Source organism: Podarcis melisellensis (genome assembly GCF_964234715.1).
Source record: "Podarcis melisellensis genome assembly, chromosome: 2".
NCBI lineage: Eukaryota > Metazoa > Chordata > Lepidosauria > Squamata > Lacertidae > Podarcis > Podarcis melisellensis.
In genome coordinates, this window is record NC_138529.1 from 7,496,279 (window position 1) to 8,068,104 (window position 571,826).

General features: G+C 44.5%; 18 protein-coding genes and 6 long non-coding RNA genes across 33 annotated transcripts; 17 read left to right on the top strand and 7 right to left on the bottom strand.

The window, feature by feature from the left end:
* Window positions 1-4,833: 4,833 nt before the first annotated feature.
* On the bottom strand, window positions 4,834-231,975 carry LOC309363003. Of its 6 annotated transcripts, none has more exons than XR_014165133.1 (3): window positions 231,729-231,975; window positions 231,058-231,296; window positions 4,834-4,919 (listed from the first exon to the last, which is right to left on the bottom strand). It is a non-coding gene; the product is annotated as an uncharacterized lncRNA (long non-coding RNA). The 6 variants fall into 6 exon arrangements; XR_014165134.1 differs by lacking the exon at window positions 4,834-4,919 and adding an exon at window positions 81,242-81,262; XR_014165135.1 differs by lacking the exon at window positions 4,834-4,919 and adding an exon at window positions 84,372-84,390.
* On the top strand, window positions 17,196-45,916 carry TAC3 (tachykinin precursor 3). Its single transcript, XM_081899059.1, has 7 exons — window positions 17,196-17,406; window positions 26,243-26,380; window positions 37,774-37,882; window positions 39,414-39,443; window positions 41,136-41,189; window positions 42,095-42,169; window positions 45,506-45,916. The coding sequence occupies exons 2-6, from the start codon at window positions 26,267-26,269 to the stop codon at window positions 42,166-42,168; spliced, it is 381 nt and encodes a 126-aa protein (XP_081755185.1). The 5' UTR covers window positions 17,196-17,406; window positions 26,243-26,266; the 3' UTR covers window position 42,169; window positions 45,506-45,916.
* LOC309363020 lies at window positions 41,199-55,181 on the bottom strand. The gene is made up of 4 exons (XR_014165162.1): window positions 55,090-55,181; window positions 44,131-44,178; window positions 41,445-41,554; window positions 41,199-41,350 (listed from the first exon to the last, which is right to left on the bottom strand). It is a non-coding gene; the product is annotated as an uncharacterized lncRNA (long non-coding RNA).
* ZBTB39 (zinc finger and BTB domain containing 39) lies at window positions 54,322-63,159 on the top strand. 3 transcript variants are annotated; one of them, XM_081898645.1, is made up of 3 exons: window positions 54,322-54,439; window positions 56,193-58,438; window positions 61,885-63,159. In XM_081898645.1, the coding sequence occupies exon 2, from the start codon at window positions 56,304-56,306 to the stop codon at window positions 58,401-58,403; it is 2,100 nt and encodes a 699-aa protein (XP_081754771.1). In that variant the 5' UTR covers window positions 54,322-54,439; window positions 56,193-56,303; the 3' UTR covers window positions 58,404-58,438; window positions 61,885-63,159. The 3 variants fall into 3 exon arrangements, with proteins under 3 accessions (XP_081754771.1, XP_081754770.1, XP_081754772.1); XM_081898644.1 differs by lacking the exon at window positions 61,885-63,159 and having other exon boundaries at window positions 56,193-58,912; XM_081898646.1 differs by lacking the exon at window positions 61,885-63,159 and having other exon boundaries at window positions 54,333-54,439; window positions 56,190-58,912.
* ACKR5 (atypical chemokine receptor 5) lies at window positions 65,721-73,610 on the bottom strand. Its single transcript, XM_081898880.1, has 2 exons — window positions 73,362-73,610; window positions 65,721-67,179 (listed from the first exon to the last, which is right to left on the bottom strand). The coding sequence occupies exon 2, from the start codon at window positions 67,159-67,161 to the stop codon at window positions 66,079-66,081; it is 1,083 nt and encodes a 360-aa protein (XP_081755006.1). The 5' UTR covers window positions 67,162-67,179; window positions 73,362-73,610; the 3' UTR covers window positions 65,721-66,078.
* LOC309362723 lies at window positions 138,445-143,187 on the top strand. Its single transcript, XR_014165093.1, has 3 exons — window positions 138,445-138,576; window positions 142,611-142,753; window positions 143,062-143,187. It is a non-coding gene; the product is annotated as an uncharacterized lncRNA (long non-coding RNA).
* LOC309362819 (keratin, type II cytoskeletal 4-like) lies at window positions 151,457-164,511 on the top strand. The gene is made up of 9 exons (XM_081898710.1): window positions 151,457-152,084; window positions 154,266-154,486; window positions 156,066-156,126; window positions 156,272-156,367; window positions 158,033-158,197; window positions 159,160-159,285; window positions 159,611-159,831; window positions 161,400-161,434; window positions 162,924-164,511. The coding sequence occupies exons 1-9, from the start codon at window positions 151,563-151,565 to the stop codon at window positions 163,187-163,189; spliced, it is 1,713 nt and encodes a 570-aa protein (XP_081754836.1). The 5' UTR covers window positions 151,457-151,562; the 3' UTR covers window positions 163,190-164,511.
* LOC309362785 (keratin, type II cytoskeletal 7-like) lies at window positions 173,907-185,310 on the top strand. Of its 2 annotated transcripts, XM_081898621.1 has the most exons (10): window positions 173,907-174,659; window positions 177,173-177,390; window positions 177,731-177,791; window positions 178,989-179,084; window positions 179,746-179,910; window positions 180,811-180,936; window positions 182,968-183,188; window positions 183,924-183,955; window positions 184,047-184,090; window positions 184,142-185,310. In XM_081898621.1, the coding sequence occupies exons 1-10, from the start codon at window positions 174,030-174,032 to the stop codon at window positions 184,469-184,471; spliced, it is 1,923 nt and encodes a 640-aa protein (XP_081754747.1). In that variant the 5' UTR covers window positions 173,907-174,029; the 3' UTR covers window positions 184,472-185,310. The 2 variants fall into 2 exon arrangements, with proteins under 2 accessions (XP_081754747.1, XP_081754746.1); XM_081898620.1 differs by having other exon boundaries at window positions 184,047-185,310.
* Window positions 192,778-211,927, top strand: LOC309362994 (keratin, type II cytoskeletal 75-like). Its single transcript, XM_081899071.1, has 9 exons — window positions 192,778-193,785; window positions 196,458-196,672; window positions 198,437-198,497; window positions 200,344-200,439; window positions 200,578-200,742; window positions 202,357-202,482; window positions 205,050-205,270; window positions 210,440-210,474; window positions 211,488-211,927. The coding sequence occupies exons 1-9, from the start codon at window positions 193,306-193,308 to the stop codon at window positions 211,676-211,678; spliced, it is 1,590 nt and encodes a 529-aa protein (XP_081755197.1). The 5' UTR covers window positions 192,778-193,305; the 3' UTR covers window positions 211,679-211,927.
* Window positions 217,130-227,285, bottom strand: LOC309363062. Its single transcript, XR_014165209.1, has 2 exons — window positions 227,158-227,285; window positions 217,130-217,746 (listed from the first exon to the last, which is right to left on the bottom strand). It is a non-coding gene; the product is annotated as an uncharacterized lncRNA (long non-coding RNA).
* On the top strand, window positions 219,261-241,950 carry LOC309362815 (keratin, type II cytoskeletal 6B-like). The gene is made up of 9 exons (XM_081898700.1): window positions 219,261-219,932; window positions 222,031-222,245; window positions 224,356-224,416; window positions 226,887-226,982; window positions 227,212-227,376; window positions 229,645-229,770; window positions 231,982-232,202; window positions 237,497-237,531; window positions 239,856-241,950. Exons 1-9 carry the CDS (start codon window positions 219,378-219,380, stop codon window positions 240,164-240,166), a joined length of 1,785 nt encoding a protein of 594 aa, XP_081754826.1. The 5' UTR covers window positions 219,261-219,377; the 3' UTR covers window positions 240,167-241,950.
* On the bottom strand, window positions 224,439-226,880 carry LOC309363012. The gene is made up of 2 exons (XR_014165149.1): window positions 225,474-226,880; window positions 224,439-224,559 (listed from the first exon to the last, which is right to left on the bottom strand). It is a non-coding gene; the product is annotated as an uncharacterized lncRNA (long non-coding RNA).
* Window positions 241,951-243,433: 1,483 nt separating the features above from the next.
* On the bottom strand, window positions 243,434-250,645 carry LOC309363077. Its single transcript, XR_014165225.1, has 2 exons — window positions 250,597-250,645; window positions 243,434-243,856 (listed from the first exon to the last, which is right to left on the bottom strand). It is a non-coding gene; the product is annotated as an uncharacterized lncRNA (long non-coding RNA).
* Window positions 250,646-258,814: 8,169 nt separating this feature from the next.
* LOC309362810 (keratin, type II cytoskeletal 75-like) lies at window positions 258,815-276,260 on the top strand. Of its 2 annotated transcripts, XM_081898687.1 has the most exons (10): window positions 258,815-259,488; window positions 264,573-264,787; window positions 266,474-266,534; window positions 267,051-267,146; window positions 268,414-268,578; window positions 270,733-270,858; window positions 272,378-272,598; window positions 274,756-274,790; window positions 274,887-274,997; window positions 275,028-276,260. In XM_081898687.1, exons 1-10 carry the CDS (start codon window positions 258,937-258,939, stop codon window positions 275,234-275,236), a joined length of 1,791 nt encoding a protein of 596 aa, XP_081754813.1. In that variant the 5' UTR covers window positions 258,815-258,936; the 3' UTR covers window positions 275,237-276,260. The 2 variants fall into 2 exon arrangements, with proteins under 2 accessions (XP_081754813.1, XP_081754812.1); XM_081898686.1 differs by having other exon boundaries at window positions 274,887-276,260.
* An 11,819-nt stretch (window positions 276,261-288,079) lies between these two features.
* LOC309359186 (keratin, type II cytoskeletal cochleal-like) lies at window positions 288,080-300,705 on the top strand (the record flags this gene model as incomplete). Its single annotated transcript, XM_081892662.1, has 9 exons — window positions 288,080-288,823; window positions 291,778-291,989; window positions 292,926-292,986; window positions 294,139-294,234; window positions 295,583-295,747; window positions 295,869-295,994; window positions 297,709-297,929; window positions 298,510-298,538; window positions 299,019-300,705. 9 exons carry the CDS (start codon window positions 288,080-288,082, stop codon window positions 299,585-299,587), a joined length of 2,223 nt encoding a protein of 740 aa, XP_081748788.1. The 3' UTR covers window positions 299,588-300,705.
* A 36,968-nt stretch (window positions 300,706-337,673) lies between these two features.
* LOC309362791 (keratin, type II cytoskeletal 4-like) lies at window positions 337,674-352,033 on the top strand. Its single transcript, XM_081898636.1, has 9 exons — window positions 337,674-338,281; window positions 338,792-339,003; window positions 339,186-339,246; window positions 340,155-340,250; window positions 341,597-341,761; window positions 344,183-344,308; window positions 346,767-346,987; window positions 349,707-349,735; window positions 350,780-352,033. Exons 1-9 carry the CDS (start codon window positions 337,808-337,810, stop codon window positions 351,547-351,549), a joined length of 2,154 nt encoding a protein of 717 aa, XP_081754762.1. The 5' UTR covers window positions 337,674-337,807; the 3' UTR covers window positions 351,550-352,033.
* A 15,040-nt stretch (window positions 352,034-367,073) lies between these two features.
* On the top strand, window positions 367,074-382,706 carry LOC309362781 (keratin, type II cytoskeletal 7-like). The gene is made up of 9 exons (XM_081898613.1): window positions 367,074-367,896; window positions 372,566-372,777; window positions 374,675-374,735; window positions 375,477-375,572; window positions 376,634-376,798; window positions 378,624-378,749; window positions 380,262-380,482; window positions 380,984-381,012; window positions 381,137-382,706. The coding sequence occupies exons 1-9, from the start codon at window positions 367,141-367,143 to the stop codon at window positions 381,733-381,735; spliced, it is 2,265 nt and encodes a 754-aa protein (XP_081754739.1). The 5' UTR covers window positions 367,074-367,140; the 3' UTR covers window positions 381,736-382,706.
* Window positions 382,707-397,344: 14,638 nt separating this feature from the next.
* Window positions 397,345-410,377, top strand: LOC309361520 (keratin, type II cytoskeletal cochleal-like; the record flags this gene model as incomplete). The annotated part of the gene is made up of 7 exons (XM_081896630.1): window positions 397,345-397,578; window positions 399,709-399,923; window positions 402,706-402,766; window positions 404,523-404,618; window positions 405,436-405,600; window positions 408,561-408,686; window positions 410,153-410,377. The coding sequence occupies 7 exons, from the start codon at window positions 397,345-397,347 to the stop codon at window positions 410,375-410,377; spliced, it is 1,122 nt and encodes a 373-aa protein (XP_081752756.1).
* Window positions 410,378-422,267: 11,890 nt separating this feature from the next.
* On the top strand, window positions 422,268-433,983 carry LOC309361527 (keratin, type II cytoskeletal 73-like; the record flags this gene model as incomplete). The annotated part of the gene is made up of 8 exons (XM_081896644.1): window positions 422,268-422,612; window positions 423,687-423,898; window positions 425,633-425,693; window positions 428,481-428,576; window positions 430,021-430,185; window positions 431,288-431,413; window positions 432,278-432,498; window positions 433,941-433,983. The coding sequence occupies 8 exons, from the start codon at window positions 422,268-422,270 to the stop codon at window positions 433,981-433,983; spliced, it is 1,269 nt and encodes a 422-aa protein (XP_081752770.1).
* An 8,828-nt stretch (window positions 433,984-442,811) lies between these two features.
* LOC309362996 (keratin, type II cytoskeletal 5-like) lies at window positions 442,812-459,898 on the top strand. The gene is made up of 8 exons (XM_081899073.1): window positions 442,812-443,862; window positions 446,624-446,844; window positions 453,558-453,618; window positions 455,052-455,147; window positions 455,585-455,749; window positions 457,405-457,530; window positions 458,492-458,712; window positions 459,709-459,898. Exons 1-8 carry the CDS (start codon window positions 443,218-443,220, stop codon window positions 459,794-459,796), a joined length of 1,623 nt encoding a protein of 540 aa, XP_081755199.1. The 5' UTR covers window positions 442,812-443,217; the 3' UTR covers window positions 459,797-459,898.
* Window positions 459,899-466,734: 6,836 nt separating this feature from the next.
* On the top strand, window positions 466,735-483,093 carry LOC309362808 (keratin, type II cytoskeletal cochleal-like). The gene is made up of 9 exons (XM_081898683.1): window positions 466,735-467,434; window positions 468,862-469,076; window positions 471,668-471,728; window positions 472,285-472,380; window positions 475,016-475,180; window positions 476,956-477,081; window positions 478,766-478,986; window positions 480,605-480,636; window positions 481,833-483,093. Exons 1-9 carry the CDS (start codon window positions 466,850-466,852, stop codon window positions 482,165-482,167), a joined length of 1,836 nt encoding a protein of 611 aa, XP_081754809.1. The 5' UTR covers window positions 466,735-466,849; the 3' UTR covers window positions 482,168-483,093.
* Window positions 483,094-498,744: 15,651 nt separating this feature from the next.
* LOC309362993 (keratin, type II cytoskeletal 6A-like) lies at window positions 498,745-513,766 on the top strand. Its single transcript, XM_081899070.1, has 9 exons — window positions 498,745-499,869; window positions 503,282-503,496; window positions 504,675-504,735; window positions 505,119-505,214; window positions 506,720-506,884; window positions 507,760-507,885; window positions 508,973-509,193; window positions 512,227-512,261; window positions 513,118-513,766. The coding sequence occupies exons 1-9, from the start codon at window positions 499,348-499,350 to the stop codon at window positions 513,390-513,392; spliced, it is 1,716 nt and encodes a 571-aa protein (XP_081755196.1). The 5' UTR covers window positions 498,745-499,347; the 3' UTR covers window positions 513,393-513,766.
* Window positions 513,767-521,804: 8,038 nt separating this feature from the next.
* On the bottom strand, window positions 521,805-536,661 carry ETAA1 (ETAA1 activator of ATR kinase). The gene is made up of 6 exons (XM_081898546.1): window positions 536,503-536,661; window positions 530,948-531,085; window positions 529,504-529,580; window positions 527,088-527,206; window positions 524,477-526,482; window positions 521,805-522,571 (listed from the first exon to the last, which is right to left on the bottom strand). The coding sequence occupies exons 1-6, from the start codon at window positions 536,651-536,653 to the stop codon at window positions 522,459-522,461; spliced, it is 2,604 nt and encodes an 867-aa protein (XP_081754672.1). The 5' UTR covers window positions 536,654-536,661; the 3' UTR covers window positions 521,805-522,458.
* Window positions 536,662-544,230: 7,569 nt separating this feature from the next.
* On the top strand, window positions 544,231-559,111 carry LOC309362995 (keratin, type II cytoskeletal 75-like). The gene is made up of 9 exons (XM_081899072.1): window positions 544,231-544,743; window positions 548,520-548,728; window positions 553,179-553,239; window positions 553,708-553,803; window positions 554,950-555,114; window positions 555,939-556,064; window positions 556,289-556,509; window positions 557,943-557,977; window positions 558,446-559,111. Exons 1-9 carry the CDS (start codon window positions 544,306-544,308, stop codon window positions 558,670-558,672), a joined length of 1,578 nt encoding a protein of 525 aa, XP_081755198.1. The 5' UTR covers window positions 544,231-544,305; the 3' UTR covers window positions 558,673-559,111.
* Window positions 559,112-571,826: the final 12,715 nt, after the last annotated feature.

Consider the following 571,826-nt stretch of genomic DNA (forward strand, 5'->3'; position numbering starts at 1 on the left):
CCTCCTTAGAGGGTTAAAGGAAAATAGCCAATCATCAGGGATGATGGAAGTTATTCACCAATCTCTGGTGGCATACAGCACCTGTTGAAATGCAAGGCTTTTTCTACTTCCTGTGTTATCCTTGTTTTGTGCTAAGACAACCTCAGCTGGTCAGGTTTTCAGTCACTGAAGCCACTTGGTTCCATTCTGTTTCCCATTTCATTGCAAAATACATGGCCCAATGTCCAGTGTATCTAGTATCTCTGAAGCAGAGGTAGCCAACATGGTGCCCTCCACATGACCTTTGACTTCGGCTGATGGGACTTGCAGCCCAGCAACATCTGGGGCACACCACATCGACTACCCAAGAATTTGTCTCTACCTACACTTGTCTTGGTGTATGGAGTAGTGAACAGACTTTGAACAGGGAAAGCTGGGTTGAAACCCCCACTCAGCCATAAAGTCCACAGTGTAACCTTGGGCTACCCAGTCTCACACTTAGCCTAATCTCTTGTGGGGTAGTTGTGAGATTAAAGTGGGTCAACTTCATGTATGCTCAATGAAGGAAGGGTGGAATTCTGTCAGACTTCCTCAACCTCGGCCCTCCAGTTGTTTTGATTTTTTTTTTATAATATTTTTATTGGTTTTTTACACGTATTAAAGACGATACAAAACAAAACACAAACATCAAAGACATACAACAAAAATATGACTTCCCCATGCCTTCCCTTCGCCACATCCTTATTTTGCCATTTTTTCGAGCAACTCATCAGTCAGTATTTAATCAAGTCCCTTTTAAATTTTCTTAAAGTTTAAGATTTACAGCTGTAATTCTTTGTTTCTTACCCCTAGACATCTTATCAGTCCGCAATTTTACAATAATTTTTTAAATATATTTTGAATTTCCCCCAGTCCTCTTCCACTGTCTCTTTCCTCTGGTCACGGATTCTGCCGGTCATCTCTGCCAGTCCCATATATTCCGTCACCTTCGACTGCCATTCTTCCAGAGTAGGTAGTTCTTGCATCTTCCAATACTTTGCCAACAGGATTCTTGCTGCTGTGGTTGCATACATAAAAAATGTCTTATCCTTCTTTGGTACCAATTGGCCGACCATGCCCAAGAGAAAAGCCTCCGGTTTCTTTACAAATGTCCACTTAAGGACTTTCTTAATTTCATTATAGATCATTTCCCAGTAGGCCTTAATCTTTGGGCAGGTCCACCAAAGATGGTAAAAGGTACCTTCAGCCTCATTGCATTTCCAACATTTGTTATTGGGCAGATGATAGATCTTTGCAAGTTTGACTGGGGTCATGTACCACCTATAGATCATTTTCATTATATTCTCTTTCAGGGCATTACATGCCGTAAATTTAACACCGGTGGTCCATAACTGTTCCCAGTCATCAAACATAATGTCATGACCAATATCCTGTGCCCATTTAATCATGGCTGATTTCACTGTTTCATCCTGTGTATTCCATTTCAGCAGCAAATTATACATTTTAGATAAGTTTTTAGTATTGGATTCTAACAATTCTGTTTCTAACTTTGACCTCTCCTTCTGAAAACCAAGTTTCCTGTCCTGCTTAAACATCTCATTTATCTGACGGTAATGTAACCAGTCTCGAACTTTGTGCTTTAGCTTCTCAAAGCTTTGTAACTTCAGTCTTTCGCCATCATATTCTAAAATTTCACAATACTTAGGCCAGTTAGAGTCCATATTAATTTTTTTCACTGCTTTCGCTTCCATTGGTGACAACCACCTAGGGGTTTTACTTTCCAGTAAATCCTTATATCTATTCCAAACATTGTACAATGCTTTCCTGACAATATGGTTCTTAAAGCTTTTATACACTTTTACCTTGTCATACCACAGATATGCATGCCAACCAAAACTATTGTCATATCCTTCCAAATCAAGAATGTCTGTGTCTTCAAGAAGTAGCCATTGCTTCAACCAGCAGAAAGCTGCTGATTCATAATAAAGTCTTAAGTCTGGCAGGGCAAAGCCCCCTCTATCTTTTGCATCAGTTAAAATCTTAAATTTTATTCTGGGCTTTTTGCCCTGCCAGACAAATTTAGATATATCTTTCTGCCACCTCTTGAAACAATCCATCTTGTCTAGAATCTGCAGCGTCTGAAATAAAAACAACATTCTTGGCAATACATTCATCTTGATAACAGCAATTCGGCCTAACAAGGAAAGTTTCAGCCTGGACCATATGTCTAGATCCTTCTTAACTTCTGTCCAGCATTTTTCATAGTTATCTTTAAATAGATTCACATTTTTTGATGTCAGATTCACCCCCAGGTACTTCACCTTTTTTCTATTTCCAACCCAGTTTCACTTTTAAACCTATCTTTCTCCTCTTTTGTTAGATTTTTTTCCAGCACCTTTGTTTTCTGTTTGTTCAATTTAAATCCTGCGACCTGGCCGAATATCTCCATTAATTCTAAAACTCTTTTGGTACTAGCTTCTGGCTGTTGCAAAGTTAGCACTAAGTCATCTGCAAATGCCCTTAATTTATATTGTTTAGATCCGACCTGTATTCCTTTTACCAGCTGGTCCCTCCTGATCATATTTAACAAAACCTCCAGGACCGATATAAACAGTAAAGGGGATATAGGACATCCCTGTCGTGTACCTTTCTCTATTGGTATTTCATCCATTACCACATTGTTCACAATTAGTTTCGCTCTTTGTTCAAAATATATTGCACCTATACCGTTTTCAAACCCTTGACCTACCCCCATCCCATGGAGATTCTTCTTCATAAATTTCCAAGAAATGTTGTCAAAGGCCTTCTCCGCGTCCACAAAGATCAGCACTGCCTTCCTATTAATGTCCACCTCTAGCATCTCCAAAATGTCTATAATGTTCCTCACATTCTCTGACATATGTCTCCCTGGGAGAAAGCCTGTTTGGTTCTTATGAATCTCCTGCCCTCCAGTTGTTTTGAGACTACAGTTCCCATCATCCCTGACCACTGGCCCTGCTAATTAGGGATCATGGGAATTGTAGGTCAAAAACATCTGGAGGGCAGAGGTTGAGGAAGCCTGGACTATAGTGTTACAAGCACAGAACTTCCTAATTAAAAAATAAATAAGAATATCTGAGGCAGAGGTATTATGCTCATGTTATTACATTGTTTTGGCCTACATCACTGGCTGTTGCGAGATGTCAAATCCCTGACAAATCCCTGAAATTGCCTTATAAATTACAATAATGAATAAAGCGTCCAACTCACAGACAGCAAATCAGATCACACCTGAAGTTTTACTTAGTCAATTCTGAAGCTAGAAGGGATTCTCTGTTCAAGCAAGTCTGGAAAAAGCCCGTCTTTCCTTTTTTGTTTTTGCTGGTGTCTTGACTCCCATCCATCAGAACTAAACTCTTAAGTATTTTGCTCAGCTGGAACTGAGTTCTTGTCTTCTTCAGCCTCCATTAGCACCAGTCTCCCTGAATCCATTTTAAGCTGTTGCATTTACCACCACACGGCTCAAAGAACACATTGCCTCCTACACACACTGTCTCTCCCTTCCTCTAACAAAGGAGAAGACAATGGGGGTCTTGTGATTCAGTAGAAGTGCTGTCAAAGCTTGGAGAATTAGTAATCCATCTTCAGGAGAGTTGGATATCCATGGAAGGAAGTGGATTCACCAGATGAATAGCTTGCAAACTGAGTTACCGGGTGATGTTTTTAAAAATTTAAACATTCTAAATTATTTTGTCCATTTCCTTTCAGAATGCCAGAGCTCCACAGAACATAATGGACTCAATATATTTTGGAACATGATGGTTCCGTGATATCCTATATATTGGATATTTGGATAAGGTGACCTTCTCTCTGTGTCAAGTGGAACCGAACAAATCTTGAGATTAGTAGATAAACTGAGAGCTCTATTTTTAATCCCCACCCCCAAACTTGAAAAAAAAGCATTTTGCTGATGAGCAAGGATCTGAAAATTTCTAGGGGAGAAAGTAAACAGAATAAGTTTGCAACTGTATGGCATTGCTTTATTGGGTATACAAGAATATAGGCCATGTAAGGCCATGCCCTGCCTGAAAGATATTCTTGTTTGTAGTTGCAGTAATAATTTTTGGCCTGGGAGGAAATAAAGAGTAACCTTGAACCTGCAAGGAAGATTATTATTAACCTGAAATTGTCAGCAAGCTAGATTGTATTTGTCTGCTCAGTTTTTCCAACTGTAATAGTAGATGATCCACAGTTTGTAACCATCCTTGACCATGCTTTTGTAATTTGTTTTGTACTGGTTGAAATTGCTTTCCCTTATAAATTAATAAAAATTATTGAAACAGAAAGAAAAGAACAAGGTCCCCAAGTAAGTTGCAGTCCAATCGGGTCCTCAGTGAGGAAATCTTGCAGTTAATCCTATACACTGTCTACTCCCAAACAAGCCCCATTAAGCTCAATGGCACTTCCAAGCAATTGTATTTAGGCCTGCAGATTTACTTGTTTAATTGTATGATAAATTCTACAACCGATAAATCTTCATACATTTGTATGTGGAAAACATGACTGTTTTAAACAAGGATTGGCTGACCTGTTTGGCTGAGGGTTGCATTTGTTGTTGGTCAACCCTCTGGGGTCCCCAATGGGGGCTCTTATGCCAGAAGTAAGGTAAAGGTAAAGGGAGCCCTGACCATTAGGTCCAGTCGTGACCGACTCTGGGGTTGCAGCGCTCATCTTGCTTTACTGGCCGAGGGAGCCGGCATACAGCTTCCAGGTCATGTGGTCAGCATGACTAAGCCACTTCTGGCGAACCAGAGCAGCACACGGAAACGCCGTTTACCTTCCCGCCAGAGCAGTACCTATTTATCTACTTGTACTTTGACGTGCTTTCGAACTGCTAGGTTGGCAGGAGCAGGGACCGAGCAACGGGAGCTCACCCCATCGCGGGGACTCGAACCGCCAACCTTTGATCGGCAAGTCCTAGGCTCTGTGGTTTAACCCACAGCGCCACCCATGTCCCCCTATGCCAGAATTAGCTGTGGCCGAAAGTGGATATGTCCATATCTCTGCTCTCACATATACAAACATAAAAACCCTGCTGGGCCTATCTAGAACAGCATCCTGCTTCCCACAAAGCAAATGTACATTGATGTACAGTGATGCAAGTTGGGTCAAATTCCCTACCTTAATTTCACATATACATTAACGGGTCTGAACTGGTGTTGACTGACCAGAGAAGAGATATTGGGGTCATGCTGAATAGCTTGATGAAAATGTGAAGCAAGGAATCGATGAAAGGCATTTTAAATAAAGCTTCCAGTATCATAATGCCACTATACAAATCTACAGCGCAGCTACACTTGGACCTGTACAATTACCCTGTAGAGTTCTGGTTGCCACACCTCCAAAAGGATATTGTAGAGCTGGAAAAAGTTCAGAAAAGGGCAACCGAATTCATCGTTCAGCTGGAACAACTCCCCTAAGATGAAAGTTTAGAAAATTTAGGGGCATTTTAGTTCAGAAAAAGAATGTGAGTAGTGGGACACCAGCAGATCTAAAATTTATGCATGGCTTGGAGAAAATGGATAGATATATTTTTTCTCTCAACCCCCCCCCCCGTATTTCTTGCTGCTGTTTCTCTTTGTTAAATTTGTTATTAAATTTTGATTAAAAAGAAAGGGGATTCGACAAATTCATGAAAAAAGGATTGTTAAAATCACCTTTGGGTGATTTTACAATCACAAGTTTGGGTTTGTGGCCTTCCCAGCCTTTCTTATAGCAAATACTGCATCAGCATAAAGCATGTACTGGGTTGTTAACTGGAGTAATTTCTCTTACGCCCCGTCCCTTCCCTGTGCATTTTTTATTCAAAACTCCCAAGAGGCATGACCAGCAAATCAATACTGAAAGATTAATCTCTCCTTTTTTTAACTGCTGAAACTACAACAACAGTGCAATTAACTGCTTTTATAACTCCTGCTTCTATTTAGGATCTCCTAGAACTGAAATAACCTTAGCGGTGCTGTTACGTTGTGGGTGAACATATCAGACGACACAGCGATTCTTCAAACAGCTCTTGTTTATTCACAGGCCAGAACAGAACTGAACTGAAGGGTTCAGCCAGCCTGCTTATATAGAGCTCCACTAGAACGCAACAGTAACCATTTTCTGTAACTATCCAATCACTGAACGTCACTTTCTATCCCTTATTTGCATATGTGGACCTGAACTATCTACAGTATCCCCCTGCTGGCCCAGGGTGAGAACTTCAGTACATAACAGGTGCAATCCAGTACATGGCTATGCAGAAGCAAATCCTTCTGAGTTTCAGAGAACTGATCCCCTGGTACATAGGATTATGATCTTACTCAGGGGTAGGCAAACTAAGGCCCAGGGGCCGGATGCAGCCCAATCGCCTTCTCAATTCGGCCCTAATAAGGCTACTTCCAGGTGTCAGTCTTTCTAGGTCAAAAGCGTGGGATGTGAAAAACAGAGCAGTCAAATGCAACATTCCTAGAGTGGACATGTTTGGACCAGCCAGTCGGAACTTCCTGTTTCCTCCTAGGCTGGGACAAACTTCCTCTACATGACCTTACCTGTGCAGGTAACATAAGCACAGGGCTGGCTAACATCTCTCTCTCTCTTCTCTATCTTGCTTTCGTCGTAGAAGCATCAGCTGCTTAGCCTGAGATGCTCGAGAGGACAAAGGAACTATCTCTTAATGGGATAGATTCCAAGTGTATATACTGTATTTTGTAACCTAAGTCTGCCTTCTGGGATCCATCTGTGAACAGAATGTGTGAGTAAACTATTTTATACCTTTTATACAAGACTGTGTCGTGTCTATTCTTTTTAGGAGGGAATAAAGGGGAATTAAGCAAGCCTGGCAACAAGTTATCCGCTGTGTAAGTTTAAAAAGGGAATATTACCCTACAAAATTATAGAACTTGCTAACGCAAGTTGCAAAGCATATTATTAAACAATATATCCTCTCCTGTCACCCTGAACATTCCCACAAAAAGAAGGGTGCAGAGTAGTAGTCAGAGTGGCCGTTGCTCCCTGCTGACAGCTGTTGCATGAAATACATCCCCAATATAGGATGCATCAAACACCAGGATGTGAATATGTTCTTTTGTTACCTGTGACTGCATTTCCTCTGCACCTGTATGCAGGCTGGAGAGTCTGCAGAGAATTCCCTCCCCCCTTCACCCTAAACTTGCACTTGCCTTGATGTCTGTTTTCCTTTAGTCCTATTGCTTATGTCAAAATTGTTAAGAAATTTTCTGTCCTCACATGTCACACACTCACACCGACAGCTTATCATCTTGTCGTCACAAGTGGGCTGTAGGAGTTTGGAGGTGTGATCAGCTTTTGGCGGTGTGTATCTGTGCACATATATGCACATGTGTGTAAATGCACATCTACAGTGCAACTTGTTCACTCCTTCCCTCTGCTTCTAATATGTGCTAGCTTAGACAGTGTGATTTAAATTGGTGGAAGAGAGAGAATAATGAACATGTGAGCGATCCTGTCTTGGGGCAAAGGCAGTAGGACATTAAAAAGGTAAAGTGACCCCTGACCATTAGATCCAGTCGTGACTGACTCTGGGGTTGGGGCGCTCATCTCGCTTTATTGGCAGAGGGAGCCGCCATACAGCTTCCGGGTCATGTGGCCAGCATGACTAAGCCGCTTCTGGCGAACCAGAGCAGCGCACGGAAACACCGTTTACCTTCCCGCCAGAGCGGTACCTATTTATCTACTTGCACTTTGACGTGCCTTTGAACTGCTAGGGTGGCAGGAGCAGGGACTGAGCAACGGGAACTCACCCTGTCACGGGGATTCGAACCGCCAACCTTCTGATCAGCAAGTCCTAGGCTCTGTGGTTTAACCCACAGCACCACCCGCGTCATTAGAACTTTATAAATTCTAGTTCCTTCTGACTTTGTGCTTTTATGTATGAGCACAACCAAGGCAGAGAGAATGTGCTGGGTGACTGCATGCATGTGTTGCACAGATGGATGGATGTGCTGATAATGTTTTGTGATGGGTGCATACCTGTGTCCATGTGAGACCACAGGTATATGCATATGTGCTCCTGACACAATGCATATAAATTTGTTTAACATGTGTGGCATACACAGAAGTGAATACATGCAGTGCTTTTCTACTAGAAAAAAGGTGCCAGTATGTACTATTACTCACGTTATAGTAAGTGCCATGATCCTAATAACATTTACAGATGTTGAGGTGTTCCAAAGGCATTTGTGTTTCTCTCTTAGTAACACTGTGCTGTATCCATAGAGCTGCATATTTTGTGTGATTATGACTAGGGATGCCAGAGAATTCTGGAAGAAACAGAAGTGGGAATGGAACTTGTCAGGTTTGCTTATTTGTCCTGTATCCGGAATGCAAATCAATCCGGTGAATACGATGTGAATATTCAATGTGAATATTCACTGTTGACAATTGTCCCATTTGCACCGAAATGAATGATGTGGAACAACATGATAATATAAATAATTGCATAATTAATTACATAAAACCCCACCACAGCGAACAGCAAGTTGAACGTCAGTGGAAACAACACTGCATCCTACCATGACAGATCAGAATGGAAATCAAAGTTTCTCAAAGCCCTAATCATAACATGCAGTGCCTGTATATATCCATATATGAATATATATCCATATGAAGGGTGTGGCATATATTGCATTTATTTATCTATGAAGTGTGGGGCTTGTGCAAGCATTTACAGGCAGTGAATTTTTATATGCATAGTATTTTGGTTAGGAATAACCTCATAGGTGCTACATGGGGTTCTACAGGTTGACCATGGTAAACATGAATAGCTGCTTTTAGTGTGTCATTTTATTTGTCACATTTATTTGTCTCATCCTTCCAAAGGAGCTTAAAGTGGCATGAAGCTACCTCATTTTCATCCTTGGTTAGCCCGAGAGAGAGTGACTTGCCCAAACCCGTTCACTTTTTATTCCCTGTTCTCTTGTCCCCTCTGTTTCATACACAAACTCTCTCCCTCCCTCCAGTTTCTTTTGGCCCAGTCCCAGGTTGCTCCTGCATAAACCTATCCCTTTAATTCCACTTTGTGGGAGAGTTCTTTCAATTCCCTTATACTCAGCACATCAAGGATTCCCACTGACTTGGCAAATCAGCTTCATCAAGGTCCATAATTCATAACTGTCTCATGTGGTGAGATTTGCAACTGGCTCCCCTTACTGGTACCAGTGAGGGGCTAAGCTGTCAACCGGTGGGAGCAATATTCTTCTGAGTATCCTTGCAGGGAGGTAGAGGAGAGTAATGATTTTGACATCATATGCACTGGAAATAAATATCTGCATCTAAACTGTTATCTCTCCACTGTGCATAAACAAGTCCATACAAGTAACTTGCTCACTTCTGACATGGCTCCATTTATCCATGTCTATCTATCTAGTTGGGGGATGTGGGTGGCACTGTAGGTTAAACCACAGAGCCTAGAGCTTGCCGATCAGAAGGTTGGTGGTTCGAATCCCCGTGACAAGGTGAGCTCCCGTTGTTCGGTCCCAGCTCCTGCCCACCTAGCAGTTTGAAAGCACATCAAAGTGCAAGTAGATAAATAGGTACCGCTCCGGCGGGAAGGTAAACGGCGTTTCCGTACGCTGCTCTGGTTCGCCAGAAGTGACTTAGTCATGCTGGCCACATGACCCGGAAGCTGTACGCTGGCTCCCTCGGCCAATAAAGCGAGATGAGCGCCGCAACCCCAGAGTCGGCCGTGACTGGACTTAATGATCAGGGGTCCCTTTACCTTTTATCTATCTAGTTATCTAGTGGTTTCCTAGAATTTAGGAATCCTCGCGCCAGCTACAAAACCCCACCTATGAAATCTTATTCCTTCCCTAGTCAGGGACAGAAGGTCTGGAATGTAAAGCAAAGAAGCCATTAACACACAAGTCAGCCAACCCATACCTTGACAAAGTCACTTGCCCCATAGGTGTACGGTTTGCATTGTCAGTGGTAGGACCTATAGCAGCAAGAACAGCAAAGAACTCATTTTATCACGTTGTTGTTAGGATGAGACCCTAATCTAATGTTCCAAAACTATTTCAGTATTTTTAGATCAGCCTATCTCCCTCTCTCTTTTAAGTATAGCTCTGTTAGGGACTGTACTATGTTTGAGGTTCATCTACATCATATGACTGGGAGAGGATTAATAGGAAAGTGTCTAAGATGCTCCACTTTAGAAAGATGTTTCCCCTGTGTCCATATTAGACTGATAGCCCCTTTGGGCAGGGGCTTGTTAAACCTCAGGCCTTTTGTGTTATTTCTCATGATTCAATGTGGATCAGTATTTGATATTAACTTCTTAACTTTAGTACCTTATTTCTTATTATATTATTTACTGTGCAGAGTGTATTTGAATGACTCTGTTTATTTAATTATGATACACCTATTCTTGCATGTATCATTTTTTAAAATAAGATTCCAATTATGTATGTTTCTTTAAACTGCAGATCTAAACTCCACAGAGCTGGTCTAATCACTGAACTTTACTATCTTCTGATGCAGTAGGTGGTTAAGTATTCTGGAAGAAAGAGCCAATTGTTCCAGAAAGATTTACAGTGAAGTTGATGTGTTATTGATTAGCTAATCAAAGTTGGAGCTTGTTTCTCAAGTGGTATTCTGGAATTTTCAAAATCACACTTGAATTTCAATACTGTACTAAAGCGTAAGCTAAAAGAAATAAAAGAATGGACTCTTGTCAAATTGGAAACATGAGGAAGTAGAGATGCAAAATGTAGAACTTTCTGGCATGGTTGTCAAGAACTGTGGGTGCGCATGTGTGCAGTACACAGATTGGATCTGGGACTTGTTAATGTTCTGATGCAGTCTTGTGGGGATTAACAAACCTGTGGTGGGGTTACACTATAGCATGAATTTTGGATAACTATGGGTTATTTGCTATCTTTCATAATCAAACAGTTAGTTTTTGTACATTTTAAAGGAATTATGTAACGCTTATTCCTTGAAATGAGTATCCATGAAATGAATTGACCAGCAATCTCTTTTAAGGTTGGGGCAGTTTCAGAAATCAAGGCATATTTCCTTTCATCCTCTGTGGCTTTTAAACTGAAGTGGGTCTGAATCAGCCGGCCCAATTAATGTAATGAGATCAGGTTGTGTCTGGCAGCACCAGCCGACATGGTACGATCCTTTTGCCATGAAAAATGAATGTCACATAATTGCAGCCATTGGGTTGGCAAGAGCAACACCCGAGGTGGCTGTTACCCTCGCAGGAAGTTTTCAGGGGGAGAGCCATTGCAGAGCTATTACGACTTTGCAATTAGGTGGGGCAATGCGTTTATTAATTAGGCCTTCTCTTCCCAAGACTCATTTAATTATCCTCCCAGCCTTCGCAGATGCTCCCCTTTGCTTGGGGCTGAGAGATGGATTCGTACATGACTCACAATGTCCCAGTTGTTGCCACATGTGTGTTCAAGTGACACTTTAGACTGAAGTGGCCATTGTAATGGAGATGATGACAAAGTGGGGGGAGCAGATGTGTGAATCCTGAAGTGGCAAAAAGAAGGGGGAGGCGAAAGAGAGTGGTAAACAGAAGGCTAGGAAGTTGAAAGGTGACTGTGGCCATCTTTGCACCTTGTTGTTTCATATTTATGTGGTATGCATTATCACTATAGCAGTACAACGGCTTTGGGTAAATTATAAACCTTAAAAAAGCAAGTCACTGTCAGCGACAGGGCAGAGGTGGAATAGTGGAGACCATCTCCCCATCCTGACCCTTCCAGGGAGGAGGAAGAGGTAGACTGTATAGATTTACAACAGGAAGTTGAGGGAGGTAGCAGCTCAGAGGCAGATGAGGGGGAAAGATGGGAAAGCATGGGAGAGGTGGAACAACACTCGGCTGACACATTTTCATTAGAAAGCATTCCAGACCCTCCATCTCCCAGAACCCGGTGAGCCTTAAAAGTAGGAGAGCAAAGAGCTCAAAGACAGAGGGAACGTAGCAGCACCTGTAGAAGAGGTGATGAGAATGACGAATGAGGAAGTGGGAGAGATGGGGGGTGCGGGGTGTGTGTGCAGATTCACTCAGGACAACGCCATTATCCAAGAGGCTGGGGTCTATGGCCTCTCTCTGTAAAGATTGAAATAAAAAAGGTCTGTAAGAAACTTTTCCTTGTTTTTATAATTTCCTGGGCAACCAGCCGGGAGCAGCTGACAGCATCCTGACTGTCACATAGTTTTCAAGCCCACTTTTTGATTGGAACTTTCTTGACAGGTGATTTTTTTTAAAAAAAGTGTTTGCTTGGGGTTCCAAGTGCTCCAACATGCTAATAAATATGAAGGGTAATGGACTCGACAGCTCAGTCCTATGCATGTACATTCACAGGTTCTGCTGGGTTCAATGAGACTTACAGTATTACCAGGTAAGAATTATAGGGATGTAGCTTGAAGTTTATTTTTTATCAATGGGAGGGGATCTTCAGTCTGTTCTTTGTCATTTCTCAAATTAATTTTCAAAGCACAAAACCACCATCTAGATGAACATACACTACTGGTTCAGCTGGAGTATTTTAGCAGTGATTTCCACGACAGTGATTTGTTAGCTTCTCTACAATATGGTGGCTGTCGCAGAGACTGGCAGGGTCAATGTTATCCTATGCATGCGTTATCTTACACATGCTTACTCAGAAATAAATCCCACTGTATTCAATGACAGCATAAAGGTAAAGGTAAAGGACCCCTGACCATTAGGTCCAGTCGTGGCCGACTCTGGGGTTGCAGCGCTCATCTCACTTTATTGGCCGAGAGAGCTGGCGTACAGCTTCTGGGTCATGTGGCCATAATGACTAAGCCGCTTTTGGCGAACCAGAGCAGTGCACAGAAACGCTGTTTACCTTCCCGCTGGAGCGGTACCTATTTATCTACTTGCACTTTGATGTGCTTTCGAACTGCTAGATTGGCAGGAGCAGGGACCAGTAACAGGAGCTCACCCCGTCGTGGGGATTTGAACTGCCGACCTTCTGATTGGCAAGCCCTTGGCTCTGTGGTTTAACCCACAGTGCCACCCGCGTCACTAATGACAGCATAGTGTGCAACAAAGCAGTATAATTCCAGTCTCATACCATAGCTGTCTTCTGCTGGTCACTTCTACTATATTCTTCAGTTGCATTAGAACATTGATGCCTCATAGATGCTGAGAATCCTTCAAGTATATTCACAATTGCTGAGCCAATGAGAATGTAGCCTGCATATACAAAACCAGCCTTCGCCAACCTGCTGCCATCCAGACGCTTTGGACTCCAACTCCCATCAGACATCAAAACTTCATCAAAAGTCAGAGATGATGGGAGTTTTAGTCAAAAACATCTGGACAGCATCAGGTTGGGGAAATGCTGGACAAGATAAATAGATGCTTCAAACAGTCATTTTTGTAAAATGGCTTGAGAAATGGTCTCCCTGCAGTAATATAATGTCCCGGGAAGGACATGGTAATATGATGTAACCACATGAGATTGCACTCTGTTTGCATAAACAATTTGATTCCTAGAAAGTGGTCTTGTGAATCAGCTCGGAAAAGAAAATGTGGGTGTGGAGGGGGAAACAGAGAGGCTAGTTCATGCACAAACCACTCCTTAATTAGAGAGACGAGACTGCATGAGATAGCATGTGGTTCCAGGAACAAAGCTGGTGTTCTGGATCAATTCTCTTTGTTATTCTAGACCTCTCAGCAGCTTTCAACATAATTTGAACACTAAACATTACTGGGTCATCAAATATTGACTCAAAATGTTCTACCCATTTGTCATCCTGGCTGCTTTTCCCTCTGCCCTTTCCTTCAGTTGCTTGGGAGATGCCATATATCAGTGGTGGCCAAACTTTTTTTTTTCTGTTGAGGGTTGCACTCAGTTGAGGGTGGTCTCTTGAGGCCTGTATACTGGCAGCACAAGAGGTCAGAATCAAATGTGGGCAGGGGTGGAACCCAAAAAAGCCAGGAGCTCAGTCTTTCTGGCACTTATCTCTCTTTCTCTCTGTTTCTGCCACCCGCTTTTCTTCCTTGCTCTTCTTGGCAAGAGGATGGAAGGAAAGTGTAATGGTTCTAGGGGTTGCTCGTGCGTAAGTTGCCGCCACTCCTGGCTAGGTTGCCTGGTTGAACCCTTTTTATCTGGACAGCCTCTCACCCGTGGCTGTCTCAATCGCTGGCAGAATCTGTCAGTGGGCGTTTCTTGAACTTCTTCCAGCAAAGAAGTTATTTGACGCCAAGTCTCCTCCTACTCTCCCTACGCGTAAGTCTTCTGCGCAGGGAGGGTGTGGGCAGCGGAGGACCCGTGCTCTCCCCGCTGGTCTCCGGCGAGGAGTCCTGGAGCCTCCTCTCCGATTCCCCCATCTGCCCCCCTTCTCCACTGGTGTTACGCTGATTTCCTTCCCCAGCAGATGGGCTGCCTCTCTCCCTACTGGGACCCTCTCCGGCATCCCTCTGGAGCCTTCCCTCCACTTCTGGCTCCGATGGCAGTTCCCTGACAGAAAGCTATAGCCAGATCAACATTTTGTGTCTTGACATGTGTGTTTTAATAAATTAAATAAAAATGACATTCATAGAACTGTAGAGCTGGAAGGGACCACAAGGACAATCTAGTCCAGCCCCCTGCAAAGCAGGAATCTTTTGCCCAATGTGGGGCTCAAACCCACAACCCTGAGATTAAGAGTCTTGTGTTCTATTGGCTGAGCTGTGCACTAGAGTTAAAATGGATCTCCATTCATTCAGATATTCAACTTCTTAAGACTCAGGGAAGGGACCTGAAACAGAAAGCCCTCCAGTGGACATATGTGCATGCTAACGTTCTTTTAAAAGTTAGACAACAAAACAGGGGAAATGTACCTGAACACAGAAACATTTGGAGCATGAATGATGAGTGAAAGAGTCATTAGGAAGGATTCTATTGTTTACAAGTGTGACAGCCTTATCTCTGTGTGACTGAGTGACATGTGCATGAAAGTGAAAGTGTGAGTGGGTAGCACTGAGTTACAGAATTTTTTATTTTACATAAAAGAGAGGAAGGTATATGAGCAATACACAGTGAGAAACAGCGAGGAGCAATATGTTTGGTTTTGAGATCAGGAATGCATGTGTCTGTTGAGGCTGAAATTACAAATGCATTTTCACACACTTTAATCATCATAATACAACAATCTTCCCCTACGTCTGTTAATGTGTGTTACCACCACTATTCACAATGTATGCTTTCCCAGCTTCAAATGTCAGCACACCACCCTCCAGTTAGCAGGTGCAGAAGACTCTCCAGCTTGCCTTCTCCAGATTTGTGGAACATCAGACTCTGATCATGATGTGGCTGGTGACAGTCCTGACAGTGTTGCCATCCCATTTTTTGCCGTACCTGCTTGCTGCTCTAGTCTCTCAAATCCCAGAGCTAATGACATAGTAAGCTGGGAGGATAGTTCTTGTCCATTTCAGTGACGCTGTCTCGGTGTTTCTAACAATTAAAGTATTGCTATGCTTTAATGAAACTGAAAATGCTTTCTACTGACATTTGCAGTGACTGGAAAGCAGAGGGTAGGATGTGCTTCCAGGTGACCCATTTTTTGAGCATTCACCCTGATTTGTTTGCAGGCAGGTCTGATGCTGCTGCATCAAACCAAGTGTTATCACACACTTTCCAGTGCATTTTGCTATCCCTTTCCTTATTGCAAAAAGTCTTATACTTGAGGGAAGTGGGCTGGTACCTAGGGTTACAGATGCTTCAGGTTACAGACTCCTCTAACTCAGAAATAGTACCTTGGGTTAAGAACTTTGCTTCAGGATGAGAACAGAAATCGTGCTCTGGTGGTGGCACGGCGGCAGTGGGAGGCCCAATTAGCTAAAGTGGTGCTTCAGGTTAAGAACAGTTTCAGGTTAAGTACGGACCTCCAGAACGAATTAAGTTCTTAACCCAAGGTACTACTGTATGTGATTGAATCCCAACCAAAACTAGCAACAGTCCAGAAGTGCCCTTTTATAGGGTCATGCCATAGTTTAAGGCCATGGTAGACTTTGGGCTTTCAAATTTCAATGGTGCCCTGTGTGACTCCGGAATTCACCTCCCCTTCCCTCTCACCTCTACATCATTGTTTCAGTGTGCAGTGCAGGTAAACCAGTTTCACCCCCTTAAATCCACCTCTAATGGAAAATTGAGGGAGCTGGTCTGCTCCTGTGAGTGATCACTATCAAAGCAGCACTTTTGTAATGTGTGAAATTGTGAGCAGGTGTGTGTGTGTGGGGGAGTCACTTCCACATGTATATAAGAACATTATAGCCATGCTGGGTCACATGAGCACAATAACCTTCTCCTGCTCATGTTCCCCAGAAACTGGTATTCCGAAGCATGGGAATTAATATACCCACCATGACTAAGAGCCACTGACAGCTTGAAATGGTAGAAACCCCCTTTAAAGCAGTCCAGATGGATGGCTATCACTACGTTGAGTGGCGTAGCATGGGTTGTCAGCACCCGGGGCAAGGCAAATAATTTGTGCCCCCTTACCCGTGGATTTGCGCCCCCTAACCCTAACCCCCAGATGTTGTGCCCAGTGCGGCCGGCCCCCCCGCACCCTACGCCACTGAGCTGGACCATAAAGAAAGCTGATCGCGGAAGAATGGATGCTTTTGAATTCTGGTGCTGGAGGAGACTCTTGAGAGTCCCATGGACTGCAAGAAGATCAAACCTCTCCATTCTGAAGGAAATCAGCCCTGAGTGCTCACTGGAAGGACAGATCGTGAAGCTGAGGCTCCAAGACTTTGGCCACCTCATGAGAAGAGAAGACTCCCTGGAAAAGACCCTGATGGTGGGAAAGATGGAGGGCACAAGGAGAAGGGGACGACAGAGGACGAGATGGTTGGACAGTGTTCTCGAAGTTACTAGCATGAGTTTGACCAAACTGCGGGAGGCAGTGGAAGACAGGAGTGCCTGGCGTGCTCTGGTCCAGGGGGTCACGAAGAGTCGGACACGACTAAACGACTAAACAACAACAACACAAGATCGTTTCAGAGGTGAGTTAACGCGCAAAGTCTCCCTGCGCATTCCCCCCCCCCCGCGCCTGCTTCCTTCCCGCGCCTGCGGTGGGGGTGAGGCGCGCGCGCAGGCGGCGCGTGGGCGGGAAGGGGGCGCCGCTCCCAGCCCCCTCCCCGAGAGGCGCTCTCCAATCCCCGCCAGCCAGCCTCTTCTTAAAGTGGCGCCGCTGTCGGGCGGCGAGGCACTCTTCGCCGCGGCTCCTCCGACTTTCCAGCGCGCTTGCTGCTTCTCCTCCTCCTCAAGCGAGCCGAGGCGGGGGCCGACCAGGCGCTCGGAGAGCAGCAGCGCCGTCCTTCGCTGCCGCTGCCCTCAGCCGTCCGCACGGGAGCGCGCGCCGCGGACTTCCCGCCAAATCGCCCTCCTCCGCCAGGTGGGTGATTCTCACGGCCCCGTGGCTGGGAGAGAGGGGGGGCGGGGAGGGGGCGGCAGACCCCTAAGTGCGGGAAATGGCTTAGGTATATCTATAAAGTGAGGGGCAGGAAGTTTCAGAGCTCACCGAACTTCATGGATGAGGATGCACCATCATTTTGGGGGGGGGGCAGGATCTTCTAAGGGGTGACCAACTCCCAAGAGACTGCGATCTACTCACAGAGTTAAGAACTGGCAGTGATCTACCCCCTTTTGGGGGGGTTCAAAGTTGTTGAGCTTTTCTTTAGGGAGGAGGAAAGCCCGTTTTTAGGGGTGCAGGGCAAAGCTTTTTTTTAGGGGAGCCAAAGTTACTGAGCTTTTTTTGGGGGGGGAGCCAGTGATCTACCACAAATGTCCAGTGATCTACGTGTAGGTCACGAACTACCTGTTGGACATGCCTGTTCTAAGAGAACTGCCACTTTTCTCCTCCTGACAAAGTTTTCGGAGCTTTGCAACCAATACTGTGTAGTAATAGTAATAATAATAATAATAATAATAATAATAATAATATACTGTGTAGAGCACAGGGCAAAAATTCTACAGATGTTTCCCCATCACTGAGTTTCTGTCATGGGGAAAGCTCCACCTGTTGAATTTCCACTTGCAAAGAATTTGCTCAAGTCTGGGGGACGTGTGTGTTTGTGTGTTTGTGGCAGGCTTTGTGCCAATGCGACTCTTTGATCTCCCCGTCAGATTCTCTGGTTCAGCATGCATTTGAGATTGCTGGGTGATGCTTAATAAAGGGAGAAATACAAATTGGTCGCTTCCTAAAATCTGCTAGCCATCCTGTCGTATTCTCCATTAGCTGAGGTTTATGGTTGCTCCAAAGTGTGGGGAAATGTGGGTTCTAATTTGCGTGAGTAGCTCTGACTACACACATTGAGGGCACATTTTCCCTCAAAGAATTCTGGGCACTGTAGTTTGCCCCTCACAGAGTTGCAGTTCCCAGGAACCCTTACCAAACTACAGTGCCCAGAATTCTTTGAGGGAAAGAACATGCTTTGAATGTGCCTTAGAGGTATAGTATGGAACCAGTGGGTGGGAATCGGTTGTTTTGAATCAATTGCCACAGAGCACGAAGATGCCATATGCATATGTAACAGAGGAAATGGCATATCCAGGCAGGGGTGTCCTCCTCATACACCTGGAGAAGAGAAGCTTTTTATTATTATTATTATTATTTCCTTGCTTATTTCCATGCTTATTACATACCAAAAAAACAACAATATCGGAAAAGAGAAGCTTAAGAGGAGACGTGATAACAGTCTTCTTCAAATACCTGAAGAACTGCCACACAGAAGACCAAGCAGAATTTCTCTCTCTCTTGGTTTGGGCTAGAATTCATGGGTGGAAATGGTAGAGAAGCAGATTTCAGCTAAACAGTAGAAAAAATGACTTTTTGGCTGGGGAGTGCATTGCCTTGAGAAGTGGTAGCCTGTCATTCACTGGAGGTATTTACTTAGAGGTAAAAGATACTGTAGCATCCAGGGTATATGAGGACCCCTTTGCTTTGCCCAAGAGACCCTCAGAACAGGCAATAACCCTGAGTCTTCAAGAAGAGCCATGCACAGATATGGAAGAAATACACGGCAAAGGCAAACATAGATTTGCTAATGGGTATATGGTCTAAACCACTGAGCCTTGGGCTTGCCAATCAGAAGATCGGCGGTTCAAATCCCCATGACGGGGTGAGCTCCCATTGCTCGGTCCCAGCTCCTGCCCACCTAGCAGTTCGAAAACACATCAAAGTGCAAGTAGATAAATAGGTATCACTCCGGCAGGAAGGTAAATGTCGTTTCTGTGCGCTGCTCTGGTTTCACCAGAAGCGGCTTAGTCATGGTGGCCGCATGACCCAGAAAAACTGTCTGCGGACAAACGTCAGCTCCCTCATCCAGTAAAGTGAGATGAGTGCCGAAACCCCAGAGTTGTTTGCGACTGGACTTACCGTAACTGTCAGGGGTCCTTTACCTTTTTACCTTTATATACTCAGCAGGGAGGTGCAGCCTGTCCTGGTTCCCTGGCAAGCGAATCTGCATGATACATATGCTTGCAAAACACCTCGTTGTCACATTATTATGTACACATTTCAAACTTTTTAAGTTAGCAGCCAAAACATGTGATGTAATAAAGAAGAGTAGCCAATTCAGTGCGGTGAATTGCTGTATAAAGTACTGAAGAAGATTGATCTCTATTTTGGAGAGATTGCCAAGCTTTTCAGAGCAACCACGAGACAGGGTATAGTTGATAGCATAGGGCCCCTGAAGCAGTTGCCCCTCTTTCTGTGCCAGCCTGGCCATGCTGCCTACGAATGTTCTCTTATCAGGTGAATTGTTTGGTAGGCAGGATCAAGTGTTGCTGAGTGCCCAGTTTACTAACTTGCATCTCTGGCAGGACAGCTGCTGAAACTTTGTGCAAGTTACCGGTAACTGTTTGCTAACAGACTGGCTGCATTTTAGAGGAGTAGTTTGTCTTTTGGTAGGAACTGCTTTTCAGTGTAAATGGGTGGGGTTGCTATTTTCAGGGTTATAGCAATTTTGCTCTAAGTGTGGGGAGGTGAACTGTTAGTTTACCAAATGATTTTCCTTTACTGGAGAAAACACTTGGCATGAGACCAAGCAAGTAAGTTTTGAATACCGCCTTTAATCTGGTATATTTTGGGGTATTTCTCTATAGATTACAGTATCTCATTTCAGACATAACACACTTCTGCTTCAGGTATGTGTCTAAGCAAATGTGCAACTGGCACTGGATGGCTGACCAAGGCTGAGTTAGCATGAGGGTGAGCATCAATATGCTGGAGTATAACTAGGAGCAAGCAGGAATATGGATGCAGGAAGGAGTGTGTCTGAGAGGGAATTTTTTTTTATAGCAGTGTGTTTGTTTAGTGTGACATACACAATGCTTACAATAGGCAAGCATATGTATGCATCCGTGTAATGTGAATATACTGACAAGCATGGATTAAGATGTGTAAGAGCATCTATGTAATTGCACACTGCAGTTATGTAAAGACTGCAGTCCTCAAAGTTAGGCTCCTTATGTTCAGAATAACAGGATGGCAGCCAAAGTCATCAGCCCTTGCATACTCTCTCCTCTCCAAGGATCTCATGACTACCAGCTATTTAGAATTAGGGTTGCATTTTTTAGGGACTGGTAAGAAGCAATTAGGGACGTGGGTGGTGCTGTGGGTTAAACCACAGAGCCTAGGACTTGCCGATCAGAAGGTCGGTGGTTAGAATCCCCGCGATGGGGTGAGCTCCCATTGCTTGGTCCCAGCTCCTGCCAACCTAGCAGTTCCAAAACACGTCCAAGTGCAAGTAGATAAATAGGTACCGCTCCAGCAGGAAGGTAATGGCGTTTCCGTGCGCTGCTCTGGTTCGCCGGAAGCGGCTTAGTCATGCTGGCCACATGACCCGGAAGCTGTACGCCAGCTCCCTTGGCCAATAAAGCGAGAAGAGCGCCGCAACCCCAGAGTCGGTCACGACTGGACCTAATGGTCAGGGGTCCCTTTACCTTTAAGAAGCAATTGCTATGCATCATAACACCTTTCCTATGATCAAAGACATGTGCACAAGCTCAACACCAGCGGGCAGCCCAGTTGGGCACAGGCTAAGGACTCCAGAGGATCAGAAGGCCCAACACCAGCCCGGCCCTACCCCCACCCCCCACCTTACTAGGCCTCTAGAACTGCTTAAGAACCTTGGCTTCTTGCAGTCACCACCCACTAAGTTTAATGACCAAAAATGCACTGCCCTGGCCTATAGAGCTATAAAATTCATTCCAAAACACCCTGGGTGCTTGGGACTGATAGGGAGGATGGGACTGAGGTGGGACTGACAGGGAGGGTGGTGAGTGGGCAGCCCAGAATAAGGGGAAGTGGTGGTGCTGCTGTCCCTATGTGTGGTGGCAAGCAGGACAGGTGTCTTGTCCTGGTTGGGGGCAGGGACAATGTTCGGAGAATGAGGTGACCCAGTGAGAGAGGGGCATTGCTATCACTGCATGCAGAAATGGGAAAAAGTCCTGTCCTGGTCTGGAGCAGTGAGGGACTTGTCAGCAGCACTGGGCTGAGAGCCCCCTGGCCCTGGCCCTGCTTTTGCATAGAAATGTACATATGTGGGGGAGGTAAGTTGTTTGCATGCATACGCTTGATTTAAAATATAGTTGTACAAGCCTTATAATAAAAGAATACATTTTCCCCCAAAATAATTTAATATTTGGACAAAATAATTTAAGAACATTAGTAAAAGCTGTCATTCCATCTCTCCTGTTATACTGCTTAAGAAAATGGCCTGGAATTGTAAATGTTTGAAATTGTCTTGTGTAGAGTCATAACATTCTGGCTCTGCTCAAAGACTAAGGCAGAGGCTTTTTCAGGTTTTGCCAGAGATCCTTTAAATGAAGGTGCTAGAGGCTGAACCCCAGACTACAAACTACAATCCTTGTCTTAGCATCATGTCTGTGGGTTTTTGGCAAAGTTATCCTTATGTACGTTTTGTTCCTTTAATGATGATGACATTTACACATTTCTATGTGCATCTATATCCATTACGTGATGCTTAAATTAAGACACCATAGGTATAAGTAAAGTTGATTGTGTGCATGCATATATGTTGTAGTTATTGCCTGCAATTTGGTGAATGACAGTATCCACATGTGAATATTAATAATCTGGCATCATTGTGCGTTTAATTCATAATTATTTTATAAATAAATAACTTATTTTATGCTGGCAGTTTATGTGGTTGATTATAACATCTCTTGATTTTTCATTCTGTATTGCTTTAATATGATTTTAATTTCCTGCACATCACCCTGATGTTTTGCAAAAGGGCAGTATATAAATACTTCTATAAATAAATGAATAATTTTCCGTGTGTAATGTTGCATATTCACACTGGTCAGACGTACACAAGAGCAGGAGTCAGCCCACCTGGTACCGTCTAAATGGTATTGGACTCCAATGCCCATCAACCCTGAAAATTGGCCATCGTGCTGGGGCTGATGGGAGTTGTTGTCCACCATCATTTGGACATTGACTAACCCTGCATTAGAGAATGCTGATAATCTGATTTGGGTTACTATGAACCATTGCTACTGTACCTCCAAATTTTTGTAATCCACCTAGAGGTTCTTTTTACAATCAAGCAGTATATACTTATGATTAAATAACTAGCTAAATAAAGATATGGTACCTCGCCAGTTTTAACCCTGCATTCTGATTTTCAAAGCATTATTTGTGTGTAAACTCACAGAAAAGTCTGTGATCCTGGTTGAGATGAGTTTAGAAAAGCTTTGAAACTGAAAATGGGACTGAGAAAGTAAGAGTGATAAAAAGGAAACCATGCAGGAGGAAATGTAAAAATGATTAATTCTGTTTACAACTATTTAATTCATATAAAACATTTTTAGCTGTATTCTCTGTCTGCTGCCTCCAAAGTTGCAAACAGTTACAAATAACAAAATACTGAAATAATGTGTAACCATATAAAACCTGGCAGGAAAACAATAATAGTAGCCAGCAGATTTAAAAGATACTATTTGCAGCTGTTTAAAACTATAGCTTCCAGATTAGCTTTCTTTACAAACCATGTTTTTCCTTTTTTCTGGAAGGCTGGCAGTGGTAGAGCTGAGTAGACTTAAAATGGGCAACGTTTCATGTGGGTGCCATGGAGGAGACCAATGCCCTTGCTGGACGTTCTTGTCTAAAAAGATTGGTCCCAGATTGCAAAGGGCTTTAAGGGTTAAATACCAGCACTTTCTAATTAGCCCCAGAAGGAAACAGGCAGCCACAGTGGTTGAACCAAACAGTGTTAGAAACTGAGATATGAAAGCTAGGAGCTAAATGGCACCTTAAACCTAGGTTATGGGCACAACAATGGAATGTCTAGGCATGCTTTTTTATAACAAGAATACAAAGCTGAAAATGAATGAACTGCAGCTGAAATATTATGCTCATTTTTCACATGGTCTAGTCCTTCCCCTGCCCACCCCCCTAATATTCTTAAGAGGGTCTCTTCTCCAGTCTACAGAGAGTAGCTAGAAGTGAGGAGGCAGAAAAGGGTCCTCTTTTCCTTCCACTCTGCAGTTTTAATCTGAAATCTTAGGCGCAGCCAGAGCTCAGAAGCTACTTGCACTAATGAAATTCCCTGTCGCAAAATGTGCCTAGAGCAATGGGAGTTTCGAACACTGGAACCAAAATGAGAATAATGCATGTGCCCTGGGACATGCCTCTCTCTCTTTTTTTATATAATTTTTTTATTAGTTTTCCAACACAAATAAAAGACAGAACAACACACACACAAAAACAAACCCAAAACATATAAACATGTATAATTTCAAAAAACTTATTTTCATAACCTTACTTCTCGGACTTCCCCTTACCTCCCCTTTTCTGCATCTCTATTTTAAAAATTTTTCAGCAACTCTTCACCCCAATTAATTAATTACTTATTTTCTCTTTAAGTTTCTTCTAACTCTTAATCGGTTACAGCTGTAATTCTATATTTTCCTTTCCCTTGACATTTTAGCATTCATCAATTTTACAACAATTTTTCAGATATACTTTAAATTTCATCCAATCTTCTTCCACTGTCTCTTTTTCTTGGTCACGGATTCTGCCAGTCATCTCCGCTAGTCCCATATAATCAATCACCTTTGTCTGCCATTCTTCCAGTGTGGGTAGTTCTTGTGTCTTCCAATACTGGGACATGCCTCTCTCAGGTTGCTGCATTTTGCACCAGCGGCAACTTCAAAAAGACAGAGCACATTGCAGTCACCCAAGTGCATTTTAGGCACCCATCTATGTCTTAGAAAAGGGCAAAATGACCCATTTCCCTTCTTGAATTTTTTAATTTTTTAATTATTTGTTTATTACTTTCTCTTTGCCATGCACAGGGATTCCCCCTCCCCCCAATTGTCGTTTGTTCAGGAGCACAATCCGTAAGGCAAAAAGCTTACCATAGTGCATCCAAACTGAAATCATAAACTTCTCTCCTTGCTGGTGCTACAGTCCAGCTTCGGTGTTGTATAGTGGCCTCCAGCCAGTGATACCCTCTCACCTAGGAACAATGGCATAAATTTCATCAGCTCATCAGCAAACCTGCATTTGCAAGCTACCGCTAGTCCTTATCAAGGACTTTATTTTGAAGCTTAATTAGGAACACAATATTTTAAATCCACCAGAGAAGAAAACCTACTTCATATATTTTACATGAGGAACATGCAAGTCGCCAGATGAGATTCTTGCAATGCCCCCTGTGTTGGCATACTCACGAGGTGCAGAATCTTGTTGCTTGGCTAGTAACAAATATGAGCCTGTGCTTAAACAACTGAGTTGGTTACTAGTTTGCTTCCAGTCCTTCTGTGGGCTGTCCATCTTTAATGCAATTCCCTAAACAAGTGAAATGAATCTTGTTTCGCTGTCCTGTTGGAAGTTACTCCCTTTCCAATTTTCTGCTGTTGATGTTTTTTTATCGAATCTTGTTTCGCTTTAGTTTAGTTTATTATTTATATTCTAATTGCTTTTATATTCTTGCTTGCATGTCACTTCAGAGCATAAACTGAAAAGAAGCATATGCATCTTTTAAATAATTCCCAAACAATTGTGTACCTGCTACTGAGGAGACCTTTTTTATCTTACTGTTACAGCTGAGACTGTACTTCTTCATTAAATATCAGGGCAGACAGTGTTCTTGATCCATGGTGGTTTTATTAGATTGTGCCCACAATTAACCAGTGATGGGTTCCAAATTCTAACACATGGGCTGATTGGCTGGGGAAGTAATGCCCTTGTCTTCAGTAGAGAGGATATGTCTGACTGATAAAGGTTAATGCAAATATTATATTGGGTTGTATCAAAGGTCGTAATCTGTGAGTCCAGATTAGATGCTACTGGGTAGGTTATTTCAGTTTGATTCGTTCTGTTCCTGAGTAGGAGACGGAAAGCAACATTTTGATTGTGTGCAAAGAGAGCAGCAGAGATGGAATTTAAGCCTAAGAATTCAAAGAAGGGAGGTAGCTAAGAAAGCATTGCTTTATTGTCTTCTAAGGCTGTGCAGAGAAATTATTTCTGTGGAGCAACAAGAGTAACTTCACATCACCACTAGCCAGATTCTATTTTGATAGATAGATAGATGATAGATAGATAGATGATAGATAGATAGATAGATGATAGATAGATAGATAGATAGATGATAGATAGATAGATAGATAGATAGATAGATAGATAGATAGATAGATAGATAGACAGACAGATAGATAAATGATAGATAGATAGATGAAAGAGAATGAGAGCCTTTTTGTAGGTTGGGTTGCCTGATGCATGACTTGTTCATTTAAAAGAAATTTAAACACTCACAAACGTCGTCCCCAGTTCATGTGTCTTGCTATAGGAAATAACCAGGTTTGCATATGAAATAAACGTGTTTGACAGGTAATGTATGGTGGTGTTCTGTTTCTAGCTTTAGAGAGGATTCAGTATAATCTTTTTAAAAAACAAAGTGCTAGCTTTCCCAGAAATTAATTGGCCAGTCATTATGTAGTACTTATAAGGGAATAATAGGCAGTGACCTCTTGTTCCTCTTACAAATCTGAAGCGTGAAAATGGCAGTGTGCTAATTAAAGTTCCACATAAAATTGCTTGCTGTTATTTATCTGCTTTCTTTTTCTTCCCATGATGAAGGATATGTATGTTGGTACTCCTGTGCTCCCTCCACACTTTGCAGTTTCCATTTTTCACACTGATATTCTCCCGCTTTCTCTCTCTTTCTGAACCCTCTCCCACTGCTCCCCTTCCCAAGCTGTCGCTCCCTCGGGAAGAGAGAATGAAGAGTCCTCTTGTGCTGACAGTGCTGCTGTCCTTAATAGCAGCAAAAATGTGCCAGGCTTACTGTATTGAGTCCCAGGAGCAGCAGCTGCCCAGCGGAATGCAAACAAAGGTGAGAGTGGCTAGAATTTTGTTGGAAGAGGGGATAGGAGGTTGCTGGTGAGTGGAACGGCTTTCTGTGCTGGGTAAGGATCTGCTCCAAATAAGTTCCTGCCATGGTACCAGTGTGGTTTTTAGAGCCTTGCATTTCAGGAGTTGAGACTGAACCCATCATCCACTTCGGAAAACCTGAGGACTCAAAATACTAAAGTTAATGCATAATTTTGTTTTACCCAGATAAGGTAAAGGTAATGGGGGGGGAGACCCCTGACCATTAGGTCCAGTCATGGCCGACTCTGGGGTTGCGGCGCTCATCTTGCTTTATTGGCCGAGGGAGCCAGCGTAAAGCTTCCAGGTCATGTGGCCAGTATGACTAAGCCGCTTCTGGCAAACCAGAGCAGCGCACAGAAACGCCGTTTACCTTCCTGCCGGAGTGGTACCTATTTATCTACTTGCACTGTGTGCTTTTGAACTGCAAGGTTGGCAGGAGCAGGGACCGAGCAACTGGAGCTCACCCCATCGTGGGGATTCGAACCGCCGACCTTCTGATCAGCAAGCCCAAGGCTCTGTGGTTTAACTCACAGCACCACCTGTGTCCCTTGATATCCAGATAGAAACTAATTAAACAAAGATAATAATCCTCAAACACTCCCCTGTTGTGACTTCTGCAACAGTAAATTGTCCAAGGCTTGGAAAAGTTATTCTGATGTTTCTCTATATTTCATGGGTTTCTTTCCAACATAGTTTTTCTTCTAACGTTTTGCAAACAGGATATATTTCAAGTTTTCACATACAACAAAAAATCGGATTCTGCCCCCTGCCCCCAATTTCATTATTTTTACCTGATTTCCTACAGTGTAAAATGGAAATGAACAAACAAATAATGGAAAATATATAACCAATGTACACTGTTTTAGAGAATCAGGAAATGTGACCATGCCTAGAGGAGGTTAAGGGGTGATATGATAGCCATGTTCAAATATATAAAAGGATGTCACATAGAGGAGGGAGAAAGGTTGTTTTCTGCTGCTCCAGAGAAGCGGACACGGAGCAATGGATCTAAACTACAAGAAAGAAGATTCCACCTAAACATTAGGAGGAACTTCCTGACAGTAAGAGCTGTTTGACAGTGGAATTTGCTGCCAAGGAGTGTGGTGGAGTCTCCTTCTTTGGAGGTCTTTAAGCAGAGGCTTGACAACCATATGTCAGGAGTGCTCTGATGGTGTTTCCTGCTTGGCAGGGGGTTGGACTCGATGGCCCTTGTGGTCTCTTCCAACTCTGTGATTCTATGATTCTAGTCACTTTCTCAAGGCTAGAAACCTGAACCAATTAAAAAGAAAGGTGGTACTGTGTAATTTATCTGTTAACTTTCATCTGCAGTTGCTACAGTTTGAAGGAGTATTGAGGTTTATAATACAGAGGAAGATCCTATTTCTTCCCTATAAAAATGTTAATTCGGTTCCCCCATAAACACACCCCATGGCAAGACATTCACACATCTTTCATCTAAGGCAGTGGTTCTTATCCTTTTTGAGGGTCACAAACGTCTTTGAGAATCTGATAAATGCTGGACCCTGCCCCCAGAAAAGTGCACATAAACACAAATATAAGTTTACATATAATTTGGCTTGGTTCAGAAACCCCTGGAAGCCAGAGCAATGTACTTCAGACGACTTCTCCTTTTATCCACACAAGAACCCTGTGGAGTAGGTTATGCTGTGATACAGCAATTGGTCAATGGGACTCGTGGCTGAGTGTTGATTGAATCCATGTATTCTCAGTCTTGAGTCCAAACTTCTAAAATGATAAACTGCCTTCCCGAACTAGTGAATTTCTCAAGAGAGGAAGTTCCGTAATGTTCAGACCACAGCAGAGAACCCAAGCAGCTGCTGAATTAATCTTGTTTGATGATAACATGTTGAGCAGGACCTCCATTACAAACTTGAAACTGAAAACAAATACTGATTCCTCTACTACTCAGTGTTTTCATTGTGACTCCTTTGGAACAGGGATTAACTCTCCTGAGCCTTCTTAGAGCCCAGAAGCATCTGCCTGGCCATGCCTGGCCATGGCTGGCTACAGAATACTGTGCTAGATGGACGTTCATTCTGCTCCTGCAGGGCTCTTCAAACATTTCTGGCACAACTAGAACTTTGGGATTGCTTTGGCTCACAAATCTTACCAATCTATTTATTACACAGGAACAACAAGACCTAAATGCAGTAGGAGAGGTTTCCAAATTCCTTGTTAATGAGCCCTGCTTTACATGCAGTGATTTTGTACACAGATGTAACTTCTGTGTAGGAAAACCACAAGCATTTTAGGTGCGTGCTGTCATGCGAAGTGCATGTGAATCATACACACACACTTTCTGCATTGGTGGGACTTGAGTGTACAGGGGTCTTCCTGGTGGTTTCCCATCTAGACACTGAGCAGATCCAGACCAGCTTAGCTTCATGTTACTTAAGGCCTTTCCTTGGTGACCTTTTGCTACACATGGACTCTGTATAATAGTGAACACTTGGCAAATGGCAGTTTAATTTGGTACATGCACACAATGATTCAGTGAACTAGCCACATGTGAACCCATCACAGTCAAATGTGTACATCCCAGCATGGATGTGGTATCTGTGTTTGTCACACATCTCCGTCCCCCGCCAAAAAATAAAATAAAATAATACTGGGATCTGCAGTTCATTAAGCTCCGTGAAGGGTAAACTTCAGTTCACATTTCTTTGAGGGGAGCCATGTGCTTTAAATATGCTTTAAATGTATCGTGTGGGTGAGACTGAAGTAGCCATCCACCTGTTCTGTTATCTGTGATGGAACAATGGGACTCAAGTGTAAACTATGCTAGCTGAATCAGAGCAGTTATTGCATGGTTATGGAGGCTGGAAACTGTTCAATGAACAGACGAGAACAGAGAAGAGGTCATGAAGAAGTAAATGCAAAACTGGTTCCCTAGTTCAGACAAAGGCAAACTCGACCCTCCAGATGTTTTGGGACTATAATTCCCATCACCCCTGACCACTGGTCCTGCTAGTTAGGGATCATGGGAGTTGTAGGCCAAAAACATCTGGAGGGGCAAGTTTACCTATGCCTGCCCTAATTTATAACAAAGAAAACGTGGCTTTGCTGGTGATTCTATCAGATGTGGACACCAGCAGTACAAAGAGAGATAACCCCACCTGCTACTCATACCTGACGTGTACCTACAACACAGGGAGCAGGCTTGACATCCTTCTGCCCCCCCCCAAAAAAACCCCATGAGCAATCTTGTCCATCATATGCAGTGGTTCATAGCTTATATTTTAGTAAATAAATAACATCAAATTTCCTCTCCTAGACACTCATTCACTTATTTTTTATCAACAGACTAGGTAAAGGTAAAGGGACCCCTGACCATTAGGTACAGTCGTGACCGATTCTGGGGTTGCGGCGCTCATCTTGCTTTATTGGCCGAGGGACCTGGCGTACAGGTCATGTGGCCAGCGTGACAAAGCTGCTTCTGGCGAAGCAGAGCAGCGCACGGAAACACTGTTTGCCTTCCCGCCAGAGTGGTACCTATTTATCTACTTGCACTTTGACATACTTTTGAACTGCTAGGTGGGCAGGAGCAGGGACTGAGCAACAGGAGCTCACCCCGTGGTGGGGATTCGAACCGCCGACCTTCTGATCGGCAAGTCCTAGGCTCTATGGTATAACCCACAGCGCGACCCGCATCCCTCATCAACAGACTATTCAGGCATTAATATTGATAATAGCGTGCTTTATCTTGAATGGGGCGGGGAGCACTGTACTTTGATGGGAAGGGAAGCTCAAGTAAATGAGAGACAACATGGGCATATGGATGGAAAAGCATGGCTAGAGGCCAAGAGATTTGCAGGGTGGGGCAGACAGATTTGCAGGGCATGAAGCTCCTCATTATTGAATACTGGAGGCTTCTCCAGAAATGGCCCCTATGTTTCTAAAACATATCATGTGCTCCATAAACAGTATACAAGCTTCTTAATTATTTTATTTATTTAACAGTTTGTATACCACTTAATAACAGGGGTGCCAACTTGAATAAAATATTTGGGTTGGGCAGGTAAGCCTTACCCCACATAACTGATCACAAGACGTGGCACATGCACACCATTTGAATGGCAGTGCACATCAACTTGGGGGGCAGCCCTCTCAAATATTTTATTGGGGGGGTGAAGGGACCTCAGCCCCTAGGAATTGGCTCCTATGATCACAGTTATGTAGAAGAAACCTAGCAAATTAGACTAAAATGATTCAAACTATAAAATCAGAGTTCAATTTTAAAAGCCCTGCTGAGATACAAAAAAGAATAAGTCTTCAGTAAGGACTAGGGTGTTGGTGGCGCTGTGGTCCAAACCACAGAGCCTAGGGCTTCCCGATCAGAAGGTCGGTGGTTCAAATCCTCACAACGGGGTGAGCTCCTGTTGTTCAGTCCCAGCTCCTGACACGTAGCAGTTTGAAAGCACATCAAAGTGCAAGTAGATAAACAGATACCACTCCGGCGGGAAGGTAAACAGTGTTTCTGTGCGCTGCTCTGGTTCGCCAGAAGCGGCTTAGTCATGCTGGCCACATGACCTGGAAGCTGTCTGTGGACAAACACCGGCTCCCTCGGCCTATAGAGCGAGATGAGCACCACCACCCAAGAGTTGTCCGCAACTGGACCTAATGGTCAGGGGTACCTTTACCTTAGGACTAGAAGTTCAACTGGAAGGGATTTCCAAAAAATTGGGCCCAGACTACTGAATGTACGGGCTCCTTGTGGGTATGAGCTGTGCATCCAAGTCATGGGGGGCCGTTAACAGCGACCCCCCAAAGACCTCAAGGGTCAAAAGGAGAGATATAAGGGGTCAGGCTCTTGGTCTGTATCCTGCTCTACTTTTGATTCCTTGGAGTTAGTTGGGTATCTCTCAGTGTTAGGCTGTTGGTCCCTCATTGCTTTCTGTGATGGGGCCTTGTACATAATGAAACAACAAGTGGTTCCAAGAAGGCTCTTTGGTGCAGTTACAAAAAGTTGCTCTTTCTTTCTTTTCTTTTCTTTTTTTCTCAAAACTGTTTCAATAACCTAAAAGCCTATACATCCTGTGGAGAATAAAATGTTGGTCTGTGATAATGACTACACAGTAGGGAACATCTCTCCCACCGCAGTTTGAAATGAGAGCTTCTATGAGCCAGTGGTCTCTTGGAAGCCAAGCGATGGCTTGAGAGCCAAGCACTTCAGTGCATCTGCATGTGCGAAGAGGTTGATTTCTACGTATTAGAGAAATTATTTAAAATAGCTTCACCGTGAAATGAAGCAAGTATAAAACCATCTAAGATCCTTGCTTCAAAGGCTCATACTTTTGGCTTTCTTCGCTTTATTTGCAACTAAATTATATTGTTGAAATGTTTACCCCACAACTTTCCCCCATTTATAAAGATATCAAAGGATTAAATCATTTGCCCAAGGTCATGAAGGCAGCCTTTAGTGGAACTCAAATCTCTCAGTCCTTAAAATACCGTAACCAAACAGCTCCAATCTAGTATAAAATTAGATGTCTGGCTAATGAGAGGTTGAGGGAGATCTGTGAACTTGATCATTAGCTGTCTTGTTTTCAAAGCTAAAGCAGAAAGTTTGGAGAGAACAATTTCTATCGCTGTCTTTCACATGCAGAGATAATGGCAGCTTCAGTACTGTATATCATCTAGGACAAGGCTGCGGAACCTGTGGTTTCCAGATGTTATTGGACTACAGCTTCCACAATCCCTATTAGCCATGTTGGTTGGGACTGATGGGAGTGAGGATATTTTACCCCTCCCTCCCACTGCAAGAATCTGCTGATTTTCCAGAGAGGAGGGGGCGGATTGGGCTTGCTACTTATTCCGCTCCAGCCTCACTTCAAAGGGGAAGACTGAGTGTTATCTCTGTGTAGATAAGGTCACTGCAGAAAGAAGCTGTAATACTCAGTGCAGTCCAGCGTCTCCATTTGTATATAGTTTGTATAGTACAGTAGCTGTTAGTGAATAAAAGAAGATATTCTTCAGCACTGTCGTCCGAGTGATTTATGCTCTGCTATACTCAGCTGGGCACAGCTGTCTTCTGGAAGTGAGTTTGGTGCTCACAGCTCTGAGTTGTGAGCCTACAGCACTTAGACCTGTTCCTGCATAAGAAGGTCTCTGGAAGTGCTACCCCAGCTCGCCTGGCCCAGTCGGGGCTGAAATGGTTGAGCCCAGTCGGTGGCACTGGCTCAAGGGCGATGCTGACAGGGAGTTGTGGTCCAAAAACATCTGGACAGGTCAGTGAAGGCTGATCTACTTGTGGCGCTGAATACATGGAGCAGGCCACACAGTCTCTTGGCGTTTGGAAGCAACATGCATGGTGGAACACCTTCTTGGTAGCCAAAACAATAATCATCTTTCCATATTCTAAGTCTGCTGAAGAGGCTTTCGGTGTGTAGGTGGTCTCTAATCTGATGTAAAAAGGGCATTCTTTCATACGTATGAAAAGGGGAAGTTAAAAAGAAGATGAGGTCCCCCCCCCCATCTCTCTTAAAAAGAGCTTTCTGCTCTGCAAATTACTTTTGTAGACAAGACCCAGCTGGAGTCTTAAGTGGCTGTTTTTGTCAAATCCCATCTGAATCAGATCTGCTGAGGATAAAAAAGCTTTGAGAAATCCAATTCAACCCTCTCCCATCACCTTCTCTTCCTGTCACATCCTTACTGTCCAAAAAGAGAAAAGAAAAAGCCTCAAATTACTGTAGCTTTAAGGCTCTCACGAAGCAATTCCGCATTTTTGGATGCAGCTGACCTTTGGACCAATTTCATATTTTTCTCTCCTGGAATTACTTCACTCTTAGCATAGGCAGCAGTTTTAACCAGATTAAATTAGAGGACACCCCCGCCCTGCCCCCACTTTCTTCTTCGAGATAGATTTAAATTCTGTAACTAACAGTAGATGTAATTGACAAAGTTTTTCACTTGAAAATTATGCTTTGATTACGGGAAATAAGGATGGAACTTCATATCCATCAAAATCTGCAGACATTATAGGGCTACCTGTCCAGGACTTCCTGTTGGCTATCAAAGGAGATGTACAAGTGAGAGCCTTGTGACTAAAGGCTATGTTTTCTTTACATCAGAACCTTTAAGTTTGATGGCCAATATTTACTCCAAGAACTTGGTTCTCACATGATTTGGATTTTTGTGTGTGGAGGGGGGAAGTCTGGGATGACAGAAGCCATTGCATAGGAGAAGGGCAAGGAAATCATTTCCCACTGAGAGCAATACAAGGCTGTCTTCTTGGGCAATCACTCATAGCCAAGTAAGATTGTCTTCCATAAACACAGTTTTAAGAGTGAGTCTGTAAGTGACTGTGGAGGTCAATTCTGGATCCACACGTCCTTCCACAGTGGAGACATAGGTTTCCGGACGGGAGTTGATCAGGGTGAGGGTTTGCCAAGCGTGCCTTCCTCTTAGCACATTTCTCCCTTTCGTCCTGAGTTCTAGCATCTTCAATGCTTGGTAAAGGCTGTCATCCAATTGGAGCACTCACAGACCAGTGTTTCCCAGTTTTCAGTATTTATGTCACATTTTTTTTAGATTTGCCTTGAGAGAATCTTTAAACCTCTTTTGTTGACCACCAGCATTACGCTTTCCATTTTTAAGTCTGGAATAGAGTGGTTGCTTTGGAAGACGATAATCAGGCATCCGTACAACATGACCAGTTCAACGAAGTTGATGTTGAAGAATCATTGCTTCAACACTGGTGATCTTTGCTTCTTCCAGTACACTGGCATTAGTTTGCCTGTCTTCCCAAGTGATGTGTAAAAATTTTCGGATACACTGTTGATGGAATCTTTCAGGGAGTTCGTGTTTATAGGTGGTTCATGTTTCACGAGCGTACAGTAAGGTTGGTAGTGCAGTAGTTTTGTAAACAAGCATTTTGGTTTCCCTGCGAATGTCCCGGTCCTCAAACACTCTGCACTTCAATCAGGAGAAAGCTGCACTCACAGAGCTCAGGCATTATACTCCTGAACAGTGGATGCCATGTAGTCCCACTCTACTTTCTGACTCTTCACCTTCAAGTTTCTACATGCTATGAAGGCTGTAGTAAATATGCTGTTGAAATTCTTACACTGCCAAGTTCTGCACTTAGGCTGTCAGTGCCACAGACACATCCTTTTTTCGTACAAATATTAATCACAATGTCAAAAGATGCAATGTCTGTCAGATCACAATGTCAGAAATAATAGCGTCTGTGAACAGAAAATAGAAAACAAATTTTAATTAAAAAATACTACTGGGGATGTGCAATATGTGCAAAAACAATGGAAATCAAGGGCAGTTGTTTTAGACAAAGTCTAGATACTATTGCACACAAAACCTGTCTGCTGATTTTTACATTTCAGAAACAAATGTAAGCCTTGCAACACCGACGTTTGCATCCCAAAATGATTCGTGAAGGACCATTCGGTTCCATATTGATAGAGTATTATTTTTATAAGATTGTATTTGGAAATGATGAATTCAAAGGTTGAAGATTTCGCTATGTTTTGAATCTGCTCAAAACTTTTAAAGACCTGTATCTGACCCCACAATAAGCAAAATGTGGAAGTTTGTAAGATGTTTATTCACAGTGGGGGGGGGGAGGCAGAGCCCACTTTTACCCTCTATGACAAAATGGATAGATCTGGCACTGGAGGAACCTCACTATAAACCACAGAAACACATAGAAAGCACCTCTCCCCCCCCCCCGGAAGGCTTATACCCCATTGTATCATATTTCCTGTGTCACTATGTATGTACTAGGTAGTGTTCATATTAGGTTCTTCTAGGTGTTCATAAGCTTTCCTGCTTGGGAGGGGGGGACACCTGAATGGTAGCTACACACGTGCCCTCCTCCTCAGTTGCTCAGTGATGAGGTCAGCAATATAGAAATCGTTTTGAAGAGATCCATTGCGGAATCATATCTTCCCCACTTCGTAGCCCTTGTTTCCTTGTGAGATGTGTTGTCTTGCCAGTCTTGCTGCTGGGATTTCAACGCTTCTCTTCCTACTGCGACTCACTCTCTGAAGCAGGAAATGTCTCTTCGCAGTGAAAGCAGCTTAGCGCATGGACTTTCTCAGATTGAGGCAGGTCATCAGGGTCCTGCCTACTGTACAAGTAATGTACAAGTAATGGCAGCAGTGTATCAGAAAGGGGATTCTGTAGCAATCTGGCTTTAACAGGAGCACACATTCTTTCCCAGGAGTTGGTTTCACGGATCGACAGGAATCTGACAACAATTATTTCTTTTGTCCATTGCTCCACACTGAATGCTGAAGAATAAAATACTGTTTGTAATTTCTGTTATGCTTCTTCAGATAGAGGTTTTCTTTGAATTGTTGTAGGACAGAAGGGGTATGGGCCTCTTTAAATCACTCAGCCTTTTATATGCCCATACTCAACAGCTCAACTGAGGAAGGAAGGAAGGAAGGAAGGAAGGAAGGAAGGAAGGAAGGAAGGAAGGAAAGAAAGAAAGAAAGAAAGAAAGAAAGAAAGAAAGAAAGAAAGAAAGAAAGAAAGAAAGAAAGAAAGAAAGAAAGAAAGAAAGAAAGACACTGGTATAAAACTCAAAACTTTAGAGTAGGTGTCAGCAACTGGAAGTTCATGGGACAAGTCCAATTTGCCTAGAAACAGAAACAGAGTGGGGAGCTGAATGGAGACAGTCGTATCTGTGCCAGCAAAGCTTTCTGACTATCCATATTAGAGGGTGAAAGTTCTGGTACAATACCTCCCTCCTCACCCCCACCCTATTCTTGAATCTGAAAAAATGAGACTCAAAAGTCTTCATATTGATTTGCATACACTAGTATTCAACAATCTCCAGTGAGAATTTAGAGAATTCCATGCAAAGCAACTGCAAAATCCCACATAGCTACATTAATAATTTGAGAAGTGATTGGGAGGTGTGCATGTCAAACTTTGCAACATATCTATCTAAAATTTATGTTCTGAATTCCTACCCCCTTTCCCAAGGAATGGGGAGGAATTGCTCTTCCAGCACTAAACATCCTGTTGTTTCACACATGTCTTGCTACATACGGGTACAGATTAGCATGCTGTTCCCACTGGTTTGGGGAAGATCGCCCTGTTCCCTTACCCATCTCCAAGACAGCCTTCCACCACTGCCTTATGTATTAGGCATTCTCATATTTTGCACTGGATAGAGTCTGTGAACTCCTCATTTCCCCTTGTGCAAGTAGCTTAGAGGTTGCACATTTACCTGGCATTAAGCTCCAACGAAGATCGTGAAGCTGAGGCTCCAATACTTTGGCCACCTCATGAGAAGAGAAGACTCCCTGAAAAAGACCCTGATGTTGGGGAAGATTGAGGGCACAAGGAGAAGGGGACCACAGAGGACGAGATGGTGGGACAGCGTTATCGAAGCGACCAGCATGAGTCTGACCAAACAGCGCAAGGCAGTGGAAGACAGAAGTGCCTGGCGGGCTCTGGTCCATGGGGTCACGAAGAGTCGGACACGACTAAACGACTAAACAACAACAAAGCTCCAATGAACAAATTGCTAATTTCTTCCAGGTTAATAATGTGCATAGGAACCAGGCTGCAAGAAAGATTGACAGATGAGGTTTTTATAGCAAGCACTGTTAGGCAGATTCACTGCTGCCCAGCAGGCTGGATAAAGTTTGGCCTTGTCTTCTCTTCTGGGCGTCTGGGGACTCTGCAATAAGGGAGCACCCTCTGGACTATGATGGTTGTGACCAGAGGGAACAGCAGGAATGGGCATGTCGAAGCACAGAGGCAGCACTTGATGTGCCAGGGAGGAAAGGAGAAGGAAGCTTGCTCTTCAAACCTGCCATTTTTTCCTCTCCAAGGAAACCTATCTATAGGGAGAAAATGGGATTGGTGGATGCATATCCCAGCACATTATGTGGAATAGCTTTGAATACACAGATTGTGAGGGAAAGTTTTGAAATAACAATGAGCACGCAGTATAGAGGAAGATGGAGAAAAGATTGGGGTTTGAGAGCATTCTGGGGGAACAACTAGAAAAGAAGGCTAACAGAGGACTAAAAACATTTTTATACTGTGTGTGAGCTCAGCTACTAGATTTTGCATTAATGCTTTTCTCCATAAACCATTGTGAGCTGAATTCTACAGTTATTTCTTTTAGCTCTTCCCACAAAAAGGTGGCAGTGGCCATCGCTGAACCAACTCTTTTGCTACATCCCTTGTACAGATTGGGGAAAGTAATATTTTAAAAACTGCCTTCTCTTTGAAATTTGATACGCCCATGTTAGGGTTATTGAAGGTGACAGTGGGAAAGATTTTAGCCGATTCTGCTATACATTGCCACATGAGCTTTGGTACTTCTTGCTCAGTTGTCTTCTTTCTTTCCAACAGAAGAGCTCAGACTTCTATAAGACTCCTCCATCTTTGCTCCGGCGATTGTATGATGGCCAAGGGATTTCCTATGAGGCACTGCTCAGACTGTCAGGCAAAGAGGAAGTCAGTAAGTCCTGTTCCCCTCACCTTCTGAATAGTTACGGCAGTTTCCCATGAAACAGAAGAGTAAATTTGGCATTTAGGCAACTCATGTCACCTTGGTTACTTGAAAAGCCTTTTTTGTAAGCTGCTTTGAGGCTTTTTCGTACAATCAAGAGGTATATAAATTTTATGAAATAAAAATAAAGTTTGAAATAAGAAACTGAAAATGGGACATTTTTATGTTTCTCGTTTGAAGTACGTTCTATGAAGTCTACTTTACAATAGCAGCAAGCATTCCAGCAGAGAAGCAGACAAGCTATGCATGGAATAGAATAGATTTGGGGGTTGCCTTTACATATACGAACCATCCTCAGATTTCTGTTGTAATTATTACATTTATATTCTACCTTTCCTCCAAAAAGCTCAAGATTTTTCACCTTCCGACCACTTCAAAATGCTAATGATTTTTTAAAATCTTCACAACGATTCTGTGTAGTAGGTTAGTCTGAGAGACAGTGACTGCTCCAAAGTCATCTAATGTGCTTAACAACTGAGTGGGGAACTGAGCTCTGTTCTCCCTACCATGTCCTAGTCCAACATTTGGACGAAGGGGATATTTGCAGTGGCAGCCAGAAATGTAAATCTAAATGCAGGACGAGCCACACCTACAACAAAATGGACACTGTGTGTGAGAGTTTAATCACCCTTGGATTTGGGATGGGAAAATTTCTAGAGAGAGTTGGGAATATTTCTATTAACACAAAATGCAAGCTGCACCATATTTTTCGCTCTATAAGACGCACCAGACCATAAGACGCACCTAGTTTATGGAGGAGGAAAACAAGAAAAAAAAAATCTGAATCTCAGAAGCCAGAACAACAAGAGGGATCGCTGCGCAGCGAAAGCAGCGATCCCTCTTGCTGTTCTGGCTTCTGGGATAGCTGCGCAGCCTGCATTTGCTCCATAAGACACACATACATTTCCCCTTACTTTTTAGGAGGGAAAAAGTGAGTCTTATAGAGCAAAAAATACAGTATTTCCTGCCAGGAATAACAATAACACCTTAAGATATCAAAAGTGAAAGTGTCATTCAGTGACAAAAATACTATTTCAGAATATTCTTGATGACATCATTGCATCAGCAGTTAAAAAGGCTATGCACTGGGATCCTAATAAACACATGAACACACAAAGAAAAAAAAATCATGAAATAAAGACTTAAGAGAGGCGTAGAACACCATTGCTTGTGCATTAGCAAAATCTCTAAAGGCACCCAGTACATCAAGGGCCTTCAAAAGTAAGCCCCCTTCTGACTATTAGAAAGCACACTGCTCCCTTTCTTAAACTCCCTGGAGATACATGGGAACAGAAGCAACCTGGAAAGTAAGTTAAGTCCATAGATCTTCACCCAAAGTATTTAAGATCTTCACCTTAAATTAAAAACTCACTATTTAAGTGAGTCCAGCAGGCATCTGTTCCACCTTACGGACCAGTCATGACCCGGAGATGTGTATTGTGCCTTGGTAGCCCAGAACCCCTGTTCTTTCTTTTTTCAGATCCTCAGGCACTTGCCTCTTCCCAGAAACGTAAGTCAGCTCTTCTTTTGCTTGCTTTGCACACCAGGAAGTCCCTGGGGTATGGCTTGATCCCTAATGATTGCTTGAAGCGGCTGTTGAAGGGTGAGGCTAAGGGCTCAACCGGATTTGCACTTGCCCTGCCACTTCCCCCGGGAAAACCCACTCTTTACTGCTGAATCGGAACAAACATCAGGTGTTCTCCAAATTGACGTTTGCTCCAATTTAGCACTAAAGAGTGGATTTTCTGGGGGGAAACAGTGGGGCAAAGGCTTGGACCCATGGCTAGAAAGCACAGGATGAGATGACAAACACTCATACTCCTGCTTTCTAGGCACAGAACAAGTGGAAGTTTGGACAAGCCGTAAGGTTGCTTACAGCCACCTAGTGAATTTATGGTGGAGGAAACATTTTCATGAGAGAGTCACAGTCTAATAAGGTTTTTAAACCATGCGTAAAAAGCAGAAGAAGCTGAAATGGGGCTCTTTGCCTCATCGCCAGCCACCCATATCTTTCGCTCGGGGGGGTTTCTGTCCTCTCTCTTCCCCTATGGTACTTGGCATTTATAGCATGACCAGTCCAGGCCAATGGCTTCACTGAGGCCAGGATTCCCAATGGCACTGCAGTAAGAGTGATGGAAGTAGTTCCTAGAATGACTGGCATAAGAATTAGGTAGAAGTGTGTGCAGGTGAGACTGGGGACAGCATGTAAGAATGATAGAATGAGATAGGAAGAAGAAAGGAGAGCAGTTTTCTGCTCGTGATAAAAAGTGATGAGAGAGTGAAAAGAAGACTTCTGACTGTTGATTAAGACTGCAGTCCTATACACACTTACCCAGGAGTAAGTCCCATTTTACCCGAATAGATAGGTAAAGGATTGTTCTGTAATGCTGCAGTCCTAAACCTGGTTAGTGAGGAGTAACCTCCAATTAACTCTTTGGGCCTACCTCTGAGTAAACATGCAAAGGATTACAATGGAAAGAAATGCCCCACAGGGGGAAAAGAAGCTGTTATCTTTGCTACTGTCAGTTCCAGATGATGATGATGATGATGATGATGATATTATTATAATTATTATTATTCCCTGCCCATCTCAGTGTGCTGCCACAAAATAGGCAATGGCAGGAGATATGACAAAGAAAAGATGGCTGGAATCTCTTAAGATGAATGAATGCAGATGGTTATAGGACACAAGTGAGAGATGAATGTCAGGGAACAGATTACCAAAAACAGATTTTTTTCTAATATAGATACATTTACTTGGCTTTCTTTCTTCACTCACTCACTGTGCCCACTCCTATCATGATGCAGTTGGCATGGCCATTTATTGTCATTTACACAAACTGCTCCATGACACTTTTTTTAAAACAGAAACATTATATAGTAAGAAATGAATGAAGTGTTCAGCATGATACTGATATTCCATAAGTTCCTCAGCTTACAATCACCAATATCTCCCTTTCTGAGAAGCTGGTTTAAAATGGTGGCGGCAGTGTGTTATTTACAGAAACTTATTTGTGACCATTGGAGTCATCCCTGATGATCAGAATGCAAGTATCTAATCAGAGTCTACAAGAAAGACACCCAAACACCACCATAGCAGATTTAGAAGCCATTCATTACAATAGTGCTGTTATTTCTTTTCTAAAATCTGAAATCCAGCTGATACTTTGACCTGTTGTAACCCTCTTGTTTTTCTCTGTAGGAGACATGCATGACTTCTTTGTTGGACTCATGGGGAAAAGGACCACAGAGCCTGGTAGGTGTGTAAGCCAAGAGATTCCACACTCAAACACACTCCTTGAAAATCTTGATAGGCTTCAATAGATTTCTTGGTAGATTTCTTAGTTGGAAAGTACGGTAAGGGTTCCTTCTTTCAACTTTCTAATTCTTAGGCAGGGCTGTGTGTTTGATGCAGTTCTGTGGAAACGAAGGAGGAAAAACCCAAAACACGGCATTAGTTTTAGAATGCAGTTTCATGGGCATCTGAATTTTCATTTTAAAAAGCAATTACCTGGTGGGTTTGGTGGTTAAGGGCCAATATTCAGGGCTTAATCTTTTCAGATTGCATTAAACTAGATCATACAGCAGTGGAGAAGGTGGAACATGGTAAAGCAGCTACAGCTAAAAGGAAAGCAAAGAACAAGGGTAAGGGAGGAAGAAGGAGAAACTGTCATATTTGTAGTGGGTGATTTCTGTTTCTTGTTTGGTCTGCTCTACCCCTGGACAAATGGAACTGCAGAAACAGAATCTGGCTGTAGCTTGTTTCTTCCCTCCCCACCTTCCATAGTTGGTCCTCAGGATAAGCACACTCGTTCCTTCAGCTTTCCTCATAGAACCTTCCATCTTAATGACCACCATTTGAGGTGTAACAACAGGAGTGAGATGTGTCCCATCGCTAATGCATGTCTGAATCAATATACTCTCAGAAGAAACTCCATGTGCCCATAGTGGTTATTTATGACTGTCTGAAATGGAAATATTATTCACTCATAACTCAAGAGTTGAATGAAGAAATGAATTCTGCCATTGTTAACTGATTGTAAAGACAGGAATCCTTTGATGTCGTTACCTTTGAGTTAGAGGGAAGATGTGGTACCCACCAAAGGGACTGAACAGAAATGGCTCTGGGGAAAACTAACTTGCTTCGTTCTCTAATTTCAGATAATCCCACAGATGTCAATAAGGGAACACTCACTGGTTTTGGTGACCTAAAGTATTCATTGAATGCAGAATGAGGTAAGGAAGAAGGGACCCAGAACTTGACTATAAGGGAGAGGGATTATTTGAAATACTGCTATGCACGCACGCACGCACACACACACACACACACATTCACCGACACATGCACAAATGCAAATGCAAGTGCACTCACAACTGCTCATACATTTTTCTTTTGTCGTTAAGTTGAAGTGTAGATTCCTGCCCCTCATCACAGAAGAACAATATGTTGATCTCCAGGCATTCCCAGTGCAAGTCAGATGCCACAAACCTGGCACTAATGCCATCTATTCAGTACAACAGGAGCAGGGGAAAAGGATATTTAAAGAGAAATGCTCACACAAGGAACAAAGCTACTTTGATAGGTTGCTGTATGTAGATATAGAGACCATGACAAGTCCAACTTTGATGGGTTCACAAGATTGCAATTTACAAGTGGGAAAGTTACACCAGAATTGGTTAGCCCAGTCACTTTTCTGGAAGAAAGCACTGGACAAGAAGTGGTCATGAAATTATTTTCAGAAATCTTATGACATGGTATGGCTAGTAAGAGAGAGTAAACTCATAGCTTTTCCCCCCTTGTGTCTTTAAAATGAGTTTACCCTCTTCTCTTAACTGTATCATTTCATTCATAAAATGGGTGGAATTGATCAAGGAGTGGCTTTCAGGAGGCAATCTTTCCAACTTGGTTAAGAAAATAAAAGAGAAAGGTACATGTCTTTAAGTTAAAGGTAAAGGGACCCCTGGCCGTTAAGTCCTTATTGCAGCATAAAACTACCCTCCTTCTTCTGTTACATGAGGACTATGTTATATGCCAAAGCTGCTTTTTCAGCCATCTGGGAAAACATTAACCATCTACATCAGGCTGTTAACAGCCAACTGCAACTCCTTTTGATGCCATTTCTCCAATTAGCATAGTGAATGGGTATGTGACCTCCTTTTTTGTTAACTCTTCAGTTCCAATAATTTGGTGAATGACAGTAGTTATTCCATGATTATGAATTTGTGATGTAATTTCAATGCTGTTGCTGATAAGCCAATGGCACTTAGGCTGTAGAACAATGCTTTCCCTCAGAGCCACTAACTTCCAAATGTAATTGCTATGCATTTTCAGGATACAGAAAAATCAAGCATTTTGGGAACCTCACACAGATGAATCAATACTATGCCCACTACTTTCTGCTAGTTGGCTCCTGTGCTTCTGTGTGTGTCTACAAGAATTCTATATATTTAACTGAACACTGTTAGCATGTGGGTGTATGTTGTTGGTATAATGTTTGTGAATGCAATACCTAAGTGATGCTGCATGTGTGAAATGGCTATATCATTGGCTTCACACTTCAGACCTTGTTCCCACGTCACTACAAACACAATTGAAACAGAGTTAACAATGCAGTGAAGTCAGTTCATGAATTCAAATTCAGTTATGAGTCACTTGGTAATAAGACAGTGACTCAGCGGCACATAATTTGTCAAAACACTTTCTAGTCTGAAATGCAGCTAATTTTTTTTAATTGTATTTTAATAACCTGTGTCTTGCTTTTCTCTGTCTAAGGTTGAACCCAACGTAGGTAAAAGCCAAAATAAGACAATAAGGCACAGTATTCAGCAACTAGTAAAATCCATAAAATATGCAAATTTCATTGCCATTCAGAACTAGAAACAAGCATTGATGTATCTAATGATGCAACAGGTGGTGGCCTTTTTCCATGTTCCATCCTGCCAACATTGCAGATGGCAGTGGAAGTAACAAAGGTCAATTCCAGATTGTTGCTCTTTTGTGGGTGGAATTCAATACCATACACACACAAATGCATGTTCTACAAAGTGGATTTCTTGTGCCAGAAACCTGATTCTGAGGAAATTAGGCCTTTTGAAGTAAGGAAGGGCATGTGAAAATGCACTGGGAAGTGTGAGATAACAATTGCTTGATGTCACATTGTATGCAAGCAAATAATAATAATCAGTAATGAGATTACCTGGAAGCGACTGTGTACTGTGCAATCCATGAAGCAGCAGGAATCTCTCTATAAATATGTAAAAAATGGTTGCTATATTTTAAAGGATTTTTAAAATAATATAGAATAGGCAATAACCAAGTTTTTTAAAATATTTCAGATCCAAGATTAGTAAATAATATAGTTTGCTCCCCCCCTTCCCCCCTCTGTCTCACTGTCTTTAATATTACATAATTAGTACTGAACTCAGATGCAATTGTCTTTTATGCATTTTTTTTACAGAAACCTGTACAAAATAATTAAATGCCCCTCTAGCTCAGATTGAAATCTGAATTTTTAAATTACCCATCTAAAAGTCTTGGCTACTATTTTGGACACAATCGTTGAACCAATGCTTTGTTAGTTCTCATCAATAATAACGTTTCCACACTGGGTGTGCAAATTTGGCTTGCCAAGCTGATCTCACAGTTGCACATACTTAAGGAATAAACAAAAGCTGAACAAGGCAGTAGCATGGGCCTGTAGGATACAGATCAGGTGTGAACATTATGTTCCAAAAGCAGCCATCCCCACTGGAACATTGATACAAAACTGCTTAATCTTGAGCAAGTGCCATTGAAATTCTTGCTCCAGTAGAGAAACTGAAGTAATAGTTTTGGTTTAACAAACAAAACATTGGAAATGTGTTGTTCTGAGTGAAACACAAAAGCTCGCTGTGGGTTAAACCACAAAGTCTAGGACTTGCCAATCAGAAGGTCGGCGGTTCGAATCCCCATGACGGGGTGAACTCCCATTGCTCGGTCCCTGCTCCTGCCAACCTAGCAGTTCGAAAGCACATGGAAGTGCAAGTAGATAAATAGGTACCACTCCAGCAGGAAGGTAAATGGTGTTTCTGTGCACTGCTCTGGTTCGCCAGAAGCGGCTTAGTCATGCTGGCCACATGACCCGGAAGCTGTACGCCAGCTCCCTCGGCCAATAAAGCGAGATGAGTGCTGCAACCCCAGAGTCGGCCACGACTGGACCTAACTGTCAGGGGTTCCTTTATCTTTTACTTCCTTGTACTCTAAACATTTCTTGCCTGGGCCCAAAGAACCACAAAGCCTTTCCATGAAACTGAGAGAGCTTTAACACCAGCCTCTCCCACCCATGTTACATGACAGCTACTTTTGAAACTGATGGACATTTCCCAAGCAGTTGGTAGTATGGGATGGGGATCAGCTGTTGAAATGGGAGAGTAAAAAAAATCACCTGTGCAACCCCTAATTCAAGCAGCTATTTGGATTCCAGCCTGCCATTTTCTTCCATGCCCAGACCTGATTCCAAGACAGGGAACTGTGCTGAATGTTGGAACCAATTTAACTTCAGCCTTCTCTGCCCCCCTTGATCTCTCATACAGGTATCCATGTAGGAGTGTGGACAATCACAATGTCTGCAGGACCTCCAGAAACCAACACAAAGCTGATTTCATCCACCAAAGCCCAGCACACTCTCAACCAAACCAGAACCCTTCGATGTACTATGGAGACCTCATATTGTCCTGTGCTTCCTTGTTGCCATGTTCTTTTCCTTGATTCTGCCCTTTATTCCAGCCTTTTCCTCACTGTAACTCTCTAGTGTTCACTGTTTGGAAATTTTGAAAGTAACCCTTCCCCATGGTGCTTTGTCCCTCTGTGTACATATTTATCTGATCTGCAGAAAACTCCTATGCCACAATTAAAATCACCCTCACTGCCCACCCTTTTGTGGCACAGATTAAGAACACCTCAAAATCTTCTACAATTACAGGGTTTTTACTTATGACCTGCCACTGTGTGTCTCTCGTTCTTTGTTTGATATTTAATAAAATTGTGGAGGGGATTCTGCTGTCACAAAACGAACCAACACAGTTTAAAATGGTGTAACTTACTGGCCTACAGCGCAAGTTGTTGATGAGAGTCTGGGCATAGTTCAATCATAAAAAGCTATGATCTGTGCACATAAAGTCCCAGGCTCAATCCCCGGTATTTCTGATTGAAAACTATCTCGGGTGCGGATGGCTGGGAAATGCTTCTGCCTGAAGCACTGAAACACTCAGAGAATATTATAGAATCCTGGTTAGCAGGATAGAACCTTCCTTGGTCTCACAGTGTCAGCTAGAAATTTGCCTCTTGAGCTGCTTCTTCATGTGTTTACATTCCCCAACTGTAAGTTCCTCAGCTTCCTCAGCGCCACAGTCTACCCCTTTCTGCACCTCTGTTCTCCAATTAATTATTTTTTCAAATGAGATGGACATGGCCTCAGACCTGCTTGGAAGTTGAGCCAGATAGGTGGAATTGCTAAAATGCAGCCTCACTGAAAGTTAATTCACTGGAACTGGGCTCCGAAGTTCGAGTTAACCTCATTCTGTTCCTGGGCCTGGGTAGAGGTTTTTTCTTTTCCAAGGACGGAGAACCTGTGGCTCTTCAGATGTTGTCAGACTCCAGCCCCCACCTGCCCCAGCCAGTTTAGTCAGGGATGATGGGTGTTGTGATCCAGCAGTGGAGTGGTTCAGGTTCCTCATGCCTTCTTCAGCCATGCATAATATCAGAATCCAAAAGCCTTGATGGAACAAACTAATATTCTATTCTAGTCCTGCATTCGGATTCCAGCAGTGGCCAGACACATCAGCCTTCAACATTTATCACGGAATTCATTTTAAATTACTCTACACATTTCTTCTCTGCTGTCTGTGGAGGAAATTGTCCTGTGCTAAACACCCGTGGTCAGAATTGTTACCGTACTGAGCTAGATGAACTCAGCATAAGGTGGCTTCATGCATTTGCATTGTAACAGCACAAAATAATGATTGAAAGCAACCTTTGCAGATTTACCATAATTGCAAAACAGCCCTTATGTTCAACATTCTACCACTGTTCATTTTACATAAAATTAACGCACACGGCAAAATATGCATATTTAGTAGTCTACAGTATCTTATTTTGCTGTGTGATTCTATCACAATTAATAGTGTGTTCTTTTTGTTCCTCCCGTTTATTTTGTTTGGCATTTTATGTAAGGTAATTCAATTAAGTATGATTCACTAATTACAATTGTATTACTGTTATTTCTTTAATGCATATCAGTATATCTCATAATATGCTGTTTTTTATTTGCCTGCCTGGGCTGTGAGGTACATCACGCTATTAGATGTATCTTTTAACTTAATTATTTCTGGAGGAGCCATGTAGGCAGTCTGTATTCAGTCTGCTCCCACCACTGCTTTGGGAAGCAGTGTACGTATGACGTTAGCTACAATCCATATCTATTCTGTATTTATCCTGTCACTTCTTATGAAAGTGATGCATTTTGATGCAATTTCCTCCAACCTAGCATCAATCCAAACTGAGAAAAACCTTGCTATGTGCATTCACTAATCTTGTCTGCTTTGGTGTGTCTTGTTCACTTGGCACAAGAAAACAGATCTGTAGTAAGGATTAAAGAGTAAGCTGAGGTGAGCAAGTTATCAAAACATGGAATCTGTGGAAAGGGTTCCTCATACTATATTTGATTCCACAGTACAGAAACCTCTAAAATGTATCCATCAAATTGGGCAGGCAGCTCGCTGGCACCCGCCTCTCTATACAACAAATTCAGCAAGCACAGGACATTAAAATCTTAATTTTTTCACTTGGCTCTAGAGTCCACCCATTAGAGGTCTACATTCTCAGTGATAAGCTTACAGGTAGTTTGAGAACCTTGTGTTTGTGAAGTAGTAGAACTGAATGTACTATAGTCCCCTCTTGGATATATTTCCATGGAACTGTTTCTTCTCACTTCAATTTTCCATTTCCATCCCCCTTTAAAAAACATTTAAATTAAACACTTGTAAGTGAAAATGGTTCCAAGTTTCTTCCCCCTCACACAACTTTCTGCATTCCCAGTGCAACTCTTCACATCAGTATTTATGCTGAAATCAACTGGCAAGGAAAATATAAAAAGCTTGTGGCTTTGAAATAAGTCCAGACAAATGATAAAATAATCATGGATATCAAAGAACACACTGCTTATTTACAGAGTTGTTTCTTTCGTGCATCAGAAGCATCAGTTCCCATAGAAAATTCTGCTTTTGTCTGCCCTCCTGTAGCACAAAAGCCATTCACTTCAGAAAAATTGACTTCAGAAAGAATAAATAATCCTATTTTGAATTAGCAACAAGGGTAATTTAACAGGGGGGGGGGGAATGCCTATCTGCTGTCTCCGCTATCTGAAAAGGTACATTACATCTTAAAATCCAAGAGACCTCCCTGGGAGTGATGGGGAAAAAGGGGGGGGGACAGTATTTACAGAAAACTTTGCAGGAAAATGAATTTACACAGGCTGCTGCTCCCACACTAGGAAAATAAGGTTCTCTGGATACTGACGGGAGACTGCCATCTTGTGTGCTTAACTTTATATTGCAGAATTGTTTGGTTACATAAGAGGGCCCCAGTCAAATTAAGCGACTAGCTGCTTCAGTACAGTATAATGATCAAAGCACCTTCGGGAAGCGCTTATCATGCTACCTAAAATGAGGACTTTTACTCATCCGAGCATTTCTGAAGGAGACAAGAGTGCTCATTATGCTAAGAATTTTTAAAGTTCCCCGTTGTCAGGATTGGATGGTGGGTTGAGAGGGCTTTTTACTGCATTTACCGTATTTTTCGCTCTATAAGACGCACCAGACCACAAGACGCACCTAGTTTTTGGAGGAGGAAAAGAAGAAAAAAAAATCTGAATCTCAGAAGCTAGAACAGCAAGAGGGATTGCTGCGCAGTGAAAGCAGCAATCCCTCTTGCTGTTCTGGCTTCTGTGATAGCTGCACAGCCTGCATTCGCTCCATAAGACGCACACACATTTCCCCTTACTTTTTAGGAGGGAAAAAGTGAGTCTTGTAGAGCAAAATATGGTATATTCCATCCTTTTCTCCAAAGAACCCAAGGTATCATATATGGTTATCCCCCTCATTTAATCCCTCCAACAACCCTGTGAGGTAGATTAGTCCGAGAGTCAGTGAGTGGCCCAGTAAGCTTCATAGCTGAGTGGAGATTTGAATTCTGGTCTCCCAGGTCTAGTCCGACACTAACCACTACACCACACTGGATTTCCCAAGGCAAGTTCCTCATGCACTGGCTACTTCCCTACCTTATCAGAATCAGGGGAAATGTTTCTTTTGAATCTATAGGACTATCCTACTGAGACTGCAAACTATGCCTATTTATGTAGAAGAAATATCTTTGAACTCAATGGGACTTGTTTCAGGATAGACAGACATGCATTAGGTTGAGGGGGAAAAGAGTGGGGAAAGCAGCATTCTTCAGTTTTAAAAGACTTGTCTTGAGGTCCAGTCCAAGTTTGGAATACACTGTTTCTTTCCAAGTTTGCATAGCTTTGTTTGGATTGCATGCGTGGTACGTTTGAAGTACTCTAAAAATAAATCCGCAGCAGCAGCAACAATAAATGCACATTTCAGCAACATTCTTTGTTGCTGATGCTAACAACAGAAAACATACATTCTAGCCAATGTGAGTTTTGAATCTGAATCATATCTATGGAAGCCAAAACTATCTCACAAAAGAGCATGTGCCACAGCTGCAAACGGAAGCTCTAGTTTCATAATTCACACTGTGTGGTGCAGTCTTTCCTTTCTATGCGGAAACACTTCTGCCCCTCAATTCACACGATTGAGGGTTCACACTGAATTTCTCCTTAACAGTGAAGCATACCTGGCAACTGTGCATATCCAGTTTGCAGAATAGTGCTTGCTGCATATGGAAAATGTATCTTATAGCTCAGGGTTGGCCAACTCCCAAGAGACTGCAATCTACTCACAGAGTTAAAGACTGGCAGTGATCTCCCCCCCTTTTGAGGGGTTCAAAGTTGTTAAGTTGTTGAGTTTTTCTTAGGAAGGAAAACCCTGTTTCTCGGGGGGGGGGGGTTCAAGTTGTTAACGGAAAAATCTGAGGGCTCCCTTGGACAAAAAAACAACACAAAAACACAAAAAAAACAAGGACACCAGCCAGGAATACCAGAGCAAAACAGCAGCCAGTAGGCTTGGTCTTTATTGAAGACTGTTGCGACAGGACTCCCACCTGCCACAAGGTGGAACAAGATGGAAGCCCCAAACAAAAGAGCCCCCAAACTTTTATTAGCTGCTAATCCCCATGTTACACCCCCCAAACTACATCACTCATACATCACGGTTACATCATGAAAGGGGAGGTCTGGTGGCATTAATGGTTCTCCTTGCCCTCCACCAAACACCCATCAAGTGTAACAAAAAAGATATTTACATTTCCCTGTTTCCCAGCCAAGTTAATCGCATCCTTTTGTTTGTTATTTCAGGAATGGCTACCTGTCTGGCACTCAGGTATCAGGATGCCAGGGATTATCACTCAGGCAGAGGGGCTGCTGAGTAGCTGAGCTCACATGTCTATATGAATTTCTGAAGTTTTCCTAGTGAGCCAGTACATAGATACATTTATCAGTGAATTGTTACATTTGGTATCATGCAGCAAAGTCCCTTTGAATAGATAGGAAGAAACTGTGATGAAGTGTTTTGTGGGGACAAATCACAAAAGTCACAAAAGCGATTGTGCTGATTTTGGTAGTGGGCTGCATGTGCATGATATCTGCACATTTTTTAGGGCTGCAAGGCAAAAATGTTGAGCTTTCTTTATGGGAGCCAGTCATCTACCAATCATCTACCACAAATGCACTGATCTACCGGTAAATCACCGTCTACCTGATGGACGAGCCTGTTATAGCTTTACAAGTGTTATTCAATACTGTAGGGCACTTCCACTGGCAAGCACATTTTCCACCGTGCAGACACATGGCAGAGGTGAGTTGCAGTCAGTCCCACTCCTTTGGTGCTGTGTGCATGCTGATCTCAAACACCTTCCTTGTGTCTCTCACTTTCATATAGCAAGCCAAGCCTCTGCACCTCAAACTTAGAACCTTTATACCCCTATTATGTATGCACTTGTGTCATGGCCACTTTTAATTCATTTTCTGCCTGTTTTCAGTAGAACTCAAGGCAGTGCAGCTAGGGTCCTCAGGCCATCTGTTATCCAGGCACTGACAATGCCTGGACCTGGTTAGCTGCATCACACTCCTTTAGATCAAGCAAGGGAAACTGAGGCCCTCCACATATTGGACTCAATCTCCCACCAGCCCCACCAGGGATGATGGGAGTTGGTTACATCTGGTGAGTTACAAGTTCTCCAGTCTTGCTTAGACCAAAGTCCTGGGCATTAGGCAGGGTGCTGGGATCTGCCTTAGGCAGTAGTTACCGGTAGTTAACTACTGTTTTACATTTTTGCCACCATAGAAACTGGCGGCACCACATGGACCACACACACACACACACACAATTTGGACCATCCCTGATTTGTCATGTGCATGCACACACACTCCACACACACAAACATGTTCTGCAAGGCCTAGGTAAAGGTAAAAGGACCCCTGACCATTAGGTCCAGGCGTGACCGACTCTGGGGTTGCGGTGCTCATCTTGCTTTATTGGCTGAGGGAGCCGGTGTATAGCTTCCGGGTCATGTGGCCAGCATGACTAAGCTGCTTCTGGCGAACCAGAGCAGCGCACGGAAATGCCGCTTACCTTCTCGCTGGAGCGGTACCTATTTATCTACTTGGACTTTGACGTGCTTTCGAACTGCTAGGTTGGCAGGAGGAGGGACGGAACAACGGGAGCTCACCCCGTCGCGGGGATTTGAACCACCAACCTTCTGATTGGCAAGTCCTAGGCTTTGTGGTTTAACCCACAGCACCACCCGCATCCCTTTCTGCATGGCCTACACCTACATAAACGTAAGGTGAGAAGCAGCACATAACATCCAGGGAATGAGCTGTTTGCGTGCTTCATCCAAAATGCGCAAGTTTATGAAATACATCACTTTTTTCCAGGTGGGCAGAATGGGACAGAATTTGCAGGTGTGCATTTTAGCAAAGAGGATTTCAAACACCCCTTTCCTGTTGGGTTGGACACCATTTCTTCACCACCAATGGAGAGCATTGTCCTCTACTGCACAGCTAACTGCTCCCTTGTTCCCCAGGCTTAATCTGACAACCAAACAAACACCTTTCAATCTTCAACAACCACATTACGCCACCTTGAGCTCCAGGAAAGTGGCAACTTGCGAGGCAGGATATACATGTAAAAAGAAAAGAGGAAGAAGAAAAGTTTTTAAACATCCAGCAACTGGGGTTCAGTTATCTGTGCTAGGGCTTCGGCAGCACAGCTCCCGTTCCCATGCCAAGGCTTAAGCTGGAACCCAATTTCTAATTTAAAGGTAAAGGTAAAGGTACCCCTGCCCATACGGACCCGTCGTGTCCAACTCTAGGGTTGCGCGCCCATCTCTCTTAAGAGGCTGGGGGCCAGCGCTGTCCGAAGACACGTCTGGGTCACGTGGCCAGCGTGACAAGCTGCATCTGGCGAGTCAGCACAGCACACGGAAACGCCATTTACCTTCCCGCTAGTAAGCGGTCCCTATTTATCTACTTGCACCCGGGGGTGCTTTTGAACTGCTAGGTTGGCAGGTGCTGGGACCAAGCAACGGGAGTGCACCCCGCAGCGGGGATTCGAACCGCCGACCTGACGATCGGCAAGTCCTAGGCGCTGAGGTTTTACCCCAGCGCCACCCGCGTCCCACCATTTTTTTATTTATATTTATTAAATGTCCATACTACCCCTCATCTGAAGATACTAGGGCGATTCACAACAGAAAAACACAAAATGAGAATACATTACACAATGAATACATACACAAAAAGAGAATAATTACTGGTTGGCCTCCATGAGTCTTGGGAGACAATGGGCCTTTGGGTGGGGGTGAAGTCAAACTGTTGGAAGGTTGCAGTGCCTTCTGTGGCTGTAGTGTTCGATACGGGAGAGACATGTGTTGTTGCAGCTGGGGCGGATGAAGGTGTGTGGTTGTGCTGCTGCAGATGCACCATGACATTTCTTCTCTGTCTGTTCCCCCTCCCAGAGGCCGTTCCTCCAATGGTCACTGCTAGGGATGCACACCTGACTGTCTCCAGGCACTGTGGTCATCTGCAAGGGATTCTCACACAGCTGGGCTGATCTTGCCAGCCTCACATTTGCAGACATCTTTGCAACGCAGAGACGGGCCTGTAGAGCACGCCCTTGGGGAGCCTGCCATCTTCCGTCCTGTGGACACGACGGAGCCAGTGTAGACACGAGTGTGAACATGCTTGGTGGGGGGGGGGGACACACCAATATAGCTCCTTGCCAAAAACACAAGGGAGCCTAGCTACTCCTCTGAACAGCCAACTCCTAGGGGCTGAGGTCCCTCCACTCCCAAATATAATATTGTCCCCCCCCCCAGTTGATGGGCATTTCCATTCCAATGGTGTGTGTGTTTGTGACACGTCTTGTGATCGATTGTGCAGGGTGGGGCTTATCTGGGCTCCCCCAAAATTTCATTCATGTTGGAACCCCACCTCTGAATAAAACAAAACCAAAGCAAATCAGTAACCCTCTCCAGGGCTGGATTTAGGTTTGATGAGGCCCTAAGATACTGAAGGTAAAGGGGCCCTTTATATGTCCAGCTGTCCTTTGTCAACAACAAATTGTCACCGTTTTTTGTGTTGAATATATGCTATATGGTAATTTATGGACCTAATAGGTCTCTAAAGCCATAACAAAATATGTATTTTAAACGAACTGTTGAACTGAAATACAATTAAGAAGAAATATATTAATAGTGAATTTTTTGCCTGCCCCCAAGAGAGTGGGGCCCTAAGCTATAGCTTGTTTAGCTTATACGTAAATCCGGCGCTGACCCTCTCCAACAAACACATTAAAAAAAAAACCATGTAATGTTAATCAAGCCAAGAAGCTGGGGTGCAGGCAAAAGTGCTCCTGAGCGGGCGCAGAGTGCGTCCCCCCCCACATCAGGAAGGGGAAGGGCGGCCTTCCAGAGGCTGGGTCACGGGCCTGCTTTTGGTTTTACCTCTCCCCCCCCCCCGCCATTCCCGCCTCCCCTCAGCCCCCCGCGACCCCTCCGCTCGCTCCTCAGCCGGGCGGATCCCCTCTCCCCGCCGCCGCCTCTCCCCGCGCCGCGTCTCCCCTGCAGCCGGGGCTGCTGCAGTGCCCCCTCCGGGGCTGGGGGCGGCGCTGGGCCCGGCCGTCTCGGGGCCGGATGGAGCCTCTTGGCCGGGTCCGGAGCGGCGCCTCCTCGGCGAGGCCGGGCTGGCGGGGTGGGCAGGGAGGCCGGGCCGGGGGAGCCGGAGCCCTTTGTGTAGGTGCGAGAGAGCCGCGGGGATGGTGCCCGCCGCCGCCGCCGCCTCCCGGGTAAGGGGCCGCCTCCCCGGAGCAGAGCAGCTCCTTTCCCTCCGGCGCCGCTCGCCTCGCACTTCCCGCCCCGCTCGCCTCAGGCGGCCGAGCCTCGCTCGCCCCTTTCTCCGCTTCGCCCTCCGGCCCCCATTCCGGGGCGAGAGGAGCCCCTTCTTCTCCTTCGCCTCGCCCGGCTTCCCTCGCCCCCCACGGGGCTTGCTCTGCCTCGCCTCCCTCCTGCGCCTCGCCTTGCCCTCCATCCCACACTCGCCCCCCCTTTCCAGTCCAAACTTCTTTTTCCTCCCACTTTGGGCTGCTCTCCTCTCTCTCCTCTCCTCTGGGTCTCACCTGCCCCCCCAGGCCCGTTTCTCCTCCCCACTTGCCAAATGAGAAATACCCTCCCCTCTCCAAAACATAAAAAAAATCCTTCCAGTAGCACCTTAAAGACCAACTAAGTTAGTTCTTGGTATGAGCTTTCGTGTGCATGCACACTTCTTCAGATACACGTGTATCTGAAGGAGTGTGCATGCACACGAAAGCTCATACCAAGAACTAACTTAGTTGGTGCTACTGGAAGGAATTTTGTTTTGTTTTGACTATGGCAGACCAACACGGCTACCTCCCCGTCATTCCAGTTTTAACATTACTTCCACATCTCCTGGACTTACCAAAAAGAGAAAGAAATCGTGTTCACAACCCTGACAGAAACCTGGCGCCTCAAACCTATTTGCACTTGCATCTCCTTTTTTTCGCAGTGATGATGTCCATCGTCGTCATCATTCACTTTAGTTATGAAGAGATCCCTGTCACCTCATGTTGTTGCATGAAGAAGGGGCATAGAGCCGTCTTCTGACTTAGTGAACAGCTATTAAGTGTTCTTCCATCCTGCTGTGATGCAGAGTTGAATTTCCTTTCGTTTTCATGGTGGGCATAAGGGGCCCAGAGTGCTTGAAATTACACTAAGATAGCATCCCTGCCTGCTTGCTTAATGCACAGAACCTTAGGAAAGAACACAAGAGAGTTTTAACATGAGTTTTGCACTGCACATTTTTTTGTGTTGGTCAGCTGGGTTAAAATTTAAAACCCACCTGGAGGCTCATAAACAAAGAGACAACAGGTTGTGTCTGGAAGGAAATGTGCAGAGGAGAGTTTATATTTCTAATCTTTTGGCCTTCTGCCAACCAAGTTTTAAAACTTTCAGTCCAGTTGTTAAAAGGGGTTAGTAGAACTTATTTTCACAGTAAATGTGTGTCTTTAAAAAGGAGGTTTTCTGAAAGTGTGACAAAGACTAGAAGGGAAAAAATAAACATAGACAGGAATAGCAGTTTTGAACAACCTGAAAGGGAATGGTGTGAACTGGCAATCACACTCCCCCTGCCCCCAATTTGGAGAATTACTGTTATATCTCTGATGGAAAGATAGCTGGTGAACTGGTCCCACAACTGTGAATAAGTAGATGTAGAAAATGGTATGGTGTAATGTTACATTATGCAGAGTGATGCTACATCCTGACTTTCTAATTTGTAGTATATGCACCACGCTCTTTCCCACCCCACACCCTCAGAGCATTTTGTCAAAAGCAGCTATGTTTCCTTGTAATATAAATAATAAATGTATGTCGTTTTCTTTTTTATTAAAATCATCTTTACTCCACCTTTCCCTTTACAGAATGTCCAAGGTGGCATACTAATATTTTAGGTTTATTATATTTTGGGCTTCATTCAAAACCAGTAAGAACAGAAACTAACTTTTGTTTTCTCCTCTCTAGAAGACCTTGCCAGGTGAGCTTCAGAGCCTGGAAGCGGCCTTCTGGTGCAGCTGAGGAACGGACAGGAGTAAACAAGAAGTGAGCAGGAGAAGGAGGTTTTCAGCAGCTGTCAAGATGGGCATGAGGATTAAGCTGCACAGCACTGACCACCCCAACAACCTGTTGAGGGAGCTTAACAAATGCCGGTTGTCAGAGACTATGTGTGACGTTACCATTGTGGTGGGTAGTCGTACCTTCCCTGCACACAAAGCAGTGCTGGCGTGTGCAGCAGGCTACTTCCAGAACCTTTTCCTCAGTTCAGGTCTGGATGTGACCCGCACCTACGTGGTGGATTTCATTACTCCAGCCAACTTTGAAAAGATTCTGAACTTTGTCTATACCTCAGAGCTCTTTACAGACCTGATCAATGTGGGTGTCATTTACGAGGTTGCTGAAAAATTGGGCATGGATGATTTGCTGAAGGCTTGCCATTCCACATTCCCAGACTTGGAAAACTCAGCCAACACGAAACAACCTTCTGTCTCAAGTGAAAGCCGGCCAACTGGCATGTCGACTGAGCCGAACCATGCCCTGGGTGAAATCCGAAACAGTGGGGAGCACCCGGGACCAGAGCGGAGTTGCAGTATGCAGAGTGAAGCACCAGGTGGCTACAAAGAAGATTCTGCAAATGAAGGCAGCCATAACTTAATGCACCAGCAGACTCCCAAAACCGAAGAACAGGAATCACCAGCACAGTTCACTGGTGCCATGAGCATTATGACACAGGCTGGTCTCAGCAATGTCGGCATGGCTGTTCAAACCACTGTCAACTCATGTCATCCATATAAACTCCAGAACAACGGGGATTACAACAAAGGCAATTTTTTTGCTTCGGATGCATCACTGGATATATCAACAGGCAGCAACTCCTGCCCTAGCAATAGTGATCACTCCAAAGACCAGGGCTTTGGGCAGATGGATGAGCTGCAGCTAGAAGATCTGGGGGAAGATGAACTACATTTTGAAGATCCCAGCGAGGAGCTAGGTGCTGCAGAGGAAGTTATTGAGCTGAGCGATGACAGTGAAGAGGAGCTATCCTTTGAGAATGACAACCGTGATAACAAGGCCATGCCCTGCCAAGTGTGCAAAAAGGTTTTAGAGCCCAACATACAGCTGATCCGCCAACATGCCAGAGACCATGTGGACCTCCTGACTGGCAACTGCAAAGTCTGCGAGACCCATTTCCAAGACAGGAACTCCAGAGTCACCCACGTCCTGTCTCACATTGGGATATTCCTCTTCTCCTGTGATATGTGTGAGACTAAGTTTTTCACCCAGTGGCAGCTCAGCCTTCACCGCCGCGAAGGGGTGTTTGACAACAACATTATCATCCACCCTAGTGACCCGCTTATAGGGAAGGTCAACTTGTTCAGTGGGGATTTAGCATGTGCCACCTGTGGGAAACCCCTCGCCAAGGATTTTCATATGGTTCGGGGCCACATCTTGGACCATGTTAACTTGAAAAGCCAAACATGTGGCGTGTGTGACCAGCGGCACCTCAATCTCTGCAGCTTGATGTGGCACACCCTTTCCCACTTGGGCATTTCTGTTTTTTCTTGCTCCGTTTGTGCCAACAGTTTTGTGGACAGGCACCTCCTAGAGAAGCACATGGCAGTCCACCAAAGCATGGAGGAAGCCCTCTTTCGGTGTCACTACTGTGGCCAAGCTTTTAAGCTGGAAGCTGCTTACCGCTACCATGTGAGCCAGCACAAGTGCAGCTCTGGCTTGGACCTTGTCCGGCCCAGTTTTGGCGACCGACTCCACCAGCAAGCTCTGCAGAAGAGGAAGCTGACAGAGGAGTTCCTAAGTGAGGATGTGGCTCTCCAGAGCCAACCTGGAAACAGTAAGTACAGCTGCAAGGTGTGCGGGAAGAGATTTGCCCACACAAGCGAATTCAATTACCACCGGCGGATCCACACAGGGGAGAAGCCATATCAGTGCAAAGTGTGCCACAAGTTCTTCCGTGGGCGTTCCACCATCAAGTGCCACCTGAAGACACACTCGGGGGCTCTCATGTACCGGTGCACAGTTTGTGGGCACTACAGCTCTACCCTTAACCTTATGAGCAAGCATATAGGTGTGCACAAAGGCAGCCTTCCACCCGACTTCACCATTGAACAAACTTTCATGTACATCATCCATTCCAAAGATACGGAGAAAAATACAGACAGCTAATGTAGCAGTATTTGCGGAGTAAGCACTACTTGCAGGTAGCAAAGAAGCTTGTTTCTGTTTTTAAAAAAACAATGTTACATTTTAATGGTCAGGCATCATCAGCATTGTACTTTATTTCCCTTTGCCTTGTTAGAGGGTTTCTTAAATCGTCGTTCTGTGAAAACAAACAGCACGTTACATGTGTTACTGTTCTTGAGAAACCTGTCTGTTTACCTCCTGCTGAGTCCAGGGCTCATTATTTTCAAGTCTTAGAAACAGGCTGTGCCCTCCCTCCTTCAACGGATAGGTTTCACACCTCATATCTCTGCTCCCTCCATCTCTAATTTGAGATCTTGAAAAGATTTATGCTGCTAAGATATATTAATGCTACACATCAGTAGGGATAGCAGGAGAGAAAGGGGGGGGGGGGTAAAAGGAATTGTTTATGTGCTGCTATTGGGAGGGTAGAAGTTCTATAAAAACTTACAATGCAGTCCCCAGCACGCTTACTCAGAGGTAAGTCCACCTTTGTTTAATGGTGACTCGCTCTCTGCCTTGTAAGTGTGCTTTGCATTCTTAGCCTTAGCTTCGTGTCAGTATGTTTGTATTTCCCTCCCACCAGGATTGCCATATACTGTATTTTTCGCTCTATAAGACGCACCAGACCACAAGACACACCTAGTTTTTGGAGGAGGAAAACAAGAAAAAAATATTCTGAATCTCAGAAGCCAGAACAGCAGAGGGATCGCTGCGCAGTGAAAGCAGCAATCCCTCTTGCTGTTCTGGCTTCTGGGATAGCTGCGCAGCCTGCATTCGCTCCATAAGACGCACACACACTTCCCCTTACTTTTTAGGAGGGAAAAAGTGAGTCTTATAGAGCAAAAAATACGGTATATGGCCAGTTCTTCCTCCTGTGCAACCATGTGATCTGCAGACATTCGTGGTTGTTAGGGCTGATTTCCATGTCCCTTGCTGATTTCTGTAGGTAAAAACTGTCAGAAAAAGCCACAGTAGCAGATTAGGCCAGTTGTTTTGGGGTTTTTTTCAGTTCGCACCCAGCCTCTGCCTTTTGCCCTTTTCCATGAAACTGTGAGTTGGTTTTACAAAGTTCCGCTTTAACAAAATCAAACTAAGGCATAAAAATGGTGTGGTGGAATGGAGGAGAGTTTTGCCAAATGTGAACAATCTGGATTATTATTATTATTTTTTTTTAAAGGGGTGCCCTAGAAAGGATTCTTTGAGTATAAGCATATAGAGGTTTTAGCAATAGTGTTTCATCTCCACTTCCACTTTCAAAAAAGAAGTGTTCTTAGGGCATCATAAAACAGCTTTGGGGCTCTTTCCTTTCCTCCAGCAATATTAACTCAGTGCTGGTGTCTTGAACGTTGGGATGAATGTCTCAGGGGTCACATTCTTGAAAGTCTTTGACATAGCTCTGTGGACAGTGCCAGGGTTTTAGGTTGCAGTTCTATACACAGCTGGGAATAAGTCTCATTGATCTCAGCGGGGCTTACTTCAGCCTCGTTATGTGTATTATTGCACTGTTAGTTCTGTTTGAAAATATATTGTTGCCTTAAGGAAATGTCTCTGGAAGGAGGAATGACAGGTTTAGGGCAGATTATTATCTCTCTTTTTTGAAGGGGGGTTGCATATTAAATATTCAGCTCTTAATCATTTTTTTCGGAGGGATTCGTCCATCTTCTCAAAGTAGCACTTTTGTTGCAGGGGTATCCTATTATTTAGCATTTTGTTGAAGGAGAAAAAGCAATCACTCCCTCTCCTCTCCTCGCCCCACCCCACCTTCTAGCACATCAACTCTGACTGTGCCATGTACAATGTGGTTGTGTTGGTGTCACAGGTGCTATTGGAATGAAGAGATGTAATTTTTGTACAGTGCTGCCTCGCAAGACGAAATTAATTCGTTCCACAAGTTTTTTCGTCTTGCGAGCTTTTCGTCTTGCGAAGCACGGTTTCCCATAGGAATGCATTGAAAATCAATCAATGCGTTCCTATGGAAACCGCCTTCAGACCAGGTCCGGGGACAGTCTGTCCCCCGACCTCTTCTGAAGGCTGGGGGGGGGGGGACAAGGGCTTTTCTTCCCATCCCCAGCATTTTAAAAAACCCCGGGACAGCAGAGGACTTCTCCACTGTCCCGGGGTTTTTTAAAATGCTGGCGGGCGGCAGCGAAGGCTTCGCTGCCGCCCGCCAGCATTTTAAGATCGCCCTGGGACAGCGGAGGACTCCGCTGTCCCGGGGCGATTTTAAAGCCCCCGGGAAGGCAGGCGGGGGGGGGAGCAAAGACTTTCGCCCCCCGCCAGCCTTCAGAAGAGGTCCAGGACCTCTTCTGAAGGCCGGCGGGGGGCGAAAGTCTTTGCTCCCCCCCGCCTGCCTTCAAAAGCCGTCCGGGATAGCGGGAAGCGCTTCCCTGCTATCCCGGACCGCTTTTAAAATGCTGGCGGTGGGGAGCAAAGCCTTTTGGCCCCAGCCGGCCTTCCTGGACCTCTTCTGAAGGCCGGAGGGGGGGGGGAAGGCTTTGCTCCCCACCGCCAGCATTTAAAAGAGGTCCCCGGAGATTTCCCTATGGGCTTTCTTGCGAAGCAAGCCCATAGGGAAATTCGTCTTGCGAAGCAACTCGCAAACGGAAAACCCTTTCGTCTTGCGGGTTTTACGTCTTGCGAGGCATTCGTCTTGCGGGGCACCACTGTACAGCAGTGAGGCCAGTTTGAATGTGCCTTTACCACTCAGTACAAATAGACCTTTTCTCCAGGATTATGCTCTGACCAAAAAACAAAACCAAACAAATTTATCCAAAACACCCAGTTCTGCAAGTTTGCAGCAAAAGCCGGCTGTGGATGGCATCAATTTCCTAATACCCATTACCTCGCCAAGAAGTCTAGTGGTCAATCCAGCATTTGACTTGATAGGATGTGTGTTTGTCATACAGATTATTTAAACTGGGAGGATAAAGAATTTGCAATGAAGGGTCATTCTTAAATTATATGTCTCTTCATCCTTGGGCAGCATGACATCACAAACATGGAGCAACATTAATTCCCCCTATCTCCATCGCAGAGCAATTATATAAACCTTTAAAAGGTTTTATTCTCATTAATATTTGTAAAGTCGTCTTTAGAGTTTGAGTGCTCTCATGCTGGAATGCTTATTTAGCCCATGATTAAGAAGTAGTGGAAAACACCATCAATTGTTTTTGTTTTTAAGTTCTTTAAGGGCTGTGCACTTTCCCCCTCCAGCCTGGAACACACTTCTCCCCTTCTTTTTAATTTTTACACTATAGCAAGGTATCCCCCCTCCTTTATTACAGTGGTACTGGATTTGTGCTAGCATATGGGGGTTTTTGTCATCTGAAATGCCTCTGGGTGTTTGTCCCTTGTGGCAATGAAAAACCAGCATGTGTTTGTGTAATTGACAATAACAATTATGCTGTCTTTTGAAGTGAGGTTGTAACCTACCTTCCTTTTCCTTTTCCTGCAACCCAAACAGGTGCTTTCTGGAGGGATGCAACAGAACAGATTGATCACAGGGCACAGATCCTGACTCAGTTTGAACTACACTTGTGGGTTTATCCTATAGGTTGTACGTTATGCTTTCTAAGTGCAGTACTGTGTGAAATCCAGGCAGGGGGGGGTGGATGAGAGAAGCGAATGTTAGCAAATGTAGCAGCTGGCTTGAGATCTGCCCCTAAGTTTAATGCAAACTACCTCATAAGGAGGAAGTCCTGGAGTCTTAAAAACCAGTGGTATGTACAAATAGGCTTCCAGGCTTCTGTATATGAAAACACTGTTGTTAAAGAAAAACAGAAATCCACATAATGCTGCTCTAGCCCTGACCTATTGGGGGGGGGGGAATGAAAAACTGTACAGCCCCAGGAATCTCAGCTCTGACCGTAATTCCAGTAGGGCAGCCTTGGTCAGGTTGCTTTCCTCTCTGCTTACAGTACCTACCTCTAAGGGTGTTGTGAAGATTGACTGCTTTGATTTTTGTCAAGGAGAAAAAGCACTTAGGCATGTCTTCTTGTTTTCTCATAAGAAAGTTGCCGTCTTCAAATAGCCCCCAGCATGCAGCAAGTGTTCTGACATATCTCTCAATTCCTTTCCTCCTTGTGGCCTCTGAATAGCAAACACCAAACAGGACACACTAAGGAATTAACTCAACAATATAGCGGACAAGACTATTCCTAAGTTTAAGGAATGCTGGAAGCATTCAGTGTAAGGATGTAAGAGTTGTCACAGGAATTTACTACTTCTAGTAGTACCACTAGTATTTAGTTAATGTCAGGGCCACATGGCTAGACCCACAGGGCTTGAGAAAGGAACTGAAGCCTAAGAAAGCCCAAGGTCCAGCTGTGGACTAATGGCAGATGGACAGTATTTTATTATTTATACGAGCCCTGGCCAGCCAAAAAGTTCATGCTATCTTTCAACTGGAGGGGCTGATGTTACACACTCTTATTGCTCCTCTATGCCTGAAGAGGGCTGAGCCCATAAAGTAGCACACCAGGCTAAGCTCCAGTCTTGGTCCCTGAAGCTCTTGGTTCAAGTTCTGGAGTCCAAAACAATAATGGATGTACTCCCCAGGTGTTGAACAGAACCATGTTTTCGTAGTTAAGATGCCTTCATTGGAAGCGATGGAGAAGGAGCTATATTCTCACCCAGTAAGGACTGTTCCTTATTCTCGACTTCTAGAGCTGTTTCAGTCTCGTTCTCCAGTGCCAAACTGCATCCAATGCAAACTTGGCCAGCTTTAGAAATTCCATTTTTTTAAAAAAAAGCATTCTGCCATGACAAAGATATGAATCATTGTGCTTGGTAGTGTAGCTTGGCCCAAGTAACTTCACCTGTCTGCCTCAAAAACACCCACACATCAACTCACCCCAAATTGTGAGTGAGGAATATTTAAAAATACCTACCTCACAAATGGAAAAGTTGTGAGGTGTAGTAAATGTCTGTAAAGTGCTTTGGAATCCTTAGGCGTGTAGAAAGACAAAGTATTGTAATTAAATAGCTTTGCTCTGTTTGCTATGCTACCATTTGTGAAGAATCCCTACCATTACCACCACAGTAGGGGAGGGTTCAGGCATGGAACAGGTGTTCCAGTCTAACACAGAAAGCTTTGAAAATAATAAACAACAATGTTTTTGGAGACTAACGCTTTATTATTGCTCTTATTTTTGTGAACTCAAAACCATGCCCTCTCCCTTTTCCTCCAAAGATCCAGATGTCTTGAAATAAAAAACAAAACAAAGCAGAGCATTGTGATTGCTGTCTAACCTTTTGGTTAAGTTAATTGTAGGTACTGACCTGGTTATTTAAGTGTTTAATATCTATTTGCTGTAAAGTTTGTACATTTTGTAAAACTTTTCTTCCTCAAAGAAAAAAAAGTAGATGTCTAATATCGTTGTACATCGGATTCTTTTATACTCCATCATTTGGCACAAAAGTGTGGTTTTTATTTAGAATAATAAAATGAAAAACTCGAGAGTGTGGTGCATTGCTCATAGTTTGTGGTTGACACGCTATGGAAATATTTTCAGATCAAATGATAACAGAGGCTGCTCACCTGAGTCTTCTGCCTATGCCAAAGGATTTTGCTCTGGGTTACTGGTGCTCCTGACTTCTGTAAATACCTTGCACAACGAGAGGCTGTTTTGCATGCAGAAGGTTCCAAGTTCAGTCCTGAGCATCCCCAAGTAGGCCTGCAAGATAACTCTGTCCGCAACCCTGAAGAGCTGCTTCCAGTCAGTGTAGGCAGTACTGCGCTAGGTGGACAAATAGTCTGTCTCTGTATAGGGCAGCTTCCTTTTGTTTCTATATTCATACATACAGACTTGTAACTGTTATATTTTTGCCAGTATTGGGGAAAATGTTTGGGTCTTTCCACCCCCTGCAAAGGAACCAATATGTTGGGTCATTTCTGATCAAATTGGGTTGGAATTAATTTTTCCTGCCTTGGCCTGAAAAACCTTTGTCAGGGCTGTTCATTCCCTTTTAGATAACATTCGAATGCAAAAGTCAACTCAATGTGTTATAAACATCCTGCTTCCTTGTCTTCCTTCCCTAAACTTTATCCAAGTATTTTTTTTTAAATCCAGATGTTCACTTATGTCCTTCAGCCCTTGGATAAGAGTGCCATTTTTAAGTGATTTGTTATCTTCTAGCAGTTGTAGTAACCTCTTTCACCTTCTGTTCATAGTGTTCTGAGATTATACTTGGCCTGGATCTGTGCCCCCATCACAATTCTTGTAATAAAGGCCAAAATGGCATTACGTAGGAAATGCTGAGAACATTTTGCTCAGCGCTTCCTCACATGTCTGACCTTGACCTCTAGGAACATGTTCCTTCCTATAACCACTTAACTCTCACTTTAGAATGAGGGATCTCCAGATCACATACCCATTTACCCCATGTTTATGTGGCAGATTCCATTATAATATTGGCTAAAAATTAGGCAAAGCTAAGTCACCAGCAAACTAAAAAGCTCAATTTGATAGAGTCTATACCAGGGGTAGGGAACCTTTGGGCTTCCAGATGTTGGGCTCCCATCAGCTCCAGCCAACATCATCAATGGCCCGGGCTGATGGGAGCTATAGTTAGGAAATCTGGAGGGCCAAGGCCTGTTCACATTATTATTTGAACATTTTGGCAGCCAGGCACCCAAACCCCACCAATTCCCACCTCCGTATGTTGGCACCCACTTCATGGTTGTGTAATCCCTCATCACATGCAAGGATCCAGTTTTTTTCATGCCTTTGCAAATACGTTTTCTGAGCTAATGATACCATGCTAAAATCTGAGTTCCTGGTTTTGTGAACAGGCCCTCAGATCCTCAACTTCCATTTTTTAAAGATTAGGCACCCCTGGGCTGGAACCCTGTGAATAGGGTTAGCAGAAGCTTCTTGATTCAGTGACCGGAACTGCAATGCTCCTGGTTAACTCAGGAACTGAATCATCACCTTTTCTGACTCTACCAGAAAGGACAACGGAGTTTACCCCAAGCCAAAACTTCAAGGTGGGAGTGCATTCCCTTGGGAGATAAATCCCAGGCACCAGCATTCCCTCAGGAGAGGTCCGTAGCCCCAGCATTTCCTTCCCTTCTCCAACCTCAGGCTGGCATCCCTGGGTGTAAATGTCTCTGTGGTGACATAAATAAAAGGCTGCCTGTGCACAAACTGCTAGAAGGGAGTTGTTGGTATCCTGGTTCCTTAGCCACAAGATGCACATATGTTGGATGCACATGAAAGGACCTTGGCAGTCCCTGTCTCACCCTTGCAGGGGCAGAATTACAGTCTTTGTGCCATCTATTTAATGATCAAGACACCCTCATGTTTTCAGAATGTAATTTTCACTCAAAACTCTCCACAAATAAGAGGAAATTGACAGAAATCTCTATCTTCCAAATAATCATAAAATTACAGGGTAGCAGAAATCAGAACATTTATTTCCATAGTTATTTTTTTGAGGTGGGGGATTGGATGTGGGTTACTAGAAAACACAGGGCACAGCAGCATATAATCACCACATTTCACCCTGTATGGCCCTGCTTTCCCAAGGTTTCAAGAAGCACTGATGTGTATGCAGAGAGGTGCTTACTGAAGACTGCCCTTTGCTAGCGAGAGAATGTCTGAATACACAGGATCGTGTTGAGGAACCACTGCAATAAACGAAATCAAGCGCACTTTTAATTTGGCAAGGTGTTCTCTTTTGCTATGACAATGGAATGTTGGGTGTTAGAAGAGGAACCTTCGGCCCCCTTTCGATCCATTTGGTCTTTGGGGATGTACCTGACCACAGCAGAGATGAGCTTCCCTTTGAAGTTCTTGCTCAGGAAGTTGTACAGGATGGGGTTGACCACGCAATGGAGAAGGGTGAAGCAGTCTATGATATCGTAGAAGAAGTAGAGGAAGTCCAAAAAGTGGCAGTGGAGGAAGATGCTGGTACCTTCGAGCGTCAGCAAAAGCAAAACCAGGTGGAATGGCAGCCAGCTCACTAGGAAGACGGCAATGTAGGCGTAGATGACGCGGCAGTGCTTCCTGCTCTCAGGCTTGTTGCTGCGCTTGATGTGCCTGGCTGTCAGTATGTTGAAGACTGCCATGATGGAGAAGGGAATGAGGAACCCAATGAAGGCAGTGAGCAGGGTGAGAGTAAGGGCCCAGATGTCGTAGGTCTCCAGGGGGGCCATGAAGAAACATACTGGCTCAGTGCTGTCAATTAACTCCATGTGGGACACCTCTGGCAAAGGGACGATGGCAGCCAAGGCCCATATGCAGCAGCAAGCAATGCGTCGCACCAGGTGCTGGTGTCGGTGCCAGAAGTGGGAGGAGGTTGTCAAGGACACATAGCGGTCAACGCTCAGGCAGGTGAGAAAGAAGATGCTGCTGAACATGTTGGCAAAGTAAAAGTAGTGGGTGAAGTGGCAGAGGAAGCTCCCCCAGAGCCAGGTGTAGTCAAGCATGGCTTGCAGCATCCAGACCGGTAAGGAGAGGATCACTCCCAAGTCTGCAATGGCCATGTTGAAGATGTAGAGGTTGACCAGGTTCTTGTGGCTTCGGGTCTGCCAATTTACCCAGATCACCAGAAGGTTCTCCACCAGCCCCACCACAAAGATGATGAGGTAGAGGACAAAGAGGAACACCCGCTTCACGCTCTCATCCAGCCCCAATCTGCAGTAGCTGAAGGTGTAGTTGAGCAGGTGGGCAAGCTCTGTAAAGTTGTGGTACTCTCCGTATTCATTAAAAGGCAAGAGGTGGTCGGGCTCTCCCATTTTGGGTCAAAAAGTTAACTGTAAGAAGAAATGGTGGTGAGACTTCAGTACTAGTAGATCTGGGCTGATTTTTCCACTGAACCAAATTAAGGAGGAGTAATCAATACCGGAAAGTGTGATATGCATTGCTCATTAGCACAGTTGCAACCCTTTGCTATGAATCCACATCAATTCTAAGTGTGTGGGTGTGTGTGGGTGTGTGTGTGTGTGTGGGTGTGGGTGTGTGTGTATGTGTATGTGTATAGGCTCTGAATTATTAAAAGAATAGGTTGCTTTTTTTTCTACCCATGTGAGTCACTAGGACTCCTAACTGATTTGGGATTTTAAAGGTTTACTTATTTAGATAAGAAGAATGTCTAGTCCAATATTCCTTTTCCTATCATGTAAAGGGACGTGGGTGGCGCTGTGGGTTAAACCACAGAGCCTAGGACTTGCCGATCAGAAGGTTGGTGGTTCGAATCCCTGCAACGGGGTGAGCTCCCGTTGCTCGGTCCCTGCTCCTGCCAACCTAGCAGTTCGAAAGCACGTCAAAGTGTAAATAAATAAATAGGTACTACTCCGGCGGGAAGGTAAACGCCGTTTCCGTGTGCTGCTCTGGTTCGCCAGAAGTGGCTTAGTCATACTGGTCACATGACCCGGAAGCTGTACGCCGGCTCCCTTGGCCAATAAAGCGAGATGAGCGCCACAACCCCAGAGTCGGTCACGACTGGACCTAATGGTCAAGGGGTCCCTTTACCTTTACCTATCATGGGAAACCATATACCCATGGGAATCCGGCAAACTTGGCATGAATGCAATAGTTCTATCACACTCATGTACCCCATTCACTGCCTTTGATACCTGAAATGAGAGGCCTTCAGTGAGATGGGTAGATAATGACAGCCTTATCCTCCATGAATTTATCTCAACCACCTTGAGAAACCATCCAAGTTGATGGCCATTACCACAACTGGTGCTGGCCAATTCCATAGTTTTAGTGTGTGTGTGTGTGTGTGTGTGTGTGTGATATTTTAATGTAGTTCTATGTATTTTAATCAAAGGCAACTGTATTTTCATAATTGGTTTTATTCTTGTTATTTTGCCGTTGTTTTTTAGTTTCTTGTGACTCACCTTGGTATTTCTTCTTGAAATGAAAGGTGGTATATAAATTCTTTTATTAACTACGATGACTAAAACTCTGCACGGTGTGACGAAACTCTTTCCCCCTGTCCTGAATCTACAACCCTTCAGCTTCATTAGTTCTAATATGTGAGAGGGAGAAAAACGTCTCTTGATTCACTTTCTCTACACAATGCAGAATTTTATATGCCCCTAGCATGTCTTTCTTTAGCTGCCTTCCCCTGTAAGTTAAAGATGCCCAAACACTGTAAGCTTTGCTCACATGGGACTTGCTCCAGCCCTTTCATTATTTTGGTTGACCCCTTTCTGCAAATTACTGTATTTTTTGCTCTATAAGACTCACTATTTCCCTCCTAAAAAGTAAGGGGGAATGTGTGTGTGTCTTATGGAGCGAATGCAGGCTGCGCAGCTATCCCAGAAGCCAGAACAGCAAGAGGGATTGCTGCTTTCGCTGCGCAGCGATCCCTCTTGCTGTTCTGGCTTCTGAGATTCAGAATATTTTTTTCCTTGTTTTCCTCTTCCAAAAACTAGGTGCGTCTTAGGGTCTGGTGCGTCTTATAGAGCGAAAAATACGGTGTATTATACTACAACAGCAGCTTCCATTTAGGCAAGTGTGGTCGGTCAAAGTGCACCGGGCAGACGGCCCTCAGGCCTTCCATCCCAGAGTTATCCTTTCCCCAGTAGACCTGCGACTCAGTGGCAACTGAGAACACTGTGCAGCGACAGATGAGTGTGTGCCTGAGGAGCATCACTGTCACAAAGCAACACGGGGCTTTGGAGAGGAGTGCTGGCTGCTATTGAGAGAGGCAGAGGGAAAAGTGAGGCAATGGCAAGGAAGCCAGAAGAGGCAGAGGATTGGCAGGCTAATTGAGGAGGTTCAGCAAGAGAGCGTATGCCTTGCGTAAGGTACCAGGCTCAATTTCGGGCATCTCTAAGGAAAGGATCTGGGGAGAGAGTTTACAGCACTTAGCACATTTATATATAAGCAGTGAATTAGCTGTTAATTCATCTCTCTCTCTCCATCTCTCCTGACTACTTACCGCACATTGCTACAGTTAAGCTACAAACCACTCTAGAATTACGATTCATTTGATTTAATGCTCAAAGCTAAATCAAAAGGCTTACAGAGATTATAATGCTGCCTCTTCAACGGGGTATGTAGATAACTCAGTAAAGAGCAGCTGTTAGTGAATAGGTTTAGGTACTTACTCCCAAAGGCCTTGGCTAAGGTGAACTATAGTTCCCAATATAGCCCCCCTATTGCCCTTGCAACCTGACACCTCCTGCCCTAACTGTTCCCCTAAGAAAAATTTCACCGCACACCACTGGCCACTGGGTTGTGTGCACCTGGGTTCTACTCAAAGTAGACCCATTGGAATGAATGGAGGTAAGTTAGTCGTGCCCATTAAGGTCAATGGGTCCACTTGGAGTAGGCCTAACATTCACTACAGCTCATATTTCCCAACCATGGAATTCTGCAAAGTGCAGCTCGGGGATCTCTACCAAAAGATTCTCAGAATCATGGTTCTCAGAATCAATTAATTAGGATTCTCAGAATCAAGATCTCACGGAACAATAGCTGGGATAGCTCAGTCGGTAGATCTGAGTTCAGGTCGTGGGTTCAAGCCGCACATTGGGCAAACGTTTCCTGCATTGCAGGGGGTTGGACTAGAGGACGATGCTCGTGGTCTGTCCCTTCCAACTCTACAATTCTATGCTTCTAGGAACTCCTGAAATTAATAAGGAAAGCCACAACAGTTCAGCCATATGCACACAAAGGAACAGTGCTGTAAATATTCCCTCAGTATAGCTTTTTTAAAATCTCCCCTTGTCTCTTTAAATGCAGATAGACCTGAATACTGGAAAAAATGGTATTAGGAAACTGTGGATAATATAATCAATAATATCACAGAATTGCAGAGTTGGAAGGAACCCTAAAGATCATCTAGTCCAATACCCAACAGTGCAGGAATATGCAGCTGTCCTATACAGGGATTGAACCTGAAATCTTGGCATTATCAGCACAAAGCTCTAGTCTAACCAATATAATCCATAATCAAACAGTTGTCGTCCTACCCATCTCTTAAGAGACTTAAAGGTAAAGGGACCCCTGACCATTAGGTCCAGTCATGGCCGACTCTGGGGTTGCGGTGCTCATCTCGCTTTATTGGCTGAGGGAGCCGGCGTACAGCTTCCGGGTCATGTGGCCAGCATGACTAAGCCGCTTCTGGCGAACCAGAGCAGCGTACGGAAACGCCGTTTACCTTCCTGCCGCAGGGGTCCCTATTTATCTACTTGTACTTTGATGTGCTTTCGAACTGCTAGGTTGGCAGGAGCTGGGACCAAACAACGGGAGCTCACACCGTCGCGGGGATTCGAACCGCCGACCTTCCGATGAGCAAGTCCTAGGCTCTTAGGAATACATCATTGAGCTTGTATGTTAAAATGCCCCAGGTTTAAATAAGGGTGGCTGCTAGACCACATTCATGCACTGTTATGTATGCATCTGTTTCCTCACTAATGACATTTATATTTCACATTTCTGCACATGCACTTGGTGCACCTTCCAATATAAAACTATGACTTACTCCAGTTGGCTGTTGATTCTCCAAGGTTTAAAGGCAGTCCTGCAATCTGCAATCCTTTATCTAGAGATGACAGGGATTGAACCAAGGACCGGAGTGCTGAGCTACAGCTCACATGGGCAGCTCAGAAAACAGTCAACATTATTTTTAGCGCCCATTCTGAAAATATCTTCAGCAATCTTTCCCAGGCTTGCTTCGCATGAGAGCCTTTAATTGAAGATGGTGCCAGAAAATACAAGCCTGGGACCTTATACGTGCAACCTGCACTCTGTGCTGCTGAGCTGTGACCGTCAAGTTTTCCCACACTAATACTGATTTTGGAAGAGGCTGGTTCTCAGACAAGAGAGCACTGATTGGTTTGTTCCTAGCAACAGAAAAACCTTTTATTAAAGCGGTCCAGATGACAGCTTTTTATAAGATCAGATGTGTGGTCGGTGAAGGGTTGGCTTTTGAGTGCCAGACAACTCTTCCTTTATGCAGGAATAGGACCAATTCCACACCATAAACTTAAAGCAAATCCAACACACACTTAAAGCACTTGACTTCCATCAAGAAGACGGATATGATGGCCATCTTCAAATACCTCAAGGGTTGTCACATGGAAGAGGGGACAAGCTTGTTTTCTCCTGCTCTGGAGGGTAGGGCATGAGCCAATGGCTTCAAGTTGCAAGGAAGGAGATTCCAACTAAACATCAGGAAGAACTTTCTGACAGCAAGAGCAGTTCGACAGTGGAATGGTCTCTCTTGAGAGGTGGTGGATTCTCCTTCATGGAGGCTCATAAGCAGAGGTTGAATGGCCATCTGCCATGGATGCTTTAGCCGAGATTCCAGATGGCTCCTTGAGTTCCTTCCAACTCTACAATTCTATAATTCCATGATCAAAGAATCCTGAGAACTATGGTTTCCCCTCACAGGTGGTGCCGGATTTAAACAAGCTATAGCTTAGGGCCCCACTCTCTTGGCCCCCCCAAAAAAAATTTAAAGAAAAAACACACAACTGGATGTACATTTCCAAAATACTGTATAAGATAAAAAACAAATAAAACCTACATACAGCAACAGTGTTTTGTGCTGTGTAGGCTCCTATTTGTTATGTGCAAATGGCTTTAAATACCTATCAGGTCCTCGGTGGAAGAAGATTGGAAGAAATTTAAAGATTACTTACAGAAATATTGTAAAATTAATGAATGTTAGAAAGATGTTGGAATGAAGTTACATGGCTTTAGCAGAAATGCTATAAAGAATTAAGTACAATAGATTGTAAATGGATTAAAAGGAAAAATAAGGTTAGAATGTATTAAGATAAATTATAGGACAGAAAATTGAGGAAGATGGAAAGGATTTGCTGAAACAATTAATTGAAGTGGAATACAAAAAAGGGAGGTGTGAGGAAGTCGTTGAAACAAGTAAATGAAAGATAACAATATTGAAAGTATTGGGTGTGTTTTCTTAAATGTTTTTGTTTTGTTTTCGCTATTGTATTGTATTGTTTTGTTATGTTTAATTCTTTTTCTTTTCTTTTTGTAACTTTTTAAATTTTAATAAATATCATTTTAAAATAAATAAATAAATACCTATCAGGTCCATAAATTACCATATAGCATATATTTAACAACAAAAAACAGGGGCAATTTGTTGTTGACAAAGGACAGCTGGGCATATAAAGGGCCCCATTACCTTCAGGAGCTTAGGGACTCATCAAACCTAAATCTGGCCCTGCAGGTGACCGCAGTGCCTGGAGACAGACAGACAGGTCTGGACTGCTCTCTGCCACTAACTCTTCCTGCTCACTAAGTCCTGTTACCTCTTCAGCTTCTGACACCTCCTCCTCCTCCCAGTCTGTCACAGAGCTATAATTCCCAACATCCCTAACAAATTGCAGTTCCCAGGATTCCTTGGGGGAAGTCATGCACTTTACTTGTGCAATGGATGCGCTTTCAATGTATGGTGTGGAACTGCCACAATTCTGAAGTAGGTTCTGGATAGGTGAAAGGAGAATTCGGTACATCTCAAAGGCTCACTTTTATCAAATAAAAGGTATCATGCTGCAGACGGACAAATGTTATCAAGAGAGTTCGAAAGAGGCTTTACTTCCCTTTTCAAGCACACATTATTTTGACTCAGACACTTCTGGTCAAACAGATTTTGATGCAAAGTCCTGCCACACCTGCTTAACGGTGGGACACGCAGCGATGCCTCTCAAAATTCCTTCTTTCACTCTCCCCAAAGGGACAACAATCACTGCCTGCCTCCAGCCTTAGAAAAAGATTCATAACTTGGCAGCCACTGCTAACAAATAAATAAAATAACTCGCACTTTCTCCAGGCATTTGGAGGAAGGAAGGGAAAGTTGCTGCTTCTTTAAGCAGACGGAAATCTGGCATCTGTAACAGAGGTGTCTCTTGGAGAGTCTCTATACAAGCTTAGATGCTGGTGAAAAGTTTTGTTTCTGGAGAAGAGATGGGAAACCTGAAGTTTATTTCTATGCATTGCTTACCTTATTGGAAGCCAAAGACGATCCTTTGCTGCGCTGAGATGATGGACCTCTGGTCTGAAGTCTCTCAACTTGGTAGCTCAGACTGTCTATTGGTGCCGTCTTTCCAGGAATGTGTGTTTGCTGCTGGCTGCGCTGCCTTGCTGCTGCTTTTCCTCCCTCTACACAGGAAATGAGCATCATAGCCTGCTATCCTGAGAGCACAGGCTTTGGTGTAAAACGAGCTGTCAAACACGGTCCCATCCCTTGGACTTCCCTTTTCTTGAATGCAAGCAGATTTGGCTCAGATGGCCTGGCAGGCACCAAGGATAGATAACAGTCGATTCAGAGAGGCCCGTGACAACTTTCGAAGAACATCCGAGGATGCAGATTTTTCCTGAGGTGGATTTCCTTTCTCTGAACTGCTGTTTCAAAGCTTGCCTCCCTGGTCAAAACCACAGCCTGCAAAGACAGGGTGAGCTGGAGCATCCATAACAATGCAACCAGAGTGCACTGGGTGTTGCTATAGAGTCAACAAGAATGTCCCCTGTGATTCCAGCTGCAAGTCGTTTTCCTTCTCTTTGGCCTCTGTTTCCCTGTCTGCAAAATGGGAGGCCAATAATGATTCCTTGTGCACTTTATGCCAGGGGTGGGGAAGCTTTGGCCCTCCAGATGTTGCTGAACAACATCTCCCACCAACACCAGCCAGTATGCCAATTGTCAGGGCTGATAGGAATTGTAGTCCAACGACATCTGGAGGATCAAGCTGTCACAGACCGGCTGGATGGAAAGGAGTGGTGGGAGGCAGCAGTTGGGGAACCCCCAAGGGAACCTTCAAGGTAAGAAGGATCAGAGCCAGAGGACTGGTGGAGGGATGATGATGAGTGGTCAGAGAGGAGACAGCAGACTGGGAGGAGGAGGAGGTATCAGAAGCTGAAGAGGTAACAGGATTTAGTGAGCAGGAAGAGTCAGTGGCAGATAGCAGTCCAGACCCGTCTGCCTGTCTCCAGGCACTGCTGTCATCTGCAGGGCCAGATTTAGGTTTGATGAGGCCCTTAGCTACTGAAGGTAATGGGGCCTTTTATATGTCCAGCTGTCCTTTGTCAACAACAAATTGTCGCTGTTTTTTGATGTTGTTGAATATATGCTATATGGTAATTTATGGACCTAATAGATATCTAAAGCCATAATGGGATCAAAATAAATAAATTATGTATTACATGAAATCAATCAGAAGGCATAAGACTCATACCCTTCGTCTATGCTGCCTGGTCATCAGTCTACAAGCACTCTTTAATATTAGATAACAGGTACAACAGCTTGACCTACATTCAACTGAGCTGCACTGCAGTCGGCAGCTGCATGCTACATGTTGCCATGCAACCCGTCCATGCAGAATGTAGGTACCCTAGATATAGAAATGAGCAAACCAGTGATATTCTAGGAAGCAGACTAGCAGGCGGGGCCCATTACTTACATCATAGGAGCTTACACAACACAAAACACTGTTGCTGTATGTAGGTTTTATTTTACAGTGGTGCCTTGCAAGACGAAATTAATCCGTTCCGTGAGGCTCTTTGTATAGCGTTTTTTTCGTCTTGCGAAGCAAGCCCATTGACAGCTTGGCGGATTAACGCTATTAGCGGTTTAGCGGCTTTTAGCGGCTTATCAGCTTAGCGGATCAGCTGATAAGCAGCTTAGCTGCTTAGAAAAAGGGGGGGAGGGGAAAAAACCTGCAGGAACTCGCAAGACATTTTCGTCTTGCGAAGCAAGCCCATAGGGAAATTCGTTTTGCAAAGCGCCTCCAAAACGGAAAACCCTTTCGTCTAGCGGGTTTTCCGTCTTGCGAGGCGTTCGTCTTGCGGGGCACCACTGTATTTGTTTTTTGTCTTATATTTTGGAAATGTACATCCAGTTTTTTTCCCTTTAATTTTTTTGGGGCCCCCCAAGAGTGTGGGGCCCTAAGCTATAGATTGTTTAGCTTATTCGTAAAACCAGCACTGGCATCTGCAATGGATCCTCACATGGGCGGATTGACGTTGCCAGCCTTCATGTCACATTTGCAGGTATCTTTGTAACAGGAGTTGGTCAGGAGCGCTGCCTGAAGCCAGCTCCTTATGATACCTGACCTGATGCTCCTAAGTTTAAAATACTACTAGATCTTGTAGAGGGGTCATTGTGGCCCAAGGGTAGGGTACATACTTGGTATATTTAAGGTCCCAGATTCAAATCCTCTTTCATTCCAGATGGTAGATCTGGGAAAGACCTCGGGTGGGGGAGGGGAGAGGAACATCTGTATTTTGATTTATAATTGGAACTGCATTTCACCAGAAAAGCTTAGCTTTTCAAAAGTGTGATGAGGTAAGAAAGACTTGTTGATTGGAAGAGCAGCAACATGCAGAGATGCAATGGTCCATCTCATTTGAGCTTGATTAATTCAGAAGACTCTTTGCTCCGGGTTGTTCCTGTCACACCTGGTCTGGAGGTGTGGCAGAATTAACTGTCCCACAGTGGAAGCTGATTGGAAGGAGCTAAGGCTCATCAGCCTCCACAGTGGGCAGGAACCATTGATTATGTACTTCACAGTTGTCTCTTGGCTTGCAGAGTCTGGTAATCACTCACGTTGGTCTCCTGGAGAAAAGGTGTAGTGGAATAAGAGGGAAACCTTGCTGGATCAGGCCAAGGATCCATCTAGTCCAGCATTCTGGCCAACCAGATGTCTCTGCAAAACCCACAAGCAGCATATAAAGCAGGCATGTCCAAAGTCCACTTTGGGGGCCTAATCCGGCCCTTGTGGGAGTTTATTTCCAGAGGTAAAATCCTAAAAAAAAAACCCTCAACAAGTTCAATCCTAAAAAAAGCTCAACAACTTAGGGCTAAAATCATAAAATAAGCTCAACAATTTCAATCCTTTTTCTTTTTTTTTAGAGACACATACAATAAAAACCATAATAACAATAATAACACAATTTGACAATTCAGATTTGAATACACTGATATACCTACGACTACACCTTTTTAAACAATATTTTCCCACCTCTCTCTCCTCCCCCTACTTCCCACCACTATCCGCCTTATCGCTTAAATATTCATTCCAGATTTCTTCATATTTTACCATTCTTATTTTGCATCGACATGCAATTCGTTCATATGTAGCTAGTCTGTCCATATTAGCAATCCATGTGCTCAATGGAATCTTTTTGCGGCTCTTCCAAATCATCAAAACAAGTTTTTTTTGCTTCTAATATAGCATGGTACATCCATTATTCTTGACCCCCTGAAATCTCCCACGTTTCCGGAATATAATTTAGAATTAAATTGAGTTCCCCTAAATAACATTTTCTTTTTATTACCTTTGCTTCAATCCTAAAAAACGTTTGGCCCTTTGGTCGGCCCTCATGGCCCTTCACGTCATCAAATCTAGCACTCTTTGAAAAAAGTTTGGAGACCACTGGAAAATGGCCTTTTTCTGGCGATTGCTCTCCAGCAACTGGTATTCTGGAGTCTCAGAACACTGGAGAATCCATACAGTCATATAATCCATATAGTCTGTATATCAGGGATGGGGAATCTGAGAACCAGGGGACAACGCCAGCTCCCCCAGTCCTTTCCATTTGGACCTTGAAACTCTCCCCAGGCTACAGACCTCTGCAAATTTTCCTCACTCCCTTGCAAGTGCCATGTTATAGGGGTAAACTGAGGAAACCCGGGAGAGTTGGCGGTATGATGTTGTGTAGTATGTCCTAGAAAGCAAATGTTAAGTTATTAGGTGGGGACAGACTCAGAGCTAAGCCCAGGGCCGCTAGGATTGTGACACAACTAATCAGCAAAAAGTGATGGCTCTGCACTTTCTGGCAGGGAAGGGGAGGTGAGGAGGGGACTTTGGCTTGGCTCCAGCAAGGGGCCAAAAGGCCTTTATGTTAGAAACAATTGCTGGAAATCTCCATTTCAGGCGAGGTCAACAATCAGATCGGAAGGAAGGCTCGGCTGGAACAGGGAAGTGCACTTGCACAGATAAGTCAGGCCTTTTAAACAATAAACCAAGCCTGGAAAACAGGTATCCTGGGTTTGCGACAGAACAACTGCCCCAGGAGCTGGCACCGACTTATTTAACCTATACCTTTGACTGTGTCCCCTCTCCCCAACCCCTCACAGTAATTGTCCACAATTGGGACTGGTTTGGAGAACACTTGAACTGCTATGTTGGGCCTCGTACGGTTCCTGCAGGCTGAGGAATCACTTTATTTCTCATGACTTGGTTCCGTGCAGCTGAGGTTAGATCTACACAGGGAATGGGGCAGAATTCTGCAAGGGCAAAAGTGGACTGCGTCATTTTAGACAGCTTTGTAGCTCCTCGCTTGAGGCTCTTCTGGATCCAGAGATCAGTTTCCTCTCTGTTTGGAGTAGAGATAAAATGAGAAGCCTTTTCCGTTACAAAAAAGCTGCTTGAGAAGGGTCCTTTCTCCAAGGCCCTGACAGACGGCAGGTTATATAAACTGCCTTCAGGAAGAGAGAAAGGAAAGGGCGATAAGAGAGGCTGAGGAAGGCGACTTCATTTCCAAGCCTTATCATTCACCCCACTCCCATCCAAACTGAACCTTGTCAGCACTTTGGTTCCATGTGAAATCTTGCAAAGGAATAAGGTCTCTGGCATCCTCTTCGAAGTGCATTTTCACACGTGCCACCTGGTGGGGCAGCCCCCTCCCCAAATGGCCACTGAGAGGGGCAGATGGTGGTGGCAAAGGCAAACTGGCCGAACCCCTAGGCTGGCATGAGTATTACGCTGCCAATGGGGCAGTCAGCTGGGGACATCCATGGTCACAGATCCTCTTCTGAAAAAAACAATACATTTACACAACAAAATAGTGCCTATTCCTGATGTTTAGCATCAGGGCAGCAGAAGCAAAAATCCATATTACAGTGGTACCTCGGGTTACATACGCTTCAGGTTACATACGCTTCAGGTTACAGACTCTGCTAACCCAGAAATAGTGCTTCAGGTTAAGAACTTTGCTTCAGGATGAGAACAGAAATTGTGCTCCGGCGGTGCAGCGGCAGCAGGAGGCCCCATTAGCTAAAGTGGCGCTTCAGGTTAAGAACAGTTTCAGGTTAAGTACGGACCTCCGGAACAAATTAAGTACTTAACTCGAATGAGCAACTACACATGCTCAGAGTTTTCCTTTTCCTCGAAAGCTGTTTTGTATCTTTCATAACACTATTAGTCCTCCAGCGTATCAGGAATGCTGAAGCTGCTGTAAAGCATGGAATGGCAATATGTATATTATTCTTATTTATTAATTAACTTTGTTAGTCACTCACAACCAAACGAACAACCAAACAAAAAACTCCACATGGATACATGAAAACCAAGGGGGTGGGGAGAAATACATTAAAAACATTCCACCCACTTCTGAAAGTCCACAGATAACCCAAAGGCCTGGTTACAGAATAAAGTTTTTGCCTGGCACCTTAAGATATCTAATGAAGGCACCAGGCGAGCCTTCCTGGGGAGAACATTCCGCATATGGGGGGCCACCACAGAAAGGGCCTGTTCTAGGGGTTCCAACCTCTGGACCTCTCATGGAGGAGGGGCTCAGATGATGACTGTAGGTTCACCATCAGTTAAGATGTGCCCTAGCTTTTCCATTCAGTCAGCCATTATATTATTGGTCTGATCAGGAAAAATGTATTTTTTCAGATAATTACCATCTGGTACGGAAAGCCAGTACAGTGGTACCTCTGGTTACGTACTTAATTCGTTCCGGAGGTCCGTTCTTAACCTGAAACTATTCATAACCTGAAGTACCACTTTAGCTAATGGGGCCTCCCGCTGCTGCTGTGTCAGAGCCGCACAATTTCTGTTCTCATACTGAAGCAAAGTTCTTAACCCGAGGTACTATTTCTGGGTTAGCGGAATCTGTAACCTGAAGCGTATGTAACCCGAAGCACCACTGTAGTTGTTACTAGTTTGTCCATACTCTGATCAGATTCTGTCTGGCTCCATCCATACATTCAGCTGCCATATTCTGCCTTGCTCTGCTACAGTCCATTTGCCTCTTTGTGCCCATCCCCACATCTGCTAGTCTCCTCCAGGCTCCACCCTTCATCTGCCTTGGCTCTGCCCCGTGTCCCAATCTAGAGGACCATCATCATCATCATCATCATCATCATCATTTTAAAAATGGAGGTTGATGGCATTGCCTGGTCCCTTGGAGCTCAGGCAGTAAGGAAGAGCAGAACCTAGAAGCTACAGGATGGCGAATGGTAGATTGGGAGAAGATTCTGGCTAAGACTGATGTCTCAGTGGCAGGGATGGACAAATGTCTCTGTTTTGTTTTCTTTCAGTTTCTCATTTTCCCAGTCTTCAGTTCTCCACATTGCTGCATTAGTTTGCATTTTTTAAGTCCTCGTGAATATTCACTAGCATTTTATTTCAGATTTCTCCTAATGGGCACAGTTTTACATGCAATTTTGTCTAATACACACCTTTTTTGGGCAAACAATTTCCCCTAAGATAAAGTATTTCATAAGCTATCTTCACAAATACGTACCCATTTTTATGTGTAATTCCCCTAATTTACACATACTTGTAAACATTATTTCGTCAGAGAACTGAATCACAAAATTCAGAGAAATGCAAATTTTGGAGAATAGCTGTGTTTGCATGTTGTTTTGGAAAGTGGAAATTATGTAGATTCACACTGAAACCCCAAGCAAAGCCAATTTCTCTCCTCTCTCCTCAGAGCCAGTGTGGTGTAGTGGTTAAGAGCGGTAGTCTCGTAATCTGGGGAACCGGGTTCGCGTCTCCGCTCCTCCACATGCAGTTGCTGGGTAACCTTGGGCTAGTCACACTTTTCTGAAGTCTCTCAGTTTCACTCACCTCACAGAGTGCTTGTTGTGGGGGAGGAAGGGAAAGGAGAATGTTAGCCGCTTTGAGACTCCTTAAAGGGAGTGAAAGGCGGGATATCAAATCCAAACTCTTCTTCTTCTTCCTCTCCTGACTCAGCAGTGAATCTTGATCAGGGTGAGGGACATGCCAACCCCTAGATGTTGGGCTATGACTCCCATCATCCAAGACCATTGGCCATGCCGGTGGAGCTGATGGGAGCTGGAGTCCAATGACAGCTGGTGGGTCACAGATGTTAATAGCCACCCCTGATATTAATTTTCCCAGGGGGACACAAAGAGCAAAAGCTCTTGGAGCAAAGTAGAGGAAGCCCACCATGTTTGCTTCTGCCTCCTCATCCTGAGATTTGAGTCTTTCTCCTGGGAAACCCTAAGAAGAAGGCAGGCTGAAACTGTTTGGCATTTCATTGGGGTGGAGTGAAAATGCCACTAAATCAATCAACCCATTTCTAAGACCTTTTGTAGATTTTCTTTTCTTCTTTTAATTTGGTGGGGAGCCAGTGGCCACCTTATCTTTAAAAACCCCAAAATGTCTTAAAATATTACCCCGTCTCAAGTTTCCGAGTATCCCGCACATGATGGATGCGTGGTCTCAAGAAAACTTTCAGCCCAGTTGTAGCTTAAACCCTAAAACTTCAAGTCAAACTCTCTTTAAACCTGCCAACCCTGTACAATCCCAGTCCCAGTTTTGTGAAGATAGCACAAATTGTTGTTACATCTGTCATAAAGGTAAAGGGACCCCTGACCATTAGGTCCAGTCGTGACTGACTCTGGGGTTGCGGCACTCATCTTGCTTTATTGGCCGAGGGAGCCGGCGTACAGCTTCCGGGTCATGTGGCCAGCATGACTAAGCCACTTCTGGAGAACCAGAGCAGTGCACGGAAACGCCATTTACCTTCCTGCCAGAGTGGTACCTATTTATCTACTTGCACTTTGACGTGCTTTCGAACTGCTAGGTTGGCAGGAGCTGAGACAGAGCACTGGGAGCTCACCCCATCACGGGGATTTGAACCACCGACCTTCTGATTGGCAAGCTCTAGGCTTTGTGGTTTAACCCACAGCGCCACCCACATCCCATACATCTGTCATAAGGGTGTGCAAATATGACAAGTTTCGGGTTTCTATATTTTCAGTCTTTAAGTTTAGTTCCCCTCATTTTCAGATGAGCCTGTGTGGGTTTTTCTTTAAAAAAGTCCACGTGAAAATTCTCCAGCATTTTAGAACTTCTTCCAATGCACATACATTTGCATGCAATTCTGCATAATAGAATGTATGTCGCTAATATATGTACATACTTTACTCCAGCATATGCATTGTTGTACAGAATGCGTGGCTGGGGAACCGCGTTGCAAAATCTGGAGAAATAAAAAATTCAAAGGATATCTGTTGTTTCGCATATTGTTTCAGAAAGAGCGGTTTCCTTAACTTTGCCTTTAAATGTGAATTGAATCAAATTGCACCCCCTGTCCCTAGTCCCTCAGTCACAGTTTCCCCTGCTTGGGCAAAGCAAACTCGTCTAAACTGAAATACTCTGGACCCAAAGAGGCAATTGTGTGTTGCGGCTTCTCAGTCTGCATTTGATCCTGCTCCGCCCCCCTCCAGGCAGCCCTGCTTCGGAAGGGAAAGAGCCAGCTCCCGGTCATCACATCAGGTTTTATGATTCCTGTCGGTAGTCGCTGATGCCCCTAAGGTGCTTTCGTCTCCTGCTGTTCTGTTTCCTCTGCACTTCTGTGGGCTTCCTGCCCCTTCCGCCAGTCCATGCGGCCTCTGCCCGCCGTGCCCCGATGATCTTCCTCCCATTGTCTTTGTGGCATGCCAAGATTCCCGCACTTCAGCCAGGGGTTCCTGGAAGAAGGCCAGATGGGCGAACTTCCCAGCGACAGCAGCAGGATGCGGCATCCCAAAGCCACATTATGTGACACAGGAGGGCAGAACGCGCAGCACAGATAATGAATGGCACCAGTTCCCAACATTTGCTGCACCAGCATTCGGATACGGAGAAGGGTTGTGTATTCGCTCCTACACTGTGGTAATAAGAAAAGGCAGAAAACCTGCTGAAGTATAAGATGCCTGTTGCATGCATGTTTATGAAGATGTAAGTCTTGGTATGTACCTTCCCAGTAAGTGCAATTTGGATTGCAGCTTAAGTATAAGTGTATAAGACGCCTCCTCTTTTTGGGGACTCCAAATTGAGAAAATGGAGGGAGATTGACCAGAGTTGTTGAGCTTTTTTGGGTGGGGATTGCCCACAGGCGCTGAGCTTTTTTTGAGGGGGTGCTAAGTGTGTCCCCCCCAGTTTGCTTTTTGCAAAAAAACGCTTACCTGCAGGATTGCCACAGCCAATCACACACACATCGGCGAAGCCACCAATCATATGCATGCTCCTCACAAGCAAACACCAATCACACGCCCAATCGCCGCAGCAGCCAATAGCCAGCGGACCTTGCCGCACACACCAATCACCTGCAAAAACAACGCTGACAATCTTCTGCTCGTGGCAGCCACCAATCGCCCATCCCACCTCTCCACTATCTGTGTATAAGACAACCCCATTTTTTTTGCATAATTTTTAAATAAAATAATACCGTCTTATATACAGAAAAATATGGTACATGCCAGTTTTGTATTGGCTACATGCACATAATCCTGGAAAGGCTTCTTCTGATGCTCTGCCAAGCTAGGTGTGCTTAAACTTAACTAAGGCTGCTTTGCTCAGCAGAGTATTGGGCAGGCTGTCAGGATCCCTAATGAGCATAGCTGTCAACTTTTCCCTTTTCCTATGAGGAATCCTGGGATGCGGGTGGCGCTGTGGGTTAAACCACAGAGCCTAGGACTTGCCGATCAGAAGGTCGGCGGTTTGAATCCCCGCAACAGGGTGAGCTCCCATTTCTCGGTCCCTGCTCCTGCCAACCTAGCAGTTCGAAAGCACGTCAAAGTGCAAGTAGATAAATAGGTACCACTCCGGCAGGAAGGTAAACGGCGTTTCCGTGCGCTGCTCTGGTTTGCCAGAAGCGGCTTAGTCCTGCGGGCCACATGACCCGGAAGCTGTACGCCGGCTCCCTCGGCCAATAAAGCGAGATGAGCGCTGCAACCCCAGAGTCGGCCACAACTAGACCTAATGGTCAGGGGTCCCTTTACCTTTACCTTTATGAGGAATCCTATTCCCCTTAAAAAAGGGGAAACATTGACAGCTATGCTAATGAGGCTGTGGTCACCCCCAAACTGTCAGTATTTTGTGAGTTGGATCTGAGTGCGCACCAAAAAATTAGGTTTATGCCATTGATTCCATTGCTCTGTTGCCCTTGTGGAACAAATCCACTTAAAAACAAACAAACTGACTTTTGTGGTTAGGAAAGCGATGGGGAAATTCACATGGGATGAGTGAGTGATTAATGGGAAGATGCACAACCACACCACAAGCAAATCAGGATGAATTCCGGATGAATGCTGATTGCCATATGACCTCTCAACAAACAAATCAGAACAAATGCTTGATAAAGACATAATCTAACCTCGCTTTGAAGCAAGTTCTATCATGCACTTCCCTGTGCAATTTTCTATTGCTTTCTTTATCACAACAAAATTGTTTTTTTTTGGGGGGGGGGAGTGGGTTTGTTATGTAAGACCTCCCAATACACTATAGTTGCAAGATCTGAATTTGACCGTATGTGATGAATCCCACCCATGAAACTGTGATAGTCTGGAAACACCATCTAAGTGTAAAAAGCACTTAGCTTTGGCTGGGCTGCGGAAACCCTACACATACTCAGCGCCTTGGAAGTTTGCCTCCCGGAAATCCATGCAGTACTGAATTGCACTGTAAAAAATCAAAACACCTGGTGGATAAAGGTAAAAGGGTAAAGGGGACCCCTGACCATTAGGTCCAGTTGTGACCGACTCTGGGGTTGCGGCACTCATCTCGCTTTATTGGCCGAGGGAGCCAGCGTACAGCTTCCGGGTCATGTGGCCAGCATGACTAAGCCGCTTCTGGCAAACCAGAGCAGCGCATGGAAACGCCGTTTACCTTCCCGCTGAAGCGGTACGTATTTATCTACTTGCACTTGACAGGCTTTTGAACTGCTAGGTTGGCAGGAGCAGGGACCGAGCAATGGGAGCTCACCCCATTGCGGGGATTCGAACCGCCGACCTTCTGATCAGCAAGTCCTAGGCTCTGTGGTTTAACCCACAGCGAATTACAAGCAAATTAAAACAATAACAGCATCCCCTCTTGTAAACAGTCCTCCAAGAGGCAGGAGCTTCAAAGGGCAAATCACTTTTGCCTTCTGCTTGTAAATGAGAACATTTGGACACACCTGACCTGATCACTTTCCAAGCGTTCAAAATAGGAGAAGCAATTATGCAAGGAAAAGGGGCATCATGCAACAGGCGCCAGGACCCTAACCATTGGTGGCTGCTGCTCATTTGGGCTGGTAGGGCAGAAGGCAAGGAAGCCAACAGGAGTGGACCCCAGAACCAACGACAAGCAGAGCAGACTAATTCTACCTTTGTCCCCATGAGTTATACAAGAGACACTTTGATACTATGGAGGAGGAAGTGGACAGATTGTGCCACCTGCTGGATTGGTTGCAGGGAAGAAATGGAGGAAGTGAGAGATTTTACTTTCTTGGGCTCCATGATCACTGCAGATGGTGACAGCAGCCACGAAATTAAAAGACACCTGCTTCTTGGGAGAAAAGCAATGACAGGCCTAGACAGCATCTTGAGAAGTAGAGACATCACCTTGCCAACAAAGGTTCGTATAGTTAAAGCTATGGTTTTCCCAGTAGTAATGTATGGAAGTGAGAGCTGGACCGTAAAGAAGGCTGATCGCAGAAGAATTGATGCTTTTGAATTATGGTGCTGGAGGAGACTCTTGAGAGTCCCATGGACTGCAAGAAGATCAAACCTCTCCATTCTGAAGGAAATCAGCCCTGAGTGCTCACTGGAAGGACAGATTGTGAAGCTGATGTTGGGAAAGATGGAGGGCACAAGGAGAAGGGGGTGACAGAGGACAAGATGGTTGGATAGTGTTTTCGAGGTTACCAGCATGAGTTTGACCAAACTGCGGGAGGCAGTGGAAGACAGGAGTGCCTGGCGTTCTCTGGTCCATGGGGTCACGAAGAGTTGGACACGACTAAACGACTAAACAACAGCAACAAACAAAGTGGCTGGATGGAGATAGCTGGAAGTTGCTATGGCAGTGCCCCATTCACGCTAACGGACAAGCCTCCCTGCACTCCTTAGAACACCTGTAGAAAGCTGCTGCGATTCCCAGCAGTCCATGCAGAGCGGTTTTACAGATGCTCTCTGCAATGAACATGCATAGACTGGGATGCAGCCAACTAATTCACACACAGAGCACATCTCGAATGCCTAATTTTTTTTGAACCTCCAGTTCAGGCATCCCCAAACTCGGCCCTCCAGATGTTTTCCCTAGCTAACAGGACCAGTGGTCATGGATGATGATGATACTACTACTACTACTACTACTACTACTACTAATTATTATTATTATTCATACCCCGCCCTTCTGACTGGGCTTCCCCAGCCACTCTGGGCAGCTTCCAAAAAAATATCAAAATACCGTAATACATCAAACATTAAAAGCTTCCCTAAACAATTCCCTAAATGATGGGAATTATAGTTGCCAAACATCTGGAGGGCCGAGTTTGGGAATGCCCACTCCAGTTGTTGCTGCAAACCTCAAAATGGTCAAGAAGAATCTGCATTGAAATGTGACTATTCACACACACACACACACACACACACACACACACACACACACCAGAACAATAATGACATTAAACAGATAAACTCTTTTCAGTGTTCAGGCTTTGAGTGCCATTGCTTATGTAGCCAAAACAGCACCCCCCCCACACACACACATAAGAGGGAGGTATTGGCAGGCCCAGGGGAACAACAAAGTTTCCAGAAGTACAAACAATATTTGGAGGGGGGGGAGATCAGGGAAGGGACCCCTCTAAATGACCCAGTGAAGACATTCCATGCTCAGGGAGTGTGGAATGCTGACTGCTGAGGTGGGTGAGAACAGAAAACCAGGATGATAGGTGGAACAGGGCACAAAGTACATTTTGCTGCAGGGGGCACTTCTGTTAGATAGAGTAAGTGCACTGCCTTTGCAACTACATTTGCCCCAATGCAGCTAAGGCAGGCTTCCTCAGCATCGGCCCTCCAGATGTTTTTGGCCTTCTTCTTCTTTGGCGGTCACTCTTAGCTGAGTAAGATTGTCTTCCATAGACATGGTTTTAACATTGAGTCCGTAAGTGACTGTGGAGGCCAATTCTGGACCCACACGTCCTTCCACAGTGGGGACATTGGTTTCCGGGCAGAAGTTAATCACGGTGTGGATTTGCCACGCGTGCCTTCCTCCTAGCACGTTTCCCCCTTGCATCCTGAGTTCGAGTGTCTTCAAACCCATGACACCTTGGGTAAAGGCTGTTCTCCAACTGGAGCGCTTGCAGGCCAGTGTTTCCCAGTTGTCAGTGTTTATACCATATTTTTTTAGATTTGCCTTGAGACAGTCTTTAAACCTCTTTTGTTGACCACCAGCATTACGCTTTCCATTTTTAAGTTCGGAATAGAGTGGTTGCTTTGGAAGATGATCATCAGGCATCCGCACAACATGACCAGTCCAACAAAGTTGACGTTGAATAATCATTACTTCAACACTGGTGAGCTTTGCTTCTTCCAGTACACTGATATCAGTTTGCCTGTCTTCCCAAGTGATGTGTAAAATTTTTCGGAGACACCGTTGATGGGATCTTTCGAGGAGTTGGAGATGGCGTTTATAAGTGGTCCATGTTTCACAAGCATATAGTAAGGTTGGTAGTACAATAGCTTTGTAAACAAGCATTTTGGTTTTGGGCCTACAACTCCCACGATCCCTAGCTAGCAGGACCAGTGGCCAGGGATGCTGGGAACTGTAGTCTCAAAACATCTGGAGGGCCGAGATTGAGGAAGCCTCAGCTAAGGGCTACAACAGGCATGAAAGCTGGGCTCTGGGTGAAGAACTGCATGTACATATTAGGTCCTCCACATGCAGATCTGCTTCCCAGTCCAGCAGCTTATGTTGATTGTTGCATTTAGCCATTTTGGGAAAGCTTCCCTGCTACGCAGTTTGAGAAGGGGAGCAAGACGCTTATCCCTCACCGACACAACTCTGCCAAACAGCAGATTGGTGAGATTTCTTTTCCATATTAAAAAAAATCAGCGCCCACGAGCACAGCCTTGGCTTCTCTTTATATACTCTGTTACAGCAGAGCCGTTGTCACTGATGGATAGCTGAAGGATGGATAGATTGCATTGCTAAGAGGAATTAGTGATGCCATTATAATGAGCATGCTTCTTTTAATGCCGCCAGGAACTTTAGGAACGAAACTTTCCGCAGCTCTTTTGGATGTCGTTTCACTTCTTTTGGGCACTAAATGTGCTACTTCTAACCTCCAGCAGGTGGTGCTAGCGCATCACAGACAGCCCTAGTCCAAGGAACAGAGAACGTTGACTTTCCCTTGAGAAATTCATAGCATCTTGCAACTCTGGTTCTTTTAATTAAATGATCTATCAAATGAAGCAAATATTTTTCTCCAGAACCAGAGTAGGCTGGGGTGGCTCTGTGTCCTTCTAACTCCGTATCAGATCCAGTTCCTTGCTTCCTCCAAACAAAGGGTGTTTATTTGCCTAGATTGGGGCTTTTCTGAATCAGGCGACTGTCCTCCCCCCCCCTTTCTGAAGGTGACCCTGACCCTTCTGCTTAGATCCGGGATGGACATCCTGCAGTGCTCCAGATGTTGCTGGACTAGGACTCCCATCACCCCTGACCCACCTCTGGCCTGGCTATTCTAGGAACCCAGATGCTCTCTCTAGAAGCTGTTAACTGAAAGCAAAAGAATCAGCTGAATTGATGTCTTTAAAACAGGGGTCGGCAAGGTTTACCTCGCCTGGGCCAGTTCACTCCCCCAGAGATCCGTCCATGGGCTGGATTGCAGGTGCGCATGAGTGTGTGCGCCTGCAATTTCTGGCATCTGCACAGACACGATTTCTGGCGTCTGCACATGCGCAGATGCAATTTCTGGTACCGTGGAAGCGAGTCCCCACGCCGCGCTGGTTTAGCATAGCGTGCAGGGACTTGTTGAGTGACTGGCTCGGTTTGGGGGCGGCTTGTGGGCTGGTTAAACGACCCCCGTGGGCTGCTTGTGGCCCATGGGCCTTAGGTTGCCTACCCCCTGCTTTAAAACACGGTCCAAACATTTGGTATGGCTTCTTATGCTATTAGTCACCTTCCCAAGAACTTTCTGAAAGTACAGGTTGGCCTGGCTCTTGTTTCTGTGACGCTGATGATGTGGATGACAGCTCTCTGTTGTAAAGTACCCAGTCAAGGGAGAAGCTTCATTTCACTTCACTCCTCATTGCAAGCCAACTTCACATGTTCAGTGAATGTGTGTGTGTGTGTGTTGAAACTGTACCCCACCATGCTTGCTCCCAGACTCCAGAGGTCTGGATGGTGCCTACCTCAAAGGGCAAGCTTTGCAGGTACAATCTCATTTAACACAATTTGGAAACTAGGTCAGAGCAAGAGCAGTAGTAGTAGTAAGGTAAAGGGACCCCTGACCATTAGGTCCAGTCGTGGCCGACTCTGGGGTTGTAGCGCTCGTCTCGCTTTACTGGCTGAGGGAGCCGGCGTACAGCTTCCGGGTCATGTGGCCAGCAGGACTAAGCCACTTCTGGTGAACCAGAACAGCGCACGGAAACGCCGTTTACCTTCCCGCTGAAGCGGTACCTTTTTATCTACTTGCACTTTGACGTGCTTTTGAACTGCTAGGTTGGCAGGAGCAGGGACCGAGAAACGGGAGCTCACCCTGTCACAGGGATTCGAACCGCCAACCTTCCGATTGGCAAGTCCTAGGCTCTGTGGTTTAACCCACAGCGCCACCCGCATCCCTAATAACAATAATAGCATTTGCACAGGAGTGGTTGAATTATCGGAGGAAATGTGTGCATTAAACACACACACACACACACACACAAACACAAACACTTAACTCAGGGTTTATTCACACTATCTCAAATTTTACCTTGTAGCTTTGCCTCTTTCTGCATTTTGGGGGCATGAGGGTGACATCCTGGAAACCCACTTTTCAGCTAACTGATAGTAGCATAGAAAGGTTTTCTAAAACCATTACATGCCGCTGTCCCATATAATGTGTGTTTGCCATATAATAGATTCTGAGTTACCTCCTCTGTGCCCCGCCCATGTCTCACTCACCAATTATCAACCCTCCTTGCCTCATTTCTTTTTCGTTGTTGCTGAAGTTCATTTCCAGCTTTCCCTTTCTCTCATTTCTGGGTGCATTTACCTAGGAGGAAGTCCCTTTGCACTCCATGGGGCTTACTCCCGAGTAGGAGTGCCTTTGACTGGGTTGTGGTAGTAAGGGATGCAGTCTGAATTTCCCTTTATTCACTTGTGGGAGGGGGGCTGTTGGGAGACCCTGGAAACACACACGTATAATGTGTGTCTATGAATGTGTCCCCTGTCTATGAATACATTCAGAGCGGACCACTTGCATGGCTGCTATTGCTGATAGCAGTGCTGACCGCTGAAAACACATTGTGAGGTGGTTGTGGATAATTTTGATATTAAATATAGTTTAAGCGTGGCAGCAATATAACGGGGCCCTGAAAATGCGAGAGAAAGAAAGCGAAGCAGAGTGCGTGTTTTTTTCTTGTTTCTGCCAGAGAAAATGGCAGAAGGGAGTGTCAGTCGGTTTTATGGGCTGCTTACAGAGGGTCCATAAACAGGTGGTTGTTTTTTTTAAAATGAGCAGCAGTATGACTCTAGATTTGAAATACAAACTGGCAGAAAATGTGGTCCCAGTACAACAGAATGAAGGGATTGTGAATTAAGTTTGCAAGACACACACTTAACCCTAGGGGGCAGCAGAGGAAAAGGAATTCAACCAACTGTACTTTTGATTTACAGATGGCATTTCCTGCAGCAGAAAACAGCAGAGGCTTTTATTGCACATGAAATACTAATATCATTTATTAAGCTTTTGTGGACTAGACTTCACATCATCAGGAAACTGCAATTGGGAATATTTCCTTGTGCCAAAGGCAAGAGAGTGCTCGCTCCCAGGACTGATCAGTAGTCAAATCAAAGCAGCCGTCTCCACAAAACCTGGTATGACAAATAAGTTGGCAGGATTAGGACCCTCTGCAGCATCCCAGTACATTTGAAAAATGGGGACCTTAAATCTTAGAGAGAACTTCAACCCGGGAATCCACAAGGTGTTGGTCTGTGGTCCGCTGCTGCCACCTAATGGCAATGTAATGCAATGGCAGATTTTATTTTATTTTATTTTGTACAAAGTGATAAAAGTTAAACAGAACTATTAGCTTATGTGAGTGCTTAGGGCGGGCATGCCCAAACTTGGCCCTCCAGATGTTTTGGGACTACAACTCCCATCATCCCTAGCTAACAGGACCAGTAGTCAGGGATGATGGGAATTGTAGTCCCCAAAACACCTGGATGGTTGAGTTTGGCCACGCCTGGCTTAGGGCTTATCCACACTTACAGGACTGTGCTTAAAAACTCTGTATCAAAGCAGCTTCTATTTTGCTCCAGATCTTTCCTGGTGAAAATCCCCTCTTTATTGCTCAATTGGAGCAAAAATCCATTTGGGTTTTCCATGGACTGCAGTTTGCTTCGATTGACTTTTAAAGAGCATATTTTTACAGAGACAGCTCTTCAGCAAAAGAAGGATGCTCAGACGTGGAGCTTTAAATTGCAGAAAGAGCAGAGGAAAAATAAATGTGGACAAGCGCTTAGTGTTCTTGGTTTAAGGCTCCACCAAACTGACCTTAATGTTCAGGTTAGCCAGCATGCAATAGCTGGTGGGCTGTGCTAGACTTGGTGACTCACTGTCAGTAATGCATGGTAAATGTTAGTCTTACTCACAGTAGACACATTCAAGTTGATGAACATGATGAACTCGGGTTCATTCAGTTCAATGAGTCTACTCTGAGTAGACAACCTTAATTGGAGACAACCCTAACTGTAGTGGGATCTCTACTGACTGGCCTAAAAAAAAGGTAAAGGACCCCTGACAGTTAAGTCCAGTCACAAATGACTCTGGGGTTGCAGCACTCATCTCACTTTACTGGCTGAGGGAGCCGACATTTGTCTGCAGACAGTTTTTCCGGGTCATGTGGCCAGCATGACTAAGCCGCTTCTGGCGAAACCAGAGCAGCACATGGAAACGCCGTTTACCTTCCCGCCAGAGTGGTACCTATTTATCTACTTGCACTTTGACGTGATTTTAAACAGCTAGGTTGGCAGGAGCAGGGATCGAGCAACGAGAGCTCACCCCGTCGCGGGGATTCGAACCGCCGACCTTCTGATCAGCAAGTCCTAGGCTCTGTGGTTTAGACCACAGTGCCACATGCATCCCTTACTCTCTGGCTTACTTCCTGGGAATACAACCTTGTTCTCTTTTCTTATAGGGCTGGGCATCTCTGGCAAGGCCAGGGGTACACAACCCTTTTGCAGGGGGCTTGGAGTCCGCATTCACGTCCGCCAACACTTCGGGGGCTGCATGCTACTAGGGGGCATGGCCTCCCCCCCCCACATATTCTCTCTCTTTCACACACATGCAGAACACAACAACATGGCAATTCCCACCATCACCATAGCCGATCTGTGCAGACAAGGTGAGGAGGAGGAGAGGGATGTTACTGTCTCATTACTAGGCACCAAATGATGCATCTGAGGTCCAGGAAGGATTGCTGGTCCATTGGGGTGCTGGGATGGGCAGAAAGGCTTAAACTGCATTTACTTATTCCTTATTTTTTACTTTTGCCAAAATCAGTGAGGTCATGAAGGAGGCTGATATAATGTTCCGTGTTTAATTTTTCAGTCCCTTCCTCCAAACATGTAATTTGTCTTTTTCACAGCTGGGTTGACATTTTCATTGAGCTGTCCACCCCAAAATCTCTTTTCCACCAGTTCAGACTCTTTAAGTGCACATGTGAAGCTAGGGTTTGTCCCCCCCCCCACCTCAATATCTCCCACTTTATTCTTTCTTACACTGAACCTCGTTTGCCATTTTCATGCCCATTTAGCATTTTGGGTACATTATTTTGGAGCCCTTCACAATCTCCCTTTCCCCCCATCGCCCCAAACAATTTGGTGTCATCTGGTACCACCAAGTCCCCATCTTATCGAATTCAGGATTCCCCAATAATAGACTGAAGGGATATTATCTGTTTGGATCAGTGCTTCTGCCAAACACTTGCCACTGCCTGCCAATGCATGTTAGCTACATTTCTTACACCTTTGCCATGCCGGGGCTGAATCCACCACGGACTTTGACTTCCAGGCATAAGCTGAACACATGTGAAGCCATCAGCCTGGTTCTTCAGACCACAGATGAGAGGAATGCTGTTTCTGAATGTAAAAATAAAAATCCCCGCAAGTAGAAAACAAGCATATCAGGGTGAAAAGCTCTATTCCAACTTTCACTACTGTTCTACTTGCAGGGAGGAGGATGTATGGAGAGGGTCATTCTAAAATGCAATCACCTACCTGCAGCCTGCCATGTGGTACAATCCACCCTATGCTTTCGTTTTGCTACTGGTCCCTGTCTTTGTATTATCTGTACAACTCACTGTGTAGTATTACTGGTATTATTTTGCAGATGGGCAGACTGAGGCAGACAGCCCGAGTAGCTTGTATGTAGCGGGGGGAAACTCTGCAATCTCAAAAAGCTTTCTCATTAAACTAATATCAAGGAGTGAGTATGTGCATGGAAGCCTCCAATTCAAATCCTGCTGCCACCACCATGAATTTACTAGCTGGCTTTGAGGCAAGCCATTATTCCATTAGGCTCAGTCCTTGCCCTTGCCCCTTTCTGCAATAGGGAGATAATAATACTTGCCTACATTGGAAGGCTGTTAAGATGTTAGTTGTGCAAGATTTAAGAATACATGGCATATTTACATACTGTTGTAGGGCCCAAGAGCCAGGCTGCTCAACGTTTTCCTTAAAAACGTGAGCATAAAATTTAGCCGCTTTTGCACATTTCCGTTTTTATCTTTGACTAAAGGGGGCGAGGTGCGTAGTTTTAAAGCACCCCAAACTGGGGCACCCTGACTGTTTTCCTGCTTTCTCTCTCTCTTTCCTATCAGGAAACCGGGCAGCTGCTTTCCTGTTCTCACAGGCCGGAAAATGCGGAGCTGAATGTTCTGTACCTGCCTCTAGGACCTAAAAGACGCACGGCTTTGCCAGAGCTTGTAATTTCGCTTAATTAAAGGAGTGATAAAGGATTCCGGCAGCCTCCAATTAAATGGCACGGCTGGGCGGAGGCAGAGCTTAAGGTATGTGTGTGTCCATGGGATTGTCACTGAGGTCAGGCTGCCATTTCCCTAAGCTGGGCCAGAATGTGCCCTGCCCATTTTCTCACACTGGCATCACAGCTGACACACCCTCAGGGCAAATGGGACATTTATCCTGGCGCCAGATCCAGGCCCTTGCAGCACCTGGGCATCCCCATTCCCCCAATGTCCTGGCCAGTGCTGGATTTACGTATAAGCTGAACAAGCTATAGTTTAGGGCCCCACTCTCTTGCCCCCCCATTTCACTATTAATATACTTCTTCTTAATTGTATTTCAGTTCAACAACTACTTTGATAAAATACGTATTTTGTTATGTGCAAATGGCTGTGGATACCTATAAGGTCCATAAATTAACCATATAGCATATATTCAACACAAAAAAACAGTGACAATTTGTTGTTGACAAAGAACAGCTGGACATATCAAGGGCCCCATTGCCTTCAGTAGCTTAGGGCCTGACTAAACCCAAATCCGGCCCTGGTCCTGACCCACTGGGGGAACAAGCAGGGCTGATGCACCCAATTTTACACACACACACACACACACACACACTCTTAATTGATTGATGGGTCTCATAAATCTACCTGTTATTTCCATTCGAATTAAGAGAAATGTAACCTCCCACTTCTTTATTTTTAAATCACAGATAACTTGCAGCAGCAGATACACACCTGATATTTAAAGCACACCCCCTGCACATTTAAAGCATTTTTAAATTATTTAAAAATAATTATTATTAAAAAGTCCTCCTTCCAATTTGATAGATGGCTAGCTGGGGAATTCTATGGGAAGAGAACTGGGTGGGTGGCGATGTGGAACCTAAGCCAGACTTGGGCGGAAATATGAGTGTCTTCTTAAAGACATTTATATCCCACTTAATTATTCACTTTTCTAAGCAGTGTAGATAAGAAACAATCCACAGAAAACGGGACAATAAAATAATTTTTAAAAGTCATGAAACTGAACACTCCTTTAAAAATACCTGCAGGGACAAAGAAGTCTTAGTCATGTGCCTGATCTTCAGCAAGAAGGGTGCCCATGTAATCTCACAAGTGGAAGGGAGTCCCACAGGCTTCGGCCCACTACACTGAATGAGCAGAACAGAACAGGAATTGGTATCCAGATGGTGCAGTAAGACTTCTAAGAGTTGACCCTACTGCAGAGGCCTGGAGCAAAGAAGCTATGCTAAGTGTGGGACCCCTATGCCAGCTCAGGGGAGCTTTATGCCACCCTCCAAGAGCTGAGTGGCAGCACGGGCAAGTCCTTTGGAGAAGAAGGTCCCTAGGCTGTGCAGACTACCTTCCCGTGGAGCTGAGGGAAACAAAACCAAGCCCTGCTCTGTGTTGCTCTGCGATAGCCTGCCTTTCACACCAGTTTCTGAAGCATGGTGTGAAAGATGCTTTAAGATATGGATTGTCAAGGTCTCCTTTTGTAAAATACTACCAGAATGTTCAGCCTTGGAATGGAGCTGCTTCTCCTGTCGTTAGCTTACCACAGATGCAAGTCCAACACTTCCAGCAGTAAGATGACCTCTTTGGTCCACTGACTTGCAACATAGAATCTGCAACCTGAACCTATCCACATTTGCTCAGGGAGTGAGCGGTGTCCTCACACCCTTGGAGAGCTTGACAATATTTCCCTGGGTTTTCTCGTTTCCTGGGAACTATAGCTCTGTGAGGGATCTTCTAACACTAAGCACCCATAATAAACCACCATTCCCAGGATTCGTTACGGGAAAGCCATGATTGAATAAAAGCCTGGTGTGGATGTGAGCCCTGAGCTTCTAGGATGAAGCTGGTGGATGGCTAGAAAAACAGACAACAAGGGGGTTAAATGTTAGCTATGGACAGGTAGAGAGAGATGAACGAAAGTCACCTGCTATCTCACTGAGAGGTATCACTGGGCATGTTCTGAACGGAAAGGTGTCGGAATGGAAAGGCAGACTTTGGACTCCCTTGTCCTCCACCCAGTTGGGCTGAGGAAAGCCTTGTGAGTCGGGTCTTTATTGCTGAGCTTTCGAAAACACAGGCTGCCTTCACAGCACAATTCAGCATTTTTGGCCGGCTTCCAGGCACCTGAGCCAGGTGGGGTGAGGCACCTTTGCCTGAGCAGGCCTGAACAGAGAGAAGAGGCAATTCAGCAGGCGATTATTAGTTCTCAAAATAAGAATAGGGCTTTGTTGTTAGAGCTGGGCGGCGGCTCTTCGAGCAGCAAGGGAAACTGGGGAGGGCAGGCAGTGGCTGGCTGGCTGGCTTGCAAGCATTTGGGGGGTTCTTGTTGTTGTTTAGTCATTTAGTCGTGTCCGACTCTTCGTGACCCCATGGACCAGAGCATGCCAGGCACGCCTGTCCTCCACTGCCTCCTGCAGTTTGCTCAAACTCATGCTGGTAGCTTCGAGAACACCATCCAACCATCTTGTCCTCTGTCGCCCCCTTCTCCTTGTGCCCTCCATCTTTCCCAACATCAGGGTCTTTTCCAGGGAGTCTTCTCTTCTCATGAGGTGGCCAAAGTATTGGAGCCTCAGCTCCACGATCTGTCCTTCCAGTGAGCACTCAGGGCTGATTCCCTTAAGAATGGAGAGGTTTGATCTTCTTGCATGGGACTTTCAAGAGTCTCCTCCAGCACCAGAATTCCAAAGCATCCATTCTTTGGCGATCAGTCTTCTTTATGGTCCAGCTCTCACTTCCATACATCACTACTGGGAAAACCAGAGCTTTTACTATACGGATTGGGGGGTTCTGCCTAGGCCTAAATACAGTGGTGCCCAGAAAATAAACAAATGGAGCCCCAGAGAGGAAGGAGTAAAGACAAGACAAGGAGTTGTCTTAGCAATAAAGAGGGGGTAGGAACAAAGTGTATAAGCACAGAGGCTGTGAAGGCAGAGCCAGTTCAAGTTATGGACATTGTAAAGTCCTCTTGGAGATGTTTGCCTTAGGGTTGGAGAATCCTTGGTTCCAACAGACACCCTGTGGACCCAGGCCAGAGAAGACTACCAGCTCCCTTGGGTGCTCTTTTCTCCCAACTGTTCCTCATGGTCCAGTGATCTGCTCTGCAGCAAATCCTCTGGCTATGGGGCTTTCAGTATGCTAGAAAGTTCCAGAAATATTGCCACATCGGAAGATTTCTCTTTAGTAGCCGAGTGGTGGGCCAACCGTACAATTATCACCTCAGAGTTCACAAGGAGAGAACTTTCTCTCTAAAATTAGTAAATGCTGTCAGGTGGGACAGAGATTGTGAGCCTTTGGGCAGGGGCTGTCTCACCATACTAATTTGCGAGCTGCTCTGGGGGCCTATTTTGGGCTGGCAGGCGGGATGAAAATGCTTTGAATCAATCGAACAAAGAAGTAAGTGGCCCAGAATGTGAAATCTGAAAGGGTATGGTTATATGTGAAGACTAAACCGTGCCAAGAACATGAATACTCATCTATGGAATTTGAATGCTTATGTAGACATTTTGATAGCTGCAGATGTTCATGTACAGTGGTACCTCGGGTTAAGCACTTAATTCGTTCTGGAGGTCCGTTCTTAACCTGAAACTGTACTTAACCTGAAGCACCACTTTAACTAATGGGGCCTCCTGCTGCTGCCACGCCGCTGGAGCCCAATTTCTGTTCTCATCCTGAAGCAAAGTTCTTAACCCGAGGTAATATTTCTGGGTTAGCGGAGTATGTAACCTGAAGCGTATGTAACATGAAGCGTATGTAACCTGAGGTACCACTGTATTTTAAAATTATTTTCCTGTAGTATGGGAATTAATGGCAGGGCAACAAAAGTGGACTTTGTGAGTCTTTATGGTTGCTTAGAGGCTTATATTCCAACCCTGGATGGATAAATACCTGTCATCTATCACATAATAGTCAGTGAGGACCTCACTGCCCTGGCTATATCTGAAAATATTTCATATATACACCACTTTTATATGGATACTTATTTTGACACCTGGTGGGTTATATTAATATATATGTTTAACATAAGATGAATGCATGGGTGGATATTGTACTCTGATGGGGTGTTTTTTAGTTCATATATTATTTCATTTCATTTTGTTAAATTTGAAAGAAGAGGAAGAAGAAGAGAACCCAGATACTTGAAATGGTCTTTGGATCTTGTACATGTAATTATTTTCAGGCAGCTGTGCATTTGCCTGCGGGTTTGCATCAGACTAGCAAGCTGCTCTGAATTTGGAACTTACAACGACAATGCAAATATGGTTCTTTTGGAGATGCCATTTTGCTGTCTTGAGAAGTATGTTTGGAATGAAAGAGGTTTGCAAAACCAAGTCCCTTTTCTAATCTTGGATTTCAGTCCGGAACAACCCAACCATCCCAAATAGGGCCAAGCTGACATCTGCCCATGTGCAAAAGGCAGGCTTGCAGAAAGACTGCCTTGAGTGGCCAGGAGAGACAAAACAGGTGAAGTTTTACTGGCTGTGATGAAAGGCCCCAGAAAGGAATTTCCTCCAAGGTCAAATAGGCTAGAGACAATTTGTTATCTTCTCTTGCTTTCCACTTCCTTGAATCATCTGGAGCCAAATGCTCTGCAGAAAGTGGATCCATGGCAGACATATGTTGTTGTTGTTTAGTCGTTTAGTTGTGTCCGACCCCCTGGACCAGTGCACGCCAGGCACTCTTGTCTCCCACTGCCTCCCGCAGTTTGGTCAAACTCATGCTGGTAGCTTCGAGAACACTGTCCAACCATCTCGTCCTCTGTCGTCCCCTTCTCCTTATGCCCTCTATCTTTCCCAACATCAGGGCCTTTTCCAGGCAGTCTTCTCTTCTCATGAGGTGGCCAAAGTATTGGAGCCTCAGCTTCACGGTCTGTCCTTCCAGTGAGCACTCAGGGCTGATTTCCTTCAGAATGGAGAGGTTTGATCTTCTTGCAGTCCATGGGACTCTCCAGAGTCTCCTCCAGCACCAGAATTCCAAAGCATCCATTCTTTGGCGATCAGCCTTCTTTATGGTCCAGCTCTCACTTCCATACATCACTACTGGGAAAACCATATAGACAGGCAGACCTATAGGAGTGGACAAACCAATGGGGAAAGGAGTCCCCGATGGAAGGAAATTTGAACCCCCAACTCTGTGCCACCTGCGACAGGGACAGAATTCTGAGCAGCTTCTAAGATGGAGCTCGCAATGGGTAACCCTTTTGGTATGCACACAAGCTCAGAGTTGAGAGCAGCTGAGGGGGAAAAATACCAGTTTCTGTGAGGACAAGGCGAAAATGTTTGGCCCAGGGAGCCTGAAAACAACAACAGCAACAGCCCAAAATGCCCAGAAGCGAATGACTAGATTTGGCCAGCTGTTTAGCCCTCTTTGCTGTGCTTTTGGGGTTCATTTTCTGCTTCCCCCACCTGGCCTACGGCAAGACTTCGTTGCTTGTCTTCTCCTATCTTGCTGACCATGGGCAACAGAGCTGGTTCGTTCTAGCTGTGCAAGCGGGGCGGGGGCCCCCTGAGTCACAGCAAAGCTCCTGACTCAGCTTGTCCTTCTTACAGAGAATGCTTGGGTGGGCAGGGAAAGGGGAGGGCAATGGCCGGCTGCCAGGCTTTCTGAGTCACGGCAAGATTCTCCACGCCGTGCCCTGCGGGGCAGGGCGGGTGGTTACTTCAGAACCCCGTAAACGACCAAGCAAAGCTCTGTGCTAATCCCAGAGGGAGGGGCCTGGATCCTTCATTTGCCAGGCTGTAGCTTGATTGACCAATCAGTGGGTGCCAGGTGTCCCCAGGTTTGGAGAGGCTTCTCAGGCTGCTCTAGTGCCACGTCCCTCCCATGAGCCGCCGATGCATCAGGGTGCACATTTTAGGCCACCGCACAGTCCCACAACCAAGCCTTCCCTTGATATTTTAAGCCCACTCATAAATCACGACCTGCAATGTTTGCTGACACCAAGGATTTTGGCTTCACATGTTGCTTTCCCTGGCAAAGGTCATGCTTGTTCTGCTGCTTTTTATCCTGGGAAAGATGGGGGGGGGGGAGACTTGGTTCTGAGCCATAGATGCTCTTCTCATGTATTGTCTTTTTGCTTCTTCAAAATGGTGCTGGCAGAGGAAAGAGGGCCTTGCGCTCCTGTCACAGTGGGGCTGCAGGCACAACTCAAGTCTTGCCGTCCATGACACTAGGTCTAAAACTCAACTACCTGAGTGGCTTGCAGTTGCATGGAGCGGGGTACCTGCATCTCCCCACCTGCATGGCAGCCTGAGTGCAGATGGAATGCACTCTTCTCGGGGGCTGTGAGTGGGGAGACACACCTGAACCCTCCCAAAACACCTTGGTAAGGGCTGCACATTCAGGGTGGCAAAGCAATGGCATCTGGAATGTCCAGCCCTGCTTATCTATGTTTGCTGCGATGATTTGGAAAGTTGAACTATTTCCCACTGGGCCATGTTGAAAGAGGCTTTTGCACCATGAGTACTGCTTGTTCCCAAGCTTCTAGGGCAGGGAATGCCCTCTTTACAAGCTGTTCTGCTTATGCAGAAATGGCCTGCTGATACTCCAGCCTCAACAGCTGAAGCAGCTTCCCTCTGCATCACACCCAAATAAGGAAGGCGGCTCTGGGAACCCTTGATGATTGGCGGGGACAAGGGCCAAGCTGCTTGGCCTGCTTTGAGAGCGATGGCAGCGTCTGGGTGTGGTGTGAACCCAGCTTTCTCGTTCCCACTCACCTGATGTGAGGAGATGCTCACTTGGCAGCTGTCTGTTCCACACCCAGTAGTAAATCTCTGCAAAAGAAAACACCAGGAATTCACGTCCCACCCCTGAGTTGCCTTGCCTGCAGAAATGCTCGTAGCAGACGAAGCTCATGATCTATTTTTCACCTTGCCCATGCACCAAATAACCATGGTACTGATGTTGTTACTTAGCCCTCCACCAATAGCCAGAGACACAAAAGCCCTCCACCAATAGCCAGAGAGACAAAAGTGCAACTCCCTGGAAATGGGCTGCTGAGAATCTAAGTTGTGAGAAACGCCCCCCACCCCTGACACATACACTCTGCTTCATCTGCTGCTGCTTGGAATCGGGGAGGAAGAACAGTAATCCCCCCCCCTTGATGTCCACCTGTCTCGTTGCAAGTTACCTCTGTTATTAGGAAATATGCACAGAATCATGTTGTGTGGGAAATGAGCCCACTAATAGATGCTTGCCATTTAACTATTTGTTGCTTATCTGAGATCAGTAGACATTGCTGTTAGCAAGCAGCTAGTATCTTACTCATCTGACCAGTACAACCATGATTTGTCCGGTCACCAATACTGGGGTCTGAAAAAGCTAGTGAATTCCAGTTTCTTCACAGCTCTGCCCACTGGACCTCCAGAAATTTGTCAGGTTCACTTTGCTCTGACTGCACCCCATAGCCTTGGCAGGAGAGAAGCAGGATTCTTGCATTAGAAAAAAAGGGTATCGGTTGGGGTGGTGTAGAGCAGGCTTCCTCCAACATGCAACTCCCATCATTCCTGACCACTGGCTATACTGGTTGAGAGAGAGGGATGGGAGTTGGGCACCAGGTCAGGGAGGCCTGTTGTAGAGACTTCCGTCAGTCAGGAAGGTCTAAACTAGTAGTCAACAGTTCTCATGAGGGGAAGCATTTTTCCAGAGAGGTCTGGAACCAAAGAAAAGAGACCATCTCATCCAACAAAGTCTACAATATGAGGCCAGTTCGGCCCTTGGCCTGCCATTTGTGTAGCCATTTTTTCAACCACTGCAACTGTTCTACAGCAACTTGATGTTCAGCTGGGAAATGTTGTGCAGGATGTGAAAATTTCCACTTGCTGATTCCTGCAATTAGGCTGGCGTGAAAGGCACGTGAGCAAGCCAAGTGTGGTCCTTTTCCCCATACGTATTGGCAACTCCATGTGGAGAGGTGTAAGTGACCCTGGAGTTGTGGCCTTTGCCTCTTTCCTAGAGCCTTACATGCCAGGAAATGTTTTCTCCCCTTAGGGGAAAGAGTGTAGCTCCATGGATCGCTTCTGCCTGCCGCCCACCATGCAAAACATTCCAGATTCCTTGCCATTTCCAGCTAGGACTGGGAAATACCTTAGTCTAAAACCCTGGAGAGCTGGGACTGATCCTTATAGACAACACTGAGTTCTGGGCCAATGGTCTGACAATGTATAATGCAGTTTCCTGCCTAAGTCTTTTGCACCACTCTCCAGAAACCTTCCACTGAGCCCCAAATCCCCTGCTTTCCCACGGCCACTCTTCTCGCCTCTATCCCACTTCCCCCTGTCAAATTGCTTTATCTTTCACGCTTAGCCATTTGACTGGGGTATACCCACCACCGCCACTCTTGCATTTAAGCCCCCTCCTGTTGAGTTTGGCTGCTGTTGAGACAGCTAAGGGGTGTGTCTAGGGCATCGTTTCAAAAGCAAGAACTGGCTTGCCCTGATTTGCAATTGAAGATCATTCCTGACACACCTCAAACTTGTCTCTTCATATTTTCACACACACACCCCTTGCAGCCTTCCTGCCTTCTTAAGTCCATTTGCTGGCACTGTAACAAGAGGCCTTTTTTTTTTTGTACTGTGATTCATGCTGCAACCCTATACTTACCTGGGAGTAAGCCCCATTGAATTCTGCGAGTCTTAGTTCTGAGGAAACCTGCATAGGACTTGCACTGTAAAGTTAATTTTTTAATCGCATCTTTATGTCCATCTTTAAATCAAGTAATTTCCCCCCATAACATCTTTATTATCTGCTGTCATCTCTTACGCTTTACAAAATTACTGATTTTTTTATTTATTAAAAAAACACCCTATAATGCATGTTTAAGAACCTTAATTACAATTTAGCTTATTTTGGAGCAGAGACTGCAGGAGAGTGAGAAATCACACCCTACATGGTTCAGGATGCCAACTTTTTGAATTAGCCCTTGCTCAGGTGCTTATAATGGCAGCTTGATCTGCTCACATAAGCAGTTAATAGTGCTTGTCCCCATCTCTGGGGGTGTGGGAAGCTTTCCTGCTGATTTCTGAAGCTGTGGCCAGGGGTCCAAAAGCATTTCAATATTATTATTTTTCTGGTCAGTTGGCAACATGACACATTATAATCCAGGCAGAAAACAGTTCTGAGTTACAACTGAAGAAACAAATCAAAGCACCCTTATATTTAACATCTAAACCAAAATTTGTTAGGGTGTGCCCTGCACTAAAATGTTCTAGAGTGACCTAATAAGTTAAAACATGAGTAAAGCTAAGAAAATGCGTGGAACCCATTGGTGACATGATGGGAGATCTGTGGGGACCCGATGTTAGCTCCTACAAGTGTACAAAGTAAACATCAGGAAGAACTTTCTGACGGGAAGAGCTGTTTGACAGTGGAACAGTCTCCCACAAGAGGTGGTGGGCCAGGGGTAGGCAAGCTAAGGCCCAGGGGCCAGATGCAGCCCAATCACCTTCTCAATCCGGCCCTCAGACGGTCCGGGAATCAGCATGTTTTTAGATGAGTAGAATGTGCCCTTTTATTTAAAATGCATCTCTGGGTTATTTGTGGGGCATAGGAATTCCTTCTTTTTTCTTTCTTTTCAAAACATAGTCTGGCCCCCGACAGGGTCTGAGGGACAGTGGACCGGCCCCCTGCTGAAAAAGTTTGCTGACCCCTGTGGTGGACTCTCCTCCCCTGGAGGTTTTTAAGCAGAGACTGGATGGTCACCTGTCATGGATGCTTTAGCTGAGGTTCCTACATAGCAGGCGGTTGGACTAGATGACTCTCAGAGTCACTTCCAATTCTACGATTCTACAGTCCAAATGAGAGCTATAAAAACTCGGAAGCAGAACTGTATTCAAAATGTGAAATGCACTGTCAGACCTTAATATGCAATTCTGTTTACAGCCTTTAGAGGGAGCTCTAGGCCATGCAACACTCCTTGGAGAGCTCCCTCGGAAGCTTCTCCCATGGCAAGATACCTTTAAAACTGAGAGCAACAATGAACCACCACGAAGCAAACTACATTGTGTGGGAAGACCTATTAGGTTGTATTTGGTTCATAGTAATTAGCCTGTCAGTTTGGTGGGTTTTTTTTTTTTTTAAGCGCAAGATTGCAGAGGACATCCATCCAGATCAAGATTCCTTTCTGCACTAGCTTTAAATAATGTTTTATGAGTGCTCGACAACGCATTGCAGAATGGTCAATTTTTCAAAATGTGGAATTACAGAAGTATAGCTCTCTGTGTGTATGTGTGTGTGTGTGTGTGTGTGTGTGAGAGAGAGAGAGTTTGTGAAATTGCTAAAGATGTTAGTCTCCTTCCACAAACCTCTATACTCCAGCATTCATACAGCTATTGCTAAGAGCAGGGGTGAGCAAGGTTTACCTTGCCTGGGCCTGTTCGCTCCAGCGGAGATCCCTCTGTGGGCCTGATCCTGCACACACTTGCAATTCGGCATCTGCATCTGCGCAGACGCAATTTCTGGTGTCGCGAAAGCGAGTCCCCGTACTGCACTGCGCCGGTTTAGCGCAGTGGGCGCAGACTCGCCGAGCAGGTGGCTCGGTTTGGGGGCGGCTCGTGGTCCAGTTAAACGATCCCCGTGGACCGCTTGTGGCCCATGGGCCTTAGGTTGCCGACCCCTGGTTAAGAGTACAGTGGTACCTCAGGTTAAGTACTTAATTCGTTCCGGAGGTCCGTACTTAACCTGAAACTGTTCTTAACCTGAAGCACCACTTTAGCTAATGGGGCCTCCTGCTGCTGCCGCCGCGCCGCCGGAGCACGATTTCTGTTCTCATCCTGAAGCAAAGTTCTTAACCTGAAGCACTATTTCTGGGTTGGCGGAGTCTGTAACCTGAAGCGTATGTAACCCGAGGTACCTCTGTAATCTATAGCATTTCCCCCAGTGCACAAAGGGCTTTAAAATTCAACCCTGTGAGGTAGGCTAGAATGATAGCTGGTTCTGACAATCCACTTGGTGGAAATAAACCTGCTTGTGTGAGCAGTTAGGGTGAGTACTGGCAAAGTCATTGTATTTCTCTCTTGGATGTGTGGGCAGGCTGCTCATAGTAGTGCTTCCAACAGAATCTCAAGGTCAAGGTCACCTGGTTGCTCAGGATCCCCCGCCCATCTCAATGCGATGTGCTCTGACTGGTAGCAACACTCTGGAGTCCCAGGGAGACGTCTCTCTATCATCCGCTGCCCGATTCTTCATCTTTTTAACACTGGAGCTACTAGGGGCTGAATCTGAGACCGTCTTCAAGCATTACATGTGTTGTGCCCGTGAACTACTCGTCCTCCTGGTACAAACCTTTACTGTTTTGTACCAATGGGGAGGACCCACAGTTTAGTAGCAGAACACACAATCTGCATGCAAGAGTTTCTGGGTCTAATCACTAACATCTCCAGCTGCTAAACAATCAACGAGCGCTGGGAAGAACCAGCTGCCACCAGGGATGGGCTTTGGTAATATGGTGCCCCAAGCGAAGAAAATATCCTCCCCCCCGTGCCCGATACATCTTATTTCCACAGTAATTTCTTTTGGTACAGTTGCTTTTTAAATGGATCTTCTCAACAGGCTCACTGAAACTTCACATTATTTGCAAACCAGAAATTATTATGTTGTTTTGGGCCCCTTTGTTTAGTGTCCTGTGCAGAGTAACCGTTTGACTGCCCTAAATCTGCAAAAAATAAAATAAAATTTTAAACAACTTTTCGTGAAAATTCATCAGTATTTTAGTGTGGTGTTCTGCTAATAAGCAACTTTCTGTATGTTGTTTTGATACATTTTTGCAAGAAACGTTCTCTAATGAAATGCACTTTGTTATTTTCACCAATATGTTCATTTTAATGCATGTTTTAAAAATGTCAGTTGGTTGGAGAACTGCATCGCAAAATTCAGAGAAGTGCAAATTTTGAAGGATGCCCCTCTTTCAGTTCTGTTGTTTTGTTAGGTGCGATTTTGCTACATTTGCCTTTAAATATGAGTTGAATTTAATCTATCCCTCACCCCTATCTAGAAGGGACTGTTTCCACTTACAATACCGTCCAGCTATACCTATTTTCTTATTTTGTGCTGTATCCTGAATTTGTATCCTGAACTGGGGCAGACACATCCTCCTAAGAGTAAAAGGTTTGTTTTTGTTTTATTATGTATTTTGTGTTCTCATTTTGTATTTTTATGTTGTGAACCACCCTGTCATTTTCAGACGAAGAGCAGTATACAAATGTAATAATTGATAATAATAACCATCTGGCTGGAATATATAGCGCCCACCCCCCCTTGAAACCTGATTGATAGAACGGGGCAAACTTCTAAATCTATTTCTTTGACTTTATTTCTACTTTACATCAGGGAAGTTGCTTTTTCTCCATTTCACCACCCATCATAATTTTAACCTGTCTTGTAGGGAGGCTGCACAAATTAATTAATGTTTATAAAGCACTCAACACTTCTCATACAAAAGGAGCACGGTGTAATTAAGAATGGCTTCTGGAGAATGTGAGTAAGCGAAAGTCCCCAGGGAGGAGCAAACCTGCTATGTTCTACATCTTGCCCCCTCCGTGTGCATAAAAGGCCATGCATTCCAGTGGGATTACTCCTGTCTGTTTAACAATCACCCTCCGCATGGTGTCTGCTGGTTTGCCCATTTGGGGATGCTCTTTTTGGGCCAAACTTCATTGCTCCAAGGCCTTCCTGGAGTGCAGTACCGCAGAGTACAGTAGGGATGGATGAATCTTTCTTTCTCTCTTCTCCCATTCTAAATTCAGTTATCCACATTTCTGTGCGCTAGTTCCATGTATGTGTTTTTATGCAAACTTTCCCCTAATGTACGCTTTTTTTGTACACACTGTTTGGCTGGCAAATTGCATAGCCAAATTTGGAGAAGGGCAAAGTTCGGAGGATAATTGTATTTCAGTTCTTGTATTGGTTCAAAAAAATGTGGATTAAACACTTTCTCATTTCAATGCTCACGAAACCAAATTTCTCCCGCATACCAAGGTTTTCAGGGGAGTTAGATCAACTTTCCGAATATGCATTATTTTTTGAATATTAAAAAGAACTTCATATACGTAGAAAATTAGTACCTTATGAAAAAGTTGTAGTGTAGCTCAAGCTTTATAAAGGAAGAGCAATAATAACTCAGTTATTATTATTATATATATTATACCTAGATCTCTGTTTAGCCTTGTTTCATGGACTGATGAAGTCCTGTGTGACAAAACATAGAACTGATCACACACCGTGACTTGTATTGGAACAATTTACTGCAGTACCACCACCCTGTTGGGAAATTCCACATGTTTCGATTTTTGAGGCAGTGAGTCTGGCATAATAATATTAATACAATAATAGCCTGCAAGGTGAGCTATGATTTGAACATGTAGTACTTCATTTTTTCTGAGACAGCTCAGTGATTTACAGCCTGACCTCCCCTTTCTTTGTGACACAAGTGCCCCAAGCCAAGGAGAATTATAGGTCTTGAATGGGCTCCCTCCAGGGGCAATACGAAACCATTAAGTAGGCAATACACACGCACATGCTCTTGGCATAAGTTTCAGCCATTTTGATGGGCCTGGAGAAACATTTCTTATGGCTGCCTAGCAACCATCACTTGCATTGCTGTACTCCAGACAAAATGGCACCACCAAAGAAGGCAACAGCTATTAAATAAATTTCTAGTCTGTCCCGTCATTGACCTCTCCCTGCATGAAGAAACTCACTGAAGTGATGCAACCCTGGACACTCTAGGCTGACGGTTCACTGTAGGTCTTTGAGTACCTGTTCATTCATCATGCTCTTCCATGGCCATCATCTAGTTTTCTTCACAGTGGGCTCCTGCTTTGCAGCTGGTTCTCTTATCTTCCACTGGGCCATGAAACTACAGAACAACATTTATAATATTTGAACTACTGACTGACGGTTCTGATTCTTTCAGGAATAACACCCCTCCATGTTGATAATTTTGAAGAGGACATTGCTTCAAACTGTGAAGATTTTAAAAATGTCATGCATCTCTATGTTCTTTTGTGTGGAAGACATTCTCAATGATAATATTCTTGAACAACCGTTAACAAACACCAACTAAGAGTTTCCAGACACTTCTTCTCTAAGAGTTTTATTTACTGAAGCATAAGGTTGATCCCCCGAGGGGTGGTGAACTTCACTCTGGTTAAAATTTGTTGAAGAACCTCAATATCTACCAAATTTTGAAATTATACTGTCGTAGGCAGATATAGAGAAAAGCGATGGCAAACCTAGACAGCGTCTTAAAAAGCAGAGACATCACCTTACCAACAAAGGTCCGTACAGTTAAAGCCATGGTTTTCCTGGTGGTGATGTATGGAAGTGAGAGCTGGACCATAAAGAAGGCTGATCACCGAAGAATTGATGCTTTTGAATTATGGTGCTGGAGGAGACTCTTGAGAGTCCCATGGACTGCAAGAAGATCAAACCTCTCCATTCTGAAGGAAATCAGCCCTGAGTGCTCACTGGAAGGACAGATCCTGAAGCTGCAGCTCCAATACTTTGGCCACCTCACGAGAAGAGAAGACTCCCTGGAAAAGACCCTAATGTTGGGAAAGTTGGAGGGCACAAGGAGAAGGGGACGCCAGAGGATGAGATGGTTGGACAGTGTTCTCGAAGCTACCAGCATGAGTTTGACCAAACTGCGGGAGGCAGTGGAAGACAGGAGTGCCTGGCGTGCTCTGGTCTATGGGGTCACGGAGAGTTGGACATGACGAAATGACTAAACAACAAAGGCAGATATAAACACACAGCTATTGAAATTATACTGTGATAGGCAGATATAAACACACACATTTAAACACACAGCTATTGGCCCGGAAACCTTAGTTCAAGTTAGTTCAAATACAAGACATCTTTACCAGCGTGACAACTTGCTTTAGCATATGAATGTCCCTAAAGCCAAATATTATAAACAGAAGGTGTGCTTAAACAGTGTTTGAAAGGCTGTAAATCACAGTCAAGTGTCTTTCACTAACTCTCCAACTCAACAATGCAATCTGCCTCTTCTGCTTTATCTCTTCACCCACACTACAAGCAACAGTAGTCAGAAAGAATGCTATTTGCATTAATTTTCATGCGGATTTTATAAAGTCACATCTAGCCTCACCCATTTTGGAACCTTGAAGCAGAAATGAAATAGTCCTCCCGGTAACTGGCGTTCTGATTTCTCTGTCCCAGCTAAAACGTCAAATTTGGTGATAGTAGGGCAAATGTCTGTGTGTTTATCAGCACTGTTGCTGGAGTGCTAGCTGTAGGGCAGGAGAAATGGACCCATATCTACGTAAGTACCATCCTGGGTTCAATCAGTAACTGCCTCCTCTTTCTTTTGCCCCAAGGTCTAGTAACTTAGGTTTAGGGCAGGAGAAAGTAGCAGCAGAGGTGGTTACAGTGGTGTAGCGTGGGTTATCAGCACCCGGGGCAAGGCAAGTAATTTGCGCCCCCTAACCCATGGATTTGACCCCCTAACCCGTGGATTTCCCTAACCCCCAGATGTTGCGCCCGGTTCGGCCGGCCCCCCCTGCACCCCCCACGCTGCGCCACTGGGTGGTTACTTCTAAGCCACCTGCTGGAAATTGTTGCCAACATTCCTGACCAGAAACAGGTTAAAAATGCTTGCTGCCATCAGGGCCAAGAATATGCCAGCATGGATAATGAGCACAGTCAAGGAAGCTGTCATGGGCAAGGAAGGCTTCCTTCAGAAAATGGAAGTCTTGTCGAAACGGGAACAAAGAAGGCCGCAGACTTTACCAAAAGAAATGCTAACAGACAATAAGGGAGGCAAAGAAAAGAAGGGGGAAAGAATTTGAAAAGCACATTGCTAAAAACATTAAGATCACCACCACCAAATCTTTACATACATTAGTAATAGGAGACAAGCTAGGGAGGCAGTTGGACGTTTGGGTGACCAGGGTATCCAAGGTGTGTTATGGGGTTTTGGGGGAGGGGGGAGATTGCAGGGAAGCTAAATGAAGATGAAGGGTAGGGCAGATCCATGTACCTGATGGGTGGGGTATAAATAATAAAATGTTGATGATGATGCACACCCTTGATTAACAGAGCTATGCAGAAGGAATTCTTTTAAGCATGGAGACTTGAAAAGGCCCAGTTGCAATTCTGTCAATTGCTACCAAGCTACAGTCACTGTGTTTGCAGATGGGCCAATTTGCAGCCCCACACAAGTGAGCAATGCTGAAGAAGTGTGTAGGAGATGTTGGCTATGGGAGCTGTTCCAGACTGCGAAAGCATCAAAAAGCAAGAGGAGCTTACCCAATGTAGCAAACAGAGCATGAAAGATTGATGGCAACATGAATAAATAGGCAAGCAAGATTGCCCATTAGTCCTTTAACGAAAGGAGAAAGACGCGTTTAATTGAACAGAGAACTGACACTTCACTTGGGCGTAACCCTTGAGGATCACACCCACTCTCTTATTTTAGGAAGGTGTTGACACCCAAAGATTGCCTTCACAGCATTCCTGCATTGGAAGTGACCCAATGGTGAGATGAATGTGCGTGTTGCAGATCACAAGGAAGCTACAGAAGGTGTCTAGAGAGGGAATTCCCTAGAGAAAGAGAAGTAGCAGTGATAAATCAGTGGCAGTTTCCAGAGAGACCCAAGATCAAGTGATCTCCAGGATAAGTGATAGCTGGATGACACCACACAAACAAAACTTGCCAGAACGACACATCTTCTGGCTTCAGTTTTCAACCCAAACAGCTTAGATTTTAAAACATACCCTCCAACAACTTGAGTCCCAAAACAGAGACATGCATCTTCTTACCTGTGCTCTTGCATGAGTCACATGACTAGGGTGAGATCATGGAACCCAAAAGATGCATTTTGGGGGAGCCATGCTTGCACGTACCCCAAACGACACATTTTAGGGCATGACGTGATATTGCAGCCTTGGAAAAGCACTTTTTTCGGGGGGAGGGAAGAGTGCTTTTTCTGGGTGAGATCTCAGTGCAAAATCACATGAGATCACCGCACCCAAAGTGGTCACCGTGCTCTTTTGTGAGATAGCGGGATTCCCCATTTTCCCCCGGGACGCTTGCAGGGGATGTTAAAATGCTATTTTATACATAGTCCAGTGTACATCTTATTGCTTTATATATTTTTACTCCCTATGACTGACTTTATCATGTTTGTTTTAGCCATGTGCACAGCATATTATGAAACAGAAAACCAACCTTCTTCCAGGAAACGGTTCAAATCCAAATATAGCATGCTGCTTTAGACATTATCGTCATTGTTACCATCACCACCACAATTTTCACAATTTTCCACAATTGTTACCATCACCACCACAATTTTCAGACATGGGGGAAGTGCCCCTTGCACTTCCCCCATTTCTGGCATCAGTTCCCACCAATCCTTGATCAAATAAGAACGAGCTCCGCTTTTACCATCACTGGATCTCTGCATGTGCTCTTGCTGTTAATGTTCAGGTTCTTTGGGGATGCCTTAAATGTTGACTCCCTGCTGAGCTTTCCTCATTCCTTTTCCTGGATCTTGACTTGCTTTGTGCCCTGGGCCTTGTCCTCATCCTAATTTCTCATGGTGCACTATCCATTTTACCCTCACTTAACTCCAAAGCTGCTTTGTTTTTAAGCAAAGACTTATGTCGAGTGACAATGAGGCTGCACTGGAAGAGATGGCAGGGTATTTTATAGCTGTAGCCTCAAGCCCAAGGAATACAGTATTTTTTTCTCTATAAGACTCACTTTTTCCCTTTTAAAAAGTAAGGGAAATGTGTGTGCGTCTTATGGAGCGAATGCAGGCTGCGCAGCTATCCCAGAAGCGAGAACAGCAAGAGGGATTGCTGCTTTCACTGCGCAGCGATCCCTCTTGCTGTTCTGGCTCCTGAGATTCAGAATATTTTTTTTCTTGTTTTCCTCCTCCAAAAACTAGGTGTGTCTTGTGGTCTGGTGCGTCTTATAGAGCGAAAAAGACGGTATTTCCTTAACAGTGAAATGAGAGAGAGAGAGAGAGGGAAACACACACACACACACACACACACAGAGATGGTGATTGCTTGACAGAGAACCCATGTCTCACTATTTAAAGGCTATGAGGGTTAGGATAATCTGTTAAAGAACAAATAAATTCTAAAATTATATGTTGCCTGGAATTGCTCGGTAATTATGTCATTAATCGTGAATTAACTGCAAAATATAATCCGGCAGTGACTGGTATTCAGAGATTTACTAGATCTGCTGCTCAGGATTGCTGCTCCAAAGTCCCAAATAGATGTAAATATAATGTCATGAAGACTGGCTGTGGAGCAAAAGAAGAAGCAATATAGCACTGTATCAGCGGCTGGCCAGGCCGGGAAAATCTTTGGATCAAGAAGACAATGCAGGGTCCAGCAAGCCTGCCCTTTTGCTTTGGGGTTCGGACAGCGGCGGTTGGTGCCCTTGGAACCAGGGGGCAAAAAACAGAGATCCTATTAATAGGTGAAATGACAGGCAAAGCCACCTAGTGCTCCATATCCTCCTCTACAATGGCAGTGCTGAGACAATGGAGAAGGATGTTGACAGCAGGGACTGAAGAAGAAGAAGAAGAGTTTGGATTTGATATCCCGCCTTTCACTCCCTTTAAGGAGTCTCAAAGCGGCTAACAATCTCCGTTCCCCCCCTCCACCACAACAAACACTCTGTGAGGTGAGTGGGGCTGAGAGACTTCAGAGAAGTGTGACTGGCCCAAGGTCACCCAGCAGCTGCATGTGGAGGAGCGGAGACGCGAACCCGGTTCCCCAGATTACGAGACTACCACTCTTAACCACTACACCACACTGGCTCTCCTGCCTCCTGGATCAGATTTAAGAAAGAAGGCAGGCAAGTAGAGGGCAGCTGGGGCTGACTGAGGTTGGTGGAGCAGTGCCCCATTTGTCTGAATGGACCAGCCACCACTGGCTTTCAGGAAGTGCAAGTCTCTATTGCGAAGCGCTGCTAACATGAATTGCTGGTGTCTGTAACTGTAACTTTGTTGATTTGCATGTCCTATTCTCTCATCCCTCATTGGTTCAGAGAGATGGGGGCAAAGTACCTCCCAAATACTGACCCTGGCCTTTCCCAAGGTGCACAGGAAATCTACAGAGTATGTTCCCCAATCCAGCCCAAATTGCACATTGTCAGGAGTATTGGCACACCAGTGTTACGCCAAAGCAGTGGGAGGTTGAAACCAGTTCAGAGTATGTCTACATCTGATATACCTTTGTTTTATCTGTTCTTGACTGTCTAGTTTTTATTATTATTAAAACCCAAAAAAATCCTACAGAGGGAGAATGGTCTTCCTAAGCTTCCTTGCTTGTCATCACATAGCATCAATACATTTTCAAGCTCGTTTTGTAACCGTGGGTGCTAGAAACTTGTTTAAAAAAATTGGGTGCAGGGGAGAGATTGTGGGTTTCTCAAAGTTTTGAGAAGTAGCAAGACATGGAATGTTCCTTTGAGATGCTATCAAGTACCTCCTCAGCTGGGGTGGCCAGGTTCTATATTATTTAGGGCTGCTCTGTCCTCCAGGAATAGTAAGCCAGGACCTGGAAGTGGCAACCTGAGCCCCTGGTTAGATCTTCGCCCCATTTAATCTGTGATAAATGTAGTGCCACCTACCATTAAGAGTTTCACAGTTGTGAAAGACGTACGCTTGAGTGATGTAAGGTCACCAGTAAGGAAGGAACAAATGTGCTTCCTCACAGATCCATGCATGTGGCAAGTTGGCTGTGGCTTTTCCACCAGGGGTGTGACTGTCAAACATCTGAAAATTTGGAAGTTCATGGGAGGAACCCTGTTATGTTTTATTTTAATTTTAAAGTGATGGATGAACCTCCAAACCACATGAAAAAGCCACTTGATGGGCCATAGGGAGCAGCGTAGGAGAGCCAGCGTGGTGTAGTGCTTAAGAGCAGTGGACTCATAATCTGGTGAACTGGGTTCGCTTCCCCGCTCCTCCACATGAAGCTGCTGGATGACCTTGGGCTAGTCACATTTCTCTGAAGTCTCTCAGCCTCACTCACTTCACAGAGTGTTTGTCGTAGGAGAGGAAGGGAAAGGAGATTGTTAGCCACTTTGAGACTCCTTAAGGGGAGTGAAAGGCGGGATCTCAAGTCCAAACTCTTCTTCTTCTTCTCCTCTCAGCTGGCAGAGATGGAGATACACCAGTGTAGTAAAAACTGTTTTTTGCTCTCCACTGGTGTTGTCAATGGGATGAAAAGGCCATCTCTACTTCCCACCTTGCCTATGGTGAAATGGCAGAGCAATGGATGTGGGGATTGCTCCACCAGGAGATCTCACCGCCACCACCATAGGATTGTCCCACCCATTGAGTAAATTCATATGCATAACACATTAAAACATTAAGGAGGTGGACCGCCAGTTTGAAGTTTGGCAGAGGGGGTGTTTATGTCTGCCTTTTGCATAGTAAATGCAAGAGAAAGCAATTGCTGATTCAGTGCTATATTTGCACCAACCTTCAATCGGACCTGGGGAGGGAGAAGGGGGTATCATTTGGTTCATGGGGATCGGTTCTATGAATATATAACATAGCTAAATGAGTACAGTGGTACCTCAGGTTACATACGCTTCAGGTTACATACGCTTCAGGTTACAGACTCCACTAACACAGAAATAGTGCTTCAGGTTAAGAACTTTGCTTCAGGATAAGAACAGAAATTGTGTATCGGCGGTGCGGTGGTAGCAGGAGGCCCCATTAGCTAATGTGGTGCTTCAGGTTAAGAACAGTTTCAGGTTAAGAATGGACCTTCAGAAACAAAATCCAGATTTACCCTAGAAATGAATAAGGGGATGGGGCAAGTTCTCCATGAGGAAAGGCTGCAGCATTTGGGACTTACTGGTTTACAGAAAAGGTAAGAGGTGACATGAAAGAATTTTATAAAATCATGCATGGCATGGAGAAAGTGGATAGAGAAGAGTTTTTCTTAACCTGTGAAGACCCCATGAAGCCGAAGGCTGGAAGGTTCAGGAAAGATAACGGAACACACTTCTTCACAGACTTAGATGGCTCTAAAAGAGGACCAGACAAATTCATGGACTAGAAGGCTGTTGGATCAATCCATCAAGCTCCGATGGGTGATTTAGAAGGATTGGGTGGAAAAAGGGTGTGACAAAGGCATCAATGGCTGGGAATCGCAGGTGGGCAGTTGCCGTTGTGCTCATGTCCTGCTTACAGGCTTCCTGCAGGCATTTTGTGACAACTCTTCTTACCTTCTTTATGTTTTGATCGTAATATGTCAACACTGTCATTTGAATTCAGATTCTGAATCCACACATAGTTTTTGAAGCCAGTGCTCTCTTCCTTATGAAAACATGAGCGTGGGCAACATTCCTAATAAAATAAAGAAACCAGTGTATATATAGCACTTTTGTGTCAGGGAAGTTTTTAATATGTGACATTTTTGTGTATCTTTCATCTTTGTTGGAAGCCGCCCAGAGTGGCTGGGGAAACCCAGCCAGATGGGCGGGGTACAAATAAATTATTATTATTATTATTATTATTATTATTATTTTGTATCACGGTAATTATTACAACAGTCTTGTAGGCCAATATTATTAATGCCCTCCTTACATTTCAGGGATTTGTTTTCCCTAAGTGTGTCCAATAACTTTGCGGCTGAGGTGAAGCTTCTCAATTCATATTTTTACCACACCTTGGTTAATGTTTGGCAGGCCCACAGGGGGCAGGTGTGTGTGTGTGTGTGTGTGTGTGTGTGTGTGTGCCATGAAACTGCTTCTCATCCTGGATCTGAATGCTTCCAGAGAAGATATATTACTGAAGTAAACTGAAAAGGTATTTGAGCTGTTTACTCAGGGACATAATGCAATGTGAAGACAGCATCAGGCAGGCAGCTGCAGTCTTTGGCTTCTTGGCTTCTGCAACAGGAAAACAACATCAGCCTGCAGGTGGCATTGCTGGAAAATGAAGAATTCTCTTCATGCTGGTGCATGTCAGACATTGTATCACTTGGCTAATGAACACGTTTCCTTCCCTCCCTCCCTCTCTTTCTCTCTCATACATGTGGTCACCAATTAGAGGCCACAGTGCATTCTTTGTTACACGTATCACGACAACTCCACCAAATCTCATACATATTTATTCACTGACTGACTTAATTTATGCCTCGGCCTTTGATGCAGAAGGTGCCTTGTGCAAAATAATAAAATGCAATTAAGCTGTCCCGTCCATTAAAACCAATTAAGCTGTCCCGTCCAATTAAAGCGTGCAATTTCTTTCTATTTATTTATTTTGATATTTATACCCCTTTGATTGGGCAATTAGAACCACATGCATATTTTCATCCTCTTTTCAGAAAGGTTCTCCCTTTCCCTATAATTTGAAATACTTCCCTCCCTAATGAATATCGCTCTTTAGATCCTTTCCCTCTTCCTCCCCATCCTTTCGGGAACAGCCCCATTGCACTAGCAGATGCCTCTGTGTGGGTTTCCGCTAGTGGGACTAGTTAGCTGAACTCTTCATCCCTTGCAATATTCCCATCCCATGCGTCCTGATAATGGGAAAAAGCCCTATGCTTAACACATACCTCTAAGCCTTCCTAGAGCATGGTGTTTGCTGCCAAACTTTCAGGCACTGTTGTGGGGCAGCCACCCCTGTCCACAAACCCCTAATTTCCGTTAAGGTGATTTGACTGTTCCCTTTCCCTTTTACCCCCTCGAACTCCTCTGACATATAGTGCAATGTAATGACAATTAAAACTACAACGACGACACCTGGGCTGTAGGCATGCTGAATTTGCCCACAACTGTGACAGTTGCCTTCCAGCTATACATCCAAAACAGATAAGCTGTCTCAGTGTAGTGGTTATGGGAATGAGCTACGAACTTGGCCATTTCCTTCCTGGGTGGCCTTAGGTGAACAATCTTTCAGCGTCAGCCCCCACCCATATTAACATAAAACACTTCTAGCCACCATACTAAATGTCCCTTGGGGTCTCTTCCAACTCAACTATTCAGTGATTCTGTATTCCAATACAGTGGTACCTCAGGTTACATACACTTCAGGTTACATACGCTTCAGGTTACACGCTCCGCTAACCCAGAAATAGTGCTTCAGGTTAAGAACTTTGCTTCAGGATAAGAACAGAAATTGGGCTCTGGCGGTGTGGCGACAGCAGGAGGCCCCATTAGCTAAAGTGGTGCTTCAGGTTAAGAACAGTTTCAGGTTAAGAACGGACCTCCGGAACGAATTAAGTACGTAACCCGAGGTACCATTGTACTTAGGATGCAACCTGTCCTATGGGCATAGGACTTCCAGAGTTCTTTTAGGGCCTAAAAGAACTAGATGTGATGTTTAATTTCAGGTAAGCATTTCATGTTCCTGATTTTAGTTCTTTAAATAGCAGCTGTGAGTGACGTTGGGGAGGACTAAGACCGGGACTGAGGAATGTGGGAGGAGAGAGCTTAAAGTCTTAAGCCTTTATGGTGCCAATGAAAATCCTCCCCACCTCTGCCACTGAAAAGCTGTTCTTTACTTGTTGTGCCTATGGGAACTTCCCTACTACGACAAATAGCAGCTTGGTCTCTGGTGAGGGGCTGGGTAGTTGCAAGTGGTGGTTGTGTCATGGAGAAAGGGGTTAAAGCCCTCTCCCAATACAGCATGGTCCTGATTCTGATCACCCGTTTCCTGACATACACACATAGCACTATTTAAAGAATAAAACAAGGCATGTTAAATGCTCACATTAAATGCCACATCTACTTTACCCCTGAGATGATGTATGCAACACCCTTTGAACACTAGGAAAAATAGTACAGTGGTACCTCGGGTTACATACGCTTCAGGTTACATACACTTCAGGCTACACACTCCGCTAACCCAGAAATAGTGCTTCAGGTTAAGAACTTTGCTTCAGGATAAGAACAGAAATCAGGCTCAAGCGGCGTGGCGGCAGCAGGAGGCCCCATTAGCTAAAGTGGTACTTCAGGTTAAGAATAGTTTCAGGTTAAGAACGGACCTCCAGAACGAATTAAGTACTTAATCTGAGGCACCACTGTACTGCCCAATAGACCACTGAAAACTTGCCCTAGGGCTTGTTCACTACCTCACTAAGAAAACCAGCTACTCTCTTACTCCCCCCCCTAAAAGAACATGCCTCCTCCCAAAGAACCCTGGGAACTGTAGTTTATTAATGGAATGGGAACCATAGCTCTGTGAGGGGTAAACTATGATTCCCAGAATTATCTGGGGTGCATGTGTGTGGCGGGACGCAGGTGGCACTGTGGGTTAAAGCCTCAGCGCCTAGGACTTGCCGATCGAAAGGTCGGCGGTTCGAATCCCTGCGGCGGGGTGCGCTCCCGCTGCTCGGTCCCAGCGCCTGCCAACCTAGCAGTTCGAAAGCACCTCCGGGTGCAAGTAGATAAATAGGGACCGCTTACCAGCGGGAAGGTAAACGGCGTTTCCGTGTGCGGCTCTGGCTCGCCAGAGCAGCGATGTCACGCTGGCCACGTGACCCGGAAGTGTCTCCGGACAGCGCTGGCCCCTGGCCTCTTAAGTGAGATGGGCGCACAACCCCAGAGTCTGTCAAGACTGGCCCGTACGGGCAGGGGTACCTTTACCTTTACCTTTATGTGTGTGCTGTAAATGTCTGGTGTGAACGTGACATTACTGCTAATTTTAAAACATCTATTTATTTACTATATAAGAAGACTTCTAGTCTGTTCTTCATCGTATGAAGGTCATGAGTTGCAATACCACAAAACAGGGTGAGCTGCAATGCCCTAAAATTATAAAAAGCAGATTTGAATACAATGGTAAGCGCAGACGAAATGCAATGTCTCCTTAAAATACACCCAAGTGAGCCATGACATGGGCTTTTCATGTTGCAGCACCACCAGTAGTACCAAATAATTCAGTGGCATAGCGTGGGTTGCCCGCACCCGGGACTGTGTGAAGAGGGGGTAGGAGTGAGGGAAATGGATGGAGGACATAGGATTGTATTCAATTGCCTAACAGCGTCCACATCACCCAGGAGATCACAACCACAGAGATAAGAAAATAAGTTGTTTCATTGTCTGGAGAGGTCACTTCCTGGTTTGCATGGATAAACCATTTTCAACAGAGCCCAGCGATGGAAGGTGGAGTTGTATTGAGACAGCACCGGGTGCACCCCTAATAATTTTGCGCCTGGGGCAGCTGCCCCTGGAGCCCCCCCTGCCACTACACAATTGAAATATCTCATGAAAGCCCAGGGCCAATGGTTGAATTTTTCACTTGGCACTGGAATAACAAAAGCTTCCATTTCAGTTTCATTTCCCAGGAAGTGGGGGGCATTCCATAGCAGGGACCTACCAGGGAGAAAGTCGTGATGTTTGCATCCCCCCCCCCCAATATAAAAATATTGCCTAACTTGGGATGAGTGTGTTTGTGTGAGAGAGACTATTCTGCACACGTCTAATTGTTGTATGTATACATGCTAATTTGAAGGAGGCTGATCTATATCATCAAAGGCTGGTTTCAGATTGCATTGATTTGAGGCACACACCACGCCTGGCTAATCTGGCAATCTTTTAGGCCTCAGCGTATGACAAAGTTGTGCCAGAACTCTGTGCAATTTCTCCCCAGCATTTTTTTGATATAGGGCACATTGGATTTATCTAGCAGGGAACTGGGACAACTGGAGGTGGCCGCAACTTCTGAAAGAGAGGAGTGGGAGGGCTTGTTTTTGGAGAAGCTTGGGGAATCTTAGATAAGGAGTTTTAGATTAGATATCATTCCTAATTAACTGCCATTGGTTAAGTACAAAGAGATTTTTTTTAAAAAAAGGTAAAGGACCCCTGACAATTAAGTCCAGTTGCGAACGACTTTGGGGTTGTGGCGCTCATCTCGCTCTATAGGCCAAGGGTGCCGCCGTTTGTCCGCAGACAGCTTCCGGGTCATGTGGCCAGCAGGACTAAGCCGCTCCTGGCAAAACCAGAGCAGCGCATGGAAATGAGGTTTACCTTCCCGCCAGAGTGGTACCTATTTATCTACTTGCACTTTGATGTACTTTTGAACTGCTAGGTTAGCAGGAGTGGGAACTGAGCAATGGGAGCTCACCCCGTTGCAGGGATTTGAACCGCCGACCTTCTGATCGACAAGCCCTAGGCTCTGTGGTTTAACCCACAGCACCACCCGTGTCCCTACAAACAGATTAATAATGATGCATATCCCCAGAAAGAGAACTAACTTGAAACCTCATGTTTGATCTCAGTGTTCCAAATGTTCAGAAGTGAACATGTTTTGACCACATGGAATATCCCTCCCTGCTGACAGGGGAGAATAAGGAAGCCCCTGGGCATGGAGAGCTCTCAATGTCTTGGAATTGATGGCCCGCACTTTCTGAACCTCTGCATACCGTTTGAAATGTGTCCACACGACTTAAATTTAGGCAAAGGCCTTGTGATACTTCATTTCCCTTCCTAATTGTCCTCGTAAATTTACCTCAAATATCCTGAGATGGCTAATACAGAGAGCTGATTTGTGTGTGCGTGTGTCTGTGGCAAGAAAAATAGAGATACCTATTGATAGTAACAGCAAGGCACCATTAGGCAAATACGCTTAACAAGTTGCTACGATGATTAATGAAATATTTAATGGATAGCAGCTCTTGAGCTCCACAAGCAATGCTCATGTGCAAGAACAGGTGTTACCTGTAAGCTACACAAAGTAACGCAGACTTACTGCAGTAAGAAAACCACATTCCAGGCTCAGAGCTCACTTTGTTCTATCCGACTGCTAACAAATGGTTGTCCTAGGTGTTGGCCTTGTTTTCCTGAACGGGCTCCTTTGATCACCTCTTGAGACCCACCTCTTCATGCTTCTTCGTTTTGGCCCAACCCTGCAATTTACCAGCTCTGTTACATGGCAGCCTGTATATGTGGCCGCTTTGATGGGACGCGGTCAGTTCCCTGCTCACAGAAAGGGCTCCAAAGTTTTGCATTGTGTTTGTAGAGGTATATGCAAAACAGATTCCCACCCAGGTAGAGCATCTCATCATCTACAGTTGCGTTTTTCATTCCCACACCACCAGTGCTGACGCTTTTGCTTATCTATTTATTGCTGTTCTCTTTACGTGATGGAATAGTAGATGGGAAAATATAAGATTGTGTTCACACAAAGTACTAAGCCATCTAGCTTAGTTTCATAAGCCATACTGTAACTAAGGTGCACTCTCACTTTGCTCCCCACTTCAGGTGAGTAGGTAAACAAGCCATGAAGGGAAACTCAATGCCTGAACTGAGGATCATGGTTTGTTTCTCCCTAAGAAGATATTATTGCTAGCCAGCCTAAAGCATCATTGTTAGCTTAGAAGAAGAAGAAGAGTTTGGAGTTGATATCCCGCTTTATCACTACCCTACGGAGTTTCAAAGCGGCTAACAATCTCCTTTCCCTTCCTCCCCCACAATAAACACTCTGTGAGGTGAGTGGGGCTGAGAGACTTCAAAGAAGCGTGACTAGCCCAAGGTCACCCAGCAGCTGCATGTGGAAGAGCGGAGACGCGAACCCGGTTCCCCAGATTACGAGTCTTCCGCGCTTAACCACTACACCACACTGGCTCTTAGCAATTGTGGTTTGTGAGAGTGAAATAAACCGGGATCCAGAGAGCAGATGTCACACAAATAAGCCACCCTTTTCATGGTTTCATCCAAAGGGAGTAACAAAGTGGGAATGCTCAGGCTGCGAGCACCAGCTTGCGCACATAATGGCTTATGAAACCAAACATTATGTGTGGATGCAGCCCAAGAAGGCTCCTGTTTCTTTTTGAAAGCCAAAGAGAAAGAGTCATGAGCTACAGGTTCCCCTCATCACAGGGGCGAACAAAGGCTAACTGACACCCGGGGCGGAGCAAACCGCTGGCTGCACATGCGTGGCGCCGCTATGTACGACGCATGTGTGGTGTCACTACCTGCGCTGTCGCATGCATGTGCTGTACATAGCGGTTTCCTGCCAGCGCCAATCGAGCACCGTATGGATGGTGGCGGGATCCTCTGCTCACAGTTGCAGTGGCGGCGGAATAATAATAATAATAATAATAATAATAATAATAATAATAATAATTTATTATTTATACCCCACCCATCTGGCTGAGTTTCCCCAGCCACTCTGGGCGGCTTCCAATCAAGTGTTAAAAACAATACAGCATTAAATATTAAAAGCTTCCCTAAACAGGGCTGCCTTCAGATATCTTTTAAAGATAAGATAGCTGCTTATTTCCTTCGCATCTGGTGGGAGGGTGTTCCACAGGGCGGGCGCCACTACCAAGAAGGCCCTCTGTCTGGTTCCCTGTAACTTGACAATGAGGGAACCGCCAGAAGGCCCTCGGAGCTGGACCTCAGTGTCCGTGCTGAACGATGGGGGTGGAGACGCTCCTTCAGTTATACAGGACCGAGGCCATTTAGGGCTTTAAAGTTCAGCACCAACACTTTGAATTGTGCTCGGAAACGTACTGGGAGCCAATGCAAATCTCTCAGGACTGGTGTTATGTGGTCCCAGCAGCCACTCCCAGTCACCAGTCTAGCTGCTGCATTCTGGATTAATTGCAGTTTCTGGGTCATCTTCAAAGGTAACCCCACATAGAGCAAATTGCCTCCGCTTGCAGCTGTAGCGGCAACGGAGGGATCCCACCGCCGTCCGTATGGTGCTCAAGCGGCACCAGCGGCGAACCGCTATATACAGTGCATGTGCAGCGCCACTACATACAGTGCATGCGTGTGACACTGCACATGTGTTGTATGTAGCAGTTTGCCACCCGCACCACTTGAGCGACGTACGGATGGTGGCCCGATCCTCTGCTTTCAGCTGCAGCTGCGAACGGAGGATCCTCCACATGCGGCTGTGGTGGAGCAATGGCTGCTCACGCCGCTGCGCCTGGGGGTGGCACGTTGAGCACCCCGTGGGGTGCCTTCTTGTCACCCCCCAGACATGGCACCCAGGGCACACCGCCCCCGCCCCTCCTTATGACGCCACTGCCTCATCAGTGCTGCAATGATGTAAGTGATGATGGGAGCTCTGTCAAGAATTGCTAAGCTGCAGAACCCAATGGAATAAGTAAGGGTGCTGCCTTATGCCGAGTCAGACCACTGGTCCACTGAGCTCTGTTTTGTCATCTGTGCACACAGGTGGTATCAGCTCTCCTGGATCCTACCTGGAGATGCTGAGAATTGAACCTTGAACCTTTTGCATACAAAGCACACGCTCTAACACTGAGCTGAACCTCGGGATGTGAGCTGTATTTTTATTTGTTAGTTTTACTTATAGTAAACCCCTGCTGGATCAGACCGAAGATCCATCGAGGTGAATGCTTTGCTTTTCACAGTGGCCTCTGGGAAGCCCAGACACAGGGCGTGAAGACAGCAGGTGCTCTCTGGTTACTGCTCCCTGGCACTCAGTGGCGTATACTGCCTCTGAATGGGTGTGTCTATGTGTGCATCCACAGTGCCACCATAACTAGGAGAGACTGATGGAGCTATCCATCCATGAATTTTGCTTCATCCCCTGAATTTTGCATCTAAGCCACTGGCCATCACTAGAACGTGCCAACCATGTACAGTCCTCAAAATAGGAGCCAATTAACAGATTTCGGGTAAAGGCTGAGAGGGGTATATTTTGGGAGACGGGGGCAAACAGGGGCAAGCGAATGGCAGCAAGTGGGAAGAAGGCACTTCTTATTTTAGCTAGTTCCCTGAAAGCATTCAAATCCATTTCTTAGATTGTAAGTAATTGGGGGCAGTGTTAACTTTGATGAAGTTTCCAGTTGCACAGGGCAGGGTGAGGATATATAAGTTGCCTATAGCGTTTGAGAGGCCTTGCGTCAGGTAGTCACATTATGATGCCTTCTGCACCTTTGCTTGCTGAAAAGGGTGTGTGTGTGCGCGCGGCTGAGCACATATGTACCAAGTGAGCTTGTGATCTCTTGATGCTCCCCAATGCTCAAGGGAGATCACAGCATGCCCTACTTTTCTGGCCTCCTTGAAAACAGACATAGCAATTGAGCTGGGAATTAAACTCAAAACATTTTCCCCTGCAGCCACCTACTTGTGGTTGTGTGATTAGCATAGATTTGGGGTGTGTATACCACACACAAAACAAAACAGATCTTCTTTCTATCTGGCAAAGATGCAGCCTGGAACTGCTGTGTGCCAACCCAACTCTTGGCCATTCCCAGAGTGCCAGCAAAGATATGCAGTCAATATTGCATGCATGGATCAGGATCACTCAGATTTGGTGGCCGTCAGATGTATTCTAAACCTGTGCAGAACTGCAACCTAAGACTGTTCCTAAGTGGGGTGCTCTGAAGGTGGCATTTCATTTTCTCCTGCTTTACTTTTTTTTTTATAAATATTTTATTAAGTTTTTAATAAACAAATTTCCACTTTCAAATACATACTTCCATGAATCCAATGGACTCCCCCCATCTCCCGGGCACTGCATTCCCTGTGTAACCAAAACCTCAGCAATTTGTTAACTTGTTTTATACATAACAATATATCTTCCATTTTATCGTGTTATCTGATGTGAACATTTCAATACAATTGCATTAATTTTTAATTTCCACACAATAAAAATATTTCGTTACCTCACTTCTGTCTTATAGTGTCTTATTTATCAATTCATAAATTTGCCGATACTGAAGCTATACCTTCCTAGAGAGGAGCATTTTTTAACATTCATACAACTTATAATGCTTTTTCAAATAGTCCTTAAATTTTTCCCAAACTTCCTCCGTTTCTTCTTCTCCCGAGTCTCGAATTCTGCCAGTCATTTCAGCCAGTTCCATATAGTCCATCAGCTGCGTCTGCCATTCTTCCAATGTGGGTAGATTTTGTGTCTTCCAGTGCTTTGCCAACAGAATCCTCGCTGCTGTAGTAGCGTACATAAAGAAAGTTCTATCTTTCTTGACCATCCTCTGGTCTACCATGCCCAGAAGGAAGGCCTCCGGTTTCTTAGGTAAGGTGAATCTCAGCACCTTTTTTAGTTCATTATGTATCATTTCCCAGAAGGCCTTCACTTTCGGGCAGGTCCACCAGAGGTGTAAGAATGTCCCTTCCTCTTCCTTACATTTCCAACATTTATTATCGGACAGGTGATATATCTTTGCAAGCTTGACTGGGGTCATGTACCACCGGTATATCATTTTCATAATGTTTTCCTTCAAGGCAGTACATGCCGTGAATTTCATTCCGGTGTTCCATAACCTTTCCCAGTCTTCAAACATAATGTTATGCCCCAAATCCTGTGCCCACTTTATCATAGAGGATTTGACAATCTCATCCTGTGTGTTCCATTTAAGCAGCAAGTTATACATTCTCGAAATTAGCTTAGATTTTGGCTCAAGCAACTCTGTTTCTAGTTTCGATTTTTCTTCCTGGAAACCCACTTTTTTGTCTGCTTTAAAAACTTCCTGGATTTGAGCATAATGCAACCAATCTCGCACCTTGTTTTTTAACTTTTCCATACTCTGTAACCTCCATTTATCTCCAATTTTTTCAATTATTTCCCAATATTTAGGCCAGTGGGCCTCCATATTGAGTCTTTTACGTGCTTTGGCCTCCATCGGTGAGAGCCACCTCGGAGTTTTACTCTCCAATAAGTCTTTATATTTTGACCAGACCATGAAAATTGCCCTTCTGACAATATGGTTTTTGAACAATTTATGAACTTTAACCTTGTCATACCACAAATATGCATGCCACCCAAAAGCATTATCAAATCCCTCCAGGTCAAGGACGTCGGTGTTCTCCAATAGAATCCAATCCTTCAACCAGCAGAGGGCTGCAGCTTCATAATATAACCTCAAGTCCGGCAGGGCAAACCCCCCTCTTTCTTTCGCATCTGTTAGTATTTTAAACTTTATTCGGGGCTTTTTGCCCTGCCAGACAAATTTAGATAAATCCCTCTGCCATTTTCCAAAACATTCCACCTTATCCACGATCTGGAGGGACTGAAACAAAAATAGCATTTTCGGCAATACATTCATCTTTATAGCAGCTATTCTGCCCAGCAAGGAAAGTTTTAATCTTGACCATGTTTCCAGATCTCTTTTTATCTCTGACCAACATTTCTCATAGTTATCCTTAAATAAGTTCAAATTTTTGGAGGTCAAGTGCACCCCTAGGTACTTTACTTTTTTAACCACATTTAGTTCTGTTTCTTTTCTGAACTCCTCTATTTCAGTAGTTGTCAAGATTTTTGCTAGAACTTTAGTTTTTTGTTTATTCAGCTTGAATCCCGCCACCCGACCAAAATCAGAAATTAATTCTAACGCTCTTTTAGTACTAGAGGCTGGCTCCTGTAATGTTAATACCAAGTCGTCTGCAAAAGCTTTCAGTTTATATTGTTTCTCTCCGACCACAATTCCCTGTGTCAACCGGTCGTTTCTAATCATGTTCAGTAGCACCTCCAGGACTGAAATAAACAACAGAGGAGATAGAGGGCACCCCTGTCGTGTCCCTTTTTCAATTTTAAACTCCTCTGTCACCACGTTGTTTACTATCAATTTGGCTTTTTGTTCTGAATAAATTGCTTCTATTCCATTTTCAAACCCCCGCCCTACTCCCATCCTTTCCAAATTTTTCTTCATAAACAGCCAAGAAATGTTGTCAAAGGCCTTCTCCGCATCAATAAAAATCAACACCGCTCTTGTGTTTGAATTAATCTGTAAAAACTCCAAAATGTCAATGATGTTTCTTGTGTTGTCAAATAAATGCCTACCAGGGAGAAAGCCTGCTTGGTCCTTATGAATCACTTCATTTAAAACTTTCTTAAACCTACTTGCCAAAATGTCTGCAAAAATTTTGTAATCCACATTTAGGAGTGAGATAGGACGGTAGTTTTTAAGTTGAGTTTTTTCAGATTCTAGTTTTGGAATCAACGTGATGAAAGCTTCTTTCCACGTTTCCGGTGCCTTCCTCCCCTCCATAATCTGGTTACAAACTTCCAGCAATGGTTGTGTCAATGAGTCCTTCAATACCTTATAATATTTGGAAGTAAGCCCATCAGGTCCCGGAGATTTGCCCAGTTGGAGGTTCTGAATGGCGCATTCAATTTCTTGGGTTGTAATATTACAGTTCAGGGTTGCTCTCATTTCCTGGGGTATTTTTTGTAATCCATTAGTTATAACAAATTGGTCCACCTCTAAGCTTTTTTGTGGCCTTTGAGAGTAGAGTTCTTTGAAATATCTCTGAAAGGACCTTCTAATTTCATCGGGTTTCTGAACCATTCTCCCTTCAATCTCTAGATTTGTAACTGTGTTAAGTTTTTGTCTCTTTTTCAACTGCCAGGCTAACAATTTTCCACATTTGTTTGCAGATTCGAAGGATCTTTGTTTCATTTGTTTAATTTTCCATTCCACCTCTTGATTTATCAGTTTCGAGTATTGTGCCTGGAAAAACTTCACTTCTCTCAATACTTCCTTTGATTTAGGCCTGGATCTCAGTTTTCTCTCTCCTTCTCTTATTTTCTCCAAGATCTCCTGCTTTACTATTTGATTTGGTAACCTTTGAAAACACCCACCCACTCTTTGCTTGGCTTTGATGTTGTAGTTTACATGTGCAAGACTGAAGCACTTGAGAAAACAATTTTCACAATCTTCTCCTAACATTAGCACCTGTTTTAGGGTGACAGGGCTGACGGAGCAGTCCTGCAAGCCAGTGCAAAGCCAAAACAAGCATTTAGCATAGCATGAGACCTCCCACTCCCCCCAAGAGTATTCTGAATTGTTCTGGAGGAAGGACCACCTGCATTGCTGTGTCCTACATACTGTCGATAGAATGACTCAAGTCTCTCTTTGCACCCCTGCAGTGAAGCAGTTGTCCTTCTTTTTCCTCTGAAGGGTTAATGCGTTCTGACAACATTTCACAAGGCTCTCCCACTGGTCCTTTCTCAAGGGGAAACCCTTCCAATGTCATGGATGAGGCGCAGAAGCCACTTATTTATGGTGCCATACCGCACCGCTTCTGTATTGCTTGAAGGTCCAATGTCACATGGGTGGGGCTAGACAACACTGGTCCTTCCCACCCAATTGCCACCTGGCTGGGATCAAGGCCAGCAGCCATGTGCTGTTGTGTTGTTGACACCAGAGTAAGATTAAGCCATGGGATAAGGAGTTCCCATGCTATTGCTGCACATAGGAGGGGCCCCTGATACTGGTCTTGATACCTGATTTCTTCCTACTGTCATCAGCCCTTGATTTGTGGCTCCAAGTACATGCTCTAAAGGTCAGCCTACTGAATCTATATTTAGAGGGTCTCAGCCACAGAGAGCCCAGTAATTCACCATAATACTCTGTTACCTTCCATTCGTGTACTATGTAGGAGATACTAGCCTGGCCCTATAGAGATAGAGGGGCTGATTTCTCTGGCCAAATGTGCTTTCTCTTCTCCTTTCTGCATTACATTTTATTAGATTGTGAGTCTGTGCGCAAGGATTGTCATAGCCATATCCCTGATGTTGTACATTCTTCACTTGACATACCGTATTTTTCGCTCTATAAGACGCACCCGACCCCTCTTGCTGTTCTGGCTTATGGGATAGCTGCGCAGCCTGCATTCGCTCCATAAGATACACACACACACACCCTTACTTTTTAGGAGAGGAAAAGTGTGTCTTATAGAGCAAAAAATATGGTAAGTTCAAAACTGTCTGGACCCCCTTCTAAAACAAATTTTTTGGTCAACAATATTTTTACTTAGATCTAGTGCTAGAAGTCACATAATTTGGTTTGCACTATTTAAAAAGGGCCAATTTTGGATGCTGGTTATGACAAATGTCTGCTCATAAAATTTGCAGAGCTATGTAAGTCCACATTGCTTGCGTTATCTATAAATCGGATTCAGGAACGTGAGGGTTGTGCTCTTTGAAGCTCGGCTTGAAATAAATCTGTGCCCACATGAGCAATAAATTGTGGTGACATTTGGTGCTGATGATGTAAGTAGTCGAATGGGGGTCATTGTTTGGGCTTGGTTCCCTTGGAATGAGGCTTTGATTTGCCCGCACAATTGACTTGACTCATTGCTGATTGCAAAGGTGTGGTAGCATCTACCAAGCTCCACCCTAGTCACAGCCCAAAGATAAGATGTCCCTGTGGCTCTCTTTCTTGCCTCTGATAGGAACATCTAAAAGGGTTGCTTCACCCAACCCTATGTCTACTTATTAATTAGTTTTCTTACATTCATATCCCACATTTCTTCAGTCATGTGGTTCCCAGGTGATCTTCTACCCAGGCACTGACCAGATCACATATCTGCTTGGTGCCTTCATTTATTTATTTTTAGTTTTTAAAACTGCTTTATTAATTTTCCATTAAATAACAATCAACAGTAGCAATCCATGATCAAAACAAGTAAAAATAAAAAATAAATAAAAATACAAACACAACAAAAAAGATGAAAAAGATAAAAAAAGAAAAAGAAGAAACTAATTTTTTTTCCCAATACACAAAATCCTTTGAGGTCTACAAACCATGTATTACATAATCTATACACAAAATTCCTGGAAAGAAGTTTCCTTCATAATTATACTTTTCTAATTTTTGCATTTTTTCTGTTCCTCTGTATCCGTTTGTGACCATTATTTGCTTTCATTTGACTTCCCTCAAACTCTTTGAGGTTTCTATACATCTCTTACTATTATGTAATCTGTATTTAGTTATTAAATTAAATGAGCTTTCCCTTATATCTGTGAATTTAATCAAGGCACAGCCAAGTGTTGTTGTTGGAACAATGTTTTGTCAGATATTTTTAAAAACAGCCATTCTTTTTTAATCTTGTCTCCAGACTGGTTTCTTATTACCGTATTTTTCACTCTATAAAACGCACCAGACCATACGACGCACCTAGTTTTTGAAGGAGGAAAATAAGGAAAAAAATATTCTGAATCCCAGAAGCCAGAACAGCAAGAGGGATCACTGTGAAAGCAGCGATCCCTCTTGCTGTTCTGGCTTCTGGGATAGCTGCGCAGTCTGCATTCGCTCCATAAGACGCACACACATTTCCCCTTACCTTTTAGGAGGGAAAAAGTCTTATAGAGCAAAAGATACGGTAATTCTGTCATTTTAGCCAATTCAAGGTATTCGCACAGCGTCATTTGCCATTTGTTTTTGGTTGGTATTGACTTATTTTTCCAATGTTTAGCTATTAGTATTCTGGCTGCTGTTGACGTGTAGAGAAACACTCTTTTATTTTCTTTTGAAATGTTTGCTAATGAAATGCCTAATAAAAATGCTTCTTGTTTCTTTAAAAATGTACATGTACTCCTTGGTGCCTTCAGACCATATCTAACTTGCACCCAAAAAGACTCACCAGTTGAGTTTCCTATTAGAGGGCCTGCCTACATAGGAGCTTCCCATGTTTCTGGCATGAAGAATGAAAAGTTTGAGAAGTCAGGGGGGAAAGTACATTGACCTTGAAAAGTGTTGTATTTATATCAGTGTCCCATACTTCCTTCAAATACCTCTGGGGCCTGTTTAGCTATAAAAGTGTTACAGTATGATGTGTCCTCAAACTGTTCCCTAGCTCTATTATTATTGTTGTTGTTTAGTTGTTTAGTTGTTTAGTTGTTTAGTCGTGTCCGACTCTTCGTGACCCCCTGGACCAGAGCATGCCAGGCACTCCTGTCTTCCACTGCCTCCCGCAGTTTAGTCAAACTCATGCTGGTAGCTTCGAGAACACTGTCCAACCATCTCGTCCTCTGTCATCCCCTTCTCCTTGTGCCCTCCATCTTTCCCAACATCAAGGTCTTTTCCAGGGAGTCTTCTCTTCTCATGAGGTGGCCAAAATATTGGAGTCTCAGCTTCAGGATCTGTCCTTCCAGTGAGTACTCAGGGCTGATTTCCTTCAGAATGGAGAGGTTTGATCTTCTTGCAGTCCATGGGACTCTCAAGAGTCTCCTCCAGAACCATAATTCAAAAGCATCAATTCTTCGGCGATCAGCCTTCTTTATGGTCCAGCTCTCACTTCCATACATCACTACTGGGAAAACCATAGCTTTTACTATACTGACCTTTGTTGGCAAGATGATGTCTCTGCTTTTTAAGATGCTGCCTAGGTTTGTCATTGCTTTTCTCCCAAGAAGCAGGTGTCTTTTAATTTCGTGGCTGCTGTCACCATCTGCAGTGATCATAGAGCCCAAGAAAGTAAAATCTCTCGCTCCATTATCATACTAGGCTCAAAACCAATAAATTCAAAATAACACACTGGAACAAGCGTATCTGACTGCAATACAGTGGCACCTCGGGTTACAGATGCTTCAGGTTACAGACACTTCAGGTTACAGACTCTGCTAACCCAGAAATAGTACCTTGGGCTAAGAACTTTGCTTCAGGATGAGAAGAGATATCGTGTGGTGGCAGCGGGAGGCCCCATTAGCTAAAGTGGTGCTTCAGGTTAAGAACAGTTTCAGCTTAAGAACGGACCTCCGGAATGAATTAAATTCTTAACCCGAGGTACCACTGTATTCCATACACCAATGTGTCAATAAAAGTCTGCTTTCAAAAAGTTTGCAAAGATGGGCATTGGTGGGCTGGAAATGGCGGATACGGTTGCAAAACTATTTTCCTAATTTATTTCCCCACTTCTCAAGACTACTAGGCATTATGCCTTAGTTTTACTAAATTCCACGCTCTCCCCCCTCCCCGCCCAAGGTACTTCATTTTTCCCTTTTTTATTTTATTGTAATTTTTTATTGTTAAAATAATTCAACATTAATACACATACAAACATACATTTCATACAACATACCTACATACATACAACATATCTACAACATACCTACACTCAATCCCATAGATAATTCCTTTTCCCACCACCATCCACCACCCCTCACCCTTTGTGTTAGACTTCCAATCTACTCAATTGCAATTTCTTTCTATTACTTTCTTTCACACACCTTTAACCTAATTTCATATTTCTTTTTCTATTACACATTGTTATCCATCTTATTTAGTATTCCAATATTTGAAACGAAACTTGTTTATTGTAATAGGAGTTCTGATTTTTCGATATTGTTTTGCAAGTATCTTTTAAACACCTTCCAGTCCCTGTCTGCCTTCTCTTTTGAGATCCTTCCAATTTCTCCCATTGTTTTGGATATATTGTAGTGCTCCAATAATTTGGCAAGCCACTCTATCTTTGTTGGTACAGTACCAGACAAGACCTTATATTTATACGCAACAGTAGCTGCAAGGCTATTGACTGCGAAAAATTGGAAAAGTGGTACTGTACCCGCCCAAGGTTCTGCTTTGGTTCTATTGATATTTCTGTTGGTGAGGAGACTTTCACCCCAAGCGCAGTGCCTTCCGTGGATCCAAGCTGTGCCTCATACATCTCACACCCAGCCGATACACAAGAAGGAGAGCCTGGAAGGCAATGAGAAGAGGGCTCTTTTTGGGTGTATCAGCTGATCCACATACTGAATGTTTTGATACAATTAGGGAAAAGCCAGGAAAAGGCGAGGAACAAAGCCTTTCTGCACGGGGAATGCCACAGCCTGCATTCCAACAAAGCAGGCATTTTAGTAATAATTACTCAGTGCTAATGATGCTAAGGATTACTGTGTGGAACAGCGGAAGGATTGGCATGAACTGTGGATCAGCGGAAGGATTGGCATGGAAGTTCATTTGGAAAATTTTCACCACAAATCTCCCTCGCCCTAGGTTCTGAGGCAAGCATGAGATTCATCAGTTAAAGGGCCAGTTCTTCTATGACATAAGGCAAACTGCGTTGATTCAGACCCAAGGAATAACAAGTGAAACTGGAAAGCCAGCATTAGGAATAAAACATATTTATAGGCCTCAGATGACTTTTCAGGCAGTTTATTCTTCATAGAGAAAATCGACAATTCAAAAGGGGTGATGTTTTCTGAAAGAGCGGTGCCCCCTTAGGGGGAGGGGAATAACTTTTTCCTGTGAAATCACAATCACTTCCTTGTTCCTGAGAAAGCACTTGTCCAGAGAGAAATTGCACAAGGCATGAGACAACAGATGGCCTCCTTTAACATGGTTGCTACAGCAGGTGATCTGCAGTACATTTTATTTTGCAGACACATGTGTCCTACAGGTACATTAATCAGTTCTCCACATTTCCCCATCAGTTTGCTTTTAAAAACTCCTCATGAAAATTCATCAGTAATTCAATGTGAATTTCTTCCAATATATGCAATTTTGTAAGCAAATTTGCCCAATGCACACATTTCTTTTACAAGACAATTTCCGAAAAAAGTGCATTTTAAGTTATTTTCACTAATATATGCATTTAATACACTTTTTACATTAATATGTGCATTTTTATACACATTACCTGAATAAAGAGCAGCATTGCAAAATTCGGAGAAACGCTAACAGATTGTGTTAGAATCATAGAATTGTAGAGTTGGAACGGGCACCAAGGGTCATCTGGTCCAACCCCCTGAAATGCAGGAATTCTGCCCACAGCCATCCCTGGGTGGGCTCAAACCACCAGCCTTCTGGTGAACAGCCAGACACACTGACCCATTGCACCGCTAGGGGTAGGTTTGCCTTTAAATGTGAACTGAAGTGAATTTCTCCCTCATTCCTAAGGTAAAGTAAAGGTGAAGGGACCCCTGACCATTAGGTCCAGTTGTGGCTGACTCTGGGATTGCGGCGCTCATCTCGCTTTATTGGCCAAGGGAGCCAGCGTACAGCTTCCGGGTCATGTGGCCAGCATGATTAAGCTGCTTCTGGCGAACCAGAGCAGCACACGGAAACGCCGTTTACCTTCCCGCCGGAGCAGTACCTATTTATCTACTTGCACTTTGATGTTGTTTTGAACTGCTAGGTTGGCAGGAGCTGGGGCCGAGCAACGGGAGCTCACCCCGTCGCGGGGATTCGAACCGCCGACCTTCTGATCAGCAAGCCCTAGGCTCTGTGGTTTAACCCACAGCGCCACCCGCATCCCCCCTCATCCCTAGCTGTGCCTTAAACAGCAATTTGAGCTGAAAAAAGCCCTGAGTTTCATAGATGACTAGGGACTTGATCCTAAATCTCCCACACTTAAAACCAGCATTCTGTTGACCACACAACACTGGCCACTTGCCAGTTATTCCCTTTTGCTAACAGAAGAGGCAGAAAAGCAACAACCGTATTAGGAAGATGTTATCAAAACAGAAAATAACAGCTAGAAGTCAGTTTGGGAAGAGGCAATTTGTACCACTCACAATGCTTGGCCTAATTCTGTGAAATCCCCAGGATAAGGACTCGAATCCATACAGTAACATTTGCCTAACTCCACCAGTGGAAATGCAATCTATTTAATGCAGAAATTTAGTTTACTGATGCTTGGAAAACAGCCAACACCTTTGGGGTTTAACATGGACAGTAGCAGTTCTTGGTTTCCCCACTGTGAAGATCAATGAAGCGCTGGGAGTCCACCAATCAGTTTTTCTTCCATTCAGTGAGCTAGGGATGGGAGATGAAATTCGTGGAAATGCTTACAGGGACATAGATTGGGCCATAAGTTTAGAAGCACTACGCCCTGGTGAAATATTCATCGCATGACACACATATCAGAGCCCTTAGCAAGAAAGATCTGCCATCATAAGCATCAGCCTAAGATGCTGATGTACTTGTTACCCAAGATGTACTCATTTTGCCTGAGAAGTTAGACAATACTGCATCCTCCAGGTGGATTTTCTTGGGTTGGGCTGCAGGTCTCTAACCTTCCCGCCCTCCCAAGCCTGAGATCCCGTTAAGATCTCAGTCTCTGAAAACCTTGATTTGATGAAAGCCTTTACTGATGGATGCAAGAATGTTTATAGTTGAAGCTGCCATCTTGGAAATACACATGGCATGTGACCGAGCTTATCTATAGGTGATTCCACTTTCAGAGAAAAGGTGCAAACATCAGGGAGAAAAGAGAGTACAGTGGTGCCCCGCAAGACGAACGCCTCGCAAGATGGAAAACCCGCTAGACAAAAGGGTTTTCCATTTTGGAGGCGCTTCGCAAAACGAATTTCCCTATGGGGTTGCTTCGCAAGACAAAAAAAATCTTGCGAGTTCCCGCGGGTATTTTTCACTTCCCCCCCTTTTCCTAAGCCGCTAAGCCGCTTAACAGCTGATCGCTAGAAGCCGCTAGACCGCTAATAGCGCTAATCCGCTAAGCTGTCAATGGGCTTGCTTCGCAAGATGAAAAAACCGCTAGACAAAGAGAATCGCGGAACGGATTCTTTTCGTCTTGCGAGGCACCACTGTAGTTGTATTGGGAAAACAACAGTCTTATAACACCTTAAACAATGAAACATATACACCCACTTTGTTTATGCTGTAACAGACTACTAAAAAATGAGTACATAGAACATGTCCAAAAGTTCCGAGTACATTGGACTGGTCACTCCACTCCATCTAGTGGGGGATGAATGAAGAAAAGCACCATCTTGAGAAGAATACAAGAAAAGATCAAAGGCAGCCAAAAAAACCTCAAGTTGTAGATGTCCTCCAGTGATACTGTTTAGGAGAGCAAGTGAAAAAGCAACAACCCCTCAATTAATCTATGCAGGAACTCAAAGCATTCATCCTAAGCAGGTAGGTTTACCCATCCGACGGAAAGCTGCTAATGAGGAAATTCCAGAGCTTGGGTGAAAGGGCGGTGTGCCCCATTTTGCTGCTTGAGGCAGAATGGGAAGCGCTGCCCTGCCCTGCCTGTGCGTAAATGTGAAGAAGGCTTTGTTTTGCATTCACCTACTTGTGAAGCCATTGAATCCATAGGAATGGAGAGCAAGGCCTGAGTCGGTGATCTAAGAGAGCAAGGAGGTTAATATGGGGGAAATGAAAGGGGGCTTTAGGGTCGCGAGGTCCTAAGGCCATTTACCCTACCACAGAATCTTATACATGTCAACCAGCTGCAGTAAGCCTTGCTGACTTTAATGGGAATACTCTCCCAGATACATGTGTATAGGATTGTAGCCTTAGCGTTTCAATAGGTTAGTCCCAGCAACTTGGTTTTTTATCAGTATTAGTTACTTGTGTTTATTTGCATTGCTTGTTTTTTTTTGAATTGATCTTATTTATTTTTCTTGTCATTTTATGTTTAATTGGAGCTGTAAGCCTCTTTGAGGGCTAGTATAGTGGAAAACCAAGATAGACCTCTTTTAAACAAAGATTTCCAAGCACTGTAGTGTCACTGAAGGAGAGATGCTGAACCATTGTTTTGAGATTTTTCAAGACAGCAATACCCACTGAGTCTCCTGGCTCCCTTTCAACTGTATGGGCTTATGGAGCCTGAGACTTGGGTATGTTGCAATACTGTAACTACAGGTGTCGGAGCAAATATCTTCTAGCAAGCAGGTTTCGGTTTGCTCTCTTGCAGACTTCCAGTGCCTCCCTTGGTAAGTCACAGAGGGATTAACCTGCAATCTCTAAATGGAAGCAATTACATTTCCTACCTCCACAGTTTGATGACACGATAATTGTATTGAAGAAGACAATGAAGTATTCCCTTGCTAAGGGTTTCAGGGAGTGTATAAATAATTATTAAATTTCGCAGGCGTGGTGCAAAAAAGAAAGAGATCAATAAAAACAATAACTATGCAAACATAGAGGAAACTCGCAGGAGGAATGAATGAACTTTGCCTGAACGAACAGGTTCAAGCTGGCATTTATTTATTTTTGGTCGTCTGGGTCACAGAGTGGGAAACACGGAATCTGGAAAGTTGACATTATTTAGTGAGCCAATTGCATTTATTTGAAGAAAGGAAGCAGCCAGGGGTGTTGCTAGGTTCTTGGAGTACAGGCCCTGGGGCCCTGACATATATTTACATAAAACTGTATGACACAAATTTTGAGGGGCAAAACTCAAGCCTGGTTCTTCCAGTTAGGGCTTGCCCTGTGCCAGAGTTAGCCAATGTGGGTGCCATCCAGTTGTCACACAACTACAACTCCCACCATCCTTTACCAGGAAATTGTACTCCAGCAACCTTCGCTTCTGAGCTATGGAGTGCCAACAAGATTTTCCTGGGTATTCTATACATGCATTGGGCCTTTTGTGCTATTCACAATTTGTTGGCAATGTCTGTTGCTTACATACATAATAAAGTATTGCCCAGTGTTTAACAGAACTCTCCCTCATTCACACACCCAGCCACAAACACCACCCATATGCATGTCAGGGATGCTTTAGCTGTGATTGCTGCATTGCAGAGGGTTGGACTAGATGGCCGTGGGGGGTCCCTTCCAACTCTATGATTTTACCTGCTTCCTCACTCCATCTATCTGTCTATCTGTCTGTACTTAGCTGTCCCCTGTCGCCAGTCAGTACCATCCATACACAATATTCAGCAACCACAGATCAACAGAATCTGTGCTCCAACTAGAAAGCAAATTAAGAGAGTGGGCGACTGAGGTCTCAGTGAGGCAAGTGGGTTCGGTCACCTTGTAAGCAAATTTCTAAACAAAGGGGGAGAGGAAGTGGAGGAGAACCAGGATCCTTGGACTATCCTCTAACAAATTATGTGGCTGTTCATTCAGGCAGGAAAAGCTAATTTGTGCCCGGAGCCTGGCCACTGAGGTAATTCTGTATGCCCCACCTAATTTTAATCACAAAAAGGTTTTCCCACTCACAGTGGGAAGATAGATAGATAGATACATTTCAAGTTTTAAGGAACAGATATAATCCAGACTTTTAAAATTAGCTCTTTCTTTTCCATTTTTCTATGCAGCATATGCAACTAATATGTAAATGTCCATACAGTGGTACCTTGGGTTAAGTATTTAATTCGTTCTGGAGGCCTGTACTTAACCTGAAACTGTTCTTCACCTGAAGCACCACTTTAGCTAATGGGGCCTCCCGCTGCTGCTGCGCCGCCGGAGCACAATTTCTGTTCTCATCCTGAAGCAAAGTTCTTAACCCGAGGTAATATTTCTGGGTTAGCGGAGTCTGTAACCTGAAGCGTATGTAACCCGAGGTACCACTGTATTTTTATTCATGCCATGCTTTGATATTATTCATGCTATGCATAATGAGCAGCTTTAGGCAAATAGGCACTTTCTTTCGAGGGGGTTTCAAGGTTACCCTGGTGAAGAATTCTGAAATGGTATTTATTACTCTACGCTTTTCCTTCCACCTCCAAATGGCTCTGGGCAATGTAAATGGATCACACCGCCTCCTCTTATCCCTGTAACAAACGCTGCCGTGAGATCCTGGCTGGTGATGACTAGCTCAAAGTCACCTTCATGGCTGAGTGAGAATTTAAGTCCAAGTCTTGCTGATCCTAGCCTAACATTCAGGGCCAGGCTGAAATGTGGGCAGGCAGGGAGGGCATGATTTGATCGGGGATCTGGGAGACAGGTGTGCGTGAAATTAGCTAAATTGCAGAAGAATCTTAAGGATGTTTGTGTGGACTTATTGGCTTATATCTTATAGCGAAGACATATCATCCAAGTGTCCCTATTTGCAGGGACAGTCATCCAGGCTTCTGATTTGATACCAGAATGTCCCTGTTTCCCTCACCAAGCTCAGGGAGGAGAACGAGCCAGCGCCTGTCCTGAGCGGTGGTAGTGGCAGTGACAGCTGCTTCTCCATGGCTGCCACTGCCAGCCTCGTCTCTCGAGCAGCTTGTAGTGACTGCTAGAGAGTGGGTGATGTTAGGAAAACGCCAGGGAACAGCATCTTTCCCTCTGAAGTGTCCCTCAGGATGATTCATCACTCTTCTGTCCCGAGTCGCTACTGCAACATATATCCAAAGATATAGGCACACAGAAACATAGCAGAGTTCAAAGCAGAAGCTGGACTTCAGGTGTATAATTCTACGCTGATTTATTATGTTCAAAATCGAGTGTTACGGAACAAAGAAATCATGGTTCCTCTCTCCGTCTCGTCCGAGAGAACAGCAAAAGCATAACACAACGGAAAAGTCTCATTGAACTTTCATTCTCATGATTCCAACAGTGTGGAATGTCAACACAGACATATGATGAAAACAATCACACAGCAACGGGAGGAATGAAATCCCAACAGGTGAGGAAGAGAGGCTGTAGCCGCCAAGGCCCAGCCTTGTGTGTGTGTTTATTATTATTAAAGATCTTCTTGACTTACAAAAGTGTGTGCAATGTCTCTCTCTCGTATCCCCCCCCGTGTAACATTTTTACAAATCGGTTTCATCTGTTGAGACATTAGGAAGGAAAGGGGAAAAGAGGTGTGTGTGGGGGGGGGGGGGAAAGATGGGTAGGGGTGGGGTCAGGTGGTGATGTTTCTATTTTACTTACTATACGTAGGGTTTGGTGTCAGCGTTGCTTGTGCTGGTTATCTGCTGTCACTTGTGTTCCTTTGGTGGTGAGAGAGGTCCCGGGGTTGGCCTAGGGTGTGGCTGTTCATTTGTGGTTGGCTGTGGTGGTCTTTGTTTTCATGTGTGAGTGGGGTGGGTGGGTGTTTTGGATCAGGCCCAGCCTTGTGTGACATACTGGTTCTGAGGGGCAGGCAGAAGGCAGGGTCAGCCAGGGTGGGAAGAAAAGGGGATTGGCGGGGAGCAGAAGGAATCTTTTTTTTTTAATGCTTCATGCATTCACATATAATCTTGCCCCCTTCTACAATTTATTTATTAGTGTGTGCTTTTCTTTTTGTAAATCTACCAAAGAATCAAATCAAATCAAATCAGGATTAAGCGGTTTCCTCAGGGTAGTGGAAGGCATGTGTGCTGTGTCCCATGGGTGTAATTCCAGAGATAGCCCCATCCCTGCCAGGTAACAGCTCAGCATGCCTTAGTGGCCCACATCCTTATTCCTCTCTCATCCTCATCATCATTTTTTAAAAATTCCACTCCTCCTATTGTAATTAGTAGTTGGTGATGGGGAGTCCTTGTGTCAGGCTGGCGTAAAGTTGCACTGTTGATGGGGGGCACGGATCAAAGGGATACTCTGGGAGACCGTGTCAGTAATAATAATAATAATAATAATTTATTATTTGTACCCCGCCCATCTGGCTGGGTTTCCCCAGCCACTCTGGGCGGCTTCCATAGAAACCAAAAATACACTAAAATATCACAGATTAAAAACTTCCCTGAACAGGGCTGCCTTAAGATGTCTTCTGAATGTCAGGTAGTTATTTATCGCTTTGACATCTGATGGGAGGGCGTTCCACAGGGCAGGCGCCACTACCGAGAAGGCCCTCTGCCTGGTTCCCTGTAGCTTTGCTTTTCACAATGAGGGAACCGCCAGAAGGCCCTCGGCGCTGTACCTCAGCGTCTGGGCAGAACGATGGAGGTGGAGACGCTCCTTCAGGTATACTGGGCCGAGCCCGTTTAGGGCTTTAAAGGTCAACACCAGCACTTTGAATTGTGCTCGGAAACGTACTGGGAGCCAATATAGGTCTTTCAAGACCGGTGTTATGTGGTCTCGGCGGCCGCCCCCAGTCACCAGTCTAGCTGCCGCATTCTGCAGTGTGCTCCTCTGCTGTCCTGGTCAGATTGTAGCCATAATCCCACGCCGTGTTAGTCACTCTGCTGGCACATTATGGCCTCACCAGCATTATGTCTTCCCCATCTTTCATGCCACCTGTGTACCTGGCATTCCATTGGCAGTAGTTGCTGTGGCTAGGCAGTGTTGTTTACCTGACCTCCTGTTACCAGCATCGTTGTGCTTTACTGGGAGGCTGAGGTGGTGTGGAGGTTGGTGTGCTGCAATTTCACAGGCCGAGGGAATTTGCTGCTCCTGCCCCTCTCCTTCCCAGGAAGACACAGCAACTCTGATGGCGGGAGGTCAGGCCAGTGCACTCCCCTTGCCATGCTGACCATGGCAGGCTTCCACTAAACCCTACAGCCCATCAGCCAGTGGAACCCAAGCTCATGAATTCACTCTAAGCAAAGGGAAGTGAAAAGAAACTAAAGTATACAAGGAATCATGAAGTGTGGGTGGTGGTGTTGAACTTGAGGACTGTTCTGACCACTACACCATTGGAGCTCCAATTTTTACTCTGTGATGCTCAAACCAGTGCATAAGAATGGTTTAGATATCATAATTAACTTGTGCACTTTTGATGTCCCTTTGTAACATTCATGTTGGTATGTGTGGGTGGTATAAATTAGCCAGGGCCTGTACAATTAACATCTGTATTAGCTGTATTCTTCACTGTAAACATGAAAAAAGGGACAATACCATCTTGGCTGTTGCCTTGCTACTGTTGGGCAAACATTGAAGAAACAAGAATGATTTATGTTCACAGTCTTTGTTTCACTGGGCTTCTGCTACACCAGAGTGTGCCTTTGAGAAATCACCACATTATGTGCTCATATTCTCAGTGATAGCTCTGCAAGAATGGACCTTAATTCCTCATGAGCTCAAACAAGCACAATCACTTAGGCCCTTTAAATGGGTCTGCACTCTTTCCTGGTTAATATAATTTGGGGCTGTTCTACTAGAGCAGTGCTGCTGGGAACCCTTTTTAAGCCTGATGGCCACATGGTGGGCAGTGACCAGAGACAAAAGTGAGCAGAGCAACGGTTGCAGCTCTTGCCACTATTCAGTAATGGCTATGTTGTTTTAGTTGGATTGTTTTATCATGCATTTTAATTACGGCTGTTGAATGTTTGTTGTAACAGGTTTCTACACTAATTAGAAGCCTTTTTTTTTTTTTGCACTGAGCAATTTAGGAATGGAGCTCCGCTGTATTCTGCGATGCTCACGATAATGACTTAGATATCATAATTAACTTAGGTGTATTTGACGCAGAGAATTTATAAAGGTTAAATATTGATTCCAGCCACACAAAAGTTAGCAGTTTCTACACAAACACAAACACCTCTCCGTCCTCTCTGCAGGCGAGCGAGAGGCATTTTCACAGTTGTTGCTTGGCAAATTCCAGCTTTACAAAAGCGCACTGTGTAGGGGGAATGGAGCAGGGCTGTTGGGAAGGTGGCCTAGGGAGAGTTCTGAGGGCCAGAGAGATAGGACTAGAGGGTTACATTTGGTCCCTTGGTCTCGGGGTTCCGCACCCCTGCATGAGGGTCTCTGTGAGTTTTGTGGTTTATCTCTGTGGGTTTTTAGGTTTTAGTATTATTATGACATGCATCTTGCGTGTCGAGGTCCCCAGGTCCACCCCAATAACTCACACATCACACAGAAATTTTTGTTTAAGATTTTTGGCATAATTTTGGCCACAACTGACATTCCGCACGATGCGAAAGTCAGAATGGGGGAATACACTTGGGGGTTACGTGGAGCAGGGAACCTGCCCTCACCCCAAATGCAACCAGGAGCTCATTGCTATGGCCCGAGCCCCCTTGACAGAGTGGACATGCAATAGTTAGCTCCCAATTCCTTTAACGGAATCCCTTGCAGCAGCAGCATTAGAGGGGCAGGCACAGCCAATCCATGCCCCTCAACCAACCAAACCATAAACCAATGCCTAACCGCAACCTTACAAGTTGTGACGATTTGCTACGCAGTAGGCAAAAACCAAATGGCCCCAGCCAATCAGCCAGATGGACAAAATTCCTACCAGGCCCTCGCTCCAAAGCAGACGACCCCATGACAGGCATAGCAAGGTCAAAGCGAACAACCCTATTCTAGGGAGGGAGGGACGGGCAATCCAATGCACGGGCGAAAAGAGGAAGCCCTAGCCTCGTGCAAGGAGTTTTACTATTTCTGGCTGTCAATCAATAAATGGCAACATTAACTTCTTCCCAACAACAAGGAAGCCCCAATTGCATCAGTGGCCAATGATCAATTAGCCCGCCCTCCAACTTTGGAATGTCCTGGCGGCCCCCACCGCAACACGTGCTCTCCATGAAGGAGAACACACTTTTTCAAAGGTGTTTATATTGCATTTGGATTCGGATCTTTAAGCATGTTGCAATCTGCTTTGTGGAGTCTGGTCTCAAGAAGCAAATCATAAATCCATTAAACAGATACAGTCCTAGCTGCTTTAATCGTAGCCCCAGTGTTTTGCAATAGATAGGTTGGCTTTTACTCCAAAGAGTAAGAGATGGCTGAACGCCATGCAGCATAGAATCTTATTTCATCCCCAGGTTATGATTTCTTACATGTCCTCTTTTGCAGTCCTGAGCAAAGTCTGGAGTGTGAGAAACTCCCAAGGAAATGTTTTGCACCTCAGCCCCTTGGGTTTCAACATTTTCTTTTATGCCCAATGTTACTCAGTGACTTTATGAAGAAAATCAGGAAACTGGTTTGAGATCTGCTGAGTAAGTGTATTTTAATCCTATTCAAATTTGTCTCCTAAGATGTCCCGCATGATACTATCCTTCCACTGGATCCTTCCCTATCTCTTGCCATTTCACTGATGCAAACTGCATCTAGCACAGTTATGCGGTGGAGAGTGCCGTGCCTAACAATTAAAATTACTGGGCAACAGCCTATAAAATTATATGGCAGACAATTAAAAATGGCAGTATATTCCTGTGTCGACTCCCTTGGGAACTCCCAGCAGTTATGTCTTCAGTTGACCAACCAGGATCTAACGAGCTGATTCTATTTTATTTTCACATGGTAGGTTGTGCAAGGAGAGAGATCAATGGCATCTCCGCCCTTCAATCTCAAAATGGCATAGCTGACAGCCAAGTAGAGCAGTCCTTGCCTTTCCAACGGTAGAAGAGGAACGTTTGGGTGTGTTGCTTGCAAAGGATGTATTCTGTGATGTACACCTTTGATGTACACCTTCCTTTTGGGGGGGAATCCGAACTCCTCCATCGCTGTGTTTTATTGCAGGTGCATTCTGCAATATGTTCTTGACACAATAATAGCGCACTGGTGGATTTACTCTGCTTTAGTTAGTTCTGCGATGATTCCTCAGTGGTACCACATTATTGTTGTCTATAGTGCAACAAAAGCAGGGAGGAAAAAACCACACCAAACATTGCGCTACAAAAAGTTACAGGATTTCAGCAGGAAGTTATAGGACATACACTGATTGGAAATGAAGCAGGATGACTGCCCCAAAACCTCTGAGGGCAAGAGGTATTAAAAGTGGGATCATGTAATAATAATAATAATAATTTATTTATACCCCAGACACTCTGGGTGGCTTCCAACAAAATACAGTGCTACCTCAGGTTAAGTACTTAATTTGTTCTGGAGGTCCGTTCTTAACCTGAAACTGTTCTTAACCTGAAGCACCACTTTAGCTAATGGGGCCTCCTGCTGCTGCCGCTGCCGCCGGAGCCAATTTCTGTTCTTATCCTGAAGCAAAGTTCTTAACCTGAAGCACTATTTCTGGGTTAGCGGAGTCTGTAACCTGAAGCGTATAGAATCTGAGGTACCACTGTATTAAAATACAGTGGTACCTCGGGTTAAGTACTTAATTCGTTCCGGAGATCCGTTCTTAACCTGAAACTGTACTTAACCTGAAGCACCACTTTAGCTAATGGGGCCTCCTGCTGCCGCCGCACCACCAGAGCCTGATTTCTGTTCTTATCCTGAAGCAAAGTTCTTAACCTGAAGCAATATTTCTGGGTTAGCGGAGTCTGTAACCTGAAGCGTATGTAACCTGAAGCGTATGTAACCTGAGATACCACTGTACAGTAATCCATCAAGCATTAAAAGCTTCCCTAAGCAGGGCTGCCTTCAGATGTCTTCTAAAAGTCTGGTATGTACAGCTGTCCAAATTACATGATGAGTACAAATTGTCATGATTGTGCGATAAATAGGACCCCTGAAGGGGTCCTTACTGTTGTGGTCATTTCTTTTTGTGTATGCTGCTTTAAAATCCATAAATGAATATAAAAAGTTGTGCACTTGTTTTTTTTAAAATAATTACTTTGCAAGCTGTATACATAATGCAGGTTTTAGTTTTAGACATTTTAGTGTTTCCAATAGATTCCTGCCCACCTCTAGCATGTGGCCCCTGAAATATTGCCCATGAGCGAATGTGGCCCCAGTGTTGATAAAAGTTCCCCACCACTGCTACACGGTGAAACCATAGGCCCTAGTTCAAATTTTGCAGCTGTCAAGGATTCTCCAAAGTAGCCTGGGGCTACTCACTCATCTGTCCATCATCAGCCCTGCTTCTGATCTTCAGCAGGGCTGTCACCAGTATGTAGAAAAGTGACATACATTTAAGAAAGATAAATGTAGCCTTTGCAGGGTTGTTGTAATCATCCTTGGGGTAATGGGTGGGACCCAAATTAGCATTAAGGAGTTGGCTCCATTAATGTGATGGGTTCCCTTGATGGCCCAGAGCTGATTTGGTGGGCAGGGGCATGATGGGAGGAGGAGGGAAAACCCCGTTGTACTAGTGGGGCTTGTTGCTTGGGCTCCCACTTGTGCAAACATTTAGTTGAATTTGGCTCAATATGTCTGAATCGATAAGGAGATGCAAAAAACAAGTCCTAAATAAATGTTAAGCGTTTGCATGAGTAACAAACGTGGTGCCTCTTGATGTTGCTGGATTACAACTCACAATACCCCCAGTCATCCTGGAAAATAGAATGATAAATTCATAGAATCATAGAATCATAGAGTTGGAAGAGACCACAAGGGCCATCGAGTCCAACCCCCTGCCAAGCAGGAAACACCATCAGAGCACTCCTGACCTATGGTTGTCAAGCCTCTGCTTAAAGACCTCCAAAGAAGGAGACTCCACCACACTCCTTGGCAGCCAATTCCACTGTCGAACAGCTCTTACTGTCAGGAAGTTCTTCCTAATGTTTAGGTGGAATCTTCTTTCTTGTAGTTTGGATCCATTGCTCCGTGTCCGCCTCTCTGGAGCAGCAGAAAACAACCTTTCTCCCTCCTCTATGTGACATCCTTTCATATATTTGAACATGGCTATCATATCACCCCTTAACCTCCTCTTCTCCAGGCTAAACATGCCCAGCTCCCTTAGCCGTTCCTGATAAGGCATCGTTTCCAGGCCTTTGACCATTTTGGTTGCCCTCCTCTGGACACGTTCCAGTTTGTCAGTGTCCTTCTTGAACTGTGGTGCCCAGAACTGGACACAGTACTCCAGGTGAGGTCTGACCAGAGCAGAATACAGTGGCACTATTACTTCCCTTGATCTAGATGCTATACTCCTATTGGTGCAGCCCAGAATTACATTGGCTTTTTTAGCTGCCGCGTCACACTGTTGGCTCATGTCAAGTTTGTGGTCAACCAAGACTCCTAGATCCTTTTCACATGTACTGCTCTCAGCCCAAATTCATAGAACTGAAAAGTTGGAAGGGATTACAATGGTCTTCTAGTCGAACCTCCTGCAATGCAGGAACCTTCTGTTCTATGTGGGGCTCAAACCCATAACCCTGAGATTAAGAGTCTCATGCTCTACCAAGTGAGCAATCACTAATGATAGGAGTTGGAGTCCACAATATCTGGGCTATCATTGTTTTAGCAATACACCTGCTCAAATGAGCTTCTCTGGGGTTCAACAAGATGTGGTGTATAGAGAGTTGGACTTGAACAAGATCTGAATCATAGCTTAACCAGAACTCTGAGAAGTTCCCTGGGCTACCCTGAGCTGCTCTCCCTTCTTTTCACAGGGTTGCTGAGAGAATAAAATGGAGAAGCATTTTCTCTGAGGGATTCAGAGGAAGAGTGGGTTATGAATGCAACACATCTTTCTATATTATGCTTGCACTAGCCTACCATCGTACAGTCCCCATTGGAGTATTTGTAGTGCCATATCACAGACCTGGATTTGCAGAAAGTCAGGTTGGGGTAGGGGAGCAAAGGGGGGGGGGACTGAGAGGAGAAAGTGATGGTTTAAAACAGGCTTCCTCAACCTCGGCCCTCCAGATGTTTTGAGACTACAATTCCCATCATCCCTGACCACTGGTCCTGCTAGCTAGGGATCATGGGAGTTATAGAGATCTGAAGAGATTTGGAAGGAAGGAACTTCCACCTTATTGAATTCCTCCCATGGATTTCAGGAGCATTGAACTCCTTTGGATTTTGGCTGCACGATGTAAAAAGCACCCAGAAAAACCATCTTTCCAAGGGCACAAGACACTCTGTTGTGTGTTGCACTTTGAATGAAAAAACTTGGGGCTCATCCACATTCCCCCTTATCCCACTGCTTTGCCCTGGCGAAAACCATTCTTTAATGCTCAATCAGAGCAAACAGCAGTCAGGTTTTCTGCAGTTTTCCATTTGTTCTGATTTAAAGCCAAAGAGTGAATTTTCTCTTGGAAAAGAGCAGGGCAAGGGAGAAACCACCCGAGCCCTTGCTTTCTACGCATGGGACCAGTGGAAGTATGGATGACCCCTAGCACTGCATAGGATATCCTTCCGTTGCTGAATTAGCAGCAAAGCACAGATCTTGGGAAAGTTTGTGTTTGTGCCTGCATATGTATGGTTTTTTTTTTTTGTGAGATGCTGGTTGGGAAGGTCAAGGACAAGCTTGACAAGGGGTAATTAAAGTATAAATTAAAATGGAAACAAGCAATTAGCCTTTTCTCTCTCTCCTTCCTCTCCTTTCTGCAGAAATATGCAGCCACTCAAGAAATGACAGGTAGTTAAGGTCTCATTGGCACTGCGGTTTACACACACACACACACACACACACACACACACACATTAAGAGGAAGGGTCAGAAATCCTTAATATTGCCAGCAGCACCCCTGTTAGCCACTCAGGGCCAAATTAGATATTTAAACACCAGTAAACCAACTCATGATAGACTGAGCAGTCCTACTGAAGTTAGTCATGCCCATTAAATTCAATGGGTCTGCTCTGAGTAGGACTAAGGTTGAATACAAGCCTCTGCTTGTAGCCTCAGACGGCTCTCCAGTCTACCCTGGGTGGGAGGATTCCAAGTGTGTGTGTTAGAGAGAAAGAAACCATGTGGGAAGCAATTTTAAATGGAGAAGCAGGGGGCATGAAAATTGCACCTTTCTAATGCTGCTGCTGCTGCTGGGATCATGTAATAATAATAATAATAATAATAATAATAATAATAATAATAATAATAATAATAATAATTTATTTATACCCCGCCCATCTGGCTGGGCTTCCCCAGCCACTCTGGGCGGCTTCCAAAAAACCACCGAAATACTATAATGCATCAAACATTAAAAGCTTCGCTAAACAGGGCTGCCTTCAGATGTCTTCTGAAAGTCTGGTAGTTGTTGTTGTCTTTGACATCTGGTGGGGGGCGTTCCACAGGGAAGGCGCCACTACCGAGAAGGCCCTCTGCCTGGTTCCCTGTAACTTGGCTTCTTGCAGCGAGGGAACCACCAAAAGGCCCTCGGTGCTGGACCTCAGTGTCTGGGTAGAACGATGGGGGTGGAGACGCTCCTTCAGATATACTGGACCAAGGCCGTTTAGGGCTTTAAAGGTCAGCACCAACACTTTGAATTGTGCTCGGAAACGTACTGGGAGCCAATGTAGGTCTTTCAAGACCGGTGTTATGTGGTCTCGGCGGCCGCTCCCAGTCACCAGTCTAGCTGCCGCGTTCTGGATTAGTTGTAGTTTCCGGGTCACCTTCAAAGGTAGCCCCACATAGAGCGCATTGCAGTAGTCCAAGCGGGAGATAACCCGAGCATGCACCACTCTGGCGAGGCAGTCCGCAGGCAGATAGGGTCTCAGCCTGCCTACCAGATGGAGCTGATAAACAGCTGCCCTGGACACAGATTTGACCTGTGCCTCCATGGACAACTGTGAGTCCAAAATGACTCCCAGGCTGCACACCTGGTCCTTCAGGGGCACAGTTACCCCATTCAGGACCAGGGAATCCTCCACATCTGCCCGCCTCCTGTCCCCCCAAACCGGTACTTCTGTCTTGTCAGGATTAAACCTCAATATGTTTGCCACCATCTAACCTCCAACCGCCTCCAGGCACTCACACAAGACCTTCACCGCCTTCACTGGTTCTGATTTGAAAGAGAGGTAGAGCTGGGTATCATCCGCATACTGATGAACACCCAGCCCAAATCCCCTGATGATCTCTCCCAGCGGCTTCATGTAGATGTTGAAAAGCATGGGGGAGAGGACAGAACCCTGAGGCACCCCACAAGTGAGAGCCCAGGGGTCTGAACACTCACCCCCACACCACTTTCGGAACACGGCCCAGGAGGAAGGAGCGGAACCACTGTACAACAGTGCCCCCAGCTCTGAGCCCCTCAAGATTGTCCAGAAGGATGTTATGGTCGATGGTGTCAAAAGCCGCTGAGAGATCCAGCAGAACTAGGAAACAGCTCTCACCTTTGTCCCTAGCCCGCCGGAGATCATCAACCAGTGCGACCAAGGCAGTTTCAGTCCCATGATGAGGCCTGAATCCCGACTGGAAGGGATCCAAGTGGTCTGCTTCTTCCAGGCGTGGCTGGAGTTGTTCAGCAACCACTCACTCAATCACCTTGCCCAAGAATGGAAGATTTGAGACTGGGCGATAGTTGGCCATCGTGGCTGCATCTAAAGATGGTTTGTTAAGAAGCGGTTTAATAACTGCCTCTTTCTTCACTGTCTCCACTCCAAATTGCTCCCACCTGAAGTGCCATTCCCTTTTCTCAGGCTGGATGGGAGAAAATGGCTGACAAGGTCTGATTCCTCGCAGTGAACCAGGGACGCTCCTTGTCCCAAACAACCAAAAATCTTATAGCACCTCAAAGACTACCACCTTTATTCCCTGTGCATTTCTGCGGCCACAATGAATAAGCTAGCCTTTCCAGTGCCATCACTCTTGGGCACATAGGTATGGTCTTTGTGCCTCTGCTGGGTGACCTGATTTGGGGCAGTAGCCGTTTTAGATTAGGGTATGGGCTGTCTATAAGCAAGGACGAGCCTACCATCCAAGGCTTGTCAGGGTGTCATGCCATTGCCTGGATGGGCTGTGGATGGTTGATGACATGTTGGAGTGGTTTTCACTGGGAGGTGCAGGTGAGCACTACTGCTGCTCTGTCACCACTTGTCAGGTCTGTCAATCGGAGGACTAAAGCTCCAGTTCGACAGCTTTCTGGGCTTATCGCAGTGAATGAACTGTAACACTTACCTGAATAAGCGCATTGTGATTCAATGTGAATAGAATTTTCAACAGTTCATATACCAGCTGTAATGCTCCCTGACTTGTGATGAGTCAAGTATCCCATTGTTCTACCTTTTTCTCTCTCTAACATTAGGGATGGGCAAATCTCTCTATTTTAGTTTCTCTCAGTTTCCAGTCATAAGTGCTGTTTCCCACATTTCTGCATCAGTTTGAATTTTTTGTCATAATCCTAATACATTTTTTTCGCATGCAGTTTTGACTGATATGCCTATTTTGGCAAGTTATTGCCCCAACAGAATGTGCTTTTGTATGCTGTTTTTACTAACTTTTGCATTTATGCACACTTTCCTCTGGTGTATGCATTTTTTGTGTCCATCATTTGGCTGGTAAACTGCACAGCAAAATTCAGAGAAGTTCAAATGTCCAAGGAAGTTTGTGTTTCTGTTCACATACAGTTTCAAAAAATGCAGATTAGGTAGATTAATCTTTGAATGCAAACTGAAGCAAATCTCCTTCCCATCCTATAATGTATTGCGGCTTTTTCATTCTCTTAAATAAGGCAGTTCTTCCTGCATTCCTGCTGTATCCAGGCAGATTGAAACATATGGGATTTGGGATTGCTCAAACCTTTGTCCTATTTAAATTTGAACTGTGCTGCATTTAAAATGGTAGACTCCTTGGGGCAGAGCCTACGGGACCGCCTCTCCTGGTATGTCCCACGGAGGACCTTACGGTCCTCAAACAAAAACATATTGGAGGTTAGGCTGGCCTCAACCAGAGTCAGGGCTTTTTCGGCTGTGGCTCCGATCTGGTGGAACACTCTGTCACAAGAGACTAGGGCCCTGCGGGACTTGACATCTTTCCACAGGGCCTGCAAGACAGAGCTGTTCCACCAGGCCTTTGGCCAGGGCACAGCCTGACCCCCTCCTATGGTAATTCTCACAGAACCCTAGCCATTAATTTGCCATTAATTTGATTTGAACTGATTTTATAATGAATTGATTTTAGAATGCTGTCTTATTTTACTGTTGTTAGCCACTCTAAGCCCGGCTTCGGCTGGGCAGGGCGGGATATAAATAATGTATTATTATTATTATTATTATTATTATTATTATTATTATTATTATTATTTTATGCAAAGTGACATGCACACTGCTAGAGCTATATAGATAATCGTGCTAAAAGAAAGATGGGATATAACATTTTAAAATAAAGAATAAATATACACCATGAATGAATGAATGAATGGTTGCTGCGAAAATAAAAGTGATTGAGGGGAGAAAAGAATCAAACATGCCACCTTGAGCTCCTTGGAGGAAGAGCTGGATAAAAATGTTGTAAAGCCCACAAGAGGCCTGGCAAGTTCTTTCCTGCTTGGCTGAATATTGTCATTTATTTGGCGTTTCAAATTGAGGAAATGTCTTTTTCTCTAACCAACCTCCCGCCCCTTTGAGAAATATGAAAGTCAGATTTGATGTTGGATTTATTTCTTTTATTCCAAGAAGAAATGCCCAGATGTGTGGTGCAATTGTGGGTGTGTGTTTTTATAAAAAAAGTGAACTCTGCATGTCAGAAGGTTAATTTTGGAACCCTCTGAAAGGAGCCATCTGCCATCAAGTTTCAGAAAAGGGAGTGATGGGGATATCTCAGCCAGGGGATTATTTTCCCTGCAGGGCAAAAGAATGTCAAGGGAACCTGCCATGCCCTGCCATTCAGGCAAGGCTCACAGAGAAATCTAGTCTTAGTTGACAGAAGGGTGATGCAGGTAATCTGGGGTCGCCAGGAGTTCACTGTCAAGTTGCAGGTTCTTCTCCAGCTCTTTGGGGTGTGTTTCAGGGAAGGTCAGTTTCTGGCACAGAGCAAGAGGGAGGGTGCCAAGCACACCTAAGCTCAAGAATACAATATAAAAAAATGACTACTTTTTTTCCTCCACTCCCCTGTCACCCAGCCAACTCTCCGAACGGATAAAAAGGTAGATCTTCCTCCCTCCTGCCAGAGGGGCTCAGTCTCATTCATTACTGGGAACTCTTCCTTGGAACTTCACCGCTTACACTACCACCAAGACAACCTCTCCTCTAGCCATGTCTCGCCAGTCCTGTGCCCGGAGCATTGGAGGAGGGTTTCAGAACAAGGGTTTCAGTTCCAGCTCTGTCTGCTTTGGGGGTGGAAACAAAGTCAGCTTCAACACTGCTTCCATGTCCCGTGGATGTAATGTCCGTAGCGGAGGCGGTGGCTTTGGCAGCAGGAGCCTGCATAACATGGGGGGCAGCAAGAGAATCTCCTATGGTGGATATGGTGGCGGTGGCTTTGGCGGGGGTTTTGGTGGCGCCTGTGGCCAAGGGGCTGGGGGCTTTGGAGCTGGTGGTGGCCTTGGCGGTGGCCTTGGAGGTGGCTTTGGCGGTGGCTTTGGCGGTCCAGGTGGACTTGCAATCTGCCCTCCATTCCCAGGATGCCCACCTGGAGGCATCAAAGAGGTGACCATCAACCAGCACCTCCTGCAGCCCCTCAACCTGGAGATAGACCCCGAGATCCAAAAAGTGAGGACCGAAGAAAGGGAGCAGATCAAGACCCTCAACAACAAGTTTGCCTCCTTCATCGACAAGGTGAAATGATTTCTCTTTCCTTTTTGTTTTTCAGTATGAGGGCTTTTTGTCTTGTGTCTGTACTTAGTATTAGGTCTATCAGATCTGGTCTGATTTGTATTTTTTAAAACAACAAGAACAATGAATTTCAAGGCTGAAAAATGTGAAGCCATTTTAAAAGCGTTATTTTGCCAGTTTTGTTACGATTCTTTCTAATTTGCCTTGTTACAAAATCTCAAATCAAGAGGTTTTATATTTAACCTGTATACTTCACGGAGGCGTGGTCAAATGTGAGTCCCCAAGGGTATGCCAGTCCTGAGTGTTTCAAGTAAATAGGAACAGAATTGAATATATATATACTTCTCAGGATGCCCTGGGGGTATGACCTGTGCAAGTATGTACTATTGAGATGCCCATTTGCATAATGTTGTCAGTACTAATCAGTAAGCAGTGAAAGATAATCTGGGGAAAGGTGGGCATATGTTTCTTCCCCAGGACAATCCTGGACCAATAGCCAGAAACTACCATGTTCATCCTTTAGTGACCCTACAGATAGGAAAGGGTAGAAGCTATTTTGAATCCCACTAAACTGAGGGTGTTAGATGTGCATTGAATGTACAGCTGACCTGCATCATACGTGCATCAGTGATGCAACAAATCCTTGTTCCTTCTTATTTCCTTTTCTGGTCACCTCCTCATAGCATCCCTCAGCCGCCTATTGTGACTCAAGGGTCTTGGAGAGGCTAAAAAGTAGTGGCTGCAGTACAGAACACACAACTGGAAGGTCTCCCTGCTTGTGGGCAATGCAAAGGAAAGCCTAGAATGGAGGAAGGAGATGCATAAGTGGTGTTAGGAGAACATAAGGAGAACATAAGTGGTGTTAGGAGAAAGCAACATCAGCAGGCAAGTTTGGACTAATGGCCATGTCCAGTACTCCATAAGAGGATACTGGTCAGAATCCAGCACCCGTTGCTGTGGTTTCAGTTATCCAGGAGTTGAGCAATGTGAAGAATACCTGGATGCTTTAAAAGCCCAGAAGCTGATGGTCACACCCTCATCATTATACAGGCAGTGGCCACATCCTCATCTCCAGAAAGCAAGGGCAGCCTGGCTTGTATGAGAAGGAGCAGGGCTCTTGCTCTTTAGAAGGAAACTGTGAAGGTTGGGTCAGATCACATGTGGCATAACTGAAAGTGGCTTTAATGCGGCTCCTGTAGCTTTGCGCATGAGCCTGAGTGGAACAGAGCCACTAACAGTAATGAGACAATGGGCAGGTGTTGTTCTCTATCCTGTCAATTTGCTGGCACTGGAGGGAGAGATTTGTTGACACCATCATCTCTCCAGCCCTGAAGGTTAATAAATTTCCTCCACTATTTTAAAGATGAAAAGAGGGATACTCATTTTGTGCCTGCAGCCGCACCTATTGCTAGCTCAGGAACACTGCTAAAACACCCCTGTCGCCACTATTCTTTGCTTGATGTATGTGCGTCCATTGATTCTGCATTATCCCAAAGTTAAACAGTAAGCTGGTTCTTCTGGTTAAAGATATGCTAAAACAGCCTGACTTGTCTCCTAGAATATATTACCTACTTTTCAAAATTAAGCTTAACCAATTGCAACCTTTGAAATAGCAGGATGCGCATTATGCCACTGCCAACCTTGGACAACCTGGTACCTTCCAGATGTCCTGGACTACAACTCCCATTATCCCCAACCAGCACAGCTGGGAGTGGGTGGGAGTATTGATTTAGAGCATCTGGAGGCTATCAGCTTGATGAAGGCTTCTCTACATATGCACATATTATGTTAATACATGGCAGTTCCTTCTGACATTGTTGGTTAGAGTGTGGTGCTGATAATGCCAAGGTTGCAGGTTCAGTCCCCGTATTGGACAGCTGCATGTTCCTGCATTGCAGGGGGTTGAACAAGATGGTCTTCAGGGTTCCTTCCAGCTCTACAATTCTATGATTCTATTATTTAGCTTCAAAGAAGCAGAGAAGAGAAAGCTTGCTCTATAGAAATTCACATTAGCATCATTTTTTTTTAAAAAAAAAAGGAACTCCAAGCTCTTCAAAAAACCAAAACAGGGACAGAACAGGAATAGCGATTCACCCCAGAAACTTCCTTCCCCTTTAAAGGCAATTAGAGTACATGATCATAATAACCCTTTCTTTCTCCACCCTTGTTCTTTGTTTGGTTCAGGTCCGTTTCCTAGAGCAGCAGAATAAGGTTCTGGAGACCAAGTGGAAACTCTTGCAAGAGCAGGGCCAAGGGACTGGCATCGGTCAAAAGAACCTTGATCAGTTCTTTGAGGTCTATATCAACAACCTCAGGAAGCAGCTTGAGTGTCTTCAGAATGAGAGGAGAGGCCTGGAATCAGAGCTGAAGAACTTCCAAGATCTTGTGGAGGATTACAAGAACAAGTAAGGGATTATAGAACCAAAAGAATTGGGTATCAATAAATGATCTTTCCCGCCGGTGAAATTGAAGGTGGATGGGCCAGGACCAGACTACCTATTTGAAAAGCCAGACCTGGCTTTTGCTGATGCTAGGATGACAGAAAATAGAAATATCAACTTTCAATTTATTTATTTCTTTTAAACAAAAGCGTATATACCCACAATTAGATAGATGTGTGTGTGTTTGGTTTTCCTCTTAGCTTTGGCACTCAACAATGAATGTTCAGTGCCAGTGAAAAGTCACAATTTGATCATGGTGTCATGCTTCTGGCGGGACCTAACTTCCTCTTGAATTTGAATTCGACCCCAGTAGAAATCTGATGGATTTAGAAAGGGATTATTCTATTTTATGCTCCCAAATTCTCTGTGAGACCTTCCCTAGATCATTCACTGAGCAGAATGTGGAGTTGAACTTGAATCTCCAAGGTCTACTTACTATATCACACTGAATTATCTGATTCACTGTTATATATGAGGTGTCTCACGAACATAGTATACATCCTGTGTGATGTACAGAGTAACCAGGGTTTTTTTAAGGTCTTTTTTGTAAAATCAAGTGATTGTATCTTTTGGGGGCTCTTTGCACCTTTATAATTATTGCAGCTAAGGTGAAAAACTATGGTTGATTTCCAATAACTCCTAATGTTGAAATATATGATTTTACAAATTGTTTTTGCTTTTCATTGCTCAAGACTCAATGAAGTTCAGTAACATGATTACACTACACTATAAGTGGGCAGGGAATACCGTGGGCTTCAGATGTTGCACACTAGAACCTCCATATTCCCTAACCATTGGCCATGCTAGCTGAGGCTGATGGGAATTGTAGCTCAAAACACCAGGAAGGCACCACACTGGCTATGTCTGCTGTAAATCCTAGCAAAAATGGTGACCCACAGCTTGAATTCTGACAAACTGATCCATTGGGCAGCCCTAAGGTATGCATTTGGTGGCACTTGAAAATAGGTACTGTAATTTAATAAACTCTTGAGCCAGGAAAGTATGTTGTAAATCAGGATGGTGTTCAACAGAATCTTTGTTTGTTTGATGCCAAAGAATGTAGAATGCCTCTTGGCAGAGGACAGTGTCTGAAGAATGGAAACAATGAAGAATGTTCTATGAGTTATAAACCTAGGATATCAAGTAACCCACAAAATTGGGGACTGGTAATTCTCTTTCACTTGCAGGCCAAGCAAATTCACAAGGCCTTTGACTGTTAAGAAAATCTAGAAAGAAGAAGGCGGGGCTAGATGTCCTTTGCTCAACCCCACCCCCTCCTGATCTAGATTTTCTTTAAAAAAATTCCGGACCAAGATTTTTTAATCAAACAATGCTTTGGAATAACAAAGCAATATTTCACACATTACTTCTATTTTATTATTTTCTGTTGCATCCAAGATTTCAGTTTCTTAAAAGAAATTGGAACTTTTTTTTTTTACAAGAAATTGGGGAGTGCAGATAGATGTTGGAAAAGACACACAAAACTGTGCAAATAGGAAAGGCAAAGTATTTAAACCTGATGTTCTTTCTTTGCACTGACCAGATATGAGGAAGAAATTAACAAGCGCACGGCAGCAGAGAATGACTTTGTGCTCTTGAAGAAGGTAAGTGTGCCACTCTTCCTAACTCCTTTGCAGTGATTCAGAGGTGCAAGTTGCTATTCACAAACTGGCATTTAGAAGAACTGTGTGTGTGTTTGTCTACATCATTGTGTGCAAAATATAAACTTCTCTCTGTCCTTTCCGTTAGGATGTGGATGCTGCTTACATGAACAAAGTAGAATTGCAGGCGAAACTGGACTCCTTGACAGATGAAATCAACTTCTTGAGATGCTTGTACGATGCTGTAGGTAGTCTTGCTGAATTTTTGTTTTTTTAAAAAAAGATATCTATTAAATTTTTTTCAAGAAAATCCAGAGAATGGAAAGGGAAAAAAAGAAAAAAAAATTAAAACCACTCACAGTTTACAAACCTTATTTTCAATAACCTATTTCCACGACTTCCCCGCATCTCCCCTTCTTGTATTCCATTTCCAATCGTTAGTTCAACAAGTTCTTATCCCCAATTTTTAACCTTATTATATATAATTCATTATCATATTTAATTCATTTTATATATCCAATTTTAACTTATATACATTAGTCTTTGTACATCAGTACTCCTTCTTAAAACCTTTTTCTAAGATCGACCCAAATTCCCTTCCACGAATTCCCCATTTTTATTCTAATGACAAAACAAAATAAAAAGAATCAGAATATAATTGTACACCCTTTGGATTCCCAAACCCCACCCTCCCTTTCCTGGTTTCGATCCCCAAACCAATGTCCATCAGTCCATCTGCTATCAGCCTGGAGACCTCACGTCCGAGGCTCTTAATTCTCTCTCAAGTCTTGCTGAGTTTTTGTGGCCTCCTGGGAGAACACTAGAATGATGCGAATTTTGGGGTGGAATTAAGAGTGAGTGACAGGTAGAGAGTCATTTGGGAAATGGCAACTGGAGGAAGAGATATGGAAATGAGGGGTGGAGATTAGAGAGGTAATGGAAGCATATGTAAAAGAGTTGGGATTGCTGTTATGAAAGTTAGGCTAGTCTAAAATGTTAGATTAGGAAATTATACTGTATCTGATGACTACCTGTTTTGGGTATCACATTGCTTAATTAAGTATTAGGGGTGTGCACAGGCCCTAAGTTTCCCCTTCTACCTGTGCGCTTGTAAAAATTCCAGTCTGCTTCTGAGTCACTCTGTGCTGTCTCCGCTTTGATCTGTAATTCATCTCCTGAGCTACTCTGTCTAAAATGAAGCTCACAGTTTCCCCATTTACTATAATGGGAAATCTTTTATGTTCTTCATTGCTCTGCAGAAGGTGCAAAAGTGCATTGCATCCTCTCCATAAGACATCCTTGCAATGCATAAATCCACATGCATGCAACATCGTCTGCTGTTATGTCAGCAATTTGACTAGTGTACAGTGGTACCTCGGGTTCCAGACGCTTTGGGTTACAAACTCCACTAACCAGGAAGTGGTTGCTCCAGGTTAAGAACTTTGCTCCAGCATAAGAAGGGAAATTGTGTGCCAGGGGCGTAGCAGTAGCAGGAGGCCCCATTAGCAAAAGCATGTCTCAGGTTAAGAACGGTTTCAGGTTAAGAACGGACCTCCGAGAACGAATTAAGTTCTTAACCCGAGGTACCACTGTATTATAACAGCTAATTTCCATTTCCAGCTTTTGGGATGCCAGAAATTTCTAAGCATAGTTTTTAGAAGGACAGACCTTTTGCAGGTGTGCCAATATGGACTACCACATCCATTAGTCACCTTTAGAAAAAAAAATAGACAAATGCTTCTACCATGGGGAGAGGTAAGTGATAAAATCAACATTTATGGTGAAAAAACATGATGTGACCATGGCGCTGTCTACATATTTATTTATTTAAGGTAGAGGTACTCTACACTTTAACCAAATGGACTCCCATGGCAGCTTACAAAAATCAGTAAATCGATTTCTTTGGCAGGAATTGAGCCAGATGCAGCAGACCGTTTCTGACACCTCAGTTGTCCTCCAAATGGACAACAACCGGAATCTGGACTTGGACAGCATCATTGCAGAGGTCAAAGCTCAGTACGAAGAAATTGCTCAGAAGAGCCGAGCAGAAGCAGAGTCTTGGTACCAGTCCAAGGTGAGTTCTCAGGCCTATCAAGCCTTGCCAGTCTAAAATGACCTCCTTGAGCAAAAACCAAATCCAAACAAAGAAAGGAACTCTTGTTGTTCATTAATGGGAAAGGCCAAATACACATAAGGCAATGTATTCAACTAGGAGTGATCCGACTTCAGCTCCGTGTGCTTTGCTTTATTTTAACTAGAATCCCCATGGTTTTCCAATGTGTCTTACATTCGCAAAGCAAGAGTGTGGGTTCAAAATCTCTTGCCAGCTGAGCCACAACAACCCTAATGAAGTGGTCCTGTCTATGCTCATGAACACACAATGTAGTGCTTTGCTGGAACAGGCTAAAGGCCCCCATTATTTACAAAGAAGCCCAGCAAACAGCAGTTGGAACATAGGTAGCTGCCTTATAGTAGCTCTGATCATTGGCTCATTTGATTGAGTATTGTCTACACAGAGTGGCAGTGACTCTCTGAGGCTTACAGCAGGGGTGGAGAACTTGTGGCCCTCCAGATGCTATTGGAGTCCAACTTTCACCAGACCCAGCCAGCAGGGCCAGTGATCAGTGATACGGGGAGCTGTAGTCCAACAACATTTGGATGGTCACAGTTTCCCCACGCCTGGTTCATAGACTTCCCCAGCCCTATATGTAGATCCTGGGAGTGATCCTAGGACCTTCCACATCCGAAGTATATGTTCTACCACTGAGCTCTTGCCCTTCCCCAAGGTGCTATGTTGTCCACTGGAAACTGGCTAGTAATCTACCAATATTGCTTCAAAATCACTTGTAGGTAAGCTTTTAATCAGGCTAGTCCACCAAGAATTGCAAAAACACTCCTTTCTTTTTTGGGGACAACCTTGGAAGGGTGTCAGAGGGTTTGGCAAAACCTGAGCCATTGCTCAGCTGGGTTTTTGTTTGAAGAAGATTTATCTTCTCTGACATAACACAATTTGACCCCTTTCTTTCTGTATTCCAGTATGAGGAGCTGCAGCAAACTGCTGGGAAACACGGTGACAGTCTCCGTGACACCAAGGCCGAGATCTCTGAACTGAACCGGATGATTCAGAGGATACGATCTGAAACAGATAATGTGAAGAAGCAGGTAAGGCTGGAGGAATATATGCAAGATTAACCCGAGGGTGGAGGGGGGCAGAGATTTTTATTGGAATTTCACAATCTGGTCCTCTTAGTCCTGTGCTGTTGTCTTAACTGCAGGAATTCATTTAGTAACACAACTCAAGGCAAGCCAAGAGATATCAGGCCTCTTTGTTTGGGTGTTACCTCCTGACCTTGCACTTCAAAAAAATATGGCACTCACAAATGGTTCCCAGTGGGTGTAGGGGGCCGCTGCATCCAGGAGGAATGGTGCTGCTGGTATTAAAAATAAAAATGATATTTCAATAATCAGTTTTTCGAATGCCTTTCAGTGTGAGAAGCTGCAGGCTTCCATCGCAGAAGCTGAGGAACGCGGTGAGCTGGCCCTCAAGGATGCCAGGGACAAATTGAATGAACTGGAGGTTGCCCTGCAGAAGGCCAAGGAAGAAATGACCCGTCTCTTGAGGGAGTACCAGGAGCTGATGAATGTCAAGTTGGCGCTTGATATTGAAATTGCCACCTACAGGAAATTGCTGGAAGGAGAGGAGAGCAGGTGAGTGTGATGCACAGGAAGGAGGTGTGTATCTGGACTTTGCTGAAGAGAAGACAAAAAATGGAAATCAAACTGGAGCTTTCATTGCATAACCGCTCCCCCTTCCCCTTGGGGAGGGGGGAGAGGGAAGGCCATGAAATGTTTGACTGAGGCCAGCAGTTAAATTCTAAAAAGGTGAGGTGCCAAGACTGAAGCCCACTTGGGAAGGCCGGTCCACGAGATCAGAAATGTAAGGGTGGGCAATGTATACCCATTGGCGAGGAAAGCATGTACCACAGTGATGGGGAATCATAGGATCTACAAACATTGCTGGGCTACAACTCCCACCATTTCTGATGGCTGTCCATGCTGAGAACTGTGGTCCAGCAACATCTGGTTGGCCATTGTTTGCCCATCCCTGATGTACTGCATACTGTGCACACATGTGAACTGGTCTGGCTCAGATTAAGCCATGGTTAAGCTTGATGGAATGGTAAGAGCTGAGGTTAGGCTGTGGCAGTGCAAATCCTGATTGAGAGGTAGGTGGATGTTGTGGCAAGAACAGGGGAAGTAGGGACAGTGGCGTAGCGTGGGTTGTCAGCACCCGGGGCAAGGCAAGTAATTTGCGCCCCCTAACCCAGTAGTGGCAGAGAGCTGCGCTTGCGAGCGCGCTCCCCAGATGTTGCGGCCGGTGCGGCTGGCCCCCCCTGCACCCCCACGCTACGCCACTGAGTAGGGACATTGTTAGAGGGTGGCTCAGGCTACTGGAGTCCTGGGTCTTTTGGGGGGGGGCTGGTTCTATCCTCCTTTTAAAAAAGACTGATCTTTTTTTGTTACTTTACTTACTGCAAAGCTAGACCCCCAGCCCTCTGCCATCTTTCCTTGCCCAAGGCATCTATCCAAATATTTTCATTTTCATTTCACTTTTAATTTGTATACCCCCTTTCTATATTGCTATATGCAAAATAAACAACAAAGATCATACCTCTTACAACAATAAAATCCAATGAAAATAAGTTATAATAAGAATATGAAGCATATAAAGAACACCTGCAATTTTTACTACTACTACTACTACAAATAATAATAATAATAATAATAATAATAATAATAATAATAATAATAATAATTCTTGAAGTACGTAGCAATTCTCCTGGTTGGGAACATCACAAACAAAGGCGCATATCATTCTTCTGGGGTTGCCTCTGCTTCCAGTGCTGGGAGAGGTTTACAATGTGGACTGTGCAGCTGCAGCAATCACTGGAAATTGTGGCAGGCTAGTGTGAGCTGAAGGATCATGCCTATCTGAATTGCAAATTCTGGAAAGGGTGTCCCTGACTCTTGAAATGAAGGCTGTCTTTCTGATCATTCCCACATTATTTACTAGGGATCTTGATGGCCAAGCAAGCAGCTGCGCCCAGGTCTCCTGTGTCCAACCCTATCTGCTCTCCGCACTGCACAGCATTCACTTTTGCAGTGCCTGATGATGAAAGCAACAAAGGGACTTGTTCATTATTGTTCAGTATTTTGTGTATGAATGCCCAATTGAATCTCTTGCCTAAACATCAGGTTTTTTCTCTCCTTCACAGGATGTCTGGAGAGTGTCAGAGCACTGTGAGCATCTGTAAGTAGTGACTCTGTACTCAGCTTTTAAAATTAGTTGCACTATCCTATAACCAGCTGCTCTGGAAAATGGCATGCGCTGGCACCAGTGTGTCTTGATGTGGTTTTGACAACAGTGGATATAGTAGATATGCACCAAGCTCTTAAGCACCATAAATAAGGACACAGAAGGAAAGTTGTGGATGCAGAATGTGGAATCAGGGCTGTGGAAGATCCCCCCTTGCGCTATCCTGAACATTTTTTGACCACCACAAATGGTGCAACTCTAGTGTGCTGTAGTAACATGCCAGAAAGAGGTTGAAACTCAATAAAGTCAGGGGTGATGATCTGGAGGGCCACGGTTTCTCTGTCCCCAATTTTAAATGTTACAAAAATACCACGTGGGAACAACTTTTGTATGTGATGCCGTGGTTTTCATTGCTTCATGCTCATGGGTTGATAACATTTGTAACTTATTCAAAGCAAGCCAATGAACTTCATGGCTGAATGGGGATCGTTCTGAACCCAGCATCTCTTTAGTGCAAGGATGAGGAATTTGTGGTCCTCCAGCCGCTGCTGGACTGTAACTCCCATCATTCTTAACCATTCTTTGACCAAAATGGTCAAAGGCCTGGAAACGATGCCTTATGAGGAACGGCTAAGGGAGCTGGGGATGTTTAGCCTAGAGAAGAGGAGGTTAAGGGGTGATATGATAGCCATGTTCAAATATATAAAAGGATGTCACATAGAGGAGGGAGAAAGGTTGTTTTCTGCTGCTCCAGAGAAGCGGACACGGAGCAATGGATCCAAACTACAAGAAAGAAGATTCCACCTAAACATTAGGAAGAACTTCCTGACAGTAAGAGCTGTTTGACAGTGGAATTTGCTGCCAAGGAGTGTGGTGGAGTCTCCTTCTTTGGAGGTCTTTAAGCAGAGGCTTGACAACCATATGTCAGGAGTGCTCTGATGGTGTTTCCTGCTTGGCAGGGGGTTGGATTCGATGGCCCTTGTGGTCTCTTCCAACTCTATGATTCTATGATTGGTCATTGTGGCAAGGGCTGATGGGATCTGGAGTTCAGCAACATTTGGAAGGCCACAGGTTCCCTGCTTTAGTTCTAGTTCAGCACTTAAGCCCTTACATGCCACAAACTTTCTCAATTGACTCTCATCACATGGATGACTCCTTGGCCCTGGAGGCTTCACTTGTCTTATTTTAAGATGCAAAGTAGCTGGGAGCTTTCTTTCTTTCTTTCTTTCTTTCTTTCTTTCTTTCTTTCTTTCTTTCTTTCTTTCTTTCTTTCTTTCTTTCTTTCTTTCTTTCTTTCTTGCCATCTCTTCAGGCGATGGCTTGCATGCTCCACTGGTGCATTCCTGGGACAGAATGCCCTGGAACAGACGTGAAATAGCGCCACCCCCATGCTCAGTGCTAGAGAACTACATTCCAGGCATTAATTGGCCACATTAGTCCATAAAACCACCACAATGCTAACCATGGTTGTCTTCCTTTTTAGCTATGGTTGGCTCCTCCTCTGCTACTTCTGGCGGTGGATATGGTGGCGGATTTGGAGGTGGATTTGGAGGTGGAATGTGCTATGGAGGAGGATCTGGTGGCCTTGGTGGATTCAGCTCTGGAAGCGGAAGAGGTGTTTGCAGCATAGGAGGTGGGGGAGCTTGCTCTGTCGGCGGAGGATACGGAGGAGGATATAGTTCCGGAGGCACCATTGTGAAAAAGACCACCACATCCTCCACTTCCATCAAGTCTTCAAGCAGGAAATAAGAAGCAACAGGTGCAGTGATGACAACATCAGCATGGATGAAAGAACCGTTTTTCTGAAGACCTCTGCAAAGCCACCCTGAACAGAATCTTGGCGCCTTTCAGAAAAATGGACTGTGCCCCTTATGGCCCTTATGGCTGCTCTCCCAGGATATTTTTTAAGTCTTGCATTGTTTGGGTGGGATACAGACTGAGTTAGCTGAACTTAAGTACCATTGAGTTCTCTGAGACCTGTCATTGCTAACTTGTCTCATTTATGTCAGTGGGACCTTGGTTCATCTAATGTTGTCGGTATCCAACCCAAGCAACCCAACCCAAACTTAGTCTGTAACCCACCCTTTGTTCTCAACTCATTGTTGACACATTTCATGCCCCTAACGCAATTAGGTCTAGTCAACAGACGTGTATGTGAAGGCTGTGTTTGCATGAACAAGGGCAAACAGTATTAGGTAGTCCTATAGAGGTTATTCTAGGCAACGTGTGCCTTGCCTTTGTACCATTCACACATCTTTTATGTAGAGCAGTACTCTGCCCTGTGTCCTACAAGGAGGAATATCTCTATCCTAGATATCCCAGAATTCTCATTGGCTGTGCTTCAACTGAGGAGACACTTTTATCTCTTTGGTGGATTGAAACACCTGGTACAGCTGGATACGGTTCACACAAGAAAACAATTCTAGGAGTCAGGTTATTTCATTCTCATAACGTTTAAAGAGTACTGCTATTTTGTCTACATTCTATCTCCTCCGAATGAAACCTGATGAGGAAATAATGTGAATTACATCAAAAACTGCTTATGGGAACACAGCCTTCATGTTTTGCTCATTCATGCAAATCAGTGCTATTTTTCTAGAAAAAAAGAGGTGCTGGAACTCACCATAAGCACCTCCCTCATTCTCTTAAATGGCAATGGTGCCCACCTGAGAGGTTCTGGAGAGTTCTGGCTGGGGAAAAAATGCCCTGATACAAATGAATATCTTTCCAGCTACTCTCCTGTGATTACCTGCCTGTGGTTTTGCTGAGTCATAATGGTTACTTACTTAAATGAATATGCAAAATACCTGCAGCTAAAAGGTTGGGGCATGTGACCTTGCCAAAGTTACACTCCTTTAAGTCCCATTGACTCCAATGAGAGAGCTTAAGCATATGCTTAAGTCATTCCTATTGAAAGCAAGACGGCTTATCCAGATTTAACTTTAGCTGCTTTGTGCTCCACATTCTGTCTTTCTTTTTGTAATGGCCTTGAAAATCTTTTTGTTTTGGTGGTGATTCCTTTCCTCTCGCGTGTGATCACTTGCAGCTCATTAAACTCTAAGTGAAGAGAACAATGGTGTCTTCTGGGTTTTTGCCAAGAGCTTTTATGCTGGGATAGTAATCATGGAAGCCTTATGATGGAGGATAAGGCCTTCAATGACTACTAGCCATGATGACCTTCTTCTGCCTCCATTGTGAGAGATAGTATGTCTCTGTATACCAGGAAGTGGCAAATTACAAGAGAGGAAAGTGTTCTTGCACTTGCGGGTTTCCCATAAGCTTCTACCGTCTTTCCCCAAAAGTAAATCATCCCCTGAAAATAAGACCTACTTCCAGTTTTGCTTCTCGCTGTAATATAAGGCATCCCCGAAAATAAGACCTCCCCGATAATAAGACCTCCCCCGAACATAAGGCCTCCCTGGAATCAGTGGCGTAGGGTGGGTTGTCAGCACCCGGGGCAAGGCAAGTAATTTGCACCCCCTAACCCATAGATTTGTGCCCCCTAACCCGTGGATTTGTGCCCCCTCACCCTAACCCCATATGTTGCGCCCGGTGCGGCCGCCCCCCCTGCACCCCCACGCCACTGCCTGGAATATAAGGCCCCCGAAGCTACTGTAAGGCGTCTGATTCCTCTGGACCATAGCAGCGGGTGCCGCCACACAGATCACTGATTGGCCGCAGCGCAGCTGGAGCTGTTCAGGCTGTGCAAGGTCTCTTTAAATCAGAGAGCCCGTGCCGCCGCCAAGACAAGCTGCCGCCTGCTGCTCGCTCTGCCCTGACGGAGTCTGGCTGACTCACAACTAGACAATAAATGAGTACCGTATTCTTCTTCATGGAAAAATAAGACAACCCTTGACAATAAGACCTAGCGCATCTTTGGGAGCACAAATTAATATAAGACACTGTCTTATTTTCGGGGAAACAGGGTAGTAGCCACTGTGAGAACAGTTTCTCTCTCTGTGTGTATGTCTCCATTCTGTGCTGGAACGGAATATGGGGTTGGGGTCCATGCCCATTGCAGGTGTGAACTTGACAGCCAAAACGTCCAGTAACAGGCCAAGCAAGGCAGAGGGAGGTGGAGAAAGGGCTTTAGAGAGGGATGGCAGAATAGGAGGCTTTGGAGGGGGGCAGGGAGGTGGAGGCAGATGTAAAACTGGGAGGGCAGCCAAGGAATTGATGATGGAGGGGACGGGGCAAGATAGACTGAAAGGGACTGACACATGGCATAGAGCTTGACAATGGGAGGATCTTCTAATCTGGAGTATATCTAGACCACAAGCATTGGACCCGGGCCTATCTGTGACTCCAGATTCCTTAATGCCCATTAATCACCCTGTTCAAAATAATAATAATAATAATAATAATAATAATAATAATAAATTTTATTTGTATCCCGCCCTCCCCAGCCGAAGCTGGGCTCAGGGCGGCTAACAACAATCAAAATAATCCAACATTCTAAAAACATTCATTATAAAATTAATTAAAATCAAATTGATGGCAACCATTAAGCAAAATTCTGTGCAGATTGCCAGAGGAGGGGGTCAGGCTGCGCCCTGACCAAAGGCCTGGTGGAACAGCTCTGTCTTGCAGGCCCTGCGGAAAGATGTCAAGTCCCGCAGGGCCCTAGTCTCTTGTGACAGAGCGTTCCACCAGATTGGAGCCGCAGCCGAGAAAGCCCTGGCTCTAGCTGAGGCCAGCCTAACCTCTCTGTGGCCTGGGATCTTCAGGATGTTTTTATTTGCAGACCGTAAATTTCTCTGTGGGGCATACCAGGAGAGGCGGTCCCGTAGGTACGAGGGTCCTAGGCCGTATAGGGCTTTAAAGGTTAAAACCAGCACCTTAAACCTGACCCTGTACTCCACCGGGAGCCAGTGCAGCTGGCATAGCACCGGGTGAATGTGATCCCACAGCGAAGACCCCATAAGGGCAAATTAGGTAGTTTCCATTTAACTGCAATAATTATCCAATTTGCCCCTCTATCCCTAATTTTCAGAACCCTCTCAAATATCATTTTCTAGGATTTTTCGAGAATAGCCATGAAAGTTAAACTTGTGGAAAACTTTGTAGCGTGAATGGCCCCCAAAGCTGAAGGGCATTTCCATTCAAATGGTGTTTGTGTGCCACGTCATGTGATCAGTTATATGGGGTGGGGCTTACCTGCTCCCCACGTACTTTATTCAAGTTGGCACCCCCGGTAGAACATCTGAGATTGCAGCAGCATGGCTGAAGTAGAGTCATGTACACAGGATTGCGTATGCAAGGGAGACCTTCCCTTAAGTGGGAAACCTCATGCTGATTCACCTTTTGCTGAGATGGCCAAATGAACGGCTAGTGTCTCGCCTTAGTTTTGTAACTTTATGCTACCAAGCACTTAACCACCACCCACAAGGAGCAATGAAAGACGTGCGGCTTCCCTCAAGGAACTCCTCCCACTGGCTTCGCAAACCTAGATTTCAGTTTCCTTTTACACCAAGTACACAATGTTCTTGCTCTGTTAGATGATCAGATAGAAGCAAGGAAAATGGGACAGTGACAAACCACCGGATTTTCTCTTAGCAGAACTATGGAATACAGGGGTCAGCAAGCTTTTTCAGCAGGGGGCCAGTCTACTGTCCCTCAGACCTTGTGGGGGGCCGGACTATATATTTTTTTTTTGAGGGGGGGAATGAACAAATTCCTATGCCCCACAAATAAGCCAGAGATGCATTTTAAATAAAAGGACACATTCTACTCATGTAAAAACACACTGATTCCTGGACCATCCACAGGCTGGATTTAGAAGGTGATTGGGCTGGATTCGGCCCCCGGGCCTTAGTTTGCCAATCCATGGAATAGAGGAAAAAACCTAGTAAATGAAATCAGAGGGAATGACCTCTTGCCAAACAGCAAAGCAAAAGTTACACAAACATGAGTAAGTGCACATATGTTTATGTACATGAAGTGTACACTAGTTGTGATAAGATTATGGGTCTTTTCTCCCACGTGAGCAACAATGGAGGAGTGGGATTGAATTGACAGCTCCATTTGCAACTTTCACATGTACATTGGCTTTGGAAAACAGGTGGAAAGGTCAATCAATGGCTAATTAATCTTGAATAATTTTTTCAAGACAGTGTATGCGAAATTCAATGTCATACTGTGCTGAACATTGTGTCAGCGCAAACATTGCAGTTTGACAGATGGAATTATCCCCCTTTCCTCGCTCACATTGTTCTGGGGATTCTCCTGACCCCAAAAATTGTTTGGGGGGCATCAGAGGGGGCACAGGGAGGGAAGAGTGGTGGAAGCCATTCTATATCTTTGAGTACTAAATATGAAGTTTTGTCACTTTCTAAGAAGCCTTATCTGTCTCTGGACAACTTGAAGCCCTTGATGAGAGAGAGAAGAAAGTCTTCTCAGCCAGCTTAATTGCTGGGATGCAGAACATTGTGTAGCTTTTTGCAGTGCCTTTGAGCTATGGAAACACTAAACTAAACTAAACTAAACTAAAAACTAAACTAAACTAAACTAAACTAGATGGCCTTTTGTACTTTGAAGGTCATCTACTGCATTTAGCTGCACATAGGATAGGTGTTAGGGATGCGCTGTGGGTTAAACCACTGAGCCCTGGGCTTGCCGATTGGAAGGTCGGCGGTTCGAATCCCTAGGGTGAGTGCCTGTTGCTCGGTCCCTGCTCTTGCCAACCTAGCAGTTCGAAAGCACATCAAAGTGCAAGTAGATAAATAAGTACCGCTCCCGGGGAAGGTAAATGGCGTTTCCGTGTGCTGCTCTGGTTTCTCCAGAAGCAGCTTAGTCATGCTGGCCACATGACCTGGAAAAACCGTCTGCGGACAAACGTCGGCCCCCTCAGCCAGTAAAGCGAGATGAACGCTGCAACCCCAGAATCGGCCACAACTGGACTTAACTGTCAGGGGTCTTTACCTTTTAGGTTAGGTGTTACCAGGTTAACTGATTTATTTACAGCATTCACAGGGCTCTTAATGAAGGCTCTTAATGAAGGCCTCTCTAATTGAGAAGGGGGAGGGAGGCTGAAGGCTGAGTTGTCCTTAAGTGAACTCACAAGGTCTGAATTACAGTTTTCTTAGGAAACAAGGAAGAAAAGGAGGGGCTGGGGGCAAGAATGGGAATCTACTAATGAGTTCTCTCTCTCTCTCTCTCTCTCTCTCTCTCTCTCTCTCTCTCTCGTTTGCAGAAGTAGCATGTTACTTTCCATGTCCTCCTTGTAGATCTGCATTTGTATACTACCAATTCTTCCATTGGTTGGTACAAAACATCCAAATCAAGGTTGAGCCTTAAGGCTGATAATCATAATAAAATCTGAAGTTGTCTGGAGTGATGCAAGAGACACATTATCTCTAAGTTGATTCATTCGCTTCTTTTGATATCGGGTTCTTGCTGACTTAACACCTTCCGTGTTCTCTAAGGCCTGGGAAATGAGTGTTGCTGTTTGATTGTTTTTTAAATTAGTGAATCACTTACATGTTCTTGGTTGTTGTTGGTTTTTTTGCATCTGTTGTAGGGTGTGACAGCATTGTCACTGGGACAATGCCATTCACATGTTAGGGGATAAAATAGGATGGTGTCCTATGAAAATAATGGTAAGTGTATTTGTATTAAGGGAACAGGGGCTCCCTCAGTCCTCCTCATATACACAAGAGCTGCATTTGCAGAACGCACCACAAAATCATGGGGCTGAGAGGTTTTCCAGAAGTGTGGCTGAGCCCTAAGTGTACCTTTACCAAAGGTGTCATTGGTTTTGAAGACACTCAAACTCAGGGCGAAAGGGAGAAACGTGCTAAGAGGAAGGCATGCTTGGCAAATCCACACCATGATCAACTCCTGCCTGGAAACCAATGTCCCCACTGTGGAAGGCCGTGTGGATCAGGAATTGGCCTCCACAGTCACTTACGGACTCATTGTTAAAACCATGTTTATGGAAGACAATCTTACTTGGCTATGAGGGATTGCCAAAGAAAAAAGAAAGTACATGCTGCCAATATGAGCTAAGGGTCCTCCACATGTTCCCTGGAGCCTGTGGATAAGGCTGTCAGTCTAGAAACCCATTATACAGACATTAAAACTCACTGTAAACATCCATAATTAAAATACACAATAAAACTATCTCATTAAAATATCAAAATATAAGTATCCATAATTAATGCCCACAATAAAACAATCCAATTAAAACAAGATGGCTTTGAAAACAGGAGACTCAGGTTGAGTTCAGGTAGCTAAATATAGCTGCAGTCCTAAGGGAATTTGGAGGTGGTTCAACCAGTGCATTCTGTGCCCTGCTGGTCTTGAACTGTCAGGGCAGAAATGAAGGTAGAAGAAAACTTTTGCCCATTTCCTGAAGTCAAATTTTAAAACAATATAAATATATATATATTCTTCACCCACTGGAAATGGAGGAAAAGATGCCCCCATTACATCCCCTTTGGAGAGGCTCAGTGGATGTCAGGATGCTGTCAGCGGCTCCTGGCTGGTTCCCCAGGAAAGTATAAAGACAAGGAAAAATTTATTACCGTCCTCCCCCCCCCCAATCTTTACAGAGAGAGGCTATAGAACCCAGCCTCTTCCATAAACACCCAGGTCCAGAGTGAATCTCCACCTCCTGTCTCTCCCACTTCCTCATTCGTCATTCTCATCGTCTCCTCTACGGGTGCTGCTATGTTCCCTCTGTCTTTGAGCTCTTTGTTCTCCTACTTTTAAGGCTCGCCAGATTCTGGGAGATGGAAGGTCTGGAATGCTTTCTAATGAGAATGTGTCAGCTGGGTGAAAATCTTATACAGTGGTACCTCAGGTTACAGACGCTTCAGGTTACAGACTCCACTAACCTAGAAATAGTACCTTGGGTTAAGAACTTTGCTTCAGGATGAGAACAGAAATTGCTCAGTGGTGGCGCGGTGGCAGCAGGAGGCCCCATTAGCTAAAGTGGGACTTCAGGTTAAGAACAGTTTCAGGTTAAGAAATATGTGATAATTATTATGGACTGGTTAAGTACAGCCTGGGATGTGGATGGTCTCCTGATCAAATTAACAAATGCTGTATGGATTAGAGAAATGAGACAAATGGAAAGTGTGGCAATTTTGTGGCAATACGTTGAAGCACAAGAGGAATGAAGAATTCAGCCATAGACATTTTTACAATCCAAAAGGAAATAGATAACCTACACACACTCATCATAGAAACCGGAGGAAGTCATTCTTAGTCAGGAAATCGGGATTATCTCTGTTGTAATTTCTGATTCATCACCATCATTTCCACAATCAATTTATTGTGTATTTTCAAAAGCGCTTAAGTATTGATGTGGGACAAAAAATCGAGGGGGAATTCTGATTTCTCTGTGCAGGCTCACAATCTAAAAAGAAAGGCACGGGGCCCAATGAGAAGAGGGCAGGAGAAAATGAGGAAAACTCTGCGCCAGCTTGGAGAAAGAGAGAGGAAAAGAAAGGGAAAGTGTTAAAAATATAGACTTTCCCACAATGCACTGGCGGAGGTAGCTGCATGGGCGCCTGGAGCAATGGCCATGCCGGGCACCGGGGGTGGGGTGGGGTGATCCGTTGTGTGTGTGTGGGGGGTGTGAGCCCCCTGCAATGTGCCTTTTTGTCGCCCCCCTCAGAGACGACACCCGGGACGGGTCGCCCCCCTTCCTACTCCTGAATGCTAACCCAATCATAGTAGACCTATAGAAATTAAAGGCCTTGCGTTAGGCATTTTATTTATTCATTTTATGAAATGTATATACTTCTTGATTGTAATAAAATCTCTGAGTAGGATTAACATGGTCTACAACCCCCAAAATAACACATATATTTTAAAAAAATGACACTTTATTAGCCCTCTGTTGCACAAGGATGCTATCTTAGAGCACTGAAAGGAATCAAACAACATACAATTGCTTACACGGTTTAGTAATAGGATTGATTGCATGCAGACCGTGTTTGTTATTGCTTGCTTGAAATATACTGTATTGCTGAACAAAGTGGGTAGTATTTGACTAGGTTTTACGCAGAGTGGACACACTGAAATTAGTGAACATGATCAAGTTAAGTCTATTCATTTCAGTGGGTCTACTCTGAGTAACACTTAGTTGACTACCACTCAGATTTCTACACCTCGCCCCCCAAAACCAACAACAATGTACACACCTTATCTACCTAACACGAAGATGCTCCTGTATGCCCAGATGCAGAATATTATGTATGTTTAGCACAAATTGGAGAGGTGTTTCAACTCCTTTTAGTGCTCCAAATACTCTCCTGTTCTTGGAAATGTGACATTTATCTTCCCAGGCAGAGCACCCCATATGTGCCAGATTCCATAGAGCTCCTATGCAGATGGAAAGGACACCTCCAGAGGCATTGCCCATGATATTAAAATACACAAGAAGGGAATGCAAATGAAGGTATTATATGTGCATCTGCAAGAAGAAGAAGAAGAGTTTGGATTTGATATCCCGCCTTTCACTCCCTTTAAGGAGTCTCAAAGCGGCTAACATTCTCCTTTCCCTTCCTCCCCCACAACAAACACTCTGTGAGGTGAGTGGGGCTGAGAGACTTCAGAGAAGTGTGACTGGCCCAAGGTCACTCAGCAGCTGCAGGTGGAGGAGCGGAGACGCGAACCCGGTTCCCCAGATTAGGAGACTACCGCTCTTAACCACTACACCATGGGTGTATTAATCATCAAGGACAGAGAAGAAGCACTGACCTGCTTATTCATGTACAAACAAGGCTTCAAAGAGTCTGATTGGTTCAATAGAAAATAATGCCAAGAAATTCTTTCTTTCTTTTTAAAAGGACAATATTTAAAAATGGTTATTTTCTTAAATCTGCATTATTATTATTATTATTATTATTATTAGTGGGAGGGGAGTTACAGCAAAAATGCTATTTGGTGAATTCAATCATTATTACCTAATAAATAATGTCTGGCGAAATCACAGCAAATTTTAATTTGTATATTTAATGGAGGTTAGTAAAAAGGAAAAAGAAGATGAAGACATGGCTCATGTCTTTGAAAAACGATAACTCAGCTTGTTACAGCTTAGCTCCTGCGTGATGAATGCATTTCATAATAATAAAAAAAAGTACATTTCACAATGACTTTCTTCACAATGTTGCCTTTGCTTCATAAGCAGCTAGGTGACTGCTAGGTCCCATTTTCAGGTGGCCTGAATAGCAATTTCTTTAAGCCCGAAGTTTACCATCCCATCTGTTTCACAATTGTTTGCCCATCTCTCCATCAATGACCCATCCAATCTTTCTAATCTACCTTCACACTTTTGACTGCTTCTCTTTTTTCTCTCTGTGACACATATACATTCATTTATATGTATCTTTTAAAAACGTTTTAAAAAAATTGTTTGCTTGGTTTCCCCCCACAGTCAAGTGGTATATAAATTTTATGAAACAAGCTAACTCAGATTCTAAAGTCTAGAAATTGGCTGAGCACAGCATGTATCTTATGGGATTCCTACATGTGACCTAGAAGGAGACAGAGACAGACAGAGAGAAGAAGTAGAAACAGTTTTGTTCTTAGTGCATGGAAGTTCATGCTGCAATTAATCAGGCCATCTCGAAGGTCCTGCAGAACAGTTGATCCTTTCCCTTCTGCTGTTTTAGCCCATCCGTTCTTCTTGCACTTTGCCATCCACAATCTACCATCTCCACCAAAGCAGAGGGTTGCATGCCTCAGTCGCCTCTTTGTTTCCTTATGCCCACCATCCAAAGTAAAAAAGAGAAGTGTCCTCCATGGATGTCCATCATTTGTTCATCAGCATGTGATCTCCATTCTCTTTTAGCTGGTGTTGCCCGTCTTAAGATTCATTCAGTGTTGCTGCTAGCTCCTTGGTGTAAAGGAACTGCTGCTGTCCCAAGGAGTTTTAGGGATGCCCATGCGAGAAGAGCCCAGACAGATCTGCTCTGACAAAGCATTTTGTTTACCAAGGTGATGAAGATCCTCCGTGAACTTCAAGTTGAGAAACTGCTCTTAGGGAGCCAAAGGCAATTTTCCACATAGAGGCAGATTTAGGGTGTAATTGCGGGCGTGCTTTTGGGGATTGTGAAAGGCGTGCTAATGCTTTGCATGCTGCAAAGCGGCTGCCTGCCATGGAGCTTTGCAATTAGAAATGCAGATGGAGATACTGATAGATAGGACCTCCATTGAGAATTAAGAGTGATGCACTGTGTCAATTAAAGAGCCTACTCCCCAGACAAAATAATCAAGCTTAAAGTATCTTAGTCACTGCAAAGACATTGTGCCATCATTGGTCATCATCATCGCCTTCTCTTCCTTTGGCAGTGAAGGGGTGTGCTAATGGGTAGGGTCAGTGTTTGGAAAATTGAAGATGAAGATCTGTCAACCACACCAAGTTCATGAGCACAATACAATGATATCCTTCTTCCCGCCCATGCAAACTCAAGCCCAGCTCCTCCCTAAAGCAGATATAAGGCAGGCTCTTTCCAACTCCGGATCCAGAGGGATTTGCTTCCCTTGGGCTCTGCACATCTCTTCATCTCCTTTTTTTTGCATTGCAACCTCTGGGCTTGATCATTTTCTCTGCTCCTCGTTCAACTCTGTCACAGTGATGTCTGTCAAAACCAGCAAAGTGAGCCGCAGAGGCTACAGCTCAACTTCTGTTATCGGCGGTGGTGGTGGTGGTGGAGGAGGAAGTAGAATTGGCTATTCTTCATCATGCCAGGGATATGGTGGAGGCATAAGAGGCCAATATGGCAGCAGGAGCCTCCATAACTATGGCAGTAGAGGAACAAGAATTTCCTATGGACGAGGCTATGGCTATGGCGGTGGAATGGGTGGCGGCTATGGTGGTGGGATCTGTGGTGGAGGAATAGGCGGTGGTTATGGTGGCGGAGGAATGGGCGGCGGCTATGGTGGTGGAGGAATGGGTGGCGGTTATGGTGGTGGAGGAATGGGTGGTGGTTATGGTGGTGGAGGAATGGGCGGTGGTTATGGTGGCGGAGGAATGGGCGGTGGTCCTTTCGGTGGTGGTTATGGTGGTGGAGGAATGGGCGGTGGTCCTTTCGGTGGGGGAATTGGCCCTGGTGTTAGTGGTGGAGGCATTGGCAGTGTCCAAATCGACCCAAGTCTTCTGAGACCAGTTCGTGTAGATATTGACCCCCAGATCCAGCAAGTGAAAAATCAGGAAAAAGAGCAAATCAAGAGTCTCAACAATCAATTTGCTAGCTTCATTGACAAGGTAAGCTGCCAGAAAAGGAAGTGATGCAGTCTGACTGATTTCACATAATGCATGTTGTCTGGGAAAGTGCAGTTAATTTTTGCTATGAACAGTTGAGTAACGTCTGAAAATATGGAAGCTTGAATTTTGAGATTTACATTATGGATTAGATGGGATTTAATTGCCACGGAATATTTTACTTAAATTCTGAAATCATGAGTTCTTTGCTTTATTTATTTATACATACCAGCATTTATATCCTACCCTTCTATATGCATATGTATCACTCAGGGCAGTGATACTTATATATCACAATATCTGTAACAGCCTCCTAGTTAACTGTTTACAAGCCATTAATGTCAGTTAAGGCCATTTGCAATGGCAGATGATCAGGTTGTTGAATATGTTTGTGGCATGAAACAAAGGGAAGAACATTTGCTCTGTTCCTCCCACCCACCCAATATTAAGAAAATTAAGAAGAAGCAGATGTCTGGAGTCTTTGAATTAACCAGCAGATTCACCAAGAGACTCCAGGATAGCAATAGTATGTTGCTACTTTTTTATTGGTGTTGGCTAAGACACAAGTGATATTCATTGGGAGAAATGTGTGTGTTACAGGTACATGGATGTATATGGTTTCACAAGACATATGAAATGGAAAAAGTTTTAACCTAAGTGTTAAGAGCTGCCCAAGGAAGTGTGCAGAATTGGCCCAATGGGATGCATTGAGGCTTGACACACAGGACAACATGCCATTTAAAATTGACGTTGCCTGAAACTTGGCTTCAAGCAAAATTCAAAGGGATTTCGGGAAGCTCCTCTGCTGAAACATTGGATTGTATCCAGTGATATTCCTGCTCAGAGTAGATCCATTTAAGTCAATGGATATGACTAACTTAGGTCCATTAAATTCAATGGATCTATTCTGAGTAGGACTAGCACTGGATATAACCCAAAGCAAGGATTCTAAGGAAGCAAAAAATCTTTTGGTATGACTAGCAAAACTTCTCAGCTGTGAGTTGCATGGCTGTTAAAACTAAAGTAGCTTTTTCGTATTTGTCAGGCGAACCTGGTGCCCTTCAGATGATGTTAGACTTCATCTCCTATCAGCCCCAGCTAGCATGGCTAGTGCGAGGGATGGTGGGAGTTGCAGTCCATCAACTTCAGTCCTAATATATGTCATATGAAGCTGCTGCTGACTCAGACCACTGGTCTATCTGGCCTAGTGTTGTCTATTTTGATTGGCTTAGGCTCTCCAGGGTCTCAAGTAGGGGTGTCCCCAGTCCTCCTACCTGATATACATTAATTACAGATGGCAACCTTTGACTGTCTTACATGCAATGTCATATCCCTGACATTGATCAGGGGGGGGAGTTTCCCCGCTGCTTCTGGATTGAATGAAGAGAGTAGTATACTACATCTTCACTATGATTCAGGAATGACCCTTCACATGACCCTACACAAGGCAACACTGCCTGGAACTCTTCTATCCCTTTGGTGCAGCTACCCACCTACCTAGTCATCCTGGGGCTGATAGCCAGGGCTATGGTGGCCTGTTATTTGTGTGGTCAGAATAGGATTTATCTAGGGTGAGCTTAAGATCCACCTCTGTGCACATCTTTTCCATCTGTTCCTCACTGTCATGTCTCTTTTTTGGTGTGCTTCTCTTGTGGATGATTTGCTGTCTGGTCAGTTTAAGGGTGGGTATGGTGGACATAAGTGTAGAATATTTGGTGAGCACCTTGAGGCATGTGGGGTGAAGGAACATAGGAAGCTGCCTTGCATTGAGTCAGAGCATTGATCCATCATATTCAGTATTGTCCACATTGACTGGTTGAGACTCTCTAGGTATTCAGACAGGAGTCTCACCTAGTCTTACCTGGAGATGACAGAGATCTTTTGCATGCAAAGCAGATGCTCTATACTGAGCTATTACTTCCTGAAAGTTTGAGATGATGTGGGAGAACACGGAACTCAGTCTAGGTGGTCCTCTTACTGGTGAATGCAGACCAAAGAGCAAGTATGGACTCCTCAGGCTGCCATTAGGGCATTGTGGCTGTGGCAAGAGCTGATCCACTCTGGTGGGTTGCTACCTCAAGCCAGGGTGGTGTTGCCCAGATAGAAGCAACTGTAGTTTACAGTGCCAACACTGGTTTATTATTGCACAGCTACATTTTACGGTCACCATAAAAATGACCTTTCATCCCAGTTTCTTATGTTGTGTCATCATTTGGGCAGCAGGCACTGATCTGTGGCCCTGCTATGAGAACCACAAAGCATAGTTCTAAGGAAATGGTAAGGTTCCACTGGCCCACAGAAACTGAAAATTGTGAGTGTTTCCAATTCTGAAATTATTAATTCAGAGTAACAACAAACAGGGGAAGCAGAGTGTAATTTGGGGCTTACCCAGGTTGCCTTCATGTGGCTCCAGTAACCTGTGAAAGAATGGACTTTGCTGTTAGCACCCATCTCCAATGTGCTATGATGCCGAACCTCTTCAATGTCTTATACATCTTCCATTTCTTGGGTTTCAGGTCCGGTTCCTAGAGCAACAAAACAAGGTTCTGCAAACCAAATGGCAGATCTTACAGCAGCAAACCCAGGGCCGAGGCCCACAGCAGAACCTGGATAGTGAGTTCCAGCAATTCATCAACGGCCTGAGAAGCCAAATTGAACGAATCCGTATGCAGAAGTCACAGCTGGCATCAGAACTTCAGAACATGCAGCACCTTGTAGAAGACTACAAGAACAAGTAAGGAACAACCAAAAATGAAAGGTGCTTCGTCACCACTATTTGTGCTTCAGGGGGAGATCTGCCGTTAATCATTAAGTGACTTTGGTTCAGAATAATGAAATTGTCCTCAGCTCCAGGGCATTCCAAATGAGTGCAGGTTGCACTCTGCACTACAACCTTCTGCAGTACAACAGAAGGTTGGAAACACTAATCTGAGTAGCTGTGTGTGTGTGTGTTTCTCTGGGGGATTTGCAATGTTCAGCTTGTGTGGTTTATTTTAATACCTTGGCATCTTATACACTTGCAGTTGTCTATCTCAGTGAGCTCATTGTGACCTCTTTTTTTCTGGTTTAAACAGGTATGAAGAAGAGATCAGCAGGCGCACATCTGCTGAGAATGAATTTGTGGTGCTGAAAAAGGTGAGAAGTGGCGCTTGGCAGCATACTGTAAATAGAGAAGGCATCGTGGTGGGATAGAATTGAATCAGGCATCAGAATGTTTTCAAGCCATTGCATAGAAATGTTGTTTTCTCCCATATGTCAGGGGGAAGTCAAGGCTACAAGTACAGCGGAACCTCGGGTTGCGAACACAATCCGTGTGGGAGGCACATTCACAACCTGCAGCATTCTCAACCCCCAGTGCCACATCTGCGCATGTGCGTGATGTAATCTGGCATTTCTGCACATGCACAAATCATGATTTAGTGCTTCTGCACATGTGCAAGCACTGAAACCCAGAAGTAACCCGTTCTGGTACTTGCGGGTTTCAGTGCGCCCGTAACCCGAAAATGCGTAACCCGAAGCGTCTGTAACCAGAGGTACCACTGTATAGGCCTTCTCCCTGACATATTAGCACAAGTTGGCAAATGTGCTTTCCCCTTCCCCATTTAATACTCACAGTATCCCTGTGAGGTAGGTTAGACTGAGAATCTGTGACTGGTCCAAGGTCACCCAGCAAGCTTCATGGTTGAGTGTGGATCGAAAACCTTTTCTCCCAGGTCCTGATCTGACACATTAACCACTGCACCACCTCTGGTTCTCTTGAGCCAGCAAACATGTTTAATGGCCTTTTGGAGAACAACTGAACCCTACAAGACACCTATCACTCATCTTTAGCTCTCACTGGAGAGCTCTTAGTAGCAAATTATACTGGATCTATAACAGTTCAAAAGGTCAATCATAGAAATTGCAGGGGCACACTGCAAAACATGGCAGCGTAGATTAAACTGCGGCTTCCTATGCATCCAGAGTAATTTGTTAAAAAATCCATTGTTTCATTAATAAATTGAGAGGAACTGTTGGATTAAGCCTGCTTGGCAGCCCCACCCTCTGACCCAGAAGCCCTTTCCCCCTACAGCCAAATGTGTGGGGAATTCCTGGGGTTTCTTGGTGAAGAGGGAAAGAAATCTGTGCGTGCTAGGAACACCCTGCCTTTAATTATGTCTTCCTATGGGAAGCAGAGTCCCTGTTGAGTCATCACAGCTAAACATCCCAACAGGAATGGAGAATAAAATGTTATCTATGTGGACATGCCTAAACTCTTGTATGTTGTGCCTCAGTCAGTGATAACACTCTGTGAAGCTTTAAAGTTTGCATTCCCCATAATCTCTCTTCTAGGATGTGGATTGTGCCTATATGACCAAGACTGACTTGGAAGCCAAAGTGGGTGCTCTAGCTGAGCAGATCCAATTCCTTAGACGTATCTTCCAACAGGTAAGGAATCTATCCATTCCATCTGCTAGCTAAGAATACTCTCTCTTCTACCATCACCCACTGAACCCACATTCAAAGGAACTGAATTCCCTCTCCTTAAAATAGATGAAGGCATACATGGGAATGTTACTTACCACTCCGCATAGTTTTGAGGGAGGGATGCAAGGAACCAGAGCAAAGTATGTGATAGTCACAGAGGACTAAAGGACTAAGATGGATAGCCCCAGAAGCCTCACTCCATCCTGGTGATTCTCTACTTTCCTTGACTGTGCTGAACTTCCTCCCAGCCACCACAATTAAACTGGGATGGGGATATCTGTGTTCACCTTAGGTTGGATTGCTCTATGCCCTGCACCTGAAACAAAAAGCTTAATCAGTGTAACAGCATGGCAAGTTTCAAGTTTGTTTCCCCCCTTTTCCTCTCTGAGATCTAGAAACTTGCATTCTTTTTTAAGAAGTGAAAGCTATGAAAAAGCACGAAAGCAATTACAACCCAGACACATCAAAATCATGCTTGTGGAGACATAATTTATATTAATTAGTTCAAACATAATTGATATTAATTGGGGTTTTTTCCATGAGTGGTGAATCAGGGGAGAAATGGCACAAATGAGGCAGATTGCAAGTCTTGCTGATTGATGGCTTTTTGGTCCTTTAACAGGAACTGTCTCAGGTCCAGATGGGTGGTCATGACACCTCTGTGGTGGTGAGTATGGATAACAGCAGCCACTTCAACTTGGAAGGCATCATTGATGAAGTACGAAATCAATATGAAGAGATTGCCCGGAGCAGCCGAGCTGAGGCTGAAAGTTGGTACCATAGCCAGGTAAGGAATCAAGCAAAGAGGAAACCTGACATGCCTTGTGGTTTCCTGGGTTTTCTTTCTATTGCAAGGGACCTGAGGGCAGATCACTTTTTCCATGGGACCCCTGTGAAGGAAGGAAAATCACTGCAAATCTCGAACCGAGAATTCTTAGCTCCTTAGCCAAACTAGAATATTATTTGGAGGTGGGGGAAGCCATGACATTTAAAATGGCAGCCACAATTCCTAGTCCTATGCTGAAGCCATGATAGTCAAACTGGTGTAATGATATCAACATAGGCTTGTAGCATAGTGAGAAGTTCTCTGCAGTTTGCTGCTTCCATCATGAACCAGGGATGGATTTAGGGCTGTGTGAGCAGTGTGCCTGCGCTGAGTGCTGAGACAAAGGGGTACTGGGCTTTAGGAAGGAGTCACGAGGCTCTGACAGGGTCATAGAGTTCATCTAGTTAGCACCTTCATGATTTTGGGAAGGAGGTACGAGGACCCTGGGATCCTGCCAGAGCCCTCACACTTCCTTCCCAAAGAAGGGCACCTCCTTGCCTACCTTTGGAAAGGCACTGCAAGGACTTAAGGGGGCACCAAATTCTGGCCTCGCACAGGGCACCATAGTACCCAAATCTGCCCCTGCATGACCCCTGTGCTTGGGCTAATGTGTTGTGGTAGAGGGACCTTTGGATGGGACCTTCTCACCTGCCTTTGGAAAGGAACTGCAAAGACTGAAGGGGGCACCAAATTTTGGCCTTTCACAGGGTACCATAGTACCCAGATCTGCCCCTGCATGACTCCTGTGCTTGAAGCTAATGTGTTGTGGCAGAGGGACCTTTGGATGGTATCCATCATTAGAAAATTGCTGGAGGAATTTTTGCTTTGTTTCTTAAACACAACACTGTTTCTGCCCAACAGTATGAAGCTCTGCAAAACACAGCTGGAAGACATGGGGACAGCCTGACTAACACCAGACATGAGATTCAAGAGCTGACTAGGAACATTCAGAGACTGCGTGGGGAGATTGACCGTGTCAAGAAGCAGGTATGGCAATGAACATTCCATTTGAGCAAAGGCTGAAAAGTGTCTTCTTTTTCAGGAGGTCCACATCACACCACATGGGTGTAAAGCTCATCTTAGCTATCAGATGGGCTTTAGCTCAATGATAGCTTGTGGAAGCTCCTAGTCCAATCCTTGATAATTCCAGGTCTAAGTATTACTTGTTGTCTTAGACCTTGGAAGCGACCAAATGCCTCTCTTGAAACTGATGGTATTCTGACTCAGCAACTTCATACATTTATCTCTGAAAGATGCCTGATGCCCATTATTCTCTTTTGGAAATGCCCCTCCAATCTCTCAACACTCTGCAATCTATTAAGGATGGCGGTGGCTTTGTTCAACCGTTGCATCAGATCAGGCAAGCACACAATGCAAATTGCATTGCCTGTATGTAAATTCAGGCGTGACAGTGATTGAAGTTACATTTCCCTGAGAAGCCTGGGTGGTTCAAGGGACATCATGTTGCAATTTGAACATGGGAGGCTTTTAGGGTGGAAACGTTTTGGCTTTAAACCAAGTCTTATCTGTAAATCTTGGGGAGCTGCAGTCAGTCAATTTGGACCAGCCTGGCACCCTTCTGGACTACAATTCCCATAAACCCCAGCCAGCATAGCTAATGGTTGTGGATAATGGGAACTGTAATCTAAAACCATGTTAGGGAAGGCTTGTGTAAGCAGTACTGACCTAGATGATCAAATGATCGGAGTCTGTATAAGGGAGTTTCCTATGTTTCTCAGCTTTAAACATCTGAGCGAGAAGGGATGCTGACTCATCACTTAGTGGATTGTGCAGGCAGCAGTAGTCGTTCTGTTCTGAGTCTTGTCTCCTGCCTAAAAGGAATCTGGCAGAAACTCTGCTCCACTGCACCCGTACACATGCCTTGGAGAGGAAGAGCTCCTTTCTGGGGAGGACCTTGGCTTACAACTGTTGCTCAGCAATGGACTCATGATACTCTAATTCAAGATGCATGGATGTTGGAAATGTCAGCACATTCATCTTGGCTACACGGAGGCCACATGGAATAGCCTCTGTGTGGTGCCCTCTCCAAGCTGCTGCCTTAATGTGCAGTATAATGTCAGAAGTGTTGCTCCATATTCTACAGAGAGTTCTCAGTTTCTCACACATCAACTGGTGCTAGAAGCCGCCACTCTTCTGTGGAAATGTGCTAAGGTGCCAAGTGTCAGCTGAGATACCTTAGTACAGGAAGACTGGAAAAAGCACCTGGAGGTAGACTTACCAAAAGACCCCAAATATTGCTTAATTTTCTCCATTAAATAATGACATCTAACATACCAATAAGTAGAAAAGACATGTGTTGGGAGAGCTGAACTTGATCCCAGGCTTACCTGGACTCAGCCTCTGAACCTGTTTGGAATATCAGGATTCAGACTTGAAAGAAATGGCTCAGTTCAGGCAAAGTTTTGGTCCCCACCACTGCTGAGCACTCACAAGAAGTCTTTCCTCCTGATGTCATTGGACTCCAACTCTCATCAGTCTCATTCAGCATGGCCAATGGCCAGTCCAGCAACATCTGGTGGGCAACAGGTTGGGAAAGGATGCTCGTGGCATTTTGAAATCATCTTTCAGGGCAGTGACGAAGGCTCCTATGCAGTTTTGAGCCTCAGCATCTTTCTTTTTCTAAGATCATTAACAGGGCCATATCCCTTGGCACTATGGGTCCAGGCTGGCCTATAAATCCCATTCTTTGACCTGGAAACAATTATCCCTGATGGGTGCTCAGATCAGGGATGGATCAGTCTGTTCCCAGCCTTTGTTCCTAAATTCAAGGTTTCAGGTGATAGACAGGAATGATGAGACAGATATTCAGAGATTGGACTGAACAGCTGTCAGAAAAACCTGGGCTTCTGATGTAATCCCTGCCTGGGAGGCTTGTTAAATAGCTGGGTAGGTAAACAAAGCAACAAGGAAGGCTGGGATTGCAAAAAGTCCATCCCAAGGTCTCAGTCGTAGTGGAAACAGAAAAGTTTTTATCTTTCCCTTCTTCTTGTCTTGCAGTGTGCTCAGCTACAGTCAGCCATTGCTGAAGCTGAGGAGCGTGGCGAGTTGGCCCTCCGGGATGCTAGGCAGAAACTGGAAGAATTGGAATGTGCCCTGACAAAGGACAAGGAAGAGTTGGCTCGCCTATTGAAAGAGTACCAAGAACTGCTGAACGTCAAGCTTGCTCTGGACATTGAGATTGCCATGTACAGGAAACTGCTGGAAGGAGAAGAGAGCAGGTGGGTGACCATTGCAACCTTCCACAGAGGGAATTTTTTTTCTTTGTAGGTTAACTGGACCGAGCGTCTGCAAGCAGCATCTGCCTATATTGTGGGTTCAGGAAGGATTCTGCAAATATTTGAACATTCATAGAATGCTTAGTGGCATATTGGACATCCAAATTATGGGGAGCAAATTTGTTATGGCTCCAGAAGGAATGTCCTTGGTGGTTTTATTGTTTGTTTTGTTTTGTTAATTTGTTATGCCTCCTTGGTGTATTGTGTGCTTTCCTTTACTTATTTTGATGACGTTGCGTAGCACTCTGCCTCCTCTGCTTGTTTCTCATTGGGCCGGATTATATGGATTGATTTGCAGGAGGGAATTTTGGGGGGTGGGGTTGGAGGATGGAAGGTCTAGCCTTGTAAAATGGGCATAGGACTACATGGCTTTTGGGGTCACTTGTAAGTCGGGCCTAGTAATTCTATGACTCACAGATGCTAGACAGGACTACTATTATCTGCTGACCCCACTCTGCCTTTTAAGTCAGGCTTCCTCAAACTTGGCCCTCCAGATGTTTTTGGCCTACAACTCCCATGATCCTTCGCTAGCAGGACCAGAGGTCAGGGATGATGGGAATTGTAGTCTCAAAACATCTGGAGGACCGAAGTTGAGGAAGCCTGGATTAAGTGATCGTACTTGTAGCGAAAATAAGGTTTCGTTTCATTTTGTGACCAATTTTTCTTATTCCTAAACAGGCTGAGTGGCCAAGGATCCCAAGTCCATGTCTGTAAGTAGCTTCCATGTTCACCTTCACTGTTTCAAACATGAATTATTTTCAACATGAAAGTGTATGTACTGAACCTGTGTTTCCTTTGCAGCTGTGAGGAGTTCCCAGTATGGCGGCGGCATGGGAGGAATTGGCGGCGGCATGGGCGGAATTGGCGGCGGCATGGGCGGCGGCATGGGTGGAATTGGCGGCGGCATGGGCAGCGGCATGGGCGGAATTGGCGGCGGTGGCGGCATGAGCGGCGGCGGCATTAGCGTTGGTAGCATGGGCGGCGGCATTAGTGGCGGCAGCATCATAGGGGGAGGAATGGGCGGTGGAAGTTGTGGCTATGGCGGTGGAAGCGGAGGTTATGGTGGTGGAAGCGGGGGCTACGGAGGTGGAATCATAGGAGGAGGAGGCTCTGGAGGCTCCTGCATAGGCGGTGGTGGATACTCTCAAGGTTCCGGTTCCGGCTCTAGCACGATCATTAGGAGAACCACCACAAGCAGCTCATCCATCAAAGGCGGAAGGCATTAAATGTCCCAGCTGGTTCCTAAAAGGAAAGAAACATCTTCTAGCTTCTTGTGGCATCAGCGCAACACCTTCAACCCCACCCTGGTAATACAGAAAAGAACAAACTGTGTCCTTTAAAACACAATGTTGTATCTATTTTGCTCCCCAAGAAAGCACCATTAACCTTACCATCTTCCATCTTGCTTCTGTCACCTGTTGCTTAGTTGTACAATGGTGGAAGATAGCTGGTAGAGAATGCTAATGAAATATGCTGATGGTGTTGCATTTTAGGATATCAGTTAGCAGAGAGGAGCTGGAAGGGGGAAGGGGAGGAGTGTGTTTCTTTCAGAGTATGCTGTACATTTTTTGGCTTTTTATGGTGGCTGCCAGTTCATGGCATTCTGTATTGAAGTGGCCTTTCCTTCTCTTTCTTGAGGCTTCTTCCAGTTGGTTGTTCTCTCCAGGTGTTGCTGTAGTTCCTTGCTTCCCAAAAGACATAATTTGTCCCCACTGTATTGGACTATGTGCTGATGTTGGACCAGCCAACATTGATAATGTTAAGTCACGATTGCTCTTATCTGCCTAGAAAGAGAAAAGAAAATAGAGCATTTCCTCCCTTGAATCAAAGTCATGATTTAATCAATGATCAGGCGGCCTGATTGTGGCTCCAGAGCAACAAGGTCCTGTACAACACTGAGTAAACAATCATTTACTATAATGGTGTCATTGGAAAAGCTATCTCATTATCAAAAGTACATTCTTGTGTCAGTTTTGTGAATTACATTGCACCTGTCTTTATTTCCCATGGTTTGCTTCCCAGGTTGTTGGGAGGTGGCCATTTTCAATAAACTGCAGTCAAGTCATATGTGGTCTTGATTATCATTTACTTATTGGTACATTTCATTTAAGGCTAAAACGACTTTGGAGGGGATCTTGTACACTGTCAGTTTTTAGCTAGTGGTCATGGCCTGATCTAAAGTGGGTTGCAAAAACAGCACTGCCACTATACAAATGTATGGCAAGAAGTTCAGAAAAGGGTCTCCAAATGCAAGTTAAAAGGTCAGGAAAAGGCTGGAGATTGCTGTCATATGGCATCTCTGAAGCTGAATTAGCTTTCAAAAAACTCTTGCAATGAAATCCTGTGCATGTTTACTTAGGAATTAAGGCCCATGGGACAAACCTGAACAAGCGTTTATAGGATTGCAGCTTCCTTTCTCCAGCATTCAGAAATGCGGGTGATGTTTGGGTTACACATGGATTTAGTCTGGCCAATTAATACTTTTGTTTCTTAAAATTAAGCAATATAATTCATGATTTAAGAACACAATCCAACTAAAAGCTCAGAGTGGCAGAAACGATACTATCAAGCGTTGACCCAAGGATAGGAATCCACCTTCCAGCCTGTCATTGCAATTATAACGAGTCTCTGGATCACAGCATGCTTCATTACATTAGTTCCCAAGTGTCACAGGTGAGACTAAGAGGTGTTCCTAATGCTGGTTGTGAATATGTCCTGGGGGAGAGCAATCTAAATAAATTAAGCATTCCCTTTCAAAATGAAACAATAGTAGCCACTTAAAGAACCACTTGCTACTCACTGGCTCACCTGACAGGAAGAGGCTAGTTTTGGAATAGAGCAGGCATCCCCGACCTTTGGCCCTCCAGATATTTTGGACTACAATTCCCATCATCCCTGACCACTGGTCCTGTTAGCTAGGGATCATGGGAGTTGTAGGCCAAAACATCTGGAGGGCCGCAGGTTGGGAATAGAGGCTTTGGCTTTGCTTTGTCTGTGAAAAAAGGGAGCTCTGAAGCCCCTATGAACACCCTTTTACATGCCCTTGCCTTTCAAAATCGACAGCAGGAGGGAATCACCATGAGCCAGCAGAATCTAGTAGAAAGAGAATCCTGGAAGAAAACCTAGAGTCATTCCTTGAACTATGAAAAATACCATGTGTGCCAAATTCCTCCTTTTGAATAAATTATGCAGGCTGCTACATTTTGCATAAATGTTGCAAAGTATAATTTATTCTAAATTTGCTTTCTGAAGACTCAGAATTTCTTCTGAGATTGGTTTTTTTTTTTTTTTGGTAAAGAATAGAGTGGCAGGGGGTAGACAACAGTATGTAGGTGGAGACTCAGAGCTATGGGAAAGGGGCCAAGAACTATGGGGGGCTATGAAGGCTGACCCTCTAATCACTGGAACCTCTTCCCAGCTTCTGGGAGTCTATTCACATAGATTAATTAGATGGCAAACATCTAATGTGAGCACACAGGGAAAGCCTATGTCTGGAAACAGCATCAAAACAGAAGGCAGTCATGGCATCTCAACTGTGCCTTTCCATTATAATGTTATATTATCCATTAGGAGACATGAAGTGGATGAGAACATATTGGTCTCTTACAAACAGTGTGAACAGGTCAGTCCAAATGTTAACAGGATGGCAAATTTATCATCATCATCATCATCACCCCCAGAGTTTCATGGACAGCTTGCCAAAGACATCCCAGGTATTTCACTGGCTAATCGTTTGATGAGTTCACTGCCATGGCAACAGCCACAATGGATCTGTACATTGTAATGTAATGGGTGGAGGCTTGCTGATGTCATCATGGAAAGTGTGAATGAGGAATAAGTCTGCCAGTCTGCTAGATAAGAAAGGCAGCTGCAATACATCTTCCCGGTTTAAACTGAAACTGGCTAAAAGTGTGTGTGTGTGTAACACAAAAACTGAAAAAAGAGGGAATGCAATTGTTACAGATTTTTCTTTTCGTACTACAACCATTACAACAATCCTTTTCTTCTTTTAAAAGTAACCACTAAAAGTAAGCAATTATGCCGATAGCATAATGATAAAGCCATCATATAAGCAATACAAAACATCATCATCACCATCATTATTATTTTATTTAGATTTCTTACTTATGCTTCCTCGGGACGCTGGTGGCGCTGTGGTCTAAGCCACAGAGCCTAGGGCTTGCCGATCAGAAGGTCGGTGGTTTGAATCCGCGCGATGGGGTGAGCTCCCGTTGTTCGGTCCCAGCTCCTGCCAACCTAGCAGTTCAAAAGCACGTCAAAGTGCAAGTAGATAAATAGGTACCGCTCTGGCGGGAAGGTAAGCGTGTTTCCGTGAGCTGCTCTGGTTCGCCAGAAGCGGTTTAGTCATGCTGGCCACATGACCCGGAAGCTGTACGCTGGCTCCCTCGGCCAGTGTAGCGAGATGAGCGCCACAACCCCAGAGTCATCTGCGACTGGACCTAACGGTCAGGGGTCCCTTTACCTTTACCCATGCTTCACCATAAGGTCCCAGTACAAATGTAACAAACAATTTCTAAAAGCAATAACAAGCACTTTTACCAGCATTTAAAAGCAAACCAGAAAAACCTGCTTGGAAGGTGCCCTCTATTTGCAGGTCTTTTCTGGTCCAGGTCTGGGGTAAAGAAAGGAAAGACGTGGCCTTGAAGTTGTCTGTCAACATTTATTCCGAGTAGGTACACAGGTCACTTGGCCACAGTTTTCCCCACTATGGTGAGATGTACTTATTCCTACAGGAGGCAGTGATGGCTGCCAACTTGGATTAATCTAATCTTTTAAAAGAATTAGCTTTATCCTCCCTTAATTTATCTAATTCTTTCAAAAGCTTAGATTAATCCATTGACACTTTTGCTCGGCCTCCGCAATTGGAGGCGGTAATGGTTCTGAATACCAGGTGCTAGAAGCCACAAGAGTGAAGAATGCTTTTGTGTTCAGGTCCTGCTTAGATTTCCCTTGGGGGCATCTGGTTGGCAACCGTGAGAACCATCATGTGGCCTGATCCAGTAGGGCTCTTTTTATGTATTTGGATTTGAATCTTAGAAATTATTAATAAATGTGCATCTATTCATCTAAATCAGCACCTGCCATTTTGATGCAAATCTGTGTCCTCTTTTGCCCTCTCTTTGTGATGATGCATAATTGGCCACAACCTAACAGGTTACACCTCTGCAATACTGTTTCCTGCAATAGATAAATTCTAGACCCCACCCTAATGAATCCAGCCTGTTTATCCTGTCTCTTACCACACTTCTTCTCCTATATATGCACCTACACCTTCAAGTTGCAGTTAAGCCTGTGTGATTCTCTACATTTCTGCTGGTTCATATGGTTCAGTGTGCCCAGATCTTTACTGCTCAGACTGGGTGATACTGACCTCTGTCACTTTCCCATCTTGCTCACAAACAGTCCTGGTTCATAGAGTCCCAGGATGACAGAGAGAGAAGGAAGCAACATACCATATAATATTCAATCTTAAAGTCACAAAGACTCAGCATTTTTGCCTCCTCCTTGGACTCTAAGTGAATGATGTCTCTTCCACACTACACATTAAAATCTTAGTTAAACCTCCATTTAAGTCCATTTTAGGGGCCTAATCCTGCCTGCCGGTCAGAAAAAAACCCTCAACGACCTTAATCCTAAAAGAAGCTCAACAGCTCCAACCCTAAAGAAAGCTCAACAGCTTCAGTCCTAAATAAGGTCAACAACTTTGGTTGGCCCTTTGGTTGGTCCCCACAGCCCTTCACTTCATCACTTCATCAATTCTGGCCCTCTTTGAAAAATGTTTGGACACCACTGACCTAAACTATGGGTGTAGGATACCTAAAGTATGGGTTTTTGTGACAGGACTCATCCCTGACCCTAGCATGATCCAGTCCCTAGGCCAACTGCACACTTCCAGGCTCCACCTCAACCTACCAGAGACATTTTGCCACGGCCTGCTAGCCTCTCAGGCTCTGCCCTGACCCCCAGGGTCTGTATCTCTGAAGATTTGGGCAATAATATCCAGACCGCCACCACAAGCCCTCAGTCTCCCTGTAACCCAAGCCTTAGCTAACAGAACACTTGAATCTAGCTGATTCATTTCATGCCAATCTGCCCAGATGCTTCTCCACCTGACTTAGGGTTGCTTGGTCCACCGAGATCCTAAGACCCAGAGGGCAGAGGCTATAACAAGACGGGGTGGAGAACCTGCAGATATGTTGCTGGAATACAGCTCATATCATCTCTAGCCATTAGCCATGCTGGCTAAGGCTGATGGGATTTGGAGTCCAATACCATCTGAAAGGCCACAGGTCCCCCTTTTCTGAAGTAAGGGATGCTGCCTGATAGGTTATGGAGTGGAGCCTGCTGGAATAGGGCAGAAGCCTAGCTTAACCTGACAGGAAAGAGAACCTGGTAGATGAAGGGAACAGATCCTGGCTGTGTCTGGTGCATCAGAGGTTGGAGACTGATGAGTATGGTGTGTGTGTGTGTGTGTGTGTGTGTGTGTGAAAGCTAACAGCAAAGGTTATGAAAGCTGAGCAGAAATGATCCTTGTGGTCCCTTCCAACTCTGCAATTCTATGATATTGGTGATTCTCTGACAGTTTGCAGCTATGATAATCTCTTTGTCCCAAGGGTGGAGATGCTTTCCTAGCTTTTGGAATGAAAGCAACCACAGCACAGAGTCGAAGAGTTTGGCAATCCACCCCCCCCCAATGTTGCCTAAATACCTGCACAACACTTGCCAAACGAAAGCAAGCATTTCCCAGTTGCCTAGGCACCACAGGCACACACCCTACTCTTTGCACTATGTTGTAAGGATGCTGTGCAGCCTACTGAACTACATGGACCATTAGTCTGACTCAACAGAAATCAGCTTCCTATGTTCCTTAGTCAAGCTCTAAACTCTTACATGGCCTTTCATTTTTTCTAGGGCAGGGGTGCACAAACGTTTTTCAAAGAGGGCCAGATTTGATGAAGTGAACATGCGTGAGGGCCGACCAAAGTTGCTGAGCTTTTTTAAAAATATATACTGATTTTTTAATACTGATTTATACTGCCACGGGGGCCAGATTAAATCGACCGGCAGGCCCAGATTAGGCCCCCAAAACGGACTTTGGACATGCCTGTTCTAGGGTCAGATGAGCTAACCAAAGTCCAGAATGGGGTCAGACTAGAGTTGCAGGACCTTGGATAGCTCCAATCGGACTCTACCTGCCTGACTAACCACCACCAAGTGTTTGTCATAGTGGTGGTAGGTAATTTTTGATTCTGGACTTAATGATCTTATGAGAAGGCCCTATGTAGTTGGTCTTATGACCATTGAACCTCTTTATGTGCTTTTGGCTACAGTAGAATGATCATTTCAAGCCTTTTTCAGCAAGGTGGAAGGAGAGGGTCCTGTGGGCACCTGCAAAGTCTTTGATGGGCCCATGTGTGCCCATGGGCACCATGTTGGCAACCTCTGCTTTAATATTATATTGAAAGAAACCCAAACAATTCATTTATACATTTACTACACACACACATGTACAATATCAATACAAAAAACATACAAAATTATCATTCATGGTTTATGGTATTATAGGATGGTTTTATTGGATGGTTTGTCCATCCTATAATAAACAGTCCCCTAAAATAAGTTACAGTGGTACCTCACGTTAAGTACTTCATTCGTTCCGGAGGTCTGTACTTAACCTGAAACTGTTCTTAACCTGAAGCACCACTTTAGCTAATGGGGCCTCCTGCTGCTGCCGTGCCGCTGGAGCATGATTTCTGTTCTCACCCTGAAGCAAAGTTCTTAACCTGAAGCACTATTTCTGGGTTAGCAGAGTGTGTAACCTGAAGCGTATGTAACCTGAAGCGTATGTAACCTGAAGCGTATGTAACCCCGAGGTACCACTGTATAGCCATTTTTTAAATTATTATTTCCTAATCATATTTTTCAGAAATCCATGCTGACTATTGGTGATCACAGCATTCCTTTCTAGGTGCTCACAGACTGTTTGCTTAATGATCTGCTCCAGAATCTTCCCTGGTATTGATGTCAGACTGACTGGGCGGTAATTATTTGGGTCCTCTCTTTCCCCCTTTTTGAAAATAGGGACAACATTTGCCCTCTTCCAGTCTGCCGGGACCTCACCTGTTCTCCAGGAATTCTCAAAGATGACTGCCAGTGGTTCTGAGATCACATCTGCCAGTTCTTTTAATACTCTTGGATGCAGTTCATCTGGCCCTGGAGACTTGAATACATCTAAACTAGCCAAGTATTCTTGTACTATCTCCTTAGTTATTCTGGGCTGTGTTTCCTCTGCTGAATCATTTGCTCCAAATTCTGCAGGTCGGGCATTATTTTCTTTATTGGAGAAGACTGAGGCAAAGAAGGCATTGAGGAGTTCAGCCCTTTCTAGTGCTGTGGTCTAAACCACTGAGCCTTGGGCTTGCCGATCCAAAGGTCAGCGGTTTGAATCCCATATGTCAGGAGTGCTCTGATGGTGTTTCCTGCTTGGCAGGGGGTTGGACTCGATGGCCCTTGTGGTCTCCTTCAACTCTATGATTCTATTCTATGATTCTACTACATGAGAGTAGGATGATCCTAACATGGTTATGGGCCCAGGAATCGGGGCCACAGACCCAGTGCCAACAGAGCTGTACAGTTGTCTGGTTTCGCACAGACATTCTAATAAATAGGAATGGGGTAAGTGTCCCTCTTCTCACACATGCATTCGTTGCCCAGAGATGGAAGGAAGGAGAAGTACCAACGAAAGAAGAATGGCAGACGAAACTGATGGGGTATGCAGAGATGGCAAAACTGATGGGGAAGATCCCAAACCAAGTATTTTTAAAAGAAAGACTGGAGTAATTTTTTAATTTATTTAGAAGACCACTGTAAATAGTTAAAATCACTGGCGGGAATGTAATGACACTTGTAATGTGGAATTAACTATGGTAACTATGGATATATAACAGATGGACAATGGTAAAAGATGCAGTAAATTTAATCTTAAATATGGAAACAAATTAAGGGACGCAGGTGGTGCTGTGGTCTAAACCACTGAACTAGAGCTTGCCGATCGGAAGGTCAGCAGTTCGAATCCCTACGACTGGGTGAGCTCCTGTTGCTCGGTCCCAGCTCCTGCCAACCTAGCAGTTCAAAAGCACATCAAAGTGCAAGTAGATAAATAGGTAGCGCTCCGGCGGGAAGGTAAATGGCATTTCTGTGCACTGCTCTGGTTCACCAGAAGCGGCTTAGTCATGCTGGCCACATGAGCTGGAAAAACTGTCTGCGGACAATGTCAGCACCCTCGGCCAGTAAAGTGAGATGAGTGCCGCAACCCCAGAGTTGTTCGCAACTGGACTTAACTGTCAGGGGTCCTTGTCCTTTATCTTTATGGAACCCATGGAGGGAGGGAAGGAGGACTCAAGGTTCAAAAGAACCTTTTATTTTAATGCTTGAAATGGTTAAGTTAAAATGTATAAAATTGTGAAAAAACCAATAATATTCTTTTTTAAAAAGATAATTAAATAATAATAACTTCTGAATAGAAGGGGGAGGGGCAATATACTTCACAAATTGTCAACCACTCCCATAAATTACCAATGAGGGAGGGATAGATTTACTTGACTGCAGTAAATAGTAGAAAGAAACTAAAGGGGGGGGGGGAATAAAAGCTTTCTGAATGTTTATAGCTGACAATTTAATACCTATGTTGGTCATGAGTGACAAGGATGATGAAATATGGATTTCAACTAGAGGCAGATACTGTGTTAATTATATAGGGGTAGGCTTCTGGAGTTAAAATGTTTGCAAGGTGAATGTCTGATAATCTCAATGAAAGTCATTTTTTGCATTTCACCCAGACCCACTAGGTGTGGACATATTATTTAGTGGGTTTCAAGAAAGGATGGGCTGGTGCCAGACTAACCAAGCCTGTGAATAGTTCAAATTTCTTTCATTTCACTTCTCCAACCAAGCCCAGCTTCTGAAAGCCATATAAAGGAAGACTCAGAAAGGATTTTGGACTGTTCATCTCTCTCTACGCCGCCACTTTTATGCTGCAATGAGTCGACAGTTGAATGCCAGAGCTTTGAATGGAGGGAGGGGGTTTCGTGCTGGTTCTGCAATTGTTTTTGGAGGGGGCAGGATCAGTGCCTCCTCTCCTAGCCGAAGAAGCGCCGGAGCAGCAAGTGGAATTGGTGGCATTTACAGTAGAAGCCTTTACAATCTGGGGGGTACTAAGCGCATATCCCAGAGTGTGGTTCCTGGAGGTGCACATCGCGGAGGTGGATTTGGTAGCAATGCTGGGGTTAGTTTTGGTGGATTTCCTGGTGGTGGATGGGCCAATGGCAACTTTGGCAATGGAAGGAATGGCCCTGGGTTTCTTTCCCATCCTCCGGGGAGTATCCCAGAAGTCATCATTAACCAGAGCCTCCTGGCGCCACTTAACCTGGAAATTGATCCTGAGATCCAGAAAGTACGCAGAGAAGAAAGAGAGCAGATCAAGAACCTCAATAACAAATTTGCTTCCTTTATAGACAAGGTAGGATCTTTGAGCTCCTGTGTTAACTAACTGCTTCTTACTGTTGTTACATATTACTAAACTGTTACTAAATTCCTTTGTCAAACAGGAAATATTTAGCAGTACTCCAAATTGATATGCCTGTGATTATGTTAGTTCATACATTTTTGAATTATATATGATTTATCTGCCTCTTCCCCCCTTCGTGCAAACACTTTACGATTCTTATCTCACTTGTCATCACCAATGGACACACTGACGGTTATATAGGCATCTACTTTGGCCAATTATTATCAAAATTTGGGAATGGGTCAGATTTCTTGGATTCTGCCTGTCTTTTCATTATGGCAAATTAAAATACGGTAAATGAAAAATAGACATTTTAGTAGAAACACTGAACCTTAATTCACAGAATGGGGACAGATGGATGATTTAATAAGACTGTCCTTTTTCAAATTGATTTCCAAATCTAACGAAGCTTGGTGATGTTAAGGAAATGGGCTCTTTTCAGTTAGCCAGTGTGGTGTAGTGGTTAAGAGCGGTGGACTCGTAATCTGGTGAACCGGGTTCGATTCTCCACACCTCCACATGCAGCTGCTGGGTGACCTTGGGCTAGTCACACTTCTTTGAAGTCTCTCAGCCCCACTCACCTCACAGAGTGTTTGTTGTGGGGGAGGAAGGGAAAGGAGAATGTTACCCGCTTTGAGACTCCTTAAGGGGAGTGATAAAGCGGGATATCAAATCCAAACTTTTCTTCTTCTTCTTTACATTTGTAAGAAGATCTTCTAACAATGTATTCTGGGTACACCCCCTGTTTCCATTTCAGAGAAAACAGCATGTGGTAATATCATGGCATGATGCATTTGGGTTGAGGTTACTTTTTGGACAATTCTTAAAACCTGCTGTGATGATAGATAGATAGATAGATGATAGATAGATAGATAGATAGATAGATAGATGATAGATGATAGATGATAGATGATAGATAGATGATAGATAGATGATAGATAGATGATAGAGAGATAGAGAGATAGAGAGATAGAGAATATTGAAAGGCAACTCCATAATGTAACACCACTCCATAACACATATCTTGACAAGTCTTGTGGGAGCCCAACGAACTCTCAGCGTTGTTCTTGCTGGGGGGGAACAAAATGCAAAGCTCAAGGAGGATAAATAAACAAAAGGTAGAGCAGCTTCTCGTTGTTCAGGAAGGATGTCTGAATCAAATTCCATACTCTAATATTTGTAAATTAAAATTCATAGTTTTCCATGTAAGCCAGAGGAAATTTACTTGGCCATTTTAGTGTAGGGGAACATGGGTTGCAAGCTACATAGTAAAGCAATCAGGTGGTTTCTTCAGTGTAGACTGGATGGGACACACAATACACCCCAAGACTTCCTGTGATGCTGCTTCCTATGTGCTAGAGAAGAAATAAAATTGAAAGGAAAACTCAAGGAAATTTTCCTAATTTGATTCTCTTCCCCCAATTTGAAAGCTTTATGATTGCTTATGATGGCATGCGTCTCCATCCAGCAAGTGATATCCATTTGCAGAAGTAGACATTTGTGTGTGCAGCCAGTCAATGGATATTAACATCTTATTGCTCATGCATACTGCAGTGTTTATCCAAATCATATTGAACAGAGAGTGAGACCACTTTCATCCAAGGCCAACAATTGTTTCTGCAACCACAGCTGAATCAGGAACAGGGTGTTTAGAAAACATCTTGTTTATGCATCTAATGTCACAGTGTGGAGTGTTCTGTTAAGGGTTCCAGCCAGCCATGCCCTTTTCCAGGACTCCATTCCATTTCCTCTCCCTCCTCTCAGGAAGTTTTCCATGCTCTCTTTCAATAGCCAGCATTTTGTGGTCACTCAGAATACTGTCCTCAATGTGCTGCTTTGGAAGTTCCCTTTTCCACATGGTGTTCTGATTTTTTGTGTGTGTGCTTTTGCAAAATTGGGGTTCCCCCATGTGTGCAGATACTACCATCTACAGCATGGATGGAATTGTTTTGACTACATAAGGATTACCTTTGCAATTACAGTGGTACCTCTGGTTACGTACTTAATTCATTCCGGAGGTCCGTTCTTAACCTAAAACTGTTCTTAACCTGAAGCACCACTTTAGCTAATGGGGCCTCCTGCTGCTGCTGCGCGCCGCTGCGCAATTTCTGTTCTCATCCTGAAGCAAAGTTCTTAACCCAAGGTACTATTTCTGGGTTAGTAGAGTCTGTAACCTGAAGCGTATGTAACCCGAGGTACCACTGTAATATCAGGAATAGCCAATATTGTGACCTCCAGTCAGATGTTGCTGAACCACTACTCCCACCATCCCCGAGCATTGACTGTGCTGGATGGAAATTATGAGAGTTGTGGTCCAACAACTTCTGAAGGGCATCACATTGTCTACCCCTGATAGAGAGTGCCCTGTCCTTTAGAGTCGAAACCTGAATTTGGGCATTTTGGACCTCAAAATTTGCACTAAAATATTCAACAGTTCAGTTTCTTTTCTTTTGTGTCATGTGACATTTTAGTACAATTGCTCTCCATGCTATGCCTGGAAGGGCTTAGAGCTGCAGTGCGACTACCCTTGGCCATTCCTATATGCATGCTGAAGCTGCTCACCAGTGCTCTGTTGGGTACTTGCAAAGACACTCAGCCTCCCTTTCAATCTGTTTGATCCTCAGGTTCGATTCCTCGAGCAGCAGAACAAAGTCCTAGAGACCAAATGGAACCTCTTGCAGCAGCAACCCATCTCCCACACGAAGAGCAACATGGATTCCCTCTTTGAGGCCTACACCAGCAGCCTGAGGAAACATCTAGACTCTCTAAAGGGTGAAAGAGGGAGGCTGGGTTCAGAACTGAAGAACATGCAGGATCTAGTGGAAGACTTTAAGCGCAGGTAGGTGAGGAAAGGCAAGGCCAGCGCTCAGTTTTTCCCACCTGGAGTGCAATTCCCCAGTGATGGAGACGTACATTTTGAAGTTCAGGAGCTCATCATGACAGCCTTCATAGCTACGATCCGAACAGCAGCTCTCAAATGCAGGCAGCTGTGTTATCCATATCTTCACAGGCACTTCCCTGCACCAAAGCAGCAGTGTGTAGCATAACACTAAATTTGATTAGGAACAACTGACAAGCCATAGATGTTAAAGAACAAATTCATCTGGCAAAGCACATCAGGCTTGAACCAAAGATCTTCAGCAACCTTTAACTTTTAATTAGAAATGCAAACAATCTTGCAAAAGTACCCAGCTTCTCCTTTGTTGGGATCAGATGGGATTACCATGAGGAATTTTAAATTGTACATCAAGCCATCGTGTCCACGATGAAAGCATTGTGTTGACTGGGTTTGATATATTGACGATAGTTTCTGATTAAATCCCACAAGATTCTACATTCATGCCCTTTTCATGCCCCTTTGCCTCTGGTGCCCATTTCTCTTGTCACATACACAGCCCAGTTGCTTCGCCAGGCAGGCTCCTGGGTCATCAAAGACAGTGGGCAAGTTTCTTTGATGTAGGATGTTAATCTTAGGGCCAGAAAACAGATCTCACATGAAGGTGATCAAGATCTGCTGTCCTCCTGGCCATCCTTCTTATCATACGTATATGGCTTGTTTATTACCTCCGGGGTTGCCAAATGCTCTTCTTTGTAGTTCTGTTCTTTGTTTACCCTGTGTTAATTAGTTATGGTGGTTTAACTTTCTCCCCACGTGGGTTTGTTGAAATGCTCAGAAGAAATCTGATTGGTTCTTATGAACACTCTGTAAAAAGTTCTTTTGTGAAGAAAACTACCTGGGCCCAGGGGCTGCACACGGACAGGAACAGAGAGACACGATTATATTCCCAGAGTCTTGCTGGTTCAAGTCTCTGTGTGTACAGTGGTGCCTCGCAAGGCGAAAATAATCTGTTCCGCGAGTCTCTTCGTCTAGCAGTTTTTTCGTCTTGCGAAGCAACCCTATTAGCGGCTTAGCAGATTAGCGCTATTAGCGGCTTAGCGGCTATTAAAGGCTTAGCGGCTTAGTGGCTAAAAGGCTATTAAAGGCTTAGCGGCTTAGTGGCTAAAAGGCTATTAGCGGCTTAGCAGCTTAGAAAAAGGGGGGGAGCGAAAAAAAATCACAAGACTCGCAAGACGTTTTCGTCTTGCGAAGCAAGCCCATAGGGAAATTCGTCTTGCGAAGCGCATCGAAAACTCTTTCGTCTAGCGGGTTTTTCGTCCTGCGAGGCATTCGTCTTGCGGGGCACCACTGTACTCTTATTAATCAGAGTTCAATCCTTCCTTTACTTTGAGAACGCCTCAAGTAAATATCCTTCCTTTACTTTGTGAACACTCCTTGACCATTCCCCCCATTCTCTGAGTCTCTAAGCTAATCAGTCACAAATAAACTAGCAATCCTCATCAGCACCATATTCACTTGCCAGTGCATTTGCCTGGTGCTCTTTGCTGCTGTTTTGAGAAAGGTCTCCCATCATGGTTTACACATTTGATGGAAAGTGCCATTGTAGAATAGAAATTAGTAGAGCCCCTTACTCTCTATTTCACCTTGCCAGCAGCGTTTGCCCTGGTTGTGTGCCTCCCCTTTTTTACTTTAAACAGATATTGAACAGATTATGGCCACAAATCCATCACAATCTTTGCTTTTGTTTTTGTTTACTCTCAAAAGGTACGAGGAAGAAATCAACAAGCGCACCACTGCTGAGAATGAATTTGTACTGTTAAAAAAGGCAAGTCTTGAAATGCACACAAAGTGATGACACTTGTTATAAATCAGGGGTGAAATACCTCAAGCCTGAGGTCTGAATATAGCTCTGCCCAGGCCTCTTTCTGGCTCTGGGGAATCATCCTGCACAACCACACACTCTCTCTGCTCACTGGCCTGGCTTCATAGCCTCCAGGCTGTAACATGAACTCTGATATTGACTCTTGTGTGCCAGGGTGAAGGTTAGAGCCTCTCTCTCTCTCTCTCTCTCTCTCTCTGTGTGTGTGTGTGTGTGTAAAAGCCAACCTTCTGTACAAATGTAAAATCTACCTTCCTTTCCCTGCCCACATGGGCCTCTGGCCCTACCCATTATTGCCATGGGGTGCTGGGGGGCTGCACAGAAGGGAATGTGGCCTTTGCTCTGAAAAAGGTTCTGCATACCTATTCCAAATGGAGGTAAATGAAGGGGAATGTGAGTGTGGAAATATGTGAATATACAGATGACCTACCCATCAACTGTCCTGCTTTAAGCGGTACATCCTGGAATTACAGAAGCTTCTGATCAGATCCCATGATGTCCTGTTTTGGCTCACATGAGACGCAGCCCTGAAAGATGTGCATTTGGGGTGGCCACATTCTCACACAAGTCACATGACTTGTGTAGGAGTTGCTCTCCCAATTTTCCTCTGTGTCATGTTGGAGGGTATGCAACTAGTGGATTTACAATCAAAGCAGTGCATGAGTTTTGTTAAATTAAAAACAAACGAATGAACACATATGTCTAGAATGAGCTCCATGTTTGAGTGGGCACTGGGGAAAAATAAAGCCCTCTGGTGTGCCTCCTCTGATGTTAATCTCTCCTGGTGGGCTTACCTGGTAGAGATTATGGTGGCAGCAGTGGCAGGCAACTGTAGCAGGACTGGTGGCAGAGGCAGCACAGTAAGTCATCTGACATGTAGATTTCCCACAGTGCTATAGAATGATGTTACGCTGGGGATTTTATGAGTATCTGAAATGGTGGGTGACTTTCAAAACCACCATCATGTGTACTGGGCCCTGACACAGCACTGGAGCCCTAGCAGCTGCTCAAAGATAACTGCTGATGCCATCGATGATAGATGATAGATAGATAGACAGATAGATAGATATAGATAGGTGATAGATATAGATAGATGATAGATACATACATAGGTAGATGATAGATAGATAGATAGATAGATGATAGATAGATAGATAGATAGATGATAGATAGATAGATGATAGATAGATAGATAGATAGATAGATAGATAGATAGATAGATGATAGATAGATAGATGATAGATAGATAGATAGATATAGATAGATGATAGATAGATAGATAGATAGATAGATAGATGATAGATAGATAGATGATAGATAGATAGATGATAGATAGATAGATATAGATGATAGATAGATAGATAGATAGATAGATAGATAGATAGATGCATAATCTCTTCCATTCAACATAGGATTTAAATTTGGGAGAGTGGGGGGCACAAATCTCAGATCTAAGATGGTAATTTCAGGGCTTTTAGCACTTCCAAAAAAATGAGGGCCTATGTTTGGAAGGTGGGATGCAATGTGTTTCCATTTTTACCTTCCTGCTCCAACTGGATTCACCTTTTTTTGGAAGAGGGAGGTGTGTTTTCAATGTTCTTCCCCTGCAGGCCCAGGACCTTGCATTGTAGATTTGAAAGGACCCTAGAGTAAAGGAGGAATGTCCCACAGTCTGTGATGTACTCCCTGCAGTTTCATCAAATGCTTAACTTAGACTAGACCTTTACTGCTGTGTTTTCATTTGACTGGTTCTTAACCCTTTATGATCTTCAATGTAATTTCCCCCTCCCAGGATGTAGATGCGGCCTACATGAACAAGGTGGAGCTGGAGACCAGGGTGGCTTCTCTGACAGATGAGCTCAACTTCTTGAGATCCCTGTACGAAGTGGTGAGGATACTTTGTGCTCTCCTAAGGACCACCTGAGATTCCCTGCATGAAATAAACTGATTGCAAACATTCCTACCCTTATCTGGATTCCATAGAGCAATGGCTACCCAATGATTAAGATTTTTGTGTGACTTACAGGAGCTATCACAGATGCAAGGGCAGCTAACTGACACCAGCATCATCTTATCAATGGACAACAACCGTGACCTGGACCTGGACAGCATCATTGCAGAAGTCAAAGCTCAGTATGAAGATATGGCCAACAGGAGCCGAGCAGAAGCAGATGCCATGTACCAAAGCAAGGTGTGTACATCTGGCTTGAGCAAGTAACATGACAAGCGATGCAAAATGTGGCCATTAAAATGCCACTCAAATCCATATGAAACTTGACAAATTCACCAGAAGAAATTTGGACACCTGGAGCAGATTGAAGTTATCCTTTTTAGGAAGAATCTCTAGAATAAAAATGAATGTGCTCCCCAAACTATTGTTTTTCTTTCAATCGATCCCAATACTGGGTGGGACAGACCGTCTCAGGGAATGGCAATGATATATTTCAAAATTCGTCTGGCGGGGGAAGAGACCCAGAACAAAACATCTAGTCTTAATTGATATTAAGGACAGAGGAGGCTTCTCACTGCCAGATATAAGTCTGTACTATGAGGCGGTCTGTTTCACCTGGTTGAGGGATTGGTGTTCATTGGGGAACCCAGACATTAGATCTTGAAGGATTTAATTATCAGGTACGGTTGGCATGCGTACCTGATCTATGGAAAGTACATAAGGACTTTACGAATCAGAAAATACTTATTTATAGTCTGGGAGAAATACAGAGACCTTCTAGAACAGAAGATGCCATGGTGGATCTCACCAATTGAGGCAGTGGCTGTAAGGAGGAAAAACTCAAGTGGAAAGTGGCCCGCCTACTGAACATTATTTAAAGAAACTTGACAAATTCAAAATAGGAGAGTTAATGAGAATTTCCCACCTAAAAATAATTCCCGCAGTTAGAGCACTGTAAAGGTAAAGGGACCCCTGACCGTTAGGTCCAGTCGTAAACAACTCTGGGGTTTTGGCGGTCATCTCGCTATACTGGCCAAGGGAGCCGGCGTACAGCTTCCGCGTCATGTAGCCAGCATGACTAAGCTGCTTCTGGAGAACCAGAGCAGTGCAGGGAAATGCTGTTTACCTTCCCACTGGAGTGGTACCTATTTATCTACTTGCACTTGATGTGCTTTCGAACTGCTAGGTTGGCAGGAGCAACGGGAGCTCACCTCATCATGGGGATTTGAACCGCCAACCTTCTGATCGGCAAGCCCTAGGCTCATGCTTTCTTGTTGCAAAGAAGAGCTCAAAACAATAAAAATCTATTGATTTGCTTCTAAAAAAAATCTAGTCCACTCTTGTCTACTCTGGCTGGCTCCTATGGCTCCTCAAGGTCTTGGGCAGAGAGAGGGAGAGGGCTTTCTCATCACATGTCCCTTGATCCTATTGACTGGAGGTGCCCAGGGACCTCCTGTATGTAAACACATGCTTTGTTACTGAGCTATGATCCTTCTTGTCTGGGAATTTCTGCATTCAAAAGCCAAAGTTGAGAATCTGAGCGACACTCAAGATTTGGAGGTTTTTTTTTTTTATTGCTTCTTGCTCTTGCAATTGTATGCTGAAACATGCCATTGAACTAATGGGTGGAATTCAACTTAGTGCTAGGTGCGGTATGCACTTGTGGATCAAGGTCTGCTTGCGCAATGAGACCCCACCTGCATGCCCCCTAAACCTGTTTTGGGGGCATAGTGCTTCCCCCCAACTCCTCTTTCACCTTCAGCCACTGGCAGCTACAGGCAGTTGCTACTGGTGATGGATTTGGCCTAAGGACTGGCTGCTGCTGTTACGCTTTATGATGTCACTTAAAATCAGTTTCAGGAACTTCAGCTCACAGCGAGGAAACATGACGATGCCTTGAAAAATTCCAAGATGGAGATTTCTGAGTTGAATCGACTCATCCACAGACTAAGATCAGAAACGGAAAGTGTGAAGAAACAAGTAAGATGCACATTGCTTTAGCAGATATGCATAGCAAAGGTTGTTTGTTTGCATCCGGTGATTTGCTCTGCCGCAGAGGTTCTCCATAAGTTGTTGGAATTCAGTTCCTATCAGACTCAGCTAGCAAAATCAGAGGTCATGGATGATGCAAGTTGTAGTCCTTCAACGTCTGGAGAGCCACATGGTTCTCATCCATGGTCTAATAATGTTACAGTGAATAGTGCACATTGCAGTGGTTTGGGAACAGACTTTTAATGGAGTGAATGTATTGTTAGCTAATTAAGAATTTAATAGCAGTCATGCTTTCTGGAAAAACAACTCAATCCAGCACTACTAAGCTCCTGCAGTTTTACTATGGTTTTACAATATTTACAATATACACTCAGGGTGGGGAAACTGTGGCCTTCTAGATTCTGTTGGACTCCAACTCCCATCAGCTCCAGACAACCTGGCCAATGGTCAATGATGATGGGATTGCAGTCCATCAAGATCTGAAGTGCCACAGGTTCCCCACCTGTGATATTCACCCTGCAAAGAAATGATCTTGAGTTAAGCCCAAGGCTGGCAATAATATTTATGTTTGATTCTACAAATATACCTTGAATCCATTTCAACTAAATAATTCAGTTCCTGGTTTATAAATACTTTTGCTGCTTTTACAACACAATGGGGTTCTCTCGTTGACCTGTTTGGCATTCCATAGATACAGGTGTGTCACAAATTCTTTAAATTATGACTGCTACAAACTTCAAAATGTAAATATGGATTTTTGAGTTGTGAACTTTTTTTTAAGTTTTCTTTCAAAAAGATGTATTTTAGTCTGATAATCTGTAACATGCTATGCCTCAAGAAGTGCAGGACATAATTTTACTTTGGAAAAAATTGGGGGTTAAATCAAGAATAGGCCAAATCATTCCTATTAGTCATTTTGGCTGGGGCTGCTGGGAGCTGGAGTCCATCTAGAACAGGGATAGGCAACCTAAGGCCCAGGGGTCAGATGCGGTCCAATAGCCTTCTCAGTCCGGCCCATGGACGGTCCAGGAACCAGCGTGTTTTTACACGAGTAGAATGTGTCCTTTTATTTAAAATGCATCTCTGGGTTATTTGTGGGGCATAGGAATTCGTTCATTCCCCCCCCCAAAAAAAATATAGTCCAGCCCACCACATGGTCTGAGGGACAGTGGACCGGCCCACGGCTGAAAGAGGTTGCTGACCCATGATCTAGAAGGCACCAAATTTCGTGCACTCCAATGATCCCTAAGTTTTTTTTTAACTTACTGCATAGCTACATCTGAGAGTTAAGGGCATAAAAATGGACTCCAGTAATCCAAATGAATGAATCGTTCATTTAGAGGCAGAACGAAGTATTTGAAACATTCAAAGCACTGTCACTTGTGGTGTAAAGTCTTAAAGCCCCAATTATTAAATTTATGGGTAGACCTTTTGCGTGGACAGGCGGAGTCCCCAGATCCTGCGCGGTCCCCCCGTCATGTGGAATAACGACTCAAGACAACGTGCTATGGGATTAAATTGGCCACAACTTTATTAAATTTCAAATGTGGGTAGACCTTGGCTCAGGCATTGGGCGTTCTCCCTCCCCAGTCCCCAGCCGGGGACCTAGGGAGCATCAGGGTTATCCAGTGTGTGTGGGGGGGATGGGCCAGCTCTGGAGAACATATGTTCAAGCAGAGATAGCCGCCCCCGTAACGCCGCCGCCGCAGGGGAGAGCAATGACGACCTTCCGGCGTACGGTCAAAGCCTCCCTTCAGAAACCCCTTTAACGGGGAACCCTGGTATCGCCGCCGCAAAGAGGAAGATGGACAAAAGGATTCTGCCCAAGGCCTGATACCGCCAAAGTTGTGACGTTTTGCTACGGGAAAGGTGAAACCTGCCAATGCAGGGAAATTCCTTTCTGGCCCATTAACAGCGACCTTAACGTAGCAGCGCCCGCATACCTGAGAAGAAAAATTAAATTGCAAAACCTGTGAGGAAAATTAACCTGCAACATAAGACATTGAATGAGGGTGGGTAGGGTGGGAGAAGCTCTGGAGCCAAGTGAGAATTCCTAGGTAAGATCCTCCCTCCTTTGTGTGGGCAGGTAATCCCTCCCCTACCTGGCCTGGTCTCCTTGGCAATGCTTCCCCCAGGTGGGATTGGACAACAGACTGAGGTAGGCGGAGACCTCCAGGTATCCCACCTGAGGGAAGGCAAAGCCCAGCCTATGCTGTTGAAGCCGCTCCAGGTCTAGGGGCTGCACGCGCCCACGCAAAGGGCGCCCCCCGTTTTAAGCGGGGAGCGGTCATTGTCAAGACCTTTCCTAACTTGTACTTGACAATGAAATGGAGATTGTGACTGAAAGCTGTGTGCTATGTTCTTAAGTTAGTATTCTTATGGTAATTCTTGTATCAGTTTGAGACTGTACTGGGCATATGGAAATTTTATGAAAATAATAAATAATAATTAAAATGGCTAATGTTTGCCCTGAAAAAAACGCCCCCCAAAGAAGCTCTGTGATATGGGCTGATTTCTATGTGAGCTGATTTCTGTTCTTTGCATTTTCTCTATAGTGTGTCCATCTTCAGTCATCTATTGCTGAAGCTGAAGAACGTGGAGAGATAGCCCTCAAAGATGCAAGGGAAAAGCTGTTGGAACTGGAGAATGCCATGCAGAAGGCTAAGGAGGAGCTGGCCCGCCTTTTGCGTGATTATCAGGAACTTTTGAATATTAAGCTAGCCCTGGATATTGAGATTGCTACCTACAGGACCCTCTTGGAAGGAGAAGAATGGAGGTGGGTGTGATGAAAACCAATGGCATAGCTGACAGGCTGTCCACACTAGGACCAGTTGCGTGGCAAGTTCTTGCCTCCCCCCTCAGAAACAACGACACGAGACACAAGAATTCGGGTTAATGGGTCAAATTAGGCCACAACTTTATTGATGACAGGAATTGAGCGGTATTGGCTTAGGCATTGGTCCTATCGACTAACCAGCTTCAGCCCGATTGCTAGAAGACCGGTAAGGGTTAACCACCAGTAGGGGGAGTCCTGCTGAGGCACGTCAACTAGGAGCTCCCCCCGGAGTTACCGCTTGGGGGCGTGCCATGGGCCCACACCTCCATAGGCTTAGGACAAGGCCACGCCCCCCGGAATCCTTTACCGGACTACCCTTTTGTTTTGGGGGAAGGTGATGGCGCTTCCTTCCCCCTTCATCTGCACAACAATAGAACAATACTCTTACCAATGCCTAACCGCCAATACCGAGGAGTTGTGACGGATTGCTACGAGGTAGGCGAAAACCAAGTGGCTGGTGACGATCTGCCAAATGGAAAAATTCCTACCAGGCCCCTTGACGGCGACCAACCAAAGTCCATAGCAACATCAGAGAGCCTAGCCTAACGGGTGGGAGGGAAGGGAAAAACCTGGCTAGCTGCAGCGCGGAAAAGAGGAAGAGCCTCGGCTGGCCCGGGGATGACGTGTCCGAGGATTTCCTGATATTGCGGGGGCGGAAGGCAGCCCCTGCGAGTGTGGGGAGGGGCGTGAAGCCCGCAACCCCACCTCCTCCCTAGCTCGGAAGTGGCTTTGTTTCCATGCTCACCATTTTCTCTGGTATTGATGCATTTCACTCCTTAATTTATTCTTGAGAATCCAGGAACTGATCTCGAAAGGTTCTGTTCTCATTTACCCTGTTGCCCGGTCTACTTCAAATGTTGATTTGTTCTGTTGTTGTTGTTTAAATCTCATCACAATCTTCTGAGATCAGAACAAACACTGGACTCAGCTATACAGCTGCAAATAAAACCTTTTAAGTGCAATATACAATGTGACACAGGATGGCGATGGTGAGCCTTATAGAAAATTCAATGTATTTTTAAAAATGCTTTCAAAAAAGCATTTTCAGAACGTTTTTAGTATGTATCTAGATTCCGCCACCATTGTCTCATGTAACGACAAGCAATCTTACATTGTTAATGCTGCCTCCTACATCCCCCATCTTTATCCTTCTGTACAGTCAGTGTTGGAGCAATAATAATAATAATAATAATAATACAGTGGTACCTTGGGTTATGTACTTAATTCATTCCGGAGGTCTGTTCTTAACCTGAAACTGTTCTTAACCTGAAGCACCACTTTAGGTAATGGGGCCTCCTGCTGCCGCTGTGCCACCAGAGCACGATTTCTGTTCTCATCCTGAAGCAAAGTTCTTAACCTGAAGCACTATTTCTGGGTTAGCGGAATCTGTAACCTGAAGCATATGTAACCTGAAGCGTATGTAACCTGAGGTACCACTGTAATAGCAATAATAATAAATAAACCTGGGTGATACTAACAAGCTTCTAGCTAGTTTGATGTAGCTCAGTGCTATTGGGACAGGGGAAGCCAGTTTTGCCAGCAAATCCTGAAGAGGGCACATGATCAGTTTCATTCAGTGCTGCTTGAAAAAATAATGGAAAATGTTGCTTTCCCTTTTATACAAGGACTAGATAATGCAATCACCCAGTGAACAGTGGCAGTACTAGTATAGCACTAATGCTTGTTTGTTGGCTTGTTGGTTTGTTTTAAAAAAGTTGCCTGGTAGTATTCACTGTATGTGGATACAATCTTCACAATGTAAGTAGATTATCAAGCAATTTGCTTTGCTAACAGTAATGCTAGCAAGTACAAATGAATTCAGTCTAGCAATGCTCATATTCAGAATGGGAATCCTGTGGTCCTCCATGCATTGATGGTCTACAGTTCTCATCAACCCTGATTGTTGGTCATGCTGGCTGGGAATTTGATTCTGACAATGTCTGGAAGACCATGGGATCCTCATCCCTGTACAGAGGTGATGATTTGCCACATTTATGAGCCATAAGCAATAATGGATAACAACAGCCAGGCTGCAATCCTACTCAAATCCTACTCAACATTGTACTCAAATGTTGCAGAAATCAAGTTTTCATTCATACTTAGCCAAATTTCCTTGATGAAAAGCATTAGCAACTGCTGCTGAATCGATATTACACTCTGAGCCATTTTTTGTTATTTATCAGAACCCATTCCTGCAATTGTTCGAAAGCACGTCAAAGTGCAAGTAGATAAATAGGTACCACTCTGGCGGGAAGGTAAACGGCGTTTCCATGTGCTGCTCTGGTTCGCCAGATGCGGCTTAGTCATGCTGGCCACATGACCTGGAAGCTGTACACCGGCTCCTTCGGCCAATAAAACGAGATGAGCGCCGCAACCCCAGAGTCAGCCACGACTGGGCCTAATGGTCAGGGGTCCCTTTACCTTTATTGAGTTGCACCACCAATTTCTGTGCCAACTCTGTTTTGAAGCACATTTATAAAATTTATCTTAAACAACAATTCTAAAACATCAACAAAAACAAAAACAAAAGCAAACAACAATTGGCAGATTTAAACTTTTCAAGCTGAGAGAGACAACAAGTCTTTCATGGAGAAGAAAGCAAGTTGCAGGCAGGTGTAATTGCGTGTTGAGTCCCACAATGCCACCCCCCAAAAAATTCACACTTCACACATCAATTTTTGTTTAAGGTTTTTGGCATAATTTTGGCCACAACTTTATGCAAAATACAAAAAATGTGAGTGGTTGCTTAGGCATTGGTTTTGACTATCTGTCCTTGCCCTCAGGGACAGCGCTGGCTTTCCGGACACCAACGGAAGCCAGCGTGGGAAACAAGTATTAGGTGAGAAAATGAAGCTGGGCATCAGTCCCTCATTTCTCACCCTCATGTTCCTGTGGGGCTTGCACAGCCCAAGTCCGATGCCAGGGACAAGGACGAAAAGAATGGCAAGCCCCTGGATTCCTTTAACAGAATTCCCTTTCCACACCATTTGGAGGGGTAGGCACTTACCCCGCCAAGAACCAATTTAACCAATGCCTAACTGCCAACCTTACAAGTTGTGACGATTTGCTACGCAGTAAGCAAAAACCAAATGGCACCAGCCAATCAGCCAGATGGCAAAATTCCTACCAGGCCGCCGCTCCAAGGCGGACGGCCCCATGACAGGCATAGCAAGGTCAGGTGATCAAGAAAAAAACCCCTATTAAAGGGAGGGAGGGCGGGTGATTCCGGTGCAAAACGGCCAAGAGGACGTCCAACGTCTGGCCCATTTATTTATTTATTTATTTATTTATTTATTTATTTATTTATTTAATAAGATATTTATTAACATTTTTAGAGGTACAAAAAGAAAAAACAAAAGACATCATTTTAAACAAAAAAATAAAAAAAAAGAAAGAGCAGGGAATTAAAATCCATTAAGCAAAAAGAAAAAACAAGGAAAAATACAACAAATCTTCCCATTACTTATCTTTCATTAGCTTCTTTCCCTGACCTCCTCACACCTCCCTCTTTTGTATTCTAGGTCAATTTATCCCTTTCAGCAAATCCTTTCCCTCTTTTCAAATTTTTGTCCTGTCATTTATCTTGATATTAATATAACTTTACTTTCCCTCCTTTCACCAATTAACAGTCTGTTTTTTCCTAAATCTTTGTAACATTTCTGCTAAAATCACATAAATTCATTCCAACATCATTCTAACATTCATTAATTTTGCAATGTTTCTGTAAATAGTCGTCTGGCCCCTGTCTTTAAAGCCTCTGACCCCTCCTCCAAATTGGCAACAATCAAAACCCCCCAGCAACCCAATTTTAACCACTTAATGGCTTGGGTTCCTCCCAAAATCTGCCTAGTAACAGCAGGGTGGCTTGTTCCCCCAGCCGCAACACGTGCTCTCTGTTAGGGAGAACACGCTTTACTGAGAGAAGTGTAAGGTGGGAATTTTGTTTTGTTTTGCTGGGAACAAAGACACCACAAGAGCCTGGGGGCACAATAGCTGTCCCTGCAGGCCAGAATAATTAACATGCTGTTAATATTAGCTGTGCCATCAGTTGCAACTGACATTTCAAGAAACAAAGAGACAATTGAAATCAATTTTGCAATGGACAATTTCAGGTTGATTTACAAAGCATTTTGTTAGCTGAATGATTTTATGAGACACTTTTGGGCAAGGTAATTTCAGCAGCCAACAGACACCCAAATACCAGTGAGTTCAATCCCTGCTCAACAGTAAGATCCATTGAACCCTATATATTCTTACTTGGGAGTAAGTCCTATTGAATTCAGTGGGGCTTAGCTTGGTGTAGACCTGAAAGTGTGCATGATGCAGTAGTATCTGCAGACTAGCTTGAGAAGATGTGCCCAAGGATTAAGGCTTTCTGGGAAATGATCTATAATGAAATGAAAAAGGTATTTAAGTATACCTTTCTGAAGAAACCAGAAGCCTTTCTCCTGGGTATGGTCGGCCAATTGGTGCCAAAGAAGGATAGAACATTTTTTATAAACGCAACAACAGCAGCAAGAATACTTATCGCAAAATACTGGAAGATACAAGATCTACCCACTCTGGAAGAATGGCAGATGAAGGTGATAGACTACATGGGACTGGCAGAAATGACCGGCAGAATCCGAGACCAGGGAAGAGAGACGGCGGAAGATTGGAAGAAATTTAAGGACTATCTTGGGAAATACTATAAAATTAGTGAATGCTAGAATGATGTTGGTTAGAAATTAAGTGGTTCTCAGCTGTAATGAATAAGATAAATTGGGGGGGGGGTGAAAGAAAGGTTGAAAATTAAGTGAAAATTAATGGTGAGGATTTGCTGAATTAATAATTTGAATTGGGATACAAAAAGGGGAGGTATGAGGAGGTCTGGGAAGTAAGTTAAAAGAAAATAAGTGAATGGAATTTTATGTGTTTTTAAATTGTTTTAGTTTTGCATTTTTGTATTTTTGTTATATTTTGTTTTTTTCTTTTGTTAGTGTTTTTTTATTATTGTTGTTGTATAATCTTTGAAATGCCAATAAATATATTTATATAAAAAAAAAAGAGAAGAAAGAGGATGTGGAGTACTGAATTGCTCACTTTTTACTTTTTTCTTTCCCCAAACAGGATGTCTGGAGAATATGGCAATGCTGTAAACATATGTAAGTAGCCAAAGATTTTGGTATTCTGGGTTTGCAACGACAGCATGTTTCTGAAGCACCTGGGCCAGATTCAAGTACCCCATTCCACTGGAAGCCAGAGCAAGGACTGTCGCTGGTGCAGTGAAGCTTTCCCTCTCTCCTCTCTCTGCGCCTCACCAAATCCACTCTCCAGATACAGGAGATGCCCAGTACAGCATGTGGGGGCAGGAGAGAGGATATTCCCTTATACTGCATTGGTCCATTAGCTCAGCACTGTCTACTCTGACTGGCAGTAGCTCTCTGGGGTTTCAGGCAGAAATCCTTCTACCTGCTCTACCTGGGGATACCTGAGGTTGCAGCTGGGACCTTCTGCGTGCAAAGCAGTTGCTGTCCCACTGAGCTATGAACCTTCCCCAAGTTACAGCCCCTAATGAATAAGGATTCAGATTGTTTGCACATTAAATGTTCCGAACATTTCCAAAGCTTTTAAGTGTGAATATCATATGCCAACAGGGAACTCGTTCTCCTAAAGTGGACCTTTAGTTTGCTGAAGTACTTTTTTAAAAAAGCAGGAGGACAAGACCAAAAATAACTCACTGGGGACGGAACACCCTCAGATGGTGTAGAATAGTGACTGTTAGGAGAAAAATGGGGGGGAAATGGATGAAGGGAGGTGGGTGAGATGGAATTTCTTAGAAAAGGACCCGGCTGGTTGGCTAGCTAGCTGCTGGATTTCAGAAAAAAAGGAACTCCTCTCTACAATGTTTTGATGCATGGGCAATTTGTATTATGCCAAATTGTATCATATCCTGTACAGGCTTAAACTGAATGAGTGTCTCACTTGGGAATCTCTCTAAAATTAGCGTGCCACAATTAAAATGATCTTCTTCTTCTTCTTCTTCTTCTTCTTCTTCTTCTTCTTCTTCTTCTTCTTCTTCTTCTTCTTCTTCTTCCTCTTCTTCTTCTTCTTCTTCTTCTTCTTCTTCTTCTTCTTCTTCTTCTTCTTCCTCTTCTTCCTCTTCTTCTTCCTGAAGCTGTAGTTAGCAACAACAGCATGGCAGGAGGAAGTGGACTGAGCTGCAGAGAAGGGCTCAGCATCAGAAGTGGATCAAGTTCTGGAAGTGCTAGGGGCACCGTGGGATATGGCTCTGGAGGTGGCGGAAATTGCTCCGGCCTGAAAATCATATCAACAACTTCTACGAGCAAAAGGACAACCATCAGATGAACCATAATCATAATGTACCGAAGGACCAAACTGACCACTTGCAAAGCCTAGAGGCTGTCAACACTAAATATCTGCTGTGAAGAAACTTGCCCTTTGTGTGCAACAACTCTTTTTCATGGTTTCAGAACGGGGTTGGGAAACCTGTGGCACTCCACATGTTCCTAGATTATATATCTCAGCATCCTTAGCCACTGACCATGTTGGCTGGCACTGATATATATAAAATCTCCTACAAGCATTTAACTTTAATTTCTATGGCTCCCCACTCCTCCAAATCCTAAGAACAGCACAATGCTGAGAAGCCTCTAGTTAGGCTTCGTTAACCACCCTTGCACAAAGAACTACAATTCCCAGGGTTCCCTTCAAAGAGGGGGTGACATTTAATTCAATACAGTGATACCTCTGGTTATGGGCTTGATCTGTTCCTGAAAAGTCCCTGAAAAGTCCACAACTAGAGTGCCGCTTCTGCGCATGCGGGAGGCATGATAGAGTGCTTCTGCACATGCGTGCATGGCGAAACCCGGAAGTATACACTTCTGGGTTTGCTGCGTTCGTATCCTGGAAAAATGCAACTGGAGAATGATGTAACAAGAGGTAAAGGTAAAGGGACCTCTGACCATTAGGCCCAGTCGTGGCCGACTCTGGGGTTGCGGCGCTCATCTCACTTTATTGGCCGAGGGAGCCGGCATACAGCTTCCGGGTCATGTGGCCAGCATGACTAAGCCGCTTCTGGCGAACCAGAGCAGTGCACGGAAACGCCATTTACCTTCCCGCCGGAGCAGTACCTATTTATCTTCCTGCACTTTGACGTGCTTTCGAACTGCTAGGTTGGCAGAAGCTGGGACCGAGCAATGTGAGCTCATCCCGTCACGGGGATTTGAACTGCCGACCTTCTGATCAGCAAGTCCTAGGCTCTGTGGTTTAACCCATAGTGCTACCCGCATCCCTCGTAACAAGTGGTACAACCGTATAAATCTGTGGTGTGCTGGGCTGTTAATATGCTGCCAATATTATTCCGAACTGTTGCCTTGTGTTGAAAAAAAAGGGTTTGTGACACAGCAGCTCAGAATGGCACCCTAACACACGTTCTCTCTCTGCTTCCCCCATTCAAACAGTTTGATCTTGCAAGCCTGAGTTCATCTAAAGTAGGCCTGGCTACCATTATAGCCCTTTAGGTGAGGGGCTCACTGCCCAACCACCCATCACTTGCTCTCACCGTGCTTTCCTTCTGAGATGTCAGGACCTCCCCCAAAGTAAAAACAAAAAAAATTCTTTCCAGTAGCACCTTAAAGACCAACTAAGTTAGTTCTTGGTATGAGCTTTCGTGTGCATGCACACTTCTTCAGGTATCTGAAGAAGTGTGCATGCACACGAAAGCTCATACCAAGAACTAGCTTAGTTGGCCTTTAAGGTGCTACTGGAAAGAATTTTTTTTATTTTATTTTTTTGTTTTGACTATGGCAGACCAACACGGCTATCTATCTGTAACTCCCCCAAAGTACTGATCTTTCACTTTACTGCTGGGCTTGTATGGCACAATCCCAGAATGAGAAAAGAATGCTTGTTTGTGAAAACATACTATCTCCCAGGTTTTTTGAGGAGGGGGCAGGGGTCAGGGACTGATGGAACATCCCATCTATAGCTCCCATCCCAAAACAGAAAATCTCTGGAGGACAGATAGTTAGCAGGAATGCACTTTTCTGCAATGACTAATGAGAAAACATCCCCAACGGAATCCCAATGGAAAACATCCCCAATGGAACCCCATTTCCTCATTGGCTGTGAGAAGAGCATAAGTTATCTCAGCAGTGAGCAAAGGGCACGCACCTCCTGAGCTACCTGGTTGTGCCTACACTCAAGGTGGGGACTGCCTGCTGACCCAGCCAATAAGCCCTAGCCAGGCATCACATGGGTGTTGGGTATTCACCTTTTGAAAGCAGGAATGCTCAATGGGTGGATGTCCGGGGGAATTCAGGGGCGGGGCTTGTGATATCAGGGACTGTAGTGCAAGACTGCTTCCCCTTCAACACAGGAGTGCGCTACACATTTGCAATAGATGAACAGGGCTACTCAGAGGCTGGTGGCTGGAGTTCAGGGTGGGGCTTAACCTCCATGGGTAAGTTGCTGAGCACTGGGCACTTCTCACCATCACAGATATACTGTGGAAGAAAATCTTTGAGCTCACGGGCAATTATAAGTTACAGTGGTACCTCGGGTTACATACACTTCAGGTTACATACACATTCCACTAACCCAGAAATAGTGCTTCAGGTTAAGAACTTTGCTTTAGGATGCGAACAGAAATTGTGCTCCAGCGGCACGGCAGCAGCACAGGAGGCCCCATTAGCTAAAGTGGTGCTTCAGGTTAAGAACAGTTTCAGGTTAAGTATGGACCTCTGGAATGAATTAAGTACTTAACCCGAGGTACTACTGTACTGTGAAATCTCACCGTTTTTATTATGGAATCTTTTTCATCTATCCATACATTAGCTAGGGAAAAGAGGCATCTCACACTCACATATAGTCCTGGCATCTGTGTTCTATGTACATCATAGGCACCAACTCCTCGGGGCCGAGAGGTCTTTGCCCCCCCCCAATAAAATATTTGAGGGTGCCAGGACCCCCCCAAATCGATGGGCATTGCTATTCAAATGGTGTGCATGCACCGTGTCATGTGATATATTATGTGGGGCATGGCTTACCTGGCCCCCCTTCCCAAGATTTTATTCAAGTTGGCTTCTCTGATGTACAGTGAGGTGAGGCGGAGTGTGTGGTTCACATACAACTTCCTTTCCTTCCCACATAGAGTAGGGGTAGGGAATGGCCCTCTAGATGCAGTTCAATGTCAACCCCCATCAGCCATCGGCCATTGGCCATATTGCAGCATAGTTTGAACTGCGGAAAGGTGGCATACAATTGCAGGTATGTCTGTATGTATGGTGTGAGGTAGAGTCTACCAAATCTGGTGGGTCACAGGTTTCTTATGCCTGACACACAACATAGGGAAGGGACTATAGTTCAGCAGCAGAGCACATGTTTGCATGCAGAAAGTCCTGGATTTAACTCCCTTCTCCATTTTTTAAAAAAAGCAATATTCATATAGCAGGTGATGTGAAAGACCTCTGACTGAGGAACATTTGGGCCCATCAGAGTAGACAATACTGGCCTAGATGGACAAATAATGTGGCCTCATGCTGGGTGGCTTCTTATGTTCCTAGAGTGTGTGATGTGAAGCATGCATGCTTACACCTCTTTGGGTGGATGGAATCTGCACACATGCACAAGCCTGAGGGTGAACATCACATGATTATTTCCTACATGTTCCTTATGTTTAAAGACCATCACTGCCCGAGTTGTATGTGAGCCAGCCCTACATTTGTCATACGCCAACCCCCGTACCAGAACTCCTGATACACAATTCCAGAATGGAACTTGTTCTGTGCTTGGGGAGAAGAAAGGCATATGATCTTCTGGACTGGTGACAGCAGTCATATTTGAACGCTTTCCTACATAAAAAAAGTCTTTGCTTATTAAGAAGTCATCATTGCCAACACATGTTTTATAGCCTTAATCATCCCGAAATCTTAATTTTCTATGAGCAAGCAGTTATTGCATTGGGGAGAATTCATATATATGACCCCCTTCCCTTCCATCATGCATTTGAGTCCAAAGTGGTACTGTCTGCGGAAAGTTGTACCATGCACTCTTTCTGAATGTGTAGATTGGCTTCACCGGCCGCTATATATTATGTGTCATGGCAGCGCATGCAGTTTCATCACCTGAGGCAAAATGGGAAGGTGCCTCCCTGCTCTGATGTTGCTGCACCCCCAGTGCCCCCCTTAACTGCCCAGTACAGTGATACTGGAGGCAGTTAGGGGTGCCGTCTGAGGTGGTTGCCTCAGCCTACATCATGGATAGGCTGGCCCCAATATGTGCTTATATGTTTTCACTATATTCTTGATCCCTCTCACCCTCCAGAATTAAAGCATATCCTTACTTTAATGATACCCGTAGGAGACCTCCTTAAAAACAGGAAGATGCAACACACATACAACCTGTGGCTATACTCACAAAGAAAAGGTAGAAAAGACTGATAGTTGAGAATGAGACCTATCAAGAAGCTATAGAATAATCAGGTCACGAGGCAACAGAGGAATTCCTCCCCCCCAACACCTCATATTAGATTTTTAATAAACATCCCTCTCTTTACCCCCTGAGGCACATGGCAGTTTGAAGCAACTCCAGCTTGGAACATGAAACATGTAACAATGTGCTCCTCAGGGATGGTATTTGATAGGACCCACCTGCCTTGGATCCCCCCCACATTTGGCTGCTTTTGACTGGTTGTGTGCAACATTACTGCCTACTCAGATCATACATTGCTTCAGGCCAAGGCAGGTTCTTTCAAATAATGAGGTTAATATCCTGCCAAGGAGTGGGCTTTCTGCCAGGTTGTTTAGTACTTAGTACTGTTGGCAGTGTGGCATCTGCCTCTAACGTACGAAGGACCAGAGCTCTTCACCTGTAGCATAAGATGCTATACTGTACATAAGACCAGGGGTGCTCTGTATTCCACTACCACTATTACTACTAGTGGTAAATAATATGATAATTTTATCATATTATTTAGAACACACATAGCATATGTGGTTCTCTCCAGTTGTTGGGCTACAATTTCCATCATCCCATAACCTCTGGCCATGCTGTTTGGGGATGATGGGTACTAGTAAAGGTAAAGGTACCCCTGCCTGTACAGGCCAGTCGTGTCCAACTCTAGGGTTGCGCGCTCATCTCGCTCAAGAGGCTGGGAGCCGGCGCTGTCCGGAGACACTTCCGGGTCACGTGGCCAGCATGACTAAGCGGCATCTGGTGAGCCAGCACCAGTGCCGCACACGGAAACGCCATTTACCTTCCCGCTATAAAGTGGTACCTATTTATCTACTTGCACTTAGGGGTGCTTTCGAACTGCTAGGTGGGCAGGAGCTGGGACCGAACGATGGGAGCTCACCCCATCGTGGGGATTCGAACCGCCGACCTTGCGATCAGCAAGTCCTAGGCATTGAGGTTTTACCCACAGCACCACGCACGTCCCACAGGCTACGATTTCCATCATCCCATAACCTCTGGCCATGCTTTTTGGGGATGATGGGAGCTGTGGTCCAACAAATACCAGGCTACCTCTGATTTAGAATGCTTTTGTTCCATTTCTGAGCCCAGAGAGGCTCTCCAAGTGGCTTACAAAAAGTTCTCAAAGCAAAAATTCAAATCTAGAAGAGGAACAGAAATCACATAGTGTCCATAAAGAATCAAGATTATTCAGGTAGCACCTCCTGGATTCATCCTGCCCCCCACCCCCCAGAATCATACAGTGGTAGGAATGGTAGAGTGATTTGATTTCTGTGAATTCCAACATGAACGCACCTGATCTGTACCTCCCAAACCAGTGTGTGGTTTGTGAGAACTAGGCCAACCAGATATCCAAACTCCCACCAGTCCCAACCAGAATGGCTAATGGTCAGGGAGAATACAAGTAGGTGTACATATTCTCCCCTGCAGAATGATGGTGGGAAGATCACAAAGCTTGTATCTATGCATCACTGGATTCATGACACTGGGGGACTTGAAAACAAAACAAAACACCTATCTGCAGAGCAGATGGAGATGAACAGATGTTGCTTTGTTTTTGTTTAGTCGTTTAGTCGTGTCCGACTCTTCGTGACCCCATGGACCAGAGCACGCCAGGCACTCCTGTCTTCCACTGCTTCCTGCAGTTTGGTCAAACTCATGTTCGTAGCTTCGAGAACACTGTCCAACCATCTCATCCTCTGTCGTCCCCTTCTCCTTGTGCCCTCCATCTTTCCCAACATCAGGGTCTTTTCCAGGGAGTCTTCTCTTCTCATGAGGTGGCCAAAGTATTGGAGCCTCAGCTTCACAATCTGTCCTGCCAGTGAGCACTCAGGGCTGATTTCCTTAAGAATGGAGAGGTTTGATCTTCTTGCAGTCCATGGGACTCTCAAGAGTCTCCTCCAGCACCATAATTCAAAAGCATCAATTCTTCGGTGATCAGCCTTCTTTATGGTCCAGCTCTCACTTCCATACATCACTACTGGGAAAACCATAGCTTTAACTATACGGACCTTTGTTGGCAAGGTGATGTCTCTACTTTTTAAGATGCTGTCTAGGTTTGTCATTGCTTTTCTCCCAAGAAGCAGGCGTCTTTTAATTTCATGGCTGCTGTCACCATCTGCAGTGATCATGGAGCCCAAGAAAGTAAAATCTCTCACTGCCTCCATGTTGCTACAACTCCCTTAATCCCTGACCACTATCCTTCCTGGAGTTAGGGCTGATGCGAGTTGGACTCCAACAGCATTCAGAGGGCACCATGTAGGCTATCGCTGTTTTAGAGTAGCAATTTTCAAGTTTTGGACTTTGAAATAATCAAAAGGATTCACAAACTCTTTCATGCATCCTCTTTAACCATGTGGAGGGGAGAGACTGTAATGTAAAACACTGACTGGGCAGGTTTCCACACCACATCATGGAGGGAAGCCTACATGCTTAGAGAAGGTTCTCTTCTGCAAACATGACCCCCAGTGTGTAGATGGTGGGGAACCAGCATCCAGTGCCTCTCCCCCATTTCTATTCCACTGCATTCAGGTCAGCCACATGTTGCAGAGGATTCGGTGCCTGTTGTAAGGGGCAAGGTTGGCTCAGGCAGAGCCCTTGCTTAGATCTGCTGGGCTGCTTTTTAACACCTGCATAGGCTAAGGTTGCAAGGACTCAAACTTGTCTCTCCTGCACATGTAGGGTGAGAGATGAGCAAGCCTCCTTTCCAGGACCTCTTGTTCTGCTGCTTAAAAGTCCTCTTATATTTGGGGAACTGCTGATTTCTAGCATTGTTAGGCCTTCCTTTGGCTTCTGCTGTTCTTATGGTAGAAGAAAGAAGCACATGTCTCAAGATTCCTGGGGAAAGGCTGTCCTTTCAACTACAGCAGCAGAAGCAGCAAATGCTGTTGCCCAGGGCAGCTGCTGGGACTGGCCTTGGGCTAAGAAATGTACTGTTCTTGTTCCAAAAGAAGATGAATGTCATTCCATGGCTATCTGGGAAAGAGAGCAAAAAAGAGAATTGAACCACAATCACCTCAGGGATTACATGTGATTCATCATAGCTCTCGGAGGCACTATGGATTTCAAGCCAATGATGTGAGGAGGGGAAAATAGGGAGCTTTGAAGTAAGATGCTGAAGAGGGATAATCCACAATTAAAGCAACTTTTAAAAAAAATAGTTGGGAAAAGAACCATTTGCTGAGGTGTATTTATTATTATTTGGCTGAGGTGTGGAGGTGGTGGTGAGAAAATTAATTTGTTAGCATAGTTTTTGTGCCATTAAAGCCTGCAAGCCAAGCAATTTTGGTGCTTTGCTTCACTTCAAAGGAACACTTAGAGGACATTTTTTAAAACAATCTGTTGCTGCCAAACATAGCCCAGCCCATTAACGAGCTTATTCTTGATTAATTACCTAACTCCAGCCAAGCCCACCTCAACATACATATGCGTGTATATATAGGGAGAGGAGACAGAATTTCTACCTCAGAGAGGGGTCTGGCGTCCTTCTCTCTCTTTCTTTCTCCCTCTCTCTCCCTCTTTTCCATAATAACTCTTTGCTAAATATTCTTCCCTATACTTTGAATAAGACACAATGAACAGGCAATTCAGTTCCAGGTCTGGGGGTGGGGTCAGGGTCTCCCGCGGCTACAGTTCTTCGACTGCGGCCATTCCTGGAGGGACAAAAGGCAGCTTCACCTCAGTTTCTTTATCCCGGGCTGGGAGAAGCAGTGGAGGGCTAGGGGGTGGCTTTGGGAGCAGAAGCCTATACAGCCTAGGAGTTAACAAAAGCAGCTCCATTAGTCATGGTGCAGGTGGAATTGGAAGCTTCTTTGGTGGTGGAATGAGTAGTGGTGGTGGGTTTGGTGCAGGTGGGTTTGGTGGTGGAGGATTTTCAGTTGGGGGGTATGGAGCTGGAGGTGGTTCCTTTGCAGGCTTTGGTGGTGGTGCATCAGGAATGGGGGGCTTTGGTGGTGGTCCAAGGATGGGCTTAATAGTTCCTCCTGGGGGGATCCAGCAAGTGACCGTTAACTCCAACCTCCTGTCACCACTCAACTTAGAGATTGACCCCGAGATCCAAAAAGTGCGTGTGCACGAAAGGGAGCAGATCAAATCCCTCAACAACAAGTTTGCATCCTTCATTGACAAGGTGAGTCAATTGAACGCTACATTGTGGTAGAGTTTGCAGGAAAGGGATGGGCCGCTCAAGGGTACGCTGGATGAAAGCAGATTGCAGGCATCATTCTTCCCAACCAAGGTTTCAGCCTGCCTACCTCCGTGGTTTCCCACAAACCATGTCTGGAATTGTAGATTGTTAGATGTCACGGTTCTCTTTCACAGGACTACATTTCCCAGAGTCCCATGGGAAGAGGGAATGACTATTAAAGCATAGTGTGGGTTTGCCTGCTGCTGCTGCTTCTCCAGCTGTTTGCCTTATTAAAGCAGCTGCCACACCCCATCCCCATTAACAAACCTTAGGATAAGGTTGTGGGCCTTATTTTTAGTAGAAGACATTTTCAAGCCTGAGTCACCATTATATGCAAGAGCATTTATGTCCATGTTCATAGATGTTATGGATTTAGATCAGGGGTAGTCAATGTGGTAACCTCCACATCATGGGTAGGCAAACTAAGGCCCGGGGGCCAGATCTGGCCCTTCTAAATCCAGCCCACAGACGGTCCGGGAATCAGCGTGTTTTTACATGAGTAGAATGCGACCTTTTATTTAAAATGGATATCTGGGTTATTTGTGGGGCATAAGAATTCGTTCTTTTTCTTTCTTTCCAAAATATAGTCCGACCCCCCACAAGGTCTGAGGGACAGTGGACTGGCCCCCTGCTGAAAAAGTTTGCTGACCCCTGCTCCACATGTTGTGGCCTGCAACTCCCATCAGCCACCTATCCATTGGCTATGCTGGCTGAGAATGATGAGCACTGCACTGGGAACCCTGATTTAGATTATGAGTTGCCAGCTTGTAGCATGGGAGGGGCAGAAGCAGCAGGGCTTTCTTGTGGCACTGCTGGAGAGAAGCAGAATGGCCTGTGAGCCTGGCTATGCTATAAAGGCTAGCCTACATTCTTGCCTGGCTCTCCCATGTTGTGCTGTTGCTTGTTCTCCTGCTCAGTAGATCAGGGGCAAAACACCCCAAAGTTGCCTATATACTATAGTGCACACTACTAGGATGTTATGTAATACACTGGGCTTGACTTTTTGGTAGGACTGCTACCTTCTCAGCTTTCAACTAGCCACTTAAGTTGTGTCTAACAGAACCTTTATGTGATATTTTAGCTGGTGAAAATACTCCCCGCTCCCATGCCGCCGAAACTAAATTTTTGCTTGCAAAGCTGCTGTTCAAAGGCACAAGCAAAGGCACATCTGTTTTGCCACCGTGAGCTGCCAACCTGGGTCACTCAGTGCTCTCAACAGCACAGCTACTTTAGGACTAGGTGGGGGTAGATTGATATGAAAGTAGCATACAGGTTGACTCCTCGTAAGTAAAGAGTCTCCAAGAAGATTCTGGAGGCAAAGGCATGCTCATTTTAAGACTGTCATATTTTGGTGAAGAACAAGCTGCTGTCACAGGTAGAAGACCAGTCCAGGAATGGGGAGGAGGCGTGTTTTTGGTCATTTGGCAGTACTATTAATGGGACTTTTGTCAGAAAGGTTGGCTGCCATTGATTTAGAATCATGTTTCACAAAAAGGAGGGTACCAAATTCCCTTTATATGTAGCAATGATGATTAGTTGAAGCTTATCTTTGATGTAGGAGGCCTCAGGATTCCACCAACACAAGCAAAGGCAAGATTCCTGGATCCTACTTATGATGTGTTGAGAGAGATGCTTGTACAGCAGAGAGGCCAGGAGTGTGAGCCAGAAAATTCCCAATTCTAGTTTCATCTCAGAGAGGTGGATTTAGGCAACCCTCCATCGCCAGCCTCCATTGCCACTGCAAAATGTTGATAATAATAATACTGGTCTGCCTTACAGGAGTGCTGTAAGTGCTTTGAAAACTTGAAACATTCAAGGGTATGCACAGCAATTTAAGCCATTCCCTGGGTGTTTTGCACTCATTCAAATATGTGTATCTCCAGGGTCTTTGATGATTTAAGGGGATTCGTTGAAGAGTGCATCTAATCCTCATTGGTCAGTATGTAATAAGGACTGGGCTCTGGTTGCAGTATGCTTTTGACTCAGTTTATAGTTGTGATGATATGAGTTTACATACCATGGGTCTCTTGATGGGTTTCAGGTACGGTTTCTGGAGCAACAGAATAAGGTTCTAGAGACCAAATGGGACCTACTACAGCAACACAGCGGCGCAGGTACTAAGATCAACATCGAGCCAATGTTCGAGGCTTACATCGCTAATCTCAGGAGACAACTGGATACCCTGACTGGTGACCGTGGGAGGCTGGATGGAGAACTCAGAAATGTTCAGGATCAGGTGGAAGACTTTAGAAAGAGGTGAGTTAGCCATTAGGGCCTACTTGGGTAAGAAGACTCAGCATACTCATTGATACAGCAGAATAGTAAAGGAAAGGGACCCCTGACCATTAGGTCCAGTCGTGACCGACTCTGGGGTTGCGGCGCTCATCTCGCTTGATTGGCCGAGGGAGCCGGCATACAGCTTCCGGGTCATGTGGCCAGCATGACTAAGCCACTTCTGGCGAACCAGAGCAGCGCACGGAAATGCCGTTTACCTTCCTGCTAGAGCGGTTCCTATTTATCTACTTGCACTTTGACGTGCTTTCGAATTGCTGGGTTGGAAAGAGCAGGGACAGAGCAACTGGAGCTCACCCCGTCGCAGGGATTTGAACTGCCGGCCTTCTGATCAGCAAGCCCTAGGCTCTATGGTTTAACCCACCTTCAAAAGGTGGCATGGACAGTACCATTTCAGACTGCAGGAGTGTGTGTGTGTGATCCCATTTTTAATGCCCCCCTTAATATAAACCAAAACAAATCTTCCTGGAAGTAGAAAATGAGCATATAATTATGAAAAGTAGCATAGCCTGGCTCTCTATATCATCATCATCATCAAACCTTTTATTGGCATCACATCCAAACATCCAAAACAGATCAACACAGAATTACCACTTCCCCAGTGGCACAAAACATTTGCTAAAAGAACGGAGGCAGAGCAGTCTATCGTCACATCTTTAGGTCTCCAGGGAGATCAGACGTCTGCAGTGTATTTCGACGACAAAAAACCAAATAGAGATATTTAGACACTAACTTGATGAGCTCCTGATCAGTCGCTCTATATGCGGTGTTTATTTTCTGCTTGCAAGGAGGTTGTTGATGTTTTTTAATGTAGGGATTGGGAGCATTTTTTTTAAAAAAGAATTCTGTTCCTGCTGTCTGAAATGGGGAGAGTGCCTCATGAGAAGCCCATAGGCTTCTGGCTGGCCACTGTGAGAGAAGGCTGTTGGACTAGATCAGCCATTGGCCTGACCCAACAGGCTCCTCTCAAGTGGCAAATTCCATCCTACTGCCATCTCAGGTCTCTGATGAGCTCAGTGGTCTGTCATGTGTCAATTCAGCATTAGGAATGAGCTGAAGATGCAATCTAGGTGTTTTCTGGCCTCATAGCAATGCTATCTTCTTTTCTTGGCATGGATTCCACCTTGTGGTTTAGGCTGGAGAAGTTTTCATTGCATATTAAAGAAATGAGGGCATTTAAAGCAAGTATTTACAGGATCATAAAATGCAGCTTGGCTCACAAAAAGAGCCATAAAAACGTGCAGCAGCAAATTCTGTCATATATATTCATGACTCTTTGGCCTGTTGAAAAGTGTGTTGGTAGAAAAACACTGTAGAAACTTAGGGGCACAACTGCTTTAAAGGCAAGTGGGACTAAGGCACTTGAGACAGACATTTAGGACCCCCCCACAGATGGGATAGTCATTATCCTCTGACTTGGCTGATTTGAAGTATATTTTTGTATGCACTCCCTCACATATATGCAGTACACACATATGGCCATGCATGCTGCTTGCATGCCTACAGCAAAACCCAACAAGTGTAATCTAGGCCCCATCTGCACTATACCTTTAAAGCACCATTATCCCACTTTAAACAGTCATAACCAGGTACCCCCAAACTCGGCCCTCCAAATGTTTAGGGACTACAACTCCCATCATCCCTAGCTAACAGGACCAGTGGTCAGGGATGTTGGGAATTGTAGTCCCAAACAACTGGAGGGGTGAGTTTGGGGATACCTGGTTATAACTTCACCTCCTAGAATCCTGGGAATTGTAATTTGTTAAAGAGCTGTAGTTTGCAGAGAGTTGTTAGCAGACGTTTTACTTCCCTTACGGGATGCAATTCCCAAGAAGAGGGATGGACTGTGAATTGTATCCCTTTGAGGGGAATAGGGGTGTCTCCTAATAACTCTCAGTGAAATTTAGTGAAATTTACTTCTGTGTAATGCATTTAACACTAGTATGTAAAGGTGCAACTAACCTACTCATCTGGACCAGAATCGCATCAAAGGAGGGAACCATTTTCTTTCTATTCTTCTCTCTCAGTTCTCCTTGTTCTCAGATGAATCCAAATCTGTTTCTTCTCTTAATAGATATGAAGATGAAATTAACAAGCGCACTGCGGCTGAAAATGAGTTTGTTGGCATCAAGAAGGTGACTTTTTTTAATTTTAAAAAAGCAGCAATAAGTAGGAGTCTATTTTCGAGGGGAAATAGCATTTTGTCTCAGCTCTTAGAGGAGTCCAGATTAAATGGGTTTCATATTCCAGCTCAGCTGGCTGTTTCCCAAATAATTGCCTACTGGCTTTATTATTATTATTATAATTTTTTAATAAATTTTTTTATTGATTTTCCAAACATATAATAAAAGACATACACATTACAAAACAAAAACATACCCAACATTAAACATATACCGACTTCCCCATACCTCCCTTTCGCTGCATCCTTATTCCGAAGTTCTTTAGCAACCCTTTAATCAGTTTATCTAATGTTTCCCTTTCCATAAATTTTTTTAAACTTTATAGTTACCGCTGTATTTCTCTACTTCATACCCCTTGACATCTCAACACTCCTCTATTTTACAACAGTTTTTAAGATATAATTTAAACTTCTTCCAGTCCTCTTCCACTGTCTCTTTCCCCTGGTCTCGGATTCTGCTGGTCATTTCTGCTAGTCCCATGAAGTCTGTCACCTTTGTATGCCATTCTTCCAGAGTAGGTAGTTCTTGCATCTTCCAATACTTTGCCAGAAGAATTCTTGCTGCTGTGGTAGCGTACATAAAAAAAGTCCTATCCTTCTTTGGCACCAGTTGGCCGACCATGCCCAGGAGAAAAGCCTCAGGTTTCTTAGGAAAAGTCCATTTAAGGACCTTCTTAATTTCATTATAGATCATTTCCCAAAAGGCTTTAATCTTTGGGCAGGTCCACCAAAGGTGGTAGAAGGTACCTTCTGTCTCATTACATTTCCAACATTTATTATTGGGCAAATGATAAATTTTTGCAAGCTTGACTGGGGTCATGTACCACCTGTAAATCATTTTCATTATGTTCTCTTTTAAGGCATTACATGCCATGAATTTAACACCAGTGGTCCATAACTGTTCCCAGTCAGCAAACATAATGTCATGACCGATATCCTGTGCCCATTTAATCATAGCTGATTTCACCGTTTCATCTTGTGTATTCCATTTCAACAGCAAGTTATACAACTTGCTGGCTTTATTATTATCAATAATCAATGAAAGGAAGATGTAGTCAACTGACTGAGGCTGCAATTCTATACCCACTTACCTCAAAGCAAGCATTATTGACCTCCATGGGTCTTACTTCTGAGTAGATATGTAGGACACTTGGCTCTGAGTCAGGGGGCCTTTGGTTCAAACCTTTGCAATGTAAGGCTAATAGTACTGACCTTCTTTACAGATTTATTGTTACAAATAGTGAAATAACATATGTGAAGTTCTGCAAATGCTTTAGCATGGCTAATAGGAGCCTCCATAATACAGAAGAAGTGCATATGTGGATCACCACTTCTAGGGGACAAACAGCATTGCCTTGCATGTTGAGGTCCCCAGGGCCACCCCAATAACTCACACATCACACCAAATTTTTTGTTTAAGGTTTTTGGCATAATTTTGGCCACAACTTTATTAAATTACAAACATATGAGTGGTTGCTTAGGCATTGGTTGCGACAATCTGCCCCCACCGTGGGGGACAGACTGACATTCCGCATGCCTGCGAAAGTCAGAAAAGGGGAATACACTTGGGGGTAGCGACGGAGCAGGGAACCTGCCCTCAGCCCTCCCCAAATGCAGCCAGGAGCTTTTGCAGTGGCCCGAGCCCCCTTGACAGGGTGGACAAGCAATAGTTAGCCCCCAATTCCTTTAACGGAATCCCTTGCAGCAGCAGCAGCATTAGAGGGGCAGGCACAGCCAATCCATGCCCCTCAACCAACCAAACCATAAACCAATGCCTAACTGCAACCTTACAAGTTGTGATGATTTGCTACGCAGTAGGCAAAAACCAAATGGCCCCAGCCAATCAGCCAGGTGGACAAAATTCCTACCGGGCCCCTGCCCCAAGAGCAGACGACCCCATGACAGGCATAGCAAAGTCAAGTGAACAACCCTAATTCTAGGGAGGGGGGGACGGGCAATCCGATGCACGGGTGAAAAGAGGAGGTCCTAGCCTCGTGCAAGGAATTTTAGCATTTCTGGCTGTCAATCAACAAATGGCAACATTAACTTCCTCCCAACAACAAGGGAAGCCCAATCACATCAGTGGCCAACGATCAATTAGCCCACCCCACAACTTTGGAGTGTCCTAGCGGCCCCCATTGCAACACGTGCTCTCCATGAAGGAGGACACGCTTTCTTTGTGTCCTGCTCATAAGCTTCCAGACACATATTGGAAAATTATGCAGAACTTCATGGAAAACACATGCTTTGGTTGAAGGAGGCCCCTTAAAGTATCTTTAAGGTTTTCTAATGCCCCCGGGAAAGTCCTCTACCAAGTCTGCTGCCAGTCAGAATTACTGGGCTGAGCACCAACAGCTGTCTATGGCTTCTAGGTTGGCTCTGGTCATGTTTAATGTAACATGAATTCACTGCATTTATTTCAGGATGTAGATGGTTCCTTCATGCACAAAATAGAGCTGCAAGCAAAAGGTGATAAACTGAGAGATGAAATCGACTTCTTGAGAGCCCTCTATGAGGCGGTAAGTGCTTAACTTTCTTGATTCAAAGAAATCAGAGTAATGTGGAATCTCATAGGCTGTGTCCTCACTGCTGGAAGCCAAGTTACTTCTTCAGAAAGGAGTGGGCTGACTCATGTGAGAAAGAGCACACGTAAAAGATGTTTCAGCTGAATAAGTTGAAAATGGGACATGTGACTGGCTCCTTGGTCCAGCTCTTAATGGGATACTAAGAACTTATTTTTTCATGCAGGAACTGGCTCAGATCCACGGACAGATCAGCGATACCAGCGTGATCCTACAGATGGACAACAACCGAGATCTAGACCTCAATAGCATCATTGCTGAGGTGAAAGCACAGTATGAAGACATTGCTAACAGGAGCCGGGCTGAAGCAGAAGCCTGGTATCAAAGCAAGGTGAGACCTTCTGCAGCTTTTATCTCTGGCGCTCAGTGACTAAGAGGCCTCTGGTCCATATCTGGGCCAGAGAAGCCTGAGGAAAATGAAAACTAAGTTGAACTTGCAGACCAAAAAGATTTTAAATCCAAAATGTTCCATTTTAATGGGAATATTTGCCAAATTGGATCTCAGTTCCTACTTTCAAAATTCTAGTTGGATCTGGAAGAGAGTAAAATCAACCACTGGTGGAAAGCCTCTGATAAGCAAAAGGCCTACTACACCCAATAGCATTGCCATTCCTACTTGATATGGGAACATCCCAGAAGCTCATAGGACCATACACATATTTCTTTATCGTACATTCATGATTATTTTTTGCTCATGGTGGCATGAAGGTGATTATATCTGCAATCCCACTTTCGATGACATTTGTGTCTGGAAAAAGTTTCGGGGTGAACATACTGCTTCAATTTCAATTGTTGCATGTCCCATGGCTTCCTGTGGAAACCCTGTAAGTTTTTGTGCCACAAATATTTGGAGCTCCTCTTTGTCCTGCCCCTCCAAATGCAATAACGTAGAACCATCAGGTAAGCATCACAGAAGGATGTGCAGACAATGCAGTATAGAGCCAATGATAATGCACTATTATTGAAAAAACAAAAAAAAAATTCCTTCCAGTAGCACCTTAAAGACCAACTAAGTTAGTTCTTGGTATGAGCTTTCGTGTGCATGCACACTTCTTCAGATACACTGAAACAGAAGTCACCAGACCCTTCTATATAGTGAGAAGGTGGGGAGGGGTATTACTCAGAAGGGTGGTAGGAATGGGTGATTGGCAGATAGCTGTGATGAGCCTGTTGATGAGTCTAAACGACTGCAATAGGTCTTACAGGAAAAAGCAAGGGGTGAGAAGGTGAAAAATGGCTTTGTCATGTATAATGAGATAAGAATCCAAGGTCTTTGTTCAGACCAGGTCTCTCCATGGTTTTAAGTTTGGTGATAAGTTGCAATTCAACAGCTTCTCTTTTCAGTCTATTTCTGAAATTCCTTTGTAGTTTTACAAAACCATGGGTCTGGAAACTTCTGTTTCAGTGTATCTGAAGAAGTGTGCATGCACATGAAAGCTCATACCAAGAACTAACTTAGTTGGTCTTTAAGGTGCTACTGGAAGGATTTTTTTTTTTTGACTATGGCAGACCAACACGGCTACCTATCTGTAACTGGCACTATTATTGACTCAATGACATGTTGCAGAATACACCCTTCTTTAAAACGTGTGGAAGGATTCAAAGGAGCAGTACAAGAAGACTCTTCTGGGTGGCAAGCCTATTACTCAGGTTGCCTAGACTATTATTGTGGTTCTTGTTGTAGTATTTATTTATGTCCCACCTTTCTTCCTGGTGGAAGCAAGGCAGCTTACAGATAAAAGCATGAATTGCTAAAAACATAGAAAAATAATAAACATTAATAGATTCAAAAGTATTGTTGTTGTTGTTTAGTTGTTTAGTCGTGTCCGACTCTTCGTGACCCCCTGGACCAGAGCACACCAGGCACTCCTGTCTTCCACTGCCTCCTGCAGTTTGGTCAAACTCATGCTGGTAGCTTTGAGAACACTGTCCAACCATATAGTATATAGTATATTGTATATAGTATATAAAGGTAAAGGTACGCCTGATCATTAGGTCCAGTTGCGGACGACTGGGGTTGCGGTACTCATCTCACATTATTGGCCGAGGGAGCCGGCGTTCAGCCATGTGGCCAGCAGGACTAAGCCGCTTCTGGCGAACCAGAGCAGTGCACGGAAATGCCGTTTACCTTCCCGCCAGAGCGGTACCTATTTATCTACTTGCACTTTGACGTGCTTTTGAACTGCTAGGTTGGCAGGAGCTGGGACCGAGCAATGGGAGCTCACCCCGTCGTGGGGATTCGAACTGCTGACCTTCTGATCGGCAAGTCCTGGCTCTGTGGTTTAATCCACAGCACCACCTGCGTCCCTTTATATAGTATATAATATATAGTATATAGATATATTTAAAAATTCAAACATTTTCTACCAAGGGAGCTATCAAACCACTTATAATTATAATAAAAACAGCACGGCACCAGCACTTTCATTAAAAGCAGTCCATTCTCAAAAGCCTATTGAAACAAGAGGGACAGCAAGGAGGGAGCCAGTCTCGCTTCTCCAGGGAGAGAAGAGCCTAACCAAGCTCCCCTTTCCCAAATCCTAGAACTGGTAGTGCTTAAAGTAGCTCAGTTACCAAAGAATGTGTTTCTGCATTGCAGTTTCAGGAACTTCAGAGTACAGCAGCTGGTCACGGGGATGACCTGAAGAGTACCAAGAACGAGATTGCAGAGCTGAATCGAATCATCCACAGAATGAAAGCAGAAATTGATAACGTTAAGAAACAGGTGGGGACCATTTTAATATAGCAACGACTGAATCTATGGCATGTGTGTATTTCATCCCCCCTCCTTCTTTTTCCCCCTTCTTTGTATTATTTATTCAATTTGTATTTTCTTGCAAGTTCAGGCTGGATGGAGCCTTTGCTCAATGGCAGAACACATGGACGGTATGAACAAGGTTGCAGGTTCAATCTTTGGCATCTTGGTGATGCACATGGCGGGGGAATATGGGCTAGCATTTTGATGTCAGCGACATGGGATGGGTGCTGCAAAAAACCTGTGTGCATGAGTAGTACTGATCCCACAATAATCACCCACCTGGAAGCAGCCACAGACAGCAGTTCCTGACAGTTGTCCACCACCCACCATTCTTCCATCCCAGATCTCTCTCACACTATAAACTTACTAAAACAGGAGCTAGAACCCTTCTCAAAAGTGTCATCAGGCCTAATATTTGTGGCTGCTGTTTGGTGCTCAGCACTAAATTGGGGAAAGCTGAGAAAATCTCAGTGGACATGGTGAAATTTATTTCTGCCACTTCTGCTTTTCCTCCTGAGCCCTTTGATTGAAATAGCAGCAGAAGAGGAAAAAAGACAGGGACTGTTATAGATTCACTTTCATGGCTAGTAGTGGCTTTGGGGTTTAATGGGAAATAGTTCAAGTTAACAAATCCTGCAACCCTGACTCAATTTACTTTAGACTTGCATTTAACCAAAGGTTTTTATAGAACAAAACATGGATCTCTTAGTCCACTGGGGGACATCTGTTCATGCACCGTGATACTAAAATAATGTATTGGTATTTGACACATCAAATCCATGCTAACTTAAGATATATTAAGTTAAAGCTGGGTGTATAATTCCAAACTACTCCAGAAAAGAATAGGTTTGGCCCTGTAAGTTACCTGGTTGGGAAACTGCCTAGGAATTGTATTGGACAGCTCATATGAGTTGCTTGGAGCAGGATTGTGTAAATAAATACATATATACATGCAATAGGTAAAGGTAAAGGGACCCCTGACTGTTAGGTCCAGTCGTGGACAACTCTGGGGTTGCGGTGCTCATCTCACTTTATTGGCCGAGGGAGCCGGCGTACAGCTTCCGGGTCATGTGGCCAGCATGACTAAGCCGCTTCTGGCGAACCAGAGCAGTGCACGGAAATGCTGTTTACCTTCCTGCCGGAGTGGTACCTATTTATCTACTTGCACTTTGACGCATTTTCAAACTGCTAGGTTGGCAGGAGCAGGGACTGAGCAATGGGAGCTCACCCCGTCGCAGGGATTCGAACCACGACCTTCTGATCAGCAAGTCCTAGGCTCAGTGGCTTAGACCTCAGCACCACCTGTGTCCCTATACATACCATAGATAGCATTAATTATAGGGAGAGACAGAAAATAATCAAAATTCACAGAGGATTCTATGAGCTACACTTTAAATTGATTGCCTTTCAGTTTGATGTTTATCTAGCCAGCAATCCAGACTATCATCTGGAATATTTAGACTGACCTCTTGAGAAACTTACCATGCCTCCAGCTGATCCTTTCCATTCTGTTTTTTTTAATAATTTTTTTATTAAAGTTTCACATATATTAAAACGACAATAAAAACATAACAGACCCAACAAATACCAACATAGAAAACATAAACAAAACGAAAAAACAAGCATAAATTCATTCCCTAATTTTCTATAACCTCACTTCCCCGACTTCCTTATGCCTTCCCTTTCTGTATTCCACTTTCTAATCTAGGTTCAGCAAATCCTTTCCTTTCCTTTATTCTTGTTTAGATCTTTCCCTTTCTTTCCCTTTTCATACCCATTACAGCTAGTAACCACATAGTATCTAAACCGACATCATTTCAACATTCATTAATTTTACAATGTTTCTTGAGATAGTCCTTAAATTTCTTCCAATCTTCTTTCGTCGTCTCTCTTCCCTGGTCTCGGATTCTGTCGGTCATTTCTGCCTGATCCTTTCCATTCTGACACCGAAATGGGAACCAAGGTATGACTGTGTGTTCACGAGGAAAACAGGCTTAGGTGTCTCTGCGCTTCTTCTGTAGCAGATGTATGGAAAGAGCTGATTTGTGGCCAGTGGGCTCTTGAACTATCTACACGTAGCACTGACAAGGCAATATTACAAATTATGCTGTATGCAAAATAAGCACTTTAGGAAGTAGGAAGCTACTGACTATTTGACTTTCCTGATACCTGCTGCAGATTGCTCAGCTCCAGACAGCTATTGCTGATGCTGAACAGCGAGGGGAAATGGCCCTGAAAGATGCCAGAATGAAACTCACTGATCTGCAGCATGCCCTACAAAGTGCCAAGGATGAGCTGGCGCGCCTACTGCGGGATTACCAGGAGCTCATGAATGTCAAATTATCCCTGGATATTGAGATTGCTACATATAGAACTCTGCTGGAAGGAGAGGAATGCAGGTGGGTGCCATCTTGCGATGGTTTTATTTCATACCAGGTGCTGCAGCGTACTTTCGTTTGACACAACATGGCTAATGCCTGCATACTTGGGGTGTGAGTATCCATATTCAAATCTACACACATTTTAATACCCTAAAACTATACATTTGGCTTTGTATAACTATCAGATACCTTCAGCAAAGATATGCCTGGTTAGTTTGTTCACACCAGGGTGTGAAATGCTGCCTACACACTCTTTGCCCTTCAGTGTTGCCTTAAGTCTCTGATCTTAGCCTCCCAGTTTCTCCTGCTTGACCATTCTTTGATCGTGGGTTACGGAGACCATACTTGGGCCTGCCTTCTTTCTCTTTGGCTCCTCCTCCCATTGAGCTGATGTTTCCTCTGTCCCGCTTCCCCTCAGATCTTTGCTGTCTCCAACCATTATTCACAAGTCCAACTCACTTAGCATGCTCTCTCCCTTCAGCAATGCTGCCCCAGGATTCCCTGCTCCTTAGATGCCTGCTCTCCCTCACTTTGGCTTCCTGCCCCTACCTGCCCTCTCTCACCTTCCACTCCCCTTCCTACCAGCAATATATACAGTACAGTGGTACCTCTGGTTCAGAACTTAATTCGTTCCGGAGGTCCGTTCTTAACCTGAAACTGTTCTTAACCTGAGGTACCACTTTAGCTATTGGGGCCTCCTGCTGCCGCTGCCATGCTATTTCTGTTCTCATCCTGAAGCAAAGTTCTTAACCCGAGGTACTACTTCTGGGTTAGTGGAGTCTGTAACCTGAAGCGTTTGTAACCTGAAGCGTTTGTAACCTGAGGTATCACTGTCCGGCAGCAGGAGGCCCCATTAGCTAAAGTTGGTACCTCAGGTTAAGAACAGTTTCAGGTTAAGGAATGGACTTCCAGAATGAATTAAGTTCTTAACCTGAGGTACCACTGTACTCCCTCTTGTCCAGGGGAACCAGATACACAGATGCACACACACACACACACACCCTTCCACACACACAAAGTTAATTTCTTTATCTTTAATGGTTGTGTAGGAGAGGTTATGTTAGTACAAGAGGCCTTTCTCTCTCATTCAAAAGTTTTCTCTTCTGTACAACAAAGGTTGTACAGGATTCTGTACGAAACAAATGCAAGAACTCTGTATTTGAATCTGGTCACCCTACTCCTGTACCTAAAACCTACGTGAGATATTTTGTGGCCTAATGGATAGCACACATTTCTGTGTGGGCTGTGAAATATCTCAGCCTAGACTAATCCTTTTCCCCACATTCCACAATACCATGCAGAATACTCATGGACATGCTATGCCATCATGGTAGCTCAGAAAATACAGTGGTACCTCGGGTTAAGTACGTAATTCGTTCCAGTGGTCTGTACTTAACCGGAAACTGATCTTAACCTTAAGCACCACTTTAGCTAATGGGGCCTCCCATGCTGCCGCGCCGCCAGAGCACGATTTCTGTTCTCAACCTGAAGCAAAGTTCTTAACCTGAAGCACTATTTCGGGGTTAGCGAAGTCTGCAACCTGAAGCGTATGTAACCTGAAGCGTATGCAACCCGAGGTACCACTGTAGTTAGAAAGGAGTTTCAAATGATAGGCATCAGCCAGTTTATAAACATAGAACATGGCATGATTCGCCCAGTTTGGGATTTTGCAAGAGAATCATTCAGGTGGTGGCACCCATTATTCCTGCTTTTTATTACATTTATTCATGTGGGCATTGAAACACAGATACATTTGCATGGCATTTATCCAATCATGTAAAATGTCTCATATTTAATGGATCTCTTAGCCAACATCTATGTGCATACTTAGGAAGTATTGCCTGCTGTTGCACATCATAAGTAACATTGCATGCATATGTCATAGAATTTTGTGTTTCCACATGCATTTTATTTGCATTCATATTAGCTGAAGCAGCTTATAACATTGGGTGGATTTTAAAAAATGCAAATGCACAAATGTTTTACATGCATATAAGTAAGTCTGTGTTTGTTTATTAGTAGATGTGTATCTGCATATTTTAAAAAACATAATGCTACTTAAAGACTATTCATAAAAGGGTCTCTTAGCCCCTATCTTGGGTATGAAAGGCCTACTGACAGTTATGCAATGGTGAAAAACAGGTACTCTGTGCGTGCTTAGAGGAACCTGCAACTTTATTATTATTTGCTTATGTGCCTAGGGCTGACGTCGAGCATTCAAAACAGATTCCAAGTACGACTCCTCTTGCTAGCTTGATAAGTCTCAATGAGTAAAAGGACCAGCCATTCATTCCTGGTCAAAGTGCTCCCACATATAAGCAGCCTCACCACTTGAGGGAGCTCTTTGGTGATTGCTCCATGGCTGAAGTTGCTTGGGTTATTAATTGGCCCCTGGGGGCAGGTTTTGCAACAGGGGAAGGGAGAGGGAGTGTGCATGGCAATGTCAGGGGTGATTACATGGACTTGCACCATAGTCCCAGCCAGTGGCAAAATGTTTCCCATTGAGATCTGAGCTCAACCGCACAATGACAGCAACCATGTAATGTAGACTATCTCAGAGGCAGAGCACTGGTTCCACTAGTTCGACTGGTGTGTCCTCCACCCCAGGATTGTGAGAAATGGTTAAGCCTGAAGCTGGCAAACAACCCCAGAAACCACTGTCAGTCTTTCACTCTGAGGCTGTGATTGCAGAATCGCCAGAGGCAGGGATAATGAAACGGCTTAGGACCGCAGCAATTGGGGAAACAAAATGGTGTGAACTGCCCCTCTGCTTACCAAATCAGAGTTCCCATTTCTTCACAAGCCACTCCCCTTCATACGCCTCCAGGGGGTGGGTCCAAGGCCTTTTGTTTCCTGAGATGATAGACAAGACACTGACTCCCTTCCCTAATTTGATGTACAGAAACCAATGGGACCGGCAGTTGAATTGTATTTCAATGCTGGCTAGCCTCTACTACACCTGACAGCTTAGCTTATTAGGAGTGGAGCAGACTGTGTGGCAACAATCCTTACCTCCCAGTATTTGCTGGGAGAGCATGTTGAATTTTTCAAATTCCAGTTATGAGGGGTGCTACAAAATTGTGACATGACTTGGAAATTCAAAAAACATTCAGGTTAAATTAATATAATTTAGTTTTACTTGGTAAAATTAAAAGTATGTAAAATTGCATAGGAAAAATTAAAAATGGTTGTCAGATACTTGCATTATATAATATTATAAAATACATAATACACAATACATATTAATTATATTATATTCTTGCTATTTATTCTTATTATTTCTATTCCCAGACATTTTCAGAAGGTAAAATTAAAATTCTTTGGTTTTCTGAAAGCTTTTTCATCAAGTGTAGACTTACCAAGCTAAATGTTGTCCAAACACAAAAATAATAGTGTATTTGAATTCTTCACACCCAAAAACATACAGTGGAACCTCGGGTTACATACCATCCTCCTCATCCTCCTTATGAATGCTTCGGGTAACGAGCTCCACTAACCCGGAAGTAGATGCCCCTAGTTGTGAACTTTGCCCCGGGATGCAAGTGGAAGTTGCACGCCAGTGGCGCGGCGGCAGCGGGAGGCGCCATTAGCGAAAGTGCACCTCATGTTAAGAACGGTTTTGGCTTAAGAATGGACCTCTGGAACGAATTAAGTTCATAACCGGAGGTACCACTGTATTTTAAAGACTGCTCACTGAAAAACATTGCAAAATTATGTTTCACCCCCTAAAATGACACACCCTAGTGTGGTTGCATCATCCTGGCCAATGGTTGGACCGGCCCTGTGAGGCCTCCCACAAGCTCAAACCAAACCTGTGTCCCTTTCTCCCATTTAGTCAACATGTCAGAACAGCCATTTGGTTGAGGAAAAGGGCAATCTCACGGTCACTTCCTAGAGGCCCCCCGCTTTCAAGTATTGGAGGATGGGATAGTTTTTCAGAAGGTCAGGCACATGAATTCCTTTTAAAAGGGGGGAAATTCTCAAGGAACAATGTGCAGTTTCACCTGAGAGCAGTATCTCCTGTTCCTGTAGTGGCTCTAAAATATATTCTGAGTGGAAAGGTCTCTCTCTCCACTGACAATATGTATGGTGAGGTGCTGGGCATTACTGTGAATTTGCAAATCATAAACCTATGGCCAGTACCATCTGGAAGGCTGTGAGTTGTCCATCTCTGCCTTAGGACTGCTGGGCCAGAGCAACGTGGAAACCTGCTATATGTAATATTACACCAACAACCCAAGTTAGGGTGGAAGATGTTGCCTGCCATGACACCAGTGATGGACAAGGGCAGGAAATGCTGCCTGACTAATCCTGGTAGTGTAAACGAACCATTGAGCCTCCTTAGGCTATAGAGTGGGGCCTTCCAGATGTTGCTGGACTACAGCTCCCATCGTGCCTGATGCTCGCTGGGAATGATGGGAGTTGGAGTCAATGATATTTGGAGGGCAAGAAGTTCCCCATCCTTGGTCTAAGGTATGCAGATGCAGGACTGGGATCTAGAGGAGGGCTCTTTAGTAGGTTTTCTTGCAGGGAGAGACATGCAGTTTCTCTTGCCCTTGGATGGCAAGCTTCATTTACTAGGAAATCTCCTTTTGTATGCAAGATACCAGGGGCCCTAACTTCCTCCATGTCTGATCTCCCCACTGAGTGACTAAAGCGCCAGGCAGAGTTTCTTGCTCTGTGTCTGGAAACTGTCCTTATGACTTCTTCTTCTTGTTGTTGTTTAGTTGTTTAGTCGTGTCTGACTCTTCGTGACCCCCTGGACCAGAGCACGCCACGCACTCCTGTCTTCCACTGCCTCCCGCAGTTTGGTCAAACTCATGCTGGTAGCTTCGAGAACACTATCCAGCCATCTCATCCTCTGTCGTCCTTCTCCTTGTGCCCTCCATCTTTCCCAACATCAGGGTCTTTTCCAGGGAGTCTTCTCTTCTCATGAGGTGGCCAAAGTATTGGAGCCTCAGCTTCACGATCTGTCCTTCCAGTGAGCACTCAGGGCTGATTTCCTTAAGAATGGAGAGGTTTGATCTTCTTGCAGTCCATGGGACTCTCAAGAGTCTCCTCCAGCACCATAATTCCAAAGCATCAATTCTTCGGCGATCAGCCTTCTTTATGGTCCAGCTCTCACTTCCATACATCACTACTGGGAAAACCATAGCTTTTATTATAAGGACCTTATGACTTAGCAGACATATTTATCTTGCCTGGGCACTGTTTCATAGGATTGTACTGTGACGCACCTTAATCATTTTGCTCAAAAGCATTTCATCCTTGAATGATTGGCTGACTTGCCTTCAATGTTTTTCTCTCGCTAGGATGTCTGGAGAACTCACCACCCCTGTAAGCATGTGTAAGTATTTTAGTTATACTACTTTTCACCATGAATGTCCATGATACCGCACTCTTTCCCATAGAATTTACCTCTGGGCTGAAGTTCCTGGGCTGAAGTTCTTCCAATCTAGAATTTTGCAGAACTTCTGAAGGCTCTTTTGAGAACTTCATAGAGTTGGGAAGAATGAAGGGACTGGGAAGCTTAGATGGGGTTCATCTGCTTTGTGTGCAGGAGGTCTCAGATTTCATCCTTGGCATCTCCAGATAGCAGATTAAGCTGAATTAAACTGAAATCCCACAGAGCTGCTGCCAGTCAATGTATTGAGCTAGGTGGAACAATGGTCTGACTTACTATAAGACAGCTTCCTATGTTGCTATGAATCTCACATCCATACCATACATTTAAAGCATGTGGCTTCTCCTAAAGAACCCTGGGAACTGCAGTTTTGTTGAGGTGCTGGGAACTTTTAGTTCTATGAGGGGTGAGCTACAGTTCCCATGATTCTTTGGGGGGAGCTATGTGTGTTAAATATGTTTTAAATGTATAGTGTGGTTTCTAACAGATGCCTTGTCACGTAGCATCTAGATCAAGGGAAGTAATAGTGCCACTGTATTCTGCTCTGGTCAGACCTCACCTGGAGTACTGTGTCCAATTCTGGGCACCACAGTTCAAGAAGGACACTGACAAACTGGAACATGTCCAGAGGATGGCAACCAAAATGGTCAAAGGCCTGGAAACGATGCCCTATGAGGAATGGCTAAGGGAACTGGGCATGTTTAGCCTGGAGAAGAGGAGGTTAAGGGGTGATATGATAGCCATGTTCAAATATATAAAAGGATGTTACATGGAGGAGGGAGAAAGGTTGTTTTCTGCTGCTTCAGAGAAGCGGGCACGGAGCAATGGATCCAAACTACAAGAAAGAAGATTCCACCTAAACATTAGGAAGAACTTCCTGACAGTAAGAGCTGTTTGACAGTGGAATTTGCTGCCAAGGAGTGTGGTGGAGTCTCCTTCTTTGGAGGTCTTTAAGCAGAGGCTTGACAACCATATGTCAGGAGTGCTCTGATGGTGTTTCCTGCTTGGCAGGGGGTTGGACTCGATGGCCCTTGTGGTCTCTTCCAACTCTATGATTCTATGATTCTAAGAACCTCCAGGGAACAAAATTTCATAGCTTCCAAGTGGCCAACTTTGACAGAAAATAGTTTCCTTCCAGAAACTGAAGTCTGAAGAAGGGGTCCCTGACTGTGGTGTCTGCAGTCATCCCCTCTGTTGACTGTAGTAAAGAGATTTTGTAGGTTTTTGTATTGTTTTAAAAATACTAAAACGTGTGGTTATGTGTACACCACTGGCAGTGATGCTTCTTATATACCATACTTTGCCAAAGCCCCTTTCAGGCTTTATACTCATATATACTTCTCTATATGATCTCTTTGGATGGAAACTTACTTAAAAAGTTTATTGGTACTATTGCGTCACCTTGCATCTCAAACCAAAAGTTTGATGGTGATCTGTAGATGAAAATATATATACAGGAGAAGCCAGTGGTGGATGTTGTAATTATGAGTTAGCAAACACCACAGGTTGACCAAAACGCATTAAGGTTACAACAGAGAGATCACATTTCTAGATACAATAAATGATGCCACCCTAATTTAACTAGAAAGGAGGCAAGCCTTGAAGTAATCCTGAGTGCTGCCTGGGATCTGGTGAAAGATATAGGTGTTCTCATACCAGCTGGTGCAAATAAGTCCAAGGGGATGCCTGTGTGGTTAACAAGCAGAATCAAGGAATAAAAGCAGAATAAAAGGCAAGAAGGATTCTTTCGGGAAAATGTAAGCCTTGCCCAAATGAGGAAAATAAAAAGGGGCACAAATTTTGGCGGGAACAAAAATGCAAGTTGACAAGAAGGCAGGTGAAAAAATAATAATAATTTGAGGAGGGTATGTAAAAAATAATAATTAAAACTTATGATAAGTGATGTATCAGAGTCAGGGAAATAAATCAGAGGCAGGAAACAAGTTTGTTTGGCCACTCAACGGGGTGCTGAATTGGACAGATCTTCGGTCTGATTCAGCAGCACTCAGTCCTGAAACAAATTTATATATTATATTTGTTTTATTGCATTTATACCCCATCTTTCCTCCAAAAAGCTCAAGGTGGTTTACTTGCTTCTCCCTTGACCCATTTTATTCTCATAGCCACCCTGTGGGTTAGGCTAGGCTGCGAGGCAGCGATGGGCCCAAGGTTACCCAGTGAGCTTTGCAGTGTTTTGCATGGCATGGCATTCACTTGGAGAATTTCTCTGGAGCATCTTTCAGTAAAATGCCTTTTTTTCTCCCCAGCGGTGATCAGCAGCTCTTCTACCATGGGCGGAAGCAGTTACGGCCTTGGCGGTGGCGGCGGCGGCCGAGTGAGCAGTGGAGGATTTTCCCTGGGAGGTGGTGGAGGAGGAGGAGGTGGCAGCGGCAGCCTTAATCTCGGAATGGGTGGTGGCAGTGGCGGCGGTTATGGCATGAGCAGTGCGGTCACTGCAGGAGGGAGCAGTTACAGCTCTGGTTTTGGTGGGGGGCTGAGTTCAGGAGGGGGAGGGGGCTCCTCGAGTGTGAGATACAGCTCAACAACCTCGTCATCCAGCAAGAAAGTAGGCAGATAAAAAGGAAAACAACCACACTCACACAAGTGCAGCCACTTCTAGAAAATGTTCATATCTGTTCTAACTGCCCGCAGCAACACCCGGCCTCCAAGCTAGTTGTCCTTGACTCAATGATGGGAGAAATGGTCCGCCAAATGATCACACACAGAAATGCAGTGGATATTCATGAAGAATGCCTTTCCACAGTGCCCCCTAGCCTATAGATTCTGTTGTTTAAGGCTATATTTCCCAATTAACATCATCATTATGGCTGCACAAACATCTAGACCTCATTGGAATAAATGAGAGCAAACTTGACCAGAGAGCAGCACATCTCCCACTTTGTTTATCTTTTTCATTCAGTCCCTGTTTCCCCGCTTCTCTCTGACACGGTTAACATTGGCTGCAGTGCAAGAATTCAGAACCACTTGCAGCGTGAATGAATCGAGGCACCCATATTAAATTGCATCAGCTGCTGTCTCTGTTCCAGTTGTTTGGGAGGGAGCGGGGACGGAACTGGCATGACAGTTTGAAATCTTTCAAAAAGTCCGACAAAACCAGCAGGAAATTTACTTCAAATTTTGGGTACCCCCCCATTGAAGGCAAATAATATAATACTTGGATCCCATTGTAATATTGCAATCATTTTGGGGCATGCTCCAACTGCAAAAAAATAAATAAAGCACTTTAATGCCCTGCTGATTTCAGTGAGAGAATTAAGGATGTGATTCAACTTTGCCCACTGAAATGAAAGGGGCTGATAAAATGCTTAATCTTTGGCTGGATTGTACTCCTTAAAAAAAACCCCAACACCCTAGAAAACTTGAGTATGTCAAGGAATGACATTTATTTTAGAACATAGTTTCACTTCAAAAGACACATTTAAAATAAATCCCTTCTTCTAATGACTTTGTTCTAAACTTTAGACAGCAACTGAATGTACAGTTATACACAGGGTTTTAGAATGTGTAACACTGTGTGAATTGCAACCTTAAAGTCTGTGTTTTTTGCTATGAAATTCCATTGCTCCATTTGCAAATTTGTGGACTGATCTCTTGGAGCATTGAGAAGTGTGGAATACAATGTATTTCATCCTCCAGCCAAGGTGACACTGGGAATATCAAATACCATTTTATATATTAAAATAATTTTGCCATAAAAGGCATCTGATATCGCAGTCTGTGCAATCTGATGCACATCTACTCAGAAGTAAGCCCCATTATGTTCAGTAGGACTTACTCACAGGTAAATGGCTGTACTCTTATGAATCCCATACCCACTTGCCTGAATGTAAGTCCCCTTGAACTCAGGGGTCTTTACTACAGAGTAGACATATTGCGGATTGCACTGTTCATTTATTTTGAATGATTACAAACCACTTCTGACACCATGTGCCACAGGCACAGTCAAAACAGGGAATTGTTTAATGAACAAAAGGAGCAAGTGCACCAATCAATCAGCTTTGGTTCTTTTTTTATTTTTCATGAGTGCCCAGGACAATGATAGAGTTTGGCTTCATCAACGTCACAGTATTCATTCCAGTGTAGTGGTCTTTAGGTCACATACCACTTGCAGCTCCTAAGTGGAGCACATATTTGTCTTAGTTGGGTTGTTTTGCAAAGTGATGAATTTTACAAGTTTGAATAGAATTTACACACTGTTGAATCCGTAACTTAGCAAGCACATTCACCTTGATTGGTTTCTGTCTGCTAGTGCTTATTGTAAATAAAATTGCAGAGGCCCATCCTTTTCTCACTGTTCATTTTTCTGCATGATCTTTATTGCCAATAAACTGCATTGTAATATTTCTTTCCTGCAAGTGTTTTTTTTTTTAAATAAAAATTTAAAGTATAATGGAAGGATACCATGCAGCCTTGCAGAATTGACTGGATCACATACAATCTGGGCAAGGAAGAGTCTAGTATAGGGAGCCTGTTGGGTCTCAGGTGAGACCAGAACATACTACCACATGGAAATACAGGACTGAACTGAGCTCCTGTAAACGAGGGTGGAAGGAAATGTGGTTTTGTCTGTGGATGTGTGTCTGTGCATGTGCTTTAAATGTATGATGCACACACAGTCAGAGTTTCAGAATTCAGTTAAGTCATCCCAGCTGAAGACGGCTAAAACTCAGAGTCAAATCACCTACTGAAGTTTATTAGATCAGTCGCAGCATCCCTAGTGCCATGGGCCACATGACAAAAGAAAGCTCAACTCCAGTATAGTCTGATGAAGCATGGAATGATTACTACTGCCCCTGTATCTATGTGCATATATTAAGAAGGAAGTTACATTGAGATTGTATTTGGTAATGCCAACTAAGAATAGGACACAGACTTACACCTTGATGCCAATTAGGGTTGTTCTGATGTAAGACTCATTGAGCCCAAGGGGCCTCACTCCCAAAGAAGTATGGAAAAGATTGAAACTCTTATTGTGGAGGACATCATGTGATGGCCAGGCTGACAATAGAATTTATGTTGCTGTCATTTGCAGTGTTAGCATGTTGTTGTTGTTTAGTCGTTTAGTCGTGTCCAACTCTTCGTGACCCCCTGGACCAGAGCACGCCAGGCACTCCTGTCTTCCACTGCCTCCTGCAGTTTGGTCAAACTCATGCTGGTAGCTTTGAGAACACTATCCAACCATTTCATCCTCTGTCGTCCTCTTCTCCTTGTGCCCTCCATCTTTCCCAACATCAGGGTCTTTTCCAGGGAGTCTTCTCTTCTCATGAGGTGGCCAAAGTATTGGAGCCTCAGCTTCAGGATCTGTCCTTCCAGTGAGCACTCAGGGCTGGTTTCCTTAAGAATGGATATGTTTGATCTTCTTGCAGTCCATGGGACCATTATGGTGCAGTCCAGCACCATAATTCAAAAGCAAGTGTTAGCATACTAGATGATAGATAGATGATAGATAAAATATTCTTTCCACTGGATAAATTTGGTGAAATGTTCTCCCCCTCCCCAGTTTCTCTGACCACAAGTAAGATGAAGAATGGCAAAAGGTCATGTGCTCAGAGCTCTAAGTGAAATATACAGGAAATGTGAGAGTCAGTAGATAACTGTTTTCTGACCTGATCATTAGACTTGAAGGTGCAAATCAAGACAGTTTATATCAGAATTCACAGATCAAATTCCTAAATGAATCTATTTGGATTAGATGCAGTGCATAATACATTCCAGGCTACCGCCATGACCTACATGCATGCCAAATTTGCTGTGTGAACCTTCTGGGAGAAAGAAGGCTGTGGCATGAAGACTTTTCCTGCAATCACCCACACCCACAAGAGGATTTGGACATCCTGCCTTTGAAGTAGAAGCCTGGTATATTAATTATAAGATTTCATGATGTCCACAGCCATATATGCATGGTACTTGTCAATGATAACTCAGGTGCACCCAAGATACCAGCTCCAGCTTGCTGTTCCAAACTGCTATAGCGAGAAGAAATTTCCTAAGACAGCCATGGAAATGTTCTTGTGGTCTTCTCCATTTCACACCTTTGTGTGAATCTCCAAGCTGCTGCCAGCCAGAAGCTCAAGATGTAGCCCAGTCAGAGATCCACGAGGCAGGAGACCATAGTAGCCAATCACTCCAACCTAAATCTGTCCCAAATGAACAGATGTGGATCCAAAGAGGGATGGTCAAATCAGTCTATCTCCAGATGGATATCACTGTTGTATGTGTTTACTTGCAAATTTGTTCTGTTTCATTTCTGTATAAATTGGTGAATAAGGGGGAAAAAATCAGTATAAATGCATTTTGATCAAAATATGCATTTCTACAAAATGTATTTGGATACTATTTTCCCCACACAGGAACTGTACAAGTCAGCAGAGATGCTGTAGTGGTGGTTCCTGAGTCTGGATAATGGGTCTATTGCCTGTTTGGATGGGGCCATACTCCTGCTGAAGGAGCAGGTTCATAGAGGCAGGGTGTGCTACTACTGGATCCATCTCTGTCACTAGTGCCCCAAGTGACCTCAGTGGTTAGGATTGCCTTTTCCCAGCTTTGGTCCATGTGCTGGTGACCTCCAGATTGGATTACTGCCATATATAGAGTGAGAATGACCTGGAAGCTGCAGCTAGTGCAAAACTGCAGTGGCTCAACTGCTCCTTGGGGAAGAATATCGCCATCATATTATGCTAGAAAGAATGGCATTGGCTGCCCATCAGCTAACTGCCTAATTCCAACCTGCTGGTACAGGTGAACAAAGCCATATATAGCTCAGGACCAGGAAACTTAAAACAGTGTATTATATATACTCAACTGATTGCTGAGTTCTGCAGGAGAAGACATCCTGCAGATATCATCTTTCTTTGGTCCCTATTACAGGTCCCAAACTGTGTCCCAAATTCAATTCTGTTTCTGGAAACAGGTGAATGCCCACTCTCCACCAAAGCATGGTGGGCTGCCTTGAGATACTGGCTCAAGATCTCAGTATTTGGCCTGGGGAAGGGATTATTAGTATATTTAACCAATGAGAAGTTTGTCAGCCCATAGCTGAAAACTATGGCCAGAAAAGCCTCCTCGATTGGACTGCCATCATCCCTCTTATATCATCTGGGTTATGACACTGCCCTTGAATCCCTGAGGCAAAGGCTTTGGGACATCTCACATAGCGACTTGCGATCCCAATCATATGTAATTTGTAGCCCGGTCGCAGCTGGAATCCAATACACGTATGACTTTCAGATATCCTCATACCTTACGAATTTGTCTGTACCTATCTATTGGCGTTTATTTACCAAAGCCAGACCAAATGTATTTCTAAATGGTAGACTGAGAGGCATCCCCTATCAGAATAGACTTTGTTTATGTTCCCAGGACATTGATTGTATGAAGCATATCCTATTGCAATGTGGGCAATATGAGCAAGCAAGGGATCAACTGATCAAACCCTTACTGGCAAATTTGCTGGGAAAATCCGAAACCTCCCATATAAAATATCTTTTGAAAGACAGGTCAAATGATATTCCGCTGGCCGTGGCAAAGTTTCTTTCAGAGGTTATAAGAAACAAAGATCATTATGCCCTAGATAAAACAAAAAGACTGCCTTGGTTTCTTCCATCTGTCTGTCTGGTCGTTTTAACTGTACCTAATTTTGAAATTGTTTTACGTTTTATGGGTATTTGGACGGCAATAAAATATTGATTGATTGATATCATCTTTATAAGGAGGTACATTCTGCAAGATGCCAGAACTGGGCCTTTAGTGTGGTGGCACCTACCTTCTAAAACTCCCCCTCTTTATATATTATTCAGACACAGGATATTCTTTTTGGTGTATGTTGAAGAGTTGCCTCTTTCAACAAACCTTCTAAGTGCAGCTTTTTTTTTAAAAAAAAGAAGATCCCAATTTGTATCTGTATAACATCTAAAACTGTGTAATCTGCACATTAGGAGCTGCAGGATCAGATCAGTTCCCACCAGAGTTCACAAGAATTGAATTTTTCAAGTACTCCTTGAAGGGGGCAACTTTCCATGCAAAATGAGCACTATAGTTTTGCACATTAAAGAAGTGTAATAACATTCCCTTCTCCACATGCAGTTTTTTTTTAATGATGCAAAGGTGGTAATGATTCGAGGAAGAAGGGGGGAGTTGGTACCCTCTCAGGAATCTGCTGCCTTTATTCATAGCTTCACTGTGTTCCATTGTTGGTACAGCCCTGCATGTAGGGACTTGTGCTCCCACAATTAAAGCCCAACCCAATGCCTGGGAAGTAGGGCAGGTTTCCCATAAGTTTGCATGGGCCTCTGTGGATGTTGTTGTCTGGGCTGGAGGCTCATATATGGTGGCTAGTGGGATCTGCTTAAGGTGTTACACAAAGGAGACCCAGTGCGTTCCCATCAGAATCATCATACAGTGGACCCTCCGGATAAGAACTTAATTTGTTCCAGGGGTCCGTTCACACCTGAAAATTACGTAAATAGAGGCGCGCTTCTGCGCACATGTGCGGCGTGTTTAAGCGCTTCTGCGCATGTGCGTGTAGCAATACACTTCTGGGTTTGCCATGGCTGTAACCCAAAGATTCTGTATCCAGAGGGATATGTAAGTAGAGGTACGACTGTACTTTTTCATTCATTCATAAACTTTATTGCACTAGCCAAAGGCCATGGCATCGTTCACAGGGGGAACAAAAGGAAAAACAGCAATAACCATTAAAACATTTAAAAAACATTTAGAACTACCGGTGCAATAAACCACGGTCAAGTCTCCTAGAGATTATTTGTTGCATAAACTAGAATAGCAGGGAAATCTCAGGTAAAATATGCCAGCTGAAATGTCCAAATCCCCTTTGCAGTTGACTGCTATTTTCTCTAGCTCTTTTCTCCTGATCTTCTTAGCTGCCAACGCATATAATGCTACTTTATAAGTTACAAAGGACTGTACTTCCTTTGCCTGGTACACTCAGGGCAGGGCAAAGGCAGGAGGTAGCAGGCGGGTCAACACTAGGGGGCCAAGGGGTCTTTGGTCCCCTCAATATCTGGAGGAAACGGGCCAGGGGCCCTGAATGTTTGAGGCCTCCTTCCAATAGCTGGCTATTGGCCTCCTACAGTCTCACATATGACAGACAAAGTTCCAAGGTGCACTGTGCTCATCAACAGAGCCATGCCGGAGGGCTGGATCTTCAGCATGGCCCTTTGAGGAGCCCAGCACACCAGTGCTGCTGTATGGTGTCACACATGTTTGATGTCATTCATGTGTGACACCATGCAAACCCTCAATGTTGGGTGCAACTTGGTGCCTCTGGGAGGTTGCCTAGCAGCTGAGTTTGTTTATGTTTGTTTATTTAGCAAGAATTATATACCACTTGATTGAAACAAAACTTCCAAGCAGTTTACCAGAAATATTAAATTTATCAATAAAAACTTTCAAAACTATTAAAATCCAGAACCAGCAGGACTAGGCTTTTCAGAAAGACTGGGAAAAAATTATGCTATATTTGAAAGACAACTGTAAACTATTAACATCGTTGGTAGGGTTATAAGAAGTTTTGTAAGGATAAAATTATCATTCATTACTAATTGTATTTAAGTAATTCTATAAGTCTAAAGGTCGGCGGTTCGAATCCCTGCTGCGGGGTGCGCTCCCGCTGCTCGGTCCCAGCGCCTGCCAACCTAGCAGTTCGAAAGCACCTCCGGGGTGCAAGTAGATAAATAGGGACCGCTTACCAGCGGGAAGGTAAACGGCGTTTCCGTGTGCAGCTCTGGCTTGCCATAGCAGCGATGTCACGCTGGCCACGTGACCTGGAAGAGTCTCCGGACAGCGCTGGCCCCTGGCCTCTTAAGTGAGATGGGCGCACAACCCCAGAGTCTGTCAAGACTGGCCCATACGGGCAGGGGTACCTTTACCTTTAATTCTATAAGGGTATAATTTAATAGGAATAAGAAATATAGGAAATTGCAGTATATGGAGATTAGATTTGAAAACCATCATTCGGGGAGGAGGGAAGTCACAGGCTCATGGAGCCAATTGTTTTATTTTTGCAAAGTATGATGTTATGTAAGAAAATATCTGGAAAAACCAATAAAAATATTTTTTAAAAACCCAATCTAAATCAGCAGTAAACTAAAAAGGGATTAAAGCATGTCAACATCTATGGATGGGCTTGTCTAAGCAAAAAAATGTTTTTGTACAGTTTGGAAAGGTATAAATACAAATATAATACATTGGAATAAATTGAGACTCTCCATCATCTAAAAAGATGATTGTAACTCAATTCCTTTTTTTCTTTGTTTCAGATGCTGCCAGTTTGGATACCAATAGCTCATCTGAACAAATGACATTAAAACAATTAATAAGTTTATATTTCAATTGGACTGATTACGTATTTAAAAAATCTTTATTATACCCAGGGCCTGTTTTCAGCTGGAACTTTCCAGAACTCAGTTCTGGCACCTCTCATTGCCATTATAAGAAGAGAACAAGGTAGGCGTTTATGGAGAGTTCTGGTACATTTTTTTCCAGAAAAAGTAGCACTGATTATACTTCCACCAATCAGGCAGCAGTTGGGGCATTCCAAACAAGTAGCTTTTATGAAGGGAGCCAATTTAGGCCATGCGGTGGAATTGTTGTTATCCAATAAGAGAACCCATTGGTCAAAACTGGTGGATAAAGAAATCCATATTGTTCCTATAGGGGTATTAACATTAATAATAATAAAAAAGCTTTGCTCACTGAGTTGGCTTACTAATTCCTATACACACAAATCATTTAGAATATGGAAAAAATTGACATTTTATCATGCTTGGTGAACATGTAAAAAAAGCCAAAACATATTGAATACAAATACATGCATTGATATGGAGAATTTTGAAGACTAACTATCAACTGAAGCCAGAATTCTTCCTGCTGGAACTTATAGATAAAGAGTTAGAAAAGGACTATGGAACTTTGCTTCAATATTTGATTATGACGCCGAGACTTTTAGATGCACAAAGATGGAAGGGCTCACCACTACCAACAATGGAAGAATGGCTATTAAAATTAACAGATTCAGCTGAGATGGAGAAACTGACATTTTTAATGAGAGAAAAGTCATTGTTAACATTTATTAAAGAGTAGAAACCTCTCATAGACTTTTTGCATGAAAAAGAAAATGAAATAATGACATTTCGATCTGAGGATGGAAGATAATGTTTGTTTATAAGAAGTAGCTTTTTAGGGTGTTATACTGGAGTGGTTGAAATGAATATTGTTTATATACAGTGGTCAGACTTTAATTTCTGAATTTTATTACTCTCTCTCTCTCTTTCTATTTACCTGCTTTTATTTCTCTCTTTTTTCTATGTTCTTATTGTACAGTGGTACCTCGGGTTAAGTACTTAATTCATTCTTGAGGTCCGTACTTAACCTGAAACTGTTCTTAACCTGAAGCACCACTTTAGCTAATGGGGCCTTCTGCTGCTGCTGCGCCGCCGGATCACGATTTCTGTTCTCATCCTGAAGCAAAGTTCTTAACCTGAAGCACTATTTCTGGGTTAGCTGAGTCTGTAACCTGAAGCGTATGTAACCTGAAGCGTATGTAACCCGAGGTACCACTATATTTAGATTAATGTTTTAATATATATATATATTATATATATATCAAGACACAAAGACTTTAGCAACTAATCCACACCTAATGACCCACCTAAGTGGTACTCAGGATATCACTCAAGAAATCACTCAAGATATCCCTCAAGTAATTAAGGAACAAAAGAAGAAAAGGCACACTAGCCTGGGAACTTCCTCTCTGCCCAGAACATTGGAGGCTATACACCACACCCCCTCAACAGTATTTATAGGAACTCAAACACTGAGATCCTGCTCTGTTCCAGTAACAAGAAGCCGAAAGCACCAGCCTGAAGATGACGAGTGAGACCTCGTCGAAACGTCGCCTAGACACCCCAACTTTTACACGGGAAGACACCCGAGGACACCAAAACCTGCATATATATATATATATATATAGGCTATTTAATATTAAGCCGATAAAATATAAAATATTTGAGAAGGCCTGGCCCACCCAAAGTTACTGGGCATTGTCATTCAAATGACCTTGTGATCAATTGTGTGGTACAGGGCCCCAATATTTTATTCAAGTTGGCACTCCTACCTCTGGCCATACAAACAGAGCTCTATATGATGCATGTTCCCCCCAATGTCTCAGATGTGGTGGAAGATACTTCTCTCCCCCGCCTCTTACTGTCAAATTAAGAGTCAATTGACAGCCTTATCAGATTGTTTGTGGAAGAGGGAGGGATGCTATCTTATCCTTCACTTCAGGAAACAAAATATATTGGCCCAGTCTTGAGCTTAGATTGATAAACAGTGCGTCCATGACATATTAGCTGATAGGACCAATGCCTAAGCCAATACCCCTCAATTCCTGTAATCAATAAAGTTGTGGCCTAATTTGACCCATTAACCTTAAACTCTGGTGTCTTGTGTCTTTATTTCCCTGGGGGAGGGGCAGGAAATCGCCACGCAAGAGAAGCCTCCCTGGAAAAGACCCTGATGTTGGGAAAGATGGAGGGCACAAGGAGAAGGGGACGGCAGAGGACGAGATGGTTGGACAGTGTTCTCGAAGCTACCAGCATGAGTTTGACCAAACTGCAGGAGGCAGTGGAAGACAGGAGTGCCTGGCATGCTCTGGTCCATGGGGTCATGAAGAGTCGGACACGACTAAACGACAACAACAACAGTAGTTCAACCAAGAGGTTACTAGAGCATAGTCAACAGAAGTTAGGCTGTCCCTGTCCAGATAAACTGGGCCACTGAGGCTACTTGAGCCTCAAGCGACATGAATGGTTCCAGAAGTACCCATAGATATGTTCCTGCTCCTACACAGAGAGTGTCTCCCCACCCAGAGCAAGCCACATCTTACCCATCCAGTCTAGGGAGCCACCTTGGGACTTGTGCCCCTTCTTAGCATCCCTTTTGAAAAAGCGCCCTGATGTTTTGCCTGACCTTGGCATCCCTCACCATCAGAAATGCTGTACGTCTCTTGGAGTCAAACATGTGCAGGCACGATCAGAAAGGAGTCTCTTCGTTTTAAGGCTTGATGTTATCAAGGCAACACAATTCCTCCTATCATGTTCAGTCCTGTATTATTAAATGGTGGGTTGGCCACTACGCTGGCCTAGGATGAATGAAAATGCTTTGAGTTCACAAGGGAAAGAGACGGAGCAGGTGGAAGCCTCATTCCTGCCCATCTTGCTCGGCATCAGCTACCTTAGGTGTGGCTTCCTGCACATTATCCTGGATGGCACCACAAGTTTTGGCCAACTCCGTAGCTATACAGGAGAAGGCTTCAGGATATAGAGTGATGAAAAGAGCTCCTTTGGTGCTTAGGGATTCTACAGAAGGTTCATTATGCCATTTCTCATTTTCTCCTTCTCTGCGTGGGGAACCATTTTCAGCCTGAGGATTTCATTCCCTTCTGGATAACCTTCTGAGGGCCTTATGCCAGTGGTGGGCGGGAGCAGAGGCAGAGAAATGAATGTAGGGTTGACCTTTGTGCAGTAGGCTAGTTTCTAGAAACTCACACGCCCTTCTCTAATGCCTTGGCATGCAAGAGGCAGTATCAGAATACAAGGCCACATCTCAGACAGGGAAAAACAATGACTGAAGCAAGGGCCAGTGAGAGATGTGGCCTGAGGAGAGTATGAGGGCCAAACAGAGTTACATTAGACACACATTTGGGCACATTCGCCACCCTTGTGTGCTCTTTCACTCTCTCCCCCTGGCCAAACAGATTGGAATATTTCCATAGCGGGGGAAATAGATGAAAACAAAGGAAAGGAAAAGCTAAACTGATGGACTTCTTTGTGGCCTGACACCAAGAAGAGGTTGTGTGGCTGGGGAGATGGTGTGGTCTGTGCAGAGTCCCAAGGGCTGCAAAGAGTGCCCTGGAGGGCCACATTGGGCCTGAGGTCCGCCCCCCCAATACATGTTTAAATATGCCCTCGTCAGCTGCATACCCAATGTAACCTTACTGCTCACACTGCCCTAAATTTGCTGATTTGAATTTTTAGAGGAACCTTAAACAATGACCGCTCCCCACTTAAAACGGGGGGCGCCCTTTGCGTGGACGCGTGCAGCCCCTGGATCTGGAGCGGCTCCATCAGCATAGGCTTGGCTTTGCCTTCCCTCAGGTGGGATACCTGGAGGTCTCCGCCTACCTCAGTCAGTTGTCCAATCCCACCTGGGGGAAGCGTTGCCAAGGAGACCAGGCCAGGTAGGGGAGGGATTACCTGCCCACACAATAGAGGGAGGATCTTACCTGGAAATCCTCACTTGGCTCCAGAGCTTCTCCCACCCTACCCACCCTCAGTTAATGTCTTATTATGCAGGTTAACTTTTCTTCACAGGTATGCGGGCGCTGCTACGTTAAGGTTGCTGTTAAAGGGCCGGAAAGGAATTTCCCTGCATTGGCAGGTTTCGCCTTTCCCGTAGCAAAACGTCACAACTTTGGCAGTATCAGGCCTTGGGTGGAATCCTTTAATCCATCTTCCTCTTTGCAGCGGTGATACCAGGGTTCCCCGTTAAAGGGGGTTTCTGAAGGGAGGCTTTGACCGTACGCCGAAAGGTCGTCATTGCTCTCCCCTGCGGCAGCAGCGTAAAGGGGGCGGCTATCTCTGTTTGAACATATGTTCTCCAGAGCCGGCCCATTCCCCCCCCCCACTGGATAACCCTGATGCTCCCTAGGTTCCTGGCTGGGGACTGGGGAGGGAGAACGCCCAATGCCTGAGCCAAGGTCTATCCACATCTGAAATTTAATAAAGTTGTGGCCAATTTAATCCCATAGCACGTTGTCTTGAGTCGTTGTTCCACATGACGGGGGGGGGGGACCGCTCGGGATCTGGGGACCTGTCCACGCAAATGCTTAAGAACGTGAGAGTCTGTTTGGAGCAGTGTTCAAATCCAGGGTTCAAATCTCCACTCAACCATGAGGCTCACTGGGTGACTTTTGCTTATGGAGATCAGCATCTTCAACACTTTCCATTTCCTGATGGTGAGTTGCCCTGCTCTTTGGTCATACATGCTGGAAAGTTGGGGGAACATTTTCCTATATGAGTAGTCTTCAATCTTTTCAGATCCAGGAGCTGCCTTTAACCCCTCATATAATGTACTGTTGTTGTGGCCCAACTTGGATCAGGCTGCAAGCCATAATGGGTCCCAACTGAAGAACAATGCCCTAGATTGAGCCTTATTTGGATTGCAGAGAAACTGAGAAAGTTTTGTTTCATAAACACCCAATTTTGCTTTAACTAATTTTTTTTGGGGGGGGAACTGCCCATTTTGAGCCTACCCTTATTTTTTATTTTCTGTATTTCTAAGATCTCTTGATTCCATGGGCATGTTGATATCCTCTCTCTTGTGCATGGCTAGTGATGTCTTGGCTACAAAATCTTCCATTGATGGATGTTGGGTCCATTATGTAATTGGCAGTGCTGTTTTAATGCCACAAAGCATTCAGATGAGATGCAAAATCTTGCTTGAAGAATGTTTGACAACTTCAGATACTCACCACATAACGAAGAGGAAAAAGTTGTATGTCCTTGCATGATTCTAAGGGCTGTAAAGAAGTATGGGAGCATCTTTGTGAGTGCTAAAGAGCCCTAGTAGGGAAGGCAAGACTTCAGAACTAAGTTTAGCACAGGGAGGAGGGGGACTGTGATCCTCCAAAGGTTGTGGGCTCCAATTCCTATCAGCATCAGCCAACATGGCCAAAGGCCAGGGATGTTGGGATCTGAAGTCTCAGAACATTTGGAGGGTCATGTGTGCCTCATTTCTGATTTAGCATGAGGGTTTTTAGGGTGTGTGGGTTTTTTTTAACTAGACCACTGGTGTATATGACTTATGAATGAATGAATGAATGAATGAAACTTTATTTGTATCAGCTATCGGCCATAGCAACAAAAGAACATTGCGATATACACAGAACAAAATTAAAAGTCGATTATATAAAACACAGTTTAGGGTCCTGAATCAGCAGTCAAATAGTGGACCTTATTCTGATTGTCCCAGCTAAAAACCTTGCAACTGTTGCTGTCATCTGCTCCTCTTGATCTGCCAGGAGAAAAGACACTGTGGCAGCGGTTGGGTGACCCGGAATGGACAATAAAAGAGGGGTGATAATCTCATTCCTCAGGTCTTTATAAAGAGTGCAAGCCAGGAGGGCATGTGCCACTGATTTGGTGCTGCCATCTCCACAGGGACATAAGCGTTTTTCATGTGGAATCTGTTGGAATCGTCCCTCAAGTGCAGCTGAGGGCAATACATTCAATCTTGAGAGGGTGAAATCGCATCTATATTTTGAAATTGCTAGGTTATACAGATAGGGTGCTAGAGAATCGAAGTGGGAAGATGGAAACTGGTCATACCATGGGCAAAATTTCCTTATTGTGGCCAAGTTGTTCTGATGCTCAAAATCATTTAGGCATTGACAAATTAGACTGTTGCTTTACTGAAACCTACTTTGAGTAGCTTTTGTGGGGATAAACCACAAGAGTGAAGTTTTTGATAGACAATTTTAGACCAGGAACTCTTGTGACAGTCTTGTAGCACTAGGGATATTAGACTGGGGGGATTTGAGTTTAGCCAAAGCCAGAAGTTAAATGTCCTGTGCCAGATCCGTGACTTACATGCTAACAGAGAGACAAAGAGTGGGGAATTTCTGGTCTCTCTCAGGTATGTGCTTCCCAGTGCTTGGGGGACTAGGCAGATGATTCAAGTTCAGCTCAAGAACAAACATAGCACAAATTAACATAAACATCCATATTTTGCCCACCCTGGTTGTGCCCACTCTGAGGGCATGCACAGCCCATGGGGGAAAGGTGCAGTGTGCATGTATCCACTTGAAACATTTGCAGCTGCAGAAATTGACAACCTAGTTCAGAAACACATCCTGCGGAAAGACTCTGAAGGGAGTGAGTCTTGGACCGGCTACTTGTTGCATTCCATTGGCGTTTCTGCCTGTTTAAACTTCTGACATCCTGAACATTTGCTCCTATATGACAACAAGAGTAGAGTACTGTGTCTCTGCAGTGCAGGCATGCCACCATGAACCGTGACAGATGGAACTCTGTATCCTAAATATTAATTGTATAGTACAGCAAGTCTTAGGATTGGGCCGTAATAAGTCAGAACTATAAATGAAAAGAAAAGAAGGTAACTCTGTGTGTGACTTGGAAGGTGAAAGGAGATTCCTGTGACTTGCTGCTATATTTAAAGCATAATCATAGCACTTTAAACTGCAATAGCTTCCCTCAAATAATCCTGGGAGCTGAAGTTTGTCAAGGGTGTGGATAGATGTCAGAGGGCTCTATTCCCTTTAAAAGGTAAAGGTAAAGGGACCCCTGACCATTAGGTCCAGTTGTGGCCGACTCTGGGGTTGCAGCGCTCATCTCGCTTTACTGGCCAAGGGAGCCGGCATACATTTTCCGCGTCATGTGGTCAGCATGACTAAGCTGCTTCTGGCGAACCAGAGCAGCACACGGAAATGCCATTTACCTTCCTGCCAGAGTGGTACCTATTTATCTACTTGCACTTTGACACGCTTTCGAACTGCTAGGTTGGCAGGAGCAGGGACTGAACAACGGAAGCTCACCCTGTTCCGGGGATTCGAAGCGCGGACCTTCTGATTGGCAAGTCCTAGACTCTGAGGTTTAACCCACAGCACTACCCACGTCCTTCCCTATTCCCCTTACAGAGCTACAATTCTCAGAGTCAGTGCCTTTTTTCTAAAAAAATGTTTAGGGGTACTCTCATTTTGACTCAAGAGAACCACCATTTTATAGTTCAGATGGGGGAAATAAATACAGTAAAAGGACAAAAGTACAAAGATTCACAAAATGTTTAGGGGTATGTGTTCCCCTCCGTACCCCCAGGGGAAACACTGCTCAGAGTGGTTTTAATAGTCAATGCTTCTTCCCAGAGAACTCTTGAAATTGTAACTCTGTGGGGGTGATCAGGGTCTTTCAGCAACTCTCAACACCTTCAGCTAACTACAGTCCCCAGGAAGTTTGGGGGAGAAGCCGTGGCTGTTTAAAGTTGTATGATACTGCTTTAAATGTTTCGTGAAAATGGGGCTAAAGAGTCTTGAGGCCAAGGGTGGTGGTGCTTGTGACTCAGAAAAACCTTCTTCGAAAAGGTGACCAAGTGGACAGAAAGAATGCGTTGTTAACTAGCCTCACATACCCGCCAACATTTCTCTGATGAAAATAGGGACGTCCCATTCCACAATGGTGATTTTACTATTTAGACCCCACACGTCTTATTGGGTTGCCCCAGCGCTCTGGGCATCTTCCAACATGTATAAAAACATAATAAAACATTAAACATTTTTTAAAAAACTTCCCTATACAGGATTGCCTTTAGACTGCTCGAGGGTCAGATAACTCCAAACCCCCCAACATTTCTCTAATGAAAAAAAAGGATGTCCTAAGGAAAAGCAGGACATTTCAGGATCAAATCAGAAACCAGGACGGCTTCTCTAAATCAGGGATGTCCCTGGAAAATAGGGACATTTGGAGGGTCTGGCCTCAGGGTTGGGACAGGCTCATCCACCTTTAGTTAGCAGGAGGTGGTTGTGGCATCTTCTATCCTTAGCAAACACATGCATAGTTTGTTCCATTGCAGATCTCATTTGCTGCAAAGTTATTAAAGTTGTGGCTTTACTTTACCCAAAGTCAAGTTATTTTATTTCTGAGTGTGAGTGCAATCAAACCACAAGCTATTACCTGCAAAAATAGTTCCGAGTGTGAGCAGATAAGTGTGACTCAAAACATAGCCCTAAGACACATCAATCCCCCCCCCCCCCGCTCCCATCATTGATTTTTGGGCGCCATCATTAAGGGATGCAGTCTATTTATGCCACACTGTAAACCCTGGCAGGCCAACTGACTAAGCATTGGGTTCAGAAGAAGAGAAAAAACCATTTGTATAAAGACAGAAACAAAGTGATTACTTATGACATGTATTCAAGGACATAATTTGCTTCTTGTCAAGGGTGTAGACTGGTGTTAGTGCATTTGCTTTGCTGTGGAGGTAGCCGATTCTGATCTAGGCTGTTCTCAAATTCTAAAACAAAATCATTAGGGGTTGTGTACCATGCTGCATGAGTGAAGTTCCACTTGTACAGTGGTGCCCCGCAAGACGAACGCCTCGTAAGACGGAAAACCCGCTAGACGAAAGGGTTTTCCGTTTTGGAGGTGCTTCGCAAAACGAATTTCCCTATGGGGTTGCTTCGCAAGACGAAAAAATCTTGCGAGTCCCCGCGGGTTTTCCCAGCTTTTCCCGCCCTTTTCCTAAGCCGCTAAGCCGCTTAACAGCTGATCGCTAGAAGCCGCTAGACCGCTAATAGCGCTAATCCGCTAAGCTGTCAATGGGCTTGCTTCGCAAGTTGAAAAAACCGCTAGACGAAGAGAATCGCGGAACGGATTTTTTTTCGTCTTGCGAGGCACCACTGTATAATGAAACTTCCCCTTCATCTTTTGTCCTTGTGTGACTCCCAAATCTTCTATGGGAGACCCCAAGCCCTGTGGAGGGCATTTTAAAGTTGTGGGCAGCAGTGAAGATGAGAAGAAAGACAAGTTCCATTGCACAAATGGAGGTCTTCTGCAAGAGCAGCACCTAAGTGCTGTTTACAGTGGAACCTCAGGTTACGAATGTGATCCATGCGGGAGGCATGTTCGCAACCCGCAGTGTTCGCAACCCGCAGCACTGCGTCTGCGCGCACACGTGACATGATTCGGCGCTTCTGCACATGCGCTAAGCGCGATTTAGTGTTTCTGCGCATGCGCGAGCGCCAAAACCCGGAAGCAACCCGTTCCAGTACTTCCGGGTTTGGCACATCCGTAAGCCCAAAATGCGCAACCTGCGGCGATTGCAACCTGAGGTACAGCCCTTAATCAATATTTTCCTGATATTTGCAGGTTGCATAATGGAATTTATCAGCTGAAATTGATTTATGACTTATTGAACATAACATGATTTTCATCTTCTTATACATTGTTCTTATTGGTTGTAGCTCTTATTATTTACTATTTTGAATGTTTAAATGAATATGCTAAAATGAAGGATGCAAAAGAAGGAACCAATAAACATAAGACATATAAAAATCCAATTAAAAATTGACTGGGTGGAATCCAACCAATGCATCCCAGGAGTGCAAAGATTTCTGCTTGTGAAGTGGGACTCCTGCCCCTTTCCCCCTCCAATGCATTCTGCTCGAATCTGCTATGTAGGGTTTAGGGCACCCCTAGTACAGATTTAGGAGATGTTCAGGGAGAAGAGAGTAGGGAAGTCCCATTGTACATGCAGGAGTCCTTGCATCGATGCGTCAGTGAATTTGTGCTGCTTTGGATACAACCCATTGAAGTTCTCGCCGCATGTAAATTTGAAATGGAATACCCATGAAAGTCTTGGAAAGTGTGTGTTAGGCAACTTTGTATGTGAAGTGAATCAAATTTCTTCCCCCACCTCTAGTCTCTGTGTGGTACACATAGATCTGTTTAGTCCAGCTAACAAGCAAACAAATGAAAAGCAACAATTGTGGGTAGATAGACCTTGCATATCAGTGATGCTCTAGCATGAAGTAAAATATGTTGTTGCCCAATGGCTCTATCTTTGCTAGTTTCTTCTCACATCACCATGGGCTCATGAGGAATGGAAGTGAGTAGAGACACTGCAGCTAGCAATTCCTCCTCTCCTCACTGAACGACTTCTGTATTTTATTGCACACAAAACGTCGGTTTCCCTTTTCCACGTCTCACGTTCTCTAAAGGATATCACCCTAAAGGTGTGCAAATTATGGCTTCTGCAGAACATTGTTCATCCCGACGCATACTTAGATCTCTCTACGCAAGGCCATTAATGGGTAGAGAATATATCTCTTGGTTAGCATCATCCTACATTGCGTTATCTCACCTTTGTGTCCCATAGCTTAAAGCCGTTTGCAGGAGGCAAACATGGTAGCGGTTAACATGAAAGAGATGCTAATGAGCAAGTATTGCATGGCAAGCAATTTCGACAAATTAAAAGCTATCTAATAGGTGTGTTGCACTTGGTGTTGAGCCGTTAGTGGAGAACTCATTGCTTGAAGGCAAGCCAAGCCCTTGATGAATATTTTGCCTTAATCTTCCCATTCCCAGGCAACCAAGCCCAGCTCTCCAAACACATATAAGGAGAAATATCCCACTCCCACATCACAGGGGGCTCTCGGTCTCCTCCAGTCTCCGCTCGTCTCTCCCTGCTTCGCAACTTTTGCCATCCTACCTTTTGCCATCCTCCCAAGGAGCCACAATGAACCGGCAATTCAGTTCCAGATCGTTCTCAACAGGTGGAAGAAGGGGCTATTCTGTTTCTGGCAGTGGCTTTCGAATGGGCAGCGGCTCAACCTCCGTTGTTCCTGTTGGAGGAGTGGGAGCCTTCAGCGGTGGCTTTGGCAGCAGAAGTCTCTACAACCTTAATGGAAGCAGGCGGATATCCACAGGCCTAGTTTCTGGTGGTGGTGGTGGTGCTCACTTTGGAGGAGGCTTTGGCGCACGAAGTGTTGGGGGCGGTCTAGGATTCAGCAGTTTTAGCACCGGTTATGGAGGTTATGGTGGTGGGGTAGGCTTTGGTGGTGGTCATGGCATGGGCAGTCATGTTGGAGGCTTTGGTGGTGGTGGTGGATATGCCCTTGCAGGCCCTGCTCCCTGTCCAGCTCCGGGGCGAATCCACAATGTCATTGTAAACAAGAGCCTATTGGCTCCTCTGCACATGGAGGTTGATCCCGACATCCAGAGGGTCCGGGTGCAAGAGAGAGAACAGATCAAGACCCTCAACAACAAATTTGCCTCTTTCATCGATAAGGTAAGATGGAACAGGGAGGAAGTTGTATTGCAAAAGGGGTGAAAGGAAGACAAAAATGACCTGTTGATATTCTAAAAAAGGAAATGAAGTAACTTTTTCTCGCAATACAAGTGGTTAGAATGATGCTATTTCATGTATGGGTATCTTGGCAAACACAAAACAGTCTAAGGAGAGACAGCATCACTAGGCCTGAAGCAATAAAATGTTCGTTTTCAATTGCTTATAATTCTAGGGCAAGGGCAAATAACTTTAATCTATGGATGTAGGTTAAACACTAGGAAACTATGCAAGCATAGTTCAGCAATGGAATTAGCTTCTTTAAGGGGATTGTAGAATATCCTTGTTGTTCAAAGGCTGGACAAGAGCTGTCAAGGATGCTACAGATAAGAGAAGGAGCTAATTTCTGAGGATGAGATCAGTAGTTGGTTCCTTATAACTCTGGGATTTTATCTAGTTATACCTGTGTAAAAAAATAAACCATTGAGATTTGTAAGCTTCTAAAGATTCCATACAACATGCCATCTGGGCAATTTAGATGTTTATGAGCCATGAAGCTTGTGGACCATACCAAACTGTTGATCACATATGGTTAAAAGGCTGGTTCTATGTTTTGTGGATGCTTACATGTTTAGGACATTTAATATTAGCATAACATGGAATGAGTAGAGCTCCCATTATCAGAGTTTGTGTGCAAGGACCTAAATTCTATCCACAGCATTTCTAGCACATGGGCTAGGAAAGATCTCTGACTGAGAAATTCAATAGTGATAATGCTATTCTAGTGTTCTAGGTAGCCTTGCAAGCAAATGTAGGACCAGCAACGTCAGTTATATTGACTTATAAGCATCCATGAGGCAAAACCATTTTGATTCCTCAAAAGACATTAATCTGCAGAGAAAGTCATTTGGGACAAGTACCAGTATTTCATTGCTGCGTCTCAAAAGACAATCTTGTGTTCCTAAAATTGAGATGCATCTGAATAAATATAGCCCTGCTGGATACCCAGTAGATTTTTTACAAGGGCAGAGAATGGCTGGAATGTACACAGAACTCATTGCATCCATTTTATTGGTTTTCCCCCTGAGGTTCAAACTTCCCACATGCAAGGTGATTTTGAGGACCAAACTTAAACATACATCTATTACAAATGGAATGGAAATGAAATTTCATGAAGTCAACAGTTGGCAAGATTCCAGAACTTACCTTTTTGAATTTGGAAATGCTACAGATTCTGTGTTTGAAATTTGTCTTTGAGAGAGTTACATCATCATCATCATGACAACAACAATAATACACATAAATCTTAAATCTTTGATTAGTTTTACAGCAGTAATGTCAATGGTAAATTTTATGTTGTGAACAGCCCTGAGATTTACGGATGACAGGCAGCACACAAATTTTGAAAAGAAAAAAGAAAAGGAAGAATTAAACCCAATGGCAAAGATACAAAGAACTGTGGATCCAGTACTGGGGTGGGGAAGGCTAGTGTCACATGATACTTCTGAAGTCACAATGTAGCTGAAGACTCACTAAATTCCTCCATGTTCAGCACGATCATTTTCATAGCTCTTCAGTGTAGCCTTTAAGATGTGTTAATAATCTTCTAGATGGACAAATTCCAGCAACTTTAAAGGAGAATTAATGGCTCGCCTCAGTTAAAATTGTCTCTGACATTTATCTTGTCAATTTCATGCCAAACACTCATTCAAAATATTCCCCTTTGGGAAGCTCATTGCTTACCAAAGCCTTGACAAAGTTATCAAATGCTGCACGTCTACAGTTTGCCAGGAGAACGTCATTGTTTTCCCCTTTTAAAATGCAAATGGAGAAAGAGAGTGGAAGATTGCGTAACTGAGTACGGCACTATCTATAGCTGTACTGGATTGCTATAATCATAATAATTTAATTCAAAGCTACTGAATAACCCCACTCTCTCCCCAAAATTTAAGGCGGCAGTCCTGTTCTCATTTCCCTAAGAGCAAGTCCCACTGGGACTTCTCAGCAGACAGGCATAGGGTTCTGCTGTAATTAGACCTTTTAGCTATATAGTGGTACCTTGGGTTACATACGCATCAGGTTACAAACTCCGCTAACTCAGAAATATTACCTCGGGTTAATAACTTTGTTTCAGGATGAGAACAGAAATTGTGCTCCAGCGGCGCGTCAGCAGCAGGAGGCCCCATTAGCTAAAGTGGTGCTTCAGGTTAAGAACAGTTTCAGGTTAAGAACGGACCTCTGGAATGGATTAAGTACTTCACCTGAGGTACCACTGTACATTTTGATGAAGAAAGGACTATAAAAATGTATTGCAGACACATGTGATAGCCCAAGCACTGAATTTAACAACTGATTAGCAAAATATAAATATTAGTGTGTTTTCAAATTGTAGGAATAGGTGGGGAATTCAATTCAGTTTGCACTTTCTGAATCAAGATGTGAACAGAAACACATCCTTTGTGATTTGGAGTACAGTTCTCCAGCCAATAATGTGTACAAAGTGCATGTGCTAAAGTCTGCATGTACATGCAAATATTAGTAAACATACAGAAATACATTATATCAGGGGAAATTGTTTTGCAAAGATGTCTCTATTAGGCAAATTGCACACAAAAATGTGTATTCACACTAAAATGATGTTGACTTTTCACTAGGATTTTTTTAAAAAAATTGCAAACTGATATGGAAATGCAAAGAATGAAAAAAATTAGAAATAAAAAGAAACTGAAATTTACAGATTGGCCCATCCCTATTGAAATATTAGGCACAAATTTTCACAGATGTTGAATACAGATGTTTTATCAGGGAAGGGCTCCTTTTTGAAAAATTCAGGGACACGTGTACATATATAAGTACTGAATTTATACAAAACCAGTTCAGGCTACTTCTTGTATGTCACTGTTGTTGTATTGTGGCTGCCATAGCTGGGATAGATCAGATATGGAGTCAGGGGCTGTGTGCATTCTTGTGCTGAAGGGGGAAATGGAGATCAAGTGATGACAGTCTTATGCTTCCTTGCCCTATCAGAAGAGGAATATGTAGCTTGTGGGGAGGGGTGTCATTTCCTTTATTGGTTTCCCCAAAAAATATATTGGGAGGATATTCTGGTCCTGTCTTCTCACATTAAATACAATGTGCACACTTTACACCCTCAAGGAACACAGGATGTGCTTCACGCATAGTTACGCATAGGCCTGATTTATGCCATCATGGTTTCATCCATATGATTTCATCCAGGTTCTTGTTGCTCCCCTGTGAGATGATATGGTGTCAAAAGCCTGCATGCAGCCCGTACCAGTTATGGCCTGTTGTGGAATCAGATGTTAACTGGGATCGCAGCTTTGGGATTAGGGTGCAGGCTACTAGTTTTTAATGTTAATTTGAATCCATGTTATGCATGGAATTCAGGTATCTCCTTCAGGGAGATGGAAAGGGCTTGTTTTAGACATAGCATTATTTTCAAAGAACAGCAGACATGCAGCCTGCTCCTGTGCAGAATCTAAAACCTAGACACTCTCGATATAATTTCACACTTTCCAGCAGTTTCTCTGTACCTGTACTTCTTATAAGCAAAGTTTTCCTACTGCTTATGTCAGAATTAGGGGACGCGGGTGGCGCTGTGGGTTAAACCACAGAGCCTAGGACTTGCTGATCAGAAGGTTGGCGGTTCGAATCTCTGCGACGGGGTGAGCTCCTGTTGCTCGGTCCCTGCTCCTGCCCACCTAGCAGTTCGAAAGCACGTCAAAGTGCAAGTAGATAAATAGGGACCGCTCTGGCAGGAAGGTAAATGGCGTTTCCGTGCGCTGCTCTGGTTCGCCAGAAGCGGCTTAGTCATGCTGGCCACATGACCCAGAAGCTGTACGCCGGCTCCCTCAGCCAATAAATGAGATGAGCGCCGCAACCCCAGAGTCGGTCATGACTGGACCTAATGGTCAGGGGTCCTTTTACCTTTACCTTTATGTCAGAGAATTACTTCCCTCCCCTGCAAAGACGTACAGGGCTCTGCGCTCTACTAATGGGGAAAGGATCATCTTCATCCAAGTGAGCAAGCAAGGGTTTCAGAGTCCCATGTTGGGAATAGTCTTGCAACTGTGCTAGACTTGCACCAAGCTTCAAAAACCATTATCCCATTAATTCTTCCAACATCCCTTTAGGCTCAGTTCCTTATTACTATGTCTCTTGTTGTACAGATTAAGGAGCTGAAACTGTGAGATAGATAGTTTGCCCAAGGCCACCCAGAGACTCCTTGGCAGAGTTCCAGTGTGCATTCAGTTCCCACAGTTTAAAAGCCTGTATTCTGGAATAATTTGAGAGTTTGAATTACTGTTAGGAAATGGGTTTCTGTGCTTGATTTATATCTTAATAATAAAAAATACGTTTTAACTGAAAATCATTTATCAGCACCACCCAATTCCCCCTTTCCTACATTTTCACTCTCACTTTAGGGGATCCGTGATCAAGAACGGATCATGCTCACACCCAAAATATACAATGTGGCTTTCATTTTATAACAAAGAGTCCTTACTAGTTCAAAAAACATTTCTGTTTTTTCACTTCCCCAAATGTACTGAGCAGATCTTCACTAAGGGCCCCTCTGGACTGGGCGGTTTTGTTGTTGCTGCAGCAGCAAATATACTTATGGTCTTAATGGTCATTCACAATAAAATTTTGAAAGTCACCATTTTCAAAAGTCATAGTTCCGCCTTTTAGAACGTAATATTTCAAATATTGCTGAGTTATAAATTTATGCATGCTTTCATTTCAGTTTTAATTGGCTTTTTAAAATGCACTGAAGGGGTACACGAAAGGTTGACGGAAGCTATGCCTCCCCTGGTACTAATATATTGTGAGACAGGTATACCTGTGGTGGTATAGTCCTACCACAGGAGTGTAATATCTTAGAATGTGCATGGCAGGTATTTAGTACAGGGCCAGAGACTCACCATCTTCTTTTTACATGATGAAAACTCTGTGAATTGACTCTGGTCACATCCACGCCACACCTTTAACGTACGTGGTTTCCCTCAAGGAATCCTGGGAAGTATAACCTCTAGTCTCATCTCTGCCCTTCCTTTGTTGTGTTTCAGGTGCGATTCCTTGAGCAACAGAACAAAGTGCTGGAGACCAAATGGGACTTGCTCTACCAGCAGGGCAGCCCAGCTCTGAGGGACAATCTTGAGCCGCTTTATGAAGCTTACATTGACACTCTCCGAAGGCAGCTTGACCACCTAGTCAACGATAAAAACCACCTGGACATCGAACTGAAGAACACACAGGAGCTTGTAGAAGATTTCAAGAACAAGTATGTGGCAGAAAAGATGGCAGGGAGGGTGACAATGCCTCTTGCTTGCCTGCCTGCTTGGAGGACAAATAGATGTGTGTGTTGTGTGTGAGTGTACGTGACTTTAGCCTGACTGAAATCGAGCCTACTTTTAAAAAGTGACATCCATAGTTCTGCCCACTTTTTTTGCCTCTGGCCCTACTTGGCATGTGGCCTCTGGAAGGTTCTCTATGGGGAAATGTGGCCCTCAGGCTGAAAAGTATTTCCCACCTCTGGACTTTTGGGAGGTCTCTTCCATTCATCATCAGTTCATTTCCCACAAGGATAGCATACTCCTCAACCATCCCAATTTGAGCAGGACATCCCAGAATTACAGGAGCCATCCTTGTTTCTGATTGGATCCTGGCATGTCCTGCTTTTTGGCCCAGCACAGGAATTTGGGACCAAAAAGTGAGCGTCTCGATTTTGATCAGCAGGAAGTTGGAGGGTGTGAGATGGCTGTGATCCAGCAGAATGACCGCTTCCCACATCAAATGGGGCACCTTTTGCGTGGTCGCACACAGCTCCCCAGATCCCAGTACGGCTCCCAGTTGTACGGGCTGGCTTCACCCTCCCCAGGCTGGATACCTGGAGGTCTCTGCCTACCTCAGCCAATCACCCAATCCCACCTGGGGAGGTGTTGCCAGGGGATTGGCCAGGTAGGGGGAGGGACCACCCTGCCCACACAACAGAAGGTGAATCTTACCTGCGAAGCATCAGTTGGCTCCAGAGCTTCTCCCACCCTGCCCTCCCTCAGTTAAGCCTTCTTTTGCAGGTTAACCTCTTCTCCACAGGTACGCAGGTGCTGCTACGTCAGGGTCGCTGTTGAGGGGCCGGAAAGGAATTTTCCTGCAATAGCAGGTTTTGCCTTTCCATAGTAAAATGTCACAACTTTGGCGGTTTCAGGCCTTGGGTGGAATCCTTTAGTCTATCTTCCTAAATGGGGTGTGTGTGTGTGAAGCGGTGACCCACGCCCCCCTTGCGGCGGTGATCCCAGGGTTCCTTGTTAAAGGGGTCTTGAGGGGAGGCATTGGCCATATGCCGAGAGGTTGTCATTGCTCTTTCCTGCGATGGTGGCAAAACGGGGGCCGGGCTCTCTGCTTGAACATATATTCTCCAGAGCCAGCCCAATCCCTACACATTCTGGATAACCCTGATGTCTCCCAGATCCCCGGCTGGGAACTGGGAAGGATAAACACCCAATGCCTGAGCCAAGGTCTCCCTACATCTGAAACCTCATAAAGTTGTGGCCAATTTTAATCTCATAGCATGTTGCCTTGAGTCATTATTCCGCTTGGGGGTCGCCTGGGGTTGGGGGAACGCCACCTGTCCACACAAAGCATAATCTCTTGGGATAAAGCAGTCTTCCAAAACATGGGGCTTCCTGTAACACTTTGAGTAAATCACTGTCTCATAGTTTCATCTGCCTCACAATGTTGTTATGAAGATATATACTACTGGATAGCTCAGTTGGTTAGAGTGTGGTGCTGATAACACCAAGGTTGCAGGTTCAGTCCCCATACGGGACACTGAATTGCAGGGGGTTGGACCAGATGATCCTCAGAGTCCCTTTCAGCTGTATAATTCTATGATTCTATGCCTGTAAGGCTTGTATTTCATGCACTTAAATTATGATGGTGACAATAATTATTTCCCCCTTTCTAACAGATATGAAGATGAAATTAATAAACGTACAGCTTGTGAAAATGACTTTGTGGTGCTCAAAAAGGTAAGTGGCATTAGGAAAATTTAAAACCAGAATGGTAGACCACTCTTATTTCCTATTTCTTATACACCCTGATCCTAAATATCTGTATTCATGTATCCGTCTGTAGTGCAAGAATAATGACTAAAGTCAGCACTTTTGCATTTTGTAGTTCTACATGTGCAAAACCCAGACCTAAGCCATGGTTTGTGCCGTTTGACTGGTGAAGCAGACAATGGTCAAAACTGGCGTGAAAGGTCACTCACTTACTTTTCAGTTAATGTTCAAAATCATCTAAAGTTCAGCTTTGGGTGGATTTTGATTGTTAAATTCAATTTTGAGGAAGACTTTTGACAAAACAGAAGCCTAGCTGTTGAGGTTAGTTCTTAATCAACAGATTCACATCAGGGAATTCCACTTCACTTTGTTCCAGGGTGTATCACACCAATATGTTTTGGAGTTTGCCCCTAATATTGGGCCTTATTGCACACATTGCTCTGCTCGGCTTATGCTAACAGTGATTTTTTGTTCACCCCTAAGGATGTGGATGGCTCCTACATGCACAAGATAGATCTGGGATCCAAGGCTGACTCCTTGACTCAGCACATCCAGTTCTTAAGAGCGCTCTTTGATGCGGTAAATATTTTTATCTCCTTTTCTAACTGTATGGGAATGTATTCCTAAACCAACTGCATCATCCAAAATGTGACAAATAACTACAGCCCCACAAACAACAGATCCCTTGGACAGACTAAAGTACAGTTGTACCTTGGTTCCCGTACGCCTTGGGAGTCAAACGTTCTGGTTCCTGAATGAATGAAAACTGGAAGTGAGTGTTTTGGTTTTCAAATGTTTTTTTGGAAGCCGAACGTCCAGGGCAGCTTCCGCTATTGTTTCTGGTGTGCCTGCACAATCAGGACGCAATTGGAAGCCATGCCTTGGTTTTCAAACTTTTCAGAAGTTGAACGGACTTCTGGAATGGATTCCGTTCAACTTCCGAGGTACGCCTGTACTTCAACAAATTCATATCCACCTGCCAACCTATTCCCCGAGGACTTGACTTTATTCCAGTTTGTTAAAAACAAGCAAACATCCTAAACTGAACGTCGCTCTTCAAGCCAGTCATTAATTTCAACACCAGCTAAACCAATTCCTGCCATTATAGCAAGGTGAGTGCCAGGGTCATTGGCAGGGATGTGCACTGGTGGAAGAAGGGATGTGTGGTGGGTGCAGTCCTCCCCGGGTGTCACCACTGAGGGGGGTGACAAAATGCTGGGCAGCACTCACCGCAGGGCCTGCAATGCACCCAAGCCATGCGTCTCTCCTGGGAGAGACACGGTGGCTTGGGCGCACACAGGCTCCACACTGCCCAAACGGTCTGCCTGCTGCCTCCCCTCCAGCTGTAGGGCAGCTGAGGGGGAAGAGGTAGGCAGACTCTGCGGTGTGCCCCACCCTTGCCCCGGCCCTATGGGCGGCTCACCCCTGGGCACGCCGCCTTAGGCTCCTGAGCAGCTTCCTCCACTGCTGGGGATGTGCTATGCTGTTATGTGCTCTGTGCATACAGGCACATGAAGGCCAGGCTGTCAAGCACCAGGAGTCAGGGAAGATTATTCCCCCTTTTGTGACAACACCTTCAAGTGCAGTCTCTGCTTTCCCCCATAAGGACCTCTTACAGTATATCTGATAGTGGCGTTTGCAGCAAGCCTATAAATAAAATCCATTTCTTTTCAGCAACCGCATGTTTCAGTCCAGTTTGTAGGCTATCTCAAATGTTCCTTTTAATAGAAAGGAAGGATTAAAAATGAATAAATACCTGCTGGTGCCAGAAACCACAAGATGCAAAGACCAAGATAGCACAAAAGTTTTTCAATTGATAATAAAAATTATTTCATAATTCCCACAGGAACTGACTCAGGTACAGGCACAGGTTAAAGACACCAATGTCGTCCTACAAATGGACAACAACAGAGATCTGGACCTGAACAGCATCATTGCTGAAGTGAGAGCTCAGTATGAAGATATTGCCAACAGGAGCAGAGCTGAGGCAGAGGCTTGGTACCAAAATAAGGTAAAGTTTTGGTGTAACTCAGACACAAAGTGTTGCCAAAAACTGAAATTCAAAGGCCCTCCTGAATTTGAAAGTAGATTTTTGAACTGTTCCAAATTGTCCATTGGAATTCAAAGCTTAATTTAGAGCCCCATGCAAAATTTCAGAATAGGTACTTTATATTTGACAGTCAACAGTTGGCAATCAAATATTAAATTATTTTTCAGAAACATGTAAGATTTTATGGATATTAAAGTTTGAACAATATAAGTTCAAAAAATTATAATTCTAAATTGGCACTTTATTTTTCACATGGTGACTTATGGAACCACTAGTTTCCCCCCCATTAGCCAATGCTCATTTTTTCAAGTGGTTGGGCTAAGTCTTTAGGAAAATGAAAAGACTAGTTTGTCACATAAAATAAATCCAAACTGATATAAAATGTTTTACAGTATGAAAATTCTCTCTATTCTTGTTTTCTTTTTTGAGCTCTGAAATTGCTCAAAAATTGCTCAGTTATAGCAACTGAGAAGCATGACAAGTTGAACAATAGTTTTTATGACCTGATGTGGAGCATCTCTCCTCGCATCACTCTAATAATAGTTGACAGAACTATCTATGTTGGGCCAAAGCCATGGTTTCTTCCTGCCTCAACATCACCCTCCCCAGCTAGCTGATGTTAATGTAGGAATGAAGTAACTACAATACCAATTCATAGGCATCACAGAATACACAATGTTTATGATTGCCTACTTCACACATTGGGTGAGATTCAGCTAACAAAGCATGCCAACAGAAGCTCATGCAATGACTTGCACTAGCACAATGGGGCTTTCACTCCCCCCATTCCCCATGCCCTCCTAATTGGTTTAGGGGTGTCAGGAGAACCCCAAAAACAACATGCAGGGGGAGATCATTCCGTCAAGCCAGCAGAAATGCTTGTCTCAATGGAGCAATCAGCTTAGCGCTACACTGAATTCCTTCCATTAAGCATTTCCACATGCGTCCATTCACAAGGACACAAAGATTTCCTCCCATGTACAAATGCATGTACCTCTTTGCTGGCTTATATAGACAAGCTGAACAATACAGTGGTACCTCGGGTTACATACACTTCAGGTTACATACGCTTCTGGTTACAGACTCTGTTAACCCAGAAATAGTGCTTCAGGTTAAGAACTTTGCTTCAGGATGAGAACAGAAATCGTGCTCCGGTGGCACGGCGACAGCAGGAGGCCCCATTAGCTAAAGTGGTGCTTCAGGTTAAGAACAGTTTCAGGTTAAGAACGGACCTCCGGAACAAATTAAGTACTTAACCCGAGGTACCACTGTATAACACAACACGATGGCTAATAACAGGGGCACTAAACACTATTTATAGACAACGAAAGTCTCTAGTCATGGTAGAATAATTCAAAAGTTTGATATAATCTGTCACCAAATATTGTCGGAACAGAGTTTCCGGATAACCAATCTGTTTCGTTCCATGCTTCACCAGCCAATCTTGATCAATTCTTCATCAGCCAGATTTGTAAGAATTAATATGAGAAGGATGCAGTTCAATTTCTTAACCAGCCAATCTTACATGTAAGCAAATATAAATATAAAATATGCTGTGGATCAGTGCTCATATGATACTGTAGTCACTGATGAAGAAGATTTAGAGACTTTGGTTGCAATTTCTGATCATTTGTATTAGTCTATAAATAGTGTTTAGTGCCATTGTTATTGGCCATCGTGCTGTGTTATGTTGTTCAACTCATTTTTGTTGGCTTAAGCAGAAAATATTCACACATTACACATTAGTACAAAGATATGGTCCATATAGCCTTCCTGGTGTTGTTGAACTCCAACAGTTTCCAGCTCCAACATGACAAATTGGGAGGGGTGGTGGAAGTTGTTGTCCAACATTTGGATGGCCGAAGGTCCCACATCCTTGGTTTAATACCATCCAGAACTTTATCTGCTTCCAACATCTGTGTAGAAGTGCATCCATTATACCTTTCTTTGTAAAATTGCAACGATGTGTCCTTTCTAATCGATGCAATATGCTACCAACTGAAATCTAACTGAGCACCAACTCCTTTATCTATATCCTTTTACAGACATGTACTTAGAAGAACTTGTTGACATGAGTTGCTTATGATGATTGCTATTTTGTTTTGTGGGTATCAGTTCCAGGAACTCCAAACTACAGCTTTCAAACACGGCGATGACTTGAAATCCACCAAAGATGAGATCGCAGAGATGAGCCGGCTTGTCCAAAGACTTCGCTCTGAAATTGAAATTGTGCAGAAAGCTGTAAGACATAACCCCCCCCCCTCCACATAGCCTGTAGGCAACCAATTGAGGCAGCTAGGGGCTTCATGAGGCTCAAGGTTCCTTCTCCTATAATATGCTGTATAAATCTATGACAATCTCAGCCCATCCTGGATAAGTTTTGAGCAAGTCACAAGATATCCAAACAATTCCTTCTGATCGCTCTTACTCAGTTTGTCAAAGACCTGTGTTGTTGCTATTTGTGTTTTATGCTTGTACATCCTGTTCTTCCTCCTAGGAGCTTAAAGCAGTTTATATATAGCTCACTATACAATTGTCCCTTCCACACAACTCCCAGGTCCAGACCTGAATAACACGCCTTCAGACAGCGCTCATATATTCTAACCCTCCTAATACCTTCCTCACCCCCAGGATTTAACCTGGGCTTACCGTATGCAATTATCAATGCTTGGGTGCATCTTTGGCTTATGAAAGGAGGTGGATTTAAGAAATAACAGGGGCAGGAGGGAGTGGAGAGCCATGGAACACCATTTGTTGCATACAGTGCTGCTTCTGCTCTGCTGCAGTTCATCTTCTGCCAAAACCTACATTATTCATCTCACTGTCCACTGTGGCTTATATTACATACATTATGCAATGACAGCATCCACCCCATTCATTTCAGTGCAAAGGAAATGCAATGAAAATAGTGGGGGGAATGCAATCAATTTTGTATTGTTCGTGGATTGAAAGCAACAACAGCAGTGAATGCCAACTGTATTCTCTGGATTAGTTTCCATTCCAGACATGAAACAAATAAGAGAACATTGTTGGCATTGGAATTATCTGACATCTCTAATGAGAAGTGACCAACAGCAGTTATGACAAGACTGTTGCAATATCAGATGTCAAAAGCATCTCTTGAATGTGTGAGCAACTATAGTGTCAAAGTAAGATTTTGTAGATAAACTCAGTGGGTAGAATTGGCAATAGCCAATAGAATGAAAGAAAGTTCCAAGCTGGCCTTCCCTTTGCATTTTTTATTTATTATTTTTTTGGCCTCATTCCTTCCTACATACAGAGTATTTATTTAATCCTAACCTGTTCCTCATCCCTTATCCCATAAAGCAAAAAATTCACCTCTCACTGTAACAAGCAACAGCATCACAAATGAAAGCAGCAATATGAGGGCAGGGTGTTTCTTTCAGGCTTTCAGGACATGATATGTACACTACCCATTCAATAGATTGGTCAGCTTTGAGTGTGGTGAGAGAAGTGTTGCATGATGATGAAGAAAGTGGAAAGACCAATGGAAAACGGAAAGCAAAACCTACTTACTTTACTGGATCCTGTATCATAAAATGGATGTTGGCAGAGCCCTCAAAATCTTTGATTAAGACATCTCCAGATGCACAGTTGCCTAGGCAATTGCCATCTTTGATACTCCCCCTTTCTTTCAGAATAGCGTTTGGGGGAAAGATGTAGGAAACCAACCCACATGATTAATAACTAATAACCAAAGGAGACACTTCTCCATTTTTTATTTTATTTTATTTTTTAGATTAATGGCCTGCAATCTTCCATAGCAGAATGTGAGCAGCGTGGGGAAATGGCCCTCAAAGATGCCAGGACAAAACTGGTTGACCTGCAGACTGCTCTGCACACGGCAAAGGACGAGCTGGCTCGTCTGCTGCGGGACTACCAGGAACTGATGAATGTGAAGCTGTCCCTGGATGTTGAAATTGCTACATACAAGACACTGCTGGAGGGAGAGGAGATCAGGTAGGCATTGGGAAAGCAGACATATCTGACGGCATGTGGATCCAGCTGCAAAATATGTCTGCCATTTTGGATGTTTTGAATGGGACTCCTAGTTCTTTTTAGAATGTGGAGCATAGGAGGCTGATTTATACTAAGAGAGACTATTGGTTCACCTATCTCAAAACTGCCTACACTGACCGAAAGCAGCTCTCCAGGGTTTCAGAATGGAGTCCATCCCCAACAGTACCTGGAGCAAACAGGGATTGGATAGGCTTATGAGGCACAAGCTCTGTCACTGAGCTCTGCCCCTGCCCTGTATCCAGTTCATGGAGCAGCCACTGCCTAGTAGCCCTTGGGGAGTTTCTTCAATGAGGAATGTACTCTGTTGAATGTAGATCTGTTGAATTTTCAAGGACCATGCAATGTTCATTCTGCAGCTGTCAGGTGTCAATCCATCAATGTGGCAGTGCCCTTGCTTTGGAACTCCCTGCCTTTTAACATCAGACAGGCACCCTCACAATCCTGTTCTAAATGTCTGTTTAAAACCTTTTTATAGTCATACCTCGGATTGCAAACGTGATCTGTGCAGGAGGCACGTTCACAACCTGCAGTGTTCTCAGCCTGAAGCGCCACACCTGTGCACACGCGTGACGCAGTTTGGTACTTCTGTGCATGTGTGTGATGTCATTTTGTGTTTCTGCGCATGCACGAGCACCGAAACCCGGAAGTAACCCATTCCAGTACTTCCAGGATCGGCGTGGTCCACCCCGAAAACACACAACCCACAAAGTTTGTAACCCGAAGTATGACTGTATTTCGGGATTTTTCTTAGAAGGGTTGTGGGAATGGGTGATTGGCTAACGGGTATGGTGAACCTGTTGAGGACTGTTGATTACTGTAATTGGTCCTACATGAAAAAGCAAGGGATGCTTGCTAAAGCTATTATTGGTTGCTAGCTCTTTAAAAATCTCTTGCTTTACTAGTCATCAATCCTTTCCCCCTTCTTATTACATGTAAGGGTTTGGTGAATTCTGTCTCAGAGTATCTGAAGAAGTGTGCATACACACAAAAGCTTATACCCAGAACAAACTATTGGAAGGATTCTTTTAAAGACTTTCTTAGGACAAATAGACTTGATTCTTTTAAGGGAGTTTCTTTGTAAGAGCTTTTTAACTAATTAAATCTTTTTAAATAATTTTTTTTATTTTGCATTGGTTTGTGTACACCGCCAGGGCCGTCTTTAGCATATGTGCCTCTGGGGTGCAAAGATCGGCCCAGCACCCACAAATTTAGTTTAGCTTTTTGCAGAAATGGAAAACTAAAATCACGTGCTGAAACGCATGTGTAGTAGAACCCTAAATACTAAGTAGTTAGTCAATGAAAATGCCAACAATTAGCGAAAATAAACATTTTCTCGCTGGCATGAGATCCTTTGTGTTAGAGGTATCGCTGACCCTGCTGACACATAGCAGCTCAATTCAATACATAACATAATCTTAGGCAGCTTCAGCAGCGGGCGCCTGGTGCCTGCCAGAATTCGGCACCCAGGTGCCCTGCACCCCTCTACCCCCCGGGCCCTGTACACTGCTTAGATTTTAAAAAATCAAGATATATAAATTATATATACCCCCCCCCTAAATAGAATGAATGTAGGTAGATTCAAGTATTGGAGCAGGGCTGGGAAGCAGTGGCCCTCCAAATTAGGAGGCACTGTTTTCTATTCCACCTTGTTTTTGTCACATGCAGCACTGTTTCCGTTTGCTGCAGTTTGACTTCTGCCCAAAGCTACATTATTCATCTCAGGGCTTATCCACACTTACCTTTCCTCCACTCTTAAATTGTGGCACAGCCCACAATTGAAAGCTCTGTGTCCCAGTCCTCCCCCCCGCCCCTTTTGCTCCGGAGCTTTCCCCATGAAAACCCACTCTTGGAAGCTGAATTGGAGCAAATGTCCATCTGAATTGACATTTGCTCTGATAGAGCACTAAAGAGTGGGTTGGACTGCACCCCTGAACATTGACCATGCTGACTGGGGCTGATGGGAATTGTAGTCCAAAACATTTGACGGGCAACAGGTTGAGGAAGGCTGAGCTAAATCAATCCCTATAACTAATGAAATTAACAAGCTGGTCTAGCACGGTTTGCTCTCACTTCAATAGTTTGTGTTTATCTTTTTAGGATGTCTGGAGAATTCTCAACCCCTGTTAACGTATGTAAGTATGTGCCATAGCATCTGACTCCGTTAAGAAACAAGGCTCTTTGCTTGAGGGACAGAAGGACATCTCTAATATGATTTTCCTACCCCATAGCTGTGGTCAGCAGTTCTAGCACCATCAGTGGTGGCGGTGGAGGAGGAGGATATGGCCTTGGAGGTGGAAGCGGATACGGCCTTGGAGGAGGAAGTGGATATGGTGTCGGAGGTGCAGGAGGAAGTGGATATGGCATCGGAGGAGGAAGTGGGATGAGCCTTGGCGGTGGAGGCGGCGGGAGCTGTGGACATGGCCACGTCAGTGTTGGAGGAGGAAGAGTCAGCAGAATTAGTACCGGAGGCAGTTTAAGCGGTTCCGGAAGCCTCACCGGTGGAGGATATGGCTATGGAGGAGGCAGTTCGAGTGTGAAGATCGTACATTCCTCTTCAAGCAAGAGAATAAGCAGCTAAGGTTTCCTTGCTCACACCCTCCAAAAGTACGCACCATTCCTTGCTTCAAGAAAACAAAGATTCTCCCCCAATTATGTACATCTCCCTCAAAGCCCATAACACACACACACCTACTGGTGATTTTCACCTGTATAACGTCCCCTTCAACAATGCAACAAGGAAAGTGCCAAATATTCAATTATTCTGTTTATGCCACTCTTTGAGTCATGATGAGAAATGTTAGCTGGTGTAACTTTGTTCCAGGCTGTAGATCAGAGAAGCCCAGGCTTGAATATGTAGGCATATTTTTTTTAAAAAAAGAAAGAAAGAAAATGAATTCCTAAATTAGTGTTAAGGAGGAGGGTTTCTTGTTCAGCTTTCTCGCTGGCATGCTAGTTTTGTGTGGACAGGGAGGCTTTGTAATAAATGGGAAGCAGTTAAAAATGTGCTTGCTCTCCTCATCCAGGCAAAGGGTTGAAGTGGTACAGTACAGGAGAAATTGTACCATGCGACATGATTGTTCCAATAGTGTGGTGTCTTCAGCCCACTCCTCAGTCACAATAAGGTTGTAGACAGTTGCTTTTTCCTTGCGCTCTAGTTTTCTCTGTTGATACTTGATCTTCTCCACCCATGGGGTGCTTCTTCCAGAGCACTCTCATCCTTTTCGTTACAGTTGCATAATTCTGAAGCAAACTGGTGCATAGCCTTGTCCCAGAATTTCTCTTTTCTCACCTAAGTGGCTCCTCCCCAAGCCCATTTCATGGCAAAGAAAAGGAATGTCCGGAAGCGAAATGAGAAATGAATAAATAAGGTGGTGCAAAACAACAGAAGTGCTTTCATAAGCTGCCTTTAAAAATTATAATAATTGTGTTGTATATTCCATTTTAAAATACACAGTCTGTGTGTGTTTCCAATGTTAAACATTGCTGACAATAAGCTACAATTCACGTATTCAACAATTTCATTGGCCGTTCCGTAAGTCTGATGAAGTATGCTCTTGTCTATGGAAGCTTATACTGCAATAAATCTGTTAGCTTTTATGGTATACCAAGACTCCTTGTTGTTTTTACAGTTCAAAGCATTGGTATCTCTCTAGGCAACAGGTAGAAATGTGCTTACAGATCAGGCCGAGGAAGACTACTCTGGAGGCCGCTTATGTCAGGCATGGCCAAACCTGGCCCTCCCCCTGTTTTGGGACTACAGTTCCCATCATCCCTGACCACTGGTCCAGTTAGCTAAGGATGATGGGAGTTGTAGTCCCAAAACAGCTGGAGGGCCAAGTTTGGCCATGCCTGGCTTATGTGAAGTACAAGGTACTTGTCATGTGTTCATGCTGCTCCAGTGGCGAGAGAGGGAGACATGGGAGAGAAATCAAAATGGACAGATACTCCCATCTCTAAAACCAGGGTGGAGCCAACATGGTGCCTTCTGTTAGACTCCAAATTCCCACTGAACAAAGGGAACGCAAGCAATATACAGGGATAAAGATTGGTGGAGCAGGTAAATCCTAATCCAGATAGGAGCTCAGCCAATGCTAATTCCCACCTCATACACTGATGTAATGCCTATGTAAAGGAGGAATTTCAGAAGCTCAGTCAAAATCTGAAAATCAAAACATACCTCTGCTGCAAGGACTGCTTACCGTATTCTGGTGTGGATATAAGCAGGCAGCTCATCTGTATGCCTTGCTCTGGAACTATTCAGCTGCCGTATTTGAGGCTAAGAAGGAATTTGCCGGCAGACAAATCGGGCTTGCCTGGGGTTTTTGCCTACCTCATAGCAATTGTCACAACTTTTGGCAAAAATGGCATTGAGTTGGATTCTTAGTCAAGACCTGGGGGGTGGGTGGGTGCCCGACCCCCAGGTCCAGGATCAAACTCAGGATATCCCAGTAACAGGGTATAGGGGTTGGGTTCTCCCCAAAGCCCCACATGGGGGACTGATGGGCCACAGGATATACCAAAATCACGACCCATTAGATTTGTGTCAGTGGGATATCCTTACCACCAGGTTCCACCCTGGTGGAGGTATCAGCAAAGAGTTGGTTTGGCTGATTCAAGATAAAGATCCAGTGCTGATGTCAAAGCCAATTTACACCTGATCAATAAAGTTATGGCCATTTCAATCCCAAGCTGGTGCCATATGTTTTTCTCTCCACCTCATATACAGTGGTACCTCGGTTTAAGTACTTAATTCGTTCCGGAGGTCCGTTCTTAACCTGAAACTGTTCTTAACCTGAAGCACCACTTTAGCTAATGGGGGCCTCCTGCTGCCGCCACGTCGCTGTCATGCGATTTCTGTTCTCACCCTGAAGCAAAGTTCTTAACCTGAGGTAGTATTTCTGGGTTAGTGGAGTCTGTAACCTGAAGCGTATGTAACCCAAGGTACCACTGTATTTGGCCCCACTTCACTGTTGTCTGCAACTTTATTCTCAGCTCTGTGGTGTGAGAGGCCTTATTTTTGGCTCAAAATGTAAACATTTAAAAACATGGACTCTCTTTCTGCAGACCAGGTAACACCATTCTCCAAACACACTGCTGTTTATTGCAATAAATAGATTCCTGCACTGCAGGGAGTTGGACCAGATGATTCTTGGAGTCCATTGCAACTCTACAGTTCTGTGATTCTACAGTGGGAAACAAACCTCCATTGGCACCAGTGGAGGATTCCCTCCAGTAGGGGAAGAGACATAGCTCAGTGGCAGAGCATCTACTTTGTATACAGAAGATCCCAGGTTCAGTCTCCAGCAGTGGCGTAGCGTGGGTTGTCAGCACCCGGAGCAAGGCAAGTAATTTGCGCCCCCTAACCTGGGGCAAGGCAAGTAATTTGCGCCCCCTAACCCGGGGCAAGGCAAGTAATTTGCGCCCCCTAACCCCTAACCTGCCACCGCTGCCAGCTTCTTCTTGCTGCTGCCTGGGCTGATCTGGTGTGGTTCTCTCCCGCGCTCAGCGCTGCGCTGGGCAGCCGCTGCACTGTCCCTCCCCCAGATAGTCCCTCGCTCTCTCTCCGCACTGCACGCCTGGCACCCACCCCCTCCACAGTGGGCGGCGACCCAGCGGCTCGGATCGGATTCGCACAGCCAGCACTGCAGTGAGAGAGAGAGTGAGTGAGCCAGGTAGGGGCAGAGAGCTGCGAGTGTGAGCGCACCCCCCCAGATGTTGCGCCCGGTGTGGCCGGCCCCACCTGCACCCCCCACGCTACGCCACTGGTCTCCAGATAGGGCTCTGAATGTCCCCTGGCTGAAACCATGGGGAAGTGCTGCCAATCCATGTAGGCAATACTGAGCTAGATGGGCCAGTGGTGTAAGGCAGCTTTCTAAGTTCTTCCTATGGTGCATATAACCGGATCCTCTGCCATTTGCTATTCTTTACATAACAAAACAGGGACGCGGGTGGCGCTGTGGTCCAAACCACAGAGCCTTGGGCTTGCCGATCGGAAGGTTAGTGGTTCAAATCCCCACGACAGGGTGAGCTCCCGTTGTTCAGTCCCAGCTCCTGCCCACCTAGCAGTTCGAAAGTGCAAGTAGATAAATAGGTACCACTCCGGCGGGAAGGTAAACGGCGTTTCCATGCGCTGCTCTGGTTCACCAGAAGCGGCTTAGTCATGCTGGCCACATGACCTGGAAGCTGTACGCCGGCTCCCTCGGCCAGTAAAGCAAGATGAGAGCCGCAACCCCAGAGTCGTCCACGACTGGACCTAATGGTCAGGGGTCCCTTTACCTTTTTACATAACAAAACAGTGTGCATGTTACTTACATTATGGCTGTGTTCAGCACTTTTACAAAAGGGATGGGGGGGGAAACAGCATCAGCATCATCCACAAGTACATAGAAAACAATGCCTTGCCTGCACCTTATAATCTAAATATGTCCCTGTTTCAGGAGGCCTCAATTAGTTATCTTATATGCTTTTTGAAGATATCCATCATGGATTCTGTTTCACGCAAAAGAGCAGAATGATATATTTCTGTCATGCACTCTGGGATAGCTCAGCTGGTAGAGCATGAAATTCTTAATCTCAGGGTCATGGCTTTGAGTCCCACATTGGGCGAAAGATTCCTGCATTCCAGGAGGTTGGACTAGACCTCCAACTCTACAGTTCTATGATGTATGACCTGAGCCATCTTCCTGTGGTCAGGTTGCTGACCTCGTCCTAAACACCTGTCAGGTGAGATCACTGGATAGCCTGTTCTATGCTGACATTGTTTTCCGCCTAAGTGTTGCATTGACTTCATGGCTATAGTTCTTCTTCCCAAAAGCTGCTTTGTGGACCTATTTTGGCTGGGCAAAAGGCCTCAAACAAATCAACCAGCATGGGCCAACTGCAACAAAAAAGAAGATTTCAGTGTTCCCAGGGAAATACGTGAGTGTGCAGAAAAACAACATTAGCTTCTAAAATTAGTTGATACATTTTATCCCTGCCACACACAGGGGCATAGCAACGGGGGTGCAATAGGGGCGCTCCGCACCGGGTGCCACCACTGAAAGGGTGACAAATTCTGGGGGGCACTCACCACGGGGCCTGCAGCACGCCCGAGCCACGCATCTCTCCTGGGAGAGACGCAGTGTCTCGGGCTTGTACAGGCTCCACTGCCGAAAAGGTCTGCCTGCTGCTGTAGGGCGGCCGAGGGGGAGGAGGCAGGCAGACACCTCGGAGCCCCACAGGCAGCTGGCCTCGCCCCCGCCCCGGGCACCCAGCCAGCTTACTCCACCGCTGACCACATATACTCCACCTGGAAGTCTGGGGGCTGTACGGGACTGCAATCTTGGCAACACAGAAGCAGGCACACATCCTCAGTAGGCTAGAATGCCAATAGACTGGAGGCAAGTGAAGATTTTGTGGCAGGTCCCCACTTGTATTGGAGCCTAGTTAGAAACTGTTCCTTCTGATGGCAGGACTGTATGCTTGAGCTTCTTCTAGGAATAACACACAGCAGTCTAGTGTGGCATAGTAGTTAATGAGCTGGACTAAGACCTGGGAGACCAGGTTCAAATATCCACTCATCCATTATGCTCACTGGGTGACTTTGGGACAGTCACCATCTCTTAGACTAAGCTACCTCACAGAGTTGTTCCGAGGCTAAAATGTCGAAGTGAGAACCATGAAAGCCATCTTGACCTCCTTGGAGGAGAAATGGAGTACAGTATAAATAGAATTGGCTTAAAATGTGTACCGATTTGAATTTCTCATCCATCTTTAGTCCACGCTGCTTGTCTCAGACTCTGTCACTGCTTTTCAGCAGTGGTATCAGTCTTCTTGGCCAGCTGCCCTTTCTCTGGGAACTTATTATAGTGCTTCTAGCACACCCCTCTTGCAGGACAAGACTTGGCATGGAGCACTGGAGCAAGCACTTGATCCAAATAACTTCCTGCTGAAGATTAAGCCATTTGAAAATTAATTGAGTTAATTGTTCCCTCAGCTGCTATTTGGTCTGCAGGAAAGGCCTCTTATGCTTAGCTTTTCTGCTTATTTGCATGCTATGAATGGATGAAACACATAAGAGTTTGGATTTGATATCCCACCTTTCATTCCCTTTAAGGAGTCTCAAAGCGGCTAACATTCTCCTTTCCCTTCCTCCCCCACAACAAACACTCTGTGAGGTGAGTGGGGATGAGAGACTTCAGAGAAGTGTGAGTGGCCCAAGGTCACCCAGCAGCTGCATGTGGAGGAGCGGAGACGCGAACCCGGTTCCCCAGATTACGAGACTACCGCTCTTAACCACTACACCACACTGGCTCTCATAGGGGGAAGGGCTTGGGATTGGGCTAAATTAAATTGTGCTGGTTGGGGGAGGTATTGATTGCAGGACGCTATAAAGTTCATGTTTAAATTACTGCCTTTGAAGCATACCACAATGAAGTTTCAGAATTAAAAAAAAAAAGCATTTTGAGGAGTTATTTCACCTATGAGAAATCTGCATGAGATTTTTGTTTTCTTCCTGCAATTCCCTTCAGTTTTTTGTTGTTCTTTTGTTTTGCATCATGTTTTGGATCCAGTTCCTTGAGCAGCAGATGATGCTGTCGACCAAATGGGAAATGCTACAGCAATGCCATAGGAGCCTTTGACTGGACTTAACCGTCCAGGGGTCCTTTATCTTTAGGGACAAGGGTGGCACTGTGGTCTAAACCACTGAGCCTCTTGGGCTTGCTGATCACAAGGTCGGCGGTTCGAATCCCCGTGACGGGGTGAGCTCCCGTTGCTCGTTCCCAGCTCCTGCCAACCTAGGAGTTCAAAAGCATGTCAAAGTGCAAGTAGATAAATAGGTACCACTCTGGCGGGAAGGTAAACAGCGTTTCCATGCGCTGCTCTGATTTTGAGTTTCCATTGCACCAGAAGCAGCTTAGTCATGCTGGCCACATGACTCGGAAAAACTGTCTGCAGACAAATGCCAGCACCCTCGGACAGTAAAGTGAGACGAGCGCCGCAACCCCAGAGTCGTCTGCGACTGGACTTATCTGTTAGAGGTCTGTTACCTTTTTACAGCAATATAGTCTGCAACGTGTGAGTCGCTGAACGTACTGAATCGCTTTTTCCAGTCTTCTGCCCAAAACTTGAGGATGCAACTAAGCTGAGTGCAAGGACAGAAGGGACTGCTGTTATCAGAACCCCAGCTACTGCAAGTGCTTGCGGAACACCCAGCTACAAGGTTGGAGGATATGGTTCCAAAGGAACAAGCACTTTGGAAATTGCCTCAGACAATTGGAAAACTGGAGGTTATGCAAAACAATGGATAGAATCTTGCTCTGAAGTTGCAATTGGAGGAGGCATCTCAGGTGGCCTAGAAAATTCTGAGGGCATCTTCTATTGTTCTGCAAGTCAGAGATATAGCTCTGGAAGGGTAGGGTGTTGCTCCAGAGGCATTACTTGCTCTAGTGGTAGCATAGATAGATCAGCATCTTGTGGGAGTGAAGGATATGCTTCTCCCATTTTTGTAAGAGAGCATTTTTGTAGAAGTAGTGTATATGACACTAAAGGTAAAGAGAGCTCTGAGATATGTGTAGCTCTAGAAGTTCAGGTTGCATCTCCAAAGATAAGAGATACAATTGCATGCATGAGGAATGTGATTACAAAGGCTTAGGGAACTGCTGCAGGAATAGTGTTTGGCCAGAAGATTGTAGAGATGGAGGAAGCTTTTGGGGTACTATGTTTGGCTCCAAACCTTCTGGAGACGAGCAGTTCTGGAAGTAAGAGACCCAGTTTTGGAAGTGGGAAGGGTGGATCTAGAGGTATTAGTAGTTTAGAGCGGGGAATGAATAGCCCACCAGAATGTGGAAGTGGAGGGTTTCATTTTGGGACAGTTGACTGTGGGTCAACTGAAGGTGAAGGACGTGCCTTCTGGCAAGGAACTACTGTGTGAGCATTGGGGTTCATGGAGTTACCTGGGCAGGGAAGATTGATTGTTAAACCATTCTGGAAACTGTAGGTTTGTAAGGGGCAAATGGTCTCCTAACAGCTCTCAGAACCCTTCACAGACAGATGGACACGGGTGGTGCTGTGGGTTAAACCACAGAGCCTAGGGCCTTGTCAATCGGAAGGTTGGTGGTTTGAATCCCCGCAACGGGGTGAGCTCCCCTTGCTCGGTCCCTGCTCCTGCCAACCTAGCAGTTTGAAAGCACATCAAGTGCATGTAGATAAATAGGTACCACTCCAGTGGAAAGGTAAACGGTGTTTCCGTGCGCTGCTCTGGTTCACCAGAAGCGGCTTAGTCATGCTGGCCACTGAGGAGATTTCACCCCTCCCATATCCAAGAATCTCCTGATGAGTCTGCTGATTCTCCAGAGAGGAGGGGGCGGTGTTCTGCTCTCTATTTATTCTACTGCAGCACCACATCAGTCAGTCAGTGTGTCAGAGAGAGAGAGACTGGGTGTTAGAGATCGTGTGTAGAGATAAGGTTGCTGCTAAGAGCAGCTGCAGACAGTGCAGTTCAGCTTTTTCATTTAGCTCTGTATATAGTTTGTATAGTTGTAGATAGAATAAAGAAGATATTCTACAGAGCTGCTCTTCGAGTTGTTTATACTCTGCTGTACTCTGCTGTGCGACGACTGTCTTTTGTGGAAGTGAATCCGGTGCTCACAACACTAAGCTGTGAGTCCACAGCACTTTGACCTGTTCCTGTGCAGAAGGTGGTCTCTGGAAGTGCTACCCAGCTCGCCTAGCCCAGTCGGGGCTGAAGTGGATGAGTCCAGTTCATGGCACTGGCTCAAGGGCGATGCTGACAGCCAAATGACCTGGAAGTTGTACGCCGGCTCCCTCGGCCAATAAAGTGAGATGAGTGCTGCAACCCCAGAGTTGGCCACGACTGGACCTAACGGTCAGGGGTCCATTTACCCTTTACCTTTATGGATGTTTAAAGTGGAATGGTATTGCTTTAAATGTATCATGCAGATGGTTTCTATTGCACTATTGCATCAAGAATATGTGACAGAATACACCCACAAGAAAACACCCGTTTGGAGAAGCCTGAAGTATATGGCAGACTGTACTCTTCTGAGTAACCATAAGAATATTCTATTCATCCAGCAAAAAATATTTCCTCTGTAGGTGTGTTTTTCTCCCCCCCCCACCTTAATAGATTCCTGTTCTTGAAATCTTTAGTAGCCCTAAGCAGTTGTCAAATTACAAGAGGCATATATTTAATGGAGCAAATTGCATCTTAGATGGAAAAGGATCCTCCCTGCAGAAGGTGGTGCGCCTGGCATTCCTCATGAACCCAATAAAATTAACGAATGCCTAAGTGAGGGGATTAACAAGGCAAATGAGCCTGGTCTAACTTTGCCACAGACACAGGGCTCAATAAATGCTGCCCATTCTGTCTCAAAGGCAGACATGCCTTTTAAATGAAAGGGAGTTGGTTGCTGGATCAAGGCTGGAACAGAATCCCAGGGAGGTCCTTCCTCTTCTTGCCCCACAGTCATCAGACTTGGTGGCACCTTCTGAACAGGGCATGGTGATCTTTGGACATGTCAGCTGGTCCAGAGGAATGTGATGAACAAGTGAATAGCCCAAGTGTTTGGCCCCCTACAGACACACACAAACCCACACACCCAAAATCAAAACAACCATCTCCTCCCACAAAGACATTAAAACTTTGTGCCAGTTTAACCATTTTTGAAAGAGTTACTTACAAGGAGATTGTCTGATTGTGGAAGTATACCTGTCTAGATTCAAATGCCAGAGGCAGATGCTTTTATTCCAGCCTCACGGAATCCCCTTTCCTTCATTCTGTGGAACTGTGTGAACATAACAACACCAACCACATTTATATCCTGCCTTTTCTCCAAAGTGTTCAGGGAGACATACATGACTCTCTCCCTGTCCCCTTTTATCTGCACAACAAACCTGTGAGGTATGTTAGCCTGAAATAGAGTCGCTTATCCAAGGTCCCCAGTCTACACATTCATGGCTGAGTGGGGATTTGAACTCTATCTCTGAGATCTTATTCCAGTAGACTACTGGAATAAGCCACTACACTGGCTTTCACATCCTTTCTTTCCCTTCATTCCCTTCTCAGGAAAATGTCTGTCCACCCCTTGACCATATACAATAAGATGCATGAGAGCATTAAGTGGCAAGAGAGATTTTCATTTATTGCCATCATGGATGTTTGCACTTTGCAAGCTGGTTTCTGTCTGTCATCTGTGTAAAAAGGTAAAGGACCCCTGACCATTAAGTCCAGTCACGGACAACTCTGGGGTTGCAGCGCTCATCTAGCTTTAGTGGCCGAGGGAGCCAGCGTTTGTCCACGGACAGCTTCCGGGTCATGTGGCCAGCATGACTAACCCACTTCTGGTGAACCAGAGCAGCACACGGAAACAGCGTTTACCTTTCTGCCAGAGCAGTACCTATTTATCTACTTGCACTTTGATGTGCTAGGTGGGCAGGAGCAGGGACCGAGCAACGGGAGCTCACCCCATCGTGGGGATTCGAACCGCTGACCTTCTGATTGGCAAGCCTTAGGCTTTGTGGTTTAGACCACAGCGCCACCCGCGTCCCTTGCCATCTGTGTACAACAGCACTTATTTCCATGCAAGCTGCTTGTCTCAGAAATATTGATGGTATTTCTCATTTAAGTCAGCAAATGACTGACTTTCTGGGTTGTAGCTTAGCCTTGATGCTTTCTTCAGCTCCACCATTGCAGGTCGCTTGCCTAGATTCTTATTTACTCAAAGGTCCAGACCTTAACTAGCATTCCAGTCCTGAAAAGTAGCTGAGTGACCAAGAACTGCTAGAGGCTGGGCTATTCCAAATTAAAAAAATGATTATGAGGCATGTGAACCACAACACTTGCTGTCCTTGCTGAGCGAGAGGCAGGAGAGCCAGTGGCTTCAATTAGAATGCTTCCTACTGACAGATGTACAGCTGCTGGCATTTTGCCACACATGAAGAAATATGTTAAATCTAGGATGATGAATCAACATACTACAATGCAGGCAGTTTTTCAGGCCTTGATGAGGAGAATGGAACTACTACTGCGGGGACTCTCTCCTGCAGGATCATCTGGTGTACAGACTACCTCAGAAAGTGCTGTACTCTCCTGCAATGGAAGTTTTAAAGCAGATGTTGGGTGTCCATCTGCCATGGGTGCTTTAGTTGAGATTCCTTCATTGCAAAGGGTTGGGTTAGACAACCCATACAATTCTATGCTTCTATGATTCCATTGTATGCATGGGTGGGTGTAAATGCAGCTGGTGCGATTCCTGCCAGCAGGATCTAGTGTAATGCCTCAAAATGGAGCAATGGGGGGCAAGACAGAGTTTGCCTGGGTCTATTGGACCATGAGCCGGCCCCACTGCCATCACATGACAGCATTTCTGATGGTTTCTATGAATTTGCGCCTTTGTAGAAAACTGGATGATGCTAATGGTTCTCTTCATTTCTCTTCATTTCTTGTTGCTTGCATTAATTGTGTGTCTACATAACACCATCTCAGTACAGTGGAACCTCTACTTACCACCATAATCTGTTCCAGCGGCCCATGGGTTGCTGGTAGAAGCGCCATTGTGCGCATGTGCAGATGGCAGCAGCCGCTTCTACGAGTGCATGAATCACAGCAAACCTGGCATTTATTTCCGGGTTTGCCGCGGTCACAACTTGGATTGGGCCCAAGTAGAGGCAGTCGTAAGTAGAGGTTCTACTGTACAGTGGTACCTTGGTTTACAACGATAATCCGTTCCGGAGGTCTGGTTGTAAACCAAAACAGGTTGTAATCCAAGGCACGCTTTCACCAATGGGACCTCCCCCCCCCAAAAAAATGGGTTGTAATCCCCAAAAAGGGACACACACTTCCGGGTTTGATGTGGTTGTAATCTAAAATGGTTGCAAACCAGGTACCACTGTATTAGAAGCATCTTCTGAACAGATAAGGGTGATAGTAACAACAATCAATCATGCTTCAGGTTTTATATTGCATTCTCCCCCCAAAACACAGGCACTGTTGCAATAATCATCACAACAACACTGTAAGCTGTACAGAAGCAGGGAGAAGAGTGTGTTCATGTTTTCATAATTTTCCAGCCAACCAGCTGGCTCCACTCACTGATCTGTTCATGCTATAAATAATAAAAGGGTAGATGTGCCAGCTGTGCATGTTAAAGGCACAGTCATTTGATTTAAAATGGAATGGCTTTTTGAGATGTGTCAATAATAATGAGCAACAAAAATAGTAGGCATGAGAATATAGTCTTGATTTACGCCCCCCCCCATGTAATCCTGATTATGTCAGAGGTGGGCAACCTGGGTGCATTATAGCACAGTTGGACTCCAACTCTCATCAGCTGTAGTCCAGTAAGGACTGGAGGGTCTCAGATTACCCATACCTGTTACATATCTTAGAGAGGACTTTTACACCTCGTTTCTTTATGATTTTAGTTCTGAATTTCAAAAGTTTGCAAAACGATACATACATTCCAAATCCACATCCGTTTCACATTTGACTTCCCCTCCATGGTTTCTCCTGTAATTTCTAAATTTGTTGCATATTATAAATATTCTGTCTTTTCCAAATTGCACTCCAATAAGTCTTCATCTGCTGTTCTTCATTCAAATCCTACCTGCATTTTTACATGTTTACAATAATTCTTTAAATATTCAACGAAAGGTTTCCACTCCGCCTTAAAGTCTGCCTCTTCTTGATCTCTTGATAGTTAAATTTGCTAATTCAGCGTGTTCCATCAGTTTTAACTGCCACACTTCTTTAGTAGGTATCGCCTGATTTTGCCATTTTTGTGCATTTAAGTGCCAGCCTCTGCAGTGTGGTGCCCAGTGCCAGTCACACTTCATTGCGTTTGTTGACTGAACTAAAAAGTTTCGTGAGCCTATTTATTTATTTATTGTGAAACTCATATTTTGTCATTTTGTCACACCCCCCCCCTCAGTGATGACACCCGGGGCAGCCCACAGCCCCCTTCCTTCGCCGCTGCATGGAAGATGGGGCAGGAAGGTGGCATCTGCATGAGGCAAATTGCAAAGGGCCTTCCTGAAGCCATTTAGCTTGAGCCTAATTTCCTTATGGAAAACATATTAATTAGATAACACAACATCATCATCCAGCTGCTTGCAAGCCAAGCGACTTCTCCCCATTTCAGATTACTTCATTGGCATAAGGTTCTCTTTCTTTGATGTCTCCTTTTGTATGCACGTTGAAAAATGCATTTCATTTGCCATTTATGACTTCCAAGTCAACCAGTCCCATGGATTAAACTGATTGCTATCTTGAGGCCAAGCCCATCTTATTGAAGGTATATAAAGCCTCAACTTCCAGTGGACATGTGAAAAGGGGTTCCATTCACTTCCTCTCTCTCTGGGACATCTGGTTGCAACTCAGCTTTGCTTCAATAATCTCTGTCCCATCTCTGATTAAGCCACCATGAGCCGGCAGTGCTTCAGTTCCCGGTCCCTTAATGGAAGACGGCCATCATCTGGCTCGGCCATCAGCAGTGGATTTAGGGGTGGCAACAGTCTGTCTTCCATCTGCTACACTGGAGCAGGCAGATGTGGTGGCTACAGCAGCATAAGCCACTATAATATTGGCCGTAGCAGAAGACTTTCTGGTGGAAGCCTTGGTGGATACGGAGGAAGTTCTGGTGGATACAGTGCAGGCTTTAGGGACTTCAGTGGTTTGGGCTATGGTCCTGGGCCATTGGGCTATGGTTTTGGGCATGTAGGTTATGGTGCTGGCATTGGCAGGCCTGGAGGCTTTAGTAGTCGAAGTGCAGGGGCCTATGGCACAGCTGGAGGAGTCGGCAGCCCAAGCCTTGGAGGCTACGGTGGCGATGGAAGTGGTAGCTACAGATATGGTGGCTTCAGCAGCCGAAGCTGTGGTGGTGTTTGTGGCAGAGGCTATAAGACAGTTGGCTTTGGCAGCCCGAGTCTGGGTGGTGGTGTGTATGGCAGCAGAAGCATTATTTGTGGCCGTCCTGTTTGTGGGGGTTTGGGCTATGAGCCCATTGGCCGTTTTGGTGACTGCAGGGGGATCCAGTCGGTCAGGGTCAATACAAACCTCTTGAGGCCCCTTTGCATACAGGTTGATCCAGAGATCTCTAGAGTGAAGGTGGAGGAGCGAGAGCAAATCAAATGCCTCAATGACAAGTTTGCCTGCTTCATCGATAAGGTGAGATTGTATGGTGAGTCTGCTCTGGTGCATTCTGCTTGAGTTAGTCTCTTGTGAAGAGACAAAGATGTTTTACTTTTCAAAGAGCTTCTAGTAGTTTTTGTGTCTGGGATTAAGTGGGGAAATGCAAGGAGGTGTCACCATTTGGACTGCATGTTGAGTTTCCGAGTTACTCAATGTATGATTACATTTCTCCTTGCCTTTTAAAAACATCTTTCATTTCTAGGCCTGTCAATCAATGAGATAAAACTGACTAATCAACTATGTTTATTTACTAATCAACTAATCAAAATGTTTATTTAAATATTAATTATTTAAATAGTTTTGCATGCAACTAAAAAAATACAGGGCAAATATCCTTTAAAGGGCTGTGAGATAATGTCCACACTACAGTAACACACCAGAACCAAAACAGCCCTTATTAACAAAAGTGATTCTAATGCCTCCAGACTGATTAAAATTGGCCTGCATTGGTTATTTTATTTCTTTTTTAAGATGTATATTGTGTATGGTGTTGGAATGGGTCACCACAAACAAGATAAAGAGATAAAAGAGAGTTTAAAACAAAAATCCACCAAAAGTAATAGTCCTTCAATCTGGACATACTATCATAAAAGGCCTGCAAGAAGAAGGCAAGCTTTTATTGGGTGCCAAAATATATACAAAGCAGAAGCCAGACAGAGCTCTGAGGGGAGGATATTCCACAGGAAGGGGGCTACTGGGCAAGACTGCATGGGGAAAGGCATTCCTTCAGGCACTCAGACCCCGAGTCATTTAGGGTTTTGCATATTGTACTGGTGACTAATAGGCATCTAGCATTAATATTTAAGAACTGGTGTCATAAGATCCCTTGCAAATGTGCCTGATGATCATCTGACTGCTGCATTTAGAACTAGTTATAATCTCCAGACCGTCTACATGGGTAGACCCTTGTACAATGCATTTCTGTAATCCAACTGTGAGATTTACCAGGGCATGGGTAAAATAGGCTAGAATCCTAGTGCGAAACCCTGCAGAACCAAACTGTGCAGATTCCTAAAATCCTGACCAGCAGCCTCTTGGAGACTGCATGAAAAGAGGCAAGTTGCAGCATAGCACTCAGCAGTGGCCAGCACAACTCATGCCAGAATGAGCAAGAGGGAGTTTAGCAGTGAGTTGTGCCACATTGCTGGATGCTCTGCATCCTCCAGCTTCTTTCCTATGGTCTATGGATGCAGGTGGTGCTGTTGTCTAAACCACAGAGCCTAGGCTTGCTGATCAGAAGGTTGCCGGTTCAAATCCTCGTGATGGGGTGAGCTCCTGTTGCTCGGTCCCTGCTCCTGCCAACCTAGCAGTTCGAAAGCACACCAGTGCAAGTAGCTAAATAGGTACCACTCCGGCGGGAAGGTAAACAACATTTCTGTGTGCTGCTTTGGTTTCACCAGAAGCAGCTTAGTCGTGCTGGCCACATGACCCAGAAAAACTGTCTGCAGACAAATGCCAGCTCCCTCGGCCTGTAAAGTGAGATGAGCGCCGCAACCCCAGAGTCGTCTGTGACTGGACTTAACTGTCAGGGGTCCTTTACCTTTTTACCAAGCAGGGCCTCCTTCTCCAGCTGCTTTAAAGCAAGAGATCCATGGAAGCAAATAAATCCCTCTGGGTTTTCACATGCATTGAGCGTGTGGGTGCAAATGGCTGCCCCATTTTCTTGGCTGCTTTAACTTATGGAGGTGATGGAAATGCATCATTTCCAGCTGCCTTATAAAAACCCAGTGGGGTCTCAAGATTTTAGTAGCGTCCATTCTACATGACAGCACTGCCTGCAGCTTCCTCTGTTCCCAGTGCGACCAAACTGGTCATGCTCTCCTAAATCGACTCAGACAAATCTCACCCAACCCAGTATTGTCTTTGCAAACAGACAACAGCTCTCTAGGGGTTCAGACAGGGGAGACTCCCAGCCCTATTGGGAGGTGCTGGGAAAATGAAACTGGGACCTTCTGCTTGGGAAAAGAAATGCTGTAACACTGTCCTGTGGCCCTTCCCCAATTCTATTCAAGCAGAAATGGACTGAACTCTTTCAGACCCTTTGGAATTTAAACTTGAAAATCATTTTGTGTGTGTGTGTCTTATATTAAACAATTTATACTCCACTCTGTGTATTTTGATGTTTCCTTTGGATGAATTTGAACTGGGAACTGAATGTGAACCAAACTAGTTTCTTTAGTAAAGCGACAAATGTGAACTGGACTCATTTATTATTTATTTTTTAAAATTGATTTTCCAAGCTCTGGTTCTGTGTGGCTTCCTCCCAGGCCAAGCCTTAACTTGATTAACAATTAAATTGATTATGACTGTACGCTTAGATAAAACTTGCTTGGGAGTAAGCCCTATTCAACATAGGAGGGCAAACTGTTGATTCCGAGTCAATAAACATAGGATTGCTCTATAAGGCTTGCATCTCTGTCTATTTGCAAACCATTCTTTTCCCCAATGGCAGATTTAAATGCTCTTGTTCCATAGTTTGTCACTGTATACTTAAAAGTAGTAATTTCTTCTCCGATAGCATTCCCTAAGCAATTAGCTGTACTGCATAGTATACTACCCATCAACTCAGTTTCTGGGAACCACAAGTGGAAGAATGGTGTTACACACAAGGTACTGTTGTGGGTTTCCCACAGGCATCTGGCTAGCTACTGTGAGAACAGAACAATGGACTGCAATGGGCCTTTGGCTTGATCCAGCAGAGCTCTTTATGTTCCTAGATAATTGTGGGTTCACTCTGTTTCTTCATTGTCAACTCAAATCTTCTGTTTGCTTTAGAAATGCATGGAATGCCAATGCCTGGTTCTTGCAAAAAAAAAACCCCAACCCACTGGATTCAAGAACAGAGGAGGAGATTTTTCTCCACCTCATAGGAAGACCTACTAGGTTCCTGTGTTTAGTAGACTATCACCATGGCTCCATTTTAATTGCAGGTGAGGCACTTGGAGCAGCAAAACAAGCTTTTGGAAACCAAATGGAATTGCCTGCAGCAACAGGGGCCTGTTGAGAAGAAAACCATTGACCACCTGTTTGAGAACTACATTGCAACCTTGAGGAGGCAGCTGGATCTTTTGCTGAATGAGCGGGAGCAGCTGCAATGTGAGCAAGCTAAATTCCAGGATGTGGTTGAAGAGTACAAATGCAGGTAAATGGTGGGCTGTCTTACCCCAAAAAGGTCTGGTTTAAGAAATGAATAAGGGGCCTATTTCTCCTGGGATGCTGTGTCCTCTAACCATTTGTGGTGGTTCTAAGACACAGCTATCGGCAATTTGAGAAGAATAACGCTGGCCCACCTTATAGGGATATTGTAAAGATTATGGTGGTTGTTGTTGTTTAGTCGCTTAATCGTGTCCGACTCTTCGTGACCCCATGGCCAGAGCACACCAGGCACTTCTGTCTTCCACTGCCTCCCGCAGTTTGGTCAAACTCATGTTTGTAGCTTTGAGAACACTATCCAACCATCTTGTCCTCTGCCGTCCCCTTCTCCTTGTGCCCTCCATCTTTCCCAACATCAGGGTCTTCTCCAGGGAGTCCTCTCTTCTCATGAGGTGGCCAAAGTATTGGAGTCTCAGCTTCACGATCTGTCCTTCCAGTGAGCACTCAGGGCTGATTTCCTTAAGAATGGATAGGTTTGATCTTCTTGCAGTCCATGGGACTCTCAAGAGTCTCCTCCAGCACCATAATTCAAAAGCATCAATTCTTCGGTGATCAGCCTTCTTTATGGTCCAGCTCTCACTTCCATACATCACTACTGGGAAAATTATGGTGGTAGAGTGACTAAAAAAAAAAGTTTGGACACTTGAAATGTGCTTTATAAAACAAGTGCTAAGTGTTACTTTTATGTTATTTTCATTCTGAGTTCTACGAGATAGATTCAGTGGAGAAATATTGCCTGGTTCAATATGATGAACGTGCTCACCCTTCTTTCACCCTGTGCTTCTCAGCCATGCTGAGTCCCAAGCCAGAATCTCCCCAATGCAAGTCCAGCCCTCTGTCCACACTCAGTCAGTGGCTCCCAGACACTTTGCAGTAGAGCTGATTCTCAGGAACCTTTGTATCTCCTTCTGTTCTCCACTGCAAGGTATGAAGAAGAAATCAACCGGCGTATGGCTGCTGAAAATGAATTTGTGTTGCTGAAAAAGGTGAGTCAAACTGGTCTCGAAGAATGGAAAAGGCAATTAATTAAAGTGTTCAGAGAGTTGGAGGCATGGCATGGTCATTACACTTTGCCCTGCTTGAGAAGCTCCCCCCAAAGCATCTTCTAAGCACAGTGCTGGAAAAAGATCTTTCTTTTTATCCATCATATTATTCTTACTAGGTACCTTATAATAGGCCTATCTTTGTGTGCACGTGGTCTATATTATAGCAGAAGTAGGGAACTGATGGCCTTCCAGATGTTGATAGACTCAGTCCCACCATTGGCTCCAGCCAGCATAACCAATGATCAAGGATGGTGGAATTTGTAGTCTGGCAACATCTAGAAGGTTGTGTGTACCCTATACCATTAAAAATTTTTTTTAGAAAGGCCTGATAAAATCATAGTATACATACGTATGCAATGCTACAGTGATATTTTTTTCTTTTAATCTAAGAGTCAAAAGCATGTAAAGTGCAAGTAGTTAAATAGGTACCGCTCCGGTGGGAAGGTAAACAGTTTTTCTGTGTGCTGCTCTGGTTCGCCAGAAGCGGCTTAGTCATGCTGGCCACATGACCCGGAAAGACTATCTGTGGACAAACACTGGTTCCCTCAGCCTATAGAGCAAGATGAGCGCCACAACCCCAGAGTTGCCCACGACTGGACCTAATGATCAGGGGGTACCTTTACCTTTTTTAGAATCAAGCAAATATCAATGGATGTCAGGTTACAGACAGTAAAACTGTGGGGTTCACTCTGTGGCAGCTACAGTGGATTGCAGGGAGTGACATGGTGCAATTCTAAACATCTCTATTCAGAAGAAAGTCCCACTGAGTGCAGTAGTGAGAGCCACTTCAAATGCATGAAAATATACCAATATGGGAAGCACAGTCCCATAAGTATATATTGTTTGGAAAAGTTCTGGTAAGTTGCACATTGATAGAAAGGTTCCCTTCCTCTGACTGTGCCACTACTTCTCCCAACTCCACTTGAGACAAGTAGATAACACAAGAATGGTTGATTTAATTATCTGTCATATTAAAGCTCAGGTCTTTCTTGACTGATAGTATGGAGACCTCCTCTCCTCTCCTCTCTTTCTTAAGCAAGCCTTGTTGTCACTGAATTACAAGAGAAGTATTTATTGTGTCTTGTCTTTCAGGATGTGGATTGTGCTTACACCGGCAAAGTGGAGCTGGAGGTGAAAGTGGAAGCTCTAAGACAGGAGCTGGAGTTCCTCAGATGTGTCCATGAAGCAGTAAATATTTCTCATGATTTATTTTGGATCTCTGTTTTCTTAACTTAAATTCATTTTTTTCACATTTCTGCAGCAATTCACGATTTTTGAAATAAGAAAAACAAATCCTCATGAAATTTCGCCTGCAGTTTAGCATAAATATCTCCTAATAAACACATTTTATGTGAAGTTTTCACCAATGTACATTTTTTTAAAAGCAATGTCCCCTAAAATAAAGCAATTTTGCATGCTATTTTCCCCAGCATATACATTCTTGTGAACATTGGTTGGAGAACTGCATTGTAAAAATCAATAGATCCACCTTTAAATGTGAGCCGAATCAAACCAATTCCCCATGCCAATTTCCAAGGCAACCGGAAGACAACTTTAGATAGTTAATCCATCTCTACAGCTAATGAAGTAGTGTCTTCTATTAATATTTGATACAGCAGCAATCTTTCAAAATACAAACTAATCATCATTCACATTAAAATTATTACCCACCCTTCAACATGAGAGCAGTACATGTGAAAAGGATCTAGGAGTCTTGGTTGACCACAAACTTGACATGAGCCAACAGTGTGACGCGGCAGCTAAAAAAGCCAATGCAATTCTGGGCTGCATCAATAGGAGTATAGCATCTAGATCAAGGGAAGTAATAGTGCCACTGTATTCTGCTCTGGTCAGACCTCACCTGGAGTACTGTGTCCAGTTCTGGGCACCACAGTTCAAGAAGGACACTGACAAACTGGAATGTGTCCAGAGGAGGGCAACCAAAATGGTCAAAGGCCTGGAAACGATGCCTTATGAGGAACGGCTAAGGGAGCTGGGCATGTTTAGCCTGGAGAAGAGGAGGTTAAGGGGTGATATGATAGCCATGTTCAAATATATAAAAGGATGTCACATAGAAGAGGGAGAAAGGTTGTTTTCTGCTGCTCCAGAGAAGCGGACACGGAGCAATGGATCCAAACTACAAGAAAGAAGATTCCACCTAAACATTAGGAAGAACTTCCTGACAGCAAGAGCTGTTCAACAGTGGAATTTGCTGCCAAGGAGTGTGGTGGAGTCTCCTTCTTTGGAGGTCTTTAAGCAGAGGCTTGACAACCATATGTCAGGAGTGCTCTGATGGTGTTTCCTGCTTGGCAGGGGGTTGGACTCGATGGCCCTTGTGGTCTCTTCCAACTCTATGATTCTAACATCAGGTACCCTGGTGGGTTACAACACTTTAAAAGTCAGAACTAAAACCATTAAAAAGGTGTTACAGTCACAAGAATAGAGTGGCCACATGGAACAGCCCAAACTGTCTCCCTCCAGTATGGACAATTGATGACCTGCTAAAAAAACAACACCAATTATGTTTTCTTTTCAGGAAATAGAAAGCTTACAGACAACAACAGCTGACACCAACGTTATTGTGTCTATGGACAACAACCGAGAGCTGGACATGGAGGGGATCATTAACTCTGTGAGGTGTCAGTATGAGGAGATTGTACAGAGGAGCAAGGATGAGGTCAATGCTCTTTACGAAACCAAGGTAAACATGATATAGGCCTGTCTGCAACAGAGAGAAGCAAATGCCATTGACGGTTACCACTGTTTTAGATAGCTGAATCCACAGAGGCAAAAATAAAGGCATCCTTTCTCTCTGATTTTAGTTCAAAGATCTGCAGTCCACCTATGGACATCACTGTGACGCTTTGGCTAAGGGCCGCCATGAAATCCAGGACCTGACTCGCCTTATCCAGCGACTCAAGGCTGATATGGAAAATGCCAAGAAACAGGTGAGAGAGGTGAAGTCGAACAGGAGAAGGTTGAGCAGCAGAAATCATTTTCCTGGTCTTGATGTACACCAGGGTTAGTCAATGAGGAGCCTTGCAGGTGCTTTTTGGCAATGGGAGCTGTAGTCCATCAGGGATGGTAGGAGCCAACAGCACCTGGAGGGCACCTCATTGGCCACCCCCAGATTCACACTGAGCTTTGTGCTCACTATTCAGAACTGAAAGAAACATTTTGTATTTATTCAAAAATGGGAGGCAAAGGAAAGAAAATTCCCGGTCCTGCTGTAACAAAAGTTAAGGCATTAACGCTGTCTTAGCTTGCTAGATTCATTGGTTTATATTCTACTCATTCCAAAACCTGAAACCTCATTGATAATTTAAAAAAAAACACCTGCTCATACATAATTTTCTTGCCTGTTTGTACCAGCTGCTTTCCTTTCTGATTCTCCCCTCGAAGAAGTCATCTGATTTCTCCACCACCACCCTACGTTTCCTCTTTCCTGCCCCAGCTGTTTCCTTCACACCATAGAGTTTAAAGACACCTCTGGCTCTGCTCATTTCTTAATTTCTAATGATTAGCCTGGACTAAACTGAATCAAAAGAATCACATACAGCTCCAGAATCTGGGGCTGCAGGCATACCGTACTCTTAAAGCACATTCTGCTGCTCTCCCCCAATAATCCTGGGACCTGCAGATCACCCCTCAGAGAACTATAATTCTTAGCATCCTTAAGAAACTACATTTCTCAGGATTCTTGGGTGTGTGTGTGCTTTGAATATGCTCCAAAACATGGAATGCATGTAGTCTGTGACTATCTACTTAGTCTGGGCCAGGAGGCAGAGTATGTGCAGATCTTTCTCCTACTCATTGAATGTTACTAACTGAGGATGACTTTTCAAGCCCTAGACGGCCTCGGCCCAGTATGCCTGAAGGAGCGTCTCCACCCCCATCATTCTGCCTGGACACTGAGGTCCAGCTTTGAGGGCCTTCTGGCAGTTCCCTCCCTGCGAGAAGTGAGGTTACAGGGAACCAGGCAGAGGCCTTCTCGGTAGTGGCGCCCGCCCTGTGGAACACCCTCCCATCAGATGTCAAAGAAATAAATAACTATTTGATGTTTAGAAGACATCTGAAGGCTGCCCTGTTTAGGGAAGCTTTTAATGAGTGATGTTTTAATGTATTTTTAATCTTTTGTTACTGGGACGCAGGTGGCGCTGTGGGTTAAACCACAGAGCCTAGGACTTGCCGATCAGAAGGTCGGCGGTTTGAATCCCCGCGACGGGGTGAGCTCCCGTTGCTCGGTCCCTGCTCCTGCCAACCTAGCAGTTTGAAAGCACGTCAAAGTACAAGTAGATAAATAGGTACCGCTCCGGCGGGAAGGTAAACGGCATTTCCGTGCGCTGCTCTGGTTTGCCAGAAGCGGCTTAGTCATGCTGGCCACATGACCCGGAAGCTGTACACCGGCTCCCTCGGCCAATAAAGCAAGATGAGCACCGCAACCCCAGAGTTGGTCACGACTGGACCTAATGGTCAGGGATCCCTTTAACCTTTACCTAATCTTTTGTTGGAAGCCGCCCAGAGTGGCTAGGGAAACCCAGCCATATGGGTGGGGTATAAATAATAAATTATTATTGTTATTATTGTTATTGTTGTTATTATTATTTTATATTTATTATTCATGGACCAACTCTTTTCTCTCTTTATCTGTGCCTTTTGAAGATTGATGTACTACAGACAGCTATCGCTGACAATGAGCAGCGTGGCGACTGTGCCCTGAAGGATGCCAAGGCAAAACTTGCGGAGGTGGAGAATGCCCTGCAGTGCTCTAAGGATGAACTTGCCCGCCTGCTAAGGGATTACCAGGATTTGCTGAATGTCAAGATGGCTTTGGACATCGAGATTGCTATGTATAGGTCACTTCTGGAAGGAGAAGAGAGCAGGTGGGGGGGAAAATAGCGCCCATGCAATACTCATATATCCTTGCTGGAATGTTGCTTACCGGTATATTGTTCTTTGGAATGTAAATATAGAGATTTTGATGAACAACCTAAAATCAACAATAATATTGCATTGATAAAATGAATACAGAAAAATGAACAGATCAGATTACTACATCATAGAAGGATCACTCCTCAGGGAGAGCTTGGGTTAAGATGCTGAATTAATCAGCTGGAATCCAGGAAGAAATCCTGCTATCAGGTTATCTCAATAATGTGTGGTTGATTCTTCACTATTACTAAGTTTTGAAACGTGGCCAAATAATATATGACATGATTGAACCTAGTAAGCTTACACAAAAATCTTGCCTTTCAATTATTCACTATTCCTCAAAGTCACATTTCAAAAGTGAGATTAGGAAATATTAAAGAAAATTTGAAAATAATTTGAATTCTGAAATATTGGGGGGGACACAAAACACATTTTGACTACTGCTGCTAGTTCTGCTGCTATTATTAAATCCCCGATTACTACAAAATTGTGGCACTCTTGGAATATTAACATTTTCTTTTTTCTCAACAGGATATGTAGTTCTACTCCAGTTAACATAGGTAAGTAACTTTAAAGCTATATATTATTGCATTTGGACGCGGGTGGTGCTGTGGTCTAAACCACAGAGCCCAGGGCTTGCTGATCAGAAGGTCGGCGGTTCAAATCCCCGCGATGGGGTGAGCTCCCGTTGTTCGGTCGCTGCTCCTGCCAACCTAGCACTTCAAAAGCACGTCAAAGTGCAAGTAGATAAATAGGTACCACTCCGGTGGGAAGGTAAATGGCGTTTCCATGCGCTGCTCTGGTTCACCAGAAGCGGCTTAGTCATGCTGGCCACATGACCTGGAAGCTGTCTGCAGACAAACACCGGCTCCCTTGGCTTATAGAGCGAGATGAGGGCTGCAACCCCAGAGTCGTCCACGACTGGACCTAACGGTCAGGGGTCCCTTTACCTTTATTGCATTGAAAAATGCTATTCATTTCACTGAGAGGCCTTAGATGTGTGTGTCTGAGTAACTGTTTCTTTTCCTCTACTCTTGTAGCTGTGTTGGGTTGCTCCAACATCTCTCCAGGCGGTGGAGCTGCATATGGTGGTACCTTGGGAGGAGGTGGTGGATTTGGAAGGAGATGTGTCTATGGACTTGGATCAGAAGGACAAAGTGCCAGCGGCGGTGGAGGGTTCAGTTCCAGAAGCGGAAGGCTGAACTACAGAGCTGGATTTAGCTCTAGGAGTGGAGGGTACCTTTCAAGATGCACAATGAGCTCGGGATTTGGGCAATGCAATACCAGTAGTGGGGCTCCCTGTGGACCTAGGGATTGTGGTTTAGGATCCATAGGCAGTGGAGGCTTTAGTTCTAGGAGCAGAGGATACAGTTCCAGAAGTGGGGGTTGCAGCTCAAGTGGACCATGCATTTCCTCAGCTGGTGGAGGCTACACCACTGAGAGCACAGGAGGCTGTGGAGTGACCCACACCTCTGAGTGTTCAAGCGGTGGCTACGCCACTGGTGCCGCTTCTTCCACTAGTGCCGGATGCAGCAGTGGAGACGCGAGACGCAACTCTGGGAGTGGATGTCGAACAGGGTATGGAGGAAGCTGCTCCATCATCAGATAAAGTTCAGGCCCAGAATATTTTTGGGGGGCAGTGGGGGATGTTTCTGTTTGCTGAGGAAAACAATATACCATTATCCATCACTGCAAGTTGTGTTAAAAACGAGGGAGATCTTGGCATCAGGGAATTCCCTTTCTTTGGCCTTTCAACTCCCCCCACCCCTCCCAAAGTCATAATATATGTTGGTCCAGAACACCTTGATTTTGAACATCACTACAGAAGTGGTGGGTTTTTGCCACATGATGGGTTTTGCCATAGGGGTGAGAAGGGTGTCAGAGAGGGCAGCCTCACTGAGAAACCCCCACCATTTCAGTCATTGCATTGTATCCAACTAAATTATAATCAGAGTAGACCCATTTAAATTAATGGACCTAAGTTAGTCATGTGTCCACTAGCTTCAGTGGGTCTCCTCTGAGAAGGGCTAACTTTGGTTACAACCCATAATTATTGACAACCTCTTGCCTCATGATATGGTGCCAACCTTTCATGAAGATTTCTGGACCTAGTAATGTTGGCTATTTGCTGGGTGACTTAAAGTAGTCAATAGTCAATAATATTCATACTGAAGCCCAGAATCCTAGTAAGACACTTTGGGTGGATTTCAGCATCATACTATGGTGAATGTCCCACCAGCACAAGCGTTGCAACGTCCAGGTGGAATGGTCCTCTCTCTTTGCCCCTTGTGTGTTGTTCTGGAGGTTCTCCCAATGCCCTCTGAGCCAATTTCAGGGTTGTCAGGGGGCATGAGGGGGGGAGAAGAAGGGGGAAAGCCCCTTTGCACGAGGGGTGGCCCTCACACAGGGCTTGTGCTGATGGGACTCATTCGGTGAATCCCACACTATGTCAAGGGCATTGTAGGAAATTGAAATGGCTGGTCTTCAGGCTCAGCCAAGTAGTATGAGCAGGGCTTCCCACCTGGGTGCTGGAATCCCAGCAGCTATATGAGGACGCTGTGGGTTGTATTCAACCAACCCTTACTTGGGTAGATCCATCAAAATCAGTAGCCAAGACTAACTGAGGCCCCATCTGCACTATGCATTTAAAACAGTATCATGCCACTTAAAAAGTCATTACTCCTCCAAAGAATTCTGGGAACTGTTGTTTGTTGAGGGTGCTTGGGAGATCCCATTCCCCTCACAGAGTGACAGCCCCAGAGATCCCTGGGAAGAGAGACTGATGGATAAATCACTCTGGGAACTGTAGCTTTGTTAAGGGAATAGGGCTCATCTAGCAACTCTTGGCACCCTTGATTTTTTAAGAGAAGCCAAAACTGTTTAAAGTGGTGTGATACTGCTTTAAATGTATGGCACATGTCTCATGCGCATTCATTTTATGGGTCTGCCTTGAATAAAAGTTACTTGAACACAGCCCTGTTTTTCTAATGCTAGCCTTTGTGAGCAGGTTCAGAAACTTAATCTTAACAATTTTTGGAGGTAGTTTAATTAACCTGTGAGATGGTGGAGGTTGATTCCTCCCATTATAGTATTTATTACTCAATGGATCAGAGAAAACCATTTTAGGTCCATTACATTAGATGAGGGGTAGGGAACCTCTGGTCATCCAGATGTTTTTGAATTATGCTGACTGGGGTTGGTGGGAGTTGGAAGCCAACAGCATCTGGAGGGCCACATGTTCCTCATCCCTGCATCCCATGGAACATCTGTATTTCTTTGATCATATATGAACTATGCTTGCATCAAAGTTATATTTGTTTAATTATGAAGTCTCAGAATGAGGCCTGGGAATTATAGTTTGGTGAAGATGCTGTCTGTTCCTAGCTCAGATAAGTACTGTTTCCAATTGTTCATGGGAAAGCAAATACTGTTCTATATTCTTTTTTGTAGTTCCCAGTGGAAATAACATTTCCTCCTCAGTGCTACTGGTGGGAACAGATTTAATAGTTATTCCCATTTTCCAGATATCCCAAGGGATTGTCATTCTGTGAGAAGGAGCTAGAATATTCTATAACAGAAAACGTTCAGTACTCCACTAAACTATCACTCCCAAAATCCTTGGGGTAGCTGTTAAAGTTTCAAAAGAAACCAACACATATTTCTCATGTAAATATGGCTTCATCTCTCTGCTGTGTAACTGTATCTTCTGAGGTTAAATAAGGATCATTTGATAAATCTCTTTGTAGTAACTTGAACAAAGAGTACTAATGGCTTACACTTCTTATTTTGCACTCAATATACATGAAAGAAAAGCTTTGTGATCATTATGCATATATGTGATTACTATCACACTGCCTGCCCGCCACTTATCAAACAGCTCTCTCCTTTTCTTTGTCTGGCAAATAAACAGTATCTGTAAATTTTGTGTCAGATGATTATTTTTAATATGAGGTGGTTCAAGGTAGGGATTGGGGATAGATTTGATTCTGTTCACGTTTAAAAGTGAACCTACCTATTTTACAATTTTACAATTTCTGAAACAATGAGTGAACAAAAACTCACACATTCTTCAAAATCTACACTTTTCTGAATTTTGCAATGCAAGTAGTGTGTATGGAAAGGCATATATTAGGGTAAAAAGTGTGCATAGAAATGCATATATTAATGAAATACAACAAAAGTGCATTATATTAGGGAGAACTGCTTTGCAAATATGCATGTATTAGGCATACAACAAGTACAGTGGTACCTCGGGTTAAGTACTTAATTCGTTCTGGAGGTCCGTACTTAACCTGAAACTGTTCTTAACCTGAAGCACCACTTTAGCTAATGGGGCCTCCTGCTGCTGCTGCGCTGCGAGAGCACGATTTCTGTTCTCATCCTGAAGCAAAGTTCTTAACCTGAAGCACTATTTCTGGGTTAGCGGGGTCTGTAACCTGAAGCGTATGTAACCTGAAACGTATGTAACCCGAGGTACCACATGTATAGACATTAGGAGAAATTTGCACTAAAACACTGGTGAATTCTCAAACTGCCCATCTGTAGCTTATGGTCAACCTGTAAAACAGGGGGAGTCAATGTGGTCCCCTCCACCTGCTGTTGGATTCAAAGTCCCATCAGCCCAAGCCACCACATTCAGTGGGTCAGAGACAATGGGAGTTGTTTAACAATATCTGGCGGATGGCAGATTAGCTGCTCTTGCTTAAAGATTCCAAGTGTTCACCAATGGCCATCTAAACCAGACTTCCTCAACCTCGGCCCTCCGGATGTTTTGAGACTACAATTCCCATCATCCCTGACCACTGGTCCTGCTAGCTAGGGAACATGGGAGTTGTAGGCCAAAAACATCTGGAGGGCTGAGGTTGACTGATCTAAACTATAGGATACAGCTATATTATCACAACTGCTCAGAAACTGAACACATCTATTGAAAGTTGGCTTCCTTTGTTTGGAATGATAGTTATAGGTGGAATATTATGCTTCGAAATAACATTGCTTCATTTATAATTTTGATTGGAAAGTTATATGGCCTTGAATTTGATTTTTTTTTAATCCACTTTTTTCTACCTGTTCAAAACTCGATTGCAAAAAGAGGAGGAGAGTAATCATTGACCCTTGGGGTGCAGGTGGCGCTGTGGGTTAAACCACAGAGCCTAGGACTTGCCGGTCAGAAGGTCGGTGGTTCAAATCCCCACGACGGGGTGAGCTCCCATTACTCCGTCCCTGCTCCTGCCAACCTAGCACTTCGAAAGCATGTCAAAGTGCAAGTAGATAAATAGGTACCGCTCCGGCGGGAACGTAAATGGCATTTCCGTGCGCTGCTCTGGTTCACCAGAAGTGGCTTAGTCATGCTGGCCACATGACCCGGAAGCTGTACGCAGGCTCCCTCGGCCAATAAAGTGAGATGAGCGCCGCAACCCCAGAGTCGGCCACGACTGGACCAAATGGTCATGGGTCCCTTTACCTTTAATCATTGACCCTAGTCTCTGAGAAGTAGAACAGAAAAGGCAATGATTGCACTACCAGGAGGTAGTTTTACACTATTTACATTAGTCCTTTGCATGTACCTGTACCATACTTTGCTATACAATATGTGCCCACTTCCAGAACTGTTCCCCGCCCTTTCTGGAAATCGTGAAAATATAAATATAAGTTTGTTCTGGATCATCTGAGAACAAAACTACAAAAAACATTTTTGTGTGCCCTGTGAGAATAATATTCACTCTTTTAGATTCAGACAAGAGTATCAGTGTCATATACACTGAAAAATTATATTTTGCTTTCCATGGAAAATTATTGAATTGGGACATTATTTGATGTTTATGAAATTCTTCAAGGATTATTATTATTAGGGGGAGAGCAAGTATTACCAAATCTTGTGTCCAGAATGATACAGTTTTAAGTGTTCAGAATCCAATCACTATGAAATACATGGATTTTGTGCAGACTGCTGTGTATATCATTTGGTATATTTTTGTACAGGTTACAATGATAACATCACAGCCCCAGAATAAATGCTGATGAGATTGTGGGATCACAACGGCACCTTCATTCTCTCTCCCCTATTGCTCTTAAAAGTTGGGCTTTCTGCATTATACAGTGGTACCTCGCATTAAGAACTTAATTCGTTCCGCAGGTCCATACTTAACCTGAAACTGTTCTTAACCTGAAGCACCACTTTAGCTAATGGGGCCTCCTGCTGCCACCGTGCTGCCAGAGCACGATTTCTGTCCTCATCCTGAAGCAAAGTTCTTAACCTGAAGCACTATTTCTGGGTTAGCGGAGTCTGTAACCTGAAGCGTATGTAACCTGAAGCGTATGTAACCCGAGGTACCACTGTACATGCTTGGGGGCAAGGTCTGCATTCAAGGCCTTAGTTTGCCCTTCTGCACCACACGTTAAGAAGGATACTGATCAGGTGTGCGCTCACCTGCAGCCCTCCAGCTGTTGCTACAGCTGTCGTCCTGCCATACCATTGGCCAGGCTGATGGGAGTTGGAGATCTAATTTGTTTCCCTGTGCCAAACTCCAGTTCACTGAAGCTGTCATTTGCACCTGCACAATGGCTGCCTGAAATGTACACACCTCAGCTTAACTATGGCTTCCATTTTCAAATCGGATGGAAGCTGGTTAGAGGGGAGAGTACCTTGAAAAGTGGCTACAGGACACCTATTGATTGTGGCTAATGTGATGTCTACTCAGCTTCAAAAACCAGCCATGGGAGGGTGCTGGAGCCACTGTAGGAGGTAATGTGTACACATTATTCCGCTGCCCCAAAGGACAGGACTGGAATTAATAGACTTATCTTACAGAAGGGTAGGTTTCATCTGAACATTAAGAACCTTCTTTACTGTTTATAGTACGTTGACATTGGAACCAATCAGCAGGGTTGGTATTCTCCTGCTTGTTGGAGGTTTTCAAGCAGAAGGTGGACAACCACCTTAGATCTTGATTTCCTGCTAATGACCCATCTAGTCCAGCATCCTGGGCTCACAGTGGCCAATCAGAGGCCTGTCCTGTGGGAAAACCAAAAGGAGAACCAGAGTGAGACAACACGCCCCCCTTCACACACACAAACACTTGTGTTTTCCACCAAATGGCATACAGAGACATGCCGTCTCTGACAGTGGTGGGAGAACACAGCCACTGTGCAAGTATTCACACCAGTGACCAGATTACGGTGACAATACTGATGGGCTTTTTCACAAGAAATATAAACAAACAAACAAGCCAACGAAAGTCCAGGCACGCCAGCAAAATATTAGAATATGTATTGGCTAGCACCATCTAGTGGGAAAGGAATGACAGACAGTTTTTGTAAGGATTCGATCTAGAATAATTTGGAAAGGAATTTGCTGCCAAAAGGTTGGATTTGAATTTACTTTCTCTCCTGCTCCCCCCCCCCATCATTTTCAGTTATGGATATTTGTGGCTGGGCTTTCTGGGGGAGGGGAAAATAAAATGTAAAGTATTGGCTTGGAGAAGAAGTCTCCATTTAATTTCCTTGAAATCCACCAACAACAAAAATGTGAGAGTGATGGGCAAACACCTACAGCTTGTTTTGGAATGGGTCTGCTAAAAGCAAATAGTACTGAAGAATGCTCAATGCACATTTGAACACAAGCTATTTTTGTTTGACATCATGCCAAATCAAGTGCCAATGAGCCCCCAGTGAGAAACTCAGGAGACAATGGGTCTTGGAGACTTTGCTCCAGCTGAAGCTGAACATAACATCAAGCTCTTCCTGCTGCAATAGCTTCTCCCTTTCCTCAAATTTGCTAAGGCAGGGGGGCAGCAGTGCAGAGATCTTGTTGCAACTGCAGGTCCATCTGTGTCCATTGACAATGGGAAATATGGGGACTACATTTCAAACAGGTAGATTGAAAGATCTGTTGATAGAATAAACCTATTTACTGCCATTTCTATTAAAAGAATAAGGACTGTTTACAACAGATAGGAAAATGCAACACATGACAACAAAAAGAACAACAGTGAACTAAAACCTACAAAAGAAAATATAAAAAACCAAAATATAATAGAAAAAACTAACAGATTACTGGGTGCAGATGGCATCCACCTGAGAGTTGCAAAATTGCTGATCTAACAAAAATGCCCTTCTCAGGTGAGCCTCTACACCCGAAGACCAGAAAGTGTCCAAGGTAGCACCCATTTTTTAAAAGGGGTCTGGGGTGTGTCCTGCAGGAAATTGCAGGCCAATCAGCTGTATGTCTGCCCCAGAAAAACTGGTGGGAAGTATTGTTAAAATAACAATGCATAAAGAAGAACAAGCCTAGCTAAAGCAGTACCAGCATGGCTTCTGCGAAGGAAGGTTGTGCCTTGTGAACCTATAAAAGTTCTTTGAGAATGTCACCAAGGAGATAAAGAGGTGGTCTTGTTGACATAATGCACTTCAGGGATGTCTGAGCTGAACTCTGAGCTCTGTCTTTGGAGTGAGGGGCATGAAATCTAAATTTTACCACATTGCTAGGCTTGATCCATTTCCATTTGCATGAGAGGGGAAAAGGTGCTTGAGCTTCTTGTTTCTAATAATGGGTTGCTGTGCTATTTAATATACTTACTCACCAGGGAGGAAGAATAAAGACTTTGCATTGCCCCCGCCCCGTCCTAGAGATGGATTGTGCTATACGGGTTTCATATCCCGCAGTGTCACTCACCTGGTGGTTAAGTTTCTGTCAATGGAATAAAGATTGAAGCAATTTTCAATTCTCTCTCCTGCAGTCACTCACCCCCGATACACCTCAATCCTCTGGACCAGATTTGGGGGCTGGGGGCTGCAAAGGTGGAGGGGGTAATAAAAAATGGCTTCTCTCCTTGTTCTACTGATAGACATCTTACCAGCTGAGTGAGACCACTGGGTGTTATCCAGTGTTCTTTAAAAGTGTCCCTTAAAACGGAATTACTAGCATGTCATTTGTCCTGCATTGTTCAAGAATCTGTAGTCTCCTACGGAAAACTGCAAAAATCACAGGTTGGGATAAGGAGTAGAAGCAAAGGTGTTTGTCTTATTTGTTCCACTTGTTTGCCCCTCACATGCATGTAATAACTACATAATTGTGTACCTTGCCAGGAAACAGAACAAGTTGTGAAATTTATTTCTCTGGTTGTTCTTAGGGACTGGAGCAGCATACCTGAAAGGTGGTTTACACCTGAGGGCATCTTCTGATGCAGGATGTTGACAGATATGTGCAGTCCCTCAAGAGTGTTGATTTTATAGTATGTGCTGACTGTTTTCACACATGAGTCTGTCAGCTGTAATAATGCTAAGATTAGCATCTGTTGCATCAGTGAGAGAAGAGGTGTTTTTTGGCTTCTGGCTATTCCATAGTGGTAAGAAGCTTAGTTTTAAAAATAATAATAATAATAAGGTGGAAAGCAAAGATGAAAAGTGAACCCCATGTGTAAGAAGTAGAGCTACATTTCTAACATCAAAGAAATACATGCTTCTGGTTCTACAGGTTTTAATTCCCAACACCTTTGACAGATTCTGAGCAGAGCAGACATACTTGATGGAACTCCACTGGAGGGCACTTTGAAATCATGCTGCTCTGCTCTGCCTCCTCCTCTGAACATAGGAATATCCCTGTCAGATTAGACCAATGGACCATGTAGTCCAGCATCCTTGTCCCACAGCGGCCAACCAGATGCCTACGAGAAGCCTATAAGCAAAGTATGAGCGTAACAATGCTCTTGCCCACTGCTATTTTTCTAGAAAAAGAGGTGCCAAAACTCACCATGAAAACACCTCCCTCGTCCTCTTAGAATGGCAATGGAGCCTACCTGGGAGGTGCTGGAACTGAGTTCCAGCTGATGAAAAGGCCCTGCTCTTGCCACTAGTGATTTTCAGCAACTGGTATTCAGAGGCAGACTGTCTCTGTCACTGGAGGAAGTACGCAGCCATAATGGCAAGCAGCTATTAAGAGCCTTATCCTCTGTGAATTGGCCTAATTCACTTTTAAAGGCACCCAATTCGGTGACTATTACTGCTTCTTGTCTGATATTCACATCTAGAAAGAAACAGTTTGATTAGAGCAGATATAAATAGTGACCATCTTACTGTTTTCTGAAGTCTTTCTCTGAGCACCTGGCCAAGGATGAAGTGATACTGGGGACTAGCCACTACCCAGATCCTGACATATTGCTTGTAAAATTGGAACCATAGGTAAAGGTAAAGGGACCCCTGACCATTAGGTCCAGTCATGGCCGACTCTGGGGTTGCAGCGCTCATCTCGCTCTATAGGCCAAGGGAGCCGGCGTACAGCTTCCAGGTCATGTGGCCAGCATGACTAAGCCACTTCTGGCAAATCAGAGCAGCGCATGGAAACACTGTTTACCTTCCCGCTGGAGCGCTACCTATTTATCTACTTGCACTTTGATGCGCTTTTGGACTGCTAGGTTGGCAGGAGCAGGGACCGAGCAACAGGAGCTCACCCTGTCGTGGGGATTCGAACCGCCGACCTTCTGATTGGCAAGTCCTAGGCTCTGTGGTTTAACCCACAGCACCACCCGCGTCCCATAATTGGAACCATAGTATGTCACAAAAAGAGGAGTCCCATCAGAGAGGACAGTGCTTGATGGTTATTCATTTATCGTCCCCCCCCCAAAAAAAAATAACCCCAAGTGATTTACAGAATTGACTTAAAAACAAATTCAATGATAGAATAGAAATAAAGACACACCCATACATACAAGAGACAGATCTAGTATATCCCCTTCCACTAAAAGAGGCCATATTCACTTAAAAACTTCTAAATTAAGGGCTGAAGGCCTTGGTTAAAAGAAAAGTTATGGCAGGTTAGCAGGGCCAGCTCAGCTGTTAGGCAAGGTGAGATTCCTTGCCAGCACTGCTGCCTCCGCCAGCAGCTCAGAAAGGTCAACATTGGTGTTGATTTGGAGTGAGATCTTACCCGAAATCAGTACAATATTGTCACATATCAGTGCTGATGGCAGTGGTAGATGAGGCAGGGTGTGTGGCAGCAGCAGAGTGGGCAGGGGAGGCAGCGGCAGATATGGTGATGGCAGGAGCGGCCACAAAGGCGGGGCAGGGCAGCATTTCCCATCTCACCTCAAGCAGCAAAACAGGATGCCCCGACCCTGCAGATAAGGTGGGGGAGGCTTAATGAAATGTTGAAACTCCACTCCCTGACTTCTGACATTTGGAAGCAAAGCATGCCCTCTCTGCAATTTTCTTAAAGACTGTTCCAGTGATGAGCATGCCACAAAAGTAAGGGTGATGGTGGCCATTCACTCACCCAAATAATTTGAGCGCTGGTAGCATTTCACCTAAAATGTTCCTTTTTACCTAAAGCAAAAGTTAGAATTAATTTGAGGGTCGCTCTGCAGGTGACTCATTCAAAGATTTGGAAGAGCGCCCTCGAGGACCGGCAAATTTGCTCAGGGGAAATGGTTGCACATCTGCATCTCAAAGTGAATCAATCCAATCGACTTGAGCAAGAAAGCCAAGCCATGGCTTGCAAGGAGTGGCTGGATGCTGAATTCTGCTCTGGCCATCAGTCAGATCCTGAGAGGAAGCAGAACTCACCTACAATGTCACCTAGCAATAATATTGGGTGCAACATCACAATAGCAACCAACATCCTCACTTCCATCTGACTCACTTCTAGCAGCAGCTTGGAACTCTCCCACTCACAAAGGCTTCATCATTAATGCCACGTGAAAGGGCACCTCTGAGAGCAAGGGTGTGCATGCATGGCTGCCCTCTCCATGAATGGGCATGAATGGGCAAGCCCACACTTAGAGGAGTTCTATGTGTATGCGGGGTTCTGGATGAGGGTACTTATTTCTAGTTACATCCCAATTTATTAGAAGAGCCAGGGGGATATTTACTGCTTACATTTATTTCCCACCTTCTACCCATCATGTATAATGATCTCTGGCAGGCAAGCAAGCCTCAATAAGAAATAATGACTTTCTGGCAGTTTTATGTACGTTTATTTACAAAACAAAACACCAAAACCCACATCTAGAGCATGGCTTCTCGCCTGCTCACATTGACGATAGTTAGTCAGTCTGAATCTTCACCCCTCCCACAGCAGGAAGGATGCCAATCTCCTGCCTTTCCCCTCTTGCCCTTCTGTTGCCCTCTGATCTTATCCAGTCTCCTTGAACGGGGCCTGAGAGGCTGGCCTCTGCCCTCCCCACTTCCACTTGACACAGTCTCAGACCTTTGCTTATCTGCTGATTGCCTAGCAACACTCTGGCTGCCTTCCAACTCTTCCTCTTCTTGAGAGCTAAGAGAGTCTTCCCCAGGAAGGGGAGTCAAACTGCCCTTTCTTGACTTAGTCAGCTCTCATCTGCAGAGTCGGTCCCTTGTACAGTAACTTCAATCTCTGAGTCTGACTCTTCCCCTGCGCTCCGGGGGCCCACGTTCCTGATATCATTGGAAGTTGCTGCATGTGGGATACTTAGGTGGTTTCCCATCCAGGCACATACCAGACGCCCAGACCAGCTTAGCTTCAGTAAGGTGGCAGCCGCAATTGCCTTTACGTGTGATTTAAATTCATTTTTATCACATTTCTAACCTACCATTCCTCAGGGTAGTTCTCTTAGTTCTCTCCCTTATATGTTGCTTACGACAACCCTGTGATGGTCAGTTAGGCTGAAAGACAGTGACTCAAACATCTTGGCTAATTTGTATTTGGGTGGGAGCAACTCTAACAGAATGGCGTTGCTAACAGAACAGGCCGTGCTACCTGTTAAGAATATTACAACTGAGAGGTGTCTAAAGGTAACTAAGCAATTGGGCATCACATAATTTTTATACTCTTATTAAATTGGGAGCCATGGGATGTAGCCCCTATAGCAGGCCACCTAGCAAGGCTGTTCCAGCAAGTTAGTATTGGAATTACCAAAGCTAGAATAAATTTGCTAAACTATAATTAATTCAAAGAGTTCCTAAAATGCATAATTTCTTGTGCAGCAGCTTTGCAAACGAAGCATTTATATAGATCCCCCTTAGCATTTCGCTGGGGAATTTATGTTTACTTTGCTGTTTTGCAATGGTGTTTTAACTGCTGGCAGGCAAAAACCAAACCCAAAGGAAGGCCTCATATTACTTTTTTTCTGGATTAACCAAGCCCATATATTGCAAACAGATATAAAGCAGAAGCTTGAGAGTGTCATATTAGAGGGGACCCTTTCTTGCTTTTCTGCTGCACCGACATTGTCTTACACGGCTTGGGCATGAGCCGACAACTGTACATGGCAAACTCCATCCATGGAAGAAGAAGGTTCTCTTCTGCCTCTGACATATGTGGTCTAAGCAGATGTAGACTGAGTGCATCTTCTATATCCCAGCCTGGTGGAAGAAGTGGAATTGGTGGCTATAGCACCAGGAGTCTCTCAACCATAGGGGGAATCAGAAGAATTTCTTGCGTTGGAGGCTACCAGATTGGGGGCTATGGAGGTCTTGGTGTTGGACATCACATTACCTATGGTGGTCAGAGCTATTGTGGAATTCCAAGAAGCTACGTTGAGCTCAGAAATTATGCTGGCAGTGGTCAAAATGACCATTTCCATGAAGTCAGCATCAACGAACGCCTTCTAAAACCACTCTGTATAGGAGTTGACCCTGAGATCCAGAAAATACGCACTAAAGAGAAGGAACAGATGAATTTCTCAACAACCGGTTTGCTTGCTTCATTGATCAGGTCAGAGTATGAATGACTAGTCATTCATTCAATCATTCACTCATTCACTCATTCACTCATGAAGTAGGAAGTGGCAAATGAGGTTTCTTTCTATGGGACAGTAGTGGGTAGATGACCCAATGCAACATGTGGTGGGAGGTTTCAATCCAAGAGCAGGTGCTTGGTATGTGTTCAGATATCACAAAGTTTGCACATGAGATAAATGCTTTGGAAATTTTGATCTGAAGCAATTTTATGCCAGAGCTCTTTGAGGTATGGTGTGTGTATATGGGGAAGGGGACAGGGGTCTGCTATTTTGCTCACTTCAGTATTTATTAATTTTGATACAAAATGGCTGCAAGATTCAGCTACGAACAGTGTCGTTGCATATTAGTTGTCAACTTTTATCATGTCCAATGTTGAATCAATGCCAAATATCCTGAATGCTAATTTACCATGTGCACCAAAGTGAACAAAGTCTAAAATAAAGCTAACCATACTGCATTTTAAAAAGTAAATTGCGTTCCTACTTCTTTTTTTAAAAAAATCTAAGTGTAGCAACTGATACCTGTTAGAGAATCCTGAAGCAGAATTCTTGTAGTATTTTGCTGATGTTGGGTTGGTGCTATTGTTACAGTAGACTCTACCATGGTCAAATGTGGTGAAGCCATGAGTAATTTTGCTAATCGCGGAAAAGCTATTTTCTTTTACCTCCAATTCCTCCAGATTGATTCATTGAAACGGTCAGGACTGTCCCAGTTCACCATAATATGTAATCTGGTGGACACTCCAGGTATAGAAGTCAAAAGAAAATGTCCTGTGTGAATTATTTAGACAGTTGATAGAATTCCACACAATGATGGGAAGTTCAAAAGTGCAAGCATTAGATGATAGACAGACAGATGATAGATAGATGATAGATAGATAGATAGATAGATAGATGATAGATAGATAGATAGATATAGATAGATAGATAGATAGATAGATAGATAGATAGATAGATAGATGATAGATAGATAGATAGATGATAGATAGATGATAGATAGATAGATAGATAGATGATAGATAGATAGATGATAGATAGATAGATGATGATAGATAGATAGATAGATAGATAGATAGATAGATAGATAGATGATAGATAGATAGATAGATGATAGATAGATAGATGATAGATAGATAGATAGATAGATAGATAGATAGATAGATAGATAGATAGATAGATAGATGATAGATAGATAGATAGATAGATAGATAGATAGATAGATAGATAGATATAGATAGGTATAGATAGATGGATAGATAGATAGATAGATAGATAGATAGATAGATAGATAGATGATAGATAGATAGATGATAGATAGATATAGACAGAATAATAAAGTGGCTACTATGTTAAGGCATAATATGGGGAGTGACTAGGGGTGGGGGTAAAATTCAGTTCAGTTCACCCATGAAAAGTGAGACTGCCTAATTTGCACTTTCCAAAATAAAAAGCGAACCAAAACACAGCCACCCTTTGAAAGTTGTATTCCTTCAAATTTTGCAGTGCCATTCTCCAGCCATGTGTACAAAAATGCACATTCTGGGTTAAGTATTGCATGTATTAGTGAAAATAGCATACAAAATGCATTGCATTGGGGAAAACCACTGCTGAAATGTGTAGCTTAGGCAAAATTGCATACAAAAATGTGCATATTAGGATACCTTTACACTAAAATGCAGGCGGATTTTCTTGAGGACTCCCCTCCAATGCAAACTGATTGCAGATATGGATAATTGACTTCACATTGGAGAAACAGAGAAGTTGAAATTGTAAGATTCACCCATCCTTTGGGTTGACAAAGCTGGACAGCTGAATATAATCTCCACACTATTCTTATAGATTTTCAGCTGTAAGCCTTTGTACAATGTCACAACATGCATTATTGTAAGCAGCTATGCCACTGCAATTACCGTAATTTTCAAAGTACACATGCTGTGCACATCTATAAGAGCAATGTGGCAAATAATATGTGGGAGAGAGAGAAAAGGTAAAAAGAAAAGAGCTGTGTATAGGGGTAAATAGATGGGTGTCTATATTTAAAGACACACTATTCTGACAATAATAATAATAATAATAATAATAATAATAATAATAATAATAATTTATTTATACCCCGTCCATCTGGCTGGGTTTCCCCAGCCACTCTGGGCGGCTTCCAACTGAATATTAAAAACAGTACAACATTAGACATTAAAAACTTCCCTAAAGAAGGAGTGTCATCCTTTGACCCACAAGTGTTTCTGAGACTGTTGCACTAACTGTACCAAGAATCATAGAACTGTAGATTTCAAAGAGACCGCAAGGGTCGTCTGGTTCAGCCTCTTGCACTGCAGGAAATAAAGCTAAAGAATCCCAGCCTCTGTTGAAAAGCCTTCAGTGAAGGAGAGTCCACCATAAATAAATCTATTCATTTTCAGAGAAATCTGCAAAATTGGTGTGGGTGGGTATATTGATAGACAGATGGTGGGAAGATGGATGATAGATAGACAGATAGATCAGGCATAGGCAAACTCGGCCCTCCAGATGTTTTGGGACTACAACTCCCATCATCCCTAGCTAACAGGACCAGTGGTCAGGGATGATGGGAGTTGTAGTCCCAAAACATCTGGAGGGCCGAGTTTGCCTATGCCTGAGATAGATACAGCTTTTCTTATGTTTTGCAGCAGAGGCTGAAATAGAATGACTTGTCAAAGACAACCCATTCATAATCCATGACAATATAGGAACTGGAGTATTTTACCTCAACATGCTCTTGACAACACAAGTATGACACTTGAATTTAGTGTCTTTCTTGTCTTTAATTAACGCCTATTCTTCTAATGGTTCCTCTATTTCATACTTTTACATTTGATTTTATGTTGCTTTTAGGTTCTATGGGCAGACATTTTTTCAGTGGTGACCTTGCTGTGGAAGGGTGACTCCTGCATTTTGTCGTGTACATCATTTTTATTTCATACGCTTGCTGAAACAAAGCAATGTCTTTAGCAGGTGCCAAAATGGCAACAGTTGAGACACCTGCATGCCATTCAACAGAGGGAGTTCCAAAAGTAAGGTGTCACCACAGTTCTGACACCATGCAGAAGGGATCTCCTGACAGATGCCCTCTTCTGCAAGATGTCCTGCAAGAATACATTGATGTGCGATTAACTGTTACCCACAGTGCAATTTGGAAGACTAACGCAAAATAACTGTGTGTGGCTTATCCATCTCCCCTACAATCCCTCCTTCCATCCCCTTCCATTTTGGATTTTCCCTTCTTTGATTTCAGGTCCGATGTCTAGAGCAGAAGAACAAGGTGTTGGTAACCAAATGGAACGTCCTGCAAGAGCAGATGCCACCTGCTAGGACGGATCTCGATTCCCTCTTTGCAAGATGCATCTGCGGCCTTCGCAAGCAGCTGGACTTTTTGCAGAATGAAAAGGAGCAAATGGAACCGCAGCTGCAGAACATACAGCAGATCATAGAGGAGCTTAAATGCAGGTAGGCATTGCCAATGCCCAGTCATATAATAATAATAATAAAATAATAATAATAATACCTTTATTGTCATCGTATGACCTGTGTACAATGAAATTAAATAAGCCTCCCCCACCCAAACACTCAATCTCTTATCAAACAACACACCACCTCGCAAGTCAATTTCGCTATGTTATTTTTCATTCAACAGCCTAACAGGCCATGGATAGAAGCTATTTTTTAGCCTGTTGGTATGACTGATTATACTTCTATATCTCCTGCCTGAGGGTAGAAGATTAAAGAGGTGATGGCCGGGGTCTGAGTCATCCCTGAGAATTTTTCTCGCTCTCCTAAGGCAACGATCCCTTGCAATGTCATGTAGTGGACTCAAGGGAAAGCCCATGGTATCATGTGCTGTGTTCACCACCCTCTGTAGAGACCTTCTGTCCGTGGCAGTCCGGCCAGCATACCACACTGTGATACAATATGAAAGGACACTTTCTATTGTGGATCGGTAAAAATAAAAAAAATAAAAATCAGTTGTTGTTTAACATTATTCTTTCGCAAGACCCTGAGGAAATGGAGTCTCTGTTGGGCCTTTCTGACCACCTGAGTTATGTTGATTTTCCAAGTGAGGTCCTCACTAAGGTACACTCCCAGGAATTTAAAGGAGGAGACCCTCTCCACACAGCCCCCCCCCGATAAACAATGGGGCAGGTTCCCCTCTCTTCCTCTGGAAGTCCAACACCATTTCCTTTGTCTTACTAATATTTAGGTGCAAGTTATTGTCTAAGCACCATGTAGATACTTTTTGAACCTCCCACCCGTTCATCTCCGCCTGCAATTAGGCCCATTATGGTAGTATCATCTGCAAACTCAATAATTACTGTGGATGGATCAGATGATATGCTGTCATATGTGTACAATGAGTACAGGTAGGGACTTAGCACACATCCCTGTGGGGTGCCAGTGCTAAGCTTCAGGGAGGTATGTGTAACAGGCCCAATCCTCACTGTTTGTGTCCGATCCCTCAAAAAGTCTTTGATCCAGTCACAGATGGTAGAAGAAAGGTCAAGATCCATCAGCTTTTTAATAAGAATGTCCGGGAGGATGGTATTAAAAGCCGAGCTATAATCAATAAACAACATTCTGACATAATTCCCCGGTCTCTCCAGATGATTTGCTGCAAGGTGAAAGGCTGTAGCTATGGTATCATCTGTTGACTGTTTCTCCTATGTGCTGATGAAGTTTCATTGTGCCAAAGGAGCCACTTTGGTTTAAGTATACTTAAGCTTACTTGCAGAAGAGGAAGAACAATCTATTTGTCTTTTATATATTTTCTTATATTGGATCAGCATAGATGCAGAAATAGGGATGCTGCGTAAATTTGAGCCTTGTGAACTCTGCGCTGAAACGTTTTCTCTAAATCCGCGTGATTTAAAATTGTTGTAAGTTGTTAATAAGTCCATTGTACTTAGCAAGTACGATGGAAAAGTCCTATTGCAGTGACTGTGATTATAAGAAAGGGTTAAGATCAGAACTATGATTTTGGGAATAAACAACAGAGAAAACACAGGAACAAAGACAAAAGATTTTCTCCGGATCAGCCAGAACATGTGAAGTCCCATTAAATTATTTAATTCGGAATATATAATTGGCTTTTTTCAGGGGGGGGGGGACATGATGTGGCATGATTTTATATGCTATTAATTGGAATGTTGTTAATGAAAAATTAATAAAAATTATTATAAAAATAAAATTGTTGTATGTTGGTCTAGCTGCTAGAAGGGGTCGGATGGAAGGATGAGAGAGAGAGAAATCTCTACATAAATAAAAAATAAAATAAAATGCAGTAACACAGCATCCTACTCTTTACAGATATAAATATGTAGACAGGGTGTTCCCTTGTAAGCATAGCAATTTACAATATTTCATTATTGCAAGTGCATTAAACTAATGGGAAGGGTTCACCTAACTAACCCTGTCAGCATAGACCCCCCCAAAAATGCCCCCCAAAAAGAATCCCAAGAACAGGAGGAGGGGAAGGGGATTGTTGCACCTGACAAGCGGCAATGTGTGCACAGATGGAAATTTTTTGACACAATGTTGAATTACACTCATTGTATTTTTTCAACATGCGCAAAGTACCAGGGGTTGGCACATGTAAGGTAAAGGTAAAGGCACCCCTGACCATTAGGTCCAGTCGTGGCCGACTCTGGAGTTGCGGCACTCATCTCGCTTTATTGGCCGAGGGAGCCGGCATACAGCTTCCAGGTCATGTGGCCAGCATGACTAAGCTGCTTCTGGCGAACCAGAGCAGTGTATGTGTCAGGGGCTCAGGAGCAGAGGCACAGGAGAGGGAGGAAATGGAGAGCGAGGGGGAGGAATCCGAGGGGAGCGTAGGCGATGACAGTGGTCCGAGGGATTCCCTGAGTCTCTCCAGTGAATCGGAAGATTCACAGAAGGGGGCGCCTATGGCCAGGGCAAGGGGGGTGCCAAGGGAGACACCCCAGAAGGAAGGGGCCAGAGGGGACTCAGAGAGCAGCAGTTGGAAATCAGGACCAGCTTCCCCACCAGAGCGCAGTGGGGGGGAGGAGTCCCAGGTATCGGGACCAGGGTGTTCACCACCAGCGAGAGGAGATGAGTCAGGATTGACCACGCCTCCATCGGAGAGCGCGGAAACGGTCAAGAGGAAGGTTGCCCACTGGGCGCGCGCGCCAAGTTCAAATGTACAGGTGAGCGGCACAGCAGGTAGCCCGGATAGGGAACCAGGTCCTAAAGCCCGCCGAAAGGAGGGACAAGAGTCAGGGGGGTCAGCGTCAGAGGAATCCAGAAAGGAGGAGACCCCGGGGGGCAGACGGACCCAGAGGAGGAAAGAACAACGGAAGAGGTGGAGTAAGGCCAGGGTCTTAAACTGGTGTATAGGGGGCGGAGACTCAGACGGAGCTTCGCCGGTCTAGGTTCTAGATGTAGAGCTGCACGCTGTGGCTTGGAAATGGAAACTGAACTTCAATAAAGACTTTTGTACATTACAACCGGCTAGCGTTGGTCCTCTGTGAGCTGGGACCTGGAGGCAGCTCTGACAGTATGGAAACACCGTTTACCTTCCCGCCGAAGCGGTACCTATTTATCTACTTGCATTTTGACGGGCTTTCAAACTGCTAGGTTGGCAGGAGCAGGGACCGAGCAACGGGAGCTCACCCCATCGCGGTATTCGAACCACCGGCCTTCTGATCTGCAAGTCCTAGGCTCTGTGCTTTAACCCACAGCGACACCCCCATGTAGACAGAAGCAAATGCACAATGTGTTTAAAACTTACAATATCCGTTGTGCTGAATTTTGTATAAGAATCCATTTTTTGAGAGAAGCTTTTTTTAAAAAAAAACACACACCCAAAACCTTGACGATTAGTTAACCTCAGAATACAACAGGATGTATTGATGGGTAAACAAATGTGAAGTCAAATGGAAACGGACGCAGACTGAGAAGTGGCCTAATGACGTCAGCGTGGGGTCGCCTTGCAGACATTCATGCCTGTGTGTTTGTTAAAAGAAGATGCTGTAGGACCATATTCTAAGGTTACCAGATTTTTTACAATTAATCCGGCAACACTTTTCAACTTCAGTTGAATTCAATGGATTCTGTCAGGGGACTGATTTGTAAATCCGGGGACTGTCCCCAGGAAACGGGGACACCTGGTAACCTTACCATATGCTGAGTCCTTGGCTCCTGGGGGGGAAAGTGGGCAGGTGAATAAAAAGGCAGACTGTATTAGAGCAAGAAATCACAGGCTGTCCTCTCACATGCTTGTATTTAGAGTTGCAGCTCATATATTAGTGCTCTTTTAGGTTATATTGAAATCAGGAGCCCTTTTCAGGCATTCGGACTGGGAGGAGGAGAGTGTATGCATGAACGTGCCAGGCTCACCCATTCCCTGTCTCCCTTGGGGAGAACTCTGCCATGGGGAGAACTCCTGTGCTCATGGAACTTTTGTGCATTCCGGAAATCAGGCTTCCACTTGGCTCGGTTTGGTTTAGCTTTTATGCTTGTCTCATGAAGTTCTGTTTTGCTATTTGAGCTACATAGATTTTTTTTAAAAAAACTTTTTAAAAATAAGGATTCCAACGCATGTAGGAGGGACGCGGGTGGCACTGTGGGTTAAACCACAGAACCTATGACTTGCTGATCAGAAGGTCGGCGGATCAAATCCCCGCGACGGGGTGAGCTCCTGTTGCTTGTTCCCAGCTCCTGCCAACCTAGCAGTTCGAAAGCACATCAAAGTGCAAGTAGATAAAGAGGTACCGCTCCGGCAGGAAGGTAAACAGCGTTTCCGTGCGTTGCTCTGGCTCACCAGAAGTGGCTTAGTCATGCTGGCCATATGACCAGGAAGCTGTACACCTGGTCCCTTGGCCAATAAAGCGAGATGAGCACTGCAAACCCAGAGTCAGCCATGACTGGACCTAATGGTCAGGGGTCCCTTTACCTTTACCTTAAAGCACGTAGGAGACTCCACGAGGACAGGAGCTTTCCCCACTGCACACACAAACATCTTGGGACATGTGGGGTGGTGGAGTTAGCACACTCACACATACTTTCCCCTTTCCCCATGGCTATCCTTTTGCTTGCTCCCTCCCCATCTATTGCAGTGAGCAAGACCCCAGACGTGTCATGCACAAAGGATGCAGCTGTCTGCCCCTGTTGTTGTTTAGTCATTTAGTCATGTCCAGCTCTTCGTGACCCCCTGGACCAGAGCACGCCAGGCACTCCTGTCTTCCACTGCCTCCTGCAGTTTAGTCAGACTCATGCTGGTAGCTTTGAGAACACTGTCCCACCATCTCGTCCTCTGTCGTCCCCTTCTCCTTGTGCCCTCCATCTTTCCCAACATCAGGGTCTTTTCCAGGGAGTCTTCTCTTCTCATGAGGTGGCCAAAGTATTGGAGCCTCAGCTTCAGGATCTGTCCTTCCAGTGAGCACCCAGGGCTGATTTCCTTCAGAATGGATAGGTTTGATCTTCTTATGTTCATGTAATTCAGTCTGTGCACATCAGAAGATTTGCAAGTCTTTGGGGTTCCGCTGGTGAACACCCAAGTCATGGCATGCCCTCTTTCTCTGCTGTCTCCAAACAGGTACGAGGAGGAAATCAACCGGCGCACGGCTGTAGAGAATGATTTTGTTCTGCTTAAAAAGGTCAGAAATTCAGGTTGCTGTAGGGCGATTTATGCTGTCATTTCATAAAAGAGAGGCTGTGCATACCTAATCTCAGTTAATGCTCAAAGACGGTGCAGGCAGAGGTACATCAAAATCTGTATTTGCATTTGTATGTGCTCATGCAGCATGCAAATTCTCTTTTCTTTTCATAGGAGAAAAACACATCCTTTCCCTCTGCCTGCCTTAGAGGAATAATCAAATTCATTAATGGGTTAGAACTTCCACTTCATCCATAAGCCTGCACTGATTTATTTTTTTAAAAAATCTCCCTTGGCTGGGGGTACCATGGTGTGATTCAATTAATCTGTGGGTGCTTCCAGAGTGACTCACTATTTTCAGGTGGGATTCAGCCACACACTGGCAAAATCTGGTTGCACAGTTAAACAGTCAACATTGTCTAATCTCACTGAAAATATATCAGGATAAATGCTTAATAAACAGGCTGTCTAGAAGCACTGTATGTTTAGCAGTTTTGAGTCTCGACCATGCATCACATTCCTTCCTTCCTTCCTTCCTTCCTTCCTTCCTTCCTTCCTTCCTTCCTTCCTTCCTTCCTTCCTTCCTTTCTTTCTTTCTTTCTTTCTTTCTTTCTTTCTTTCTTTCTGGAGAGCCAGTGTGGTGTAGTGGTTAAGAGAGGTAGACTCGTAATCTGGGGAACCGGGTTCCCGTCTCCGCTCCTCCACATGCAGCTCCTGGGTGACCTTGGGCCAGTCACACTTCTCTGAAGTCTCTCAGCCCCACTCACCTCACAGAGTGTTTGTTGTGGGGGAGGAAGGGAAAGGAGAATGTTAGCTGCTTTCAGACTCCTTAAAGGGAGTGAAAGGCGGGATATCAAATCCAAACTCTTCTTTCTTTCTTTCTTTCTTTCTTTCTTTCTTTCTTTCTTTCTTTCTTTCTTTCTTTCTTTCTTTCTTTCTTTCTTTCTTTCTTTCTTTCTTTCTCAATCTCTCTCTCTCTCTCGTAGCCAAAGCTCATAAGTTGTGTGTTGAGGGTGCGTATAGTTTTAATGTACAAACTTCCCCACTTATTTCCAGGATAATTTTGAACTGAACTCAGAACTGTATGAAGTTCAAACATTACCTCATAACTTACCCAACCCCAGTCTTCCTCTTTTCTGCAGATACCGTCTGATCTTTTCTGCTGACGTTGTCTCAGTGGTGGCAGGAGCAATAATGACTGCTGCTTGTGCCTTCCGGGGGCAGTAACAGCATCCCTGGATATGAGAACCTCTGGGACTCATCATTTAACCATTACAATTCTCAGGAGTCATGGGATCTTGGGGCAAATCTCCAGCATACATTACTTCCCCCCAATAATATTATGGGCAGTAGATTCCTCCATACAGCACCCTTAACAGGAGCTCATGAGCATTAAATGTGTGCATTGGATGTGCAGTTTAAGTACATGGCATGTATCTGCTGGTGTTTCATTTCTCAGCAAATGAATCAACTGCTCTGCATTTTGTTCAGACAGCTGAGGTCACAGAGCTACTGGGAAGCTTAGGGCATCTCTGAACCTTGTTAAAAGCACAGTCCAGCTCAGAAATTAGAGAACCTTCCCTGAACCACCCCAATTCACCTTGTAAATCAGGGTAGATATACAGCCCATGCACACCCCAAGAGATACCAACAAATATCAATAAATTGTGTGGACAGGCGGAGTCCCCAGATCCCGAGCGGTCCCCCCGTCATGTGGAATAACGACTCAAGACAACATGCTATGGGATTAAATTGGCCACAACTTTATTAAATTTCAAATGTGGGTAGACCTTGGCTCAGGCATTGGGCGTTCTCCCTCCCCAGTCCCCAGCCGGGGACCTAGGGAGCATCAGGGTTATCCAGTGTGGGGGGTGATGGGCTGGCTCTGGAGAACATATGTTCAAGCAGAGATAGCCGCCCCCGTAACGCCGCCGCCGCAGGGGAGAGCAATGACGACCTTTCGGCGTACGGTCAAAGCCTCCCTTCAGAAAACCCCTTTAACGGGGAACCCTGATATCGCCACCACAAAGAGGAAGATGGACTAAAGGATTCCGCCCAAGGCCTAATACTGCCAAAGTTGTGACGTTTTGCTACGGGAAAGGCGAAACCTGCCAATGCAGGGAAATTCCTTTCCGGCCCTTTAACAGCGACCTTAACATAGCAGCGCCCGCATACCTATGAAGCAAAGTTAACCTGCAAAACCTGTGAAGAAAAGTTAACCTGCAAAATACGACATTAACTGAGGGTGGGTAGGGTGGGAGAAGCTCTGGAGCCAAGTGAGGATTCCCAGGTAAGATCCTCCCTCCTTTGTGTGGGCAGGTAATCCCTCCCCTACCTGGCCTGGTCTCCTTGGCAACACTTCCCCCAGATGGGATTGGACAACTGACTGGGGTAGGCGGAGACCTCCAGGTATCCCACCTGAGGGAAGGCAAAGCCAAGCCTATGCTGTTGGAGCCGCTCCAGATTCAAGAGCTGCACGCGTCCACGCAAAGGGCGCCCCCCGTTTTAAGCGGGGAGCAGTCATTCTTTGACCGTGTTTGAGCCAAAAGCATTTGAATGTTTCCTTTCTCCTCTTTGCAGGATGTAGATTGTGCTTTCTTGAACAAGGTGGAGCTGGAAGCCAAGGTGGACACAATGAAGAGGGAGGCTGAATTCCTGAGGTGTGTACATCAGGAGGTAAGAAATCCTAAATGAGTTTTGATGGGTGCAATAATGGAATGCTGATTGGTATAGTTTTTTGTAAAACATGCAGGGATTTATGATATGTAAAATGAACCATGGAAAGAGAAGCAGGGAAGTCATTGATATCTTAAGGATTTAAAATGAGTATTTTAAATTGTAAAACAGACTTTTTTTATTCATTCAGACATTCTAATTGCATGTCCTTATCCCCTCTGTTTGGTTAAGATAAGATAAGATAAGATAAGATAAATTTATTGTCATTGTCCGTATATACACAGTATACACAACAACGAAAATCAAACACCCAAAGACCGGGTTCACATACACATTTGCACGCATCTCCAACACTCTCATCCTATTCAGACATAATCTATAAAACATAACATAATCCAGAATATAACATAACCTATTAAAGGCATAACATAACCTAAAACCTATCTCATTCCTTCCTACTCCCTGCTTGCTATTTCTTGCAACTGGTCCTGAGATCATTATTTAATGTTGCGCTCTCTAATATGCTATTGATTTTACAGTGGTACCTCAGGTTAAGTACTTAATTCGTTCCGGAGGTCCGTACTTAACCTGAAACTGTTCTTAACCTGAAGCAGCACTTTAGCTAATGGGGCCTCCTGCTGTTATAATAGTTTTGCTATTGTGTTTTGTATTTTGTATTTTTGAAAGGGGGGGGTTAATAAATGCTCAAAATAAACAAATAAATCTCCAAACCAAGCTTAAGCATCAGTAAATTATTTTCTTAACATCAGTAAATTATTTTCTTAACTGCTTGGGAATGTGAAGAATGGAGAACACTTACTGGATATTCAATCTTTAGGAGGTTGCTCTGCTGGAAAATCAGATTCAGTGTCAGGCTTCAGTCATGGTGCAGATGGATAACAATCGAGATCTGGACATGAACGCCATCCTCCAGAATGTTGAATCCTGGTATCAGAGCATTGCACGAAGGAGCAAAGAAGAAGTGAATACTTTGTACCGAAGCAGAGTGAGTAATCATACTGAAGTCTTGTACGGAAGCCCATAGGGCTCACAATATTGTTACAAAATGCAAAATGAATGAATGAATGAATGAACTTTATTACGGTCACAGACCAGGATTAAAAAGCATATAGATAAAATGGCAGTTAGGATTTTTTGACCGATAATTGTTAGGGCAAATGAGGACAAGGAAACAGGCATAAAACATCTGAATAAAATATAAGATTAAACACAGATAATGGATGGATAAAAAACGAATAATTAAAACAGATAAGAGCTAAAAACCAACAAAGACACGCAGTTAAAACAACCGTAAGAGCATAAGAACTAAAAGACTCACAGATAAAACAACTATAAGAGGCAAAATGTATTTGTGACTGCAAAGGTTATTACAGGGGTCATTAAACTTTTTCAGCAAGGGTCCACTGTCCCTCAGACCTTGTGGGGGGCTGGACTATATTTTTTTTGGGGGGGGGGATGAAAGAATTCCTATGCCCCAGAAATAACCCAAAGATGCATTTTAAATAAAAGGACACATTCTACTCACGTAAAAACACACTGATTCCTGGACCGCCTGCGGGCCGGACTGAGAAGGTGATTGGGCCGGATCCAGCCCCCGGGCCTTGGTTTGCCTACCCATGGGTTATAACAACCATGCAAGACTAGAATGTGTGACAACAAGGAACTTTACTGGAATTGTTCAACTCTTACAATCACTTCTGTTAAGGTCAGCCAAAAGCAGGGATCCTGGTAGCTTCACTGCTCTCAGAAGTTTGGAGATGGTGGAGGAACTCTGGGAGAGGACGTGCTCTGTGGCAGCCCCTAAGTTGTGGAATTGCCGGCCCAAAGAGGTGCAATTGGCACCTTCAGTTTGTAGCTTCTACTTTCCCTTGGCCTTTGACAGCTAACATATATGTTGATGGCTGGACTCCAACAACAGGGGGAGGACACCAAGTTTGTAATACATGGTTTAGTGAATGGAACTACTCAGTTCCTGAGGTCCACAATGCACACCAGTGGAATCGGTGATGGCATTGTTTCCTGGAAAACAGCATTACTGTGCTGTGTGTGTGAAATAGATCTTTAGGTATTAGATGTGAAGTGTCTGTGGAAAGCAATTTAATGGCATAATGTTTGTACATCATAGTTACTTATTTTATGAGCATTTAGTACCAGGAACTCCAGGACCAAAGATGCCAAATTAGCAACGATCTGAAGATCAACAAGCGAGAGATTGCAGAGCTCAACCGGATGGTACAGAGACTGCAGTGTGAACTGGAAAAAACCAAGAAGCAGGTAAACATGGGAAAATAGCTGCTGTCTGGGGCGGGGGATGGGGGGATTTGGCACAGCAATCTCTTGTTACCAGCAGGAAGCTATCTCAGGTGTCTTATACACACATTTCCTTTTGTACAAAAACATTTCAATGGAGTAAAAACAGGACAAATGAAGATTTTTGTTTTTTAAGAGTCATATCTGAATAGTTGGGCATGGTTTAAAGCCAGCTGCTTGCCCCCAATTCAGAGGATGCAATACATGGATGTGTGTGGTATCGGCTCTATCTTGTTTTGCTACTGATGTCCAGCAACTCAGTAATATATGCAAAACTCATTGCATTGCTTTACAACTGCAGATGCAGCCCTCTAGGCCTCTATATCTGACACTTGGAAATCTGCCCAGGCCACACCAGCCTTACTTTGCACTCTCCCGGAGTGTTTTTGCCTAGCTGGACTGGGTGTTGCCTGGGGTCGAGGGGTGGTCTTCTTCTGGGCGTGCAAAGAATGCAAGACAGTATTAACCTAATTCCCACTACCATTGAGTAAACATGGCATGCTGGCTTCCATGGTTCATTCAAATTTAGACTAGGTATGTGGAACACACCCCAGATGTCATTGAACTCCAACTCCCACCATCTCTAGCCAACATGGCAATTGTCAGGTGTCAGGGAACTGCCATCGGAGCCAGAGGGAGAGGGAGGGCTCCAGAGGGGTTCAGGAGAGCGTCCCGGGAGGGAGAGAAGCAGCCCATCTGCTGGGGAAGGAATTCAGCGTAGCACCAGTGGAGAAGGGGGGCAGATGGGGGAATCGGCGAGGTGGCTCCATGACTCCTCGCCGGAGACCAGCGGGGAGAGCATGAGTCCTCCGCTGCCCACACCCTCCCTGCGCAGAAGGCTTCCGTGCAGGGAGAGTAGGCGGCGACTAGGCGTCAAAGAGCTTCTTTGCTGGAAGAAGTTCAAGAAACGCCCACTGACGGATTCTGCCAGCGACTGAGACAGCCACGGGTGAGAGGCTGTCCAGACAGAAAGGGTTCACCCAGGTAACCTAGCCAGGTGTGGTGTCGATTTATGCACGAGCAACCCCTAGAACCATTACATCAGGGTTGATGGAAGTTGTAGATCAGCAAGATCCAAAGGTCCATAGCTTCTTCCTTCCTTCACTAGAGATACACTGATTTTTTTAGCAGCATGCTGGAATTTTAAATGTGCATCCTGATATCTTGAAAATTCAAAGTTCTCAGATGAATCTGATGACGATGAGTGGAAATTTGATTTTGAAGGATGAATGTCAGTTTTCAATGAGCCAGTGCCTGAGGGAAAGTAGAATCTCTTGCTTTACCAATTGGCAGGTTGCATGTCTACAGTTGGCCATTTGTGATTCTGAGCAGCGTGGTGACTGCAGCCTTAAAGATGCACAAGAGAAATACAACGATCTATACAGTTCCTTGCACCGATCTAAAGATGAGTTGGTATGCATGCTACGCAACTATCAGGAGCTTCTGAATGACAAGCTGGCACTGGATATTGAAATAGCTACATACAAGTCACTGCTGGAGGGAGAAGAAAACAGGTATTCCTTGACTATTTTCCTACAGGATATGGAAAAGTTACTGTCACTGTCTAAGCTGTCTAGTTCCATTGAATCCAGGACCAGTTAAAACATGCATAACTGGAACTGCACCACTAATGATGGTGGGCAGGGTATTTACAATTGTCAGAGCTGCCCAAGGTCCCAGCTCACAGAGGACCAACGCCAGTTCTTGTTATATACAAAAGTCTTTATTAAGGTTCAGTTTCAATTCCAAAGCCGCGGCGCGCAGCTCTACGTCTCTACCCTAGATCGCTGAAGCTCCGTCTGAATCTCCTCCCCCCAGACACCAGTTCACGACCCTAGCCTTGCTCCACCTCTTCCTTTGCTCCTTTCTCCTCTGGGACCTTCTGCCCGCCGGGGTGTTGCCCTTTCTGGACTCTTCTGATGCTGAGGAGTCTCCGGATTCTTCCCCCTCCCTCCGGCGTGCTTTAGGACCTGGCTCCCAATCCTCGCTCCCAGCTGTCCCGCGCGCCTGTGTATTTGAACTTGGCGCGCGCGCCCAGCCGGTAACTTTCCTCCTGACCGTTACGCTGCTTCTGTCACTGCTTCCCCATTCGGGGGGGCTCGCTGGATCTGACTTCCCCTCTATTTCCTCACTCAGCGACAGGGGCGTGGTCAGCCCTGCCTCATCTTCTCTTTCCCCTGGAGTGGAAACCGGTCCTGACATCTGGGACTCTTCCCCCCCGCTACGCTCTGGTGGGGAAACTGGTCCCGATCTCCAGCTGCTGCTTTGGGAGTCACCGCTGGCTCCTTGCTCCTGGTGCCTCCCTCCCGGGAACCCCCTTGCCCTGGCTATGGGTGCCCCCTTCTGTGAATCTTCCGACTCACTGGTCAGACTCATGGAATCTCTTCCCCCACTGTCTTCCTCACCAACACTGCCCTCGGATTGTTCCCCTTTGCTCTCCGCTTCCTCCTTCTCCTGTGCCTCCACTCCTGAACCCCTGACAACAATATATACCTATATACCTGCATAAGAAAGCAAGTACATTAGGGAGAAGGCTAGCCTAAAACCTTTATCTCAGACATGCTAGTTTCCTGTGTGCAGGATTTTTTACAAGCCATTCCACCCCATCTTGGAATCAACCTCTACTAGTAGAATCTGCACATGGTTTCACTACGCCTTTCTTTGCTATTGCAATTGCATATCCTTTATTTGACTAAAATCCTAGATGCAGGGAATATCCACAGAACCGCACATATTTGGCCATATCCCTCAATAATAATCTTTTCTCAGGGAAACCCACCACCAGGCATTGTTCCCTGTATAATCTTTGGCACATTTTTAGGTGCACATGTCAGATTTATCAAGCATAGATCTTGAATGCAGAACCGGCCCAATACATGTTGTTGCCTGAGGCAAGGAGAAGAAGGAGAAGTTTCCCCTTCCAGTTTCATGTACCAAAACCAACTGGACTGGCAACTGAATCTCACTTCAACATGGGTGATGCAATAGCATCCTCCAACACACCGGAGGGAGCAGGCTACATTGTGGGAGCAGGAGAGGTGATGGAGCAACAGAAGGGAACGGCTGGGTGCTCAAGAGGAATAGCCAGGGACTGCTACTGCTACCTTTGAGTGTATGAATGAAACAAACAGGAGATAGAAAGCCTGTATCATATACAGGTACACTCTAAAGATGGCCTGCAGCTCCCTGTTCAGTGTATGTTGGGTGGCTTTTTCAAGTATAACATGGCAGTGGCCCACACAGGGCTTTAAAAAATAATTATTATTATTTCGATGAAGTAATAAGAATAAATAAATAAGAATAAAATGTGCACCCCACCCATGAGACCTTTCCATTGTAACTATCCAACCTCCCAAAATTTCAACACCTCTTGCGATGGTTTGACCCCTTTTTACAGTATAAGTTCTACAAACACCTTCCATATCTCCTCAAAATCATTTCTTCTGCATATTCCCCATCTTTCCTTAATACCACGTGTCAATAATAGCTATATTCCACACCTCTTTATACCATTCTTCCATTTTATATTCACCTTGCCCCTTCCACTTCCTAGCTATAATAACTTGTGCTAATAAATGTCAATACATTTGTGAGCAAGTCCTTCATAGACTGCAAACCTTCCACCCCATTGTAAATCGATAATAATGCAACCTCTGGACTTTTGTTCAGCTTTAACCCAGTGATTTCTGTTATCTCCTTAAACACCCTTTGCCATAGCTGTCAAGTGTCCCTTATTTGAAGGGACAGTCCCTTATTCCAGCCCATGTCCCGCTGCTGTCCCTTATTAATGGATGTCCCTTAAATGTCCCTTAAATGATGTCCCTTAAATTTCAAAGGAAGCAGCTCCTCTTCCTCCCTCCCTGCCGGCCAGGGAGGAGGGAGGCTCCAACTGTGTTGCTTGGCTGTGTTGCTCACCCAATAAGAAGTCTAAGAACGACTGGGGGGGTGGAGCTTGCATGCCTTGTGTTTGGCTAGTTAATGCAAGCTGAGGGGTTTTTTGAATGCTGGACGCCATTTTGTTGCACGTGCTGCTGCAAACTTTGCAGTGCAAAGCCAGGCCAGGGAGCCATCTTAAGTTGAGGCTGCATAGGCCTTGTGGTGCATGTGATTCAGATTCTATTCAGTTGAACCTCTGGTTACAAAGTTGGTTGGACAGTGTTCTCGAAGCTACCAGCATGAGTTTGACCAGACTGCAGGAGGACAGGAAGACTGGAGTGCCTGGAACAGGTGAGGCTGCAGGTCCCTTATTTTGGCTGCTGGTCCCTTATTTTCAAGGCTGCTGGTCCCTTATTTTCAAGGTTGCTGGTCCCTTATTTTCAAATCTGTAAATTGACAGCTATGCCCTTTGCCCCCCAAATTGTGCATATTTACACCCCCACCACATGTGAACCTAATACTGAACATAATACTGAATATTCCTTGTTTATTGGATTTAATCAGACTGGTTTTGAATACCATCTCCACATCTCCAAATTAACTTATAATAATTTTCTTCTAACCTTATAGACAACATTCTCAACGCGTGTTTTCCCTATATTTTCCCCAGCTTTGACTATTTTTCTGCCCACACAGGGCTCTTAAATGTGGCAAAACCGACTGTGCTGTGTTATTGTTTGTTCCTTGTTTCTCTTTGTTTACTGTTTCATGCATCCTGTTCTATTTGCTGTTGCATTTTTGTTTACCACTTTGGTCATTTTCTTCAGGGAAAAGTAGTTTATATAGTTTATATATTTTGTAAGTGGAGAGGATGATGGATAAATGGGAAACATAAATAGTTATCAGAATATAACCCCACCTCTATTAAAAAATGCAGTTTCTCACATGATCTATATTACATCTCTTTCCCAAACAGGATATTTTCAGGGAACCTTGCAAGTGTAGGTAAGTAATGTCAAAGTTTACCTGTTGGAATTCCAAAGATTGCTCTCTAGATGGGAACATAAGAAGTGGCTTTGCCATGTGTAACGGGATGAGGTGGAAATAAGGTGTTAAGTGTCCTAAAGTGGTAGAAGGCTGAACCACTTTAGCCTGCCAAAACAAACACCAGCACCAACATTATTTGCAAGCAGAAAGCTAGAACAGCAGGGAGGAGACAGATATTTGATTTTTAATTCAAAACTTGTGATTTGCAATGGTCTATTCCGTTCACTGCTCTGGTTTTCCAGAAGCGGCTTAGTCATGCTGGCCATATGACCTGGAAGCTGTACGCCGGCTCCCTTGGCCAGTAAAGCGAGATGAGCACCACAACCCCGGAGTCATCCACGACTGGACCTAACTGTCAGGAGTCCTTTACCTTTACCATTTTATTCCATCACCACGTTATGCTGCATGTACATAGGTTGCCATATGTCCTCTTTTTCCATGACATGTCCTGTTTTTCCAGGGTAGAGTCATCATAGTGATCCATAGTTAAAAGTAAAAGTAAAAGGTAAAGGGACCCCTGACCATTAGGTCCAGTTGCGGATGACTCTGGGGTTGCGGCGCTCATCTCGTTTTATTGGCCGAGGGAGCCAAGTTCTGTCCGCAGAAACTTCCGGGTCATGACTAAGTTGCTTCTGGCAAACCAGAGCAGCACACGGAAACACCATTTACCTTCCCACCAGAGCGGTACCTATTTATCTACTTGCACTGACGTGCTTTTGAACAGCTAGGTTGGCAGGAGCTGGGACCGAGCAACGGGAGCTCACCCTGTCATGAGGATTCGAACCGTTGACCTTCTGATCGGCAAGCCCTAGGCTCTGTGGTTCAACCCACAGTGCCACCCGCATTCTATAGATAAAAGTAGAAGCCAGCAAACGTGTCCTCTTTTTTCTCTCTTCAATATATGGCAACCTTATCTCTGCCACAGTACCATTCTCTACCTCAAACTGACAGCATCTCTCTAAGATTAAGGCAAAGCCCTTCCTAGCCCTTGAGATACCAGAATTTGCATCGGTGGGACGTAATGCATGCAAAACTCAACTGCAAAGTGGTGTGAGGCCTCCTCAAATATATATTAGATCTCTGGGGAAGTTCCAGTATTGCTGTACCCAGCTAACCAAGAATGCTGTTGTCATGCTATTGTAACCATCACTGTGATTATTATTGCAGCGGTGCTTCCTAACCCAGGCAAAGTAGCTGATGACTGTGGCCATGAACCAGCATATGCCTCTCTAAGCAGAGGGCTCAGCGGCAGAAGTGGGAAATATAGTCCTGGTGGCCCAGGGAAGAGACAGAAGTCGAGCCTTGGCGATGTAGAGTGCCATGTGGCCGGATACACATCGAGAAATGTACCTAACTCTGTGGGTAGGCTGTACATCCCTGGAAGTGAAGATTTCAGCCCAGACGGTGGGTACCACATCACCAGTGGTGGTGGCAACAACCATGCCTCCAGAGCAGCTCAGAGACCCAGAGGTGCTACCTGTGCAACTGGTGGCTGTACCACTGCCATTGTGGCAGGTAGATCTGTCGGTGGCTACTCCAGTGTTGGTAACTCAGCTGGTGCATGCTGTCATGCACATTCATGCAACCATGGTATGAAAATATCATCATGCTTCAGCAAAAGCAGCAGGATGTGAACACTCAGTTCCCAAGGCTAGGACCAAACAACGTAAGAAGAAAAGAAAGAGGCTTCCAATAAGAAATGCATCTTATAAACCACGACACAAGAAATGTTGTTGTTGTTGTTGTTGCTGTTCTTGTTGTTGTTTATACTTCCATAGAAATTTCCATGTGCACAGTGGCTCCTTCCTCCTGCAGTAACTCCTGTGATGGAGCCTATGTTGGTCCCATTTCACAGATGAGGAGCTGAGGCTGAGAGATAGTCCAAGAGGTAGTCCGGAACAAATTAAGATGTTTGGATTGTGGGTTTAAAATAATTGCTTGACCTTGATTAGAAGTTCTATGATGTTGCAGAAAGGCTGCCGTGTGTGGGCTGAGTTTCTGAGTTCAACAGGAACAAAAAATGCTTCACAGGGAATCACATCAATAACCCACCTAGCCCAGGGCTGGCAGCAGTGCTCCAAGGCCAACTTTCCTGGCCTTGTTATTTAAAGTCCCCAAGCTCCATTACGAATTCCCATGCATGGGTGGAGATCTCTGCAGTGAATGGCAACATCTTATAAGCCCAGGATGGCCAAATGTTACTCTTCTGGCCTTGAAAACCCCTTAAGGTTTTGCAAACATTCTGTGTTTTGAAGAGTCATGTGAGTATCCACAACGAATGCTTGCAAAGTCCTGGCTTATGCGCTTCCTCGTCCCTCCCTTGCTGGCCCTTCAACCTTTTGCAACCAAAGTGGGAGCAAAACACTGTTAAACAGTTGAAAAATAGGACTCCGCTTACTTGTTGACTTGTCAGCCAGTAGAAATTGAACCGATGCTTCAGGGCATGCTCAAAAACATGGGACAGAGGTACCAACTTGAATAGAATATGGGAGGGGCAGGTAAGCCCCACCTTGCATAATTGACCACAAGATATGGTACATGCACACCATTTGAATGGCAATGCCCATCAACTTTGTGGCGACTGAAGGAACCTCGGTCTCTAGCAGTTGAGATCAGTGGATTGGTAGTTTTCTAAAATGTGTGACCCACCCCCCTGCAGGATTGATCCAGACCCAAAATCCAGACACAAAATGAGCAAAGTCAGTTTTCAGGAAAAGGGAGATATTTATTGAGTACTAAATTAGTTGTGGTCCTTCTCTAGGAGTCTATCCACCGTCTTTTAACACATGCCTGCAACTGCATGGGAACTGTTTCACTAGGCTTCCATTCCTTGCAGTTTGAGAGTTTGTGTAAAAATGGCAGGCATGTGAATGGGAGGGTGTGATGCCAATCACATAACAGAGAGGGAGCTAAACCAAGCAAAAGAACAAAGGTGGGAGGATTGTGTGTGGAGGGGCTGTGCCAACACAATAAGCACCTCCTTGCTGTTGCTTCATTGTTGCATTGCATTGCATTGTTAGGCTTTTGGTGTCCTTTTCAGTGTTGGGTTAAAAAGAATGTTTTCAGCCATCATATGTTGCCCTGCTAGGAGTGGAAATGTGGGAAATGAATATACAATATTTAGTTCACCTTTTATTTCACATCTGAAGTTGTTTCTGTGCACAAAATGCATTCTGTCTTAAATCTCCAGTGTGTGTAACAGGCCAAATTTTCCTTTGTGAGCATCTGTAATTTGCAAATGCAACACTCCACCATCAGCTGTTTTTGGTTACTAGAGCCAACTCATTTCTGCTGTATCTACAATAAATTGTATGAAGAAACGATACTGCTCGTGTGTGTGTGTGTGTGTGTGTGTGTGTGTGTGTGATTATTTATCTCTATTAAGGATGGGTAAATCTAGAGATGGGAGACAGATTTTCATCAACCCTATCTAAATTTCCAATCATCAAAGAGTAATGGGGCAGTCATGTCCAGAGCAAAATGGTACAGAGGTCTCAAAATATTCCATATTGTTCTCCTGCTAGCAGGGCCAGATCAATATATACTGGCACCAAGGTGAACCTCAAAATGCTGCCCTCTCTCCACTTGTTGTTGTTTAGTCGTTTAGTCGTGTCTGACCCTTCGTGACCCCATAGAGCAGAGCACGCCAGGCACTCCTGTCTTCCACTGCCTCCCACAGTTTGGTCAGACTCATGTTTGTAGCTTCGAGAACACTGTCCCACCATCTCGTCCTCTGTCGTCCCCTTCTCCTTGTGCCCTCCATCTTTCCCAACATCAGGGTCTTCTCCAGGGAGTCTTCTCTTCTCATGAGGTGGCCAAAGTATTGGAGCCTCAGCTTCAGGATCTGTCCTTCCGGTGAGCACTCAGGGCTGATTTCCTTCAGAATGGAGAAGTTTGATCTTCTTGCAGTCCATGGGACTCTCAAGAGTCTCCTCCAGCACCAGAATTCAAAAGCATCAATTCTTCGGAGATCAGCCTTCTTGATGGTCCAGCTCTCACTTCCATACATCACTACTGGGAAAACCATAGCTTTAACTATACGGACCTTTGTTGGCAAGGTGATGTCTCTGCTTTTTAAGATGCTGTCCAGGTTTGTCATCGCCTTTCTCCCAAGGAGCAGGCGTCTTTTAATTTCGTGACTGCTGTCACCATCTGTAGTGATCATGGAGCCCAAGAAAGTAAAATCTCTCACTGCCTCCATTTCCTCCCCTTCCATTTGCCAGGAGGTGATGGGACCAGTTGCCATGATCTTCGTTTTTTTGATGTTGAGCTTCAGACCATATTTTGTGCTCTCCTCTTTCACCCTCATTAAAAGGTTCTCCTCTCTCCACTAGGTAAGGGGTAAGTGAAGATCTACATTGGAAACAAGAAGGTAATAAAGGTTTCCATTGGGATCTGCTGCCCCATGGAAGCTGCTGCCCAAGGCAATTGCCTCACTTTGCCACATGTGTGGGTCAGCTTTTCCTGCCAGACAAGATGACAACATGTTTGATATTAGAACTCAGCATCAAAAGCAAAGTTTGTGCCTTTTCCTTTCCCATCTCTTGTCCTCAGTTTAATTCCAAGTCCACACCCAGTACAGCAAGCTATTTTAACATCCCAAAGATAAAGCAGGGAGGGGGGTTTGTCTTGTAATAACTTATGTGTCACTTTAGGACCTTAGGGTTTGTTGTGACTGCAGATACCTGCCTCCCGCCCCCCAGCAAATTTAATTAATCTCATGTGAAAAGAGCTACAAGAAACTGGAGGATTTGTCTGCATCTGTTCTGTGCTAGGCACCAAAACAAAGGAAGAGAACTTAGGAAGGAGAGGATAATACCCTATTTTCAGTTCCTTTATTGCTTCGGGGGTTCATTCTGCCCTGCATTCCATGCCTCGTGAATTGGTTTTTTTTATATACTGCTGCATAGATCATATCAGAAATTTGGGAGCGGGTTACAAATCCCAATAAAAAGGAATCAACATAAACAATAAAATGCAAATTCCATATTCTTATGGTTTAACTATGATTTGCAAAATAAATTCCACATTTGGGACATGCATAGTTTGCCCTAGTCTTTTAGTTGTGACAGTTTCTTTGCTTCTGCCCCCATTCCTAATGCACAGTAACAAAGTAGTCTTGATCACATAGATCAGTATTTCTTGTTGTGCAGAATGCACTCTTTAATATTGGTACCCCACCCCTCAAGTTGTATGTACAAATTATCAAGTTTGTCATTTTACATTGTTTTATCAGTGCACACAGGTGTATGTACTGGCAGTCCACTGAACCACATCCATTTCTTTTGGCAACTACAGTATTTATTTAGCAAAAATTTATATCCCACCAGCATTGAGAAAGCCTGGGGAGGCAGTGCCTCCTTACTCATGCTGCTCACCAACCCTGTTATCAGCTCAGTTCTGGCCTTACTCCTCTTAAAAAAAACCCCAAACCCTCCATCCCCAGTCCCCAACTGAACATTTCACAGAAAGAGTCAAAGATGAACAGCTACTCTCACCACACCCACTCAACACAATCAGCTATGAGGAATGAGACCATGAGCTGCCGCCTGGCCCACCCATCTTGTTTCCATCTTGCCTGCCCAGCCAACAACCGCCAGATCTTCTCATTCCCACCAACCCACCTCAAGCCTTATAGTGCTGGCACAAATTCAACCATTCAGCCCCTTCATTGGCCCTCCTGCTCCACATTACACAGTCCTCAGAAGCTGCCACTGATGCTACCCATCATGCCAGTGTAGGTCTAACCCATTGTTTCCCAAACTTGGGTCTCCAGCTGTTTTTGGACTACAGCTCCCATCATCCCTAGCTAGCAGGACCAGTGGTCAGGGGTGGTGGGATTGTTGTCCAAAAACAGCTAGAGAACTGTTGGGGGAAACTGATCTAACCCCAAGCTCAGGCCCATGCTCAGGCTGCAGTCTTCTCATCAACCTCTACCCCACCCTCACCATTAACCTCTCTACTTTATTCAAATGGAGTTGGCCTGATCCTGTACCTGGCACCTGAATCTCCCCCACTTGGTTAGAAGCCCCTGTGCCTGCTCCATAGCTGTCAACTTCCCCCCCTTTTTAAGGGAAATTCCCTTATTCCGAATAGGATTCCTTGCAAGAAAAGGGAAAAATTGACAGCTATGGCCTGCTCATGCAAGCACCCTGTGTCTTTCCTAACTAAGGTGCTAGGTCAGGGCTAAGTTAGAGCTTTGCGCTCCCTTCTCTGCCTCCTCTCACTACAGCAGTGCCCATTGGGTGCAGACCTCTGTCTCAGCTTTGTACCTATTGTCTACAGCCTCTGTCAATCAAGTCTACCCAGTTCACAGTGTCCCATTGAGACACATATCCTATTGAGAGAAAATTATTGTGGTGGTGAGCAGCATAAAAATCAGCCATAAAATTGCAACCATAAAACAAATAGAGAATACACCACAAATCAGTCATTCAGATTAATACATGAACACAACTGGATCACCCTCTGGGAAAGTCTGGGGGAACAAGTGAATTTGAAGCACCAACACTGTAGATGTCTGCCTTGCAGTAGTTTAACAATCAATCCTCTACCCAGGAAACTCTGGGAATTCCAGTTGCTATGGGAAGAATAGGCCACTCCTAACAACTCTCAGCACCCTTAACAAATTATAGTTCCCAGGATTCTTTGGAGAAAGCCATGGCTGCTTATATGGTATAATACTGCTTTAAATGTACAATGCAGATATGGCCTAATTCAAACAAAGAAAGCTGGTTATACCTGCGTTCCTTCTACTTAAATAAATAAGTGGCACAAAGCTGTGCATAATGGAACTTTCACAGAAGAACAGATTGCTGCTTTAGTCGCATTGTGACACTCATTTTTGTCCCACTGAAATCAACAGAGCTTAGTAAGTAAAACTGGGCCATAAGAATCCATCTTTTCCCTAGTCCACAGTTCTATGTGCATTTCTATTGAGTACTTGACACATCTGTGCATTTATTAAGTCTCCATTTATTCAAACAGGAGTGGTAAATCACATTTTAATTTATCCTTTGTATAAACAAAGTTTGAGGATAGCTATTTTTTGTGTGCGGTATAGTGGATGGCAAAGAAGCAGCAAACATGAGTTCCAGAGAAAAAGGGACAGTAACAAGAAAATTAAGATCCTAAAAGCACAGCCTTGACTTGCAACTCTGCAGAATGCTATCACCTGTGGTCAACGAAAGAGGAAGACTCCCTTAAATAATTTTCTGTCTAAAGTGTAATTAATGCATTTGAGGGAAATGATTCTCAAATGTAATATCCTACAAGCCAAGCTTGCAAACAAAGCAATTCCTTTAAAAATTCTCATTATTTCTTAGGTTTGCATTCACTATTATGTTCTGTACATCGAAGGGCATTCCTGGGCCTGAGGCAGGCCAAACCCATGCATGCTCCAAAATTAAAATGTTAGACCAATCAAGGCCAACTCCTCAGCTGTATATAAGAGTTGGCTTTGAGGTATTGTGCCAGAGGATTGCTCTCTCCACTTTGCTTCTGCTGCACCTGCTTTCTTGGAAATAGCCTATCCCAGCTTGCTGCAATGACTCATCACATGTCTGCTGCAAGGACCTTCATGGGAGGAAGGGGATTCAGTTCGGCGTCTGCTGTGTGTGGACTAGGTGGGCACAGGACATATGTCGCCTCTGTACGCCATCCAGTCAGAAATGGATATGGGGTCCGTGGCTTCAGCAGCCAAAGTCTTTCTAACCTGGGCGGAAGCAGAAGAATTTCTTATGGTGGCTATGGTGCTGGATCTTTTGGTGGCTATGGCGGCATGGGGAATGGTCGCAGGGTGATTCATTACGCCTACAGAATTTATAACCCTGATGAAAGTTACGGGCCTTTCCCAGGATATTCTAACTTCAGGGGAGATGGCATCCATGGAGTCAGGATCAACGAGAAGCTCCTGAAGCCTTTGCATCTGGGAGTTGATCCACAGGAACATGTCGTACGAAATCATGAGAGGGAAGAGATGAAGAACCTCAACAACCAGTTTGCTGGCTTCATTGATAAGGTGAGAAGACAAATGTTTTTGACTTAACTCGAAATAAGAAGCCCAATCAGGCCCACGACATGGGTGCTCTTAGTTCGGATCACTTTAAAAATGGCTCTGCATCATCATGCAAGCAACCAATGGGATCAAACTGTGTGCACATGTGATTATGTATATTTGTAGAGGCTGAAATGAATTATAAAAGAGAGTTATCTCAAGCGATTAGACAAATTCGTGAAGGATAAAGTTTTCACTAGCAACTGACAGAGTCGCTATGTTATATATTCTGCCTCCAGAATCAAGAGGAAAAAACAATGGGGCAATGCTATAATGCTCGTATTCTGCTTCTATACTTCCCAGAGCTGGTCAAATAGCTCTTTGGACAAATCCAACAGGGATCCTTTATTTTTTAAATGCAATACACACAAAAAGCAATTTAAATGCCTGTTCTGAAAGTAGGTTTTCTCTCTGGTTTGTTTTCTGATTGACTGTATTTTGGTATCATTTGGGTGTTTCTTTGTTTTGAAACAGGTACGAACCCTAGAGCAGCAGAACAAGGTTCTTGAAACAAAGTGGAACCTCCTGCAAGAGCATGTCACACCAGCAAAGAAAAACCTGGAACCGTTCTATGAAAGTTTCCTCTGCAACATGAAGAAGGAGCTAGACTGTTTACTGAATGAAAGGCAACATCTAGCAAGTGAAGAGGCTGCTATCCAGCAACTGGTAGAAGAACTGAAGTGCAAGTAATTTGCATTTTAAGCATTTTATTATTATTATTATTATTATTATTATTATTATTATTATTATTATTAAATATGGGAGGGACATCTTTGAACATCTGGACAAGGCTCTTGTACACCTTACTATATGGGGTACAGAAAGGTACTTTTGAGTTGCACAGAGCTCTCCCTTCATGTTTCAACAGATATGAAGAGGAATTCAAAAGGCGTACCACAGCAGAAAATGAATTTGTACTACTCAAAAAGGTAAGGTGTTCAGTTCCAGTGGTTTTCATATGGAGCATAAAGTCTCACTGCAAATTAAGTCCCTCATTTATTTACATCAGTGTCCTGGGGGCAACACCTGCCAGCAATTCAACCTTTGACTTGCACTTTCCCATTTGTGATTCAAGGACCCACCACCCGCTTGAGGATAAGAAAGACACATGGACATGGTATATTAGGTTAATGGGCTAAAAAAAAGGCCACAACTTTATTGATTACAGCATGTGAGAGGTATTGGCTTAGGCACTGGATAAAACAACAGAGCGTGACTCCACCTCCTCGGGGAGGGGTGAGTCTATCAAGGGTTAACCACCAGTGGGAGGAGCCTGTTGATGCAAATACAACTGAAAGCTCCCCCTGATGTCAACGGGGGTCGTGCCATGGCCCTAGCCACCAGCAAGTGACCATTTTATGTGCATCCGATTGACACGCAGCTGGGCACATGATCTGGAATTGGCCTGAAAAGCGGGCAGGGGTAGAATGGGGCGGGGACAGGGCAAGCCTAAGTGTGCTTCACCGACACGTGTGGGGGTCAGGAATGGAACCCCCGTGCAAAATGGTTACCATCTGTCCTGCATCTGTTTATTCTGGATTGCCAAGCATCAAATACCTGTTGAATATTCATGAACCCTAAGAATATTCACCATGAACAAGGTGGGTATGTATTTATTCCCACTCTAATTCTTGGGTCTGTCATTTCTTGAAGGCTTGTGTGTATTTCAGTCATAAAAGAGAGCATCTTCTTGCTTCATGGACTTGCAGTTGGGCATATGCAGTTGTCTGTTCTGAATATTTAGTTATTTGATCTGAACATTTCCAACCTGCAGCTGGCCTTGTCATTATTATCTCAGCAATTGTTCATGTTTAATTAGCAGTTCCATCTTCTTTAGGATGTAGACTCTCTCGCACTACGCAAGACAGAACTGGAGGGGAAAGTGGATTTGCTGAGACGGGAATTTGAATTCCGCAGATGTGTTTATTTGGAGGTAAGTATGATTCAGTCTTGGATATAGAAACTCACAGCCCTTTATGCTATGAAGACAGGCCTGAGGTTTGTTTGAAGTAAAGAATGAGAGTGCATTCTCCTCGGTGAATTACTACTCACAGTGAAAATGTAGTGTCCCATGGAAATGGTGAATAGTTGTCTCAGAGGTGATTGATATGTGCAGACAAAATAGAAACCAAGTGAGTACCATTTAGATGAGGGATGGGGAACCTGTGACCTCTGTTATCCACAAAGGAATGTTTTTGAGATAAGGATAATTGGCCATAAATCAGTGGCAGGAAGGAAAGGAGTTTACCAGCTGCGGAAATAGAAGCTTTTGGATTAACTATTTGCAGTCTGGATTCAGACTTCTTCCTAGGCAGGAAAAATGGCAAAGACGGTTTGTTTACTGGAAGCCAAATTACAGGATGAAGTGATGCAGTGATTTTTGGAAACTGTGAGATAACCGCTTCTCCCAAGGCATGACAGGAACCATCAACAGTCGTAGGAATGAAAGATATAACACCATATATGGATGGGAAAACATCACACACTGGAAAGAATAAAGATTACAGTTAAAGTTCCTCACTTGAAATTTTATAAATTACCTAATGTACCAACACAAATGAAATCACAAGATTGTAGCTGTAATATAAGGGATTATTATATATGAATGTAATGGGAATTATTAAGATTTTGGAATGCAGAAAAAATATAGAAAAACAAAACTATAAAATCTAGCATGCAGTTTGATTAAATTGTATAATTTGACCTTTGAATAATTATATTAACTGGATAAAATTGGTACAGTGGTACCTCTGGTTGCGAACGGGCTCCGTTCCCGAGGCCCGTTCACAATGTGAAAAGCCCGCAACCTGAAGCGCCTTATCTGTACAAGTGTGCTGTGCAATTTGGTATTTGTGAGCATGTGCGAAGCATGATTTAGCGCTACTGCGCACGCATGAGCAGCAAAACCCAGAAGTAACCCTTTCCGGTACTTCCGGGTCGCCACGGGATGCAACCTGAAAAAACGTAACATGAAGCAAACATAACATGAGGTATGACTGTATTGTTATAATGAGGCTGCTATTGGAACAATATTAGAAAATCAATAAAAACACATTTTAAAAATAAAAAACCCGAATACTACTATCACTACCTTTGAGTCCAGTGAAGAGTGCTTATACAATTCATATCTGTTGAGCCTATATTCATTAGGTCAGAGCTTCTAGAATAGTGGGTGCCATCTGCCAATCTACTTTAACCCTTTCGCTTTTTAGAAACTAAATCTAGAGGTGTTAGATTCCTTAATTTCTCGTTCACATGCAGACTTTCTGTGAATTGCAGGAATTAGCACAGTTGGATGGCCATGTCTGTGACACAAATATCCTCTTGCAAATGGACAACAATCGAGGCTTGGATGTTGACTGCATCATCAGAAATGTTGAGGCCTGGTATCAGAGCATCGCCCAGAGGAGCAAAGAAGAAGTCAATGCTTTGTATGAAAACAGGGTAAGCCAGTGTAGCCTTATTAGACTATACCAATTGGTGGAGTCTGCGTTGCTCCCGGGAGGGAGAAAGGAAGTCAAATGACACCAAGATTGATTCAGAGAAAGAGTTTATTCTGCTCTCCGGATAGCAGAAGGCACTTGCGTGGTCAGTTCACAGCAAGTCCAAAGAAATGAGAAATTTCATGCAGTATATATATCCTCCAGGCACCCTCTCCCCACTTCCCCAGGAATCCAACCACATCAGCTTATACACGTAAGTTGACATCCATGGCCATAAACAGATATTCCTGTTCCGGTACTCTTGACCATAAAAGGTTGTTCCTGTTCCTATACTCTTATCTTGGGGCAGGTGGTCACCAACTCTAAGAGCACTCCTGGCGCCATTCCCGGGTCTCTTGTCAGACCTGTCAAGATCTGTGCGTCTTTGTGGTCAGGATGTAAGATAAGACCCAGACGCGCCATCCCTGCTCCACGGAACTGGCAAGGTCATCCATTGCTGTCATGGACTGATAAAGGAGAGGGCTTTGAGCACTTGTTTATACAGCTGGCTTTCTGTTTATACATTGGCTCAAGAGCTCAAGTTAATGCATTTTAGAAATGCTCTCTTGGAGAAGGAAAATGGGGATTTTGGGTCCCGTTTCAGACTGACTGCACAGAAACCCATTCCTTCACCAGAACAGAGGTGCATTGCACTGACCTGAGAGAGCAGGCAGCTTTTGAGACCACACATTTACTGTCATGATAAAGGGAAAACTACTGGATGCAAGTCTAGGAATGCTACCAAAATTTTGCTCATCTAAACTGATGATATTCCAAATTAGGTTGACCATGTTTCTGAAGTGGAACCAATGCATTACAGAAGTTCATTGTTCTAGCTTTTATTTCTGAAATCTGTACAGGGTCCTATATATATTGCTGGGTCAAAGAACCTTTTCGCTTTTTGCCTTAACCCATGTGAAAGAGGGCGTGTACACATCACCAAGACACTATACTCAGTACTATTTTTCTAGAATAGTGGTGTTAGAACTCACCATGAACATCTCCCTCGTCCTCTTTGAATGGCACTGGTGCCCACCTGAGAGGTGCCAGAACTGAGTTCTGGTGAGTTCCAACTGAAAGAAAGCCCTGACTATACTTAATATTTCATCAAGATTGCATTTTTGTCACAATTTTTCAGTGTGCATATATTGATAATGTAGAGGGATTAAAAGGTGGTAATGAACCAAAAGTACTGCAAGTGCACTCCAATCCCACTAGTGTGAAGCATTATTAGACTTTTTTAAAAAAGCAACCTTAACCTTTCCTCAAAATTATTTTCATTCTCATTCTAAGTGATTTTTTTTTGGGGGGGGGGAGCAAGCTGGTAACCAGTGCACAGTGGTACCTCGGGTTAAGTACTTAATTCGTTCCAGAGGTCTGTTCTTAACCTGAAACTGTTGTTAGCCTGAAGCACCACTTTACCTAATGGGGCCTCCCGCTAATGGGGCCTCCACACCACTGCTGCACGATTTCTGTTCTCATCCTGAAGCAAAGTTCTTAACCTGAGGTAATATTTCTGGGTTAGCGGAGTCTGTAACCTGAAGCATATGTTACCTGAAGCGTATGTAACCTGAGGTACCACTGTAGATCTGATTGGTTTTTGGCAGTATTGTGTGATTTCATGGACGGACATGGTTGGTCTCCAAAGTCTCTCACAGTCCTCAACAGTTTCACTACAATATTTTCTGGGAATATTTGTTAGTTATAATTTATATTTTCTCCAATTATTATTATATATCTTGTTTCTGTACTGTTCTTATAATTTGAAATGTATATATGTTTTGTTATAAGTGTGGAATTCAATTTATTTTTAAGAAAGGCAAGTAGCTAATAACAATCTACATATATGCAGATCCCCTTCACCACAAACTTTTGGTAGACCCTACTGAAACTCATGACTGATGTTTTAATGTATTTTTAATCTTTTGTTACTGGGTTAAAGCCTCAGTGCCTAGGACTTGCCGATCGAAAGGTCGGCGGTTCGAATCCCTGTGACGGGGTGCGCTCCCGCTGCTCGGTCCCAGCGCCTGCCAACCTAGCAGTTCGAAAGCACCTCCAGGTGCAAGTAGATAAATAGGGACCGCTTACCAGCGGGAAGGTAAACGGCGTTTCTGTGTGCGGCTCTGGCTCGCCAGATGCAGCTTTGTCACGCTGGCCATGTGACCCGGAAGTGTCTACGGACAGTGCTGGCCCCTGGCCTCTTGAGTGAGATGGGCACACAACCCCAGAGTCTGTCAAGACTGGCCCGTACGGGCAGGGGTACCTTTACCTTTACCTTTACTGAAGCTCAAGCATCCTTCATGTGTTTCACCCAAGGAGGAGCTTTCAGATTTCACCTGGTGACAATTCTCTTATTAACACCCTTCTCTTTTCTGGGTACCAGTTCCAAGAGCTCCAGGAGCAAAGAGGGAAATACTCAGACAATCTGAAGATAAACCAGCACGAGATTGCAGATCTGACCAGGCTGGTCAATAAGTTGCAGTCTGAGAATGATGCTATTAAAAAGCAGGTAGGAGAGAATTTGTCACTTGCCATGTCTTTATTTGGGAGCAGATGGTCAACCATACTGTCAGGGGCTCAGGAGCAGAGGCACAGGAAAGGGAGGAAACGGAGAGCGAGGGGGAGGAATCCGAAGGAAACGTAAGCGATGACAGTGGTCCGAGGTCTCTGAGTCTTTCCAGCGAATCGGAAGACTCACAGAAAGGGGCTCCCAGGGTCAGAGCAAGGGGGACACCCCAGGAAGAAGGGGCCAGAGGGGACTCAGAGAGCAGCAGCTGGAAATCGGGACCAGCTTCCCCACCAAAGAGCAGTAGGGGGGAGGAGTCCCAGGTATCGGGATCTGGCTGCTCACCGCCAGCGGGAGGAGATGAGTCAGGATTGGTCACGCCTCCATCGGAAAGAGAGGAAACGGTCAAGAGGAAGGTTGGAAGATGGGCGCGCGCGCCAAGTTCAAATGTACAGGGGAGCGGCACAGCAGGTAGCCCGGATAGAGAGCCAGGTCCTAAAGCCCGCCGAAAGGAGGGACAGGAGTCAGGGGGGTCAGCGTCAGAAGAGTCCAGGAAGGAGGAGACACCGGGGGGCAGAAGGACCCAGAGGAGAAAGGAGCAACGGAAAAGGTGGAGTAAGGCTAGAGTCTTAAACTGGTGTACAGGGGGTGGAGACTCAGACAGGGCTTCGCCGATCTAGCGTCTAGACGTAGGGCTGCACGCTGCGGCTTGTAAATGGAAACTGAACCTCAATAAAGACTTTTGTACATTACTACCGGCTAGCGTTGGTCCTCTGTGAGCTGGGACCTGGAGGCAGCTCTGACACATACCATATATACAAGTGACACCAGACTAAACCAAAACACCTTACTATTTCTTGAGAACTTCAACAGTGTTGAAGAACGGTTGAGAACTTCAACAGTGTTGAAGAACGTTTTCCCCTTGAAGATCTTTCTGAGCACAGAAACTTTGGGTGGAGGTGGGGGGAGAATGCTAGCTTCTTTGGTCAGTTTGACCTGCTTCTCTTTCCTCTCTGCTGAGCTGCCCTCAGTAACACTGTAGCAAAATCTGACTGGTGATTTTATTTGCCATTGTTTCGATATCAGTATCAATATCGGAAGCAGAGCAAATGGTGGAGCAAAGCTTCTGCCCTGGATGAAGTGGGGTGGGTGTCAGGAAGGCCAGCATTGTGTGGTTGCACCATCAGGAATGCCAGCACCAATGCAGTGTTCTCACCAGTGCAACCATATGACTTTGACCTCACTACTGTCCATGGAGGCACAGGTCAAATCTGTATCCAGGGCAGCTGTTTACCAGCTCCATCTGGTACATAGGCTGAGACCCTATCTGCCTGCAGACTGTCTCGCCAGAGTGGTGCATGCTCTGGTTATCTCCCGCTTGGACTACTGCTCTACGTGGGGCTACCTTTGAAGGTGAGCCAGAAACTACAGCTAATCCAGAATGCGGCAGCTAGACTGGTGACTGGGAGCAGCCGCCGAGACCATATAACACCGGTCTTGAAAGACCTACATTGGCTCCCAGTACGTTTCCGAGCACAATTCAAAGTGTTGGTGTTGACCTTTAAAGCCCTAAATGGCCTTGGTCCAGTATATCTGAAGGAGCGTCTCCTCCCCCATCGTTCTGCCCGGACACTGAGGTCCAGCTCCGAGGGCCTTCTGGCGGTTCCCTCACTGTGAGAGGCCAAGTTACAGGGAACCAGGCAGAGGGCCTTCTCGGTAGTGGTGCCCGCCCTGTGGAACGCCCTCCCATCAGATGTCAAAGCGATAAACAACTACCTGACATTCAGAAGACATCTGAAGGCAGCCCTGTTCAGGGAAGTTTTTAATATGTGACATTTTAGTGTATTTTTCATCTTTGTTGGAAGCCGCCCAGAGTGGCTGGGGAAACCCAGCCTGATGGGCGGGGTACAAATAATAAATAATAATAATAATAATAATAATAATAATAATAATAATAATAATTATTATTATTATTATTATTATTATTATTATTATTATTATTATTATTATTATTATTACTGCTGCCCCATCCCAGCCCTGCCCAGGTAAACAGCTCTGATACTAGTGTCAGGAGGTCAGGTCCATCCCACCACAGGTGCTGCTACTGATAGCTAACAATTTAAAATATGACAACAGGCCTCCAAGATGGCTTCCAAAAAAAGTAATCTAAGCCATTTGCAGAGTGGGGAAAATTCAGCCCTTTCTTCTTCTTTTGTCTTGGCCACTCTGCTCCCACGTATTTGAACTGCCTGGATTTAAGTGGGTGGCTTCTTTCATGGTTTCGATCCTTTCCCTCCAATCAGAACTTAACATTTTTGTTAATGGTTCTGAATTGAACGGTAGAAAAATGAGAAACGGAGAGAAACAGAAATTAGCTGATTCACCGATCCCTAGTCACCACATAATCTTACAGAATTTCCTCTTAAATCAGTTCAGATTTTTGTTTTGCTTTGTTTGACAGGTTGATATTTTGCAATCAGCCATTTGTGATGTTGAGCACCGTGGAGATGGTGCTCTTAAAGATGCTCGAGATAAGCATATTGAGCTGCAGACAGCCCTCCAGAAGGCCAAGGATGACCTAGCTGGCTTGCTGAGGGATTACCATGAACTCCTGAACACTAAGTTGGCTCTGGATATTGAGATTGCTACATATAAGACACTCCTGGAAGGGGAGGAGCACAGGTAACTGTGAATTATACAAAAATATATGGGCACACATGCAAACATGTTAAACATAGTTAGTTAAATGCACCAAGATTTATTTTAGCCTCCTTTATTTATTTTTGATTTGACTCCGATTTCATTAAAGAGCAACTTTGCTATAAGCAAAATTCATCGGCAGCCCTCATGATGTGTGGTTGAGTCACTGTTGCAGTCTTGGATAGCAAGGAAGAGAGGTGAGGAGTTGATGAAGTTGATGTGGTGCAAGCATGCTAGTGGAGCCAATCCAGTGCTCCTGCTGGCGCATTTGCACTGTACTGACTTCACAGCTTCCACCCTGTCTTCATCCTAGTATGCAACAGTGACTCAGCTAGAGGACAGCCGGGTGAATGGCATTGCCCCACCATGCCATCTGCTCCTGGCTCAGCCATGAAGACATGGAGCTGAAAACATTTTTGCCGGCCAGTGAAGGCCAACTAGGGAAGTGTCCACACAGATCTCTGTTAGCAACTCATTCCAAATTGTGAATGAGAAAGACTCTGCTCCTGGCTAGCAGCTGGATCCAGCCTGATCTGAAGCATAGGAGCCAAGTCCTAGGGGCCAGCCCTTCCCCGAAGTTGATGGGCATTGCCATTCAAATGGTGTTTGTGTACTCCATCATGTGATCAATTATGTGGGGAGGGGCTTACTTGTCCCCTCCCACGATATTTTATTCAAATTGGCAACCCTGATTTGAAGCTGTGCTGATGACTTTTGTAGATCCTCTGGCTACAGCCAGGCTGCCCTTCTTGGAACAAGGGACTTATCCACAGAAGACACACCTATGAACAGAGCAGGCCCAAGGCATTTTGCTGCCTGAAGTGAAGAGCAATTCCCCTGCATTCCACATTTAGAAGACCAGCAGCTGACCCTTGCCCTTACCTCAACACTCATCCTGAGATAGTGCGTCTGAGGGCAGGAGACTTAATTAGGGACCAAGGGGACTCCTATACTCTAGCACCTCAATGCTGTTTCAACACACTTTCACTAACAGTCCTGGAGAAAACACACACCTTAGTACAGTGATACCTCAGGTTAAGAACTTAATTCATTCTGGAGGTCTGTTCTTAACCTGAAACTGTTCTTAACCTGAAGTACCACTTTAGCTAATGGGGCCTCCTGCTGCCACCGTGTCGCCGCCACACGGTTTCTGTTCTCATCCTGAAACAAAGTTCTTAACCCAAGGTACTATTTATGGGTTAGCAGAGTCTGTAACCTGAAACGTCTGTAACCTGAAACGTCTGTAACATGAGGTACCACTGTACCTCAGTTTAAGAACAGTCCGGTTTAAGAACTATTCAGTTTACAAATGCCGCAAAACCGGAATTAGTGTCCTGGTTTGAGAACTTTACCTTTCTCTAAGAATGGAATCCGAACAGTGGAAGGGCACCAGGCAGGAGGCCTCATTAGGGAAAGTGTGCTTCGGTTTAAGAACAGTTTTGGTTTAAGAACGAACTTCCGGAACAGATTAAGTTTGTAAACTGAGGTACCACTGTATAGTTCTCCATTGGCTGTTGGTTGGGTAAGTCAACTCACAACATGATGATGTCACATAATGCATTTTCCATCCTCAAATGTTATGCAAGGACAGGAGTAGGAGACATGGTGCAGGCTTTGCCTAAGCAAAATGGGCTTCCACTTGTGCAATGGGGTTTCCTTCCCCCTCCTCCCTCCATGCCCCCAAATGGGCTTGGTGTGGTTGGGAGAAGCCCCATCCCCAGAAAAGTGCATGGGAGAAGTAAAGGTGTGATTGTTCTGCCTGGCAAGCTACAATGCTTGTGTTAATGGGACATTCACCATAGTGCAGCACTGAATTCCATCCATGGTGTTTCCTGTTTTGGAGATGGCCATGCCGTTCCGAGCGCAAACATTTCTGTGAAACACAGGCATCAAAACAGGAAACCATGATGGGGCAATCTGGTAAATTAAGGGCTAGCGTGACCTTAGATAAGCAATAAGGGATTTTATTTTATTTTTAAATAATATTTTATTAGGTTTTATGAGTAAACAGAAAAAACAGAAAAAAACACATACACAAAAATATCAAAATACAAAATACAAAAAAGAATTACAGACATTTAACTTATAAAAAAGAAAGAAAAAAGACAGAAAAGCAAAAAACAACAATCCCTCTTTTTAAAATCTCATCTTTGATTCACTTATTTTCCTGACTTCCTCACATCTCCCTTTTTTGTATCCCTTTTGAAAATTAATTCAGCAAATTCATATCCAATTAACTTATCTATTATCAATCCAATCTTATTTTTAACCTAGTTGCTAGAACCCCTTCAATTCATTTCAATGTCATCAACATTCAAAAATTTTACAATGTTTCTGTAGATAAATTTTAAATTTCCTCCAATCTTCTTCCACCAACTCTTCTCCCTGGTCTCGGATTCTGCCAGTCATTTCCGCCATTTCCATATAGTCCATTACTTGCATCTGCCATTCTTCCAGAGTGGGTAGGTCTTGTGTCTTTAATTAAGATTGATCTTGTCTGATTGTATAGAAACTAGTACTTTCTAAATAAGATACTGACACGCTATGTGCTCTCCATTGAAATGAAGAGATGTTGTAGGTGCGAATTCCACCCTGCATTTGCAAAAGGCATGTGCAGCAGAATTGCCTGGGCGGATTCTGCTTCAAATCCATAATCAAGGTAAACTAACAGCAATTATGCATTTTCTTTTTTCCGCAACAGGATAGTCAGAGGAAATCTTGTGGCTATAGGTGAGTAAAACCAATGAGGTTGTGCTGGGCTTGGGCAATCTGCTACATGCTCTTGTTGTTGTCTTTTTCATGTCTGCTGCCTTTATAACTTTTCTGCATCCTTAACCATTGGAGACCTGAGTGGTGTGTGTGTGTGTGTGTGTGTGTGTGTGTGTGTAACTTCACTCCTTCTCCAGGTTCCTTCTTTGTGATCCTGCTTAGATCTGCTGCACCCAAGCCATCTTTATGCTTCACTGGCTAGACTTCCCAGATGATTATTTGGCATTCCCCAAATAATTTCTAGCAATCAACCAGACTATTCCCTTTATTGTCCTGAGGAATCTCGATATGGTGCACTCTTTGGCAGAAGGGATTCATTGGGTTGGGCAGAGCTGTAACAGTAGCTTTCCAGAAGGCGGGTCATTATTGCTTCCTGGGAGGGAGAGGGGATGGGCTGAGGTGACAGTGAGGTCAGTGCAGTGCAACTGAATTTGTTCTGCCAGTGTGTTTGCACTGCACCAACCTCCCTATCACCTTCCCTCTGCCAGTAAGCAGCAACAGCCCACCTGCTGGGAAGATAGATCACCTGATTAACCACTTTTGCTCTTTGGTCAGTTCCCAGTCTGCAACATGAGGGCACAGTTCTGTTAGCACACTGATGGATCATAGAGTTAGAACTGATTCTCACATTGACTTTGTCCAGTATTGGCCACTTAGATAGCTACTGAATGATTGTGGCAACACTGAAGGTGTCATGACTCTGTGTTAAACTCCCACCTGAGTTGGAGGTGATCTGAACTATGTTTAGAAAACTATTGATTTTCAGGTCATTGCACTCATCTGGTTCAAACTGACCTACTCCAAAAAAAAAAATCCACTTCATTCAGTCATTGCTATTCATTCACTCACACAGAGAGAGAAAGAGAGAATGCTAGGGAGATTTCCAATGCAGTTTTCACCTCATGGCAACTCGGCAACAACAATGCTGCAAAGATAAGGTGATAATCAGGTCTCTTTCTGGCTGGATCAGTTCCAATCTCACTTCTGAATGTTTCCTCCTTGCAGATGTTTTCAAGCCACCCTACACAGAGGGCTCTGCTGGATTTACTTCTTCAGGTGCACATGGTCCTACAGGTGGTGGATACAGTGGAGGACACAGTGAAGGACATCGTGGAAGTTATAGTGCAGGAGGCCATGGGAGCTACAAAAGGAGCTCCAGAAGTGTTGGAAACCACCCAAGGACTGTAGATAGTCATGTAGATACAGGACATGCCTCTGCAGATGCAGAAATCTACTCAGGAACACAATACAGCTCCCAGAATGTGTCTCCATCTGCTTGTAAACCAAGTTCTCCTGTAGGCATTGACAGTCCCACCAAAGGAGGAAGAGCTGGCATAGGGGTAGACTGTGGCCCAGGTGCAGGGTTTAGCTCAGGAAGCGCACAAGCATCAGCCAGCAAGGGGCATGCCACTGGGAGTATAGGAGGAGGTTGCCCAGATGGAGGCTACCTGTCTGGGGGTTATGGACCACCTGGTGTCATCCCATTTGGAGCTGGATTTGGACCTAGGATTGCAGGTGGCCTGGGGGTTGTGGGTTGCCAGCCTGGAGTAGGTGGCCCATCTATAGGAGGTTTTGGGTTTGGGGGGGAACCCTGTGTAGGAGTAGGTGCCCCTGTTGGTGTATGTATTCCCAGAGCCATAGGTGCTCCTATAGGTGTGTGTTGCCCTGGAGCCATAGGTGCTCCTGTAGGTGTGTGTTATCCTGGACCAGTAGGTGCCCATGTTGGAGTGTGTTATCCTGGAGCAGTAGGTCCTTTCAGAAATACTGCAATTTAACATGATTCATATAAACTCATTTTTTGAATCAAGTAGTTTTCAATCTGCAAGCACTACTTGAAGCAGTGATCAGGGCCCCTGCCAGTGCTTTAGGATTTTGTGACACATGAAATCTTTTTAACAACATTCCTTTCTTTGGGCCATTCTGTAGTCGCACTCTAATGAAGCCACTTCTTCCTTAAAGTAAGGTGTCTGCTGCTGCGTCACATATACTTCCCCCACCTTTTCTTCCTTTTTTATTTTTGACACTGACATCTTCATGAAACATACCCTCAATAAAATCAATCATTTTTTTGTTGTTTTATTCGAAAGTACAGGTGAAACTCGGAAAATTAGAATATCGTGGAAATGTTCATTTTTTTCAGTAATTCAGCTTAAAAGGTGAAACTAATATATGAGATAGACTCATGACATGCAAAGCGAGATATGTCAAGCCTTTATTTGTTATAATTGTGATGATCATGGAGTACAGCTGATGAAAACCCCAAATAACAATCTCAGAAAATTAGAATATTAAATGAAATCAGCAAAACAAGGACTGCAAATAGAGCAATATTGGACCTCTAAGAAATAGAAGCACGCATATGTACTCAGTACATATGTACTCGCTTTGCATGTCATGAGTCTCATATATTAGTTTCACCTTTTAAGTTGAATTACTGAGATAAATAAACTTTTCCACTATATTCTAATTTTTCGTGTTTCACCTGTACCTCTTTAAAAAGGCTTTGTGCATTGGTTCATTTTTTAAGTCTCTCTTTGTGATGTAGACAACTTTAAATGACTTATCACACCTACACTTCTGTACCGTTCTGACTAATACAAGGATACGTGTAGCTCCCCCCCCCCCAGTTCATTGTTTCCTCCCTATGTTTGGACTACAATGTCCTTCTCTTACTCTGGTAATGTAAATGGTACGACATCATTGTCAGACTCTTTTGCAATGCAAAGCAAAAATATTTCAAGCAGAAAACAGCTTCAGAAATCCAAACGCACAAAATCTGCAAGTATTCATATAGTATTTCTAACTGATTTGTAGTGCAAAATGGATAGGGGGCGGAATATAGAATTTATTGGGAAAGACTGCAATGGTGAAAAGTGGGTGAGGGAAAAGTGGAGATCAATAGTAGAGATAGTATGTAAGGACAGAGTAAAGGGATCGGTGTCCATCAAGAAGGATGAACCAAGAATAAGAAGCTCAGCATCTTGACCACTCAGAGCACTGACACCACCTCCCCTCCAAACACACATATATATTCTAAGGGCTTTTGAATGCTGAACCATAAACGGAGAATTTCCCCCATCATCATGAGGACTAGAGATGTGCTCCTCAAAAAAAGAGATGGAAAACTTGGCTTGGTTTATTTTCAAGATTCAGTTTGTGGCACCACATTCTTCCCCTGTCAGGTTAATTCTGTATTAGATGGCATGACAAGTGACCACAGAAATGTTTAGATGCCCTATAAGTAGTAATTATGGTCATTCATAGCAAATGATGGGTTTCCCTCAAAAGTTGCCTTTCATAACATCACAAGAACATTCCATTTAAGTGGAGGTCATTGTGTAAGACCAAAAGCCCTTCTTCATGTATCATTTTTTGCCATCATTGAAAATGCATTAGATTACACAAGCTCTGTACTTGAGGTTGGGGTTCTTCCCAATTGTTCGTTTCAGGTTCTGTGCCTACAATATTTGTGGTTGGTGGTTATTTCTCATCTCAGTGCGTAAAATTGTTGCAGCATGGCATTCGGCTTTTCAGCATTGCCAGAAATCCCTATGTCTCTGTTGTTCTCTACAATAAAATGCATGGATAACCAAATGGTTGCTTGTGATCTTTTACTAATGGCGTGTCATGGAATCAAATACTGGAAGAAAACATGTGCTTAGCTGGATCTTTTTCATTTTGCTTCCTTCTTTGCAGCAGTTGCCTCTGCTCAAAAGATAAGATGATTTTGGTTGGATAGAGAGATACAGGACAGAGGACCTCAAATTGTGGTCTGTGGAATAATGGTGGTCCACAAGCTCCATTAAGGCATTCCATGAAAAGTTTCAGAGCATTAAAAAAAAACAACCCACCTGTACTTGCCACTGTACTTGATTTATTTCATTTTATGATGGCGATTGAGGTGGTTTTGTCCAGGGCTGGATTACTGGGGCAGAGGGGTAAGGGGAAGCCAGATCTGGGAGCCATGGTTTTCATAAGCAGGTATGACAGTCTGGTAATGAGCTATATTTGATTTGTAGTACCATAAAAGTTTATTAACTGGTTTGCTGAGAGCACCAGCAATGTTGAAGTGGTCTGTGCGGGGAGGAAAATTTAAGATTCACTGTTCTGGGATGTCTAAAGATGCTTGTGGTGGGATAATAGAGTATCCAAAGCTGTTTTCCAGTCTTAAAGTTCAGTTGCGTCCCGAGGCCCCAAGACCCACCCCCAAAATAAATACACACGGACACTTACATTGGTTTAAGTTTTGGGGCAAAATTTTTGGCCATAACTTTATTGAAATACAATCACGTGAGCGGTATTGGCTTAGGCATTGACTCCCCACTATAACTGGCTCCACCTCTCAGGGTGATTGTCCAATGGGGTAAACCAAACGAGGGAGCTAGGTCGATGAGCTAGCTCACCCCGGGATTCCTGTGGTCCTGGTATGTCCCTAGCCCCTCAAGTGGACTTGAGACAAGATCCAGGACCCCCAGATTCCTTTAATGGAATACCCAGTTCCTGGAAGGGCAGATGATGGCCGCATCTCCCCTCCCCACAATCCAACTGAGCCAATGCCTAACTTTACAAGTTGTGACGATTTGCTAAGGGATAGGTGAAAACCAAATGGCTAAAGCCAATCTGCCAAATGGAAAAATTCCTACCCAGCCCCTGTTCCAAAACAGACGACCCAAACCAAAGCAAGGCCAAGCGACTCTACCAAACTAGGGAGGGTGGGCGGGTGTTCAACAGTGCAAAGCAAGTGTCCCTCCTTGCATCACACTGCTGTTTTTAAAGCCCCTGGGATCATGCCTATGAGGTGAGCTCTTAGGTCCCACGTGCAACCAGGACCCTCTGTTATGAGGATCCCATTTCTCCACATTTCCATGGCAGTTTGCAAATTATTATTTTTTAAAAACTCCTCAGGAAAACGTCACCAGCATTTTAGTGCAAATTTCTCCTAGTATACATGTTTTTATGCAGTTTTGCCATCTATCTACGGTATCTATTGCAAAGAAACTGCTCCCATTATAATGGATTTTTATATTATTTTCACTAATATTTGTATTTGCATTTACAGTGGTACCTTGGTTTGCATACATCTTGGTTTGCATACATTTTGGATTACAAACACGTCAAATCTGGAAGTGTGTGTCCCAGTTTGCAACCTTTTTTTGGATTACAACCCAATTTTTCCCCAAACACATTTTTTGGGAGGCCCCATTGGTGAAAGCACGCCTTGGGTTACAACCTGTTTTGGTTTACAAACGGACCTCCAGAACGGATTATGGTTGTAAACCAAGGTACCACTGTATATGCTGGGTTTCACTTGCCCAAGGGATGGATGCATCTGTCAGTACTTGTTGCTCCCAACTTCTCATCTTTGCAATCTTAAATTCCATTTTCCATATTCCTATAGCAGTCTGGGGTTGTTGTTTTTAAATCCTCATGAATATTTGTCAGTATTTTAGTGTGCGTTTCTAATATATACAGTTCTGTTTGAAATTTTGCTTAATGTACACACTTTTGCTTGCAATCTCCCCCTATGGAATGCATTTTGTATGTTATTTTCACTAACCCGCTTTCCCCCTAATAAGCATGTTCCCAAATGGATGTTTTAATGATCCCACATCACACAGTTTAAGTGATAAAAGTGTGACCTTTATTCTAATGCATAACTGTCATCTCATGTCATCTTTATAAGATAGGCACAAAGCTGCTGATTTTATAAATTTGGTCTCAGAATGTTCACTTCAACTGAGTGCAGTTGCAACTCCTGACCTTATTTATTTATTTTAAAAATACACACTGCTTGGTTCTTAACCCTAAGACAATCCTCTATGTGGTTTACAGCAATATATAATATCATTGATGTTTTGTCTAAACTTTGGATAATTATTTGCTCCGTCCACTGACAGCCCATGATTAAATTTATGGTTGTGAAAGTCAAGGTGTTCAGATTTCATACCATAGTTATTACAAAATAAAACCAGACCCATCTATTTGTGTAGTGACTCAAAACTTACTACATTAAGAGCCAATATATTATACTCCAGCCTGTACACAGGAAATTTTGGTCACCCTCTTTGCAGAAGTGGCTTGCGGAGCAGGGGTGGTGGGGACAGAGCCACTAGGCTAGCTTCCTGGCAGGTAGGCCACTGTTGCTTTCCAGGAGGGAGAGGAGAAAGGGTGAATTGGTGAAAGGGTCAGCATGGTGCAAACACACTAGCGGAGCCATTTGGCATTCCTGCTGGTGCATTTGCACCATGCCAACATCCCCTTCACCCTGCACCTTCTCATCTGTTTGCAAAGGGGGAAAAAGAGGAAAGGATCCACAACCAATACTCTTCTCATGGATCTATGGATCAAATTGCAAATATTTTTAAAAGCATGTGTTAGGCCCCTATGTGCAGGTGTTACTGCAGCTGGCCTATTCACCCCAAAAGCTGCTCACCTGAGCTGTGGTCACCTGGGTATCCCCCTCTCTGGCCACTTTCTAATGTTCCAATGAATGAGCCGTTCACAGGAGCAGCATTTGCAAAAATATGCCAGTCGCAGCAACTTGCTAGCATCTCTAGAAGTACGAGATGTGAGGAATCAGCTGTGGTTTTTCAGTGGCAAGAGAAATGCTCTCAGTGTGGGTTCAAAATCGCTGTGTGTTGTTACTCATATGCCCCACACAAAGCTGACTGAGCATACCCATTCTAAACAGATGCTTGCACTGAATACTGAAATTCTTTTCTCAGAAGGCCTACTGTGTATAAACCACGGCAGCTGGGAGTTCTCTAGCTCTCACTTCTGGGCCTACAAAGACATGGAGGCAGCTACATATTCATATGCCTGCCCTGTTCATTTGTAAAGGAGGAATGAGGATCTATATTCTAGTCAGGTACAACCTTATACCCTCCAGATGTTGTTGAGCTACAACTCTCATCCTCCTTTACTGACTGAGGCTGATGGGAGTTGAAGGATGGCTCCCTGTCCTTGGGCAAGGTAGTTGCATTCTTTGCTTGGCATGAGGTTTTAATCAAAACCCATCAGTTTAAAACCACAAGTGGTTATCCCTTGAGTTCCTTTCCACAATCTCCCTAAAACTCAGATAGGAATCTGGAAATATGTGTTAGTTTGGGAATCAAATGCTAAGCCTATACTCTTAGAACTTCAAGTACGGGAAACGCTGACTGCTTAAAGAAAATAGGTATATAATAAGTACTCTGAATGCATTTCCCAGTTGAAATAAGGGAGAGGCTTTTTAAACATTTGAGCGAGCATCTGATAACCTAAGAAGGCTGCTAGAGATTACATCCAGAACAATGTTTTTCCTGTTAAACAAGGGTGGTTCTGTTTATTCAGTGCTCCTGATCTAATTTATGAACACCAGAACTGAAATGCATTTGATCCCAAAATCGTTTTCTGATCTTCAGAACTGATATTTAACTTTGAGATTGTATTTCAGTATTGATAGCATTCATTGTCATCCTAACATTTGACAGTATCTGAGAGGTGATATGCAGTAGCATTTCACATTTCACAATATTTGGCTGCTTCTGAGATTTCATATTTGACTCCTGCCAAAAATCAAAATATAATTTTTTAAAATGTGAACTCTTATGGCGGAAATCATGTATTTATTCACTTATTCTCAGTCCTACAAAATGGAATGGGACTTGCATCTGGGCAGATGTGTATAGGATTGCCTGCAAATTATTCAGCTCTCACATCCAAAATTTGAATCATCAGTATGAAATGCTGTATTCGAATGCTTCAGTCCATAGAAGTAGTGGTGAAAGGGCGTAGGTGGGAGATGACTTCCATGCCCCTTCCTCTCCCTGGCAGCCCCCTCACCACCACCAAAAGCATTTAAGAGGAGTCCTGCTGGATTTAAACAAAGGCCCATCTAGTCCAGCATCCTATTTCCCAAAGTGGTCAAGCTATGGGAAGTCCACAACCAAGACATGAATACAATTGCCTTTTTGCCATTATTGTTCCCCAGTGACTGGTATACGATATACGATATCTTTATTGTCATTGTTCCATGTAGGTCAATGAATTTGAAAAACTACATAAAACTACATAAAAACTACATAAAACCACATAAAAACTACATAAAATATCCCAAAACCCCTAAAAACTCTGAAACCCCATTTTAAAATACACTATACTATAGAGACCCCTTATGCTGCGTTTAGAACCAGATTTACATTTGCGTAGAAACTGTTTCTCAAGCAGCTAGTCCTGGCCTTTATAACCCTATTCATTGGGATGCTGCCTGTGATCCTGGAGGTAATATGTAGCCATTGTGTGTAGTAGGCAGGGATAGTCTTATCCTCCTATAAATCATCTAATCAAGTCACCAAATTGGTAGCCATCTCTACAGCTTGTGGTCGCAAGTTCCATAATTTAATTAGTTACTGTGTGAAGAACTACTTTCTTTTGTTTGTCGTGAATCTCCTATTATTCCACTACATTGGAGTAAATTCTCCTCCAGATTCCTTCTGTACATTCTGTTTTTTAAAAAACATATTTTCCTGCTCTCTTCCAACTTGTTCTACTTGGTTAGACTGGTTTCGAAAACTTGATCCTTGTAATTTACTGTCAAGATCTTTAGTTTATTTTGCAATTACTACCCAGTGAAGGATGGTCCTGATTTTCAAGTGGTTCCTTCACAGTGATTGGCAACATTATCTTCAAAGCTGGAATAACATTAAGTTCCCTCCTGAGCAGGAACCCCACCAAATTGGTACTTGTGCCTATGTATCTGAGGGCTATTTCCCAGTTGCATGTTCGTGTTTTCTCAAAGATCATGTTTTGAATACACCCACAAGTCACTCCCAGGTCTAAAAGCACAACATGGAAATTGCTTGGTGCCACAGGCGGCCACCTAAGATGTTAGGAATGAGGATGTGTTGCAAAAGACTCTGTAGAGAAGGCAGAGAAGGTGGAAAACTCTATGACAAGAGTAGAACTGATAGCACTGTGCAGAGGTGGGGAAGATTTTGCCCCCCAGTTGTTGTTAGACTCCAGCTCCCAACTCTTGCCAATCTCAGCCAGGATCAGCAACATCTGGAGGGCCATAGTTTCTCCAGCATTGGTGGAGAGAAAAATCTATATCTGCCCAGACTGTCCAGATAGTGTTGACCCGGGAGAGAGCCTTTTCAGAAGTGGTTCTCCATCTGTGGAATGCTCTCCTTGGTGAGAGGCATCTGCCTCTGTCAATTCTGCATTTCATGAGGAATTTAAAATCATTCCTATTTACCCAGGCATTTGATGGCTGAAGGGTACTGTTCCTGAGAGCCAGTGTGGTGTAGTGGTTAAGAGCAGTAGTCTCGTAATCTGGAGAACCGGGTTCGCGTCTCTGCTCCTCCACATGCAGCTGCTGGGTGACCTTGGGCCAGTCACACTTCTCTGAAGTCTCTCAGCCCCACTCACTTCACCGAGTGTTTGTTGTGGGGGAGGAAGGGAAAGGAGAATGTTAGCCGCTTTGAGACTCCTGAAGGGGAGTGAAAGGCGGGATATCAAATCCAAACTCCTCCTCCTCCTCCTCCTCTTCTTCTTCTTCTTCTTCTTCTTCTTCCTGGCAACCTTGAGATCACTGGATGAGTGAATGTTTTGAACTGTTTGTAGAATGTCTTATATATTTTTTCAAAACTGTGACTATTTTTTAAATTTTAAAACTGTTTTTAGAATGCTTCTTTTTAAAAAGGGTTTTATTGCAGATGTGCTTGCTGTTCTGGGTATCTTTGGGAGGAACGGCAGGATAGAAATTCAAATAAAATTATTCTTGATGTGTAGAGAATGCCTTTTGATACGTTGTCCACCTCTGAAGTGAAACTGGTGACTGTTCCTCAGATTTGACTCGGCCCCAGACACACTGATCAGATGTTTGGAAGCTGTGGCTGGATGGTTACGTGGAAGCAGGTTGAAGTTAAATCCTTCGAAGACAGAGGTCCTCTGGCTGGGACAGGGCGATATGGGATTGGGGGGGCAACTCCCATCTCTTGCGGGAATGCAATTAGTGCCAACACCGTCCGTTAAGAGTTTGGGTGTAATCTTCGATAATGGAGGCGCAGATTACAGCCATAACAAAGGCGGCATTTTTTCATCTCCACCAAGCTAAGCAGTTGGCCGGGCCCCTTATCTCTCTTGCCCTGACCTAGCCACTGTGATCCACGCGACGGTCACCTCCAGACTGGATTATTGTAATTCGCTCTACGTGGGGTTGCCCTTGAGACTGACCCAGAAACTCCAGCGGGTGCAGAATGCCGCAGCGAGACTCCTTATGGAGTCTTCGCTGTGAGATCACATTCACCCGGTGCTATACCAGCTGCACTGGCTCCCGGTGGAGTACAGGATCAGGTTTAAGGTGCTGGTTTTAACCTTTAAAGCCCTATACGGCCTAGGACCCTCGTACCTACGGGACCGCCTCTCCTGGTATGCCCCACAGAGGAACCTACGGTCTGCAAATAAAAACATCCTGAAGGTCCCAGGCCTCAGAGAGGTTAGGCTGGTCTCAACTAGAGCCAGGGCTTTCTTGGCTGCGGCTCCAATCTGGTGGAACGCTCTGTCACAAGAGACTAGGGCCCTGCGGGACCTGACATCTTTCCGCAGGGCCTGCAAGACAGAGTTGATCCTCCAGGCCTTTGGTCAGGGCGCAGCCTGACTCCGTCCTCTGGCAACCTGCACAGAATTTTGCTTAATCGGTTGCCATTAATTTGATTTTAATTAATTTTTATAATGAAATGTTTTTAGAATGTTGGATTATTTGATTGTTTATTTGATTGTTGTTAGCCGCCCTGAGCCTGGCTTCGGCTGGGGAGGGTGGGATATAAATAAAATTTATTTTTTATTATTATTATTATTATTATTATTATTATTATTATTATTATTATTATTATTATTATTTTCCCTCCTCTAAGAACAACAGCTTGGAGCAAATCCAAAAGATATTCAATAAAACTAGTGACATTTCCTGGATGTGAGGTTGGGAAGAGCAGTTCTGTATATCTCTAGACCAAACACATCACAGGAGTTCTCTTAATCATCTCCCAGAACTGGAGAACGTCAAAATGATAGGCATGGTTCTTTTCTTATGTCAAAGGCTACCTGCAAAACAAACAACATACATGCACAAACACTGAAGTTTGTGAGAACACTTTTGCCTGCTATGGTGAGAATACTTTCCCTAGCCATGTGCAGTTTCTACAACCCTATTAGGCACTCACAAAGGGGTCTAAATGAATACATGGGCAGGAGGAGCAGAATGTAAGCTGCTGCTAATTCATCACCATTGTTCCCTGTGACATTGGGAACCAGCGCCTAGTGTGAGAGACAGGGCTAAGCCAGGGAGTCCTGAAGTTGCCCAGGTACTAGTCAAGACAGAGTTCAATGGGGAGCTGTCCTCATTGACAAGTCCTCCTCTTCCTGCACACCTTCTAGGCCATTGTCCACAGCTGCCTTCGCTCTCCTATTGAGGAGACCCTGGGACACGAGGAGGACCCTTGTGCTAGAACTTCCTGATAGCCAAACAGGCCAACTCTGGGCTTCCCACCAGGTCCTTTGCTGCTTTTGCAGCTTAGGTGGAAAAAGCATGGATCAGGTAATTGTCATGGAGGTTATTGTGGGGCTTGGGTGAAACACACATGAGCTAAATCCGTTCAGGGCATCTTAGGACTTCTGTGAGTTCTTCCAGTTCCTCAGTTGTGGTGGTGCCTCTGTGGGAATCCCATGCCTCTTGCTTAAAGGATGTATCCCTGAGAACTGGGTTGGGCTGGATCTTGACATGGTGAATTCAGGGGCACCCCTCTGCAGAAGGGAAACCTTCTGTACTCATTTTGGAACCAATACAAATCAGTATGGTTCCCTGTTGCACACTTTGAACATGTGGATTGTTCCTAATTTACTTGCCCCATGCTCATAGCAGTCTTGCTGTATATCCTATCCCAGCCTGGACAAAGCCTTTACTAGAATAACTTCACACCTCACCCAGAGTTACCACCTTGCCTGTTGACAAACCTGCTTATGGAAATAGCTCTAGGACAGTTACATTGCAGAAGTGGTGATGATGAGTCTGGCTGTGGTTGAACATAACACTCACAGATCAAAGCCCTTTCGAAAACAGAAAAATGCCATTGGTGTGTCCCACTTCTAAGCAATTAGATGACAAGGAACAGGTTTTAGCTAAGGCTAAAGAAGTCAATCTTACCCAAATAAGGGAGTGATCTGCAAGGTGTGTGTGAACTAGTTTCAGTTAAATCAGATTCACCTTTCCCACAGAGAGAACTGTTCTCTGGACACTGGAATATGCTTGCAAGGAAATTTCACATAAACCAAAATCCAGCACATATATATGTATGTGTATATGAAATCAAGTACTGTGCATTTAATGGAAATATTCCACATTTAAGAATTCCTTCTCCCAAGTTCATTACAGATCTAGCTTATATTGCTAGCTGTTATTATTCCTCCTCCTCCTCCTCCTCCTCCTCCTCCTCCTCCTCCTCCTCCTCCTCCTCCTCCTCCTCCTCCTCCTCCTCCTCCTCCTCCTTCTTCTTCTTCTTCTTCTTCTTCTTCTTCTTCTTCTTCTTCTTCTTCTTCTTCTTCTTCTCTAATCCGCTCATCATCCAAACAGATCCCAGGACAGTATATAACAATAACAGAGATACTGGAATACAATAAAAGCAAAACTTCATCATGAAACAGCCATGTCACATTTTGCACTAGATCACATTTTGTAATTTGAGAGTTGTTTTCATTATGCACATTTATTTTTAAATGCATATATATTTTTTACATTACTGTTCTATAATGCTTGGAAATGTTTGCTGGGAAGCAGTTTAAAACCCATAAGCAGACTGACTAACTAAAAAACTCCAACAAGAAGTAAAATGATGACAAATGTATCCCCTCTAAAATGTCAGCCAGGCCCATTGGAAGACGAGCTCTGCATGTGGCATGAAGGTTGGCAGCATCAACTCTGCCATGTGGGAATGCCCTGCAGGTGACTGCTGCACATGGAGACAAAAAGTGAAGTTGTGTATTCATAGCAGAGGAGAAATTACCACCGGTAGGAGTGCAGAGAGAAGAAACGCCATGATGCATCTGCAGCAGCAAAACTGGATCTGCCCCAGCTGCAACAAAACATGTCTCTCTCATATTGGTCTCTACAGCTATAGCAGGTGCTGCCAACGGTTTGATTTCACCCCCAAAGACACACTCCTCCTTTGTCTCCCAAGACAGACGTATGCCAACAATGAAATGCCCTAACCTTGGATGAACGAGTCAAGCATAAAGAGCTGATAATGGAACTTAATAGTTGCCACTCACATGCTCCTTACACAGAAATGGAAGAAGAGGTCACCCTCAACAAGAGAATGGCCAGCAAAACGTCAGAGGGTAGCAGGCATGTAAACTCCCCAAATTGCTTAAACCAAGCAATGCTGGAAATAAAAGAGAAACAGAATCCTTTAAATGAAATCATGTAGAATAGATATGCAGTGGTACCTTGGTTTACAACCATAACCCATTCTGGAGGTCCATTTGTAAACCAAAACGGGCTGTGACCCTAGGTGCGCTTTTGCCAATGGGGCCTCCAGAAAATGTTTGTTCGTAATCCCCCCAAAATGGGTTGTATTCCAAAAAAAGTTTGCAAACTGGGACACACACTTCCGGGTTTGACAAGTTTGTAATCCAAAATGTATGCCAATCAGACTGTTTGCAAACCACGGTACCACTGTAATATAAATATTGACAAGTACAATATTTTTTCCACATGGTACATTAATAATATTTTATAGGTTTGGGATTACCTTGGTGGCTGGCAGTGGAGGCTGGTCACTGCTCCACCAGCCTCACCTGCCTGCCTTGTTTCTTATATCCAGATCATCTTCTTCCTCGGGGTTGCCTCTAGGACTGGTAGGGCAGGAGGCAAGGAGCCCAGACGGCAGCTGCTTCAATGGCAGAGCAGGCTAATTCTAGCTTTGTCCCCATCCCCTTGCTGAGCTCTACAAAGGCAACAGCCATTGCCACCCTCTGGATGGTTTGGAAGTCAGAAGACGGGGGCATGGGGGCTGTCTGAGTGCAGATTGAGGTGTTGTGGATCAGCCACCCTGGGATTAGAAAATTCATAATATTGTTATTTTATTTGACATGTGATATATATAATTTAAAACAGTAATTTAAAAAAGTAGAGACACCACCTTGCCAACAAAGGTCAATATAGTAAAAGCTATGGCTTTCCCATTAGTGATATATGGAAGTGAGAGCTGGACCATAAAGAAGGCTGATCGCCGAAGAATGGATGCTTTTGAATTATGGTGCTGGAGGAGACTCTTGAGAGTCCCATGGACTGCAAGAAGATCCAACCTATCCATTCTTAAGGAAATCAGCCCTGAGTGCTCACTGGAAGGACAGATCGTGAAGCTGAGGCTCCAATACTTTGGCCACCTCATGAGAAGAGAAGACTCCCTGGAAAAGACCCTGATGTTGGGAAAGATGGAGGGCACAAGGAGAAGGGGACAACAGAGGACGAGATAGTTGGATAGTGTCTTCGAAGCTACCAGCATGAGTTTGACCAAACTGCAGGAGGCAGTGGAAGACAGGAGTGCCTGGCGTGCTCTGGTCCAGGGGGTCACGAAGAGGCGGACACGACTAAATGACTAAACAACAACAAATATATAATTTTATTCATTTAATGAAATTTATATACTACCTTGAGGTAGTTTACAAAAACAATAAATCAATGAAAGTATAAGTTAAAAAAGTTAACAACTACTATTTAAAACATTCAAAAGATAATTAAAATCAATGGTGAACTTGGAAATAAACAACAGATTAAAACATCTGTCCACAGTCTGTATGTGCGGATGGGCTTGGCTGAACCAAAAGGGTTTTGGCCAGGCACCAAAAAGATTATAACAAAGGTGCCTGGCTGATGCCACTGGGCAGGGAGTGATAAAGTGAAGCATAGTTTTAGCCCAGGAACAAAGGAATGTTTGCAGTCTGAGGTAAACCTGAAGTCTTCCTGGCAATATAAAAGTTGCTCCCAAACCCAACAACTCAAAAGATAAAAAATATACAAGTTTTAGCAACTTGATTTTGAGATGTGGATACTTGTGTCTATAATAACTTTCTCACTGGAACTGGGCGCAAGCCTCAACCATATTAATTTTGTTCCATTCCTGTGATTTCAGACCAATGTTTGACAAATAAGCAAGTAGATTTAAGAACAAGAGGAAAGAGTGCTACTGAATCACAGTGAAGGCCCATCTTCTCTAACCATTGGCCATGCTGGCTGGGAGCTGATGTGTATTGGAGTCCAGCAATATCTCCAGCACCAAAGTTTTCCCTGTCCTGAAGGAATAAGGGCCCATCTGGATCAAACTGAAGACCTAGCTAGTCCAGCATCCTGTTCCTATGGCCAACCAGGTCCCTGTGGGAAGCCCTCAAGCGTAAGAGCACAAGAACATAAGAAGAGCTCTGCTGGATCAGGCCATCTGTTCCAGCATCCTTTCCTCCCATTGGCCACCCAGATGCCTGTGAGAAGCCACCAAGCAGGATTCGAGCACAAGAGCACCACCTGATATTCCCAGAGACTCGTCTTCAGAGGCATGCTGACTCTGAACTGGGAGACTTCATAGCTTACAATAGAGCCATCTTCCATGAATGCATCTTAATTTAATTTAAAAGCCATTCAAACTTGTGGCCATTACCACATCTTTTGACAAGGAGTTCTGTAAGTTAATTACTAATTGTGTGAGAGAAAGTCTTTGGCTGCCTTAATAGACTGCTTTTGGTTGGTTTCGCTTGTGTGGCCACAAGTTTGGATATTATGAAGAGGAGAAAGTTCTCTCTACTCACCATGCCATGAATATTTTTCTAAACCTCTGTAATTTCAGCTCCCCGTCCCCCCCCCCAAACTAAACAGTACTTAGCTTTTCCTCAAAACCTAGTAAAATGTGGGAACTCAGCTGGCCCCACTGACAAGATTAAAAGGGAAACAAGAAGACTCACTTTGGAAACACCGTGTGACTTCTTAAATTTTTGTCTGAGGAGAAATCTTGGCTGAATTTGGAAGCTCAGGCAACAGATCTATGGGAATTGTTGAAGGGGTTAAAACAAACATTTATTAGCATAATATGGTGGGCAGGGGAGGTGTGCTTAACTAATTTCACTGCCAGTAAAACTCACTGGTATTTGGGGAGCTCCCATTCAGACAGACATCTGCAGGGATTCTGTGGGAAGCCAACATAGTTTCAGTTAGATCTGCCCAATTTCTCAAGGGTTCTGGCAAATGTCTCATCCCAACCCAGCATGTCTTCAAAGAGAATTACATTCTCCAAACTGGGGTGAACCAATAAACAACAAAAGTGCCATTTCCCATTTTTTCCTGGACTCTTTAATCCATGGACAAGGAATCTGACTACAGTTCCCATCATCCCTGACTACTGCCCCTGCTGGCTGATGGAAGTTGGAGTCCAACAACATCTGGAGGGCAACAAACTCCCCACCTCTATTTTAGGTCATGCCTATTTTAGCCAGCATCCCTTTACTGCTATTAGCAAGTTCCTTATTTCATGGGATAGATACAACTAGGTGTGTACAAAACGTCCCTGACTCCCCCCCCCCCAAAAAAATTCTCTCAACATTCTTATATGCCAGACGTTTTGCTTAACATAGGAGCCTCAAAATGCACTTCCAGCTTTGCTTTAGGCAAAAGTCTGCTAGCAAGACAGACCCTTTTGGAAGTCCCCCTCCCAGAGAAATCCCATATCTTACGGAACTTTTTCTGTCTTTGGTGATTTCTGATTAAGGAGGTACCCCTCAAATTCATTTCAGATTCCCCTTTGAGCAAAATGCTGGTGGCAACTCGGAATGCAATCTCCCCCATGTCTGTCCTTCTATCTGGTTGGAGGATGGTAATCCTGGAAAAATTGCTCATTAACAATAATGGTATGTTCCCTGACATAATTAAACATAAAAAGGGATGAAGCTGCAAGTGAAACGCACCTGTAAACAAGCCACTTGAAGTATTTTGCTGAAAGATAATTACACATTGAGGAAGCAGATTAATTAAAGTAAAGCACAAAGGCCGCTGAGAAGAAAGCTTGCAAGCAAAGCAAGTTTTTTTAATTTCACACTATTTCATATATGATAAGTGTTTGCTCTGGAGCAGAGGCTGCACTAAAAGGAACTTTTTCTGGCTGCTAGGCAAACCAAACCCATGCTGTTTCATTTAATTTTTTTGCACCCCATGCAGCTCTTGAGCCATATATAAGAGAGGAGCTCCTGATTTCATATCAAAGGGATTCTCTGTACTTCGCCCTCTGCTCTTCCTTCGTCCCATTGCTTCACTTATAGTACCAGCTTGCTTCACTTTTCAAAAAGCTACCATGAACATATGTGGTGGTCCTCGATACCTTGGTGGACGAAGGGGCTTCTCCTCTGTTTCTGTCACTGGTGGCCTGGGTGGTGGTCGAGGCAGCTGTGCTCCTATGTGCCAGCCAGTTGCAAGGACGCAGGGAGCTGGTGGCTACTCCAGCGTGAGCCTGAATAACTTTGGTGGTGGAGGTCGAAGGATTGCTTGTGGTCAGGGCTATGGAGGACAAATCTATGGTGGCATTGGTGGTATGGGTATGGGTGGTCAAGGCATGGGCATGGGTGGACAAGGCATGGTTATGGGTGGTCAAGGCATGGGCATGGGTGGACAAGGCATGGTTATGGGTGGTCAAGGCATGGGCATGGGTGGACAAGGCATGGTTATGGGTGGTCAAGGCATGGGCATGGGTGGACAAGGCATGGTTATGGGTGGTCAAGGCATAGGTATGGGTGGTCAAGGGATAGGTATGGGTGGTCAAGGCATGGGCATGGGTGGTCAAGGCATGGGCGGTCAAGGCATGGGCATGGGCGGTCAAGGCATGGGCATGGGTGGTCAAGGGTGTCAGGGTGGCTTTGCAGGTTATGGTAGGATGGGAGGTTTGGGTGGTGGCATGCCATGCAGAGGTGAAGGGATCCGAGGTGTCTCGATGGATGAACGCCTCTTGAAGCCACTTTCGGTTGGAGTTGATCCAGAGGAGCAGAAAGCACGGACACATGAGAAAGAGGAGATGAAGACCTTGAACAACCAGTTTGCCTGCTTCATCGATAAGGTAAGAGCTTGGCCATCCAATGGGTTTTCTCTCCAAGGCATTTTTTAAATGAAGAGAAGAGAGCCAGCGTGGTGTGGTGGCTAAGAATGGTGGACTCGTAATCTGGTGAACCGCGTTTGCTTCCCCGCTCCTCCACATGCAGCTGCTGGGTGACCTTGGGCTAGTCACACTTCTCTGAAGTCTCCCAGCCTCACTCACCTCACAGAGTGTTTGTTGTGGGAGAGAGAGGGAAAGGAGAATGTTAGCCGCTTTGAGACTCTTTAAGGGGAGTGAAGGGATGCAGGTGGCGCTGTGGGTAAAACCTCAGCGCCTAGGACTTGCTGATCGCATGGTCGGCGGTTCAAATCCCCGTGGCGGGGTGTGCTCCTGTCATTCGGTCCCAGCGCCTGCCAACCTAGCAGTTCGAAAGCACCCCCGGGTGCAAGTAGATAAATAGGGACCGCTTACCAGCGGGAAGGTAAACAGCATTCCGTGTGCTGCGCTGGCTCGCCAGATGCAGCTTGTCACACTGGCCACGTGACCCGGAAGTGTCTGCGGACGGCGCTGGCTCTCGGCCTCTTGAGTGAGATGAGCGCACAACCCTAGAGTCTGGCAAGACTGGCCCATACGGGCAGGGGTACCTTTACCTTTTTACCTTAAGGGGAGTGAAAGGCGGGATATCAAGACCAAAAGCTGCTGCTGCTTCTTCTTCATCTCCTCCTCCTCCTCCTTTCTTCTTCAGGAGGACCCCAACCTCCTTTAGCTGTAGTTCATTCCGCCTTTGTTCCTTTCCCTTTCCTCCTCTTTTGGGTTTCTGCCATGGTGCTCCCTAGTCCTAGAAGTACCCTCCAATCACATCTATTTATCATTGGCGCTGTGGGTTAAAGCCTTAGTGCCTAGGACTTGCCAATCGAAAGGTCGGCGGTTCGAATCCCTGCGGCGGGGTGCGCTCCCGCTGCTTGGTCCCAGCGCCTGCCAACCTAGCAGTTCGAAAGCACCTCCGGGTGCAAGTAGATAAATAGGGACCGCTTACCAGCGGGAAGGTAAACAGCGTTTCCGTGTGCGGCTCTGGCTCGCCAGATGCAGCTTTGTCACGCTGGCCACGTGACCCGGAAGTGTCTCTGGACAGCGCTGGCCCCTGGCCTCTTAAGTGAGATGGGCGCACAACCCCAGAGTCTGGCAAGACTGGCCCGTACGGGCAGGGGTACCTTTACCTTTACCTTTACACACTGGTTAAAATCCTACCATGAAATCTACTTCTTAAAAGCCTTTCCTGAAACTATGCATTTAGCGCATATATAAACCACTTTAGGGTGTAAAGGACCCACTGCATTATTTCAGCAAAACTTTACAACAGACTTGTTATAAAGATTATGCTCCTATTGCAGAAGAGGAGTTGGGGAGGGAGGCTAAGAGATAGTAGCTTATTTAGGGTGGCATGCACATCGTACATTTAAAGTGCATTCTCCTGACCCCTGGGAAGTCTCATGGGGTCTGTAGTTTGTTCAGGGTGTTGGGAATTGTAACAATGTGATGGGTAAACTACAAACCCCAGGATTATTGGCGGTGGGGGGGGAGTCTTTAAATGTATGGTGTGTACACAGCCTAAAAGACAACATTTGAGCCATGAGCTTCTTGGTTCAAAGTTCTCTTCCTAATTCGCTAAAGTAGCCCTGCAATGCTTTCCATTTGCTCCGTTTTCCTGACATGCTACTTTGTATGTCAAATCCAACACAGATTTGGTTCCTTCCCTCCTGCTTTGTTTTGTCCATCTTACATCTGTTGTAAAAACCTCTGGTTCTTAGGGGAGCTTCTCATTCCAGTTTCAACTCATGGAGTGAAGAAATGAAATGGCATTGTTTTTCCAGGAGAATGTATTTGGCCTCATTTTGGACAAACTGGATAGCCTATATTTTCCCATAAAAATGTTGCAAGTATCATGGAGGAAAGGCAATTGGTTATTATTATTTTTAAACACACATACACAAATTGCCTTGGGTGAGACTGGAAGGTAGAGTGAAAATGCAAACGTAAGTTGCAAGACCTGTTTGAAAAAAATATTACTTGCAACAAAATTCATTTTAGTTCTGTACTCACACAGTTACTAAGACTTCTGGGTAGTGGAAGAAACTTCAGATTGCATGCAAGTAAAATGATATCCTGAATCACTGCAACCTGGTTTGTTGTAGGGTAGTTTAGGAGAAGTTATATTTCATTCAGGAAATAAATGCATAGCATTTAACATTACAGACTTGCAGTCTGGTTCTATTAGATTCAGGAGACTATTTCCAGCACAGGAGAAAAAGAAATGGGAGGTTCTAAAGCTACTAGTTTCTCCTTCATCCTTCAGATTATTTTTAGCCAACTACTTCCACCCCTTTTCTTTTTCTTGTCTGCTGGAAATCTCATACGTTTAGTACAATCCATATGCAATGCATTGAATGCTGCATTCTTATTTTCTGCATGGAAAATAAGTTCCCTGAAAAACTAAAAAATTGAATTCCAATTCATTTGTTACTTATGGATAAAAGGGTGCTTAAGAACCAGTCCCATACCCACAAGAGCATTCCTTCATTCAAACAAACACCAGGGAGCTTTGTATCAGGGGAATCAGTTTATGGTTTGTTTCTGAACTGTTATAGAAAGAGAACCTCTGGAAAAGGTGGGAGGGTCTTATCTTTGGTGCCCACCCCAAGTGAATTAAGAGCATCAAAGAACCTTCTGGAACAGAGATGTCATTGGATTCCAACTCCCATCAGCCCCAGACAGCATGTTCAAAAAAGACCCTCCATGTGTCCCTATATTCCAGGGGTGCCCCTGATTAGAGATGCCCTCCCAGTTTCTGATTTGATCCTGGAATGTCCCAATTTTCCTTAGGATGCCCCTATTTTCATTGGAGAAATGTTGGAGGGTGTGGTAGGATGTCCCTAATTTAACTGGAGAAATGTTGAAGGTATAGTGTTATCCAACCCCTGAGCCGTCTGAAGGCAATCCTGTATAGGGAAGTTTTTATTTAATGTTTTTATGTATGTTGGAAGCTGCTCAGAGTGGCTGGGGCAACCCAATAGGACATGTGGGGTATAAATAGTAAATTTATCATTATAGAATGGGACGTCCCTATTTTCATTGGATAAATGCTGGAGGGTATGCCAAAGGTCAGGGAAGATGGGAGCTTTAGTCCACCAATATCTGGAGGGCCACAGGTTCCCCATGCCTGATATCAACTTCTAACTTTCATTCATAGCTCAGCCAGTACAGCATTTGACTTTTTATCTCAGGGTCTTGGGTTTGAGCCCCACATTGGGCAAAAGATTCCTGAATTGCAGGGGGTTGGACTAGATGACCCCTGGGGTCCCTTCCAACTCTGCAATTCTCTCATTCTATGATTCTATAATTCCCAGAAGGGAGTGGGTGACTATATTGCTCAACACATAAGTTAATTGGCAATAAAGGTTTGTTTGTACTTAGTTTTGAGGTCTATGACTAAACTGCACTGAAGTATTATTAAAAGAGGGTTTGTTTGTCTTGGGTTTTGTTTTTGTTTTTTTAAAAAAACACAATGCAAAATGAGGTAGTAGACCAAGGTGACAGAATGCAGGAAGTTACCTCTTCAGACCATGGGTGGTGCGGGGCGATGGCGTTTGAAGCATGTAACCCCTTCATTCATTTGGGTTGGTCAGTTGGTAGAGATAAGTCACCATTGACTGTTCAGATCGTACCACCCCCAAACTTGCATAAACCCTATTCCTGATTTGGCTACTAAATTCTTGAAACCCATTGTCTGACAATCTGCATTTCATTATCTCAAACAGAGGATTTTCTGATAAGCAATACAAGGAATCTAGTGTGATTCCTATCTGTTTAATTTTGTTCTCCATCCCTCTTAATCATCCTGATTATTGGTATTCAGCTAACATGGCCACAACAAGAATATTAGGTCCATATCTGTAGTGCAGCCACAGCTAAAAGTTATATGTTAGGAACGAAACTTTTGTTTCTAAAAGTACTTGGTTTGTTTCTAGACATAAATCAGCATAGGGAACACAATCTGATACACCAAAGAATTTTCGGAGGAAAACTGAAGTCTTTCAGTAGCCTGGTTGAAGGCATTTAACCAAACTGGGATAACATATAGTAAGCTACTGAGCTATAGCCTACCCATAAGATTTTAGGCCTTGCAATTTGATCTGCACTGGGGCGAGGTTTCATTTTGGATTGTTGCCGGAAAAGCATGAACAAGAAAGTGTGTTCTCACCTCTGAATTGTGCTATGTAATACACAGCAAGAAATTAGGTCTTGTTGGGAGGCCTGCCAGAATGGGAAGTATAACTGGGAGGCAGTGGAAGACAGGAGTGCCTGGCGTGCTCTGGTCCATGGGGTCACAAAGAGGCAGAAGAAGAAGAATAAGAGTTTGGATTTGGTATCCCGCTTTATCACTACCCTAAGGAGTCTCAAAGCAGCTAACAATCTTCTTTTCCCTTCCTCCCTCACAACAAACACTCTGGGAGGTGAGTGGGGCTGAGAGACTTTAGAGGAGTGTGACTGGCCCAAGGTCACCCAGCAGCTGCATGTGAAGGAGCAGGGAAGCGAACCCGGTTCACCAGATTACGAGTCTACCGCTCTTAACCACTACACCACACTGGCTCTCAGACAACTAAACGACTAAATAACAACAACATATTCCTTTCAGGTCCGATCCCTAGAGCAGCAGAATAAGGTGCTTGCAACCAAGTGGGAGCTTCTGCACCAGTGTGTCCAACCTGCAAGGAAAAACCTTGAAGGCTACTATGAGAATTTCCTGGCCGCACTTAAGAAGCAGCTAGAATGCCTCTTGAGTGAGAGACAGAAACTGCAACATGAACAGAAGAACATGCAGGAACTGGTAGAGGACTACAGGTCAAAGTAAGTAAACTCATTCACTAGGGTGTGGCGTGCCGCACTGCTGTGTCAGGAGACAATGACAAGTGTGGCGGGAAAGTGTGGTGGGAAAATTCAAGGACAATCAAAGAAGCATTTAAACATTTCAGTGCAGTATAATGTAGTACAGGCATGTCCAACAGGTCAATCGCAATCTACTGGCTGATCACGGTGCTCCCCTGGTCGATCATGGTCGATCTGTGGACCGTGGACCCCCAGCAATGTACCCCCCCCAAATGTACCCACCTTGATGTAATGTACCCCCCCCCCGAAAATGGGTCAGGCATCCAGTTGTCTTATACTATGAGTAGATCATAGTCTCTTGAGAGTTGGATGTGCCTGGTGTAGTATAATTTTATTTTATTTTTATTTCTTTGCAGAATATAGATAGATATCTTTTCAAAATGAAGCACTGCTAGGAGTTGTTTTGTTTTCCAATGTGTTTCTCATCAATAAAATTTGTTGTGGCATGAACAATTTTTTATTCTGAAAATCTGGCCCTGAGAAAAAGGTTTGAGAACCACTGCACTAGATGAAAGTTTTGCAGCCTGCCTAACTCCTCACCCAGGAGTAGAGGGGCCACTTTAATTCTCCTCCTCCTCCTCCTCCTCCTCCTCCTCCTCCTTCTTTTGGAAAAAAAAAGTTTCTATTCCAATTTCCCCTTCTACACATTGGGAGAAAGCCAACTAAGTCACACTCAGAGTAGCCCCATTGAAATCAATGGACTTAATTTATTTCATCTGCTTTATGCAGATGATATCACCCATTAATTTGATATCACCCATTAATCCGCATAGCTGCTTTTCAAGATAAGATTGTTTGATACTGAAGGGCTCATATACATTGCCATTTGAATCTGTAGCCATCTCTAGAGATGGGGAAGAACAATTAAAGGCAAACTTACTCATTTGCACTTTCTGAAAAAGTGCATGAAGGGAAACCCAGCCATCCTTCAAAATTGTCTGAATTATGCAGTGCAGTTCTCCAACCAAGCAATGTGTACAAAAATGCATGTACTAGGGTAATATGTGAATAAAATGCATATATTTGTGATAATAACATACAAAATGCATTATATAAGGGAAGTTTGTTTTGCAAAAATGTGTATGTTAAGCACAGTTGCCTACAAAAAAGTGAATAAATTGAGAAGATTGAATTTTTAAAAAATCAGCTGGTTTTCGTTCACTACCAATGTTCCATCCTCTGTGCTGCTCAATTATTGCTATTTCGTTCTTCAGATCCCATGATCCCATCATTCTTTCATGAGACTAGGTAGCCAATCAGATTTGACTACACAATGACATCAGTGTGGATAAATGAAGCCAATTCAGAGTGAGGCCAATATATCTTTATATCAGTCATGTGGGTGATTCTAGGCAACTGGATGACTGATTGCCCTCACTCTGGAGTGGTAAACACTTTCATGCAATCTCTGGAAAATTAGCCAACGGGGGAATCTTCCAGAACTGCCAAAGTTGTTTAAGAAAATCACTCCCAATTTTGTTTTTGCTTTAGTGCAGGGGTCAGCAACCTAAGGCCCATGGGCCAGAAGTGGCCCATGGAGGTCTTCTGACCAGCCCACAAGCTGCCCCCGAACCAAGCTGCCTGCCCGCCCACTGCGCTAAACCAGCGCAGCGCTGTATGGGGACTCGCTTCCGGGGCGCCGAAAATTGCGTCTGCAATTGCACACGCAATCTGGCCAACAGAGGGATCTCCGCGGGATCGATCCGTCCCAGGCAGGATAAACCTTGCTGACCTCTTCCTTAGTGTAAACACTCCTTTCTTGGGTCCCACTGATGGTTCTTGCAAAGCAGGTTTTCTGTTAAATTCTTCCAACAGTAAGAGCAAACCCTAAGTGTTTCCCCCTTCTCTCTCAAAACAGATATGAAGAGGAAGTCAATAGGCGCACATCAGCAGAAAATGAATTTGTGGTGCTCAAAAAGGTAAGAAGTTGTGGCCTGGAAAATATTAATTACATACATACAGTCTAACTACCACAGAGCACCTGGAACTGTGCATGTGATACCTTGCCCACAAACCTACCCTATATGCACCTCAGTTATTTATTTATTTTTATAATTTTTTTATTGAATTTTCTAACATCTCTGTTCATACCACATAACACATCACGTATTTTATCTTATTGAACTTCCCTCAACTCCTCTGACAATCATCCATAATTAATTTTCTATCCTCGCATTCCTTAATTATAGTATCGCCTATCAATAAAATATTTTATACTCATTTACATTCATGCAATATTCCTTATTTTTTCCACAAAGCTTCTTTAAAGCACACTAGCGTTGTGTGTTCCTCACATACAGTTTTCAAATATTCTCTAAATTTTCCCCAGTCCTCTAAAAACTTGTGGTCTCTTTGAAGTCTGATTTTCCCAGTTAATTTGTCCAGTTCTATATGCACCTCAGTTAAAGCAGATACTCTGCACACACACAGCAGGAAACGATGCCTGGAGATATTTCTGCTTTCTGGAATCATGAAAATGCCAATTCCAAGATACAAAGAACAGAATTATTTTTAGCTTTATTAAATTCAATACTACCAGTCCTTCCTTCCTTCCTTCCTTCCTTCCTTCCTTCCTTCCTTCCTTCCTTCCTTCCTTCCTTCCTTCCTTCCTTCCTTCCTTCCTTTCATGTTTTTTGTGTGTGTTTTCCTTCTCTCTCCAGGATGTTGACAGCGTATTCCTCACCAAAGAAGAACTAGAATCCAAAGTAGATGTGTTGGCACAAGAGTTGGAAGTCCTGAGATGTGTCTTTGCAGAGGTACGATTTAATATGAACCATGTGAGAAGCTTGTCCCTCAAGAAATAGGAACTTATTATTTGGACATCTTATACAAAATGGGATTTAGGTATGCTTGGTCACCCCCCACAACTGCTACACAGGCTCACTGAAGGTGCCTGAGGCAAGCCACCATGTCAGACTCAGTTCAGTTTCCCCAAATGTAAAAAGGGAGTCACAAAGTCCCACGCCATTATTCACCTCTGTGGAATCTCCTGTTTGGAGCTTTGTAAGGATGCGGGTGGTGCTGTGGTCTAAACCACAGAGCCTAGGGCTTGCCGATCAGAAGGTTGGCAGTTCGAATCCCCGCGACGGGGTGAGCTCCTGTTGCTTGGTCCCTGCTCCTGCGAACCTAGCAGTTCGAAAGCACGTCAAAGTGCAAGTAGATAAATAGGTACCGCTCTGGAGGGAAGGTAAGCGGCGTTTCCGTGTGCTGCTCTGGTTCACCAGAAGCGGCTTAGTCATGCTGGCCACATGACCCGGAAGCTGTCTGTGGACAAACGCTTGCTCCCTCGGCCTATAGATTGAGATGAGCGCTGCAACCTCAGAGTCATCCACGACTGGACCTAATGGTCATGGGTACCTTTACGTTTTAAGGAACAACTGAAGGGAAGAGGAAACTCTTGTTTATGTGTTTATGTATGTACTGTATGCATCGGAGCTTGAGCCATGTTGCATAAGATGGTAGAAATGAAAACAAAAACAGGGAAGGGGGCATATTTATTTGAATGGATGGAGGTTGCTTCCTACAAATTCAGTTTATTCCCACCATACTCAATGGGAATGTCTCCATTTGCTTAAATGTTTACATTTTAATATTGGGTAGAAGTTATTCCCTACAAATGTCTCTTTGAGGACAGCTTGGGAGCATCTGTTGTTATTGCGATCCAGCACATTTTTACAGAATTTGTCTTAATAAGAGCAATTTGAAAAGCCCAGTAAGTAGTCCAACTCATTTGTTTGACCAAATTAGGAGCGTGATGTTTAAAAGGGAAAGGTTAGCCATGTGCAATCTTACAGTGAGACCATATCATGTTCTGCAGGAGTTGGCTCAGTTTGACCACCAGATTGGCGACACCTCGGTGGTTCTGAAAATGGACAACACACGAGACTTGGACATGGACCTCATCCTTAAAAATGTAGAAGCCTGGTATCAGAATATTGCTCATACCAGCAAACAAGAAGCTGAAGCTTTTTACCACAACAAGGTGAGTCAGAGTATCAGAATTAATCCCCATTTAGAGTTCTCTGCAGATGATCAGTATTTAGCTCAACAAGAATACAGCTGCCCCTTTATTCATACTATAATGTATGGTCAGGGTACCATTTCAGCCCAAGGAAACATTGTGATGTTGGAATGTGCAACTTGGAATGTGGCTACACAAGTGCTTGACTTGAACATCAGCACTCAGGTAGCAAGGCAGAGACCCTTCTTTCATGTACCAGACTGCAGATTGTTCAGCAGCAATGATCTTTCCACCCTGTAGCAAACCTATTGACTCTGAAGCATATGTTGATTTTTAAAATAATTGATTATGGAGTTGATGATGACTGAAACTATTGTGGAAGATCGTTTAGAGATCTATGTGCACAATGTAGATCAGGGGTCGGCAACCTAAGGCCCATGGGCCAGAAGCAGCCCACGGAGGCAATTTAACCAGCCCATGAGCCATCCCTGAACTGAGCTGCCCGCTCAGCGAGTAATAATATGCTGCACTTAATCGGCACAGCAAGGCATGGGGACTCCCTTCCACGGCTCCGGAAATCACTTTTGTGCATGCCCAGATGCAGGAAATCATGTCTGCACATGCCCAGGTGCCCAAAATAGCTTTTGCACAGGCATGATTTTCGGTGTCTGGGAATGCACAGAAGCAATTTCCGGCACCGTGGACATGCGCAGACACGATTTTCGGCATCATGCTACGGCGGCCCAGCCCATGGAGGATCTCCGTGGGAGTGATCTGGCCCATGCATGGTAAGCCTTGCCGACCCCTGCTCTAGGTAGTGGTCCTTTGCTCTAGGTCAAAACTAGAGGCATTTTGGCCACACACACACACAAGTTGTAACATAATGCAGCCTAGAATTAAAGTGTGATCCTAATAAAGATCTTAAAATTCAGTGCATCTTATTCCCTTAAAAATGCACTTTGGACTGTGCTTGGCTAAGTTATGTCATTATCTTTTAAGAGTTATACCGCAAACATCATTATAGTAGACATCATACATAAATTCCCAATACAGTGGTGCCTCGCAAGACGAAATTAATTCGTTCCACGAGTTGTTTCGTCTTGCAATTTTTTCGTCTTGCAGAGCGCGGATTTGCTGGGTATTAACGGCCTTAAGAAAAAAGAAGCAAACTCACAAGACGTTTTCGTCTTGCGAAGCAAGCCCATAGGGGAAATCGTCTTGCGAAGCAACGCAAAAAATGAAAAACCCTTTCGTCTTGCGCATTTTTCGTCTTGCAAGGCATTCGTCTTGCGAGGTACCACTGTAATGGGCTGTGCCAATAGAATCCACCATTTCAAATTCAAGACTTGCCCGCATGTACACAAAGTGCACAATTCAGATTTATTTGAGTGCTAACACCTGCACTCATTTTTATCCCCTGGATTAAAGATCAAAGTTGTGGGTGGTATCCAGCAAAGTACTCTCTCTAGCACAAGGACCTTTGGCTGTGCAATGGAACTTCCCTCCATCTCCTCTCCCTGTGCCCCACTCCACACCACACTAAATCCACTCTGGAGTTTCCCCCAGGCCTCCAGATCAGATTTTGGGAGAGTGCAAGGGCATGCAGGGAGAGGGACAGGAAGTTCAGTTGTACAAGCAGAAATTCTTGTACTGGTGGAAGTAATTAACTGGATACTCCATTGTGTATATATAAATAAAAATGTGCATGTTTCAATAAGTGCACAGTTATCGGCCTTTTTCAGCAAATGCATTATAGGAGATAAAGCACTGGTTTCTTACCTTGACACTTCAGCAGCTATTCAGGTGGTGCTGATTCCCAGAAGTAACTGTGTTTTCCTTGCACTAGATTGCAGAAATGCAGAACCATCGGGGCAAATTCAACGAAGAGCTTAAATGCAACCAGCATGAGATCACAGAGCTGAACAGAGTGATCCAGAGGCTGCATAGCGATACTGACAATGCAAAGAAGCAGGTAGAGCAAGTCTTGTTTTAGCCTCAGCAGATGAACTTGTCTTCCTGTAATGGCAATGGTGCTGATCACAAGCTACCCATAGACAAAGGCCTAATAAAGTAGTTCCCCAACTGTGAGAATGGTTGGAGGGTGTGCTGCAGGAAAGAACCCAGATATAGCAACATTCTGCCCTCCCTCCCTCCCTCCCTTCCTTCCTTCCTTCCTTCCTTCCTTCCTTCCTTCCTTCCTTCCTTCCTTCCACTTGCCTCTGCTGGGAATGATGATTTTGCTGTGCCTCAGTATTGGATACAATAATAAGATCATTTGATTATTACTGAGGCAGAGGAGGAGCAGATTGACCAACTCTCAAAAAAGTTGGGTGGTGTGAGGCTGCATAGCAATAGTGGAACGTTTGCCTTGCTTGCAGCAGCTCCTGGGTTCAATCCCCTGAATATACAGACAGGGCTGAAAAATGTTCCTGTCTGCATTGCCACTGCCACAGTAGAGCATACTGAGCTAGATGGAGCAATGGTCTGACTTGGTATAAGGCATGACCAATGGACTCTTCTGGTGGCTTTGATCTTTTGGTCATAAGGCATCAGATACTGTCAACTATGAAATGCTAGCACTGGCAACTATCAAAGATGGTTACATCTGAAATGCCCATTGCAAATGAACTATTAAATATTTAAACCCCGTCACATGCTAGCCATTCATATACTCTAAATTTCCAATGGCTGAAATCAAACCTCAAAGTTAAATCTCCAAGATATACAGTTGTACCTTGGATCTCGAACGGCTTAGTTGCCAAACGTTTAGCCTCCTGAACAAACGGAAACTGGAAGTGAGTGTTCCGATTTTCGAACTTTTCTTGGAGGTCGAATGTCCAGCAGGGCTTACGCAGCTTCTGATTGGCTTCAGGAGCTTCCTGCAGCCAATCAGAAGCTGTGCTTTGGTTTCCAAACATTTTGGAAGTCAAACGGACTTCTTGAATGGTTTCTATTTGACTTCCAAGGTATGACTGTAAACCACATATCATTGAATGACATCATTACAGATTGTCTAATAATATGATATATGAGTGTTCAGGGGATATTTGAAGGATATTTGCTGAGGAGAATTCAGAAAGCCATCTCAACCATATCCATGACTACCTATTGAAAAGGATGATGAGAAGAGCCTTTGAGAATAATCACATAGCCCTTTCCTATTCTTTGCACTGGCAAGGTCTGTAAAAGACAAGCTGCAGCAGCAGAGAGGAAAGCCAGTGCTTGCTTCTACTACTTCAGGGGTAGGGAAACAGTGGCCCTCTTGATGTTGTTGGACTTCACCACCCCTGACCATTGGCTATGCTGGCTGAGCCTGGTGAGATTTGGAGTCCAACAATGTCTGAAGGGCCGCAGGTTCCCTATCCCTGCCCTCATTCATCAGCACTGCAAGAAGCCACGGAGATCCCATTTTCTTCTGCTTTTAGCTTTATCTTGAGTATCTTCCCGACAAACCATTAATTTTTATTCTTTTCCCCATTCCCAGGTTGCAAGCCTGCAGTCAGCTATCTGCGATGCTGAGCAGCGTGGTGACATTGCCCTCAAAGATGCACGGAGCAAGCATGTTGAACTGCAGACAGCCTACCAGCAGGCTAAAGATAAATTAGCTTGCCTGCTTCGTGATTATCAAGAGCTGCTAAACACCAAGCTGGCTTTGGATATTGAGATTGCTACTTATAAAGCAATGTTGGAAGGAGAAGAGAACAGGTGGGGTGCCGTTTTGAATATATACATATAATTGAATTTATATGTTTTTTGGGTTCTAGCTACCATTTGCCCCGGGCAGCATGGGCAATGATTATGGAGGGTGGAAGTTGCAGACCCACAGCATATGGAGGACCATAGGTAGGGATATGGGAAAAGCTTGTTTCAGGTCACATTCAAAGTTGCATCTGCCAATTTTCCACTTTCCAAAACAGTGTGTGTAAAGAATCACAGCCATCCTGCAAAATCCGCACTTCACTGCCTTTTGTGATGCAGTTTTCCAGCCAAGTAATCAGTGCAAAAATGCACATATTGGGGTAAAGAGTGCATGAAAAGGCATGTAGACTGGGGATGGGGCCCTCTGTTAGATTCTCCACCACCAAGACTGGCCCCCTGAGTCTTCCTTTTTCGTCTTCAAAATATGGCAATCGTACAAAAACGCCATATGTAAGCCACCTTCAGTTGTAAAATAATGAATACATTTTGTTTCTCTGTACCTAACAGGATATGCACAGGGAACCCTGTCAGCGTTGGTGAGTATATTCAACATTCGCCTCATCAAAAAAATTAATATCAACAGCTTGTTCGCTTGTTTGTTTGGATTTGTAAATCTATCAGCAAAATAACAGAACCTGTTTTCTTGGTCTTCCTTGACAGCTATGGTGAGTGGCGGCTTCCCGGTTGGCGAATGTGCACCTGGAGCTGGAATGGCCTTTGGAGCTGCTGTAGGAAGAGGCGTAGAACACGGAGTTGGCGCCTACGGCGGCGTTGGGGACGGGTTCAGCTCTGGAAGTGCAGGATGCGTCCACACAATGGGCTCCCGAACTGCAGCTGGCTCAGTAGGCAGAGCGGCCGGTGTTGGTTATGGGATTGGACATAGCGCTGGAGTAGGAGCTGGAGGAGGGTTCAGTTCCAGAAGCGGAGGCTACGCTTCGAGCATTACTACCACTAAGCACGAGGTGACCTCTGGGGGTGGCAGGCACAGCTCAGGCATTTCTACAGAAGGGAGTTGTGGGGGTGGCCACCACGGTGGGATCCACCACGCAGTAGGGGGAGCCGGAGGAATTAGCTCCTCTGGGAGTGGGGGCTATGGGGTTGGAGTGCAGAACTTGGCTGCTGGGGGAGCTTATGGCTCCGGGTCTGGTGGAGGCATGCTATCAGCTATATATGGCGGTTCTCGAGGGGACTGCACCACCGGTGTTAGAAATGTGCATGTAACATCCGTCAGTTCTTCATCCAGAAAATGCCTCCACTGAAACCCAGCTGTTGGGAAGAAATGAAGCCCGCCTGTAGACAGCTGCACGAATCATTCAATTTGTGGCCAGTGGCAGCCATGTGCTAAAGTAACAGCCCTGCCCAACATACGATCTCTAGCAGAGAAGTTTCTGATTTCTTGTGGATTGCTGTAGCTTGAGTTCAATGGCTCGGTAGCTATCTTTGGGAATTATTTTGGCTATGCAAGCAATCTCCCTCCATGGTTTCTCCTTTTCCCCCTTTTCACCCCCTGGGTTTTTGTTGCACAGGCTAAATTAGGACTCACTACATTTGGATTCAGAAATCCACCTCCCCCTCCTTGTTCTAGCAAAGCATTTCAGAAGGGGAAGCAATGGCTTCACCGTCCGATATGAGATTGCAAAGTAGCATTTCTCTTTCCAGTTGCGTTGCACAGGAATGACATTTAGCTATATGCATATTTTACTCAGTTGGTTTTTGTTGACCCTGCTTTGCATGGATGCTCTCAGCATACCAGAACTCTCCCCTTGATATAAATTACAGTATTGTTGCAACTAGACCTGCAACAGATGTGGGTGCTTCGAGGTCAAATTAATCCAAAATTGTTAGCAGCCAAATTGGAGGGTTGGGGGAAGTGACGGTGTGTGGTGTGTTTACCTGCAGTTAACTTGTGCATCAGTACCCTGGTTTTGGTGACAAGAATTGTATTTCAACCTTCCTAAAAGCTGTTTATTAATTCAAAGAATACATCAAGAAATCTTCAGAATTATTCTGTGAAATTCTGTTTCAGCTCTACTTGCAATAAAAATTAGTAACAATTAAGCACTTTTATATGTTTTACCCACACTTCAATGCATGCATAGCTATTTCATTTAATGACTGGTTCAAAACATCTTGTGCTGTCTGTATCTACACAGTTGTAACATCACTGCCTACACTTTGCTTCTTGTCAAGAACTCCAAACCCTCGTCTGCATTTTAAATAAACTGCATGCATGCACCTGGCATCTGTCTTACATAAGTGTTTTCCATTCTTCCCTCTCTCTGAGAAAACAACAACATGTAACTAAACTTATATATGCTAATACAGGCCCTCTCTTGAGACAGGTATTTTGCTGCAATGTGCTTTGCAACACTTTATTGATGCAATAATAGTTCATCATTGGTGGATTTATTCTGCTTCAATTAGTCTGTATTGCAATGCTTCGCCAGTGCTACCACATAACTGCTATTTGCAGGAGCTACAGTGCTACAGGGACAAGGGTGGCGCTGTGGTCTAAACCACTGAGCCTTGGGCTTGCCGATCAGAAGGTCAGCGGTTTGAATCCCCGTGACGGGGTGAGTTCCCATTGCTCGGTCCAAGCTCCTGCCAACCTAGCAGTTCGAAAGCACCTCAAAGTGCAAGTAGATAAATAGGTACCGCTCCGGCGGGAAGGTAAACGGTGTTTCTGTACACTGCTCTGGTTTGCCAGAAGCAGCTTAGTCATGCTGGCCCCATGACCCAGAAAAACTGTCTGCAGACAAATGTTGGCTCCCTCGGCCAGTAAAGCGAGATGAGTGCTGCAACCCCAGAGTCGTTTGCGACTGGACTTAACTGTCAGGAATCCTTTACCTTTACCTTTTTTTACAGTGCAACAAAATGGAGACAAAAAATAAACTGGAACAGGATTTCAGCAGAAAGTAATGGGATAGGCACACACTGGAAATGGAGCAATATGGCCATTCCAGAACTTTTGCAGCAGCAAGTAATATCAAAAGTGGGGTCACCCATGACCACCCCAATAGCATAATGAGCTCAAATAATAAAAAATGAACAACAAAAAGGGTGTCTGGAGAGGTCCATAGTTGCTTGGATGAGGCTTGGTCTACAAATACAGAAGAATTAGCCTGTCTTGAGATGATAAAATCCTACCCAATACCTTAGTGGGGTGGAGGCAAAGATCCTAAATTCTGAGGCTGCTTTGGGAGATATACTGGGATACAAACTGCATACATAAAGGAAAAGGTTGGCCAAAAGAATTGTCAGTGGGTTTTCTGTTTGTCTGTGAAATATTCTTAAACTTCATAACGCAAACCCAATAGGTGTAAAACAGAAAATGGAGACATCTTCTAAAATGGCCCAAAAGAAAATCCACCGACAGCCACTTTCTTTGAGCTATGCCCTGTGATGAGGTGTGCTTAGAAGGAACTACTTTGCTTGATCTCCCTGGCTTGGGTACTTGTACTTATCCCATGAAATTACAGTGGCCGTTGATCATGATTAATAGTAACCACAGCAACAAAATAGGTGGATGAACTTTCTCTCCCCCCCACCCCCGGAAATTGCTTCATGTAAGTATTTCTTTGAAGCATCCAGAAATGGATCCCAAAAGACCAGGTGGACTGGATGGACTGTTACAATGTTGAAATGCTATATAACTTATGGCAGGCAGATTTCCTTGCCAAGCTTTTAGATACGCAGTTGTAGCAGAAGAAGCATCAGATATGCCAGTTGCAATGTGGCTAGTGGTTTTCATCTGTAGAACCTTTCTAATGCAACCACCAGCACATACTGGTTCTGGCTTTTCCTAGAATAAAAAGGTCAAAGCAAGACTGAACAACAGTTAAGCTGGACAATACCCACCTTCTCAACCCAAGCATGTACACATTGTTCAATTTGAATTTATTATCTTTTTTATAATAATTTTTATTAAAGATTTTACGTTACAAAAAATAAAAAAACCAGAAAAAAGAAAAAATATCCAACAAAAATTGTTAAAAACAATCCTTCTTTCCATCTCCTTAATTTTCATTTACTTGTTTCTCGGACCTCCTCATACCACCCTTTTTTGTATTCCAAATCAAATTATTAATTCAACAATTTTACAATATCTCTGTAGATAATCTTTAAATTTCTTCCAATCTTCCTCCACTGACTCTTCTCCCTGGTCTCGAATCCTGCCGGTCATTTCCACCAATTCCATATAGTCCATCACTTTCATCTGCCATTCTTCCAAAGTGGGTAGATCTTGTGTCTTCCAATGTTTTGCGATAAGTATTCTTGCTGCTGTTGTGGCATACATAAAGAAAGTTCTATCCTTCTTTAACACCGATTGGTCAACAATTTGAATTTATTATCACCATCATGCTACTAAAGTTGGCTGGGACAACTTGCTACAAGAACACTACTGATAACCCACCAAGCCAAATACACAGCCCTTGAGCCATGTTAAAGTGCTTGACAACCCCCCTAGTTTTGCTGTCTGGAATAGCAAGAACAGACTTACAAAGTCCCTGGGGTCCTACCCCACATTGCTGATTGGCTTAGTAGACTGCCACTTATGAAGTCCTCCTCTAATGGTTTAGGGCCATCACTCTGTGGCTGAACACATTATTTGCACGCCAAGGTTCCAAATTCAGCCCCTGTCATTTCCGCCTAAAGGATTAGGTAGAGGAAGATGCCTTGCTTTAAGACAGGGGTAATCAACATGGCGCCCTCCATATGTTTTGAACTACAACTTCCACCATACCTGACCATAAGTTGTGACTCCGTTGACAAAAATGTTATATTCAGTTGATTAAATGGCAGTGGATCAAACACAGGAGCCAACTTCAGGGGGCGGTGGGTGCTTGGGCACCTGCAATAATATAATTGTGGGGGCTGGGGACCCACAAAGTCAAAGAGAAAAGCCTCTAAGAGAGAAGCGGTTCAGCTCCTCCCTCCACAACCCTCCAGCAAGGCACCCAATTTTGAGAACAGGGTTTGGACACAGAGGCAGAGTCTCTCTGTCTCTGAGACTGAGCCTCTCACAGAAAAGTGTGCCTCACTGGCTGTGGAAGAGAGGAGGAAAAGGAGCCATTGCCACTGGCCGCCATTACATGAATGTGCGATGTCACACACACCCGCCTGCACATAGTGCATGTGATGTCACACGCACTACGTGTAGTTGTGTGTGTGATGTTGCACATCCGTGTTGTGGCAGCCAGTGGCAGTAGCTCCTTTTCCTCCTCCTTTCCGCAGCTGTGGGCACCCACAATCCTGAGGGCCAGATGGCACCCCGGGATCAAATAAAGCTGAATGATGATATCAAGAAGAACGGTGCCCAGACCACATGAATGCCGGATGTGCATTGCTGAAAGCAGGGGGTGCTTTTCAACACAAACCAAAAAGAACAGCATGAGCAGTTTCGACTCATCCCTAATTATAGCAATGGAAATAGCTCCCTGATTCACGTTCTGAGATGGGTTGTTAATAACCACAATAGCATCAAACAAGAAGATTAGTGGGTGGGAAGATGGAAGCTCCACGACGAATTATGTCACTTGCCCAACCTTCTAAGCATGAGAGTTGTATACGGGGACCAATCAAACTCTAGAGGTGGGGCATAAGGATTTGACAGGAAATAGCACCCTTATACTACTCATGAGTGTAGCAGAAAGATATCCCAACTGCTGCAATTCATTGTGAACATAACCCTCTCACGTGAAGAGAGAAAGGTTACTTTCCACAGAGACAAATTTCATACCATTGTAGACGAAATAAATAAAAAAATTGTACAGTAGAGACCAATTAAATATAAGCTTTCGTGTGCATGTGTATCTGAAGAAGTGTGCATGAACATGAAAGCTTATACCAGAACAAACTTAGCTGGTCTCTAAGGTTCTACTGGACAATTTATTTATTTATTTATTTCGACTGCAGCAGGCCAACACGGCTACCTACCTGAATCTAATACCATTGTAGAGTAAAGCGAGAACAAAAATCCAACATTTTATCTTGAAAGAAAGAAAAACCTTCCACTCCGTGTCATTTATATTCACACGCATACATGTGCAGATGCAGATACAGTAGTACCTCGGGTTACATACGCTTCAGGTTACACACTCCGCTAACCCAGAAATAGTGCTTCAGGTTAAGAACTTTGCTTCAGGTTGAAAACAGAAATCGTGCTCTGGTGGCGCGGCAGCAGCAGGAGGCCCCATTAGCTAAAGTGGTGCTTCAGGTTAAGAACAGTTTCAGGTTAAGAACAGACCTCCGGAACAAATTAAGTACTTAACTCGAGGTACCACTGTATTTATAAAAAGTCTAACCTAAGTAAACATTTGTCCTGTGGAAAATATTACTATGACCTTAAGACCTTCATAGCACCAGTACTGGAAACAGCTTACCACTAAAATGAGGTACTAATGAAGGTTTGTAAACATCTGTGGTGAAACACCCCTGGGGCCCAGCAGCACTTGCTGTCCTATTATAATTACAACTTAGCTTTTCATAAGTCTTCAGAAACACCTGCCGATTTTAAATTAGTTTCCTCCCACCTGGTGCCCTCCAGATGTTTGGGACTGCAACTCCCATCAGTCCCAGCCATGGGAATTTTAAAATGTTGTATTATGAGGAAAGTTATCATGCGCCTTGTTCCTTATGAGGATCTTCCCTCACCTTTCTTAACCTGACGGGGAAGGAGGCACCATTTTGGGGTCTGCCTCAGGTGCCAAAATGTATCGGGCTGGCCCTGCCTAATGCCATTTGCCCTATACTTAACGCTAACTATTTGTTGTATGTGTTTGGAAAGAGATGGGCCAAAGCGTCCTGGAAGTTCCAAGTACAGAAGGAATCCTTTGCACTGGTTAGTGTCCAGAAAAGTGTATGTCTGTCTAATAGAGAATGGCAGACAAGGTTAAAAAGATGGAGACTAATATCCACAAGCGAAAATGCTTTCCTTCAGTTCCTTTGGAAACCAAGCTGGCGGAAGTGACCTTTCATCAAAGAAAGTTCGGTACATATGCTCTATCACCCCTGATGTGAGCCCTGAATGTGGGGCTAAGCTCAAGAAGGGATTTGGCTCAGGAAGGCAAATTGTATGTACTGTATTTTTTGCTCTATAAGACTTACTTTTTCCTCCTAAAAAGTAAGGGGAAATGTGTGTGCGTCTTATGGAGCGAATGCAGGCTGCACAGCTATCCCAGAAGCCAGAACAGCAAGAGGGATTTCACTGTGTAGTGATCCCTCTTGCTGTTCTGGCTTCTGAGATTCAGAATATATATTTTTCTTGTTTTCCACCTCCAAAAACTAGGTGCTTCTTGTGGTCTGGTGCGTCTTATAGAGCGAAAATTGCGGTACTAACACACTTTGTTTATACTCTCCAGCTCAGGTACTTACATCAACCTGTAAATACAAATTAGGGAGAATAGCTTCTGAAACTATTAATTAGGTAGCTACAGTAGCTATTCTCCTTATATTATATTTACAAGTTGCCAGCGTGTGTTGAATTTGCACCTGATACTGGAGTGCATCTGTCAGATGTGCATCTGTCCGACTGAGAAATCAGATCAAATAATCAAATTCTAAAATTGCCCGTATTAAAAGTGCAAGATGCCAAGGGTTGGGTGGGGAATCCTAGCATTTAATGCTAAAATATTTGCAGTTACATTGTTCTGAAGCTCACAGTCATGATCCAAACTTGTGCAGTGTTCCAGTCTACACATAGGAAGCTGCCTTTTACTGAGTCAGACTACTGGTCCATCTAACTCAGTATTGCCAGTGATGGCCAAACTTGGCCCTCCAGCTGTTTTGGGATTACAACTCCCATCATCCCTAGCTAACAGGACCAGTGGTCAGGGATGATGGGATTTGTAGTCCCAAAACAGCTGAAGGGCCAAGTTTGGCCATCACTGGTCTACACGGACTGGGAGCAACTCTCCAGGGGTTCAGAGAGGAGTCCCACCCGAAGATCTCAGAGATTGAACCTGGCTGGCCATTCTGCATGCAAAGCATGTGCTTGCCCACTGAGCAAATTGAGTACTGTGAGCTCTGCTGTCTGTACAAAGCACCCCAACACAGAATACAAAACCTTGCCCAGTATTTTGCTGCAATCTATGGATCACAGCGGGGGACGTGGGTGGCGCTGTGGGTTAAACCACAGAGCCTAGGACTTGCCCATCAGAAGGTTGGCGGTTCGAATCCCCGTGACGGGGTGAGCTCCCATTGCTCAGTCCCAGCTCCTGCCAACCTAGCAGTTTGAAAGCACATTGAAAGCTCCGGCGGGAAGGTAAACGGCGTTTCCATGTGCTGCTCTGGTTCGCCAGAAGTGGCTTAGTCATGCTGGCCACATGACCCAGAAGCTGTACGCTGGCTCCCTCGGCCAATAAAGCGAGATGAGCGCCACAACCCCAGAGTACCTTTACTATGGATCATAGCAGCACCGGGCAAAGGCATTTACTGGGCACAGAACGCGGCTTATTTACAGAATTATTTATTTTTCATCCTAACCTAAAATATTAGGGTATCAGGGACTGGAATCAAGAGGAAGAAGAACGGTGGAGATCTCCTTCCCCTTCTCCTGTAGCTGACAGGTTGGAGGGAGGCGAGTTTGAAATTACAGCCGAGCTGTGAGGGAGATAACAAGGCAGAGATTGGCGAGCTGCCAAGTTACAAAGTGATAGAGGAAGCATGGGCGCACCGAGAATGCAATATAAATTGTTAACAGATGTTAAGGAAAGAGGGGGCTTTGCCCTGCCAGATTTGAAGTTGTATTATGAAGCAGTTTGCCTCTGTTGGTTAAAGGAATGGATGTTGCTAAAAAATACAGATTTGTTGGATTTAGAAGGTCATGATAATAGATTTGGTTGGCACGCATATTTATGGTATAACAAAACAAAAATCCATAAAGCATTTAGTAATCATATATTTCAAAGATCTTTATGAAGTATGGGATAGGTACAAAAATTTATTAGAATGTAAAACACCGTGGTGGTTATCTCCATTGGAAGCAATGAGTGTGAAAAAGATAAATATGAGTAAAAATTGAGTTACCTATGAGAAATTGTTGGGGGGGGGGAGAAAATAAATGGAAAATAAAATCTTATGAGGAGGTTCAAGACTATGTGAATGATTAGTTGCACTATCACCAAGTCAATGAAATGTATAAACAAGATTTTAAAGAAAAAGGATTCGATGATAAAAAAATCAAAATTTGAAATAGAAATATTAAACAATGAATGTAAAATAATATCTAAAATGTATAAAATACTGTTGGAATGGCATTTGAAAGATGTGGAAGTGAAATCAGTAATGATACATTGGGCAAAAGACTTTGGATATAATATACAGCTTGAAGAATGGGAAAGATTGTGGAATAAAAGGATAAAATTTACAGCCTGTAATGCTTTGAAAGAGAATATGATGAAAATGATGTATAGATGGTATATTACACCAGTGAAATTAGCTAAAATGTATAAGACAAATAATAAATGTTGGAAATGTAAAGAAAAAGAAGGAACATTTTATCATATGTGGTGGGAATGTAAAAAAGTAAAGAACTTTTGGGAAATGTTATATAATGAGATGAAAAAGACGTTGAAATATACATTTTTTTTAAAACCAGAAGCATTTTTACTTGGTATTATAGGTCAGGACATTAATAGGCAAGATATTAATTTGTTTTTATATACAACAACTGCGGCAAGAGTATTGTTAGCCCAGAATAATAATAATAATAATAATAATAATAATAATAATAATAATAATAATAATTTATTATTTGTACCCCGCCCATCTGGCTGGGTTTCCCCAGCCACTCTGGGCGGCTTCCATAGAAATGGAAACAAGAAGAAATTCCAACGAAAGAAGAATGGCAGACAAAAATAATGGACTATGCAGAATTGGACAAAATGACAGGAAGGATTCAAAACCTGCGGGACCAGAGATTTACAGAAGATTGGAAGAAGTATATGAACTATTTGAAAAGCAATTGTAACCAACAAGTTATGCTAGTAGGACTACAAGAAGTTTTGTAAGGAGGAATATATGAAGTGCTACAAAGTAGATAAAGAATAGAGATATTGGTTATGAGTTTTAAATGTAACAGGGAACATAAGAAATGTATACTAAGAGATTAGATTGGAAAATTTTCAGACAGGACAGATGGAAGTCAAAAAAATTGAATAAGGTGTGAAAATATGTTTAATTACTGTTGAAAATGGTATGTTAAAAAAAAGTTTTATATATATATATAAAGAAGCAGCACCGGGGTAGATAGCCAAGCCAGTGGACGCTTCATTAGACAGCATAGACAATCCGCCGTCTCCTAGAACACAACATTAGTTAAGTGTGCAAGAGCAAGGAACGCAGAGACATTTAACCACAGGGGGTCTTCACAGGGTCAGGTTCTGTTTAGGAAAGAGGGAAGGGGAGGGAGCCAGAGTGAGCAACTTCATTATGGAGGAATGACCGGAATTTTTTGTCTTTTACCGCGATGACTGAATAATTCATCCATAAGAACTTTCTTGTTTCCTCCCTGCCTCTTGGTGCCATCGGGGGGGGGGGGGATTCCTCAAGCCTAACATAGGGTGGTGTTATTGTTTTATACGTTTTGTTGGTGTTACGATTTCCCCCCTCTCTGTTGGTGTGTAAAAAAGGTAAAGGAAAGGACCCCTGGATGGTTAAGTCCAGTCAAAGGCAGCTATGGGGTTGCAGCACTCATCTCGCTTTCAGGCCGAGGGAGCTGGCGTTTGTCCACAAACAGCTTTCCGGGTCATGTGGCCAGCATGACTAAACTGCTTCTGGCACAAGGGAACACCACGACGGAAACCAGAGCACATGGAAATGCTGTTTACCTTCCCACCGCAGAGGTATCTATCTATCTACTTGCTCTGGCGTGCTTTCGAACTGCTAGGTTGGCAGAAGCTGCGACAGAGCAATGGAAGGTCACCCCATTGCATGGATTCAAACCACTGACTTTCTGATCAGCAAGCCCAAGAGGCTCAGTGGTTTAGACAACAGTGCCACCCGCGTATTTTATGAATCATAGTGTCCCGCCACAGATAATGGGTGGGATATAAATTAGAGAGATTCACAGATGTTCTGCACACATAGCAGAGCATCCCCACTGCATTCATCATGGAGTATCCTTCAACTCGTGAGGGAGACCTTGCACACATAGTGCTCACTGGAGGTGCACCATGCAGAATGAAGCCACTGGCCCTGGTGATCCAGCTTCATGCAAGCACCGTAGCAATTGCTGTGCGTTGGTACCCCTGGACTGATTGGCAATCGTGCCAGTCAGCTCTTTAGGGTAGGGAAAATCGGAAAGGTGACCTGCACCACTCAGCTCCTCCATTTCACCAGATTATCCGTCCTCTTGCTCATTATCTGAACAGGGCCATGCATGTCTGGTCTTGGAAGCTGGACAAGGTCAGGAACTGTTTGTACAGTGTCATTTTTCCTTAACTAGCTATAACCACAGTGCATAACAGTAGTAGTTACTGTCTAATCTGACACTTGAAGGAACACTTCACAAATGACATTTTATGGGTGTTCACCTTTCCTTAAGTATACACCTAAAAATGTAAAGAAAAAAAACCTGAGGTACCACTTTGGCTAATGGGGCCTTCCTCTGCCGCCGTGCTGCCGCCGTGCGATTTCTGTTCTCATGCTGAAGCAAAGTTTTTAACCCGAGATACTATTTCTGTGTTAGCGGAGTCTGTAACCTGAAGCGTCTGTAACCCGAGGTACCACTGTACATGAAATTTTAAATTCCTTATTTATTTCACTTGTATAGGAAAGGTAGTTAGTTTCACTGAAGCACTTTCCACCCTACCTCCACAATTCAGCAAGTTTGCTTGAGATGATCCTCATCAAATTATATCTGTTTTTTTTTCTCTCCCTCTGCCCAGCATTTTCAAGAGTTAGTGCATCCAGCTACTAACACCTCCCACTCCCCTCCCAAAAAATATCAGAAATCAAACCTTGTAGATTACTGTAGCAACTATACTTTCATTTATTTGTAATTGCATTTTGAAGAATGGCCCTTGAAATGGCATTTTTCTGTCTGTTAAGTCCACTTTTCTTAAGTGGGCAGGTGGCATTGCGGCTTGGCTGCTGGCAGCCAGCTGGAATTGGCACTAGTCTTTTGTTTTTCGTCTACCTCGGGGATTGGCAACATAAGGCCCATGGGCGACAAGCAGCCCATGGGGGTCATTTAACCAGCCCATGGACCCCTGCCTCCCGCTTGGTCGGCTCCCATGCACTGTGCTAAACCAGCGCAGAGCAGAGCGGGGACCGCCTTCCACAATGCTGGCCGGCTTCCCATTGGCTGCAGGAAGCTCCTGTAGCCAATGGCAAGCTGCGCACACCTCCTCCGCACAGGAAGGAGTGCAGGAAATAGCGTTTTTACATGTGTGTGCATGCACACACACACACACTCCAGCCCACCGCGGCGTCCGCGGGACCGTTAACTGGCCCAAGCCACAAAAACTTTCCTGACGCCTGGTCTATCTCATAACAATCATCACAACTTTGTGAGGTTAGGCATTGGGTAAGCCTTAGTCTTGGCTGAATGAGCGGTTGTAGCCTCTGTCTGCCCCTCCTTGGTTAAGGGATCCTTGAGGAGTTCCTTTTGTCCAATGGCATGATGGAGGCTAGGGCGGGGACCCTCCTCCAGCGGGGACCCCTTGGGGGGTACCTCTCTTTGATGTAGGTCATAGGGGCCCCCATGTTGCAGTTTACCCTTAGATGCACTCTCAGCAGACAAGGAGGCTTCACCCAATGCCTGTCCAACAAAGTTGTGGCCTCTTTGAACCCCAAAACCTATATTCTGCTGTCTTGTCTGGTTATTTCATTGCAACTGGATCACACAACACTACTGTACCTTACAGACCCCAAACCTGCAAGTGGTGCAGGTGATGGTAACGTGAATATTGGTCATTCCCGCCAACATGCCCAATGGAACCATAGTAGAAGGGCTGGAGGGTGGAGATATGAAGAAATTGTAGTTGCATCTATTGCGATTAAGTTGCATTGAAGAAATAATCTTCAAAAATAAACATTAGCGAATTTAGTTTCCCCGCAGCGAATTATATATGTATTTGTGTGTGTGATTCAGATACAATGACAAGGATTTCAATAGATGAAGGAGTAGCTGTGGAGAGAAAGATGAATGCAGGTGGATATGAATGAATGTGTGCTCTGTGACCGATGCTCTGCAAATGACTTTTTTTAAGTGACACATGTTAATTATTATAATAATATATTTCTTTTGACATTTTGCACCTTCAATATACGAAGTAAATATGAATTAATGTTTACAGTGACACTTTGAAGTACTGTAAACAGGTAATTTACCCCCTGCTGAAGGAACAGGGGAACAAGGAACGTTAATTAAAATGCTTGGGGGAAACTTGACACTTGACACTGACATAAAAATGTTCATGCAAATAGCATGGCCACATTCCTGCAGGTGATGCTCCCCTTCGAACCACCTGGTGCAAAGGCAAACCTGGGTTTTCCATGGACTGTATACTCCACAAGAAGTTACACATAGTGGGACCTCCATGGAGAGTGTTTCTGTACAATCTGGATGTTTACAAACATGTACAGTGGTACCTCAGGTTACAAATGCTTCAGCTTACAGACGCTTCAGGTTACATACTCCGCCAACCCAGAAATAGTACCTCGGGTTAAGAACTTTACCTTAGGATGAAAACAGAATTCGTGCTCCAGCGGTGTGGTGGCAACAGGAGGCCCCATTAGCTAAAGTGGTGCTTCAGGTTAAGAACAGTTTCAGGTTAAGAACCTCTGGAACAAATTAAATTCTTAACCCGAGGTACCACTGCACGTTTCATCTCATTTCTACTTACTTGCTACCAAGATAAGCAGGTGATGGAAACCTGTCGGTTTCACCTGTGTGCTTGCCATTGTTTATACACAAATGAATAGCACACACGACTAATGCTGAACATGTATAGTATGGTGCATGAAACCAAAGTTCTCATTCATTAATGTGTCCGGATGTTTGCCAGCTACTAAAATGTGCATGGGAATTGTTTACTTGTAAAAAAACTATACATGCAGAGGTTGTTCAGAAAAGTAAGGGAAATCTGGGGCACTTTGTGTGTTTTTCTATGGCTATCTATAATGAAAGGGAGAAAATAAAATTCTGTAGAAATAAAGGTGCTGTTTTCACACAGTTCTATGCTTGATCCATTTAGGCCATATAATAACACACAAAAACAGGTTTCAGTGCTTGAATCCTGTATGTATGATTCTCCCTCAAACCAGCTATCAGGGCTGTGTCTTTGCAGCCAGTGTGGCATAGTGGTCACCTTGTAAGGCTATGACCTGGGAGGTAAAGGTAAAGGGACCCCTGACCATTAGGTCCAGTCGTGACCAACTCTGGGGTTGTGGCGCTCATCTTGCTTTATTGGCCGAGGGAGCCGGCGTACAGCTTCCGGGTCATGTGGCCAGCATGACTAAGCCGCTTCTGGCGAACCAGAGCAGCGCACGGAAACGCCGTTTACCTTCCTGCCAGAGTGATACCTATTGATCTACTTGCACTTTGACGTGCTTTCGAACTGCTAGGTTGGCAGGAGCAGGGACCGAGCAACGGGAGCTCACCCCGTCGTGGGGATTCAAACTGCCAACCTTCTGATCAGCAAGCCCTAGGCTCTGTGGTTTAACCCACAACGCCACACGCGTCCCTACAACCTGGGAGACCAGAGTTCAAATCCCCACTCAGCCATGAAGTTCACTGGGTGACTTTGGGCCACTCACTGTCTCTCAGCCTAACCAATCACACAGAGTTGCTGCAAGGATAAAATGGTGATAGCACAGGTTAGAAGTTTCTGAAGGTGAATGCTGGGTTCAGTTCCCCTTGTTGTTCCCTCTCTGCCAAAAAACTGATTGGCACTAGCTCAAATGCTACTTGTTCAACAAGATCTTGTGTGCATAGCCCTACCAGCTCTCCTTGTGGATATAGAAATGGGACCACTGGATATATTCTTTAGACTAATACCTACAAAATATTCAGTTAAGTGGAGTCTATTTTGTGTATTGGCAGTAGATAGCTTCCGCTTTGTATTTTCCAAATCTTCCAATCATGGAGGTCCATATCTCAGTGATAAACCATTTGCTTTGAATGCAGAGGGTCCCAGTTTCAATCCCTGGTGTCTGCAGGCAAGGATGGAGATGTTCCATGTCTGAAACCCTTGAGAGCTGTTGCCCATCAATGTAGACAATGCTGAGCTAGATGGAACAATGGTCCGACATAATTCACATGCTTAACAAATCCAGTTTACTCGTATTGGGGAAGTGAGCGCCTATACCCCTCCTCCATATCACACATAATGCAGGTATGGCCCACGGAGGACCTTGCCGTCTTCAAAAAAATATATATTGGAGGTCCCGGGCCACAGGGAGGTTAGGCTGGCCTCAACCAGAGCCAGGGCTTTTTCAGCTGTGATGGATCTGGTGGAACGCTCTGTCACAAGAGACTAGGGCCTTGCGGGATTTGACATCTTTCCGCAGGGCCTGCAAGACAGAGCTGTTCCACCAGGCCTTTGGCCAAGGCGCAATCTGACCCCCTCCTTTGGTAATCCTAACAGAACTCTAGCCCAATGGTTGCCATGAATTTGATTTTGAATTGATTTTAGAATGAGTTGCTTTTAGAATGTTGTATTACTTTTATTGTTGTTAGCCGCTCTGAGCCCGGCTTTGGTTGGGGAGGGTGGGATATAAATAAAATTTTATTATTATTTATTATTATTATGTGACTCATGGAGTTCCTGAACACTGAGGGACCCAATTTGTGCACCCCACAGTGCTTTTGAGGGTGTGAGTCATGCAAAGCCAGTTTGCCCATGTGCAAGCTTTTGTGGAGAGCGCCCACATCACACAATGCACACATGGGCCAGTCCCCCCACCTACATAAAGAGCATGTCAGTTGAGCATGTTCATCAACCCAATAGAGACAAATTAATGGCTAGTGCAGGTGGCAGGGGTGCCAGCTTGAATAAAATATGGGGGGGCAGGTAAGCCCCACCCCACATAATTGATCTCATACACCATTTGAATGCCAATGCCCATCAACTTTTGGGGGGCACCTCCCTCAAATATTTTATGGGAGGCATAGGAGTTGGCTCCTATGGCAGTTGGCAATTGTCACAGTCCAGTCCACCCATTTAACAATGGCGAGAACAACATCACAGATGGAAACTTGGAGATCAGCATGCAAAACCAAGGTAGGAAGAAGGAAGCATTTTAGATTCTTGCAGTGCCTTTGCCCTCAAGGAATTTCATTTGTATCATGCTAATTCTGACAAAAGAGTAGCCAATCAGTTCATAAAGGAAAACATCTTCCAAATCAAATTTTGCCAACAGGACATTTTAAAAAGTGTTTCCTGTGCCACACTGTTTACTGTTTGTCTAGCACTTTTTAACTTCATCCTTTAGCCTGTGGAGGTCAATGTCTTGCTGCCAGGCAAGGCAAACCCTGCAATATCCTAAATTACCACTGCAAATTTCATAAAATCTGCCTGACTAGTCAGCTGCATATAAGGAGTAGCTCTAGGTCTTGCATCAAAGGAGCTCCTTCTGCTGCTCTCCTTCTTTGCACCCCCTTGTCCTTTTAGTCCTTCTCAGACGGAGCCAACATGATGAGCCAACAGTTCTTCACCTCTTCTCCTCAAAGATGTTTTACCTCTGCCTCCTCTGGTGGAGGCAGTGGAGGGATCAGAATCAGTGAGGCATCCACCTGCCAACCTTTTGCCACCACCTGCCTGGCAGGAAGGGGAAACACCAGCAAAAGTTTCCATAACTTTGGTGGAAGACATCAGATTTCTTGCTGTGTGGGCCAGGAGAGAAGTAGCTATGGAAACGATATGGAAGCAGGACAAGTGGTGGGCCACAGCATACTTGCAAGGGGCTTTGGACATAGAAGCACAACAAGTCCTTCTGCCAGCTGTAGAAGCGATAGGATCCGTGAGGTCTCCATTAACAAGCATCTCTTGGAACCTCTCTGCCTGGGGGTCGATCCGCATGACCATCAAGTAAAAGCACTGGAGAAGGAGCAACTAAAGGACCTCAACAATCAGTTTGCTTGCTTCATTGACAAGGTGAGATGTTTCCATTAATGATGATGGGGATGATCCCAGACCGAAGGGACTGCACACATGTGGCTGAACATTAAGATATTTCAAGCAGAGTTAGAGTTCTAATTAATTCTGCTGCTACATTAAGTGATATGTTTGCAGAGAGCAAATTTTGAATCATGCCTGGAGACTTTGGAGGATATGGCCTGATTCACACTTGTACACTTGACAGCAGAATGTGTGAATTGACTCAGTTGAAATGTGCTGCGTTTGTGGATGATCGTGTGCTAAGAGTTCTGTCCATGGTGTTTACATCTCTCCATAGAAGGCTTGTGTTATTGCTTGCTAGACTGCAGCATACCCAGCAGCTTTGAAATTTGGTTTCAAGGTTTCTCGAGACAAAGCTGTCCAATGGTTATATATATATATATATATATATATATATATATATATCACGTAAGCACCATGCCATTTTTCAGCATAGCCACACTACAAACTCATATAGGAGGGGGGTTATTGGTTTGTTTTTGTTTTATTATGTACTGTATTTTTCGCCCTATAGGACACACTTTTTCCCCTCCAAAAATGAAGGGGAAATCTGGGTGCGTCCTATGGGGCGAATGCAGGCTTTCGCTGAAGCTTGGAGAGCGAGAGGGGTCGGTGCGCACCGACCCCTCTCACTCTCCAGGCTTCAGGAAGACATCCGCGGCCTAGGCAGCCCTCGGGAGTTCCCGCAGGGCTGTCTAGGCTGCCGATAGTAGCTTGCTTCCCGGAGCGCCGGGCGCGCTGAAAGCAAAGCGCCCGGCGCTTCGGGAACACATCCGCAGCCTAGGCAGCCCTGCGGGAGTTCCCGCAGGGATGTCTAGGCTGCAGACAGCAGCCTGCTTCCCGGAGCGTCGGGCGGCCTGAAAGCAGAGCACCCCTCGCGCCGGGCAGACATCGGCCAGCCCCACAAGCTCGGGGGACAGCAGGGAGGCGCAGCGCCGCCATCCCGCTGTTCCTTGACCTCGTTCGGTTTCCCCGACCTGCTTTTGGCGGGGAAATACTTTGGGGGGGGAATAAAGGAAAGAATTTTCCCCTCTATTTCCCCCCCAAAAAACTAGGTGTGTCCTATGAGACGGAGCGTCCTATGGGATGAAAAATACGGTATTTTATGTTCTCATTTTGTATTTTTATGTTGTGAACCACCCTGTGATCTTTGAATGAAGGGTGGTATGCAAATTTAATGCTAGTAGTTTTAGCAGTAGTAGTACAACCTCTGTGACAGCCCATTCACAGTTGGTTAGAACATGGAGCTAATAATGCCAAGGTTGCAGATTTGATCCCCGTGTTGGACAGTTGCGTATTCCTCATTGCAAAGGGTTGGACTAGGTGACCCTCAGGGACCCTTCCAACTCTACAGTTCTGTGATTTTATGATCACACCCCATCATGAAGAGGATGGGTAGCTTTTTTAAGCCCACAGCTTTTCCCTTCATGGCTAACTGTGGTTTAAGGGGGCACTTTTGATCTGGTTCAAGGCTGTAGTGCAAGCAGAAATGGGCGGACAGTATACTTTATTCAATATACAGTGGACACAGGAAAATACAGGCCTTTTTTGTGATGGCTCCTCGCTTGTGGAATGTTCTCCCCAGGGAGGGTTGCCTGGCAACTTTGTTACATTTATTTCGGCGCCAGGACAAATAATTCCTCTTCTCCCAAGCTTTTGGCTAATTAAACAATCTATGGTCTTTTAAACAGTGGGGTAGGGGTACTGTTTTTGTTTGTTACTATGTTACACATTTTGTGTGGGTTTTCATATTTTAAATTTCCATGTGATCCTCAGATGAAGGGCAGTGTACAATTTTAACAACACCATAGGTGGGGAGAAGGGTGTGGCTGAGGTGTTTTCATGAAAAATTGATTAGAGTACACTTAGAACCATAATGTGGGATTTCGATTATATACGTGAGATATATCATTTGAATCACTTCCATAATGGTTTTGCGGTTATAGCTTATATTTTGTATTTAAAAACAACAACCAACCATTTATTCAGCACCTAAGAGCGAATCCCGTAGCAGCAAAATGCAGCCTCATTCATGCATTTATTTGCTATCAAAAGTTGCAACAGCTTCACAGCAACTGGCCTTTGCTTTTCTTGCTTGGATTTCAGGTCAGATCCTTGGAGCAGAAGAACCAGGTGCTGGTCACCAAATGGAAGCTGCTGAAGAACCAGAAAGTTCCCACCATTCGGAAAGATCTCAAGCCTTTATGTGAAAATTTCCTCAGTAAGCTGAGGAAAAAACTGGACTGCTTATTGTGTGAGAAGCAGAAGCTCGAAAACCAACAAAAAACAACGCACGGCATGGTTGAGGAGAACCGTTGCAAGTAAGTTAACCTCTCGAGGCAGAGCCCATTTCCACAGCCAGCCAAGAGTGGTGGCAGACCTTACATAGCCTGACCTCCACAGAACTAGGAATGCGGTGGGGGGAAGGCTTTCACTTCGCGTTTTAAGCTGAGCCTATCTAATTTGTGCACCCGAAAACAACAGAGGAACTGGGGAGTTGCTGTTGTTTAGTCGTTTCGTCGTGTCCGACTCTTCGTGACCCCCTGGACCAGAGCACGCCAGGCCCTCCTGTCTTCCACTGCCTCCCGCAGTTTGGTCAAACTCATGCTTCGAGAACACTGTCCAACCACCTCGTCCTCTGTCGCCCCCTTCTCCTTGTGCCCTCAATCTTTCCCAACATCAGGGTCTTTTCCAGGGAGTCTTCTCTTCTCATGAGCTGGCCAAAGTATTGGAGCCTCAGCTTCAGGATCTGTCCTTCCAGTGAGCACTCAGGGCTGATTTCTTTCAGAATGGAGAGGTTTGATCTTCTTGCAGTCCATGGGACTCTCCAGAGTCTCCTCCAGCACCAGAATTCAAAAGCATCAATTCTTTGGCAATCAGCCTTCTTTATGGTCCAGCTGGGGAGAGGGGAGGTTAAATCCCCACTCAGCTAGTAAGCTCACTGGGTGGCCCTGGGCCAGTTACTTCCTTTCAGGGTTGTTAACAACTGTCAGGGAGAGGCAAACAGGAAAAGAGGAAAGGACAGAAACCAGCAGTTATAGAGAGCCTAAAGAGATTATCAGCAGCTTCTCGTCTGACAGTGGGTCTGACGTAGAGGGGGAGGAGGATGAGCCTGGAACTAGTCATTCTGTGCACAGAGGAAGTAAGGGGAGGAGTTTTTGCAGACTTGCATGCTGGGTGCGGAAAAATAAGAAGAAAGATTAGAGGGAGCAACTGCGCACAAGGGGAAGGACGCTAATTGAAATGCCGGAGATGTAGTTTTGAACTTTGCCAAATAAATCAAATGGTTTGGAACTGGCTGGGAGCCCAGAGTCTTATCTATGGCCAGCTGGACAGCATTAAGCCTCTGACAACAACCTAGCAGTTCGAAAGCATGTCAAAGTGCAAGTAGATAAATAGGTACCACTCCGGCGGGAAGGTAAATGGCGTTTCCATGCACTGCTCTGGTTCACCAGAAGCGGCTCAGTCATGCTGGCCACATGATCTGGAAGCTGTCTGCAGACAAACACCGGCTCCCTCGGCCAATAGAGAGAGATGAGCGCCAACCCCAGAGTTGTCCACGACTGGACCTAACAGTCAGGGGTACCTTTAGCTTTAAGGGGATTAAATGAGAGGAAGAACTCTGAGCTACTTGGAGAAATAGTGGGACATGAATACAATAAAAGAACATAAGTAGAATGCTGCTTTCTGTCCATTCCTAGCCAGAACTAGATGTTATGGCTGAAAACAACAGCCCTGCATCTCTTATCTGTCTCTCTCCAGTCACATGAAATTAAACATGAGGACCCTGTGATTACCTCCCACGCCCCATTCCAATCCAATGGCTGCTTCCTATGAACCACCAGGAATTTGCCACATGATAACATCATGCCATTTTTCCCCAACACGGCATGGAATACCCATGTGAAGTGGCCTTCAAATATTGAAGGAACAGCGAGATCATGCCGGTAGCTTGCTCTGTGGAAAACCTGCTTGATGTTTGCTCTGATTCAGTGGTAAAATGTGGGTTTTTCCTGGGGGGGAAGCACTGGGACAAGGTCTGACATAGACCTGGAAAGCCCAGACCTGTGGTACAGAAGGAAGTGAGGATGAGGTCTCAGAGCTGGGACAGTGGCATAGCCCCTTCAATGGACAGCACTACCTTCATGTTGTTAACAGGTGAAGGGGGCTTAAACGTTGCTGGAAAGCAGGGGAGAGAATGGGATGTGGCATTTTCAGTTTGGGCAACAGCCCTTAACCTGCCATTTAACATCTAAAGCATGTCAGAAACCAGGCTGAAACCTACTATGGCTTCAACCTTCCCTCTCCATAGTGCCACCTCAGGCATTTGTACTTTTACAAGAGAGTGCAATCCTCAAACCTGTCATTGACCAAATAGTTCTACTAGTCCTGTGGTGTTTTAACTAAACTTAAATGTATGTATGTTCTTTTCCCCTGAAACACTGACCTTCAAAACCGTCAAGTACAATCTTGGAAAAGATTTGTTGTCTAGATGCATGCATACCCAAATAGGTTGAGATGTATGCTACTTAAAAAGTGATATAATTTGTTCTGTTCCCAGTTCCTTCTTCTTTTCATCCTGGTTTCTACAGCACGGGATTAATGGTTCCTGTCACATTTTAATTATGTGTTGCATGAAAATGCATGTCATAAAGACTGCGTGACTGGTTGTTAGGCTTTGTTTTGGTCTGATGTCAAATTGTTTCAGGAGGGGGCAATTTTGACTGGAAGATTGGCAGAAGAAGAGGTCAAAAGTGCTTAACCCTTTTCATGCCAGTCCAGCCACTAAAAATAACATCCCCAAGCTCCCCCCCCCCATGCAGGGTTACAGACATTTTTACACTGTGGGGCTAATAAAACACTGTGGAGTTAGTAAAAGCAGCTTCGGGAAAGGGGATGTGGAAGATAAAAGAGGCCAGCAAATAATGGGATTTTATGAACTCCCCCTTTTGCTGTCCCTGCTGTTTCTTGGCTTTTCTTTACATCAAATGACCATTGGGACTTTGTACATGTGGTTAAGTGTAATCTATGCTTGCTTATTGTGTTTGGATAAAGTGTTTCTCTTTCCTCCACTTTCTCTCTCTCCCTCTCAAATCCTGCAAGATATGAAGAAGAGCTGAACAGACGAACAAATACAGAAAATGAGTTTGTCTTGCTCAAGCAGGTGAGTGATTTAGGTAGGCCTGCACAGTAAAATGTGCATGCCAGCACAAATTGAGGAATACAGTGGGGATTTCTAGATTTACACATTTTAATTTTAATTTACATAAGTAAATGCAACTGGGGGCATTGATCACCAGCAAGGAACGGCAGTCAGTTCCAGGTTGTGATGAACATCTCTGGGCTCAGTCACACTTAGCTTTTGCCCCATGCTTTCTAGGTACAGAGCTACACTTTCCTGATCCAAGCCCACTTTCCCCAGGAAAACCTGTTCTTTAATCTTGAATCAGCATGAAAAATGGCAATTTGGGTTTCCCACAAATTGCGGGGGGTGGGGGGGGGGGAGAAGCATTCGGACGTGGTCCAGAAAACCAGAGACCTGTGCCTAGAAAGTACAGAGGAAAATTAGTGTGGATGAGCCCTCTGTTACATTCACACTTTCCATTTTTTAGGTGTACGCATTTAAAAGAACATTATTATTGGCATTTTAAAAACATAAATGTGGGAAGAGGTCCTAAGGAGCAAATCCTAAAGCCACTGTAGGCCTCTGTTTTTTCTTGGACTCTAGCATCCATCAATCACAACCAGTCAATGGTCAGGGATTATGGAAACTGTAGTTCTATAGCTATAGTACACAGGTTCCCCACCCTGTACTATAGGATGCTTTGGGGGCAGTTGTTTCTTGTTCCAAATTGGTGGGAGAGGTAGTAGGAGAGATGGGGAAATTGCTCCACTAAAGGGAATGGTATGTTGTTGTTGTTTAGTCGTTTAGTCATGTCCGACTCTTCGTGACCCCATGGACCAGAGCACACCAGGCACTCCTGTCTTCCACTGCCTCCCGCAGTTTAGTCAAACTCATGCTGGTAGCTTCGAGAACACTATCCAACCATTCGTCCTCTGTCGTCCCCTTCTCCTTGTGCCCTCCATCTTTCCCAACATCAGGGTCTTTTCCAGGGAGTCTTCTCTTCTCATGAGGTGGCCAAAGTATTGGAGCCTCAGCTCCCAGTGAGCACTCTGGGCTGATTTCCTTCAGAATGGATAGGTTTGATCTTCTTGCAGTCCATGGGACTCTCAAGAGTCTCCTCCAACACCATAATTCAAAAGCATCAATTCTTTGGTGATCAGCCTTCTTTATGGTCCAGCTCTCACTTCCATACATCACTACTGGGGAAACCATAGCTTTAACTATACGGACCTTTGTTGGCAAAAAGGGAATGATATAGCCTGCCATAATTCAGCATGAACACAATGTTGATCTTGAAGACCAAACATTCCTATTGAACTGCAAAAATGTATCAGCGTGGAGAAATAGAGGGCTGAAACAATGTACATCACTTGATTTCTCATTGCCACTTGAAGCTCATGTCTTCAAGAGATGAGGGTACATGCAGTCAGCCTCATTTCATTGGAAGAAAAGGCACTTGATAAACACAGATGTCCTAGAAAAGTACATACCTGGATAACCCTTTCTGGCTATATCAATGCATCAAGGAACCATCAGATATCTCCATATAATCATATATTGTATGGTCTTGTTGAAAAGCATGGTGAAAGGGCTCCATTGCAATCTGGAACTCTGAAATTGCAGGGAACTCAGCCTAAGCATATAAACTTCTACGCATGGATACATGTTACAAACATGCATTTCAGTATGTGTGGGAAAGTCTTAAATATTAATTGGTGTATAAATGCTATAAAATAAATAAATAGTGTTGGCTTTGGAATGGCATAAGAATTAAATCACAGGTTTTCTCCCCTAGAAAGTTGATGCTGCATATGAACATCAGAAGGAACTGCAAATGAAGAAGGAGCTGCTGAAAGAGACTGTAGAATTCCTGAGAGCTTTCTTTGCAGAGGTCTGTTAAGATATGTTACAGCATAAAAAGCTGTTGTTACCCCTCAATTCAGATATTTTAATTGTGCATCTTTGGGAAATCAGGTACCCCTCAGCCCTGGGATGTGATGCCACTGCCATTATTTCCAGTGCCAGCTAAAACAGACTTGACTCTTCTGTAGCAATGGAAAACTGCCTTATACTTAGCTAGACCCTTGGTCCACTTTGCTTTGCATTGCCTATACTGACTGACAGTAGCTCCTTTGGATAGTCTTTCCCAGCCTTACTTGGACAGATGTCAAGAATTGAACCATGGACCTTTTGCATGCCCAGTAGTTGCCCTATCATCGAGCTATGGATCTTGATCCTTTCCTTCTATAGGCAATGCTATTCATTTCAACACAGGAGTCCTACTGGTTCCTTTGATTTTTGTTCTAAGCAATTTATGCTTTGGATCACAATGTTTAGATCTGTGTGACTATCTTTTCAGATAGAATACTGGGTGCAGGAGTTTACCCCCCACAGAGCTACAATTCCCAGCACCCTATAGTTTCCACATTTTTTTCAGGAGGTGTTTTAAATGTGTAGTGTTCAACAAAATGATATGTGAATCTCATCAATAACTCCAAACAAGACACGTAAGTTAGCCTTGGTCCTGCACCTCGGGATAGTTTTACAATTTTTTATGTGCTGTAAGCCACCCAGAGTGGCTGGGGAAACCCAGCCGGATGGGCGGGGTATAAATAATAAATTTATTAGTATTATTATTATTATAGTTTGCTGTTGCTTTCTCTACTGCTGGGCACTAAGATGTCACTCAAATTCTGTGTAACCTGCAGGAACGCACTGTGCTGGACTGTCAGCTTTATGATACATCTGTGGTTGTCAGCATGGACAACAGCAGAGGCCTAGATATGGATGCCCTGATCCAGCACATTGAAAGATGGTATCAGAACATCGCACTAAGAAGCAAAGAAGAAGCTAATATCTTTTACAAGAGCCAGGTATGACCAAGAGACATGGAATGGGTTGAGATATTTATTTATTTATTCAATTTCTATATCACATTAGATTTTTAATAAAAACCTCAAAGTGGTGTACCGCATATTAAATCAATAAAACAATAGATGAGCAATGTTCCTCTGGCCTCATGAGGAGCCTCTTCTGTAGGGCTGGTGAGTGTGGGCCCAGCCCCCTAAGCCAGGTGGAAAGGACCTTGTGGGGAGCAGCCTTCACCCCTCACAGCAGGTGATGTTATTTCAGAATCTCAACATCACTCTTCTTCTTTTTAAAGGAATCTAGATAATATAGGAAACCATACCCTAGATTTTCAGCAATTCGATTTGCACATCCTTGCTTGCCAACTTCTAGCTGTCAGATTTCTCAATAAATAGAAAAACTCTGCTGTTCTATGCATTTGTTAAGATCAGTGCAATGAAATGACTGCCAAGTCCCCATTCTGATCATCTAAAGCCATATATTACTCTTCAGTTAATCAGATTTATTGTTTCACCAAGCAAGTCTTAGGAGCATAATAACATAATAAAATTAACCAAAATGAAACCAGTTTCTCCTTTGGAAGTCAGCTTTACAAATCCACCACATTTTCTCCAAACAAACCTTCACTGTGTCACAGCCACTGCCAATGAGATTACTCTAAATATAACATAACACAACTTGTACCACACAAAGATATTTCATCTTAAATTAGTTGGATATATGACACCCATCTAGCTAAATATCTCTGTGGTTATTCACCATACATAGAGCTTCATATATCTATGTGTGATGACCAGGGTGATTTAACAGAGAAAATCATAAAAATACAATGGACACCAACACTCAATTTAAAAATAAATAAATTGTAATCTAGACTTTCCTTGGATTTCCCACCAGATATACAAGATGTAGGGTTAAAACATGGATAGCTAACCCTTTTCAGCCCAAAGGTTGCGTTGACTGTCACCCACACCTCCAATAATAATAATAATAATAATAATAATAATAATAATAATAATAATAATAAATTTTATTTATATCCCACCCTCCCCAGCCGAAGCCGGGCTCAGGGCGGCTAAAAACAAAACAGTACAAAAGTACAGCACAATCAACATTCTAAAATCATTAATTATAAAATTAATTAATTCAAGCCACTGGCAACCATTGGGCCAGAGCTCCACAAAGATTGCCGAGGGAGGGAGTCAGGCTGTGCCCTGGCCAAAGGCCTGGTGGAACAGCTCTGTCTTGCAGGCCCTGCGGAAAGATGTCAAGTCCCGCAGGGCCCTGGTCTCTTGTGACAGAGTGTTCCAGCAGATCGGAGCCACGGCTGAAAAAGCCCTGGCTCTAGTTGAGGCCAGCCTAACTTCTCTGTGGCCTGGGACCTTCAAGATGTTTTTATTTGAAGACCGTAAGTTTCTCTGTGAGGCATACCAGGAGAGGCGGTCCCGTAGGTACCAAGGGTATCATATCTCGGTAAGCATGGCCAACATATATAACCTTTGCAGAAACAGACCCCTCAAAGAACTGTTGTGGCATAGTTTGCAAGCTTAGAACCAGAAAGGCCCAACAGAAAGTTATTTTGCCAAGTGAATTGCTCTGGTGAATTGATAAGTGGAGGCACAGGATCTTGATGTCTGAATCTCCATCAGGTTCCTTCTGAATAGTTTCTAATATATCATTGGATATGAACAGCTTTTGCCTCAGATGCAACCAGCTATCTTGTTTATCAGTTTTATTGTTGTTCTAAAGCAATCTTTCCTCCTCAAACTTAAAAGATTATAATATTGTTTTAACTATCCTCATTTTAACAAGCATAAATCCTCATTCTGTTACAGGTACTCTTAGTCCTAGCAAAGATCTCAGAAATTAGTTTGGGGTAACTTAATGTTGTATCTCAATCAATCCCTCATATGGAATCTGTGTGCATTTTCCCTTTTTGCATGAGATTTTATTAAGACTTTTAATAATACACTAAAAAGCAAACTAATCTAAACAAAAGAAAAGAAAAGAAAAGGAAGAAAAAGAATGCAAAGTCCTCTCTCACATGTAGATCTTAACTCTTGTCTCACACAGAAAGAGGTGAACTCTCTCAGCTCTCACCTGGCAACTTCCCTTTCTTTCTTCCTCTCACACAGGGTCCACTCCTTTGCTTTGAGCTCTTTTCATCGTTCATTCAATAGTTGCTGCATGACACCAACAGTCAATGGGGTGTTTTTCAATATTTTCACCATATTGAGTGCTTTCTTTGAGATCCACACAGTCCTTGCTTATCAAAATACATTCCTAGCATTCCTCTCTCACCGTGAGGCAGCCACGAAGTTTCACATTACAATCAACACATTCACCAGTGAAGTGGAGGATCAAAACCAGAATAAAATAAAATGAACACCTCTTAGCTGTTTAGAAACTTTCCTAGGTATGCACGGTTGAAGCACACTTTTTGTTTTATTTTAATTTCAGCCCATTATGTGGGCATTTTTTTCAAAGAACTCAGTATTCACAGGAACTCTGTTGAGGAAGGTGGTCCTCATAGTTTTATATAGTCCCTGGGGGGCAGGGACACTTCAGGCCTGGGTGTCAAATGTGGCTCTCCAAGTCCCTCTGTTTAGCCCTCTCCCCAGTCCATGCCTCACATTGACCCTGCTTCACTGCCTCCTCAAGTGCTTATGTCCAGATAGAAGCATCTTTGAATTATGACAGTGCATTTTGTTTGCATGGATGGAGGATAGAGAGGTAAGTTGATTGTAATGTCACCTATTTACAAAGGTAATTGTCATAGGCATTGCTCCACCCATTTTTGCCTCTGGCCCCTGGGAGATTATCCACAAAGGACTGTGACCCTCTGGCTAACAAGGGTCCCCCCCCCACTGACATAGCCAATGAGGGGGGAGCCATCACTGCTTCTCTCCCAATATTTAAGCATGAAGTTGTACCTTTGCTCTTCTGCCTTCTCTCTGAATATTAGATTGAGGATCTCCAGAACAAACGATACAAGTTCCATGCAAACCTGGAAAAGAACAACAATGAAATTACTGAGCTAAAACGGGTGATACAGATAATGCAGATCCAGACAGATAATGAGAAGAAGAAGGTGAGGAAGCTCTTGTGTTCCCTGGTCCAAGTCAGCCCTGGTTTGGTGGGAGTGTCTGACCTTAAGGCCTGCCTTCACAAACTGAAGGACACAACTTACTGGCTTTTCTATAGTACCACTAATGGTTTGTAACCATATGCTATTTAAAGGTGTTTCTGAAATTTGTATTTCCTGAAAAAGAAACATGGGGCACATTCATAACGCTCATTACAAATGTGAGAGATGTATTACAGTCCCATAAATTCTTCTCTGGCTCAGGTTTTAATCTGAGCTGGAGAAGAATTCAACTCCTTCCCCACTCCATGCACCCAGCCCCTAACCCCTGCCTGACATGCATAGTCTTCCAAGAAGCAACTCTGGGCAGGGGAATAGGGAGAAGACCTTTGCCGCTGCCTTTGCTACCAGATTCAGCAGCCAGGTAAGCAGGTGAAAGGGGAGAGAAAGGAGGTTTGGAAGTCTATAGGTGGGTAGGTGGGTGAGTGAGAAGAAGAGTTATGGTGGGTGAGCAGCAGCTTCAAAACTCACAGGAATGCAGAAAAATTTAACACCGATTGAGAAAGAGAGGTTTCAGAAGGAGACAGGTTTAACATTAGTTAAGAAAGTGAAATATCTGGGGGTTAATAATGACTGCTAAGAACTTAAATCTGTTTAAAGATAACTATGAGAAATGTTGGACAGATGTGAAAAAAGACTTAGAAATATGGTCAAATTTGAAGCTTTCCTTGTTGGGTCGAATTGCAGCTATAAAGATGAATGTATTGCCAAGAATGTTATTTTTGTTTCAATCACTGCAAATTTTGGACAAAATGGACTGTTTCAAGAAGTGGCAGAGAGACATTTCTAGATTTGTCTGGCAGGGCAAGAAGCCTAGAATAAAATTTAAAATATTAACTGACGCAAAGGAAAGAGGCGGATTTGCCCTGCCAGACCTTAAACTTTATTATGAGTTTAGTGGGGTCCTTATTAATTCAGATTAGCTCCACCTGACCACTGGCAGTGCTGGTTGAGGCTAATGGGAGTTTGTAATCCAACGTATCGGAAGGGTGTTGGGTTAGGGAGCTAGGATATTTCCCAGTTTCCAGTTTGGGGCAGAAATCACTTAGCTTGTTTCAAGCCAAACCAAATGAGACTGGGAGAGCATATCTATCACTAATTCAGTTAGTCCCTGGGCTGAAACAACCAGGGATGATTATTAGGAGTCACTTTTGTCCCCATGAAAAGGACTCAACTATCAAGTCCTACCCAACGCTCCTCTCTAGGGAGTTCAACAACAGGGGCAGGCAGATTATCTTTCTGGGGAAGCTCTTCTCCCTTAGTGATCTTGCTGTTGAAGAGCTTGTGATAAGATTCTAGGAAATTCCTGGTTGCCCAGAATTGCTGTTGGAGTGGGAAGGCGGAAAGGGACTGACTCCAATATGGATTGATATTGGTGTTACATCTGGACAACGTTCTCCCATATTTTGCAGGTGGCTTCTCTGCAGGAAGCCATTGGTGATACTGAAAAACAAGGTGACCATTCTCTTAAAGATGCCCAGGAAAAGGAACAAGAGCTCCAGAATCGCCTGCAGGATTCCAAGGACAAATTGGCTGGCCTCTTGAGGGATTATCATGAACTCATGAATACCAAACTGGCCCTTGATATTGAGATTGCTGCATACAAGACATTACTGGAAGGAGAAGAGAACAGGTGAATGCAATATACGGCATCTCTAGATAGAAAGGATTCTGTTTGTATTTCCAAGTTTTCGAGCCTGGAATGGAGCAATTCACCTCCATATGCCATACCCTCCAACATTTTCAAGCCAAAATCCAGGGCACTATATTCCTGGTTTTTATCGCAATAGCATGGCAGCAATTTTGGTTGCTATGATATTGCGTGCCCCCCCCCGAAGCACTTTTTCCAGGCATGGCACCCAAAAACATCCATTTTGGGGCACTGCACAAGACCACTGTCCTAAAATAGTGCTTTCTTGGGGGACAATCTCATCGTAAAATTGCACTGAATACTAAGTATATAAATACCAAGTTCTCTTATTAATAATTTAAAGGTAAAGGTACCCCTGCCCGTACGGGCCAGTCTTGCCAGACTCTAGGGTTGTGCGCTCATCTCACTCTATAGGCCGGGAGCCAGCGCTGTCCACAGACACTTCCGAGTCACGTGCCCAGCGTGACAAGCTGCATCTGGTGAGCCAGCGCAGCACACGGAACGCCGTTTACCTTCCCGCTGGTAAGCGGTCCCTATTTATCTACTTGCACCCAGGGGTGCTTTCAAACTGCTAGGTTGGCAGGCGCTGGGACCGAGCAACGGGAGCGCACCCCGCCGCGGGGATTCAAACTGCCGACCATGCGATCGGCAAGTCCTAGGCGCTGAGGTTTTACCCACAGCACCACCCGTGTCCCATTAATAATTTACCTAGTAGCAAATAGCTACAGCTATGAGCAGCACTGGGATCTACAGATAAAGGGTACTGTACAAATTTACCAAATACAGTGGTACCTATGGTTGTGAATGGGATCCGTTCCGGAGCCCTGTTCACAACCTGAAAGGAATGCAATCTGCGTCTGCTCATCTGCGCACGCACGAGTTGCGATTTGCCGCTTCCGCGCATGTGCGTGATGTCATTTTGCGCGTCCGTGCATGCGCGAGCAGCGAAACCCGGAAGTAACCCTTTCCGGTACTTCCGGGTTGCCATGGGACGCAACCTGAAAAGACATAACCTGAACCGAACGTAACAAGAGGTATGACCGTAGTAATAATAAACAAGTCATTGAAAGATTGCAAATGGGTCATTGGCAACAGATTCTCCTTTAAAAACGACGGGGTTTCCCCTGGAAAGCATAAATTCAGATTGGATTATGTGGGGCAGGGGTTGGCATTTTGATGATAACATTTTTCACAGATGCCAAAAAAAAGCACCCTTCTCATAATAAACACTCTTCTTTTCAGTTTAATAAATAATAACCAACCTGTATTCTTTTTCTTCCCCGCCACCTGGCCCGTCTCTAAAAGAATATGTTCTGGAGCACCTGTGAGTCTGGGTAAGGACCCCAAAGATTCTTACTTTCTTCTGTAGTCTGTAAGATTTCGTTCACTACATTAACAGCCTCTGATGTCTGTGACATGCTGTAAAACATATTCACTGAATATATCATTCTCTTGCAGCTGTGATGAACACTTCTTGTGCAGTCCACAACACAGTCCACGATGTGAAAAAGTAGACTGAAATGGAAGCAAACATTGGATGCACTCAGGGAATTTTAGTGTGCTGTTGTTTGCAGGATTGGCAATGAAACTTCAAAAGAAAATCTACATATAACCCACGTGATTTCTAGGGATGTTTTTGTCTTTCAACAGTACGTGTGCAGATTAAAGCAGAAATGAACTGGGTTTTTGCCATAAAATTAATCACAGGAGATAATGGCTGTGTTATGATAAACCATGATGAAAACAAGTCTAGCCTTTACTTCTCTTGTTATTAACTGTGCATTAATAGTATCATCCAAACCCAACAAAATGTGTGTGATCTTAGCTACAGTTTGTTTGAAACAAGTTAATGTCAAGCCATAGTTTATGAAAGCAGCTTGTTTTCACTAACTAGTTGAGATTAACCACACTTTTAAGCTTGGGCCTGTGGTGAATTGAATACTATGACTATGATGATGATTAATAATAATTGAATTTATATCCTGACTGTCCACCCCAAGGAGCCCAGAGTGGCAGATTTAAAACATAAAAGCAAAAACAACATTATAAAACAAATTGAATGAGTCTAAAAAACAATTTAAATTAATTAAAAGCAGTTGTAGTTGAAAACATTGTAAAAATAATTGCTATTTAAAAAAATAGGGAGATTCCCAAAGCTGTACTCACAGTGGGGTCACATGTAGAAATGAATATAATAATAATAATAATAATAATAATAATAATAATAATAATAATAATAATAATAATAATTAATAATAATAATAATAATAATAATAATAATAATAATAATAATAATAATAATAATTTATTATTTATACCCCGCCCATCTGGCTGGGTTTCCCCAGCCACTCTGGGCGGCTTCCATAAAAACCAGGAAACCCTAAAATATCATACATTAAAAACTTCCCTGAACAGGGCTGCCTTAAGATGTCTTCTGAATGTCAAGTAGTTGTTTATCGTTTTGACATCTGATGGGAGGGCATTCCACAGGGCGGGCGCCACTACCGAAAAGGCCCTCTGCCTGGTTCCCTGTAGCTTTGCTTCTCTCAATGAGGGAACCGCCAGAAGGCCCTCGGCACTGGACCTCAGCGTCCGGGCAGAACGATGGGGGTGGAGACGCTCCTTCAGATATAATGAAGATATATAAATGTGGCAGGAGGCTGATTTAGCCACTTCTGCATCTTTAATGCCTGCTTCCTCCCTATAATAGACAAAGCTCCTTTTCACATATTCAGCTGGTGTGGATGCAGGCACTGCAAAATAGCATGCTGGGGAAAGACACACACACAGGTAGACTTCATTGTGAGCTGGGCTCTCTAGATGACCAGCCAGCCACACATGGGCTGGTTTAGGTGATTTCTGGCTTTCAAATATGTGGAGGAAAGGATCATGCAGACATTTTCACATGCACGCATTTCCACAATCACATTAACATGCCCGGCATCTGTATCTTAGATCTGCTTAAGCAGATTAAACAAATTAAGGAAGAGATATAAACCGCAATGCATCTCATTCTAGTCTGGCAGAGATGCCAATCTCTTCTGCCCTCTGATGACTTACATGTTATTTAATTCCCAAAGACAAAATGAAATCTTGGCTTTGTTTAAATGAATGCAAGTTTCCCACTGGCTAAGCAGGGGAAAAAATGGAATTGGGGGAGGGAGGATTGGAATAGAATTTATTGCACCATAATATATGCAAATTAGAGTAATGTGGACTTAGGAATATACTGTAGAGTTGTCCGAGTTAAATATAATCCTCTCTTTTAAAAGCATGTGTCTCTGTGTGTCAGTTTGCCTCCATTACGAAGGGGCCAGCTACTCTCTTCTCCCAACTCAGGGATGGGGTCCCTGTAGCCCCCAAATGGTTTTCACTTCCAACTTCCATCAGCCCCTATACACAACATCCGGAAGGCCATAGATTTCCCAGTGCCAGATTACCAAATAGGCAGTGTAGGCACCAGCCTATGGGCTCCACGCCTTTTAGGGGCCCTGCAATTGCGGATCAATATAATATTGTGTAATCAAATTTGCTTATTGAAATTGTTGGTTGGTAAAATCAAAAACTTATTAGGAGATAATTCCCAAGGGGCTCCCCAAGATTTTGACTGCCTAAGGGCCTCCACCCCTAGGGTTTAATCTGGCAGTGAAGTTTCCCATCTCTGCCCTAACAGCTGGTTTATAATATTCTAGGCACTCAGGTTTTTCCTACTGAATACAGTGGTACCTTGGGTGTAATGGTTCTAGGGGTTGCTCATGCGTAAGCCGGTGCAAATACATGGTTGTATTGCCTGAGTGAACCTTTTCTGTCCAGACAGCCACTCACCCGTGGCTGTCTCAATCGCTGGCAGAATCCGTCAGTGGGCGTTTCTTGAACTTCTTCCAGCAAAGAAGCTCTTTGGCGCCTAGTCTCCTCCTACTCTCTCTGCGCGAAAGCCTTCTGCGCAAGGAGGGCGCAGGCAGCGGAGGACCCCTACTCTCCCCGCTGGTCCCCAGCAAGGAGTCATGGGACCACCTCGCCGCTTCCCCCATCTGCCCCCCTTCTCCACTGGTGCTACGCTGATTCTCTTCCCCAGAAGATGGGCTGCCTCTCCCAATCCCGGGACGCTCTCTGGAATCCCTCTGGATTTTGCTCTCTCCCTCCGGCACTGATGGCAGTTCCCTGACATCGGGTTAAGAACTTAATTCATTCTGGAGGTCCGTTCTTAACCTGAAACTGTTCTTAACCTGAGGTACCATTTTAGCTAATGGGGCCTCCCACTGCTGTTGTGTGATTTCTGTTCTCACCCTGAAGCAAAGTTCTTAACCCGAGGTACTATTTCTGGTTAACTGCGTCTGTAACCTGAAGCGTCTGTAACCAGAGGTACCACTGTACAGCCAAGGCTAATGTAAAAAAACAAAAGTAAATAAAATCTTCTGTCAGGAGATGGCAAAATCTGAGATCACTAAGTTGAATTTAGTGCCAAGGAAGCAGTGAGAGTATCTGAGTTCTAGTCCAGGAACAGCTGCTTCTTGCAGCCTGTCTCTTGTAACTAAAAAAGAATAAATGCCTGCAAGTGCCCAAATGGTATCAGTATCCTGATCTGTTACCAGGGCTGGATTTAGGTTTGATGAGGCCCTTAGCTACTGAAGGTAATGGGGCCCTTTATATGTCCAGCTGTCCTTTGTCAACAACAAATTGTCGCTGTTTTTTGTATTGAATATATGCTATGTGGTATTTTATGGATCCAATAGGTATCTAAAGCTATTTGCACATACAGATAGGTAGCCGTGTTGGTCTGCCATAGTCAAAACAAAACAAAAATTCCTTCCAGTAGCACCTTAAAGACCAACTAAGTTAGTTCTTGGTATGAGCTTTCGTGTGCATGCACACGAAAGCTCATACCAAGAACTAACTTAGTTGGTCTTTAAGGTGCTACTGGAAGGGGGGAAAAATTGTTTTGACTATTTGCACATGTTGCTATACAACCAGTACATGCAGAATGTAGGCACCCTATATATAGAAATAAGCAAACCAGTGATATTTTAGGGAGCAGGCTAGCAGGCAGGGCCCATTACTTATATCATAGGTGCCTAAAAGGTAAATATAAAGGACCCCTGACAGTTAAGTCCAGTCACGAATGACTCTGGGGTTGTGGTGCTCATCTCGCTTTACTGGCCAAGGGAGCCGACGTTTGTCCTCAGACAGTTTTTCCGGGTCATGTGGCCAGCATGACTAAGCCACTTCTGACGAAACCACAGCAGTGCATGGAAACACCATTTACCTTCCCGCTGGAGTGGTACCTATTTATCTACTTGCACTTTGATGTGCTTTCAAACTACTAGGTTGGCAGGAGCTGGTACCAAACAATGGGAGTTCACCATGTCATGGGGATTTGAACCGCTGACCTTCCGGTTGGCAAGCCCAAGGCTCAGTGCTTTAGACTGAGCCCACAAAACATTTTTTCTGTATGTAGGTGTGGGTTTTTTATCTTATATTTTAGAAATGTACATCCAGGTTTTTTCCTTTAATTTTTTGAGGGTCCCCAAGAGAGTGGGGCCCAGGCTTTAGTTTGTTTAGCTTATAAGTAAATCCAGCACTGTTACACTTCCTGGACATTTGGAAATGCCAGTCCTTATTGAGTGTGAGTTCTTTTAGTTGATGGCCATGATCTCTGGAAATGGAAACACATGTGCTTTGCCACTGGTCCAAATGTGAACAAATGAACAAAGCAAAGGATGGCGCAGTGGCCACAATGCCCTAAAGGTAATGTCATTTTGCTGTTGCATGCAGAATCTCTTCACAGCATGGTAATGGTACAAAGCTGCATCCTCACACCAAACTCTGGAGGCGCCACCAAAACGAATGAAGTCTTCAGCAACTCCCACTGGGTCTAATGGAGCAATGGATCCAAACTACAAGAAAGAAGATTCCACCTAAACATTAGGAAGAACTTCCTGACAGCAAGAGCTGTTCGACAGTGGAATTTGCTGCCCAGGAGTGTGGTGGAGTCTCCTTCTTTGGAGGTCTTTAAGCAGAGGCTTGACAACCATATGTCAGGAGTGCTCTGATGGTGTTTCCTGCTCGGCAGGGGGTTGGACTCGATGGCCCTTGTGGTCTCTTCCAACTCTATGGTTCTATGATTCTAAAGGCCAATTCATATACACAGCATAAGCGCATACATGATCCGTGTGGTTATGGAGTGCAGGAAGGAGACGCCTTCCGCACCACAAGTATAACCTGCAATGAGAAGCAGGGTGGATGCGCATTTTGGCTCTGGTGCTCCTGACTGGTTATATTATGTGGGATAATATGGCTTGGGATTAATGATGTGGCTAAGCCAGGAAGGAGAAAGAAGCAGCTGACAAGTGGGAACTCGTGTCAAAGCAGCAGCAAAACTGAGGGTGGGGGGTAATGACTTAGAGACTAGAGAGGAAATGTGAATACCTGTACAATTGTAGTATGTAAAAATATGTACAGTTAGAACATTTTTGAGTGCTGGGGAGAAATCCCATTAGCCAGTGTGCCCACCAATCAGAAGTAGTGCTGGTGACAATGCCCCCCCCCCCGCAAGGCAGGCAATGAATTCACAACAAGAGGGACATACACCTCTGTGACCACATACCCAACCAGAGTGTCCCCTTTCTGCAAAAATATATCATTTGCCTGATAATAAATGTTGGAAATGTAAAGAGATTGATGGTACATTCTTTCACCTTTGGTGGACGTGCCCAAGGATTAAGGCTTTCTGGGAGATGATCTATAATGAAATGAAGAAGGTATTTAAATATACCTTCCTGAAGAAACCAGAGGCCTTTCTTCTGAGCATGGTCAGCCAATTGGTGCCAAAGAAGGACAGAACTTTCTTTATGTATGCTACAACAGCAGCAAGAATACTTATTGCAAAGTATTGGAAGACACAAGATTTACCCACCAAGGAAGAATGGCAGATGAAGGTGATGGACTATATAGAATTGGCGGAAATGACTGGCAGAATCCGAGACCAGGGAGAAGAACCGGTAGAAGAAGACTGGAAGAAATTTAAAGACTATATACAGAAACATTGCAAAATAAAGGAATGCTAGAAGGATGCTGGAATGAAGTTATATGGTTTTAGCAGTAATGTTATAGAATTAAGTGAAATTGGATTAAGAATAGGTGAGGATGTAAAGATACAATATATTAAGATAAATTATTAAGATAAAAGCAAAAATGGAAAGGATTTGCTGAAACAACTAACTGAATTAGAATACAAAAAGGGAGGTGTGAGGAGGTCAGGGAAACAAGTAAATGAAAGATAAGATATGGAAAGATTGATCTGTTTTTAATTGTTTTTATTTTTCTTTGTTTTCAGTTTTGTTTTTTACTTTTATTTTTGTAATTCTTTGAAACTTTAATAAATATTATTTTTTATAAAAAAAAACCAGAGTGCCCCCTTTCCATCAGCCGCAGTGGCACAGCCACCACTGTCAGTCTCCAGGCATTCCTACAGCCAGCAGTTCAATACCCCTACTGTTACTCACAAATACCATTTTGGAGCACCGCACACAAAGAGAAGGCCCATCAGGAAAAGCACTGCATGGACCAAACAGACCTTTTGTTCCACCGACTCTTCTGGCAACTCCTGTGACCAACCCACCCTCTTGCTATTTTGTCCTATAGACAGTCCTGCCAAAAAGTATCTCAGCTTTGCCCCTCACAGGACACATTCACAAATTTAAAGCACTGTTATACCACTTTGAGCAGTCATGGGGGCTGTAGTTTGTTAAGGATAAGACCCCTAGATTCCGCTCACAAAGTTACAATTTGCAGAGTTTCCCGAGAAGAAAAGTTGCTTGTTAAGCCACATCTGGAAATTGTAGCTCACTTTCCCTATCCTGGTTTGTTATATCCACCATTGCTGATAGTTGGACCAGTTTAGGATTCAGCATAGCTCTTTGACCAGCCTAGCTCTGTTCGTTCCCAGCTCCAGATTAGGAGAGCGGATTGCTCTATTAGTCCAATGCAGCTAAATAACCAAAACTCTTGTGGAACCTTACTGACCATCAGATGACCATAAAGAAGAGTTTGGATTTGATATCCCGCCTTTCACTCCCTTTAAGGAGTCTCAAAGCGGCTCACATTCTCCTTTCCCTTCCTCCCCCACAACAAACACTCTGTGAGGTGAGTGGGGCTGAGAGACTTCAAAGAGGTGTGACTGGCCCAAGGTCACCCAGCAGCTGCATGTGGAGGAGCGGAGACGCGAACCCGGTTCTCCAGATTACGAGACTACCGCTCTTAACCACTACACCACACTGGCTCTCCAGAAACGTTAAACCACTTCCGAGCTGGAGAGGAGGTGGGGTTGCGGGCTTCATGCCCTCCCCCCACGTGTGCGGGGGCTGTCTTGCAGCCCCCGCGAGAGCAGGGAATCCTTGGGCGCGTCATCTCCCTTGCCAGCCAATCGGCTGGCCCGGGAGGCGTGGCACGCGCTATTTAGGGCCGGCGCCTGAGGATTTTCCTCTTTCTCCGCTCCAGCGCCCCAGCTGCTCCGGTTTCCCACCCTCCCACCCTTTAGGTTTGGCTCTTTGACATTGCTATGGACTTCGGTTGGTCGCCGTCAAGAGGCCTGGTAGGTATTTTTTCCACTTGGCAAATTGGCACCAGCCATTTGGTTTTTCGCCTACCTCGTAGCAAATCATCACAACTTCCTCGGCATTGGCGGTTAGGCATTGGTACGGGTATTGTTATGCAGATGAGGGGGGGGAAGTGCCATCACCTTCCCCCATATCGAAGGGTAGTCCAGTAAAGGATTCCAGGGGGCGTTGCCCTGTCCGAAGCCTATGGAGGTGTGGGCCTAAGGCACGCCCCCGAGCGGTGACCTTGGGGGAGCTCCTAGTTGATGTACATCAGCAGGACTCCCCTACTGGTGGTTAACCCTTCTAGCAATCAGGCTGAAGCCGGTTAGTCGATAGGACCAATGCCTAAGCCAATACCGCTCAATTCCTGTAATCAATAAAGTTGTGGCCTAATTTTGCCCATTAACCTAAAATACTGGTGTCCTGTGTCTTTATTTCCGTGGGGGAGGTGGGAACTCGCCATGCAATATGGCATAAGCTTTCATGGGCCACATTCACACAATGAAAAGCTCTTAAGCAGTCATGGCTTCCCTGCAAGAGTCTTGGGAGCTATAGGTTATTAAGTGTGCTTAGAGTTGTTAGTTCTTCATAGGGGATTGTAGCTCTGGAAGGGGAATAAGGGGCATTGGGCTGGTTCTGCCTTTGCACATTCATAGGACAGGACAAGAATCCATCTATAGGATGAAGGAAAAGGTGTGTGGCTGGCCGTGAAATTGACTAGATCCAGGGTATGGTGCCGTGCAGAAAGTGTTGGACCAGAACCCTCATCATACCTGATCATGAGCCATGAGCTGGAGTCCAACAAAATATGGAGGGCACCATACCGGTCAGCCCTGAACTAGACTTTTGCCTCTCTCACACACAATTCCAGGCCTCAAAGTCACCCAATGGAATTGCTCAGCAGTTGATCTGGTACTGATGAAAGAATTATAATTAGCGTATAGAATGTTACGACTTTCCCTTCACAATGAAGTATAATTAACATAAAGAATTCATCATCCGAGTTTGTTGGTAATTACCATGAGCTTAGATGTCTCACTCCATGCATTATTATAGTTCTAAGAAGTAGCATAAAAACGTAACTGGCATAATTGACAGTAGATCAATACAGCATATAAGATCAAAGGGCATAATAAAACAGCAGGTAACAATAGCCAATTATAAAAAGTCAAATTAACTCGAGTCATTATTTACCTGACAGATGGATCCAATAACATTTGACACACTTCTGAGTAATCAGGCACATTGGGTTGCGCAATACATCTTCTTCAGTTTCTCTCCATAGAAAAATGTTTGTGATGGTAAGCAGTGTGCAGCAAATTCTATACATTAAGAGGGCAGGGAATCATCTCTCCCCATGAAGTTGCTGAATTATACAATGGCGGACCTTGGGGTCTCAAAACTCAGTGGTACCCTGTGCAATGCCAAAATTTGGCGCCCTTGTCTCTCATCATAGTTGCGGTGTCCCTGAGACTCTGCCCCCAATGTGACCAAACCGATCGCACTCCCCTAAATCTGCCTCTGAAATATTTTTTTAAATAAATATTTATTAGAATTTTCAATATTAATACAATAAAAATCAAAAAGAAAAAAAAGAAAAATACAAAAATAAAAATAATTAAAAACACACAAAGTTTCCATAACTTATTTTCCTTTAACTTATTTCCCAGACCTCCTCATACCTCCCTTTTTTGTATTCCAATTCAAATTGTTAGTTCAGCAATTCCTTATCAATAAGCTTTAACCTGCTTCTAAACCTTTTTTCCATATTCTCTTAAAACATTACAGCTGGAAACCACTTAATTTCTATCCGACATCATTCTAACATTCATTGATTTTGCAATATTTCTGTAAATAGTCTTTAAATTTCTTCCAATCTTCTTCCGCCAACTCTTCTCCCTGGTCTCGGATTCTGCATAATCTGCCTCTGAAATACAGCTCCCATCATTCCTAGCAAGCTCAGCCAATTCCCAGGGATGATGGGAGTGGCCAGGGGTGCCAACTTGAATGAAATATTGGAGGGGGCAGGAAAGCCCTACCTCACATAATCAATCATTTGACTCAGTGCACACACACCATTCAAATGACAATGCCCATCAACTTTTGGGGGTGGCCCCTCAAATATTTTTTTGGGGGGGTGAAGACTCCTTGACCCCTAGCAATTGACTCCTATGGGAGTGGCAGTTCTGAAATCTCTGGAATGCCAAAGGTTCCTCAGACCTTCTATGTATGATGATTCCATAGTATGTCTCAGTGTGTTCAGCATAGCTTACTCTCAAATCAGTGTGTGTAGGGCTGCAGCCATAATTAATCTAACACACACACTAATAACCAGTGATAAACAAACAGAAAACATGCATGAACATATATATGCCATGGTCACATCCACAACACGCATACTGAAACACATTGAAAGCACAAGTCTCACCCCATAGAATTCTGGTAATTGTAGTGTGTTAAAGATGCTGGAAATTGTGGGATATGTGTGTGTGTGTGGGGAGAGATTATAAGCCACTATTTTGGGTCCATGTACCCCAGAACCATGTGTCTCATGTACCCCAGTGGTTCTCCAAGGCCTCAAATGGTCTTTTTCAGCTGTGCAAGCAGAGATTTTTTAAATGAAAGATACCAGGAATTAAAGCAGTAGCCTTATAGATCCACAACACGTGATCCTGTTCTTCCACCAAACTGCAGATGATCCCATGGCTATCTTCATTATTCGTATTGGTTGGGCCAGTCACTTCTGCCCAGGTCAAAATTAGAAACAATCCACAACTATATCTGATTCTTGACACCTAAGATAATTATTATTTTGACACGGAACTATGCTTTGCCCTATTTTTGTCCCTGTATTCTTTTGAATACAGCACTTTTGATATAACAGTAATGTATACAAAGGTGTTCTCTCCCATAATAAAGTAAAAAGAGCCAGAGATATTGATGTCAGACCATGAAGATCCCTTTTGGGATAACATTTTTCACTAAACTGTAATTAGAGTTAGGAGGCAGATTAATTAAACAATATCCTCTCATGACATTCTTGCAAGCAGTGCATTTTTTTGTTTTGTTTTGTAATTTATTTTTGAGTTCTCTTCTGTGCCTAGCACTGTGTTTTGCTGGCGGGCATACCAACCACATGAATCCCAATGTTACCCATGCAACCAAACCCAGTTCCTCCAACACATAAAAGAGAGGCCAGCTCCAAGGTGTTCCATTGTAGCTGCCGGGTCTCCATCTCTACGTCGTCCTCTGCAGTCGTGTCCACAACAATAAGGCAACATGAGCCGTCAGCTCTTAGTAGGCAGACAACGTGCTAGAAGCCCCTTCACCAAACTCTCCACAAGTAACTCAGCCTCCCGGTTTCATCCTGGCAGCTACAGAAGCAGAAGTATGTCTAGGATTAGTGGAAGAACAACATTCTTGTGTGGAGACTACAAGAGTGGCACCTGTGGAGCCGATGGTCAAAGTGTGCATAGAAGATACAGCATCCATGGCGTACAGGTTGACCCGCATCTGCTGGAGCCTTTCCATGTGGACATCTGCCCTGAGATCCAGAAAGTGAGACAACAAGAGATGGAGCAAATGAAGAACCTTAACAGCCAATTTGCCGATTTCATTGATAAGGTGAGATCAGAATGGGAGGCTTTTGTTGCACCACCAGACTGTTGCCGTAGCCAGTGCTGCTGGGAAGCATTCAAGTAATGTTTAGCCTGGTCCTGGTATCTGCAATAGGTGCAGCTGTTGGGTTACGACTCCTTGTCCTTGTAGAATGGTGAAACTGGTGCCATACCCCTTTTTCCTGGAACAAATCTTAGGGCCCACCCCATCATGCAGCACCATCACCCTTTCAACACTGATGGCTGCCATCTGCTATCAATATGGAGACCACTGAGATGTACTGCTGGAGTCCATGAGTTGCAGGATTTCTTCCAGCCTTGTGCTATAGCATCTATAGGTGGGATGGATCATCGATAGACCTCTTCTTCCTGCCACTCCTTAAAGCATACTAGTAAAAGATCTATCATCTGAATCGAGCAGCAATTATTTCCATGTGAAAGTTTTACCAAAGCTGAACAAAAAGTGATTACCGTATTTTTTGCTCTATAAGGCTCACTTTTTCCCTCCTAAAAAGTAAGGGGAAATGTGTGTGCGTCTTATGGAGCGAATGCAGGCTGCACAGCTATCCCAGAAGCCAGAACAGCAAGAGGGATTGCTGCTTTCACTGTGTAGCGATCCCTCTTGCTGTTCTGGCTTCTGAGATTCAGAATTATTTTTTTTCTTGTTTTCCTCCTCCAAAAACTAGATGCATCTTGTGGTCTGGTGCGTCTTATAGAGCGAAAAAACAGTAATTAGCTGAGTACATTTGTTATGAGCTAGTAACTTGGGTGGACTTATTTGCAAGGTCGATTTTAAGACTTGGAAAACAGTTGGCCTTAATCTTTTCTATGCACTAAGCAAACCTTTTCTAATATATAGATTAATCCTTGTTTTGATCCCTTTGCTTCCAATATTCTCACAAAGGCCTTTCTTTTCTTAGCTAGTTGCACCAATCCATTTTGCACCTTCACTAAACCACTAAATTTGCAGCCATGTCGTAATATAGATGTACCCTGTGAAACAGTATGAGCAGTAAGCATTGCTGGGGAAAATCTCAAAATCTTCTTCATATCTATTCATTTGCTTTATGTTGGATTTCAGGTGCAGTGCTTGGAACAGAAGAACCAGCTGCTTTCAACCAAATGGTCCTTCCTACAGAAACAAGCCAAACCACCCACAAAATGTCTGAAATCTCTTTTCGAGCAGTTCATTTGCAACCTGAAGAAGCAGCTGGATCTTTTGCTGTGTGAAAAGGGAAAACTGGAGACTGATTGTGAGTGTTCAAAAGAGGAGGCTGAGGACTGCAAGTGCAGGTGAGTTGACAGATTCATGGAATCAGCTGTTCTGGAATTGTGCAAAGAAAGGAAATGATGGCTCTAAGAATGTAAAGGGTTTTCTGTCTTTTCTCCCTAAATTGGCTTTTGTCCTTCATAAATGGAGACTTAACAGAATTGTGCTTCTCCCCTGCACACTTCTGTTTCTCTTTTGGTTTTTGGAATGAATTAAGACTCTCTAGGGGAGCATCTGAATTTGCTATGTATTAAGTCAGATCATACTGGGGTGCAGGTGGCACTGTGGGTTAAACCACTGAGCCTAGGACTTGTCGATCAGAAGGTCAGCGGTTCGAATCCCCGCGACGGGGTGAGCTCCCGTTGCTCGGTCTCTGCTTCTGCCAACCTAGCAGTTCGAAAGCACATCAAAGTGCAAGTAGATAAATAGGTACCGCTCCGGCGGGAAGGTAAACAGCGTTTCTGTGCGCTGCTCTGGTTTGCCAGAAGCAGCTTAGTCATGCTGGCCACATGACCTGGAAGCTGTACGCCGGCTCCCTCAGCCAATAAAGCAAGATGAGCGCCGCAACCCCAGAGTCGGCCACGACTGGACCTAAAGGTTAGGGGTCTCCCTTTACCTTTACCTAAGTCAGATCATTGGTCTGTCAAACTCAGTATCTCAAAGACGTCCAGCACAGGTCTTTCCTGGTCCCTTAGATTCCCTTAACAGAAGATGGCAAGGATTGAATCCAGGATCATTCACGTTGACCAGGGGTCGGCAAGCTTTACCTCGCCTGGGCTGGTTCACTCCAGGGGAGATCCCTCCATAGGCTGGATCGTGCATGTGACTGTCATTTCCTGTGTCTGCGTCTGCACAGACATTATTTCCGATGTCTGTGTCTGCACAGACGCAATTTTTGGCCCGGAGGAAGTGAGTCGCTGAGCCGGTTTAGCGCAGCAGGCGGGGACTCAGCGAGTGGGTGGCTCGGTTTGGGGGCAGCTCGTGGGCCAGTTAAACAACCCCCGTGGGCTGCTTGTGGCCTATGGGCCTTAAGTTGCCTACCCCTGACATAGATAACATGTTCCACTTTGCAAACTCCAATGAATGAATTGCGACACACAGTCACTTTTTATTAAGTGTCCACTGTGAGATTGAACAAACAGGTGAATTGAGTCATAGACATCCTTGAAGCACAGCCTATCTGAAGGAGGAAATATGCCACATTCAGAGTGTTCTTATAAAGAGTTAGTCCAATACTTCTAGCCCAATATTGCCCACCACAGCGGTAAATAATGTGGTGCTTTCAGATGTCATTGGATTACAATGGAAACACCATGCAGACCAGGAAATCCACTTATCCCTAATAAATGGGGGAATCCTCTGTAGTTAGTACCCCGTAATGGCTGGTGTGGTGGGCATTGGTCACCTGGCTTCTTAATGCCACATCACTGCCAGTCACCAATAGGAAGGGGCCAGGCAGTGGTGGGCTCAGTGCAGTGGCAGATTCAGCAGTGGGAACATCAGATTTTCAGCGTGGCATATGACTCTGAGCAGTGGTTGCTGGGTAGCAGTAGTGAGGGAATGCCATTGTGTTCATATCCTGCTTGTGGGAGTCCAGAGACATCTGGTTGGCTGCTGTGGGAACTGGATTCTGGACTTGCTGGGCCTTTGCCCTAATTCAGCCGGGCTCATAATATGTTCTTCTGTTCTTAGTAGTGAGTGAAATACTGAACTGATCACCACCCCTTCGCAGTTTCATTTTAATTCCTACCTTACAGGTATGAGGAGAAAGCGAACCAACGCTGTGCAGCAGAGAACAAATTTGCAGAACTGAAGAAGGTAAGAGGAAGAAGCCATTGGTATAATAATAATAATAATAATAATAATAATAATAATAATAATAATAATTTATTTATACCCTGCCCATCTGGCTGGTTTTCCCCAGCTACTCTGGGTGCCTTCCAATAAAATATTAAAAACGCAATAAAACAGGTATAGCCTGCTGAAACATTTCAATTAAAAATAATGAGGCTTTATCCTCATTTCAGAAATATCTATGTTTTAAAAATGAGAAACCTCCCCATTTCATTTTTTTTTAATAACTCAGTTTTCTTTGTTATCGTCATCACCACCACCATCTGGCACCCCTCTATCTTGGTTCCTCCCAGCTCAGTAGGCTGGGAGGGATGGAGACCATGGTTTATGGATTATTGGGGTCCTATCAGGCATCCTTTTCATTATGCATTCATGATTATTTGTAGTCGTGATACTATTGGGACAGTCATCTGTGATTGTGTGTCAGGGAACTGCCATCGGAGCCAGAGGTGGAGGCAAGGCTCCCAAGCGATGCTGGAGAAGGGCCCAGCAGGGAGAGAGGGAGCTCATCGGCTGGGGAAGGAAATCAGCGTAACACCAGGGATAAAGGGGGGCAGATGGGGGAATCGGCGAGGGGGCTCCAGGACTCCTCGCCGGAGACCAGCGGGGAGAGCACGGGTCCTCCACTACCCACACCCACCCTGCGCAGAAGACTTCCGCGCAGGGAAAGTAGGCATAGACTTGGCGTCAAAGAACTTCTTTGCTGGAAGAAGTTCAAGAAACGCCCACTAACGGATTCTGCTAGCGACTGAACAGCCACGAAGTGAAGGGCTGTCCAGCCAGAAAAGGTTTAACCAGGCTACCTAGCCAGGAGTGGCGGCAACTTACGCACGAGCAACCCCTTATAACCATTACATTGTGTTTGCAAAATACTCTATGTACCTGCAAGGGTTTTAGGGTAGTCAAACTGTTTCATTTCCGATCAATGCATACCCTGAAATCGCTTGGCAAAATCCCATAACTTTTTAGAATGCAAACATTCTGCTTTAATTCTGTCTTTTATTACATTGTAACCCATTTGGACATCAATAATGTGGCAGCACTGGGCCTCAAAGACTCTGTCCATGCATTTCTGTGCTGTCACGCTTTCCATGTTAGCCATACTGAGAATAGACTCATTGAAATTAATGGACACAACAAACTTAAATCCTTCCAGGTCATGTGGCCAGCATGACTAAGTTGCTTCTGGCAAACCAGAGCAGCGCACAGAAACGCCGTTTACCTTCCCACCGGAGTGGTACCTATTTATCTGTTAAAGGGGACGTGGGTGGCGCTGTGGGTAAAAGCCTCAGCGCCTAGGACTTGCCGATCGAAAGGTCGGCGGTTTGAATCCCCGCGGCGGGGTGCGCTCCTGTCGTTCGGTCCCAGCTCCTGCCCACCTAGCAGTTCGAAAGCACCCCCGGGTGCAAGTAGATAAATAGGGACTGCTTACTAGCAGGAAGGTAAACGGCGTTCCGTGTGCTGCGCTGGCTCGCCAGATGCAGCTTGTCACGCTGGCCACGTGACCCGGAAGTGTCTGCGGACAGCGCTGGCTCCCGGCCTCTAGAGTGAGATGAGCACACAACCCTAGAGTCTGGCAAGACTGGCCCGTACGGGCAGGGGTACCTTTACCTTTACCTTACTCTGAGTAAAACAGTGTTGGCTACAGTTCTTGAGCTCCTTGGAGAAATAGGTCAGACATAAATGCATCAAGTAAATAAAAAGGAGTTGTGAAATTAGACCAAGGACCTATGTAAGATTGTTAATAGAAATAGCTCAGTCAGTAGAGCATGAGACTCAGTCTCTTTTTTTATATATAATTTTTTTTATTAATTTTCCAAACACATAATATAAGACATACACATTACAAAACAAAAACATACCCAACATTAAACATATACCGACTTCCCCATACCTCCCTTTCACTGCATCCTTATTCCAAAGTTCTTTAGCAACCCTTTCATCAGTTTATCTACTGTTTCCCTTCCATTAAATTTCTTTAAACTTAATAATTGCCGCTGTATTTCTCTACTTCTTACCCCTTGACATCTCAACACTCCTCTATTTTACAACAGTTTTTAAGATATAATTTAAACTTCTTCCAGTCCTCTTCCACTGTCTCGTTCCCCTGGTCTCGGATTCTGCTGGTCATTTCTGCTAGTCCCATGAAGTCTGTCACCTTTGTCTGCCATTCTTCCAGAGTAGGTAGTTCTTGCATCTTCCAATACTTTGCCAGAAGAATTCTTGCTGCTGTAGTAGCGTACATAAAGAAAGTCCTATCCTTCTTTGACACCAATTGGCCAACCATGCCCAGGAGAAAAGCCTCAGGTTTCTTAGGAAAAGTCCATTTAAGGACCTTCTTAATTTCATTATAGACTCAGTCTCAAGGCTGTGGGTTCAAGCCTCATGTTGAACATAAGTTTCCTGCATTGCAGAGGGTTGGACTAGATCAGTGTTTCCCAACCTTGTGCCTCCAGCTGTTTTTGGACTACAATTCCCATCATCCCTTGCCACTGGTCTTGCTAGTCAGGGATGATGGGAGTTGTAGTTCAAAAACAGCTGGAGGCACAAGGTTGGGAAACACTGGACTAGATGACTCTTGTGGTCGTTTCCAACTCTACAGTCATATGATTCTATGAAATGGATTTGCCATCTATAAAATGTCTCATTAGTCTGTTCATGTAAGCAAACTCTTGACGTCCCCCCCCCCTTTCCTTTGAAACCATATCTAAACAGTAGAATATAAATAACAGGGAAATGTCATCCTTGCAGGATAGAGACTGTGTCGCTTTGAACAATGCTGAGCTGGAGATACAAGTCAGTCTCCTCTCCCAAGAGATCGAGTTCCTGAGATGCGTATATCTGAAGGTAGGTAAGGAGACATTCCTTGCAGAGACACTCCATATTATCTCCACTTAGCCTATACATCTCAAGGTGCCATTCGAATCCTGGTAAGTACAGAAGAAGTAATGGACATGGAGGGAAAAGCTTCCTGAATCTGATTAGCAAATTCTTAAAGCTGGTCTGAATGGAGCAGAGCTGCAAACAGTGGTCCCCACCCTCACAAGTAAAGGTGAAGAGTATCCAAGTCTAGTCATCGTTAAACTTAAGGCAAAAAATAAAATAAAACCCTTAAGTACCTCCCTCCCTCACTGGCAGTGAGTCATCATCATTTAGATCACTAATAACTTATTGCCATAATGACACCCAAAATTATTTGCCTGAGGTTGCTGCCTCATTCTGCCTAATGATAGCTCTGTAAATTCCAGTGGTTGGTTGACATGTAGTGGGCATCTTTGTCTAACTAGCCTGGATTTGCAAGTGAATTAGGCCTACTTCCAGGTTACAATGAAGATTTCTGAGCAGTGTTATTATGAGATATTAAAATTGTTAAGTCTCTTGCTATGCAAAAAAAAAAGTCTCCCAGTGACTTATGACATTCTTCTCCTTCTTCTTTGGCGATCCCTCGTAGCCGAGTAAGATTATCTTCCATAAACACAGTTTTAACAATGAGTCCGTAAGTGACTGTGGAGGCCAGTTCTGGATCCACAAATCTTTTCACAGTGGGGACATTGGTTTCCGGGTGGGAGTTGATCATGGTGTGGATTTGCCAAGCGTGCCTTCCTCTTAGCACGTTTCTCCCTTGCGTCCTGAGTTCGAGTGTCTTCAAAGCCCATGACACCTTTGGTAAAGGCTGTTCTCCAATTGGAGTGCTAGCAGGCCACTGTTTCCCAGTTGTTAGTCTTTAAACCTCTTTTGTTGACCACCAGCATTACACTTTCCATTTTAAAGTTCATCCACACATGTGTGAATGAGTAACTAGAGATTAATTAACCCAAACTCAAACTCAGATGCAATGCTTTGCACTGATGCCAATTCACATGTTCATAGAATCATAGAATCATAGAGTTGGAAGAGACCACAAGGGGCATCGAGTCCAACCCCCTGCCAAGCAGGAAACACCATCAGAGCACTCCTGACATATGGTTGTCAAGCCTCTGCTTAAAGACCTCCAAAGAAGGAGACTCCACCACACTCCTTGGCAGCAAATTCCACTGTCGAACAGCTCTTACTGTCAGGAAGTTCTTCCTGATGTTTAGGTGGAATGTTCAGCTAAGAGTCACCACAAAGAGCTGAGCAAGGAAGTAATGATAGCTCAAGCAATGTGTTTGCCCATGTGAACCAGCTGTTAGCATTTGTACCTGCTTTACAGATTTGCCTTATTACAACTCTAGCAAAGCTGGGAGAGGAGGAAGTATTTGAGATAAGGGGTAAAGAACAAATGATGATGCATTTGGGTCAATATCCTTAGGAGGAAGCTCAACTGGACCATCACACCGGAGATTTGGATGTGGTTGTGAAAATGGACAACAGCAGATGTTTAGACATGGACAGCATTATTGCCATCCTCAGGGAAGAGTACAAAGAAATTGTCCAGAGGAGCAAAGCTGAGGCAGATGCCTTCTACCAAAACAAGGTAGGTGCTGAAACAAGGTGGGCGTTGAAGCTTAAACAAAATGTCACAAATTCAAAAAGTGGTCTATTAAAGAAAAAAAAGGCTTAATGACACAAGTACTGTGCAATCATGATAGGGGGTACTCATTTGCTGAAATATTTCAGGTTGCCCTCATCTTTCTTCACAAATATTTCTCTGGCTGCTTTTTTTAAAAAATAATATTTATTACTTTCCCAACAATTTAAACACTACAAAAGAAAAAAAAGTTAAACAATACAATACAATACAAAACCAAAAACACTACATAACACTAACACTAAGACATTAAACTAACAAAACAAAACAAAAACAATTTAAGACACATCAAACAATTTCAGTATCTTATCTTTCATTCACTTGTTTCAACGACCTCCTCACACCTCCCTTTTCGTATTCCACTTCAGTTAATTGTTTCAGCAATTCCTTTCCATCTTCCTCTGTTTTCTGTCCTGTAATTATCTTAACATATTCTAACCTTATTTTAACCTTTAATACACTAATAATCTATTTGTACTTAGTTCCTGATAACATTTCTACTAAAGCCATATAACTTCATTCCAACATTTTTCTAACATTCCTTAATTTTACAGTATTTCTGTAAATAGTCTTTAAACTTTTTCCAGTCTTCTTCCACCGTCTCTTCTCCCTGGTCTCGGATTCTGCCAGTCATTTCCGCCAGTTCCATATAGTCCATCAACTTCATCTGCCATTCTTCCCGGGTGGGTAAATCTTGTGTCTTCCAATACTTTGCGATGAGTATTCTTGCTGCTGTTGTTGCATGCTTTTGATATCTTCTCAATTTGCAGCATTGTAAGACGGGGGTTCTTTATTTTGTCCATTGACTTCTAGCCGTATAGAGCTATCTAAACTGCCAGGACACCAGTTCAAGTGGGTGAGTGTGGCTGGGGTGCGGCAGGGACTCAGAAGGAAGGGCAGGGGGGCTATCATTGCCACCCTCCCAGAATCTGCTGCATGAGGTAGCTGTCTCACTCTGCCTGAACTGGTCCTATGTTCTTTGCATCTGATCTCTCTCATTATAGCTGCCCTTGCTAAATAGCCATCATACCCTTGTTTATGCCCTTAGTACGAAGAGGCTCAGAGCAAGAGATGCTGCTTCAAGGGAGACCTGAAGAAATGCAAGCAGCAGATTTCAGAACTTACAAGGAGGATCGAGAAGCTTCAGTGTGAAATTCAGAGTGTGCAAAAGGAGGTAAGTTTGGTGGTGGACAGGTCAGGCAGCCAGATTTCAAAAATCCAAATTCTGCAACAACAACAACAACGAATCCACATAAGACCACACATGCAATGCAGTTTTGTATAAAGTAGTTTATTATTTCTTAATTGTTTATATTGTACAATCTGAATTTTTGGACAAGGATGCTGGGAAGACAAAGGCAGGAGAGGTTGAGGGTAGCAGCTGTGAGTAGCTTGGTGAATATAGGCAGACTGGGAATTAGACCAAGCAGAGATCACAACAAGACCACTTCCAACAACTGGAATCTTTTCTCTTTGAGCAAACAGCCGTAAATTTCTTGGTTCTTAGTTTGCATTTCTCCTTATAGACACGTCGTTGCATGCAGTTTTGACTAATTTAATGCACTTCTCTCTCTTATTTTCACTAAGGTGTGCTCTTTTATCTACACCTCCCCTGAATATACACATTTTTGCGCACATTTTTTGACTGTGTTTCAGCCTGCATATTGTTTCAGGAATTGCCCATTGGGTAGTTTTGTCTAATAATAATAATAACAATAATAACAATAATAATATTTTATTTATACCCCGCCCTTCCTGGTTCAAAAGCCGGGCTCAGGGCGGCTAACAACAAATTTAAAACACTTAATTGTAAACGCAGCATAAAATACAGTATAAAAACATGAATAACAATAAAATGAGAAATGAGAAATGAATTCAATTTCTCCACCATCCTAAGCAGGGACCAGTCCAAATTTCTGATGGAGAAATTAAACCACTGCACAACCACCTCAAATCTGTACACTGAAGGGTTTTGTGATCTGGTTATCCAGCACAAGGAAATGGAGGCTAACCTGACCAACTTCTGTAATCGCTGCAGAATAATGAGCTGCAGAAGGCCATCTGTGATGGGACGGACGGTGGCGACTGTGCCCTGAAAGATGCTCAGGAGAAATATGCTGAGTTGGTGGAGACCCTTCGGAATGGCAAGGACGAACTGGCATGCCTGGTGTGTGACTACCAGGAGCTACTGAACACAAAGCTTGCCCTAGATATTGAGATTGCAGCCTACAAAAGCCTGCTGGAAGGGGAAGAGGAGAGGTGAGCCTGCAAACTGTTGGGAGAGCAATGGCAGTGGAATCACGATGAAAAGTTATGTTAACAGAAAGTTAACTAACCGTTAATGCGGGTGGCGCTGTGGTCTAAACTACAAAGCCTAGGGCTTGCCGATCAAAAGGTCGGCAGTTCGAATCCCCGCCATGGGGTGAGCTCCCGTTGCTCGATCTCTGCTCCTGCCAACCTAGCAGTTCGAAAGCATGTCAAAGTGCAAGTAGATAAATAGGTACCACTCCGGCAGGAAGGTAAACAGCGTTTCCGTGCGCTGCTCTGGTTCGCCAGAAGCGGCTTAGTCATGCTGGCCACATGACCCAGAAGCTGTACGCTGGCTCCCTCAGCCAATAAAGTGAGATGAGCACCGCAACCCCAGAGTCATCCTCGACTGGACCTAACGGTCAGGGGTCCCTTTACCTTTACCTTTAACTAAGGGTTAATATGCACTTAGGGATTTCAAAGCAGTAAATGGGTATAATATTTGGAGTCATTCGGAGTACAGAGTTTTGGTTGCATCCAGAGAATCCTGGCTGCAAATGGAGTTCATAAAATGAGGGCCCTCAAACTGGTTCTCGGGACTCTCCCCAGGCCATGACCTCCCAGAGGTCCCACCCTCTCTGAGTGCTGGGATGTGTCCTTGAAGCATGATAATGCCTCTTCCACACTTGGATGAAGGGCTGTGTGTGTCTGCACAGAAACCTCTGACTTCTGCATGCCTGGAATGTAACTTACTTTACTGAATTGCTCTGTCCTCTTTTCCATCTGGCACAGCCCACCACTGGTATACACCCCACCTCCAGAAGGGGAATGTACCCTTTGGAATAATAATAATAATAATAATAATAATAATAATAATAATAATAATTTATTACTTATATCGCGCCCACCTGGCCGGGCCTCCACAGCCACTCTGGGTGGCTTCCAACAGGCTATTAAAAACACAATAAAGCTTCAAACATTAAAAACGTCCCTAAACAGGGCTGCCTTCAGATGTCTCCTAAATGTCAGATAGTTGTATTTCTTTGACATTTGATGGGAGGGTATTCAACCGGGCAGGCCACTACTGAGAAGGCCCTCTGCCTGGTTTCCTGTAACCTCACTTCTCACAGGGAGGGAACCGCCAGGAGGCCCTCGGAGCTGGACCTCAATGTCTGGGTTGAACGATGGGGGTGGAGACACTCCTTCAGGTATACTGGGCTGAGGCTGTTTAGGCCTTTAAAGGTCAGCACCAACACTTTAAAGTGTGCTCGGTCCCCCAAACTTGATCTAGGTAATAAACATCTGAAGATGGGATTTGGGGGTTATGTGACTGTAGTCGGAAGAGAACGTACTATATTCTTTTATCCTTGCCCACACAGGATGTCCAAAGATTGTGCAAACTCAGTCAGCGTATGTAAGTAGTCTTCCTTGTTCTTTTCTCCTGTTCTTTGCAGATCAGAATCCATGTTTGGTGCCCCAAAGAAGTTTTGGCAATAACCATTCCATGTGTTTCCTTTCCAGCTGTAGCCAATGCCCCATGCTCTTCCCAAAATGTTGCAAAACCAGGAGGTGACTGCTGTCCAAAGGAGGTTGATGCTTGTGGATCCGAAAGCTTAAGAGTTGCGGTGTCTGCTTTCAGAAGCAACCAGAACAGGCGTCAAAGGGGAAGGCACCCCACTGGCTATCAAAGGTCAAGCAGAGCTAAGGCTAAGTAAGACTCCACTAAGAATATGGTCAGGTTTAACGTCAATGATTCCATCCGCAATTTCTCAAATAGCCGGAAGGGGAAGCTTACATATCTAGGTTCTTGGTGATGTGGGTTGAGCTGGCTAAAGCAACAAGGGTTGGGCTATAGATACTCAGGGACACTGTGCACATTATGCAGCAATAAGAAGGGAAGCTACTGGATTCCAAGAAAACACAGAATTTGGCTGTTCTGCCTCTGACAGAGTAAGTCACATCATAGTGGGGGCTCACCGGCATGAAACAGAAACAGAACAGTCTGTCACATGTAAAGTATGGGGGAGAATTTTGATTCAGTTCTTATTTATGGCTGAATCTATCAAATTCGGATTTTCCAAAATAATATGCGAACTGAAACCCAGCCATCCTTCAAAATTCCCACTTATCTGAATTTTGCAATGCAGTTCTCCAACCAATGTACAAAAATGCATATATTAGGAAAAAAACTGTGCATAGAAATGAACATATCAGTGACAGTTACATACATGTATTATTAGAAGGAACTGCTTGCAAAAATGTGAATGTTGGTCAAAACTGCATACAAAAGTGGGGGGGGGGGAGAGAGAGAAATTCACCATAAATTTCTGTGAAATTTTGGGGATGATTAAAACATTCACAAATTGCTGCAGAAATGTGGAGAACTGAACTCAAGAATGTAAAAATGTGAAACTGAGAGAATTAAAATTGATAGATCCTTCATTCCCTAGTCACATGTCTGAAAGGTTCGGAATACAATGAACCTCACTATGCACACGCAGAGACCTCTTCTGCCAATGAGGACATCATGCCATCCATGTGCTAAGGTTGTTAACAATGTGGCCCAATCCCTGCACATGAGCAGTGAGACCCACTGCTTCCCTGTTAGCAGAGAATTAGGATCAAAATGGCTCATCTTGCCCCCAGGATCATGTCCTCTGGTTTACTCCACCCCTGGGCATCCACACATAGAGCCTGGATAGCTGCAATGAGGGAATCTTCATGTATACAGCTGTACCCATGAAGACTCCCTTCATACAGATATCTGTGCGAGGTGTGAAGACGCCATGTTGAGGGCAGAGCTTGTCGGTGCAGCCCTTCTCCCCAATTCACACATGGGTGGAACATGTAATTGATTCCCCTGAACAGAACTACAGAAAGTGAACAGTGGACAGTGGACATTCATCCACTGAAACTGAGTTTCTAGAGTCCCAGAGAGATTCTGGAACATTATGTTGTGGTGGGAGTGGGGTTGAGAAATGCGTCTCCAGAGTTTTCTCCAGAGCAGAACAATGTAGTATTGCCTGTTTCTGTTTCCAAGTTAATGTGTTTATCCTCAGAGTGTAATAGAAAGGAGGGTGCTTTTGCTGATAAGGTGTGGGGAAACCAATGGCTGCCAAACAGGTACAACCCAGATTAAGTCTGGTGCATTCAAATAAACCAACACAACAATTAATGGCTTATGAAAACCAAATCCTCCAAGTCACAATATCTGAATCGGCTCTGTAGAGGAGGAATATATGCCACTACCTCATAAAAGTAGCTTTTTAGGGCATTGTGATGTAGTAGACAGTTTCCCTGGTCCAGGTAGCAGCTGGATAGGGAATCACATGCACCACAGCTGGGGCTGCACACAGATAGCCCAGTAATCAAAGATAGAATCTCAAAATCAGCTGTTGAAATGTGGAGCTGGAGTGCCTGGATTCAGTCTTCCATCCTTCCTTTCTCCAACAGACATCTGGTTAGTGAGATGACAGCTTTGTTTAGCAGACTGTGTGTGCACAGCTCTGCTTTTCCTCACTGTGTGTTCTCTGTTGGGCCTGAGTCAGTGTGCCTAATACAGGCTTCACCAGCCTGTTGCCCACCAGATGCTTTGAACTACAACTCCCACTGATGGCTGATGGGAGCCATAGTTCCAAACTTCTGGGAGGAAGGCTGGTGTAATATCACGTTGAATGTGTGTAATTTGAAAGGCAACAAGGGATTGGAAAGTTCAAGCACCAGTACTGTTTTCTGTAAAAGATTCTGTGTATGTACCTGTATGCTTTCTGTCTTTGCTCATCGCTGTAGTTTTCTGTATTATAGCCAATAAACTGTCATGGGGGAAAGCACATTTTGTTGTACTTTATTTTTATTTAATACATTTGTGCCTCACTCTGCCTCCTCAGAAATGGTGCAAACAGCATTACTTAATATAGTTATTATTATATTTCTCGTTGTCATAAGAACATGAGGAGAGCCTGCTGGATGAGTCCAATGGCCCATGCAAACCAGCATCCTGTTCTCACTGTGACCAGCCAGATGCATGCTGGTCCTCAGGCAGGATTTCTAGGAACTCATATTCAGAAACATAACTGCCCCCCAGCTGTGGAGGCAGAGCAAAGCTGCCATGGCTAGGAGCCACCAATAGACCTCTATTCCATGAATTGGTTTAAACCGCTTTTAAAGGATCATCATCATTGTCAGTGTGTGTGTGTGTTCATGGATAAATGAATGTGTGTGTGCGCACACAAGCTGTTTATGCTATCCTTCACTCCAGAGTAGTTTGCATTTTTTTTAAAAAAATCCTATAAAGCTAAAGGAGGGAAGCGGGTGGTGCTGTGGGTTAAACCACAGAGCCTAGGACTTGCCGATCGAAAGGTCGGCGGTTCGAATCCCCACAGCGGGGTGCGCTCCCGTTGCTCGGTCCCAGCACCTGCCAACCTAGCAGTTCGAAAGCACCCCTGGGTGCAAGTAGATAAATAGGGACCGCTTACCAGTGGGAAGGTAAACAGCGTTCCATGTGCTGCACTGGCTCGCCAGATGCAGCTTGTCACGCTGGCCACGTGACCCGGAAGTTTCTGCAGACAGCGCTGGCTCCCGGCCTATAGAGTGAGATGAGCACACAACCATAGAGTCTGGCAAGACTGGCCCATATGGGCAGGGGTACCTTTACCTTTATAAAGGTAAAGGTAAAGAACCCCTGACCATTAGGTCCAGTCATGACCAACTCTGGGGTTGTGGCGCTCATCTCACTTTATTGGCCGAGGGAGCGGGCGTACAGCTTCTCGGTCATGTGGCCAGCATGACTAAGCCGTTTCTGGCAAACCAGAGCAGTGCACGGAAACACTGTTTACCTTCCCGCCAGAGCAGTACCTATTTATCTACTTGCACTTTGACATGCTTTCGAACTGCTAGGGTGGCAGGAGCTGGGACTGAGCAACGGGAGCTCACCCTATCGCAGGGATTCGAACCACTGACCTTCCAATCGAGAAGGCCTAGGCTCTGTGGTTTAACCTACAGCGCCACCTGCATCACTCCAGAGTGGTTTGCATTAAAAAAAATAATCCTATAAATAAGAACATTTTTAACAAATACATCAGCTGACAGCTAAAAGAATACATTAGCAAGTCTGAAAGCCTGGGCAAATGTGAAGGTTTTTCTGCCTAGCATCTGAAAGTGTGCAATATTGCTTCATAGTAAACCACCTCGGGGAGGTTTTTTAAAAGGCAGGGTGTCACAACTGAAAAGGAACGCTCCCTCACTGCACTGTCACCCACTTCACTTCTGGGAAAGGCGGCACTTGGCAGTTTTATTCATCCACGCATTGCATTTATATCCCTTCTTTCTTCCAAGGAGCCCAAGGTGCCACACATGGTTTGCCCACCCCACTTTATCCTCACAACAACCCTGTGAGGTTGGTTAGGCTGAGAGACAGTGGACTCAGGTATACAGCTGCAAATAAAATGCTTTAAGTGTGTTGTAAACTACTGTGGTCTAAACTACTGAGCCTAGGGCTTGCTGATTGGAAGGTCAGTGGTTTGAATCCCCGCGACGGGGTGAGCTCCTGTTGTTCGGTCACAGCTCCTGCCCACCTAGCAGTTCAAAAGTACACCAGTGCAAGTAGATAAATAGGCACCGCTGCAGCAGGAAGGTAAACGGTGTTTCCGTGTGCTGCTCTGGTTTCGCCAGAAGTGACTTAGGCATGTTGGCCACATGACCCGGAAAAACTATCTGCGGACAAACATTGGCTCCCTCGGCCAGTAGAGTGAGATGAGTACCACAACCCCAGAGTCATTCGCGACTGGACTTAACTGTCAGGGTCCTTTACCTTTTAAAAGTGCATTATACAAACGTATCACTAGATGGCGATGGTGAGCTATGGCAAATTCCATATATTTTTCAAAACGTTTTTCAAAAAAGTATTTCCACAACATTTTTTATATGTGTCTAGATTCCACCAGTGACTGGCCCAAAGTCAGTCTTTGTGGCTTCATAGCTGAGCAGGGATTTGAATCCTGGTCTCCCAGATCCTAGTCCAACACTCTAACCATTACACTAAGGACCGTCTCATCTCATCTTTTAGTAGTGCAGCAGGGTAAGGAGAGATACTAACCCAAAGCCAGACAGCGAGCTTCAAGACTGAGCAGGGTGTTGATCCAGGGTTTTCCACATCCAAACCTGCCCCATGCCATTCTAGCTGAGACCTGCATTGACTTAAACCCTGAGCTTAACTGCAGCCTTTGTTGTTCTAAAAATGAACCATAATCTTGCTTCCCACAACTGAAGCTGAGCCAGCCCTGGAAGAGAGTCAGCTGGGGAAATTGTTCAAGCTCCCTAGCCTTCACATTGCACAAATACCTTAAACGCAGCGAGCTGCAGTTTGAAACCCTGAAGGCAGAATTTCCACCGTTTTGTTGGACCCTGACACACCCTTAATCTCATTATCTTCCTCATGTTTGAGATGCAGTGAGATCACATACATCCACTCTGCAATATTTTCTCTTTCCTGGGAGGTTAGGAAGTGTTTGAAAACTGATCCGTCTCACCCATCGCAGCCTACAGCTCTCCAGGAAAGACTTGTGAAGTCTCTCTGACCAAAGGTTTTCCCCAGCTCTGAAACCGGAAATCCTTTTAAAAACAGATGCCAACGACGTAACCTGGATCCGCAAAGCTTGCGCTCCATTGTTTAGCTAGAGCTGCATGCAGAACACAATGTCAATCCTAAGGGCGATGCCAGATGTACCAGTGTGGTGTAGTGGGCAGAGTGCCAAGCTAGGACGTGGGAGGTCAGGGTTCAAATGCCCACTCAGCTATGGCTCACTGCCTCTCGACCTAACTTATCTCAAAGGGGAGAATGTGGGGGACTAAATGGGGTGGAGAGCCATGTATGCCACCTTTGGGCTCCTTGGAGAAAAAGGTCAGAAATAAATGCAATTAACGACAACGACAACACACTGTATGTTGGGTGTGAGCCATTGGTGCAGTCAAATGCAACATTCCTTGTTTCCCTACAGTGGGCACAGGCAGGGGGACATCCAGTCAGTGTAATTTCCTCTTTTACTGGTCTGGAGCTTCCTCCCCCTGCATGTGACCTGGGAGATGGGCTGACTTCACAAAAGAGCCAAGTCATGCAGCCATTTTCTCAGCCTGTTTGATCTTTCTGTTGTCTTGTTCTATCTCTTGCTGCCATGCTGCTCTCCTGCAACCATTTTGTTGTCTAAATGTACTGTAATTTTGCTGTCTTCTGGCCCTCAGCCAGCAGCACATGAGTTCAGTCTCCATATGAGATGAACTCACTCTTTCTTTGTGTAACTACTAAGTGAAGCCTGCCTTTACTTAGTAGTTAAAATCGTAGGGATAAAATCGTGAACTGAAATGTGAGTAAACTTTTTGCTACTTTTCTCAGAAAGACTCAGAAACAATGTTGGAGGGTATACATGTGATGTAGAGCTAAGCCAATGAATGTCCTTTGATGATGATATTATTATTATTATTATTATTATTATTATTATTATTATTATTATTATACCCCACCCATCTGGCTGGGTTTCCCCAGCCACTCTGGGCGGCTCCCAAAAGAATGTTAAAAATGCAACAAAACATCAAACATTAAAAACTTCCCTAAATAGGGCTGCCTTCAGATGTCTTCTCAAAGTCGGATAGTTGTTTATTTCCTTGACATCTGGTGGGAGGGCGTTCCACAGGGTGGGCACCACTACCGAGAAGGCCCTCTGCCTGGTTGATGCTTACTATTTAGATGAGTCCAATAGCACAAGAGTAACCTTCCCCAGTTTGGTGCCCTCCATATGCTGTTGGACTGCAGCTCCTATAACCTCTGACCACTGGCCATGTTGGTTAGGACTAATGGGAATCAGGGAGTTCAAAATATTTGGAGGGCACCAGGATGTCTGAGGAAGCTTATGAAACTGATTTTAAAAAATGTAGATGTCAACTAAATACTATGAAAACCAACACAATTTAAAAACATTTAGCTAAGAATTCAAACGCACCACGTACAAAATTCATCTCCATTTACTCCTCCTCTAGCTTGTATCACCTTCCCCTCAAAACACAAGCAGACCTTTCAGTAGGCTCAAGGAGGTTCCCCCTCAGTGCACAGGACGTTTGATGGACTTGAAATGGCTCCTCCTCTGCACTACAAGAAAGGGTTGGGAAATCAACCATCAAAACCTGGAAGCTGACATGCTCTGCCTTCCAGCTCTTTTGCTCCTAAACGGATCTGATTACATGAAGTCAAGTCAAACCAATGTGCAGCCACCCTTCTCTTTTCAAACAGCTGCTTATTAATGCACTTCTGGAATTTATTTAACCAACAGTTACTTTCCTGCAGTCTATTTATTTACAAGTATTTATTTGCAACTGAAAATTCTGATATCCCCCAGTTTGGCACACACACACACACACAAACATCCAGGAAAGGAGATCTGAATACTCAAAACATTTCCTTTGCAGCTGATGAATGGATACATATGTAGATTTCACCTGCACTCTGATGCTTGTCTGGACCATGGAATATTTTCATTAAGAAATATGCATTGCCATTCATAGCCACTAACTGATGTGTATGATGAATCATGCATGCCTACTGTTCTGGAATAAAATGAATGGAAATGAGTAGAACCTTGTCTATGGCTAGCAGACTGGTAATTAGTTATTTCTTTTGGTCTTTAAATTGTGCATTTAAACTGTGTAGCTTGAAGACTTTCCTTGAACAAATAGTATCAACTACAACAACTTTCTTTTCTTACTCAAGTAAATCTAAGCTACTTTGGAATGGGTGAATTAGATTTTAGTTTGTTGAATAACTACATCTCCCAAAGGCCAAGGTTAGAAAGAAAAAAGCAACACGGCACATAATATGCAATACATATCACAAGACTAATTAACTAAAACATAACAGCATGAGCAAAAAATAATAATATAACCAATCACCTGCAGGGCCAACTGAAGGTGGCGGCAGGAAGGAGGGACATTTGTCAAGGGCCTCAAGTTGAAAAGACACTTGTTAATATTTTGGCATTTGATGTGGTCAGAAATGTATGAAGAGAGAGGACAAGAAGGGTCAAACTTTTGTGAGTGTTTGTCTCTTGAACCTCCCACAAATTGCTAAAATGGCAACCTGAAGTCTTCCTATTTATGTAATTTACTCTGTATCCATCTCCCACAGTTCATAATTCATAATTTTATGAACCTCTAGCATGCTCACTCCTTAATCGTGGTCCCCACCACTACTTGCTGTCTCAAACATCTCAAACATTTTGGTCTTTGCTGATAGAGAAAGGGATCCAACTCCTGAACATCTCAGCTGGAATAGTGGCACTAAAAAGAAAGGTTTGGCACAGAATGATCAAAGTACATACCTGATGGGAGGGGGTAACATTCTATTTCAACACTTCCACCTTAAACATACTTCTTTGAACTCCTGTTGATGGTAAGGGAATTAACTTTAAAGAAAGCATGCTTAAAAGTAGTGGCTTTTCCAGGTTTATGATTCAGTTATGATTAAACGGTATGTGTGGTATGTGCCTGGTAACCCAACAATGTGGGAGTGCCTTTTTCTTTACATTTTGCAGCTCTGCAATATGGATGTACAGGCAAACCTCAGAGATACAGTAGTACCTCGGGTTAAGAACTTAATTCGTTCTGGAGGTCCGTTCTTAACCTGAAACTGTTCTTAACCTGAAGCACCACTTTAGCTAATGGGGCCTCCCACTGCCGCAGTGCTGCCGCTGCATGATTTCTGTTCTCATCCTGAAGCAAAGTTCTTAACCCGAGGTACTATTTCTGGGTTAGCAGAGTCTGTAACCTGAAGCATCTGTAACCTGAAGCGTCTGTAACCTGAGATACCACTGTATTGCATGTTTGGTTCCAGACCACTGCAATAAAGTGAATATTGCAATAAGCAAGCAACACCATTTATGTTGTTTCCCAGTGCACATAAAAGTTATGCTTACACTGCACTGCAGCCTATTAATCCAGCTCCGCCCTGCAACCCCCGCCGCCACTGCAGGGGCAGGAAGGCAAAAACCATCCCCAGCCACTTTCAGGGCCCGAAGAAAGGGGGGCAGGGTCTTCCGTCCCCTGAAAGCAGCCAGGCTGCTTGCAGCTGCACCTTCTTCCTCACAAACAGCAATACCTGTGAAGTGCAAAGTGCTATAAAACAAGATGTGCCTGTATGAGCATAATCTCAGCAAGGCACATGAAGTTGCTGAACCAACACACTACAAGATCATGCATTATGAAATGACAAAACATAATGGACACAAATTAATGTTGACAGCCAAAGCTGATCGATCCCCTTTCAAACTCATAAAGTTGCATAAAATTTATGATGCTGTGCAGCATTTTCTTCAAAAAGAAGGCAAGCAAGCAAGCAGAACTTCCTTTAAATATTTGACAACTTCTGGCTAAATTAACCCTTAACACATGGTTGGTTTCTGAATACATGGTAATTTGATCATAAGGCCTCAGGCAATGCAAGCACCTATCACTACATAGGGGTGTGTGTGTGTGTTCTCTTCAATTAGCATTGAACAAGTCCAATTGGACACCTGCGTTCCAGGTGTGTCAAAATCATGAATGCGCTAAATTGATCTCCTGACTTCCAAAGCGGCCAAACCCAGGGCCCCCGGAGGATAAAAGAAGCCATGTTCAAGGGCTCTCCCACCAGAGCACCACTCTTTAGGCTTCCTCCTCCGTAGCAACGTCTCTCAGAGGCAATCCACAAAGATGAACCGGCAGTCCTATAGTATCAGGGCTGGAGGAGGAGGAGGCGGAGGCAGCAGGGCTTTCACTGCCACCTCTGCCATTGTCCCAAGTAGCAATAGATCTGGTTTCAGCTCACTTTCTCTTGCCAGAGCTGGCGGAGTTGGCTTCGGTGGTGGCGGTGGCGGCAGCAGTTTTGGAAGGATCAGTATTGGTGGCGGTGGAGGTGGAGGTGGTTTTGGCAGCAGGAGTCTTTATAATCTTGGTGGCAATAGGAGAATTTCCAGCAGCAGAGCAAGCAACCTCCGCAGTGGATTTGGTGGCGGCGGCGGACTAGGTTTTGGTGGAGGGTCCGGCAGTGGATTTGGTTTGGGTGGTGGATCTGGTGGTGGGTATGGCTTTGGCGGGGGAGCTGGAGGTGGTGGTTTTGGTTTGGGTGGTGGTGGTGGAGGATTTGGTTTTGGTGGCGGACTTGGCGGATCCAAAAGTTCCTTGGGCTTTGGTGGAGGTGGACCTGGAACTGGTGGCACCATTCAAGAAGTAACCATTAACCAAAGTCTCCTGGCACCGCTCAATTTGGAAATTGATCCTTCCATCCAAGAGGTGCGGAAAGAGGAGAAGGAGCAGATCAAGACTCTGAACAACAAGTTTGCTTCTTTCATTGACAAGGTGAGACTTCATTCAGCTGTTGTAGGATAGTACAGTACAGAAAGAGAAGAAAACCATGTTTATGCTTTATGTGAGCATAAGGAGGTAGACTCAAGACAAATGCATATGTCTTAACATGTAAGCATAGACACAAGTTGAGTTTGGATGGCTGGATGGCTTATGAATTCAGGTGTATGTGTGTTATAACAATCTTACTAGAGATACACACAAAAACCCATTCAAAGTGTTTGTCGAATCATCAGAATATGAATTTAAATTTCACTTTCTAAGTTCAAGGGTTAGGATATTCCCCACCACCACCACCACCAATACGTAGTCTAACTGAATAGTTAAAACTCTTGTTTCTTCATTCTAATCTAAAACCCATCAACCATTTTGTCAAAAATTTATTAATGATGTAAATGGGAGCAGGAGATGTGAGGAAGTTCAAGGATATTATGAAATTTTGTTAAAACAAAGCAATAATGTTTATTATCATTGTATTCTTTTTTCTAAAAACTCTAATAAATATTTATAAAAAAATAAAATAAAACCCATCAACCATAACTGGAAATTTTTGTGGAGGAAGGACTTGAGTAGGAGAATATAAATTCAACATTTTTGTGAGCAAATTTAAACTAGGAGAGGATTTGGTTGAGCTTTCTGTTCACTCAAAATTCATTTTGGTTCTGTTCCTTTTATCTGGGAAAGGAAAACGAGGATTTAGACGATTTTTCATGGAGCTACCATTTAACTGAATAATTGCACAATTTCTACCCTCTTTACTACTTAGCTTAGCATATTCTACGGGATGCAGGTGGCACTGTAGGTTAAACCACAGAGCCTAGGACTTGCTGATCAGAAGGTCGGAGGTTCGAATCCCTGCGATGGGGTGAGCTCCCGTTGCTCGGTCCATGCTCCTGCCAACCTAGCAGTTCGAAAGTGTGCCAAAGTGCAAGTAGATAAATAGGTACCTCTCCAGCGGAAAGGTAAACAGCATTTCCGTGCGCTGCTCTGGTTTGCCAGAAGCGGCTTAGTCCTGCTGGCCACATGACCTGAAAGCTGTACGCCGGCTCCCTCGGCCAATAAAGCGAGATGAGCGCCACAACCCCAGAGTCGGTCATGACTGGACCTAATGGTCAGGGGTCCCTTTACCTTTACCTTAGCATGTTCTGCCTAATGAAGCCCTCAGTTTTAGTTTCTGGCATCTGCATCTAAAAGGATTTCAGGTGATGGTAACGATCTCCCTGAGACCCTGGAGAGTTACTGCCAGTCAGAGTAATCAATATTAGGGTAAATTTACAAATACCCTGATCAGGTTTAATACGGCTTCCTGTGTTCTGTTCCTTGTGAGGTCTGCTCCAAGTTGCCTCTCTCCAGACCACAACTCCCCAAATCTCTGCTTGCACCTTTGCAATATTTTCTTCAGGGTCTGATGCGTTTCAGTTTGAAGATGCGATGAGGCAATCACACCGCCCAGTTTACTGCTTTTATTATTAAAAAATGTTTATATACTGCTATTTCATTTTAAAATATCAAAGCGGTTTACAGCAAAATACATAAAACCGCAGAGTAAGAACCATATAAAATAGTGAGGCTAAGCTGGGATGGGGTCACCATACCAATGTCAAAGCCTCATGTTATTGTAAATCAAGTTATCTGCATTTTTCACGAGGGTTGCCTGGAAAAAGAAACCCACACAAGCTGTTTCAACTGTGAAGGGGCCGTAGCTCAGTGGTAGTCAGCTTGCAGTAGGTCTACCTCTGGCACCTCCAGTTAGGAGGATCTCATATGTGGCCCCGACCTGGCCACAGTGATCCATGCGATGGTCACCTCCAGGCTTGACTACTGTAATTCACTCTACTTGGGGCTGCCCTTGAAATTGTCCCAGAAACTCTAGCGGGTGCAGAATGCTGCAGCGAGGCTCCTCATGGGGTCTCTGCCATGGGAGCACATTCACCCAGTGCTTTTCCAGCTGCATTGGCTCCCGGTGAAGTACAGGGTCAAATTTAAGGTGCTGGTTTTGACTTTTAAAGCCCTATGTGGCTTAGGACCCTCATACCTACGGGATCGCCTCTCCTGGTATGCCCCACGGAGGACCTTAAGATCCATATATAGCAACACCCTAGAGGTCCCAGGGCCTAAGGAAGTTAGATTAGCCTCAACCAGAGCCAGGGCCTTCTCAACACTGGCTCCAGCCTGGTGGAATGCTCTGCCTCTTAAGACCAGGGCCCTGCAGGATCTGATTTGTTTCTGCAGGACCTGTAAGACAGAGTTGTTCCACCTGGCCTTTGGCTCAGAATCAGTTTGATTCCCTCCCCCTTTTTCTTTTTCCTTTCTCCTCCTCTGATGAGATTGCTCCCTAATTGTTTTAATGTTATATCTTAATCTTTTAAATTGTATTTTAATCAACTTGTTTTTATTATTGGTTGTTAGCCGCCCTGAGCCCGGTCTTGGCTGGGGAGGGCGGGGTATAAATAAAAATTTATTATTATTATTATTATAGCAATGTTGAGAAAGATCAATGGCTACTAGCCATGAAAACAATTTTCTGTTGGAGGTGGCATGCTTCTGAATACCAGTTGCTGTGAATCACAGGTGGTGAGAGTGTTGTTGCATTCAGGCCCTGCTTTCGAACTTCCTACAGGTTGGCCACTGTGAGAAGAAGATTCTGGACTAGATGGGCTTTAGGCCTGATCCAGAGGGACTCTTCTTAATACTGGGCTAGTTGAACTGGGATTCTGATTCAGTAGAAAGAGCTTCATGTGTTCCTTTGTTTCAGGTCCGTTTTCTGGAGCAACAGAACAAGGTTCTGGAGACTAAGTGGACCCTCTTGCAGGATCAAGGCTTGAAATCTGGTGCCAGCAAGAGCAACCTTGATCCATTCTTTGAGGCTTACATTAATAACCTAAGGAAACAGCTGGGAAGCCTGATGAATGAGAGGGGGCGGCTGGATGGGGAGCTGAAGAGCATGCAGGATCTTGTTGAAGACTTCAAGACCAAGTAAGTGAATATCTGATGGGGGGGCAGATATTTATCTGCTATTCCAGCAGACTTGAGAGTGCAGAGTTAGAAAGTATTGCTATTATTATTATTTTGTATCCCGCCCTTCATCCATAGATCTCAGGGTTAAAGGGACGCAGGTGGCGCTGTGGTCTAAACCACTGAGCTTCTTGGGCTTGCCAATCAGAAGGTCGGTGGTTCAAATCCCTGCGACAGGGTGAGCTCCCATCACTCTGTCCCAGCTCCTGCCAACCTAGCAGTTTGAAAGCACGTCAGTGCGAGTAGATAAATAGGTACCTCTGCAGTGGGAAAGTAAACGGCATTTCCATGCGCTTTGGTTTCTATCACGGTGCCCTGTTGTGCCAGAAGTGGTTTAGTCATGCTGGCCACATGACCTGGAAAGCTGTCTGTGGACAAATGTCGGCTCCCTTGGCCTGAAAGCGAAACGAGTGCTGCAACCCCATAGTGGCCTTTGAATGAACTTAACTGTCCAGGGTCCTTTACCTTACCTAGATCTCAGGGTGGGTGACAAAATATAAAAAAACCAAGATAAAAACACAACACAACAAAATAAAAACAAAAGCAACCAATAGCCTCTTTGTTGTTTAGTCATTTAGTCGTGTCTGACTCTTCGTGACCCCATGGACCAGAGCACGCCAGGCACTCCTGTCTTCCACTGCCTCCCGCAGTTTGGTCAGACTCATGTTTGTAGCTTCGAGAACACTGTCCCACCATCTCGTCCTCTGTCGTCCCCTTCTCCTTGTGCCCTCCATCTTTCCCAACATCAGGGTCTTTCCCAGGGAGTCTTCTCTTCTCAAGAGGTGGTCAAAGTATTGGAGCCTCAGCTTCATGCTCTGTCCTTCACCAATAGCCTCACCATCCCACAAAACACATTTAAAAGGACATAGAATGTTAATCAGCCAAAGACTTGGGAGAAGAGAAACATTTTTACCTGGTGCATAAAGGTGTATAATGAAGGCGTCAGGTGAGCCTCCCTGAGGCATCTCACAAACAGGAAGCCTCTGCAGAAAAGGCCCGTTCTTGTGTTGACACACTCTGGACCTCATATGGAGGAGGCACACAAAGAAGGGCCTCAGGATGATCTCATGGTTCATCTAGGTTCATATGGAGAGAGATGGTCCTTGAGGTATTGTGGTCCTGAAATGTTTAAGACTTTATAGGTCAGAACCAGCACTTTGAATTGGGCCTGGAAACTAACTGGTAGCCACTATTGTTGGGCCAGGGTCATTGTAATATGCTCAAATCATCTTGCCCTGGTGATTAACCTGGCTGCCGAATTCTGTACTAGCTGAGGTTTTTGAACCATCTTCAAAGGCAGAGATAGAAAGTAGCAGAGTAGCTGTGATAATACCCACAAAGGCTGTTCAGATTCCCTCTGGTGTGTAGACTCGACATACAATGGGATGCATGCTATATACAGTGTCAAATGCAATTGTCACAAACATATGCAAGCACCCATTCCTATATGCACTATGTACTCCTGTATACACATAATACATTTTGCAATAAATAAATAATTGTATTATTTATACCCCGCCCACCTGCCTGGGTTCCCCCAGCCACTCTGGGCAGCTTCCAGCACATATAAAAACATAATAAAACATCAAACTTAACAACTTAAACTTAATGTCAAAGATTAAAAACTCCCTGGTACAAAATGAAATAGAAATGTTTTGTTTATATTGCACTGTGTCATATACATTGATGACATTGTATTAATCACATTTCCCGAGATGTTAAAAGAGTATATTAGTGGTATAAAATTGTTCCTGTTGTGTATATTGGAGTCATACGGGCATTTCTGAAAAATAACTTTGCAGTCGTGATAGATCAATGCTTTTCTCTTGGTCCAAATGTAGAGTTGTGTTGTCTCAGACAAGTTATATAAATAGAGCCTTTCTTGAATATCTCCAATATATGAAAATAAGCCACTCTCTTACCCCTTCTGTAACTACAACAACATGGCAAATAAATAAATGTCAAAGGCAACCTGACTAATATTAGCGTATGCTGATAAAACATTTTATAGAAGCAATTACTAATAATACCAGGGAGCAGTGGAAACTGGCTACTGACTCAAGATTGAATCATTCAGTCATTCATTTTTGATGTGGTTGAAATCAAGAGAAATGGGCCTTTTGGGAGCTTCTTAGCATGTTGGGCCAACTTTGCAAATGCCACAACAATAGCTCAGACTGCAGAGTGGCAAATCTTTTCAAAGTGAGTCAAACCAGGATATGGTGAATCAGAATCTGGACATTTTGCCTCGAGGGTTGGTTCAGCCCTCTTTAAGCTACTGGCTGAAAAAGCCAACTTTTTAAGTAACTGGGAAGACATTCATATGGAAAAGCTGCTTGTGGGACATACACATATGAACACATAGAAGCTGAATTAGCTGACAGCCAGACCGCCTTCACTTAGAGATGCTTCTCTTGGTCTGCCATGATCACACATATCTGTGCAGCAGATCTACCTAAACACCAGAGATACTCCAAGGCAGGTTACACCCTGCGGAATAAGGACAGGAGCATTACTCTCTGGTAGCTGGTCTTCTCTGTATCACTGGGACTTTGTTTTGTTGCTCCTCCTGCAAGAGCAAGGCCGGGGTAAACCTACCGTATGAGACGGATTAAATACACTGACTAGGCCTCAGTGAGAGGGGGAGAAGATCCAATTTAGGGGGATTGTAACATCTCCTAAAGGGACGCAGGAGTGCTGTGGTGTAAACCACTGAGCCTAGGGCTTGCCGATCGGAAGGTTGGTGGTTTGAATCCCCGCGATGGGATGAGCTCCCGTTACTCGGTCCCTGCTCCTGCCAACCTAGCAGTTCGAAAGCACGTCAAAGTGCAAGTAGATAAATAGGTACCTCTCTGGCAGGAAGGTAAATGGCATTTCCCATGCGCTGCTCTGGTTTCACCAGAAGCAGCTTTGTTATGCTGGCCACAAGATCCAGAAAAACTGTCTGTGGACAAACGTTGGCTCCCTCGGCCAGTAAAGCGAGATGAGCGTCGCAACCCCAGAGTCGTCCGTGACTGGACTTAACTGTCAGGGGTCCTTTACCTTTACCTTAACATCTGCTAGTCCTGACAATTGAAGTGAGCCAGCAGTTAGGCTTTGAGGACTATTTTGCTTGACAGTTCTTTTCTTGGTTCAGAGATATTTGATTTCTTTGTTTTTCTTTTGTTTTTCCCATAGAGCTTAAGGAAGGGGATTTGCATGTAGGATAGGCATGGGCAGAAGTGGTGAAGGGAGAGGGGCAGGCCAAGTAGAGGAAACAAAGGGTTAGGCCAAGTGTGAGGAGCCTTTGGCCCTCCTGATGTTGCTGAACTCCAACTTCATCATCCCCAGCAATTGGCCATGAAGGATGGGACTGATGACAGGTCAACTGTCCCTCACATCTGGGTTAAGCGTCTTCTGGAATTTGCCTCAGCCATGAAGAAGCTATGCTGGTTCCTATTGGGTGTTAAGGCATTGAGGTTGAGTGCCAAGTTGGTGCATGCTAAAACAATGGCCTGGATTAGGGTACCAATTGGTAATGTACCACCAAGACTAGGTTGGACTAGGCAGGCCAGATATGCCCACTTTGATTACCCTCTCGATGTTACTATGATTATTACTTTTTAACCCTGGGGACCGAAATGATCTGAACGGAAGGGTTTAATGCTCTAGAAAAGCGGGGTGTGTATGTGTCAAAATCTGTCAGCAGAGGTTAGGAGTGGTCAAATCTGTCAATTTTGGTCTCTCTCACTTTCTCATTTTTAAAATATTAAATTCAGTTCTCCACATTTCCATAGCAATTTGATTTTTTTAAAAAACAGAATTTAACTTTAATTTCTCCTAATGCACTTATTTTGGATGCAGTTTTACTAATAAACTGATTTCTGCAAGCAACTTCCCCTAATATAATGCATTCCATGATTGCATAATCTTGCATGTTACTTTTACTGCTGTATGCATTCTGTTGCACACTTTGCCTTAACATATGCATATTTTAACACACTGGCTGGTGAACTGCATCAAATTGCAGAGAACTTTCAAGGACAATTTTGGTTTGCGTATTGGTTTGACAAATGTGAATTAGTTGGTTTCTCATCAAGATGCAAATAAATCTAGATTTCTCCCCATTCCTGCCTGAGGCAGGTGGCCTCACTGCTTAATGGTAGGGCCAGTCCTGGTTCTCATAGCTAGTGCAAAGATAAAGTAACTCATAAAGGTTTCAATTGGCACGAAACCAGTTTGCGCAGGGGAAACTCCTAAAACCCAGATGACACAATGAGGGCTACTATCTCAGACCACACCACGATGACACAATGAGACCTGTCAGTCAAAGGTGGAATTAATGTGAGAGTTTGCCTCCAGATCAGATTGGCTAATGAGAATTGGGGATTTAATTGCTTTCGTCTGGAGCTTGTGGATTGCCTCACCTGCTTGAGTCATCCATGGAGGGAATTTGCTTTGCAAGCGCATCTCTGCTTTTATGCACCTCTGCAATGTGCAGGCTGCTAGGTATGGGCTACTGGTTTTGTGCTATGCTACATAGCTGTCAACGTTTCCCATTTTTTAAGGGAAATTCCCTTATTCTGAATAGGATTCCTTGCAAGAAAAGGGGAAAGTTGATAGATATGCTACTAACATGAACATTATTTCTTGTATGGCTTTATTTTTCATTGGCATGTACAATTCCTCAAGCAGCCCCCCAACCCAAGATTAAACAGCCATTTGTTCTGAGAAATCAAGAGAAAGAAGAATACATCTAGAGCCCAAATTCAATTACTCAGGATGTCATTCAGCTCCAAGCCTGAAAACTAATGGACACTGTCACAGTGGGTGAAAGGAGTGCCACAACCTCTCCAACCACGTCCCACAGCATCTTCCTTGACTGTTAATGTTAACAGATGGAAGTTGGAATTTTTGGGTTCAGCTTTACATGCTTTCTTAACTCCTGATAGGCAAAACTGACACCCAATAGTTTACTTTAATAGTTTGGTTATTACGATTATTTTAATTAAGGTGGCTTCCAGAGTTTAAAAACAAAACTATTAAAATAGCAATTCCAAAAGCACACCCATTAATTACAAAGCAGCAAGAAAGGCACGTAAAACAGCACAGCTCAATGAAACATTAAAGGTAAAGGTAAAGGGGCCCCTGACCATTAGGTCCAGTTGTGTCCAACTCTGGGGTTGCGGCACTCATCTTGCTTTATTGGCCGAGGGAGCCGGCATACAGCTTCCGGGTCATGTGGCCAGCATGACTAAGCCGCTTCTGGTGAACCAGAGCAGCGCACGGAAACACCGTTTACCTTCCCGCCGGAGCGGTACCTATTTATCTACTTGCACTCTGAGGTGCTTTCGAACTGCTAGGTTGGCAGGAGCAGGGACTGAGCAATGGGCGCTCACCCCGCCGTGGGGATTCGAACCGCCGTCCTTCTGATCAGCAAGTCCTAGGCTCTGTGGTTTAACTCACAGCGCCACCCGCGTCCCTATAATGAAACATTAGAAGCCTGAAAAAGAAAAAAAAGCCATGGCCTGCTACATAAAACTCAGCAAGCAAAGTGAGCAGGTTGGAGGAAAGCATTTTTGAGTTGGGGTGTCAACACAGGAAAGTCCCTTTTCCAAGTTGCCATGCACCTTCATGATGAAGGCTCCCTAAGAAGGACTTTTGACAGACAGATTCCTGTGAGAGCTGGTGGTCCTTGCAACTGAAACCAAATGATGCCTCAGGGTCGGGGTGGGGAATGTGGATACACCTTGATGATGCATCCAAAGAATTTGGGAAGCAAATTGCCAAAGATAAAATTTCTCAGGTTTTGTTTTGTTTGCTAATATCTAATGATCTGCTGATATCTAATGATCACCTGTGGACTTTACAGCTAGGTCCTTTGAGCTCACCCCCATCCAGCACAGAGATTGCCTCCATCCATAAAGGAAATGGCTATAAGGGGTACTAACCAGTTGACTAATGGCAGCTTCAATGGTAATTGAATATTTTGAGGAGGTTTTTGAAATTTGGAGGAAATTCAGGCCAAAGGCTCACAGACGCATGTTTGCATAATATTTTCATATGCTACTTTGATATACGGGTGCGACTGTTGAATTTAAATGTCACAGAAGCTGAGCCAACTAATTTTCCATCCAAATGATCCCAGATAACTTCTTAAATTAATTTGTACTTCAGTTGATTTCTCAAAAATATCACTGCAGACCAAATCAGGTTCCCTTTCAATTAACCCCATCCATTATACCAAAAGCATCACTATATAAAACCAACTTAAGTTATTCCCACAAACCAATAGCTTAGTGAGTAAATCAAATCACAAACACGCCCATTCATTTCCCCCTGAATTCATGTACCAATCAGAAACACTCAAGGCACATACAAAAAAAATCTGGGGATCCATGTTCTGCAGGCACACTCCTAACAACACCCTAATTTGGGGGGTATTTTTCTGCAGATATATAGGATGAGCAGAGTTCAATGTCAAAGGCTCTGCAATCAGGGCCCTTATCCTAACATCATACAGTATCTACACACTGGGAACACACCGGAAATAGTTTTCATAGGTGATTTATGGCAATAAGTGCAGTATGTGCTATGTACAACATTATCATTGTGGTTCATTTTGAAATGCCTAAATGCACGTTGAATAAATGTAATAGTTACAAACTGAAACTTTTTGCTTCTTGTACTGATAGATACGAAGAGGAAATCAACCGGCGCACATCTGCCGAAAATGAGTTTGTCATGCTCAAGAAGGTGAGGCTTCGTGCTCCGAAGGTTGATGACTAGCTGGGTTAATTAAGAGAGACCCAATATTATATCTGACCAAATTATGTTTCATGCATCAAGAAAAGGACTCGTTGGCTTGGTGTGACTTCTCTTGGTGCATTTTGTACTAAGCTGGAGGGAAATGTGCGCATAAGGCATGAATTCTGAGCCAGTTTTAAAAGCGAATATGCAGGGGCACTATTTAAGGAAGGTGGTAGCTCTCCCTCTCCACATGTGATTATTCTCCAGGACCATCTGTAGCAAGCATCTCACTGGTTCTATATTCTGAGTGACTTTTGAAGTAAGCAAAGGGTCAGCATCTGGAGCTAAATCTCCTACTAGCCTCCCGCTTACAAACTTAGGGGCAAAAGAGTTGAGAAACTGGTGTCAGGATTTGTGAATTTGTTCTATGAGTGTCAGGAGGCAGTGATTTCCATCCTATCCTGTCTTCAACACAATCAGCCCTGATTCTATTCCACTGCACTTCAACTTCTGCTATGACCTACATTATTCATCTTGCTATCCACTTTGGCCAAAACTAATGCAATTAAATGTGTAATTAATTACGTAATTAACTTCAATACATTTCAATGGAAGGGAAACTGTTAATATAACCAGTTACAGATAGGTAGCCGTGTTGGTCTGCCATAGTCAAAACAAAAAAAATTCCTTCCAGTAGCACCTTAAAGACCAACTAAGTTAGTTCTTGGTATGAGCTTTCGTGTGCATGCACACTTCTTCAGATACCTGAAGAAGTGTGTATCTGAAGAAGTGTGCATGCACACGAAAGCTCATACCAAGAACTAACTTAGTTGGTCTTTAAGGTGCTACTGGAAGGAATTTTTTTTGTTAATATAACATTTGTGGATTTAAAAAAAGCAAGTATTGTGGATACTACTTACATCTGCTTGTGTGGTTTGGGTTCCTGACCTCAGGTGAGTATGCAAATTGTGTCTACTTCTGCTCTTGTTTCTGTTTCTAATACTATTCCCTGAAATCCTTAATTTGCTCTTAGGCCATTTTCTGGACTAAGGCACTATCCACTATCCCACAAATCACCCTCCAGGAAGACTAGTTGCTGAGCAAAGAAATAAGCAGCTAAATGGACTTGGGCATCTTTCCCAAAATAGCATCTGTGCTGACAAAAGATTGCTCTTTTTGAGATAAAAAGGGAGTGAAAAATAATAACAAAAGCTTCTATAGAACATTGCCTTTATAACTCCATAATGAATCTCCTTAAGAGTGGACATTTGCATCTTTTTTTATTGTGCCCATTCCCTGTTTTCTCTCCAATGAAATCTAAGCAAAGTTTATTTATGTATTGAACTGATATACTGCCATATATCAGGGTCTCAGGGAAGTTCATGGAACAAAATCAGAATATAAAACCACAAAAAAATGGTTTCTTGCTGTCTTTTTAGGATGTGGATGCTGCCTACATGAACAAGATCGAGCTGGAGGCCAAGGTGGATTCCCTGACTGATGAACTCAACTTCCTGAGGGCCCTCTATGAATCGGTATTCAGTCTTCCTCTTACTTTCAAAACATAGACCTAGAAGTCAGGCTGATAAATGTTAAGGCGGCAATGTGAAGAAGCATGACATTTCTAAATACCATCCTTTTGCTTTCCCCCCTAAATATTTGGATTTACATTGTCCTAATGTGATTTCTCACAAACAATGGTCCTAATTTTAGATGCTATTAATGATGTCTAGAAGATTTGATGTTTCATATTAGAGATCCAAAATTCATCTGCCACTGAAGATTCAGAATCTTCAGTTGTTATTGTTGTTGTTTATTATGAATGTCAAGGTCTCCCCCATGTGACCCTGTTCCCTAGAAAGCTGGCCATTTTACAGATGTGTGTCTCCTACCGATCTGATCCTGTCCCACCCCAATAACCCGCCAAACATGAAATGTTTTCTAACCAAATTTTGTCTTCTATGTTTTTCAGGAACTAGCTCAGTTGCAGGCCTCCATGTCTGATACTGCTGTCATCCTCTCGATGGATAACAATCGGGACTTGGACCTGAATGGCATTGTTTCTGAGGTGAAAGCACAATATGAAGACATTGCCAACAGGAGCCGAGCTGAAGCAGAGGCATGGTACCAAACTAAGGTGAGCAGTTCTAGCATGGAAGGTGGCCTTGGACCCTGGTACATCCAAGGGACACTTCTGATAAAACATGGGTCTGGAGTTGCTTAGGATCTTTTAAGCTTGGTGGGGAGGTTGAAATGGAGTAAATATGAAGCAATTGGGGGGTAGTCGTAGTTAAGGAGGGAAGGAAAGAATTAAATGCCAGCTCCCCAACTGCTGTGATCCCAGTAATTATCAATCTCTCCTCTGCCACTGTGGCTGCTATTTCCATTTTAAAGAATGTGTCTATGAAATGCAAAGGTTCATTTAACATGTCACATCTAGTTTGGTCTACAAGATGTCACAATCTAGTCTCAAGATTCCTGTTATAAATCTTATCTCCATTTTGGATTGTGGCCAGAATAGTCCCAGAAATCCACTTGCACAACAGTTTGAATCCTGCTTCCTGATGAGAAATAGAGAAAGTCCACATGAGCTACTCTAACTTTCTAAGTAATAATAATAATAATAATAAATTTTATTTATATCCCGCCCTCCCCAGCCGAAGCCGGGCTCAGGGCGGCTAACAACAATCAAATAATCAAACAGTCAAATAATCACACATTCTAAAAATATTTCATTATAAAAATTAATTAAAATCAAATTGATGGCAACCGATTAAGCAAAATTCTGTGCAGGTTGCCAGAGGAGGGAGTCAGGCTGCGCCCTGACCAAAGGCCTGGTGGAACAACTCTGTCTTGCAGGCCCTGCGGTCCCCTAGTCTCTTGTGACAGAGTGTTCCACCAGGTTGGAGCCGCAGCCGAAAAAGCCCTGGCTCTAGTTGAGGCCAGCCTAACCTCTCTGAGGCCTGGGACCTTGAGGATGTTATTATTTGCAGACCGTAGGTTTCTCTGTGGGGCATACCAGGAGAGGCGCATGGATCACAGTGGCTAGGTCAGGGCAAGAGAGATAAGGGGCCAACTGCTTAGCTTGGCAGAGATGAAAAAATGCCGCCTTTGTTATAGCTGTAATCTGCGCCTCCATAGAGAGGGAGGTATCGAAGATTACACCCAAACTCTTAACGGACGGTGCTGGCACTAATTGCACCCCCGCAAGAGATGGGAGTCTAATATCTTGAGCCAAAACACATTCAGAACATGAGAGACTAATTCAGATATCAAATTTGCAAAGTTCACCCATGTGACATGTCCTTTCAGCTGAGATGTGACTGAATTGAGTGTTAGGTGCCAGCAATTGGCAGTCCCTAAATTAACTGGTCATTAACCACAAAGAGTTGGACACAACTAAATGACTAAACAACAAAAACCAGTTAGCTGCCTGAAGAATGAAAGGCATCATTACTTTTTAATACCAGTCAGTGAGGAAAAACAGTGAAATTTTTTGCTGGATTTGCCTGTAGGTTTCCTCCATAAGTATCTAGTTGACCACACTGGGAAAACAGGATGCTAGCTAGATCCAACAGTGCTCTTCTTAGCTTCTTCAATCCGGTCCTCTTGGTGATGCCATTTGGACCTCCCAACAGCCAATGCCAGAAAAGAGGAGTGTGGATGAGCAGAATCTTTGATAATGGGCTTTCTCAGATCATTCTCAGGGGCATTCATTGCTGACCAGTGCTGCGTAATTGTGTCTCTCCTTCATCCCATCTCTGCCTTCCCTTCCCTTTCCTGCTGTTATAGTTTGAGGAGCTCCAAGCTAGTGCAGGGAAGCATGGCGATGATCTGCGTAATACTAAAGGAGAAATTTCAGAGCTCAACCGGATGATTCAAAGGATACGGTCAGAAATTGAAAACGCCAGGAACCAGGTAAGAAAATCTGTACAGTGGTACCTCGCAAGACGAAATTAATTCGTTCTGCGAGTTTTTTCGTCTTGAGAATTTTTCGTCTTGCAAAGCACGGATTCCCATAGTATTAACGGTTTTAAGAAAAAGGAAACAAACTTGCAAGATGTTTTTGTCTTGCGAAGCAAGCCCATAGGGAAATTGGTCTTGCGAAGCAACTCAAAAAATGAAAAACTCTTTCGTCTTGCGAGTTTTTCGTCTTACGAGGCATTCGTCTTGCAAGGTACCACTGTAATTGATGCAATGTTCTCTTTCAGTAGGCAACGTAGCAATGCTTTAAAAGGCAATAGTTGGTTAAGGGTCACATGACAGAGGCCATCTGCATTGGATAGCCTTGCCACTACTTTGTGGGGTGGCAGGGAGAGGAAGTTCTGTTTTCGGCTGAAACTTTGTAAAAGTGTGGGAATTCATCAAAATGAAAACTGACAATATAATCTGGGAAAGACGGAAATAAAATTTATATCCCAAAATGAGCAGCCCTGTGTACATAGACTCAAAAGCAAGTTCACACCTTACAAAATAGAATTGCAGCCTCATTTATTCAAGGACTAAGAAATAAATGAATGCATGATGATAGCAGCAGTATTTACACTAATACAGTGGTACCTCAGGTTAAGTACTTAATTCGTTCCGGAGGTCCGTACTTAACCTGAATCTGTTCTTAACCTGAAGCACCACTTTAGCTAATAGGGCCACCCACTGCTGCCGTGCTGCCGGAGCACGATTTCTGTTCTCATCCTGAAGCAAAGTTCTTAACCTGAAGCACTGTTTCTGGGTTAGCGGAGTCTGTAACCTGAAGCATATGTAACCTGAAGCGTATGTAACCTGAGGTACCACTGTAATCATGATAGCAATAATAGCAATAATAATGAATGTACAAATACTAAAGAGGACAAGGAATTTAACAACACCTTCCTTCTTACAGTGTGCAAATCTGCAGACCGCTATTGCGGATTCTGAGGAGCGAGGTGAATTAGCTCTCAAAGATGCCAGAGCCAAACTCATTGACTTGGAAGATGCTCTCCAGAAAGCTAAGGAAGAAATGACCCGCCTACTGCGGGAGTACCAGGAGCTCATGAATGTCAAACTGGCACTGGATATTGAAATTGCCACCTACAGGAAGCTGCTGGAAGGGGAGGAGAACAGGTGAGCTGGATAAAGTGATAATAACTTTACGAGCAGCTTCAGTTTCTTTTTGCAGGGGATGCTATGTGGAGATTAAACAATATCTGCAATGGCACAACTCTATCAATGGATGCCTGTTAAGTTTGCTTTGTCTGCTTCTAGTACTTTTCCGAGCACAATTCAAAGTGTTGGTGCTAACCTTTAAAGCCCTAAACAGCCTTGGCCCAGTATACCTGAAGGAGCGTCTCCACCCCCATCACTCAGCCCGGACACTGAGGTCCAGCTCTGAGGGTTTTCTGGCGGTTCTCTCACTGTGAGAAGTGAGGTTACATGGAACCAGGCAGAGGGCCTTCTCAGTAGTGGTGCCTTCCTTGTGGAACACCCTCCCATCAGATGTCAAGGAAATAAACAACTATCTGACTTTCAGAAGACATCTGAGGGCAGCCCTATTTAGGGAAGTTTTTTAAGGATTTTTTTTTATTATGTTTTTAGATATGTTGTAAGCTGCCCAGAGTGGCTGGGGAAACCCAGCCAGATGGGCAGGGTATAAATAATCAAATTATTATTATTATAAATTGCAAGAATAAGTAATACAACATTTGATTATCTTCTTCAAACACAAAATAAAATGTTTTAGTACACAAATCATTTCTCTAATCTTGTGAATTGTGATGGAGTGTTTGTTGCAGTAGGAAAAGCAACGCTCCTTGTGGTGCCATGGACTTTGAGAGTCTTTGAGGTATTGCTCTAAGTTTACAGCTCAGATCTTAAGCATCAATATCTTTGCTTCCATTGTGCATCAATTATTTTTCCAAATTCTTGCAGATCTTAAGTACATCTTCAGTAGATTTTTTTGTTGATACTGTATATATCATACAGGAAGCCAAATAGGGAAATATATTATTGCAGCTGTTGGAAACTCTATTTAACAGATAACATTGTCCCTTATATATACAACAGACCATATTCATTGTAATAGATGAGCCATTTTTCATTTTGCTATTTCTTCTTCAACAGGCTAACTGGAGAAGGAGTCAATCCTGTAAGCATCTGTAAGTATCATGAACATTTTATTTTATTTGCCTGGCCCAGAATAAGTTATTAATAATGTGATGATGATTAGTTCATTTATTCCCAAATGGTGCATGAAGTACACTGTGCACCACAAGAAGGGCAAGTGTTAGGAATGGTGAAGAAATTCATTCAGCAATTTGCGTTTCTTGAACCAGTGCATCCATTAAAAGTGATATGCCTACTGAAACACAGCTATCCTTCCAAATTTGCACCTCCAAATTTTTCAAAGCAGTTATATATCCAGCCAAGAGCTGGATATAAAAAGTCCATTATTAGAGGGAAATGTGCATAAAATTGCAAATATTAGCAAATATAATATATTACAATATAAAAATTACATGCAAAAGAGAACATTTGCAAATAAAAATGCTTATTTTAGAATAAGCATGCACAAAACGCATACATATTTCCATGCAGAATGACAACAGCAAAGGCCAGATTTAGCTAAGTTGTTGCATGCATGGAATGAGGTATTTTCATGCAATGGTACTTTCCCCCTTCCACCCACCCACCCCCCATTTCCCTGTTCCCCCTAAATCCCCAGAACAGTTCTAGGGGGCACATGGGGTACAGAGGGGCAGGAGAGAGGACAGTCCTGCTCTGCAAGTAGACCTCATTCAACACATGCACACACCACTTAACACCATGTTGAATTCCACCCAAACTAATGTGGACTGAACTTAACACTGGAAAATTTAGAAGCTGGGATAAACTGAATATTTCAGATCTCCGGCCCTAGCTGGTGTGCCTTGATGAACTAAGCTGCCATGTTAGACATTTCCACGACTCTTTCCACGCAGCTTTGATCACTGTCTTCCTCTCTCTCCCTCTGCCAATATTTGGACACTGGCATCATTACAAAGGAGTAATGATGCACAGGGAATTCCTGCACTACAGATTATAGGCATAGGTGTGGGGGAGTCCCTATAATTCAGAAAGCAGCATCCCATCCCTGAGGCCCAAATGACTGGGCAAACGGACAGGAGAGAGGGATGCCGGGAGACAAGATTAAACAGGCTGTCCCAGAGTTGCAAGGCGGGAGACGCATCTCTTGGTGTGTGAGAGTGGAAGGAGCTTGCAGTTTTAATCTGGGGAGAGGCTATGCCCCAGCTGCCAAATGTTTTGGAAACCCTGGAGAAGATCTTGAAGGGCTGCCATCCCAGTTAGGCACCTGATCGGATTCCTTCCTTGGTATTGCATTCCAGGCAGCAGCTTCTTCCAGTGCTACCAGCTGGGAACAATAGCACACAGCTGGGGCTGTTCCAAGGAAAAGGCTGGTCCCTTTTTCCCAGGGAGATTCTCACAGTCACCATGGGAAGGGAGCTGCACAGCTTTGTAAGCAAGCCAGGCTCTTAGTGGCAAGTTCCCATAGACTGCCTTGGACCAGGAGGGATGGCATAAAAGCAGCAAGTTGGTTTGTCCAGTAGACATCCACTCTGCTGAGGATCACAGGAGTGCAATGTTTCTCCCCCCCCCCTAAGTCCCATAACACAGGAGGAAAGCCTGCTGCTTCAGCCCAATCTTCCTCCTCCTCCTCCTACCAGTCTCCTCCAAGGGGCTTCTTCCTCAGCAGTGCCCTCTCCTTTTATCACCAGCAAACCAGCTCTTTTCTTGCTTTCAAATAGGATGGAGTATCTTTCCCCTCTTCTGGCCTTCCACCTATGGTGAGATGTCCAGATCAAAATCCCAGTCAGGTAGCTCATGAGAGTGATGAGCACTGTTGCTGTGGGAATCCCCCATTCACTCCTACCCACCATTGGATCATGCGCTCAACTCCTGCTGTCTATCCATACATACTCCATTTCCGTGCGCTCTGGCTTCCATCACGGTGTCCCATTGCACCAGAAGTAGTTTAGTCATGCTGGCCACATGACCAGTCTGTGAACAAATGCCAGCTCCCTCGGCCTGAAAGCGAGATGAGCACCTCAACCCCATAGACACCTTTGAATGGACTTGACCATCCAGGGGTCCTTTACCTTATTTTTTACATGTCCTCCTTCAATGATCCATAGGTGCACCCATCAGTGGTGAAGACCAGTGGGGCTAAAATAGCAAAAGAAAACCAGTAAATTTTGGCAAATCTCTCCCCCCCCCCCCGACTATGAGTTGATGATTATACCTGGTACCTAGGAATGGAGAAGAAAGTTGGTTCTGTTCTCAATTTGATGTAAACCAATATAATTTCCTGAAACAATGTGCAAGCTTGAAACACAGCCATCCTTCAAAATTCACACTGATTTTTGGAACTATGTTCTCCATCCAAAAACAATGTGTGCAAATACGTATGTTAGGGGGAAACTTCCATTTAAATGCAATGAGGGAGAATTATATACCAAAATGCATATGGAAACTGTTTGCAAAAATGTGTATAAAGTGCACTAAAATGTTGGTGAATTTTCAGAACTTTTAAAAATAGTCGTACCTCGGAAGTCGAACGCCTTGCGAGTCGAATGTTTTGGCTCCCGAACGCTGCAAACCTGGAAGTGATTGTTCCGGTTTGCAAACCTTCTTTGGAACCCAAATGTCCGTCGTGGCTTCTGATTGGCTGCAGGAGCTTCCTGCAGCCAATAGGAAGCCGCGCCTTGGTTTCTGAACATTTTGGAAGTCAAACGGGCTTCCAGAATGGATTCTGTTTGACTTCCGAGGTACGACTGTATATGCAAACTGCTGTGGAAATTGAACTTAATATTAGAAACACAAATAACTGGGGCGGGGAGATGAAATTGTCTAGTTTCTCAACCCCATGGGCACCTAATAAACTTTCCCCTTTCCCCCCACAGCTGTTGTGAGCTCCAGTGCAGGCGGCGGTGGAGGAGGTGGCGGCCTAGGAGGAGGATTTGGCGGTCTTGGTCTCGGAGGTGGCGGCGGTGGATTTGGCGGTCTTGGTCTTGGAGGAGGAGGCGGATTTGGTGGTCTTGGTTTTGGAGGAGGAGGCGGTGGCGGATTTGGTGGTCTTGGCCTTGGTCTTGGAGGAGGAGGAGGAGGGGGATTTGGTGGTCTTGGCTTTGGAGGAGGAGGCGGCGGAGGCAGCAGCAGTGTGTTTAGCTCAGGAGGGGGCAATTTCAGCTCTGGGAGTGGAAAAGGCACTGGGGGAGGAAGCAGCTCTGGTGTGAAAATTATATCTAAAACTTCCACCAGTCAAAAGAGCATCAAGAGCTAAAGGATAAAGAATCCCCAACAACCTAAACAAGACAAGAAAATGAACACATACTGTGGTACCTTGGTTTACAACCATAATACGTTCTGGAGGTCCAGTTGTAAACCAAATCAGGTTGTAACCCAAGGCGCGCTTTTGCCAATGGGGTCTCCAAATAAAAATTGAGTTGTAATCTAAAAAAAGGGGGGGGGGTTGACAGGTTTGACATGGTTGTAATCCAAAACGGTTGTAATCCAAAACGGTTGTAATCCAAGACGGTTGCAAACCAAGGTACCACTGTACTCCCCCCCCCTTTATCCTGCCAGCATTGGTGTAAGTCTCACCAATCACCACAGATGAATTGTTCTAAAAGAGCAGCCCTGAATCTGATCCTTCACCACTCCAACTCACACAAACTCGCCCAGAAGTTCCATTTTGAGTTAAATTGTTATATAAGAAGAATAAATATGCAGAACGTTGTTTAAAAGGTCGGATGCGTGTATTTGAAAAACTGTCTAATGTTAGGGAACTTGCACTGTAACAAACACTGTACATGTCTGGGTCCTCGTGAATGCAAATGAATGTATGTGCATGAAGTTTTCAGCTATCAAAATTGCAAAGGGATTCGTCTAAACCTATTCTGATGCCATGAAAATCAGAAACAGGAATAACACTTGGAAACAATAAAACAACTTATCAAATATCAATGTATTCTCTCTCTCTTTCAGGGTAGTGGGGAGAAACAAATAGGACGTGCCAAAATGCAGTGTTTTTTATTTTAAAAAAGCAGATTCAAATGTACAGTGAATGCATGCATGGGTCAAAGATGAATCCAACTTTAAATAATGTTTTCAACTTTTGCGTTGACATCTTCCACAAGGACTAAGGAATGGCTCAGAGGGGTGGGAGTGTGCCAGGATCACCCAAGGAGTAATGCTCTCCCAAACTTGTACACTTCCAGGATTACAGTACAGGCTTGCCCATGCAGCTGAAGCAGATTTATGCTAAATAATACAAACAGCAATCAAACATATCCTCCTTCAATGAGCCTCAGGTGTGAATGACTCACGTTATTGGTGGTGTGCAGGGACAGGAATGCCTGGAAACAGAACGAATTGTGCAAACATCAGATTTTTCTGATTGCTGTGCGAAATGGAATTGGCCCTTGATTCAGGTTCCATCAAGTCTCTTGATAGTCTGGAAAAAAAGAAAAGGAGGCGGGGAGGAACTGAACCGAAAACACCACCCTCGTCTTGGAAAAGTTTCCAGCAATGGGACAATGCTGGTGCCCTTCAGCCATTCAGTCTGGATACGATCTCTGGGCTTGTACCTTACAGGTCTGACTGTGCAAACTCCTACTCTCATGCTGTGACTTTGCCAATCCTAGTCATGCTGTGCAATCGTCAGCTCTGTATGTAGCGACAATGAGAGCAAGGATTGTCTGCTTGAGGGAAACATGCTGATCCTGTGTGTTACAAGCTGCTCTGCCTCTTGGATAAAGCAGAATTGCTTCCATTGGGCTCCATGGTGGTTCCCCATTCAGATGCTGACCAGGTAGAGACTTGCTTAGCATTCTTGTGGCCACATAAACCACAATGAAGCCCAGTTGAACAGAATAAAAAAGGAAGCATTAAGTTCAACTAACACAGGATCAAGCTGTCAGATTGCTCGGTTATTAGTATACATCCATAAGTGGATTTTCCCCAATTTCAAATATTCTACTCTCTTAAAGGATGAGACAGCCAAAGTCAAAATTTCCCCTTGAGCAAGGATGCACATGAAGTGCTTTCTCACAGTTCGTAGCTTGCACTTGGTGACCTCTACACTGCAATTTCCTAACCACTGATTCTGAAACCTTGCCGCTAAGGCGACTTGGGAGTCATTGGTTTAAGAATTACATGTATAGTTATAGATTTAAGAACCCAACCCCACCATTTGCTCTGGTGCTTAATTCTGAAAACATACTTAAAAATAAAATTAAGATTTTCTACTGACCTCAAACCGTTACAAACCATCATTTCTAAAATGCAAGAAAGTGGAATAACAAATACAACTGTATTTAATGCGTAATGTTGACCTGAAATTGGGGGTGGGAGATTTCAAACTGAACATTTTTGGACAGATCGTTTTGTTGTTGTTGTTAATAAGAGCTGCCTTTCTTCTAAAAAATAAGAGACAGTGTTGGATAGTGGCTAGAGTGTTGGATTAGGACCTGGGAAACCAGGTTGCAAATCGCCACACAGCCGCAAAGCTCACTGCATGACTTTGGGAAACTCACTGTTTCTCTGCCTAACCTAGAGAGGAGTGTGGTGGGGATGAAATGGGGAATCTGGGAGGGCCACATATGCCGCCTCGAGCTCCTTGGAGGAAAAATAAGATATTGAAATGTTACAAAATACAAGAAACCATAATGACATAAAGTAAGGCACTTTGGGAAAGAAGATGTTGGTGGTCTCATTTTGCTTTTAATTCCTCCCCTCCCTCTCTGCTTGCTTCCCCACCTAAAGTCAGTGAAGAACTGATGCTTTAACAAGAGGAAAGGCAGAATAGTAGGAGCCATGTGTATCAGCATATCTTGGTTGCTGCCTTCAGTGAGGGGGTTTTGTCTCGGTGGTAGTCTAATGCCAGGGAGGGGAACTCTGTAGACAATCCAGCCTTACACAAACGGTTTCCACTGACTCTGCTCTTAAGTCCCCTTCCTGTCTTAAAATGCTGTATTCCTGAGCAAAAAGCAATGTTAGAATTCACTTGACCCTCTTGGTTTTCCACTCTCCAGCAATCTTCCAGATCAGTGGTACGGAGCTGCTCAGCTTACAAACATTTTTGAATTATAATGCATAGATCTATAGCTGCATGTGAAAGTTCCTCTGCCGTTATAGTCCGACGGTTGAGGCTTTAAGGCTGCAATCCTAAATATACTCCCAAGGGACTTACTTCTATGTGACCATGCATAGAATTGCTCTGTTAAACAAGGGGCAATCAGAGATGGCTTCAGAGAAAGGATAACCTCATTCAAGCATCTGCTTAGCTTTGACGTTTTGGTAGTTTATCTTTGTCTAAGGAGCGAAGCTCACTGGCAGGGCATATGCATTGCCTGGAGGACATCTCCAGTTTAGTCCTTGGATCTCTAGGAAAGGATCTCATTCGGCAGGGTTGGGGAAGACTCCAGAGAGAGGGTGCCAGTCAGAGAAGTCAGGATTGGGCTAAACAAACCACAGCTGTAATTCAATTGTCAGGCAGCTGCAATCTACTTCACAGAGTTCACGGTGCAGAAAACCTACATAGCAACATCAAAGCTCAGTTGTCAGTACAATGTTGTTGCAAATGGCAAATCATTTATGCACATCAACACCTCCACCTCCAAAAAAAAGCCAGAAGAGGGAACAGGAGACCACCTTTGCAGACAGACAGTTGCTTAAAGTTTGCTCCCATCTCACTGGAAACCATAAGACGACTCCTGATGGAGTCGTGAAATTCACATGACCACACTTTGTGGAGATCTGTATCTTACAGCATGGTCTTTATCTACCCTTGTGTAAACAGGCTCTGTTGGAGAAGGAGGCGGGTGGCAATTGTGGTTAGTAATTTCCACAATTATTCTTAGTTCCCTCTTCTTTTCTTTTTTCTTTTAACGAGACGCCTAACTAAAAATAAGAAGGGGGAAACGTCTATCGCTTCATTGCAAACAAATGCCTCCTCCCAATTCCATACTACCGCCTCAAGTAGGTGTGTTTTAATGAGACAAGTTGCTGCAAGGCATATCAAGATGATGAGTAGATCAGGTTGCCTGAGATCCCGTGCCAGGTTATTTCCCAAGCAGATAAAAGGGGAGGTCTCTGGCTCCTCTATATCAGAGGGGTTCCGTCTTCTCCATCCTCTGCTCTTTCCCTGCAGCTCCGCTTCTAGTCAAAACCCTTTCCTCACATTTTCTCTCTGAAAGAAACCATCATGAGTTTCACATCCTTTCGATCATCCTCCGGAGGGGCAAGAAGAGGCTTCAGCTCTGGCTCCGCAATAGTTGGTGGCGGTGGTGGTGGCGGTGGTGGAAGATCGAGTTTCAGCTCCTATTCTGTTGCTCGGGTTGGAGGAGCAAGAGCTGGAGGAGGTGGCGGCGGCATTGGAGTCGGTGGATTCGGCAGCCGAAGCCTGTACAACATGGGTGGAAGCAAGCGCATCTCTTACGGTGCCGGCATGGGGGGCTTCCAACCCGGTTTCGTTAGTGCTGGATATGGCGCTGGTGGAGGAGCTGGGTTTGGTTATGGTCTTGCTGCCGGTGGCGGTGGTGGCTTTGGTTTTGGCGGGCCTGGGATGGGAGGTGCCGGTGGCTTTATGGTAGGTTCTCCAGGGTTTGGTGGAAGAGGTGGCCCAGGGTTTCCAGTTTGCCCTCCCGGTGGCATCCAAGAGGTGACCGTCAACCAGCACCTCCTACAACCCCTCAACCTTGAGATTGACCCAGAAATCCAAAGAGTCCGCACACATGAGAGGGAACAGATCAAGACCCTCAACAACAAGTTTGCCTCCTTTATTGACAAGGTAAGTACCAGAATTAATACCTTCGTGATCATTCTTAACCACCAAGGCACTAAGTTGCAGGTGACTTGTCACCAAATCAGGCCAGCACCACAATGGCTCTTTAAGATGGTCTAGACCAGGGGTAGTCAATGTGTTAGCCTCTAGGCTTTGTTGGACTCCAAATCCCATCAGCCTCAGCCAGAATGGCCAATGGCCAGGGTTGATGGAAGTGGCAGTCTAACAGCAAAACGAAGGGCTACTGATTCCTTGTCTCAGATCTAAAACCTGCAAAAGAAAAAGAAAAAAAGGTTGCTGTTCCATGAAGCCGTGTTATAAGTAGGAGTATGTTTAAGAGTGATTAAGCATTCCAATTTCTAGAGACATTGTGTGCATGCAATTCTTGAGTAGATTCATTGTTAATGGCCGGGATGGCCACGTCATTTCCGGGCATACTGTCTGTGCGGAGGCTGGCTGAGTGGAAAAAACGCTCTCCAAGGAAAATAGAGAGGTCCCCAGTCATGGAGGAGCTGGGCATCTCTAGTCTCCAAAACCAGCAGAGGGAAAATACAGCATGAGTGAAGTAGTCTAACTCTGGAAGCCTTTGATTGCTTCTGAACCATCTGTCACAGAGGCTCGCTTTTGGCATCCATTTCACAGTCAGCTCCTCAGTTGTTGGAGCTGAGCATGATCTCCATGTATGGTTCTGTTAATACTTAGAACAAAGTGGCAGTGTGGTGTCATTGAGGTTAGAGTGCACCTGGTCAGAGTTTCTCGGGCGTATAACAAAATCTAAATGTGATAAAGGAAATCTAACGCCTTATTATTATTATTAGGCATGTCAATAAATATGCATATAAAAAGTACATGATCTTTAACATTACTCAGAGCATCAACTCCTCCCTAATGATTCTAGGTCTATGTTCTTTGGAGTGACTCTTGATTGGTTGGTTGATAATAGTGTGCGCTTGCTGAGGATCTGGTAGTAGTAGCAAAGTGTCTAAGCAGAGGTTGCAGGTCATTCCTGCCAGTTTTCACCATTCTAACCTGGTTTTCTTGACCCCTTTTCCTCTCCTTGCTCTTTCTCCTTTTTATCCCTCATAATTCCTTCTGTTCTCTCTTGTACCATTCTGCCACATTAGGGAGCAATATAGGCAAAACATAGCTCCCTGGCCAAAGGAGCTTACCATCTAAACTTAAATACTGAAATGAAAGAGACAAATGGGGAGAGGAGAGGAGAAGAAGGGACAGATGTGAGAAGGTGCATTTAGGCTCTGTTTCAGCTGGGAGACAAGGACTAAGGGGTTAAAGCAACATCTTCATTGAACAAGCGTGGGTCTTCACTTATTATCTCCATCTGTCTCACTGGACAGCTCATCCCTTTCTGTCCAGCAGATTTGTGGATTGCCTGTATACAGCACCACCAATGCCTTTGCCATTCCATCTTGCAGGTCCGTTTCCTGGAACAGCAAAATAAAGTCCTTGAAACCAAATGGGACCTCTTACAACAGCAGGGGACAACTGTTCGACAAAACAGAATTGAACCCATGTTTGAGACTTATATCAACAACCTCAGGAGGCAGCTTGATTCTATTTTGAATGAACGGGGAAGACTGGACTCAGAACTGAGGAACATGCAAGACATGGTGGAAGACTACAAGAACAAGTAAGAACCTGTCTGTTCCAATTCACATAAATAGGAATACTCCGTCTAACCTCCATACAGAAAGATAAGGGTAACATTTACTGCTAAGGGTTTGGCCCAGGCATAGGCATTTGTTAACCCTGAAGTTGATCCCATTAAGTTCCATGGGTCTAACTCCCAAGTAAGTGTGGATAGGGCTTCAGCCTTAGATATGGTAAGAATCTGAATGCTCTTATAGGCTAGCACCTTCTATTGGTCCCAAAATATCTAACGATCAAAATACACAGGTGAAAATCCCTGTGCACGTCCACTGTGTCCTTTGATCTGGAGTAACCTGTTTTGTGGCAAACAATGTCACTCCTTTCCTTTCTGGGAGTCTTGGAGAACTAAACTTTACCTTCCTTGAACTGATCCAAATAGAAGTGCCAGGGCACACTTACTGTACATCATGAACATGTTTATTCAGGTTGGTTGAGTATTATATGGCTCTGTAAGTTATTTTCGCATGCTTCCTTTTGTTTAACGAAACAACTGTTCTTGAATCTGTATAAACTTTTGTCGGCTAAGGCTTGGCAGAATTCATGGGTGAAGCTAAGGCTGCATTCTCATTTACCTAGCCATAAGTCCACTGAATTCAGTAGGAATTACTTCTGAGTAAACATGGCTAGGATTGCTGCCTAATACTCTGTTGGCAGTGCCGCTCCATCAAATTGCTCAAAATGACTGTCAAGGCAAAACGGAGATAGATGAAATGGTGGTAAGAATAATTTCTCTATCTATACCCAAAAAAATTCCCCTCTTTGAAATCCTTTTGCTGGAAGGCAAACTAAATTACCAAAGATCTGTCAGCAGAGCTTTCTAAGGATAAACCTGCGAGATGCAAATCCTTCCTGTCTTTCTCTTCTTGAAGTCTGCTCCACCCTGCCCAGCAAAAGGGTTCACTTGGCCCTAAGTCATGAAGTTTCATAAAAGGGATGTCTCTAACACATAACCACAGTTACTCTTGCCACACCTAGTTGAGCAATCAGAGATTCCATTAAACTGTACAGTGAATTAGCATTGCATCATTGATGCCATGGCACAGAGGTCATTTCTTACAGCAGGGGCATCTATTGCCTTTCAGAGCTATTTTACAAATTTAATGGGAGCTAGTCGGTATATATGCTCAGCTGGGGTCACCAGCCAATCCCTGGCTCTCAGTGATATGAGACACATGTTTCCAGACATGTGGCTGTTTTATTCACATATTGCAATTTTTAAAAGCATTTCTAAAGGGGGAAATTAGATGTATGCCAAAAACATGTAAGGTGCGTGAAGCAGCCTTTCAGTATTGCTTAAGGAGCCTTTCAGTATTGCTAAAGGAGGGAATTGCTTAAGGAGAGAAAAGCATTTGTAGAACAAATCGCTTTGTATCTCCTAAGTAGTCTAGCCAAGCCAAAGCTCGGGAGGGTTGAGACATTATTGCACTTGCATGGGAAACCTACTTAATTCACACTTCTAGAACCAACATGCAAACTGAAACACAGCCGTCTGTCGAATTTTGCACTTCTCTGAATTTCACAATGCAGTTTTCTACCAAATTATGCATATATTAGGAATTAATGTGCATAATGACAGAAGTATTCATGAAAATAGCATACAAAGATCCATTATATTCCGGAAAGTTGCTTGCAAAAAGGTGTACGTTAAAACTGAATACAAAAATGTGTTCGTTAAAATATGCTTTAAAGTGCATACAAATTTTCATGACGATTCTTTTTAATGCAAATTGCTGTGGAAGATATGGAATACTGTATTTAAGATCGGAAAAATGAGGAACCTTTAGAACAGAATTCGACTAATTCACCCACGCCTCTGTGTAACTGGGTGGGGCAAGTAGCAAGACAGCTTACCTATGCTGCAAAAACATCTATTTCATGCTAGTCTACCAATAATGGCTTCTCCCGTATAATATTGTGGGTTGAAATTGCTCAGAGAATTGAGTACTGTCATACTTGTCTACTCCTGCACATTGAACTACAGTTCCCGGGTTTCCCTGTGGGAGGATTGCTAAACCAACTTAAATCTATAGCGCATGCTTTCCCTTAAAATGCATGCAGAATTTTCTGTTTTCATATTTGGCTTGACATTTAAATGATGTTGCTAATCCATCCAGCAAGAAGGGTCAATGTGTATCTAGCAGTTAAAGGAGGAGGGTGGATTCTGACAGCCTGAATATAACACATCCATTGCAGACACACATTTCTTCCACTAGATCTCTGCAGTAGATAAGAGCACAATAAGAAAAGCATGAGAGAGGCCATCAGGAGACAATCGCAGCTGGCCATTAAAAGCATGATCCTGGTAATCTATCAACATGCTCTGAAAGCCCTCCAAGGAGAAGTCCATGCACTGTGCAGATGGTGCTTCTGCAAGAGTTAATAACCTGGCTGTGTTGAGCTTCAAGGAGATAATTTGGCAGCCAATCACTTTGACCCAAATGCCTTGGCGAAGGGTGAACTCTGAATAGAATGGGTTGCTCTTGACCTCCTCATGCTTTATTTCTGCTAGCTATGCTAGGTTCTCATCCTGAAAAGTACTGGTGCTACCTTTGCTCTCTGTTGTCCCAACAGATATGAAGATGAAATCAACAAGCGTACCGGTGCAGAGAATGAATTTGTGGTGCTGAAGAAGGTACATTTTATTTTATCATTGCAATATCTTAAGTAACATGGTGAAAGGACAGGAAACCTATGGTTCTCCAAATGTTGTAGTCAACATCCTTGGCCATTGGCTGGAACTGGAGGGAGTTGGATTCCAACAACATCTGGAGGGCCACAAGTTCACCATCCCTGGTCCTGAATAATGACCAGCAGCTCTGTGCTGAGTCAAAGCATTGGTTCTCTTCTAGCACACAACCACCAGGCTTGGTTGACAGATCTTTGATATAGCATAGTACCAAAGAGTCTTCAGCTGCAGAGGTCGATGGTGACAGATCTTGGACAGTTTCTACATTTAATAATGCTATTCTGCTGTGGCCTTTAACAACTGCTCAATGCCCATGTTGTCCTGCCAAACTTCAGTTTTTTTAAAAAATGGAAGGGCGACATTCGATGTCTGCAATATTGGATTCTTCATGAGATTAAACAAAACCTGCCTGATTTGCTGCATCGTTCAAAAGATGGTCCTAAATAGCTCTAATTCTCCCCACCCCTCTGAATTTACTTGACGTTTCTCATGTTTTTTGCAGGATGTTGATGGTGCGTATATGAACAAGATTGAGCTCGGTAGCAAAGCAGATTCTCTGAATGATGAAATTCTGTTCCTGAAAAACCTGTTTGAGATGGTAAGCGTCCTCCCTTAGGCACCTGAAAATTTCACTTCTAGAATTGAAATGAACTTCCTAGCCAGTCCAAGCCATTGCAGCATCTTGTCCAGTACTTGCTACTCCAACTGGCATTATCTCTGCCTGGTGCCTTTCCAAGCCCTGCCAGTTGGAGATACCAGGAACTGAACTGGGGACCTTCTGCATGCAAGACGTGTGCTATTCTCCCTCCAGAAAACATAGACGCACTGAGCCCAGTAGGTGCTGGGAACTTAAAGCAGAATCCTGGCTTCTCTAATTTGCATGCATCCTCAAGTAGGCAGGAACTATATTGGAAAGCTGGAATTACAGAAAAGTTCTCTGGAAAGATACACATTTTCAAACTGTGTGTGTGTGTGTGTGTGTGTGTGTGTGTGTAGAGGCATGTTTTATTGTAGTTCAGGCAAACGAAAGTATATATATATATAAGATCATAGGGCTAGGAAGCTGTTCCACTAGGTGCAGCAGAACATTTTAGAGGGAAAATGAATTCCGATTTGGACCTTCATCTTGAAAATACATTTCCCTTTCAACAACAGCAACAAAACCATTCTAAGTTAACATTACCTCTTTACACAACATAAAGAGGGCCATCTAAAAAGCAAAATGCTAATGGAAAAGCAAAAGGAGGGTATGGGAGGAACCCCTGAGACATGCAAATCACATGGGTTTGTTGAAGCATGTATAAATGCATCACTCATTTAGATACTCCACTGTGGAAAAATTCATGTTGCATTTTCCGCTGGGAACGTTACATTTCTCAAGGAGGTTTTGGGGATTATTATTTTTGTCCCCACCTACCTTTGCTGATGCATTTGAATAGATTTTAAAGCGAGCAGAGACTTACTGGCATCAATTATCACATCTTGTGCAATGTATGAATACTTTCCTCCAGCTATTACTGGAAGAAGACAGGGAGCTGTATTTGAATAACGCTTCTCCCTTGGGGAAAGTGTCTAGTCTGGGCTTGATGCTTGCAAGCCTTGGAAAATCCACCTCCGCTCTTGGCTCAGGATCCAAGTCATATTAATCACTTTGATTAGGAAACTTTTTTTTTTTGTAACTGAAGCTTATTCAATGCAAGTTGAGTTTAGCTCCCAGCAGTTGGGAAGAAAGATGAGAATGATAATGGGCGGTTATAATAAACTAATAAGTGAAGCCACACATTAGAATTCAGCAGTGGTGATACAAAACCACAAGTTTTTTCTACCCCCGTTTAACCTCCATTGTCAGAAGTTGCATTCCTCTGGAGAGCATTTCTTTTTATTCTTCTTTATTAAATTTCCATACTGCCCTTCATCTCAGGATCACAGTTTACAATATAAAAACGCAAAAATACACAGCACAGTAACAAAAAAAATAGCAATGCCCCTGTCCCCAGTATTATTATTTATTACTAGTTTCTGGGAATTATGGGTGGTAAGTGGGATGTTGTACGCAGGGGCTTTTTGCAGGCTTCCTACACACATCTGGTTGGCCACTGTGAAAACAGGATGCTGGACTAAGTGGGCCTTTAAATTGGGCCTGATCCAGCAGGGCTCTTCTTATGTTCTTAGCCTTTAGAAAGTGCAAACAAAAATAGTACTCTGGCTTATCTTGCCTATTCTGTGTGTGTCGATGTATAGCTGAGCTGAGGATCAGACTACAATTTTCAAAACATATATGTGAGGTTTATATCTCAAAGGGGGAAGATTTGTTAACTGCGCAGTTATTTCATTCATGCTGCAGTTCAAAGTGTCAAAATTCAAGCAAAGTGGGGGCAGTGATGTAGTTTGGTAATTTTAGATTTTCTGGACTGAATGGTGTTATTGGGAGTGAGTCTTCTAGATAGTGATGTGTAAGATAGTCTTGCTGTGTTTGGGGTCCTCCTGCACATTCTGATGAGTGGGACCCCCAGATATCTGTCCGTGCGCTGACTATGCCATTGGGAAAAATAATCCTCCAGAGTTTCCAGTTTTTCATGTGCACTTTCGTCATCATCAGATCAACAGCTTCCTTTTTGGAGGCCAAAACCAAAGAACCCTGAGTGTTTTCATAATACTGTGTTAGTAGAACTGACACATTGTCCTGTTCAGTTTGCACCCGTGTCTGAAAGAATGTGAAAATGTTTGGGCCCTGATGCAGCTTGAATCACAGACAATTTGTTACCATTGGTGGTACCACCTTGGGATGCCAATCAAAAAGCAGTTAGTTCATTGGGCTTTGATGAGCATCACAATGTGACAGGGGTTGAAGATGCATATATATATATATATATATATATATATATATATATATATATATATATATATATATATATATATAATGGGTTCCATGTGGGGATCTCCTTGCTCCGTCAGTACAATTACCTAGATAACAACCATGTTAAGTAAGCAACTCCCTAAATACATTTATATTGCCTTCTTTCAATGCATTCCAGAATGCAACAAAATCCATCATAGGGAACACTGGAGGATGAAAAGTAGAAGCCAGATCAGAATATAAATGAACATGTTTCCAAAAATAAAAATAAAATTCAGGCTTGGAGAATTTACAGAAGGTTGTTATTTTCTACATTCAAAACTGCCATGTTCCATTGCTTCATACAATCAGACACATTTTTTTTTTATCTTTGCAGGAACTAGCTAATATGCAGCAGCAGGTATCAGATACCTCTGTTGTGCTGTCAATGGACAACAACAGAAGCCTGGACCTGAACAGCATCATTGCTGAAGTCAAGGCACAGTATGAAGACATTGCCAACAGAAGCAGAACCGAAGCTGAAAGCTGGTATCAAAGCAAGGTGAGTGGCAGCTCAAGGCCTAGGAGTTACCTCTAAGCTAAGAAAGTTTTTGATAAGGGAACATTCCAAAATGGCATCATCCACCTGCAACCTAAAGCAGTACAGGGATAGTCAATGTTGTTGTTGTTGGACTCTCACCAGCCTCAGTGGCATGGTCAATGATCAGGGATGGTGGGAGCTGGAGACCACAACATCTAGAGGACACCACACTGGTGACCCCTGGTCTGCTACCTCAGCCAGATTTTACCTCCTAACTCATTGACATGTGTAGACCAGGCAGGCTTGAAATACTCAGAGATACTCTTGGGTTCAACTTAAAGTCAAATTTGAAGCAAATATGAAGGGTCTTCCTCAGGAGATACATCAGTCAGACTCTCTAAGATTTGCAACATATGTAGTGTATAAGGATTGTATTCACAACGCTTAAAAGAAGCGTGACAAGCTAAGAGAGTGAAACGGCTGAGATTGGGGTGGAAATGTGCCCCCTTTGCTGTCCTGCCTCTCAACAAGCCAAGCTAGAAATAAATAGCTGGAATTATAAACTGCGGCAACACAGATACGGAAAGCAAATAGGAACTTGAATTGATCTTGACTGTCTAGGCAGTGCAAAGTAAAAGGTGTGGCAATGAGATTCCATTCCTAAAGTACTAATGGAAAGAGGACCTGAATGAAGAGTGGCTTAGCAAATAAAACTTAGCAAATCCTCGCCCGTAACATCTTGGCAGCTTCCTTCCTCTGTGGTTGAGTTGGCCCTACTATTAAGTAGGCAGCTGCCTCAGGCAGCAGATTCTGGGTGTCATTGAAGTGGAGCAATTTACTTCTTTTATTATAACTTAAAAAAAAAACTGGAAGAGTAGAAGAACCATTTAGAATTTCCACTTCAGGATCCAAAATATCTCTGGCCAGCCCTGCTCCTGGATGGCAAGCAGATCTCCTGTTTGGAGAGAGCAGGCTGAGGTCCACCTACCAGCCCTACCATAGATGCAGCTTCATCCAGAAATAATGCTTGACAGATACATCTGGCCTGGTGATCCTGCAGGCCTCCAGCAAAAGCTGAGCTCTCACTTCTCAGATTTGCTTTTCAAAACCGTGTCATGCAAGACAGATGTATGGAACACCCTGAGATTGCTAGCTAATTCCCTGTCTCAGTTGTGGCTGCCTCAAAGTGTTAGCAAAAGACATACGGAAATGGAAAGGGAAAGGGAAAGGGACCCCTGACTGTTAGGTCCAGTCGCGGACGACTCTGGGGTTGTGGTGCTCATCTTGCTTTACTGGCCAAGGGAGCCGGCGTTTGTCCACAGACAGCTTCTGGGTCATGTGGCCAGCATGACTAAGCTGCTTCTGGTGAACCAGAGCAGCACACAGAAATGCCATTTACCTTCCCGCTGGAGCGGTACCTATTTATCTACTTGCACTTCGTGCTTTCGAACTGCTAGGTGGGCAGGAGCAGGGACCGAGCAACGGGAGCTCACCCTGTTGCGGGGATTCGAACCGCCGACCTTCTGATCGGCAAGCCCTAGGCTCTGTGGTTTAGACCACAGCGCCACCCGCATCCCAGCAAAAGACATATGCAATGACAATTGATCACACTGAAACCTTACAACAAATAAATCTATCATCTGAAATTCAGTGTCCCAGGCCTCCCTCAATCTAGTCCTCCTTTGGGGCTACATTTAGTTCTCACTCCCACCTGATTTCCCAGCTGTGTTGTGGGGGCTTCAACCATATATAATGGATGAGATTCTAATCCTTCCTCCTTTTCCTCTGAATATTAGTATGAAGAGCTACAGGTCTCTGCTGGACGCCACGGCGATGACCTTCGCAACACCAAGACAGAAATTTCTGAGCTTAACCGGGTGATCCAGAGGCTGCGAAGTGAAATTGATGCCTTGAAGAAACAGGTACAATCTTTTTATGTTTGGCATGCAAGGTAGACCAGTGGCTGCTTCTGTTTCATAGAATAGTAGTTGTGTAGCTGCTAACTCACTTTGGGCAAACCAAGTCTCCCTCAACAAGGTCATACTTCCACTGCCCTAGCAGTGGCAAAACAAGAAAGGCAAGCAAACTGGGTACAGAAGCAGCAGTAGATGCATGGAAATAGGGTCTGGGAGCACTAATTTGCCTAGCTCTTTCTCCTCCTCCTGTGAAACTGGCTTTAGAAATGGTGTTGGTTGCTATTGTTGATGCTGTTTGTAACAAAGGTTTAATCATCACTATCAGTTCATTTCACGGTGCTGATAACTATCATGGATAATAATACAGCTCTCATTGCACAAGTGCTACAGGGTGTCTATGCAAGAGAGCTGAACAAACCATAAATTAGTTCTTTTACAGTATCTCCCAGGCATTGCAAAGGCGAGGAGGAATCTCCTCCTCCACATTTCCCTAGGTACCACACAGGTAGACAGTGTACTGAAAGAGTCCACACCCTACAAAGTTCACAATAGGAGTGTGTTGATATCTTTCCCTTATTGCCAAGCCAAGCCAAGCAAATCTAATTATTATTTATATTGATCATTTGCTATTTAATCCACTCTTAGGGAATGGCCACCGCAATGCAAATAAAACCCACAAAAAAACCATATATAAATGTGTATATATGCGCAGAAGACATGGGGTATAGACACTGGAAAATGCTTACAATCTGAGCATTGCTTTTGGAATTACTGCAGGTATGCACATGGAGGCATACCTGTGGGGAGCAGGGAATCAATACAGTGGACAGTGGAGGCCCTGCTGAAGCATAATATTTTTTACATGCAAAAAGTTGCACTCAGCCTCACTGCTTGGGGATAGATCTGCCTTCATCAAATGTAGGTTATTTCCAGCACTGCAGAAAATGGGCAAAATGAACAACCCACACACATGCTCGGGTGCATGATAATGCACCCCTAGCATGTATCTACAATGAGTCAATCTAGTTATTATTATAACCTTCTTACAATTGTGAATGCAGTGTTCATACCTCTTGGGTTAGCTCTGCAGATAGCACAAGGTGTACAGAGCATCTTGTTGCATGTGAGCATGGCCATTTCAGGGCTTGCATCAGAATTCATTGTCCATTGGACTTTCCTGGGATTACTCATGAATCATCAAGGGATGGAAGGAGCATTTCCCCTAAAATGTCCATTGTAACAGTTTTCACGCAGAAGTCCTGACCCTCCACAGCAACCATTCCAAAAGTGTTCTCCAGGAGCTGCAATCAAACTTTATTTACAAAGCACTCCATGGATTCCATTAATGCCATTGGCAGATTTGGTGAAAGAAAACATCCAGATCTTTGAGAGCACAAATCCTCTGCTTTAATCCTTGGACAATGTTGGTTATTGGCTGGAATATCTGGAGCCACTGTTTCTGCTTTGTCCTGATTAATGCAGGAGAAACAAAAACTTTAGATGCTAACTGGGTGAAACCTTTTTTTATTCTGGTGTAGGGAAGGGGGAAGATTGGTGATAACCCCCCCCCCAAAAAAAAAAATGTCCAGAAGTCACAATTATTATTTATTGGTGATGGTCCCAAAAACTGTCCAGATATTGCAGTTACTTCTTATTAGTATCATTAATAAATAAATCTCCTTGTGTGCAGTGTGCCAATCTGCAAGCTGCCATTGCTGAGGCTGAGGACCGTGGGGAGCTCGCCCTCAAGGATGCCAGGCATAAACTGAATGAGTTGGAAGAAGCCCTGCAAAGAACAAAGCAGGACCTGGCTCGCCAGCTCAAGGAGTACCAGGAGCTGATGAACGTCAAACTGGCCCTGGACATTGAAATCGCTACCTACAGGAAGCTGCTAGAAGGAGAGGAAATCAGGTAGGCTGGCAGCAGCAACCATACTCTAGCAAAAATGCCCTTGGTGGTTTGCTAAACCAATCGGTCATCTCCCCTTTGGATAGATTCCATCAAAAATCATTTTAAATTTTCCCCAAAGAGAACATTCCAAACTCACCTCAAATCCAGGCAAAAACCACACCTTGAAGCTAATAGAAGGTATTGATGGATGTGCCTGAGGTCCCAGTAAGGTTCCTGGTAATCAAACCACAATATCATGTTCTTGTGCAGTTGTGTTTAGGCACTTAGATGCCAAGGTATGGGGCTACCCTCAGCATTTGTTGAAATGTGATGGGAAAAGAATACGTCTACAGTATAGCAAGGAAGTACCGTATTTTTGGTCCCATAGGACGCTCCGTCCCATAGGACGCACCTAGTTTTTTTGGGGGAAAATAAAGGGAAAAAAATTTCCCTTTATTTCCCCCCCAAAAGCAGGTCAGGGAAACCGAACCAGGTCGAGGAATAGCGGGATGGTGGCGCTGCGCCTCCCTGCTGTCCCCCGAGCTTGTGGGGCTGGCCGATGTCTGCCCAGCGCGAGGGGCGCTCTGCTTCAGGGTGTCCCGCCCGCCGGGCGGCAGGCTGCTATCCGCAGTGTGGGGAGCCCTGCGGGGAACTCCCGCAGGACTCCCCACACTGCGGATGTGTTCCCGAAGCATCGGGCACTCTGCTTTCAGGGCGCCTGACACTCCAGGAAGCAGGCTGCTATCCGCAGCCTAGACATCCCTGTGGGACCTCCCGCAGGACTGCCTAGGCTGTGGATGTCTTCCTGAAGCCTGGAGAGCGAGAGGGGTCGGTGCGCACGACCCCTCTTGCTCTCCAAGCTTCAGCGAAAGCCTGCATTCGCCCCATAGGATTTCCCCTTCATTTCTGGAGGGGGGAAAGTGTGTCCTATAGGGCGAAAAATACGGTATAACAGCCTATGGTCCTTTGAAAGTTTTTGGACTGTAGCTCTCATTGCCCTGATCATTCATCATGCTAACTGGGGAGGGTGGAAATTGGAGTTCAGTAACATCTGAAGAGCCACAGATTCCTTTTGCCTTTTCCAGAGGGACCATCTGGTCCTATCATTACATATGCAATAACCACTGTTTGGTTTAATTGTTGCTCTTTGGGAAGGTCTTTTGAGAACGTTGGTGGGTGGCTTTCTCTTACTGTGATTATTGTGGGGATTACACTCCTTTTGCCTATTTTATTGTTACTTTTATTAAAAAAAAAAACCCACACACATAGAAAACTGATGATTGCTTGCTTTAATTTACCTTCTTTAGCTGCTTAGAATAGAGGAAAAGCAAATAAATGCATAATCAATCAATTAATTAATTAAACATACAGAATCATGCACATATGCATTCCTAAAGCAATTAGCAATTTTATGACCAAAAAAGGAGATTGAGCTGACTTTTCTTTACAGTTTTTTTATTTTTAAAAAAATGCTGTGTGAATATGCAACTTTTACTTGGCTAAGGAACAGATGACTCCTCAAGAGTTCTACCTTCACAATAGCTCCTTGATTAGATTAAAATGTGGGACCTAGTTTACTACAAGCTGAGGCATCCACTGAATTAATTGTACCAATTATGTCCTCCTTTCATCTTCCTAGGTTGTCAGAAGGCCCTGGAAATGTGAGCTACTGTAAGTACCATCTCTGTTTCTGGATTTGCTTCTTGTTTTTGTTTACTCGCTTACTTCGCCAAACCTTTATTAGGCATTAAAAATATAGGCCATCATAAAACATCCATATATAAAAATATATACAAATAAACAGCCATGTAAGAAAAAGGTAAAGGACCTCTGACAGTTAAGTCCAGTCATGGACAACTCTGGGGTTGCGGTGCTCATCTGGCTTTACTGGCTGAGGGAGCCGGCGTTTGTCCGCAGACAGTTTTTCCGGGTGATGTGGCCAGCATGACTAAGCCGCTTCTGGTGAAACCAGAGCAGCGCACGGAAACGCCGTTTGCCTTCCCTCCAGAGCGGAACCTATTTATCTACTTGCACTTTAAAAATATGTAATAGGAGGATTTTCACTGGAGTTTCTTCCCGCAAAATAGTGCCATTCACCACTCTATGAGATACTATTGATAAAAACTCAGCCACCCTTGCAGTTTCTTCCGAGTTAATATCAGACAGATAGAATCTGATATTTTCCTTGTGCCGTGATGTTAGACACCCAAAATAGCACATGTTTGTGTAGCTGGTTGTACAATGGACAGTCGAAAAAACTGTGTTCTATTGTGTCTGGCACGTTCAAAGAACATCTGCAGTGTCTGTCGTTTCTGGGGATGTTTAAATATCTGCCCTTGACAAAAGCTGAGGGGAAAACAGTTCAGTTGGGCTAACATAAAGGCCCTGCATTGGACTGGAATTCTTAATTTTGAAATATAAATGACCCTGTCATTTATATAATGTATTAAAAATACATTAAAACTTCAGTCATTAAAAACTTCCCTAAACAGGATACATCTCAAGAAACTTGAGTGTATCTTATCTAAATCACTATTATATGCTTGTATCCATATTGGGATCCCAAACAGTAGCTGGGACGACACTTTAGCTTGAAAAAATTGAATAGCAGCTAGTATAAATTGGTTACCTTTCTGAAAATGAAAGTGAGCTGCTGGTTTTTGTTTGCTCAAGGCAGTGTTTCTCACACTGGGGTCCCCAAGCTGTTGTTGGACCACAACTCCCATCATCCCTGGCCACTGGTCCTGCTAGCTAAGGATGATGGGGACCCAAGTTTGAGAAACATTGGTTCAAAGAGATTCCATTGAAATCATGGCTCTTTCCAAGAGACACAAGGAACTTAACTTTCCGTTGTTAATATTTTCCAGCTGTGGTCAGCAGCACCACCACCTCTGGCTACGCTGGCGGAAGTGGCCTTGGATTAGGAGGAGGACACGGTGGCGGCATGGGAGGAGGTTTCGGACTCGGAGGAGGCGGTGGCGGCTATGCTGTTGGAGGTGGAAGCGGCTTCGGCGGCGGCAGCAGCGGCTTCGGCGGCGGCAGTGGTTTCGGCGGCGGCAGTGGCTACGGCGGCGGAGTCAGTATGGGAGGTGGTAGCAGCTACAGTTCTGGCGGGGGCCGTGTCTCCTCAAGTGGAGGAGGAGGAAGCTCCAGTGTGAAAATTGTATCAAAAACCACTTCGAGCAAGAAAAGTGTCTATTAAAAAGGGTTAACTCGCCACTACCACCACCACTTCTGAAATAGCAATGAGCGTTGCCACCTGCAAATTGAAGCTCTTCAGCCCACTGTGTAAATAGCTCAGCAAAGCTCTTCCCCTCTGATACTGTCACCTTTTCCATTTGAGTTTGCCTGCCATATGGATCCAGACCTTTGCACCCTGATCCAGCACTGCTGACTCGGATCGCAGGTTTTTGCACCAGGATCAGCTGCAGCCAGTGCACAGTGAGCTCCTGTGCTGACAAATCGTGAGCCATCCATAGAGCTCTTTGTCTCAAAATTATCTACTCAGCTACAGGGTCACACTGTTCAGTGATTGCATGATTTCTGCTAGGTGTGTGTAAAAAAGAGAGCCCCATTTTAGAAAAGTTCAAGTAGTAGATGGTTAACCTTAAATACACCCTTAGGTCCTTTGGACGGCAATCGGATTTAAGCTTGCACTTACAGTTAAGTTCTTGGTTGAATTAACAGCTTTCAGTGCTATGCTTAACAGACAGCTAACATCAAAGCTTATGGGAACTTCCAGGTAGACAGGCAGCACGAATCCGCCTGCACACACACTTTCTGAAATCTCTCTCCTGCTCAAGCATGTTCTTTGTAATTTCGAATGGAGACAGTGTAAAGCTGTAGACCCGTAAAGTCATCAGATCTTGCCAAAAGGAAATAGTTTTGAGACACCAGTGATAAGATCTTGCTCTCACCCTTCTGTTGTAACATGCACGGAGCTTATTTTATAACAGCAAAGTCATATTTGATTCCTTCTTTGAAGTGAAAGCAAAAATTGGAAAAGGTGATTGCTTATTCTGCTGCTGCTGTTTTATGAACTGTAACACTGAATTCTAACGCTTGATTCTAACGGCTTTGGACCCATGCAAGGCTGCGTGACAAATAAAGAGCAACTGTCATTTTTAAGCCTGCGGTTCTCCTTGTCTTCTTTTCCTCCAAAAAAACCCCCCACAGGTTTTATGTGTATTGCCAATCTGCTAAAACTGCTTCCACAATTCACACTGGTCTTTCCCTGGAATTCAGACATCGTTGTTCAGTCTTTCTGAGTCATGTCACTAGTCCCTAGGCTGGATGAGGCCATGAGCATATGAAGTTGCCTTGTTCTTAATTAGACCATTGGAGCATCCAGCATAGTTTTGCATGTGTAGGTTCCCAAGCCACCCCTCAAATAATTCACACATCACACGTAATTTTAGTTTTAGGTTTTGGGGCACTATTTTGGCCACAACTTTATTAAAATACAAAATCTGTGAGTGGTTGTTTAGACATTGGTTATGACTATCTGTCCCATTGCCTGGGACAGAACTGACATTCCGAGCTCCAATCGGAAGCCAGTTGAAGGGAAAGTTAATGCTGGGGATGAGTTGAGCTGAGCGTCAGTCCCTCACCGCTCACCCAACCAGCTCCCCAAGGCTTGCCGGCTCTGGTTCCATTTCAGGGATTGGATGAAATCGTGGCAAGCCCCAGGATTCCTTTAACGGAATTCCCTTCAGCACCATTGGAGGGGCAGGCACAGCCTATCCTGACCCCTCCACCACCAGCTTTTTATAACCAATGCCTAACCGCAACCTTACAAGTTGTGACGAATTGCTAAGTAGTAGGCAAAAACCAAATGGCACCAGCCAATCAGCCAAATGGCAAAATTCCTACTAGGCCCCTGCACCAAGGCAGACGACCCCATGACAGGCATAGCAAGGTCAACCGGAACTCAGGGCGGCCGTGTGATCCGATGCACTCTGTTAAAGAGAAACCAAAAGCCAGAGTGCCCCAATATTTAAAGACTATGGTCCCACCCACCAATTTGCTACATGCAATTTGCCCCAGCAGCCCGGTCAGCCAGGCAAATAGCACCACTCAAATAGCCATTAACCTGCCTGGCAACATAGGGCTGGCCCGGCGGCCCACACCGCAACCCGTGCTCTCATTTAATGGAGAACGCGCTTTGTCGGCTCTGGCTGGCAGCAGCGCTCTGGAGTCTTGAGAAGCAGGTGGCTTCTAGTTGGCAATGCCAGTGAGTGAACCTAAGGCCTTCTGCGTGAAAACCATGTGCTTCGTCCTCCCTACATAACTGTGGGTTTAATCTGAGATGCTCAGTCATGGAGCCACAGGTATAATTTAAGGGTAGCAAAGGGAGCATCTCACCTCTCGTCTTCATGTCTCAGGACCACACCATACATTTAAAGTGCATTCAATGCATATTTAAGGCACACAGCTTTCCCCCCCAAAATCACAGGAACTGTAATTTATTAAGGGTGCTGGGAATTGATACTGTGTGGAGGCTAAACTACACTCTCCAAGATTACTTTGGGAAAGCCATGCTCTTTTTAAAAAAGTGACTTCAGACCACATGTACAGTGGTACCTTGGATTACATATGCTTCAGGTTGCAGACTCTGCTAACCCAGAAATATTACCTTGGGTTAAGAACTTTGCTTCAGGATGAGAACAGAAATTGCACGCCGGCAGCGCAGTGGCAGCAGGAGGCCCCATTAGCTAAAGTGGTGCTTCAGGTTAAGAACAGTTTCAGGTTAAGAACAGACCTCCAGAACGAATTAAGTTCTTAACCCGAGGTACCACTGTAATTGTTTTCTGGAAGCACCAATACACATTTCCATATGCATCACTGTAGAGTATAATGGAACTTACATATGAGGTGTTCATAGCAAAATGCAAACACTCTTTGATTGGTTTTTAGAAGAGTAACTGCACCGTGTTGATGACCTTGCTTTAGTTATTCTGAGGTATAAAATTGTAGCCACATCACCTCTCCTGGAAATCTTTGTTTCCTTCTCCCATTTGGTTACCTCTTCCCACTTTGCCAACACACAGAGAGGGATCTGATAAAATAATAATAATAATAATAATAATAATAATAATAATAATAATAATAATAATTTTATTATTTATACCCCGCCCACCTGGCTAGGTTTCCCCAGCCACTCTGGGCGGCTCCCAACAGAACACTAAAAACAAAATGAAACTTCAACCATTAACAACTTCCCTAAACATCTGATGGGAGGGCGTTCCGCAAGGAGGGCGCCACTACTGAGAAGACCCTTCATTTCTACCTTGTTTGTAATGTAGGATTTCAGAGAACTTGGGTCATATCCAATACTCAGAATAGACCCACTGAAATTAATGGACAGGACTAACAGTGATCCCAAAGGCTGCACTCTGAGTAAAACTTCCTTGAATACTATCCATTCAATTTGTGTTTTTACACCAAGGTAACACTGTCACCGGGACGCGGGTGGTGCTGTGGGTAAAACCTCAGTGCCTAGGATTTGCCGATCATCAGGTTGGCGGTTCGAATCCCCGCGGCGGGGTGCGCTCCCATTGCTCGGTCCCAACGCCTGCCAACCTAGCAGTTCGAAAGCACCCCCGGGTGCAAGTAGATAAATAGGGACCGCTTACTAGCAGGAAGGTAAACGGCGTTTCCGTGTGCTGCGCTGGCTCGCCAGATGCAGCTTGTCACGCTGGCAACGTGATCCGGAAGTGTCTTCGGACAGCGCTGGCCCCGGGCCTCTTAAGCGAGATGGGCGCGCAACCCCAGAGTCGGACACGACTGACCCGTACGTGTGGGGTACCTTTACCTTTCAAGACTGTCACCACATTTTAATACCTTAGTCTGAACATGCAGACTAGTCAAACCATGGCTTCATAAAGAGCCAAGACTCTGCTCTACTTGAAGCCATTCCACAACTTCAGGCAAAACAGTTGTTTTTAATAATAATAATAAAATTTTATTTAGATCCCGCCCTCCCCAGCCGAAGCCGGGCTCAGAGTGGCTAATAACAATAAAATACAGCATTCTAAAATCAATTCATTCTAAAATCAATTCAAAATCAAATTAATGGCAACCATTGGGCTAGAGTTCTGTGAGGATTACCAAAGGAGAGGGTCATGCTTTGCCTTGGCCAAAGGCCAGGTGGAACAGCTCTGTCTTGCAGGCCCTGCGGAAAGATGTCAAGTCCCGCAGGGCCCTAATCTCTTGTGACAGAGTGTTCCACCAGATCGGAGCCACGGCCGAAAAGGCCCTGACTCTGGTTGAGGCCAGCCTAACCTCCCTGTGACCTGGGACCTCCAAGATGTTTTTATTTGAAGACCGTAAGTTCCTCTGTGGGGCATACCAGGAGAGGCGGTCCCGTAGGTACAAGGGTCCTCAGCCGTATAAGGCTTTAAAGGTTAAAACCAGCACCTTAAACCTGATCCTGTACTCCACCGGGAGCCAGTGCAGCTGGTATAGCACCGGGTGAATGTGGTCTCGCATCGAAGACCCCGTAAGGAGTCTCGCTGCATCATTCTGCACCCGCTGGAGTTTCTGGGTCAGTCTCAAGGGCAGCCCCACGTAGAGTGAGTTACAATAATCCAGTCTGGAGGTGACTGTCGCATGGATCACAGTGGCTAGGTCATATAAGCATATACTTTGTCCCTTGGGGTGAAACGAGAGAATCATGAAGAGGATTTTAATGATTAAGTTACATCCCATGAACTCCACTAGATGGCTACTGTTCTCTCCCTGTCTCAGGCCCACACCAGTGATACAGGCATAAAAAACTGCCCTATTTTACCAAACGATGACAGACTTTACAGAACAAATGGAGCTGAACACAAAAGCATGGCTAAAGAGAGTTTATAGACCTCTTCCATCATCTCTCTCACTCCCACATCCTGCTTGACACTTTGAAGGCCCAGATTATTCAGATAAGCTTCGAGAAAAGGTGAGGGGAAAAATATGAAAGCCAATCTGACTGTTCACTAACAAGGAAAACAAACCAGGAAACCTTTGGAGGCCAAAGTGTTAGTTTTTATGAGGAAGAAAGGAAACTATTTTCATAGCAATGTGACTGAAAAGACAGCTTGAGCATTTGAGAAATTAACCTGCTTTGCAAAACCTTACAGGTGCGGAAGCACACACCTGTTCAAGCACATTGCAGAGGTGGATTAAGGGGAGTGCAACTCTGTTAAATTGTTAAATTAAATTGTCGAGCCTCGGGGGCACTGCAGGGGGCACCACAACTATGATGCAGAATGCAAGGAAAGAGGTGGGAGCATGCGAGATTTTGGCATCACACAGAGTACAGCTGAAACTTGAGACCCCAAGGTCTGCCACTGTCATCATCATCATCATCATAAAACATATTTTTTTATTTATACCACGCCCATCTGGCTGGGTTTCTCTAGCCACTCTGGGCGGCTTCCAACAAAGTATTAAAATACAGTTCTCTGTTAAACATTAAAAGCTTCCCTAAACAGGGCTGCCTTCAGATGTCTTCTAAACGTCTGATAGTAGTTGTTCTCTTTGACATCTGGTGGGAGGGCGTTCCACAGGGCGGGTGGCACTACCAAGAAGGCCCTCTGCCTGGTTCCCTGTAACTTGGCTTCTCACAGTGAGGGAACCACCAGAAGGCCTTTAGTGCTGGACTTCAGTTTCCGGGCAGAATGATGGGAGTGAAGTCTGGAGTCAGGAGTCAGCTTCACCTGCTGAGCAGCAGCCTGGAGAAGCAGAAGGCAAAGTGACTCCTTTCTGCTGCTGATCAGCCTTCTTTCTCCTGACAAGAACCAGCTGGCTCCAGCTTTCTTATGCAGGGGTTCCAGCCTCAGTCAGTTATGGAACAACATTTGTCGTTCCTGGCTAGACCTTGCTGCTTCTTGCTTTCCATGACCTTCGACTCAGCTTTCTTGACCCCTGGACCATCTGACTGGACTGAGCCTTGAATTTGGACTCTGCCCCCAGGCAAGTACCCCCCTGAGACTTGGCAGGCCTCGCCCATCACTCAACTCTGTCCTGGCTGAGCAGCTAGAACAGACTACAACAGTTGCTGCACATTGGTTCTATGGTATATAGGTGACAGCATTTGCAGGGCAGGTGAGACAAAATAGTCCCAAGACAGTGGAAAAGTTGAACTTTATCTATTTTAAAAACAGTATTTAGGTAGCATTATACCCCTGTAATGTTGTCTTCTATAAACAGAAATTTTCTCATTGTTTGATGGTTAAAAAGGAGAGTGGCACGGGTGCTGGTTAGTGGCACAGTTTTGGGAGAGGGTATCTTTTTTAAAACAAAATGTACCTAAATCACAAAATGTACCTAATCACAAAGCCTGTTACTCATACCCCAGCACTTTTGGGAACATGGAATAGTGCACACAGAATGCTGAAGGTTCCATTGTTTAAGCTTCCTATATGTCTGTTACTTCTCCATTGTCCATATGATGCTTAGAACACGAGGAGAGAATTTGAATAAGGAAAATCTGGACCTGTCAGAGACCAGGCTGAGGAGTGCTGCTCTGATGACGAATGGTGGGAGCCTCCCTCTCCCTCTCCTCCTGCTCCAGACCAGGATCCTGAAGCTTCCCAGGAGCAGTGGAGCAGTATAGATTTGGAGCAGTGGTTTGCAGAGGGACATAGTTCAGAAGACAAAAGCTGGGTAAAGTTGAGTGGGGGACAGCTAGGAGAAGAACGAGAGAGAGAGAGAGAGAGAGAGAGAGAGAGAGAGAGAGAGAGAGAGAGAGAGAGTTAACAAACTCCTTTTCTCTGGAAAATGCCCAGCTGCTCAGTCCAAGGTCAAGGTGATTAGATAAGGTGGCTGCACAGAAGGCCCAGTGGTTGCGAGATCAGGTTGCAAAACAAGGAAGTGACTCGGGGAAGTGGGTGGAAACCTTAATTGGGAGCACCTTTACTCTGAGGATGGACTCTTTGTTCTGCTGCAGTGATGATTAAAATCTCTTTAAATGGTAAGAGCCTCTTTTATCTTTGTTCTGCTTATCCATGGCCAAAGGGAGGGAAGAAGCCGCTTCCCCAAAGTCTAACAGGACCAGCTTGCTGGGGGTGATGGGAGTTGTAGTTCAGCAACAACTGGATGGCCAAAGGTTCCTCACACCTAGTATAACCACATATAACTCATTGCATAGAGCCCTAATAATTTGTAATATTGTAAGATAATATCAAGGGATGCAGGTGGTGCTGTGGGTTAAACCACAGAGCCTAGGACTTGCCAATCAGAAGGTTGGTGGTTCGAATCCCTGCAACGGGGTGAGCTGCTCGGTCCCTGCTCCTGCCAACCTAGCAGTTCGAAAGGACCTCAAAATGCAAGTAGATAAATAGGTACCACTCCGGCGGGAAGGTAAACGGCATTTCTGTGCGCTGCTCTGGTTCACCAGAAGCAGCTTAGTCATGCTGGCCACATGATGCAGAAGCTGTATGCCGGCTCCCTTGGCCAGTAAAGCAAGATGAGTGCCACAATCCCAGAGTCGGTCACAACTGGGCCTAATGGTCGGGGTCCCTTTACCTTTACCTAAGATAATATCAGTGGCCAACCAGATGCCTGTGAGAAACCGACAAGCAGAACCTCAGTGCAACAACCCTCCCCTGTTGGAATATGCAGCAGTAGTCTTTATTCAATAACTACTATTGAGAAGAAAAAGGCAATAATGGATTAATGTTTATGGAGGCCTTCCTGAGTTCTCAGTTTATATCATTTCCCCTTCCTTGCATGCTTCTGTCGTAGCATGTTATGGCTGACCACCTGAAATAAAGGAACTAGTCAGAACCTTAATAATAATAATAATAATAATAATAATAATAATAATAATAATATTTATTTATACCCCGCCCTCCCCAGCCAAGGCTGGGCTCAGGGAAGCTAACAAACAACAATAAAAACAAGTTGAATGAATACAACTTAAAAACAAGATAACCTTACAGCTGTCTTTCTTGGAACAAGTCAAAAAACTCACTCTGAAAAAGGTTTTGGGTCCAGGAACCCCCATAATAACCTTGATAACTTGTAGCTGCCTGAAAGGAGTGACGTATCTTTTTGCAGAGGGACCTGGAGCTTCAGTTGCGGGCACTAAAATGTTATTGAAATCTCTTGAGACACAGAATGGCATCCCATTTGCATTTCACAGCCTTAAGGGAACCAGACAGTTTAATCTGACATGGAAAGGTTAATGAGAGCATTAGGGCCACTCCTTCACGAGTTCAAAGGAAGAGTTGACTTGGTGGTGGTGGAAGTAATGTGATAATGAAACAAGATTTAAAAATTACAAGTGCCACAAAGGGCAGCTGTCAGTGCACAGTTCAGACTGACAACAGAGAGCTGCCTGTGGTTGTTTTCTGAGCAGCCCAACTAGTCTCACCTTCAGTTCAAAGCACTTGTGTGTGTGTGTGTGTGTGTATGTGTTTGTGTGTGACTGTGACTGACAGGCCCCCAGGCTAACAAGATCTTCTTCACCGCCCAGGTCCTGGGAAAGCAATAGGAAATGTGTCAGAGAGGGGCATATTTGCAGAAGCGCAGCAGAACATGAGAAACGTGTGGGAACATAAAAGGCATTAGCTTGGTTTATTGTGACATACTGAGCTTGGTTATCAGTGATGGGCTATTTCATGAGATGAAAGTTATATGGCCCTTGTTGTTGTTTAGTCGTTTAGTCGTGTCCGACTCTTCATGACCCCATGGACCAGAGCACACCAGGCACTCCTGTCTTCCACTGCCTCCCGCAGTTTGGTCAAACTCATGCTGGTAGCTTCAAGAACATCGTACAACCATCTCATCCTCTGTCGTCCCCTTCTCCTTGTGCCCTCAATCTTTCCCAACATCAGGGTCTTTTCCAAGGAGTCTTCTCTTCTCATGAGATGGCCAAAGTATTGGAGCCTCAGCTTCAGGATCTGTCCTTCCAGTGAGCATTCAGGGTTGATTTCCTTCAGAATGGATAGGTTTGTTCTTCTTGCAGTCCATGGGACTCTCAAGAGTCTTCTCCAGCACCATAATTCAAAAGCATCAATTCTTCGGCAATCAACCTTCTTTATGGTCCACCTCTCACTTCCATACATTACTACTGGGAAAACCATAGCTTTAACTATACGGACCTTTGCAGGGATTCAAATTCCAAGTACCAGGTGGTACCTGGAGTTAGCAAGCATGCTGAGAGGGTTAGCAGCCCAATAGCCTCTCTCCCAGAGACAAGTTTTCAGGACTAAGAGTATCATGGTGGTTGGTGCCCATTGGAAAGAAAGCAAAGCAAGCAAGGAGGCCAACAGTAGGTGGCACAAGAGCCAATGACAGGCAGCAGGTGTGCCAACTCCAACCTTCATTGGAAGGGGACCAGGCCCTCTCAATGTTGTGGTGAAGCATGTGGTGCAGTTTCAGTGGCTGGCTCCTCCAGAGCTCTTGGCCTCCTCCAGACAACATGACATTGCACACATGATGCTTATGATGACACATGTGTGTCATGTCACACTGGGGCCCATCAATCTTGGGGGCAACCTGGCACCTCTGACAGGGTAGGTTAGGCTGAGAGGTGGCAGCTACCGTCCCCATAAGTCTCGTGGCTGATTGGGGGATTTGAACCCAAGTTTCTCCAACACTCTGACCTCTGCAGAACTGCTAAGTGCAGCCTTACCTGCATGGTTTCATTATGATTCAAAAGTTACTCAGGTAAGCTCTTCAGAAGTCCCAGCAGCCATCAGAAACTTCCAGATCCTAGGAAGTTCATGAGGGAATTGTGGCAGGGCAGGTTGGGATGAGAGAGAATTCCATGAGTATGCGAGTGTAAAATTATGAGTCCATCAACTGCAAATACTAGCCTAAACCACTAGGCGAAGCATTAGTCACAAATATCATGCACAATGGCAGAACGTAAGGGAGTTGAATTATGTTCTCTTTTTAGAATTTAATGCAAAACTGCTGAGGAGCTGTGAGGGTACCAGCAGGTGTTGATCACTGCTTATGGTGCCTAGTGAATCTGACCACCCAAACACACACACACACACACACACACACACCTGTGTTAAGAACTCAATTGTCTCTAAAAGGAAATTGAGGGTGGGAGCTCTGCTCTCATCATCAGTCACTCCCAAACCTGTAGGTACATCTCTTTATGCATAGTTTTGCCTTGTGTCATGACATTTTCCTTTCTGATGAATAAGACCTGCTACATGCCCGCCCACCCGCCCTCCGTGAAGTGCTGAATGAAGAGTTTGCTTTCTTTCTTCAAAAACAAATTCTTCACCATAGTTTCTTCATTATCACATTTGTAGCTTGCAGAAATATATATATGCATATTCAATATTTCATGCTTATGATAAGAATGTCTGACCTGCACATAATGTAAAAGAAGTTCATTTTAAAGAGTTCCTGGGTTGTGGTTTTTTAATCCTATAATATTTTTAAAAATCAGTTTCTGTATTTTCTGAAATTTTACTCCCTTATTATTGAGCCAAATGATACTTTTGAGTAATGAGGCCAGACAATTTTGGTGTGAACAGGAGATTTTTGCAATAGTGCATTGACAAATGGCCCCTGTGGCAAAAGTGTACACTGTTGGATGTTCCAATCCAGTGCCAGTCAGTCTCTGCCAGGGTATTCCACTACATTCCAGAACTTGGGAAGTACATTTAAAGGGAAACTAGTTTATGTTCAACATGTCCTCAAAGGAACTTATTTTGCATTGCATCTACCCCTTTACAAAATGAATGAGCTCAGTTCACAGCAGGGCCAGCCCTGCAATGAGGTAGAATGAAGCAGCTGCCTCAAGTGGCAGAGCTATGAGTACCATGTGGACTTCTCTGTACCCCTTAGGTTAGCCTGCTGCCCTCAAGTGCAGTGGAAGATATTGTCCTTTCACCAGAAGTGGAGTAAGATTCAGCTACCAATCCAGTTGGCTTCTGTGTGTTCCTTGGGCGAGGGCACCATCTTGTCCTTCGCCTCAGGCAGCAAAATGTCTTGAGCCAACCCTACTTCACAATTCAAGTTCATCCGAACGATCCTCAACAATACCCCTAACCGAATTCAGAATGTTACAAGCTGCTGTGCTGAAGTATGAAATACACTTAAGATACACACTTAATGAAGTATTGAAGCACACACAGAGTGGAATGTAGATTCTTTTCTTCAACCATTACAAAGGAGATTGTTGGGGGCTTGCAGAGGTGTGTTTCCACCTGGGGGGCTTTTAAGTACCTGGGGGGCTGTATGCTCTCCTTCCTTCCAGGTAGCTTCAAAAGCTCATGCCTTGCTAGAGGCATGAGCCAAAGGGCAAAAGCTCCTTGTTCTGGGGTTCATGTCTCTGCACATGGAGAGAGAGAAAGAGGCCATTGCACTCCCGCAAAGGGACCGTGAAAAGGAATTATCTTATCCACATGGAGAAAAGATGTCATATGGATCTTCTATGAAACCTGTGTCCCACCCCTCCAAATGCAACATAGAAATGATCACCTTTCTCTCTCTCTCTTTGAGATGCAGAAGAACTCTCAAGACAAGCAACTTGGGGGTGATCTTTTTGCCTATGAGTCTTCTGGTGCTGTGCTAAGTGAGGAAGCCCCTTAGCAGAGAGATCCTGCCCACTGATACAGGGCTGGTGCACCCATCTTGGTTATTTTGAGTCACTATGAGTTTGTCTTGAATTGCATTAACTGGTTGTTGAATTTCCTCCTATGCAATTGTCCTTTCGGTATGATTACAATTATCGTGTTGCTTGCTAATTTTGCTAACGTTTGCTAATTTTTAACATAATCAGAGCTTTTTTTCAGCCAGAACTCTGTTCCAGCATCTCTTTTTCTAGAAAATGGCACTGAACACAATTGCTCTTATTCTGAGCTTCTTTGAGCTCAGCACTGTTGTCAGAAAAATGGGGGGGGGATCCCCAACACACATACATTTAAGAGAATGGACTTGACGATGAACTAGAAATTGTTCAAAGTCCCTACTGCATAACAAACTTAATTCATGTTCAGTTCACCCAGCAATTATGGGACTTGTTTTCCGGTGTGGTTCAGACTTTTGAACTAGTGCAGTAAACTTGATTAAACCAAAAAAGTTCATTCCACACACTGCGTACAGGAAAAAAGGGGTTCCTGATGAGCTCACAATTAAGAGACAGCAGCAGAGGGAAGGGTAACAAGTAGATGGATATGAGCAGAATCACAGGTACCTAGGCTTTGTTTCAGCTGGGAATGAGGAAGGCTAAAGGGTTAGGCCAAAGTCTTCAGGCAACAGCAGACAAAGGAACATAAGAAATCACCCTCAACATTACGCCATCCCATTCTTGCAACCTGCAGACACTCAGATATTTGAACAATGGGGATTGCAGTGTGGTATGCGTCTGAGAGACGGCTTGTATAAACAGATTTTGGCATGAATCACCTCTTCCCTGAATAGGGTGGGAAGATGTAGAACGGTAGATGCAAGCTAAAAGAAGACCCACCCTCTAAATATATCCTGAATTATCTGTTCTTTAGGTATTTCAGTTTCCAGATTGCCTAGAATCCAGATGTAAAAGCAGAAACCTTTTAAGGGCTAAGGATAAAAAGAAGTCAAGCAACCCAGGTTATATGTACAGTTTGCCCGGCGTCTAGAGACAAAGAGTCTAAGGACTAGAACTAAGTTTACTTGGCTGTAAATTTCAATGGATTGAGAATATGCCAATTAAGAAAAAAGAATGCTCCCTTACTGTTAATCAGAGAACACTTATAAAAAGTACGCAAAAACATTAGATAAGAGGTATCATTTCAAGGCCAAACTCAGTGCAACTTTAATTGCTCTTGGGAGGGCTGAGGGAGAAGGAGTCTGTGAGACTCATTCATGTAATGCCAAGCCATAGTTTCGTGTTACACCTGGATCAGGACCATAAATTCACCTCAGTGCCCTCCAGACTCCATTTTGTGGGAGTGATTAGATCACAAACCAGAAAATTTAGGTTTACACAATTAAGAGTGGATTAAAGTGCCCTGGCACAACAACAATTAAAAAAAAAAAATGATAACCAGACTTTTTGCAGTGAAGAAATGAGCCCAAAGAAGCCCAGGTATACACATTCACAATTTTCAGTATTATAATTCACTTGGTATGCTATTTTCACTAATATATGCATTTTATAGATGCTTTTCTTTGATATATGCATCCTGTCACACATTGTTCCTTACGTAGTCTGACCAGGATAGAGAGTAAGAGAAAATAAATGGCTTCTGCTTTCAGAATGTGCCATGCATCACTGGAGCTGTAATAGGTAGTTCCAATCTTATACACTAGACCTTTACAGTATTCGATTATATGATGTGCACATGTGTATCTTGTCCTATCACAGTTCAGTGGAAGAACACATGCTTTGCATGAATAAAAGTTCAATCCCTACAGGGCTGTCTTAAGCATATCTGGCACCGTGGTGCAAATATCTCTCCGGCGCCCCCCCCCCCCCCCGGTTTCCCAGAGTTGTCAACCTTTTTTAAGGAGGGGGGACTTTGGTCTGGTTCGTTTACATCGCGTGGTTCGACGTGTGCTCGACGCTGCATGTAAGTAAGAACTGCCCGGATCACAGCCCAGACGGCCTCTCGCACCCTCCCGCGAATTCTCCTTCTAAGCTTCCAGCACCCTTTACCTGCCCCTGACCAGGGAAGTCCATGCCACAGGAGGGCCAGGCAGCCCCAGCGGGAGGGGACACAAAGGGGCTTCCCTGAGCCAGACGCAGCATGCGCCGATGGGGAGAGGAGCGGGTTGCCCCAGAGCGGGGAAGGGAGCGTGCCCTGACTCTCCTTCCCAGACACTCAGCCTGTGGCGCCCTCCAAAATCTGGCGCCCTGGTGCCCCATGCCACTAACATCTATGGGTAAGACACCCCTGAATCCCTGGCATCTCCAGGTGGGGCTGTGAATGAATCTTGTCTGAAGCCTGCCAGCTGTTGTAGACCAAGAGTAGGCAATGTGATGACCTTCAGATGTTGATGAACTGCAACTCCCTAACCATTGGCCATGCTGACTGGCGCTGGTGGGAGTTGGGGTCCAACAATATCTGGTGCTCACCACATTGTTGGAACCTGTACTGATGGACCAATAGGCTTCCATAAGGTGGTTTCCTAGCACCCTGATCCTACCTATCCACCAGATCTTCACTCTTAGTGGTATCACACATATTTGGCTATATATGCAGACCCTCCAAGTGTCCCTTTTCTCCAGGGATGTCCCTGATTTAGAGAAGTTGTCCTGGTTTCTGATTTGATCCTGGTATGTCCCACTTTTCCTTAGGATGTCCCTATTTTCATTGGAGAAATGTTGGAGGGTATGGCGTTATCTGACCCCCCAAGCTGTCTGAAGGCAGGTATAGGGAAGGTTTTTTTAATGTTTTATGTTTTGTTGTACTTTTATATGTGTTGGAAGCTGCTCAGAGCAGCTGCAGCAACCCAGTAAGATGTTTGGGGTATAAATAGTAAAATTACCATTATGGAATGTGATGTCCCTATTTTCATCGGATAAATGTTGGAGGGTATGTATATGTAAGAACACAAGTTCAGTCTCCAGCATTTCCAGTTAAATGGTCTCAGAGAGTAGGACGGGAGGAAGACCTCTGCCTAAGGTATAAGAGAGACATTAATCAGAGATCACAGCACTGACCTAGTTGGATGAATGTTCTGAACTGGCATCATATGGTAGTGGACTTTCCACTGCAGTGGACAGCAGTCCTCATCATTTCTGACCATCAGCGATGCTGGCTGAGACTGACAGGTGTTTTGGTCCAACAACACAAGGAGGGCACAGTTTCCCTATTAATGGTATAAGAAGACATATTCATGATTTTGGCACTGCTGCAGTGGTGCTTACCCCGCACAGTGGAGAGAATAGTGGGAAACCAGAAACTCTCATTTCATGAAGTGTCCAATGGCCCTTTGATACTCTACTGGACCATTTCCATTTTTTTGTATTATGGCCCAGTTCTGAGACGACACGAGTCTGGTGAAATGTCTCTCAACTGTGCTTGTGAGGGAGCAGACAATGCTGTAGCTTTGTCGAAACTACCTAGGTGTGGAAGTGATTTGGGCAAGGATGAGAAACCACTGGGTGCTACATATAAGCCACTCTGAGCTTTCTAAGTATCAGTTGTGGCGGTGTTGTTTTTCCATACCATAAAAAACTAGAGTCCTTTCTTGCACATGCATGCCTTTGTGGTTAAGGTGAACTGAGCTTTCCCTAGCCATAGAGGATCTGGGGTTCCCACCCTTCGGCTAGGGCCTCCCTACCACACACTTTTCTTCTTTCAAATAAGAATTGCATAATTGAACATTCTCACTGTGGTCATTTCTTTTCCTTTTGTATATTGTTCTTCCATTCTGGAGGCTTCTAAGGAACTGCATGCTGGAACTTGTGATCAAACCTGCTTTAAAAAAAACAAACACCAAAAAAAAAAACTGGGGAGGAATTATGTTCCTGGTGAGTCTTGAGATTGAAATGTGGGTAACTGCAAACCAGGGCTGTACATGGCTAGCACATTTGGTGGCAAAATGGGTCGTTTCATATCGCTTGTCCCTTCTGCTCCCGGATTGCTGGTCCCACCACTGCTCTGTACCAGGTTACATTGCTGAAACACACTGTCAATGACTCCAACTCTAGCACATGATTTGGTGTGCCAATTATGCCTTGCTGGATTCCACCTTCCCCCTCTCGCAAAAACCCCCCCACCCCATTATCATTAATAACTATCAAGTTATAGTATTTGCTTTACCTATTTAATTAATTTATATACCACTTTATCATTTAACAGTCTAAGCTGTCTACAAATCCCAGCAGCAAAAAGAAATCAGTCCTGGCTCTGATCAAGCCAACACCTAGTTAGTTTCACATTTATTATGGCATAAGCTTCAGGGAAGACCCTAGCGAAGCAGATCTCTGCAGCACAGCTTCTCCTTCCTGCCTGACCATCCTGGCCTTCTTCCCCAACCAACCTTTGTTCCAGCTTCCTGCCTAACTAACTAACTAACTTCCCGGGCCCCAACAGTTCCAGATTGCCATGGGTGGCCAGAACCAACCCAAGACCACCTGCAACTGAATCCCTCCAACTCAGGCCAAGCCAGATCTCCACCACAAGTCAGCCAGATGCAGTTCGGGATTTAGCTAACTGTCATATTGCCAGAACGTTACCATGAACATTTTGCTTGTGGAATGATCCTAGGGAAAGTTACCTGAGGGGCCACAGATATTGTGGGGCCTGGACCCCAAAGCTGCAATTTAAAATGTTTAAGACTAAGAAGTAAATTCCTCAGCTTCCTATATGTGGAGAACAGGGCATGGAACAGATGTTCATAGGGCTTTAGCATAAGCTTTCCCTCATCTACAATTTAAGAGACTACTCATCCCCCAGAACACCAGCATCTTGAGTTTCCAGAAGAGCAACTGGAAATAATATCAGTCTTGTGGATGCAGCTCTCCTCACCAGTTCTCTTTTAGTAATGGATGCTTTTGAATTATGGTGCTGGAGGAGACTCTTGAGAGTCCCATGGACTGCAAGAAGATCAAACCTATCCATTATGAAGGAAATCAGCCCTGAGTGCTCACTGGAAGGACAGATCCTGAAGCTGAGACTCCAATACTTTGGCCACCTCATGAGAAGAGAAGACTCCCTGGAAAGACCCCGATGTTGGGAAAGATGGAGGGCACAAGGAGAAGGGGACGACAGAGGACGAGATGGTTGGATAGTGTTCTCGAAGCATGAGTTTGACCAAACTGCGGGAGGCAGTGGAAGACAGGAGTTCCTGGCGAGCTCTGGTTCATGGGTTCACAAAGAGTTGGACACGACTAAAAAACAACAACTTACAATGGTCAGTTTATCTAACCCTGCCAGCCTGCACAAATTCATGCATTCAAGCTCTGCAGAATTGCCGGTGCTTGAGAAAGTTACCAGCTCTTGGCCACACTTTCTGACGCTTAGGTGTGCCCATCCCTGCCTTCAATTTAGGGAGGACAGTGAAGAATAGGCCGTCACCTTCACAGAATTGAGTAATTGGCTTTGCCATGAGATATAGCACCGGCCTGCTTTCTTCTCGTTCTCCAGCTCAAGTACAAATTGAACTCATTAACAGTGCCAGTCTCCAACGGAGGCCAGGGAAGGTGGTCATTATCTTCAAATGACAAGCAAGCCTTGCTGAGACTCTTCCATTCATCCTTTTGTGTATGGGTGTGTGTGGCATGGCAGGGTGATGTCACCACTCAGAAAAGCCGCAGGGCATGCCCAGCCCCATTAATCAGAAAGATGATCCATCTTAAATCATGCAACCAATCCCACTTCCTCCAGAATATAAATAAAAAGAAGAGCCCTTAAGTCCCAGGGAAAGCAAGTGCACCCGCCTCCGTCTCATCACCTATCTCTGCTCTCTCTTGCTCTCTCCACGCCAGTCAAAATGTCTCACCAAACTTCAGTGAAGATCCAGAGGAGAGGCTTCAGCAACTCCTCTGCCATCGTGCCTGGCTGTGGCCGCACCAGCTTCACTTCACGCACTGTGACCAGAGGTGGAAGCTGTGGTGTTGGTGGTGCTGGTTTTGGTAGGGTCAGTGGTGGTGGTGGCGGCGGCTTTGGCAGCCGAAGCCTCTGCAATCTTGGTGGATTTAATAGGGTCGCAGCGGCTGGTGGTGCTTCCAGCATCGGTTACGGTTGTGGTTATGGTGGTGGCCTTGGCAGTGGATTTGGGCTTGGTGGTGGAGCAGGTGGCAGCTATGGGCTGGTTGGAGCTGGCTTTGGTGGTGGGAGAGGCGGTCCCGGCTTCCCTGTTTGCCCACCTGGCGGCATCCAAGAAGTGACCATCAATCAGCAGCTGCTGGCACCTCTCAACTTGGAGATTGACCCCAACATACAGAGAGTCCGCAAAGAGGAGGGAGAGCAGATCAAGACGCTCAACAACAAATTTGCATCCTTCATTGATAAGGTGAGAAGTCAGATTTCATGAATGCCTTATCCTGCGACCCTTGAGTTGTTTCAGACCATTCAGTCGCTTTATTTCTGCTATTCTCCTTCATTCTAGCTCAGGCCACTATCACCATTTAACACAGGCACTACCAGGCATGTGCTCAGTGTCACAGAGCTGTCAACTTTTTACTGGCCGTGCTTTTGATTCTGAGAGCAGCACTTTCTGCAAAATTGTTGCAGCCGATCCCTTTTTGTTTGTTTGGTTTGCCATGGACCTAAAGTGATCAGGAAATCTTCTGGAGATGCGATTGTATTATGCCTGAAATTAACGTGGCTTCAAGGCAAATTTGCAGATTCTTTCTTGGGAGGAGCATCTGAGCACTCAATAATTTCAGTAAGATTCCACATAACCCCTTTACTTGGATAACAGTTTCAAGTTGCTGTTAGGCACTTGTCCAGGGCTGGTAAAATAAGTTGGAAAGCAGAGTCCAGAAACGTGGAGGGGTGAAGCAATTCTACCCCAGAGGGTTTGCATTTGATGCAGAAAGCAGAGCTGGAGGGAGAGATGACTCATGGTGAATAGCAGTGATGGATAAAGGTAAAGGTAAAGGTACCCCTGCCCGTACGGGCCAGTCTTGACAGACTCTGGGGTTGTGCGCCCATCTCACTTAAGAGGCCAGGGGCCAGCGCTGTCCGGAGACACTTCCGGGTCACATGGCCAGTGTGACATCGCTGCTCTGGCGAGCCAGAGCTGCACACGGAAACGCCGTTTACCTTCCCGCTGGTAAGCGGTCCCTATTTATCTACTTGCACCCGGGGGTGCTTTCGAACTGCTAGGTTGGCAGGCGCTGGGACCGAGCAGCGGGAGCGCACCCCACAGCAGGGATTCGAACCGCCGACCTTTCGATCAGCAAGTCCTAGGCGCTGAGGCTTTAACCCACAGCGCCACCTGTGTCCCAACAGTGATGGATAGGAGAGTCAAATAGCAGCACTGAAGATGCATGCAAGATGAGCCTTGAGTGGTTCACGGAGCTCATTCATTCATTCATTTGCTCACATTCGTAATTTGCCTCATCCCAAAGTTTGAGTGCAGGTAATAATATATTAAGAGTGATTGTATTAACAGCCTGATCCTCTGCAAGCTTGCTTTGAAATAAATCTCAGTGTTCAGTGGGACTCACAGGTAAATGTGCTCAGTAATGCACTTAAGAGCCTCATTAAAAGTTAAATCAAATCAACTAAAACACAATGCAAAAAAAAAAAAAATGTTATTTGCAATTTTACCCCACTTTTCCTCCAAGTAGCTCAAGGTGAAATGCATAGCCCAGCAATCCTATTTTATCTTCACAACAGCCCTTGGAGGTAGGTCAGATTGAGAGATATTAGCATATTGCTAAAAGAGCCCTTAATACAACTAGTGGTCATATTAACTGTGGCCTAAGATCAGCTTTTTGGGGACGCAGGTGGCGCTGTGGGTAAAACCTCAGTGCCTAGGACTTGCCGATCGTATGGTTGGCGGTTCGAATCCCCGCGGCAGGGTGAGCTCCCGTCTTTCGGTCCCAGCTCCTGCCTACCTAGCAGTTCGAAAGCACCCCTAAGTGCAAGTAGATAAATAGGTACCACTTTGTAGCAGGAAGTTAAACGGCGTTTCTGTGTGCTGCGCTGGTGCTGGCTCGCCAGAGCAGCTTCGTCACGCTGGCCACGTGACCCAGAAGTGTCTTTGGACAGCGCTGGCTCCCGGTCTCTTAAGTGAGATGAGCACACAACCCTAGAGTCGGACACGACTGGCCCGTACGGGCAGGGTTACCTTTACCTTTAAGATCAGCTTTAGAAGCCTTGCCATTAAGATAAATAGACTGGCAGGCACCAAAGACAGGGTCACTTCAGCCTTGGCTTATGGAATTTATTTCTAAGGGATGTGTGATTGGCCTTCTCTGTGCCAGTCTTCAAAAAGGCCTTGAGGATAAACTAAGATTGTTTCATTCATGCCACTGCTGGGTTCTAGAGCATTTATTTTAGTTTATAGAACTTTGTGGTTATTTTTATGCTAGGCTAAACAGCCTTTAAGAGTCACCTAATTCATACTTAACTGGCTTTTTGTTGTTTCGATTTTGGAATTGGTTGTTTTATCTGCCATACGTTTGTAAGCTTCCTAGAAATTGCATCGTCCTGTAAGGCAACTTGAGAAACCAACAAATGAACAACATAAATAAAATGGAACATAAGTCTTGTTACCTGAACGATTTGCAGGAAACTAGCTTTTAACTCCTTTTGTTGTGCATGATCTAGGATGTCCTTCCAATCAACTGCAGTAAATACCTCCAGTATTTAGGCTTAGATTAATGCTTTTCAAGTGTGACCCAAACTGTTGAAATTAATGGCCCAAATTAATGTCACCTTCCCAGCCCTTCTTTCTTCCTCAGCAGCAGAAACACACAAATACCAACACTGAACAAACATATGTCCCCCCCCCCATTCTTCATGTGAATATACCTAGGCAATAATAAAATTTAAACATGAGATACAGGAAGGGAACACAATTTAGAAGGGGCAATGTGGGAATCTGTTTCTTCAAGGGTCCTTCAATGGTGTGTTGCTGGCAAGCAAGGAAGGAAGGTCCTCATTACGAGACTAACCCAGGCATGGGCAAACTTGGCCCTCCAGATGTTTTGAGACTACAGTTCCCATCATCCCTGACCACTGGTCCTGTTAACTAGGGTTGATGGGAGTTGTAGTCCCAAAATGGCTGGAGGGCTGAGTTTGCCCATGCCTGGACTAACCCAATAATATGTCAGGACTCACCTGTAAGGAGAGACTCACACTTAGGAAAAGAGGAAGCTGCCTTGTATTGTGTCAGGACAGTGGCCCATCTACCTTAATATTGTCTACACTGACTGGCCGTGGCTCCCTGGGGTATCAGATGAGGGGCATGCCCTTTCCTACCTTAGGATGCCAGGAATTGAACCAGTAGACCATCTCCAGGCAGAGCAGTTACTCAGCCACAGAGCGAGGGCCCTTGCCAGTTTGTGAAACACTTGCTTAGCATCCCCATCGGAGTGTGACTTTTGTTTCGTTGTTTAGTTGTGTCCGACTCTTCGTGACCCCCTGGACCAGAGCATGCCAGGCACTCCTGTCTTCCACTGCCTCCCGCAGCTTCGTCAAACTCATGCTGGTAGCTTTGAGAACACTGTCCAACCATCTTGTCCTCTGTCGTCCCCTTCTCCTTGTGCCTTCCATCTTTCCCAACATCAGAGTCTTTTCCAGGGAGTCTTCTCTTCTCATGAGGTGGCCAAAGTATTGGAGCCTCAGCTTCACGATCTGTCCTTCCAGTGAGCACCCAGGGCTGATTTCCTTAAGAATGGAGAGGTTTGATCTTCTTGCAGTCCACTTTTAGAAATGGTTAATGATGCTGTAGGTCTTTCTGCTTCCAGGTGCGTTTCCTTGAACAACAGAACAAAGTGCTGGAAACAAAATGGACATTGCTGCAGGAGCAGGGCCAGAAAACAATCCGAAACAACATTGAGCCCCTTTTCGAAGCTTACATCAACAATCTGAGGAAACAGCTCAGCTGCCTGGAAAGTAACAAAGGAAGATTGGCTGGAGAACTGAGCAACATGCAGAACCTAGTTGAGGACTTCAAGCACAAGTAAGCCTCTCTCTTCCTCTCAGTTTGTTTTCTATGTCTTCCTTCTCTTCTGCATCTCCTCCCCTTTCTGCTAACGCCACAATTCACACAAGTAAACAGCTTAACAGCAAAGCGTGTTCTCCTTCATGGAGAGCACGTGTTGCGGTGGGGTCTGCTGAGCCACCCCTCTGTTACCAGGCAGGGTCTCTAAAGATGGCCTGGGGCAGTGATTGGTTCACTGGGTTGCTGGGGTAAAAGTTATGTTGCAATTTTGGTGGGAGGGGTAAAATGTTTAAATACTCTGCACGCAGCCTGGAGCTTTTTCTTTGCTGTGTGCAACGGATCACCCGCCCACCCGCCCTTGAGTAAAGGGGTTGTTGCATTGACCTTGCTATGCCTGTCATGGGGTCGTCTGCTGTTGGGGCAGGGGCTTAGTAGGAATTTTGTCCATCTGCCTGATTGGCTGGGCCATTTGGTTTTTGCCTACTGCATAGCAAATCGTCACAACTTGTAAGGTTGCGGTTAGGCATTGGTTATAAATTGGTGGAGGAGGGGTTAGGATAGGCTGGGCCTGCCCCTCCATGGTTGCTGCGGAAAGGGAATTCCGTTAAAGGAATCCTGGGGCTTGCCACCTTTTCGTCCAATCCCTGGAATGGGACTAGGGCCGGCAAGCCTTCAGGGAGCATGCGGAGGAGAATTGAGGGTCTGTGACTCAGCTCCATTTCTCCCCGACTTGCTTTCCCCCGCACTGTCTTTCGGTGGTGCCCGGAAGTCAGTCCTGTCCCCAGGCGGGGGGACAGATAGTCTTAACCAATGCCTAAACAACCACTCACGGTTTTGTATTTAAATAAAGTTGTGGCCAAAATTATGCCATAAACCTTAAACAAAAATTAAGTGTGCGTTGTGAGTTATTTGTGGGGTGGCTTGGGGACCTCGACACGCAACTTCAAATGCAACATGCACCATGTGGCAGTCTGTGCATACACAGCATTAACATCTGCCATGTGGTTTGACCACATGGTGGATTTTGACAGGCTTGGTTTACAAGCCGCTCAGGTCTTTTCTTTGCCAGGTGGTGCAGATTGGCCCTTTGTGATCAAGAATAACCTCTTAGATACCATCAGTGCCATTCCAAACTTCTTGAAGCATTGCAGCCATCTCTTAGTTGTTTTTCCTCTTTGTCTGTCCTGCCCAAACAGATATGAAGATGAGATCAATAGGCGTACAACTGCAGAAAATGAATTTGTCACCCTCAAGAAGGTGAGTGTCTGTAGATAGCCCATGGGGAAATAGTTTTGCTGTGAGGGGTAGTAGTCCTTTGCTATCATATCCCACAAACCCTGCAGACACGAAGTCTAAAATATATTTCTACAAAGAAAGCTTTAATCATTCACAGTTGCTAGGCCACAGTCCTTTGTTTTTAAGAGACACATGTAAGTGTGTGTGTGTTGTTGTTCACAAAATGGATATATCACTAACTGTTAGTGATGTAACTGGCATTAGCCAATAGGTGTCCACCACAATCATGCATCTGTACCCCACAGAGCACACTCAGGCTAGTAAGCAATCAATTTAGGAGCTGGATCACCCTGTCTTATGCTATAACTTTAGACTGTAGTTCAACAATATCTTCTTTTTTTCAGGATGTGGACACCGCCTACATGAACAAAGTAGAGCTGGAAGCCAGGGCAGATTCCTTCAATGATGAACTCAACTTCCTCAAAGCTCTGTATGAAGCGGTAAGGATCACACCTATTCACTTTAGCTGAAGTGTTCTGTGCTGTACGTTTATTAAACGTGGACTGCCAAAGAGGCCATCTAGCCACCTGCCTTGCTATTCAGCTAGAAAAAGAGCCCCGTTTCAGAACCTCCCATGGATAATAAGGACAAAATGAAGGTTTATCCATGGGCTTTTGTTGTCTCTCAACTAGAGCTGCCATCCATTTTGCCTAAAGTGTAATTTTGAAGCAAAGTCTAAAGATTCTGGTTGGGTGAAAAACAACTTTGGAAGAAAGCAATTTCAAAGGAAGCAAAAGAGAGAGAAAGGGAATACTACCAAAGTTTATCAGAAGGAATGAGATTTACCTTTTACATCCATAACTTGCTATTAGGCTTCAATTGCTAAGGTAAAAAATAAAATAAACACCTGAGTGTATTTTTCTGGAAAATTACAAGTTTTTTTAAAAAAATGAGAGTGAATTTCTTAAAGGGATCCTGAGCGCCCCTCTTTCAAACATATTTATATGCTAGAGATAAAATTATTACTCCTGTGAAAGGGCAAAAAATGTTGGAAGGGACTATAGGATCACACCTTTAGCCCCCCCCCCCCAATGATATGAGGGTTTGTCCTCCCAGCCCTGCCTCAACATTACTCACACATTGAGGGAAGATCTGAAGGGGGGATGTCTGAAAATTCATAGGGAGTCCCCATGACAGTGGCGTAGCGTGGGGGGTGCAGGGGGGCCGGCCGCACTGGGCGCAACATCTGGGGGTTAGGGGGCGCAAATCCACGGGTTAGGGGGCGCAAATTACTTGCCTTGCCCCGGGTGCTGACAACCCACGCTATGCCACTGCCCCATGAGCCAGGACTTGGAGTGCACAGAGTTCCAACTCACAGGGACAGCCTGTGTGCAGCTTCCCCACTTCAGAGCTGGTTCACATTGGGATGCAGGAGATACAATGGCAGGGCAAGCACACTCAGTCCCTCTATTAATCATGCAGAACACAGAAAACCTGGACCCAGAGGTGTTTTTGTGCTCATGGTGCCTCACTTCTTGGCAAGAAATGTATGCTGATGTTATGATCCTTTGTGAATTCCATGAGAGACTCATCTTCTTCCCAGCATACCATAACACTAGTCTGTCCTGCTAAATTTGAATGGGTAATGGAATTTCAAGGGAACAGACAGAGCTAAGTTGAAAGTCCAGGAATTATAGGGTGGGGTTTGAGTGTCCTGTACAGTGCCTTCTTTTAATTGCCTATGAATAATCATGGCTCCGATCCCTGCAATCCATGTGTGTTCTATCTTCTTATGTTTTAAAAACCTATTTTCATTTTTAAAAAAAGAAAAAGAAAACAGGTGTTTTGGAAGCAGAATGAGTTACGTGTACGCAAGTTTGGTTGCTTGCGTAACTCCTTACAGCTGAAGGATTCGCTTGGAGCACAGTTTGGGCTGGGAATTTGCAGAGGATGCAGAATTCAGTATTATATGGCTTTGATTGAGATGTTGCTGCCTCAACTACAGGAACTTGCACAGATGCAGACACAAGTCTCTGACACTTCCGTGATTCTTTCAATGGACAACAACCGCAGCCTGGATCTCGACAGCATCATTGCTGAAGTCAAAGCTCAGTATGAAGACATTGCAAACAAGAGCAGGGTGGAGGCTGAATCCTGGTACCAAAGCAAGGTAAAACATCATAAAGGAGCTAGGCTTATTTTCAAAGGCCACTGAAAAATTGCTTCCAAACCACCCCTTCTTCCTCACTAGTCTCCCAAACTCCTCCCCTTTCCTTTAAATTAGATTTACTTGGCCAGGGAACCAACAGCATACTCAGGTCTTAGGGAAGGAGGGAGAGCTGATCTCTCCCTCCCTTCTTCAGTGTGCTGGTAGAATGCCAGAAGAAAAGCCACCATGACCCATGGAAATGTATTTTACCCAATGAGTATTGCAGTGATAGCACATCTAGCATATACTCATGTACCGGGCTTTTTTGTGACAGTACTCACCATTACAAGGTACCAACACCACTTCTTTGCTGCCCATCACAGGTAAAGGTAAAGGTAAATGACCCCTGACAATTAAGTCCAGTTGCGAACGACTCTGGGGTTGCAACGCTCATCTTGCTTTACTGGGAGAGGGAGCCGACGTTTGTCCGCAGACAGTTTTTCCAGGTCATGTGGCCAGCATGACTAAGTGAACCAGAGCAGCACACAGAAATGCCGTTTACCTTCCTGCTGGAGCGGTACCTATTTATCCACTTGCACTTTGACGTGCTTTCGAACTGCTAGGTGGACAGGAGGAGGGACCGAGCAACGGGAGCTCACCCCGTCGCAGGGATTCGAACTGCTGACGTTCCGATCGGCAAGCCCTAGGCTCTGTGGTTTAGACCACAGCACCACCCAAGATTTTATGCTGGTACTCAGAGCATTTTGATCAATATTTGAGTCCCGGCACCTGATTTTTTAAAAATAAAAAAGCACCCCATATGTATAGAAAATAAGAATGGTTGCTCCAAATGGAATTAACCTAATGTTGCTGTGTTTGCTTTCTGCCTATATTAGTATGAGGAACTCCAGGCTACTGCCGGAAGACACGGTGATGACCTTCGCAACACCAAGCATGAGATTTCTGAACTCACCCGACAAATCCAGAGGCTGCGAGCTGAAATTGACAATGTGAAGAAGCAGGTATGGCCTTGCTGGAAAATACGAAATGTGAAAATGTGTTTAGAATTCTTTAAAGGAGAACTTTAAATGTGTTGGGGGTTCTTCCTCCAAGGGATACGAGAGAGAATTTCCATAGGAGAACTTTGGTCCAATACATAACTTTTTATCTAGGCTTTCCATGACTTTTAAAATTGGGTCTTGTTACTCAATCCCAGTATTTATCTGCTTTTATAATACAATTTTACATTGCTTGTGTTTTATCTCTGTTTTTATAATACTGTTTTGTAGTTTTTATGTTATATTTTTGCATATCGCTTGGAGATTTTTAAATATTAAGTGGTATAGGTATGTGTTTAAGTAAATAAATAAAATAGAGGCAGGAGAGTTGCTCAATAGCATCTCATAATCATACAAAGTGGCTGATTATTTATTAAGTGCAGTCGGTATCAATGGTGGTTTATGGAATAACATAAGGAAGCAATAGGTCTTTCTTGCTCCAAGGAGCTTGCGTGCCAAGGCCACATGCCCCACAGTTCCCCATTAATTAATAAACACACCAGCACATGTATTTAGGATTATGGGCTAAAACAGGTCACAACTTTATTGGTTACAGATGTGAGCAGTTTGGCTTAGGCATTGGGTGATACCAGGCTATATATTGACTGCAGGGAGTCAAACGAAGGGTAAACCACCAGATGGGGGAGGCCTATGACTTACATCAAATAGGTGCACCCCAAGGGGTTCCCCTTGGGGTCATGGCATGGTCCTAGCTCACGCCTGGGCTTTGGACAGGTTCCACACCCCCAGATCCCTTTAACAGGATACCCTTATCGAGGAGGGACAGGCGGAGGCTCCAGGCTCCCCTCCCTTAAACAAAGGCTTACCCAATGCCTAACTGCCACTCAAGCCCAAATGGCTCACCACCAACACCCTCACACCTGCAACCAACATCTCAGAATAAGGTCATGCGAAATGGCTGATTATTTATATGCTGCAGTCGGTATCAATGGTGGTTTATGGAGTAACTTAAGGAAACAATAGGTCTGTCTTGCTCCAAGGAGCTTACCATTTAAGCTAACCAGTCTTTTCTCTCCCTACCTGCAAACAGTGTGCCAATCTTCAGGCAGCCATTGCGGAAGCAGAAGAGCGAGGCGAGCTGGCTCTCAAGGATGCAAGGCAAAAGCTTGCTGAGCTTGAGGATGCTCTTCAGAGAGCCAAGCAAGACATGGCCAGGCAGCTGAAGGACTACCAGGAACTGATGAGTGTCAAGCTAGCCCTAGACATTGAGATTGCCACCTACAGGAAGCTTCTGGAAGGAGAGGAATGCCGGTCAGTGAGATACAATCTTTGCAACCTTGTACACATCCCATATTTTCTCCAATGTTGATAAATCTAAGATGAAATCTCCAATGTGGGGCATTCCAGATGGTGCTGGACTCCAGCTCCCATCAAGCCTGACCATCGGCCCTGCAGGCAGGGACTAATGGGAATTGGACAACATCGGAAGGGCACCACGCTGGCTACCTCTGCTAATGATCACTGCGTACAGAAGGGAGAGGTGATAGCTCTTCATCTAAACCAGGGCTTTCCAAACCTGAGTCTCCAGCTGTTTTTGGACTACAGTTCCCATCATCCTTGACCACTGGTCCTGCTAGCTAGGGATTGTGGGAGTGTAGTCCAAAAACTACACTCAGGTGTCCAAAAACTACACTCAGGTGACGCAGGTGGCTCTGTGGGTTAAAGCCTCAGCGCCTAGGACTTGCCGATCGAAAGGTCGGCGGTTCGAATCCCTGCGGCGGGGTGCGCTCCCGCTGCTCGGTCCCAGCGCCTGCCAACCTAGCAGTTCGAAAGCACCTCCGGGTGCAAGTAGATACATAGGGACCGCTTACCAGCGGGAAGGTAAACGGCGTTTCCGTGTGCGGCTCTGGCTCGCCAGATGCAGCTTTGTCACGCTGGCCACGTGACCCGGAAGTGTCTCCGGACAGCGCTGGCCCCTGGCCTCTTAAGTGAGATGGGCGCACAACCCCAGAGTCTGTCAAGACTGGCCCGTACGGGCAGGGGTACCTTTACCTTTACCTTTACCTAGTCCAAAAACAGCTGGAGACCTGAGTTTGGGAAACCTTGATCTAGACCAAGCGTGGGGGTCCTTAGGCCATCCAGATGTTGCTGAACTACATCTCCCATCATTCCTTCTCATTGGCCATGCTCATTGACTGATGGGGGTGTGGTAGTGGTTCAGCAACATCTGGAGGGCCAAGGGCTCCCTACAGCTGGTCTCAGTGAAGAACTACCTCCTCTGTCAGAACACAGAGCTGATAGTTGTTCCCTAGTGCAAATTGGAATTCCTACTTCAGGTCTACCATTATACCATTCTGATTGCAACGCAATTAAATGATATTAAATATATCCTCCTTGAGTAATCTTAAGTGCCTGTCTGTCTTGGAGCCCAAATGAGGGATAACTTGTCCTCAGTCAACAATAAAGTATTGTCTGGTGTGCTGCTCCAGTGGTTTTCCCATGTACAGCTACCAAAGTCACATGGAACAGTCAGGCTTCTCAATTTTACTGTCTGGTGGGAATATCATAGAACAGTAGTTTTCAACCAGTGTGCCTTGGTACCCTGGGGTGCCTTGAATGATGGTCAGGGGTGCCGTGGGCAACACTGCCTCTGTCCCTCTTTCCTCCTTTTCTTATGTGTACAAACACAGATATCAGTCCGCTATTGATTGCACCCCATATGGAATGCTTTACAAAAGGAAGCCATATGTAAAACATTTCAAAAATTTTGGTTCAGAGGTATGGGTGCACACTTTGCAGAACAACAAATTGAGCAAACGTGGTGAACATGGTATTATTCTGGGTTATGAAAAAGGTTCCTATCATGTGTTAATCACTGACACAAAGGCGATTAGGCTGACCAGAAGTATGGATTGAAATCCAAAATGGGACAGAGTTGGCCTTTTTCAGTGTCATCCCATTTCAGATGATGATGGTGCAAAAGCAGTTAAGAAAGAGGCAGATTCTGTTGTTGATGATAATGCTGATGCCAACATAGATTCTGATGATGACACAGATTATCCAAGTCCAAAAGCCTCTCTTAAACAATCAGATGAGTCTGACACTGATTCAGACACAGCACCTTCATTTACATTAGGTCGTCATTCTCCCATCTCTGCCTCCAAAAGTCTTGTGCAGCTGTTTGTTGCAGCGGCCCTGGCTACAAGCTCCCCAGGCAAATGGTGCCTCTGGGGCTGGCCAGGGGGTGCTGGTTGCCAGGAGATGAGGCGGCCTCAGAGTAAGCAAGCAAGCGGGCGAGGGAGCCCAGCCAGCCAGTCTGCCAGCCCTTGCTGTTGGGGATGGATGGACAAATGGGAGGCTGTGCTGGCCTTGGTTGTGCTTCCTGTGTGCAATGCCTGCCTGGGAGCTGGGTGGCTGGCAGCAAAGGGAAACCTCTCTGCCATGCAGGCCTGGTTGTGCCTGCTGCTGCCACCGCCGCTTCCTCCCAGTGTGAGAAAGGTGCTGGCCTCATGTTCACTGCTAAGGCTGGGGACAGCCTCTTCCCAGGTCCCTGTGGGACAGCAGGAGAAGGCACTTCTCTTTGGGGCAGCAGCTCAGAGACCAGGGGTGCTGGCAGCTGCTTCCTGGGGAGAGGGGAGAGGAGGCTAAGGGAACACTCCACAAGGGAGGATGTTAGAAACGGATTAGGGACTGCATGCAAGGGGTGACATAACTGAGCTGCTGAGGCTCTGAGTGTGTTTCTCCACAGGGGAGCCACAGAAAGAATGTAGTTGCTCAAGGGAGCTGTGGACTCAAAAAGGCTGAAAAATGGTTGTGGAAGACCAGAGGAAGTTGTGCGCACTGCTTTACATGCCACCTAAGGGGGCTTGCAGGGACGCGGGTGGCACTGTGGGTTAAACCACAGAGCCTAGGACTTGCTGATCAGAAGTTCGGAGGTTCGAATCCCTGCGTCGGGGTGAGCTCCCGTTGCTCGGTCCCTGCTCCTGCCAACCTAGCAGTTCAAAAGCACGTCAAAGTGCAAGTAGATAAATAGGTACCACTCTGGAGGGAAGGTAAACAGCGTTTCCGTGCCCTGCTCTGGTTCACCAGAAGTGGCTTAGTCATGCTGGCCACATGACCCGGAGGCTTTATGCCGGCTCCCTCAGCCAATAAAGCGAGATGAGCGCCGCAACCCCAGAGTCAGCCACAACTGGACCTAATGGTCAGGGGTCCCTTTATCTTTACCTTTAAGGGGGCTTGCAGATTTCATCACAATGAACTGCACAATTCTGCTTCTTTTCAAACTTGCTCCAGTCGTTCCGTCTGGGCTTGAATCCTTACCACCCTCTTTTTGTTTTCTGACAGCCTGGCTAGTGATGGAGCAGGAACGGTGAACATCTGTAAGTATCCTGGGGAAATGTTTATAGCTTTGCACGTTGGGGAAGGGATGAAATAAATGATGCCTTGTTTCAGTTCACATTTGGAGGGCTGCACATAATGCTTCCACTCACCCATCTCGCCATGCCTCCTCTGTGCCCACATCTGTACACTGTAAAGCCCTGAATAGCTCTGCCTATCCATTTGCACAGCTGCTGTTTTGATGCAACATCTTGGGCTTTCTCTGCTGGTGCAATGCTGCAACTCTCAAAGCTGCTTTAACAGGTTGTTCCCAAACGTTGCATACAACTCAGTGTTTTTTGCCCTATTCATTTTGTGCATCTGAAAGTTAGCCATTCATAGGGACAGATAAGAAACTCAATTCATTTAATATTTAAAGGTGAAGCTACCTAATTCACACTTTATGAACAATTCTCAAAGCAAAACACAGTCACCTTTCAAAATCTGTATTTTTCCTACTTTTGCAATGCAGTTCTCCAGCCAAGTAACATGTGCAGAAATGCATATTCTGGGGGAAAGTGTGCACAGAAATGCATATACATACTAGTGAAAGTAGCACCCAGAAATGCATCCCATTGCGGAAATATGCTTTGCAAAAAATGTCAGTATTAGGCAAAATTGCATGCAAAAGTAGAGAAATTCACAACGAAATGCTGGTGCATTTTCACTAGCACTTTTTTAAAAAAATGCAAACTGATGTGGAAATGTGGAGTAGTGAATTAAAAAATTGGAAGAATGAGAAAATGAGAGAGCAAGAACAGACAGATTTGCCCATTCCTACTCATTCATTCAACCCAGACACAGACAGACTGATGTGCTCTCCATGAGTCTTGATGACGTGTCCTTTCCCTTTCATAGCTGTTGTCTCTTCAACCATCGGACGTAGCGGTGTGGCCGCTGTTGGCAGCGGTCTTGGCTATGGAGGTGGATGCAACGTTGGCTATGGAGGCGGAAGCAGCCTCAGCCTGGGAGGAGGTAGCGGTTTTGGAGTAGGAGGAAGCTGTGTGGGCCTTGGGAGTGGACTTGGTGCTGGAGGAAGCAGCTTCAGCTCTGGGAGTGGAAGAGGCGTCGGAGGCGGCAGCTGCTCTAGCGTGAAATTTGTTTCCTCTTCTCAAAAATCTTACAGGTGCTAAAGCTCAAACTTCCTTGTAGTCTTTGAAAACAAAAATGTAACTTGTGAACCATGTCTCCCCTAGGCCTCCCTCTAGACAGTACACACACTTATTGTGAGTGGATTGTTCAATACCATCCTTTTGTTTGATCACATTTGGGGGAAATGTAAAACTCTACTTTTCAGATGATCTGTGTTGTAATGGGCTCTCTGACACCCACAGAGTTTGCACCAATTTTTAATCTTGCTTCACCTCTCCACTTCATTGTTGATGTTTTCCAATCAGAATTCTAAAGTTTCAAATTTTGTATAAACCAGAGCAACATTTGTTGGTTCTTGCTTTAATTCTTTGATACCTGACTTCACTTTTTTTGGGTGTCTGTGTGTGTGTGTGTTATTGTGTTCAATAAAATGCATTGTTCCAGTCCTTTTGAATGTACACCAGTTATCTCAAATAACTTGAGCACTCGCACAACAGGTTGAAAGTTTCTGAAGTGCTTTCCATCTCACTATTCTGGACAACAGTTCTGGGAAAGAGGCCAGTATTAGAGATGTTGCAGGTGTTGGTGTGGGGGGGGAGGGAAGGGGTTAAGGTTGAGGCAAAAGTGGCTTTCCTAAGACTATCTGTTGGATGAGTTTATAAAAAATTTAACTAGGTGCTTCCTAGAATGAATGCAATTTCCATTCTGACCTGTGTTCATCACAATCAGCAGTTTCTGGCCCAGTGCAGTTAAATTCCCACTAAATGCTACATTGTCACTGTCTTCTATTGAATGTAAGTCATTTAATTTACTCCAGTCTAAAGGAAATGTCAAAAAACATTAAAAAGTCAATGTATCATTTGTGGGCTTAGAAAAAGGATGTGAACGAATACCAATCATATTCACTTATCTTTTCCTGACCACAAATACATGAACTGCAACAATTTCCACTTCCTTTCCTATTTTTGCTGGAGTTCTGGCATCCCTATTTTTTAGCTCCTCTTGGCTGCTAAGCCAGCCTTCTGCAACGTGGTGCCCTCCAGATGCTGTTGGACTACATCTCCTATCATTCCTGATTATTGGCCATGCAGGCTGTGGTTGATAGGAGTTATAGTCTAGTCTAAAACATCTGGAAGTCACAAAATTGGCGAAGGCTAGGCTAACCTATAATAAAATAGATAGGGAGGGCTATCACATTTCAACCCTAATCTTTTAGATTTACACCTGGACTATTATATGGAGCAAAAATGATTGAGGCAGCAGAAGGCTTATTCACAATGCCACATAAATTATTTGGTTTAAAATTATTCATCATTAAATTAAATTCTTGAATACAAGGTTGTAGCCTTTCAGACCTTTCCCATTGGTTGGGTCTGCATTGCTCCCAAGGGGGGAGGAAGGAGTCAAGAGACACCAAGGTTTGGGTCAGAGAAAGAGTCTTTATTTCTGCTTTCTGGAGCAGCAGAAGGCACTGTGTGAATCGGTTCACAGCAAGCACACTTAAGAGAAGTTACACAGAGCTTATATCCCCTCCAGGTCCCCCTTCCCTCCTCCCCAGGAATCATGAGTTTATACATGTAAGTTTACATCCTTGAGCATGAACAGATATTCCTGTTCCTGTACTTTTAGGTGTGGGGGCTGACAGGCCTGTCTTACAAGGTCTGTGCGTCAGTGTGGTCAGGATGTAAGATAAGACCCAGATGTGCCATCCCAGGTCCACTCGGAACTGACAAGGCCATCCACTCTTATCTTTGGAATGAGAGAGAAGGCTTTGTTTATACAGTACAGCTGGGGTAGCTCAAGCTAATGGATTTTAGCTCATGGATCCGTGAAGTTAGGGAATTTTGGGGGAGTTTTGGGGCCTGGTGCAGGAGTTTGTACAGACAGGTTTGGGTAACCTGTTCCTTCAAGGTGGCCAACAGATTGTTAAAAACTAGGGTTGTATCCAACCTAAGTTGTTTCATTCGCACAAGGACTTCTACCTGCACAAGATATTCCCTCTGTCTCCTCTCCCCATGAGTCAATGAGTGCCATAAATCTTCTCTAGAAGGTTGGGGGGGCCTCCAGATTTGAGTTTTGTATATGTAATCATAAGAATCCTTTCCCCAGGCTAGCAGTAGGAAGATGGCAGAGAAGCCATACTCTGTAACCACCTATGTGCCCTTAAGTTATACTATGAATACGAGGATCCCTGAAAGGGTACAAGCTTCCCCCCCCATTTCTTCCCCCCTCAACATTATTCCTAACTAATGAATTGCTGTAGAGCTTGAGACTCTTGGATATCGATCTGCCGTGACACCTGATTACTTTATGATCGTCAATCAGCAGTTTATAACGGGTCCGGCACACTTCTTCAAAGCTGCGCCACTGTTGCTCCCTTCAGGTCACGGCTTAGCAGAGTAGAACACACAGCGGTGTAAAGCAGACTTTCTTCCTTCTTCTGGCAAGCACACACAGACAGCTCCGTCTATTTACAGCTCTTTATTAAAACATTTTAGCTACAAAGACAGGGGCTTCTTTCAGCCATATCCAAAGGCACGTCTTTCTCTCTCACAGATACACAGAGAGAAGAAGTGAAAGTACAGGAAAAAACTCCTCCTCCTTAGCTTCTAAAAGCTTCTGTCTCCTCCCAGCTTCTAACAGCTGACGTCGGAATGTGACGCACACTCAGAACCCTTAACCGTTTAAGTTCTGAACACTCACACCCCCCCCCCTTGCGTTGGATTCCGACTGCACCTGTGGAACATCCTCAGCAAAACTCTGTGAGATCAATGCCTTCCCCAATGCCTTGCGCCCTCTCTTGGCGTCCCTGTTAGGCAACTGGGGAACCACCTCACAACTCCCAGAATCGCACTGTGCGAAACTTACCCACGCACCTGTGGCCTGGTACCTCTCTGGTGGAATACCCTTTGTTGTGCAACTGGACCTCCTAGGCACAAACTCAGGTGTTCCCTCTGACTCACTTTGATCAGCAGGTGTGTCCTCTGCATCATGGAATTCGCCCTCTGACTTAAAGCGTCTTCGAATCCTTTCCATCACGCTCACAGGAGAACTAGACTCACTCTTGGGCACTCTCTTAACAACTTGTGGAGATGCCACATTCTGCTCTTGACCCTTGTCAGTGACCTGGTCGTCATCAGCAGCCTCAGCCTCTTCTTCCGCCTCATCAGAACTGTCTTCTGGATCAGAGAGACAATCTGAGAGAACATCACGCCTGACAGGAGACTTTGACTTTACATCCTCCTCACAGAACTCAGCGTGTTTACTGATCAGCACCTTACTCTGATCACCTGACGGGTAAGCAAATCGCCATGCACGGGCTTCTGGCTCATACCCACAGAAGATCATTTTCTGGAACTTGGCTCCATCTGGCCCTCGCAAAGCCTCAGGCACAGAGATAATCGCAGGAGACCCAAACTTGCGCAGAAAGTGAACCTGGGGTTTGCGGCCATTCAACAGAGAAAACGGAGTGTCACCTACCAGCGAATTGTAGGTCCTATTCCAGGTGAAGCATGCAGCTTTAGCCGCCTCCAGCCAAAACTGTGGAGGTAACCCAGACTCTGTAAGCATCACCTGTGCTGCCTGAACCAGAGCTCCACTCCTCAGCTCTGCCACCCCCCTCTGATTGGGTGAAGTAACTGTGTGACGTATCCCTTTCTCGTGAAAGAACTTCTGCAAAGCAGAACCAGTGTACTTAGCATTTCTGTCACTGATGATCGCTTGCACTCTGGTGGAGAACCTTAGTTCTACTCCCTCAATCCAGCTCTTGATCAGCTGTGCTGCATCCTCCTTGGATCTGAGACCATGACTCCAGGAATTCTGCGAAAAATCATCCAGAAAAGTCAGCAGATACCTGGCCCCCCCTAGACTCTGTTCCCTGACAGAATTGGACAGATCTATGTGTACCAGCTCAAAAGGTTTGGTGGCAACCCGTTCCACCTTTGGGTAACTGCACCCTCTCACCTTTGCTTGCTTGCAAGTGTCACAATTAATGGCACTTCCACAATTTTTAATCCTACACCCCTTGGCAACCTCGGGCAGAGTCTGCAAGTCCTCTGCCGACCCATGAATTGTTCTCTGATGCCATACGCATGCACATGAGGCACCATGAGCGGGAACTGTAGTACGCTGGTTGGGAACTGTAGCACGCGACGCTTGTGCTTTCTCAACCTTCCCCTCACCCCCAAGAGACGTTTTAAGAACGAAAAGATCATTCTGTCCCCGTTTCACTTCAACAAGTCATCTTCCTTCTCTGGAGATTGTGCAGGAATCCCCCTGGAAACAAACCTGAAAACCCTTTTTTAACAAATAAGGCACAGATAACAAACAGTGATGAACCTCTGGAACAACACAAAAATCCACCGCCTCCTGCAAAACAGAAAGATATACATTAGTACACTTATTGATTTTCGATCTCTGTCCATTTGCGAACTTTACAGTCTGTCCCTCTGGAACTGCCGTGCAATTCCACATCTCGACTGCAGGGGTCTCTGGAACCATGTTGCGGTTAGCTGCAGAGTCAATAACAAGGCTGAGCTCGAAATTTTCCACTCGGCCGTCTTCGAACAATGCCATGCTTGCAGAAACTTGATAAGACTCTTCCTGTTGCTTCCCCTGGCCACCTGCACGCTGGCCTGCCTTCCCAGGCCTGTTGCCATGGAAACCCGCCTGGTTCCCATGAGAAGTGTCCTTGCAAACATCCTGCCTCGGCTCTCTGCTCCGGTGGGGGCTACTGCCACGCAGATGTCGAACTCCAGTGGAAAAACACTGCCCGGGGCTCCTGCCAGCTGGCCTGGCCTTCCTCCTTCTGGAACGGCGCCTCCCACCAGCCTGGCCCCCCCTGAAGCTGCTCTTCGCTTCAGCACAAGTGAAAAGTCCTTTAAACTTGCCTTTGGAACTCTTCGCCCCCCCGATCTGCTCACTAGCGCTCCTAGAGGCCAAGACATCGGGAACAGGGCCTGCCAGTCCAGCCTCTCCAGGACCCAGTCCATCACACAGACGTGTAGAAGCATTACAACAGCTCCCCAACACTGTCCCAGCCCCCATTGGGCTTTCTGGGCATCCTTCAGCCCCCCCTGGGCTTCTTCCAGCCCCCTCTGGCCTGACTCCCGCTGAGCTTTCACACACACTCCTCAGCGCCTGCCAGGTGGCATGGGCCGATTCAACGCCCTCCAGATGAGGCTTCAGCGATTCATCAACGCATGCTCTGAGCATATCCAGCTCAAGTTGCATTCTCTGCTGGCTATCTTCAGCCCACGCAGCCCCACAGCTTGCAACGCCTGTTCCAGCTGCTGGCCAGCTAAGGGGTGATTTTGGCTCCCACTGGTTTGCTTCCCAAAGCCCCTCGACTAGGAACCATCCCCTTATTCTTCTGCTCCATATTGCCCAACTCTTTAGAGTGAGCTTTTCCAGAGGTATATTCTGGCTTTTGGCCATCTTCACCCGTTCTCCCAAGGTGCCCCAAGCTGTACTTACTCCGTACTCAGTGCTCAGTACCAGCTCCTACGGCTCTCCCTTGCTTGGAGTAACGATTCCAGCTGCTTTTAGCTCCAGCTGCTTCTCAGCTTCCAGCTCTCAGCTGCTTTTAGCTTCAGCCAGCTCTCTGTATCAGCAGCTCTCATTGCCTCTTAGAGGCAGGCAATTACTCATCTGCTCTCCAGCATCCAGTCAGCTCCCGTAGGCCTCCGACGGCCCCTCAGCCTCAGAATGCTAACTTCAAAGACATTCCTGAGGCTCACAGCGTCTGCTTTACGAGCGTTGGCTGACCTCCATAACCTCTTGGATATCGATCTGCCGTGACACCTGATTACTTTATGATCGTCAATCAGCAGTTTATAACGGGTCCGGCACACTTCTTCAAAGCTGCGCCACTGTTGCTCCCTTCAGGTCACGGCTTAGCAGAGTAGAACACACAGCGGTGTAAAGCAGACTTTCTTCCTTCTTCTGGCAAGCACACACAGACAGCTCCGTCTATTTACAGCTCTTTACTAAAACATTTTAGCTACAAAGACCGGGGCTTCTTTCAGCCATATCCAAAGGCACGTCTTTCTCTCTCACAGATACACAGAGAGAAGAAGTGAAAGTACAGGAAAAAACTCCTCCTCCTTAGCTTCTAAAAGCTTCTGTCTCCTCCCAGCTTCTAACAGCTGACGTCGGAATGTGACGCACACTCAGAACCCTTAACCGTTTAAGTTCTGAACACTCACAGAGACCACTAAGGATTCTTCTCACCCATCTACGCTAGGTTCCTGTGTGCAGAACAGCTTGCACCAGGTCAGGGTAAATCATTAGCCAGAGGCTAGAACTCACAAGTACTAAACCACAGGTAGGGAGCCTGTAGACCAGGGGTGTCAAACTCAAATTCATCGGGGGCCGCATCAGCAGCTTGGTCACCCTCAAAGGGCCGGTTGTATCTGTAGGACTATGGCATGTGCTCAATATAAAAACAAGTGGAGGTTTCCTGAATGCATGTAAAGTGGAGGTTTCCTGTGTAGAACGGCCAGCGCCGCTAGAGGGCAGCCGTTCTCTGGCTTGTAGGCTGCCGCACATGTGCTGAAGAGGCGGCTTTCTTGTGTCCAAAAAAAAAAAAAAGCCGAGAATAAAAGGTGAAGGCTGGCGGCCGCCGGCGCCTACACGGGCCACATGACAAGGTCTGTTGGGCCGGATTCGGCCTGCGGGCCTTGTGTTTGACACCCGTGCTGTAGACCCTCAAGCTGCTGGTGGACTCCACTTCCCATCAGCCCCAGCTGGTGAGGGGTAGTCAGCCAATGATCAAAGATGCGGGGTGCTGCAGTCCAGCATCATCTAGTGGGCCACCGGTTCCCCACCAGTGCACTGGCTGTCAAGCGTAGTCGTTCACCATCCTGAGTAGGCACTGCTCAGCTACAGAAGACACATGCAAGGGGGCCCAGCCCATTTGGACAACTCTGTTTGTCTCAGCTCCACAGGCCATTGCTAAGAGGCCTCCAACATCCTTTGCCGTCTGCATCTCCACTCAACCCATAGAAATGAAATGAGACCACCATTTTCTTTGTGAAGCCAACATCACATAAGCCAGCCATGTCCAACTTGAAGTTGACTGTGATCCATGATCCAGTATAAAAACTGGCAGTGACCTAGCCACCCAGGGATGGGTGCAGGGTGGGCGGGCGGGCACTGGTTGCTTCCAGAGGGGACGATAGGGATGGTTGCAGGTTGGGTGCAAGGGGCTGCTTCCCCGACACTGGCTGCTTCCTCCGATGGGGCAGGGGTGGGTGCAGGGTGGGTGACCATGCACCTATGGGGCAGGGATGGGCGTGCGTGCAGTGTCAAACCAGCCCCTCCCGCAAGATGAGCTCTAGAGGCGTCGGTGTCTGCTCAGGCACATCTCTAGTGGAAGGCGGGTGGTGATCGACCAGAATTCATGCCAGGATCTACTGGTTGAGTACAGTCGACATTTTGTACATCTGACATAAGCCAATGAAAAAGCCATTGAGGTACCGGATAGTTCTGTGTCCAGGGCAGCTGTCTACAAGGGCGGCTGTCTACCTGTTCCATCTGGTATGCTGGCTGAAACCCTACCTGCCTGCACACTGTCTCACCAGAGGGGGTTATCTCCCACTTGGGACTACTACAATGCGCTCTAAGTGGGGCTACCTTTGAAGGTGACTTGGAACCTACGACTAATCCAGAATGCAGCAGCTAGACTGGTGACTGGGAGTGGCTGCCGAGACCACCGATCTTGAAAGACATAAACTGGCTCCCAGTACGTTTCCAAGCACAATTCAAAGTGTTGGTGCTGACCTTTAAAGCCCTAAACAGCCTCGGCCCAGTATAGCTGAAGGAGTGTCTCCACCCCCATCATTCAGCCCAGACACTGAGGTCCAGCTCCGAGGGCCTTCTGGCGGTTCCCTCACTGTAAGAATTAAAATCATAGGGAACCAGGCAGAGGGCCTTCTCGGCAGTGGCACCCTCCCTGTGAAATGCCCTCCCATCAGATGTTAAGGAGATGAATAACTATATAACCTTTAGAAGATATCTGAAGGCAGCCCTATTTAGGGAAGTTTTTTAATGTGTAATGTTTTATTATGTTTTTAAGTATTTTTGAAGCCTCCCAGAGTGGCTGGAGCAACCCAGTCAGACGGGCTGGGTACCAATAATGAAATTATTATTATTACTGCTGTAAAACATTTTGTTGCTAACAGACTTTGCTGTCGATATAGGGAAGCTATGGGCCTCCAGATGCTGGGCTACAACTCCCATCAGCCCCAGGCAGCATGGCCAACGGTCAGGGATGATGGGAGTTGTGGTCCAAAAACATCTGGAGGCCCATAATTCCCCCAGCTGGGCTGCAAGAGTTCATCTACTGGAGCTTGCCACATAATGTAGGTAGCACAACTTCATGGCAGGGAAGCATGATGCTGATTCTTTATATGAAGCAATTCCCACTTATGGAACCGAAAAGAGCAACGTGATAGAAGCAGTTGCCATTTTTAATCACATTTTACAAATCATACGTAATTTACAAAGATAAATAAATCTTAGAAAACTTTAACTTTCCTTCGTTGTACTGTCTGTTCACAAAATAAAAAAAAATCACTTCCCCCTATACTGCTGTGGCAACCCAAAAATAAAAATGGTCTTGAGCTGTGAATAGATGTCTAAGCTAAACATGGCAGTTTTTTATTTATTCTATGGCTACATGCCACTAGCTGCTCCGTTTGAAGCAATGCCAACAAAAGCCCTAGAATAAATGGCATAGGAGTTGCTTTGTATTGGGAACGGGTTCGCAACCAGATTGCTATTCAATTCAAACACCTTGAGACACTGGACCTTTCACATATTCCCAGATAAAAACTTCTTTGACATGGCACAGTTGATGCCAAACTTCTTGTTAAGCAAAGTAACTGAGTACCAGAAAAACCATTCACAGATGTAAACAATAGTGTTTCAAAATCCAAAACAAAATAGAGCAGCTCCTTGCCTGTCAGTTATTGGTATTTTGTTTAAGAATCTAGACAGAGCAAGGTGAAAAAAATAGGTAGGACAGAATAATAATGTCTGCTTAGTGTCTTTGATTATTCTCCTGCCCATCTTCTGCCAACTCCTCCATTTCCAAATCTGCCAGCTCAGGTAGGTGCTGTATTTTTGAGCAACGCCTGCATTTTCCATTTTCTCCGCTCAAGAGCTTCTTGCTTTTTCCTTGCAATTTCTTCCTGAGAACACTTTCTGCTTTTCTGTTCTGCAAAAGTAGACATGCATTAGTAACTGAATTATTAAGCGGCATGATCTGAAGGTACAGTGGTGCCCCGCAAGACGAATGCCTCACAAGACGGAAAACCCGCTAGACGAAAGGGCTTTCCGTTTTGGAGGCGCTTCGCAAAACGAATTTCCCTATGGGGTTGCTTTGCAAGACGAAAAAATCTTGCATCCCTCCGCGGTTTTTTCCCGCTTTTTCCGCCCTTTTCCTAAGCCGCTAAGCCGCTTATCAGCTGTTCCGCTGATAAGCAGCTTAACAGCTGATCGCTAGAAGCCGCTAGACAGCTGTAGCGCTAATCCGCTAAGCTGTCAATGGGCTTGCTTCGCAAGACGAAAAAAACCGCTAGACGAAGAGAATCGCGGAACGAATTCTTTTCGTCTAGCGAGGCACCACTGTAGTAAGGTTTGTCTTTCAATGCATTAATGCAACAAATACAAAGCCCGCTGCGTCGATGTCCATTGAGCAAAGTGAAGGTTGATGGTTCTAATACATTTGTAAGTCAGCTCTTCAATTAGATCATAAATCATAGAAACAGAGTTGGAAGGGGCCACCAGGATCATCTAGTCCAACCCCCTGCAATGCAGGAATCTTTCACCCAATGTGGGGCTCAAAACCATGACCCTGATATTAATTCTCATGCTCTTCCAATTGAATGATTAGGAATCGGAATCCAAGGTACTGTCCAATACCAGAAAAGGGAATAGTGAAAATTGGGAAGAGAAACTTTTCTGGGGTTTACAAAAGTATGGATCACGTATAATGGAAGTTTTAAACAAATATGGTAACAAAGGTTGATGGGGGAGAAGAAATAACCAGAGGTTGCAAGACTGGGACACGATAACCTAGCAAAACATTTATTTGCATCAGTAACCCACAATAGTACAAAAATTCCTTCCAGTAGCACCTTAGAGACCAACTAAGTTAGTTCTTGGTATGAGCTTTTGTGTGCATGCACACTTCTTCAGATACACTGAAACAGAAGTCACCAGACCTTTATATATAGTGAGAGGGTGGGGAGGGGTATTACTCAGAAGGGTGATGGGAATGGGTGATTGGCTGATAGGCACGATAAACCTGTTGACGTAAACCTGAGTAATACCCCTCCCCACCATCTCACTATATATAAGGGTCTGGTGACTTCTATTCCAGTGTATCTGAAGAAGCGTGCATGCACACAAAAGCTCATACCAATAACAAACTTAGTTGGTCTCTAAGGTGCTACTGGAAGGAATTTTTTTTATTTTGTTTCGACTATGGCAGACCAACACGGCTACCTACCTGTAACCACAATAGTACATTAAGCATGTTGCATTATTCTAAATTTTGTTCCCTGTGTGTTGCCAGGCCTTTAATGTCTAACAGACAAGCTGGTTTTATCTGTCTTCTAGTTTGTAACACACCAATGAGGGAGAGACTTAACAATCTCAGTTTTCCTTTTCAAAACAAAGTAAGTTAGATTAAAATCTTACGCTCCACCGATTGAGCTAAGTGACATGGGTTTGAGTCACACGTTGGGTGAAAGATTCCTGCATTGTAGGGGGTTGGACTAGATGACCCTTGTGGTCCCTCCCAACTCTACAATTCTATGGTAAGTTTCTAACCCACATGGTTACTAAAATGTGTTTGGTTTTCAAAACAGGAAGTGACTAAAAAAAGGCCTCCATTTCCAGAAGGTGAGGCTTCTGTGCCTAAAAGACAAGGAATTTCAGAAATCTTACGTCCCTTTGATGGATATCACGTGTTGACATGTGAGCAAGGGAATAAGGAAATAATTTTGAGATCTTGTTTTTCAGGACTGCCTAAAAAGACTGCTTGAAAACCTTTCCAGTCATTTATGCTTAAAATGAAGTCGAAATTAACAGTCAGCTTGCTATTCTGAAAACCTACCTGTTTCAGACTGGGAGAAACACTCAGAGAGGTGCCTCTTAAAGACTGGCTTTGTGTTCAGCTGCTTCCCTGTCTGCAGCAGGACGTTTGGTGGATTCTTGCTTTCCCCCAATGCTACATTTGTTCTTGAAAGGTTGCCTGTATTTACATTTTTATGGTCCATTCCTAGGTCTTGGGAACTATAGCTCTTCCTGAACCCATACTTTGATTTCTCAGCTGGCACTTGATTAATACTGCCACTATTTTGTACTTTGCTTACATGGCACAGGTCCTTCTGCCACCGTATATTATTAACACTCAGACACATATTTGAGAGAGTAGTTGAGTCAGTTACAGAAGTGAAACAGTCTCCAGGCACTGAACTTGACCTATTGAGTTTCCCTGGAATACTGTTTATGATGTCCATGTTACACTGTGCCCATTTGTGCTTGTCAGAAGTATCTGAGCAGCTCTCGTTCATCCGTAGTGTTGTAGCTGTAGCAGGAGCATGGAACGAGAAGGTTTTCCTACCCATACGGCTCTTTTGAGGCTGTGGGACGTTAGAAAGTTCTTGCGTGGGTCCTGAGAGGCAAGAACCAACCTCTAACTTGGAAGCATTTCCTATCACCAATTTAGCTTTTTTGTTCTCTTTCACCGCAACTTGGCTCAGACTAGTTTTTTCGACATCCCCACAGGCTTGATAAAGCAAGTCATCGTCATCAGCATCATCACAACTTGTGCCCCAAAGACTATCGGAATCACAAAACAATTCTAAAACTTGATCCGAGAACCTAGGCTCGTTCCAATCATCAAATGAAAACACATTCCTCTTTGTCACTTCCATCTGCTTTAGATGACCTGTGCTGACTTGCTTAGCCACCTTCCTTAGGTCGTGAGGCCTTGTATTGGCAGAAACCGTAGATGACTGATGGCATATACTGTGCATACCATTTCTGTATTTTTCAGTCCGTAATACAGGGGCATCAGAATTTACTGAAAAAGCAGCTTTTTTTCCAGAAGAACTGGTGACAGTGGCAGATTTTAGTTGAGTAAAGCCTTCACATATACTCTCCTTTTCAGGTTTCACTGAAGCAGAAATCTTGTTTTGACTTTTAGAAACAGAGTTTAGTTTATTGGGTTTTAAATTACATTCGTCATACAGGACACCCTTTGTCTTTCCTATCTTAACACTTTGCTTTTCCACAGCATGTGATGCTGGAACACTGTCAGAGGAATTTAAAACTGCACAATGGGCACCGTAAGGTTTCTCAGAATCTATAGTTCCTTCCTTTGTTTCACTGGTTTTGTTAGAGGTATGAGCTAAAGCATTTTGTGGAACATTGATCACTTCAGGGTTCTGAGTAATTTGCATTAGAAATGAATCGTCTGGCAGCAAATCAGCACCCCAGTCATCAAAATCATCACCCACAATCCCATCAAGCTTATTTGAGACAACAGATTCTATCTCAGAAGAGACTGCACTTGGAACCGTTTGTTCAGAAGCCATTTTAGCTTTTTCAGCAGGCAAGTGTTCCATAGATCTCGTAGCAGGTGATGAATCTTGTCTCTGATGTGCATCTTCAATCACAGATTCAGTAGCAGCTGTGAATTCAACTGGAAGGCACCCTTCCTCCAGCAAACTATCGTTCAATGAGCAATCTGATAGGCCTTCGCTCAGCTGACCACTACATTGCTGGGTAGGGCCATCAAAGAGAGCATTGAGTGCTCCTTCAACATCAAGATCTATGGACTTCTGGCTGCTGTTTTCACAATGCTCAACTGTCCCGGCACTCTTCTTAACTTCTCCAAAGGGCAAGACATCATCAGTTTGGGGATGCTCTCCAAGGAAGTGCTGTTGATTTTCCATCTGTGCTTCATCTTGTTGTTCAACTGATATCATTGCCTCTGATAAAATGTGGCTATTCTGGAATGGAGCACTTTGATCCTGGATTGCATCAGTCATGCTTTTATCAAATTGCTTTGCCAACTTCATAAGCTCTTCTTCTCTGTTTCTCAACTGAAGTCCTCTAGGAGAATGAGCAGAAGGTGAAAATGCATTAGGAACACAATGCATTTTGAAATGGCTTACTTGTTTTATAGCTATTAGAAAACATACAGTGTAACTCAAATGAGGCACATTTTTTTTACTCTTCAGTTCATTATTTTACCCCACTTTTCTAAGGGTATTCAAAGCAGCTTACAAATAAAACCACAGGATTACAAAATGAAATCAATCAAAAAATCGCCATCAAACAACCTAAAACCACAGTATCAGATAAGCAAATGAAATTAATTAAAATAAGACAGAAACGACAATTAAAAGCCAATAGAAGATAATTTCAAGCCTACATTCTATCTTAAAAATGGACTCAAACTATAAGGTTTTCACTAACTGTCCAACAGCTTGAAGTTAATAAAGTTCAATGTGACTTACTCCTAACTAAGCATGTACTGCATTGCAGTCTAATAGCAGATATAGAGGAAGGACAGTAGATCTTCACCAGCAGAATGTTTCATAATCATGGAGCTACCATTGTGAAGAGAGAAATCAATCTCTTTTAGGTTACAATATCTACAAGTTTTGTGGATTTAATTACTATTCTGAAAGAATTCATTTTGGAATAAAACACACCTTGCGCCATTTACTTTTGTTCTACATCGTACTTTTGGCATTCCAGGAGTACATGGAATTGCATCATCACCAATCCAAAACCCAAGAAGAGATCCTTCAGAGCAGGCAGGTTTTTCATCCTGAACAGTAAGAATCAAATATGTGAACACCCTTATTAAACACGAGTATCAATCAATCGTACCAGCTTTCAAAACTATTTTTAAAAGCATTTATTTATTACAACATTTGTAACAGTAGTAGTAATAATAACAATACTATTAACATAATCCAGGCATTACCACCAATACCGTTAATACAAACTTAATTTTATTTGTATGCCTTCTTTTCATAGTTCAAACCACGCTCAAGGTGGCTTACTTGGAAAAAAATTGCATAGTTATAAACATAACAAAAGTAGTCACAAATAATCAAAACATCCAAAGTACACAACTAAATCAAACAATTTCCGCTTAAATCATAATAAGATCTAAAATAAAGATACAAAACTTAATATTGACAACAGCAACAACCACCCCCAACAAAACCCTCTAAATAATATCCTAGTCCAAGAGACACAGCCAACAACAGAAAAATACCAAGGGCAAAATTTCAAAATGACTGCAGAGTACGTCCATAGAACAGAGATTTAACTACACCACTCCAAAATCCTCCTTAAAAAGCCACATCCCCGCTGCCAGCTGAAAACCAAGCAATGACGTGGACAGGTGCGTCTCTCTATGGAGGATGCTGCACAGCTTAGGAGCCATAGTTGAAAAAAAACAACACTGTTATACTTCAGGTTGAAACTGAGGTAGAGGAGAAGGAAGAGAACGCCATCAGTTCTTGAACACAAAGTGCAGTGAGCAGGCATTGATGTCAAGGTCTACAACACTGCAGAGGGCTTGGTGCCACTCTCTGGAGCCTTCTGGTCCTTCTCCTTCTTGCTCTAACTGCCTGTTCATGTCGCGTTTCTATGAGCATGCAAGGAATGACAAGAGTGAAGAGATGGAACAGCATCTTCTGCTTGCCTTGTACTCTTGCTCTGGGTAATTATGCAGATTTGAGTCTGAAGAGAGGGCAGTCATGTTTCATGGCACCGGAACTCTTTCCTTGTAGTCTGCTGGTACTATTGGGTTGTATCTCACGAAGTTCTACTCAGAGTAAACCCAGTGAAATTAATGGATCCAAGTTCGCGATTTCCATTAATTCCAATGGCTTTATTCTGACTATGACCAATGCTGGATACAACCCACTCCCTTTAATACTGAAGTCAGGTTGTGGCTGCTGACAGGGTTAAAGAAACACTATGCTTTGGGGGAAAACAAAGATGAAAAAACAAACCAAAGAGGGCACCCCGCATCACAAGCCCAATTGAGAACCAAGCATGAGTAGGAACCACAGAACGCTGATTGTTAATGACCCGTTTTGAGGGAATAGCTGGCTAGAACTCCAAACAAAGAGTCCTCCTTGTTAAGAAAGAGAAAGCACTGCAATGGTTGGTTGCAGGTCTCACTTGTATCTCCTAAAGTGAAAAGGTACATGCTAATGTACAGTGATCCATGCGACGGTCACCTCCAGGCTTGACTACTGTAATTCGCTCTACGCGGGGCTGCCCTTGAAGGTGTCCCAGAAACTCCAGCGAGTGCAGAATGCTGCAGCGAGGCTCCTCATGGAGTCTCTGCCATGGGAGCATATTCACCCAGTGCTTTTCCAGCTGCACTGGCTCCCGGTGGAGTACAGGGTCAGATTTAAGGTGCTGCTTTTGACCTTTAAAGCCCTTCACAGCCTAGGACCCCCTCTCCCAGTATGCCCCATAGAGAGCCTCAAGGTCCATAAATAGCAACACCCTAGTGGTCCCGGGTCCTAAGGAAGTTAGATTGGCTTCAACCAGAGCCAGGGCCTTTTCAACACTGGCCTGGTGGAACACTCTGCCTCATGAGACCAGGGCCCTGCAGGATCTGATTTCTTTCCGCAGGGTCTGCAAGACAGAGTTGTTCCGCCTGGCCTTTGGCTTGGAGCCAATTTGATTCCCTCCCCCCCTCTCTTTCTTTTTTCTTTTCCTTTCTCCTCCTGCAATGAGGCTACATTTTAATATTTTTATGTTTCAATATTTTAATGTTGTATTTTAATTTTGTTTTTAAGTTGTAATCATTCAACTTGTTTTTATTATTGCTTGTTAGGTGCCCTGAGCCCGGCCTTGGCTGGGGAGGACGGGGTATAAATAAAAATTATTATTATTATTATTATTATTGATAACATCAGTTAACTACACCACTTGAATTTGTATATATGGTTTACTTTTATGCAAGTTTCCTTTCTAACTATACAGACATTAGAATTTCTCAAGAAGAAACTCCTTTCACAATGAAGGCTGTTTCTGCAAAAGAAAGAAAATGGGTTGGGACTATGCAGCATTACCTTAGAAAGTAATACTTACATGGGGAGCAATCCGATTAACAATTTCTGAAATCTCAACTGTATGCCCACTAACCAACTGCTTCTTTTGTCCATTGCCTGAAAAACAAAACAAAAACCTTTCTAGCAACTGCTAATCACTAGACGATAGAGATTTCCATAACTTGGAAGCAGACTAGCCCCTGCAAATATTTAAGCGTATGACTTCCTGCATAACAGAATTTATAGCGTGATGGCAGTAAAAAAAATTAAAACAATGTGCTCCAGAGTTGGAATAGGAAATCAAAGTTGGTAAATTTTCTCTTCCGTTTTTCAGTCACAAGATCTCTAAGGCAGTTTACAAATACTATAAAAAATATCAATCTAATCCATAATTAAAATGTCATTTGACAAGAATCAGCATTGAGAGAGCGGAATCCCCTGTTTGGAAAGTACACTGGAAGCCAGCAGACGCTTTGACGGCGGATACACTGCAACATTTTGTTGCAGTCTCACTTGCTAAAAATCAAGTACAGTGGTCTCTCGGGATGCAAACGGGATTTGTTCCGGAGCCCTGTTCGCATCTCAAACGGAACGCAAGACACGACAGAGCTTGCGTGGGTTGCGTTTCGTCGCTTCCACGCATGCATGTGACGTCATTTTGACCGTCTGTGCATGCGCAAGCGGCGAAACCCGGACGTAACGCACTCCATTACTTCCGGGTCACTGCAGAGCGCAACCTGAAAGTTTTCAACCTGAAGCGTATTTATTCCGAGGTATGACTGTACCTAGATACTTAAGTATACGTAAGAATCTAGATACTTGAAGAGGGAAAGAGACATGTTTTCTTTATTTTTAATTAGCACCCAGAAACCACAGAGCCTAGGACGTGCCGATCAGAAGGTTGGCGGTTCGAATCCTTGCAACGGGGTGAGCTCCCATTGCTCAGTCCCTGCTCCTGCCAACCTAGCACTTCGAAAGCACGTCAAAGTGCAAGTAGATAAACAGGTACCACTCCAGCAGTAAGGTAAACGGCGTTTCCGTGCACTGCTCTGGTTCGCCAGAAGCGGCTTTGTCATGCTGGCCACATAACCCGGAAGCTGTACGTCGGCTCCCTCGGCCAGTAAAGCGAGATGAGCGCCGCAACCCCAGAGTCAGTCACGACTGGACCTAATGGTCAGGGGTCCCTTTACCTTTACCAGCCATATAGCACCCTAGTGAAAGAACCTGCAGAGTTCTACAACCAGGGAACCAGCACAAAGATAGCCCGACTCCTTGATGCTACTCACTTCCCCTCTGAAGTTAGGGGTGCCATCAGCAGGCCCACGGCTGAAGTTTTTAATGATTAGACAAGTGCATACAGAAACAGGTGACCCTTCAGACAAACTGGCACTAGACCATTTAGGTCTCTCGCCATATATTCCCAAATGATTAAATACGGATATAAATAAGGCAGACGTGAAATAAGAACGATAATAAGTAGATACCTAGCTTATATGCACTTGGTGACTGGGGATCCCAGAAGATTTCTTGCTGTACATCAGTTTCATTTGAAGGAGAACTAAATATAGGCAAACGTGAACTGGCAGGCAGCTTTCTTTTCGGAGTCTTATATGAACTTGTTTCTGTGTGAATACATGCACAAACAAAAACACTTCTGTAGAAATAAGCAAAACTGTTACATGCGATTTCTGCACCCTAATGAAGCAGTTCAAGATTTGAAACTGATTGGAGCAGATTTACCAATACAGGCAATATTTATCAAAACAGGAAATTGTCCTAGATAAAGTCAGACCACTGGTCCATCTAGCCGAGTACTGACTACACTGAGCGCCAGCTCTCCAGGGTTTCAGACACAAGTCTTTCCCAGCTCTGCCTGAAGATACTGGGATTGAACCTGGGATCTCTTGCTCAGCAACACAGGTGTTCTACTACTGAGCTACAGCAGAGTTCAATCAGTTTTCTTCTGCCCCATCCTAAATGTTTGATTGAGGACCAATCACATTGGCTTCCCTGGAGCTCTACATAACTGCAGAAGCTATTTGCCATTCTGAAAGAACACAAGTGCAGCTCAGATTCTAAGATGATGTTAACTTTCTGTTAACATCATGGGGTCTATGTGGAGAGGGTAACAACGTTCAGATTTTTGGGTATTGAATTACAAGAGGATCTGTCCTGGAGTGTCAACACAAGGGGGCTTGTGAAGAAGGCACAGCAGAGACTGTACTTTTTAAGAATCCTAAGGAAAAACCATCTTCCACAGAAACTGCTGCTTGCCTTCTATCACTGTGCCATTGAGAGCGTGCTCACTTATGGCTTATGTGTGTAGTACGGAAGCTGTACTACCCAGGACAGCATGGCGCTGTGCAGAGTTGTTAAGGCAGCAGAGAGCATTGTTGGCTGCCCACTCTCCACCTTAGAGCAGATTTATGCCACAAGGTGCCATAGGAAGGTACTGGACATAGTAAAAGATCCATCGCATCCTGGTCACTGTCTCTTCGAGCTCCTACCGTCGGGACGGAGATACAGGACGATGATGACAAGAACGAGCCGTCTCAAGAACAGCTTCTTCTCCAGAGCGATCTCGGCCCTGAATGGGAAACCTGGACTTTGAAAGTCATCTAATCTTCCTTGCTGTATTATATTATATTGTTTTAATTAGTGTTTTTATAGTTGTTCTGATTTTGAGTGGAGTGCCCTATCTGGGTGGATGGAGCAGCCAAGTAATTTCGTTGTCCCTGAGAGGGGGCAATGACAATAAAGATATTATTATTATTATTATTATTATTATTATTATTAACTTTCTAGGCCCAAGTCCAGGAATACTACACTTCCAGCTCTACAATTCTATGATTCTAAAATGCAGACCAGGCAGTGGGGACTGGATGAACTTTTTTCAGCCCGAGGAAGGGCAGCCTTCCAAGGACTACATGGCAGTGGAAAGCTGGGTCAGAGGCAAATATATATGCAAGTTTGTACAGTGGGCTGCAATCTATTCACATAAAACCAGTGAATTATCCTGCAGGTCTAGTAACATTATTGGAAGATAATTCACAGAGTAAGGCTCTGTGATGAGAGGAGTAGTTTCTTGACAAGTACACTGGTGCCCACCTCCATGGCAATATGGACAAATATTGCACCTGAGGGGGCAATATACAAACACAGCTGCCACAATCAATCTCTTTTCTCTCCTCTCTTACTGTAGCAAATTGCAATGCTTGCTTTTTAAAACCATGGTTCTCAAGCTTTTCATGAACCACTTGAAAATTGTTGGGGGTCTTGGAAAAACCACCTAATAAACTTTTTGTTGTTGTTGTTCGGCATATCAAAGGACATATGCAACTCCTATTTTTATAACCTTTTGTTCTTCAGCGCTGGCTTCAGTTTTTAATAACCAAGATGTTTATGAACTGTAGCTTGGGAGGGTCTCCCATTTTCCCAAGAGAGGCATTTGTAGGTCAATGGGCACCTTTCAATCGAGGGCAGCAACAAGCAACTATGAATTTCGAATTAAAACTGATCTGCAAGTGTCCCTTAGCATTTGCACGAGATTTTTATTATTATTATTATTCTAGGTGCCAGGAAGCGCTCTTTCCTTCAGGCACATAGGCTCTTCTGCATGGGTTCTACGTATTAACGTGCAAAGAGTGCTGCAGCCTCTTAAAAGACTTACAAAACTACTGCAGCACAGACCAGCCTTTCTCAACCAGGTGATCTCAATTGGCTTCAGGCTCCTGCTTCTGTTACAACCAGCAAGCAAACCGGGGGCCTTGTATAATGCAAAACATCTGGAGGGCACCCGGCTGGTAAAGGCTAGCAGGTGTCGTAGTGAATTTCTTCTGTGAACCGCCCTGAGAGTGAGTGAGTGAGTGTGGGTGTACATATGTGTGGGTTGGTGGGTGTGGCTATATATTTATATATGGGGGGCTGTGTATATGTGTGTGTGTGTGTGTATATATATATATATATATGCTTTCGTAGATTTTCACGGGTACAGGAATGCAGGTTTTGGTGTCCTCGGGTGTCTTCCCGTGTAAAAGTTGGGGTGTCTAGGCGACGTTTCGACGAGGTCTCACTCGTCATCTTCAGGCTGGTGCTTTCGGCTTCTTGTTACTGGAACAGAGCAGGATCTCAGTGTTTGAGTTCCTATAAATACTGTTGAGGGGGTGTGGTGTATAGCCTCCAATGTTCTGGGCAGAGAGGAAGTTCCCAGGCTAGTTCCCAGGCTAGCCTGGGAACTTCCTCTCTGCCCAGAACATTGGAGGCTATACACCACACCCCCTCAACAGTATTTATAGGAACTCAAACACTGAGATCCTGCTCTGTTCCAGTAACAAGAAGCCGAAAGCACCAGCCTGAAGATGACGAGTGAGACCTCGTCGAAACGTCGCCTAGACACCCCAACTTTTACACGGGAAGACACCCGAGGACACCAAAACCTGCATATATATATATATATATATATATATATATATATATATATATATATATGCTTTCGTAGATTTTCACGGGTACAGGAATGCAGGTTTTGGTGTCCTCGGGTGTCTTCCCGTGTAAAAGTTGGGGTGTCTAGGCGACGTTTCGACGAGGTCTCACTCGTCATCTTCAGGCTGGTGCTTTCGGCTTCTTGAATGGCCTTGACAGCCATTCAAAACAAATACAATCCCCCCGAATACATCTTGGACCTGACCAACCACTGCCTAACCAACACGTACTTCATCCACAATGGACAAAGATACAAACAGATAGAAGGAGCACCTATGGGATCACCCCTCTCACCGGTCATCGCAAACCTGTACATGGAACACTTTGAAACCAATGCTTTAGACAAGTCAGAACACAAACCCAAACTTTGGCTCAGATATGTTGACGACACCTTTGTAATTTGGCCACACGGGAAGGAAAAACTGGATAGCTTCCTCACACATCTCAACAGCCTACACCCCAAAATACAATTCACTATGGAAATAGAAGCCAACAACCAACTTCCCTTCCTTGACGTCCTAATCTACAAAAAACCTGATGGCTCCCTAGGACACACTATCTACCGGAAAAAAAACACACACCAACCGCTACTTACATGCACAATCACACCACCACCCTGCACAAATAAACTCCGTAGCCAAGACTCTCATCTCCAGAACCAAACGCCTGGCTGACAAAGACCACTTGACAACTGAGTTACAGAATCTCTCAAATGTGTTAATTGCCAATGGATACCAGCAAAACAGGGTTACGAAGCTAATCCAAAAAGAAACACCCCCCAAAAACCAAGACACAGAAGAAAACAATGGCATGGCCCTCCTTCCTTATATCAAGGGCACTACAGATAAAATTAGCAAAATCCTCCATAAACACAATATCAAAACAGCCTTTTGCACCAACCAAAAAATAGCCAATATCCTCAGAAACCCCAAGGATAAAATCCAGTTGGAAAACCAAGGGGTCTATGAAATACCCTGCAAAGTCTGCCCAGCCACGTACATTGGACAAACAAACAGACGAATAAATGCACGTATCGCAGAACACAAGAATGCCGTCAAAAAAGAAGAAAAAACTTCCTCTCTTTTCCAACACATGAAAGAAACAGGACACGAAATTAATTTTGCAGATTCCAAATTGCTCTTTAACATGGAACATCACCACAAGAGAATAATCATGGAAGCCATCGAGATAGAGAAACACCCTCACAACATGAACAAGCGTGACGACACATCCCGCTTGCCAGACATCTGGAAATTAGCCCTCCCCACAAAAACTGACACCAGATCTAGAGGCACACAGAACGCTATCACCAATCAACCACACCAGACCCAAACCCAGACCCTCTCCACAGATAAATTACAGACACCATCCAGTAGCCAAACCATGGTGGCACCTCCGGATGCTGCACCCCCCTGCAATCCCTACACAGATCTGGCTGACACAGGCCACAAAACCACAGCTCGCCCCTATACACGAAGCCAAGCCAGAGCACAACTAAGTGCAGTACAGCCATCTTCTCAGAAAAACTCTTCACAAAGTTCAAGAGGTCAAGACACAAAGACTTTAGCAACTAATCCACACCTAATGACCCACCTAAGTGGTACTCAGGATATCACTCAAGAAATCACTCAAGATATCCCTCAAGTAATTAAGGAACAAAAGAAGAAAAGGCACACTAGCCTGGGAACTTCCTCTCTGCCCAGAACATTGGAGGCTATACACCACACCCCCTCAACAGTATTTATAGGAACTCAAACACTGAGATCCTGCTCTGTTCCAGTAACAAGAAGCCGAAAGCACCAGCCTGAAGATGACGAGTGAGACCTCGTCGAAACGTCGCCTAGACACCCCAACTTTTACACGGGAAGACACCCGAGGACACCAAAACCTGCATATATATATATATATATATACATACATACAGTGGTACCTCGGGATGCGAACGGGATCCGTTCCGGAGCCCTGTTCACATCCCGAACGGAACACAAGACGCAATGGTGCATCTGCGCATGCCGCGTTTCGCCACTTCCATGCATGCGCGTGACGTCATTTTGAGCGTCTGTGCATGCGGTGTAACACGCTCCGTTACTTCCAGGTTGCCGCGGAGCGCAACTCGAATGCGCTCAACCCGAAGCACATTCAACTCGAGGTATGACTGTGCATATGTATGTATGTATACTTACATACCCACACACTTATATATATAGGGAAGTCTTTTAAGGCACAAGCCCCTGTCTGGCTTTCGCCTCAAACAACACACACGGCTGTCCCTCCCCGAATTATACAAGGAGCCTAATATTATTCCCCCCCCAGCCCGTGAGGAATGCACGTGCCAGGATGGCACCGGGGGCTTTGGCAGGGGAAGAGTAAGAGACCCTTCCGGGGGATGCTCTGCCTACGTGCTGCTTACTCGGGAGTAAACTCCCGCTCAGCCAAGGGCGGCTGCCGTTTCGTGAGGCACGGAGGTGACGCCGAGGCAGGCGGGACCCGCCGAGGAGGTCGGTGCCTCGGGGGACCCGCGGGGACAAGGGGCGCTCGTCCCCCCACGGAGCCTCACCCTCGGAGCCGCGCTGCCCGCGGGGACTCTCTCCATCCTGGGCGCCCTCGGCGGGTCTCCGCCGCCTACTGCTGCTCCGCTTCACGGGGCTCCGGAGGCGAATATCCTCCCCTTCCGCTCTGGCCGCCGCCTTCCGACGCTTAGCCGCCATATAAGATCCCCGCGAAGCGCGCCCCAAACTCACGGCGCCGCCATTTTGGCCGGCGTCACTAGCCGGCGCTGATTGGCCGACGCCGGCTCTCCGGGAGCCGCAATTGGTCAGGACTTAAGCTAAGGTTATTGGAGGAAGCGGAGCGAGCGAGCGTTCGGATGTGCGCGCGGCGAGTGTCGCGTCCAGTAGGGAGGCAGCTTTTTGTTTTTAAAGGGGCTACGCTCCTCTCGCTGCACCCTGCGGGATGTGCGGTGGGGTCAGCCTCGAAGGCTTTAAGGCAGGGACTCAGACACAGGTTAATAGATGCCACGTCTCTCTTGGAGTCTAGCTTCCATGTGCAACTGCAGTGTACCGTGCCCTGCTGGTGGTGCAGCAATGAAACTGCTAGTACATTTCCAAAACGAAGCAGTCAGTATGGTTTCACACTGAATGGGGAACCACATATTGAGATCCTTGCACTGCAAGTGCTTCAATAATAATAATAATAATAATAATAATAATAATTATTATTTATTATTTATACCCCGTCCATCTGGCTGGGCTTCCCCAGCCACTCTGTGCAGGTTCCAAAAAAATATTAAAATACTGTAATACATCAAACATTAAAAGCTTCCCTAAACAGGGCTGCCTTCAGATGTCTCCTAAAAGTCTGGTAGTTGTTGTTCTCTTTGACATCTGGTGGGAGGGCGTTCCACAGGGTGGGCGCCACCACCGAGAAGGCCCTCCGCCTGGTTCCCTGTAACCTGACTTCTCGCAGGGAGGGAACCGCCAGAAGGCCCTCGGAGCTGGACCTCAGTGCCTGGGCAGAACAATAGGGGTGGAGACGCTCCTTCAGATATACTGGACCAAGGCCATTTAGGGCTTTAAAGGTCAGCATCAACACTTTGAATTGTGCTCGGAAACGTACTGGGAGCCAATGTAGGTCTTTCAAGATCGGTGGTCTCGGCGGCCACTCCCAGTCACCAGTCTAGCTGCCGCATTCTGGATTAGTCGTAGTTTCCGGGTCACCTTCAAAGGTAGCCCCACATGGAACACATTGCAATAGTCCAAGCAGGAGATAACTAGATGGCTCTTGGGATACCTTCCAACTTTACAATTCTATGATTCTATGTCCAGGTGAATAACAAACGGGGCTGGCCCACCCCTGAGGCCAAGAGAGGCGACGGGGGCTGCAGATCCCAAGGTTGAGCTTTCTCCTTTCAGCGACAGAGTCAGTGCCCAGAAGTTTGCTTCTTTTTAAAAACCTGCCACTCTCCCCTGCTTACAAAACAGTCCTAAGCTTTGCATTATACCAAACACTGTTTTAAGAAAGTGCAACTGAGTTTAATAGGGCTCCCCGGCAAATATGCATTTTAAAAAATGCCTTTATTTTCTGCAGCTCAACCCCTAAAATCTGTGGTTTAGGCTGCGCTTCTGTACAAACCTGTTGAACTCAATGAGTTGGCTTCTGAGTAGCCTTTCAGGGTTGAGGATGCTCTACTCTGTGTTGGATCACAGAAGGCTTGGGGCAACCTGTGGCCATCCAGATGTTGATGAACTCCTATTCCCAGCAAACCCAGCAAGAATAGTCAATGGCCAGAGCTGATGGGAGCTGAATTTCAGCAACATCTGGAGGGCCAAATGTTTCCCACACTTGGATTAAGCCTTTCCAGCCAGATTCTATATGCATGTTTACTCAGAAGTAAGTGTGTTCAGTAGGGCTTACTCTCAGTTAAGTGTGCATAGGATTTGCTGCCTTAGTTAACCCTTCACCATCCACAGTGACTTCCCTGTGTGAATTCTCATTCACAGATCTGTTTCCAGTGGGCAGAGATCCCTGCTCACTAGTCAAACATACATAAAACATGTGGGGCTCTGTTATGGAAAAATCTAGGTGTGAGGCTGCTCAGTCACCCAGCTCGTCGGGCAGAGCCTGCGGGTCCCTGCGGAATAATTAAGGAGTCCAGCCAACGGGAGCAAATAGCTGTAGACCAAAGTTTATTGCGCAATAGGTTCAAAGAGCAAATTTGAACCCCGAGGATGGGGTGACAAAGACTTTTAAAACTTTCCCACCATATCCCAGAATACAGTTCGTACAGGATCATTGGTATATCATTGCTACATCACTGACATGTCACAAAAGGGGAGGAGTTAACCTTGGCAAACCTGTCCAGACAAGTCCTTGGTACAAGATTAGCATAAGCAGACATGGCAGGGTAAGACTCAGGTATAAGATTAGCATAGACAAATATATCTTAAGTACCCACCACCCAAAAGTACAATAGACTTTCCTTTGCATGTCTGGAGCCTGAGGCGAGTCAGGTGATGAGATTTGGCTTCCTTTGGCTAAGAATGAGCCCAGCAATTGTCGCATCTGAGAACTTCCTGGAGTCCTTTTTCAAGGGGAAAATAGCTTTGGAATGGTAGGAAACTGGGAAAGAAGATGATTTTATATTATTTTTTAAGCTAGGTAACTTCCCTGGGCTATCAAGTTGAAAGGATACATTCAGGCATAATATTTGTAATATTTAACTTTAAAGATGTGCCCCCCCCCCGGCCTGGTAATTTCTGTAACAGGCTCAAACCTCTGCTTTTCTAAGGTGTGCTGAACAGCAGGAGGGGTGCAGGTGGGCAATGGGAAGAAGATGACCTGATTTGCTAAGGAAGCGATAACTCATATAGCTGTAGGCAGGTGCATCTTAATCTCTGCACCTGCGCCATTAAATGACAAGCTTCACCTGCTAAAATTCCTGGCTTTATTTTTAAATATATATATATATATATATATATATATATATATATATATATATATATATATATATATATGCTTTCGTAGATTTTCACGGGTACAGGAATGCAGGTTTTGGTGTCCTCGGGTGTCTTCCCGTGTAAAAGTTGGGGGGTCTATGCGACGTTTCGACGAGGTCTCACTCGTCATCTTCAGGCTGGTGCTTTCGGCTTCTTGTTACTGGAACAGAGCTGGAACAGAAGCCGAAAGCACCAGCCTGAAGATGACGAGTGAGACCTCGTCGAAACGTCGCATAGACACCCCAACTTTTACACGGGAAGACACCCGAGGACACCAAAACCTGCATATATATATATATATATATATATATATATATTTAAATACATCTTTCCAAAGGAAGAGGTGATATAGTATTTAAAAAATTGGGGACGGGGAGAGTCCAGAATAAATGCAGTCTTTCCATCTTTCCCTTCCATAATAACACAAGAAGAGCTCTGTTGGATTCCAGTTAATGACATGTTTTTCAGAATTTCTTTTATTACCCCTAAACATGGAAGGAGGCAGTTAATTTTTACAGATTGCCCTGCAGGCAGCAGGCTAACGGGTACAGAAAATGCATAACGTGATACCAAAATGTGACTGAAATAAACCCATTGCCCTCGGATGTGGAGAAAAAAACTCGGCTAATTTTGCAGTTAAGTGTCTGAAGTATTTCATGAAGGTGGATCATTACAGCACCATTGTGAAAATGTGTACAGTTTTCCAGAGAATTCTTGGGTGATCTCTTGCTTCTTCTGGTCTGTGTATGTATATGATACTTCACCTCACCATCTGGCCGTCCCAGAAAGACGTTAATTGGAATAACTACCTTTTTTATGTCTCTTAGAAGCCTGGGTGCTGAAAGTTTATTTGTTCTCTCCTTCTTCCCAGCACACCTTGCTAAAAACACTCTTTTCCTGTAACCTCTCACATACACCTCATTAGCTTGGCAACCTCTGTCTGCCCAGGTCCAAAATTACCCCTAGATGGGCCATCAAAACCTTTTGTCATGCTAATGCGTCTATCCCGGGTTTGGCCCTAGTTTGGAAAGGAAGTTTAGCCTCAACTGGCCTCCAGTCTTCCCCTCAATACTCCAAATAATCAAAAACCTACCATTTATTATTTTTCAGGGGGTTTTTTTGGGGGGGGGCATGTCCCTATATATATGTATAAGCAAAATGTAGGACCTCATGGAGTCCACCTGTTATGTACTGAGTTGAATAGGATCCAAAAGGCAGCAGTCTGATTGGTCCTGGAACAATAGGGTCCAGAATGCAGCAGTCTGATTGGTCCTGGAACAATAGGGTCCAGAATGCAGCAGTCTGATTGGTCCACAGGAGCCACCCAATCCAGCTCCAGGTGGAAGTGAATCCGCAACCTGATTGGCTTACAGGTGAATCCCGGAATTAGCCAATCATGTGGGGCCCATTGTGTACATAATGTATATAAAGCAGACATTCTGGGGCAACTTCCATTCCTCTTCACCACTATGAGCTGAATAAAGAGCATGAAATCCACTCTTGACTCTGAGTATATTTCACCACCCATAATCTTGGTTTCTGTTTTTTAAAGAATCCTATACCTAGTTTTGTAAGAGGAGCTCAATGGGACTTGCTTCTGAATAGACATGTATGGGAGTGTCCCATTAAAGTAATCTTATATCCTGGGAAACAGAGGTGTTTCCTCCTGGAAACTGTTCTTGTTCGCTTTGTACTGTAAAGACAGTTGCTGCAGGGGCTAATAAAATATAAAGCAACAAGATCATCATAATAAGAAATGGAAATGTTCTGTTAAATGACAGCATTCATTCAATCCAAAGAAGAACAGAGTCCCCTGATGGTGGTTTGGTGAAACAGTACTGGGGTTGTGTCTGAAATTCTCATCCAAACTGATCTCCAGCATTTGGTGTTCCTGATGAACTTCCCCCATTTCTGAAGTGGGATTGATACTTCAGGAATTCTACATTTGATTTCCAGATTTGCTGCAGAGTCTCTGTGCAAGTGTAATTTGTGCAGCTCTGAGTTCATTTGTGTCCCCACCCCACTCAAAATATTGCCATGCGTTTGTTGTGTTAATTAACACTACCCCCCAAAAGCACACACCCCAGTATTCTTTTTGTGTGGAGTTTGACCAATGTACAGTAGCATGTCTATGCATCCATAAAAACACAGCAGATAGGGGGTTCCATTTAATTCAGCCACTGCTTCACATTCCTTTCTTCTGAGGTCTCCCACTATCACAAGTATTTTAAAATAAAGTAAGATAGCATCTTGTGTGTGCTTTCTTATGTGTGATTGAAGGCAAGCAAGTAGGGGAGCTTTAAAGCTCATTTTGTGTCAAGAAAACTTGGTGCAAAAATAGCTTTTAAGCTCTCCAGTTCCTATGGAAGCATGGCTGTCTCCGCGTGCTGGGTCTGGGAAGTTCTTTCCAGATCTTGCAGGAATTTGAGCGGCCCCATGAGATCTCATGAGAGCATCCTGGGGCCTCCCTGGAAGCCCTAGGATGTTTGTGCGGACACAGTTCCAAAGGTCTGAGTACAGTGGAATCTTGGTTCTTGAAAGGCTTAGTTGATGAACAAATCGGCTCCCAAATGCTGAAAACCCGGAAGTAAGTGTTCTGGTTTTCAAACATTTTTTTGGAAGCTGAATGTCTGATGTGGTTGTTGGCTATTGTTTCTGGGGCGCCTGGGGCAATTGGAAGTGGCGCCTTGATTTTCAAACATTTTGTAAGTTGAATGGACTTCTGGAATGGATTACATTCAAAAACCAAGGTTTTTCCATGTTTGCATATATATGGAACCCTTTGAACCACCCCCCATCCCCACATAAGATGCAATTGTGCTGTAATGCAAAGAAATTTCTAAATTGATTTGGGCATATGTAGAATAGTCCTGTCTTAAGAGTGATTCATTTATTTGTGTTGGACTTCTTCTTTCCTCTAAGCACAGATGAACACTGAAAGGATCACCAGAGGGCAAAGCAAACTCAGGAGTCTGTGCAGGACAGGCAGATATCACAAAAGATGGGAAGCAGGGTAGCTGCTTGGAAGCACAATGGAGTTGGATGCCTAGTCTAAAGAGTGCAGAAAACCAGGGATGGGGGAACTTGTGGGACTCCAGATGTTGGAGTACAGTGGTGCCCCGCAAGACGAATGCCTCACAAGACGAAAAACCCGCTAGACGAAAGGGTTTTCCATTTTTCGATGCGCTTCGCAAGACGAATTTCCCTATGGGCTTGCTTCGCAAGACTAAAACGTCTTGCGAGTCTTGCGATTTTTTTCTCTCCCCCCCCTTTTTCTAAGCTGCTAAGCCGCTAATAGCCTTTTAGCCACTAAGCCGCTAAACCGCTAATAGCACTAATCCGCTAAGCCGCTAATAGGGTTGCTTCGCAAGACGAAAAAACCACTAGACGAAGAGACTCGCGGAACGGATTATTTTCGTCTTGTGAGGCACCACTGTACTGCTTTCATCACCCTTGACCATTGGCCTTGTTGACTGAGGCTGATGGGAGTTGGAGTCCAACAACATCTATGGGGTCACAGGCTCCCTACCCTTGATGTAGGCAGAAGTGGGGGTGGGGGGGGGAGAGAGACATTTCACAGGAGATCTCAGTCCTCAAGGATTCTGTTTGCAAGAACAGTTTTAGAATGTCTTTAGAAGTTCTCATTTGTATTGCATGGAAATTCTTCTGGTCAGGGCTACAATTTCTTTGTTTGTTTCATAAGTATACTGCCCTATACCCGTGGATCTCAGGGCGGTTCACAACATAAATTTACAATACCAAAAACACAGAATACATAATAAAAACAAAGGCAACCTTCCACAACACATTCAGAAGGGCACCAGATGTTAATCAGCCAAAGGCCTGTTCACCTGGCACCTAAAGATATGTAACTAGGAGTCAGCCAAACCTCCCTGGGGAGAGCATTCCAAAATGGGGAGCCACAGCAGAAAAGGCCCGTTCTTGTGTTGCCACCCTCCAAACCTCTCATGGAAAAGGCACGTGAAGAAGAGCCTCAGAGAGCCCAGGTAGGTTCAAATGCACAAAGGCGGTATACCTCAGTACCTTGAGGTATTGTGGTCCTGAGCAGTTTAAGGCTTTATAGGTCAAAACCAGCAGCTTGAATTGGGCCTGGAAACTAACTGGTAGCCAGTGCAGTCAGACCAGGATTGGTGTAGTATACTCAAACCGTCTTGCCCAGGTGAGCAACCTGGCTGCCAAATTCTGCACTAACTGAAGTTTCCAAAACATCTTCAGAGGGAGCCCTACGTATAACGCATTGCGGTAATCAACGCGTTGCAATATGAGCACCTCCTGTTCTCCCAGTGACAAACTTGAGTATGTGGGTCCACACTTGTGCTATCAATGACTTCACAATGGGTGTTGCACCTGACGAAGGAAGACCACAGGAATGTCAAAAAGAAAGAAAGAAAGATGTGCCTAGTTGAGAATCATTCTCAAGGGAGCTGCCTCAGCAGCTCTCGCTGAGCTTTAGATAAACTCCTCTATTCCCATCATGTTCAAAGAAGAAAAAGTCACTTGTTAATTTATATGAAGTTAAAAGCAATGCCTTTAGGAAACCCCAGCACTGTAAACTACAGGGTTAGAAAATTCCGCTTCGTTTTACAAGTCCTCTTGATTTTACAAGTCGTCAGGACATTACGTTAGGTGCAACATAATGGAAAAGGCCTCATGCCAGACATACCAAAGAGATTAATTCAGGCCAATTACCTGTGATCTCCAGCTGCCAAACCCAGCTCTCCAATGAGATAAAAAGGGGGAACGTGTGAGCATCCCAGAGGATCCTTTCACTTTGGCTGTCCAGGAGTCTTGTCTCATCTCTCTCTGTCTCTCTCTGTTTCCCCTTCTTGCCCTGAGGAGGAACAATGGCTCAGAAATCAGTCAGAGTCTCTAAGAATTTTAGCACCTCTTCAGCTGTTATCCCAGGTAGCCGAACTAGCTTCAGCACGGTTTCGGTCTCCCGGGGAGGTGGTGCAGGCATTGGACGTGTCAGTGGTGGCTTTGGCAGCAGAAGCCTCCATGGCTTTGGAGCAAGTAAAAGAATCTCCATGGGCGGCTACCGTACTACTGCCAGATCTGGATATGGTTATGGATTAGGTCATGGAGGAGTTGGGTACCGGATTGTTGGTGGTGGTGGCTATGGCTATGGAGCTGGCGCTGGTGGCATCCATGAGGTTACCGTTAACCCAAACCTCCTGGCGCCTCTTAACTTGGAGATTGACCCCACCATCCAGAAGGTGAGGAAGGAAGAGAAGGAGCAGATCAAGACACTCAACAACAAATTTGCCTCCTTCATTGATAAGGTAAGTTTCTCTCTGGATGCCATCCTAAAAATTTTACGCTACTTTTAAACAAGCTCTACTGACAATATAGGGCAGCTGTTTTCTTTCCCTGCTTACTATATCCTACCAACATTTCATCGCTAGAAATAGAGACATCCATGTACAGTGGTAGTTCGGTTTTCGAAAGTCTCTGTTGACAAAAATTTTGGTTTTCAAATGCCGTAAACACAGAAGTAATTGCTTCGGTTTTTGAACACGTCTCAGAAATCGAACATGCCATGCATCTTCCGTATTGAGTTTTCCGTACTGAGTTTTCCATATTGAGGCTTTCATATTGTTTGTTCAGTTTTCAAACGTTTCAGAACTCAAACCATCTTCTGGAAAGGATTACATTTGAAAACCGAGGTACTTGTATGTAGAGCATCCTTGCTCTCACACCTTGGATCACTTCCTGGTGGTTAATCAGAGATGGTGAAGAACTACAAATCCCATTATTCCTTGTTATGAACAATGGCAGCTGGGTCTAATGGGAATTGTTGTCCAAAATATCAGGAGGACATCAGGCTGGGAAAAGAGCATCTCCTCCCTGTGATCAGAGACTAAACTTCAAGAGACCTGGTGGAGAGAGCAAAAAGGGTACGAGTGCATGTGTGTACACACTAGAGACATTTGAAAAGGCATCTCCAAAAGGAATGGGCACACCCAAAGGTAGTTGTGCCTTGTTAATAGACATGTTAGGACTAAATGTGCTACTTGTTTGAAAATTGCAGGGAAGCTCACAGGCTGCATTCATATTTAAGCTGTTTTGTTCAACTTAAAAGCATGACTACGCATCTTAAAAAAGAAGTAAATCCTCTTTCATTGGTGGGAATGTGTTTTCCACTAAGGGTGCTTAAAGGTAAAGGGACCCCTGACCATTAGGTCCAGTTGTGACTGACTCTGGGGTTGCAGTTCTCATCTCGCTTTATTGGCCGAGGGAGCCGGCGTACAGCTTCTGGGTCATGTGGCCAGCATGACTAAGTCGCTTCTGGCAAACCAGAGCAGCGCACAGAAACGTGTTTACCTTCCCTCCAGAGCGATACCTATTTATCTACTTGCACTATGATGCCCTTTCGAACTGCTAGGTTGGCAGGTGCAGGGACCGAGCAATGGGTGCTAATCCCTTCATGGAGATTTGAACTGCTGAACCTCTGATCGGCAAGCCCTAGACTCTGGTTTAGACCACAGCACCACCTGTGTCCCAAGACCAGTCAATAAAAAGTGACCGACTCTGGGGTTGCAGCACTCATCTTGCTTTATTGGCCGAGGGAGCCGGCGTACAGTTTCCAGGTCATGTGGCCAGCATGACAAAGCTGCTTCTGGCGAACCAGAGCAGCGCACGGAAACGCGTTTACCTTCCCTCCAGAGCGATACCTATTTATCGTTTCCTGCTTGGCAGGGGGTTGGACTCGATGGCCCTTGTGGTCTCTTCCAACTCTATGATTCTATGATCTACTTGCACTTTGACGTGCTTTCGAACCGCTAGGTGGGCAGGAGCAGGGACCGAGCAACGGGAGCTCACCCCGTTGTGGGGATTCAAACCGCCGACCTTCTGATCGGCAAGTCCTAGGCTCTGTGGTTTAACCCACAGCACCACCCATGTCCCAAGACCAGTCAATAGCTGGAGCTAAATCAGGGGGGTAGAACATTAGGTCATGGAGAGAAATTTCACTTGTTTATATTTTACTGACCTTAAAAATGTGTGACTAAAGAAACCAAGGTTTTTGCACCAAGTCACTTATGATCCTCAGTGTCTTAGAACCAGCAAAATATTTATTTATTTAGTAACTCATTCAGTTTCAACGTGAACCAAGGTTGTTAGCATAGTGGCACCAGTAATTTGGTACACTGTTCCTTTTCAAATCAGACAGGCAGCTACAACCCTGATATTTCATCACCTGCTCTAAGCGCATTTGTTTCATTAAGTGTTTTCAGTGAATTGATAGGGATAGGGGGAGAAATTCAATTTAGTTTGCATTTAATGGCAAACGTACCTAATTTGCAGTTTCTGAAACAGTTACATGAACTGGAACACTGCTGCCCTTCACATTTTGCAATGCAGTTCTCCAATGTGTACAAAAATGTGCACTTAAATACATACTGATTTGCAAAATGTGTTTATTAAGAGAAATTGCATACAAAAAATGTGTATGTAAAGAGAAATTTGTGTTGAAATGTTGATGGATTTTCAAGTGGGAATTTTAAAAACAAATTCACAAAATGATTTGGAAATGTGTAGAACTGAACTTAAGCTTGGAATAAGGGAGCGAAGCTGAAATTGACAAGAGTCCCTCATTCCTGTGTTGATCGTTTGTTCTGGACTTAATGATTTTATAACTGGATAATGTCATAGCTTTGTGATGTTTTAATGATTTTATTGTATATTATCTTGATATTTTTTATGAGTGGCATGCTTAAAAATAGTATCATAATTAAATTTAAATAAATAACTTGGATTGCCTCCACACCAGCCCCTTCCCCGAATTGTTATCCTTCATTCATTGGCTGGTTAGAGGAAATTCATACCACCCTCAAATAATTGCATTTGAGTGTTTTTGAGTTAGCCTCCAATACATATATTTGATTTGATCTTACATATATTTGATTTGTGGTGACACTTAAGTATTAGATGCAGGATTCCCTAGCTTTCAAGGGTCTTCTGTAGCTGAAGTGTGGAGGACACTATGGATGTTGGTGAACTCCCGTAAGCCCCAGAAAACATGGCTCATGGCCACAGATCATGGGAATTGTATTTCAGCAACATCGAAAACGCCAAAGGCTCCTCACACCTGCTCTAGTTGGATCCAGTTTCATTCTCCTGTTGCACTGCATTGGCACATGATGCAAGATCAAATTCTCTAACACTGAAGGTCTGGTTCTTCCGCTAAAACAAATTGTGTCAATGGAAAATGTTTAGATAGCTTTGTGTACCTTGCATAGTGTCCAGCTTTTGCTTGTCTTGTGAGAAAGACCTAGAGATGATGAAATTTGAACAAGGTGCTTCCCGTTCATAGCTCAAGCTCTTAAAAGCTTTACCCACTTGTGCAATATGTGAGAGCAAAGGAGAATTTAGCATGGGATTGCTAGGAAAAAATGAGAATAAGAATAAAGATGGAGGTTGAAGTTGGAAGACCAGGTAACCGTGCAAGATATCAGACTCCACTGCTTGGTGCCTACCGGCAGCTGAGAGCCCAAACTTGCTTTTATTATATAAAAGTGACAATTGATGATGTATCAGAATCCAGTGGCGTAGCGTGGGGGGTGCAGGGGGGGGGCGGCCGCACCGGGCGCAACATCTGGGGGTTAGGGTTAGGGGGCGCAAATCCACGGGTTAGGGAGCGCAAATTACTTGCCTTGCCCTGGGTGCTGACAACCCACGCTACGCCACTGTCAGAATCCACAGAAAATTCACCATACTTGACACAATTAGATGCATGTGTCAAAAGAACACTTCCTGGTTTCATTCCTATATCTTTCCATTTATCCACCATCTGCAAATCTCTGAATCATTTGATACTAACCACTCTTTGAGCTGCTATTAATACTAGCTCATTAGGTACAACCTGCCAGCTTCCTGTAACATTTTCTATGTAAAGTATTTGCTGTGGCAATTTCTTGCAATCTATTTAAAAATAGAAGGGAAAGATGTCAGGATATTACCTCCTTTGATGGTGGTATAGCTTAGCAACCCATATTCTGTTTTGTCTGTGCACGATGCCAACATTCAACATATTTTTCTCTTGGTGGGATACATTCAGGTCCGTTTCCTGGAGCAACAGAACAAAGTGCTAGAGACCAAATGGAGCCTCTTGCAGGAGCAAAAAATCACCCGGCGTAACCTTGAACCTTTATTTGAGTCATACATCAGTGGTCTAAAAAATCAGCTGGATCACATTCTGGGACAGAGACCACAATTAGAAATGGAATTGAAGAACATGCAGGATACAGTGGAGGACTTCAGGATAAGGTGGGTACTGTAAGATAATTATTGTTATCATCATTGTTGCACGGCAGGGGGTTAGACTAGATGATCCTTGGGGTCTCTTTCACATTTACAATTCTATGATAACCACAATTAATTTATAAATTGGCTTCTGCACAATTGTCTCAAGGCAGGGTGCAGTTAAAAAGAGCAAACAAAAAAACAAAACCCCAATCAGTTAAAAACAACAACAGCAGATACATTTAAAAGAAGACAATGCAAATTAGACACTCAGGACAAAGACCCGTTTATCCAGTTAGGGAAGTCTGTTGGAACACAGTTGTTACTGTAAAGTGCAAGTGGTGGGTGTTTTTCAAGAGGGAAGCTGTTCCACAAACAGGGGCAGCCACACTGAAACCCCTGCTTCAGGTTACTTGCACATACTGCAGCAATCTGACTGAAGGCATAAGACTGTAAAATAGACAAATGAAAAGGAGTCTGTCAGTCTTCTCCTACTAGCGATCTCCTTAGCTGACTGCGGATGCTCTAAATGTGAAGCAAAATCTCAGTCAGATGAAAATCTTATTTATTTTCGGTCACATGTCAAAAGTCAGCCTGGCTGGGCATCTTCTGAAGGCCCAAACTCCAGCAGCCCCCACCCACTGTCCACTGTCCCTCAGACCTTGTGGGGGGCCAGACTATATTTTTTTGGGGGGGGGGGATGAACGAATTCCTATCCCCCACAAATAACCTAGAGATGCATTTTAAATAAAAGGGCATATTCCACTCATGTGAAAACACACTGATTCCCGGACCATCCACGGGCCAAATTGAGAAGGCGATTGGGCCAGATCCGGCCTCCAGGCCTTTGTTTGCCTACCCATGCCCTAAACACTGAAAAGATTATGGTGTCCACCATTTGCAATTCAAAATAAAAAGAATACTAAGTAGTAAAATAATGTTTTCAACAAACAAAAAACATACATTTATTGCAAACCATGACAGGATCTAGTTTCATTGCATTATTTCTACATTAGTAGAAGGTCCCTTGGTTTAGGTGAGGACAGAAAAATGGCAGAAGAGTGAAAAAAACAGGAAGTGCAGGAAAGTTCTGATTTTGCCCACAACGACCGCTCCCCACATTAAATGGGGGGCGCCCTTTGCATGGTCGCACACAGCCCCCTGGACCCTATGCGGCTCCATTAGCACAGGCTTGGCTTGGCCTTCCCTCAGGTGGGATACCTGAAGGTCTCTGCCTACCTCAGTCAGTTGTCCAATCCCGCCTGGGGAAGCGTTGCCAACGTGACCAGGCCAGGTTGGGGACTACCTGCCCACACAATAGAGAGAGGATCTTACCTGGGAATCTTCAGTTGGCTCCAGAGCTTGATTTCTTTGATGCTTTTCCTAAAATGCCAAATGCCAAATTCTTTTATATATGTATATCATTAAATTGCTGAACACCGAAGTTCCAGCAGGTTCAGAAGGAAGCTATGTTGGCTAAGGAAAGTGGAAAATTGTAAGATGATTATTATTACCGACTCTTCGCCCTAACTTCCCATAGCAGATCACAACAGGTTAAAATACAACATTAAGAATGGTTTAAAAGGAATCATAATCACTATATATAGGGGGGGGGGAGTAAACTTATATTAATATTAAGATAAATTTTCAGGATAAAAATTTGAAGAGAGGGAAAGGATTTGCTGAAATGGATAAGTGACTTAGAATACAAAAAAGGGAGGTGTGAGGAGGTGAGGGAAACAAGCAAATGAAAGACAAGTTATGGAAAGGTTCGATTTGTTTTTTTTTAAATTGTTTCCATTTTTCTGTTTTTTTATTGTGATGTGTTGTTTTGCTTTTGTTTAATTTGGTGTTTCTTCTTTTTTTTTGTAACCTTAAAACTTCAATAAATACTATTTTTAAAAAAATAATAATCATTATATATAGGGAAACACACACACACACACACAATATTGGTTCAAATATAAGCTGTCCCCCAATATAGGTCACAACCTTAAAATGAAAATGTTTTGAAAGGATTCTCTTAAATCTCCAGCACCATCCAATGTATTTTTGTTTGGCTTTTTTACAATCTAAAAATCAAATGCAAATTTTGCACTCGTTTCACATAATGGGTGATCCTTTTACAAAAACCACTAAAATACACCAAAGTTCTGCATGGGTCCAGAGATGGGCTTAAATAGCAGCTTCTCTACTTGAAAGAGCACAATTATAGGCCACATTCAAGTTTTATACAAACCAGATTAATTGAGAATGTGCAGCCTGTATTCAGATGAATATGGAATGAACAGACACCCCCCACACACCCGCACCCCTCTTTCATGGGGGTTTAGAGGTTGTCAAATGGCCTTTCCCCATTGCTTGGCTCCAGGGAACTAATGGCATTAAGACGAGCCAGCTGGATCAGGCCCACTGCCCATTTCATCCTGTTTTCATAACAGCCACCCACATGCCAAAACTGCATTCCCAGAAAGGGACTGTTTCTGCTGCACCTTCTGGCCGCTTCGTATTTGGCAAGGTTTCAAGAAAAGAAAGGTGAGGGCAGACTGGTCTTGGCCTCTCCTCAAAGTAAAGTCAATAAAACTAGTCTGGGCGTTTTCATTTTTGACTTCCTTCAGAAAGACGTAACATCAACCAAAGCCAAAAGCCAAAACACCAGGACACTTCAGGGCTCACAATGCTCTGTTTTTGAGGATGAGTCTCTTTGTGGGCATGTAATAGGGGCACCATTGGGACACAGGTGGCGCTGTGGGTTAAAGCCTCAGCGCCTAGGACTTGCTGATCGAAAGGTCGGCGGTTCGAATCCCCGCGGCGGGGTGCGCTCCCGCTGCTCGGTCCCAGCGCCTGCCAACCTAGCAGTTCGAAAGCACCTCCGGGTGCAAGTAGATAAATAGGGACCGCTTACCAGCGGGAAGGTAAACGGCGTTTCCGTGTGCGGCTCTGGCTCGCCAGAGCAGCGATGTCACACTGGCCATGTGACCCGGAAGTGTCTCCGGACAGCGCTGGCCCCTGGCCTCTTAAGTGAGATGGGCGCACAACCCCAGAGTCTGTCAAGACTGGCCCGTACGGGCAGGGGTGCCTTTACCTTAATAGGGGCACAGCACATCGAATGCCTCTTGATCTGGGGTTGCATGGAGAATAGGCCTGAACGTGAGCTGCACTTATCACCAGGATTGATGAGAAGACAGCAATTCTGGTTTATTGCGGTGTTAGCTCTTCTTACAGCCTTCCACTCCCTTCCTCAGGCATTGCAGGTCTAAACCACCACCATCCCACACACTCTGTGTCCTTCCCAAAGCCTTCAACCCAGGGGTCAGCAACCTTTTCCAGCCATGGGCCGGTCCACTATCCCTTAGACCATGTTGTGGGCTGGATTATATTTTGAAAAAATAATAATGACCGAATTCCTATGCCCCACAAATAACCCAGAGATGCATTTAAAATAAAAGAACACATTCTACTCATGTAAAAACACGCTGATTCCCGGACCATCCATGGGCTGGATTGAGAAGGTGATTGGGCTGGATCTGGCCCCCGGGCCTTAGTTTGCCTACTCGTGCTTCAACCAGTGCTTCCCAAAGCCTTCTGTCTGAATTTGCTCTTTTACTAGCATCCTACCCCAAGACAGCCGCCATAGATGCTCAGAGTTCAGCCTGGTCCCTGTGTCATTGGTGGGTTGGGGCTAGGGCCTCACTTGCTTCTGAGCCCTGGGGCACTCCAGTAGCCCCTTTCTTTAAGCTATGGGGCTTGAGAAGTTACACCAGCCTGCATTCCCAACTGTTGGATCTGGGGTTTTAGAGAGCACAAAAAAAACCCTCCGCCCCTATGACTATGTCAACAAATTGATACTTAACATTATTGCCTGAAAGCTCATAAATGAGAGTTAAGCATTATCCCCCTCTCACACCAAGCATTCCTCAAAGCCTAATTTCCAAAGTGAAATTCTAAAATAAAATTTGAATTCTAACATTTTGATGGCTGCTAGCTTTAAATGTTTTGAAAGGATGTGAACAAACGAGGAAGATTGCTTTATGAAATGTCATTAGCCATGTTACCTAAATGGAATCTTCATGTTCAGAGGCAATATATCTTATATAGCAGAAATGTTGGAGACAAACAACTGAGGGGGTTTCTTGTGGGCTTGCTGGAGGCAAATGGATGGCTATTTATGCTGTGCTATATGGACACTGGTCTGATCAAGTGAGAATCTTAAGTACTTAAGCTGAATTTGGAATTTGTGTAAACTTTCCTCTTAACTTCAGCAAATATCAGTTTTCAAACAAGGATGTGCCTGCTTTTTTGCACATGGGCTCCATCCTTGTACTTTAGTCTGGTGAAAGACCCAAAGATTATTGTGGCAGGTGACAGAAGGCAATGGGAGACTTTTAAAAGAATTCTGTGAAATAGGTGGGAAGGTCTTTTCTTCCACTCATCCAGTGGTAATGAGTCACTCAATTTCCCCTCCCTCCGACAGGTATGAAGAGGAAATCAACAAGCGCACAGGTGCAGAAAATGATTTTGTGGTGCTCAAGAAGGTGAGTGGGTTTCCATGAGGCAAGACACAGTGATAACAGCAAGAACCTTGATTGAACTACATAACTGGGAAACAGGGGCAAAGCAACTGCTTATATAAATTTCTGAAAGCTTGGGCCACTCCCACTCCCAACGTGATTGGCTGTCTAAACTTCCAAGTTGTGAATCACGACTCAGAGTTCAAGGGCCAATGGCAGAGGCCCCAATCCTGAAACGTTCTGTGATTGGACATCCTGTATCAAATCAGAACAAAAGAGCTCAGAATCCTTAGTCCAGACTCAAGCTCAGGCAAACACAGACCACTGAATACATAACAGTAACTTCAGCACATTTGGCACAGAGTGATGGGGCCACCCCTTTAAACGAATGCATGCTTTAACCCTTGTACTTTTAGGGGAAACTTGTGGTTTCGTTTTGGCTCTCACATCTGCTGTGGTGTTCAGCCCTTTGATCTTTTCCCCTCTTTCCAGGATGTGGATGCTTCCTTTATGAACAAGGTTGAGCTGCAAGCCAGAGTGGATTCCCTAGCTGATGAAATCAACTTCTTGAGAGCTTTCTATGAAGAAGTAAGAACACCTTCTAGTCTTTTCAGGGACAAAGAAAGAAGACTGTAGCAACGTGAACCAAAACCAGCTCTGGTTGACATTTTGCATTTTAAAGCATTGGTTGCTACCAACAAGTTCAATCTCTAGGCCTTTACTCAAATGGCATCCTAACAGAGAAGAAACCAGCTCCTTGTGGCTCAATCCTATACTAGTCTAAATCAGGGATGGGAAATCTATGGCGTTCCAGATATTGTTGGACTACAACTCCCATCATCCCTCACCATCAGCCATGCTACCTGTGGCTGATGTCATCTGGAGTGAAGCATTTTCTGGAAAGCCACAGGATTCCCCAACCCCAGTACCAATAGGCTGTGTAGGCATCAGCATATGGGCCCCAAGCCTTTTAGGGCCCCTGAGACAACGGATGAAAATAATCTCGATTTGATCTTGAAAGAAAATTGAAATCAAGCTTTCTTAGTTCAATGCTGTCCCAGTAGAGCATGCACACAACGGGGGTGGGCTGCAATTTCAACTGCTATCCAGCCTCCACAGGGCTTAATCCGGCACAGATCAATCAGTTTTGCCATTTGAGCAATTTTTCCAGCAGCGTCTTTGCTGTTCCGCTAGAGAAGTTGCCCTAGAAGTATACCTTTTGCTCACTACTGAAATATTGGGACCTATTAGCAGAATCCAGCTTAATTCAAGCTGTTTCTTACTTAATATGTCACTCAGATGCCATAATAAAATACAATCCGGACTGAAAGATGAATGGATAGACAAAATACAAAGTGTTAGGCCTGACATGTAACCAACCAAGCACCAAGGAAGTTTCTTGAGGTGACTGCATCCTCAATATTAGTTTTTTTCAAGCAGGGTTGCAGACTGTTCTAGGGACTCACTTTTCCGTCTAGTACAGTAGAGATGGGGGAACCCTCCAGACATTGCTAGACTACCACTCCTATAATCTCTGACCCTTGGCCATGCTGGCTAGGATGATGGCAGCTGGAGTCCAGCAACATCTGAAGAGCCAAAGGTTCCCCATCTCTGAAATAAGCTTCAGGCTGCAAAGTTTCCTTGCTCAGTGTGGACCAGTGCTTGAATGTGGTAGAGATGTGGGAGTCTTTCATCTTGGTAAGCCCTCTTTCTTCAATTTTTTTCTCCATGTAGGAATTAGCCCAGTTGCAGGCCCACATTTCTGACACCTCTGTCGTTCTCCAAATGGACAACAACCGAAACCTGGACCTGAACAGCATCATTGCCGAGGTCAAGGCTCAGTATGAAGACATTGCCAACCGAAGCAGGGCTGAGGCAGAATCGTGGTATCAAAGCAAGGTGAGTAGTTCTTAAGTGTTGGGGAAATGGGTTTGAAAGGAGGAGCCAGGGCTCTAAAGCCATGTATCTAGAGTATCTTACTTTTACAGAAGACAGTCCCTATTTGAAGAGCTGTTGGAGGATATTCCTGTACCTCAAGGCATCCTCTGTTTGAAAGGCTGTCTGATCTAACTCCATGTAAAGATAAAGAACCCTAAGAAAGGAAAACATGGAGGATCTTGATGTTGCCCATCACCAATGAGCACCTGGGCAGCAGACTGAGCAGGCATGAAGGTCACCTGCTCACAGCCTTCCCAATATGGGGAGCTGTATTGTGTGCCTATTTGACCTGTATATATTATGTCTAAATTTGCTTTCGTAGATTTTGTCTAAATTTACATCTACAGTCGTACCTTGGTTGTTGAACAGAATGCATTTCGAGAGTCCGTTCAATTCCTGGAACCATTCAAAAATTAAGACACGGCTTTCAATTGGCTGCAGGAGCTTCCTGCAGCCAATCAAAAGCCACAGAAGCCATGCCGGATGTTTGGCTTCCAAAAATCATTCAAAAACTGGAACACTCACTTCCTGTTTTTTATCGTTTGGGAGCTGAAACGTTTGGCAAATAAGCCATTTGAGATCCAAAGTATGACTGTATATACATGTGCACATTTTATGCAAATCTGTGCCCTCCTTTCTCTCTCTGGAGTTTTTTCCTTTTTTGAGGAAGGGGTGATGCATTTACTCTCTTTTTGGTAATTTAAAAGTGGCCACCCTATGTTTGCCTCCATCAAAGTTTGCACTTCAGTAATCTAAATAAATTTCCCCCTTTTCTTTACCCTCAGTATGAAGAATTGCAGCTTTCTGCTGGAAGGCACGGAGATGATCTGCGCAATACAAAGACTGAGATCTCTGAGCTGAACCGCATGATCCAACGACTCCATTCCGAGATCGACAATGTGAAAAAACAGGTACTGCCATGCAGGGCTGCTGAAAATTTCAACTAAAGGAGTATTTCATGGCAAGGCTGGCAAGGGGCAATGGCAGCTATGTGGGGGGTGGACTTAGAGGGAAGTAAAGTAAGCTTTTTTGTACCAGTCTTCAAATACCGTGGATCCAGATGTTTTACTTAATTCTAATTAAATTATCCTAAGTTGCTCCGAGCTGAAAACATTGCCTTTTCTTTTTCCCCTAGTGTGCCAGCCTGCAGGCAGCCATTGCCGATGCCGAGCAGCGTGGAGAACTTGCCCTTAAAGATGCCAGGATAAAGTTGGCCGAACTGGAGGAGGCTCTAATGAAGGCCAAGGCAGACATGGCTCGCCAGCTTCGGGACTACCAGGAGCTCATGAACGTCAAACTGGCCCTGGATATTGAGATCGCCACCTATAGGAAGCTGCTGGAAGGAGAGGAGAGCAGGTTGGTGGAACCCAAGTGGGCTGGGGTAAAGTGTGAAATGCACCGCTAGACTGCTGGTGGAAAAAGACCCTCTCTTGGTGTGGACAGACCCCATCCTCCTCTTTGATCTCCACCAGACTTCCTTCCAACCAAGGTATTGCCCAGGGATGGAGGATCTGTGGCCCTCCAAATGTCATTGGACTCCAATTCCCATCAGTCCCCACCAGACTGGCTAGTGGTCAAGGATGATGGGAGTTTTTGTTCAATAACATCTAGAGGACCACTCCACAGCAGTCAAAACTACAACACACATATCTAATATAGTCCTCTGTTGACCAGTGGTCCCAGATACAATGTTTACATTATCATGACGGCTCTGAAAGCTAAAGCAAATTTTTTGGCCAACCTTCTGGGAAGAGAAGAGGTTTAGCAGGAGGGTGCCCAGGCCTATCATTACCACCTGGAATCCTCTCACGATCACTGGGTCCCTTGTTGATGCTGAGGCCTCTGTTCTGGCTGGTGTTTGCAGTTCCAATCTAAGAATGCTCCCATGGGTTCGTGGTAACTGCCATTTTTTTTTAACCCACACTGCCATTGGAAAATGGAACTTCCATGGCCTCAGTTTGGAAAATGAAGGTGGCAGCTGCACCTGTGGCTTCTGGGCCCGCACCAGACAACTCTCTGCCAAGCAGCCCCTTGACACAACCCTTGGGATACCACAGCTCCTGTAATGGTTGTAAGGGGTTCCTTGTGCGTAAGTTGCCTGCTAGTTGTGTCCGATTGCCTGGTTCACCATGCCTTGGCTGACAGCCCACACTCCGTGGCCGGTCAGTCGCTTGCAGAATCTGTCAGTGGGCGTTTCTTGAACCTTTTCCAGCATAAGAGCTGTTTGACCCCAAGTCTCCTCCTATTTTCCCTGCGCGGAACTCGTCTGCGCAAGTAAGGGGAAGGCAGGGGTGTGCCAGTGCTCTCTCCACTAGTCTCTGATGCAGGGTCTTGGAGACCAGTCTCCAATTCCTCCATCTCCCTCCCTTCTCTACTGGTGTTGCGCTGAATTCCTTCCCCCCTGCTGGTCCCCTCTCTGGCATCGCTCTGGAGCCCTGCCTCCACCTCTCACTCTGATGTCAGTTCCCTGACAGCTCCAAAGACCATTTTGCTCTATCACTTTGTTGTGGTGGTGATGGGGAAAAGATAGGATTGCTTGTCTCATTCTAGTGATCATTTCCTGCACATGGAAAGCAAGTTGTAAATGAGAAGAAGTTTGCAGCTTCCAATGGGATTTCTCTGTGCACAGAAAACTAAAGCCTTGCCAATGCCTTAATGCTCTTGAATAGAACAGTGATCTTACTGGCAGTTATTAGCTCTGCAGAATTGCATTTGAACCACTGCTATTTTTCCCCAAGCTGCTGGGTCATAACAATTAAAGTGATTTGCTTTTCTCTCTCATTTAACAGGCTTGCTGGAGAGGGAGTTGGCGCCGTAAATATCTGTAAGTAATCAGCAAGTGAATCACAGAAACTCACAATCCTCTAATTAATTACCTCTCACCACTGATCTAAAGAAATAAAGGATCAAATGTTTTGTCAGCAACAAAAAATATACCCAAAGAAATGCATAGTTATTGTATCAAAACAGAAATACAGTGGTACCTCGGGTTAAGCACTTAATTCGTTCTGGAGGTCCGTACTTAACCTGAAACTGTTCTTAACCTGAAGCACCACCTTAGCTAATGGGGCCTCCTGCTGCTGCTGTGCCGCCGGAGCATGATTTCTGTTCTCATCCTGAAGCAAAGTTCTTAACCTGAAGCATTATTTCTGGGTTAGCGGAGTCTGTAACCTGAAGCGTATGTAACCCGATGTACCACTGTATTAGGTTGTGGAATTCTTTATGCCTTCTTTGATGTTTCTCAGATGTTTTAATGCATGAACCCTGAACTTCTCCTCTGGTCCCCTTGCAGCTGTGGTCCATTCATCTGGAGGCATGAACTACGGCGGTGGAAGTGCCATGGGCCTTGCAGGCGGCGTTGGCCTTGGCTACGGAGGAGGCCTCAGCACTGGAGGCAGCGGTTTCACCTCTGCTGGTGGCAAGATGCTATCTGGGAGCATTGGTTCAGCCCGGGGGAGCAGTTCCAGTATGAAGATTGTGTCGAAAACCTCCACCACCAGAAAGAGCTACCAGAACTAAAGGCGTCCTCGGCTAAGTCAGGGGTGGAGATACCTGTGGTCCTCCAGGTGTCGCTAGACTCCAACTCCCATCCGCCACGGCCAGCAGTGAGGGCTGATGGGAGTTGAAGTCCAACAACTGGAGGGCCACCAGTTTCCCCATCCCTGGAAGTAGTCAAATTAGGCAAGGCTGATTCGCAGGGGCAAACTAGGCATAAGAGTGATGGGTCCCACTCAGTGAACAAGCTGGAAGGAAGAAATACAGAGTGGGATGGAGAGAGAAATGAGAGAGATCTACGCAGGTATATCAATGCAGTGCATGAGAGATGAAGTAATGAGAACATCGCTTGCATTTTCATCGTGGGATCTTCCTGATCCAGCAGTTCTTACCAGACATTACAGGTGATCTAAAGTGCTTATTAACAGCTTCTCAATGGCAAATTTTACACCCACAGTTCCAGAGTTTCCGTTAGGAGATATTCATAGTCCTATCTGGGTGGAAACTGGTATCTTCTGCATGCAAAGCTGATACTCTCTACCGCTGAACTGTGGCCCTCCCTGAACTCCCAGAGTTCCCTGGGAAGATGGGTTGCTTCTTAAACCCATCTGGTATCTCCGTGAGGAGAATAGGTGTCTCCTAACAGCTCACAGCACCCTTAAAAAAAACAACACAGTTTCCAGGGGAAAGCCATGACACAACACTGATTAAATGCATAGCACAGATGGGGCTGCATCTGCTAGGGTTTGCCATGCAGTAGTCAATTCAGATTTACGATATGAAAACATAACTGATATTCTTAGTTACTTCATCGCCACTCATGCATTGCACTGATGTAGTTATGTAATACCTCTGCCATTTACTCTTCCTCCCACTCTATCAAAAGATGTGAGATCTGTTCTCCATAGGTATCAGGATTGGAGAACACACACAGGGCATCTGTCTATTCTATATTTTTCACTGTGCATCATGCAGTTCTGCCATTACCATTTACTGTGCTTTTCATTGGCTAACTATATCTTTTTAAGCTCATTTTCAATTTTCACATCTGCCATAAAGTACGCATTGAAGTTAAAATGCAATAATTGTCCCCTAATAAAAGCAATTCATTACTTTCTGAAAATAATGGGCATAATATGTATGTCTCTTCTGACAAATTAATGGGATGGGGACCTGTGGTCTTGTTTCCTTCTATAGCTAACAATACTTTCTTGTGGAGGGGGTAGTTGCAGGGCAAATCTTAAAGGCAAAAGGCTTAAACCTCTTCCCTCAACACTGTAAACCTGATTCAGTTCCCCCTCAATGTAGTCATAGAATCATAGAATCATAGAGTTGGAAGAGACCACAAGGGCCATCGAGTCCAACCCCCTGCCAAGCAGGAAACACCATCAGAGCACTCCTCATTAAAATATAATCTGGAAATCAAGTAGTGGATTTCCCTTTCCATATTTAGTTTTACCCTTAAGAGTGATTGGGTAATGCTGCGTAAAAGCCAACCATTATGGGATGGCGTTCTTTCTTTCCATGTGAAATACCTTCCAGAGGAAATAAAGAAGGATTGTCATTTGTAATTTTGGTTTCCATAAAACATATTGGGTCCATGAACATTTTTCTTGGAAGGTTTTTCTCTGGAATAATGCAGAAAACACAAACCCTATCTATACAAAATTCGGGAAATTTGAATGCTCTTCCAAAGACAAACGTGTTTCAGTGGTTCACTGAAAACATTCTCGGTTTTCTAACAACTTTGGGATTAGGAAGCAGAAATCAGGAAAAAATGAAGAAATTGTTTCAGTGTTTGCAGTAAAAATAGTAGAATTCTTTTGTGTTCTTTGTTGCTGTTTTCAAAACAATAACACGTCGACAGCTTAGCTGTCTTTACCTTGGCTTTGGGTGAATTAATTTTCCCAGAATGTTGTGCCATTATGTATAAGAGCCTGGAAACAAGTATCAACACCAGAATGGTCTTTGCATAATCAATTTGTAGCAGAATCACCTGGAATAAGCAAAAGGGTCATATCAGTTTATTGGCTCCTTGTAAGGAAAGGAGATGTATTTCTGGTCTATAATTGTAATCAAACCACCACAGCACTTGTCTTACTTTTGTGTTTATGTTGAAGTCTTTCCAATTTCATGCCATCTCCGTAATAAAACTGCTGTCGATCTAAGCTGTGTGCATCGATTCTGACTGTGTGGGGCTCCTTTAATGCAACTTGCTTTAAGGCCCGTTCTTGTGTTGCCACCCTCTAAACCTCTCATGGAAAAGGCACATGAAGAAGGGCCTCAAAAGATGTTCTCAGAGCCCAGGTAGGTCCAAATGCAGAGAGGCGGTATACCTCAGTATACCTCAGTACCTTGAGGTATTGAGGTATTGTGGTCCTGAGCACATTAAGGCTTTATAGGTCAAAACCAGCAGTTTGAATTGGGCCTGGAAACTAATTGGTAGCCAGTGCAGTCAGACCAGGATTGGTGTAGTATCTCAAACCGTCTTGCCCCGGTGAGCAACCTGGCTGCCAAATTCTGCACTAACTGAAGTTTCCAAACCAACAACGTATAATGCATTGCGATAAGCAAAGCGTTGCAATATGAGCACCTCCTGTTTCGCCCAGTGACAAACTTGAGTATTTGGGTCCACACTTGTCCACAATGGGTGTTGCACCTGACAGAGGAAGACCACAGGAATGTCAAAAGAAAGAAAGAAAGAAAGAAAGAAAGAAAGAAAGAAAGAAAGAAAGAAAGAAAGAAAGAAAGAAAGAGAAAATGTGCCTAGTTGAGAATCATTCTCAAGGCAGCTGTCTCAGCAGCTCTCGCTGAGCTTCAGATAGCCTCCTCTATTCCCATCATGTTCAAAGAAGAAAAAGTCACTTGTTAATTTATATGAAGTTAAAAGCAATGCCTTTAGGAAACTCCAGCACTCTGAACTGCAGGCTTCTATGGGATAATTATTCTGGAAGAATTTCGATGAGATAGTGATCTGACATGGTCAACTCTTCCTGTCTATCTCTTCCTGGCACTATTTAAAGGTAAAGGGACCCCTCACTGTTAGTTCCGGTCGCAGACAACTCTAGGGTTGTGGCACTCATCTCGCTTTATTGGCCGAGGGAGCCGGCGTACAGCTTCCGGGTCATGTGACCAGCATGACTAAGCAGCTTCTGGCGAACCAGAGCAGCGCACGGAAACTCCATTTACCTTCCTGCCGGAGCGGTACCTATTTATTTACTTGCACTTTGATGTGCTTTCAAACTGCCAGGTTGGCAGGAGCTGGGACCGTGCAACGGGAACTCAGCCCACTGTGGGGATTTGAACTGGCGACCTTCTGATCGGCAAACCCAAGAGGCTCAGTGGTTTAGACCACAGCGCCACCCACATCCCTTTACCTATGTTTATTACCTCCCTATTCTATCCCTTGTGAAAAGTCTTTGATGGTTGCCTTTGGTGTGTCGCCTGGTGGCAAATGGCTAAAAACATGCAGTGGCCAGTATGTGTCTTTGATGTAGCGCAGGGTGGCTCATAGCTGAGCCAGCATCTATAAAATATCTAGTTTTGGAGCATAGAAGTTCAGAAGTTCAGCTGACTGTTGGACACAGTGCTATGCATCGAAGGCTACTTGGGATTCGCTTTGCCGCTCCTTCCAGGGCATTTCATTGGCAGATTTAAGTGCTGCTTGGTAATGTTTATTTTACTTACTGTTAAGAATAAAAACTGTAATCTTCTCACCCACTTGCATTTGTATTGCTTCTGAATCTAATTTTAAAAGAACCATCATGCACTGGGCAAGACACAGAGTTAGGAAATTCCACTGACCAGTTTTACAAGTCATCAGGACACTACGTTAGGTACATGAAGTGGTGAAAATAATGGAAAAGGCCTCATGCCAGACATACCAAAGAGATTGATTCAGGCCAATTACCTGTGATCTCCAGCTGCCAAACCCAGCTCTCCAAAGAGATAAAAAGGGGGAACGTGTGAGCATCCCAGAGGATCCTTTCACCTTGGCTGTTCAGCAGTCTTGTCTCATCTCTCTTTGTCTCTCTCTGTTTCCTCTTCTAGCCCTGAGGAGAATTTTAGCACATCTTCAGCTGTTATCCCAGGTAGCTGAACTAGCTTTAGCATGGTTTCGGTCTCCTGGGGGTTTGGCTTTGGACGTGTCAGTGGTGGCTTTGGCAGCATAAGCCTCTATGGCTTAGGAGGTGGTGGTGGCTATGGAGCTGGCGCCGGTGGCATCCATGAGGTTACCATCAACCCAAACCTCCTGGCGCCTCTTAACTTGGAGATTGACCCCACCATCCAGAAGGTGAGGAAGGAAGAGAAGGAGCAGATCAAGACACCCAACAACAACTTTGCCTCCTTCATTGATGAGGTAAGTTTCTCCCTGGATGCCATCCTAAAAACTTTACACTACTTTAAAACAAGTTTCATCCTGCTACTCTTTTCTTTCCCTGCTTACTATATCCTACCAACATTTCATTGCTAGAAATAGACACAGCCGTGCACAGTGGTAGTTCGGTTTTCAAAAGTCTCTGTTGATGAAAATTTTGGATTTCGAATGCCGTAAACCCAGAAGTAAATGCTTCAGTTTTTGAACATGTCTCGGAAGTCGAACATGCCATGCGGCTTCCGTATTGAGTTTTCCGTATTGATTGTTCGGTTTTCAAACATTTCAGAACTCAAATGGTCTTCCAGAACGTATTAAGTTTGAAAACCGAGGTACCACTGTATTTGTAGAGCATCCTTGCTCTCACATCATGGATCCTTTCCTGATGGTTAGTTAGAGATGGGGAAGAACTACAAAGCCCATTATCCCTGGTTATGAACCATGGCAGGTGGGTATAATGGGAACCAAAGGCTCCACACACCTGCTGTAGTTGGATCCAGTTTCATTCTCCTGGTGTAGTGCATTGGCACATGATGCAAGATCAAATTCTCTAACACTGAAGGTCTGGTTCTTCAGCTAAAACACATTGTGTCAATGGAATATGTTTAGATAGCTTTGTGTACCTTGCATAGTGTCCAGCTTTTGCTTGTCTTGTGAGAAAGACCTAGAGATGATGAAATTTGAACAAGGTGCTTCCAGTTCATAGCTCAAGCTCTTAAAATGCTGTACCCACTTGTGCAATATGTGAGAGCAAAGGAGTATTTAGCATGGGATTGCTAGGAAGAAATGAGAACATGAATAAAGAGGGAGGTTGTAGTTGGAAGACCAGGTAGCTGTGCAAGATATCAGACTCCACTGCTTGGTGCCTACCGGCAGATGAGAGCCCAAACTTCACCATGCTTTTTTTAAATGTAAAGTATTTGCCGTGGCAATTTCTTGCAATCTATTTAAAAACAGAAGGGAAAGATGTCAAGATATTGCCTCCTTTGAAGGTGGTATAGCTTAGCAACCCATATTCTGTTTTGTCTGTCCACAATGCCAACATTCAACATATTTTTTGTCTTGGTGGGATACATTCAGGTCCGTTTCCTGGAGCAACAGAACCAAAAGACCACCAGGCTTGGCCTTGAACTTTTATTTGAGTCATACATCAGTAATCTAAGAAGAGTACTGGATAATATTACGGGACAGAGACCATAATTAGACATGGAATTGAACATGCAGGATACTGTGGAGGACTTCAAAATAAGGTAGGTATTGTAAAATTATTAATATTGTTATCATCATCATTGTTGCATGGTAGGGGGTTGGACTAGAATGGTCCTTGGGGTCCCTTCCACATTTACAATTCTATCATAACCACAATTAATTTATAAATCAACTTCTGCACAATTATCTCAAGGGGGTGTGCAGTTAAAAACACAAACAACAAAAAACCCAACTAGTTTAAAGCATTATGACAGCAGATCCATTTAAAAGAAGACAATGACCGCTCCCCGCTTAAAACGGGGGGCACCCTTTTTGTGGGCGCGTGCAGCCCTAGATCTGGAGCGGCCCCATCAGCATAGGCTTGGCTTTGCCTTCCCTCAGGTGGGATACCTGGAGGTCTCCGCCTACCTCAGTCAGTTGTCCAATCCCACCTGGGGGAAGCATTGCCAAGGAGACCAGGCCAGGTAGGGGAGGGATTACCTGCCCACACAATAGAGGGAGGATCTTACTTGGGAATCCTCACTTGGCTCCAGAGCTTCTCCCACCCTACCCACCCTCAGTTAATGTCATCTTTTGCAGGTTAACTTTTCTTCATAGGTTTTGCAGGTTAACTTTTCTTCATAGGTATGCGGGCGCTGCTACATTAAGGTCGCTGTTAAAGGGCCAGAAAGGAATTTCCCTGCATTGCCAGGTTTCGCCTTTCCCGTAGCAAAAACGTCACAACTTTGGCAGTATCAGGCCTTGGGCCTTTAGTCCATCTTCCTCTTTGTGGCGGCAATACCAGGGTTCCCCGTTAAAGGGGTTTCTGAAGGGAGGCTTTGACCGTACGCCGAAAGGTCGTCATTGCTCTCCCCTGTGGCAGCGGCGTAACGGGGGCGGCTATCTCTGCTTGAACATATGTTCTCCAGAGCCGGCCCATCCCCCCCCCACTGGATAACCCTGAAGCTCCCTAGGTGCCCGGCTGGGGACTGGGGAGGGAGAACGCCCAATGCCTGAGCCAAGGTCTACCCACATTTGAAATTTAATAAAGTTGTGGCCAATTTAATCCCATAGCACGTTCCACATGATGGGGGTGACCGCTCGGAATCTGGGGACTCCGCCTGTCCACGCAATACAAATTAGACTGTCAGGACAAAGACCCATTTAGGGAAGTCTGTTGGAACACAGTTGTTTCTGGAAAGTGCAGGTGGTGGGTGTCTTTCAAGAGGGAAGCTGTCCACAACAGGGGCCGAAACCCCTGCTTCAGGTTACTTGCACATACTGCAGCAATCTGACTGAAGGCAAAAGACTGTAAAATAGACAAATGAAAAGGAGTCTGTCAGTCTTCTCCTTAGCTGACTGCCGATGCTCTAAATGTGAAGCAAAATCTCAGTCAGATGAAAATCTTACTTATTTTTGGTCACGTGTCAAAAGTCAGCCTGGCTGGGCATCTTCTGAAGGCCCAAACTCCACCCATGACAAAAGCCCTTCAACCTCCTCCTCCTCCTCTTCTTCAGCATTGCAACCTGCCAGCATTCACCCACCTTTCTCTCTGGCCCAAATGGTAGTGGAGGTGCTGAGAGAGAGAACCAGTGGATGCCCCTGCCTACTTGCTCATTGGCTCTTTGCCAGGAAAGCAAGCAGGTGGCAGGTAGCAATGGGAGAGCAAGAAGGAAGAGATGGTGGCAGATGGCGAGGAGGTAGATTCATGGAGAGAGGGAGCAGGGCATGGAGAGTGTTCTTACCAGGGCCAACTTAAGACCTTTAGAGGCCCTAAACACTGAAAAGATTATGGTGCCCACCATGGGCAATTCAAAATAAAAATAATGCTAACCAGTACAATAATGTTTTAAACAAACAAAAAAAATATGTTTATTGCAAACCATAAATCATAAAAGGAATTATAATCACTCTTCGCTTCAGCAAATATCAGTCTTCAAACAGGGATGTGTCTCCTTTTTTGCACATGGGTTCCATCCTTCTACTTTATTCTGGTGAAAGACCCAAAGATTAATGTGGCAAGTGACAGATGGTGATGGGAGGCTGTGAAATAGGTGGGAAGGTCTTTTCTTCCACTCATCCAGTGGTAATGAGTCACTCAATTTCCCCCTCCCTCCAACAGGTACGAAGAGGAGAGCAACAAGCGCACAGGTGCAGAAAATGATTTTGTGGTGCTCAAGAAGGTGAGTGGGTTTCCATGAGGCAAGAACCTTGATTGAACTACATAACTGGGAAACAGGGGCAAAGCAACTGCTTATATAAATTTCTGAAAGCCTGGGCCACTCCCAGCCAAAGTGATTGGCTGTCTAAACTTCCAAGTTGCGAATCACAACTCAGAGTTCAAGGGCCAATGGCAGAGGCCCCAATCCTGAAACGTTCTGTGATTGGACATCCTGTATCGAATGAGAGCAAAGGATCTCAGAATCCTTAGTCCACATTCAAGCTCAGGCAAACACAGACCACTGAATACATAACAGTAACTTCAGCACATTTGCCACAGAGTGATGGGGCCACCGCTTTAAACAAGTGCATGCTTTAACCCTTGTACTTTTAGGGGAAACTTGTGGTTTCGTTTTGGCTCTCACATCTGCTGTGGTGTTCAGCCCTTTGATCTTTTTCTCTCTTTCCAGGATGTGGATGCTTCCTTTATGAACGAGGTTGAGCTGCAAGCCAGAGAGGATCCCCTGACTTTTGAAATCGACTTCTTGATATCAATCTATGAAGAAGTAAGAACACCTTCTAGTCTTTTCAGGGAGAAAGAAAGAAGAGTCTAGCAAGATGAGCCCAAACCAGCTCTGGTTTGCATTTTGCATCTCCAAGCATTGGTTGCTACCAACAAGTTCAGTCTCTAGGCCTCTACTCAGATGGCATCCTAAAAGAGAGGAAACCAGCTCCTTGTGGCTTAATCCTACACTTCTCTGCTGAAGTCTAAATCAGGGATGGGAAATCTCTGGCGTTCCAGATATTGTTGGACTACAACTCCCATCACCCCTCACCATTGGCCATGCTAGCTGTGGCTGATGTCATCTGGAGTCTAGCATTATCTGAAAAGCCACAGGATTCCCCAACCCTGATCCTAGAGGGAAGGAGCTGTGCATCAGAGTGAATGCAGAAATCACATGACTATACTAGCCTTTGAAGGAATTGCATCATTTGTCCAGCTAGCATGAATCTTCTTTTCATATACAGTGGAATCTTGGTTCTCAAACTTAATCTGTTCCGGGAGTCTGTTCAACTCTCAGAACTGTTCGAAAACCAAGGTGCGGCTTCCGATTGACTGCAGGAGCTTCCAGCACTCAGGTGGAAGCCGCGTTAAACATTCGCAAACCAGAACAATTACTTCCGGGTTTGCTGCGTTCAGGAGCCTGATTTGTTTGGGAGCCAAGCCATTTGGGAACCAAGGTACAGTGGTACCTCGGGTTACATACACTTCAGGTTACAGACTCTGCTAACCCAGAAATAGTACCTCGGGTTAAGAACTTTGCTTCAGGATGAGAACAGAAGTCGTGCTCTGGCGGTACGGCGGCAGTGGGAGGCCCCATTAGCTAAAGTGGTGCTTCAGGTTAAGAACAGTTTCAGGTTAAGTATGGACCTCCAGAACGAATTAAGTTCTTAACCCGAGGTACCACTGTATATGGTAGGAAGGTGTCTTTAACGGGTCTATGACCCTACAGATCTGTGAAGCCTTAAGTCTAATTCATGACCCTCTACCATGATGCAAGCAAACACTGGTGAGGTTCACCTAGTGGCAGTGAAGATAGCAAAGAAGGCATACAGTGGTACCTCAGGTTACATGCGCTTCAGGTTACATACACTTCAGGTTACAGACTCTGCAAACCCAGAAATAGTACCTCAGGTTAAGAACTTTGCTTCAGGATGAGAACAGAAATTGTGCTTTGGCGGCGCGGCGGCAGCAGGAGGCCCCATTAGCTAAAGTGGTGCTTCAGGTTAAGAACAGTTTCAGGTTAAGAATGGACCTCCGGAACGAATTAAGTACATAACCAGAGGTACCACTGTATTACTGGAAGGCCTTGAAACTAGACCACAAGGAATCAGTTCACACACTCTTGTGCTAACATGTGGATCAGGTCTGAATTCTGATCTTGCTTTCTTTTTAGAAAACATTCAAATTTTAAAAAGAACAAAAGTAATAATAATATACATCTCAATATAATAATGTTGCAAATATTATAATAAAAAGACACACTTATCAAATATGATTTAAAGAAAAGCAATAAGCCATCAAGCAAAAGCCAGACAATTCCACCAACCTTCTTTCTACGAATGCAGTTTTTAAAAGTAGTGAATAGAAGGAAACCATAGGCTTTCAACATACCCAGTATTTTGCTGGCTTTTATTATTTTGTATCACAGTGCTGGAGTACCAAATAGGCTGTGTAGGCATACGGGGCCTTTTAGGGGCCCTGAGACAACAGATCAAAAAAACCTTGATAGAAAATTGAAATCAGGCTTTCTTGGTTCAATCCTATCCCAGTAGAGCATGAGCACAATGGGGGTGGACTGCAATTTCAACTGCCATGCAGTCTCTACAGGGCTTAACCCGGCACTGCTAAATCAGTTTTGCCATTTCAGCAATTTTTACAACAGCATCTTTGCTGTTCTGCTAGAGAAGCTGCCCTAGAAGTATACCTCTTGCTCACTACTGAAATCTTGTTTCTTACTTAATATGTTGCTCAGATGCCATAATAAAATGCAATCAGGACTGAAAGATGAATGGATAGACAAAATACAAAGGTAGGCCTGACATCGAACCAACCAAGCACCAAAGAAATCTCTTGAGGTGACTGCATCCTCAATATTAGCAAGAATAGGACTTTTTTTTTCAAGCAGGGTTTCAGATTGTTCTAGGGCTGCTGTTCTCAACCAGTGGGTCACCAGTGTCGGACTACAACTCCCATCATCCCTGAGCTCTGGCCTTGCTAGCTAGGGGTGATGGGAGTTCTAGTTCAACAACATCTGGGGATCCACAGGTTGAGAAAGGCTGTTCTAGGGTTTCACTTTTCCGTCTAGTACAGTAGAGATGGGGGAACGCTCCAGACATTGCTAGACTACCACTCCCATAATCTCTGACCCTTGGCCATGCTGGCTAGGATGATAGCAGCTAGAGTCCAGCAACATCTGAAGAGCCAAAGGTTCCCCATCTCTGAAATAAGCTTCAGGCTGCAAAGTTTCCTTGCTCAGTGTGGACCAGTGCTTGAATGTGGTAGAGATGTGGGTGTCTTTCATCTTGGTAAGCCCTCTTTCTTCAACTCCTCCCCCTCCTGTAGGAATTACCCCAGTTGAAGGCCCACATTGCTGACACCTCTGTCATTCTCCAAATAGACAAGAACTGAAACCTGGACCTGAACAGCATCATTGTCGAGGACAAGGCTTAGTATGAAGACATTGCCAAAAGAAGCAGGGCTGAGGCAGCATTGTTGTATCAAAGCAGGGTGAGCAGTTCTCAAGTGTTGGGGAAATGGGTTTGAAAGGAGGAGCCAGGGCTCTAAAGCCATATATCTAGAGTGGCCATGTATCTTACTTTTACAGAAGACAGTCCCTGTTTGAAGAGCTGTTGGAGGATATTCCTATACCTCAAGACATCCTCTTTGAAAGGCTGTCTGATCCAACTCCATGAAAAGATAAAGAACCCTAAGAAAGGAAAACATGGAGGTCGTATCAGTTTATTGGCTTCATGACTGATGGCTCCTTGTAAGGAAAGGAGATATATTTCTGAACTATAATTGTAATCAAACCACCACAGCACTTGTCTTACTTTTGTGTTTATGTTGAAGTCTTTCCAATGTCATGCCATCTCCATAATAAAAACGCTGTCAATCTAAGCTGTGTGCATTGATTCTGACTGTGTGGGGCTCCTTTCATACAACTTGCCTTTAGGTGGAATTTCATTTGCACAAGAGACCTTAATTGGTCTATGAGCTCACCAAAGTTCTGCTCTGCAGCTTCTTTGAAAAAGAAACATGAAGGCTAAACTCTGAACCGTTATGAACATAAGATAGTATTCAACCAACTTGAGTAAAACTTAGTTGAATACCATCCAAAGGAAACTGCCTCATACTAAGACCACTGGTCCATCTAACTCACTGGTTTTCAGTGATGGGGTAGAACCCACTAGTGGGGCACAGCCTGATCCAAGATGAATTGCAACAGGAGCATCAAGACCATGCAAATATATGGTCAGTAATGGGCCTTGGGATCTCAAATTTCAACAGCAGCATGTGCAATGATAAAATTTTGCGCCCCTCTGCCTCTCACACTCCATTCTAAATCATAGTTGCAGCTCCATACCCAGGGAGACCAAACCAGCTGCTCTCCCCTAAATCTGCCTCTGGTAAAAGACAAAAATATGGGTCCCGAAATGCATGTTGGTTCTGAGTCTGAAAAGGCTGAAGATATCTGACCTAGCTCATTGGCTGGCAGCAGCTGTGCAGAGCTTCGGACAGGAGTCTTTCCCAGCCCTACTGGAAGATGCTGAGAACTGAACCTGGAATCTTCTGCATGTAGAGCAGATCCTCTTCTGCAGAGCTATGGCCCCCACGCTAACTGGAGTAGTGAACTTTGTTTATTCAAAAATGTTTTTGAGAATGAGTAGAATGCCCTTCCTTCGTCAGCACTGAAGAGGGATTTTCCTAAGGTCCATAGCAGCGAAAAAAATTAATTTCCCCACCGTGCCTGTGCTGATCACACTAATTATCATCACACATGCACACACCTACACCTGATGCAATTTTCAAAACTTGCACATGGAATGCAAATGTGCATTTAATGCTCCCTGCCATGCCTCCAGTTGAAGGTGCTTTGATATGCTCTGAGAAAACCAGCTGCAAAGAAATCCTTTAAAACAATGCAGCTCAAATTCTGATTCTACTGTTAGCTGCAGAAGACATGAAGTCAGTGGCGGACCTTGGGCTCTCAAATTTCAGCAGAGCCTTGTATAATGCCAAAATTCGGTGTACACCCCACCTCTCACAATCCATAGTTGCAGTGCCCCTGAGGTTCTGTGCCCAGTGCAACCAAACTAATAAAGGTAAAGGGACCCCTGACCATTAGGTCCAGTAGTAAACGACTCTGGGGTTGCGGCGCTCATCTCGCTTTATTGGCCGAGGGAGCTGACATGGTCAACTCTTCCTGTCTATCTCTTCCTGGCACTATTTAAAGGTAAAGGGACCCCTCACTGTTAGTTCCAGTCGCAGACAACTCTAGGGTTGTGGCACTCATCTCGCTTTATTGGCCAAGGGAGCCGGCGTACAGCTTCCGGGTCATGTGACCAGCATGACTAAGCAGCTTCTGGCGAACCAGAGCAGCGCACGGAAACTCCATTTACCTTCCTGCCGGAGCGGTACCTATTTATCTACTTGCACTTTGATGTGCTTTTGAACTGCTAGGTTGGCAGGAGCAGGGACCGGGCAACAGGAGCTCACCCCATCGTGGGGATTTGAACCACCGACCTTCCGATCAGCAAGCCCAAGAGGCTCAGTGGTTTAACCCACAGCACCACCCGCGTCCCAAACTGGTAGCGCTCCCCTAAATCTGCCTCTGATAAAGTGGGAAGGTTCGGTTGCAAGATCTGCACCATGTCATTACACATGCCACTC

Excerpts from the sequence above, each read along its gene's own strand:
- LOC309362815 (XM_081898700.1), top strand. The coding sequence starts at position 219,378 with ATGAACAGGCAATTCAGTTCCAGGTCTGGGGGTGGGGTCAGGGTCTCC. Across the intron at positions 224,417-226,886 it reads AGTTTGTTGGCATCAAGAAG|GATGTAGATGGTTCCTTCAT; the intron begins GTGACTTTTTTT and ends CATTTATTTCAG. Across the intron at positions 226,983-227,211 it reads TGAGAGCCCTCTATGAGGCG|GAACTGGCTCAGATCCACGG; the intron begins GTAAGTGCTTAA and ends TTTTTCATGCAG.
- LOC309362791 (XM_081898636.1), top strand. The coding sequence starts at position 337,808 with ATGACTCATCACATGTCTGCTGCAAGGACCTTCATGGGAGGAAGGGGA. Across the intron at positions 340,251-341,596 it reads GCAGATGTGTTTATTTGGAG|GAATTAGCACAGTTGGATGG; the intron begins GTAAGTATGATT and ends TGTGAATTGCAG. Across the intron at positions 346,988-349,706 it reads CTGGAAGGGGAGGAGCACAG|GATAGTCAGAGGAAATCTTG; the intron begins GTAACTGTGAAT and ends TTTCCGCAACAG.
- LOC309362819 (XM_081898710.1), top strand. The coding sequence starts at position 151,563 with ATGTCTCGCCAGTCCTGTGCCCGGAGCATTGGAGGAGGGTTTCAGAAC. Across the intron at positions 156,368-158,032 it reads TGAGATGCTTGTACGATGCT|GAATTGAGCCAGATGCAGCA; the intron begins GTAGGTAGTCTT and ends TTTCTTTGGCAG. Across the intron at positions 161,435-162,923 it reads TCAGAGCACTGTGAGCATCT|CTATGGTTGGCTCCTCCTCT; the intron begins GTAAGTAGTGAC and ends CTTCCTTTTTAG.
- LOC309362995 (XM_081899072.1), top strand. The coding sequence starts at position 544,306 with ATGGCTCAGAAATCAGTCAGAGTCTCTAAGAATTTTAGCACCTCTTCA. Across the intron at positions 544,744-548,519 it reads TTGCCTCCTTCATTGATAAG|GTCCGTTTCCTGGAGCAACA; the intron begins GTAAGTTTCTCT and ends GGATACATTCAG. Across the intron at positions 556,510-557,942 it reads CTGGAAGGAGAGGAGAGCAG|GCTTGCTGGAGAGGGAGTTG; the intron begins GTTGGTGGAACC and ends CTCATTTAACAG.
- LOC309362994 (XM_081899071.1), top strand. The coding sequence starts at position 193,306 with ATGAGTCGACAGTTGAATGCCAGAGCTTTGAATGGAGGGAGGGGGTTT. Across the intron at positions 193,786-196,457 it reads TTGCTTCCTTTATAGACAAG|GTTCGATTCCTCGAGCAGCA; the intron begins GTAGGATCTTTG and ends TTTGATCCTCAG. Across the intron at positions 202,483-205,049 it reads CGGAAAGTGTGAAGAAACAA|TGTGTCCATCTTCAGTCATC; the intron begins GTAAGATGCACA and ends TTTTCTCTATAG.
- LOC309362808 (XM_081898683.1), top strand. The coding sequence starts at position 466,850 with ATGAGTTTCACATCCTTTCGATCATCCTCCGGAGGGGCAAGAAGAGGC. Across the intron at positions 478,987-480,604 it reads CTAGAAGGAGAGGAAATCAG|GTTGTCAGAAGGCCCTGGAA; the intron begins GTAGGCTGGCAG and ends TCATCTTCCTAG. Across the intron at positions 480,637-481,832 it reads CCCTGGAAATGTGAGCTACT|CTGTGGTCAGCAGCACCACC; the intron begins GTAAGTACCATC and ends AATATTTTCCAG.
- TAC3 (XM_081899059.1), top strand. The coding sequence starts at position 26,267 with ATGAAGAGTCCTCTTGTGCTGACAGTGCTGCTGTCCTTAATAGCAGCA. Across the intron at positions 26,381-37,773 it reads CCAGCGGAATGCAAACAAAG|AAGAGCTCAGACTTCTATAA; the intron begins GTGAGAGTGGCT and ends TCTTTCCAACAG. Across the intron at positions 41,190-42,094 it reads GAAAAGGACCACAGAGCCTG|ATAATCCCACAGATGTCAAT; the intron begins GTAGGTGTGTAA and ends CTCTAATTTCAG.
- ETAA1 (XM_081898546.1), bottom strand. The coding sequence starts at position 536,653 with ATGGCGGCTAAGCGTCGGAAGGCGGCGGCCAGAGCGGAAGGGGAGGAT. Across the intron at positions 529,581-530,947 it reads ACCAAGTGCATATAAGCTAG|GCAATGGACAAAAGAAGCAG; the intron begins GTATCTACTTAT and ends TTTGTTTTTCAG. Across the intron at positions 522,572-524,476 it reads TTTCTCCCAGTCTGAAACAG|AACAGAAAAGCAGAAAGTGT; the intron begins GTAGGTTTTCAG and ends CTACTTTTGCAG.
- LOC309362993 (XM_081899070.1), top strand. The coding sequence starts at position 499,348 with ATGTCTCACCAAACTTCAGTGAAGATCCAGAGGAGAGGCTTCAGCAAC. Across the intron at positions 507,886-508,972 it reads TTGACAATGTGAAGAAGCAG|TGTGCCAATCTTCAGGCAGC; the intron begins GTATGGCCTTGC and ends ACCTGCAAACAG. Across the intron at positions 509,194-512,226 it reads CTGGAAGGAGAGGAATGCCG|CCTGGCTAGTGATGGAGCAG; the intron begins GTCAGTGAGATA and ends GTTTTCTGACAG.
- LOC309362781 (XM_081898613.1), top strand. The coding sequence starts at position 367,141 with ATGAACATATGTGGTGGTCCTCGATACCTTGGTGGACGAAGGGGCTTC. Across the intron at positions 378,750-380,261 it reads CTGACAATGCAAAGAAGCAG|GTTGCAAGCCTGCAGTCAGC; the intron begins GTAGAGCAAGTC and ends CCCCATTCCCAG. Across the intron at positions 380,483-380,983 it reads TTGGAAGGAGAAGAGAACAG|GATATGCACAGGGAACCCTG; the intron begins GTGGGGTGCCGT and ends TGTACCTAACAG.
- ZBTB39 (XM_081898645.1), top strand. The coding sequence starts at position 56,304 with ATGGGCATGAGGATTAAGCTGCACAGCACTGACCACCCCAACAACCTG.
- LOC309362785 (XM_081898620.1), top strand. The coding sequence starts at position 174,030 with ATGTCTGTCAAAACCAGCAAAGTGAGCCGCAGAGGCTACAGCTCAACT. Across the intron at positions 180,937-182,967 it reads TTGACCGTGTCAAGAAGCAG|TGTGCTCAGCTACAGTCAGC; the intron begins GTATGGCAATGA and ends CTTGTCTTGCAG. Across the intron at positions 183,189-183,923 it reads CTGGAAGGAGAAGAGAGCAG|GCTGAGTGGCCAAGGATCCC; the intron begins GTGGGTGACCAT and ends ATTCCTAAACAG.
- LOC309362996 (XM_081899073.1), top strand. The coding sequence starts at position 443,218 with ATGAACCGGCAGTCCTATAGTATCAGGGCTGGAGGAGGAGGAGGCGGA. Across the intron at positions 455,750-457,404 it reads AGGCATGGTACCAAACTAAG|TTTGAGGAGCTCCAAGCTAG; the intron begins GTGAGCAGTTCT and ends CTGCTGTTATAG. Across the intron at positions 458,713-459,708 it reads CTGGAAGGGGAGGAGAACAG|GCTAACTGGAGAAGGAGTCA; the intron begins GTGAGCTGGATA and ends CTTCTTCAACAG.
- ACKR5 (XM_081898880.1), bottom strand. The coding sequence starts at position 67,161 with ATGGGAGAGCCCGACCACCTCTTGCCTTTTAATGAATACGGAGAGTAC.
- LOC309362810 (XM_081898686.1), top strand. The coding sequence starts at position 258,937 with ATGAACCGGCAATTCAGTTCCAGATCGTTCTCAACAGGTGGAAGAAGG. Across the intron at positions 266,535-267,050 it reads ACTTTGTGGTGCTCAAAAAG|GATGTGGATGGCTCCTACAT; the intron begins GTAAGTGGCATT and ends TTCACCCCTAAG. Across the intron at positions 272,599-274,755 it reads CTGGAGGGAGAGGAGATCAG|GATGTCTGGAGAATTCTCAA; the intron begins GTAGGCATTGGG and ends TTATCTTTTTAG.